The 552500-nt window shown below is 40.6% G+C and overlaps 12 protein-coding genes across 33 annotated transcripts in view; 5 read left to right on the forward strand and 7 right to left on the reverse strand.

The window, feature by feature from the left end:
* Positions 1 to 95841: 95841 nt before the first annotated feature.
* On the reverse strand, positions 95842 to 133280 carry fam49a (family with sequence similarity 49 member A). 5 transcript variants are annotated; one of them, XM_037538127.1, is made up of 13 exons: positions 133010 to 133280; positions 111831 to 111885; positions 103651 to 103730; positions 103195 to 103274; positions 101156 to 101277; positions 100514 to 100619; positions 100287 to 100423; positions 100074 to 100151; positions 99868 to 99984; positions 98094 to 98173; positions 97796 to 97922; positions 97605 to 97675; positions 95842 to 96587 (listed from the first exon to the last, which is right to left on the reverse strand). In XM_037538127.1, exons 4-13 carry the CDS (start codon positions 103265 to 103267, stop codon positions 96524 to 96526), a joined length of 975 nt encoding a protein of 324 aa, XP_037394024.1. In that variant the 5' UTR covers positions 103268 to 103274; positions 103651 to 103730; positions 111831 to 111885; positions 133010 to 133280; the 3' UTR covers positions 95842 to 96523. The 5 variants fall into 5 exon arrangements, with proteins under 5 accessions (XP_037394024.1, XP_017575679.2, XP_017575681.2 ...); XM_017720190.2 differs by lacking the exon at positions 103651 to 103730; XM_017720192.2 differs by lacking the exon at positions 103195 to 103274.
* A 635-nt stretch (positions 133281 to 133915) lies between these two features.
* fbxo16 (F-box protein 16) lies at positions 133916 to 156704 on the reverse strand. 4 transcript variants are annotated; one of them, XM_037538152.1, is made up of 11 exons: positions 156409 to 156703; positions 152836 to 152918; positions 150762 to 151108; positions 149074 to 149202; positions 147857 to 147892; positions 147445 to 147651; positions 145384 to 145548; positions 144302 to 144525; positions 142127 to 142232; positions 138603 to 138828; positions 133916 to 134575 (listed from the first exon to the last, which is right to left on the reverse strand). In XM_037538152.1, exons 4-11 carry the CDS (start codon positions 149164 to 149166, stop codon positions 134520 to 134522), a joined length of 1113 nt encoding a protein of 370 aa, XP_037394049.1. In that variant the 5' UTR covers positions 149167 to 149202; positions 150762 to 151108; positions 152836 to 152918; positions 156409 to 156703; the 3' UTR covers positions 133916 to 134519. The 4 variants fall into 4 exon arrangements, with proteins under 4 accessions (XP_037394049.1, XP_037394048.1, XP_037394050.1 ...); XM_037538151.1 differs by lacking the exon at positions 156409 to 156703 and adding an exon at positions 153148 to 153280; XM_037538153.1 differs by lacking the exon at positions 150762 to 151108 and having other exon boundaries at positions 156409 to 156704.
* Positions 152928 to 171616, forward strand: fzd3a (frizzled class receptor 3a). 3 transcript variants are annotated; one of them, XM_017720199.2, is made up of 7 exons: positions 152928 to 153054; positions 154123 to 154598; positions 162214 to 162410; positions 163486 to 164503; positions 168621 to 168769; positions 169629 to 169877; positions 170355 to 171616. In XM_017720199.2, exons 2-7 carry the CDS (start codon positions 154404 to 154406, stop codon positions 170605 to 170607), a joined length of 2061 nt encoding a protein of 686 aa, XP_017575688.2. In that variant the 5' UTR covers positions 152928 to 153054; positions 154123 to 154403; the 3' UTR covers positions 170608 to 171616. The 3 variants fall into 3 exon arrangements, with proteins under 3 accessions (XP_017575688.2, XP_017575689.2, XP_037394046.1); XM_017720200.2 differs by lacking the exon at positions 152928 to 153054 and adding an exon at positions 153180 to 153317; XM_037538149.1 differs by lacking the exon at positions 152928 to 153054 and adding an exon at positions 153180 to 153317 and having other exon boundaries at positions 169632 to 169877.
* cdc42bpab (CDC42 binding protein kinase alpha (DMPK-like) b) lies at positions 171444 to 304209 on the reverse strand. Of its 8 annotated transcripts, none has more exons than XM_017720193.2 (41): positions 303518 to 304209; positions 266316 to 266407; positions 256237 to 256320; positions 255779 to 255874; positions 246130 to 246278; positions 232401 to 232494; positions 230746 to 230946; positions 227721 to 227741; positions 227289 to 227537; positions 225241 to 225320; positions 224839 to 224999; positions 223442 to 223564; positions 222716 to 222849; positions 218208 to 218450; positions 217498 to 217608; positions 215327 to 215577; positions 212403 to 212508; positions 206785 to 206909; positions 205513 to 205618; positions 204485 to 204633; positions 203830 to 203921; positions 203309 to 203385; positions 199415 to 199453; positions 197566 to 197682; positions 195808 to 195885; positions 195531 to 195636; positions 194319 to 194455; positions 192899 to 193038; positions 192723 to 192804; positions 190964 to 191183; positions 190802 to 190864; positions 189299 to 189597; positions 187210 to 187504; positions 185375 to 185472; positions 184256 to 184340; positions 184016 to 184139; positions 181660 to 181777; positions 181360 to 181477; positions 179272 to 179429; positions 176588 to 176656; positions 171444 to 173943 (listed from the first exon to the last, which is right to left on the reverse strand). In XM_017720193.2, the coding sequence occupies exons 1-41, from the start codon at positions 303693 to 303695 to the stop codon at positions 173812 to 173814; spliced, it is 5400 nt and encodes a 1799-aa protein (XP_017575682.2). In that variant the 5' UTR covers positions 303696 to 304209; the 3' UTR covers positions 171444 to 173811. The 8 variants fall into 8 exon arrangements, with proteins under 8 accessions (XP_017575682.2, XP_037394042.1, XP_037394044.1 ...); XM_037538145.1 differs by having other exon boundaries at positions 215327 to 215574; positions 303518 to 303695; XM_037538147.1 differs by lacking the exon at positions 227721 to 227741 and having other exon boundaries at positions 215327 to 215574; positions 303518 to 303695.
* A 4123-nt stretch (positions 304210 to 308332) lies between these two features.
* Positions 308333 to 313432, forward strand: lft1 (lefty1). The gene is made up of 5 exons (XM_017720213.2): positions 308333 to 308384; positions 311412 to 311841; positions 311951 to 312194; positions 312280 to 312519; positions 312894 to 313432. Exons 2-5 carry the CDS (start codon positions 311583 to 311585, stop codon positions 313216 to 313218), a joined length of 1068 nt encoding a protein of 355 aa, XP_017575702.1. The 5' UTR covers positions 308333 to 308384; positions 311412 to 311582; the 3' UTR covers positions 313219 to 313432.
* Positions 313433 to 315005: 1573 nt separating this feature from the next.
* hnrnpub (heterogeneous nuclear ribonucleoprotein Ub) lies at positions 315006 to 324302 on the reverse strand. The gene is made up of 14 exons (XM_017720207.2): positions 323639 to 324302; positions 322263 to 322377; positions 320811 to 320884; positions 320472 to 320611; positions 320267 to 320366; positions 319828 to 319940; positions 319476 to 319739; positions 319235 to 319354; positions 318958 to 319086; positions 318651 to 318819; positions 318172 to 318438; positions 317655 to 317932; positions 317449 to 317562; positions 315006 to 317197 (listed from the first exon to the last, which is right to left on the reverse strand). Exons 1-14 carry the CDS (start codon positions 324114 to 324116, stop codon positions 317147 to 317149), a joined length of 2412 nt encoding a protein of 803 aa, XP_017575696.1. The 5' UTR covers positions 324117 to 324302; the 3' UTR covers positions 315006 to 317146.
* A 5727-nt stretch (positions 324303 to 330029) lies between these two features.
* Positions 330030 to 375577, forward strand: kif26bb (kinesin family member 26Bb). 3 transcript variants are annotated; one of them, XM_037538033.1, is made up of 15 exons: positions 330030 to 330439; positions 331611 to 331919; positions 339676 to 340029; positions 345464 to 345621; positions 350720 to 350885; positions 357390 to 357587; positions 359891 to 359984; positions 360798 to 361060; positions 364017 to 364200; positions 364383 to 364527; positions 364633 to 364792; positions 368529 to 371460; positions 371569 to 371738; positions 371986 to 372130; positions 374258 to 375577. In XM_037538033.1, exons 1-15 carry the CDS (start codon positions 330401 to 330403, stop codon positions 374455 to 374457), a joined length of 5517 nt encoding a protein of 1838 aa, XP_037393930.1. In that variant the 5' UTR covers positions 330030 to 330400; the 3' UTR covers positions 374458 to 375577. The 3 variants fall into 3 exon arrangements, with proteins under 3 accessions (XP_037393930.1, XP_037393931.1, XP_037393929.1); XM_037538034.1 differs by having other exon boundaries at positions 371986 to 372136; positions 373616 to 374397; XM_037538032.1 differs by having other exon boundaries at positions 330031 to 330439; positions 371986 to 372136.
* A 5235-nt stretch (positions 375578 to 380812) lies between these two features.
* Positions 380813 to 410775, forward strand: cnstb (consortin, connexin sorting protein b). Its single transcript, XM_017718481.2, has 11 exons — positions 380813 to 380964; positions 383139 to 383173; positions 386027 to 386314; positions 387200 to 387303; positions 394912 to 394942; positions 397074 to 397160; positions 402024 to 402141; positions 404637 to 404658; positions 404772 to 405080; positions 409757 to 409898; positions 410045 to 410775. The coding sequence occupies exons 3-11, from the start codon at positions 386104 to 386106 to the stop codon at positions 410254 to 410256; spliced, it is 1236 nt and encodes a 411-aa protein (XP_017573970.2). The 5' UTR covers positions 380813 to 380964; positions 383139 to 383173; positions 386027 to 386103; the 3' UTR covers positions 410257 to 410775.
* Positions 410061 to 429469, forward strand: sccpdhb (saccharopine dehydrogenase b). 3 transcript variants are annotated; one of them, XM_017718441.2, is made up of 13 exons: positions 410061 to 410140; positions 411913 to 412091; positions 416152 to 416261; positions 416434 to 416514; positions 416739 to 416868; positions 419139 to 419188; positions 420331 to 420461; positions 422444 to 422561; positions 426054 to 426173; positions 427340 to 427396; positions 427537 to 427648; positions 428558 to 428639; positions 428743 to 429469. In XM_017718441.2, exons 2-13 carry the CDS (start codon positions 412049 to 412051, stop codon positions 428846 to 428848), a joined length of 1140 nt encoding a protein of 379 aa, XP_017573930.2. In that variant the 5' UTR covers positions 410061 to 410140; positions 411913 to 412048; the 3' UTR covers positions 428849 to 429469. The 3 variants fall into 3 exon arrangements, with proteins under 3 accessions (XP_017573930.2, XP_017573929.2, XP_017573928.2); XM_017718440.2 differs by lacking the exon at positions 410061 to 410140 and having other exon boundaries at positions 410815 to 412091; XM_017718439.2 differs by lacking the exons at positions 410061 to 410140; positions 411913 to 412091 and adding an exon at positions 413917 to 414270.
* Positions 429470 to 440630: 11161 nt separating this feature from the next.
* snap25a (synaptosome associated protein 25a) lies at positions 440631 to 473473 on the reverse strand. Of its 2 annotated transcripts, none has more exons than XM_037537751.1 (8): positions 473285 to 473473; positions 457255 to 457392; positions 454300 to 454341; positions 449684 to 449732; positions 447696 to 447813; positions 444490 to 444609; positions 444125 to 444269; positions 440631 to 442127 (listed from the first exon to the last, which is right to left on the reverse strand). In XM_037537751.1, the coding sequence occupies exons 2-8, from the start codon at positions 457324 to 457326 to the stop codon at positions 442059 to 442061; spliced, it is 615 nt and encodes a 204-aa protein (XP_037393648.1). In that variant the 5' UTR covers positions 457327 to 457392; positions 473285 to 473473; the 3' UTR covers positions 440631 to 442058. The 2 variants fall into 2 exon arrangements, with proteins under 2 accessions (XP_037393648.1, XP_017573931.1); XM_017718442.1 differs by lacking the exon at positions 447696 to 447813 and adding an exon at positions 447360 to 447477 and having other exon boundaries at positions 473285 to 473469.
* A 32540-nt stretch (positions 473474 to 506013) lies between these two features.
* Positions 506014 to 528540, reverse strand: ankef1a (ankyrin repeat and EF-hand domain containing 1a). The gene is made up of 10 exons (XM_017718443.2): positions 528095 to 528540; positions 524730 to 525088; positions 522543 to 522742; positions 520897 to 521046; positions 520171 to 520294; positions 518231 to 519065; positions 516320 to 516546; positions 515738 to 515904; positions 508828 to 508968; positions 506014 to 507148 (listed from the first exon to the last, which is right to left on the reverse strand). The coding sequence occupies exons 2-10, from the start codon at positions 525079 to 525081 to the stop codon at positions 506996 to 506998; spliced, it is 2349 nt and encodes a 782-aa protein (XP_017573932.1). The 5' UTR covers positions 525082 to 525088; positions 528095 to 528540; the 3' UTR covers positions 506014 to 506995.
* Positions 528541 to 532162: 3622 nt separating this feature from the next.
* emilin1a (elastin microfibril interfacer 1a) overlaps positions 532163 to 552500 on the reverse strand; it is a 22917-nt gene continuing 2579 nt past the window's right edge. The window contains exons 2-8 of the mRNA XM_017718447.2: positions 541248 to 541367; positions 538163 to 538299; positions 535975 to 538056; positions 534836 to 534952; positions 534720 to 534737; positions 534492 to 534626; positions 532163 to 533121 (exon numbers count right to left, since the gene is read on the reverse strand). Of these exons, the coding sequence (XP_017573936.1) occupies positions 532784 to 533121; positions 534492 to 534626; positions 534720 to 534737; positions 534836 to 534952; positions 535975 to 538056; positions 538163 to 538299; positions 541248 to 541367 (2947 nt within the window). The 3' untranslated portion in view covers positions 532163 to 532783. The remainder of the gene's footprint in view (positions 533122 to 534491; positions 534627 to 534719; positions 534738 to 534835; positions 534953 to 535974; positions 538057 to 538162; positions 538300 to 541247; positions 541368 to 552500) is intronic.

Below are 552500 nucleotides of genomic sequence, written 5' to 3' on the forward strand. Positions count from 1 at the left end.
CTAAGTCAGAGAAAACAATTAATAAAATGGTTACAGATACATTGCTTGATGCGTCTGATATTGTTTTATGATAGTTTTGCAATAAAGTCATAATACATATTAAATAAAATAGCTATATTTACGTTGTGTACATCACAACCCCTGGTTCCACTCACCAACAATGTAAGGAAATCAGAGTGGATAGGTTTCTCTACAGTGCACGGTTTCAAATCAAACCACTCTGAATCACTTTGTTTACATCATCAGCTGAATTATGAAGAAACTTTGAAGAGTTGTTAGAATTTCTCAGCTTCTCCAAGTTTAGTAGATGTGTTTAAGCAGTGAAATGACCAAACTGTGTTAGACACCAGCCCTCAGGATTGATGAGCCCTGCACTTTTAGAAATAAACATACCATGCAGGTACACGATTCATTCATCAAGGTACAAACAATGTAAGTGTACCCTTAAAGGTACAACAGTGGTTTTAAGGTCCAATGCTGTACCTTACATGAGTTTTTCCTAGTAGAAAAGTAGATATTTGTACCTTTTTATAACCAAATATTTTATATCAGAACAATAAAATAAAAGCCTGGAGACGAGACGGAGTGTGTGGAGTCAATACAACTTAGAAAAGGTATAATTCTGGTATAATTATGTTCCCTGACTAAAGGTACTGAGATGTACCCCTGAGGGTACCACCACGGTGACAAGAGGAGTACTGCCCCACTGACAGTGTCGTAACTTTTTTTCTGAGAGTGTGGTTTATAGTGTAATGGACATGGTTTATCTAGAAGACAGAGGTCCCACTCAGTACTTATGGTTTGCTCTCAAGGCACGAATGATTACTGTGCCATATGTCAGATGATTTGAGCTCCAGTGTCTCAGACAAGTCTTGTTTTAATAACTTAGCCAAGATTGTTTGAACACAGATGGTCAGGGAAGACTATTGATCACACAAAAGAGAATAACATTTTCTTTCTAAATTGTCAAATAGCAACAAATATGACAGATAATACATTAAATGATTAAACTGAGTGATTGCTTTGTAGGGTAAATATTTAGTGAATAAACGTATGCAATTTGTGAAGCAGGAGCAGAGTGAAGATAAATGGTTCTACATGCCGTTCAGGTTCATTTAATCTTCTCTGTGGCAGCATGAGGAATGAAATCCGTAGTTGTGTAAATAAAACATGTTAGAATGTTTCTGGTGGGGAGAATCATTCTTTCTCATCTCCTACATGGGTCTGTTGTATTGGAGGGTGACAGGGTTAGCACATCCTTTGATGGATTACACCCTGCTAACACGATGCGCTGCCAACCGGATGCTCAGGCTGTTGTCTTTTCCTTGCTCAAACCTGGCCTGAACATGTGTGACTCAAGGCACAATGCAAATAGAGTCAAAGGGGAGAAAATATGCTAGTGTCACTTTATCATGCTTTGGCATGGTGCATTGCAGTAGCATCCCAAAATACACCACCAGAATTGTCAACTAATTTAGACAAGGACTTTGCAGTAAACGCTTGCTGTGCACTGGCTCGTTTTTGCTGCCAGGATTAGACTTTAACATGTGAGTAGCTGTCCATTTCACTGGGAATTAATGGGCGGAATAAATGTTCGAAGAACTGGAGAATCCGTGCTCAAAGAGATCCAAACGACTCTGCTAGCAGTCATATCAAACGCCATTTGGCCAGTGTAATCCCTGTGTCCCTAGTGGCTGATGGTGCCTTTGAAAACCCTTCATCAAGGCTTTCCAGTCACTGTGAGAAGCTCCAAGACCCTAGTATGGGGTGAGATCTGTTATGACAGCAATAAAGTGGGACTAGGAGTTTAATCAGAATCTGCACCAGTGACTAACAGGCCAGGGAGTTATCCAACCCGCACTGATCACATCCTTCCTCCGTCTCATCTCTCCTTTGCACGCAGTTCTCTGAGAATTTATCATGAGAGAGAGAGAGACAGAAGAAGACAGTGACACAGCAGATTTGCATGTCATTTTGAAAGGATATGCGGACAGGCTGAAGAAAGAAAAAGGCACCATTAATTAGGACTACATTGATAAAGTCAGTGGTGTGGAGAGGTGTTGGAATTTGGCGGCAGGCTCTGTCGTTGCCAAGGATGTTAAGATGAGCAGGTATTTACAATGAAATGAAGCTAATATTACTGCGGCTGGCAATGTAGCATGCACAGCTCTTGCAGACTGATACTATTGGTATTGTGCTGGCAGACACACAACAAGCACACGATGGACCTCTATTGCAGCTATTAGCAGTGGTGGACAGTAACAAAGTAAATGTAATTCATTACTGTAGTTTTTTCGTGTATCTGTACTTTACTGAAGTTTTTCCATATTGGGCAACTGTTTACTTTCACTCCACTACATTTCAAAGTCAAATATCTGACTTTCTCCACTACATTTTGAGAAATCTGTCGTTCCTTTTGTTTTTTGTGTGTATAAAAACAAATCATGTTAAAAGAAAAGAAGCGCAAAGCCAGAGCACCAATCAGGGCACAGCGGTCACTTTGTTTAGAGCTTGTTTTGACCTGTTGGTCATACTGACCCAGTGCAGCACACAGTTCAACGTCAGAGCAGCAGCGTAAAATTTTGGGAGAGTCTGTTCAACATAAATGATGAACTAACCTAACTTTGTGTAAATAGAGCACAATATAGAAATATGTCCACATATGCAGTCGTGACTGACGCGGCTTTTTTCTGAATTTATACAAACACCTTTTCATTTTATAGTAAATTAGTTTGGGCTGGTTTATGTTTATGAACAGAGACCTACAGATCAACATAGTAAAGGAACTCATTTGTGATCCTGAGTTTAAAGCCAGTTTTTATTAAACTTAAACTTGGAACTAAGTTGCAATAAATTAATCTTTTAGTACTGTTTCTTTCGATACTTAAGTACATTTGATGGCAAATACTTCAGTAATTTTACTTAAGTGGAGGTCTAAAGAGAGGAACTTCTGCTTTTACTGGAGTAATATTTTCCCTAGTGTATCTCTACTTTACCTCAAGCACATGATTTCTGTACTTCGTCCACCACTGGCTATTAGTGAACGACAATGCGATGATGACAATATGTGAGCTTTGATCAAATACAACTCCTGCAAAACCAACAGAGTGTCTCCAGTCCTCTGTGATTCCAGAAGTGTACTATGATTAGAAAGATAAAATGGTAGCTTAACTGAGACAGAATTTGTGACAGCGACGGACGGAGCTGATGCAGGAGTGATGCATTAAAAATATTTTGGTGTGGAGCCCATCTCAAACTTGCCCACCACTTCAAAAATCACTGCCGACAGGTTCCACCTAGGACAAACAAAGAGCCTGGCACCTCAGGAGCTAGAAACATCACTGAGCTTCAGAATTAAACGCAACATGATCATGATTACAATAGTCTATTCTTGGTGAAAAACACATGGCAAGGCATGGGAGGACATTGGTGCAAGCAGGGAACAGGCAATCCATCATATGGAATTATCCTTCTGGATCCCTCAGACCTGCAGAGATTTTGACAATACCAGAGAGGCAAAGATTAATCCAGACACTGCAGGTGACCCAAGGAGATTGACTCAACAGGCCAGGTAGGCATCAGTGCAAAGCCTGGAGGGCTAAGGCAAACCAGGAAGCATACTGGCAGTTTCCAGTCAGAGGGAATGTGTGCCATGTTACTGTCGGGACTAAGAGTGGTTCGGCCTTCGCCCCCAGTCCGGACATACGTGATATTAAAGTTAATTTATTCTAAGTTAAGTTTTTGTACTAAATTTATTCTGCTCTCTTATGCAAAAAAGGTTATGAAACTAAAAAGCATTCTGCAAAAATGAAAAGAAAAAGAAAAAACAAACTTCAGTTCTTTTGGAAGGAAGGAAAAGGCCCTCTCTTCTTTTACTGAGCTTCAGGTGGCAAGATGGGTCCTGGACAACCAAATGCAAAGATCATCACAGAGCATCCTCCTTTATATCCTATCTTCAGGTTGAGCTCATCACCCGCCAACCTTTAATTAATTATATGACTTCGAATCACTTTTGGTTCTCGTTATTTGATCTACACTTTCATTGGAAACCTTTATCTCCAACCATGCCTGGGATCTATTCTTTCTAGGCTTTCCCAGCCTGTTGATACCAGGCCAAGGCCATCATTTTGAAACTTAATTTATTTATTCATTTGAAATTAATTTATCTCAAGAACCAGTTTTTTTTGCCGGTTCTCACCAGCTTACTTTGCACTGTGAGGGTCAGCTTGCCTTCGTCTTTTACTACGTAAGCTATTTTGCTGGCCTCTCCAAGCTCCAGGTGCATTCCAATGTCCAAAACTCCCTTACACAAACAATCAAGGCCTGTTCCAAGGTAAGAGGATTCATCTACGTCATTTACACGAACAACCCAAGGCCTGTCCTTGGTGAGAGGACTTCATAATTATTTTAGTAATTGTAATATAACTATAGCTTATTTTAGTCATTTTAAAGTAGTACTTTTTGAGGAAACTCTTATTAAAACTCCATAATATGCTATGCATATTATCAAAAGACACAGTTGTGATTGTGAACATTCAGAATCTTTTAAAAAAGCCTAGCTAACCTCTTCAACTTCCTGAGACCACTGGTGTTTCTAAAATGCACTTGGTCATTTTCTTCATAACTTTCATATTTCATAAGCTACATTCAGAAGCTGGGTGTCGTATGAGGCTGTAACTCTTCTTTCCAGTCAAATAGATGGTGATGTCATTTTAAACCCTTATAATAAAGGAAGCTGAACTCAAGAGCGTCTAAAACTTTTCTCTTGCAGCAGTAAATTGTAAGCATATAGCAATATGTGTGATCATAAAACACATATTCTGTGGGGAACTTTAAAAAAATAAAAATAAAATAAAATTCACATTTATTTCATGCAGTTACTGAATAATTTTCCTTACATTTTGGGCATGTAAATTCAGATGGATAAACCAAAATACACCCTGGACAATAAGAGGTTAAACAGTTTTACAGCGAGTTGAAAACTTGATACCACAAATAGCAGATCAAAATCACCATCATACATTTTTACATCTGTATCAAAGAACTTGGTATAGTGCAGGAGCTACTCTTCAACTGGCACATAAACAATGTCATCATATTTTATTAATTTATCATTAGTAAATTGTTTTTTTTAATATAGTTTAGGACACACTACACTGTTAGAAATAAAGGTTCTGTGCAGGTAAATTTTTCTTTCAACAAGGTACAAACAATGTAAATGTTCCCTCAAAGATACAGCAGTGGTTTCAAAGTCTGATTGTGAAGTTTTTCCAGGTGAAAAGTTTGTATTTGTACCTTTTCATAACCGAATGTTTTAAAACAGAACAGTAAAATAAAAGCCTGGAGACAAGACGGGGTGTGTGGAGTCAGTACAGCTTTAGATACTGTATCATTTCATTGGATTATGGTTCAGTTATGTTCCCTGACTAAAGGTACTGAGATGTACCCTTGAGGGTCCCACCCCAGTGACAAAAGGGAGCTGCCCAAGTGACAATTTACTAGTGACAGTGTAGAAAGTGGGATTGTCTAATCTGGCTGGAGATCTATGAAGTGTATGCTTCACTTGCACTTTGTGTTGATGGACATAAAACACGTGTCTATTGGAAGCACATACATTATTGATCGTCGTCTGAACTGTGTGATGCTTGCCATATTAGATTAGTTGCAAAAATTTTGTAATGTCCCCACGAGACTTATTCGTCACATCTCTGACATATATTTCTGACTCTAGTTTTGCGAGAGGAATGTGGTGACATTTAAATAGCTTTGTGTTTTTGGCAATGCCTGTCAACATTACAAGATTTCCTTTCAAAGTATTAAGACAGTAGATAGTCGCTCTTGGCAGGTGCTTAAAAATTTGAATTTTTTTCACAAAAGCAGTACACAGCTGATTCAGGAGTTCAGCGGGACAAAGATATGCCCAGAAAAAGCATAGAGAACTGTTTTTATTCAGACAGTATCTGAATAAAAACAGAAAAGCATCCAGCCATCCATCTTCTATGCCACTTATCCCCCTGGGTCGTGGAGGGTGCCGGCAATGTTCAACATTATGGTTAGGATTAGGATTAAGAATAAGTGTAGGTTTTTTCTTGAGGTTATGTTTAGGATTAGGTTTAGGGTTAGGGATAGAATTTTAAAAAATCTTGCACACTGTTCATTTTATTAGCTGAAAGTTATTGAAGGCCAGACTGAGCATTTACAGTAGACCACCTAAATAAAGTGTTACTGTAATGGTTTACCTTCATTGTTTTTTTACAAACATACATTCATTCTGATTGATGCCTTAAGCAGGTGTTGAAGACATGCTTGGCTATAAAGGGAGTGTCAAGGAAAGGCTTAGTCCTTTATGAGCAAAAGTGGGTTAAGGCTCGGCAGGTTGCCAAAAAATGTGTCAGCAATTAATCCAGTTTCACAACAATGTTCCTCAATGAGTGATTGGAAGGAGTTCAGATATTTCATCCTCTACATGCATAATATCATCATTATCTTCTTGTAAGTCTCTCTGGATAAGAGCATCTGCTAAATGCTGTAAATGTAAATGTAAAAGAGAATCCAGAGAAACCTCTGTGCATAAAGGGCAGGGCTAAAATCTTTGACCTTCGATCCTTCAGGTGGCACTGTGTTAAAAACTTTAACGCATCTGTGATGGATATCGCCAAAGGGATTCGGGAACTTTGCCAAAATATTGTCAGTAAACACAGTTTGCAGCTGCATCCACAAATGCAAGTACACTGGAAGCTATATGTCAATGTCCAGAAGCACTGGGATTGCACTCATCTGAAATGGACTGATGCAAAGTGGAAACATGCATTGTGGTCTAATGAGTCAGCCTTTTAGATTGTTTACGGAAATGGTGAACTTTGAGTTCTCCAGGTTAAATAAGAAAAGGACACGAGTAACCTGCACATCTGTGAGTGCACCATTAATGCTGAAAGATATGAACACATTTTGGAGTGACATATGCTGACTTCTAGGTAATGTCAGGGACTTATACAGGGAATTACAGGGACATGATAATGCCACATTCTGCAGGTATCTCAACAGCATGGCTCTGTAATCAGAGAATGCAGATGCTACAGTGGCCTGCCTGCAGTCCAGTCCTGTTTTCCACTGAGTACAACAAGGTCCATACGGTAGCTCAGCTGAAGACACAGCTGTACAATGGAAGAATAGTACAAATTGTGTGTGATTACGTGCACTCAATAATCCGATCATCAACGGATTTCTGCAGTTATCCAATTATTCAAATGGTCATGTAAACATTAAGAAATCGGATTTAAGAAAACTGATTAAGAAATCGGATAAAGAGGCTGGATTTTAGCTCAGTCATCAGATTTCTCAGTGCATGTGAACTCTTACTCTGATTTCTTTCTGATTTCTCAGTCTGAACATGGGCAAGAATTGACAGCTGCACCAGCAGCGTGGTCACAAGATGGCAACAAAAAACGTCTGGAGCGTCGCTGAAACCAAACACGAAATAAAGGATTTAAATATTTTTCATTTTGCATTTATTTTTCTAGATGATGTAAGTTCATATTTTCAGGTAAACGCATGCGTTGTTTAAAAAAAAGCTGCAGCTTGAAATTTGAGATTATCTTACGTTTCTATCACGTCTTCTTCTGTGAGTTTATTGGCTGGTTGCAAAGCAGAAATCTGATTACTGTCTGTCTCATGTAGACCTGGAGTTTCCCCATTATGTGATTACTCAAGTGCATGTAAACGAGTTGATCGGATAACTGAGAAAATCTGATTATCTGCAGTTATCGGATTATTAAGTGCATGTAAACGCATTCACTGTCTTCAGTCACCAAACGATTATTGAGTGTTATTAAAAGGAAAGGTTAAGTAACACAGTGGTAAATATACTCCTCTTGTGGCTTTTTTGGAAGCTTATACAAAAAATGATAGTTCATAAGGTAAAACATCAAATATTCTGTTTTTGTACTGTTTCAGGATTAATACATGTTCAATACAACACAATGTACTAATCAGTGCTCTCTGCTTTTATTGGAACTGAAGTTTGTAGGAAAGGGGTCAGAGAAGAGACCTTATATATTTTAGAAGCAACAGTAATAATGAGGCACACCACAGCTATCATCAAAACCTGCAGAACACAGCACCAATCCCGCAAGAGACCCTCAACACCGTGCAATCATTAGGAAGCAAAGATGAGAAGCAGATGGTACTGTGGGAGCTAGCAGAGTTGAACCAAAAACCACAGCTGCACAGCTTCTTGACTACTAGTGTGGCCCCATGGGTGCTGCATTCATTCACATCTTCATCTATGTACTAGTATTAGTTTGCTGCAAGGTCAGGGGGTTCATTTTGGACGTAAACCAAAACATTTATATTTATCACACCAAATTTAATGCAAAACATGTTTTATGTTACAATGCAATGGTTGTTTGAATTTGATGGTATGCCCCAGGGTTTTGTCATTTGATAAATCTTTTTCTTGCAGTGCAGGCCGAAAGGAGCCAACATCCACTCCCAAGAATAATCCATCTATTCTTTATGCAAAGAATAATAATTGCAAGGTTTATGATGGAACAAAAGGTTTTAAAGACGTGTTCCACATCGTACGAAAATAGCATGGGGGAGACATTTAGTAGCATGCAGCCTGTGATTAAGTGTTTCTCCACTGTATATTAATAACTCTTTTGAGTGCCCCACAACCATAAGCTATAATTACCAGACCTTTATATACACTTTTTGAAACCTTCTTGTAAATTCTGTACTTGCTCCAAAGTCATTGTTGTTTTTTTTTGTTGTCATTTTTCAATTTTATGTCATAGCACAAAAGCAGCCATTAGCATTTGCAATTAGTCGACAATAGAACAAAGATTAAAATAGTCCAACATCTGATCGTTCTGCAGTTTTATTCCTGTAACCTGACAGATGATCTCTCATTCAGAGGAGCAGTCATGTAGTAAATGACCACAACAGTGTGAGATTTAAGCTCTCGGCCTAGAGATTCTTCGGTTCCATTCGAAATACATATACTGTAGGTCAGGAGCTCAGTGTTTCAGCCTCTTTAAAGGTTAGATATAATAGCTTCTCTCCAAATGCAAGATGTTAGACTCACTCATGATTCACTCATGCTTCGTTGCTTGATTTTTTCATCATAGGTGAAAAGGTATCCTCTTGCATAATTTCATTCAGCAAATTGAGGTCATTTGCATTCGGGTAAGAGTACTCAATACACTCTTCAAAGCTGTTCTGTTAGCGGTACAATCTGAAACCTCTTATTCATGCTAATAAATGCCTCAATCTCTCCAATCCACGAACACTACATCTGAGACGTGTGACCCGCAATGTTTTATTTAACAAGGTTTATATGACAGTAGCAATACTTCTGTTCTCCCAACAAAAAACTTTAATCCCTCAAGCCTCGTTCAAGTCAGACTATGACATTCAATGATCCAGGGCCTTCTGTTTTCCAGAGGATTTAATGCAATTCTGATTTCATTAATGGCAAGCTTGGTTTATCTAAAACCAATCAACTGCGCCTGTAACATGAAAGGGATGAACACACCATTGATGGGATGGAGAGACATCAAAGTTTCCTATAAAAAGCCAGAAGGTATCCCCATCCTTTTGAAGTTCTTAAGACATTAGGAGCTGCTCCTCTCCCAGATGCACCTCTGTGTAATTCATTTATAACAAATAATGAGAACCAATCATTCTTTAATGTGGCTTAAGATCTCACAGAGAATATTCCTGAAATCAAAAAGCAGGAATTAGATATGAAAAGCAGAAAAATAACAATATTTTAACGTAAACATGAAGTGATGGCTGAGAAGACGTCTTGAGGTGACCCTCCCCTACACTGTTAGAAATAAAGGTTCGGTGCAGGTACATATCTCGTTCATTAAGGTACAGGCAATGTTAATGTTCCTTCAAAGGTACAACAAGGTTTTATTGGTCCAATTATGTACCTTAAATAAGTTTTTCCAGGTGAAAAGTAGATATTTGTGTCTTTTCATAACGGAATGTTTTAAAACAGAACAGCAAAATAAAAGCCAGGAGACGAGACGGGGGTGTGGAGCCAGTACAGCTTAGAAAGTATAATTTCATTGGATTATAATTCACTTATGTTCCCTGACTAAAGATACTGAGATGTACACTTGAGGGTCCCACCCCAGTGACAAGAGGGGAACTGCCGCAGAGTCAGTTTCACACCTTTATGTCTGAGAGTGTATGGAGAAGCCCAAGACAGGCTATAAAACCACTGAACCCTGATATTAGAAAGGCTTAGTTTGACTTATTAGTCTTATTTCAAGAGTAGTTATACAGACATGGCTTGTTGCACCCATTAGCGATGCTATATCAGACATCTTCCTAACATAATAATCTCAATAACAGGTCATTTAAAGTCATCTTACAGAGGAAGAGAGTATATGTTTTAAGCGTCTAACTCAAATCAAAAACAAAATGTTATAAAATAGGCCACAAGTGCAACCTTCAGACTGTTAATGCACAAAGTGGGAGTTGTGAGTTTCATGTAATTGCAGGCTAGAGCCCTAGACCTTTGCAATTATTGCAAACATGCATAAACATTCCCTACGTGCTGTTTGCTTTTACCCTGATGGCTTGACGAACCTTGATGATAAATTAGGCCTATTGTGTAACACAAATGTTCAAAAGTACTATCTGAATTCAGTGTCAGATGCATGGAAATTTAATGTAGCAGAACAAAAAGCAGAAATGGCCTAAAGTGTCACTCATAGTGCTTGGAGGTGAGCGAACTGTGTGTGCTCTTCTACTGTGGTTTGAATATTGCAATATGAATAGAAATATGATGTACGACATACGTGAATCGCACCAGCCTCTCTATTGGAGAACGCTATTGTGCTGAGGCTTTTTTGTTAGAGCAAATGGATAGTTAATGTGAATGACGGAGGGCCAGATGCGTCTGTGTCATTTCGATGCTCATAAAAAGCTGACTATTACGGCTGAGAGGGCCATGGCCAAAAGTGCATCATAGCTATAAAAAACCCCTAATGTCTTCAAAAACAACTTCACAGATGGACTGAAAACATCAAGGTTTTCCACTGTGTTTGCCCATCAAAAAACATTAACGTGTTTTGTGTTTGTTTTGTGCCCCAGAGCTTCAAAATGCCTTGAGTTATTTACATGAATGAGAGAAAAAGTCAAATACATACTTAAAGTTGTCTCCTGACAACAACTGGATGGAAATTTGCAGTTTTATATATATCTATATAAATGGCCTTAAATCTATTAAGGTTTAGATGAGAAAGAAACAATATGTGGCAATTCCTCAGGCTATTTACAACATAGATGCAACACTGTAGCATTACATAATATTTGTAATAAGAATAGCAGATTTCTCTCAAGTCGTGATGCCACAGTGTGTCCTGGTTTACAAATGAACATTTGGCAAACACTTTTATCATAGCAGTTTCTTGCTGTCTGTTATTGTATTGTATAACCCCATTTCCAAACAAAGTTGGGATGCTGTGCAGAATATAAATAAAAATAAGATGCAGTGATGTGCAAATCATGTCAACCATATTTTTAAAGGAAAATATTACAAAGACAACATATCAACAGTGGTGGACAAAGGACACAAATCATGTACTTCAGTTAAAGTAGAGACACCCAAGGTAAAATATTCCTCCAGGAAAAATAGAAGTCCTTACTCTAGACCTCAACTTGAGTAAAAGTACAAAAGTATTTGCCTTCAAATGTACTTAAGTATCGAAAGTAAAAGTACTGAAAGATTCATTATGGCTCTAATGTTCTGTTATCATTTTATAACAAGACTCACTTCATGAACTCCTTTTAGGTGAAAATCCTCGTGTCTCTCTTGGTAAACCAGTCTTTTAATAGAACGTCATTCTGAGATGTGGCACTGATCTCTATTAAAATGATGTGATTGTGAGACACAAAACACTGAAGGTAAAACGTTTCCATCAGGTAGAACCGAATCCCTGTGAAATAACTTTTTACAAACAAGCAAAGTTGCAGTTTAAGATCACTTTGTAACTTAGTTACAAACTGAATAAAAACTTGCTTTAAACTCAGGTTCACAAATAAGTTTTCCTTTACTATATTGATCTGTAGGTCTCTGTTCATACACATAAACTAACCAAAACTGTTAATATAAAATGAAAGTGTTTGTATGAATTCCAAAAAAGAAACATGTCAGTCACGACTGCATATGTGGACATATTTCTACATTGTGGTCTATTTACACAAAGTTAGGTTAGTTCCATAGTTTAAGTAGACATATGTGCTCCCAAAATTTTATGCTGCTGCACTGACGTTGAACAGTGTGCTGCACTGGGTCAGTATCAGAATGGTAAGTTCAGAACAAAGTGACCGCTGTGCCCTGATTGGTGCTCTTGTTTTGCGCTTCTTTCCTTTTGACATGTTATGTTTTTATACACACAGAAACCAAAAGGAACGACAGATTTCTCAAAATGTAGTGGAGGAAAAAGTCAGATATTAGACTTTGAAATGTAGTGGAGTGAAAGTAAAAAATCACCCGAAATAGAAATACTTAAGTAAAGTACAGATACACGAAAAAACTACTTAAGTACAGTAATGAATTACATTTACTTCGTTACTGTCCACCACTGCATATCAAATGATGAAACTGAGAGATTTTATTGTTTTTTGAAAAATATAGGCCCATTTTGAATTTGATGGCAACAACACAATCCAAAAAAGTTGGGATGGGGGCCTGCTTACCCCCCGTGTTTCATCAACACTTCTTTTAACAACACGGTAAGCATTTGGGAACTGAGGAGACAGAGACACTGCTGTAGTTTTGAAAGTGAAATGTTTGCTCATTCTTGTTTGATACAGGATTTCAGCTGCTCAACAGTTAAGGGCCTCCTTTGTCATATTTTTCATTTCATAACCTTTCAAATGTTGTCAGTGGTGACAGATCAGGACTGCAGACAGGTCAGTTTAGCACCTACATGCAGAATGTGGTTTGGCATCTTGACGTCTTGCTGCAATAATCAAGGCCTTCCCTGAAAAAGACATTGTCTGGACGGTAGCATATGTTGCCAAAACATATATATCGTTCAGTATTAATGGTGCCTTCACAGGTGCACGTCATCCATGGCATGTGCACTAATGCGCCCCTATACCATCATGAATACTGGCTTTTGGACTGTATGCTGATAAGAAGCTGAGTGGTCTTTAGCCCGGAGGACACAGTGCCCCTTGCACACAGAATTTCTCCAGATTCTCTGAATCCTTAATGTTATTATGTACCGTAGATGATGAAAAGCAAAAGTTCTTTGCTATTTTATGTTGAGAAACGTTATTCTTGATCTTTCACAGAGTGATGAACCCCTCCTCATCTTTACTTCTGTAAGACTCTCTGAGATGCTCTTTCACCCAGTCATGTTGTTGACCTGTTGCCAATTAACCACCAGATGTTTTTACACAAGTTTACCAGCCTTTTGGTTGCCCCCGTCCCAACTTTTTTTGGAACGTGATGTTCAAATTTAAAAGAAGCAAATATTTTTGAAAAAACAATAAAATTTCTTAGTTCAACATTTGATATGTTGTCTGTACTATTTTCAATGAAATGTAGGGTTTATGATGGCAATGATGTGCAATGCATCAAAATACGTCATCGTGTTTATTTACATTTTGCACAGCATCACAACTTTTTTGGAAAATACTGGGATGACTTCCTGGAGTTTACACATTTCATGTAGTCTCAAGAGCTCTGCTGAAGTACAAATGGGTGATTCTGTGCTTAGGCTGCAGTCCAGAAACATTTTCCACCGCATAAAATCATCAGGATTATGATGTGTACCCTCAGGTACTGTTCAGATAGAGGCTCAAGCTAGATTTTTAAGGGCCTTGTGGATCAGTTGCCATTAAAAGAAAGTGCAAATAATACGCTACAAACTTAATGAATACAAACTATTCAATTTCAGCCCCTATTATTGAATTCATAAATATATATACAGATATACACACTGCAACAGTCAATCTGGATCCTGATTAGATTTAAAAGTAGACAAGACCCAGCCTGCACAAACCTCATAAATACTGTAGCGTTATTACGCTTTTTGTTGAATACCAGAGATCGAGTGGCAGGAGAATTGCAGGCACTCTGACAACAACACAATTTCTCTCTCACTTGCTCTGATTGAGATTCCTGTGTCTCTTCTTTGTCATCTGGTTACACAGTAAAGAACAGAGAATAAACCATACTGGATGAAGGAGGATGAAGGACTGGATGAATGGACTGTTGAATTAGGAAGCTGATAGAGTGCAACTATCAGCCAAACCCATTATATTATTCTAAACAGGCAGCCATACATAGTTAAAGGATCAGCATTGCATGATAATTGTTCATAGAAAAGAAACAATACAGGGAATCACAGCGATAAAAAAAAAAACATGGTGTAATTTGATTTTCGTTATTTTATTCAAAAATTTCAATTAATACCATATTTGTATTTGTAAATAAAGATATTTTATTATGAATTCACACTTCTGTACAACTGTATGTACAATTAAGAGTGGGCGGTATGTTCATTAGCATTTGTTATTATTTAGTCTTTCACTTTGGTTTTTGATTCTAGTTTAGTTTCAGTTAGTCTTGAGCGTACAATAAAAGTTTTAGTTTTGCTTTATTTTCTAAAAGGTAATAATTTTAGTTTAGTTTTTGTATAGTTTCAGTTTTAATTTAAATTTTTAGTACTGTGGTGATAAATGTGATAATAGGTATTTAATAAAAGTAGAATAAAATTAGCACTACAATAGGCTGAGCTCAGCTAAGCTCCAGCTTTCTTTAATCACAGAAGGGATCTGCCTCTCTTATTCAAAACACTAAAACTGTTTTTTTTCTCAGTAACTGTACAACCCCATTTCCAAAAAAGTTGGGATGCTGTGCAGAATGTAAATAAAAACAGGATACAATAATATGCAAATCATGTAAAACATATTAAAGGAAAATACTTCAAAGACAGCAAATCAAATGTTGAAACTGAGAAATTTTATTTATTTATTTTTAAATATATGCCCATTTTGAATTTGGTGCCAACAACATGTTCCCTAAAACAACACATACCACCGTGTTTCATCACCTCTTCTTTTAACAACACTCTGTAAGTGTTTGGGAACTGAGGAGACACTGATGTAGTTCTGAAAGTGGAATGTTTCCTGTTCTTGTTTGATATTGGATTTCAGCTGCTAAACAGTTCGGGGTCTCCTTTGTCTATTTATCATTTTGTAATGCGTATTCAGTAATGCAGGTCAATTTAACACCTGGACTCTTTTAATACAGAGCAATGCTGTTGTAATATATACAGAAAGTGGTTTGACATTATTTTGCTGAAATAATCAAGGCCTTCCCTGAGAAAGACGTCGTCTGGATGGCAGCATATTTAGCCAAAACATGTATATATAGTTCAGCATTAATGTAGCCTTCACAGATGTGCACATCACCCATACCATGTGCACTAATGCTCCCCTAAACCAACATGAACACTGGCTTTTGAACTGTGCACTGTTAATAAGCTGAGTGGTCTTTAGCCTGGAGGACACAGTGTACATGATCTACAAAAACAATTTCAAATGTTGATTCATCAGACCACAGAACACTTTTCCACTTCCCCTCAGGCCTTTTTAAATGAGCTCAGGCCCAGTGAAGGCGGCATTGTTTCTGGATCTGTTTATATGTGGTTTCTTCTTTGCGGTTTAGAGTTTTAACTTGCATTTGTGGATGCAGTGACAAACTGTTTTCACAGAAAGTGGTTCAAAATGTGCAAATATTAAAAAAAACAACAAAATTTCTCTGTTTCAACATTTGATATGTTGTCTTTGTACTATTTCCAATTAAATATTGTGTTTAAATGATTTGCACACCATTGCTTTTTTGTTTTTATTCACATTTTGCACAACGTCCCAACTTTCTTGGAAATAGGATTGTATTTTGTTTTAGTTATTTTTGCAGTGGACATTATTGTGTTTCTTGAAAGTGTCATTTTTATTTTTATTTCAATTAACAAGCATGTATTTTCACTGCTAGTGTTCATTTTAGTGATGGTTTTAATGAAATGTAATAACCCTGGTAGTGCCACATTTTATAAATAACAATGATTTCTATTCTAATATCCACAGTTTCCTCAGAAAAGTGTATTATTTATCACCATAAATAAAAAAGCAGCTTATGCGCCTTATGCCATTATTGACTATTTGATTGCAGCTGTTTTCTTCAAAAACAGCTTTTAAGTGGTAAGTTCCATTGATGGCTCTGTTGCCAAAACCACTGTTATTTCCAGCTACTTTTATGCTGTGAATTTATCACCAGAGCAAATTGAGTGTGAAGTACCATTTAGAAGCAAAGCACACCACCGGCAACATGAATAACATGCAGCCGCTGTTGCCCTCACTGGTAGGAGATGAAAACTGAAAACTGCATTCATCTTTTTTTCATGTTCAACCTGCATTCATATGACTTTCATGTTCAGGTGAAACATTGACATGATAAAAAAAATGTTATTGAATAAATGAAAAGAATACTGTGACGTCTGACACTTGCTTCATGCTCCAAGAAGGGCTTTAGGGGTATGGTTTGCAAAGCTGCACCCCCTGTTAAAAGGACATTTGTTGTTGTTATTGTTTGATAGTTCAGGACATGGTTATGTGTTGGCTTTGTTTTATTGTGCTCTGCTGTGGAATAATTTGAGTGGTTTTGGTGTGCACCACAGAGTGAAGTTGTATGGCTAGAGGTGACCATCCTGCTGTTCTGCTGTTATTCGGTTTTCCTTGAGCAGAAAAATGGCATTCCCTGGTTCTTCTTCTGAGACGATGCCACAATACATACATTATGATTATTTTGTCATCTCATGCATCTGTAACAAAATGCAATGGTTTTTAGCGCTAATAATTAAATTTGAGTATATTAAACTTCTAAGGATTAAATTACATTTCTTTGCCAGAAGAAAGGGAGACCATAGCTATAACTGATGCTTTCAAATCAGTTAACATGCAACTGCCAAAGAAAAAAAATCATGGTTATCATTTCATCCAGAGATGAGTAGTGGCAGTCCATGTCCCCACTGGCATGGCCCCTGGCCTCTTCCCCAGCGATTTTGTTTATAATCGGTAAACACAAATGGAATGTCCAGCAGAACAGAAATTATTTTCCTTCCTCAAGCAGTTCCCTGCAGCACTCAGTGGCATGTCCTCAACAGACAACTGTGGGTTGTAGTCAGCATATTTTCACCTTGAATGAATTTGTCAATGAGCAATTGCTACATGGACATATTTAAACTACTGTTTGTATATCTGACTACCCCCAACCCTCCCTCCAGTTTCATCCATAGCATGTTTTCTAATAATTAATCACAATGATTTATCAGTCTACTCAGGCTTTAGCAGAGCTCAGTAACACTGAGATTAATAACTGATCACATTGATTTATCAGTCTACTCAGACTTTAGCAGAGCTCAGTAACACTGAGATTAATAACTGATCACATTGATTTATCAGTCTACTCAGACTTTAGCAGAGCTCAGTAACACTGAGATTAATAACTGATCACATTGATTTATCAGTCTACTCAGACTTTAGCAGAGCTCAGTAACACTGAGATTAATAACTGACTCATCACATTGATTTATCGGTCTACTCAGGCTTTAGCAGAGCTCAGTAACACAGAGATTAATAACTGATCACATTGATTTATCAGTCTACCTAGGGTTTAGCTGAAATGTCAGTGTTTGTAAAGAAACTGTCAATAGAGTAACTCTTTAGAATTTAACTAATGAGCATGATTGCTATACCACCCTCCCCCAGTTTTATCCGTAGCATGTTTTCTGATGAATTTGACTGCCTTCCATCATTTTGTGGCACCTCCAGTCTGGAAGGGCAGAAAATATTATTAACCTACATATTTGCACTACAAAACATGCAAATGTATTATTATTATTATTATTTTCTATTTTACTTGTTCATTTCTGTTTGTGTAGTGGTACTGTTCATGAAAGTGATGCTTTTCAATTGATTACACAATTCAATTAAGCCTGCTGCTTCTATGATTAATTACATATTACATTAGTATCGATATGTTACATATATTTAGTGCTGTTAGGTGGTCCTCTATGCAGGACTGCATATTGGAAGATAATTCACACTCCCATTCTGTCCCGTTCCATTGCATAGAGCTGATTCCAGCACTCACTGATCTCCTGTCAGCCTCTCAAGATGGATCTGAAATAGAACATCTCAAACAGCCTAGCTGCATAATTGTTTACAGTTGCAGTGTATTTTGACCCCAACTTTCTCCAGGACTAAAAAAATCCTCTTTGAAGAAATATATTAGGAAAATGAAGTGTTCATGGTCTTCTGAAAGAGACCTCATGCTGTCAGACACTTTTAACCTTCAACACTTCATAAACCTGACATCTTTTGAGTACGAGTCTATGAGTCTCCTCAGAAAAAAGAAATAAATACATATTATGTAAACTGCAAATTACTGTGTAATTGCTTTAGACTTTATACTTGGAATCAAACAAGGTCGCACTTCACACAAATCTCTGATTATTGTCCGTCCTACTCCTGTTAATGTCATTCAATTAGATGGCGCATGAGATGATCAGATATTGGCAGCTATGGGCCAAGCACAAAACAGAAAAGAAGTGATTGTTGAATACTGAATATGGATAGCACTGCCAACCCTACCAACCCAGATAGAGCAAGGTCAACCATGCTCTCTTGGACTACCTGGCCACAGATGGCTGTCGAACCTGCGATCTTCTGATGATAGGGCCACGCTTAGACAGTGGTGCCACAGAAAATACATTTCAGCTTAGCCTTTGCGATCAGTGTATTCCATGTCACCTATGAATACATTTTTCATATCAGACATACTGATTTTTTTCATTTCCGGTGCACAGATTGCATTTGTTAAGTAACAGAATAGAAGAGAAAGAATATATAGAATATAAACCGTAATATTGTGGCGTCAGAGCACGCTTTGGTTCTGTGATGCATGCTCAGCTGGACTGTGTGTGGATTCAGAAACAGTAAGAAAAGGTTGTATGTTCAAGAATGCATGTTAATGTTTACAGTTTATGTCAGGTTATGTTTGAGCAGGTTGGGTAGGTGCTGGATTTTGGAAGTGCGAGAAAAAGTGTGAGAATAACCCCAGGCTGGATTCTGTGGCTGAGCACGGCTGTGCTGGATGAATGAAGAGCATATTTCCCTCTTGGAAATAAGAGCAATTTTCCTCTCCTGTACTGTGCCTGCAGAGTCAAAATAAACCTGCATTATGGGCACAGTCTTCAAGTTCTCTATGCTGTGCACCCCCGAAACTACAGTATGTTATAATGCAATAATTAAGTGTGCAATTACAGAATTTTACTTACAACAACTGAAATTTATGGCAATATATTGTCAGCAATCTTCTTCACAATATGAATTCAGTGATTTGTAAAATATCTGACTTAAATAAAATTACAGCAACAACTTTGGTGCTGGTTAATTTGCTGTAAAATCTGCAGTATATGTTTCACAGTATTGCGACTGAGTGTTCAAGCTACTGTTTCTCTGCTTGGCCTTTGTCCTGTAGGTCTGATCATTCTCACCTAATGACGCACAGCCCTATGATGAACTTTTACTGGAGTGTGAAAGGATTGCCAGGGGAGACCTCATCAATACTCATAACATCAGAGTATATCACAAGCTTCTCCTATCAACACAGAAATCCACTTGCCAATGTATGGGGTATGTATTAGACCAGCTTTGTTGCGACTGTATATACAGCACCAGATATAAATACAGTCCAATAAAATCCTAACATACAGTATAAGAACTTGGAAGAAAGGCGGGTTAAATATAGTCAGCATCCCAGTGGGTGAGAGAGACAGAGAGAGAGAGAGAGAGAGAGAGAGAGAGAGAGAGCACTTAAAGCAAGTACACTAAAGCTTACACAGAGAACTTGGCATCGCACTTTTGAAGCTGGATGTGACATAAGAATCGTGCTAAAGTTATGTAAGTGCTAGAGACAGAGAGAGAGAGAGAGAGAGAGAGAGAGAGAGAGCGTCACTGTGTTTGACCTACCCCCAAACCCCCCACCCCCCCACCCCCCTGCACTGATTTGAAGGGAGTGTCAAGCAGCAAGCGATTACCACAGCCCCCGCCCCCCCAACCCCCCCACCCCCCCAAACACCACCACCACCGTGTCAGAGGCTTGGAGCGAACAAGGACTGCAATGCAGCAAAACAAATCATGAGAATCAGTTAAGAGGGGCTGATTGCCAGAGCTGCACGGCTGATTCAGTGGGTGAAATTACAGTTCGAAGGAGCAAAACGTGACTGAATTCAAAAGTAACTCAGAGAACATAAATACCAAAGCAAACTTCCAACTGATGGATGAAGCTTAACATTCTGAGGGCTTGAGGAAAGTTGCATCTATTATGCCATGATTGAGGTTAAAGGAGGGGTTATTGATTTTGGCAGAAGCCAGGTCTTTGGAAACTCAACAGCCAAACAAATACAGCCCTTCCCTTCTGTGTCCTCTCCAAATCCTCTCCACCAAAATACATGTACACTGCCTGGGCTGGAACACATGGTGGTGCCAACTTGGTTGTAATTGATTATCATAAATGATGCCATGAGATGAGTGTACAACAACTCAGCGGATTAGTAAAATCTACCCTTGTTGGATTGAGTCCCTCAAAGCTCGGAGCCCACTTTGATAGCTAAAGATGTACAATAAAGAATACATATCTGTCTAGTACACATAGAGAAAATTCAGCATCGCTCTTTATGGCCCTCAGCTCCCTTAGCTCTCTCCAGCATTGGAATCAGAACTCACCTTGGTAGCTTTCTAGCTATAATGCTGCTTATACATCATGTTAGTAGATGGATGATGGCAGATCAGATATTTCTTGTTTGTAGATGAAAATTCTACCACAAGGCAGAGTGTCTCAGAAACAAAGAGGTTCACCAATCTGCGAAAAACTACATCTAAGAATTGTGGAATAATTTACGTAAAAAATTAGATTTGGATATCCCACCATCTACAGTACATAATATCATCAAAAGATTCAGAGAATCTGGAGAAATCCCTGTACACAAGGGACAAGGCTGACGGTTAATATTGGATGCTTGTGATCTTCTCTCAGGTGGCACTGCATTGAAAACAGACATGATTCTGTACTGGAAATCACTGCATGGGCTAAGGAACACTTCCAGCAATGATGGATGATGGCAGACCAGATTTTCCATGTTTTGGATGCAAACAGTAGATGAAAATTCTACCACTGCCAATGACAGTAGCAGCACACCACAGTGGTCAGCGAGCTGTTTGCCACAGCAGTGGAATAAACTGGATGTTGATTTTTTTCGGAAACACAAACACTGAAAGCTTGTAGTTAAAGTCCACTCATTCATGTACAATAAAACCCAACTTTCAACAGTAAGTGTGTGTTTTTTAAGATACACTTTTTATGATAAAATAGTGGGTGAAGTTGTCATACTGCACAAGGGCAGCTGTGCCACAGCCATTCCAGACATGCTATCATCATAGAAATGTCATTGGTCATGTAGTGCTATGAGACACTGAATGGTGCTCTTTTGAATGCCAACACGTAAAACCAGCATATGACCATGCACACACAAGATTGCCAAGCAAGTAGATACACCTCTTTGTCCTGATTGGTTGAATTTTCTGGTCCATATGTTTACTCTCTTTCTCTTGGTGTTTTTCGGGGCTGCTGCAGATCCAATGGTATATTTCAGATATCAGACGTTGAAAGTGACACATTTTATAATTTCATGAAAAAGATTAACTTGTTTAGAACATAATGGCAGCAATGCATCTGAAAAAAGTTGGGACAGGGGCAACAAAAGGCTAGAAAAGTAAGTGGTACCAATAAAAACAGCTGAAGGAGTAGTCTGAATTAACTCACATGATTGGATATACAAAGAGCATTTTAGAGAGGCAGAGTGTCTCAGAAGCAAAGATGGCCAGAGGTTCACCAATCTGTGAAAAACTGTGTCTAAGAATGGTGGAACAATTTCACAAAAATGTTCTACAACATTAAACTATGAAGACTCTAGATATCCCACCATCTACAGTACATAATATTGTCAAAAGATTCAGACAATCTGGAGAAATCCCTGTGCATAAGGGACAAGGCCGACAATCAATATTGGATGCTCGTGATCTTCGGGTCCTCAGGCTACACTTTATTAAAAACAGACATGATTCTGTACTGGAAATCACTGCATGGGCTGAGGAGCACTTCCAGAAATCATTGTCTGTTCACTGTGCACTGCACAAATGCAAGTTAAAGCTGTATCAAGCAAAGAAGAAGCCGTATGTCAACACAACACAGAAACGCTGCCGTCTTCTCTGGGCCAAAGCTCATTTAAAATAGAGGCCAACTGGAAAACTGTTCTGGGGTCAGATGAATCATTTGAAATTCTTTTTGGAAACCATGGACACCATGTCCAGCAGGCTGAAGAGGAGAAGGACCATCCAGCTTATCAGCTCACAGTTCAAAAGCCTGCATCTCTGATGGTTTGGGGTTGCATTAGTGCCTATGTCGTGGGCAGCTTACACATCTGGAAAGGCACCATCAATGCTGAACAGTATACAGAGGTTTTAGAACAACATGTGATCCCATCCAGACAGCGTCTCCTTCAGGGAAGGCCTTGTGTATTTCACCAAACTACATCCATCACAACAGCATGGCCTCACTGAAGAAGAGTCTGGGTGGTGAACTGGCCGCCTGCAGTCCAGACCTTTAACCAATACAAAATGTTTGGTGCATCATGAAATGAAAAATCCGGCAAATAAGACCCAGAAACTGTTGAGCAGCTAGAATCCTACATCAGACAAGAATGGGACAACATTCCTCTCCCAAAACTCCAGCAACTGGTCTCCTCACTTCCCAGATGTTTAGACTGTTGATAAAGAAGAGGGGATCCTACACAATGGTAGACACGGCCCTGTCTCAACCTTTTTGAGATGTTACCACCATCAACTTCTAAATGAGTTAATATTTTTCATGAAAAAGTAAAATGTCTCACTTTCAACATCTGATATTTGTTTTAATGTGAATAAAATATGGGTCTGTGGCTTTTGCAAATCATTGCATTCTGTTTTTATTTACATTTTACACATCGTCCCACCTTTTTTGAATTGGGGTTGCAATATATAAGCAGGGACATACCCAGACTCATAATAGGAATCAGCAATGACAAAATGACTCAGATTTGAGGGTCTTATGTGTGTACTCTGGAGATCAAGCACAAGGTAAAGAGATGCAATGAAATAAACAAGCAGATGAAGCCAAGTGTGAAGAGGGCTATGAAAGGTGAATACAGTAGTGGCGCACTGAGATGTGCTAACTTACCTAGCTCACAGCGGCCAACAAGCCTGACCGCATTTCCATAATCCTACGTGGCTCTTATGGCATTCATTCATTACTGGTAATATTGGCAATTTAAACTGCATTTAACCCCTTAAATAGGCAGGTTAGTTACTGAATAATAAGCCTTAGTATGTAACAAGCCTTGAATTTTAAGGGGTTAAAGATGAATGCATACCGTTTATAATGCAAATATGTTCTCCATGTCCTCTTTTACCCCGCATCATCTCCTACATGAGGACTTTCATGCAGAGCAAGTGTTAGCATATGTTTATTAAAGCCACCGCTACCTCGCCGTTGCATGCATCAGGAAATCAGTCAGCATGAGAAATCAATTCGCGACCTCAGTAGGTCTAGGTGAACACAACATCAATAACTCCTGCTTCTCACTGCCTGCAGCTATATGAAGATGGTGCTGAAAATCTATGTTGGTCATGATGGCCATTTTTAAGGATCTGTACCTTGAATCATAAAATCAACTGTGAACAGCGAAAAAGAGCTAACATGGAATATTAATTCTGGTCTTATGCTAATCAAGCCTGGAGTTCTTTTTGTGTGGGTTTTGGATGCAGAAAGCTGTATCAACATGCAACACATCTAACTTCCACCCCATGGCCTCCAACCAAAAGTTTCACTCCGTGAATCTCAAGCATATTCATAGCAGCGCCAAGGAAACCAAAAGATTGCATTTTGCTCAAAAGCCATGAGCCGTCGAGTACTACTGTGACATCACAGCTACTCAGTGGTATTTGGATTCGACCCACTGGAGAATTGGGGGAATAATGGATAAGCAAACGCTTAATGAACAAGGTAGTCAAAGTGACAGAGTTGAGCACACATGCATACAAACACACGTACAGAAAAAAACGTGTATCAAATTATCTAGTGTGGGCTGACTGGAGACCTATTGCTATGGTAACAAGGCATGCGCCACGTTCCCTGAATGCCATTTGCTTATTTCACTGGAGTAGGGGGGGTTGCTCATGAATATTCATCAGCCACCACCTGTCCACACTGCCACCTAAGCGTCATAGCAGCAGCATCCTGTGGATCATAATGGTAATTAGCATCATCTTTCTCCTTGTACCAGACAGCGCTGACATGTAAAGAGCAACCCAGGCATGGTTGGGGCAGATCATGGCCTTGGTGCTGCCTATTAGAGCTGTAATTAAGTGAACCAAATCTGTCTTCCATTCTGTTAAGATAAGCATTCAAGAGAGATGGAGCTTTGGGAAAGGGCTCTATACTAGGAAGCAAAGGGATATTGGTTTAAATCCTGGATGGTTAACAAAAGTAAGCTGGCTAACACACTTTGTAAATGGTTTTTGGCTGGGACGTACCGTTCTACCTCTTATTCTCCAGGATATATTTTGGTTTGTCCATCTGAATTTACACGACCAAATCATAAGGCTAATTATTCAGTAATCGCTTGAAATAAATGTAAATTTTTTATTTATTTATTTTTGGTAAAATTTCCCCTCAAATGAACAGAAACTGTGTTTTATGATCTACACATGTTGCTCTATGCTTACAATTTACTGCTGAAAGCCAAAAATCTCAGACGCTCTTTGTATTATTTTATAAAGGTAATGTTTTCAGAGCTGATCACTGAAGAGACGCTGTCTGTTTATAGTTTATAGCCCAGATTTGTGGAAAAACGGGTCAACTTTCAGTAGAAAAACAAACTGAGATCAACTTCTTTTATTATAAGGGTTTAAAATGACACCACCATCTATTTGACTGGAAAGAAGAGTTACAGCCTCATACGACACCCAGCTTCTGAATGTAGCTTATGAAATATGAAAGTTATGAAGAATATGACAAAGTGCGTTTTGGAACCACTGGTGATATGAAACCACTGGTGATCCCAAACCACTGATGATCCCAAGCAGTTGATATAGAACCTTCACGTTGTTTGAAGATTCTTTATACATTTAAAATGTTCTTTACACTCACGTTTAAAAAGTTGGTTCTTCTACTGAAAGTTCTATAGGAAACCAAAAGTGTTTTTTCTATAGCTTTACTACAATGAACTCTAATGCAGGTGCCTTTTATATTAGTCCTAGTATTCAAGAAAGTTATTTAACAAGGAACCTGAGACTGGATAGACTTTGCTCAAGTGCATATTTGTGAATTATTATGCAAGGAGTATTAAAAAACATTTATTAGGGGTGAAATGTAAATAATAAACAGGATGTGGATTTACAATTTACAGTTCGGTAGTATTTTTCTATATAATGATAATGTACATCAGCAGGCTGCAATTATGAATGATGAAAATGATAATTTTCAGATCATTCAAATACTTTTTCATGCAGGGTGGAAAGATACATGCAGGGTATTGTAAAAAGAAAAGCACTGTTTTTTCAGACTTATAAATGTTTTTCAATGATCAATTATACATATAAAAACTCAAAAGACATTAAGGCCCAATCCCATTTCTTCTTTTTAACCCTACCCCTTGTTTTAGAGTGTCACCCCAACCCCTTGAAACTTACAGTGGGTAGTGGTTGAAATCTTGCCCTACAAAATGGGACCCTCAAATAAAAAAAAACATTGCTTCATTAACAGGTACTAGCTCTGCTCTGTAGGTGACCCAGCCCGTCTTCAGTGAGAGCAGAGAAGGGGAAAGTTTGGCTCCTCACTGCTGGGCTTTAGTTCCATTTACAGCATCATATGTTTGCAAAGAGGGGAAGACAATTTTTCATAAATCATTACATTGAAATACATTGAAATGACATGAAACTAAGATAATACAGTGGTTAACGTCATTTTTAATGAAGAAAATTTTCACATCTGTGTTTGTTTGGTCGCTCGTGCAGCCATCTTGCTGGTTTTCCTTTTTTTAAATAAACCTCTGTTTGGAGTGAGTCTCTGTAAAACCTCCGTTTGAAGGGCCATGTAGCCCTAACACTTCACCCTACCCCTCTATCGCAACCAAAATTGGGACATCCTGCCCCTAGACATGAACATGCAAAACAGAGGTAGGAGCGGTGGTGAAATGGGATTGGGCCTAAGATTCACTGGTCATTTTGAACAGTATATGGTTATCCTCTCCCAACCTCCCCCGGCAGACAGGAAACACCCTGGACAGGCTGCCGAACTATCGCAGGGCACACAGACAGACGTATACATCCACACACTCAATCACACCTGGGGGCAATTTAGCATGTCCAGTTGGCCTGACTGCATGTCTTTGGACTGTGGGAGGAAACTGGAGCAGCCGACAGTACATGACTGAATTGCCCTTGAGCAAAGCACCTAACCTCCATTGGCATTGTGGATAGGGCAGCCCACCGTTTCAAGCAAGTGTACTCACTGCCCCCTAGTGTGTGTGTTCACTAGAGTGTATGTATGTGGGTGTTTCACTGCACGGATGGGTTAAATGTGGAGGTCTAATTTTTTGTTCCTCTGTGAACAAACACAGTTGGCTAATTGTTCTGAATTCAATTCAACTCAATTCTACAATGAGCATCAAACCACCCTGGATCTCTTTTTTTCACCTCAACACTTGAATAATACAGTAATTTAAACCAGTAGTTGAAATGTGTGAAATGTTGACAGTGCTATGTAAAAGCAATACGCCCACTTTCCAAAATCCTGCTCAAGCCAACAAACCAGCCACAGCGGATGAAGGCAAATGGCACCTGTTCTCAGTGGTGCCACAGTTTGCAGTACTGCTGGCAATAAGCTTGCCTCTGACCTGGCTAGTGCTCCATCAGCCGAAAATCCCAAGATTCTACACATCATTGCTGTCCAACCACACCCACCTAAGTATCATTTCAGCACAGCAGCTGCCCTTCACGTTGTGTGAAAATTTAATGATGAATGAACCAACAGAAATATTCCAAAATTACGGAATAAAATGTCTTTCGATTAACTTACATTAAAAGTAAAGAACATTTTTGCATTCTTCTGTAAAGCTGCTGTTTTAGAAATACTTGTTTTTATTTGGACAGCGATGATATAAGACCAAAATCTTTTGACACATGGAGTCTATGTTAAGATCTAATGTTAGATATAACGATCAGATTATAAGCTACTAAAGTCAATATCGACAAAGGATAAAAAGCCATTTGGCCACTAGATGACTATGAGGTTGAGGCTGTGCTAGAATCTGAGCTGTGATAGTTGTGACATCATTGCTCAAAGGGCTAGAATTAAAAGTCCCTGGAAATTTCTTTTAATGTCCACCTGCTAAAGAAATAGACTTGGAATGCTTCAGCTCAGCCTGGTCTATCTTTCTCTCATACTCACATACATCTATAGCCCATCCAGTTCTCTCCAGCCCTGGATAATGTGCTTTATAATGCAGCACACAACTTCATTAAAGTTTCAGCATTTCCGCTCCCTCAGAGCCAGGAGGTGATGGAACAGTCCCATCTCCTGTGAGTTGGCCTACACCCTCCATCCCACTTTCCAACAACACTAGCATCCCAGCATCCACCACTTGCTCCAAAATGAAATATACTGGGCCCAGCCTGTTAGTGCCAGTCAATTACACCAGCATAATCAAACTCCAGCCTTTCAATAAAGTCCCCCTGGCAACAGCATCTGCCAGGTGTTGTCCCAGTCCAGAAATCAAGCATCCGCACCAAATGTCCCTTGGCAGCATGGGTCACTATTTCCATCCTTCCAGGCAGTTCCTGGAGAAATCACAAAAGTAAAGCAAGTGCCACGCTGTTTTATTATATGAGCCCAGTTCCAGCAGTCCTTCCTTGGATTTGAACGTTTCTTACATCTAATCAGCGACAAGCGCCGACTGTGCAGTATTATTAGTGGGATTGACAGAAACATGAACGAATCCATCAGGAATCGTTGTCCTTCACTGCTTGGGTCCCTGGGCCAATCAATAGTTGAAGCAGCACCATCGCTAAAAGAAAAGGTGATTCCCTCATTCCGCACAACGTCAATAATTCCCATGTGAAGCCAATGGTATGAGAAGAGAACGACAGGGCCTCTTTTTTTTCCTTTTTCGACTCACCTTGCTTCATTATTTAGCAGGGCCATTTCTTTCAACAGCACCAGAGTCAGCCAGAGCAAACATATTGCCTGCTGTCAGCAAAGCCCCGCGTTTCCCAGAAACAAGAGGCTAAGCACAGCAGAAATACCAGTCCCCTCTTGAAAGCGCTTTTTAAAGTTTGATTGAAAAATCAATTGGGTGTGGCTGCCCAGACCTGTTTTTAGGCAGGGGCACAAAGCACTGGGAAAACATTTTCAACTACTGCTGTCAGAATAAGTCACAAACAGCGACGCCCGCTTCAGAATACAGACACAAGCATAGATGTGTGTGCACTGAATGTGTGTGCACTGAAGTTGCATTGAAATTTCTTGCGTCTAACTGGTTTATGCCTTGGAATTGTTGTTTTTGTGATATTAACATCATTGTTGTGTTTGAAATGGCTCAAGCATTAACCTCTTATTCTCCAGGATATATTTTGGTTTTTCCATCTGAATTTTTGTGTGACCAAATCGTAAGGCAACTTATTCAGTAACTGCATGAAATAAATGCTAATTTTTATTTATTCATTTTTTTGTAAAAGTTCCCCTCAGATGAACAGAACATGTATTTATGATCTACACATATTATAACCCCAATTCCAGTGAAGTTGGGACGTTGTGTAAAACATAAATAAAAACAGAACTTGATGATTTGCAAATCCTTTTCAACCTATATTCAATTGAATGCACTACAAATACAAGATATTTAATGTTCAAATGGATAAACTTTATTGTTTTTTGCAAATATTCACTCATTTTGAATTTGATGCCTGCAACATGTTCCAAAAAAGTTGGGACAGGGGCATGTTTACCACTGTGTTACATCACCTTTCCTTTTAACAACACTCAATAAGCGTTTGGGAACTGAGGACAATAGTTGGAGCTTTGTAGGTGGAATTCTTTCACATTCTGGCTTGATTGCTCAACAGTCCAGGGTCTCCATTGTCGTATTTTGCGCTTCATAATGTGCCACACATTTTCAATGGGAGACAGGTCTGGACTGCAGGCTGGCCAGTCTAGTACCCGCACTCTTTTACTACAAAGCCACGCTGTTGTAACACGTGCAGAATGTGGCTTGGCATTGTCTTGCTGAAATAAGCAGGGACGTCCCTGAAAAAGACGTTGCTTGGATGGCAGCATATGTTGCTCCAAAACCTGTATGTACCTTTCAGCATTAATGGTGCCTTCCCCGATGTGCAAGTTACCCATGCCATGGGCACTAACACACCCCCATACCATCAGAGATGCTGGCTTTTGAACTTTGCGCTGATAACAATCCGGACAGTCCTTTTCCTCTTTGGCCCGGAGGTCACGACTTCCATGATTTCCAAAAACAATCTGAAATGTGGACTCGTCAGACCACAGGACACTTTTCCACTTTGCATCAGTCCATCTCAGATGAGCTCAGGCCCAGAGAAGCCGGCGGTGTTTCTGGGTGTTGTTGATATGTGGCTTTCACTTTGCATGGCAGAGTTTTAACTTGCACTTGTAGGAGCGACGTTCACTGACAGTGGATTTCTGAAGTGTTCCTGAGCCCATGTGGTAATATCTGTTACAGAATGATGTCAGTTTTTAATGCAGAGCTGCCTGAGGGATCGAAGGTCACGGGCATTCAGTGTTGGTTTTCTGCCTTGCTGCTTACTTGCAGAGATTTCTCCAGATTCTCGGAATATCTTTTGTTATTATTGTTATTGTATTATACTGTCATTATTACTCTTGTTGTGCTTGTAGTCATATTATATTTATAGAATTAGTACTAATATAATATGACTTTACATACTATTATCAAGAATCATTTAACTTAGCGGGCAAAACTGAAATTTTCTATCTATTTTACAAAGTATACATTTATATTTTTCTGTAATTTGTCTTAGCTTATGCAAGATTTCCCATGGGGCTCTTTACCCCAGAGAGAGGACATCTGGTCTAACACTGGGGCATCTAGTCCATTAAAATTTTTATTTTTATGCTATAAAACTGGTCCAATATATTTCCCCTACCTATATCTTGGTCTGTGCATTGTCATCCTGTACATGTTATATTCATGTACAGTTATATTCATGTATTAATATGGTTTCATTCAGGTAGGAACCTTTCCTAGTGTTCCAACCTTGCACCAGTATCACCAGCTACCATCTTTGTGCCCTATTGTTAATGTAATACTCAGGGACACTTTTCACATAAATGTCCTGACTGCATGCAAATAGATCAATCAGCAAATATGCTTAGCCTGTGCTGCTGATCAGGACATCGCAACCCAATCTACTGCCAACGACCATGCACTAAACATGATGTATGTGAAGCCCTCTGCAAGGACAAACGAGGTAATCCCTCATATGCTCCACTGTAGCCATGGCAACTAAACATTCACTCTTATGTATGGTAATTTCAAGCGCTTTGAGAATCTGTCAAATGGCTTTCTTCATAAGTGGCCAGCTGGACAGCCAGGAATACCTTTGGACAGATCTTCACACCATCAGTCTGAAGGAACATTAAGCTACTGTCAATCCAGAGGTTAATGTGCTTATTAGTACGCAAAGATAGCACTGAAATGAACAAATAAGCTACCCAAGCACTGGACAGGTCTCTGACCTTCTTCCACCTCATAACCACCAAAACAGAAACCCAGGTGATCAGGCTTGATGGCATCAGTGGACATCGCTCATGTATGCTGATTTAGGAGGTTTTTGCTTTTGCTACTACTAAAGGAGGGGGTTGCTGCTCCTGCGTCAGGGTAAAGGGCAACTACGGCCCTGAGGGACTAATTTAATTTACGATTTAAAGACATTAAGACTTTTTAAGGATGCTGTTGTCATTGTGGTACAAAAAAGGAATTAAGGTTGTTGGACTTACGAACTGAAAACATGTTGACATTAAATACACTACTTGCATTGTGAACAAAAGTGAATAAAAGTGCATTTCATTTAAATGAAATCTGTTTATTCTGATCCACAGTGAATGTGAAACTGAAAGAAATTGAACTGAAATGTTTCAATTTTGCTCCACCAACAATGACATTTTTACGTTGAGATACCAAAGACTGTGTGTACTGATTCTATACAGTTTGAATGAATGGAAATCTGTGGCCTAATTCAATTAAGTTCATACAAGAAGCTATTTTTTGGGTGTGGCAATAATGAAAGCATGTTGCATTGTAATATGCATTATTTTTCACTTGGAGTAACAATCAGAGAACTGATGTCATATTCTGACTCTGTAATTAAGAGCTGAAGATGTTTTACGAAGCTTTATATGATCCTTTTAGACTTGAATTTGATGATTTTAGCTGTGTGTGCAGCCAGAAAAATGATTCATGATTTGAATGCGTCACATGAATATTCATGTGCAACCACTTAACACATTTGAATCACATGCATTTAAACCAGTGGACCATCATTCAGCTAACAGAAAAAATATTGTATCATTTTTGCAGTTCTCTTTTGTTGACATTAAAACAAATGGAAAGGCAAAACGGCAGACTTATCAATACCAAATGTAAATCTAATTCATGATGTAACTTTTCAAATAAAATTGTAAAAAATCTTAAACGTTTCAAATTAAAGCTGGGCTGCCCAAATAGTGACTCACAGGAGAAAGTGGCTCGCTGAGGTTACTTGATTTGGCTTGCCAGGTAATCTAACCGCTAATCTAACCTTACAAACAATTTTACACTATATAACATTAAATTCTTATTTAACTTCTGAAACAGAATACAACCCCAAGTACAACCCCATTTCCAAAAAAATTGGGACGCTGAGCAAAATGTAAATGAAAACAAAATGCAATGATGTGCAAATCATTTAAACCCTATATTTCATTGAAAATAGTACAAAGACGACATATCCAATGTTGAAACAGAAATTTTTGTGTTTTTTGAAAAATATTTGCCCATTTTGAATTTGACACCAGCAACACCTTCCAAAAAGGAAGGCACAAGGGCAACAAAAGGCTGGTAAAAGGTTGTGTAATGCTTAAAAAAACACCTGGTGGTTGATTGACAACAGGTCAGTAGCATGATTGGGTATAAAAAAGCATCTCAGAGAGGTGGAGTCTTTCAGAAGCAAAGAATGAGGAGACCCCTGTGTTTCATCACCTCTTCTTTTAGTAAGCGTTTGGGAACTGAAGACACACTGTGGTAGTTTTGAAAGTGATATGATTTCCAATTCTTGCTTGATATAGGATTCCAGCTGCTCAACAGTTCAGGGTCACTTGTGTTTCGCATATAGAAATTTCTCCAGATTCTCTGAATATTTTAATGTTATTATATACTGTAGATGATGAAATCCCCAAGTTCTTTGCTGTTTTATGTTGAGAAACGTTGTTCTTGAATTGTTGCCCATTCTTGAATTTGCCCACACAGTCTCTCACACAGTGATGAATCCCTCCTCATCTTTACTTCTGAAAGACTTCGCCTCTCTGAGATGCTCTTTATACCCAATTGTCACAATTGGCCCCTCCCAGTCCTGTCCATGTGCTCGTGTTGTTTACTTCCCAGTCCTGTCCATGTGCTCGTGTTGTTTACTTCCCAGTCCTGTCCATGTGCTTCTGTTTTCGTTTTCAGTCCTGCCCTCTTGTTTCATGGCTCCACCCCTGATTGTCTCCACCTGTGTTTCCTCCTGTCCCTCATTATCCTGGTTTGTATTTAAACCCTGTGTTTGCCCCTTGTGCTTGCTGGTCTTTGTTTGATGTTTGTTGGATGTACTGTTCAAAGTGTATGTATTGTTTGAAGAGTTTTGTTTATTTCTGGTCTATTTGGAGTTCAGTGTTCATTTTGTCATGTCTGTCCCTCCTGCTCTCCGTATTGGCCATTTGAACCTGGACTGTATCGACCACGACCCTGGATTTGCCCTTAATAAAAGTCATTTATCTCAGCACATGCGTCCGCCTCATCACTCCCCACCGTTACACCAATCATGTTATTGTAATCAACCACCAGGTGTTTATTTAGCATTACACAACTTTACCAGCCTTTTGTTGTCCCTGTCCCAACTTTTTTGGAAGCTGTTGTTGGCATCTTGTTGTTGGTATTTTTCGAAAGCAATAAAATTTCTTAGTTCTAGTCCAACATTTGATATGTAGTCTTTGTTCTATTTTTGATAAAATATAGGGTTTAAATTATTTGCACATCATTACGTTTTGTTTTCATTTACATTTTGCAAAGCGTCCCAAGTTTTTTTGGTAATGGGGCTGTATTTTAATAACAAAATAGTATTTTCTTTATTCAAATGTTGTTCACAATACAGTCATACGCAAAAGATTCTGTTATATTTTGTTGATGTTCTAAGTGAAAATACATCCACATCCTCCACAGGGAACAAATGTCTGTGTGGCATTTTTCTGCACATTTGCTGTAAACTCAGTTCAGTTTAACATATTGAAAAAAATTAAACATAACAAATTAAACAGGCCACATTTCATATCGTAACGTATTTTCACTAAAATCAGAAAACATCATTTGACTGGAAGCCGAAACTTTTGAATAGAAAACAGTGCTAGGACACATGAATTATCGGCCTGTTTTTAGTGAAATGATTGAGTTTCAGATCATTTTGCATCATCAGTTTGTATGACATCAATCAATTACTGTAACGCCTGGGAGCGAGGAGGCGTATGCATATGCGAAGATAAGTGAGTGGCAAATCCAGGGTCATGGTCGGAACAGTCCAGGTTCATATATCCAACACGAAGAGATCGCGGGACAGACATAACGAACAGAACACATGCTAAACACAGAGAACAAATTGCAAACGTACAACTCAAACATTCAGCACATGCATCAAACAAAGACCAGCAAACACAAGGGGCAAACACAGGGCTTAAATACACAAGGGATAACAGGACACAGGTGGAAAAACAGGTGGGAACAATCAGGGGTGGAGTTACAAAACAAGGGGTCAGACTGGGGATCAAAACAAAGAAATCACGTGGACTAGACTAAAACACAGCATGAACACATGAACAGGACTGGGAGGGGCCAATCATGACAATTACACTTAAAAGGTGAGGTGAACTACAAAGCATAAGTAATGTAATCTTGAAAAAAGTCCAGCAGCAGGTTATCATACGTTCACAGAAAAAAATAAACGATTTGACAAACTGTATTCTTTTAATGTAATATAATGTATGCTGGACTGACCTGCTTTTTCACTAAAGACATGTCTGCATGTATACAGTCTATGCAATATGAATCTCTCTCAGAATAAGGACATTATGGAAATCCTAAAAACTTCTTTATAAAGCAATTTTGTGCATCGCTCATCATTTTCACAGCAAGACAAAAGGAAACAATTACCATTTGACTGCAGCAATACTTCACTGCACTATCAGCAAAGTTATTATGCAAAAGGCCAACGGGTTCACTCGCTACTATTTGGCCCATTGCTGCTCTTGAGTCACTGTGAAATGATGCTTGAAACAGAAGAGCTCTATCAATCCCTGTGCAATGCATATTCAATTTGATTCAGCTCAATCTCACAGCTTCAGCGGGGATTACATATTTTAAGAGCGGACGTCAAAGTGCTTTTCGAAGCCACTAATGTTCATTATCATACATTTGAAGAGCTACAGTATGTCCATCTGTCACCTGCGCCCAAATCAGCTTCTTTCTGCCCCATGCTGAGTATAGAGAGACGTTGTGAGCTCTTCAAATGCTTAACAATGGTGGGATCCAGGGTTGAGTATTGATTTTAAATGCTATGTCTAAATAAATACTGAGATGACTTTACATATATAAAACATGATGGTAATTGGAATCATGAAAACACCAAGGCCCAATCCCATTTCACCCCTCAACCCTACCTAGAGCCCTTAGCCCTTTGTTTTGCGCATTCACATCTAGGGGTCGGGTGTCCCAATTTTTGTTGAGATAGAGGGATAGAAGTGTTGACCTATAAATCGCTAGTAGTATGCTGATGTCTCATGTCTCCTACAGATGTATACAGATGTCTCTGTATCTAGGTGGCTAAATTTCCCATTTCACCTTAAATGGTGCAGCAATTACATTCTGGCACCTCAGGTGTCAGAACTGCTGCCCCAGTTTAAGGTGGAATGGGAAAAGAAGCTGGTGAGTAGCTGACTTTGACTTTAGCTTCTGTCTATTTTCTTTTCTCTCTAGCGGCTTCTTGACAGCTACACATGCTTTAAGATACATAGTGATTCTGAGTCATCTTCTCACAGTGGAAGGATGGACAGAAACACCTGAGGATTTTTTAGGAGCTTGATTTTCTCCTCCCTATCAAAGGTGAAAGCTTTATGTGCTTTTTATCTGATGAGGACAGCTTTGGTGGTCTTTGGTGGTCTACTCGGTCTTGCACGGCTGTTATGAGTCCTGTTTTCACTGTATTGTTAATAATTCTTGAACTCAAGTTTTGGAAACTTTTGTTTCCTCAGACTTTCCCCTTGCTTATGCAAGTGGATTATCCTACATATCTCCTCCTTATAATATCTCCTAAAAATGTCCATTTTGACTGTAAATTTAAGAAATTAAGGTTTCAGACTTTTGCACAGTTATAAACTACTTCTCGTTTGTCTGGAGATGCACAGAAAAGGTTTATAGGCAATTACAGTTAAAGGCAGGAAACTGCTCCAAAATCTTCCCTGCAAACACTGGGAGGGCAGGGAAGAATAGCCAGTATCACTGGGGTTGGGCCAAGACCCAAAATGGGATTAACCTAAATAATGCAAAAGCAAAAAGATTACATGAAAATGGAGCAGCTCAAGGCCAAATTGGTTTATTTTTTCAAAATAAACATTTATACATACATTTGTCATTTTCTGTGTATTCTGATGTGGTGAATGCAACACTGTCAATTGAGCACCTGGTAGCGCTACGTTCAAGTTTGTTGGTAGATGCCAGTGTGTAATTTCCGGTGTAATTTCGCTTTTCTTGTCTGTTCCTGATTTGCATATATAGATTTAGTTTCTATAACCCCATTTGCTGTTGTTTTAGATCATTCTTCCTTTATTGACCATGTTTTCCAGAAATGCCCAAGAGACTTACATCCTTAGTCAGCAATTACACCCTTTGGTTTACGACTCCTGGGCGTTATACTCACCTTGAGCATATGAAATTATCCTCAGAGGCTCTCAGGCATGTAATTTGTCAGCAATAACACAGTGGACTACAAAAAAAGCTTTTTTGTTGGCTTTCATCAGCTTCCATCTAGTTAGTGTTTTACAGTCACTGTAATTCATTAAAACTGGCCTGGAATTTAGTCGGATTTAGTCTAGTTATCTATGCTGAACTTGGCTAAACTTTCTGATCTTTCAAAGCCCTGGTAGGTGATTACAAGTAAAGAGCTCCTGAAAGGAAAGATGAGAGACACTAAGATCATAAGTGTGGCCTTACTTTTTAATGAGGCTGGATCTGAAGTGATGTAGGCTGCCGCAATGCTCCAGCAAGGTCGTTTCCTTTCAGGCAATGAAAGAATTTCAGGTTTTTGTTAACCAGCAATTCGCATCTACCCTATAGACACACTCATCCTTTACAGCCCGGATACTTGCATTATGCACAGACATAACATTCTGACCACCTCCTTGTTTCTAGGCTCACTGTCCATTTTATCAGCTCCACTTACTACATAGATTTACTTTGTAGTTCTACAGTTACAGACTGTGTCCACTCACTGTCCACTCTATTAGACACTCCTACCTTGTCAGTCCAAATTGTAGATGTAAAGTCAGAGACGACAGCTCATCTGCTGCTGCACAGTTTGTGTTGGTCATCTTCTAGTCCTTCATCAGTGGTTACCGGACGCTGTTGGCTGGATATTTTTGGTTGGTGACTATTCCCAGTCCAGCAGTGACGCTGAGGTGCATTAAAACTCCAGCAGCACTGCTGTGTCTGATCCACTCGGACCAGCACAACAGACACTAACACACCACCACCACGTCAGTGTTACTGCAGTGCTGAGAATGATTCACTACCCAAATAGCACCTGCTCTGTGAGGGTCCATGGGGGTCCTGACCACTGAAGAACAGGGTAAAAGGGGGCTAACAAAGTATCAGACAAACAGATGGACTACAGTCTGTAACTGTAGAAGTACAAAGTGCAGCTATACAGTAAGTGGAGCTGATAAAATGGACAGTGAGCATAGAAACAAGGAGGTCAGAATGTAATGTCTGATCGGTAAATGTATGTATGTTTTACACTGACACACAATCAAGCTTCCTTTGTGCTCACTTCCCATAATTCCTATAGGTAATCTGATGCTTGGCTTTGTACTGCAGTTCAGTGCCTCAGCAGAAGAAAAGAGCTTTCATATGGATGGATGTGCTGTTAGATTTACAGCTCTGCTCTGGATCCATCAGGACACTGTACACAGCCATCAGTGCGAGGGTTCAGCTCCACAGTAAATCAGTCAGCAGGCAAATAAATAGAAACCACTGAGCACATTACATCTCCCCCATCAGCCCTTGCTTCACTGTCCAGTGTGAATTAATAGCTAATGTTCCTTTCATGAAATAAGAGCGATTGCAGACAGTAAAATAAGCAATGTATCTGCATGCGCCGTCATGTTCCTCATCATCCTGGAGCAGGCCTTCATACTCAGGGCAGCTGCAAATTCAGTGATGGGAATGGATACGAATTGTATTCCATGTTTATGGAGATTTCTGGTGGATGACAGCTTCATTTTCTGTCCATCCTCTTTCAGCACTGCTTCCTTTCAGAGGGACGGCATTAGCAATTTTACAAAGACATTGCTGTGTTAACATTGCCAGACTGAACCCCTGAATACCAAGTGCACAGAGGCACTGTATATGCAACAAGCAAGAGGCACCACAGGAGCTTTATTAAGAGAGAAGAAAGCAGACACAGTAAGTGGTAAAAAAGACGGCAACCTTTCGTTCCCTTATGACTACACCAAAGTAAAACTCTCTGGTGACAAAGATTACTCTGCTGGAAAAAAACAGCACAGACCAACATGCATTCAATGCCGGTTATGCTGATCTGGTGCTAGTTTAGCTGTTCCCCTCACATGTTGGTTGACCAGGGTGCCAGTATTCAAAACTCAACATACTCTGGATTTGCTGGTGATCTGCCTATATAACCTTCCACTCCTGTTGACCAGCATACTGGCATGAAAAACACATTGAGTATATTGACTTCCATTGCTGCTGACCACTTTTCCAGCATCCAAAGCACAACATAAGCTGGTTTTGCTGGAGACCAACACACTGACTTCCATTGTTGCTGACTGCCATGCCAGCATCCAAAACCCAACATGTTGCTGTTGTTGGAAGAAAACCTCCTATCTCCAAAAAGGTAAATTTACAGGAGGAAGGAAAAACCTACTTTACTTTTAATGTAAATCAGTGGAACCAGATTTTTTTCTAATTGATTTCTTTTGGTCCATTCTTCATGAAATTTAAACACAATATAAGGGGCAATGGGAAACTGAGATACGAGGTTTTCTTAAAAAAAAAAAGTGATATGCTGGTTTTGCTGGTGACCAGCATTTTGACTTCCATTGCTGCTGACCACTTTTCCAGCATCCAAAACACAATATATGCTGGTTTTGCTGGTGACCAGCCTATTGACTTCCATTGCTGCTGACCACTATGCCAGCATCCAAAACACAACATGTGTAATGCTGCACAAACACAAGAAGACGCTTGTGCATCTTAAAAATTGAAGAGTTATCAGTACGTAGGTTCAAGTAAAAGACAACCCCAGCCAAATCCAATATCATAGTCCAAAAACCAAACAGTGGTCAAAAACCGGAATAACCAAAACATACAGGCAACCAGAGCAAAAGGGCAAATCCAAAAGAGTGAAATCCAGAAAGCAGAAGGTTCAAGGCACAAGTCAAACAATCAGAAAAGTACCACTCAGTAGTCCAAGACATTGGCAATACCTCACAAAGAGCAGAACAAACCAGGGACTATTTAAGCTCTAAGACAAACACAAGTACAGGTGAATTGAATTAGAAATCAGTTGACTGAGAACGAGGCAGTTGCATGTGATTGGAGGAATAGGTGACATCATCAGGACTGGAATTATGGGAAACAGAGTCCTGGAGCGTGCTATACAAAGGAGGAAAACCTGGAAGCGTGACAATATGTTGGCTTTGCTGGTGACCAGCATGTTGACTTCCATTGCTGCTGACCACTTTGCCAGCATCCAAAACATAACATATGCTGACTTGGCTGGTGACCAGCATATTGACTTCCATTGTTGCTGACCACTTTGCCAGCATCCAAAACATAACATATGCTGACTTGGCTGGTGACCAGCATGTTGACTTCCATTGCTAATGACCACCCTCCAAATTCCTTGGTGATAAATTAATTTTTGTTTCGAATTTTGATGCTGTCTGTTATTATAGAAATGAACAATACACAATTGCACCTTACAGGATACGTCGTGCTTATTTCATGTTGTTTCCTTGATCTTCTCCCAATGCCCTGCCTCAAAAGCAAAAGTGGTCTCATCCTTTGGCATGCAGGTCTATGTTTGAGCTGGTTAAGATGAAACCAAACTCAGGATTTCAGAAATGGAATGGCACAGAACGAGAAAGCAATAAATAAGCAAACACCTTCTGACCTGTTTCTTTCAGAAATCAGGTGAGCCTAAAGTGCCAAACAGTAAACATGTTGCAGTAGCAATAGCATGCTATCTAACTAGCAATTAGCCATATCTATGGTAATTAGCTACATTTGCAGTGATTTCTAACAAGCACAAGTCGACAAAATAAAAACACAGGATTTGATTTGATGCAACAAAAAAGCTTTTTTTTAAACAGACATCATTTCTGTCATCCAAACGAAGTTAGTCTCAGCCCAGCGGTTAATTTGTAAAATGCACACTGTTAATTCCAGAGGCAGCCAAAGTCACTGATGGAGAAAATATCGCCACTGGTGGGCAGTCTGGGCACCTTACTGTGCCTGAGGCCCACATTTTGGTGCTACACCCCTGCTTGGAGCTCTATACATGAGTTTATTGCAGAGGGATTTTGCTTTAATCACTGCAATCACAAGCAAATTGAGACAGCTGCAAAATATATTGTACCGAATTGAAACATTGTGCCTTGGAGGCTTTGCACAACTGCACAACCCGAAGCGATACCAGACGTGCTGAGGCAGAAGAGGCTGCTCTCTATTATATATCTCTATTATTGACAAGTAATGAGGAGCCATTCAAAACATACCTTTACTGTGAATTCTAAAGAACGGACATAGAAACATTCTTCAGCATTGCTGCGTCAGAGAAACCATTTAGAGCTGCAATCTCAGATCAGCCATTCGGAGCAGCTCCAAGCCGAAGACAAATAGCCATGTGCAAAAGTTATGTTTTAGGTTTGTTTTAGGGTCATTCTACAGAAACGTCCATTTTTGTGTCCCTAGTGTTTACAGATATGTTACAATTAAAAACATGCTAAGGTTACAGTTTTTACATTTTCAAATAAAACAATACGTTATTGTAACAATTACACCTTCTTGATCCATCAATTCAGCAATATTGGTTTTTCCAAGCACCACAGAAGAGCTCGTTCCCACAGTCATGTGTGAAGGCTGAGGCCATATTTTGAAGAAAATATGGCACATTTTCTTTAAAAACACATTTTTCTGCAATTCTAACTGCAATAATCTATACATGACTGTGGAATATATAAATTAAATGACATAAAGAAAACAAAGACAAATAAATATTATAAAGTATGCAATGAAAGTTGTGGTCCCCAGTAGTCGTGTCACTGGTGTTACGGCATAACAAAAAATCTCTTATTTTTAAATAAAGGTCACACTGATGACATCACTTGCCTTCCTCTTACCTATTGTCTGAGGATCTATGACGAAAAGCACATGGTGAGTCCACTGTGTCTTTTCAGTTATCAGAAATTCTCATTTAGTTTATGATTTCATATCTGGTGTGACCGACTTTATTCTCAGGTGATTGTGAAAAAATAGAATACAAATGGATTAAATTACATATTTTAGTAGGAGCCATTTTGTAAGACGTCTCTGGTGTTACTTTTGTGTAACACCAATGAGGGTTGGTAACACCAGTGACTCCTGTGCAGATAGATAGAAAAGTGGATGTTTCTGTAAAATGACCCTTTATTGTTTCCTATATATGAAAATCAGCAGATAATAAGAAAATATGGAGAAAATACCACGTTTAAGTTTATTTCCTGTAGAAGATGTGTTAACTTAGAAAATCAACAAATTATGAACCAGGGGTGTCCAAATTCTTGCATATGACTGTACACCAGTGAAACAGTGACAGTGTTGAGTGACTGTTCCGTTGTTGTTGTCAAAAGAGTGGGAACATTGTTGAGTGAGAAGATTTAGCTGCGAAAGCTGGAAGCAAATTAGTCACAGTTATTAAAATCACAGTTGTTGCCAAGGATAATAAAAGCTCATGTTGTGCATTCATTCATATCAGCAAGATCATGGCAATACAGAATATACACTGAATTTAAAGATTACTTATTAGGTAGATATGTCATTTTATACTGTACACCGATCAGGCATAACACTGTGACCACATGCTTGTTTCCACACTCATTGTCCATTTTATCAGCTCCACTTACTGTATAGGTGCACTTTGTAGTTCTACAGTTACAGACTGTAGTCCATCTGTTTCTCTGATACTTTGTTAGCCCCCTTTTACCCTGTTCTTCAGTGGTCTGGATCCCCATGGACCCTCACAGAGCAGGTATTATTTGGATGGTGAGTCATTCTCAGCACTGCAGTAACACTGACATGGTGGTGGTGTTGGTGTATTAGTTTGTGTTGTGCTGGTGCAAGTGGATCAGACACAGCAGTACTGCTGGAATTTTTAAACACTGTGTCCACTCACTGTCCACTCTATTAGACTGTCCTACCTTGTCAGTCCATCATGTAGATGTGAAGTCAGAGATGACAGCTCATCTGCTGCTGCACAGTTTGTGTTGGTCATCCTCTAGTTTTTTAACAATGGTCACAAGACACTGACATGTTTAAAAACTCCAGCACATACTCAATTGAGCATGTCGGGTGTTGCTGTACTCATGGCTTTTTCAGTGTGATTGCCTAGTGTTGTGGAACCAATGATGAATTGAATCTGTAGTGTGAGGTATGGTGGTAGTTTTTCTTCCAGAGGGAAATCATGTTGGAAATCATGCATCATGGTCTCAAATACCAGGAGATTTTATATGGTCCTTTCCCATCTTTGACACACCAAAGCAAACAATAATGGTAACTAATTGGTAACAAATCATATATTTATATTTATATATATTTATATAACTCTATATATAGACTAATGAGCCAAAACATCCTGACCACGCTCAATTGGTGTGAATAATGTTGATTAAACATTAACAACAAAGATTTGTCAAGGTCTGGGATATATTTAAGGTAAGAGGTAATACTCAAGATGTTGGATGTAGGAAAAATGGGCTGACATGAAAACCAGAGCAACTTTGGCAAAGATCAAATCCTTATGGCCAGATAATTGGGTGGGGGGCATCTCCAAAACAGCAAGGCTTGTGGGGTGCTTCTGGTCAGCAGTTTTGAGTACAAACCACAAACCAGTGACAGGGAGTTAGATGCCCAAGGGTCAACGATGCATGAGTTCAACAAAGGTTATTCCTTCTGATACAAGCTGACAGAAGGGCTACTGTGGCACAAGGCACAAGTCACAGAAAATTTGAAGGATGGTTATAGGATGAAAGTGTCATAATACAAGGTGCATCAAACGCTGTTTCAGCTATGTGGCTGAACAGCTACTGACTGGTCAGAATGTCCGTGCTAACACTTGTCCAATGTCAAAAGCACCTACCATAGGCATGTCAGCATTGGAATTGGACCTGGAAGGAATGGAAAAAGGTCATCTGGTGAAAAAAAAAGTCCTGTTTCATTTTATATCACATGGGTGGCCAGGTATGTGTAGATTGTTACCTGGGAAAGTGATGGGAAGAGGACAGGCTGGTGGATAGAGCTTGTTCTGCCCAGCCCTGGGTCCAGGCATTCATGTGGACATCAATCTGATTCATGCCACCTACTTAAACATTGTTGCAGACCAGGTACACCCCTTCAATGCAGAGGTATTCCCAGATGGCCATGACATTTTCAGCAGGATAATGCACCCTGCCACACTGCATACTGTCAAGGAATGTTTTGGGGAACCTAGCTTCCAAATTTATCAGATCTCAATCCGATGAAGCATCTGTGGAACATGCTGGAACAACAAGTCTGGCTCCATCTTGCAACTTACAGGACTATAAGCTGCAAGTGGCTGCAAGTTTTCACACCAAATGAGGAGCACACCTGATTCCACTTCTGTAATTAATTGCTCAGTCTTCAGACAACTGTTCATGGGCAGTCCTGCTTTGTTGGAATGATAATTGAGAATTGCTGGTCAGGCTCTGTGCCTTCCAGTCTCCACCTCATCCTGTTTCCTCATCCTCTTGGTTCTGCCCCCTTGTTATCTCCATCACCTATGTCTTGTCTATATAATTGCTAGTCTGCTAGTCTTGTTATCATTGTCTACGCTTCTGTATTGTTACCTGTCAGAGTATAAATAGTGCTTATCGTTATTGTCAGAAGAAAACCTTGTATCTCCAAAATGACGACTTTACAGGAGAAGGAAAAAACCCATGTTTTCTACATAATTTCGGGTAATTTCTGTTGGTGGAGATATGACGTTTTCTTCCGACAACAGCGATATATTCCCTGCTGCATTAGCTGTTCCTAGTGCTTCTCCTGGGCTTTTCTGTCAATGTGCCCTTTACATCTTGCTTATTCTGTTAACCTGGACTTCAGCTCACACATGCATCCAGCTTCCATGCCTGTATGTTGTTACGACAATATAATAACATTGTGATCCATCTCAGACCTTCCAAGATGTGCATTCTTCAGACCTGCATTCTACCAAGATGTTTTGTATTTCAATTATGCTTTTATTATTCTCTGATGCAGCACTAAGAGCTCATTGAGGAGCATCAGCAATGGGATTGTGTGTAGTCCAGTAAAATAAACATGAAATAAAGCAGTAGCATTTTCAAAGAAGTGTGAGGGAGTGCAGAGAGAGCTTATCATTACCAACTGCTCTGCCAGCATCTCTCTTGACTTCCTCACTAGTGCAGAGGAGCGATGGCTTTTCAGAGCCCTGAATACTCCTGCTGTGTCCTGTTGGACACCATTTCCACAGTGTGACTCTGGGACTGCACTATGGGAGATTTCATGTAATGAAATGAAAGCTCTGTGCAGACATTTATAAAGTAAACCTGAAATATGAGATAGGATATAACCTCTCCATGGCTCAGAGACTTTGCCGATTTCAGTAATATAATGGCGCTATAGGACGCTATACTGACAGCATGACACCTCCAACAGCAGCACAAAGCAAGCTAAGAATGCAGTGAAAAATACTTTGGGTTTCTGTGACTAAATGTGTGTACAATTTCTAAATTAATACAATATTATTTCAAAACAATTGTTGCCAAAAATAAATAAAGCGGCATACAGGGTTCCATGGAACACTCAGTTGAAGAACCTTTCCTTACTGGATCATTTGTGTAATCATGAATCGTCTCGAAGCTTTGTCTCATGTGCGTATGATTTGTATATTCGATTTAAGAATTTTACTCCTTTAGGTGCAGTAGAGCTCTGGAATAGAGGCCTGTACATTTAACATTTCTGCAAATTGAGACAAGGTGTAGCATTTTTAACATTTTTGCTAACGTTATAGTTCCAGGTACCACAGCTGTGAGCAAACACACACACACAGATCAAACGCCATATAGGAAGGTGTTCTTCATGTTTTGGTCCATCTGTGCATAGATATAACTTCCTGTAAGATCTAACAACTGTCATGCAATTGCTGGTCAGGCTCTGCCCTTTCCAGTCTCCACCTCACCCTGTTTCCTCTTGGTTCTGCCCACTTGTTATCTCCATCACCTATGTCTTGTCTATATAATTGATCTGCTAGTCTTGTTATCATTGTCTATGCTTGTGTATTGTTACCTGCCTGTGTATATATATATATATATATATAGTGTTTATTGTTATTGTCGGAAGAAAACCTCATACCTCCAAAATGATGACATTTCAGTAAAAAGGAAAAACTCTACCTTACTTATAATGATCAGTCAATGGAACCAGACGGTTTTCCAAGTAATTGTGGTCAGTGTAGCATAACATGTTTGTATCTTCAAAGACTTTGTCTCATCAGTTAATTCACTTTAAATTAGCTCACAGGATTTACACCACTCCCTGCCACGCTTTTTTGATTAAACTTTCCAAGGACAAAAATTGTAACAGATGTCTACTGGGCTTTACTGGAGATTATGTTCATATGTTTTGGTCATGTTCAGTTGTGAAGGCTTTATGGCTGCAAGTCATATGAATCTTGACTCGTTACTTGTCCGTCAACATTCCCTTGTCTCTAGCCTTACTTTTACTTCTTGATGATTCTAATTTGATGATTTGATTCTGGTTTGAACTTTTCTTTATCCCAGTTATGACGTGGATATTTTCTGGACATTCTTATTCTAGAATGGACAACTGCCAGATTCTACAATGCCAAGGCAGCAACGATTCGCTAATTATGTTAAGACTCTATAATCATATACATCTTGCTTATGTTGAATATGTGTATGTGTGCATATGTATGATGTATAGCTCTGCTGTCAGAACAAAACCTTATATGTCCATTTTTGTAATTTTTCAGTTTTTGACATAACTTGAACGTACCCGTGGTCCTGTATATTGTGTGTAAATTTCATGATGAATGGACCAACAGAAATGACCCAGACTTACTTAGAAAAACTGGTTCCACTGACTTACATTACAAGTAAAGCATGTTTTTTCCTTCTCCTGTAAAGTTGACATTTTGGAGATGCAAGCTTTGCACATGTACACAATTTTTTAAAGGTATTTAATGTCATCCAAGCTGTGAATCCTGTAACAGCTGTCTAAGGACTTTTTATAACTCTACCCCGTGTTCAGTCGCTGTGGAGCTATAAAGGGTCTAATCACCTCAAACCACCAAAGCATCTTCACTGGACCCCACAAAAGAATTGTGTCAGCTAGGATATTCATATAGTAACAGATTCTATGGGGTAGTTTGCTAATTGTCTCCTGTTTAGAGCTTTAAATAGATGCTGCTGCAGAGGCGCAGTCTTTTTTTTCCAGACTCTGCACAGGGAGATATTTTGGGACAATGATGAGATATTGATTGGTGCTGTGGTGGGAGCTGACTGGCTCATAAGCTTGACACTCATTGATCTATGGGTCTTGTTTGGGTGCTTGAGTTACAGCCTGGGTGGGTCCTAAGGCTCTATGTTTTAAGAGCATTAGGGGAAATAACACACATGGAGGGCAAATAATAACACACACACACACACACACACACACATGTACACACACACACACACACACACACACACACACACACACACACACACACACACACACACACACACACACATACACACATACAGCAGGAGTAAAAGGCTGGGCACCAACGATTCATAAGCTTGTTAGTGGAGAAACTAAACTGATGTTGATAGTTTTCATAAGAAACAGCCCCTAATGTCTGCTCCAGCAATCTTTGACAGCATGAACATTTAGCTTAGAAATTCATTAGTGTAGTTTAATTAATATGTGTAGCTTATGCACATATCCACTTAGAAATGCACAGATATATATTTGGTCATTACTACCACTATACACCGATCAGGCATAACATTATGACCACCTCCTTGTTTCCATGCTCTTGTCCATTTCATCAGCTCCACTTACTATATTCAAGTTTAAGTTTATTTATATAGCACTTTTTACAATGATGTTGTCACAAAGCAGCTTTACAGAATTTTGAAAACATACAGTTATAACATATATCCCCCAGTGAGCAAGCCAGAGGCGATGGTGGCAAGGAAAAACTCAGTCTGGAGGAAGAAACCTTGGGAGGAACCAAGACTCACAAGGGGAGACCCACCATCCTCTGGTCAAACAGTATTTACAATTTAATAAGCTAAATACAAAATAGAAGCTAAGAGGATCTCTGTTTGAAGACTGGATGGTAAAGCTTTAGAAACTGCACTGGTAGAGGCAGTCTCTGAATGAGTCAGTTTCTGACTGAGTCTTTATGAAAAGTGGGAGTGAGCTGAAACAGTACCATCCTATCTCAATGCTGATGCATCTGAATGGCAGAGTGTAATTGAGGGTGTTGCAGTTGGCACAAATGAACAGGAGAGCAGGTTGGTGATGGTGAGGAGGAGGCCCTGATGGTCAGTCTTCAGCAGGATGGGAGGGCAGTCATTATCTCAGGAAGAGTAAAGAGACAAAATTATTCTGCTCAGGAGTATGACTGTAATAAATATGATTTCACCCCAGAGTGTGGCTGGTGACTCCAGCAGATCTAACTACAACAGCATAAACTAAAAGGAGAGAACCAGAACATAGATATGAGAGTACCCTGAGACACTGGGATCCCCCCTCCACCGTCAACAAACCTGTGTGATCGTGTGAAGTGGTGGGTCAACAGCACCAACATCTCGGTTTACCATAAGCCTCTATGCTCATGAACCCCTGGACCTCCTGCTTTTATCTAAAGGGGAAGGCTAATTATCAAAAGCTAAACTAAACAAATATGTTTTCAGTCTAGACTTAAATGTTGAGACTGTGTCAGAGTCCTGAACATTAACTGGGAGATTAATCCACAATTTGGGGGCTTTGTAAAAAAAAGCTATTCCCCCATTAAAGTCTTGTGAATTTTAGGAACCAGTAGAAATCCAACATCCTGTGATCTGAGTAAACGAGGCAGTTCATAATGGGAAATAAGATCTTGCAGGTACTCCGATGAGAGACCATGCAGGGCTTTATACGTCCATAAGAGAATTTTATAGTCAATACGGAATTTGATAGGAAGCCAGTGTAATGCTGATAAAACTGGGCTGATGTGATTAAATTGATGTGATTTTTCTATTTATTATTTGAGTTAGTACTCTAGCTGCAGCGTTATGAACTAACTGAAGTTTATTTAGGTTCCTGTTGGAGCATCCTGACAACAATGCACTACAGTAGTCTAGCCTTGAAGTTATAAAGGCATGTACCAATTTTTCAACGTCATGTAGGGATAACGCATTTCGGAGGTGAAGAAACACTGACCTTGTAATATTACCTGTATTGTTTAAACATTAGATCTGAATCAATCGTCACACCAAGATTTTTAGCTACTGAACCAAGTATTACAGAGAAGTCAGCAAGATTTAATGTTAAATCTGAACATTTATTCTGAGCAGCCTTTGGACCAAGAAGGAGAACTTCGGTTTTATCTGGGTTTAAAAGAAGGAAATTCTGCAGCATCCAGTTTCTTATATGTTTTACACAATCTTTTATTTTATTTAATCTGGATTTATCATCTGGTTTGGCTGATATGTACAGCTGTGTATCATCAGCATATCAGTGGAAATTAATTCCATGTCTATTTCCAATAATTCCAACTAAGCCTAATAGTAACATGTATAACGGGAATAACAGAGGACTTAAAACAGAACCTTGTGGAACTCCATATTTCACTTTTGTATAATTAGATGATACATTATTTAATTTTATGAACTGAAACTGGTCAGTGAGGTAGGATGTGAACCAGGATAACACTAAGAGAATAGAGTGATCTATAGTGTCAAAAGCTGCACTTAGATCGAGTAGTACCAGCAGAGATACGTGGCCTTGATCTGAGGCAAGAAGAAGATCATTTGTTATCTTAACTAGAGTCGTCTCTGTGCAGCGGTGTGGCCTAAAACCAGATTGGAATTTTTCATATATGTTGTTCTTATGTAGATAGGAACAGAGTTGCCGGGCTACAGCTTTTTCTAAAATCTTAGAAATAAATGATAAGTTGGAAATAGGTCTGTAGCTTGACAATTTGCTGGGGTCAAGATTTGGCTTCTTTATCAAAGGTTTAATCACTGCTAGTTTGAATGATTTGGGTACATGGCCTAGGCTAAGAGAAGAATTAATTATTGTTAAAATCGGTTTAATTATAGCTGGTAGTACCTGTTTAAATAAGTTTGTTGGAATCATGTCAAGTGTGCATGTTGCAGAATTTGAGGAAGATATTATTTTTTCTACTTCTGACTGCTGAAGTGGACCAAATGTTTCCAGTCTCTTCTATAACCACATTTTGTGTTGTTTCAGCCAAACCAGATGATGGGTAGGTTACTGGTGTCGGTTGAACTTTTTGTCTAATATTCTTGATTTTGTTATTGAAAAAGTCCATGAAATCATTGCTGCTATAGTTGGCGGGTGTTTGAGGTTCAGGTCCTGCCTGGTTTTTGGCAAGTTTTGCGATTGCGCTAAATAAAACTCTAGGATTGTTTTTGTTGATTTCGATAAGTGAGGACAGGTATGCTGAGCGTGTTTTGATAAGTGCCTTTCTGTACCTGCTAAGGCTGTCCTTCCAAGCGAATAGTGAAATACTTCCTTGGTTAGTCTTGGTTAGTCTTAATACTTGGTTAGTCGCCATTTGGGCTCTAATTTCCATACTGTCTGTCTTAAGGTGCTTATTTCATTGTTGTACCATGGAGTGAGCTTTTTCTGTTGCATCATTTTAATTTTTATAGGCACAATGTTATCTAAGGTTGATTGGAACATATTTTCTAGGCAGTCTGTTAATCTGTCTAGCTCGGTTGGGTCTGATGAAGGAAAAGCTATGGTTGATAAGTCTGGAATGATTTCAATAAAGTGTTGAGCTGTAGCTGACGTTCTTGAATGCTTCATGTAATAATAGGGTGTATATACATTTTCACTAAGACCTAGTTCATATGAAATTAGGTAATGATCTGAAACTACTGAAGTTTGTGGAAGAACAGTTAGATTATGTATGTCAACACCTACAGTCAAAACTAAATCTAAAGTGTGATTGCAATATTGTGAGGGCCTTATACATTTTGAGTTAGACCTACAGAGTCTAAGATTTTTATTGGATCTGCTGTGTTCTCAAAGTGAATATTAAAATCTCCTGCAATTATTACTTTCTCTGTGCTCACGGCTAGGTCTGCAACAAAGTCACTGAATTCTTTTAAGAATTCCGAATGAGGTCCCGGTGGCATATAAATACTAATTAGGTTAAGTACGCTATTATTTGTGGTTGGATTGGTTATGTTTATGAAAAGAATTTCAAAAGAACTGAAAGTGAGAGTGTGTTACTGATTTATGTCTAATGAATTTTTATAAATGACACATATACCACCTCCTTTGCCAGATAGTCTAGGGCTGTGTACGTAATTATAACCTACAGGGGTGGCTTCATTTAATGAGAAATATTCATCAGGTTCAATCCATGTTTCTGTGAGACATAATACATCAATTTTATGATAAATTATTGTATCGTTTACAATGAGAGCCTTAGAGTTGAGTGATCTTATATTAAACAAACCAAACTTTAGTTCAGAGATGCTGGATCTGATATTTTTATATTAATGAAGTTATTTAAACAAACTGATGGAGATTTTCTACATTTGTGTTTAATTCGGGGCAGTGAAACAGTCTCGATATAGTTATACCAGGGTGACGTCTCAAGGCAGTGAGCAGACGGTCAGTTTAGCCTGTTTGTCTGCTGCCTGGTCTCGGCTCTGGACAGTCAGCAACTATCTATCCTGCTCTGCCGACTAACTAACAGACTATGGGCTATGCTGCACAATAGCAGAGCGGCGCCCTCCCGAGTGGGGTGAACACCTTCCTGCCCTACGAGACCAGACTTCCCCTCAAACTTGGACCAGTTAACTATAAAGTCCACATGATTTTCTGCACACCACTTGGAAATCCAGCAGTGTAGTGCCCAAAGCCCCCTGTAAGCTTCAGCAACCCGTCGTCTTGGAATAGGGCCAGAGCATATTATGGCATCGAACATCGTATGGGCTATTCTGACCACCTCTTGAATATTACTCTTAGTGACTTCAGACTGCTGCATACGAATATCATTGCCACCTACATGAATCACTATCCTCGAATATCTATTCTTTGCTAATAGCTTAAGGCTGCTACTAATGTCCGGTGCCCTCCTGGTAAGCAGATAACTCTAGCTGCTGGTGCCCCTAAAGGAGTAGCTAGTTTCACGTGTCACACAATAGAGCTTCCTATAACCAGAGCTCCTCTGACAGGCTCATCGGTGGGTGTTTCAGCGAGTGGAGAAAACCTGTTAGCTTTAGCTTTGTTACTATGCCGCTGAGACATCACCCATGCGCCTTGCTATGGGGGCTCTAATGCCGGAGTCAGTGGGGCACTAACTCTCCTATATCTCCTATAATCTCCTATATAGGTGGACTTTGTAGTTCTACAGTTACAGACTGTAGTCCATCTGTTTCTCTGATACTTTGTTAGCCCCCTTTTACCCTGTTCTTCAGTGGTCAGGACCCCCATGGACCCTCACAGAGCAGGTACTATTTGGGTGGTAGATCATTCTCAGCACTGTAGTAACACTGACGTGGTGGTGGTGTGTTAGTGTGTGTTGTGCTGGTCTGAGTGGATCAGACACAGCAGTGCTGCTGGAGTTTTTAAACTCCTCAGTGTCGCTGCTGGACTGAGAATAGTCTGATAATGGATATTAATAGAAAATTAAGTAAACCTAACACTGAAGACATACTAATTTAACTATTCAATGTAAAAACACAACAACAAAACAAAACCATTGTTTTTATTATTGTCCTAAACCAATAAAAATACAAAAAAAATAAAGTTTAGCTTTTTTCCTTGGTGGGGACATTAAAGGGTTAAAAACATTCATGAAAAGGATATTCATGACTAATTAATTGGTATTTATGTGGCTAGTTAAGCACTTTAGTTTCATTGATACATACTATCTCAGCTAGGCCTGCTAACAGTTAGCCAAAGCATACCCACTACTTCAGGCCAGACTGCACTGCTTCATAAGTGTGATATCAAAGCGGGTGAATGAGAAATAAAAAAGAAATCAATTTGTTCTTTTTTCAGCAAAAAGCAATCGGTCTAAAAAAAAGCAGGTTGAGCTGCTAAAAACAAATGCAGCCCATTTGAATGACAAATCACTTTGCTGACATTTTGAAATGAATCGCTGGTTGAAGCGAGGACAGCCTGTCTACAGCAGTAGCAATTCTTAATGTCAAATCGACAGGATGATTCGGCGGAAAATGGCAGGAGGCATTAAGTGGCGGTCTATCAGCTCCAGCAGTGGAAGCTCATCAGTCCAGCTGCAAAGGTCAACTCAGCCTTCCATTTGCGTCCAAGGCCGGCCCTGCGGTCTCCAATCAGAGCCTTGGCCTCCTCTTAACATGAGAGAGAATCGGAGGCGTTTGGTTCACAACAGAAGGGCTTCCCTATTACCTCTGAACATAATCTAATTCTGAACCTCCAGGGACTGTTTCGTGGTTTCTTAGACACTAAGTTATAATGTCAGTTGTGCTTTTTTACTAGAAAGCCTTTTTTAGTCCAGTCTAGCCCCTGGGGATTTGGCTAGAACAGCCCTGTTCCGGCAGAAGTATCAGACAGGGAGGCATCAGAAGGGGTCAAAGTAACAGTTCATGCCTATGGCTATAGCAGGGGTCAACTCCTCTTCCGCACCCTATTGCTCTCTGGTGTCCTTTGTTTTATACAGGCAGACAAGCACTGGGCCAGTGACAAAGTAGTTTGCCTGCAAACCAAATTACATGAATATAATGAGCGGACGTGAAGGTCATCTCAGGGTGCTTTATGCATTGTGGTGCAGGCATGATCTCCTCGCAGCAGTGCAATTTGAGCTCATCTCTTCCATCTTGTTCGTATATGTGATGAGAAATACCAGGGTGACTCTAGCATGTTTGAAGCCTCTGTCTTTGGCTGTGAGCCACCATAGTTTTACTACAGTTAGGAGGTGTTGTTGTGCACTACGTGACATAGGAATAGTGGCAAAATAGAATATAAACATCCCAACATTTTCAATAAATAATTTATTGTGATAACTTCAACACATAAGTCATCCTACAAACATTGTTTTGTTAACAGTAATCTTCAACTGTGAGCTCAATTGCAATAATGCCTAAACTTTTGCATATAGAATTCAGTTGATGCGTGAAATCATACATGGATCTTTACCTATCTCATGCAATATCACTGTATGACCGTAGTGCCATTTTCATAATCAGAAGAATGACAGGTCTTATATTTGCTGTCCACACAACAGATGAAACATCACAGAACAAAAACTAAAAGTTTTACTTTTACAATAAGACATTTTAATTACTTCTGTGTTTGGTGGTAAGCAGTAGTTTCATCATTAACTTTTAACATTTAAAGCCATTAAACTGGAACTGGAACCATCTGAAATATTGGAAGCATCCTGGAGTTAAAGGCCTTTTACAAGGGCACAGTAGGAGGACCTCACCAGCTCAAATCTAGTCATGAGTCCAGCCGACTTCTGTAGGACCGACTAAATCCAATGCCATTTCAAAGGGGAATTAAGCTGAGTAAATATGACTGTGCTCATCATGAACACAGGAATAAAGGTATAATTTATATAAGTGGAACTCACCTTGTCATGTCACTATGATCATGGGATTTACTCAAAGAAAATCACTCACCTGTATTTTATACATGCCTGTCTTCCTTAAAAAGCGAAGATCTCAGTGTCCCCACACCTCAACAATATCACATAGAAATCTTGGCTAGCTGGAATCTCACTATACAAAAGTCTTTGGAGCTAGAAAAGTAGGATTAGCTGGTAATCCTAATCCTAGTTATGTTTATATTCATTGTGTTGTAACTACCTCATACCACTTAGTGTAATACCTGCTCTCAAGTTAATACAACAAACCTGGCTCATTTGCTATGTAAATATGCAATAGATATACTTAGTCATACTGTCATAGTTTAATTTATGCCTATTTTTTCTATTTCTGCCTAATTTTTGTCTGTTTTTGTTCATGTTTTTATTTCTTGTATGTAAGTTTATGTGCAATTATATGTTTTGCTACTGTAACACTGCAATTTCCCTCCAGGATCAATCTATCTACACTGCTCAAAAAAATAAAGGGAACACTTAAACAACACAATGTAACTCCAAGTAAATCAAACTTCTGTGAAATCAAACTGTCCACTTAGGAAGCAACACTGACTGACAATCAATTTCACAGCTGTTGTGCAAATGGAACAGACAATAGGTGGAAATTATTGGCAATTAGCAAGACACACTCAATAAAGGAGTGGTTCTGCAGGTGGGGACCACAGACCACTTCTCAGCACCTTTCTGCTTTCTGGCTGATGTTTTGGTCACTTTTGAATGTTGGTGGTGCTTTCACACTCGTGGTAGCATGAGACGGACTCTACAACCCACACAAGTGGCTCAGGTAGTGCAGCTCATCCAGGATGGCACATCAATGCGAGCTGTGGCAAGAAGGTTTGCTGTGTCTGTCAGCGTAGTGTCCAGAGGCTCCATAGTGCAAGGAGGAACAGGAGGAGCACTGCCAGAGCCCTGCAAAATGACCTCCAACAGGCCACAAATGCGCATGTGTCTGCACAAACGGTTAGAAACCGACTCCATGAGGATGGTATGAGGGCCTGATGTCCAAAGATGGGGGTTGTGCTCACAGCCCAACACCATGCATGACGCTTGGCATTTGCCAGAGAACACCAGGATTGGCAAATTCACCACTGGCGCCCTGTGCTCTTCACAGATGAAAGCAGGTTCACACTGAGCACATGTGACAGACGTGACAGAGTCTGGAGACGCCGTGGAGAGCGATCTGCTGCCTGCAACATCCTTCAGCATGACCGGTTTGACAGTGGGTCAGTAATGGTGTGGGGTGGCATTTCTTTGGAGGGCCGCACAGCCCTCCATGTGCTCGCCAGAGGTAGCCTGACTGCCATTAGGTACCGAGATGAGATCCTCAGACCCCTTGTGAGACCATATGCTGGTGCGGTTGGCCCTGGGTTCCTCCTAATGCAGGACAATGCTAGACCTCATGTGGCTGGAGTGTGTCAGCAGTTCCTGCAAGATGAGATCAAAGTTGGATCAGCCTGTCGTGTGTTTTTCCACTTTAATTTTGTGTGTGACTCCAAATCCAGGCCTCCATTGGTTAATAAATTTGATTTCCATTGATGATTTTTGTGTGATTTTGTTGTCAGCACATTCAAATTTGTACAGAACAAAGTATTAAATGAGAATATTCCATTCATTCAGATCTAGGATGTGTTATTTGAGTGCTCCCTTTATTTTTTTGAGCAGTGTATATGCATCACCAACATATTGTCACTGTCATAATAAAGCATCATATATCCAAAACAGGAATATATACTTTTGCTTCAGGTCTGAAAAAATTAGTGTGTATATATGCAATCAATAATCCAATCATAATAGGATTTCTACAGTTATCCGATTATTCAAATGGTCATGTAAACACCATACTCCGATCTAGAAAACCAATTATGAAATCCAATAAAGAGGATTATAGTTCAGTAATCAGATTTCTCATTTTCTTACTCTTACTCTGATTTCTTTCAGATTTCTCAGTGCTTGTAAATTAGTATTCTTTCAAAAAAATGCTCTTTTATGAACAAAGCAGAAAAGGCCATTGTATAGCATTGAGAACAGCAGGAAGGTCACCTGTAACTATACCACATCTACTTACAGTAAACACTAAGCCCAAACTAAATTCCTCACAGCAGAACACAATAAAAGACATCATAAACTAATAAAAAAAAAACAACAGCAACAAATGTCCTTTTATTACCCACAGATTTATTTGACTTTCTTGAAAGCAAGTCTCCCAAAAAAAAGGCTAATCATGGACACCCTGAATACTGAAAAATGGTATTTTGTTTAGTTTCTTCTGTGTAATTTTCTGTTAAATATGTTTTCTTCTTTTTTCCTGATGCCGAATGGCACTTAATGGCTGTTTAGCTAGATAGATAGATACTTTTAAAAATGCTCTAATGGATTCGAGAGAAGGTAGCGGATGTCTTTGTTTAATGGCATTTGCTCACAAGAATTGTCAGAATATAATGAATCGCCGGGTGCCACATCTCCCTGCCATGCACTCCTTTATTAGCACTCTACTTTCTGTGGTGTCTGCAAATGTTCCTTTGAATGACCCACCATCTATACATACTGCTGTACCTGCCGGCTGTCAGTACCATTTCCATTATAATCAGTTCATCAGCACATTCTGTGTGGGAGGCCTGCGTCATAAAAATGTTCTCCTCATTCAATTTCTGACGTGACCCTTAGAAAGCTTACAATAAGACTAAAGGACGTTTTTATTATTATTTTTTTTTATTGGAACTACAGAGATTTTTTAGACAGTTTCATGAAGGAATTAAAAAAAATGAGTCTGTCCACACTCCCAGATCATTATTGCAATATTTCCCCTTGCTCAATTGTATTATTGCAAAGAAAATTAAAAAAAGCAAAGAAAGAAACAAAGAAAGAAGCGTCTTTTTTCCTAAAAGTCTTGATTAAATTGACTTTATCTTGCCTGTTCTGTTACATTGCATAAGCTTTTCTGAAAGCCTTAAAAAGAACTCTTTTCAGGGTCTTTCAAGGTCTTCTATTGATTATTTCGAGATTGAATGTGTAGGCGTCACTTCACTTCCATCCATCATTCTTTTCTTTAAGAGGTCAACCACTTAAATGCAGTATGCTTTTTCAGAGCTGAAGGCTTAGATTTACTCTGAGTAGCCTTCATACTAAAATCAAAATAGACTCAAAAGTCACATTACAATAAAGGACAGCAACGTCGCAAAAGACGGCAGGTAGTGATCAGTTCACTGAACAGGGTTTCTGACTTTTCAGACGTTTTGCTTCAATATTCACTCGCTAAAGCATCCAGTACTGAAAATCCATACTTTAATAAAGGTACTGCTACTGCAATGATAAACTACTCGAGTACAAGTAAACATACTAATAAAGCACTCACATAAGAGTACACAAGTCGTTTACTGGAAAACTACACTCAAAAAGGATTGTTCTTCAGGGGTTCTTCAGTAAAAATTGCTTACTATATAGATGAACACTCAAAGAACCCTTTTGCATTCAATTAAAGGGCTCTTTGCATTGTGAAAGGGTTCTTCTGATTGACTCAGAAAGCGCTGTAGAGAGTTCTATATAGAATCTTTTTGTAAAGCATTCTATACAGCACCAAAAAGGGTTCTGCTTGTGTTTCAATGTCAAGCTTATAACAATAGAAGAACCCTTTCTGGTGCTACATACAACCGTTTTCACAGGACAATAGAACCATCTATCTCCATCAATCTGAAGAACCCTTTCACAATGCAAAGAACCATTAAGTGTGTATGGTTCTATATAGAACCATTTTCTTTACTAAAGAACCTTTAGTTCTTAGTTCATCTTTTTAAGTCTTGTAAGCCGCTAATCCTTCTGGGCCGTGGGGGGAGCCGGAGCCTATCCCAGCAATCAAAATTACAGTACAACTCTGTTAGAATGATGCTCTGATTTCTCTGATGGCTCTTATAAATGTGAGGTGAATTATCTCATTCCCACACCTTACTGATGATTCCCTGATAATGATGATCCTGTGTAAATAAAAATAATGCATGACCATGCCTTATTAATGTTTTAGAACAAGATCCTAGTGCGTGGCCACGACTTAGTAAGGTGTGGGAATGAGATGATTAAGTTGTGCCTATGACTATAGTAAGGCATGGGAACAAGATCAGGGCTTACTAAGTCGTGGCCACACATTAGGATCTCGTTCCCATGCATTACTAGGTCGTGGCCACAGCTTAATCATTTCATTCCCATGCCTTACTAAGTTGTGGCCACGCATTATTTTTATTTATACAGGACATCACCAGCAGGGCTCTGTAGCTTTATGAACAGAAACAGTCATAATTTCCTTTTACTCTGTGTCAGCATACAAAAAATTGAAAGTATTTCATGAATATTTTACTCAAGTAAGTAAAAGAACTATGATTTAATTCTATTCCAAAATACTCATTACAAGAAAAAAACTCAAGCAATGAAAGTAAATGTAAGTCGTTACTTTCCACCTCTGTCCAGAACTAATGAGTCTTCTTTTCACCCCCACAAACTCCAGTCAACACAAAGACTCCAGCAGACACAACAAAGAAATAAACGGACCAAATATTATTAAAAGAGGCTTGTGACACCAAGACTGACCTGAGAAATAAATGGCTGGCTCGGGTGTTGGCACATTTGGAATAGCCTTCTGAAATAATATTCCGAAGCTACTGTGAAAGTAAGTTAAAGACACGCAGCTGCGTGGCTGTCCAGTAATGAGATGGCCTAATACTTGAGATGGAATTAAAGGGGAATTTGGAGCCAAGGAAAAAGCCCAGACTGCTCTGATGATATTTATGTGGCATTCTTTATGTGTTCTCTTTCACACATCAAAGTACAATTGGCATCTAAGGCCTATTCACTCCATCTTAGTCAGGAAAAGCATTGGAGGCTGCAATTCGGCCAGCTGGAACACCGTACAGGCCCCTGGCCAGCAGCCCTAAAATAAATAGAGCTGTAAATCCAGAGAAGCAGGACGTCTCATAGGAGTAAGGTTGGTGGTGAAGAGTGTGGATGTGTCTGTGTGTGTTTCTGCATGGCACATCCCGTTAGATATTTCCACATTTTAGACCAATATATATATATATTTTTATTCACTTCCACTGACATCCATAAAGCAGTAGTCTATAGTCTTTCAGCCTTTGCTGGTATTGTGGGGGGAAGCTATGAAGATCATTGTATAGTCAAGAGTTAAATTAACCGTTAATCTACTATAAGATTAAAAAATCTGCCTGAAATCAGTTGAGAACTGTGAAAAACACTGTGCCCCATGGCAAACTGAAAAAGAATCCAATCCTATGGAGCCCCCCGGTGACATTCTGTTCAAATAATGCTTGGCCATCATTACTAAGGCATGGGAATGAGATCCTTATGCGTAGCCACGACTTAGTAAGGTATGGAAACAAGATCATGGATAAGTAAGTTGCGGTCATGCATTAGGATCTTGTTCCCCCATTTTACTAAGTCATGGCCATTTTTATTTCTACAGTTTGTCACCAGCGGACCCGTACAATCCTGGTGACATTCTGTACATACATAAAAATACTGCATAGCCACGACTTAGTAAGGCATAGGAATGAAGTGATTAAGTCGTGGCCATGACTTAGAAAGGTGTGGGATCGAGATCCTAATGCATGGCCATGATTTAATCCGGCGTGGGAACGAGATCCTAATGGATGACTATGACTTAGTAAGGTGTGGGAACAAGATAATTAAGTTGTGGCCGCGACTTTGTAAGGCATGGAAGCATCTCATTCCCATGCCTTACTTACGGAGCCCCGCTGGTGATATCTTGTATAATTAAAAATAATGTGTGGCCATGACTTAGTAAAGCGTAGGAACGAGATCCTAATGCATGACCATGACTTACTAAGTCATGGTCTCGTTCTCACATCTTACTAAGTCATGGCAATGACAATCATCTCAATTCCACGCCTTACTAAGTCATGGCCATGCATTAGGACTAGCGAGGCTTTGTAGTAGTGGGCCTAAGTGAGTTGGAATAAAAGTTAATTACATGAATATATATTACAGTCAAGAATGCTTTCACTTCACCTAAAAAGTCACACTGTTGGAGATACTTGGTTTTTCAGGGAAGTGAAGACATGCTCCTTTAGATATTTGGCTATTATGGACCACACAATATATTAATGATCACAACAAATTCACAATCACATGATTGCATTATCAGCCTTTTGTATATCCTTAGTAAAAATGTGCATGCTTATAATTTTAAGTTTTAATAAATTAGTAAAAAGCTATTTTAGTCCATCCCTACAAACAATTTTTATAAAGGCAGAATGTTTTCTCTATAAAAAGTCTAGCTTGAAGTGTCAGCCATTCCATCAATTTTGTCTTTGGCCTCTGCACACGTCCAGTAACAGAATCTTATGTAACTTCTTGCATTCTGAACACGTGTGGTAGCAACTTAACTTGGAGGCAGCAGGGCATGTTCTGCACACATCAATTATACAGAAACCTCAGCCATGCTCAGCTGAACCTGCCACAGTTTGTCATGAAGAAGCCTTCACCCTAATCATGAAGTGAATGAAATGAAGCACTCTGATACATGGGTCAACAGCACTACTGTACTATGAGTTGTATGAGGTGGAATTAATAGTGTCCTGTGGTTAGGATAACCACAAAGGCCTATGTTTTTATTACATTTTTGAGAATGAACTTTCAATAAAATATCCCACATCAGTGATCACCTGTGGTATCATGCTGTCATTATAACTAAATTGCGAGTCGCACTTACACTGAGTTGCAGCAAAAAAGTCTCTAATGCATAATGCAGTATGGAGCAATGCTTAACTTAAAGCAGCTAAACTTGCACCTGGCTTTGCTATCTTTTATGTATATTAATTAATGCAAAGTTAACATGTTAAAACTGTTAACACAATAAATCAGTGACACATTTGTAACACATTAAGACTAGTTGGACCTCCGAACCATCTGAAGTTTCAAGCTGAAGCCCAGCTGCTTGTGCTCACTTGCTATGACTCTGTCTTTATATCTGATTTGTTCAAATGCATCTTTAAGATAGCTCCATATTGCTTTCTTGATAAAACCAAAGTTAGCTCCATTTACAGGAATTACCATATACAAGCAAAACACATGGCTGATGCTGACAAAGCCAGTAACTTAGCAGGCTGTGTCAGGCAGTGCTCACAAAAGAACTATTGAAAAATCAACAAGCAACAAACTAACAAAAGCCACAGCAAAGCAGTAAGCTCCAGTTCCACAAGAAAAAGAACAAACAAGAATTCCACAAGCCTCCAAGAATCCACAAGAACAAGAATGAAAGGCTACCACTGCGGAGAATTTGAAACCATGGTTCGAATACACAGCCACTGTTGTTCTCACTGGACTGTGAAATTGCTCTTAGATGTTTGGAAATATTGGCATATATTTAATAACTATAATCATAGTAAAAATAAGTAGTGTTGTGTTTATAATATAAGTGGAGCGCAAAGATAATCTGCCACAAGTGCTATGAACTCCAAGGGGCTTGTAGATTAAAGTCTTTCAAAAAAAGGTCCGTAAATTGTTCTTGGCTTAGACATACAGTTCTAGGAAAAACCTATAAGAGAACCTTTTCATTGTACAGAGGTTCTTCCAGCTTTTAAAAAACTAGTTGCTACAGTTTTATGCACATTCTTTCTTATGCATATTTTTAAAAAAGTTCTTTAGGGAACCAAAAGTGGTTCTTCTATGGCATCTTTATTTAGTCCTATGGTGCAGGAAAAAAAGACTGATGTATCGGTCTGAATCCAAAACTTACTAATTTGCCAACCTAGCAAAATCTAACAGGGTAATGGCACTGTCTTGTACTGTGGTGATGTACTCTCAGGCCTGCCTGCTCTCTGGGTTGTTCAAACGGGGCTGGGAGAGGAGTGCCAGAGTTCTGGGTTCATTCCGTTCTGTTACTCAGTTCATTAAAGCCCTGACAACTTGGCACTTCCTCCTTTCCCATCAGGTACCAAAGCAGCAGGCCAGACCTACGCTGAGCTCTACAAAACACAACACACGCGTACGGTAAGCCTGCATACGCACACCCACACATAACCCTAGGAGGACAGTGCTCCAGCCATCTGTTTACCCGGCTTTTTGTACAGCTAAACTGAGCTCTTTCGCACTCTCCTGAACTCTAAACTCTCCTCATGGGTTTTAGATGCATTGTGTTCATTTTGGCTGGTTGCTGTTAGTTGCCTTAGCAAAGCCCCTTGTCACTTTTTCACAGTAATACAAGACTTAAAGCACTTCAGACAGTCATAACCCACCAGGCCTATCATAATTTCAGCACCTTAGTCATAATGGCTGAAACAGCCATTTCAAGAAAATAAAATTGGGCACTGTTTTGTCACGTCATCAGTCTCATGTGTGGGCATGATTGTAATAAAATAATAAAATTTAGGACTACCTCAGAATAACCCCAAAGAGATAAAACCGGGAAATATTTGTAATCTTCAAACAACGAAGAGATTATTAATACTTATCATCAACTTCATTTAAATCAGTTAAAAAAACCATCAACTCATAGAGGTTTTTGCTTAAATTTAGCCTACAATAGCACTAAATAGTGCATGCTTAATAGCAGGAAAAATAGTAGGATGAGAATTTTTTTATTTGGACATGCTAAATTGCCCCTAGGTGTGAGTGTGTGAGTGACTGTCTGTGTCTGTCTGTCTGCCCTGCGATGGACTGGCAACCTGTCCAGGGTGTATCCTGCCTTCCGCCTGAAGACTGCTGGGATAGGCTCCAGCATCCCCCCGCGACCCTGACGGAGAAGCGGCTTAGAAAATGGATGGATGGATATAATACAGTTTAAACAATAATATAAAGAAAACTTGCCTTATCACTATGATTTAACTGCACTCTACAGACATTCTCGCCAGTTTTTTCCTTTAATCATATACTTCATATGCAGCAACATGAACAATCAGGCACATAAAACAAATAATGCCGTAAAATACATATCATTCCTTGCTGTTGTTGACACTATCATGAGGGCAAAGACAAACCATGTGGGCTTCGGCAGTCTCTCCCTATTAGTTGTGTGCATAATGAAACGCTGTTTGTCATTGGTAGACAGCTGATGTGCTAACGTCCCTTTTTTAGCCATGGGATTACGGCACAGCAACCTAAGGATGTCCTATCCTTCTTTTAAGAAAGAAGCATGAGGAAGTCTGCTAGCCAGGTTATGCCAAGAAGGTCCTAAGGTCATTACAGTGGCTGTCGTTAGTAACCTCCATGAAGCTTTTAGAGTCTGGCCTGAGGCTCTTATCTCTTGGAATGGAACTAAAAGCCACATTAACATTTCAAACATATTTACTGGTAAAATCTGTCAGGATTACATAAATAGTGTATGGTGTCTGGCTCAAATTATGCTTAAATAGACATCTTTTTTTTTTTTTTTTGATCTATTTTCATTATTTTCCACCTATAAGCAATAACATACATTACAGTATAAAATCAAGAATGGGGGTGATTGTGTACACCTCCCACGAACTCCCACCCCCCCTCACCAAGGCACGCTTCGCACCCTTCTTCAGTTAAGTCAAAAACAATGTTACGTTAAAAACAGTGAGCAGAGATAAGATTAGACAAGTTCAAAGCAGTGTTGTGAACATGTCAGCAGCATTCTCCCAAGCCATTAGTGTCTTTTAAAAGACATCTTTTTTGAGTTATTCTCTCTACTGCACATGCAAATCTCTCCGGAATGTGGGAGGGCTTTCCTGCTTATGGCTTTGCCAGCAAGCCACTTGGCTCTTTTCATTGAAGAGTGAGACTTTCCTTGTAAACAGATGTTACTAGCTATCCTATTCATTATCAGACCAGTGAACTGTCTCCTCCTCCTTTATAATATCTCTTATCAGAGATAAGAGGGGGTCCTTCTCAACTAGCATAATGAATAATCATCTGTTTTATTTTCTTCTCCCTCTACTAAGTGAAATCAGTCATTTTAAAGTTTGTTATTTGATGTGATCATGTAATGCATTATTGCCATTATAATTAGCTGTTCAGGGGAGTCGTGGACTGGAGGTTAAGGAACCTGCCTTGTGACCAGAAGGTCACTGGTTCGATCCCCTGAGCTAGCAGGACAGTTTGCTGGTTTGATCCCCTGAGCTCAGGTGCAATGGATAGGGCTGCTCACTGCCCCCTAGTGTGTGTGCTTTCATTAGCATGTATGTGGGTGTTTAACTGCACAGATGGGTTAAATGCAGAGGTGAATTTTCCCATTGTAGGAATAATAAAGGGCAACTTAATTTCATGAAACTTGTTTCATTCCTCTCAGGAAAAGGAAGATAGGGCAGCATGGGTGTTTTCCACGTCTAATTGGAATTTAAAGGACATTTTGTCCACGCTGACACACAACAGGCGAGATATGTGTCCACATAATTAAGCGCTTTACATATGCTCTTTCATCGTACCACTGTAAGCATATGTCTGTGGGCAAGGAGGCTTGTGTACACACGACAGAACGTCATGGGAGCGAGCGCTGAATTATTAACACAAACTGATAAAAATAGGTGTTCAAAATAGAAGCCATTAGGTATGCAAGAGAGCATCTTAAGTCGCCTGTGCCACGGCATGAAAGGGACTTAGAGCATGATTCACCATTTTCTATTGCCAAATGAAATGCTCACAGGGGGCCCAGTACCCATGGCTGTACAATTCATTTAGCAGCATGCTTGCAGGGCTGGGCTGATGGGTTTGACAGTGTGACAGTTAGAAGAGAGAGAGGGAATGCAACGACTTCATCCAAGCATTCCAGCAGATTCCAGCAAAAGCAACATTTACAAGTGAATTCAGATTCCAGCTGAGGCCTGAGGTTGAGGTTGTTTTGCATGGTTTGAAGATCAAAATACTGTGTTAAATTGATTCACTAATATAAGACAGGAGCAAAAATCAACGCACTCATAAATAAAAAGCTGATTTTCAGGGCTGAAGAGAGAAATTACACCGTTTAATGTATTCAAAACATTAATTTCATTTGCAACACAATGTCTTAGCTCCACATTTCTTCACATTGCAGCAGAGCTTGATCATATTGAGTAATTCTCTCATGCATATGCAGGTTTCTAAAAATATTTAAATTAATAAACAGTAGTGCAGATAAATGTGATAAAGCACGGTGAGACATCAATCTAAAGCTATGTCTCAAACTACATCCTGTTCCCTATGATAGCTCCCTACGTCGGTATGTATGTATATATGTATCAGTCATAACACTATGACCACCTCCTTGTTTCTATGCTCATTGTCCATTTTATCAGCTCCACTTACTGTATAGGAGCACTTTGTAGTTCTACAGTTATAGACTGTAGTCCATCTGTTTCTCTGATACTTTGTTAGCCCCCTTTTCTCCTGTTCTTCAGTGGTCAGGACCCCCATGGACCATCACAGAGCAGGTACTATTTGGGTGGTGGATCATTCTCAGCAGTGCAGTAACACTGACGTGGTGGTGGTGTGTTAGTGTGTGTTGTGCTGGTCTGAGTGGATCAGACACAGCAGTGCTGTTGGAGTTTTTAAACACCTCAGTGTCACTGCTGGATTGAGAATCGTCCACCAACCAAAAATATCCAGCCAACAGCGTCCTGTGACCACTGATGAAGGACTAGAGGATGAACACAAACTGTGCAGCAGCAGATGAGCTATCGTCTCTGACTTTACATCTACAAGGTGGACTGACAAGGTAGGAGTGTCTAATAGAGTGGACAGTGAGTGGACACAGTGTTTAATAACTATGTAAGCAGTGATTTTATATATATGTAAGCAGTGAGTCCAAACCGTTGTTCAACCATTACCAAACCTCTCCTCCTAGCAGCCCAGTATTATTTGTATTCATCATCAATACCAGGTTTATCTAATCAATACTTCATTGTATCAAATCAAGTATGCTGGTGATGGAATGTAATAAATCTGTCTGGAACCCAACCTGTGTTCTGTAAACTAGCTAAAAAGATATAATTAATATTTTCAAAATAAGAAATTACTTTTTGTTGCTGCATTTATGTTTATTTACATCTATTCTAACAATCTATGGTGTCTTAGAGGTACAATCACACTTATTGTCAATATAAATTGTTTTAAATAATGTAATTAATAATAATGTATTTTCAGGGTAGCAGGCGACAGTTGGCCAGTCATTTCCTACAGGAGTACAAGATTTATAGCTGCGATTTAACATCAAGCAGCAAGCAACACAGTGCAACAAGTGATGAGAGCAACAAGTGACGAGTCGACTTTTATGCAAATGAACTATCACACAGTAAAACATCATCCACGTGATTGGGTCCAACTGATTCCTTGGAAAGTTGTGCTCTGTAGACTTTTTGTTCTGAGTTCCTAGGCTTGGTTCCTATTCCCAACAAAACATGGAATGAACGTATAAACTCCTATCCATGGTTCATATTTACAAAACAGTGATATATATTTTTCTACATTTTCTTTTCAGAAGCTCAATATTGTACACATCCAAATGCAATAACAAACAGACTCACTCCAACATGCCAACAACAGAAAACTTGAAGTGACTGTTGCACAGTAATATTTGGCTGCACATGTCAGCTGAACCATGTGATTTTTAATTATTATCTTTTTTATTTGTTTTGGATTTATACTCAAACATAACCAAGTTTGAATCTGCAGTTTCTTTGAGTGATGGGGAGGGGAGGACCATCCCGCTCATCCAGAGAGGGCAATACGGATGGCTGTGATATCATAGGAGATCGAAGTTGAGATCTTCTGACAATAAGGTCAACGCTTACATGACTGAGCTGCTCAGGAGTGCCAAGTTCAATTTGTTATTGCATAATGTGCAGAATGATTAAAATGGTTAAAAACCCTTTCAAGATTGGTTAATAGTTAAAAATGGAAACAGTGTCAACATCAGTAAAATGTCCAGTTTACCATCAACAGCTGAATCCAACTGCTTGATGAATATCATCAGGACACTGTCATTCACAAAATAATCTATACTTTGAGTGCCTAACAACACCCCTGACATCTTTGAAAAAATCTCTGTAAAGCACAATTTGAGTGATGTCATGCTGAAACACAGAATCTGAACATTACAGTAGTCAGAGAGGAGAAAAGGTGCAGACAGACAGTTCAGCTGCAGAATGTTTCTTTTTTCTTTGTAGAGCATTTTTTTTTAGGTAGGACATGACTTACAGCCTTATCACTGTTGATGTGCTTGGGTTCACCACACCCACAGGTGGATGAATGAGCAGTTAAAGAAGAGAGATAGAGCGAGAGAGGGGGGTGCAGAGAAGAATGAAGGAGAGATAAAGAAAAGAGAATTGGGAAAGAGAAAGGGAGAGAGATCAGAGAAGAAATAGAAAGACAGGAAGAGAAGAGATAGAGGGTGGGAGAGATCAGGAGAGGGGAAAGAAGGAAAGAGAAAGAGAGTGAGAGAGAAAGTAAGACAGAGAGGAAAGAGAGGGATAGAGAGGAAAGACGAAGCGGAGAAAAAGAGAAAGAGCGCAAGGTCACTTACACCAGCAAATCGAATAAGAAAAGACAGGAAGGAGGCTGGGGAGGAGAGAAAAAAGAGAGCTAGGAGGCTACAGATAGGAGGTGAGAGGAGAGACGCATGAAAAGAGGTTAAAGATAGTGAGGGGGGGTGGGGAGGGTGCTAAAGAGATGGAAGAAAAGACTGGAGTGAGGAAGAGAGAAAGAGAAAGATAAACTGAATGAAAGGTGTATCTGCAACACAGCGTAAACGAGGGTGGGGAGGAAACAGGAGAGTGTTGTGGGGAGGATGGTGGGGGGACGGGGGGGGGACGGGGGGTGCAAGCAGCTCTAGAACTGAATTTATTGCCTCGAGATTAATTGGGTTCAGCCTGTGCTGGGAGAAAATCCATTGAAGTCTGGTGTGTAAGCCTGCGAGCTGAGCGCTCGTTCAGGCTGTGCCGCTCTCACTGCGGCGTGTGAGTATTGAGGCATCGCTTTTTCTGACTAATGCCTCCTTTCACAGAACAATACAGATGCTAATTCACATCAACCCATAAAAGCAGCACCACCACCCTGCTGGAGCCCTGCTTTACATCCATCCTCCAAAACGAGCAGTTAGTGAAACTGCAAATACATTTTGTGATGGCAGTGATTTCTACAGAGCCAATTCACTTTTATTATGGAACTCTATGCATTACTAAACATGCATAATGCACAGTATCAAGGCCATGCAGACACTATACGCAATATACTGTATTGTGCAGTTTTACATTGTATCCAATATAATATGTTATTTAAACATACTTTTTTACAGTATATTGTCACGGTTATGTTTTTGTTTTCTTTACATAATGTGAAAATGACACCTGCCCTTTCCCCTGCTTCAATATTTCATGACAAACTTTGGGAGCTTTCTCCTGGTGTCCATGGACCATCAGTCTGACAGATAGTGAAGCGCTCCAGAGATCATGTTTCCACTGTTCTAGAGTCCAGTGGCAGTGTATTTTGTACCACTTCTGCAATGCTTGCAGTGGCATCTCTATATTAGGGGCCGGTGGAGCTTGGCCCCACCATAAAACACTGCGCATGTTCAACACGCTTTCAATAACCAGCTGTGGGGCATGATCACATTCGCCCCATGCTGAGAGTAGCCAATAAAAAATGAATGAACTTACACACGTCCAGAGATTTAGTAAACGTTGTTTACGGCATAAGCGTCGCCAAGCAGCTAGCCATTGTTCTTCATCAGCTGTGGTAGCCACTCATAATAGCAAGGCAGTATGATGAGTCAAGTTGAAAATGTAATAAAAATGTAATAATAGTTACATTTGGTACCAGCCATTAGATCAGAATTTAGAAATGAAATGTTTGGGACACATCAGCCAGAGGATTTCAACATCATTCAGTCTGGAAAGGACAAAAACCGCTCCTTCAGTCCAGAGAGGTTCAAGAGAAAAACATGGCATCTTCTTCTTTCCTTGCCTGGCCGTGCTATACTATCACTTGAATTCATTCATTGGTGGACTTTGAGAGAAAGGTTTTTGACAAGTTTGCCCAGATGAAAGATTGTCGTACATCTTTTCTTTTGGAGGGGTGAATGTCAATAATGAGTCATTCTGCAGTATTACAGTATTAACAGCATGTTATTCCTAATGCCTGGACAGCATGTTTCCCTGCTCTGATTTACCATTAATTTATTGTTGCTTCTACATGTTTCCATTCCACAATTATAGCACTTACAGTTGACCGGGGCAGATCTAGCAAGGGTGGCATCCTATGATAGCCATGTTTAATATCACCAAGCTCTTCAGTGCAGTCCATTCTGCTGCCAAAATGTGTCTATGGAGTTTGCATGGCTATGTGCCTGATTTCATACACCTGTTAGCTATGGGAGTGGCTGAAACACTTAAACTCAATAATTACAAGAGCCATGTTTGAAGACACCTGCTTATTTTGAAATCAAGGGTCTAACAGGGAGTTTGTCCTACAGCCCAATGCTGGGGGGCTTTATACCCCTCTAGCTGACGTTTGGCATTGGGTACAGTGACCAAGGCTCATGTGCTCCTATTCTATTGGCAATGCTTTTCTATGGCGATTATCACCAGTGCCTGTATCACCTTCAAGGAGCTGAATTCATTCAGAGGTAGTGTCTGGTAGTAAAACTGCAAAATTGGTCCAATTGTATGTTACAGACATGAAAGAAATATGTTAATGATATTAAGGCATTCACAATGATTATGCTCGAATTGCTCTGGATGTGATATGATGCAGGGAACATTCTCTGTGTGAGCGACCCAGTGATTCAGCAGCAGGCAGAATGACTTTCACACAAAGCCTGACTGTAAGATGCATGACTTTGATCGCTCCAGACAGGGAATCCTGGTGCAGTGCTCAGCTTATGTGTGTGTGTGCGCGTTCTATGGTATTTCCCCCCCACCATTTTCCCTCTCTCTAACAGACACACACACACATGCGCCACACCCCTCCTCCCTCTCCACTGCAGTATGCCTCCCCTCTCCACTCTGACATGCGGCGGCGTTCAGAAAGCCACACTGCAGAACAAGGCCGTCTGGTCTCGCATACCAATCAGAAAGGACCGTAGGATGGAGGGACAGAGGGATGGAGGGGGGTAGCCATGCCCTCCCCTGCATACTGCAGTAAGTTCCACCGAGCAGACCCCAACCAGTACAGGCAGGATCATGCAAGGATTTCCTAAAGCTAGCACTGCGGCGCTGCCATAGCTGGCCAATAACATACTGCTGTGCTGCTCTGAGACTGTATAAAGCAGGGTTATTAATATCAATATTATTATATTTTGGCAATTTATTGAGCAAGAGTTTTTCATAAATGGGCAAGCAATACAAATGTGCTCAATACAATACAAAACTCAACACACATATTTTCTAAGCTGCTTATCCTTCTGGGTTGCGGGGGCGGGGGGAGAGGTCACTGGGTGGAAGGCAGGATACACCCTGGACAGGTCACCAGTCCATCGCAGGGCAGACAGACAGTCATATACATCCACACACACTTTCACACTCACACCTAGGGGCAATTTAGCACATCCAATTGGCCCGACCGCATGTCTTTGGACTGTGGGAGGAAACCGGAGCCAAAACTCAACAATGACAAATTACTAAAAAATTCCAAGTTAACTAGGATGCCTTTAAAATCAATGTGATTCCTAATTCTAATGTATTTTCCAGTTGTAATGTGACCTTTCTGACTGAAACACGTTATCATGTTATATTATCTGAGCTTTTCTGAGAATGATAGGTGGAGGTGATGGGAGGAGGAGGTGGAACCTGGTATTGTATGGTGATATGGTATGATGTGTTGTACTTAATATACCAGGAGTATGAGCTAACAAGGCAGCAAAGGTCAATTTTGAGTTCAGGTTGGCTTCAAAGACGAAAAATGAATACAGCTACGTGTACACTATAATACAATCCGTCTGATTCTCATTACATGTTTTTTAGTTTAAGCACATAATCCTAATAACCCTAGTTTAAAATAATCACACTTTCAGACAAACCGAATATACATTTGTTTAATATTCCACTAAAATTTCGGATCCACCTCTGAACACATGATAATTTGATTTATTGTTTTGCTCTTCTGACGCATGAACAGATGGAATTGATGGGGCCAATAAGACGATGAGCACTGTTACATTCATCTGCACCTGCCTCTGAGCAAAGCACAATTCTCTGCCTTGTTTCCTCTCCTGCTCATATTTACAGCAGGGCACAGTGGGGGATGCATTCCAAGCTGGCATCATTTCCAACAGAATCTATCTGAAAAAAACTGCGCCACCTTTCCCATATGGAGCTGAAAGCTGAGAGAAAGGAAACAGGGCTGCGGAAGTCTGGTCCTGAAGAGGTTAGTTCAGACCTTAATCGAACCTGATCCAGTTAATGAAGACCTTCAGGAGCTCCTGAATATCAGAGCCGGTTGTTTGGATGGAATACTTCAGGGCAGTAGATCACCAGGACTGCATCTGTGCATGACAGGTATAAGCTATAGGTCACAGACAAACAAAAATGACCTTCATTCTGATTTAGGGCTGGATCCATGAGACCCATTTCAGGATCAATATATCAGTCACATTGTTTATCGGCCCAGCTCCTGGATTTTAGACTCCACCCCAAATCGACCCCACACGATCCATCGAATTATGGCCTACAGAAGTCTTGCACTACAAAAATTGTCTTTCCTATAGTCAATAAATCTAATATTTCTCCTGTTGAGGTTGTTGTAAGCTTAATTTAAGACTATTTTCCTGATTTACAGATATTTTTTACTCGTTTTAAATAATTCTATTAATTAAAATGATCTGACTTTGTGCTTGAAACAATCTACCTGCCGCTATAGTGAGGTAGTTTTACCTAACAAAATTACCTCAAATAAATAAAAAATATGCAAAATGACCCAAAGAGGATGGATCTTTAAAAGCAAGGTTGATGACCACTGGTCCTGAACAGGGGTCAAATCCTGGTCCTGATGATCTAATTCCTTGCAGAGGTCAGCCCCTAAACATACCTAACACAGATCTAACATCTGATCAGAGTAACGAAGGCCTTCAGGAGCATCTGAATATCAGAGCCAGGTGTGTTGGAACTGAAGATCTAGTAGATCTCCAGGGCCAGGACTGAACACTATTTTTGCCATTTTGCCATTCTGCTTAAATGCAATTACACACTTTCCTGAAGGAAATGCAAGCTTGCTTGAAAAGAGCTGCAAGTGTTTATGTGTTTGTGTGTGTTTCTGTGTAGGTGAGCAACACCTCCTTAGGTATGTGTGTGTGTTTCTGTGTGTGTGAGATGGAGAGCTGTATGTGTCTTAGTGGAGAAGCCTTGTTTGAGTCCAATTTGCACCCTCTGAACAAACAGTCATAACTCGGGAAATGTTTATTCTATCGCTTAACCGGATATATGGTGTGAGATAAGACCCCTTGAGGATTATTTTGGTGTAATGTTGTGTGCATTGAGAAGAAAATGTCTGAGTTATGACGATTTAAACACAGAGAAAATCTTGAACTAAGCCAATTCTGATTTTGAGAAAGTTACATGGGAGTGAAAGGGGCAGTTTTCTGTGCCTAGTGCCAAACAAATGCCTATAGCTCTAAAGCTAATTTATAAAATGATGAGATATTTTGAGGTTTCAGAAAGGACAAGTGTCTCTACCATTTAAAACTGAAATGGAGTTTCTAGGTGAAAGTTTAAGGATTTTAAAGCAGATTCCCTGCGTGATCAGCTGTGCCTGAGAGTGAATGGCCTGCTGTGATGTTATTGATGATACTTAAAAAGCAACGTAATTAGATTTAACTTCCACATTGACAGGAACAACCCTGCTATTACTTTTTTCATTTTAATTTTCATCCCATTTTTTTCTCTGAGACGTGAAGCGCCACCGCATCTCAAACTGCAGCTCATGCAACGACAGCTCAACATGTCTGGAGGAGAACACTAACTGCCTATTCTGATAGATCAGATGCTTGTGTTGGCTAGTACTGTGCTGAGTGAAGGAAAGAGAGGAGGGGGGTCAATTTTGAGGTCAGGCTGGCTTCAAAGATGTTATTAAAATAAATAAATAAAACCTGCATGTTATCTCAGACTCAGTTCTACTTTATCCCACATGTAAACAAAAGCACTAGTAGCTTTCTATCATTTGAGAAATAACGTAGAAGTTCGGTCTTTTCTCTCTCAGAGCGATGCAGAGAAACAACGTACAAAATGCAAATAAGAGATCAGATCACTCCTGTTTTAAAGAACTGCACAGGCTACCTAAATAGATTTAAAGTTCTGCTACTAGTTTTTAAGGCTGTAAATGACCTTAAAGCTCCACTTACATCATAGACTGTCTGTCTGTCATGTTATATATGTTCCAGCACGAGATCTTAGATAGTGGCCCTCTACAAACACCTTCTGTAAAATATAGAAAACATGGAGAGACTTGTTCAGTGATTCTGCTTCTAAACTGTAGAGCTCAATTCACCTTTTATTAGACAGTCAAGCTCAGTGCTCACTTTTAAGAAGCATTAAAAAATCTCTTTATCTCTTTTTCTCTTTATCTCAGCATTTGAATAAAATGCTACTTCTCATGGTGTTTATCTTTTAATTTGATTTGCGTCATTTTCTTATGATTCTAAATTAATACTTGTATAACTGTGTTTTATCACTTGTCTGTAAAGCACTTTGAGCTGCCACTGGCATGATAAATTATTGTTATTATAGATCAGGCCCCAATGCCTATTAATATTTGCCAGTTTCACAATGTGCTGCACTACAGCACCCAGCATGCACTGCAATGCAATGTGCACTCTGACTATCCTCACCCAACAATCTATGAGACATACACAACAACACCACAATTCTACACAATTTCACACCAGTAATATCACCAAACATACCATATCGACCAATGTAAATGCTTAATGTTACCCCAGCAGCTCAGAGATTGAGCCCAAAAATGAATGAACTTGCAGCAAAGATGCCAGGTGTGTTGTTCAAGAAATTAGGTGTGTTTCAAGGATCTACATCCTGGGGACATTTCAATTTTGAATATTTCAATATGTAATATTTCAAGGTCTGGTCTACTAGTTGATGTGTTATGAAAAAATCTGCATTCTTTGGCCCACGGATATGTTGAGGTTTTAATATGGCCCTTTTAGTGTTGACTCTCTGGTTTAGAGTGTGCATTTTGCAGAACTTCTTGTGTTTCAATGAGCTGCTAGTAAGAAGTGCTATCAAATTATAACATGCTTTTATGATCTGGACAGGTCACTAGTCCATTGCAGGGCAGACGAACAGACATATAGATCCACACGCACTCACACTCACACCTAGGGGCAATTTAGCACATCCAAATGGCCCGACTGCATGTCTTTGGACTGTGGGAGGAAACGGGAGCAAAAACTCAACAATGACAAACTACTAAAAACTTCCAAGTTGACTAAGATGCCTTTAAGATCAGCCTTTCTGACTGAAATACATTATCATGTTATATTATCTGAGTTCTAACATTAATGGAAACAGACAAGAGCAGACCTAAAACATGTCCAGAGTAGCTGCAGCACCAATTTGATTAATCCTGTATCACTGACCTATATGCCTAGAAATATGCAGTCCATTAAACAGTGCATTATTTTGCATTGCACAACCAGCTGCAGAGCTGCTTCCCCTTGTGTTGTATTTCCATACAAACACTGTCCACCGCCTAATTGAGTGATTACACATGGCTGTTACCATCCTAGAGAAATGAGAGGAGTGGGGGTGGGGTGGTAATTAGTGGGCATTACGTAACGCTTAACAGTAGTGAAGGAGCGTGAGCCGAGAGTGTGAGGCATCTCTGAGGGGGAAAAAAGCAGTTTGTTTTAATCAAAAGCAAAGTCGAGGGCCCGAAGGTCTCCACGTGTATTTCTTCACAGTTATGCAACAATTCAGGATGGAATTGAGGATGTACCATTCAGCAGGCCCAGCTGGGGTTGTACCACTGAACAGGCCAGGTCGGGGACACTGCATTAACCAGGTTACATAATGCTCTGCACTTCAACTAGAGCGTGTGCTGGAGCCTTTGATGTATATTTCAGGAAAAAAGGAATCTATTATTCAGTAGACTGTGTGTTTGAGTGCCTCACTGTGTTTTTTCTAGTCCTCCCAAGTTTGACTGCAACCGCGAAGCAGGCCAAGCAAAAATGGTGAGATTCTCTGAGGCATGTAAACTTTTGCTTTTGTGAGATTCTAAATAGATTTGCTTTTCATTTTAGCCCAGGCAGGACTTAGCAGATTTAGTGGAATAATAATCGGCAAGGCTTTGCTGTTATGTATCGAGAACTGATAAAACAAACATCTCAGTAAAGTATATTACACTGAGCCTGGGGGCACTGCCATAGTAATTGGTCTCTTGTCAAGTCACTGACATCACAACAATTTGAATCAATTAGGGAATTACTCAATGCATCATGATATTAGATATTACAGTATTAAAATAAATACCAATAAACCTAAAGTGAAAAATAAGAATATACAGTAATGTGCGAAAGTTTTAGGCATCTAAGCAAAATTTTTAATAGTTTACCTCAGCAGTGAGTTTATCACAATATACATTAGAATAAAGTCATATTCATAATTCAAATAAACATAAAAACAATAAAAAGTAACAAGAATTTCTTGGGTCCTTGGGTCCTTTCCTTGACATCTTGACACTGATTGGTCAAACTAGGAGCTGCTTTTTAACTACATATAATACTGGGCTTCCTCGAGGAGAGGTTTGAAAATTAATTTTATATATAAAATTAATATATTCATTTTATATATATATATATATATATATATATATATATATATACACAGCGAGGTGGGCCTGGGTTCGATTCCCCTGCCAGGTGACTGGGGTCCTCTCTGTGTGGAGTTTGCATGTTCTCCCTGTGTCTGCGTGGGTTTCCTCCGGGTTCTCTGGTTTCCTCCCACAGTCCAAAGACATGCAGTCAGGCTGATTGGACATGCTAAATTGCCCCTGGGTGTGAGTGACTGTCTGTGTCTGTCTGTCTGCCCTGCGATGGACTGGCGACGTGTCCAGGGTGTATCCTGCCTTCCGCCCGATGACTGCTGGGATAGGCTCCAGCACCCCCTGCGACCCTGACGGAGAAGCGGCTTAGAAAATGGATGGATGGATATATATATGTATATATATATATATCCAGGGGGCGGGGGGTGCTGGAGCCTATCATTATTATTAGTATAATCATTATTAATTAATATTCTATAAATTTTGTTTATTCAAATATTAACACTTTTCTCCACAAATAAACACAAACTCCACAAATAAATAGATTTTGAAAATGTATCTTGGGTGCCTGAGACTTTCTCACAGTACTGTATGTCACTGTTGTTTGAACAAAACCTCATATCTCCAAAATCGTAACTTTACAGGAGAAGGACAAAAAAACATCCTTTACTCTTAATGTAAGTCAATGGAACCAGAATTTCTTCCAAGTCATTTTGGGCCATTTCTTTTGGTCCATTCATCATGACATTTACATACAATCTAAAGGGCAGCAGGCATTTCCAAATTATGTCAAAAACTTAAAAAACTACAAAAATGTAGAGGTCTTCTTCTGACATCCTTTTTTTTTACCATATTTGGGGGCACAGATATCAATTCTTCATTTAAAGAGTGTTGATAGATAAAGATCATTTAACCTGTGACACTTGGAATTAACATTTTTGTCATCCTTTATGTAACTGAAATAAACAGTAATGCATTTTTGTGTGGGTAAGTAAGTAGGTACACCTCTACACATATCAATGCTTCAAACGTCAAATTGAATTCAGGTGCATCCAATCAGGTGCTAATGATTAAAACACAGTTAGAGAAAATATTGGAGAAACTTTTCCCACTTAAGGTAACTGGTCTGGTTTGCTCTGGTTACTGGAGTTTAGGGTATCATGATGCCTGGACCAAATGAGCTCGCTGAGGCCTTCAGATGGAAAGTTGTAGATGCCTATGAGTCTGGTAAGGGGATTAAGAAGATATACAAAATACTGGAAATCAATCGTTCCACTGTCTGGAAGATCATTTAGAAAATTTTAAACCACTGCCAACTTGTTCAGGCCAGGCTGCCCCAACACATTTAAGCCTAGAGCAGACCGTAAGATGCTAAAAGAAGTCTTTAAGAACCCCAAAATTTCATCACAGGATCTGGTGGTAGCTCCTTCCACAGTGCATGCATCTACCATTAGAAAGATTTGATTTGAAAGAAGCAATTAAGCAGTAATTTGACCTACAATGTGCCAGGAGGAGGCATTTCTTGTTTAAAAAAGAATATCAGGGCAGATTAAGGTTTTCTAATATCTAGGCTCTGGTCTTGAGGGTCTTAAGTGCTCAACAGTTTTCTGGCATGTCTACTAAACCATGGCACTGACTAAGTTATGAGTTAAATCAGATGTGTTTCAGCAAAGAAATCACCAAACTGTACTAATTTCAGGTCCTGGAGGAACCCTTTAAACTGTGCGCACAGTCAAAGTGACTAATGCAAAGTAAATTCCAGATGGATTATATCAATACTCCTCCTTTGCATAGTAAAAGCCCTGGTAAGAACATAAGAAGCAGAGTTTGTATAAGATTTACCCTGTGGATTAAAGGTAACCACAGATGTGTTTTTTAAAGGAACACTCCAGTGCTTTTCAGCGTAAACCATGTCTGCCTGTCTCTCTCTATGTAGTTGATCAGCACAGACAAAAATATGGCATTCCTCTGTAGAAAAGAACAGATAAACTCACTGACTCAAAAAACCAAACACACTGAAGCATCGTCCCATGTGCTGATCAGCTTTTCTGCTCTATGCTACAAATTTTGCAGATTCACAAAGGCCAGTGATTTTCTTGGGCACAGAGGTTGGCCTCAAAAATCTAGGTAGGTTTTTCTTTTGGGCATTTGTCAAAAGCAAAACTACCAATTACCATCAGGACACTGGTACACAATCATTGAAAATCATTTTCAAAACACTGCTGACACACAGCACATGTGGCAGGGCATCCAGGCCGTCACCAATTACAAGTTGCCTCCACCTGCTTGTGACAGTGATGTGTCCCTTTCAGACGCGCTTAACAACTTCTATGCTCGGTTTGAGGCACAGAACAGCATGATGGAGAGTAAAACCCCACCTCCTCCAAGTGAACAGGTACTGTGTCTGTCCACTGCTGATGTGCGGAGAACTCTACGCAGAGTCAACCCACGAAAAGCACCAGGATCAGCATACCGACAGCATACCAGGCAGAGTGCTCAGAGAATCCCCCAAACAGCTGGCTGATGTTTTCACAGACATATTCAACATCTCTCTGAGCACTGCAGTCGTTCCAATGTGCTTCAAGTCCACCATCATCATCCCTGTGCTGAAGAATTCTTCAGTGTCCTGCCTCAATGACTACCGTCCCATTGCACTCATTCCCACCATCATGAAATGCTTTGAGAGGCTTGTCATGAGGCACATTAAAGACTAACTCCCTCCTTCACTGGACCCACTGCAATTTGCATATCGCCTCAACCGCTCAACAGATGACGCCATCTCCACCTGGCTCTCTCCCACCAGGACAATAGAGACACCTATGTCAGAAGGATGTTCATAGACTTCCATCAGTCCTCAGCAGCTTATTGGAAAACTGAGCCTGCTGGGGCTGAACGCCTCCTTCTGTAAGTTGGTCCTGGATTTCTTGACTGAGAGACCTCAGTTAGTTAGGATGGGTAATAACATCTCCAAAACCACCATACTAAGCACCAGCGCCCCTCAGGGCTGTGTGCTTAGTCCGCTGCTGTTTACTCTGCTGACTCATGACTGTACTGCAAAGTACAGCTCAAACCACATCATCAAGTTTGCTGATGACACGACTGTGGTGGGTCTGATCAGCAAGAATGATGAGTCAGCATACAGAGAGGAGGTGCAGCGGCTAACGGACTGGTGCGGAACCAACAACCTGTCTCTGAATGTAGACAAAACTAAGGAGATGGTTGTCAACTACCGAAGAGTGCGAAGTGACCACCCCCTCCCACCCCCCACCCCCAACTGAACAGCACTGGCTCTGCTGTGGAAATCACTACCTCATGTCCAGAAATGTGTGCTGTGCCAGTGCTGCACTGTCCTGTCTGTTTACTGTGTCTAATGTCTGTTTATCGTATTTATTGTTTCTAGTTTAATTTTTTGTTTGCACACGATGTCTGCACATTTGCACTTTATACTTTTTGTTCCTTGTTGCACCGTGTTGTTCCTGGCGGAATGTAATTTCACTCCACTGTGTACTTGTACATAGATGGAATGACAATAAAAGCCTCTTGACTTGACTTGGTCTGGAACAGGCCTGACCCAAACAGGTGGTCAAAGAAGAACACTTTTCCACCATCTATACTCAGATCCATGCGCTCAGCTGTGTAGAAAATACTGTATTTTAGCTTATACAGACCAATTATTATGACAGTTAGCTTCCCTAAAACCAAGCAGTGCTGAGAAAACCATTAGTTAGGCAATACAGAGCCCAAGGATCAAAGTACTTATTGATATATTCCTCAGTCCGTGGAGACTTTTGTTCAGCTTTTCTTATTTTACATATATTCTGCTCGCTGACTCTCAGCATGTGAGCTGAATTTTAAACGCGGCATTGAAAATATTCTGAAATATCCTTTCTCTTCCAATTTCTGCATTTTCATGGATGACTGTGTGTATAACAACAACCCCCATCCCCATTGATGGGCGAATCCCTGAATTCAATTTCCTTTGAAATAGGCCTGCTTACTCCCTGGGGCATGTGCCATGCCTAATTTCAAAGAGGATGTTTATTTATTTACACAACTTTTACAAAGCTAAAACAAAGTGCATGCATGTATATACACTGTGTTTCCAAAAGTATTTGCTCGTCTGCCTTCACACACATATGAAACTGAGTGACATCCCATTCTTAATCCATAGGGTTTAATATGATGTCGGCCCACCCTTTGCAGTTATAACAGCTTCAACTCTTCTGTGAAGGCTTTCCACAAGGTTTAGGAGTGTGTTTATGGGAATTTTTGACCGTTCTTCCAGAAGTGCATTTGTGAGGTCAGACACTGATGTTGGACCAGAAGGCCTGGCTTGCAGTCTCAGCTCTAATTCATCCCAAAGGTGTTCTATCGGGTTGAGATCAGGACTCTGTGCAGGGCAGTCAAGTTCTTCCACACCAAACTCACTCATCCATGTCTTTATGGACCTGCTTTGTGCACTGGTGCGCAGTCATGTTGGAACAGGAAGGGACCGTCCCCAAACTGTTCCCATGAATTTAGGAGCATGAAATTGTCGAAAATCTCTTGGTGCTGAAGCATTAAGAGTTCCTTTCACTGGAACTAAGGGGCCGTGCCCAACTCCTGAAAAACAGACCCAAACCATAATCCCCCCTCCACCAAACTTTACACTTGGCGCAATGCAGTCAGACAAGTACCATTCTCCTGGCAACCGCCAAACCCAGACTCGTCCATCAGATTGCCAGACGGAGAAATGTGCTCCAGTGCTCCAACATCACACTGCTCCAGTGGCGGAGCTTTACTCCACTGCATTTGATGCTTTGCATTGTGCTTGGTGATGTAAGGCTTGGATGCAGCTGTTCGGCCAAGGAAACCCATTCCATCCTCTCTACGCTGTTCTTGAGCTGAGCTGAAGGCCACATGAAGTTTGGAGGTCTAGTGATTGACTGCAGAAAGTTGGAGACCTCTGCGCACTATGCACCTCATCATCCGCTGACCCCACTCTGCCATTTTATGTGGCCCATCACTTCATGGCCAAGTTGCTTCCACTTATTGTTATAATACCACTGACAGTTGACTGTGAAATATTAAGTAGTGAGGAAATTTCATGATTGGACCCATTCTTTCACAAATGTTTGTAGAAGCAGTCTGCAGGCCTAGGTGATTGGTTTTATACACCAGTGGGTATGGAAGTGATTGGAACACCTGAATTCAATGATTTGGATGGGTGAGTTAATGTTACAGAAGACTGTTCACTGGCAACTTTATTGGGTGTAGGGTATTTACAAATTAGGCCCTTTTAATCAGGTCCACTTAATATACACATATATTATTTAGTCTGCAGTTACAGATTTTAGGCCTGGACCAATACTGAGCAGGTATTATTTGGGTGGTGGATCATTCTCAGACATTCTCTAAACGGGTATTGAATATAGTCTACCAACCAAAATTATCCCGCCAACAGCTTCCTGTGACATAATCTGACCCCTGATATAGGACTAGAGGAGTGGTCACCAACCCTCCTCCTGGGGATCTACCTTCTTCTAGGTTTCACTATTTATATGGTCCATTCAAATTTCAGTTTGGAAGCATACAGTTCTCCTGGACTTAAAAAATCCATAAATAAAAAGGGAAGACTATGGTTCATAATCAGTTTGCACAATTTCCAACTTACCCCAGATGTAGTCATGGTCCTTCATGGTCCTAATGGTCCTAACAAACACTAGAAAACAATAGTCTCTAAGTTTTTTCTTCATATACATGACCAATACTGCTCTCAACCCACTCAAACCACACCCAGGTCTTTATTAAGACTGCATAGACTTGTTGATGTGGCTTAGAGCACAATATGACTTACTGTGAACTATAAAAATGCCCAAAACTTCGTTGTGTAGCTGAACACTGTGGGTGGCCATTTTTGACAACAGTTTTGCCAAATTCACCTCCTCCTCAGAATCCCACTCCGCTTCACATTCACATGGACCACACAGGCATTTCTCTTTCTATTTTTTAAACACACATCTTCAGTCGAAACTGATTTACTCATCATAAAAAAACTGATATAGTGAACGTAATCTATAGCCTTCGTGTGACGGCGTGACGTGAGCACATGTGAAGAGCAGTTGGATTCCAGCACAACACCTGCTATTTACAATGGCTGCCTGCAGTGTTTACCAACAGCTACATGGTGAAGTTTTCTTCAATTAGTAGAAACTCTACACTGTTAGAAACAAAAGTGCAATACAGGTACATTTTTCATTCCTCAGGGTACAAACAATGTAACAACTGTGTATCTTATATAAGATTTTTCCAGGTGAAAAGTTCGTATTTGTACCTTTTGATAATCTAATGTTTTAAAACAGAACAATAAAATAAAAGCCTGGAGACGGGACAAATATCATTTAAGTGGATTATGGGACAAGTACCGTACTGTGTGAAAGTTTTAGGCTTCTAAGCAAATTTTTTAACAATGTATCTCAGCAGTGAGTTTATCACAATATACATTAGAATAATGTCATATTCATAATTCAAATAAACATAAAAACAATGAAAAGTAACAAGAATTTCTTGGGTCCATATTTTTCCTTGACACCTTCACAACCGCCACAGAGACTTGTTCATATCATCAATTACATCATGAGCACGATTTACTGAAGCACTGATTGGTCGAACCAGGAGCTGCTTTTAACTACATATAATACTGAACTTAACTAACTACATATAATACTGAACTTAACTAACTACATATAATACTGGGCTTAACTAACTACATATAATACTGAACTTAACTAACTACATATAATACTGGACTTAACTAACTACATATAATACTGAACTTAACTAACTACATATAATACTGGACTTAACTAACTACATATAATACTGGACTTAACTAACTACATATAATACTGAACTTAACTAACTACATATAATACTGGGCTTAACTAACTACATATAATACTGAACTTAACTAACTACATATAATACTGGGCTTAACTAACTACATATAATACTGGACTTAACTAACTACATATAATACTGGACTTAACTAACTACGTAAAATACTGAACTTAACTAACTACATATAATACTGGACTTAACTAACTACATATAATACTGGGCTTAACTAACTACATATAATACTGGACTTAACTAACTACATATAATACTGAACTTAACTAACTACATATAATACTGGGCTTAACTAACTACATATAATACTGAACTTAACTAACTACATATAATACTGAACTTAACTAACTACATAAAATACTGAACTTAACTAACTACATATAATACTGAACTTAACTAACTACATATAATATTGGGCTTAACTAACTACATATAATACTGGACTTAACTAACTACATATAATACTGGACTTAACTAACTACATATAATACTGGACTTAACAAACTACATAAAATACTGAACTTAACTAACTACATAAAATACTGAACTTAACTAACTACATATAATACTGGGCTTAACTAACTACATATAATACTGAACTTAACTAACTACATATAATACTGAACTTAACTAACTACATATAATACTGGGCTTAACTAACTACATATAATACTGAACTTAACTAACTACATATAATACTGGGCTTAACTAACTACATATAATACTGAACTTAACTAACTACATATAATACTGGACTTAACTAACTACATATAATACTGGACTTAACTAACTACATATAATACTGGACTTAACTAACTACATAAAATACTGAACTTAACTAACTACATAAAATACTGAACTTAACTAACTACATATAATACTGAACTTAACTAACTACATATAATACTGGGCTTAACTAACTACATATAATACTGGACTTAACTAACTACATATAATACTGGACTTAACTAACTACATATAATACTGGACTTAACTAACTACATAAAATACTGAACTTAACTAACTACATAAAATACTGAACTTAACTAACTACATATAATACTGGGCTTAACTAACTACATATAATACTGAACTTAACTAACTACATATAATACTGGACTTAACTAACTACATATAATACTGGACTTAACTAACTACATATAATACTGAACTTAACTAACTACATATAATACTGAACTTTACTAACTACATATAATACTGGGCTTAACTAACTACATATAATACTGGACTTAACTAACTACATATAATACTGGACTTAACTAACTACATATAATACTGGACTTAACTAACTACATAAAATACTGAACTTAACTAACTACATATAATACTGGGCTTAACTAACTACATATAATACTGAACTTAACTAACTACATATAATACTGGGCTTAACTAACTACATATAATACTGAACTTAACTAACTACATATAATACTGAACTTAACTAACTACATATAATACTGGACTTAACTAACTACATATAATACTGGGCTTAACTAACTACATATAATACTGAACTTAACTAACTACATATAATACTGGGCTTAACTAACTACATATAATACTGAACTTAACTAACTACATATAATACTGGACTTAACTAACTACATATAATACTGGGCTTCCTTGAGGAGAGGTTTGAAAATGGTTAAACAAACACTATAAAATCATTATTAATTAATATTCTATAAATTTTGTTTATTCAAATAGTAACACTTTTCTCAGCAAATAAACACAAACTACACAAATAAATAGATTTTAAAAATGTGTCTTGGGTGCCTGAGACTTTCTCACAGTACTGTATGTTCTCTGACTAAAGCTACTGAGATGTACCCTTGAAGGAACCACCCCAGTGACAAGAGGGGAACTGCCCCAGTGACAGGTTTCATACCTTTATTTCTAAGAGTGTAGAAGTCAATAGTTCACAGTTCACAATCATACTGTGGTCTAAACCACATGGACAAAATCTGCATGACTTTAATACAGACAAGGTGCATTACACATGCAGTTTGAGCAGGTTGAGAGCACGTTTTGGAGATGTATTTACAGAAAAGATTTTGGTGACTATTGACTTCTGTTGCATCTTAGCACCACTAGCTTTGTAGCTCCAGTGCTAAACAAAAGAATCAAATTTGCTTAGCTGACCAATTATATCTAAAGTAATGCCCAACCATTTCTTTAAACGAGTGGCCTAAATGCTTGATAACCCAGGTAAGAAACTCAATAGGATCTCATAGCAAAACTATGTAGATCTGGCTTTGCAGTTCTGACAGAATACTGACATTATGGCCTGGGATGAGTGTCATCAGCGCATGCAGATTTGCCTATCCGTTCAGCCTCGCTCTAATGGCTTAACTGGACAGCGTTCAAATTGGGGTTGGGGGTGGGGGATGGGGGACTAAGAACTATTTATAATGTGCTGGAATGTGAATTTTAAAGCATTAACTGCTTCGGTTATGAAGGACATGCAAAATAAATGGCCAGCTGCTGGGATTATCAGGGTCACGATACAACCTGAGGACTGGCTCAGGGACTTTACCCAGATCTACTCTAAACAAATACATTAGCTTTAGCATAATTAATATAATCTTACATTACATTAGATTACAGTAAAGATATGGGCTGAAATCCCAAATGACTGCCTATTCCCTCTACAGTCCATAACACAGGCCATGAAATAATGGCTTCTACATCAAAATAGTGCACTGTAAGTTGAATTGGAAGCCATTTGGGAATCAGGCATGATTTTGACTGATGCTGCGTTTAGCACAACTCAGATTCCGAAGGAAAATCCTTTAATTCAAACTGTTCAACCTGAGAAAACTCAAGAAAACCTGGAAGGCCAAACAGAACTCCTTTTGCTGGCTGTTCTTACAGCATAACAAAATAGATTCAGCAGCCTAATTGTAAGAAAGTGGCCAGTAAGTGTACACAGTGTTTAATGCCACTGTTTCTGATACACTTCCACCAGCGCTGGCTGGTTAGTCCCAAACTAACATTTCACTACAATGTAGGTGTCACTGCTGGCTGAGAAGGCTCCACCAGCCAAATGTTAATAGTCCATCGTAGCTAATAAATGGGATAAACTGTACAGTTGTGCTTCACTGCGTAATTGTACGCAAACAGACAAGAGACAAGTCATTGGAAAAACCTAAATAAATGAGTGGAGAGACGTAACGAGTGCAGATGCTTTCAGAAAGGTGGACTACATGACACAATAAGCAAGTATTATCCTACTATGTCTACCACTATTCTTACTACTGTAATTTAAAGCACCACTTCCATCACAGAGTGTCTGTCTGTTTATGTTCCAGCACGAGATCTTAGATCTGCAGATACTGCCCTTCTGCACACACCTTCTGTAAAATATAGGAAACATGGAGAGACTCATTCAGTTATTCTGCTTCTAAACTGTGGAGCTCAGTTCACCCTGTATTAGACAGTCAAGCTCAGTGTCACTTTTAAGAAGGATCTAAAATCATCTCTCTTTAATATAGCATTTAATTAAAACTCATGTCATGGTTTTTATTTTATTTCATCTCATCTTTTAATTTGATCTGTGTCATTTTCTTATATGATTCTAAATGAATACTTACAAATTCTTGTATAACTGTTTTTTAATCACATGTCTGTAAAGCACTTTGAGCTGCCACCAGCATGAAAAACGTTATATAAATAAAAAATATATTATTATTATTATTATTATTATTATTATTATATTACTACTCAGTAGTGGCACCCAGGTGGTGGAATGAACTCCCACTGGCTGTCTGAACAGCAGAGTCTCTTGCGGCGCTTCAAACGCAGATTCAACAACAATCTCAACATGAGAAATACTTTTATCAACCAGATTTAAGATTTTACTTGACAAGATACTATTTTTTTGCAGTGCTTGCCTTGCCTCCAGTACACTGTTAGAAGTAAAGGTTCTGGGCAGGTACATTTTTCATTGATCAAGGTACAAACAAAATAAATGTGCCCTTAAAGGTACAGCAGTGGTTTTAAGGTCCGATTGTAAACCTTCAATAAGTTTTTCCAGGTGAAAAGTTTGTATTGTGCCTTTTGTGAATGTTTTGAAACAGAACAGTAGAATAAAAGCCTGGAGGCGAGACGGGGTGTGTGGAGTCAGTACAGCTTATAAAGTATCACTTCAGTGGATTATGGTTCAGTTACGTTCCCTGACTAAAAGTACTGAGATGTACCATTGAGGGTTCCTTCCCAGTAACAAGAGGGGAACAGCCCCAGTGACAGTTTTGTACCTTTCTTCTGAGAGTGCAGTTCTATAAACTGGTGGAATTTGTGCCAATTTGCGTCAAAGCTGTTTCGGTGGCTTGTGTTCGCCCAACAACTTACTAAGGTGGTTTATGTTGGTGCTCTGTTTCTCAGTCAGCCTCAGATTATGTTTTTAAACAAAGTAATATAACAAAGACAAGAGAGGGCAGGAACTGGAAAATTTGCATATGTGCATCCTTCTGGTGACAACTTAAAATGAATTTCCTTGGTAGTTTGGAACGCTATACAAAGCACAGTCGACCACGCAAGTTTAGCTATCCACAAAGATCTGTCAAAATCTCGCAGTGGGAGCGGGTGAGAAGCAAAGCCATGAGTGCCTCACTTGAAAGACAATGCAGTCCCGGGCCTGCGCTATTCTCATCTCTACTGGAGCACAATGCCAATCATTATAGGCTCTGCTCTTGTCTGCCCATTGACTGGGAGACAAAAGAAGACTGTGTTGCTATCAATAACTCAGGAATCTTTTCAGTTTGCAGCAATTTATGAAGCTACTTGGTCTTTTGAAGTTCTGCACCACTTCTCTTATCTCTACAGCAATTTCACTGCAATGCTACTATACTTCATCACAATGCCTACAGTAGGGACAGTTCCTGCATTACATGGGCCTAATGTACTGTGGAACAGATTGCATAAAGGAGGCATTAAAGCATCACTGAAAGCCTGATGCTGAAAACACAGCCAGAGAAGAAAACTATTTTCATAAAGCTAAAGGTTAAACTGAATAGTAAAGCTGTCACATCGATTGCCTTAGGAATCCACTGGGTTTTATTTAAAAAGGCAAATAATATTAAGCCATGCAGAGCCGCCCGAAAGTCTCCAATACGTTTCACAGCATTTTACAACTACATAGTGGTTAACGTTATGAAATTATGTGGTGTATTTTTTGGGTAAGAATCTGGAAAGATACTATGTGGTGGGTACCAAATAGTATCAGGTGGGCACCAGATTTTGTGTGATGAGTACCAGATAGGATTAGGTAATCAACAAATACTATGAGGTGAGGACCAGAAACAGGCGTTATGTATTTTTCTTATAGTATCTGCTAATCACTGCATAGTATCTGGTGTTCACCACATGGTATTTGGTGCTCACCAGATACACACCTGTACAATCTGTTGTATTTTTGGGGGCAGTCATGGGCTGGAGGTTATATGTCAGCCTCATGCCTGGAAGGTTGCCGGTTCGATCACATGACTGAGGTGTCCTTGAGCAAGACACCTAACCCCCAACTGCTCCCCGAGCGCTGCGGATTGGGCTGCCCACCGCTCCAGGCAAGTGTGCTCACTGCCCCTAGTGTGTGTGTGCTCACTAGTGTGTATGTGGTGTTTCACTTCACGGATGGGTTAAATGCGGAGGTGAAATTTCCCCGTTGTGGCACTAATAATGCTCTCTTAATCTAATCTCTTAATTTTACAACCCTATGGTAGCAATGTTATGGAACCTCTGAAAGGACATGGTGTATTCTTTTAGGTAAAAATCACCAGATACTATGTAATGAGTACCAAACAATATCAAGTGGGTCCTGGATACTATGTGATGAGTACCAGATACTATCAGGTAATCAGCAAATACTATGAGGTGAGGACCAGATACAGACGTGATGTATTTTTCTTACAGTATCTGCTAATCACCACATAGTATCTGGTGCTCACCACATGAAATTTGATGCTCACCAGATACACACCTGTACAATCTGTTGTATTTTACAACCCTGTAGTGGCATTGTTATGGAGCCTCTGAAATGACGTTTTGTATTCTTTTAGGTGAAAATTTGGAAAGCACCAGATACTATGTGGTAGGTACCAAATACTATCAAGTGGGCACCAGACCCTGTGTGATGAGTACCAGCTACAATCAGGTAATCACCAAACACTATGTGGTGAGGACCAGATACAAATGTGGTGTATTTTCCTTTTAATAGTACCTGCTGCTCACCACAAAGTATCTGATGTTCACCAAATGGTATTTGATGCTCACACTACATCCATTTAGAGGTTCCATACAATATCATTAGGGATGCGTCAATATAGACACTGTGATTATTTATTGCACTGGCAATTGGTCTTCTGAACATTCTGCTCATCTGTTGTACAATAAATACATCCTCAAATATCAGTAGAGGAAAAATCGAAACGTCAATTTGATTCCAAGAATTTATTTTAAAGCATCTGCCAATTCCAATATCATTCCGATGTCACTTTGCATCCCTAAATGTTACCAACAGGGTTGCCTGTATCAGGGCTCTGCATGTACAGGGGTAGGGCCATGTACAGAAGCAGGTTATGCAGCAAGACCACTGGGGAGGGGTCCAATGCGTCTTTTAGTCCCTTATAACAGTGCTGCAGCTATCCTTCATGCTCCCCTGCTGGAATCCCCACAGTGACCAGAGACTCCAAACTCATTATTTCACACGCCCAAAAGAGAGCTTGTAGAGTATTTTGAAGTTTCAAGATCGGAGATGGTTAGCAGTGAGGAAAGCTGGGTGGGTGGACTTTGCTGGGAGGGAGACATGTCTAAGTGTGTTTAACAGCCTAGTACAAGGGAAAAAACTCACAGCACTACTGATGGGAGGGACTATATGAGGTGAAAATGAGTGGCAGCAAGAGACAGAGACACGGAAAGGACAGAGACACTGACACTGTGCCAGCCCTGTCAGAAAATGCCTGTTTTCAAATGCCATTCTGTTCATTCTCATGCCATCACAGCCCTCTTCACAACAAAGTTCAATCTGCAGTGATTTGGGCGACTGTAACAGCATCTCGGCTGACATGGATAGCACTGCATTCATCCATCACTGCCGCATTTCAGCAGGCCTGAACATAACTGCTGGCCCAAGAAGTAAAGCGGCTGTCGCACTTCTTAAGTGTCAAAATACTGGGCTGCAAAGCAGAATCTTATTACAGACCTCACTAAACACTAAAGTGCAAATATACAGCGTTTTCTTTGGTTGGGTGTCATTTCCATTTGAGCGGTCAGGTACAAGGCTTTGGCATAAGGTGAAATGCTGCCATCGTGTGGTCAAAAATAAAACGGCAGGGCACTTCATGAGTCATATTGTGCAGCACAGCTACTGCAGATCAACGAATGTCTAAATGGGTGGTTGTTCATTATACTCAACTTTCATTTAACAAGCTTTTCAAACATTTAATTCATGTGAGGACGCTGCTCCTGTCCAAATATAACATTGCTTAACATACATTCTGACTAGTCAGAAAAGAAACTTGGATGCCTCACATGCCGAGACCACCTATTTACTCAATACAAACCTCCCCTCGTTTCTACGCTCATTGTCCATTTTATCAGCTCCACTTACTGTATAGCTGCACTTTGTAGTTCTACAGTTACAGACTGTAGTCCATCTGTTTCTCTGATAGTTTGGCTACGTTTACACAGCAGGTCAAAGTGGCCCAAATCCGATCTTTTTCCTCATATGTGACACAGATGTGTAATCTGCGTGGCTGTGTGAGCAGCCAAAACCGCAGTGAATCTGACATTTTCAAATCCGATTTGAGCCGCTTTCACATGTGGTGCTGAAATCCGATCCCTATCCGATCTGCGGCGATGCGGCTCAGTCTGAACAGCCAGATCGGAATTCAAGGGACTTTTACCTCAGTCCAACTTGACATTCGCCATAATCTCGCGCTGCTGAGGCTCAGAAACATTTCTGCTGATGTTTCTGTACCAAAACCCAAAAACAGAGGAGACTCATCGCGTTTGAAGAGGTTTCGAAAGAAACGAGGAGGCCGCGGCTGCAGCGCCAGAGACCAGTTTAAACAAAATCTGAGGACACGAGCCAAAGAAGCGGCCGTGGCCGAATGCCGCGCCATTTTCGTGACGAGCTCGAACACACTGTGTTCCTGTCAGTCACTGGAACTTTAATCGCTCCTGTGATGCTGCTGAAGATGAAACTGAAGCTCCGGGAGCGACTGGCGTTCTCTCTCGTCATGACCGTTTACCTTCGGACGAGCATGACGCGTGAGGAAGCTCTGCTCTTTTGCGCGTGCAAATCGGTTTCGGAGCTGATCTGTTCAGACTGATGTCACATACAGATCACATTTAAAACAGAGTGTGAACAGCCAACCAAAGAAATCAGATTTGCAGAGAAAATTGGATTTGGGCCACTTTACCCTGCTGTGTAAACATAGCCTTTGTTACCCCCTTTTACCCTGTTCTCCAGTGGTCAGGACCCCCATGGACCCTCACAGAGCAGGTACTATTTGGGTGGTGGATTACAAAATTCTTTTATTGACGTATAAAGCCCTACATGGGCTCGCTCCTGAGTACCTGCAAGACCTTATTTCCTATTATGAAATCACAGAGTGCTGCCTTATTAATAGTTCCTAAAATCTATAAGGCTGCGGCTGGAGGAAGGGGGAAGGCCTTTTCTTATAAAGCCCCCAAACTCTGGAATGATCTTAGAGAAAATGTTCGGGACTCAGACTCAGTCGCAATCTTCAAATCTAGGCTGAAAACTCACTTGTTCAGTTTAGATTTTGGTAGCTAATGTTCCCCCCTTAATAAAGGCAGCAGATCCAGGGGTCCATAGACAAAGGGGATTATGGTAAACTGAGACGCTGGTGCTGTCGTCCCGCTGCTCGTATGCGGTCACTCAGGTTTGTGGACGGTGGAGCGGAGGGATGCCAAACTGTTTCAGAGTGCTGCCGTGTCTGTGTGTCCTTCTGGTTCTCTCCTTTTAGTTAAGCTGTCATAGTCAGATCTGCCGGAGTCATTAGCTACACTCACCTTCTGTTTTACAGACACCCAAACAGAACAAAACTAATTCCATTTATCTACCTTTTTACGAGTAAAGGACCGACCCACCTGTCTGGCCGGACACTGTTGGACGTCTGACTGTTGAGCTCTCCTGCTACCCGCTTCAGACCAGCTGCCCACGCCCCAGCTACCGCCACCTGCCTTGGACTAGCTGCCCACCCTACATTAACGTTTTCATGGACTCCTAGCTATTACTACTACTAATACCACTGCTATTAATATTAGTAGTATAATCACTTGTAGGTAGTTTGACCAGAGCAGAATGGGTCTCCCCTTGTGAGCCTTGGATCCTCCCAAGGTTTCTTCCTCAGCTCTGAGGGAGTTTCTCCTTGCCACTGTCGCCCCTGGCTTGCTCACCTGGGGGTTTTACATTCATGTTAAAACTTTGTCTTTTCCGGAATTCTGTGAAGCTGCTTTGTGACAACATCAGTTGTAAAAAGCGCTGCAAATAAATTTAACTTGACTGACTAATACACCACCACCACCACGTCAGTGTTACCGCAGTGCTGAGAATGATCCACCACCCAAACAGTACCTGCTCTGTGAGGGTCCATGGGAGTCCTGACCACTGAAGAACAGGGTAACAAAGTATCAGAGAAACAGATGGACTACAGTCTGTAACTGTAGAACTACAAAGTGCACCTATACAGTAAGTGGAGCTGATAAAATAGACAATGAATGTAGAAAGAAGGAGGCTGTCATAATGTCATGCCTGATTAGTGTATATATAAAATGCAAGTTTGGTGAAGAATATAATTTACACAATTTCCATTTTATCCCAAGTGTAGGAGATTAGCAAAGACATGTCTAGCGTCTTAAGTTTACGTCTTAGTTCTGAGCCGGAGCTTCAAGACTAACAAGTAATGGAAGCTAACACTCTACCAACTGGGAAGATGCAAACTGCATGCCTAAAGCTGCACTCACGAGCACGAGGGTACTGGGAAGTGTTCAGCTTTTAAGTGAGCATCCATTGTTTTCCCAACCTCAAACAGAGGAACTGCATGAATGCTTTGAGATAGGAAATAGGAAGCACACAGTTTAAACCCACTTTTATTAGGTCATTCTAAGCCATGAAGTTCTTCAGTCAAACAATCATGAGGCAGCGGTGCAAAACATCATGCAGGCACACCCGTCAAGAGCTTCAGCAAATGTTCACACCATACATCAGAACAGGGAAAAAAGCTGGTTAAGTGACTTTGTGGCAGGGCTGGTCGTGTCAGACAGGCAGATTTGTGCATTGTAGAATCAGCTGATCTGGGATTTTTGCACACAAAATTCTCCAGAGCCCATAAGTTAAACACAAATCAGGCCCTCGACACAATTCTCTCCGGCCCACAGAAGAATTTTTATTTTCGATTATTATCAGCCCATTTCGCACTACAGTCCCAAGCATGCACTACAATCTAATGTGCACTCTGACTCTCTTACAACAAACAACAATCTACGGGACAGCAGTTACTCCTCAATTCTGCACAATTCTATGCAATTCCATAGCACACCAGTCATATCACCAAAATGCAATTCAGCAATATAACACCTAACACCATCAGCTCAATAGCTCAGAAACTGAGCCCAAGTCTTAATGAACATGCAGCAAAGAAAGGATGCCAGGTGTCTAGTTCAAGCACATAGGTAGGCTTGAAAGACTGAGCTCCTGGGGACATTTAAACTTTGAATATTCCAAGTGTCCATGTAATATTATAAGGCCTACTAGAAGTGTCTGTATTTTACTGTTGAAGTTATATTTTGAATAAACCGTGGTCAGTTCGGGTTACAGCACATTAATAGTTAAAAAAAAAAAAGAAAAGAAAAAAAAAAGCAACATTTGTTTCTCTGGCCTATTTTATAATTTTATAATATGGCCCTTTTACTGGTCGAGTTTGACACCCCTGCCCTCCAGTTTACAGAGAATAGCAGAAAACATCCAGTGAGCTGTATTTCTGTGGGCAAAAACACCTTGATGATCAAACGGGTCAAAGCAAAGGTCAGGCTTGTTTCAGACTGGCAAAAAGAATTTAGGCTGTTCTGAGAACAAAGGGCGGCCCTGTCCAGTAATAAAATGCTGCTGGTATTACACAGTTAGAAATAAAGGTTCTGTGCAGGTTCATTTTTCGTTCATCAAGGTTCAAACAGTGTAAATGTGCTCTCAAAGGTACAACAGTGGTTTTAAAGTCCAGTTATGTATCTTTAATACAATTTCCAGGTGAAATGTATCTATTTATACCTTTCCATAATCAAATGTTTTAAAATAGAACAATAAAATAAAAAGCCTAGAGACGAGACGGGGTGTGTGGAGTTCAACTTGGAAAATATAATTTCAATGGATTATGGTCTAGTTATGTTCCCTGACTAAAGGTACACTATATTTCCAAAAGTGTTCACTCACCCATCCAAATGATCGAATTCAGGTGTTCCAATCACTTCCATGGCCACAGGTGTATAAAACCAAGCACCTAGGCCTGCAGACGGCTTCTACAGACATTAGTGAAAGAATGAGTCGCTCTCAGGATCTCAGTGAATTCCAGCATGATACCGTTTTCGGACACCACCTGTGCAACAAGTCCAGTCGTGAAACTTGCTCACTACTAAATATTCCACAGTCAAGTGGTATTATAACAAAGTGGAAGCGACTGCGAATGACAGGAGCTCAGGCACAAAGTGGTTGGCCACGTAAAATGACAGAGCGAGGTCAGCGGATGCTGAGGCACGTAATGTGCAGGGGTCGCCAACTTTCTGCAGAGTCAATCACTACAGACCTCCAAACTTCATGTGGCCTTCAGATTAGCTGAAGAACAGCATAGTGAGCTTCATGGAATCACACTTCTCCTTCTGGCAATCCCATACATGAGTCTGGGTTTGGTGGTTGCCAGGAGAATGGTACTTGTCTGACTGCATTGTGCCAAGTGTAAAGTTTGGTGGAGGGGGGATTATGGTTTGGGTCTGTTTTTCAGGAGTTGGGCTCGGCCCTTTGGTTCCAGTGAAAGGAGCTCTTAATGCTTCAGCACCAAGAGATTTTGGACAATTTCATGCTCCCAACTGTGGGAACAGTTTGGGGACGGTCCCTTCCTGCTCCAACATGACTGCGCACCAGTGCACAAAGCAAGGCCCATAAAGACTCAGAGTCCTGACCTCAACCCAACAGAACACCTTTGGGATGAATTAGAGTGGAGACTGAGCCAGGCCTTCTGGTCCAACAACAGTGTCTGACCTCAAAAATGTGCTTCTGAAGGAATGGTCAAAAATTCCCATAAACACACTGCTAAACCTTGTGCAAAGCCTTCCTAGAGGAGTTGAAGCTGTTATAGCTGTAAAGGATGGGGTGACATCATATTAAACCCTATGGATTTAGAATGGGATGTCACTCAAATTCATATGTGTGTGAAGGCAGATGAGTGAACACTTCTGGCAATATAGTGTACCTTTATTTCTGAGCCTGAGAAGCAGATTCAATTTAGTAAAGTGTTGAGTTGTAATGTTTTCTGAAATAGTCTCGCCCATGTGGTTTCTGACACTATGTTAGTGTTCTCCATAAGAATGTACAAAAGTAGAGACAAAATTACAGCTGATTTCAGATATACAACGCATAGACATAAGCGAGTCTATTCAAGATTTGTGTTTAAATGTACTCCATTTAGAAATCTCGGTTTATAAAACAGTGAGGGTGCAAACCCAGACTTCTGACAATAATTGAGTCACAAAACATGTCTTGGCTGTTGTACTACATGTGGGGTAAGTGTAGTGTGGAAATTAGATTAGTCTTGGAGTGATCCTTTGTAGATAATTAATAAACTCTTTATATATATATATATATATATATATATATATATATATATATATATATATATATATATATATATATATATATATATATCAGTAACACATCAACATATCAGTGAATTGGCAGTAACCTCAACCCAAAACCTAATTCTACCCTCACCTTGGCGCTAATCCTAACCTCAACCCAAAACCTAATCCTAACCCTAACCCCAAACCTAATCCTAACCCTAATCTTAACCTCAACCCAAACTCTAATCCTAACCCTCATATGCTTTTGACATGTAACCGAGAGTCTGTTGAGTGTTTCATGTAAAAGAACCACTCAAAATAAACTGTCACCACATATTAATATAAAATATAAATTCTGTCTTTGACACCCGTTGAATGAGTGCCAGTGCACAGACATGCTTGGCCCACGACACTCATGAGTTTTGCCATCATTGTGAATTAACTCCCAGATGCTCCCACTTAAAATATACTCAAAATGTCATTTTATTTCAAATTTTAAAGCTGTGGTGATGAGTAATGAATGTGTGTTAGAGACACAGGCACACAAACAAGAAAAGCAAACATCACATATAGAAAAAAAAAAAAGAATACAACAAAAAGTGTCAAACCACAATTTAAAAAATAAAGAAAAGGAAAAAAAGCTTTTGGTAACATCACGTCTTCCTCTGGCATTACTGAACTGTCTTTTCACCTTTCAATCATGACTAAAGCACAAACAGTTCTTACTCACTCAGTGAATACTCAATTTAACTTCTCACTGCGTAACTGCACCTCACACAACACTTCACCTCCCCACACACACACACACACACACACACACACACACACACACACACACAATGCAATAGCCCCTTTGGTTACAATGATCACCGTTTTTGATTTGAAAGCAACATTGAGAACGATATCATGAGCGTTTGTAAGGCTGCGTGGTTTCATTAATTTGTGCTTTGACAGACAGTTTAGGCAATTTGTTCAGTCTTGAATGAAGGTACATTTTCTTTACATTGCAGTAACTTGGAGGGAATGGCTATGTAAATACACACAAGTATTAACATCAAGTCCTTAAATAAATGTAAACATATACATCTTTTGAGGTCTGTACATTGATCCTCTTCGCTTTAAAAAAAAAAAAAAAAAAAAATTACTGGAGCATCGTTCGGATATTTTTTGGAGTGGACTCGTCATTCAGATGTTTTGTGGTGAATCTGGAACAAAGGGGGGGGGGAATAAATGTCGTAAGTACGTTCCAATGTAAGAGCCCAAGCACACTGTTAATTTTTAAATAACTTGGTTATGTTCATAATGCAGTGATAATTACATCATCATTTACATTTTACAACCTCTTTATTCCTCAGAATTAAACAGCCTGTTTTTGTTACTGTGCCTTTAAGACAGTTTGACTGTGGCATTCATATCAAACCCTGTACCTCCATTTTTTTTTTAATCACAGTTGTTGGAAGAAAACCTCTTATCTCCGAAACGATAACTTTACAGGAGAAGGAAAATAACCTACTTTAAATTTAATGTAAGTCAATGGAACCAAACGTTTTCCCACCCAAGTCATTCTTCATTAAATTTACACACAATCTAAAGGGTAAAAAGTATATTCAAATGGTCAAAAACTGAAAAAAAGTCAAAATTGGAGAAACAAGGTTTTCTTCAGACAACAGCGATATGTTGTTCTATGTTACTCTGTTATTTAAGAGACAGTAACTGTCTTTATGTAAACATTTCATATTAAATGGACTAATAGAAATAGTCCAAATTACTTAAAATAAAATCTTGTTACAATGACATTTTAAAAAATGTTGCATTCTCTTGTAAAGTTACCATTTTGGACAGATTTTTTGGACAGCATCAATTTGTAAATATTTTGTTCTACCTGCCCTGTATTGTACCCCATTTTTTAGTAACTACTACTAAAAACAGTTTAGTAACTAATGAGACTTAAACTAAAGAGCTAAACTGTTGTAGGCTGAATAGGTGAATGTATGTAAAAGCATTGCTTTTAAAATGATGACATAAAATGATGACTTCAAAACAGCCCCTTTAGCAGCTTAATTTCCCCATATGCATTGTACTGACTTGGGAATACATTTTTACTTTAAAAATTTCAGTTTTCCATGACATATGCTCTAAATTAACTGCCAAATTATTGCCACCTTAAAGTGGACAAATCCAGTGATGTGTGGCTGATTTGTTTGCACAGAGCGAGAACTTACTTCAAGGCATTAAGGAGACCTTCAACATTATCAGCTGGCTGATCTTTCAGGACCTTTATGCATCCTTTCATCTGTGTAGAACAAATGGTACGAGATCATTATGCCTTATAAACTCCAGAAATATAATATAGCCAAGCCACTAAACCAAAACTATAAAGTGTCAAAGTTCAAACGTAGCATGACAATCTCACATCAATTTTTGAGGACTTGGTGAAGGCACCGTTGGGATGCACATGGTCGTAGAGAATTATAACGCCCACCATCACCCGCATGCAGAATAGCAGTGTGTCTTCACTGTTGAACCGGCTTGTGTACTCTCTACAAAACAAAAAAAAGCTCTCAAAGAATTCCTTAAACTTGGTGCTATACTGGAGAAACATTAAACACAGAACCTCCAGCTGGAAACCAGTTCTACCTCTATAGAAAAATGAAAGGTTATTGAGAAGAGTGAAATAGGAGCAAATGAGGGAGAATTGACTGAGTACTCACGGCGTCTCCAGCATGACCTTGCAGACACTGGCCATGGTGCTCAGGCAGTCTGTGGTGTTCTCCAGGGGCAACGTCTTGTTCTAGAGCGAGAAGTGATGCAACATTAGGCTCTTTTCACACTACCCAATAAAACAGGCTATTGTGTTTTTACTCCTTTAAAGTTATCTACCGCAGCAACAAACATTTTGAAAGGTTTAACCCGGGGTGCAGGTTTTCATTCCAACAAACAGGAGATCACCTGATCAGTTGTTTTAAAGCTGAGACACACTAGCCTTTTGTGGATAAGACCGGACATCTCTTGTGTAAGCACTTAAAATCAAGGGTCATGAGTTTAAGTCATGACTTAAAATTCAGTAATCAAACCAGTGGGGGAGGAGTATTTAGTGGGGCAGTAATGTCAGAAGCTGGTATAAAAAGGAATAAATCCTTTCACTCAAAATTGCCTTCTGTTTCTAATTAAAACACTTGTTTTATTTCTTTGTTATAATAAATGACTTCCTCCCAGTCATTATCGTTGCGGTGTTGCTGCAGTGTTGCCTTGACCACCCTGTTGTAATGCCTTCAGCCAAAGAGCACCATTACTGTGACATTACTCTGCGTTTCTTTTATGGTCATATAAAAATGACAAAAATTACTATAAATTGTCATGGGTTCAAATTTTGGTGCTGGAAGAAAGTCCACATGAAGCAAACATGATGGAGTCCAAGACAGATTTTTGAGGGTACATGCTATTGAGCAAATGACACTGAAATAAAGAGATACTAAAGCTAAAGGCTGTTCAGATTCTATACGACCTTCATAGTCTGGACCGGGGGGCGCAACATAAACATTAAACAGAGTTTTCGTCCTTTCAACAAAAATCAAATCGCCTTGGGAGACACAACATTTTATGTCCATTTTATTGAAAAAACGTTTTAGCATCTTGGCCGCAAATATGCCTCAGTATGTGCTAATGTCCTAGTACAGGCTAAAAACAAAAACGCACTTAATTTGCTCTGCTTTTTGCTTTAGCTCAGCAATAGTTGCTTTTCTTGCAACTCCGGCAGGAAACATTTCCACAAAAGCAGAAAAGTTTCTTGTAAAATGTCTCAACATTTGTCTTTTTACGTGGTTGAAGAGAGCTTCTCACTCGCCAGCTTCTTGTTCAAGTTTTCCCATTGCACCTTGAACAAGAAGCTGGGAAATGAGGAGCTGACTTCAGCTTTGTGATGTTTTAGTGTGACAGTTTCTCGTCGCAGATTATAACTATCAGGAAACTTTATTTGCTTATAAATGCAATTAAGTTCATTTATCTCCAAATTATATTAGTCTTAAATCTTTCTTTTTGCCTTTTCGTAAGCTACTAGTTAGGTGAGATTGCTATGGAGCCGCAACAGGGCAGTAAACGAACTGCATGCAGCCCCAAAGCTGCGTGTTTCTGACCACTAGTCTGGACTTCGCAAAAGGTTCTTTTAAAGTTTAAAATGACAACTTCTTTTCAGCCACAAGTTTCATTTGAAAGTGTAAAATCCACACAGACAACATGGAAATGTCACCTGTATATTTGTATGGACCTCGTGACATTTAGCAGTATTTAAAATGCTAGTTATAATGTCCAGTATATTTGCGATAAAGGAGAGGAGTTGAAGCTCTGGAGGGCCATAACTTTGCAGACTTTTGCACTCTACATCATTTAATACACCTGATTAAACGTCAGCTAATCGGCCAGGTCTTCATGAATTTAACTTGATCTGTCCGCCAGATCCCACTCTTGGGATTAAGATACGTGCATTACCTCAGTCACAAAGTTTGTTGTTGCTGTACTAAGTGTCTTCAGCATTGGAGTGGCCTCAGCGTAGAAGAGAGACATTCTGTTTGCCATCTCATTGTTGACTTCATTTTCAATGTCCAGCTACAGAAAAGGAGAAAAGCACAGCTCTGGGAACTGGTTCTGTAAAAAATTGTGAGATTGCTTTATTCCTCTTAAACTGAATTTCTTACATTCATGTTATTTATTCTGTTCCGACTGATTGTTCTTCTGTAGTAGCTGAAGTCGTTCTGGATGGCAGGAATTCTCATCTGAAAAAGCAACAAAAATTTTCATCAGCAAAATATTTTAAAACAGTTGAACCATGCATTTGTTTATTTTGCTACACTTAAAGTTTTGAGGTTACTAAAAGTTAAGTATCTCGCTGGCTGGTGTGTTAGAGGCACCTTGAGTTCATCAAAGCGAAGGGTGAAATGCAGGATCTCAGCAAACTGTTTGGCAAGGGCCTGCTCCTTCTCCAAATGCTGAGTGGGAGTGTATGGTGGACAGGTCAAAGACTCCAACAGGCTCTGCAGAGCTTTCTCTGTGTGGATGAAAGGAGAAAACCATCAGGCAGGTGTGGTACATGGTTTAGATTTTAATGGATCAGAACATACTGGTGCAGCGAACATACCCAGCTTCAGCGAAAAGCCATAAAACTTCTTGAGTCGGATGACAAGAGGACAGACCGAGTTCCACGCCCTCTCCTGAAGCAGCAAGTCATTAGGATTCTGTATAGCCTGAGAGCAAATTCAAAACGCAGTTAATGACCTCCTTATTTCAGGAAACATGCCATATTCCATTACATAGACAAATGTTATGACCACAGTAGTCCATGTAGAAATGCATGGTAACAGCTAAAATGATCACAAGTATTTTGGTTAACAGTGAACTTATTATAGTATACATTATGTCTATACATCTCAATTAAAAATAAGGCTGGTTCTGAGAATCTGTTAAATGCTAATGGTAAACAAATTTAGACCTGATATATAATTTACAGCAGCATGCAACCCAATAAAAGGGATTTTTATGAAAAGCCGTCAGAAACACAAGCATGTGGCAGCAGGTAATGACCATAGCCCTTAAAAATAATCTATTTTAAGCAGAGTAACTAAATGCATCAGGAGTGTTACATATGTTTGATTGAGGATGCAAAAAAAGTCATTATTATTACATATGATTACTTGTGCATTTCTAAGTCAAAGAATGAACGGATACAAAAGTACACCATGTATGTTTATGCGCATGTGTGGTGTGTTTGTGTGTAACATACATCTCGTATCTCCTGTCCTGCTCCCTTGTAAGCCTGCAGGCCTGACAGGATGCTCTCCGACTCCTGGAGCACAGCATTCACTTGGTTCCACACTTCTCGCTCACAGTCAGTCGGCTGTGCGTCTGATAAAAGAGAAACCGTTATACAACTGGCACACAAAAGATTAATTGCAAAGGTAGCAGCATATAATATACAAGAAATATAGTCACATATGCAATAACTAAAATTAGAAACACTGATACAATCTCCAACCAATAACACTCCAATGTAACTAATGCAGCACATAATTATGCAGTACAAAGGATTTAGCAACTCACAAGTATTTCTATGTATCTAGAACAGGGATGCTCAACTTTTGTCCTGGAGGGTCGGTGAACAGCTTAGTTTGGTAATTTCTCTGCTCAAAAATACTACTTGGACAGAGTTAGTTTTCCATGGGGAGGTGGAGTAATATAATTTTATCACAGGGTGCCTGTAATGTTTATGACCAATTCAAACAGGATAAGAAATCAAGGTGTAATTACAGAGATGTAAGCGGTGACTCAGACTCTGCACTGCTGCCAAACCAATTTAAGTTCCATAGGCAATATGTTCTGCTGCTCAGAGGTAGACACATTTAATTTAATCATAATTTCTTTTCTCCAACCCTCCCAGCTAACTGTTCTAAATGAAAGCGGTGTCATAACAATGGGAATTAAAAGTTTATATTTATATTCTTTAACGTTCAGAGTCACAGGAAATAAATATTGGCTTCAAGAAATTACTTTCTGTGCCTTCAAATAATGTTTTATTTGCCACCAAAATGCAGAAACTCCTTTTTCAACAGGACATGATGATTTATTTACAGACATGGCAATTCATATTGGATTAATATAACCTGCGTTTATTTATTTGTTTTTATGGTTCATTTTGTAGAAGGCAAAAGCTGCTTCCACTGTGCCTCCACGCGGAAATGCAGTCTGAATAGTCTGCTTAGTTCCATGCCAGACAAAACAGGTTTGTTCAATTGGAAAAAGATTAAAAAGAAATCTCCAGAACGGCTACATAGTCCACATGCTCTGCACTTTCAGTGGCTAATAAAAGATGTGTGCAGGGCCACCAGGCAATAAGCAAAATTTACCCCATCCCCATGAAAAACGAGTAGTTCTATAGTGCTAAACACATGCTAAACCTGGCAATTAACAGTGTTCAATTAGGTATGCTTAAGTGTTTTTGACCAAACTGTGCTGGATGCCAGCCCTCCTGGACCAAAGCTGCACTTACAGTGTTGCTGTAAGATAAACTGAAAACAGAATCAACACCTCTACCAGACACGTGTAGCACCTGCATTAGCGTTAGTATTAAAATGTTTGATAGGTTGGGATTTCAGAGTGATAGAGCTTTAAAAGACGCCATGCAAACCGAGGGAACATAAAGACAAGATGAAGTAGTATGTGTAGATAGAGGACAATGAGCACATCACTATGCAGATTCTGCCATGAAACAAAACATACAACACAGCCAGTTATCAGCACTTTAATGACTATTTAAAATGGTTAGTTACATATAATTCAGCTGCTCATGCACAGTTTATGTTGCAGAGAACAAAGGAGATGCCCAAAATAGGTATAAGGTCTTTGGCTTTTGTCCCCAGTACCGGACTACAAGAATTTGTATGTGCAAAACATATGCAAAACCACACAATATACCAGCTTGCAATGTTTTAATTTGCACAAACAGTATTTGCACATGCAAATGCTTCTGGGAATTGTAAGTATAGTCCTTTCAGTAAAGGTTACTTCACTATTAAGAAACTTTTTAAAGAAATGTATGTTCATGCATGTTTTGCACTATGATGAGCAGATTTACACACACACACACACACACACACACACACACACACACACACACACACACACACACACACACACACACACACACACACACACACACACACACACACACACGCACACACGCACACAAGGAAGGATAAGACATGCAGGAGGTTAGTAGCCAGCGGGAGTGACATGGAGACCAGGCCAGGCAAAAGCTCTGCTCACTTTCAAAGTCAAGGAAAAAGTTTGGCCCCTGATCAAGTTCTGTGCAAGTGAGAACTTTTAAAAGATTCCCCATTTGGTTTCTGGAAGAGAAGAGCAAGAGGAGACAGAGAAACACAGAGAGAGAAAGAGAGGTGTTGCATGACATGGACAGTAAAATCACAGGCCTTCGCTTTGAACTCGCTGCCGCAAGGACTGACGTGCTCACGTAGACCTTTATTTTTCTTGGTGAACACAGCTGTTTGAAACTGAACTTGAGTTTAAGAATTGAGACGGTGAGCTTATTTTTGAGTCAAGACTACAAAGAATGTTTTTCACCAGTGTTAACCAAGAAAAACAGCAAGGCGACGTACACCATGAGAGCATTCAGACAAGGCAGTACGGTTTCTCCATCTGTGAAGGAAAAAGATTAGTGGTTAACACGCTTCACCCTCTGACTCCACCTTCACTCAAACTTACTTTCAAAGTCCAGGAAAAAATGTGGATAGTTCTCTATTTCTCTCGTAAGGACTTTTAGAAGATTACCCATTCCAGCAAACCTGATCAAGATATAAAATGGTAAAAAGCAATGAATGAAACAAATATAAAAATGTATAAAACAAACAAACAATCTAACCAAACAGCATGTGACTCAAAGGGACCAAAGAATACTGTGCTTATTTATTTAGCTGCCAACAGAGCTCAGTGGAAAAATCTCAAATTTTAATACCAAATGCCCAGCACAGATCAAACAACATGACAAACTTCCTGCTTCACAATGTTTCATTTCTCTGAGGACCGATATGTAGGAACAGACAAAAAGGCTCTGTAATGCCACATTTAAAAATACTACCAAAGATATGAATACAGCAATTTTATTTACATGTAAAAATTCACAAACTGTGCTGCACTACATTCAATTAAACAGGGCTAATTATGCTCTCTTTGTAAAGAAACAGACAGTTTGTCTGTGTTTAAGTACTGAGAACTATGACACGCATTACCTGAACAAAGACCCCTGCCCATTTCATTCTTCAGCACGCACTAGAAGCACAATATCAGTTCATCTTTTTTTTTTTTGCAAATCCATAACATTATATTTTCTGAGTGGGAAAGTCTGAAGGGAAAGCTCCCACTGCATTCTTTTTGTACATTTAACAGAATAATGTGCAGATGCCACTGCATCGTGTGTGTATGTGTGTGTGTGTGTGTGTGTGTGTGTGTGTGTACCAAGGAAAATTAACAGCATCTCAATATGTGTAAAGCCAGCATGAAAGTTTAAGTATATGACAGCATTTTGGAAATAAATTGTTTTGCATGTGTTGGTGGTTCATGCCACCTTATTCTATGAGGATTACATTTTCAGAATAAACTAAAGCAGCTACGAAAACCAGCGTCTACAACCTTGATCGGAGTAACAGCAGTCGTAGGTAGCAGAACTGGTTTTGCCCACAAGAGATGGCTGGCAGTTTGATTCCATGTAAACAAGACAACTGAACATTAGATATAAGAGATGCTGACAGCTTCAGTCCACATTATCGCTTCACTGGCTATGCAAATATTAAATTCGGACAGGTCTGAAGCAGTAGTGGTAGTCGGTGTAAAACTTTGAGTGTCCAGTAGAGGGCACACCTGCAAAGCAATATGCACTAGTTTGATGCATCACATCTTTAGACGCAGTTCAGAGGTAAAGTCAGTTTGTACAGCTAAATTACATACACGTTTCTCGGTGTCATTCTAATGGACCGCTTAACACTCTGACACTCCCACCTCCCTTATTTACTGCTGTTATGTACATCAATCCTTTAATCATGAGTACACTAATATTGATTTTTACCTATGTTTTGATCACGAAGGTAAGCAGTGTACAGTCCATTCATTTTATCTAATTTATCAAACTGCCAACAGATATGCTAAGCAGCAGAAAAGATTGCTTTGTAACGTTACATGTTGTCAGAGATATTAAAATGTGTATTAGCAGGACCCCAGATAAAGTTCAGCTTATCTTACAGTCTGTTAATGGCTCTGACACTGGTCTGCGAAGGTGATCACCTACACAGTTTTAATTCAAATCTCTTTCAGCTTTAGATACGAAAACACTTCATTCCAGATGATCCATATCCAATTAAATCTTTCTCTGTAACACTTTTCATCCCTTAGACTGATACGTAATTCTGGCTTATTTACTACCACTGCTGTTCTCACTACAGGTTTGTTCTGAAGAGTTGTATTACATTTATTCCTTCACTTGAAGAAGGAAGCTCATTAGAGAGGCACCAGATTGGCTGACTGGTGTGGCAATCATTCATTTGCAATTAACAATGATCGTCAATTATTTACATAAAAAAAATATTAAAATGTTCGACAACTGTAACTGCTATTGCTTTTTATGTTTTATGTCATTATTTTTATTGTATTTTTTATTTCTATAGTGGAATCACTACAGAAATGACAAATCACTACTTCAGACATGACGGTTGATTCATATAAAGACAAATCTGCTCTTTGTTTATGGATAAAACTAACAAGTCAGTGTGAAAATGTTGCACAGTGGATGTATAAGCTCATAAGATGGTAGAGACTGGAAAAACAGCCAAACAGCACTGAAGCTGAAGATGAGAAGTTGAAGGTGCATGTTTGCAAAGGAGGATGTGAAGATCACAGCGTCTCTTTTGTCTGTGGTTAACCAGGTTACAATGGGTGCTGCAGATTCAAAAACGCTTCCTGTCACACCTTTGCTACTCCAGCTGCCAGAACAACACTCAAACATAAAATGTGAAAGTGTTACAGACCCAGTGAGCTAAACCCATGTGTGTTTGGCCTATTAGTTACACTAAAGGAATCGTAAAGGTGGCAGGTTGAGAAAAGCAAATATGTTCTAGGATACGTGTGTATTCAGACAAAACCAGACGCACACACTGAAAGGCATGTTTATAATCAAGCGCGCCTGCAAGTGAACACAGACACAGAGACACACACACACACACACACACACACACACACACACACACACGCTTTAAGTACTTGACCTGTCATTAATGAGGTGACCCTGTGGAGTGAAGGACCTTGGCAGGCTGTTTGTGGAGGATAATAACCTTCAACATGTTCCCTGAGTCTGACAGCACTCACAGTATGTCCTTCATATGTGCACCAGAGCCAAAAAGCTGCAAACGAGCACAGAATTTGAGGGAGTTTTGTTTCACTTCAGGTGTGTTTTGTGTGATAATCTGTTTGGGCACAAATCTGACAGACAGTTTTGTAGTTCATCGACTTCTCTGACGTATTTGTACAATCAAACTGTGAACTGTGTGTAAATTTGAGCGTAAACGTTAAACATCCTTAATAAATGCCTGATATAAATATAGATTTTCATAGTTAACCATAATACCACTAGTAAGAATAAAAGAAAAAATATACGATAATACCTATCATTTATGCACATGACAATCCATTATAATACTGAATGTATTTACTTCACAAGAATATTGATATCAACAAACATAACACATTCAATTTAAAGGTATATTACATTGTGGTTTTGTTCTATAGTACTGAAACTGCGCAGAAAATACACAATATAAAACACAGCTAGTGTAGAAGCATCTCATACACTGCGATACCTATTAGCTCAAAAGTCACTGAATGCCGTCATTTTATTGGCTGCCTACCAAACATCTACAAGAATTAGGACATGCTTCATGTAAATGATATGCAAATAAGGTATAGGTAGGTGTGGGGTTGATTTTGATGCACTGAAGCCGTTTCATCATTTGCACTCAAATCTCCACTTGTTTTCATGTCCTAGGAAAGTTTCATGAATCAGATGCAAAGTAGTTTGGATGTCAATAAAATAATTAAGGGCTGATGTCTCAGGCATCAGGCAGAATCTCAATTATTAAATATAATAACTCTGTTGGGCAGCTTTTACAGCAGTAGTGTCCAATCTTAAAGGGTCAGTGTGGCTGCAGACTTTCACCCCAAACAACTGCAGCACCCTTGATTCCACTTATTCAATCAGCTGGTCTCAGTCTTCAAACTGCTGATCAGGTGATCTCCTGCTTTGTTGGAATGAAAACCTGCAGCCACACCGGCGCTTTCCCTGTTTTAGATTAACTAAACTGTCTGGACATTTGGTTCATATCGCCATCACTACAAATACATATATACATACACAATACACATACTTTATTCCATTCTCAAATCTCCAGTCCAGGGTGAGAGGCGTCGGGCAGGAGTGGGCTTACTCATAGCTCCCCGGCTCAGCGCCTGTACGTTGGCGTTTTCTCTGGTGGACGAGAGGGTTATTTCCCTGCGCCTTCGGGTCGGGGAATGCGCTCTGACTGTTCTGTCTGTGCTTATGCACCGAACGGCAGTTCAGAGTATCCGGGGACTCCATTGTCTTGCTGGGTGACTTCAACGCTCATGTGGGCAATGACAGTGAGACCTGGAAGGGCGTGATTGGGAGGAATGGCCTCCCCAATCTGAATCCGAGTGGTGTTTTGTTATTGGAGTTCTGTGCTTGCCACAGTCTGTCCATAACAAACACCATGTTCGAACACAAAGGTGCGCATAAGTGCACATGGCATCAGGACACATTAGGCCGCAGATCGTCGATCGACTTCGTAGTTGTGTCATCGGATTTGCGACCGTGTGTTTTGGACACCCAGGTGAAGAGGAGTGGAGCCGTCAACCGATCACCACCTAGTGGTGAGTTGGATCACATGGGGGGGGGGGGAAACACCAGACAGACCTGGCAGACCCAAACGGGTTGTGAGAGTTTGTTGGGAACGTCTGGCAGAGGAACCCACCAGAAAGATCTTCAACTCCCACATCCGACAAAGCTTCGGCCGCATACCGAGGGAAGCTGGTGACATCGAGTCCGAGTGGGCCCTGTTCCGTGTCTCCATTGTCGATGCAGCTGATCGGAGCTGTGGCCGCTAAGTCATAGGTGCCTGTCGTGGTGGCAATCCCCGAACCCACTGGTGGACACCTCAGGTAAAGGAAGCCGTCAAGCTGAAGAAAGAGTCCTATTGGGCCCGGTTGGCTTGTGAGACTCTGAAGGCAAAAGATGGGTACCGAAGGGCCAAGCGGATTACGGCTTCGGTGGTGGCTGAGGCAAAAACTCGGGTGTGGGAGGAGTTTGGTGAGGCTATGGAGAAAGATTATCGACAGGCACCGAGAAGGTTCTGGCAAACTGTCAGGTGCCTCGGGAGAGGAAAGCGGTTCCCGGCCAATACTGTATACAGTGGGGCTATTGGGCTGCTGACTTCGACTGGGGACGTCATTGGACGGTGGAAGGAATACTTCAAGGATCTTCTCAATCCCACCAACAATCCTTCCCTAGAGGAGGCAGAGCTTGGAGATCCGATCAAGGGTCCATCCATCACTCGGGCTGAGGTAACCAAGGTGGTTGGAAAACTCCTTGGTGGCAGAGCAAAGGGGGATGATGAGATCCATCTGGAATTTCTGAGGGCTCTGGATGTTGTAGGGCTGTCCTGGCTGACGCCTCTGCAACATCACGTGGACATCTGCGGCGGTCCCCGTGGAATGGCAGACTGGGGTGGTGGTCTTGCTTTATAAGAAAGGGGACTGGAGGGTGTGTTTCAACTATCAGGGGATCACACTTCTCAGCCTACCCGGTAAGATCTATGCAGGGGTACTGGAGAAGAGAGTCCGACTGATAGTTGAATCTCAGATACAAGAGGAACAATGTGGGCTTCGCCCCGGTCGTGGAACACTGGACCAACTTTTTACCCTCACCAGGGTCTTGGAGGGTGCGTGGGAGTTTGTCTACATGTGTTTTGTGGATTTGGAGAAGGCATTTGACTGCGTCCCACGGGGGATCCTGTGGGGAGTGCTCCGGGAATATGGGGTGAGGGGCTCGTTGTTACGGGCCATTCAGTCCCTGTACAAACAGAGCAGGAGTTTGGTTCGTATAGCCGGCAGTAAGTTGGACTGGTTCCCAGTCAGGGTTGGACTCCGCCAGGGCAGTCTGTTGTCACCGATTCTGTTCACAACTTTTATGGACAGAATTTCTCGGAACAGTCAAGTGGCAGAGGGCGTCCAGTATGGTGGCCCCAGGATTTCACGTCTGCTTTTCGCAGATGACGTGGTTGGAGTTTTGTTCACGAGTGAAGGAAGAATGGAACGAGAGCTGAGCCAGAAAGCAAAGCTGTCAATTTACCGGTCAATCGATGTTCCGACTCTCACCTATGGTCACAAGCTTTGGGTAGTGACCGAAAGAACGAGATCGCGGATACAAGCGGCTGAAATGAGCTTTCTCCGCAGGGTCGTCTGGTAATGGGCATCTGGTAAGGATGGCCTCTGGATGGCTCCCTAGGGAGGTGTTCCAGACATGTCCGATGGGGAGGAGACCTCAGGGAAGACCCAGGACACGTTGGAGGGATTATATCTCTCGACTGTCTTGGGAACGCCTCGGCATCCCTCTGGAAGCGCTGGAGGAGGTGGCGGAGGAGAGGGAGGCCTGGGCCTTTTTGCTTAGGCTGCTGCCCCCATGACCTGGATTCGGAAAGTTCGGGCTGTTTCTGTTGGCCCACTCTTCATGAAATTTATATACAATGTAAAGGGCAACAGGCATTTTCAAATTATGTCAAAAACTGAAAAACAACAAGATACAAGGTTTTCTTCCAACAGCAGCGATATTATACACCAATCAGGCATAACATTATGACCACCTCCTTGTTTCTATGCTCATTGTGCATTTTATCAGCTCCATTTACTATATAGGTGCACTTTGTAGTTCTACAGTTACAGACTGTAGTCCATCTGTTTCTGGACAGTGACACTCACTGAGATCTCAGTGTCACTGCTGGACTGAGAATAGTCCATTAACCAAAATATCCAGTCAACAGCATCCTGTGAGCACTGATGAAAATCAAATTCTATTTTGAATACATTTTCACTACAGGAAGCTCTTTTGGATTGAATAAACAAGTAATTTATAGGAACAGTTTATAAAAAAAAAGAGGCTGAGATGAAGCTCAGCTCAAAAGCACTTTACTCCATTGTATATTGTGTTCACAGCAAACAAGGCAATAGAGGATGTTATAAACAGGGTATTATAGTGGCTGACTGTTGTCTTGTTTGGTGTTTAACTGTAATATGCACAACCTAAATACTACAGGCTTCAAATTGCTTGTTTTCTAGAAATCACAGGTGACTCAGCAGCAACATACTGATAGTTATTGCAGGAGTTTATGTAAATGCTACATAATAAGTTCTCCAGTAGGGTAGCACAGTTCAGTGCAGTGCAACACGGGTTCAAATCTTCCCAGCTGCCATGACACCTGAGCTCCCAGGGAGCTTCATAAGTAGGCTGCTGTGGTCAACTAGAAGTGTGAACAAAGCACTACAATTTAGACTTTTCTATGAGCTCAAGAAATGGATCTACAAGCCTCTACAGCAGGTGGCATGATCAGGTCTAATGTAGGAATTACAGACAATAATTACAACTGATAATTCAGAGTTCTATTTTTAGGTTGAAGGAGCACTAAAGCCCAATCAGTGCTGGGAAATTCTCTTCTAAACTTGCACCACAGAACAACTAGTTATCTACAGTGCTGACTTGTTTGTTTTACCCAATAAGATAATTCTTTGTTAGTCCCACAATGGGGAAATTCTCAGTGCTGCAGCCGCAAAGGGACAGCAAGGCACTCAAGAAAAGAAGTAACAAGAAGAGAATTAACAAGCAAGTAATTAACCTTGTTAATTACATAACAAGGTTTTTACAGTTTGTTACTTGTTACTTTATAAACAAAAACATCAAAAGTAAAAAATAAGATAAAAATATAAACTTATAAATGTTATAAATAAATAAAAGCAAAAATACTTACACTGTAAAGATATTTTACCCAGATTTCACATACAATATTGCACATGAGGTACTGATTTATTTTACACATTGGAAAGGTGAAGAGTTGATATTTTATATATATATATATATATATATATATATATATATATATATATATATATATATATATATATATAGCATTATAAATAAAATCTTATATTTTAAAAAAATATTCCACATGGAGTATTGATTATACTGCACACAGAATGACTATAATGCTACGCAAACTACAACAAAAGCATGATAATTTCACAGTACGTTTCAAAAAGTATTTAGAACAGCTTTTTTTCTTTAACAAATTTTTCATCTCACTACTGAACTAATTTTTTCTTTTTTTACACATAGGTAATAAATCTACAAGCAACAATTTTCACCACTTTAACAATAACACTAAACATTAAACGGTGTAACTGCATGAACACTAATAGAGAAGCAAAATGTAAAGAGTTTTTACTCAAATCATTGTGCAACAAAACAACAACAAAAAATACAAGTATCACCAAAACAGTCAGCTTTTTTTAGTGGAAGGCAAAAATATTCTTAAGTTCAATATAGGTTAATGTAGTTACAATTTAACCACAAGTTATTTTAAAGCACTTCTACTGACCCATTCATCATGCAAGTCTCACACAATGTAAAGGGCCACTGTGCTCAAATGATGTAGAAAAATAAAAAGCAGAAAAAGCAGAGACCCTTTCTTTCATGGACAGTGACAAAATGTAAGCTAGTTTGCTGAATTAAATGATAAAAAATAGTATATTTGAGCTAAATGAAATATCAACTGTACCTTATCTGGATGAAAACCTGTGTGTCCTTCTAGATCATCCGCTTGTTCTTGATTTCTACAAGAAGATATACAGGATTAAATCAGCCTTATCACTGAAGTAAGTCTTCATAAAGCTGTATAAAAAGGTACAAAAGCTTGTACATGTTCGCTGTTGTGTGTGGGGTTTCAAATGCTTTTTCACAATACAAAGAGAATGTCCCAATTATACTGGCCCTAATCATAATCACTTAATCATAATCTGATGAACCATGATCACAATTCTCAGCTGCTCCATGTTAACTGGGGTATTAAATGTTGAGTGACGCTAGGGTCCAGGGAATGGAGCTAATAGCAACCCAAACCCATTCTGCAGGGCAAGAATAGTCAGGCATGGTTACAGTTTCCCTGAGGATACTGTCAGGACTCATTCTGTCACAATACCTTAAATGAGCAGACTCAGTGAAATTAAACAAAATAAAGGCAGCAACAAGGTACTGTATACTGTATAGGCCCGGGGCCATTGTGTGCTAGCAAAACAGCTCACACAGCATTTTATTTAAAAAAAAAAAAAAAAAAAAAAAAAAAAAGGAAAAAAGAAAATACAACTGTCACGCATTATGTTTGAGATGTACTCTTTTACACCAACAAGCCTACAAAATAAATGAGACCAAGCTTTACAGAGAAGCTAAAACTCCATAATTAGAAAACATCAAAACGAATTGTAAAAATGAAAAGAATTAAGCAGTTTAATGGCTTAAGGAATTTCATAGTTAATCAGAAAAGATCTATATTATAAAAACCCGTCTTGAAGAGAAATTGACCACAGTAGGACCCTGCTGACAAAAAGCCAGCTCAACACCCAACACGTGCCAGCCTTATTATCCTGTGCATCTCCAAACAAGCCCACTTCCTTTGTCAACAGCATGCAGTGGTACTCACACAGTCTCTTCAGGCAGCGCAGAGGCTCCAGAGCATCCAGCTGTGATCTCCCTCTGTAGACTATGGGTGACTACCTCAATTAATCTATCTGACTCCTTCACCTTGACGGATGGCGGCAGACTAACTGCATTAACAAACGTGGACTCGAAAGATGAGCGAGGGAGATAAGAGACAGCTCTTTCACTCCACTTCGCCTTCCATCTGTCAGTGCTCATAGTCCTCACCCTCCCTCCCATCCCCCATGCTCCAGGGAAGCTCGCAGCTAGTCCTGGAGTGCCCACCACAGCTTATCTGTGTGAGGAGGGCCTGCAATGGAGAGGCATGGACAGAGCCCATGGGGACATGGCCGTAAAGCCAGTCGTACTTATATGGTCACATGGCTCCCAAATGCACATGCAGGATGAGTGGCCCTACTTCACCACACATCTATAGTTCTGCTGCACAGGGCCCTGAAATACTGCAACTACACACTAACATAACTACACATTCATCTACAGACAGATGAGTTGCAAATGGAAAGCAATACAGGCAGCGATCCTTGTTTGTGGACTGTTAGTGGGTAATAGTAATGCAGTGGTGGGTGAGTGATACAGCAGAAATACACCGATCAGGCATAACATTATGACCACCTCCTTGTTTCTATGCTCAAACTCCTCAGTGTCACTGCTGGACTGCAAATAGTCCACCAACCAAAAATATCCAGCCAACAGCGTCCTGTGACCACTGATGAAGGACTGGAGGATGACCAACACAAACTGTGCAGCAGCAGATGAGCTATCGTCTCTGACTTTACATCTACAAAATGGACTGACAAGGTAGGAATGTCTAATAGAGTGGACAGTGAGTGGACACAGTGTTTACAAATTCCAGCAGCACTGCTGTGTCTGATCCACTCAGACCAGCACTACACACACTAACACACCACCACTACGTCAGTGTTACTGCAGTGCTCAGAATGATCCACCACTCAAATAGTACCTGCTCTGTGAGGGTCCATGGGGGTCTTGACCACTGAAGAACAGGGTGAATGGGGTTAACAAAGTATCAGAGAAACAGATGGACTACAGTCTGTAACTGTAGAACTACAAAGTGCACCTATACAGTAAGTGGAGCTGATAAAATGGAAAGTGAGCATAGAAACAAGGCCTGATCGGTGTATGGTGTCATGATACATATTTTCTTGATATGCATCACAATATTTACTTTTGACAAGTTGACGCAGACGAAAAGAATGAGTGGTGTCATTAAAAGATTCTACACACAATGATCTCATACTGTACTGCAGAAAACAGTTAAACAAGACTAATTAGGTTGTCTTTGTAATCAGACATGCAACTGATCAGTTTTCTTTTAGTACTGATGATACACAGAATATGCTCAGAAAAGCATATTGTAATGTAACATGACAATTTATCACAACAACGATATTGATGTCTTATTTTTAGAAGTTATTTCTAACAACACCATTTAATTAATTGAGAGGTTTACCTGTGCCGTTATTTGTGAAAACAGCATAATTATTTCACCTGACCACTGGTTGCTAAGCAACAACTCACTTTACACTGTAGTTGTAGCCCTTCTCACACACAAAGCAGCTCAAAATGCTTCACAACCAAAATAATATATATAAAAAATTTAAATGTATAAAAACAGACACTGACTTATTACACTCTATTGCTTAAATACTGCATGACATCTCCAGAAACACACTGGGACTGGAGGGACCCTAAGAGCCATTTTTGCTCCCGTGTCAGTGATGAACAGCAGGAGCCGAGTCATTTTATATGGTGATGACGTTGATATTGTCTCTGCTGTATTTCCCTTCACCACATTCAGGTACTGGAATCAGGAGGGGTTAAATTTCCAGGAAACAAACATGTTTTTCAGAACTCGCAATGGAATTTTCCTTTGACCTTAATAACACAAGCTGCTCCATGTTTAAAACTGCAGTATTTGGGCCAAAAAGGTTCTGCCTGCCATGGGCTCTTGTGAGATTAAACTGAAACGATGAGGCAAAGAGCCCCGCTCTCCACAGCTGTCAGATCCTACACACTGAACACTCACCGCACTGAACCTGAACAGCTCCTGACAGGCAGAACATTGCAACATGTGCTGTAATACGAGGATGTCTTCTTTGCACATGAAATGGTAGTTTGGCACACAAAAAAACCAAATGCCCCCCCCCCACCCCCGAGAAACAAAGCAGTCATTCAGTAGTTGTAGAGTTGGGTGACTTTGTTGCCCCCAAGTCCAGGATAATGAGCATTTTTTCTCCACCCCTGACCGCCGTCTGAGCCAAGCCATGATTATTTGTCTCTTATAAGCCATTATTCTCCTAAACACCCTGCTTGACATGCATATTAACACCACAGCTTTCCTGCAGCCTCCCACCTCCCGCTAGCGTGACAACAGTCTCCATGGCAACAGGGTCATTACAGAGTAAAGCACATTTGAGTGACAGCTTTCCTCCAAGGAAGCCAGAGGAATCTGAGTGAAGGAGCACCACGTCCGTCACTGACAGAATCAAGGGCCGTGACAGATGGAGAAGTGCGGTTTGAAATCCTCACAACTAGAGACTGAGAGATTTTTTGGCATTTTGATACTCAGTTAAAGACCACTGCAACTGGAGGATCTTTAAATGCTTTCTCTCAGTGCCAATGCCGCAAGACTGCACGGAAAAATAAAAATGCACAAGTCTTCATCAGTACGTCGTACTGGTTATGTAATTCCTGACTGGTGCTGTAACCCTGGTGCTGTAACTATGGCAGCAACTACTTCTACAAGTTAATCTTGCCTAATTTTGGTGAATCTACTAATAATAGAAGAAATGTATTTATTTTTTAAAAAAATAAAGTTAAAAAGAAAGATTTATCAGTTTCTGAAACTCTTCAAACAAATAAAACTAAAAAGTTATTATTTCTTTTTTTCCCAATCATCAATTCTCATCATTTACCTAGGGTTGGAAGATGAATAGTTTTTATATCAAAATCAATTTCTGAGAGTGCAAAAAAACCCAACAAAGTTTATGGCTGACATGAAGGAGTAGCACGTTTGTGATTCTATTACTGCATATTTACTACAGAACCAAACAAATCCTTGGGGACACACACCTCGCAACAATGTCAGAATGAGGTAATATTATTCTTACAAAAGTCACTTAATCGCAGCATGTTACTGTAACAACAACACTCACTGGAATATGATAAATTAATATAACCTATTCACACATAACTTGTCTAGTGAACTAGCATGTAAAACCGCTTCAACGATTATGCAGCTTGAATAGCTATTACGTTAAACCTACTTATTATTACTACTACTACTACTACTACTACTACTAGCTATTGTATTATTAATACTACTATTGTCACTACTACCACCACTATTAATACTATTATTGTTATTACTACTACTATTATAACCACCACTATTACTACTACTGTCATTATTACTATTACTACTACTGTTGTTACTGTTATTACTATACTACTACTACTGTTATTACTATACTACTACTACTACTACTACTACTACTACTACTAGCACTGTTATTACTATTATTACTACTGTTGCTGCTACTACTACTGTTACTACTACTACTGTTATTACTACTGCTACTACTACTGTTACTGTTTACTCCTACTGTTACTGTTTACTCCTACTGTTACTGTTTACTCCTACTGTTATTACTACTACTACTACTACTACTACTACTACTACTACTACTACTGTTATTACTACTGCTGCTGCTGTTATTACTTCTATTATTACCACTACTACTGTTGTTGTTATTACTACTACTGTTACTACTGCTACTACTACTACTACTATCACCACTATTACTACTGTTATTACCACTACTATTATTACTACTACTACTACTACTACTGTTGTTATTACTACTACTATTACTACTCCTACTACTGTTGCTACTATTATTACTACTATTACTACTACTACTACTACTATTAATAGTATACCTACTGTTATTACTGTTGTTACTATGATTACTTCTACTGTTATTACTATAATTACTGCTGTTACTGTTTTTACTACTGTTACTACCACTACTACAGTTATTACTGTTGTTACTATTACTGTTATTACTATTTACTAGTTACTACTGCTGTTACTGTTATTACTACTGTTACTACCACTATTATTTCTATTATTATTACTACTGCTGTTACTATTGTTATTACTGTTATTACTATTACTAATACTACTGTTGTTATTACTACTACTTCTACTACTGTTATTACTACTATTGCTACTACTATTGTTATTGGTATTATTACTATTGTCACTACTACGGATGTTACTGTTATTACTACTATTATTACTGTTATTACTACTACCACTGTTATACTACTACTACTACTATTATTACTGTTATTACTACTACCACTGTTATACTACTACTACTACTATTATTACTGTTATTACTACTACCACTGTTATACTACTACTACTACTACTATTATTACTGTTATTACTACTACCACTGTTATACTACTACTACTACTACTATTATTACTGTTATTACTACTACCACTGTTATACTACTACTATTGCTATTACTACTATTACTACTATTGTTATTACTACTACTACTGTTATTACTACTATTATTACTATTACTACTGTTATTATAAGTACTACTGTTACTATTACTACTGCTATTATTACCACTGTATTACTATTACTACTACTGTGATTACTATTATTACTACTGTTGTTACTACTACTACTACTGTTGTTATTACTAGTATTATTACTACTATTAATAATACTACTGCTATTACTACTGCTAATACTACTGTTATTATTATTATCACTACTGTTACTGTTATTACTACAACTACTACTGTTGTTATTACTACTACTACTACTGTTACTACTACTGCCATTACTACTATCATTAGTATTATTATTTTTATTATTATTACTACTACTACTGTTATTACTATTACTACTGTTGTTATTACTACTATTAGTACTACTGTTACTACTATTGTTACTACTACTACTGTTATTACTATTATTATTTCTATTAGTTACTACTACTGTTATTACTATTATTACTACTATGACTACTGTTATTACTATTACCATTACTACTGTTATTACTACAACTACTACTGTTGTTATTACTACTACTACTACTGTTACTACTACTGCCATTACTACTATCATTATTATTATTATTATTATTATTACTACTGCTGCTGCTATTATTACTGTTGTTATTACTACTATTACTGTTATTACTACTATTAGTACTACTGTTACTACTATTATTACTGTTATTACTACTACTACTGTTATTACTATTATTTCTATTAGCTACTACTACTGTTATTACTACTATGACTACTGTTGTTATTACTGTTATTACTATTACCATTATTACTACTGCTATTATTACTGTTATTACTACTGCTATTATTACTGTTTCTACTACTGTTATTACTACTGTTGTTATTACTACTATTACTGTTATTACTACTACTACTACTACTGTTATTACTATTATTACTACTATTATTTCTATTAGTTACTACTACTGTTATTACTATTATTACTACTATGACTATTATTACTGTTATTACTACTACTGCTGTTATTACTATTATTTCTATTAGCTACTACTACTGTTATTACTACTATGACTACTGTTGTTATTACTGTTATTACTATTACCATTATTACTACTGCTATTATTACTGTTATTACTACTGCTATTATTACTGTTTCTACTACTGTTATTACTACTGTTGTTATTACTACTATTACTGTTATTACTACTACTACTACTACTGTTATTACTATTATTACTACTATTATTTCTATTAGTTACTACTACTGTTATTACTATTATTACTACTATGACTATTATTACTGTTACTACTACTGCTATTATTACTGTTACTACTGTTATTACTACTACTACTACTACTACTACTACTACTACTACTACTACTACTACTACTACTATTATTACTACTACTGTTATTACTACTACTACTACTACTACTACTGTTATTACTACTACTACTACTACTACTACTACTACTACTACTACTGTTACTACTTTTATTAGTATTGTTACTACTGCTATGACTACTGTTATTACTTCTACTACTACTATGACTACTGTTACTACTACTACTACTACTACTACTACTACTACTACTACTACTACTACTACTACTATTATTACTACTACTGTTATTACTACTACTACTACTACTACTACTGTTATTACTACTACTACTACTACTACTACTACTACTACTACTACTACTACTACTGTTACTACTTTTATTAGTATTGTTACTACTGCTATGACTACTGTTATTACTTCTACTACTACTATGACTACTGTTACTACTACTACTACTACTACTACTACTACTACTACTACTACTACTACTACTACTGTTACTATAACTACTGTTATTACTACTACTACTACTGTTTACTATTATTACTACTACTGTTACTACTACTGTTACTACTACTACTACTACTACTACGACTACTGTTACTACTACTACGACTACTGTTACTACTTTTATTAGTATTGATACTACTGCTATGACTACTGTTATTACTGTTATTACTACTACTACTACTACTACTACTACTACTACTACTGTTACTATAACTACTGTTATTACTACTACTACTGTTTACTATTATTACTACTACTGTTTACTATTATTACTACTACTGTTACTATAACTACTACTACTACTACTACTACTACTTACTATTATTACTACTACTACTTACTATTATTACTACTACTGTTACTACTACTGCGACTACTGTTACTACTACTACTACTACTACTACTACTACCACTACTACTACTACTACTACTTTTATTAGTATTGTTACTACTGCTATGACTACTGTTATTACTGTTATTAGTACTATTACTACTACTGCTGTTTACTATTATTACTACTACTGTTAGTATTGTTACTACTACGATGACTACTGTTACTACTGTTATTACTGTTACTACTGTTATTACTACTACTACTACTGTACTCAATGATGTACTCAATTTTGACAACTAATTATTGCAGCCCTAAATATGATAATTTAATTAAATGCTTACTTAATTTTATTATTACCTGCAATAAGTGTCTAACAGTTCAATTTCAAAGGGGCTTCCCAGGTGCCTGACCAAAACCAAAAGAGAAACTACAAATTCTTCTACCAAATTTCCCATTTCTTTAAAGAGGGATGTTTGTGGTCAAGTCAAATGCTGTGGTTTAATAAAGTCATGCACTCCAGTGTACTCACTTCTCCCTTGCCTGGGGTCAAGAAAATGACCACTTCCAGCCATGGTGTTACTGTGGACATCAGACAGCTGCTACCTCTGAAACAAGGCTGGGTGAGTGCAAGAGGCAGATGGGCTCTTCTAATATCTATGGCCAAACAACAGGCAGCATGCAATATTCATAAACATCTCCATGGCCCAGTTTTCACAGGCCTAGGTCCTTGCACATCTAAACACTGCCTAGGTACCAATAATAATTCATGCATCAATATGAACTAGTACAGGACAAGCTAAAGAACAGAATAAGAGCATCTCTATTCTAGAAAAGGGTTGTAGACCATCTGTTGACAAACTACCATGAGTGACCAGTAGATGGAGAAAGTTGACTTCATCATTCTCTGTGCTGCAGATGGATGGTCAGACTTTGTGAGAGTCCATTGTGAAGCAGCAGATGGTGATCTGTTCCCAAACACTGACCACATCGTTAAAAAGAAGAAAAAAAATCATCACAGCTCCTTTGGGCACTAATATGCCTGTTCAATGTAAATAATTCTTTGTCTTTCTGTATGCTCATAAAGCCATTTTAGACAAGACTCAGAAAGTGGTGACCATCATGACGTTATATATCCAATACTGCACCAAAGTGAGGCTTGAATCGAGACACAAGGAAGCCATGGAATTTGATCATGTGACCCATCATGATTTATAGATATACATCTGCTATCTGCAAAGATTGGGTAGTGGTACAGTGTTTTAACTCCGACATAAATGTAACAGATCAGCCACTCAAAGAGCCACTCTTAAGAGTTCAACCAGAGGTTAGGCAGCATGGAGATTCAATGAACTGTAAAATTCAGAAATCCCATGAGTAAACAACTGTGGGTGGAAACCAGAACAAGACCTGGTGAAAGCAAATAAAATGGTGGATGCAGAAAAACATCCCTGAGGTCTGATGAACCACTCCACACAGAGTAATAATATATTGATAACATGTCCATGTGTGCCTTTGTATAAAACATCCCCCTGCCTTGGTCTGGAAGCAAGCCAAAGATATCATTTAATACTGAAATAAGCCACTGTGTATTTTTTTTTCAAACCCGGGAGCTGACCAGAGGAAACGGAATTGATAAGTAATCTTGTGGAAATGTGATATTAAAAACAGTTAAATGAGACTAGTAGCTTTTTTCCTGTATGCAGGAGCTAAAGATGCTGATAAAAAAGGAGGAGTCTCAAACTGGCAGCACACAAGTTGGAAGCAAACCCACCCAGGCATTAGATTCCTGGATCTTGCATATTTGGTAGCCAGTCAAGTACTGTCAGAAATTCAACCTCATCAAGCTTTGCCTAAAACTGCTAGCACACAGGAAAGTGCTTACTTCGTGTATTAAACTTTAAGGTCACATTGAACTCAGTTGCTTACCATTTGTTTTGATATTTCAGAAAATAGAGGATCCGTTAAAAAAGAATTAGTAGCACTGTGCCATCCTAAATTAGGCTAATTTAGGCTAAAAAAAAAACAAAACAACCAGAATTTCTTCACAGCTAGCATACAATGCCTCACCTTCTAATGTTCGAGAACGTAGAGATAAGTAGCTCTCTAGAGACTCTATATGTTACAGTTGTCAGAAGAAAACCGCATATGTCCAAAATGAGAACTTTACAGGAGAAGGAAATAATCTGTTTTACTTTTAATATAAGTCAATGGAACCAGACTTTTCTCCAAGTCATTTTGGGCTATTTCTTTTAGTCCACTCTTCATGAAATTTTCATGCAATGTAAAAGGCAACAGGCTTTTTCAAATTATGCCAAAAAATGAAAGAAAAAAAAAACCCCGACAAAAATAGAGATAAGGTTTTCTTACGACGACAGCAATATAATTTATAGGCGTAGACAGGAGTTTCTTTAAACCCAGAGATGTGCACAGATTTTTTTTTAGCAATCCACAAAAGATTACTATACAATACAAACTACAGTCAAGCCAATAACACAGAGAGAAAAACATCAATTTCCTGTCTGTGTCTACAACAGGCCTCTTTGCTGTGGGGGAGACAAAAAAAGAAAAAGCATTTCTATCTCTCTCGCACCCCACTGTTAGGCATAGCTCAGAGATTTCAAGCCTTGTTTAAATGCAGAGGAGACAAGTGAATTTTGCTTTTTCATCGATTCATTTTAAGCCAGCATCCAAACACAGACTCAGCAACGTATCAGATAATGTAATAATATCCCGCATGACTCAGCACAACCAGGAGCATCAGGCACTAAGGAATCTGCTCACTTGATTAATGTGGAGTTCAGCTGCTCTGATCTGTGAAGCTTTATAAACACAAAAAACTGCATTTTGTTCATTTTACAATATTTGTAACCCTTTAAAAACAAATGTTATACTTATCTGTGGTCTTAATTCCAGTGTATCTATTCCCAATTTCTAAATCTTACAAGGCCCAATCCTATTTCTTTGCCTACAGACCAGGCTACTAGTGCTCATCTGTAGTCGGCCTGTCTTCCATGATGGCAGAGGAGGGCAAAGTTCAGCTCCTCACTGCTGGGCTTTAGTTACATTTAGAGCATCATATGTTTTCAAAGAGGGGGGACAATTATTACCGCTTAGTCCTAATTCTTTGGTGATACGAAGCTGAAGTCAGATATTCACCAACCTCTTGTGCGAACTTTTCTGTTCCACCGTAAATGGTGTAGCAGTTACATTTTGGTGCTTCAGGCGTCAGAACTGCTGGACTATTTAAGGTGGAATGGGAAAGTTAGCCAGCTAGCTCCCAAGACATTAGCATGCTATGTGATTTTTTATGCTTGTTATGAAGAAAACAAACCATAATACATTAGAACGACATTAAACTAAGATAATACAATGGCTATCGTGATTTTTACTGAGAAAAATCTCACGTTTGTGGGTTCCTTTGGTCGCTCGCACAGCCATCTTGCTAGTTTTTCTTTCTTTCTCTAAAACCTCTTTTTGGAGGGCCATGTAGTCCCAATACTTTGCCCTTCCCCTCTACCTTAACAAAAATTGGGACACCCTAACCCTAGACATGAATGCACAGAACAGAGGGCTAAGAGCTAAGTGATAGGGGCGAGAGGTGAAATGGGATTGGGCCCATATGTTTACTTATCAGCATTGATATTGGCAGAGAATTGCCCACAATTCTCATAACTGGTGCATCCCTGGTTGCATGACAATGTTACAGTATGTGGAGCAGAACCACACAAACGCAGAGCTGCAAAAACACATGTAAACAGGAGAAGAACAACGTCACTTAATTCATTTTTCAATACTGTTTCTTGGACACAGTCACTGAAGAGTGGCATTCCAAGAAGCAATAAACATCAAATTCTCACTTTGTGTTTGTATTAACAGAACTCAACACTAAATACAACAAATAATTATAAATGATCACATTACAGGCAAACTCGTTTCCTTGCAAACGTGAAAAGCACAAAGGTTTCTCTACAAAGTGATGGTGTGTCAAAATAAAAGCTCTTCTCAACAAAGCATAAACAGCACCAGAATTATAGAGTTCCTTTTTAATACTATTGTACTTCACACCAGGATTGTAACTAATTTTAGACTTTATTTCATGTAAGCTAAAAAAATTAAACCATGATTTTGAGATAAGATGATCGCCAAGATGTCTACAGCAATCAAAGTATTTACAAAATAAATACTGAATTGGTACTTGTCAGATAGCCACTTGAGGAACCTAAATCAGTATCAGTAAAAATAAAAAAAAAATTCAGAACCATGTGTCCAAAGTTAGAACAAAATGGAAGAACAATATTATGTAGGCATAATAAAATATTCACAATGGAAAGCTATTAGACTCACAGTTGTGTCAATATTGATGAAGATGCTCACATACACTCAAGCTACAGAATCTTACTGTAAACAGCTCAAGCATACCGCTATGAAATAGGTTATAATTTACTGGAGGATGCTGCGATCAGTAAGCAAGTCTACATACAATATTACACTTTGTCATCAAAGTTAGCACCCCCCCCCTTAAAAATGCAGAGATATGCTATTTGGCTCAGTGGTTTCAAGTATCATGACACGAAACAAATTAAAGCGTGAGACTGTACGGAAAAGCACAGAGGACATTCAGAGGACATTCATTTTTTTAATTGTGTAATGTATAGCATGAGCATGACACTACACATGCTGTAACAAAACATTTCAAAATATGGAGACAAGGCATAAATGAGCAGACTACACGGAATAGGAAAAAAAATTTAATATAGATTCAACGTTTTCAGTTGAATTTTTACTCCTAGAAAAAAAAAAATACAATTTGTTCCTGGCTTCTGTTTTCATTCCTTAAACTGGTTCACAGCTCTGATTTTAATCATAACTTATCCCATTTCATATAATCTCACATGCAGCTCTAAACAATACAGTTGTTACAGACTTCTTATATAGGAGTCTAAAAAAATGAATGACTATATCCCCCTACCCAATGTGAAAATAAGGATTAGGCTAAATGCCCTCTACAAGATGACAAAAGAAAAGCGTTCCGCCAGAGAAAAGCTTTCTGCACCTCAAACAAAAGGCTGTCGCTTGTTGCGACTGCTTGCGGAAGTAGACCCAAGAAGAGCACTTCTGGGAATGTCCTCAAGCGCTGAAGAATTCAAAACATCTCCACACATTCGCACACACACGCATGCCAAGAAAGAGACACCTCTCTGACCTGCGCCAGGGTTGGGTTGAATAAAATAGGACAGAGAGAAGAATGCTGGGCATATCTGTATGACTTACAGACCTTGGTCCTTCTCCAGCTATTGAGGCGTGCTTACTGGCAGATGAATTCTCCTCACTTGGATGTTGTTTTCAGAGCATTTGTGTCTCATGCTGAGACTTTAAATAACGTTCACACATTTAGTTGTGCATGTCAAAAGGAATTTACACCAAAATCCTGAATGGCAGAAGAATTTTTAATGAGACAATAGGAAAAAAGAACTTTGATTGCAGGTTATAACTCAAGTATATGACCCCTGCTGGCCACAGGAGCCATACCAAAGCTGCTTGTTAAGGAAGATGAGACAAAAAGTGAGGTGGAATGACAAAATTGCCAGAGTTTCAGCTTTGGAAAAGCTGCCAACCTTACATAACAGCTTAAAGCAGGCCAAAAAAAATAAAAATAAATCACAGACGACGGAATACCGTATGCAGTATTTTCCCTGCGTACTGTAAACTGAAAGGCATAACATGCATTTGTTCTCGAGAGATGTGTAAAGCTTAAAAAAAATCCAACCAAGATACAAGCAGCTCCACCCTACACATCACAACTGCAGCGCCGCGGGGCAAAACCTCACAGTTCCAGATATCCATTTTTAAAGACCTCTCTGTTTTGACTGAGGAGAAAAACAAAACTAAAATTGGGTTAAGAGAACTGCGTCTCCCTCAGGCTCCAGCAAATGTGACAGAGGGCTGAGTTAGGCTTCAGATAGGCTGGCTCAATTTTGCCCTTATATGGGCACTGGAGGTGGGGGGGCAGACAAGGGGCAACAAGACCAACACCACAATGGCTGCCTTGCTTCTTCTGCCATATCATGCTCCTCAATGGGGCACGAACATGGGGCCAACCCACACATCCTGAACATCAGGCCTCATTTATACAGGAAAGTTTGCAAGTAATCTGTTGGGAGACAGATCACTCTCAGTCTTCCTTGGCTTCAAAGTCCATTATAACACAGATCAGGGGTGTCAAACTCAACCAGTAAAAGGGCCATATTAAAAAATCTCATCAAATCCGCGGGCCAGAGAAAAAAAATAACTAAATGTTGTGCTGTAACCCAAACTGGCCACTGTTTATTCAGAATATGCAAAAATGTCAACAGTAACATAAAGAAAATGTAGGAGACCTTGAAGTCTTACATGGACACTTGAAATATTCAAAATTTAAACATCCCCAGGAGGTCAGTCTTTTAAACCTACCTATCTGCTTGCATTAGATGGTTCATTAAACGTGGGCTCAATTTCTGAGCTGCTGAGCTAACGTGAGCTTCATGTTGGTTGAACTGCAGATGAAATGCATTTTGGTGATATGACTGGTGTAAAACTGAGTAGAATGGTGTAGAACTAAGGTGTAACCGCTGTCCCATAGACAGCTGTTGGGGTGGGAGACTTACGTTGCAGTGCATGCTGGGGACTGTAGTGCAACATACAGTGAAACTGGCTAATATTATTAGAAATATATTAATTATATATTAATTATTGTATTAATATTAATTGAAAAATAAAATCGTTTTGTGGGCTGGATAGGATTGTGTGGTGGGCTTGATCTGGCCTGCAGGCCTTCTGTTTGACACATGGGACATAGAAGGTTCTCCCATCTTAATTAACCAAGTCCTGTTTGGCGCTGTTGTTTTTTAATAAGGCATTTTAAGGCGTGGAGCGAAGGGAGACGCAGATCAACAGAAAAGCTTTGGTGTGTTAGCTGAACGGGGGGTTGGTATTCAAAGAGGGTCTCCGCTTCTGGTCGTAAAACGTGTAGGAGTCTGAGGCGTACAATTCTTCCTACAGCCCTGCCACTAGTCTGAATGGACACTTCTGTTGCTGTGAACTCCGAATCTCAAAAGCAGCGCGATACAAAAGGGCCGTGTCTCGGAGTCGAGGAGAAGACAGAGGGTCTTCACTGATCAGCAAGTCCACTCTGAGACATCACTGTTAAGCCTGCCACAATATCGGGTACTAGTTGACTGCCGCCTCTGTGCTCCTCCAAAAAACATTAAGAAGTTTAGTGAGATCAGTGGGCTCACATCTTCAGTTTAACTTCATTAATCTGACTCTCAGTAGCTTACAGATACAGTATATGCCCTTAAAAAAATTAAGGTTCCTAAATGGTTCTAGGAAAAGTCTTTAATTAGGACGGAACCTTTACATTATGCCGAGGTCCATTAATTTTTTATAAAAGGTTCTTAAACAGATCTCATGAACAAAAATCACTCTTTATAGTTCATTTTTAATAAGATGAGGTAATTACTGAAAAGAAGAGGCCCAAAAGTCTGAGACCACCACTGAAAATGCTTCTATATGACTTCCATTCGTAATTTAATGCATTTTTGCTCCACTACAAATCATATTATCAGCATAACAACTGAGCAAAATGTAGAATTTTTGAAACATTTAAATAAATTTCTTCTTATTAACTATGTTACTTTTGACAGTGCACACTCAAGCTGGCATGGACACAATTTTACGCAAAGCCTCTGATGAGCTGATCAAATCCACCTGAGGGCTGTTTGAATACGAACTTTAATAGAAGAGATAAAACAAACAAAAAGAAAGACCTTTTATACAAAATCTTTAACATGGTTAACTCCTTAATTTGCATAAATTTGAATAACAGCCTAGACATAGCACAGGATCTCAAACATTTCTTCTTTTAAAAAAAAAAAGATTGTGTGGTCTCAGACGACAACTTTAAAAAGTTAAAATTATGTCCAGCCCTACAAACTCCTTGAAAAGAATATCTGGGTCAGCTAGTCCCTCAACCGCAAAACTGCACCATGACGTCACTGAAAAGAAGTGCTTGGTATTTGGCTAATCTTTTTGACCAAATAAACAGGCAGAAACAAATAAACAGAAAAGGGCCAAGTTGCATAAATCTAAACAAGTATGTCATTGAGGAGAAATGAGAGGTTGAGAGTCTTAATTAAGAGCCTCTTTGCAGCCATAACAAAGAAACACTAGATCCATTTTTATGCACAACCTCACCGTCTTCATCTTTGCTGTTTCTTTAACTCTACACGAAGAAAAGAAATGGCTACACTTTCATGTATTATGCTCTTAGGAGTTTCACAGACTGTTACCATGGCATACTATACCAAAAACATCACAAATCTTAGTATTCCAGCAGCTGCTGAAATCAATGAAAGTGCAGCAGCACGGAGAATATCCAGGCAGCAGTCAGGATCATGCCAGCTGGGTTTTCAAATCTGGGAACATTGTGGTTTACAGTAAGCTCCATGCAGGCCTATGAGACTGAATACAGCCTCTGCAATATGCATAACATGCAGCTTCAATAATAGAGTCTCATATTTCACAATTAGCTTTTTCTTCAATATTAACATGACAGTCTTTACATTCCACATAATGTACTTCCCTTCTGACTAACCCTAGCAGCATGACGACTTCTCTCTGATACACAGGATGTAAATCCGAAAAGTGAAACGAGAACAGGAAGTGCTGTGATGGAGAGAAAACACTGCACTTTTTCACACTGTCCTGCATTCATGGGCGCATTAACATCATGTACCCCTCAGCATTCACTTACAAGAAGCAGTTCTCATAACATACATTTGCAGACTGTTTAGGGATTTTCAGTTTCTACCAAATTAGTTAAAAATAGGCTTTGCTGTAATCATGTTCTGCTACATCAGATTAGTGGCCAACCTTAGATTTCGACCTCTCTTAAGGAATCCGAACAAGCCCCCACCTTCAGTTCATATCAAATTATGTGGCAGCTTTGCAGAGTAAAAAAGCCATGAATTAGCCTAAAGCACAGCAAGCCTGTGCACTTTTATTTTAGGTATGACCCACAAAACATGGCAAATTCTTACTTAGCCTTATTCTCCACTTTCAACTACTTACCAGGTAGATCTACTGTCAAAGGAAGTGAACAGTAAGGTGGACTAATGTTTTATTCTTCTAGCAATGGTGAAACAAACGTTGTCAGAGTATCAAATATAGAGATGCACTGATACAAGAAACGTCAGCTGATGTTGCCATTTTTCACCTACATATCTGCTGATACAGCCGCCAATGCTAATATATCACTGCTATCAGGACAAAACCTTGTATCTCCATTTTTTGCCATGATTTGAAAATTATGATTATGCTATATCAGCATGCAACCATAATCAAATACTAAAATTCTTAAAAATCTTCTCCTCGTTTTAAAGCGACTTCAAAAATGTAAAGCTGAAAATGATAAAGAGGCTATTTTGAAAATTAGGAATCAGAACTATTAGTTCTAAACATACTAACACGCTCAGTTAAAAAATCCATCTGCTACGGATCCAGTAAAGTAGTAGCTGGAGTACTGTGCAGTCTGTTCAGTGGCATCAATCCCAGATGGCATTTTGGCTGATTCTCATATGAACACATCCTCCAAAAGCTTTTGTGGGGTGGGAGAAACTTCAGTGGACTGAGGTATGGCTAACCCAGCGGAAAATGCATTAAATAACCCAGATGGTTAAAGCTGCTACATTAGCTCAAAAAACAGCATTACAGATGATGCATTTGCACAAAAATAAAACAGAGCACTTCGCCTAAAGAAGAAAAGCTTGTTTCTTTTGATTACTGCAATTTCGCAGCTGTCAGAAGAAAACCTTGTATCTCCATTTTTGTCATATATCAGTATTTGACATAATTTAAAAATGTCTTATTGCCCTTTATATTGTGTGTTAATTTTATGATGAATGGACCAAGAGAAAAAGCTCAAAATGACTTGGAAAAACATCTGGTTCCATTAACTTACAATAAAACTAAAGTAAGTTTTTTCCTCTGAAGTTACCATTTTGGAGATAGTTTTCTTCCAACAACAGCGATATGAATATTTCTAATTAGTGTTTAATGAGTTAAAAAAAACAAAACAAACACACACACACACACACACACACACACACACCACTGTGAAAGGAACTAATATACAGGAACTAAGGAACTAAAATGAAAGGATCAAAATAGGCACTGACAGAACATGACAGAACATCTTCAGTGGCAGAAAAGCTACACAACAGGAAACCCAAGTAGTTCTTTTCACTTCCAGTTTGGACCACATTCATTGGAGATACCAGGCCGGTCACAATTATTATGTAATCGCATGACTACATTTATTTGAGCTGATTGCGATTATTGGAGTCACATGTATTTCAAAAAGCTTTCAAAATCTTTCAAAATCACGTTTACATTACTATGGGTAGAATGTGAATTTGGTGTTTTTCATCAGTAAGGTTGAGACATTTTACGGGTCTTACGAAAACAACAAAAGTTCTGAGCGGTTTCTATGGTCAGTTGGGAAGCACCAAGTATCAACACTAGAAAGCAAAACAGCTCATCAGTGAATTTGGCCACTTTAGGCTGGCATATTAATAGTTAGGGAGGCACAAATGATATCAGAATCACATGGAGTGTGTTTACATGCACTTAATAATCCAATAACTGCAGAAAATCAGATTTTGGCAGTGACCTGATCAACGTATTAACATACACTTAAGTAATCAGATCTACATAAGCCAGAGTAATCAGATTTCTGCTTTGTATCCAGCCAATAAACACAAAGAAGAAGATGGTGACATCGCTGCTTGCTTATTTCTGGTACCGCCGCCTGATCTCACACATGCACAGACTGAGAAATCTGAAAGAAATCAGAGTAAGAGTTTACATGCACTGAGAAATCTGATTACTAACTAAAATCCAACTCTCTTCATCTGATCTCTTAATCGGATTTCTAGATCGGAACATGGTATTTACATGACCATTTGAATAATCAGATAAATGCAGAAATCCAATTATGGAGTGCATGTAATCGCACATTGTTATTGACAGATATTTGCTTAAAAATACTGTAATCAGACATGTTTAGTTTTGATCAATGTTGAAAATATCTGATCGATAGTTTCAGAAAATAAATAAAGAATGAAACAGTTAAAACATTTTATATAGTACTTAAATCATCAGCTGGAATTTAAGCATCTGGACAGGCCTTTGAAACAGAAACAGTTCAAACAGTAGAGTTTCTGAACACAAACATCTGATCAGATAAAAGCAGAAGAAATAATAAATCCGATTTAAGCATTACAGCTTTCGACGGTATTAGAAAGCTACCGACAACTACAATCAACCACAAAAGCATCCTGTTTTTCCTGCTACAGATGCATCACACTGAACGGAGGACCTCAGTGGATTAACAAATGATTTTACACATGCCTTGCTGCCAGCTGGATGAGCCAGTGAAGGCTTTTTGGATAGTACACAATACATTTTACACACTGCCAAGACTCGGTCACTACAACCTCCTCTCGCACTATTTTTCTCAGTCTTTCACGCCCACCACCGCCACACTCAGCAAGCCATGAGACGTCCATGAAAGCCTAACAGAGCGACTTACATAAATCAATTAGTCAAAGCTGGCTTGCATTTGGAGCCTCGAAAGAGAACACAGTGCCACAACAGAAGCTCATTTTCACCCCCTTTCCTCAACATCCCTGATGTTCCGGTCTACCGTTTCACAAAACGCAAAGACGTTTTTATAGTCTGCGTAATTAGAGAGGGTGAAATGGAGCCCTTCTTCTCAGCTTTAGATCTGATGTGGAGGGCCTGCTGAGGCGTCAGTTGGTCACGGAGGTGGATGGCTACCTAAACTTGGTGGAGCGTTTGCACACTTCTGCCAACAATGAAAATTTTTCCGACACGATGGAGACGATGACTGGCCAAACCGGCATGTAATCAGATCCTCTGCGTTTCGGGTTCTTGGAGAGATGGTGCAAACGCATACCCAGAGGCCCAGCCACCACTGGGCCGAGCAAAGCAGCTGTCGCTGTACGTCTGGCAGCAGGCGGCCTTCCACAACGGGTCTGGGATAACAATAATAAATCTGGAAAACCTCTGGTGGGCCAGAAAAGCACACTGAAAGAAAGCAGAGCTTGGAGGGAACTCGAAAAGAAGCATCCGAACAATCTGACAGCGCCAGATAAATGCTGCCTCTTGGGTTTCTCATTTGTTATTACCTATTGCAAAGTAGCACAGCTGCTTACAGTAACCCCAGTGAAGAAGCAAACTGCTGGTCTTGCGCTTGCAGTTACGAACTGCCACCAACACTGGCCATTTTGATAGAACACAGGTATATTTGGTTGATATACAACAGACAAGCCATCTTCTCCAGATGAAGAAACGAAAGCAGGGAAAATAAATCGCTTGACCGTCAGTGGTCATCACTATCACAGGCACAGTCCAACAGTGATGATGAAATGATGACATTAGACACATTCACTTACAGTCTACACGCTTAAAAAGGAAGCTTCTTCAGTGGTTCTTTTGTAAGGACGTTGGTTGAGTTCTAAACAGAATCATTTCATGCCTAACGGACCTCTGTATGATGAAATGGTTCTTTAGATTGATAGAGAATGTGTTGTATATGGTCCTACATGGTAAATGGTTCTATATAGTGCAAAAGGGTTCTTCAGTTACAAGCTTAACATAGTAACCATTGGGGGGGGGGGGGGGGGGGGGGGGGTTCTATGGTTCTAGATAGAACCATGGCTGCTCCTGAACCACTTTTTAAAGTGTATACCTCAAACAGAGATGATTAGGATGACACTTCAAGTCTCACCCTTACCTAAAGTCGGTCTGTTATGGCTGAATTAAACGGTAGACCAGAAGCAATACGTTAATTTCGCTTTAAAAAATGGCATAAAATCTAGGCCTAGTCGATTTAGCCGATCTAGCCGATCTGGAAATGAACTCAACGTATATTTTAACACAAAAACAGGACTTAATGTGTAAATATGACCTCAGATAACGTTATAATTCAGAGCAATTGACATATCTATCGGTGTTGTCGACTTGAGGTAACCTAGGTTAACGTTCCTGCCAACGCTGTCAATCTCGGCAGTGGCTGTTAAACACAACTTTAACTCCCCTCCCCGGAGATGAAAGCCTACTTAGTACTTTCTCATTTATACGGGCATAAAACCAGGCCAGAGCAGAAAGCTACTCGTAATATGAAGGCAAGAACTTCTCACCATCGGCGAAACGGGGGTCCTGACTAACTTCCTGCGGCTTTCGTGTAGCCCAGGCTGCTACGCACGCGAGCAGCCGTTGGACACAAGTAACGTAAACGTTAGCTAACAGCTCTTATGAACCGCTTACCCTTTTCGAGGCCGTCTGGTTGTCTTTGTGACCAAAGAGTAACTTTAAAAACTTTTAAAGAAGCGCCAGTGGTAAACTTACCCGTATTTTCCCCCCAAATGTGGCTCTGTCACAGATTTTTTCCACTGCTGATGCGTTTCTGCTCCACCTTCTCCTGTAGCCACAGTACTCCACCAATTTCTACGGATCCGGGCTCTGTCCCGAACTGTACGGCACCCTCCCTCACTCCCACTAGGCACTCCCTAGAGAAGTCTCCCCTGAATGGGCATCAAGCGTGCAGAATGCAAGCCACGAACTTAATATTAAACTATAGGTTTAATCAACGCAGTGCGGTAATAACCTCCAACCGCGTCTTCTTCAAGAGTGGAGCTCGTTACCCTCGCAGCAAATGGCGAAGGCAAGGGAATTTGGAACGGTGCTGTGATTGGATCGAGCCGAAGGCGTTAACACGCAATATACGTCACACGTAATATGGCCGAGGCGCGGTTAGTTTTTCAAAATAACAGCGTTCACGGCCCACGAAATGTGGTGAAGGCTGAATCCCCATCAAATGGCCCCAGTGAACATATAGGGCAGTTTTTGGGTGTAGAAGACGTTATGTCCCAAAACTGTAGTGTAGCTATGAACGGAGCCATGTGGGATCCAGCCAGACACTAATGTATAAATACAACAGAAATCCATATAAAATATCGATGGCACAGTATTAGAGTGTGTTATTGATGATGTTTTGTATAAACATTACTTTTTATCATTTATGTTTTTTCGCATTTATTTATTTTATATACGTATTTATATCGTTATATTTCATTTTGGGTTTTTTGTTTGTTTATTTTGCTGCTGTCACTTTCCCTATTTATAGTAGTGATGTGTGTCATCATCGTGTGTTTGGTAAAAGTTTTACACAAAAATGAGAATTATTCCATAAAATGAAAAAACAACAACAACAACAACAACAACAAAACAACAACAACAACATATTGACCTACAACTGAATGCTCTGTATTAGCTTGCAACAACGCTTCATTTAATTCTTTCAGTGTCCCAAAGCTGTCACAATCTTTTGATCATAATATGCTGTTAAAGTAAGAGCATGGATTTAATTAGTTCTGAAAATGAAACATTCTAGTCTATACAGGCCAAATCTATGAGTATAATAGTTTCCAGCAGTGATCCGTTGGCGAAACAGGGAAACAGAGGGTTTACAAGACAGACATTGGCATCTAGTGGCCACAGAAGGTAATGACAGTTTCTAACATCATTTCTGTTAAACAAATACGATTAAGACCATTTAAAATGATAATAATTCAGAACAATATTTGTGCAGTCAAAAATACACAGCATTATCTGGGAGACAAAATCACAAATACTAGTCTAACACGTTTTTATATTTCTGTGGCTTTTAAGACATGATTATGAATTACGAGTAACATCAATGTTAAAATCTTTCTTGGAGGGTTACATTCACTGTTGGGTTTCCCCCAATGATACTTCAAGTGAAATATGCATAAGATATATGAAATTACAACTTTGTATTCCTGTGATAAATGTAAACTTTGGAGTTATGATATGATCCACCAGATGGCAGCATGCATCACACTTCCTCTGAGGCTGGACTCCTCCAAGGCTGTCCTTCAAGCAGGGGCACTGCTGCAGTACAATAACACAGCACGTTAGCTCAGCTTCTTACAGTACAGTACACTACACAGCATTCAGACATGACGAAGGAACAGGGTAAGATATGACCTAAAGGGCCCATATCCTACATTTATTTTTCAATGTTCATGTGGTTGTTGTATTAAAATGGTTATAACTCAGCTGTACATGATCACTTTCCATCCTCTCTTTATTCACTCATTAGAATAAATAAGTTGTTTCTGTTACAGCATCATAAAGACCGATAAACGTATGTGAGCTCTCATCTGACTGTCTGCCTTGTATTGTGTCTCATTCAAAAAGCAGTCCAGGCTGAAACACTCATTATAACTTCAGCGTAAGTAGGATGAGCTGAACTGATAGAGGCCAAAACATAAATGAGTCGGTTATTGTGACATTACAAAAACAATGAGTGTGTTTAAATGCACTCAATAATCCGATAACTGCAGAAAATCCGATCAACGCGTTTACATGCACTCAATAATCCGATAACTGCAGAAAATCCGATCAACGCGTTTACATGCACTCAATAATCTGATAACTGCAGAAAATCCGATCAACGCGTTTACATGCACTCAATAATCCGATAACTGCAGAAAATCCGATCAACGCGTTTAAAGGCACTCAATAATCCGATAACTGCAGAAAATCAGATCAACGTGTTTACATGCACTCAATAATCCGATAACTGCAGAAAATCAGATCAACGTGTTTACATGCACTCAATAATCTGATAACTGCAGAAAATCCGATCAACGTGTTTACATGCACTCAATAATCCATTAACTGCAGAAAATCAGATCAACGTGTTTACATGCACTCAATAATCCGATAACTGCAGAAAATCAGATCAACGTGTTCACATGCACTCAATAATCCGATAACTGCAGAAAATCGGATCAACGCGTTTACATGCACTCAATAATCCGATAACTGCAGACAATCAGATCAACGTGTTTACATGCACTCAATAATACGATAACTGCAGACAATCAGATCAACGTGTTTACATGCACGCAATAATCCATTAACTGCAGAAAATCGGATCAACGCGTTTACATGCACTCAATAATCCATTAACTGCAGACAATCAGATCAACGTGTTTACATGCACTCAATAATACGATAACTGCAGACAATCAGATCAACGTGTTTACATGCACGCAATAATCCATTAACTGCAGAAAATCAGATCAACGTGTTTACATGCACTCAATAATCCGATAACTGCAGAAAATCAGATCAACGTGTTCACATGCACTCAATAATCCGATAACTGCAGAAAATCGGATCAACGCGTTTACATGCACTCAATAATCCGATAACTGCAGACAATCAGATCAACGTGTTTACATGCACTCAATAATACGATAACTGCAGACAATCAGATCAACGTGTTTACATGCACGCAATAATCCATTAACTGCAGAAAATCGGATCAACGCGTTTACATGCACTCAATAATCCGATAACTGCAGACAATCAGATCAACGTGTTTACATGCACTCAATAATCCATTAACTGCAGAAAATCAGATCAATGTGTTTAAATACACTCAATAATCCGATAACTGCAGAAAATCCGATCAACGCGTTTACATGCACTCAATAATCCGATAACTGCAGAAAATCAGATCAACGTGTTTACATGCACGCAATAATGCATTAACTGCAGAAAATCAGATCAATGTGTTTAAATACACTCAATAATCCGATAACTGCAAAAAATTCGATCAACGTGTTTACATGCACTCAATAATATGATAACTGCAGACAATCAGATCAACGTGTTTACATGCACGCAATAATCCATTAACTGCAGAAAATCAGATCAACGTGTTTACATGCACTCAATAATACGATAACTGCAGACAATCAGATCAACGTGTTTACATGCACGCAATAATCCATTAACTGCAGAAAATCGGATCAACGCGTTTACATGCACTCAATAATCCGATAACTGCAGACAATCAGATCAACGTGTTTACATGCACTCAATAATACGATAACTGCAGACAATCAGATCAACGTGTTTACATGCACTCAATAATCCATTAACTGCAGAAAATCAGATCAATGTGTTTAAATACACTCAATAATCCGATAACTGCAGAAAATCCGATCAACGCGTTTACATGCACTCAATAATCCGATAACTGCAGAAAATCAGATCAACGTGTTTACATGCACGCAATAATGCATTAACTGCAGAAAATCAGATTAATGTGTTTAAATACACTCAATAATCCGATAACTGCAAAAAATTCGATCAACGTGTTTACATGCACTCAATAATATGATAACTGCAGACAATCAGATCAACGTGTTTACATGCACGCAATAATCCGATAACTGCAAAAAATCCGATCAACGTGTTTACATGCACTCAATAATCCGATAACTGCAGAAAATCCGATCAACGCATTTACATGCACTCAATAATCCGATAACTGCAAAAAATCCGATCAAAGTGTTTACATGCACTCAATAATACGATAACTGCAGACAATCAGATCAACGTGTTTACATGCACGCAATAATCCGATAACTGCAAAAAATCCGATCAACGTGTTTACATGCACTCAATAATCCGATAACTGCAGACAATCAGATCAACGTGTTTACATGCACTCAATAATCCGATAACTGCAGACAATCCGATCAACGCATTTACATGCACGCAATAATCCGATAACTGCAAAAATCCGATCAACGCATTTACATGCACTCAATAATCCGATAACTGCAGAAAATCCGATCAACGCGTTTACATGCACTCAATAATCCGATAACTGCAGAAAATCAGATCAACGTGTTTACATGCACTCAATAATACGATAACTGCAGACAATCAGATCAACGTGTTTACATGCACGCAATAATCCGATAACTGCAGAAAATCCGATCAACGTGTTTACATGCACTCAATAATCCGATAACTGCAGAAAATCCGATCAACGCATTTACATGCACTCAATAATCCGATAACTACAGAAAATCTGATCAACGCGTTTACATGCACTCAATAATCCAATAACTGAGAAAATCTGATTTTGTCCGGAGTGCAGTTAACACGTTTACATGCAATTGGATAATCAGATAGTGGGCAAAATCCAGGTCTACCTGAGTCAGACAGTAATCAGACTTATGCGTCATGCCGTGGCTTTTTAAAAAAAACATCGCACCACCTGAAAATATGGTCATACATCATGTAGAAAATAAAGAACATTTAAATCTATTATTTCGCGTTTGATTTCAGTGCCACTCGAAAGTGTTCTGCTGCGTCTCGCGGCAACTCTGCTTGCTTATTTCTGGTACCGCCATCTGTTCTCATGCATGCGTACACTAAAAAATCCCAAAGAAATCAGAGTAAGAGTTTACATGCATTGACAAATCTGATTACTGAGCTAAAATCCAGCTCTCTTTATTGGATTTCTTAATCAGAGATCATTTGGATCAAAATGTATATTTTTAAACTTTAACAGTGTTTACATACTGAATCAAACTCAAGGGAAAGGGATACAGCAAAGAACTGAATTAATGGAACATAGACATTTATATGAATATAGTACAGTACATACTACAGTTCAAAAGCTTCTACCCAAAAAATGGAGAAGGCAAAAAGGTTCTTTACTTTTGTTCAAATGATTTTGAAAATATAAAAGAGTAAAGATGCGTTGATGATATGCTGGTCCTGCACAAATTCATATGCTTCAAATAATCAGTCTGAAGCTGCAAAATAAAAAAACAGTACGTGCCCAGAATAATGAGCTGTGGATGACAGAGGGAGCTACATGGGACCTAGAATGAAGCTATAACAAAATGAATATGCAGAACGGTGATCAAATCTTGAGGCAGATAAATAGACAAAAGTACTGTAAATAGATATTTATTAAATGAAACATCAAATATGTGTTCAATACGTATCTATTCATAATATAAAGTTGAAGTTATTATTATATTTGAACTAACAAAATGTGAGCATTTATATGGCGGGATGTGCACAGTGGTGGTCTTACTTGGTGTGCTCCTATGAGATCTCAGAGACACTCGAAGCCCCTCCTCACTCAGTTTAGGCACTGGCGGCCTTACTGGACCTGGCCGTATCCCAGCATTCCACTGGTTTGAACCGAGCCTCTTTTCCGGGTCCTTACTGGCTGAGAGAGATGCTAAACTTTGCGTCGCCCACTGCGGCCGGCTCTGTTTTCTCTTACCGTCTGCCCCACGGTCCAGTGACAAGAACATCTGAGAACAGAGGCACAGTATAGTGTCATACTGAACTGACCATCTACGTTTCTCATGATGACGCTAATGCTAATGTGCTAAATTAACGCTCCAATGTTTTTCTTTCCTGATCTACATCCGCTGCATCTGCAGCATACATTGCTGACCACATACGACAATGTCTATGCATCTCCCTGTGTTGAAAGAGCGTTGAAAAGAAGAAAAAGTGTTTAACAGCAGAAAAGCTAATTGGCCAGTCTGCCAATTAAAGGGCCCATATCACGGAAAACTGAGAAATACTGAAATAAAAGAGTTTGGTGCTTTGTTAAAATAACACACCACTTACATCCCAATCCATGTAGTCTATACACAGATAAGCCATAACGATAAAACCACCTTCTTGTTTCTACACTCACTGTCTACTTTTTTAGCTCTACTTAGCATATAGGTGCACTTTGTAGTTCTACAGTTACAGACTGTAGTCCATCTGTTTCTCTGATACTTTGTTACACTGTTCTTCAATGGTCAGGACCCCCTCAGGACCACCACAGGACCACCACAGAGCAGGTGTTATTCGGATCATATGGTACGTGGAGCTGATAAAATCGACAATGAGTGTAGAAATGAGGAGGTGGTCATAACGTTATGGCTGATGTGTGTCTATGGAAATGAAACTGCAAAAACAGCTTGTTTTAAATCTGTTTTGTGATGTCACAAAATCCAACACATTTAAATATCCACCTACATCAGTTTAGCTCTGCCCATTCACACTAAAGTTAAATGACTAAATGACTTTAACACTAAATGACTGTTTCAGCACTGGCTTCTTTTTTGAATACAGGGCAGCCAATCAGAAAAGAGGCAATTTATATATCAGTTTTAAAGGTACAGTAACAAAACCTACCTGTTTAAATCTGAGAGATTAAGAGAGTTGGGGAAATAGCCATGTAAAATTGTATTTTTACTTTTTTGGTACATAAAACCTAAAATTTTATAAGCAGTGCTATAAAAGTAAAAGAAAATGTCAGATTTGGGCCATTTAAAGGCTATTTTGCTCCTTATTGTGAGCCAGCAGTGTGCCGCAAGTTGCATCCAGCAGGAAATACATGCTTCTAATGTAAAACCAGCTTAACATTAGAGCAAAACAACTTTGTTTTTGAACTGATATATTTTGTTTTTGACATAGTTTTTGAATGATCACAGTGTGCTTATTTCTGATTGTGATCCTGTTTGATTGACCTCCACAATGCTAACATTTTAGGAGAAGGCAAAAATGTTGAGAATTTTTAAAGCGTTATTACTACAAGGTTTTATCCCAAGTATTTTTGGGCCATTTCTTTTAGTCCATTCATCATAATACATTCACATAATGTAAGGTCAGCTGCCGTACTCAAATGATGCAAAAAAGCAAAACAAAAAAACATATGGGAGTAAATGGAGATGGGTTTGATATAATGATGACTATACATGAAATTACCATTTACTGTATCGTGAAAACACTATGGCTTTATACTTCTCCAACACACATGCAGTACTCCATACTTTTGAACACCAAGGCCCAATCCCAGTTCCCATTGGAACTGACTTACAAGGGGTAGTGGTTGAAATCTTGCCCTACAAAACTGAACCCTCAAATAAAAACAAACAAAAAAATATCACTTCATTAACAGCTACTAGCGCTGCTCTGTAGGCGATCCGGCCCATCTTCAGTGATAGCAGAGGAGGGTAAAGTTCAGCTCCTCACTGCTGGGCTTTGGTTACATTTAGGGCATCATATGTTTTCATAGAGGGGAATAAGACAATTATTTATTATCGCCCACTGTTAATTCTTTGGTGATACGAAGCTGAAGTCAGATATTCACCAGCTTCTTGTTCAAATTTTCTGTTCCACCTTAAATGGTGAAGCAGTTACACTCTGACGCTTCAGGCATCAGAACTGCTGGACTATTTAAGGTGGAACAGGAACGTTAGCTAGCTAGCTCCCGAGACATAAGCATGCTATTAGTGTTTTTTTATGCTTGTTATGAAGAAAACAACCACGATGAATACTTTGAAACGACAACTAAGAGAATACAATGGTTATCATAAATTTTTACCAGAGAATTTTGGATTCCTTTGGTCGCTCGCACAGCCATCTTGGCATGTTTTCTTTTTTTTAACACTATGTTTGGAGTGTCCCAGTTAGCAATATATGTCTGGCTCACTTGTGGGCCACATCCTTGGTTTGTTCTGGCCCAATATAAAGCTGGGTCCTAGGCCCAGATCTGGCCCATATACTGTAAAGTGAATAGAACTAAAGGATATGGGCCTAATTTGGCCCAACTATATTATTCGTCCACAGCATTCATACCAGAATTGTCCCATGAATGTAGACACGAGGCAAAACTATATGAAGCTGTCCAGGATCTGGCCCTGTTCTGACCAGCATGCCTAGGATAGGAAAGCCAGATTTGGCTCAAAACTGTCTGCTATCTAGTGCCTCTGAAAAACCTCCATTTGGAGGGCCATGTAGCTCTAACACTTCGCCCTACCCCTCTATCTCGACAAGAATTGGGACACCCTACCCCTAGACGTGACCTCGCTCAACAGACGACTAAGGGCTAAGTGGTAGGGGCGAGGGGTGAAAAAGGACTGGGCCTTAGGCTGCGCACAGCGCTGTTTCTAGCAAAGCAGAATGTTTTTGTGATACTTTAGTTTTTAGCCCATCATGGTTTCTTGAGAGTGTATTCTCTACATGGTTTTGGCAGCATATTGCTCTCAACAATCAGCAGAAAATAGACATGAAGAGTAATAGCTCCACTCCAACTGACAGCTGGTTTAAACATAGTCATTAATCAGATTTACAGATATTACAAGTTTAATTTCCTCTTTAATATAGATCCACACTGCAGAAATGTAAAGAGTTTATCTTTCAAAAAGGTGCCGCACAGTTACAGCTTGTGGATAACTTCGGTTTATGGCATATCTATGTCAACAGAAGTGGATTGGGCTTATTATAGCTGATACCTGATAAATTAAAACATGCCTGGAAATGGAAAATGATGAGAGATAGAGATTAAGGTGGAAAATGCTGGAATGTTGCTGTGTTGTTGTGTGTTTCTTGCCTCAGTATCTTTCACTCAAAGGATTTTTTTTTATAGTTTTGCCTCTGCCTGCACTCTCCCACAGTGCACCACATTAGCATAATTTCCCATGTTAAGTGATGAGTATGCATAATGCCTCTTAGATATGTAGTCTCTGAAGACTTCTTTGCACTCTTTTCTCCTTTGATTTGAGCAGGAGTCAGTGGAACAGTCACATGATGATTGCAAGAGCTTACCAAAGATTTGGCTTTGCGCAGCCTGTACGATGAGGCAGACAGGGCTTTCTTCTTTGTGTTCTCTTGCGTTGTTGTGTTGGGATTAGCTCCTCTGCTTCTTGCTTGTCTGCAAAGATAACAAGGACACGTTCACTGCAGTTCACACTAAACCCACACCTAAAAACACACACGCTCATGCACGGTGCTTGTATAACCAGAGCTGTTTTGACCTGATACCACAATAGTGGAGACGGCAGAGTTATGGAATAATTGAAATTTAGGGGGAGGAACATGCTTGAAACCCCTTCTCCTTCCATCCTAACACCCTTCAAAACATCTCTACCTTCCATTTCCTGTGACAATGTTTTCTTTCTCTCACCACCACCTGATCTCTTCCATGTTCCTCAGTTTTATGGTAGCTTTATCAAGTCTAAACAGGTCGTCCAGCCTTCTGGCTCCAAGCAGAAGCTGCTCAGAGCTCCAACCCAAGTCCTCTGAGTTCTCTTCCCTCATTCAAACATACAGTCTGCCCCCATACTATCACCATACTTTGAGGGCACAGTCCAAACTCGCAAATTAAATAGTTCCTAAAAAACATGCGACAACCCCATTTCCAAAAAAGTTGTGACACGGTGCACAGCGTAAATATAAATAGGATGCAATGATATGCAAATGATGTAATCCACATTTTTGAAGGAAAACACTACAAATCAAGTCAACATATCAAATGTTGAAACTGAGAAAATGTAATTGTTTTTTGAAAAATATGACCATTTTTAATTTGATGGCAACAACACATTATAGAAAAAAGCTGGGACGGGGGCCTGTTTACCACTGCGTTTCATCACCTCTTCTTTTAACAGAGCAAAAGCTCTTTGCTGTTTTATGTTGAGAAACGTTATTCTTGAACTGTTGCACTATTTGATCATGCAGTCTTTCACAAAGTGCTGAACTTCTTCTCATCTTTGCTTCTGAGAGACTCCGCCTCTCTGAGATGGTCTTAATACCCAATCTTACTACTGATCTGTTGCCAATTAACCGCCAGGTGTTTCTTTTGCCCTTGTCCCAACTTTTTTGGAAGGTGTTCCTGGCATCAAATTCAAAATGGGCAAATATTTTTCAAAAAAACAAGAACATTTCTTAGTTTCAACATTTCATTTGTTTCACTTTTAATATTATTTTACTACTTTTTCATACTATTTTAAATGAAATATAGGGTTAAAATTATTTGCACATTATTACATTTTCTTTTTTTTTACATTTTGCACAGCATCACAACTTTTGGAAATGGGGTTATATGTGAAATCAGATTAAAACCAGAAAGTAGTGACTTGGCCTGTATTTAAACAAGAACAGCACAAAGACCAAATATTTAACATTTTTCGTTATCAGCTTATTGTTTTTTTGGAAATATATGCACATTCTTAAACTGATGCCTCCAATATTTTCCTAAAACTAAGACTAAGAACACAGTAAAATGTTCAAAAACCATCTCAAACAGGTTATGGTATCATGCTCAGGTACAAAAGGAGCAGGAAAGGCCTAGTCCTTTATAAGCAAGGATGGGTCGAAGCTCACTACTCAATAAAGCACTACTACCCATTTACCAACTATTCTTAAGAAATTTCCTCTTAAAACCCTTTTTCACAAAGATTCTGACATTCACCAACTGAAGAACAAATTTAAGAAAACATTTAGAATGATATTAGTGAATAGGGCCCAATGTTCTTTAATGAGTGTTCTCAAGAATTTCAGGTATTTTATGGTCAATGAAGCAAAAAAATCATCATAAGACCCAGCATGTCTAGAAAGCACAGAATGGTTGCTTGGATCAGTTGTTGTCTTTGGTATACAGACAATTACTAAGTTTTGTTAAAAGGAAAGGTGACTGAACAGAGTGGTGTTCCACGCTTTGTCCTAAATTGTTTGGAACGTGTCACAGGCATCGAATTTGTAGTTGCAATATTTGTAATGAGAGTAAAAAACTAAACTCTTAAAGTAAAACATGAACTATTATGTTTATGTGCTGTTTTCAGTTTAACACAGACCAAAGTGAATTGACTAATCACAGCTTTGTGTTTTATTAGCATTTCACATACTTTTCGTGGTTTGAGGACAGAGTCGTGTGTGCTGGAGTAGTGTGTGCATCTAAATGTGTCATGATGTTAATCAAAGTCTTAGACTTGTCGCGCATACTCAATTCGGTCAAGGTTCTCCAAGTAGTTGAAGCGTATTGTGTCCGTGGGGTGCCTGTCTGAGTCCCTCCATGGAGGAAGTCCTTTTGTCACTGAACCAGGCCTGTTTAAACTCCGCCCACGCTGACTGGGCCCCTGATTTCGGCAGCCGGTCTCTTCTAACTCGTCCATCTCGCTGCCAATCACCCTCACCTCAGGAACTATGAACTCTTCCTTCGCAGGTGTCTGGAAAACATAGGAAGGATCAGGCATAGCAGATATTGCAGTAATATTTTGATACCGGATGACTACAATCATCACAGACAAGAGGAGCATGTTTAGTGGCAGGTCGGTGTCACAGAGCTGCTCAACCGACAGACTCAGGAGATCCTTTGTCCTTTAGAACCATTAGGTTTTTCAACTCCACCCAGTGGGGCAAGAAGACAAAAGGGAAGAAGATAGTGGAAGATTGAATCTCTCACGCTAAAATGACAGGTTTATTTGATCTGTCTGCACATATGGACACCTTACTGTACATATACTGCACTTTCTGCACACCTTACTGCACATCTCACACATCTGGCCCCTTTATTTCAGTACCAAAATACACACATATTTATTCAGTATTGTCATTTTATGTTGCTACCTGCACCTCCTTGTACAGTCATTATTGCACTGCCTTTTTATCTCAGGATAGATCTTGTTGCATATTTTTGTAAATTTCTAGTTGTATCTACAAAATGAAATCTATTATTAACCTCATACAAACTGCATATCTACATCACCACACACTTCAAGCCATGTTGAGTGGACCTGGTAATGCATTTCTGTATGTTCTACTGTTATCTATAAAAATAGACCATAGTGACAGCCATCGTGAAGCCTTCTACGGTCAGCATTGAATGTTTTTTGTATTACCTCAAAGTATAATCTACTTACAGCTGTCCCTCAACCACTGAAAGGCGCTGTTCTTCCACACTTAGGGCGCTGGAAATGACTTATGTACAGTGATATCTTAGGTTAAATCAACTCTCTTGGCAGTTAAATGCTAAGACTGCTATCCTAAAGATGAATTCATACCTTACAAGTGGTGATCTTACTCACCTTGGGTCTGCTTACATGAAGCCCATGCACTGTCTCAACATAGTGCCTCTTCCACACACCTTGCTCAAATGGCGTAGGAGTGAAGGTTATACACCATCCAAGTCTCAGACATTTTGGCATCCACAGCTGGTCCAGTTCTACCAAGCTCTTCCAGTGCCAGCTAACCTGCCAGGGGTTCATAACAGAGAATGTCACATGAGCATGAAGAGTGTGTTAAAGCTCATGGTGGTACGTGGGCACACACAAAAACATGTAAATGTACCGATTAAATGTATTGAAAGTGAAAAAAGTGGGGAAAAAAACAATAAACATTTAATATCTGCATCTTTAGTTTTGCACTGGAGCTGATGTTGCTAACAAGTAGTAGAAGATTACATCTTATACAAATGACATATTTGCTTATTGCATATTTTTGTATATTTCAAGTTGTATATATGACTAGCGATAGATAGGTACAGTAAATAGTGGATAGGTTTTTTTGTATATATTCTTCTTTCTATATTGTATCACCCTTAATAATAATAATAATAATAATAATAATAATAATATTATTGTGGAATCGATAAAGCATCTGCCTATCTATCTATCTATCTATCTATCTATCTATCTATCTATCTATCTATCTATCTATCTATCTATCTATCTATCTATCTGTCATGTCATCACATATCGGCCTCAAACATATTTGCTTGTGTTATTCCTGACAATTTAAGACATTCTGTTATCTATACAAAATGGACTGAGTGGCTAAAACACAGTAGTAGTAGTATCTTGAAGCATGAATTCTCTTTGCACTTTTCTCCATTTTTATTGATGACAACTTGTTAAAATTAATTATCACTTTAATAGTTTCTTCCACATACACCGATCAGGCATAACATTATCCTTGTTTCTATGCTCATTGTCTATTTTATCAGCTCCACTTACTGTATAGCTGCACTTTGTAGTTCTACAGTTACAGACTGTAGTCCATCTGTTTCTCTGATACTTTGTTACCCTGTTCTTCAGTGGTCAGGTCCCCCATGGACCCTCACAGAGCAGGTACTATTTGGGTGGTGGGTCACTAACGTGGTGGTGGTGTGTTAGTGTGTATTGCACTGGTCTAAGTGGATCAGACACAGCAGTGCTGCTGGAGTTTTTAAGCACCTCAGTGTCACTGCTGGACTGAGAATAGTCCACCAACCAAAAACATCCAGCCAGCAGCGTCCTGTGACCACTGATGAAGGACTAGAGGATGACCAACACAAACTGTGCAGCAGCAGATGAGCTATCATCCTTGACTTCACATCTACAAGGTGGACTGACAAGGTAGGAGTGTCTAATAGAGTGGACAGTGAGTGGACACAGTGTTTAAAAACTCCAGCAGCACTGCTGTGTCTGATCCACTTGTACCAGCACAACACACATGAACACACCACCACCACATCAGTGTTGCTGCAGTGCTGAGAATGATCCACCACCCAAATAGTACCTGCTCTGTGAGGGTCCATGGGGGTCCTGACCACTGAAGAACAGGGTAAAAGGAGGCTAACAAAGTATCAGAGAAACAGATGGACTACAGTCTGTAACTGTAGAACTACAAAGTGCTCCTATATAGTAAGTGGAGCTGATAAAATGGACAATGAGCAAAGAAACAAGGAGGTGGTCAGAATGTTATGCCTGATCAGTATATATATATTTTTAAATTGCTTGAACTTAGTTGTCTTAAAGTGAACCTGAAAGGGAATTTGCTTCAAATGACTTCAGTGCTTTTTGGGTTCACAGCGTATGTGAACTATAAAGCAGACGAGGTTCTCATTCTGGTCCTCTTTAGCACAGATGAGATCTCAGACCACTTGTCATTCAAATCTAGAATGACCCCAGTATAAATGACGATGAATTATGGGTAGTATGGTTCAAGTTCATCATATAACAGATATGGTTGGATAAGCCTCTTTTAAACCCACGGTAAAATACTCCAATAGTCGCACGATTTTAAAATCCACTAGGTCGCCCAATAAAGCATTAAATATAATACAGTACTTGAAAGCTGAGCACTAACACTTGGCCATCATTATTTACCTGTGCACATCTACAAAGGCTCCTGGGGTCCAGGTATGAGAAGATGTACAGAGAAATCACGTGGGGGAGAACATTAGTGAAATCCAAAGCTTCCTCCGGCACCTGACTGCACAGAGTCTGCCTGAGATACTTCAGCTGGCCAGCCGTGCATCGAGAAAAGAAGTCTTGCAGCACCTGCTTCCTTTGGCTATCGGTCCACTTATCAAACTGAGTAACAGACATAGGAGATATGAGTGATGTATCTGTATGACAGACGTACAAATAAACAGCTTAGTTAGGATGAAGGGTTCAGCCAGGGGGCAGCCCAGTGAGTGTATCTACTCCAAATGATTTAATAATGAACTGGCAATGAAAAAGCAACTGATGGCCAAAATATATTCAATACATTTAATCATTAAAATGCTTTCCTCACCCACTTCCCAATCAGATTTCTTCGCTCTTCGAAAACCTGCAGGATTGATTGCACACAGAGCACAACTTATGTCAGTCCTACTTTTGGCAAATTGACAGAGATAAGGCACGAGTTTTGAATCTACTCACGTTATAGTATGGCAATATGACAATATTTATTGTTATACAACAGTTAGTTCCAGCTATGCTAGCTGATTGGTTAAGAAGCGTTCTGGCCGTGCTGTTATTTCGCCATAACATCACAGATTTTTCACAACCACTGTCTCATTGTCTCCACCGAGACGCCGTTCCTAAGCAACAACTTTGACCGCTGTAGGAGACGCTCAAGCAATTTGAACGTTTTTACTTCTTATTTTGCCACAAACAGAAAACGAACACTTTTAAGATCAGATTTGACCGACAGCCGATTTGGTCAGACTATGAACATGAGACTACACTAAATTCTGAAAATGTCAGTTGGTCTGTGTGGAGCTGGAGATGGAACGGCCGGCTGTGCAGCGAGTGGGCGGAGCTCGTTACTCTGACGTAGCAGCGAGCTGCTTGTTAAGGAACTATAATTTGGAGGAAAAAACTGAAAATTAAAACATATTAAACGCCGCGTTCACGGCCCAGTTTATTCATTTCTTACTGGATTTATTTAACTGTTGTATTAAAGCAGTAGAACACTGGAGGAGTGTGTTATCACCAATAACATCACGGCTGTGATGATCTAGGGTGACAAAATCACAGCCGTGATGCTATTTCACGATAACACACTCCCTCTCATGTTCTATTGCTTAATTATCCATCATGTTATGTAACAGAATGCTTTTCTGGAAAAAAAAACCCCAGATATTAAAGAAAAAGAAAACAGATGTATCACTGATACTTAAAGAACACTGGATAACTGCATGTTTAATTACAAAGACAGCATAATTAGTCCTGTTTGATTGGATTTAGTGCAGCACAGGATGAGAACAACATTATATTCACAGCATTTTTTAAATGTGGCACTACTTTTCTGATCAAACTTATCAAACATCAGAAAAACGAAATATTGTGATGTATATTGTATATTTCGTAAACATCTTGGAGTATCGTGATATTATATTTTTGCTTCATCCACCACCGGTACATTGTTACTGACAACAGAAAGCTCCAAACTGAGGAAGATCTCGCTAAAACAACTCCGCTAGATATGATGTAAGAAAGGCTGAATAAGTGGTCAGTGGCACGTACATGGTTGTTGATCTGGTTGTGGTTCAGTGGGGTCCAGGCACTCCGCTTGGTCTGCATCTTGGCGCTGGGTGTCTCTCTAACGGTGAGGGGCATCTTCTAACCACTTACACAGCCTCCCACCACCTATACCTATAGAATTAAACACTGATGTCAAGACAGATGTTACAAAACTAAATGCACACATTTGGAATGCCTTACCGCATTATCTGCATCTCGTAAATGCTGTGATAAATAGCAAAATCTCCAGAATGATATAATAGTCCTCTTGCCCATGTAAACTTAAATTAGTTGACTTAATAAAAATCAAACTAACTTACTGTCTTGAAAAAAATGAAGTACAGTTACCTCAAGCTTAAATAACCTTTTATATGAATTATAGTTACTTTCTAATTTTGAGTCCACATGTCTGCAGTAAATAAACTTAAACAGCCCAGTTATTATAAATGGTTTCAATGAGCTGCCGATATTCTACTTTGTCAAGTTCTTCTTTTTCTTGAATTGCTTATGTTAATCCTTGTGTGGTGTTCAGGGCTGTGGGACCCATTTTCAATGTTTACCAAAAGAAGAAATTATATGTTTTTTTATTTCAACCTCAGATTCTGGGCCTTTGCTCATTTTCTGTGAAGAACATATAAAATAACCCATTTTCAGTGTCTTCACTCTGTTCACCCCCCACACATTTATATTACACATGTGGTGTTGGGCTGAACTGGCGGGGAGTAAAAGTGTGGAGGTGCTGTGTCCCTCACTCTGTTCTACACCTACATGACCTGCTGTTAGTGCGTGTGTGTGTTTGTATATGTGTGTGTGTGTTTGTATATGTGTGCATGTTTATGAGGGTGGACAACATGGACAGGTTGCTGACTGGCTACAGCTGCTACAGGAGAATCCTACACTGGACACTTGTGATATTTTAAACACCTGGTATTTTTACATCAACTGCTACGGCTGTATTGATTTAAAAAAAACAACAATAATGTGGTGGGTCCACCAGACCACTGAGTAACAAACACATCAACACCACACAAGGGTTAACTTGAATCACGCACTCTTCCTTGTGCAATGTATTGGCATCAATTATAACAACTATTATATTAGGTGAACCGGTTCGCACACTTAAATGAGTAAATGGCTTATTTAAGACTAAAGATCATCCATTTCTAAAGACTCTACTGTTTTAATACATGTACTGTTCTGTTAGCATTCATGGTGTCAGGCTGAACTGAACACAAAACACCATCATGGTGAAAATAGCATGCATCCAAACTTCACGTTTAGCAAAATAATATGCTATGGCTCAAAAATATAATTTTTCCAAAGAAAATTATATTTATAAATGAAGAAAAAATATGAGTTTATTAACAGAAATTAACAAAACCCCTAAGAATGCTGGAAAGCTTTTTGATCAAGACTCTTCAGTACGTGTGGCTAATCCAAATGAACTGATCTCAACTAGATTTACCTCAGTAACTCAGGATTATACCAGAAATAATATGTTACTAGATTTGCATTAGTAATTTGAACAAATAAGTAAGCAAACAAACAAAGTTAATGCAGATATTATGTTTTACAGACAAATGGACGCTGTAATTCACAGTAAGCTAACTCAATACTATATGAGCAACAGGTCATTGCTGTTTTCAGCACTGAGCTCACTCAGCCCGGGGGATTTCACTGTTTACACTCACCTGATTCAGAGAGGTGGTGCAGACATGCTCAGCCACGTATCATAGGCCTAGTTTACTGAGGAAGACGAGAAGGCTCGGCAGAACACATCCAATCTGCACTAATATATTCGAGGAAGCCCAAATCATGATAAACAATTCTAATACTCAGACTTATCGATGGCCCTGCTGTCCTTGCCTGTCTTCTGTATTCAGTTGACGAGTTCCCATAGCGATGACACACTTCGCCCCGCCTCCTCAAACTCTCAGAGCCAATAAACGCGCTCCGAGCAGCAGACTGGCCAATAAGCTGTCAGCTCCATGTCCTCCAGGCTCATTTCATTCAATGCAAACTTCTGCCGTGTCTTTCACTACAGCAGCATAAAGACCAGTTACTCACTGAATGTGGTTTAGAGCGCTTAATACCACAGCTGAGTAAAGCAGCTTAGACCTGCTCTCAAGTATAATTAAGGACTTGAATTAAGAACTTGAAGGAAAAGCAGGACTAACTATCAAAACCAACACGACTAAAAGTCAAATCAGATCCAAATACTCCTCGGGTGGCGCTAGTTTTCCCTTTTTGTGATTTTTTTTATACCTAAAATAAAACACTACAGCTTCATAAGTAACAGCAAAGCAGGTGCTGTCAATCACAAAGCAAAATTAAATAAATAAATAAATACACACACACAAACACACACACACACACACACACACACACACACACACACACAGAAGAAGTAGGACCCAGTCCTACAAAGTAATCTTAAAGGGGAACTCCACCGATTTTTCACAAATTCTACATAATTGAATGGTTGCGATGTAAACCGAGTGATTCAGAGAGGTTTGGTATAAACTTCACAGTTCTTAAAAACACTTACGTAGTTAGAATTGCTTACAGTGGTGGTGATAGGAACCAGACGTCCACCTCTAAAAACTCACAGTTATTACACTAAAGGGTTATATATATATGTGGATGGATGGATGGGTGTGTGTGTATATATATATATATATATATATATATATATATGTGTGTGTGTGTGTGTGTGTGTGTGTATATATATATATATATATATATATATATATATATATATATATATATATATATATATGATGCCTAAGACATTGTTTTATGATAGTTTTGTGATAAAGTTCAAAATGTATTTTAAAATGTATTTTAATCTATTTAGGGCACACGCAGAGTGTTGTAGGGCAAAACAGTCCCCAATGAAAACACATATTTTCAGATTTATGACCATTTTACCATCAACTCAGAAGACCTGTGTGGGTTTACTGGTGGTTTTGCACAGAAAATAAAATGGCAACCTTTGTGTTGTAGACACCTAGTTCATTTAAGGACCACTGTAGAGAAATCTGAGTCTGTATGTTCCTCTACAAATAAACCATTTGACGTCAAACCACGCTGAATAACTTTGTTTACATCTCAAGCACTGAACTGTTCAGACATTTTGAGAAATTGATGGAATTGCCCTTTAAGTAAATTAATGTACCAATCAGACGTAACATTCTGACCCACTGCTTGTTTTTACGCTGATTGTCCATTTTATCAGCAGGAGTTTTTAAACAGTGTGTCCACTCACTGTCCACTCTATTAGACACTCCTACCATGTCAGTCCACCTTGTAGATGTAAAGTCAGAGCCGATAGCTCATCTGCTGCTACACAGTTTGTGTTGGTCATCCTCTAGTCCTTCATCAGTGGTCACAGGACGCTGTTGGCTGGGTATTTTTGGTTGGTGGACGATTCTCAGTCCAGCAGTGACACTGAGGTGTCTATAAACTCCAGCAGCACTGCTGTGTCTGATCCACTCAGACCAGCGCAACACACACTAACAGACCACCACCACGTCAGTGTTACTGCAGTGCTGCGAATGATCCACCACTCAAATAGTACCTGCTCTGTGAGGGTCCATGGGGTCCTGACCACTGAAGAACAGGGTAAAAGGGGGCTAACAAAGTATCAGAGAAACAGATGGACTACAGTCTGTAACTGTAGAACTACAAAGTGCAGCTAGACAGTAGAGCTGATAAATGGACAATGAGCGCCTGATCGGTGTAGTGTTGGTGGTCACTTCCCACCTCAGCTACATTACTATGATGTGAGCGCTGTCGGCTGGGCGCGTTCCCGCGGAGTGCGCGCGCCCGTGCGACTCCTTACAAACCTGAGAGAGAGAGAGAGAGAGAGAGAGAGAGAGAGAGAGAGAGAGAGAGAGAGAGAGAGAGAGAGAGAGCTCATTGTTAGCGCCGCCGAGGAGGAGCAGCTCAGAGTCCCGCACGTGAACCAGCCGGAGTACAAAGGTGAGGTTCTCCTTTCATTGTTTTTTCTGTCTGGAGGGAGAATAAACGCAGTCGGAGCCGAGTAGAAGCGGAACGTTGGAGGGAGACGAGCACCTTTCTCAGGTTCTCACAGCGGAGCGAAGCGCTCGGTCGGTCGGTTGGCCACCTCGGTGGACCCGCTTCTCTCTCCGACACCAGCAGACTGTCATCTATTGTTCGCGGACGGAGCTCGACGGAGGAGTCCGTCTGTTTCTCCCGGAGCGGTGAAGTTGCTCGGCTGTGAGGTGAGGACCGCTGTCACGGACAGAGGCTCCGGCTTTCCGCGGTGTGGTCGAGCCCCGTTTAAGTACAGCGCGGCGCTCTGCTCGCTCACTCGAGGCCGGGGGAGGCTGGAGGGAGCCGTGATGATAAAGGCAGCTCAGTCCACCTTCGAGAACAGTCCACAGCGTTTCTGACCACCGTTAGTGAGAAAAAGAGTCTGTAGAGGCGTGTTTTATGAAAAATGTACTTCATTAGTGCAGAAACCTGCCTACACACAGTGCCGGCCACTTTTAATGAAACTCAAATAGCTCTACAACTTTAAATTCTCCTCAGAGTTCATGAGAAATACTGTTTTTTTAATATACATTTATTTTTAAATTTTATCTTACATTTTATGGTCAGTTTTGTTTAAAATTTGAAGTTCAATTTCAAGTTTCTGCCTATGTAGCTGTTACATTTACCCTAGTTTACACCGTAACTGACACCCGGTGTGTTAGTCTGAATGAAGAAAGGGTAGACGTCGTTCACAAAGGCACATGATGAGGCAGTTCGTCCTACGTTTTGCTCTTAAAGCCTGTTATTTGATTGTCACAGATATCTGACTTTAATGCCATTGATATTTTGTCATCTCTCTTGATGCAATAGCTTTCATAAAGGTTATTTTACGGTTTAATCTGACCACTAGTGGCTTTAACTGCTTAAATCTGATGGCTGACAGCTGAAATAGGACCACTTGAGTTCATTTTTCACTATGAGGTTCTGATCCAGTCAGACAGTAATTTTGCAGTGCCTTGATATTCATCATTTGGGCCTCTCTTTCTTCCTCAGGCACGAGGACGCTGTGAAAACCAGTCAGGAATGTGTAAAAAAGCCATGCAGGTCAACCAGAGATCCACCTTTGTTAGATAACGGAGATCCATTGAGAAGACCTGCCAGTTCCGCCACTGCAAAGCAACAATGGAGACAACCTACCCCACCCATGTCACCTCAGGAATCAATGAGGAAACGGAGGCTTTCTGGCTTTCCTAACACCCACCAGATCCTCCCAGACGTACGGCTTAGAGCGGGACCTGACCGGTCTTGCCAAGCTCAGAGCTAAATTTCAGACAATGGGTCTCGTTTGGATTGTCACGTCCATGCTGACGGCATGTGCAGCCATCAACATAGGGTCAACAGGCAGTCACAGCACGTTCACCTGTGAGCCCATCACGCTGCGGATGTGCCAGGGTCTCTCCTACAACACCACCTTTATGCCCAACCTGCTCAACCACTATGACCAGCAGACTGCAGCCCTCGCCATGGAGGTAAAATATCTCCGTTTCCATATCCGAGTTTTTGGAAAACGTGCATTGTGTTTGATTAAAATATATGATACATTGGTGAGTTTATGTCCACGCTGCAGGGGCTGTATTCAAACATCAAAGAGTAGATCAGACTAGAGCTGAACAATTTTGGGAAAATATTATATTATATTAATTGCGATTTTTCTGACTAGTATTGTGACTGAAATTTATATTGTGATTTTTTTTAATATAAATTGAGATTATGAGTCTTATTTTGGCCAAGAAGACCGGAATATCCACCTTTTTTGGCTTCAGGCTCGACCCCTGAACGCAGTGTACCAAAGTGCAAGTTAAGTTGTGGTTGTGATGTCACAACACACAGAGGTTTGATTGCCTCTGATTGGTCTAACACATCTAGAGGTTCAATTTCCCCTCTTAAAACTTAAACCAGCATTTTTACTAATGTACAATGTACACACTTAAAAAAGATTGTTCTTCAAGGGTTCTTTAGTGTATATATATAAAAAAGGTGGTTGATGGATATATATATAAAACTAATATATAAAAGGTTCTGTATAACACCAAAATGTTCTTCTGTTGCTACAAGCTTGACATCGTTATAATAGCAGAACCCTATTTGGTGCTATATAGAACCATATACAACACATTCTCCATCAATCTGAAGAATAATTTCACCATACAAAGAACTTAGCTTGCACATTGGTCTTTGAGTGTTCTATAAACCATCTAAGAATCACCTTTTTTAAGAACCTTCAAGAACTTTTTAAAGAGTGTGGGCTATAATAAAAAATGCAGCTCTTGGGATTAGACAATTGTTGGGATTATTAATTATAATTTATACATCGATCTAATTTATATAATTTAGATATTTATTACATATTGATCTGGTTAATTGCTCAGCCCTAGATCAGACAGAAATCATATCGCTGCTGTTGGAAGAAAAGCTTGTATCTCTGTTTTCCATCGTTTTTGTCATAATTTGAAAATGCCTGTTGGCCTTTACATTATGTGTAAATTTTATGAAGAATGGACCACATGAAACAGCCCAAAATGACTTGGAAAGACATCTGGTTCCACTGACTTACATTAAAAGTAAAGTTGGCTTTTTCCTTCTCCTGTAAAGTTACCATTTTGGAGATACGAAGCTTTCTTAGCACAACAGCGATATGTTGATTATTTGTATACTTCTAAACTTAGCTTAAAAAGTGGAATAAGTATGCCATGACATGCCATGGTGTTTAGCAAACTTTATCTGCTAGATGATGCAACCAGAATTCAGTATAACTCATTTTAGATCAAACAAAATTATTTTAAAAATCCTTTTACAAAGGTTAATACAAAATGTTATATCTCTTATCTGTTTCCTTTATCGCCTCCTTTAAGAAAGCATTATGTACAGATATTTACACACAAGCACTTAACGCAATATTATATATTCAATTAATTGCATACATCACACATAAAAGACACACCTGACAGACTTAAACATTCTATTATTTATACTCCTATTTGTGCAGTGATCAGTTATTTTTGTCTTTTTGCTTTCTTTTCACACACTTAGATCACATTATGAAGATATTAAGGATGAAAGTAAGCTTTAATCTGTCTTTTTGGGACTGTTAGTGTAAGTCATCATTTCTTGGCTGATGTATTGTGCTGCACTGAACAGATTTGGCTGCTGCTTGCGTTTCTTCTCTATTTACTTGCTGTTAATGGTGCAGTACTTTATCTACATTTCCAGCGTGCTGGAGTGTAACGATGAACTACTTGATCTTCTTGTTGGTTAATGGAGTTTGTGCACACTGCTTACCTTGAATGCCCTATAATCTCAGTATCTGTGCTCATAATGGCTGGATTGATGCCGGCAGCCGGTTAATCTTTTCTGTTGGAAAGCTCTGTACAGTTGATTCAGTTGGAAATCTCCAACATTAGCTTGTTAGATTGAACACTGTAGCTCTGCTGACGGCCTACAGCTCCTGCAAATCCTGCTTTTCTGGTTCTTATTGAGTCCGGCCTTCATAGATAAAAGTCGGATTCAGAGACCGAGAGGAATGAGAAAAGAAGGAGAGAGGGAATGAAAGGATGGAGATGAGCCCGGAACGCCCATCTGCTCAGCCTCCTGTTTATATGTGCAGAAGGCCAGCATTACATAACCCCATGCACTGTAGCAGCGTCCACAGCTTAGGGCTGCGTGTTCTCTTTCTCACATAGATACATTCACACGCGCAGCTTAGTGACACTGACCATCCTGTACCACACGCAGTGAAATAAGTTAATCCAGCGCTGGTGGTTTGGGTTAAACATACTGTTCTAAGACTGACTGTTCTACACCGTCACCTGCTGTTTATGTGCCATACCTCATCTCACATTTTGTATGTTCAGTGTTCATTTTTTATCCTTAGTACAACTGATTACTCACTACTACTATAAGAGTGTTTCCTTCACTGTTGAACTTATGAGTTTTACCGATTTGACTGTTAATGTACAGTATAATAATTTGTCTATACGAAATTTTAAATGTTCTTGCACTCCTGTTAGTGTCTTATTTACATGAGGCCTTGAACACTGCTGCAAATTTGGTTGGCTTATTTAAATTTCAGTTAGCTTCATTTGTTAAAGTATCTTACTTATGTTATACATACATACATGTCGCTGCTGTTGGAAGAAAACCTTGTACCTACATTTTTGACATTTTTCAGTTTTTGACATAATTTGAAAATGCCTGTCACGCTTTACATTGTTCGTAAACTTCATGACGAATGGTCAAAACAAAACGGCCCAAAACATCCGGTTCTATTGACTTACATTAAAAGTCAAGTAGGTTTTTTCCTTCTCCTGTAAAGTTGTTTTAGGAGATACAAGGTTTGCTTCCGACAACAACAAAATTCTTGTTTATCCTTCAGAGAAGATTTAAGAATTTAAATGTTTTTGTCATGTTATATAATGTTATTGCAAATCTAAGATTTCTAGATCTTTTTTGATCATTTGTTGATCTGAATTATGGGATTTTCTGTGAAAAATATACTGCAATATTTTTAGAAAAAGAAATTTGGGCCGATGCTGCTAATCCACGTATGTATATGGATAAACACGACTATTTGTCGTGTCGAATCAGCATCAAGCATCATTCAGTACCTAATATCAAATCTTGATAGTGATACAGTGATTTTAAGCAGTTGGCTGGCAGTGCAGACATGGTACTAATCTACTTGTGCATCCAGAAGAAACGCAGCAAATGAGAACTCAATTATTTCAGAGCTCTGCTGTATCAGCCTTCCATCTTGGCACAATTCTTGTCTTGGAGAATGCAAAACTAATGGGTGAAGAAAAGAGCACTGAAGACTGACATGTGACTTTCAGTGGGAATTAGATCCTTTGAAAAGCCGCGATCATGACTAGGAGAAAGACCAGAGTGTTCCTTTGAATCTGTGCAGTCATTTTTGAGTTGGCTGGTTTTGCTTAAATAAAATAGAATTTGTAAATAAAAATGCTAACTACAAACCTTTTTAAGGCCCATTATTTTAGGTTTGGCACCACCAAAACAGATTAAAGGGTCCCAGCTTTGAGATTCAAATGGGCTGCTGCACAGTGCAGTTGTTTTTGGCCTGAACTCTGGGTAACCTCATTTGTAAAATGGGACGCTTGCCTGAGGGATGAGAATGAGGGACTGTTGCGGTGTTTGCAGAGTGACAGGGATAGCTGAGCAAGATTTGTGTTGTCATGGACTAAAAGTATGGGTCAAGCAAATGCTGTCCTGTACTTATCATTTGTGAAAACCGAGAATTCTTATGTTTTTCTTGCCTCAGCTACGTAGTGGTAACTGATCTGAAGAGATCGACATATTTAACCCTTTTGCTGTTGTGTGACAAAGGTGTGAATGCTCAACATCATTAAAACAGTGATTCTTCTCTTTTAAAATTAATGTAATATTAGTAATATTTTATATATATATATATATACACTCACACTCACACACACAATAATATTAATGGAGAAAATAAGAGATGCAATTATCATTAATTTATCATTTTTTTACAGCTGCACCTTGCTAGTGTTGTTAAAAAAAAAATGTTTTTATTAATTATGAAACACAAAATGAGACGTTGAGACGTGTGTGTGTGTGTGTGTGTATGTGTGTGTGTGTGTGTGTGTGTGTGTGTGTGTGTGTGTGTGTGTGTGTGTGTGTGTGTGTTTGTATGTATTGTTACAATTCATTCCTGGTTGAGAAACCTATCTATTTGTGTAGAAGCCAAAGAATGCTCATATAAACGTTCATGTTTTATAGGATATAATATTGATTTCCCACTTTAATGGGACTTCAGTTATTTTTACACCTTGATTGAAACTCAAACATTCATCACAGTTTATCCAAAGCCAGCGAGGATTCCCATTATGTCCCCCTCCACATCTCCAGCTTTTGTCCTTTTTCCTCATTCTGTCTGTTTCTCTCCTCCCACCTCTCTCTCTTTTTCTTCATCCCTCCCCCCACATAAGGTAGTGCCGTTGCTTTGGAAACGGGTCCCAATTGTCTTGCAACAAAAGAGCAAGGCTTTCTCTCTCAAGAGGTGGTCCACACCCCCCACCCACAGCATGCACTCTGACCCTGCTCCATACAGACCCCTCCCTGAACGCGGGCCGGCGGTGTACCACTGGTTGCCATGACAGTGGAATAGATATGCAGCGGGCTGAGCAGCCATAAGGGGAAGCAGGCAACAGGGAGGCAGCGAGCAGCACAGAATGAGTGGTTCTAAAATCTGATTTGGAAAAGTGCTACAAAGGGCCACAGCATGACTTTCATAACCTTTTTAAATTTTAGATTAAAATTTCATACGATGAAGGGGGTCCAGTGAGATTTAAACTGCTACTTAACCATTTTGGAAGGATTTTCTTCTTCTTACTGAAATATGCTGTGTCTTTGTAGGGACGGGGAGGGAAAATGTAAAAAAGATAATATGCATGGTTAATTTGCAATGTCTATATATATTCATAATGCAAAAATGGAGACAGGTACATGAATGTTTTTTATTTCCTTACTTATTTGATTGCAGTTTCCCCAATTTCCTACTGGATGTTTGCCCCATCCAAGAAAGGTCATAAATGAACCAATCCAAGATCATGATTCTTCAAAAATAAAACAACAATGCTGCACCTAATCTATAAGATCCCATTCTGTCTATTCAAACACACCAGCATTACTCTGTGCTCTGTATGAGGACTTTATCTAAAATAGATTTTATTAACTCAGCTCATTAAGCACTGACTTTTAGAGCGATGCCTCATAAGACATGCCTACAATTGGATTTCGGAAATGTCTGTGCGGAGCTTTTTACAACTTTAGGACTAAAAAGTCCCTTATAGAGGCAGAAAAAGCTAAAATTGAATTCAGGGAGTAAATGAACTGAGCTCTTTGTGCATACCGATCTCACAGTTGACCCGACACCTGACAAACAACGGCTGCTTTTGTGATCCATGATCCAGGCTACATATCTGAGCAATGTGGATTCCTCCAAAGCATGTCGCAGTACCTATTACCATAATCTGGTAAAATTGAGCTTGATGTCTTGAGAGGGAATTTTTTGGCTGCCTTATGCATTTCATACAATTGAATAAACCATGTAAGCAACGGCACATGGCGGCTGTGTGGTGCATATTGATAGCACTTCAGAGTTGGCATGCAAGTGCATTGAACCTTGAATGTCCTACATGTTTTATGATGGTCATTGTATTCGCATATTTTATAGCATTGCCTATGTGTTGTACAAAAATAGCTTTCAAGAGACAAGGCAATACTCTCTAGAAAGGTTCTTTTCCTTCAAGAACTGCCCTGTGGTCGTACAGAAGAACACACTGAAGCTCATCAGATCATCCTAGCGCATGTAATATGTCATGACAGGCTGTTATGAGATAATGCTCTCCCCTGGACCAGCAAACCAGGGCATCCGCTTTATTTACAATTCTTTACAGAAAGTATGTGTCCCCTCATTTGGTCTGGGCAATTGAGTTCGGGAGTGGTGTTTTTTAGACCTTTTGTTTGATGATACAACCTCAAGTAACAGCGACAAGGTTACCAAGGTCCTTTTGCTCAGTACACAAACATAAATAAAATGGGACAATACAATTCACTCACATTCAACACTTCACTTTCCAGCCAAAGCTACATGTATACATTAAATTTAAAGTCACTGAGACCATAAAGGACTGTAGTCCATTAGTGGGGGAAGTTTTGTCAACAAGAATCAATCACTTGCAGTCATAGAAGTAATTCATAGCCTATTTAGAATGCAAAGCCTCACCACCCCCTGGCACAGCTTTGAATGGCATACAATCAAAATATAAGTACAAAAGTAGATCATCATTCTCCCGCGTAAACTGTGATGTTTCTATCTCAGCAGCTGTTTGAAGGCTGCACATATTTAAGCTAACTTTTTTTTCATGTGCAAAATCTCAAGCCGGGCAGAATATACTGTGTTAAATATGGATTAGGTGTGTGGAAAAGATGACTTGATGTGGATTCTTTGTGTCAAAATGGGCAAGACTAACATCCATTCTAATCCCTTTTTACAGACAGTTTGGGTGGCAGCTCAGAGAAAATGTAGTGGTAACAATGACACCTTCTAGTTATGAATATGTAGTTACACTATATTCTACATGTGCTATGGTTGCCAGTAACATGTAGACTCCAGTGGCAACTGACAGTGGTCCAAAATTTGTGACTTTATGTACATTAGCACGCATCTCTTGTTAGTTAATTGGATTTAGTGTTTAAAACAAACAAGCCCAGTACAAGAATGAAGCCTGAATTTCAGGAAATATGTGCTCAGAAAATGATAGAATTATAACATTTTATTCAATATGCAACATGCAAGACTCATACATATTAATTTCTGGAGGGCATTGATAAACAGATTGCTTTAAAGAAAGCAAGTGTGTCATTTTGTTACTTTAAATATTTATATAACATATATGATTTTAGGAAAGATCCCACTGGACTGTGAAAGAAAATTCTCAAATCAGGGCAGTTTTATATTCCCACCCCCAAAAGCTATTATAACAAAACCTCAAACCCCAATGCTGCAGGAAGGACCTGTGTCTTGTCTAGTCTTGGGTGGAGTCTCCTTTTTTCTACCCTCTGGGGATTTGCATATTTAAGTCCAGCCACCATGGCTGGGGGTACCCCCATAATTCCTCTGTGCAAAGTGGGCCTCAAGGAACAGCATGTCTCCCCGCCCCACACAAAAGCATCCTCAAAGCCCATTTTTGCACCACTGGACTGCTGAACGAGGTGTGGTTTCTGCCAGTTTCCTTGGCATGCCTAGCCTAAATACAGTACTAGATCCCCTCTGTAACTGTTTGCCCAGTTGGGCATCAGAATATATGGAAAATGGCAGTACTGTGAAAAAATTATATTTTTTATAAAGTATTTTATTTGGTGCATTCCTAATAGCTTGAACTTCACAGTGGAAAATTACTGCAGCCATAAAAGCAACAGCCTAATCAAAGACATTAAAAATGAATGAGACCCAGTTGTGGGGAAATCACCTTCTCGGTTACATTAACTAGCAGTGATGCTCTAATTAAAATGTTTTTCTCTGTCCCCCGCTGTGTCCTTCCTTAGCCTTTTCACCCTATGGTAAACCTGGAGTGCTCTGCTGACTTACGTCCGTTCCTGTGTGCTCTCTATGCGCCTGTGTGCACTGAGTACGGCCGCGTGACCCTGCCCTGTCGCCGTCTGTGCCAGCAGGCCAAAAGTGACTGCTACAAACTCATGGACATCTTTGGAGTCAGCTGGCCTGAAGAGATGACCTGTAACAGGTAACAGTTCTCAGAATTAGATTAGATATTTTTGGCCGGGTTTTCAGAAGTTGCTATGCATGTTTATTTGCTTAGTTTGTGCCCAGTTTGTAGGCAAAAACTATAGGCAAGTGAAGATTTCATTATGTCTCTGAGCTGATTCTTCATTTAAAATAAAGGAATAGGTGAAATAGGTCAAATAGGTCAGCACGCTTTAACTAAAAAAATCAGCACGTTTTGACTGGAAGCTCGATCTTTTTCACATGCATCTAACAGAAGATGATTGGAAAGTTCACGATAACCTCTGCAACTGCAAGAACCCCAAAGTGGGTACATGCTTCATATCTATATAATGCACATTTCAAGCTATGTTCACATTACAAGCCTCATTTCTCAAATCTGATTTATTGCTCAAATCTGATCTCTGACATGAGTGTTCACACTCGTTTAGATAAGTGATTCAAATCTATCATTAATGTGGTGAGTTGGTGTCCTGAAATGACCCATATGCACACATCCTACTCAGTAACGTCACATGAATGAATCACTGCATCATCAGCACAAACTAATGAGCAGAACGAGCTTCACTGAGAAGATAATTAACTCTGATCAGCTCTCAGCTTCATTATTAGAGCCAGATGAAGGAGAAAAAGGTGAGATGAGCTGCTTTCCACCGTTTACAGGCTTTAACTTCTGTTCAGCACTGCTGCCACGGTAACGCTGAATGATGGTGGAAAAAAAGCACATGAATTCCGATCTGAGCATCACATTATGGTCGCATGGCCACAAATCAGATACGTATCCAATCTAGGACCACGTATGAAAGTGACTCAGGTCTGATTTGAAAAGATCAGATTTGCTTGTACACACGGCCCTGAAAACATCAGATCTGAGTAAAAAAATGGATTTGTGCCACTTCAGTCTAGTAATGTGGATGTAGCCTTAGTTTTACACTACTAATTAATTTATAGTAATCACTAAATATTTAAAGTGACAAAATAATAAGTGAAGATTTTCATGGGTTCATCTTTAACCATGGGTCTGATGAATGAGCCCCATCATGAGCTGCAGGTGTAACACAATGATCTACCCTCAGGTTTCCTGACTGTGACGAGCCCTACCCTCGAGCTATGGACCTGCTCTCGAATGCCGACGGCACACAGGAGCCACCAGGGTCTGTGCAGCGTGACTATGGCTTCTGGTGCCCTCGTGAGCTCAAAGTGGACCCTGAGCTTGGCTACTCTTTCCTGGGTGCGCGCGATTGCTCAGCCCCCTGCCCGAACATGTACTTCAGTCGGGATGAGCTTCTCTTTGCCCGCTACTTCATTGGTGTGGTCTCCATTGTGTGCCTGTCAGCCACGCTCTTCACCTTCCTAACCTTCCTCCTCGATGTGGGCCGATTCCGTTACCCAGAGCGGCCCATAATCTTCTACGCTGTCTGTTACATGATGGTGTCGCTGGTGTTCTTCCTGGGATTTTTGCTGGAGGAGAGGGTGGCATGCAACCGGGCAGCACCAGGCCGATTCCGTGCTGCCACCGTCACACAAGGCTCGCACAACAAAGCCTGCACATTGCTCTTCATGACCCTGTACTTCTTCACCATGGCAGGCAGCGTGTGGTGGGTGGTCCTCACCATTACCTGGTTCCTGGCTGCCGTACCAAAATGGGGCAGTGAAGCCATTGAGAAGAAGGCACTGCTGTTCCATGCTGCAGCCTGGGGCGTGCCGGGGGCTCTCACAGTCGCCCTCATGGCCCTGAACAAGGTGGAGGGCGATAGCATGAGCGGCGTATGCTTCGTTGGGCTCTATGACGTCGCGGCCTTGCGCTGGTTCCTCCTGGCTCCGCTGGCGCTGGACGTGGCTGTGGGTGTTGCGCTGCTGCTGGCCGGCATTGCTGCACTTAACCGTGTCCGCATGGAAATTCCTCTGGAGAAGGAGAACCAGGACAAGCTGGTTAAGTTCATGATCCGGATTGGGGTATTTTCGGTGCTCTACCTCGTTCCACTGCTGACAGTGATCGGCTGCTATCTGTATGAGCAGAGCTACAGGTCTGTGTGGGAGATTACCTGGGTGCAAGAGAGATGCAGAGAATACCACATCCCCTGTCCATTCAAGGTAAGAACCTGCTCCAGAAAGGATTCTGGATCCTTGGAGAATACTTTAATTCCAAATCATGCAGTATAAAAATTGTATCACGGTAAACCACCTGTCAAACATTAGGGGACACCACGCTTTTCAAACTAAAGAAGACGCTTTCAGATTTTTTTTCATTTTTAATTGAAATAAGAGTGAAAGTTACTCAAAAGTGTCCCTCAAACTTTGATCGGCTTTGGGCCTTATAGGCCTGTCACAGTTTAGCTGATGAATTATCGTCATATATTCATTTGCAGGTTTTTTTTTCATTGTATGCAGCTAAAGTACAAATGTAAAGCTTTCAGAACAAGCCGATCAGCCCGTTTTGCTTTTTATCTGTTTTATGCTATTTTTAAAGTTATAATTTGAAATAATAGCAATGGACATACCAACATACCATTCTAGTTCACAATATTTGGCACAAAGTGTTTGTAAAATAGTGCCTGTGACTTTATTATCTCCTGGGAGAATCAGGAATTTGATCAGTTATATTCCCAGAATTCTGTTGGCTTCAAGCAAGTCTTAGAGAACTTGATAGTAGATCAATTTTGTTGCTTTTTCAGAACATATGATGTTTTAATAAAGTGTTGTCCGCTTTTTTTTATATTTGTTTGCCTCAGCTCAGCTGATGAAAACGATCACCACTGTCATTCTGTTACATTCTGTAAACATATGATCCTGAAATCTAAAAACTGTCTAAAATGTTCAAGGTCAGCTTAAATAATCGCAGCCAGTTCACATAATCAAGTAATTGTGAGAGGCCTAGTAAACTGATCAGTATCAATCTACTCATTGAAGAGGTCGAGAGAATGATCTGTCTACAAACCACTAAAACGTGGCCTTATATGTGGTACCAGTCTGCTGAGAAGAAGCCTTTAAAGATGAACGGGATGGATTTATCCTCACTGCTGTGCATTATGCTGGTACCTTTGAGCCTCAAGCAAACTCTGCTCTCTTCCGTTAGCTGTTAATAATTAAAAACACACTCTATGCATTTAAGAACCTGCTCTGCAGCTCTCTCTCCCTCTCTCTCTCCCTCTCTCTCTCTCTCTCTCTCTCTCTCAGATCTCAATGAGATGGTTCAGGAGATGCAATTGAGTGCCTCTAAAATAGCTTCAGTTTATAGTTTGTCAGTAGCCATGCCTCATTGGAGATCGTTGCTGTCCAAAGAAAAACATGTCTTTCCATTTTTTTCAGTTTCACTTTTCCACATTATTCAAGCATGGCAGATGTCCTTTACATTGTGTGGACATTTCACGATGATTGGACCAACATAAAATCCCCGAAATTGCTTGGATTAACATTTATATTAACTTACATTGAAAGTAACAAATGTTTTTGCCCTCTTCTGTAAAGTTACCTATTTTGGGGATGTAGAACTCTTGAAGATGAATGCACTGGAAAACTTAAAGATTAGATTAGATTTGATCCAACTTTGTCATTGTGCAGAGTACAGGTTCACAGCCAATGAAATGCAGTTAGCATCTAACCAGAAGTGTAAAATACAGTACTATTTGCATATAAAGTGCAGAAGGATGGAATAGCGATAAAAACATATAAATATGTGAATAGAAATATAAAGCACATCTATACAGAGTGAGTAGAGAGCGTATGTCCTGTGAGAGCAGCATATCGTCACTGTCCAATGAAAAACATGTATCTCCATTTTTTGTGATTTTTACTTTTCTGCATCTTTTGAGCTCAGCAGTTGTCCTTTACGTTATGTGAAAATTTCATGATGATTGGACCAATAGAAATGCTCCAAAATTGCTTAGAAGAAAAGCTTTTTCTTTTAACTTACCTTGAAAGTAAAGAAGGTTTTTGCCCTCTCCTGTAAATTTCCTATTTTGGAGATACTTGGTTTTCATTGGACAGCCACGATATGTAAAATGTAAGTATGTGAAAACCTCACTCTTACTGCCAGCAACGTCAAAACCATGATGTAACTCGATATTAGTTATTTCTCGCTTGTAGCTCATTTTCTGTCAGTACCACATTTGGTGTTCGTAATTAAAGTGACTGGAATTGGAGTAAATGTTGCTTTGCATACAGTCTTAATTTGTGCACAGATAAACCATCCTTTACTTTTTGTTGTTTCCACACAACAGAAAACAGTCTGAAGCACAGACTCCAAGCTATCGACGCAGAATGTGAATTGAATGGAGGATAAATCAGTGCAAACTCTGTAGTTAAATATGTCATCACATTTGAATAATATGGCAAAATGACATTGATGACTTTCGACTTCTCAGGGTTAATAAGCACACCTGGAAATCAAGCACAGGCAAACATGAATCTCTGGGATATGGTATCCGCGACCTCTCTTGTGTAGCTTCCACACGGTCTGTGAAACACACAGAACCAGAGTAGAACATGACTGGATTTACCCACTGTAGATAAACACGAGCAGCTGTGTGCTCGACTATTTGTGTGTACAGTGCGTTCCCTGTAATACAACATGGAGGGCGCTGTGATTTGAGTGACAGCTATGAACAAGGAATGTTTAGACTGATTTGTTGTGCGGTGACTCAAGCCAATCTCGAGTAATGAGGGAGTGTCACTATGTTTGTGTGTTTGTGTGCGTGCCTGAGGGTGCATTAGGCTTTTTTTAATGAGTCCATGTTTACTGCAATGTCTTCTGATATGTAAGACAGTGAGGCTTCGTTGCGATGGAGTCGCAGAGCCCTGTGCTTGTGTACAGATGTACCGCACACATTTTTGTCTGCTTGGCCTATATTGTAATGAATAGAATTAGTGCATTGTGAATTGTGGGGTTGTGTCCTAATTATACTGCCTGTGTCTTTTGTTATGCAGCTGATGTATAAGAGCTGTTTTGAATGTAGACTAAGCAGCAGGGATGTCATTTCAGAGTTTATGTGAACAGAGAGAGAGAGAGAGAGAGAGAGAGAGAGAGAGAGAGAGGCGCGTTGTTGACTGCAGCTATGTTTATGCCTTTAGCATTGTGCATGGTGCAGTGAACTGAGATAAAAACGCATCCTGTCCACACAATCACGCACACGGAACCCACAGCAACAGTGACATGCACAGGCATGCTCGATCGCACGCACACACACACACACACACACACACACACACACACACAGAGAGAGACAGTGTCGTGAACAATATGGCTGCATACTGGATCTTCTCTGGGGAAAAGGTGTCTTCATGCTGTAATTACAAATCAGGTTTATTTCAACCTTCCTTACCTCTAGTCCTGATACCCACTAAAATATGGGACAAAATCATAAATTTAATATGTGATTATTTATTGCAAAGTCTGTTTGTAGGAGCCCAAGCAATTTGCAGCAAGACAAAAGAAGTATTAGGTTTTGTGGTCACATAGCTCTGGGAAAGTCTGTAAAAAGAGGCTGTAGATTAACTCAGTGGCTCTCAGAGGCAAATATTTGGCCCAAAGCAAAAACTTAAGTTAAAGAAAAATTCCACATTTTTTGGAATGTGGTGTTGGTATCAAATTCAAAATTTTTTCAAAAAACAATAAAACATCTGTTTCAACATTTGATATATTGTCTCAACTATACATGTTGACTATTTCCAATGAAATGTAGGGTTTAAATTATTTGCATATCATTGCATTTTGTTTGTATTTACATTTTGCGCAGCGTCCCAACTTTTTTTGGAAATGGGGTTGTAGTTTTAAGCTAAAATGTCATGATCGTGACAGTCCTCCTGCTTTGTTAAGTACCTAAATTATGGGGAAATGGTCAGGCATGCAATTCATCTATATGAGTCTATTCTATAACGCACTGAAATAATTATTTCTTTGTTGCTAGCCAAGTAAAATATAATGAACTGCTTTCTCCTAACAAACTAGTACTCATGCTTTTCCTGGCAGCTCTTAGAATTCAGGCCTCCTACCTCTTTACTTACGGAAGCATTCGCTTCCTTACTTAACCACAGATTTGGTAGTGCCTGCAGAACACTGGTAGAGTACTTCCACTCTTACTGCCTTCTCAGCTAAGAATAACATTGTATTAAGCATTTTTGCATGAATTTGTTCATGTTTGTCATTAGTAGCAGCATCATTTGTCTGTTATTTTGCGACCGTTAACTCCTGACTGTTATCTTTACGGCATAGGTGGAGCAGACAAGCAGGCCGGACATCTCCCTCTTTCTCATTAAGTACCTGATGATGCTGGTGGTAGGCATCCCTTCTGTCTTCTGGGTGGGCAGTAAGAAGACCTGCTTTGAGTGGGCCAGTTTCTTTCACGGCCACCGCAGAAAAGAGTGAGTCTCTTGAAACTGCCCACAAACAGCTTATAATAGAAATTCACTATACATGGTTGATTTTCTGGACACTACAGTGCCGACTGGGGCTGGTTTACATTATGCACATGTTAACTGGTCCCCACTAGCAGTAAATAATTATTGGCAATATTAGTATTTGAAATTGAAGTATCTGTGTAAGCCTCGTGGACTACATTACCCATGTAAACGGAGGTTTTGACGACCAGGTAAGTCTAATCTGTCCAGATATTTGGTGATAATTGATAATCAGAGTTGAATGATAATGGATGATCAGATAATTGCCCCAAGTTAAAGTGCCCAACAGTCCATCAGACAGATGAAGAGACATTTGCCCTTAAATTTTTATGGAGACAGCCTTTATTGCTGGGAGGAGTGTTATTTGTTATGTCATTTAGACTGTGGAACATTTTCATCTGGCATAGAAAAGTATTATACTTACCTCTTTCTAGAGCTGTTTTTATGATAATCCCTGTAGTCCAGAAAGCTGAGCAAATACACTGTATACTGATGTGCTAATGTCTATCCCAGCAAATCATTCCACAGCGTGTTTAACCCCTGTTATCCTGAAATTTATATGAGTGAGAGTATATATAGTGGTAGTGAAAAGGCCTCCCTCTCTGCGCTCTCACACCCCTGGTTCCCCCTGTATCAGTGCATTAATCCCCTCTCCCACCCCCTGCTCCACCCTCTCCTCAAACCCCCCCTTCTCCTCCTCCCTCGGCCCTGCTGTCTTCCCCTTCTCTCTCCCCTCGCTTCTCCGTCTGTCCCTGCCCTTCTCGCCTCCCCACAACCTCCCGCCATCACCCTCTTTCACGCTCTCCACCACGCCCGTCCCCAGCAGCACGGTGCACGAGAGCAGGCAGGTGCTGCAGGAGCCCGACTTCACCCAGCTGCTGCTGCGCGAGCCCGGGGCGCCGGTGGTCCGTAAGTCACGGGGCACCTCCACACAGGGGACCTCCACACACGCCTCCTCCACACACCTGGCCATGCTGGATGAGCCAGCCAGCGGCAGCACCAGCCGCGCAGGCAGCGTGCGCAGCAAAGCCAGCAGCTTCCATGGGAGCCTGCACCGCTCACGGGACGGCAGGTAAGAGACCAGGCTTCTTATTGGAGCGCGTTTTAGGCCCGTGCCATCAGAATCAGCCAAGATTTGAATTCAAAGCAGCAGTTGACAAAGATCCAGTTCATGATTTTCGTTTTAGTCCAAGCTGTGTAACTTTGTGACATAAATAATGTGAGGCAGATCAGTTTAATTGGGGGGGGGGGAGGGATAAAAGCGAACGAGTTTGTCTGTCCAGTATGAAAAGGAGGAAGCCCCTGAGCTGGCCTTCGCCCCCCTAGTGTTGGTGGTATTGTGTGACAGGGGGAGTCCTAACTAGTGCCCCAAAAAAATCCCCCAAAAATTCAGGTCTGAAGATTGTAGGCACTGCTGTTTTTCAATAGTGCACTTTTGTCCTGTCTGATCAGCAACACGGTCTAAGTGGTAAATTGTGTAATTAATATTACTGTCTAAAATAGAAGCGTGAGCCGTAGTCCTTTCTCACTGCACCCTTTCCTGATGTAGGTACACAGCCTGTAGTTTCCGTGGCGCTGAAGAGCGACTTCCCCACGGGAGCACGCAGCGACTCCAGGAGCAGCTTCAGCACAACAGCACCATCCGACTGGACAGCCAATCACGGCACGGGGGCTCACAGCGCCTGGACAGCCAATCACATCACAGCAGCGTCCGGGACCTGAGCAGCACACCGCAGGCAGTCCAGAGCGGCCCCGGTAACGGCATCCACCGCGTCATGGAGGAGGACGGAGCCACCGCTTGAGCTTTAAGAGTCACTGTAAAGGATGTAAATGGAGCACATGCAGAAGAGAAAATGGGAATAAAAGTCCAAATCAGGTGAACTCTTTTAGCAGATAGACCTTAAAACTCAAACAGAACAACAGAGAAGGATGGGATGGATGCATTGGGCTTTTGATGGTGGACTGTAATGAGACCAAGACTGAGCTTAATCTCGATAGACCTGTGTACTGCACTCCAATCTTGTGACTTCCAGATTTCCAAAGCCCGTTTGGGATGCAGAAACTTTGCGAGGCCCATCTGACCAAAGGGCTCCCGAATCAACAGGGTAAAACTGTAAGGGCTTTAGGTACGTTGTCTCGACGTGGCGAAGCACTTGCTGCTTTATGCTCAGGCCCAACTTTCATGTACATTTTGTGATTTTTTTATGAACCTCTCTGTGATGCTGAACAGATCTTGTTCCATTGTTATTGCACTTTTAGTAGACTTTCCTCAATTTAAGTACAACAGGAGTAACAATGGTTGATAACTGCCCGTTTTTGTTGGTGAAAAGCATTTGGCACGTATGTTACAGAACACAGTAACAGCTCAAACATTGGAGGATGTGACTGCTGTTTTAGATGTAGGACAGATTTTAAAAAAAAGGTTATTTCCCACTTTAGAAATACGGAATAGGAAAACAAACTGATCTTCAGTTCTTCTCATTGACAGTCTAGTACTAACAAAGTAGTTCTTTCGGTTGTGTATACATTTTTGTAAACTGTGAAGTTTTGTAACAAAGACCTTTTTTGTACAGCTATCCGGAAACAGGTCTCGAGTCTTTTCTTGATAAAATGCAATAATGTAGAACAGAACACCAGCTTGTGTCATCTCCCTCCGTTTATTGAATTACATCAGAGTCAGGTTATGTAATAAGTTCTCCACATTTGCTTAGTGGCCAGTTCAAGCCATTCATTTGCTCCATCTTCTGTCTTAAATATCTCTGTGCAAAAAAACAAAAACAAAAAACAAGGACAAAAACCGCCTGTAGTGAGCTCTCTGCAAGAAAACCTACCCCACCTCTAAAAATGTGAAAAAACATTATACAACCATGGAATGAAACCAAGAAATGAATACATCTATGACATGCAAAACTGTACAAATTATTACAAAGCATATTCTAAAAAAAGTGATATATGAGAGCACATTGAAGGTAACGTAGATAAGACCACTGAAACGCAGAAGCGTGTTATAATGGACTGGCTTCTCTGGCTGACTGTTTAAATGGCCCCCCATGTTCCCCGTGTGCATCACTAAACATCACTGCTTTTGGGTAACAGCTGCCCAGTATGTTCTTTCACGTTAGCTTGAGCTGCAGATGGAATGACATTGACAATCCTGAGTTGACAATCCAGTTGATGAGCCTCTAGAAGTGATCCGTTATGGAATGACATGTTAAAAGATTCCATCTTCGGTCATAAGAACAGAAGACTGGAGATTTTACAGCAGTCTGTATGCATTGGTTTCTACAGATAAAGTGAAGATTGCACTGGAACACAAATCCCCAGAACTTTGTTCAAGCCTCAGAGATTGTTCACGTGGAAAGGAGAAGACGGGTGTACACGACTAACAACATTTTTGCCAGCACAAACCATAAACCAACCAAAGAAAGTTTGTGTCCACATCTTAAGACCTTTGTTAGAGTGCAAATCTAAACGTTATTCAGTGGGGAAGTTAATGAAGGGTTCCACATAATTACCCCTCTCCAGAGAGCTAAACACATAATAAACCATCGGAAACGGTCATCGGAGGCTTTATTTCTTTAACGCCAAGGCAAAGACTTTAAGGACAACAACTTATTCTTCAGAGTTGTGCAAGGAGATGAAAGAACATCCTCGGCCAGCTTACGCTTACATGTCATAAAAGTATAACAGTGACGTTCACAATCATTAAAGTGGTATGAATGTGCAATTAAATCGGAACGAAAATACTGTTTCCCCACACACAACCGTTTTCTGAGAAGCTACATTGTTCCATATCTTTGGGAGTAAAACTTAGGAGACAGACAAAACTGCATCAGACCTTTTTCTCACACACTCTTCTTTCTTGTGGGGGGCAAAATACAGATGTGTTTGCGTGTCGTAATCTCAGTTCAGCTAATACATATTGCTATCTCTTACAATAGAGAAAATAACATCAGAGCAAAGAGACGCTTTGTTTTTTTTTTGTTTTTTTGTGTGTTGCAGGTTAAACACTTAGCAACATGACTCTCACAAAAATCTTCAAATGGTAAAACAAAGTTTTCAAGAGTCAAATAAAAAAAAGTGGTCAAAATACAACAATGTAAATAAAATTTAAAATAACCTTGGCATGGGTACATCAAAACTATTTTAAATAATAAAAAAAAAGACTCCACTGTTTTTTCCTCTACAGTATTTCCTTATTATATATTATACTATGCTTTTAGCCTATGTACATCTTTGTGATGGAACTCTGTGGTTTCACAGGTCAGTGGCGCTTTGTGGAAGATTTTGATTGTGTGAAGTCCAACTCAGAGTGTGGAGATAAACTGAAAGGAAAAGCTATTAGAGATACTTAAGGGTCTACAGAAGGAAGTAATGCAAGTAATGAGGTGATGACGAAAGCATATCACGAAGAAAGCTGCAGCCGGCTAGAAGTCTCTGCACAAATTATTTTCTATAGCAAAAGAAAATATACGCTGCTGTATTTTGGTCTTTTTTGTTTGTTCCCCCACAAACGCAGCTGTCGTTATGGTCCACAGTTGAAGAAGGAAACGAGGGAAATGATACTGTCTTTTTTTAATAGCTAGAAATAAATAAGTTCACCCCCGAAAACCCCAGTCTATATACAAATGCCAGTCTAGATAAAATCCCCCTTTGCAGCAGTGAGCTTTGCCCGGATTGAGAAGGCTGAAGTCCAGCCAGTGACGCTCCGAAGCATAAATGTGTCACCAGTCAGCTTCACGCCATATGTAGAGGGTCCTATTCATTCCAACGTATGCCCTGGCCACGCATACACACACACACACACACACACACACACACACACACACACACACCACTGACAGTCCAGCATCCTCTCCTGCATGTTTTCCTCAACTGAGATCCTCTTGCAGAATGAAGTGGGAAGGGCCTGTAGCACCGGGTGCAGTTCCATGGGCAGGGATGGGGGAGGAGCCTGTGGCAGGCTGGGCCAGGGCATGTTGTGATTGGTCTCAAGCTGCTGTCTATCATGTGTCCCAGGCCATACGGTCTGTACTCTCCAGCGAGAGAGACTTGGTCTTGTGCGGGGAGGCGGGGCTCGGCGGGCTGCTGAAGGTGGAGCTGTTGGAGGCAGTGGAGTGACGCGGCGAGTCCGAATCCTGCAACACCAAACAGAAACGCCAACATCAGAACCTTAAAGAGAACCGCAGGGTTAATGGAGAGGAATACATGCTGCTTTCAGACGCACAATTTCTTGCATTCTTTTATAGTGCAGGCATTTCACTCAGTCATCAACTTTAAGACTCGTTATCCAGTAACTTATTCAGGAACTACTATGATGCTAATCAATACTTCAGTACTTGTACTAAAGAGTTAGTACAGAATATATGTACTTTACACAAGTATTGCTAAAATGAAATACTTTACTCAATTACATTTCCTCAAGGAAAAAAAAAATTAATCCATGGATTATTTTGACCTTTGAAGCAAAAGAAACAAATCTCAAAAACATTTATTTTTACTTTTATATTTTATATCTAAATCTCAATACTTTTGACATTTAACCCTCGTGTGGTGTTGATGTGTTTGTTACTCGGTGGTCTGGTGGACCCACCCATTATTATCTGTTTAAATCAATACAGACATAACAATTTGTTAAAATACCAGATGTTTAAAACATCACAAATGGTCAGCGTAGGGTTCTCCTTTAGCAGCTGTAGCCAGTCAGCAGCCTGTCCATGTTGTCCACCCACCCACCCACACACACACACCCACCCACACACCCACCCACACACATGTTGGAGGAGAACAGCGTGAAGGACACAGCACCTCCACACTTTTACTCCCCACAGGTTCAGCCCAACACCACGTGTAATATGAATGTGTGGGGGGTGAACAGAGTGAAGACACTGAAAATGGGTTATTTTATATGTTCTTCACAGAAAATGAGCAAAGGCCAAGAATCTGAGGCTGAAATTATAATAAGAGACATCATTATTTTTCTTGGTAAACATCGAAAATGAGTCCCACAGACCTGAACACCACACAAGGGTTAATCAAGTAGTCTTTTATGTTCTGTCTTTTACTTCAGTACATTTTTTTACAGTGCCCACACTTTCACTCAAGTTCAGCTTCTCTGTACTTTTTCACTTCTGATACTAATATGCATCAAGTTTTATTATGTTATGCATGTAGTCATGAGTGAAAATTAAACGTGGGCCACATAGAAGTGCCTGCTTTTTCAGGTGTTAAAGGAGATCTGCCTATTAGTATGATGGATATATATATATATATATATATATATATATATATATATATATATATATATATATATATATATATATATATATATATATATGTATATTAGTCTGTTACAATCTGAGACCTGAAATCAGTGTATAGACAAAGCAGCGCTGCATCTACAGTAAAAAGAAACGTGTTTACTATATAAACATACAAAGTAAACTACACACAAAACAGCTACATTTACGAACGAGTGAATGGGGTGGTGAAGCCTCTACCTGCGCATGCAGAGGTCTTACAAATATTTGAGCTCAGGGTTCATATGCATGAAAGCAAGTCAGAATGCTGATCCAGAATTCCTTTTAATATCCAGGTGGAAAGGATTATGTGGACGTTAGATCAGTGCTTTCACTCTGAATCTCTTCATACATAAAGACTCAGAGCTAAATCTTGTAACGTTGATACTTCACTGCTTTCATCTTCACTCTCGTAAGCCTCGTAAACACAGCAGACCCACTAATATAACCTGAAATTACAGTGTTCGGAGAAATATCTGCTCATACTCTCTTTGGCAACATCAGAATGCAAAGCATATCATCAAAATGAAATACTGTGTGCTGTTTATTACACAGCCATAAATATCACTCTGTAATTAAACAAAAATATTCTAATGTAATGAAGAAATTTTACAATGCTACAATTTCACATGAATTTACATTACATATAAGCATTAAAAGTACATTTCAGACATTAAGAATAATTATTTGATTAATATCTGCTATGCCATGTTTACTCTGCAGGAGTTTAGTGAGGTATCACTCATTGGTGTTTTTGGGAACAAGGCACTTTGCAACAATAGCAAGGACAAAACCATATAAAAACATTTAGCTGTTGTCAGAAGAAAACCTCACATCTCCAAAATGGGAACTTCACCGCAGAAGGAAAAAATCTACTTTTAATGCAAGAACTTTCACCAAGTCATTTTGGGACGTTTCTTTTGGTCCGTTCTTCATTCAATTTCCACAGGGCAACAAGCATTTTCAAATTATGTCAAAAACTGAAAGACATCCAAAGAGGAGATATGAGGTCTTTAAGAACAATTCATCTTCCTATTGGCGTTCACAAAGTGGTCATCCTCAAAAACACTGATTCTGTGCTGAAGTTGCTCCTGATGCCTCATAAAATAGTGAGCTTTAAAATACATGCAAAAGCCATGGATGCATTCCGTCAGTCTATGTGAGAACAGACTTAACTGCTCCAGACCTTCCTTACTGTGTGATTCTGTCCTGTTGCGTTTGAGGCACAGGTATGGAGGCGCATGCTGACAGAACCTTGCCATTTCCAAAATGGAAATTTACAAAGTTGTGCAAGCTGGAGATCCTCGATCCTACTTGCGTCAGGTGCTTTGGGACTACGGACAGAGGCTGAGGGCTTTGGACGGCTCAAACCAGAGCAAAATAATGGTAGTGTTGGTGGGGGAAGCGCTCTGCGGACACGTCCGACTGTACAGGTGACAGAGAAAATGCGTGTGTGCTTTGGCTGCGAGTGTGAAGACGTTACCTTCATTTTACTAAGCAGGGTCCTTAACGCCCGTTTCAGATCGGGCGTCTTCTCCGAGGGCGACACGGCCTGCCACAGGGGAGGAAAGGCACACTGAGAGCCAGAGACTGGCTTCCACATTGGGGAATGCTCAGAAAGTGTTGGAAGGAGGCACTAGGTGTTGTGGTATGGGGATGTAGGGTGTAGCACGGATAAGCGTGGGTGATCTGAGATGAGGCCCAGCGGAAGCTATTTTATAGGCTTGAGAGGGATGGGGCGGGATGGAAGCCACACAGAGGATTTCCAGTCCTGGTCCTGGAGTATCTCTTGCCCTGCACATTCCTGACTAAAATACCAGGTCTAAATTCCCTATTTATCCCAGCACTATGTAGGTTTGGGATTTGGATACCTGTCTTGTGCAATAACAAACTGCTCGCATCGATACGTTCCCCAAGCAGGACCGGACAACCGGTTTTGCTATTTTGAAAACGTCCTTTATGTTCAGCAAATGAATGGAGCATCAGGCTTGTAGTCCGGGGCTGTTAACGTCAGTGTTGCAAAGCCTTAGTGTGAATGTGTTGAGGAACGTTGGCAGAAGCCAAGGCTTTAAAAGTGTGCAGTAGAGCAGCGTATTTTACTAACCAATATAGCGGACACTTGCTGGGACCTGAAACAATAGAAAGATATTTCTTGGTTCTCAGTGCTGCCGCTACAAACCAACATACTGTCCACTGAGACGAAAAAAAAAAAAAAGCAAGTTCCCCTCACCATTAGACATTACGTTAGATGTCTTGCTGGCTTTATGTTAGATGATCTTGTTAGCTTTAATATTATTGTTAGCTGAAGTTGTGCATCATTCTGTAGCCCACATTATGTCCATATTGGGGTCTAAGCTTGATTTGTCTATGGCCAAAGTTAATGGGGTTTTCAAAAACTTGCCCCCTCACTCTCTTTGTTACATAAAAATGTTCAGAACCCGATACATTTTGTCCTGTGTACATTTTTCCAAATACCACTGGATCCTCGGAATTACGAGGTCTGCTGTGCATAAACCTGATGTCACTAAGATACAGGAAAGTACAGGCTGTAGTGGTGCTCCGTCGAGCTGTGCTACCTTATCGAAATGCCCTATCGTATAGCAGATTTACAGGTATACTCGTAAATAAAACCTCTATGTAGGATATTCTGATAGGCTAAAACTCAGCAAAAATACTACCATTTTTAAAACTACGAGGCTGAATTTAGCTTCTTTTTTTTGCTGGCAGCTTGTTAGAATTTTCTCATTCCACCTTAAATGCCGCAACAGTTCAGAATGTAACTGCTGTACCATTTAATGTCCTCAGAAAATGATACCAGCATTAAAATAATAATTAGGATATTTCACTAGCCTGAATGAGCTTATCAGAGACCAGCAGTAATATTAGGCTGAATCTGTACTGAATTAGTTTTTCAAATCAAGCTATAAACAGAACGGAAAGATCTGTCATGTTTCACTGAATCTCTCTCTCTCTCTCTCTCTCTCTCTGTGTATATGTATATGTGTATATATATATATATATATATATATATATATATATAAAAACACACACACACACACACACACACACACACACACACACACACACACACCGCAGCTATCAGGTAAAGTCTTTGTTCCCCTTTTCTTGCAATAACTGAATATTCATTAATGGCCTCTTACATACACAAATATACTGGAATATCAAAACATTTGTCAGAATGCACATTTGTAGTGTAGTCCAAGGATTCTTATTGATTTATGGAAGTGGCGCTCTAGTGCAGTGCATACCAGGACTGTAAACTATACTCATGAAAAACCCAAACCTAACCTGACAGCTCTGACATTTAGGCTTCACAAGGTCACTCATTGTAGTGCAAAAGCATGTACATACTAATGCTACCCATTTAAATTAATGTTACTAATTAATATTTAATTGATGTTGCTGTCTTTCACAGAGCAATCATTCCTAAATTCAAATTTTAAACATGAAAAAAAAAAAATTGTATGTGCAGGACAAGGGTACTCCTGGACCAGGGTTAGGAACCACTGAGCAAACAGACAGGCAGGCATGGCTGTTGCTGCATGGCTGGGCTGGGTGAAGCTTCTGCAGCTAAAGAAATACTCCTGGGCCATGCAGGCCTCACTGCCAGGACAGGGGTCTCGCGAGCTGGTTGGTGCACTAGGAAAATGATATTTAGGGATTGGGAAGCATTTGGTGAGCATTTCAGTCCGGAGACTGTTGGAGAGCTTTTTCACAGCTACTTGGTTAGCTAAGACACAGTTGTTCAACATCATATAGACGTGTTAACCCTGTAAACTGCAGGGTTGTCATTCAGTAACTACTAACAAAGTAATATATATTATGTAGATATGAGAATGAAGAATCAAACCATGGGCCCTCATACACACCTTTGCAGTTTAGGGAGTTAAACAGTGTGCCTTACTATTAAAACAACACTTTTACTTCATCACAGTCACTTTTTTAAATGGCAGCTACACTGGTAGTATTTACCTTTAATAACTAACTCATTTTCATTTCATAGGAGAAACTTGTGGCATTCAATCTAAGGGATGGTAAGCGCTTCTAGTTTTTCCCTGCCAGTGCAATGCTAACCAGGCATGGCTAACTATGGCTTTCTGGAATGGCGAGCATGAAAGTCTGACTTTTCTCAATCTGAGGACTCACCTCTCTGTCAAACTGGGACAGCGGTGCGTCTCCAATATCCATTCCTCCCCCTGAGGACAGTGAGCTTTCAGACGGAGAAGTCATGGTTTGGCGCTTGGAGCCGTAGCTACCGCTCGACAGCTCCCTCCTCAGAGCGCTGCCGTTCTGTGAAGAGGAACCTGAGAGAGACAGTGAAGCCCTTTTCACATGTGCACTTTTACACAAATAAGCTCGGCATGAAATTCTGGTAAGATTGACATGGCAGTACACTGTATATCTGCACGAGACCTAGTACAACCCCTCCCCCCAAAACAACCAGGAGGGCTTGCGGGAAGGCAATACAATACCAACAGGAAAGGAAAAAATCATATTTTGATTAAAGGCGCAATAAACTTTTGCAATTGTGTTTTTAATTAAATTTTAAAAAAAATACGCCGATCAGGCAGAACATTATGACCACCTCATTGTTTCTACGCTCACTGCCCATTTTATCAGCTCCACTTTCTATATAGCTGCACTTTGTAGTTCTACAGTTACAGACTGTAGTCCATCTGTTTCTCTGATACTTTGTTAGCCCCCTTTTACCCTGTTCTTCAGTGGTCAGGACCCCCATGGACCCAGTGTTGCTGGAGTTTTACCTTGTAGATGTAAAGTCAGAGCCGATAGCTCATCTGCTGCTGCACAGTTTGTGTTGGTCATCCTCTAGTCCTTTATCAGTGGTCACAGGACGCCGCCCACTGGACACTGTTGGCTGGATATTTTTGTTTGGTGGACGATTCTCAGTCCAGCAGCGACACTGAGGTGTTAAAAAACTATAGCAGCACTGCTGTGTCTGATCCACTCTGACCAGCACAACACCACCACGTCAGTGTTACTGCAGTGCTGAGAATGATCCACCACCCAAATAGTACCTGCTCTGTGAGGGTCCATGGGGGTCATGACCACCGAAGAATAGCGTAAAAGGGGGCTAACAAAGTATCAGAGAAACAGATGGACTACAGTCTGTAACTGTAGAACTACAAAGTGCTCCTATACAGTAAGTGGGGCTGATAAAATGGACAGTGAGCGTAGAAACAAGGACAAAATGTTATGCCTGATTGATGTATATTGAAGCATTCTCTCTCAAGTCTTCTCAAGCAGAAGTCATTATTTAGAAAGTCTTTATTGAATAGCCTTTATTATTATTATTATCATCATCATTTAACAAGAAGACTAAAAGTCTTATTACCCCACCCCCGTGGTACTAAATCTTAACCATTCTAACCTTCCAATCATAGATTCTCAGTACATCTGCATATTCAGCAGACCCTCTTATCCAAAACATATTGCCTGTATCCCCTCCTAAATGGCTGTCCGAACAGCAGAATCCTTTGCTGTCTTCAAACGCAGACAGAAGACACATCTCTTTACACAGCACTTAAATGAGCATTGAATTAAGTATTGATTGCAATATATTGTGCTGCACTTATATTTTATTGTATTGCACTGTGTAGCACAGCACAGAGTTCTGTGTTCAACTCTGTTCCTTTTCTCTTGGTATCTACAGTGGCTTTTGTTTCTAGCAGTATCTGAGCCCAGCACTTTCTCTTCTCTATCCTATTGGTAACTAGCAAAGATACTTTCTCTAGACAGACAAAGCACTTCTTGTAAGTCGCTCTGGATAACAGGATCTGCTAAATGCTGTAAATGTAAATGGATCTGAACCCTGTTTTTCTGTGTGCAGAGCACTAGTGTTATCCCCTATAGTGGTTCCCAACTTGGTCCTCAGGGTGCCCAGCCAGTCCACTATTATGCTCCAGCCCAACTTACAAAGGATGAAAGAAAAATGTGGACAGGGTTGGTCACCACTGCACTGTACTATGTGGTCACTTTACAGGTCATATTAATAATTTGATAATTTCCATTTTGTTTATATCGCTAAATAATCCCAGCAAATATATAAGTAATATTCCATATATCGGCCAGCCCTAGATTAGCAATAACTGAAAACAGTAGATTCACCTTTTTTACTGCAAAAGTAAACAAAATACACACAGTCTTTTAGTGCCTCATTTATTGGGTGGGATAGGTGTAGGAAGTGGTCTGTGTGTGTTGGAGCACAGTACTCACGTATGCCCAGACCACTGCTGGCGCTCATGGATCGGCCCGGTTCGGCCCGGGTTTTAGCCATGGACGGGATACTAACTGAGCCACTGAAACCAGGCCGATTCTCCTGAGCACGCACGTTCTATAGATCAGATGCAGGGACACACAGAAAGACAGACAGAAGAGACAAACATTAACAGACATACAATACATGTGAGCAGGACTGATGAAGATGCATGTCCACCACTGATACATGTCCACACTGCCTACAAAGAAAGGCTGTTATGAATGTAGAAGCAGTACTGTGAGTGCTGATGTGCTCACCATGGGCAGATCCTTTAGGATCTGGATGCCATCCCCAGGTCCCATGTGAGCCACATGGTTAAAATTGGTTGGGTTTGAGATCAGCTTGTTCCTTTTCTCAGGATCCCTCAGCATCTCTCTGAAGTCACACAGAAGACATCACACATTAGTGGAATGTTTCACAAAAGGCAGGCAAGTTTATCCATAGAGCACCTTTCCTACTGCTGTCATTCAAAATGCTTTATAAACGAGAAAAAAACAGAAAAAATACAAAAAGTCAGAAAATACAGAATTATTGAGTATATTTCTTTTTCTGAATTTACGTGACCAAATCGTAAGGCAAATTATTTAGAAAGTGCATGAAATAAATGAAAACATTTTATTTATTTATTTATTCTAAAAGGCTCACCTCAAATTAACAAAATGTGTTATAATTTATAACACATAGTTTATAGCCCAGATTTGGGGAAAAATGGGTCGACTTTCAGTAGAAAAAAATATTGTGAGTTCAGCTTCTTTTATTATAAGGGTTTAAAATGACATCACCATCTATTTGACTGGAAAGAAGAGTTACAGCCTCATATGACGCCCTTTATAATGTAGCTTATGAAATATGAAAGTTATGAAGAATAGGCATTTTGGAACCACTGGTGGTCTCAAGGAGTTTGCAAAATTTCCTTCGGGATCAATAAAGTATCCATCTCTCTATCTAAGAGGTTAAAAATTTTTAATGTGAGTAGAGGAACATAATTGAAAAGAACAATAAAACATTGGTAAAATATGATTAACACAAATTTAATATAGAAAATCATTAAAAAAGCTATTTAGAAATTAAATTAGGGTAGTTAAGAAAAAAGTGCCGTTACAGAAGAAAAGGGGCTAGAAACGCTAAAGAATGCTAATCCTGCTAACAATGACTCATAGCAAGTTTGGATTACTCAGCATGATTTACTTCTATTTATTAATAACTAACCTTGTACATCCACCTTGCTCAGTTTCTAACCACAAAGCCACTGTTGGCTCTTAATCTAGCAGTGACACTGATGTGTGTAAAAACACCAGCAACACTGCTTTGTCTGATACACTTGTATCATGCCTCACTGTCATGCAACTGCCTTGTCAGTGTCACTCTTCAGAATGGTCCAGAAACCCCAACACCACCTGATCAAAAGCAGTTCTGTGGTCAGCATCTGACCAGTGATGAATGGGGAACATTCTACTAATATACTGAACCTATTAGGTTCAACGCTGTGTGTGTACATATATTTATGCATTTAATTTTTTATTTATAACAATTTTTGAAACCATTTATGATGGAGAGGTACAGGTTGGGCACTGCAAAATAGTCCCCAAAGAAAATGTGTTTTTTTTACACTTACAACTGTTTTACCATCATCAACATTACATACAGAGCTTAGAAGACACATGTAGATTGTCTTTTCTAATAGTAAATTAAATTGGTATTTTTGCAATACATAAATTATGATTCCTGGTTCTTATCATCCCCACTATAAATAAATGAGTCAGTAAGTTTCACTACAATCAACCATTTCATACCAAACCACTCCGAATGACTTTTACATCTCAAGGCCTGAATTACACAGAATTGCTTTAAATTTGTGGAATTCCTCTTTATAAAAACACTTTCAGGTTTTGATTAGTGTGTGAATACAGTCACTGCTACCATCACTGGTGTTTAAAACTGAAATAAACAGTGTTTTACATTTTGCTATGTAACAATCTTTCTGTTTACTGTCCGCAGGTTGCCAGGTATTCAACATTAGGATCCATATGCTTTCATAAGATGATTTATTTTCATTTTCTACTATCAGCAATTGAAGTTTTAAACATATTGCAGCAGCTGCAGTTAAAAAGAAGGGCAAAAAAAAAAAAAAATAAAAAAAAAACAACTATCCCAATTTGCCAATCTGGCAACCCCGTACTGGGAAAAATCTAGCAAGTAAATGTGTGAAAAACTGCACTCTTTTTTGGCTAATACAGTGACTCTACATGTTTACAATGCCCTAACCTTTCTATTAAAACTGTTAAACGTAGTTCCACTACAGCACCAGCTTGCAGACTGTAGAGCTCTGCACTAGGATTGGGGGAGCACTGGTTGGCATTTATGTTGAATCCCAGTCTGTGTGAAAATGAAGTGTTGTTTTTACACTGTACTATGTAATGTATACTTATACTACAAATGATGAAAACAATTGGGTTAGGCCCCGAGAGAATATGAAGCAGAGATCGTCATAAATGGCAATCTGCTCTGCAGTAAGCCCCATGACATGTGTAAAGCTTTTGGAGTAAATGAGACAGATGTTGAGCGTGTGCTGAGTTTGTGAGTGCCTGTGTGAGTGTGTGAGAGTGTGTGCACCTCCTTTGTTGCAGTCTCTCCTCCTCAGGTATGCGGAAAGAGAAGCGTCTCTTATTGTTCATACTGCGCACCATCTGCTTCCGGCTGTTATCAGACACCTCCGGCACCACCAGCTCATCTCCCTCTGAGACAAACACACACACAGAGATTACAGACCAGACACACACCTCAGACACCCAACACTCCAAATGAAAACAGTCCACGAAGATTAATCCAGGGTTCAGCTGGTGTTGCTCCTACCTGCAGTCTTGTTTCTGAAGTAGATCAGCCTCACTGTCTCTAAACCCAGCAGATTTAGAGAGCCGTCTGTGTTCAGCGGCCGAACCTGTGCCAGGACACAGCCCATCATTTCTCACATACACTTTCAACCACACAGACCTTTGGAATCAATTGTCATAAGAGTTTACTAAGGCTTATTGATTCATTCTATATTTATTTGTTTATTCCAAAGGAAAGATTTTTTCAATTTTATAAACTATTGTTATAGCTACAGTCATGTGCAAAAATTTGAATGCTACCAGTCAAATGAGGTTTTGTTGATTTTCTAAGTGAAAAGAGCACATCCTCTACAGAGAACCAACTTTTTTTTTCATAATTTAGAGCAAAATTTCAATGTACATGCTCATATTTAAAAAAGGAAAATACAACATCATGTGTCAGAGCTTTTGCAAAGACCACATTTTATCTTTAGCTTGCTGTTCAATTCTGCAAATAAACAGTAATCTTGTAAAATATGTTCTCTGTGTAATAAAATATAGTTATACAGTGTTCTCTGTAGAGCAGGGGTGTCAAACTCAACTACTTAAGGGGCCATATTAAAAAATCTCAACAAATCCGTGGGCCGGAGAATTTTTCTTTATTTTATTTTATGTTTAATTAAAATTGTGCTGTAACCTGAACTGGCCACTGTTTATTCAGAATACGTATAATCTTTAGCAGTAAAATATATGAATGGTGACACGACTGGCGTGGAACTGTGTAGAATTGAGGTGTAACCGCTGTCCCATAGATTGTTGTTGGGGTAGGAGAGTCAGAGCTCACATTACGTTGTGGGACTGTAGTGCAGTACATTGTGAAACAGGCTAATATTAACAGAAAATTGAAAAACGTCTGTGGGCCAGGTAGGATTGTGTCACAGGCCTGATCTGGCCCATGGGTCTTGTGTTTGACACCTGGGATGTGTTGACTTATTTACATTTAGAAAATAAACAAAACTGCTCTGAAGTTTCTGGTGTGAGCACTGAAGACAGTGTAATGTTCAATAAAGTAATAGAACAGAACTAGAACTACATTATTATCAGTAATACAGAAATACATATTATCAGTACAACTTTGTCATCAAAATACAGTTTGTCTAACCTTTTTGAGAGGGATGGTCTGAATCCATTCCATTGTGTTCACATCAAATACGTCCACTGCGTTCTCACTGTACACCGACAGGTAGGGGGCGCTGTAGCCTGTGGCATGTTCAGTTGATACAACAAATGAGCAACTTCTGGTCGCACGTTCATCTGACTCACTTATTTTTTTTTATGTTTCACTCAGATAAAGCTGTAAATGCGTTCTACAAGATCTTAAGTGGAAAAGTAAACATCTACAAAATCTATTCACAAGCAGAGCCACACGAAACAGAAATGTCTACATCAAAACTTGTGGGGGGGGGGGGGGGGGGGGGTGGATGCTGATTTACATTAAAAGTAAAGCAGGTTTTTGTCCTTCTCTTGTAAAGTCATCATTCTAGAGACACAAGGTTTTGTTCTGAGAGAAGCGAGATATTCCTGGTCATATTAAGCACAATTCATCCCAGTCCAAGTCCTCTTATTCAAGCAATGACTGGAAAATTGTGAAAAATGCAATTTTCCCTTTTTTTCTTTAGTGTTTCGAAGGTCAATACACTGAAGCTAGTGAGGGAGAAAACAGTGATATCTGGAGCTGAGTCATATAAAGCTCATATGATCTATCAGTGATGCATCATATGAGCTTTATCAAACAAAACAAAATAATGTGCAATTTAGCAAGAAGTTGTTGCAATATACTGTTATATTTGCTTTGGCCACAAAACTGTCATTAATCTAGTAAGAAAGAACGGCAAATGTCACAACCTTTACTGTCTAAGAGTTTTGGACACTTAGATTAGCCTGACTTCTACTTCTCAGTTGTTGCCTGAGGCCATTTGAAACGATCCATTTCACCTGATGAACGAGAGCTGAGACATGTTTTTACTTGCGTGTTTTTCCTATGATGAAACTTGTCTGTTAGTCTGAAACCTGATGCTGTGGTGTGAGGATGCTCTGAAATGTACAGTCACAGAAGCAGCTTTTTGTACAAGCGTGATATGTCAGCAGCACAGAGCATGTTCAACCAGCTCAACTGCGTTTCTAGAATAATCTCATCTCTGCTACAATAAACATGATATTAATGTGGGATATCACCCAATGTTTAAAAGTTCAGTTTACATATGGTAATACTGCTGTCTTATATGCTTTGCACAAAATAAATAAATACATAAGCAAATTAACTTTTTTTTTTTAACTGGCTGTAAATAAGCTTTTAACTATCACTGGGGACTGTTGCCATGGAAACTCTGTCATTGGGCACAGGTCTAATTCATCCTATCATTATTTAAAAGACTAAATATTTGCATTCCTGTAATTTTCCATCACAATGTAATGACTTTTGCCTGCCTCAAGAATGTCTTCTCATCTTTGATTAACTCATTGTGCAGGCAGGGAAAAAAAATGACCAATATTATCATGTTTAATGCCCCCGTCCCACCAGGGCCAGCTGTTATCAAGCATAACGCTCAGCAAGCTTAGAGAACCTCCATGTTTCATTTGGAAAATCGACACAGAATGGGAGGAGAATGTGCTATGATTTCTGAATCATGATTCAATTAATACTTCACCTCATCAGGCTAAAAGTGAGTAATAAGGGCAAGCTAGCAACCTATGTGCATAATGCCAACTACTAGCTTCTGTCTTCTGTCTTTCTGACTGAAACAAGATGTTTTTAAACGGCTAACTTTGACTAAAGTAAAGGCGGGACAAGTGAGCATATGCATAATGCTAACTACTCCTTACCAGCGCTGTGCTGTTATTTTTGGAATCAAAACTATCAATACAACTGAAAACCACCGCCCAATTCTCGTCTACAGATCAAATCAAGTCTAGAATGAGCTAATGTGATGCACTTACAGCATGCCGTGGGGACCGCGGGCCACATCAGCTCCTGCTGCCGCGAGCGCCGGCCGTGTGTGTCCACATACACACCAAGACAGCTGAAACACAGCAGCAGCTCTTTGCTGGAGATCTCCACGGCACACAGAGCGTCCAGGCCCTGCTGCCCGATGAAGGCCAGCGTGTGGTCCTCAGGGTGAAGGAGGCTGATTGGAGGAGAGTCTGAGTGCATGCTATAGCGCATGAAGCCCGCCTGGTAGCCCACAACCAAACGCTCATTTAGCAGCGCCATCCACTGAACCATTCCCGGCACCTGGTACAAGAATAAGTGGAGGGAGGTGAGAGAGGAATCCTTTTACATGCAGAGCAGAAAAACAGGGCAGTCACTAAATGTCTTATAAGCTGTATTTCCTACCATTTTAGTATTATAAACATTAGAGCCTGACAAAACCCGAAAAAGTACCAGCTGTCGGGCCGGTTTTCCAGATACTGCTAGCAGCCCATTCTTCAATATTTTCTTTTTTTTTTTCATGATGTAGGTCGTTGGTACCGGGCTAAACACATACAAGTAACACCCACGCTATTTTACGATTAATATCCCCTTTATTAGAGAAATAAAAATGTGTTTTCTATATTATACTTCAGCTGTTAGTCTTTTCGAAAACGTGTTATATCAAAAGTAGTTACAGACAGATATAGAATGTAACTCATTGTGTGACTGGGTGGAATTCATACATCATGAATAAATGGCTACAAACAGAAATGATTTTTTTTTTTGGTGTTTATTATGTTTGTGATTATACAGTGAAGTGAAATTAGATAGGCTACATTAATTGTGTCACATTTGTTTACAACGACTGGGCCAGTTAAATCTTCTTGGGGGCAGTGAAAACGTGTGTTTGTTATTTTGTTTTCTAATTTGTGATTTCGCATGTAATACATTTTTTTTATTTGAAAAAATATGCCTACAGAAATTGCGTAGCTGTATTCGGAACAGCTCTACAGTTTGAGGAGAGGGTGAACATGCCCCCGAAAGAAACTAGGGATTAAGTTCTAAAGTACATCAGTCGTAGTCATGCTATGAACAATGATAGGGATGTGCTGGGTTGGTAGAAGTGTCACAGCGGAAGTAAGAGGAACTCTACAGCAGTGGGGCTAATGTGGTGGATGCTGTTCTCTGCCATGGACAGTCAGCTATTCCAGGAACATAGACTGATAGCAAACACTGTTAGTGTATTACAGATGCATAAAACACCAGTTTATACCAGTATGTCATTTTCAGCCAGTTAACCTGTGTGTTTAGTAACAAAGTAAAGCTCTGTAAAACTGAGTCAGTGAGAAGCCTAATCTCCGTTAGTGCACGTGAGTGGGTTCAGGTCGAGTTTGGCAGTTGGGCCCGTTCAGGTCAAGCCCTAGCAGATCTCTATAAACATCACACATAAAAACTCAGATGACGCATGTAGCTTCACTGGATCTTCACACTGTAAAAATCATGACTCTGGTGCCAGTAAATAATATCATAAATACATCTGTAAAACTTGTACAGCAGACAATTTTTTCATGCTTTTGTTTCGAGCGAATCACGTTAAACTTACAGAAAGTATGATCAAAGTTAGATAATACAATCACAAAACCTACTGAGATTACACTACATCTTGCACATCTGGACACTCCTCACCTAGACACTTTATCTCAGTAGCAATATCTGCACGTATTTATTCAGTATGGTCATTATTGCTGTTATAAGCACCTCCTTGTACAGTTATTACTGTGCTGCCTTTTTCATCTCAGGTTACAGATCTTAGTGCAGATTTTTCTGTTTCTATTTGTATTTATGCCTGTAGATAAGATGTTCTATATTTATTGTTCCTTTTATATAGTTTCACCCTTATTATTATTCTTACTGTCCTGTGACTACTACTGTGTCTGTCTGTCTGCCTGTCTGTCTGTCTGTCGCTCTCTCTCTCTTTATTTATAGCCAACTTTATTAAAGCCAGAAATACTTTCACATACTATAATTTGTCATTTGAATATGCTATATATTGCTGTTCTTCAAGTCTTCATTACTGCTGTGAATGTATTAATAAACCCTCATGGTTCCAGTTACCTGGATCTCTCGGAGACGTCGGTGGCGGGCCTTGCTCTTGATGACCTCGTAGCAGATGATCTGCCGCTTCATGGCCACACACAAACAGGTGAGGGCGCCATTGCGCAGCGGTCCAGACACCAGGGCCTGACAGCCTTTAGTTTCAGGAAGCTTAAAGGAGTCAGTCTCACGTCCGTCCAGGCCGGCCATGGGGATCAGCCGCACGTGGCGGTTCCTGCCAGAGATGACGGCCAGCAGCTGCTCCGAAGGTAGCAGGTCCACATGATGCACCTTCTTGTTGTCGCCCACGCGGGTGATCTCTGAATGGAGAGCGAGAGTGAAAGATTATGTACAGATAAACACTTTTTTATTTTTTCATATCCACTATTAATGTATTAACGCAGGTTAAAACCTCTTGTTGGGGTAGTAGCAGGACTTTCTATTGAAGCTCCATTCAATTCAAAGAAAACTTATGTAAATTCTCCTCACTGCAGAGACGGGACTGATCTCCTGCTGTCTGAACTGCGCTGAACCACATCACTGCATCTCCTCTCTGATCAGTACACGCTGTGCAATATCACAACTATTACTGTGATGACACTTTTCACTGTGCACTTTACTTTACACTGCAATATTGATGCAACTCAAAGTTAGTCACGTCTATAATATGTGCTGTTAGACCTCATACCACTCAGTGCCGACTGTCTTGTAAATACAGCGAATCTGTCTCATGTGCCATGTAAACAGATAGACAATTATACTTTTTGTTTCTCTTGTACTTTAACTTCTGTCTAGATATATTTCTATTTTGTACGTTTCTGCATAGTTTATGTAAGTTTATATGTCTTGCTACAGAAACACTTCAATTTCCCTCTCGGATCAATAAAGTTCTTCCTTCTCTCTCTTTCTTTAGTCTCTCTCTTCCTTTCTTTTTCTATCTATCTATCTATCTATCTATCTATCTATCTATCTATCTATCTATCTATCTATCTATCTATCTAAATGAATTGATTAACCCATTTCTTTAATCGGAGAAAGAAAACCAGTAAGAGGCATTTGGTACCCTAATGCTTTGTGCACTCCATCAGAATGACAGTAAGCATTTGAATCTTACAGAGCAATAAAAACATCCACAGTACATATAAGGAATACTAAAATATGACTCAAACCATTGAATGTATATTTGTTGAACATTTTATTTTTATATGTATCTTTTAATTCACATAAATTGTCAGACACTGTAGCACAGCATATGACTGTCGCTGGAAGAAAACCTCGTATCTAGTTTTCCAGTTTTTGCCATAATTTGAAAATGCCTGTTGCTCTTTACATCCATTGCATGTAAATTTCATGAAGAATGGACCAAAAGAAACAGACCAAAATGACCTGGAAAAACATCTGGTTCCACTGACTTACATTAAAAATAAAGTAGGTTTTTTCCTCCTCCTGTATAGTCATCATTTTGGAGATACAGGGTTTTCCTCTGACAGCAGAGATATGTTGAACACAAAGACAAACGCTTACCATCTTTGGTGACATGAATCACGTAAAGGCCTTCTTCATTGCCTAGGGCCACACGCTCGTGATCTAATGAGGAAAAACAAATAAAAAGGAAAACATCACCACTTAGTGCCTACAATATTCAAACAACCATGACACTGTCGTAGCCTTTCCATGTTGATGTACCTATAATAGCAGCACTCTGAGTGGTTTTGATGAGAGGCAGCGTGCTGTCATAGGCTTCTTTAGGCACATACACAAAGCGCTCCTTCAGCTTATTCTTCTTCAGGATACGGTGCAGCTCGTTAAGCATATCCACCCACTTGGAGCGTTCATGGTCACTGTCAGCCAAGATCAGGATGGACGTCTTCTGGCTGGAGGAGGCCGACAGCTGAGACGCTGTTACCTGAGGAGAGCCAAAATGATCACAGCTGACAATAAGAGTCCAGAGGGTCCACTTTATTAAAAACATCTGCCTTGTGTTTTCACTCACTGTCCAATTTATGAGCTATGTTTTCCTTGTAAGTAGCCCATTTGTTGTCATGCATAATATTTCAGACACATTTTACAACAGCCATCTAAAGACACGACAGGGTTGCTTTAAAAAAATAAAAATAACAACTAAAAAGTTTGGAGCTGCTCGTGGCTGAATAAAAACAGCTACAGGGAATGTTCATTCATCAAAGTGAGCTTGAGGTCAGCAGGCTAATTTTAAACAAGACCACAGATTTTAACTCACAATCAAAGAATTCTTTCACGATTTCTATTTTCTGTTCATGACCTCATTCTCGTAACTGTTATTGCCGAGTGTAAACCTGAGTATGACAGATGTTAAATATAACAGTAGTATATGCACAGCACTATAATTACACATGCAGTGGTGCTTGAGAGTTTGTGCAGTGTTTAGAATTTTTTCCTAGAATTTTGACCTAGAAGATCAGATTGTATCGGCTAATCTTAAAGTGTCACATACTTTTGATTTTCACGGATATGTAATACTGGTTCATATGCCTCAAAAATTACCAATATTTTTGTCTCATTGATTTAATTTGGTCCCCTTTTTCTACTATTAGGACTTATTAGAAAATCTGATGAAGTTTCCAGGCAAATTTATGCAGAAATATATAACTTTCTAAAAGGTTCACAAACTTTCAAGCACCACAATAAGTAAAAAAACAGTATCAGTTCAGAGTAGATGTGAGCAATATAACAGAATTCTATCGTTATTGTGTCAGATTTTTGATCGTCACACACACTATGCTTTTCTGAGCGTTTAATGGATATTGTCAATACAAGAACATTGAACAACTGCATGTCTTATTAAAAAGACAGCATAAGTAGTGCTGTTTAATTGGTTTGGTGGTGTGGCACTACTGGTGCACTGTGTCTCTTTGTCAAAATATAATAATATATATCATGTAGTATAAAAACTGTATTCGTATTTTTTTCCATACTGCCCACCCCTACTTCAAAGATTACTTCATTATGCGAATTAAGTGGATTTTACTATACAGTTTTATGTAAGACCAGATCAGTCAGTCACACTGGGCCATATCACTGCTGCCGGAAATAAACCTTCTCCATCTCTATTTTTATCGTTTTTCAGTTTTTGAGGTAATTTATAAAATAAATAAATAAATAAAATACCTGTTGTTCTTTTCATCGTGTGTAAATTTCATGATGAATGGACCAAAACAAACGTCCCAAAATGACTTGGAACACAGTCTGGCTCCACTGACTTACATTGAAAGCAAAAGTATACTCTTTCCTTCTTCTGTAAAGTTACTATTTTGGAGATCTGAGGTTTTGTTCTGAGAGCAGCGATATTTAAATATTAAAAACACACTACAAAAAGGATTTTATAAAACAAGACCAAAGACCAAACATATCAGTTCAGAAGCGCTCTAATCCCAACATACATGCACATAGGCATTTATTTTCTTACTCTAAATATGCAGGGGATGTCCTTCTTGTTGGCATGGATGACATCGGAGGCCAAGACTGGGCTTACTGAAAACTCTTCATCCCTGAGCGAAGAGGTGATAAAGATGAAAAAGTAGTTGGGCAAAAGAGAAAAATATTTCAGAATGTAAAGACTGCTCAAGGGAAGGTTTTTCTCACCTCATGTCGATGACCTGGCTGACCACCACGCTGGGCTGGGTGGTTTTGCCCTCACCAAGCTCGTACAGAAAGAGTTTAAAGTCACACACCACGGCCAGGGCCCTCTGCCAGCCTTTCTTCACACCTGTGGGCTTCGGCACCTGATGGAGATAAGATGACCAGATGTCATGGCAATGTGCAACTGTGCAGCCCACAGGAAAATTTAACAAGCCTGATCATCTCAAATGTAAGCAAATATAACACAATGTACTGAATTTCACTTTTCAATTTTTTAAACTCCAAAAAATCTTAATGTTTTCTGACTGGAGCAATTAATCAATTATGGATTAATTCCATACAATCCAAAAAATGCTTACAGAGACTGAAAATATAAACATATCTAGCCTGCTATGTCTGTAACACCAGTCATGCATTTTGCCAGACCTAAATATTTAGCCATTTTTAACAGATTGTTTTTGCAAATAATTAATCACAACAATAACACACTGTTAGAAATGAAGGTTCTGTGCAGGTACATTTTTTGCTCATAAAGGTACAAACAATGTAAATGCTCCCTCAAAGGTACAGCAGTGGTTTTAAGGTTCAGCTGTGAACCTTACATTGGTTTTTCCAGGTGAAAAGTACAAATTTATACCTTTTCATAACCAAATGTTTTAAAACAGAACAATAAAATAAAAAGCCTGGAGACGAGACGGGGTGTGTGGAGTCAGTACGACTTAGAAAATATTATTTCAGTGGATTATAGTTCAGTTATGTTCCCTGACTAACGGCACTGGGGTACATCGCTTGAGGATTCTACCCCAGTGACAGTTTCATAGCTTTTTTTCTGAGAGTGTATCTGTCATATTAAAATGACTGGCTTTATTAAATGTCTTCATGAGCAGTTTCATTTCAACACACTATGTATAGGTCTGTAACAATTTTGGATTTAACAAGTTGTTGAAAAGAATAACAGCAGAAGGAATTAATCAATCACACTGATATTTCTTGTATTTGTAACAATGTAGATCATGAGACAAAAAAACAAAAAAAAAAAAAACAGAAAACAGAAGATCCAAACAAGAAAGGACCACCAAAGCCTCCCTAGCAATATCACTACGACCCACTGGGGGCCTGCAAGCTGAAAACCACTGGTGTAGTATTTATGGCATGGGTAATAGCAGAAGTTCAAATGTAACTCCAAGTCAAAATGTCTCAGGGCTTCAAGTCAGTCTTGTTCAGAAAAATACCCTCTTACCCCACCTTCCGGTGAGATTTAGCAAAATATGCATGACTTAATGCCTTAATAACCACTCAAGACTAGGCTGCTCACTATAGCACCACTGGTGCCCTCTGGTGGACAAAAACTGTCATAAGTGGTATTTTAAGCCTCACTTGACAGCACACACAGACAGAATACAGTATCTCAAGTGTTGCTCACCCGGACGTGGCCCTCATAGGCGGTGCCAATGCCCCTTTGTGGGTCGATGCCCAGTGGACCCTTCGTCTGCTCAGGAGGAACTGGACAAACAGCAGGGGCCTTGTCCGCACAGGTAACGTGACAGGAAAAATGACACACTTTGGGGGAAAAATGTGAAAATGTTCAGAGACCAAAATTAACACGTATTAAAAAGAATGAAATCCACATACATTCAGCCTTTAAAGACTTCAGCATTTGTGGATATACACCAATCAGCCATAACATTATGACCCTTGTTTCTACGCTCATTGTCCATTTTATCAGCTCCACTTACTGTATAGGAGCACTTTGTAGTTCTACAGTTACAGACTGTAGTCCATCTGTTTCTCTGACACTTTGTTAGCCCCCTTTTACCATGTTCTTCAGTGCTCAGGACCACCCATGGACCCTCACAGAGTAGGTACTATTTGGGTGGTGGATAATTCTCAGCACTGCAGTAACACTGACATGGTGGTGGTGTGTTCGTGTGTGTTGTGCTGGTACAAGTGGATCAGACACAGCAGTGCTGCTGGAGTTTTTAAACACTGCGTCCACTCACTGTCCACTCTAATGGACAGTCCTACCTTGTCAGTCCACCTTGTAGATGTAAAGTCAGAGACGAAAGCTCATCTGCTGTTGCAGTTTGTGTTAGTCGTCCTCTAGTCCTTCATCAGTGGTCACAGGACGCTGTTGGCTTGATATTTTGGTTGGTGAACTATTCTCAGTCCAGCAGTGGCATGGAGGTGTTTAAAAACTCCAGCAGCACTGCTGTGTCTGTAAATATAGAACTACAAAGTGCACCTATATAGTAAGTGGAGCTGATAAAATGGACAATGCGTGTAGAAACAAAGAGGTGGTCACAATGTTATGCCTGCACATCCAGGAACTTCTCTAATCAAGTCTACCTTGATCCTTAACCTCACCTTTAAAATGCCAACCTTGCAGCTTCATTTTTTTTGCGTTTTGAAACGATCCAAGCATACTTGGAAAAAGTATTGTTACATTAACTTATATTAAACTACAGAATGTAGCTTTCTCCTGTCCAAATGTTGGAGATACAAGGTTTTGTTCTGACATTGACGACATATTCTATATTACTCTACATTTGTAATTATGGTCCTCTCCATCACTGTTAATACTTAATGTTCATACATTCATACAAGGTCACCTCCCAGTTTTCCTTCTCTTTCTCACCTTCACAGCTGCAGCCCTGGCGGATGAGGCCAACCATAAGGGAGGTACACTGATTACACTTGGTGGGGACGCTGAAGGACTTCACCACAAACTGATGGGCCTTGGGCTGCGACATAAACAACACAATGCTACTGTCACAACTGTTAGCACCTGTTCATAATGCAGCTTCAAGAAAAACACATTTGACTCCTGATTTAATGCAATTCTTTACTTTTCCACTCTCACTTCTGACGGTGTAAGGCAGTATTATTTATTATAATCTAGACCACTTTCTTACTTTAGGAGAGGAGTGGCCCAGGCTGCTGTAGCCAGATCTTCCAGTTGGGGTCTGGAGACGTGACGAGTGGTCCACCAGCTGCAGGAGAGAAGCATGTTAGGTGCATATAACTGAGGACTCAGTCACTTAAAGCACCTGTCAAAACGATTTCAAATGTTTACATTTTTTTATAGTAAAGATATGCTGCTGAAAAAGCAGTGTTATAGTTATGAAATATGTATTAATGACCACAATTTAGTAGCTGATAAATGCTCCAAAACTTCTGTGCTGCTGCATCCTCCTATGCTTGAGTTGAGTTATCATATTTAACTACTTCAAGACAGTGTCACAGTGTCTTAACGTAACGTCGCTGTCCAAAGAAAAACACATATCTCCAAAACAGTAACTTTACAGGAGAGGGCAAAAGCATTCTTTACTTTCAATGTAAATTAATGGGATTAAGAGATCTTGATCTAAGCAATTTTGGAGCATTTCTATTGGTCCAATCATCTTGACATTTTCACACAATGTCAAGAACAGCTGCTGTGCTGAAATGATGCAGCAAAGTAAAAATCACAAAAAAAATGGAGATACATGTTTATCATTGGACAATGATGATATGTCCAAAGGTGCACTGCGAAGGATATGACTGGGAAAGAAGAGGTACTACAGCTAGGCCAAATACTTTAGGCTTCTCTAAGGCAGAACCCAAAACAAGATATTTTGCTGTTCTCAATGGTTACGTTCACATTACAAGACTCATTGCTCAAATCCGATTTTTGCTGAAATCTGATCCTGCTGACATCATGGTTCACACTCCTTTGTTTGTCCACACAGCCCTGAACACATTAGGGCATTAGGGCAAATAATCTGATTTGTGAAACTTCAGCCTAGTAATGTGAACTTGATGCCAATGATGAGAAAAAAAAACTAGGACTTATGTTACAAGCAATTCCACAATATCTCTGATCTATTCAATCAGAATAGCCTAGTGTGATTGAGGCCATTCGAAATACAATTTCTATCCAACTGAGCGAGGGGGGTAATAATCTAAATAATGAAGAATAATAGCCAGGTAAACGCATGCACCTGATTACATTCCCAATCGGGACGTGCAAGTATGTTCTGCACATGTGCGTTGCGTCATAGCGAAAACAGACTGGTCTGCAGAGGAGATGGAAGTTTATGCTCTGATCTTTAAAAGAGGCGGTGGGACGGACGTCCAACTTATACGTCTCAGAACACAACATCTTCCTCTCGCCTTCTTTATTAAGGAAGTGAGGTACATTTTTCTGAGTCTGACGTAATTTTAAAGCCATTAAGAACACAAGCACTGCTCACTGCTGCTCATCTCACTCTGACTGGCCTCACACGATGCTCGCTGTCATGGTAACCTTACTCCAAGCGGTTCTCCACGCATGCGTGTCATTTTCGATTGGATTACTTGTAGTGAGCATGTAAACGAAGGATTTTCCATCAGACTGTTTAATAGAGTGAGCATATAAACACCTCAGTCTTGATCTGTAATGGGAATGTATTCAATTGGATTGGCAAAAATCTTTGCATGTAAACACAGCCAGTGATTCAACAGCAGTTGGCAACTAGGTTCAACTGGTCCATGTATACAGAAGAATCAGTAAACTCTGCAAAGTTTACTGATGCAGTGATCAAAACAGGATAAAAATAAAGCATCAGAGCCACAATGTAAGAGAGGCACTTTGTCTTGGTTATATAATCTGTTCCTGGTTTTCATGGTCAAGGTCAGGGTTCAACAGTTACCTCAATGGGCTCCAGGTCACTGGCGGTGGATGGCGAGCGTGAGCGGTATATGCGGCGAGATTTAGAATCCTCATCCCGTGATGGGGTGTTAGATGGAGTAAAATCGGCTGAATCAAGCTGGGGAGAAAAAAAAGGGGGGGGGCAGAGAGATAGAGGGTTTACTTCACTTTATTTATCACATTACAGACTCATCAACATAATGAGGGTAGCAGATTTAACACCATGCATTAACAAATGGCTTAAACTTAACCCAGCACTAAAACCCAGACGAGACCGAGTGCACTGAGTCCACCGAGGTTTATCTGGGATCTGTGATTGTTTACAGGAATCACACCCATACAGCAGAACAAAGCAAAGTGCAGAGCAACCAGGCTTTAATCCAAGATACCAAAAAGACACAATGCACACTGAAAGCCCACACACCCACCCCACATGCACAATATGGGGAAAAAGCCCCAGCCAACCACAAACCCATTCACCACATAGTATAAGGGGAACAAATTTAGCGCAAATATAAAACGACATTTGATTTCCAAACCCATCGGAAATGCACTGTAAGCGGGAAATCAGGATCACAAAACCTCACATGATTTTATAACAAATTTCTCATGCAGTATAGTTTACAGCACAGACACAACTACCACCCATGCAGTACTAATGCATTAACATGAGGAGAGAAAACAGACAGCTCCACTGTTCTGGTGTCAACATGACTGCTGGAGTAATAGCTGAATAGGTGAAAATCCCTTTTATTCAAATATAGTCAATCAGCCGAGATATATGGCGACTGAAGTCTGCTTTTCAGTTCTGCCCTGAAGCTATGAGGCTAATGTAGCTATGTAATAGAAGCTTATACCTCCAAAAAGTAGCAAAGTGCATACCTAAATCATCACGGTCACACTTCAAAGGGTATACAAACAATACTGCATGTATATTATCGGTCTTAAACTCTATTCAAGCTGGATTTGTTTTACTTGAGGAGATGCTGTAATTTCAGTGATTAAACAAATGAGATTTATAATTTTTAATCCAGTACAAAATCTGCAAAGTCCATAGGTTTTACAAGCTCTGCTAAGCAGCCATTGCAGGACAAACTGCCTTCTAAAACTTGCAATTTGTTTGACTTACAGTAAAGTAATAAAACTTGATACGCAAAGACATTTTTTTGGCAGGGACACAAGGCTAACTGCTAAAATTGAGTTTTACTCCAGTTCAAGTTCAAAGTAGGACTGCAGTAGTCTGTAATCATTTTTGGTGATGACCTAATTAGAAGGAGAAGGTTAGAAAGTGAAATGAGTCTACTTCACTACCCTTATACTGCTCTGTCTGACAGCACCGGGAAGGTATTTTTTTTGGAGTTTGGCTGTTTAACTGACATGAATGTCCAGGGTATGACGATTTGATCCAAGATATCTGGTGTAATTTGGAACAATTACAGACACTATCCAGTAGAAATCGACCAAATTTTACAAATTTAACCGCAGAATCTCAGCGGGTAAAACTAATCCAGCTCAAATAGGGCTTGTCCATGGTAATCTATAAAAAGTACCACACAGGCCTGAAATTTGTCTACAATTTTCCCCTTTTTTATTGCCAACCACAACAAACCAAATAAAAAGGCTATTTGGTATTACTTAACAACTCGACATTTATGTAGTCATGTCAAGTGTGTGATGATTTAGACGTAGTGTGCATCACACCAAGTCCTGCACATAAGCTTCCAGTTTCTGTTAGCTACCTCCAAAACTAACGAAGCAAGCCTAATAAACATGCTTTAGGTGATCGACTACATTTGAGGTCAAGGGAAAAATGAAGGGTAGACTATCACTGTAACCAAAGTGAACCTTACGCGTCGGCCTTTGCTTCCTGGACCACAAGAAGGTGAGCGCTTTGAAAGGAGAAAATACAAAAAAAAAAAAAGAAAGAAACAATCAAAAAACAAAACAATTATTTCATACAATGACAAGTTCAGGAAAGCTTCTAAGCTGTGATTGAGGGTTAAATGTTCTGCAGAACTGCTAAGAGGGAGCAAAGTAAGGGAAGAAAAGCATGTTGGAACATGTGTTATCAAGTTGTTGATCTCTGGATGTTCTCCAGTCCTACAGCACAAAGGGGTCAGCACACAGGAGCAACTGAGGCAGGAGTCACTAAACAGAAAAAGGGGTGGAGGACAGAAAGGCACTGAATAGGTAATCTACTCATGACACGCTCGGTTACTTTACACCTTTAACAGCTGGGTCAGGGATAAAGGAGAGAGAGAATGAAGCAAACAGCAGCCCTGATCAGTCTTTAAGGGCAAATATGTGTGTGTGTGCTCGTACATGCCCACTCTCTCGCTAAACAAACACAAACATGCTGCTCTCAAACTTTCGCCATGGGCTGCTGGAATCAAATGGTTCAGGCCAGTCAGGTCCTCGGACTCTTTTCCAATAGCGGCAAGACGAACAGGCCGTACACAGGCTCAGAGATTGACTTTGGCAGAGGTGGATGTTAGGAGGGGGTCACGCATCCTGGCTTTGTTTAATGGATCTGAATCGTGTGTGGGGGTGTGTGTACATTCTGTTCAACAGAGCTACTCAGAGTTTTAAAGGTGCTCTGCACTCTTAAAAATAAAGGTGCCAATTTTGATCTCATAGAAAAAACACTTTTGTTTCCCTTTTTAAGTGTAAAGAACCTCTAAATAATGCACAGAAGGGCGTGTTTTAAAATGTATATCTTAGTTACCTTTAGGTAATAACAGCATATATCGTTGTCAGAACAAAACTTTGCATCTTCTTTCTTTTTCAGTTTTTGGAATTTCTCATAATCTGAAAACGCCTGCTGTCCTGTTACACTGTGCGTAAAGTTCATGATGAATGGACCAAAAGAAATGGCCCAAAATTACTTGGAAAAAGTCTCAGTTCTGTTGCTGCATTGTTTCGATATGTAAAGAATGTGATTTACATTTCACACTTTTAAACTGGAAAATGCACAAAAAGGAATACAAAATCACACAATAGTTGTTTTATTGCTTGTCTGAATAAGCAAAACAAACACTTTTAAATCTGGAGATATAACATTTAGGCCCAATCCCATGTCACCCCTCACCTCTACCACTTAGCCCTTAGCCCTCTGTTTTGCGAGTTCATGTCTAGGGGTAGGGTGTCCCTATTTTTGTTGAGATAGAGGGGTAGGGTGAAGTGTTAGGGCTACATGGCTCTCCAAACAGAGGTTTTACAGAGACTCACTCCAAAGTGTTATTTAAAAAAAAAAAAAGAAAAAAAAAAAAAAAAAAAAAGAAAACCTGCATGAGCGACCAAAGAAACAATGTGAGAATGTTCTCTGTTAAAAATCACGATAACCACTGTATCATCTTAGTTTATTATCGTTTCAGTGTGTTATGGTCGTTTTCTTCATAACAAGCATAAAATAAATCACTAATAGCATGCTAATGTCTCAGCAGCTAGTTAGCTAACTTTCCCGTTCCACCTTAAATAGTCCAGCAGTTTTGATGCCTGAAGTGCCAGAATGTAACTGCTGCTTCATTTAAGGTGGAATGGGAACATTCCAACAAGAAGCTGGTGAATATCTGACTTTAGCTTTGTATTACCAAAGAATTATTGGTGGGTTATTATAAATAATTGCCCCCCTCTTTGATGCATATGATGCTCTAAATGTAACTAAAGGAGCTGAACCTTTCCTTCTCTGCTGTCCCAGCAGAAGGGCCGTGTCGCCTACAGCTAGTAGCTGTTAATTTGAGGGTCTCATTTTGTAGGGCAACTCAGTTCCACTCGAAAACAAGGGGCAGGGGTAAAAAGAAGAAATGGGATTGGTCCTCAGTCTTCAATTAAGATTTTTTGCAAATTTACATTACAGAAGATCTTATTTTACCGCATGTGATCATGTCTCAAGTTCAGTCAACGATGATACTTTTTTTGTGTATGTTAACAACTGACAATAGCTGCACAGCTGAAATGTAAGCATGCTTTAAAATAGCAAGTGAGCTGTGCTAATGTTATTCCTCCTAATGAACAGCCACATGTAGGCTGTCTCCTCATTATTCATCACCACTGCCTCAATATTTTCAGTGGCAAGTTCTTATTGACATTAACACACATAGGTAGTGAGAGGGAATGGAGAAGAACGTGTGCAGCGTCCAGAGTATTTTAACTGTAGATTTGGTGGGGAAAGCATCACATCTTTTCATGATATAAAGAAATTTAACACCTTTATCTTATGCTGTTTTTCACAGGTGCATAACAACAACAACATTCTCTTCTGAAGAAAACGCCTAAGATCTAAAACGGAAGGTGAAAGTGTAAGTCAGGACACGTAGGGGTTCGGTTAGGACAGTACCTTTGATACTTAGGACGCTTCTATATTGTTTTTCCGTCTATACTTTTGTCTTTTCTGGAGTTAGGATAAGATTATAAACTTAAGAGCTGTTGTTCTGTAAGAGCTTCTGTCCTAAACTTGATCTTAACTGACGTCAATACGGTGATTAAACAGATCAGAGTTAGGCAGTTTCTGTATTGTTATCTTACGCATCTTTTGTAGAGTGACAGATAAACTGTACCACACAAAAGGCTGTGATTCTACACACTGATACAATTCATTCCAGCCAACTTGGACTTGCTCGACTCCTGTGGTGCCAAATTCAAAGGAGTTAAAGGGACCGTTGCCAAATTCAGCGAGACATTTGGTTTGAAAGGGTTAACAGACTTGATTTTTTTTTTTTAGTCAGAAGAACTAAACAGCCTTAATTAATACAATAGAACTTAAAAATGAAATTAAAAGTTGACAAATAGATTCAAAATGTTTAATGCAATAAAAACAGAAATAAAAACTATTCAGAAATAACTTTCTCAGAACCAACACAGATGAATATTATCACACTGCTTTTTTACTGCAGTGCAAAGATCCTGAAGGAGTTTTTGAGATCTTTACCCTCACTGCATTTTCAGCTTAATATGCCAAAATAAACAAACACAGTGCTATGAGTCTTGACTGAATGGGGACCTCTGCTCTCCCATGTGCAGGAACTGGTGTTATTCACTGTATCATCTGGGCGCTTTACACATTAGATTTTCCCTGAAGGTTTCCATTCTGCTAAAAAGGCCCAAAAGAACCATGTTGGCACTTTTATTTTTAAGTGTTTTGTGGAATTAGTTTCCTCTGGGTAAACTGGTTTCCTCCCACAGTCCAAAGATATGCAGTCAGGCTAATTGGACATGCTAAATTGCCCCTAGGTGTGAGTGTATATCTCTATCTGTCTTCCCTGCGATGGACTGGTGACCTGTCCAAGGTGTGTCCTGTCTTCCACCAAAGGACTGATGGATAGGCTCCAGCTCCTCCCACAACCCAGAAGGATAAGCATCTTAGAAGGTGTGTGTGTGCGCACGTGTGTGTGTGTGTGTGTGTGTGTGTGTGTGTGTGTGTGTGTGTGTGTGTGTATTGATGTGACTAACTAAATGAGATAACAGGAGGGCTCAGGGTTTTGTAGTCAATCCACAAATAAACTTACATCTTCCCAGAATTCAATTAAAGAAGAAGAAGAAGAAGAAGAAAAAGAGTCCTGATGGACAACAAAAGGAGAAGGGAAAAAAAGCCACAGTGATCACTGTATCAACATTAAATCATACAAAAGAACATAAAAATACCAGAGGGTTTAATATAGAGGAGGGACTGGTCCGTCAACATGACTGTACATGCTGTTTGTCATGCTTTTGGTAGCTGTAGGCTGAAAAGATAAAACAGCACTTACATCAAACTGGTCCAGCGCAGATGTGGGAGCATTGAGAAAGGCCAAGAAGGAGTTCTGAGAATCCTGGTGCTTGACACCTGAAAAGAAAATCATTTCAAAATCACATCAGCGCTGCTGGGCTTTGGGATATGGATGTATTGAAGGAATACACCAGCACTTTTCAACTTTATCTCTACTGGCCAAATTCACAGCATAAGTTCAAGAACTACAGACAATAATGTACTTGTACTTAACAGAATGATTCTAAAAAAAACAGAAAAAGTGATGACCTTAAAACAGAGAAATATAGTGATATTGTGATAATGTGGTTTAAACACCATACATCATGATCGATGATCAGCAAACAATTGGCACCAGTCAACAAATCACTCCAGTGATTCTCCTGCCTACCAGCTGTAGTGCTGTTAGTAGGTTGTGCAACAGACTGTCATATTTCTGCATTTAAAAATAATGTTGTAATATAGTATATTAAATATACATTTTTTTGTTCATTATTATAAAAGCATAAAAAGGAGACTGACCCCTCCTCTGACGCAGGTCCTCCATCTCTTTCCTCATCCTTTCAATCTCAGACAGCAGCTCCTGATTCTTGCCCTCAGACTCCTGCAGTTTACTGTCAAAGACACAGAATGAAAGACGGTGTTAACTGACTTCTTAGATAGGTCTATATCAGGCAAGATCATGAAGATCAAACTGCTGCATGGTTTGACGTGTTCACTGATTCCCCCTTTTCAACTCATCAGATAATTGCTGAGTCTCTTTTTTGGCTGAATCAGGGTTGTAAGAGCAGGGAAAGCTGTAAACTGCACATGCTGCACAAACGGCTGTGGCTTTCCAGCACTGCTCTGATCTCTGCTCTCAAAGGAGGGTAACAACATATAAAGGGCAAGGAAGGTTATTAATAGACTTTTACATACAGTGCTGGCCTTGATAGTGTATACTTCATAAAAAGGACAAAAACAGCCTGACTTAGTAGGCAGATGAGAGAAATACGAGGCTATACCTCATAAAAATACCTACTATTTCTGGATGAATAAAGTGGTCTTGACTTTGTAAAGTGCAATCTGGCATATGTATGACGCCACATCTTGACAAGGTATTCAAAAAACAAACATATTTGTGTTTGCGTGAGCATGTGCATGAGCAAGACGCTGTGAGGGAGAACTGTAATCCTACCACTCAGTGGAGATGTTGGAGGCTTTGACTTTGTTGAGCTCATCCTGGATGGCCTGTTTAGCTCGGATCTCAGCGTCCAGCGCAGACTGCAGCTCCAAACGGGCAGACATGTCCAGCTTAGCAAATCGCCGCATCTTCCATGGCATGTCCTTAAAACAGGAGAAGGATTATTATTACGAATTTATATGCAGTACGTTCTGCTGCTCACAAACAGAAAACCTTTCATTTGCATCTTCATTAGCTTGTCATTTACATAAACAGCCAACATCGCTGCATAAAATCAAACCACTTCTGTAATTTTACAGGTTTTAATGTTTGGAGTTTGGAGGCACGACATTACCAGCTTGAATTGGGCCACACAGAATACAACTGAATGCTTCTTTGAGCAGCTTCATACTAAAGAAACACCACAAAAACTCCCTTTCCACTGCATATGATGGAATATTCACCAACACTGTAACTTGCAGATATTAATCTAACCCGGGGAGTTTTTTATGTTTATTTTTGTAGGTAAATCAGCCTATCAAAACTACCTAGATGGCAGATTTCAATGGGACTAAAATTTCTGAGAAAAAACGTAACATAAATATATTAACAACCTCCCCATGGAAAACTATTTCCATCTGAATGGAAGTAAACTAATCAGTCTTAGCATTCTTGGTTGACAAGAATTCTGATAGTAAACCAAGTGTATTTATTTCTATATTCTCTCTATATTGTATTCACACATTTATTTTCAAATAAATTATAATTAAAATTTATACGTATATATGTGAGATATAAAGGAGGGAGCAAGCTCGAGAGACAGTGAGAGAGTGAGTGAGCGAGAGTGAGAGAAAGAGCGAGAGAGTGAGCAAGAGTGAGAGAGCGAGAGAGAGAGAGAAAAAGAGAGAGAGAGAGAGAAAAAGAGAGAGAGACAGAGACAGAGAGAGACAGAGAGAGAGAGAGAGAGAGAGAGAGAGAGAGAGAGAGAGAGAGAGAGAGAGAGAGAGAGAGAGAGAGAGAGAGAGAGAGAGAGAGAGACTCACTGTGCCTCTGGCTCCCAGGCTGGTATTCCTCAGTCCTTCCAGCTCCTCAGTCATCTTGGTGGCTAATGCTTGAAGGTAGCCTCTGGCATCCTTCTCATCACTTACCCTAAATAAACAAAGAAAAACAGACAAACACAAAAAACACATACAGCTCAGTCCACACCCTTCAGGTCCAGCACAATATAATGCTGGGCATAGCTTTGAGAGTAGGTCAGATTAGCTCATATAGAATATTAATATCAAGTAAAAAAAAATGCCCACATTGAGGCTGATGTTTGCAAACAACAGATTCCAAGTTAACAGATTACTCAACAGCACAGAGCAGTGGTCACCAAAGCCCCTTGAAGAGCTACTTTTTTGTAGGTTTTAGCTCCAATTCTAATTTGGGGTAGGAAAAACTATCAATTTTAGCTGCATCACAATTCTGTCTTAAAATATTCTGAATATATTCATAAAACATCATAATCAGACTTTAATAGGGGATCTATATTTCCCAACTGTAAAATAACCTCACACAGGAACAGCCCGACTTCGAGGAGGAAAGAAACACATTATTTCACTAATGCACACATTTGCAATGACAAACCAGTCAGACGTTTTATGCATAGAAAATGAAAAAGAGCGAAACCGTAGAGAATATGATTCTATAGAAGAATGCAGCTTTAACAACCAGAACTTGGCAAACTCTTAACAGGCTAATGTATTAATATTAAGAGATAGGTTTTAAGATTTTACAGATTTCTGTAAAACATACCAAGTAAAAATGCTGATATGAACTGTTACAAGCTTAAAATGTCCACATTTAGCCTCAAACTGCTATAACTAGCATTAAAACCAGTCAAGGCAAGCCAAGGTAAAGCAGGTGCTAATATAACATTGAAAATCCGCACTAATAAAATTTAGCAACAGCAAATTCAACTACACTACCACTACTGCCAATGAGAAATAGCTGGGAAAAAAATCAATTTGATCTACAGAAATAAATAATAAACAAACCGAGATACATTAAGCTGCTCTGAGAACTTAATAATTGCATCTTGGCACCCTGAATCAAAAATCAAACTGAACTGTGAGGTGCCTTATACACCACACCTAACCCAACTCAGCCACACCTGCAGTGTGAGACACTGATGAAACCCTCTGGTGGGTAGACCTTCAGGTGGATGGTGGTAGACCATGAGCATACTGCCTAGCATCTGGAAGAGCAGACTGCTGTGTGATCTTCAGCATGTGTGTAATACAGGGCACCTGCAGGTAGGGGGCTCCACTTACCACTGAATGATCTCTGTGATCTGGGCCTCCCAGTGGGCCACACTCTCCTTCTTATCGGCTAGCTCCCTCATCTCCTCCTCCAGCTGCCTGTGGCTACTGTTCATCTTCTCAAACATGGAGCTCAGCTAGAACCAGAGAGGGGAGAAGGAGTCGGAATTAGGAAAGCTGGAATAGCAGAATGCCAACATGAAGGAAAGAAGCCATTAATGTAAGATATATACTTAGAAATAGACCACACCATAATTTTCCTAATTCATCTTTCATCTGTCATTATGTTTAGGGAGAGAAGCCAAGCTAACATTCAGAGAAACAAGCGGATAATATTAGCACATTAACACTTTTGAAGGGGCACTCTGGCTTAAAGTGTTTGATATTTGACACTGCTTCAATAAAATGCACAAATCTGTATCGTTTACATATTTTTCATTCATCAGTCTTCTCTCACAACAATATCCTGCAGACATTGCGCTAATACCTGGCACAAACATTGAGAATCTCTGTGGTGTCAGCTAATCCTGACTGTCAGCCTAGCCACCGATCTACAGAGTAATAAAACCAACCAAGCTAGCATTGCCTCAACCTACCTCAGTCGCAGGGCTACCTTAAAGAGGAAAACCGTGATTCTGTCTTTACTCAGGAGGAGTATTTCACCCTCTCAGCCAGAGAAAAGGAGTCAAACTGAGCTACGTTTTCGAGCCAGGTACCTTGCTAACATTAGCTTTTAGCTGGTCATCCTCCTCATCTGAGTCATTACAATATATTTAGGTAATCTACTGTAACAGTGATTTGCATACAATTCCTACAGTTACACAGCTGCAATAGCTTTCTAGCAGTTAGCGTAGCATTAGCTATCTGATTTTCTTCCAGCTCACAAAAACAAACCGACCCCCCCGAACACACAAAAAAAGCAGCTGTAGTTTTTAAAGGCTCTTCCCGCCTTCAAGAAATATCAAAAGGGGGGATTTTCTGAAGCAATAGATCACGTGAGGGAGTGTGTCGTGAAATAACATCACGGCTATGATTTGGTCACCGAAAACTCAAGACTCCATCATCACCATGGAGCAGCTTTTTACTGCGGCAGTTTAATGGCTCAGTTCAACTTGGTCAGACTCTGATTATGAGACCACACGTTTGTCGAATGGTATTTGGTTCATTTCAGGATGTTTAGCTGTTCTTCTGTCTCAGCGGCCGACTGAAAAGCTGCTCAGTTTTGACGACAGTTTGGGAATTTAGTTGAGTCTCATCTTCAGAGTCGGACCAAATCGGCTGTCGGTCAAATGTGATCTTAAGTGTGTCCATTTTCTGTTTGTGGCAAAACATGAAGTAAAAGCATTCAAATGGCTTGAGCGTCTCCTACAGCTGTCAAAGTCGTTGCTTAGCAACAGCACCTTAGCGGAGTGATACAGGGTTTGTGAAAAAAACGTGCCTTTATGGCGAAATATCAGCACAGTTAGAACGCCTCTCAACCAATCAGCTTGCGTGGCCGGAACTAAATGTTGCATAATAATCTCTAAACCTGAAAGCCTACAACAACCTGTAGGATGTGATGAGTCATGCAGCGATGGTCCCATTTTTCATTTTGGCTAGAGCGTCTCTGTAACCCCTTAAACTGCAAGAGCTCTTCTGTGGACCCACACTCTCATAACTACATTACCTACATGTTAGTTTCATTGTAGTTACAGCACAACTTTTAGTAGATATGGAACAACAACTTCAGATGAAGAAAAACTAATAATATGCCTCGGATTATAGGGCTGATACTATGATCTAATAAGTAAACATGGCTAAAGTTTCCACATGGAAACCAAGTTGTAAAATCAGCCTGTTCACAAATCATTGTTTTGGGAAAAACTGTGCATTTATTGCTGTGTCTGATCCACTTGTACCACCATAATACACACCAACACACCACTACCACATCAGTGTTACTGCAGTGCTGAGAATGATCCACCACCCAAATTGTACTTGCTCTGTGAGGATCCATGGGGGTCCTGACCACTGAAGAACAGGGTAAAAGGGGCTCACAAAGTATCAGAGAAACAGATGGACTACAGTCTGTAACTGTAGAACTACAAAGTGCTCCTATACAGTAAGTGGGGCTGATAAAATGGACAATGAGCGTAGAAATAAGGAGGTGGTCCGAATGTTATGCCTGGTGTATTTCAACAATATTTCCTTATTTTAAGTAAGATTGTCTAGATAAATTGTCTTGGTCGCAGAGAACTGTATTTGTTAAGAAATAATGCTTAAAACAAGCACAATAACATGGGAATTAGAAATGTATCTGGGACATTTTCACTTGATATAGTTAGTTAAAACAAGAGGTGGTCATGATGTTATGCCCGATCAGTGTAGATTTAATGTGCAGTAAGATCAGAGTAGGTCTGTTGGTGTGGATGAGGTGTAGATTGTCCATGGGGATCATAATGATGATGATTCAGAGTTCTAGTGACAGGCCTATAGACCGATACCCCAGCACTACTGGCTGTTCAGCAGCCTGATGGCCTGGGGGAAGAAACTGTCTTGGCACCAGCTTGGAACCAGACTTTATTTTTGTGAAATGCATGATTTTAAACAGGCATCCCACACTAAACCAAGAGCGCTTTTATATTCAGCATGCACAAACCCCCGGAAGAGTTATTTGACTTGGGAGCCACAAACTCCCTACATTTTTTTCCCTCTATCCAAGGCAAACAGGGGGTGATCCAACAGGCAGGACCACATCTATGCGCATGTGGGGTTAGGATAACTCTGAAAGAATGCAAAAGAATGTAAGACTTGTAGAGAAAATACCAGAAAAGGGGAACTGAAAACAAGGATACAGTGGAAGAGTCTACTCCATATACATCTGTATGTTTGTATTCATAATCAAGCAAACAGTTATTGACACAGAAACATACTCACTAGAATTAAAAGCAATTGCATGCACATGTGAGTGGATACATGTGTTTTAGCTTTGCACTGCAGCTACAAGGCTAGACTGAGAATAGTCCACCAACCAATCAAGCCAACAGCGTCCTGTGGGCAGTGTCCTGTGACCACTGATGAAGGACTAGAGGATGACCAACACGAACTGTGCAGCAGCAGATGAGCTGTCGTCTCTGACTTCACATCTACATGATGGACTGACAAGGTAGGACAGTCTAATAGAGCAGACAGTGAGTGGACACAGTGTTTAAAAACTCCAGCAACACTGCTGTGTCTGATCCACTCGTACCACCACCCAAATTGTACCTGCTCTGTGAGGGTTCATGGAGGTTCCTGACCACTGAGGAACAGGGTAAAAGTGGGCTAACAAAGTATCAGAGAAACAGATGGACTACAGTCTGTAACTGTAGAACTACAAAGTGCACCTATACAGTAAGTGGAGCTGATAAAATGGACAATGAGCGTAGAAACAAGGAGGTGGTCAGAATGTTATGCCTGATCTGTGTATTTTCCAATTAAAAAAAATAGGCATATCAGTTAAATCTGATATTTGATTTTTCACCACATTATTCAAATAATACCTGATGAATACGATCAGGCTGCCAAAAAATTTTATTTACTATTAATATTACTTGACATTCATTTCCATTTACAACAGCATGGCAGTCTGGAATATGTTTGCTTTTTTTCTTTCTCTTCCCTTTTTATCTGTTTACTCCAATAATAATCTTACCCATAACAAATGTGGTAAACATTACTGTAAACACTATAACTAATCTTTAGCTTTTTGAATTTATGCTAATTAAACATAACTTGAATGTTCACGTTACCATAACCTGTAGCCGTTTGTTTGAAGTAAGTTACATTTTAGTATGATGTTTACAAGTTAGGGAGCGAAGTTGCAATACTGGGTTACACTTTATTTGAAGGCTACCTGCTACCTTCATTAGACACAGGTAAGTACTGAATTATGTACTTATGTACGAGTATTTATGAACAGCTTATGCCATTAATCGCAAGATGACATACAATGTTTTATGAAATAAATGTTGTAAGCTTGGCATGTTAAGGATTATATATGGCTTTTATATATAAGAGCAACTGACATATTCCTTTTGTAACACCTTAAAATCTGAACTGTTGCAGTTCTAAATATATATAACTGACCATGTTTTATCTATATCTATGCATAGCCTAGTATAAGCGCCATCATTTGAGAAAGATATAGTTATAACAGTGTTACAAATGAAACAAGCAGTGCATCACTTTAGTTTCAGATCCCCTATATCGGTACAATCTAAGGCTACATTTACACAGCAGGTCAAAATGGCCCGAATCCGATCTTTTTCCTCATATGTGACACAGATGTGTAATCTGCATGGCTGTGTGAGCAGCTAAAACCTTGACATTTTCAATTCTGATTTGAGCCGCTTTCATATGTGGTACTGAAATCCGTATCCGATCTGCGGCGATGCGGCTCAGTCTGAACAGCCAGATTGGAATTCAAGCGACTTTTACGTCAGTCCAACTCGACATTCGTCATAATTTCATGCTGCTGAGACTCAAACATACAGGCTGATGATTCTGTACCAAAAAAATAGAAGAGACTCATCGCAGTCGCTCCGAGTTTGAAGAGGTTTAGAAAGAAACAGCCGAGCGCGGCTGGAGGAGCCTGAGGCTGCAGCGCCAGAGAACAGTTTAAAGAGGACATGAACCAAAGAAGCGGCCGTGGCCGAATGCCGCGCCCTTTTCGTGGCGAGCTCGAACACAGTGTTCCTGTCAGTAACTGGAACTTTAATCGCTCCTGTGATGCTGCTGAAGATGAAACTGAAGCTCCGGGAGCGACTGGCGTTCTCTGGCCGTCATGACTGTTTACCTCCAGACAAGCACGACACTTGAAGAAGCTCTGCTCTTTTGCGCATGCAAATCGGTTTTAAAACAGTGTGAACAGCCAAACAAAGAAATCGGATTTGGGGAGAAAAACTTTACCCTGCTGTGTAAACGTAGTCTAATTTACTTCATAAAACATCTTCAAGTATTGGTAAATACTTAGTAAATTAGTCCATTTTTTTTTCAATGCTTATTCATTTGTAATTAAGTCCTTATGTAGGCAGCCTTTAAATGAAGCGTTACTCAATATTGCTGTGTAAACTTTTTTTTAGATTTTTGTGTTTTTATAGACATTTCTGAATGTGTCTATGGTTGCAAAGAACAACTGAGATGTTGGGCTCAGAGCATGGGCAGCACCATGTTTCACAGGCCGGTGAAACATGGCGCTGTAACTGCATCAACAGTGATCGTCAAGTAATCCCATGACGATGCAACCAAGCCAGTTAATGCCTAGCTGGGAAAGAGAACTGACAGGACTAGAGAGGACTAACAATGTGTGCATGTAATGTTTTATTCCTCTTACTATTAAAACACTGGAATTTGTCAGGGCATTAATAAGCTGTAAGGCTACGATGGAGTGAATTCCCCACTTTGCAAATACTGAGTAAAGCTGTTGCAAAACCAGCATTTTAGCCCACAAGATATCACACAAAAAAGGCCAGAAAACCCAGGTGGCACTGACAAACAGACAGAAGTACAGACACAATTCAGGTTTCAAGATGGTTGTTACTCTCACGTCATGCAACGCCTGCACAGGTTGGTTGCTATGCTGTCTATGGGCCTAGATGCACGTAGCTCACCTTCTCCAGCTCACTGGTGAGCTTCTTGTTGTCCTCCGTCAGAAGCACCCGTTCCCGCTCATACTTCTGCTTGCACTCGGCCTCAAACTCCTCACGCTCACTATGGCTAAAGTGCACACAAAAAACACTTTTATCAACATGGTCAACACAGAGTCTCACTTCTGTTCATTTTCTACTTGATGTCATGATAATAAAGAAATAATATCGCCCAATTTGCATTTCCCACTTTTAAAGAATGTTTAAAATATACACAACAGAGACTCTACGCAGCCCATGGATCTAATGTTGAGGCAGTAATAGTGTGAACCTGAAGGGTAGCACTGAAGTTTGACCTAAACAAACAAACAAATAAATAAAATCAAGCTTATGGGTCATTCTACAGAAATGTCCATTTTTGTGTCCCTAGTGTTAACAGATATATTACACATGAAAAACATGTTAGGGTTACAAATGACTTATATATTAAAATAAAACTAAGTTATTTTATCAATTATACCTTCTTGATCCATCAATTCAACAATGTTGATTTTTAAATCAATTATACGGGATTTCAAGCACCACAGAAGTGCTCATCCCCACAGTCATGTGTAAATGGACAAATTTAACTACAATAATTTATACATGACTATAGAATATATGAATTCAATGACAAAGGAAACAAATACCAAACAAATATTTTAATATTTTATATATTGAAGTCTGTGGTGTGACCTACTTTATTTTTTAGACAACTGTGGAAAAAATATTACACAAATGGATTAAATGACATATTTTATAGTGGATGTTCCATGATTGACATGTGGTTTGATGCTCTGTAGCACAAAAATGTCTCTGGTGTTGCCTTTCTTATGTGCAACACCAATGAGGATCAGTAACACCAGTGACACCTGTGGAGAGATAGAAAAGTGGACGTTCCTGTAGAACGACCCTTGCGCAACTTTCCTTTTACCCCAGATGTAACAGATCAGCAAGGCACGTTTGGTGGTTAAGGTCTGCTGCTTAAGTTTTGTGTCAAGCTGATAAGTAATCTCATACAGACTTGCTGTCTGACACTACATGACACTGTGACTACTGATTTTCAAAGGGAACTCAAAACTTGATGTTTCCTCTGAGGATGAAAGTCAATTATCTACTATCATCATCAGATCTGTATCAGTACATTGTTGATTTTGCATTTGAGACCTAAACATCGAGCCAGACCTTCGTTTTGAGGCTGTGCATGTGAAGTAAACACACAAAGATGTGGTCTGAAAAACTCCTGCAAAATTCTTCCCTGACTTTTAGGCCCAATCCCATTTCTTCTTTTTACACCTACCCCTTGTTTTTGAGTGTCTCCTAGCCCCTTGGAACTGAGTTACAAGAGAAAGTGGTTGACATCTTTCCCTATGAAATGGGACAAACCTCAAATAAAAACACCTGCCCTGACTTCAGTGACAGCAGAGGAAGGGAAAGTTTGGCTCCTCACTGCTGGGCTTTAGTTACATTTAGAGCATCATATGTTTTCAAAGAGGGGAATAAGACAATTATTTATTATCGCCCACCGTTAATTCTTTGATGATACAATGCTGAAGTCACATATTCACCGGCTTCTTGTTGGAATTTTTCCATTCCACCTTAAATGGTGCAGCAGTTACATTCTGGTGCTTCAGGCATCAGAACTGCTGGACTATTTAAGGTGGAATAGGACATTAGCATGCTATTAGCTATTCCTTATGCTTGTTATGATGAAAATGACCAGAATACATTGAAATGACATTAAACTAAGATAATACAGTGGTTATCTTGATTTTTAACAGTGAAAATTCTCACATTTGTGTGTTTCTGTGGTCGCTTGCTCTTTTTCCATCACATCGCTCTGTTTGGAGTCTCTGAAAAATCTGAAAAAGCCACCTGGCCATTTTCTTTCCTCATAACACTCTGTTTGGGGAACCATGTAGCCTTAACATTTCACCCTAACCCTCTATCTCAATAAAAATCCGGACACCATAACCCTAGACGTGAATGTGCAAAACGGACTAAGGGCTAAGTGGTAGGGATGAGGGTTGAAATGGGACTGGGCCTTATTATTATTTCAGGTAGTGCAACACAGTAATGATATTCCTTTCAATTTTCACAAAGTGCTGCTTTAACATGATTTGAGTCCTGCAGTTCAGGTAGTAAGCTTGCACAACACTAATTGGTAGGTTATAAGCTTCTAGTACTTGTTAGCTTCATTAGCACTTGGCTGATTGACTACATAATAAGGGGAAAATTGGGCAAATTTGATTCCTCAACTATCGTTTTAACAGCTATTTACACAGCTCATACAGAGTGACACTAAAAGGACTATAGAACTGATCCTACATCACCTTCCGCTTTGAAAACTGACACGCATAACTAGGGGATGCTTTATAATATCATCTTTAGATAAATTAGTCTAGCAGTAAGTTCTCAGTTAACCTTTTTAACTCCTTGGAACCTCATATTCTTTACTTCATAACTTTCATATTTTCTTAAGATGAAATGAACTTCATTCAAAAGCTGGGTGTCATACGAGGCTGTAACTGTCTTTTTTCCAGTCAAATAGATGGTGATGTCATTTTAAAACTTTATAACACATTTGTTTTTCCTATTGAAAGTTGACCCATTTTTGCCCACAAATCTGAGCTATAAACTGCATCTCGGATGGCGTCTCTTCAGTGATCTGCTCTGTAAAAACTATTTTTGTTTAAAAAATGCAAAGAGTATCTAAGATCTTTAGATTTCAGCAGTAAATTGTAATGCTATATGCTTCTGTTTAGGATCAAAAAACACATTTTCTGTTCATTTGAGGTGCCCACAAGCATATGATGCACCTCTCATTACCTTCTTCTGAAACCACACAGCAGCCACATAACAGGCTGAGCAACATAGTCGATGAATGGTCACTCAAAAACTAAACGTACCTTTCTCGGCGAGCCTTCTCCAGCTTGTCTTTAAGCATGAGGATTTCTTTCTGCAGGGTGAGGTGCTGGGCTTCGGCGTCGCGGAGCTCCTTCCGGAGGCTCTTCAGCTCAGTGCTGTGGAGCGTCTCCCTGCGACACAGCTCCTCCTCATGCTGCACGCTCTTCTTCTCCAGCTCCGCCCGCAGCCGCACCACCTCCTGCTGCTGATCTAAACCCACAGTCGCATGAAGCGGCCCAGTCTGCTTCAACTGCTACAGGAGAGGCAAAAACACTGTTAGAACGGCACTAACTTTAAGGGATGCATTAAAGGAGAATTCAGCCAAGACGTCTGAAGTGTGTAACATCTCTAAATGCTAATTCATAGACATATTACATGAAATGGTTAAAGATATATGGTCAGACACCTCAAACATTTTACTGCAGTTTAAAGACAAGAGTTTGGTCTAAAAAATTTCCAACAAGGGATGCAAGATGATATTTGAATCAAACTGGCACCAGCAGATAACTGCTTGAAAAATCACTGACGTTACAGATACTTAGATGTGATTAATATTTCAAACTTTATATTGATATTTGATATGAATAGCACTGACAGAACTATCAAGTGTTCTGTGAGTGTTATGATGAATAAAGGCATTCAAGTGATCAAGTACATGCAGTAAAGTCTCGTTTAAAATACTACAGAGTAAGTGTGGGGGAAAAATCGATTCTTAGATGCATCGCCATGCGGACGTGAACGATTCAGAATTGATTCACAAATGTCAAAAATCCATTTTCTAAATATTTAATTTATAAGGTAATGTTGACGGAACGCAAAAGGCGGAACTTGGAAGTGGGTATGTGCTGCACCCGGACAGTCTGTGCAGGCACATAACAAAAACATATGGATGAGCAAGAAATCCGACCGGCTCCCTCTGCATTAAAGCCAGGTTCGGTCAGGAGTCACAAGCCAAATGTTAAGAAGAGACATTTTGTCCTTTCAACAAAAATCTAACCACCTTGGGAGACACAACATTTAATGTCCAGTATGTCTCAGTGCTGATGTCCTAGAATAGGTCAAAAATATAAATGAAATCACGGACTTACTTCGCTCTGCTTTAAGCTTTATCTATAGCCGCTTTCATCCAATTTCCACCAGAAAACTTTTCCTCAAAATCTGAATAGTTTCTTGTAAAATGTCTCTCAACGTTCGACTGTCTTACGAGGTTAAAGTCGCTTCTTATTCTCCAGCTTCTTGTTCGAATTTTCCAATTCCAACTTAAATTCTGCCTGAGGCGCCAGAATGTTAATGCGGCACCATTAATGTGGCACAGCAAAATTTGAAAGAGAAGCAACTTCATCTTCACAACTTTTTAGTGTTTGACAGTCTCTCGCTGCAGATTTAACGTACGAGGAAACCAACTGCGCTGCTTATAAATGCAAATAAGTCCATTCATCTCCAAATGTTCATCTGAAATCTCTCTCTTTGCCTTTTCGTAGCTGCTAGCGAGGCGAGACTGCGTTGGTATGTGACCTGCAGAGCATGGCAGTTCAGAACCAGGGCTTTCACTCTATGTTGCACACATCCTGTCTCAAAGATATCTACCCCCCCAGAACTGCTGTAGTGTGTTGTATGGACATTCGTGACCACAGGACCTTATTTCACCGTAAATGTGCATTTTATCGCAGATGAGTGGCAGCAGCGTTTAATGAGCTCCAAACAAGAGCAGTGAATGAAAGCCTTTCAGTTCACTTACCTCATCACTTCCATTTGATTTATTAATAAGAGATTGGAAGTAAATTCATTATGGATCATTGCAGATACTTTGCTTTAAAAGTACCAAGTCATCACACAGTGAGAAAAAAAAAGATCCTGTATATAAAAAAAAAAAATAAAAAAAAATAGATGCATCGATAATTGTTTTATAATCGCATTGCAGCCTATGAATCGTAATCGAATTGTGAGGTGCCAAGAGATTTCCACCCCAACTGTGGAGCAACATTTTATGTCGCATCCCGTGACCAACAAACATTTCGTATTTCACTATAATGGCAATCCACTATGCACTCCATATCTACTGTATACAAAGAGCTTGAGGGGAAAAAAAATAAAGCACAACGTCTGTGAAAATGAGTGTTAGAATGACTGAATAGGTGTTTATACAGCTGTAGTTCAGGCCTCATATGCCTACCTTTACGCCCTCCAATTCCTCCTCCAACTGTCTGCTGTACTGCTCGTTTCTCTCTCGTAGCTTTCTCTCTTTCTGAGCCTCGGCCGTTTGTTCCTCTGCCTGCGCTTCCAGCTGAGAACACAAGCAGAACAAAGTCTAATTCACTTAAGGAACCAAAGAAAAATACAAACTTTAAAATAGCTGTACTGAAATCAAGGCATTCACATCGCTTGCTATTAACCTTATCATACATCATGTTCATGTAAATTGCTGAGATTCTCATTCTTTACTCAACAGCATGTATGTTACTTCAATTCAATGAGCAAAACTGGCAAATGTAACAAACATAAATGTTTATAAACGTTTATTCCAATAGGCGTCATCTGTTATAAAGGCGACCTTAGCCAACGTTGATCAGAACTGAACTAGATGGCATTAGCTAGCTAGCTTCAGGCAGCAGATTTTTGAAAATGAAAAGAAAAAGGAAATTGAACATTGATCCTAAAACAGGAAGAACACACGAGGATCTTGTACCCTGGGAGAGAACCAGGTGAGGGCAATGAAACTTAAAACTCTCACAAGAGAGTCGTGAGATTTGGCACCAAAACTACACACAGAACAGAGAAACAACAGCTAACCAGACGTATCAAATACGCTTGTGAGTTTCAGAGGTTAAACGAGGCTAAGCTCTTCAGCCCATTAGCCTTAAACCATAGGAGAGACTCTCCTACCTCTTTGCGTGCTCTCTCAGCTTTGCGCACCTCCAGTCGCAGACTCTCCACCTTCTGAGACAAGCCCTCCATCTCCTCCTCCTTGTCACGCAGCTGACGGGCCAGCCGCTGATTGTGCGAGCGCTGGTCAGTGAGGCGCTCGCTCAGCTCAGAGAACTCCTTCATGGCCATCTTCCTCTGACTGTGTGCTTCTTTTAGGTCTTTCCCCTGAGCCTTCAGCTTCTCCTCCGCTTCCAGCAGCCCCTGAACACAGAGACATTTTGGTTTTAATTTCAGTTTATTTACAGTTAATCTCACGGTTGCATCAATCGTTTTATCTTTGATTTTTATATTTTGAAAAGTAATAAGTTCAGATTTTTTCTTTTTCGTTTCAGTTTTTAGTATTAGGACAAATACGGGGAGAGCAGGTATTGGATAAAGACAATTATCACAAGAGTAGACTGAGCTCAGCTTTTTTCAGAAGGAGAAAAAAAAAAACTCATTTTCTCTCAATTTCATTTTGTTTTAGTTTTGCAGTGGACATTGTAGTTTTGGGCCCAATCCCATTTCTTATTTTTTACCCCACCCCATGTTTTCGAGTGTCACCTTTCCCCTCTGAACTGAGTGACAATGGGTAGTGGTGGAAATCTTCCCTACACAATGGGGCCCTCACATTAAAAAAGGACATTACTTCATTATCAGGCTACCAGTGCTGCTCTGCAGCTGCTGGGCTTATGGTAAATTTAGGGCATCATATGCTTCAAAGAGGGAGGATATGAAAATGATTCGTTATCACCCACCCCTAATTCTTTGCTGATATAAAGCTGAAGTCATTTTTTTCCACCAGCTTCTCTTTCGAATTTTCCCGTTCCACCTTAAATGGATCAGCAGAAGTGCTTTCGTTGTCATATTGTTGCGCTGGTCTGAGTGGATCAGACACAGCAGTGCTGCTGGAGTCTGAGGAGTGGACTGACAGGGTAGGAGTGTCTAATAGAGTGGACAGTGAGTGGACGCAGTGTTTAAAAACTCCAGCAACACTGCTGTGTCTGATCCACTCATACCAGCGCAACACATACTAACACACCCCCACCACATCAGTGTTACTGCAGTGCTGTGAATGATCCACCACCCAAACAGTACCTGCTCCGTCAGGGTCCATGGGGGTCCTGACCACTGAAGAACAGGGTGAAAGGGGGCTAACAAAGTATCAGAGAAACAGATGGACTACAGTCTGTAACTAGAACTACAAAGTGCACCTATAGAGTAAGTGGAGCTGATAAAATGGACAATGAGTGTAGAAACAAGGAGGTGGTCATAATGTTATGCCTGATTGGTGTATATTTGGTATTATGTATTTTGAAGCTGATGTCATAGACTCCAGTGTGTGCTTGCCCTCATGCTTTTGCCTAGCTGTCTGTTTGTGTCATTGCCCCTGTTCTGTCACCTTCCAAGAGAACTGGTTAAATATGACATGTTTTCATGGCCTTTTCAGAATCAAATGATTTATATTCTGCAACTCTGTGATGTCAAACAATATATAGCCTGCTCCATCAACTGCTGTGGCTAGTGCTGTATTCATGGTTGGACAGACTGCTTCTGTTTGAGAGTCTGAAGGGAGTGAGTTAGTGGATGATTGTGGATAGACCGTCTGAACTGATTCTGTTCAAGAGTTCGAAAGGGTCGAGCTAGTGAATAGGAGTGTACAGACCAGGAACATCAACAAGCCGCGGTGATTTTTGGGAGCAGAGCCTCTCATTTCTGAAACGCGCCCAAAGACTCACTGCCATGCTTTTTTTCTCGCTTTGTTCTCTGAAATGGCTTTGATGATTAAAACATGTTTTTTCTCAAACCTCTGGCCTGATGCAGAACCAAAAATAGACAAACAAGACTGTCTCTCTGTAAACCTTCAAAGAAATAGAGATAAATGCTATTAAGGCAAGAACAGGCATATTATTAACTATACCATCATGTCCATAAGAAGAGCCAGTTTTCCAGCAACAAAACAGAGTTTGTCCCTCCAACCTTATCCTTTGCTACCTATCAGCAGGTTTCACAACTGAGGGAGAGGTTTTCTAACAACAGGAGAATCCATGTTAACAGCTGAGGATAGTCAAGCTAACAGTTAACACAAGAAAGCACCTAGGGTCTATTAGGACAGACCACTTAAAAGGTTTGCTAACTATCTACCAGGCCCATTATAACAACTGGACATGGCTGTTACTGTTTCTGAATCAGTAAATTGTTCCAATATGTACCTTTATACAACAGTCAATTCTGGCCATGGAAGCTGAATGGTTGAGAGGCGTTCTAACTGTGCTGATATTTCGCCATAACAGCACGATTTTTTCACAAACACTATCACTCCACTGAAACGTAGTTGCTAAGCAACGTGTTTGACAGCTGTAGGAGACGCTCGAGCCATTTAAATGTTTTTACTTCTTACTTTGCCACAAACAGAAAATGAACGCTTAAGATCACAATTGACCGACAGCTGATTTGGTCAGACTAGATTAGAATTAGAATTCAGAACCATTAGCCAACTGTGTTCGCACGACTTTTACTCCATCTGTACAGGGAAACACCCACATACATGCACACTAATGAACGCACACACTACGGGGCAGTGAGCACACTTTCCCGGAGTGGCAAGCAGCCCTATCCATGGCGCCCGGGGAGTAGTTGGGGGTTAGGTGTCTTACTCAAGGACACTTCAGTCACGTATTGTCGGCTCAGGGGGATCAAACCTGTGACCTTCCGGTCACAAGGCTGGTTCCCTAATCTCCAGCCCTCGACTGCCCCAGTTAGGGACTACACTAAATTTCCAAACTGTCATCACCATTGAGCAGCTTTTGAAGCAGCAGCTGTGACAGAAGAACACCTAAACAACCTGGAATCAGCCAGAAATGAACCCAATACCATTCGCCAAACTAAATAGTCTGTAAGATGCTTTACAGACTGGCTGGAACAAAACAACATTAAAATCCGGCAAAAAATGACAAAACTGAGCTAAACTTCATATTGGGGCAGGTTTATGGCTCAGTCTGATTTGGTCAGACTCTGAAGACGAGACCACATGTTTGGCGAATGGTATTGGGTTTATTTCTGGCTGATTCCAGGTTGTTTAGCTGTTCTTCTGTCACAGCTGCCGACTGAAACGAAGAGAACGGAGAACTGCCGGAGAACGAACTGCCAGCTGTACAGCGAGTGGGTGGAGCTCGTTACTCTGACGTAGCAACAAGCTGCTTGCTAAGGAACTATAATTTGGGGGAAGGAACTGAATATTAAAACATATTAAACGCTGCGTTCACTGCCCAGTTCATTAATTTCATACTTTATTTATTTAACTGTTGTATAAAAGCAGTAGAACACTGAAGGTCATCTGTTATCGAATAGCATCATGGCTGTGATGATCTACTGCGACCAAATCACATTGTGAAATAACTTCACAGCTAACACACTCCCTCTCGGGTTCTACTGCTGAATGAAACAGCCCATTATACATTAGCTGAGGCTGTTATGATCAAAATAAATCCAAATGCAATGTTTACCATTTAAAAATATGTAGACATGCTAGGTGGCTAAATGGTTTTTCAAGTCAAAATGTACAAGTATACAGAAAAGCACAGATACTGGAGCTTTAGCCCGCTTATAAGTTGTGATTGCAGCATGTATCTTCAACCTAAACGCAACCTAAAACCACATACCTGCACAGAAATCTTGGAAAAGGATATGGTGAATGAAATCACAAGATGTGATGGTGATTCAAAAACATTCTGGGGGTTTGGAGGTCAGCCATGAATAACTCTACACTACACAAAAAATAACATTATTAACTGGTAACAGGCCTCTTAAATGAACATCTTTGTTCTGGAATGAAATGAAAATAAATGCAAAATTTTTTACTGAAACCTTGAAGAAAAAAACAAACAAAAAAACAAACAAAAAAACAAACAACAGGATGGGTCAAAATACAGAAGTTCCACATTAGTATCTGATGTGACCACCGTTTGCCTGTAGAGATGGGACACATTTATAGAATTTCTTTTTTAATCAAACTGCTGCAAAACAAAAGCAAAACCAAAACCGTTGCACTAATATATCCACTCTTGAAAAAGATTCAAGGGTTCTTTAGTCAAGAAAATGGTCCTACATAAGATCAGAAGGTTCTTTGCATTGTTGGAAAATGTGCATGAATGTGCTATAGACGGTTCTACATATAAGCTTTTTGAAAAGTGTTCTACGTAGCACCCAAAGGAGTTCTTCTGTTGTCACAAGTCTGACACCGTAATAACAGAAAAACCCTTTCGGATGCTACATAAAACCACTTTCAAAAAAAGGTTCTATACAAAATTGTCTATAGCACATTCTCCATCAGTCTGAAGAATGCTTTCATGATGCAAAGAACCCTTTCATCATGTAAAGGGTTCTTTGAGTGTTCATTGTTCTATATGGACCATTTTCTTCATTGAAAAAACCCTGAAGCACCATCTTTTAAGAGTGATAGAACCACATAGAGACGGATTTCTCACCTTATGCATGTCATCTTTCTCTTGCATGACACCCTTTAGCTGCTTTTCCAGAGACTTGATGGCCTTGGAGGAGTCTTCTAGATCCCGACGTGCGATGCTGGCTTTCTCCAGCTGCTGTTCCAGCTGACCAGAATCTGAGATAACACAAATTACCACAGTAGTTTTCAGAAACGTAACTGATTTAAAGTCACTGGCCGGTTGGTACACCTTACAATTAGAGACAAAAGATAATCTCCTTCTATGCACAGTTTGTGTTAGTCACTCTTTAGCCCAAGCGTGTCAAACTGGGTTCCTTCTAGACCACAGCTCTGCAGAGTTTAGCATTTCCCCTTTCCAATTAGCTGATGAGTTGAATCAGATGTATAATGAGGCAGAAAGCTGACATCTGCAGTGCTTACACACTCTAGCCCTTCGTCTGTGGTCAATTTCTCCCCACAGGTCCAATGGAGGCTGGATATTTTTTGGATCACTGTACTATTCTCAACGCAGCAGTGACACTGAGGCAAGTAAAAGTTCCAGAAGCAGTGCTATGCCAGATGTGTTGGTGTCAGTGCCACTGTAATGGTTCCATGGTCTCATTCTATTCACAGACAAGGTAGAGGAGGGTGGCTGAAATTGTGCAGCAAGAGATGCAGTCTACAGACTACAGTCAGTAAGTGTACCTAATAAACCGGCAACTACTGCAGAGATTGAACTGAATCACACCTGTCTGCGTGAATCTGTTACCTGCTATCTGCTTTTTCAAGATGTCTATTTCACTCTTCAGGCTCCTGATCTCCACCTCTTTGTTAGCATTGACTGGCACATCTGAATTGGGGTACTGCAGGGCCTGCACCGTCTGGGTGGACTCTGAGGCACAGAGGATGAGTCACAGTCAGTATCTGTCTGAGTTCAGACAGTGTGCGTGTGTTCATACATTTTCTAGGAGCTCTGTGTTTCAATACTTTCAAAACTGACAAGGAAAAACCATTTTGTTGAAGCCAAGACTAGGATTAGGATTAGACTTAGAAAATCCTTTAAATAAATAATACATAAGAGACATACAGCACTGTGCAAAAGTCAGAGACCACACTACACTTATCTGATTCCCAAATCTACCATTGAGTACAAGTTATTCATTTTTAGCGTCACATAATAACATAGAACAAATATGTCTAAAATGAAAAATACATACAAGCCTCAACAATTACATTTACAATCCAGTCTTCAGTATGTGTGACCACACTTTGCCTTTATTACAGCTTCCATTCTTTTTCAGGAGATTTGCTTTCAGACAAAAAAAAAATCTGCAGGGATATTATTCCACACCTCCAAAGTTCAGTCTTAGAAGTTGCTTGCAATTTCTGCATTTTTTGCTTCCCCAAGCAAATCCAAATAATCTCAAACTCATCCAGTGAGGTTTAGGTCTTTGCAAATAATGTCTATTTCTTTTTCTCATTAAAGGCTTCTTAACACGAACACGTCCTTTTCAGTAGTGTTGAGTTGTCTCGTCACAGTGGAAGGTTGGACAGAAACAAGAGTGGAGCTTATTTTTTTCCTCTCTCTCCAAGATAAAAGCTTATCTATTATTTATGCTGTTTTTAAGAGTCCTACTTTCTCTAGATCTTTCTCTACATCTTTATCTTTTTTTCCAGATTTGAAAAGATGGAAAGATGGACAGAAAACAGCTAAATACATAGATAGGCAGATAGATAGACAGAGAGCTAGATGGCTAGATACATAGATAGATATACAGATAGACAGACAGAAGACAGAGAGAGACAGATAACTAGATACATAGAGAGACAAATAGATAGATAGACAGATAGATAGATAGACAGACAGACAGAGAGACTGAAAGAAAAACAGACAGACAGAAAGACGGACAGCTAGATACATAGACAGATAAATGAGGGAGTAGGAATAAAAGTATATCTACTGCATATTTACAAAGCTTATAAGAGAGATTTGTTGAATTAAACAAAAAAAAACAAACAAAACAAAAACGCTTCCTTTAATGGGCGATTATGATAGAAATAGAATAAATGTATTTAGTCTGACCTTAGCTCAGTACTGTGTACCCCCACAGACCGATACTGTGTAAAAACAAGTATGTGTGTGTGTGTGTGTGTGTTTCTGTTCACCCTGAAGTTTGCGGCTGAGCTCGGTCTTTTCCTGCTCAAGGCGGCGGATCCTTCTCTCGTAAGCTTCAGAGGCCAGGCTGTCCTCCAAACTCCTCTGTATCCCAGCATCCACCTGATCAGAGCCACTGGCCTCCCGCAGACAGCCGCGGTCTGACAGAGAACTACACACACACCAAGTCTCACATAAATATCTGCAGAAGGCTAGTTTTTAGAAAAACACAAAATAAGGAAAACTTGCAGAAAGATGTCCAATCAAATCCACATCGTTCTAAACCAGAAGATATAAGATTACAGGTAACTGTCACAGTGGATTGTCTCTAAATTACGATAATACATACATCACATCTGTCTAGTTTTCCCTATGACTGCATTATGAAGTAAACTCAAACTTCAAATGCTTACCATTTGCTAGTGTAAGTGAAGCCGATGAAGGGGAGGTGGTGTCCGGAGAAGGCCGTGTGGGAAGGTGGTGGCATTGTCTCCTGAAATAATGAGGCAGTTAATTAGCACTTCTTTAATCTACTGTTTGCACTGAGAACTGACTGAAAATCAAACAGTGGACAGAGCGGAATGGAATCAATGTAACTGATGGTCTTTCTGACCTGCCTTGTTCTGAAACAAGCAGTACTGAAATGCTCTATAAGAGCCAGCGTTCACAGTCCAGGTCCTGCAGTACCCCTGCATCAGACATGTCAATTGTTTTCCACTACTGCAGCACACCTACTTCAGAAAAGGCTTGCTAAAGGGGACCCGTCATGCAGTCAAATCAGTTTTATTCTAGAACCTATATCCCTACATCTCCCACAATTCCTCTGTGCTACTTGAATTTTAAGGGGCGGAGCAGTGCAGTGGGCACTGCTACTTTGGTAAGGAACTATGTTTTCTGTGAAACTGTCTGCAGGAAGAAAGTCTTCATCATATACCGCTGAAGGGGCCAATCCCATTTCTTCATGTTAGTGTGTGTTGTGCTGGTATGAGTGGATCAGACACAGCAGTGCTGCTGGAATTTTTAAACACTATGTCCACTCACTGTCCACTCTATTAGACACTCCTACCTTGTCAGTCCACCTTGTAGATGTAAAGTCAGAGACGATAGCTCATCTGCTGCTGCACAGTTTGTGTTGGTCATCCTCTAGTCCTTCATCAGTGGTCACAGGAAGCTGTTGGCTGGATATTTTTGGTTGGTGGACTTTTCTCAGTCCAGCAGTGACACTGAGGTGTTTAAAAACTCCAGCAGCACTGCTGTGTCTGATCCACTTGCGTTAGTGTTACTGCAGTGTTGAAAATGTTCCACCACCCAAATTGTACCTGTTCTGTGAGGGTCCATGGGGGTCCTGACCATTGATGAACAGGGTAAAAGGGGGCTAACAAAGTATCAGAGAAACAGATGGACTACAGTCTGTAACTGTAGAACTACAAAGTGCACCTATACAGTAAGTGGAGCTGATAAAATGGACAATGAGCGCAGAAACAAGGAGGTGGTCATAATGTTATGTTAAATGTGAACATGTTGCTAGTAATATTAAATAAAACAGTGTGCTTCATTAAGTACCCAGGGAGATTAACCATACTTTGGTAAGGCTATCATTTATATTGTCTGAAGGAGCTAGTGGATGAGAGTGTAAAGTGGTTGGTATAGTGTAGTGGGGAACACCTCCGTCTTCTACGCTGTAGACTGGGGTTCAGTCCCTGTCTGCTTAAGCACCCTACACTATACCAATAAGAGTCCTTGGGCAAGACTCCAAACAGCACATTCGTCCACCTGTGTGAAATAATCAAACGGTAAGTCGGTCTGGATAAGAATGTCTGCTAAATGACATAAAATTAAATGTAAAGACTGTTTCTGTTATGTGCGAATATGAAGGGGATGAGCTTGAGAACAGGAGTGGATAGATTGTTCAGGATATGTCACAACAGAGATTCCTGGAAGCCAGGCAGTTTCTCTGAAATACAACAGTCTCATTGTTCAGGACCATTTTTACTCCCTTAGATTGTTTTTACCAGCAAGATCGTGATGCAACACCTTCCATCTGCTATTAAAAAGTAGCCAAATATGACGGTTCCCCTTTGAATTAGCTGTTAACTCAATCAAATGTATTAGAGAAAAGAAAATATGCAGAATAGGGCCACTCCAGGACCAGGGTTGGGCACTACTGAAGCCATCAGTGGAAATTTACTGTCACAGAGGTTGATTTAAGTTAACCATCAGCACAAAATTGAAAAGTTCTTCATGTCAGAGAATCTGTCTGTTATATTCAAACAAAATAAGCCAATGTAGCTGACAAGCAATGAAAACCAGCAGAGGTACATTAGTAGTTTTCTTTTAACCACTTCTAGTCTTTATCAATTATAAGGAATGTTTATTTTTTTGGAAGAAGATGTTCAAAGGACCGACTGATCTCAAATCTTTTCACTGATGTGAAACAAAAAATTAAACCACCAGAACGAACCGAGTTCTTGAGGCAGTCGTCTTCCACATCGAAGTTGGAGGTATCGGTGGGGCTGCTAACTTCGGGGATGTAGGGGGCCTCACAGGTACGGATGTTGTCCCAGTCGATGCCTGAGAAGAACGGGTGCCTTTTAAAGTCCTTAATGCCGTTCTGGCCCAGCCGGTGCTCACGAGAACAGATCAGCCTTCGCATCAGATCCTTCGCCTCCTCCGACACGTCTGACACCTGCACCGGGAACTGGAACCTCTCCTGAAGAGAAACACACACACACAGACACACACACGGAATTGGCCATAAGTGCGGCTAAACCAAATTCAGGCCAAGGAAGCTAGTGTGCAGCAGGTCAAGGAAAGTGCTACTGTACTCATTGTAGTTGTGCACTAAATAACAAACAATAAACCACAATTAACCTTAGTATGAAGGCTTAATTACCTCATTCAGAGGGTGAGATGACTAATCCAGAAAATAGTGAAGGAAAAACAAAGAGAGTGTTTAAAGCAAAACTAAAACTGGGTAATTTAAATAATAGGCATTCAATTATGCTACTTATTTCCCCAGGATGGAGTGGATCAGAGGTTAGGTTCTTTAGCTAAGCACTGGAGCTATGAGGCCAACATTGCTAACAAGCACTAGAAGTCAACACTCAGCCAAATCTCTCACCCCACTCACATCTAGGTCTCCATTAAGGCTGACCATAAAGACGTATGATTACGCTAAAATCTGTGCGTCTTTAATGAAGACCTGGACGTGCTTTAAACAGGTTTTGGGTGACTACTGACTTCTGATGTCCAATAACAACATTAGAATTTCTGAACCAAAGAAGCAAAATTTGGACACCAAACATGTCTTGGCTGACAGAATACATCTAGGGTAAATGGAAAATTGCGCACATTTTTCTACATAACTGATCAGCCAAGATGTGTTTGTTGTTTAAAGTATTTACTTTGCACTGCAGTTACAATAATATAGCTAACAAGTCATGGAAGCTCTACCCTAGCAATTAGCACCTCAATAACCACATACTTGCCACAAGTTTTGAACTGATCCTGTACAGACCTCTGTTTGTGGTCTCTCATTTTAATCCAACTTGCCTTGTAGGCCCAGTGCAGAGCTAACAGAGAAAACTCTGGACACCAAACATATCTTAGCTGATCGACCACATTTGGGATAAGAGAAAAAATATTTTTTTGCTTAACTAAGGTTATGTTTACACAGCAGGTGAAAGTGGCCGAAATCCGATCTTTTCCTTCATATGTGACACAGATGTGGGTCTGTGTGTCAGTGTGAACAGCAAAAACACACTGAATCTGGCATTTTCAATTCCGATTCGAGACGCTTTCATATGTGGTACTGAAATCTGACACGTATCCAATCTGTGTAAATGCGACTCAGTGTGAACAGCCAGATCGGAATTCATGTGACTTTTACACCAATCCAACTCTACATTTGTCATTTTGCCCTGCTGAGACATTTAGGAACTCATGAACATTTAGGCTGAAGTTTCTGTGCAAAAAAATTAGAAGAGATTTATCGCAACTGCTCAGTGTTCGAACAGGTTTCGAGGGAAATGACCAAGCGCAGCTACAGTACTGTGCGAAAATAAAGTCATATTCATAATTCAAATAAACATAAAAACAATAAAAAGTAACAAAAATTTCTTGGGTCCAAATTTTTCCTTGACACCTTCACAGCTGCCACAGAGACTTGTTAATATCATCAATTACATCATGAGCACAATTTACTGCAGCACTGATTGGTCGAACCAGGAGCTGCTTTTTAACTACATATAATACTGGACTTAACTAACTACATATAATACTGGACTTAACTAACTACATATAATACTGGACTTAACTAACTACATATAATACTGGACTTAACTAACTAAATATAATACTGAACTTAACTAGCTACATATAATACTGGGCTTAACTAACTACATATAATACTGGGCTTAACTAACTACATATAATACTGGACTTAACTAACTACATATAATACTGGACTTAACTAACTACATATAATACTGGACTTAACTAACTACATATAATACTGGACTTAACTAACTACATATAATACTGAACTTAACTAACTACATATAATACTGGGCTTAACTAACTACATATAATACTGGGCTTAACTAACTACATATAATATTGGACTTAACTAACTACATATAATACTGAACTTAACTAACTACATATAATACTGGACTTAACTAACTACATATAATACTGAACTTAACTAACTACATATAATACTGGGCTTAACTAACTACATATAATACTGGGCTTAACTAACTACATATAATACTGGACTTAACTAACTACATATAATACTGAACTTAACTAACTACATAAAATACTGAACTTAACTAACTACATATAATACTGAACTTAACTAACTACATATAATACTGGACTTAACTAACTACATATAATACTGGACTTAACTAACTACATATAATACTGAACTTAACTAACTACATATAATACTGAACTTAACTAACTACATATAATACTGAACTTAACTAACTACATAAAATACTGAACTTAACTAACTACATATAATACTGGACTTAACTAACTACATAAAATACTGGACTTAACTAACTACATATAATACTGGACTTAACTAACTACATATAATACTGGACTTAACTAACTACATATAATACTGAACTTAACTAACTACATATAATACTGGACTTAACTAACTACACATAATACTGGGCTTCCTCGAGGAGACGTTTGAAAATGGGTAAACAAACACACTAACATCCAGAAAATTACAATCAAATATTTCAAATATTAACACTTTTCTCAGCAGATAAACACAAACTACACAAATAATTAGATTTTGAAAACGTGTCTTGGGTGCCTAAGACTTTCGCACTGTACTGCATAGGAAAACGAGGCTACAGTGCCAAGGAACAGTTAAAGGTCTGAAAGCCACGTTTAAAGAATTCGAGCACGCCAACCAATGAAGTGGCCGTGGCCAAATAACGTGCCTTTATACAGTGAGCTCGAACACATTGTGGGTGATGAGCCCAGCTGTCAGCCATCAGAACTTCATGGTCGCTACTGTGATGCTGGCGAAGATGAAAGTGAAGCTGTTCGTTCATAGTCATGGTTTTTTACCCCTGGATAAACAAATGTGATGCGTTGTTCTCTTGCGTGTGAGGGTCAGTTTAGGAGCTGATCTGTTCAGACTGATGTCACATACAGATCACATTTAAAAGATAATGTAAACAGCCAAACAAAAAATGGATTTGGTGAGAAAATCAGATTTGGGCCCCTTTTACCTGCCGTGTAAATGTAGCCTAAAAGAACTAAAAGAAGAAGGCAATTATTAAAATGAATATAGAGGACACACAGGGTCATGCAAAAATTGTGCACGATTGACTTGCTCAATTAAACCCATCAACATCAGCAACGTTAAGATGCAGTGAGCTCACTTTGTGGTTCATGATCTTGCCGTAGGTCTCCACCAGTGATTCAGCGTAGAAGGGCGTCTCTCCATAGAGCATCTCATACATACACACACCTAAAGACCACCAGTCACATTCAGGCCCGTATTTGCCCTTCCCGTCTTCCATGGCCTGCAAGATTTCGGGGGATATGTAGTCTGGTGTTCCCACAGCGACGGAGGACTGCACCTAATGAAAGACAGGACCACACATCAAGATTAGAGATGTGGAAATTTAATTACTGATACAATTTAAAATGGTAAAAAAAAAATTTAAGGGTTACGGTAAAATTCTGTTTTAGGAACTTTGTGCTTCATGCTGTCCTGAAAAAGTCCTCATGTGCTAGAATGCAGGTGCGCATTTGAATCACATGTACACACGCATTCCAATAAAACAGCTTATGGATAACAGATGGACTAAACATCTTTAATACGCAGCATGGGAGCAGTCTAAATATATATAAATATTATATATATATATATATATATATATATATATATATATATATATATATATATATATATAAATAAAAACACTGGGGTAGTAGACAACAGGATGGATATTTGATTTGCAAAATATGCCAAAAAAAAAAAAAAAAGAAAAAAAAAAAAAGATATAGCTCCACTCCTAACTCTAGACTAGACTCGGAGTGGTCAAGACCACAAGAGGCGCGTCCAAGTCAAGACCAAGACTTTGTAATAGCTGCCTCCATGTAAAGATAAAGACCAGATCAAGTTATTTTGTTTTAGAATATAAAAATAAAAAGAAAGGAAAACATGTAAATTATTGTAGCTCATTGTACATTCATTATTAATAATACACGACAAATATTAATAAATAAGATATGTTAGAACATTTGTACAGTGTAACATACATAGAGCCCAAAAATATTATTATTAATATACTAGAGTCACGGTCCAACATGGTCCATTATAACTGTTCAAAGTTAGCGATAGTGAGGTTATTCTCTGTCCTTCTTCTCTAAAACTTATTCAGAATCATCACCTACAGTCAAATGAATATAAACCAAACAATGCATCCATTTTAATCATTAAATGAAAACAAAGTAATAACATTCTCATCTGCCCTCAAGAGACGTTTGGATTTGGAATCAATGAACATCAGCACCTTAGCCTGAGACTGAGACAGAGACAAGACAGAGTCCAAAAGATGTTGAGACTGTGACAAGATTGAGATCAGACCAGACTACGACTAGACTCCTGCAACACTACCTTAGCCTACTCAATCCCACGTTGTCATTCTAGCTCCACCCCTTAGTTATTGCTGTCACCTGTGTGGAGTTTGCATGCCCTTCTTCTCTAGTTTTGTCTCTTGTATCAGCAGCCCTTTTGTTTCTGTGTTTTGCTGTCTGGGTCTTCTGTCTCTTCATGTGCTTCGCTTTACATGTTCCCATGTTTGTTTCATTGTTCAATATTTGTTTTTGCTCAGCTCATTTGTTTCGGTTCCTTTAATAAACCTTTAAACTCATCCCTACATCCTGCTTGTATGCTGACCATCTCTGATAGGCTGCCAAAGGCTTAAATACATCCAACAGAGATGACAAATCACACTCAAGCTCTAGAGACTGAAGTCAGGACTCAATGCTGAAGCATCCGTTTGAACACAGATGGCTCTGGACTCACCGTTCCATCTTCCATGAGTTTGAGGCAGGAGCCGAAGTCAGCCAAGCGGATGTGACCATTCATGTCCATCAGGATGTTGTCTGGCTTGATATCTCTGATGGTTCACAGAAACGGAAAACAAATGTAAGGCTACAAAAAAAAAAAAATCACAATGAACACTGAATGTTATTTTACTGTGGCACAGATGTTATTTTTTTTTGGGTCATTCCACAGAAATGTACCACTTTTCTATCTCTCCATAGGGGTCTCTGGTGTTACCAGTCCTCATTGGGGTTATACATACGAAAGGTAACACCAGAGACATTTTATTGAAAAACGCATTTTACAAAATGGCTGCTACACAGCATCAAACCACATGCTGTCAATGGAATATCCACTAAAATATGGAATTTAATCCATTTGTATTCTCCCCCCCCCAATCACCTAAGAATAAAGTAGGTCACACCAGTGACACCAACCACAAGCCTCATATGAAATAATGAGAGAAAAGAGAAAATGTCTGATAACTGAAAGACACAGTGGACTTAACGTGCTTTTCTCCATAGATCCTCAGAAAACCGGTGAAAGGAAGTCGAGTGATGTCATCAGTGTGATTTTTATTTCAAAATAGATTTTCTGTTACGCGGTAACACCAGTGACACGACTCCTGGGGAACTTTCATTATATATTTTATAATGTTTATTCAGCATTTGTTTTCTTTGTCATTTAAAGCATATTTCATAATCACATACACATTATTACAGTTAAAATAGCAGGAAAAAAAAAAAGTTTTTTTTTTTTACCTCAAAATATGGCCTCACCCTCACACACGACTGAGGACGAGCACTTCTGTGGTGCTTGGAATTCTATATGACTGATTTAAAAACCAATGTTGCTAAATTGAGGCTCAAAAAGGTGTAACTGTTAAAATAACATTGTTTTATTTTAAAAAAATATGAATAAATAACATTCTTTTTCAAGTGTAATATATCTGTAAACGCTAGGGACACAAAAATCCATAGAATGACTCACTTATTCATTAACATTATTTACCCCAGAGGTGCTCGACTCTGCTCCTGGAGATCTACCACCCCACCCTGCAGAGTCCCATACTAATCTAACACACCTGATCCAGGTAATGAAGGTCTTCTCGGGCATCTGAACATTCGAGCCTGGCATGTTGGGTCTGGATTCTACAGGGCTAGTAGATCTAAGGACCAGGATTAAGCACCTCATTAAAGTGTTGACAAATGTACCTTAAATCTGTAACAGTCGAGTCTTTGTATTATTAGCCATTAGTAATTATTTCTAACAAATGAAATAAACAAACTGTGAAGTACAGTGATATTAAATGCTAGAAATTCTGTCTAAGTATTATCCACATAGTTTTCTTTGTACAGCCGTGTAGACACAACTACACCTGCTTGCATTAATCATAGCTATTCACCATGTTTTTTTCCCACACCACCACCATTTCTGCCCCAAAATTAAGCCTGGGTTTCACATCTGGCAGCACTTAGCCATCTAATTACAAACTAGCCATGTTAGCTACAAATTGTGGTAGCACACTTCGATGACTGTGTTGACATAAATTATAAAATGTTTTGGAGTGAATTCTGTTATGTTTCAGGATTGTGACAATGTAGATGCCTCAGACTGTAAATAAGGCTGTGAAGCAGGGCCTACGGTGGAGCTTTGAGGCGTGTTTTGTTGCTGGTGCTGCTGGGTAATTGGACAGCTGTCCTGAAGGGAAGGTGATGGAGGGGACTCAGGGGAAAGAAAACGAGCTGCTTTGTGAAGTTTGAGTTTTGCATGCCTGTATGTCGGAGTTCTTAAAGGCGTTTGTGTGAGTATTCTAGCAGAGCTGCTGAGAGATGAGCCTTAGATAAATTTAGTGCTAATGCACACCAACCAGTTCTTGTCTTTTCTTCTCATATAAACCATGAGTTGTAAGAATAGGGATGACCATCTTGATCAGAAAGGCATCATCCAAAACACAGAAAGCGTGGTTAGCACTATTTCTGAGGCCTTTCACACAGGACGTCATGCAACTGCCACGCAACTGCCACATACTCAAAATAACAGACACCCATTCACAACTATTATCATAACATGTGAAGAGATAACCAATGAACCCAAAGAGTGAGAACACTTTTGTAAACCCTTTATAATTAAAGGATTTCTGCACAAAATTGAACTGGATTCAGAACCATTAGCCAACTGTGTTTGCACACTGTGGAATTAGACCTCTGCATTTAACCCATCCGTGCATCTGTGAGCACACCTGCCCAGAGCGGTGGGCAGCCCTATCCACAGCGCCCGGGGAGCATTTGGGGGTTAGATGCCTTGTTCAAGGGCACTTCAGTCATGGACTGTCAGCCAAGGGGATTGAACTGGCAACCTTCCGGTCACAGGGCTGGTTCCCGAACCTCCAGCCCACGACTGACCCTATGATCCCAAAATGGAAAATCTATCGGGAAATCGTAGCACACTGAACAAAACCAATATATCACACTTTTTCATCCCTTTATACTCTGTAAATAATTTAACTTTCTTGCTAATAATCTCAACTTAAGGCTTTCTTAAGGTGACGCCTGGCTCTGCGCAGCAGTTAGGAGATATATTGACCCTATAAAAGGTCAAGGACCTTTTCAGTCCATGCATATTTTCCAGCCTCATTCAGATCATGATACAACATTTCAATGGAATCAAGTTTAAGACCTGTTTTTTTCCCCCTAAAACAAGAAATCTCTTCTAGTTTGAGATAGGGATGTGCACTGGTACTCAAACACTGGGTTAACTATTTAAGATGCCAGTACGCAAATACTGAAAGCACTATCTGGGTAACTGTTAGATTACATGACAAGATACTGAATATCCAGTATATCATAATAGCGTTGATTATTTGGTTACTTCTTTTTTGAAGCGGGGTCATATTGTATCATCATCTGTGTTTAGATATAGTTATTTAAAAAAAAAAACAAAAAAAAAAAAAACTGTGTTCTGCTAAATTTAACCTGAAAGAGAACGAACTGCAAATGACCTCAGTTCATTTTGTTTTCACAATGTAAGTGATCTATAAAGAGGACCTCTGAGACCACCTCAAGAGGGGTTGTTTAGAGAGGTCAGAGCTAGTTTGCCGTGTTCACATATGCAAAAGGAACCATGACTCGGCGACTTGCGTCCACTTCAGACACTGAAACGCCCCAAGTGTGAAAACACCCTTACAGACAGATGCGCTGTCTACAGTGGAGTTTCCTTATATAACCTGGGATGCACTGGTCACTCAGGGATTGAAAGTCATCCAGGTAAAGCTGCCTCACACCATCGTACTCCCTCCACCATGCACAAAGGGGAGAGGGTATGACTCTTATCCCGCTCTTTTCCACTCTTCTCAAGAGGTTATTTCAAGTTTATATATTTTCATCATCATGAAATGCAATTTCATCAGTCACTGACTGTTCAAACATCTAAATATACCTATGGCTTAGGACGTGTTTTTGGTGTTATTCACATAGAAATCCTAATCTAAACATTGTTTCCCAACAGTACCTTGTACTCACACACTTAGAAACACATGAAAAACCACTTCAGTGACTCTCTCTGTGTCAGCATTCATTAGAAGTGTAAAGTCTAACCCTTAAAAGCATCCAATAAACACAGCAGTTAAAAGTTTATTTAAGACTTTTCCACATGTGTTGATTGTTAACTTTGAGTGCTGAGTAAGACAAGAGTTGGTGGAATATGCAGTGTGTTCCTGGGTGTGGGTGGGTGTGGGTGTGTGTGGACTGTGTTGAGGAGAGATGAGGACTGCTGCCTCCTGCTGTTAAGCAGTATAACAAAACAGTGGGGAAAAAAAAGCGCAGTAGTGGAATTAGCTTGGTCAAGTCTGGATGTGAGGGAGTCTATTGTTATACATCTGCCTCTATAAAGCCTAGAAGGAGAGCTTAAAGGGCCCATACTATGGAAAATGTAATTTGTTTGGTGGAGCTTGTAAACGCTGTCTCAGAACATGCCGTTCGTTCTCCAGTCCATTCAGATTATATACAGAAACTAAGCTGCAAAAACATCTAATTTCTGTGAAGTCATGAAAATGATCCACCTGTTCAGACTTAAGTTTTAAGCAGTGTTTCTGCCTAGGCTACTTTTTGAATGAAGGGCAAAACAGTTAGATACTGCAGTCTTAAAAGTATGGTAACAAAAACAGCTTAAACAGAGGATAAAAAAGAGGCAGAAAAAATTGTCATAAAAACGAATTACGACTTTTCGGTACCTCAGCAAACACAAACGTCACACAAACCTCAGAGAGAAAAATAAAGTACAAGTTAAATGTATGATACGAGTCCTTTAAAGGGAAATTCTATCTGTTTTTTATTAAATTCAATTGGTAGGGTGTAAACTAAGCCATTCAAAGCGGTTTGAAATGTTCTCTTATGGAGAAGCCATCACAGAGAGTCCGAATTATTCACAGTTTTGGTGACAAGAACTAGACGTCTGAAGCCTTTGATGCCTCCAAAAGCTACCGTACGAAGTTTTTACATTAAAAGTTGAGAGTTTTTTTGTTTAAACCAAAAACACTGAAAATATATTCATAGCAGAGAAGTGCATGCAGGGTGTCATAAGGCACAAATAGTACCCAAAATAATCAACATTACATCCAAAAACCCTACAATGCACCACTTCACCTCAAACCATCCTGAACTATTCTGTTCAAAGCTGGAGGAAATTCTCTGTAATCCACAGCATGAAAACCAGGCACTTGTAGAACTGTGAAAAGGTAATAGGTGATCATCTCACTGAACTTTGTATTTTATCCATTACAAATGAGAACATACTGACACTGTGCCGCCACTGCACTTTGACTCTTCCCAGAGGCTTTTATAACATGCAATGTTTTCATTCTGGACATTCACTGTTATGCGGTTATGGTCTGGTGTAAAGTATTGGTGGACCTGCCCTTTCTCTGACTGAGTCACTGTGGCTATTCACTTTCCCCTGACTTGGCTGGCTTTGTTTGAGTATGGCTGATTTTCACTGGTCACAGAGCAAACCGCACGAGGCTAAACCAATTACAGAGCCAGCAAGACGATGAGCTGTTAACAAGCGCAGATCAAGCAATCAGACTCGATGTAGAGCACGTACATTAGCATTTATGCTAAAAAAATCATTACTCTGCCTCACCTTATCGCGGTAGGAACGTCCTCGGGAGACATTAGAGGACATGCCCAGTTTTGCCACAAGACAGTGGGAATATCACTTTACCAGGAAAATAACTAATGACTAGCAAAGGCATTTCTCAGGGGCCAGCTAAGACGACTTCAGCATTTTTGGCTGTGGTGAATGTTTGAGTTCAGATTGCGAGGCAGCAGCATGCGCATAGGGCAACAGCTCGCTGGCTTGGTGTCTACACTCAGCTTAGCTGACTGGGCTAAAGGCCTCCTGCCTGCTGGTGGCTTGTAAAGGCCAGCTCCGGGGCAGCAGGGGGTGTAGCGTGGCCGTTAATTGCTCTGCTCTGTCCTGGACAGTGGCCTTAAGGAGCAGCGATGCTGAGGGCGGGAGGAAGGGTAATCCCCTCTAAGACCACAGAACCCATCTGCGAGAGCCATATGTAGTTGCCTCATGCCTAGCAGGCCAGAATAACAACAGAAACAACTCAGAAAGGGCAGAGGGATAAACTCTAGCCCTGTTGGCTCTGGTATTGAAATTGTTCTACTTTGGTACCTCTAGCAGGATTATATATACACACACATACACATTATATATATATATATAAACCATTGTCTCCATTCTGAGGAACAAAACCAGACACATGCTATACTTTTCAGTGTCCTTCCAGCTTGGTCACTTAAGCATGTCCTTAGATAGGACTTGGTATCTAGACAACTACAGCTTGAATTTAACCTCAACACTTTCTATTTAGTGTCGACTATACACCGATCAGGCATAACATTATGATTATCCTAGCTTCTACACTCAGTGTCCATTTTATCAGCTCCACTTACTGTATAGGAGCACTTGTAGTTCTACAGTTACAGACTGTAGTCCATCTGTTTCTCTGATACTTTGTTAGCCCCCTTTTACCCTGTTCTTCAGTTGTCAGGACCCCCATGGACCCTCACAGAGCAGGTACTATTTGGGTGGTGGGTCATTCTCAGCACTGCAGTAACACTGACATGGTGGTGGTGTGTTAGTTTGTGTTGTGCTGGTACAAGTGGATCAGACACAGCAGTGCTGCTGGAGTTTTTAAACACTGTATCCACTCACTGTCCACTCTATTAGACACTCCTACCTTGTCAGTCCACCTTGTAGATGTAAAGTCATAGACGAAAGCTCATCTGCTGCTGCACAGTTTGTGTTGGTCATCCTCTAGTCCTTCATCAGTGGTCACAGGAAGCTGTTGGCTGGATATTTTTGGTTGTTGGACTATTCTCAGTCCAGCAGCGACACTGAGGTGTTTAAAGAATCCAGCAGCCCTGCTGAGTCTGATCCACTCAGACCAGCGCAACACACACCAATACACCACCACCACGTCAGTGTTACTATAGTGCTGAGAATGATCCACCACCCAAATAGTACCTGCTCTGTGAGGGTCCATGGGGGTCCTGACCACTGAAGAGCAGGGTAAAAGGGGGCTAACAAAGTAGAACTACAAAGTGATAAAATGGACAATGAGCGTAGAAACAAGGATAAACACCATAATGTTATGCCTGACTGGTGTACATTGTGTCATTCTTAAGGAACTGACTCAAAACAGAAATAAATAAATATCCATAAATGTTTGAGTGTTATTCGCATCATACAGAAAAAAAGTTCCATTAATTCAGTATTTCAGTTGGAGCTCTATATGGTAACGTATGCGTTTCTCATTACAAATGTTTATCACTATTTTAATCAGAAAAAATGACTTTGTATTACTTTGAACTGTTTAATCTCTTTAACAATGTCCTTGTAAGCTGTAAGGAAGTGAATCCAATCAACAAAATGTTATGTGGCAGAAGTAAAAAGAAAAACCCTAATAGCTGTCAATGTGTTGCGGTAATGAGAAATAATTGCAAACCGTATATTGTAATAATTAGCTTTATAATACTTGGTCTGCCAAAAGAACACACAATACTTAAAAAGAAAACCATTATTTATAGATACATCTGGAATGAGAAACTGGTTACTTAAATTTAGGACTGAAAATTATTTACGACTTGAAATCATTAAGTTGAATTATTCGAGCAGGCATCAGTGCACATACATTTTCAGATTTTTCATGTTCGGTCCCGGTATTCACCATGTTTATTTTCAGTTATTATTCATTACTAGGTAAGCACTATAAAGTGATACAGAAGGTATAAGGTCAGTTCACTCAGAGATGACCTCCAGCTCTCCCTGTTCAAAAGGAGCTACACCATCCAGTTCAACCACCTCCAGTGTGTTTACCGTAACCGGTGCAATGGCTGCTGATGTCAGCATACAAAGCTCTTCATGAGCTCATCCGCATGCTCGGGTGCTTTTAAATGAAAGTGCCTACAGCCCGAGGCAACGACTGTACCCTTCTCTCTTCGACAGGTGAGCTGTCCCGGCAGCAGGAGACACGAGATGCCTTATGAGGAGCGCTCGGCCATGTCCTGCTAATGAAGGTTCGTCTTCCAAAGAGCACCGAGGAACCCAGCAATTCACACATGGCACCGATCAATAACAGAACACACATATGGCTCTGATCAATACACACACACACACACACACACACACACACACACACACACACACACACACAGAGGGACAAATGCAGCTGTGTGTGGTGGAGAACGTTCAGCTGTGGCTGCAGCTCATTGGATGCTTCTTCTCAGTGAGGGTCTACTGAGCACAGCAGGAGCTCATGCAAATATCTTGGCCACGAGGAGCCGGGTGTTTAACACCACTTTACAGACACGATCCTCCACTTAAACACCCCCCCCCCACCCCCCACAACAAGTCTGCCCAGCGTGAGGAGGGAGCTAGCATTAGCATATGCTAAGCTACGGGCCGACGTGTCTGAATCGGTCTGTAATCTGAATTGAATTAAGTGCCTCTTAGCTTGAATGCATGGTTCCAGGGCAGGCATGTCAAACTGAGGACGTTCCAGGCCAAAGTGCTGCGGAGATCAGCGTGTGCCCTCATCTAACACTCTGGATTCAGTTGATGAAGGTCTTGCTAATTAGCTGATGAGCTGAATCAGGTGTGTTTAATGAGGCAGTGTGTTGAAGTCCGAGGACCGAAGCCTGACATGTGTTCTAGGGTAAACTGTTTTGTGGCATTATGTGCCTTTAAACTTTCTCATTTACAGCACCCACTAAAAGGTTCTTTATAGAAACAAAACTGGCTCCTCTATGGCATCGCTGTACAAAAAAACAAAAAACAAAACAAAAAACAAAAAACATTTGGGCACATTTAATTTTAAAAGTAAATTAAACAGTAAAATAATAACATTCAAAAAGTAGACAGTACTTTATGGCGGCATTAGGGCCACTGATAATAAATAAATAAATAAATGAATAAATGAATGAATGAATGAATGAAATAACGAAATTTCGGGGGAAAAAGTCGGTATATTTTGAGAATTATGTCGTATAATTATGACACTAAAATGGCATTAAAACCAGGAAAGGTCGCAGTATTGTGGTCAAAGGCTTTGCAAAGGGAAGCAGCACCTCTGTGTTAAATGAGGGGCGTTGAGTTGGTGGAGCTACACTTTCATATCGATTTCACCCATAAAGAAACACTCAGTCTCCCTGTCTCTCCTGCTCATCAGCACCAGCCTGGTATTAGTATAAGAAACGGCTGAGCAGGAAACTGTTCATCTAGAATTAAGAGCCACAGACTCGGAGGAAACTGTCTGTCTGTTTTGTTGAAGGAGAATCTCAGGCAGGGTCATCTACACGGCTATCGGGGGCTACATCTCCACACCATTCAAAGAGGACATGAAGTTTCACAGTGAGAATGAAGATCAAAATGATCCACAGAGAGACAGAAGTGTGTAGAACGCCAGCAGTTAGCCCACTTTATTCTTGAAATATTATGACTTTATTCTCCAAATGTCTACTATATTTATTTTTAGTAACAGTGAGCCTAAAACGCCATCATAGTATTTAAATAGCATTTCAATAATAACATTTAATCTTGGCACAGCCAATAAAGGCACATAAATATCATGGAAATACATAAAAAAGCTGGTAAATAAACAACAAGCTGCTTTCTGAGAATGAATCCTCTAATTTTTAACTTTTTTCCATCGCCAATGGGTTTCACCAAGTCTGCTCTGCACTAAACATGGAGCCACAAATTTCTGCTTCAATTAAAATTCACTACAGTTTCCAAACAGAAACGGACTGCCATTCCAAAAAATCCAAATTTAATCCACTCTACCCAAAGCAAAACTATAAACTCTATATAATGTAACCTCATGCTTCGTCAGTATTGTTTCACGTGAAATACACATGCATCATGGGTGCCTATGTACACACACTGACTATTTTTACACACTGCTCTGCACATGGACTGCCACCCGCATATACACACACACACACACACACCCTCTTCCATCACTTGCTCTCAGGGGACCTGCCCACAGCATCCCCACCCTCCAAAACTCAGGCGTGCCAAACTCTCACAGGAGGAGAGCTGACCACACCTCTAACCCCATCATTACTGCCTCACACACTACCCCCGCCAGCTTACTCGCACAAGCCCCAAAACAGCATACAATTACCATGACCAGAATAGAACACGCATGTGTGTGAGAGTGTGTGTGTGTGAGTGTGAGTGAGTGTGTGTGAGAGTGTGCTAGTGTGAGTTAGAGAACATCGTTCATTTATTTAGTTTCTACTCAGAAATCATGTTATTCATTCTTCAGCGTCAGGAATAAAAGCAGAAAACATTTAATACAGAAGCGAAATACATCATCAAACTGAACACATCAAATTCTTCAGTTCATCACATCGATCCTTTGTTTTTAACTACAGCTTCTCTTCTTTTTAGGAGTCTTGCTTTCAGTTTTTCTAAGAAATCTGCAGGGAGGTTTTTCTACACCTCCAAAGTTCAGTCTTAGAAATTGGTTGTGTTTTTTGCTTCTTACCACTGAAGTAATCCCAAACACATTTAAGGATATCTGGACTCTGGGGTGCTCAGGCCCCTGTTGGGACACCAGCAGCTTCTTTGTTTGATTTGCACATTTTCTTTTTATGTCTATTTTTTCAGATATGAAGCAAGAGTGGAGCCTAGCTTCCAGACTTAGGCCCAGTCCCATTTCTTCTTTTTATCCTGACACCTTGTTTTCAAGTGTCACCCTAACTCCTCAGAACTGAGTTACAAGGGTTGAAATCTTGCCGCACGAAATGAGACCCTCAAATTAAAACGCACAAAAAAAACACACGGCTTCATTAACAGCTACTAACGCTGCTCTGTAGGCGACTCAGCCCGTCTTCAGTGATAGCAGGGAAGGGAAAAGTTCGGCTCCTAATATGCCGCAAATGTAACTGAAGCCAGTATAAGACAATTATTGATCATCACCCACTGATAATTCTTTGGTGATACTTTGGTCAGATATTCACCAGCTTCTTGTTCAAATGTTCCTGTTCCACCTTAAATGGTGCAACAGTTACAATCTGGCTCTTCAATACTGCCGGACTATTTAAGGTGGAAGGGGAAAGTTAGCTTGCTAACATTAACATGCTATTAGCGATTTTTATGCTTGTTACAAAGAAAACAAAAATAATAGACTGAAATGACATTAAACTAATATAAAACAGTGGCTATCGCGATTTTTAACAGAGAAAATTCTCACATTTGTGGTTTCTTTGGTCGCTCGCACAGCCATCTTGCCGGTTTTCCTTTTTTCTGATAACACTCAGTTTGGAGTGAGTCTCTGTAAAACCTCTGCTTGGAGGGCCATGTAGCCCTAACACTTCACCCTACCACTCTATCTCAACAAGAATAGGGACACCCTACCCCTAGACCTGAACGTGCAAAACAGAGGGCTGAGGGCTAAGTGGTAGGGGCGAGGAGTAAAATAGGATTGGGTCTAACGTTTTAGGTACTGTTTATCTGATGGGCCTGTTTACCAGGTCTTGCATGGTTGTCTGCATGGGAGTCATTTTTTTTCTAAATCCTTCAATAATTTATTGAATTCCAGTTTTGGAATCTCCCGTTCCTTATACAAGTGTCTAATCTTAACGGCTGTACTGACAGAAAATGAAACAAAGGCCAGTCTCTGACTCGGATGTGTTTTTATATACCCAATGAGAGTGTATTGCAAGTCTGGGTCATGTATGCATTCTGGGGATGCACATATATACCCAGTGAGAAGGAGGAAGCGAGCGTTTGTGTGTGTGTGATTTGGGGGTGGGGTTTGTGTGTTTCTCTCTGTGGGATCAGTTAATGTAGAGACACACCCAAAGTCCCGCGCCTGACGAGCGCAAATACATCAATCACAGCAGGGCTACTGATGTCCATCGTTATGCAAATGAGCAGAAGCTGCTTCCATGTTCTGTTTGTATCAGCTGGACCTCCAGCCCCGAAATTCTCAGCAGCACTTAAACAGGGTTTCTCCGATACAGAGTGGACAGTAGGTTTGAAATCTTGCCTTAAAGCCTCTGTTTCACAATAGTGATGGTTTCATCCTCTTAAGCGCTCAGTATACTTCTTGTGAAAATTTGTGAGGGCTGCGTGAAGCCGAAAGCGCCTTCGTGAGCTTACGAGCCTCGCATACTTTCCCCGGCTCTACTACTGCAGGTGGCACGGTTACGATAAGTTCTGTGATTGCTGGAAAATGATTCTATCACAGTTCTAACTGTGGTGACGTACGTCCAGAATGCTGCTACCATTTAAGGTGCAACAGGAAAAGGAAAAGAAGCTGGCGAACAGGAAGCCAACTTCAGCCTCGTCCTCTTGTGAACTTAAGTATAAGAACCTATATGTTTGAGTGCTTACTACCAGTTAATACTTAAGCAATAGAACACGAGAGGGAGTGGACCATCACAAAATAACATCACGGCTGTGATGTTATTCGCCGTAACACACACCTTTGAGGGGTTCTATTGCTTTTATACAACAGTTATGTAAATAAAGTAAGAAATTAATAAACTGGGCCGTGAACGCAGCATTTAATATATTTTAATGCCCGCGATTCCTCCCGCCCACTCGCTGCACAGCCGGCGGTTCATTCTTCAGCTCCACACAGACCAAGTGACAGTTTGGGAATTTAATGGAGTCTCATCTATAGAGTCTGACCAAATCGGCTGTTGGTCAAATGTGATCTTAAAAAAGTGTCCAGAAAATGGCAAGTACAGAATAAGAATAATATTCTTATTGTGGCAAAGTAAGAAGTAAAAAGGTTCAGATGGCTTGAGCATCTCCTACAGCAGTCAAAGTCGTTGCTTAGCAACGGTGTCTCAGTGGAGTGAGATAGTGTTTGTGAAAAACTTGATGTTATGGCGAAATAACAGCACGGCTAGAACGCTTAACAACCAATCAGCTCGCGTGGCCGAAACTAACTGTTGTATAATCCCAAATAACAGACTTAACATCTTGCATTTAGAAAATATTCATTGTTTTTTTGTGTGTTTACCAGTAAAATATTGGCGTCTCTGCCGAAGTGCTCAGCATGCTTCTTGCAAAACGAAGTTGGCCATCTTTATTTCATGGCACGCCTCTTTTTTACTAACCAATCAAAGGCTTTGTCATGTAATGTCTTTGTCCACGCAGTTCACCCATCTGCCATGAGCACAACATGTCGAAGAAAGCTTCCGCACAACACCTGTAGTTGTTCTTTTTCTCTGCAATTACATCATACTGTTCGCCGAAGTCAGGCAAAGTTAGTCTCTGCTATATATATATATATGTATATATGTTAAGGCTTTTGGGCAAAATTGACCACTATAATGACCTCTGATATTGAACTCTAAGGGTCTGTATGCTGGTCCACAAAACTCCTCACACGTATAACTACATAACTTACATATTAGTTTCATAGCAGTGACAATAATGTACAGTAGCTATGTAATAATATATCTTAAGATTCGTAACTAAATATAGGGTTAAGCAACATTATCACTGGAGCAGTATCTGGTTGTTTGTCTCAAGGGAACAAAGAGGTATACTTGAAACTTTATTAAACAAAATAAGATTTCAAATAATAATATGGCTCACTTGAATTTCACTAAAAACCTTATACGCTCCATTTTTGTCTTTTTTTGTCATTTCAGTTTTTGACATAATATGAAAATACCTGTTGTCCTTTATTTTGTGTGTAAATTTCATGATGAATGGTTTAAAAAAAAAAAAAAGACCCAAAATTACTTAGAATAAAGTCTGGTTCCACTGACTTACATTAAAAGTAAAATAGGCTTTTTTGCTTCTCCTGTAAAATCATTATTTTGAAGATATGACAGCAGCGATGGCTTTTTAATAGGCTTTAAAAAGTCGGCACATATAAAATTCAAGGCCTTATGACCTCTTATGATTTTTCCTCCATATTGTATGCTCAAAAAACTTTGCTACAGATCATCTGCAGTAACAGCATTCTTCACGTCAACACTGAAGGGGTGGGCTAAACTGTTGTAGGCTTGCTAGTCTCATGTACTTGTGTGTACTTGCACTCAGGAATTCAAATGAGACTGTTTCCAGCGTGGTTTCCATTCATAGACTGAAGAATGAACAGGACACTCTGAAACATCAGCATTTACACAGCGCATCAAACACTCGAATCTGTGAAGGAGCAGCTCACCTGTGAACATAGTGCAGCTGGTGCACAGAGTCGATGGCCAGCACCATCTCCGCCAGGTAGAACTTGGCCATGTCCTCAGGCAAACGGTCCTCAAACTTGCTCAGCAAGGTCAGCAGATCTCCTCCAACATAGTAGTCCATCACCAAGTACTACAGAAAGAGAAGAGAGGAAGACTATGATGTTAGGGAAGGTGTAAGGCTCTCACACAGATATATCCGGTGTAGTACTGTGACTGTCCTCCATGGTCTTTACTCAAAATCCTGTACTGTCCTCCAGATGATCATAAGTGACAATTTTGCCTTTTCAACTGTAAATACCTTCACTGACTAAACCTCACCATTGTATTCACTGATTTAGCTGCAATTATCATCACTTACTGACACACTTCATTGGTTTTTCTCTATTCAGCTGTAATTATCATGAGTTACAGACACTCTTCCTCATTCTCACTGAAGGCTATGACAGCATTACTCAAACAGAAATCACTGATAATAATGACCTTCTTAACAAACCGGCAATAATCAGTGGGCAATTTCCATCATGATAATGTTTATTTTAAATTCTTGTAATGGTCACATACACCAATCAAGCATAACATTATACCCAATCATTGTTTCTACGCTTATTGTCCATTTTATCAGCTCCACTTACTGTATAGGAGCACTTTGTAGTTGTACAGTTACAGACTGTAGTCCATCTGTTTCTCTGATACCTTGTTAGCCCCCTTTTACCCTGTTCTTCAGTGGTCAGGTCCCCAACGGACCCTCACAGAGCAGGTACTATTTGGGTGGTGGATCATTTTCAGCACTGCAGTAACACTGACGTGGTGGTGGTGTGGTAGTGTTTGTTGTGCTGGTACATGTGGATCAGACACAGCAGTGTTGCTGGAGTTTTTAAGTGTCCACTCACTGTCCACTCTATTAGACACTCCTACCTTGTCAGTCCACCTTGTAGATGTAAAGTCAGAGACGACAGCTCATCTGCTGCTGCACAGTTTGTGTTGGTCATTCTCTAGTCCTTCATCAGTGGTCACAGGAAGCTGTTGGCTGGATATTGTATGTTTGGTGGACTATTCTCAGTTGAGCAGCGACACGGAGGTGTTTAAAAACTCCAGCAGCATCGCTGTGTCTGATCCACTCGTACCAGCACAGCGCACAGTAACAAATCACCACCACTTCATTGTCACTGCAGTTACTCAATAGTCAGTCCTAGTTGGCATCACTGAAAACTTCCATTTCTTCCTTTTTTCTCTTTCCTTTCCCTTTTTCTCCTGTCAGAAAAGCCCAATTCCATGCCTGGCTGTAAAGTCCACCACCTCCAGTATGATCTTTACAGGTCAATCATTCTTCAGGTCTCAGTCGAGGTTCAAACCTGGAGAAAAACAAACTCTCATGCACTGCAGCTACCCGCCACTTCTCATTCGCCCACTCTCCTGCCTCCGGTCACTCCCTTAAACCCACATTCTCACTGTCTGCTTCACTCTCACTCCCTCACTGGCTGAACCGTCCATCTTAAACCTCTTTCATCCTCTCAACACGCTCTCTTCTTCACCATCTCACTCAACAGGAGTCCCACAATTAAGTGCATCAGTCAATACTGCTACCACGGCCTCCACAGCTGGCCAACTGTGAAAGGCTGCCATTAATGTATGATTCAGTTGTAGAACACATCGTCAGTTAAATGACAGAACAGGAAATACTAGGGATGCATGACGTATCAGCGGGTGATATATTATTAGCTGATGCATGGAAAACTTTAATCATTATCAGACCAAAATTACAGAGACAGACGATAATTACAACCAAGGTAGATCTCTGTGTTTTAGCTTGCACACGTACAGCGTAGTCACGACTCAATCTAGCGCTTGGATTTATTTCAAATCACTCAAATGCACAGAATCATGGATAATATCACTCCCCCTAACATCCCCCTTGCCACAACTGTACCATAACATATTTCTCACCAACCAATGCAAAGCAATGTATTTACAAGAGCTGTCAAAAGATAAAAATAAAGTGACTGATCACTTTTGTGTTTCATTTGATAAAATTATTTACATGTAAAAAAGGCCTTGCATTCTGGTATAGTCATGTAAGTGGACAACATTTGCTTAGTCAGGAAGTATTTATTACTTCTCATAATTCAGCAGTGTTACTTCCATCAAGAGGACTAGGGACGCAGCTAAGGCTGAGGTGCCGGTACTGAAATCACTGTTCACGTATCATTCCATCATGGAAAGACAGAGCAAACATACAGTTTGGCAAAATGCTGATTTAATAATACAGTACAGTATGGTGAGTTTACTTGTATTTACAAGTATTTATGGCCATTATATTTTGCTACTATGAATATTAATATTATTACGGAGGTGACTGGCCCTTTTTCGCTAAGATAGCTACTCTAGTTGGTGGTAATTCAGCCCAAAATTCGCCGGTATTCTGCAATCACGTCTTTCACGCCGCTCCTACGTCTGATCTCCTCGTTCCGGATGTGATCTCGCAACGAAATTCCCAGCATTGATCGTTCAGATCAATCGTAACAGATTATTCATTTGTTAACCCTAAATACTAAAATCAGCCAAAATGCACATCCTGAATCCCCATAGAGTTTGTTAGTTGTTGATTTATCCATAGCTCTTTAATGAGTACTGTCCATCACCGTCTGCTGACAGAGCTTTAAAAGCCATTTGAAAGCTACACTTGAGCAAAAGGGCAACTCTGGATGGTTCAAGGAGTCGAATTAACAAATGACATCAATAGCATTTCAAAATTAGTAGAGTGGATAATTTATTAGGGTTTTTCATTAACATGATAATAATGTGTTGTTAACACGTCACATTCCTAGTATTTAAAATACATGGTTGTGTACAAAAGGGGCTCCCAAACTTTTGCAAGTCACAATCCACAAAATGAGTACAAAAGGTTCTGCAGCCCACAAGAACATTTTACCACTCTGCTCATTTGTCTAACTCACGTGATAGCAGCGGATTTTGTTTGGCAGCTCGAAAATCCTAAATTAGTAAATTAGTAGATAAGTGGATAAATATATTACTTTAACCTGTTTTAAAGTGTTTGTGTTACATTTGACAGCCTTAGTATTTAAAATAAATACTTGTGTAGAATAAGGGCCCCAAATTTTTTGCAAGTTATACAAACGACCCCAAAAGGTTCCACGGCCCAAAAGATTTTATCGATCTTATGATTTTAACTCCCCTAATAGGAGCGGATTTTGTTTGGCAGCTGCCAAGTGGTGGATGTCAAGTTGTCAAGATGTCAATTCGACATGTTTAGATACACATTCTCTATGTTTAGACTCCAAGTGACAGTGTAAACTGTTGGGTTACAGAGCTTCGTTTAAAAAGACCTGTGAGCACACAGCCCAGAGTGGACGTTCCCCGTGTTTAGTTTTCACACAAGTGAAGCCCAGCAAACGCTGCTCACTGCTGTATTTTCTATATTTCGGTTTATATTAGGTTAAGATTAAGTGACCCTTATTAGTCCCTCAATGGGGAAATTTCACCTCCGCATTTAATGCATCTGTGCAATGAAACACCACATACACACTAGTGAGCACACACACTAGGAGGCAGTGTGCACACTTGTCCGTAGCAGTGGGCAGCCCTATCCATGGTGCTCGGGAAGAGGTCGGTGGTTAGGTGTCTTGCTCAAAGGCACTTCAGTCACGTACTGTCAGCTCAGGAGATCAAACCGGCGACCTTCCCTAACCTCCAGCCCATGACTGCACCCATATAGTTAGTTGTTGGTTCAGACATCCAGTGAGCTGTATACAGATTGGGAAGCTGTATTTTTGCAAATAAAATCAATAAAAATGGTGATATTCAACATTAAAATAAAAATGAAATAAAAATTTAATTTCAAGTCTTAATGTATAGACCTGGGGTGTGAAATTGTTTTAAACCCCTACCCAAAAAAAAAAAAAAAAAAAAAAAAAAAAAAAAAACATCAGTTACTGGTTTTACTATCAGCTACAGCAAGATGTTAATCAGCCATCACACAAGACTCTACATTCATGCACACCTTAAATTTCCATTCTTTTTTTATTTAAAAAAAAAAAAAAAAAAAAAAAAAAAAAATATATATATATATATATATATATATATATATATATATATATATATATATATATATATATATATATATATATATTTTTTTTTTTTTTTTTTTTTTTTTAAGCAAAAAAAACAAGTCTTTGCCCAAACATCATTACTAATAATCCCATTTATTAGCAGCTGAGATTGTGCTGCTCTAACTCATGCAGATAATCTGTAACACAGCATCATTTCTTCCTCACTGCTCCACATATAAACACAGACACAGGAAAATGTGTCTCACCCAGCAGGGGTCTGAGACAGCTAAACACACACTGCCAGCTGTGAGATCATTTCCCCTCAAACGTTCTGTCTACCACAGCAGATTCACAAACAACACCATCTTTCCAATTCCAAAGCTTATCTGTCATGAACAGGCAGAACGTAAGCTATACGTATCCCTTTCAGTGCTCCCACTGAACTCTACGGCTGCAATGCAACCAAAAATGCGGAGCAGAAGGTCCCCGACAGATCTGCTGCTGTGCTCTTCTGTACTGTATAATATCTACATAGTAGGCTGTGAAAACGCGTCTGAATGTGGAGATTCAACTGCACCGATTCGAGAGGCAGCTGCAGAAAACACACACAGACACGCCAAACGAATATTCTCTGGTATTTTAACATGTAACACTATACTCATACAACAGAGAAGTATATTGTTCTAATGACTAGATTTCACTACTGTGTAAACAACTCAACCTGACACTGTTTAATAATAATGAACATTTTTATAAATAATCTATTCAGCAGTGGTGGACAGTAACAAAGTAAATGTAATTCGTTTCTGTACTTAAGTATTTTTTCGTGTATCTTCACTGAAGTTTTTTTTCCATTCTGGGCGACTTTTTACTTTCACTCCACTACATTTCAAAGTCTAATATCTGACTTTTTCCTCCACTACATTTTGAGAAATCTGTCGTTCCTTTTGGTTTCTCTGTCTATAAAAACGTAACATGTCAAAATGAAAGAAGCGCAAAGCAAGAACACCAATCAGGGCACAGCGGTCACTTTGTTCTGAGCTTGTTTTGACCTGTTGGTCATACCGACCCAGTGCAGCACACGGTTCAACGTCAGAGCAGCAGCGTAAAATTTTGGGAGAGTCTGTACAACATAAATGATGAACTAACCTAACTTTGTGTAAATAGAGCACAATATAGAAATATGTCCACATATGCAGTCGTGACTGACGCGGCTTTTTTCTGAATTTATACAAACACCATTTCATTTTATAGTAAATTAGTTTGGGCTGGTTTATGTTTATGAACAGACACCTACAGATCAATATAGTAAAGGAGCTCATTTGTGATCCTGAGTTTAAAGCCAGTTTTTATTAAACTTAAACTTGGAACTAAGTTGTAAATAAATCTTAAACTGAAACTTTGCTTGTGTGTAAAAAGTGATTTCAGAGCCACTCGGTTCTCCCTGATGGAAACTGTTTACCTTCAGTGTTTTGTGCTTATGATCATTTTAATAGACGTCAGCATCACTAATTAATGACGTTCTATTAAAAGACTGGTTTACCAAGAGAGACACTGGAGGACTTTCACCTAAAATGAGTTCATGAAGCGAGTCTTGTTATAAAATGATAACAGGACATCAGAGCCATAATTACTCTTTTAGTACTTTTACTTTATACTTAAGTACATTTGAAGGTAAATACTTTAGTACTTTTACTCAAGTGGAGGTCTAAAGGGAGGAACTTCTACTTTTACTGGAGTAATATTTTACCTTGGGTGTCTCTACTTTAACTCAACTACGTGGTTTGTGTACTACGTCCACCTCTGCTAATCAGATGATGGTAACAGAGTTGCATCAGGAAAAGCGTAAGAAAAATGATTGTAAATAAAAGAAAGCAGAAAACGATTTTATTAAGACACAATGGGTCGTACAAAAACAGCTTCCATCTGGTGCTTTAACACCTTTAGAGGACAGTAGTGAGTAATGCCAATTTCAGATGGAGCTCTGTCTTCAGTTGGGAGCTACTAAGCACCAACAGCAAAGACATGAGATCAGCTAATCAGTCACTTAATAAAAGCCAGACAACAAACCAATTCAAACAGTTAAACTATTAAACGCAATTGTTAAAGGGGAACTCCACCAATTTCGCAAAATGACTTAGTCATTCAATGGTTTAGATGTGAGCACAATCATTCAGAGTGGTTTGGTGTGAAATGCGCCTTTCTAGACAAATTCATCAGGTCAGAATTGTTCACCATTACTGTACTAGGAACCAGACGTCTGAAGCGTTTAATGGGTCTTAAAGCTACATTTCATTAAGTTATTAAACAAAACGGTTATCAATGTGTAGCTTGATAGGTGAGGCAGTGTTTTGTGGTAGTGTTGTTGTAAGGTTGTGCCACAAAACGTATGTTTAGGTAAAAAAAACTTTACTCCAGGATTCCTTTCGTGTTTCCTCTCAAGATCACATTCTCAACTGAGATCAATGCATGCAAGCTAACGTGCTTTTGGTAGTTACTAGCTTGTAGCTACAGCCGTTCAACGCGGATAACGCTATCCGATATGATTCTATCCGAATCAGTTCCCCTTCAAATTCACGTTTTCTTTCAGACGCACATTCACAGAATAGATAACAGTGCCAAACTACACCGGAACTACAGAAAGCGAAAAAAAATTCAAAAAAGGTTTGTACAGCAGCTTTATTCACTCAATCAAAATACGGCAGCTTTATTCACTCAATCAAAATACGGCGGCTTTATTCACTCAATCAAAATACGGCGGCTTTATTCACTCAATCAAAATACGGCGGCTTTATTCGCCCCATTGGCGATGAACTGTACAAAAAGCATTTATCAGATTGTTTACTCAAATTGAAAATAATATTTATTCTCAATCATGCCGTGTTATATTGGGTGAATTTATACTGGGGATTGGGTGAAAACACACAGACGTTTAATCTTTTTTTAACCTTTTTGCTTTCCATAGTTCCACTATTGCTCAGCATTGGTCAGTGAATGTGCTGCACCTGAGGTCCCTTGTCAAAGGGAACATGAATTTGAGGGGAAACTGATTCAGATACAACACCGGCACGTAAGCAGAAGAACCCAGAGTGAATGGAAATTGACGATGTCAACAACAAACTCCTTGCTACTGCGCTCACCAGCTTACAGGGCAGGACAACGAGTGCAAATGCGGTCTCACGCAGCTCCTCTGATGAATAACGTTACTCATATAAGGGTCATGCTGACTGTGCGCTGCAATGCCACCAAACAAAACAACACAAATGTGCAGGGTGGAGAGGCACATGCAGGGCGTTAGTACTCAAAATATATATGTATTTATTTATTTATTTTTTTTCTTAATTAAGCACTATTTTACTATTATCAGCAAGACATAAAACCTTATAAGACACATTCACTGGCCATTTTGGACAGCAGATAAAATTGTGATATTTGTAGTGGAGACATATGGACGTCTGGTCCCTAGTGCTATAATCTTGAACAATTTTAACTCTGTAAATTTCTCTAAAAAAGGGGCTTTTGATACCAAACCACTCAATGATTTTTACATCTAAATAGTTGAAAAATTATAAAATTTTTTTGCAAAATCAGTGGAGTTCCCCTTTAATATGGCAATTAATCCTCAGCTAAAACTTTATGCTTGTGACAGGCCTATGCTGGGGTCAACATTATGGCGAGTACTGACTGTGCGAACAAGTCAAGAAGAGAACACACCTCTGCGCATTTATATGCACGCTCACACACACACACACACCGCTGCGGTCAGAAGAAAGACTGATCTCTCCATTTTTGTCTTTTTCAGTTTTTGACAATTTAAGAATGCTTGTTGCTCTTTATATTGTGTGGAAATTCCATGAAAAATGGTCCAAAAGAAACGGTCCAAAATTACTTGGAAATATTTCCAAAACTATTCACTCACCCATCCAAATCATTGAATCAGGTGTTCCAATCACTTCCATGGTCACAGGTGTATAAAACCAAGCCCCTCGGCCTGCAGACTGCCTCTACAAACATTAGTGAAAGAACAGGTCGCTCTCAGGAGCTCAGTGAATTCCAGCGTGGTACCATGATCAGATGCCACCTGTGTAACAAGTCCAGTCATTAAATTTCCTCACTACTAAATATTCCACAGTCAACTGTCAGTGGGATTATAACAAAGTGGAAGCGATTGGGAACGACAGCAACTCAGCCACGAAGTGGTCGGCCATGTAAAATGACAGAGTGGTCAGCGGATACTGAGGCGCATAGCGTGCAGAGGTCACCAACCTTCTGCAGAGTCAATCACTACAGACCACCAAACTTCATGTGGCCTTCAGATCAGCTCAAGAACAGCGTAGAGAGCTTCATGGAATGGGTTTCCATGGCCGAGCAGCCGCACCCAAGCCTTACATCACCAAGCGCAATGCGTCGAATGCAGTGGTGTAAAGTGCCGCCACTGGACTCTAGAGCAGTGGAGACGTGTTCTCTGGAGTGACCAATCACGCTTCTCTGTCGGACAATCCAGTGGACAAGTCTGGGTTTGGTGGTTGCCAGGAGAACTGTACTTGTCTGACTGCATTGTGGCAAGTGTAAAGTTTGGTGGAGGGGGGATTATGGTGTGGGGTTGTTTTTCAGGAGTTGGGCTCGGCCCCTTAGTTCCAGTAAAAGGAACTCTTAATGCTTCAGCACCAAGAGACTTTGGACAATTTCATGCTCCCAACTTTGTGGGAACAGTTTGGGGACAGTCCCTTCCTGCTCCAACATGACTGTGCACCAGTGCACAAAGCAAGGCCCATAAAGACTCAGAGTCCTGACCTCAACCCAACAGAACACCTTTGGGATGAATTAGAGCAGAGACTGAGAGCCAGGCCTTCTCGTCCAACATCAGTGTCCCATAAAACACACTCCTAAATGTTGTGGAAAGCCTTCCCAGAAGGGTTGAAGCTGTTATAGCTGCAAAGGGTGGGCCGACATCATATTAAACTCTATGGATTAAGAATGGGATGTCACTCAAGTTCATATGCGTGTGAAGGCAGACGAGCGAATACTTTGGACAATATAGTGCATTTTTACTTGGAGAATCAACAAACGTGATTTGACTATGGGTGTTCAAACTTTTGCATATGACTGTCAGTGCATCATACTGTACTTTGCACAAGTGCCTTAACACAAACGCGCTGCCCAGGGTGTGTCGCTGCCCAGCACATGACTGAAGGCAGAGGGGGCACAAACGGCTTTTTCTCCAAAACATATTTCTCCAACAAATAACGTTGGCATGTCATCCACTGTGGAGAAAAGACCTTGTGTAGAAGTCAACCCTCGTCATTGTCCAACATTGTACCGATAAGTCATCTGAAGAGGCAGCTTTCGTTACTCATCCAAAACAACCTTCGGTTTTCTTTTGGCTATTTTCGAATAATAAATCTTTTCCAAAGTTTTAGTTTCCAAACTATTCCTCTGCCCCCTGTTAATGTTTGTGCTACTCATGCTTCTTAACACCTTGTGCTATCATTTAAAAAAAAAAAAAGAAAAAAAAAAGAAAAAAAAAAAAAAGTGTAGTCCCACCCTCTCCCCAGTTCCTTACCAAGTTGTTTTCATCCTGGAAGGCATAATGTAATGTGGTGATCCACTGGCTGTCCCCGTTCACCAGCACATCCCTCTCCTCCCGGAAGCACGCCGTCTGAGAAATGAGGTGAAACACATCATAGCAAGTCATTTCTCACAGTTATGAGTGTAAAGCCCACTTCTAGGCTGACCTCTAGAAAAACAGTGAAGAGTCACATGCTTATGGACTAAAACACATTTGTTGTTTTTAATACTTTCCCATGCCATGAATGAAAAACAGAAGAGGTTCTACTGTCCAGTGGGGATGAAGGACGACACCCCAGGAGAATAACGTAAATGGATGAATGAACCGAAACAAGTCAATGGGAAAAGCACATTGGCAATAGGTCTAAAAACCAAAACATTCCTAGGAAAATTCTTTCTGTGGCTTAGAACCACGTCAGTTGTATGGAATTCTAATCTGAAAATGCTGCCCACCTCAGCCCTTTTCAGCATCTCCCATTTGTTGAGGATCTTCATGGCAAACACTTTGTCTGCATTCTTGACCTTCACAACGGCCACCTGTGAACAAGAGCGTCGTTAGTGGTAGTAAAAACTCAGACAAATGAAGTGTGCACATTTCAAACCATCTGCAATGTCTTCTCTACCTAGCTCACACAGAGATCCCAGAAACCTTGGGGAGAGCTTGACATCAACTTTCGTTGGTAAGTTCCAAAACAAAATGCTCCTCAAAGAATGTAAAGTTTAGATGTGCTTATCACAACAAACAGAAAGAAGATGCACTGATCAGGCATAACATTATGACCTCCTCCTTGTTTCTACGCTCATTGTCCATTTTATCAGCTCCACTTACTGTATAGCTGCACTTTGTAGTTCTACAGTTACAGACTGTAGTCCATCTGTTTCTCTGATACTTTGTTAGCCCCTTTTACCCTGTTCTTCAGTGGTCAAGACCCCCATGGACCCTCACAGAGCAGGTACTGTTTGGGTGGTGGAGCATTCTGACAACACTGACTTAGTGGTGGTGTGTTAGTGTGTTGCGCTGGTACGAGTGGACCAGACACAGTAGCGTTGCTGGAATTTTTAAATACTTCAGTGTCACTGCTGGACTGAGAATAGTTCACCAACCAAAATATCCAGCCAACAGCGTCCTGTGACCACTGATGAAGGACTTAGAGGATGACCAACACAAACTGTGCAGCAGCAGATGAGCTATCGTCTCTGACTTTACATCTACAAGGTGGACTGACAAGGTAGGAGTGTCTAATAGAGTGGACAGTGAGTGGACACAGTGTTTAAAAACTCCAGCAGCACTGCTGTGTCTGATCCACTCATTCCAGCACAACACACACTAACTAGGGCTGAGAATGATCCACCACCCAAATAGTACCTGCTCTGTGAGAGTCTTTGGAGTCCTGGCCACTAAAGAACAGGGTAAAAGGGGGCTAACAAAGTATCAGAGAAACAGATGGACTACAGTCTGTAACTGTAGAACTACAAAGTGCAACTATACAGTAAGTGGAGCTGATAAAATGGACAACGAGTGTAGAAACAAGGATGTGGTCATTATATTATGCCTGATCGGTTTATGTCAATTCTATACATTTCTGTTTAAAGTACTAAAGTTCAATGTCTATTAAGGAGACCTGTGTAACTGCAAATGTCCTGAGTTGCCCCCCAAATCCCCATCCAACATTGTCATCAGATGCTGAGTCTATTCCAATCTTTGTGCTAAAAGATGTAGTAAAAGATGCTATTTAATTTATTTATAAAACTGCCATTTATCACAACAGTAAAATTACCCCTATTTTCACTATGTGCATGTCCTTTTCTGGACTTACATTTGAGATTTTTGCCTTATTTTAGTCGTTTGTTTAATATTTACTTACAATTCAGTTTTATTGACCCTGATGATTATGGTACCTGTTACTTTAACATGCAGTAAAATCTTTTATATGTGCACAGTGGTACACTCAGAAATGGTACAGATATTTTCTGTCGACTACTTGCATGAAATAAGTAACTTTATTGCACTGCGAATATATTACGATTTCATATTGCTCTAACGTACATGCAGTAGCTGCTCCTTTCTTTCAGTTTTGAACATGATTTTCCAGCTATGGCAGATTTAAAATCAGATCAGCATGGCCGTTATAGTTTTCAACTAGTCATGACTCGTAAGAGAAAAACTTGGCGACGGTGCATCTTGTACATGGTTTTGTAAACAGGGAAAATGGCTGTACGCTCGCATTTTATATGTCCGGTGTTTAGACGAAAGGCAGCAGACACAGTAGACATAGGCACTGTAGAAATATCTTAATACATTACAAGTTTCATCTCCCACCATAAAGCAGCCCCAGACTGTGGCCATTTACCTCTTTGTTACTTTTCAAAGACGAGCCTCAGCGCCACAGGCTGTGAGCAATGTCTGTTTACGACAGCACAGTAAACAGCTCAAAGATCCAAACTGAATCAATCTTAGCTGATACCTGATCCATTAAAATGTGCCTGTAAACGCCTAAAATGTAACAGCTCTAACAGCAAAAAACAGAAAATTCTAGGATATTCTATTATCCTTATTATACTTTTCAAACCTATTTTAAGACTTCATAAAACTTTTGAATGATCCACAGGAACATTTTTAACAAGCCCTCTCCCATAGATAGTCCATTGCTTAGGCATGATGCTTCACAACAGCAGTATAAATGGACCAAATGTCTGTCACTTTAGTTTAAGGACCCGGAGACCGCAATTTGCGGGCAAAATGGTAGCTCACTTCTAGTTTTCATAATTTCTGAACGGTTTAAGCTACAGACATGATCCACATATCAGGACGTTCAGCAGACCCGTCCCTATGTCAGAAAACTGTGATGCCAGCATCAGTGAGTAATTCAGCTCAGAAAAAATCCTGATACTATTGCTCTGCTTTTTGCCCATTCATATTCCAAAGGATTAACAGCAACATGATTCACACATCAGACTCTGCCTCACCATCCAGAGCGATTTCATCCACCTGTGACCATCCATCAACCAACAATCTAGCTCCAAAGTCACCCACAACTCATTTACATTTATGGCATTTGGCAGCTCTTATCCAGAGCAACTTACAATTTGATTATTTTACACAGGAAGGCCAAGGTGGTGTTAGGAGTCTTGCCCAAGGACTCTTATTGGTATAGTGTAGGGTGCTTGGCCTGGTGGGGGATTGAACCCCAGTCTACAGCATAGAAGCCAGAGGTGTAAACCACTACACTATGCCAACCCACTCTCTACTGCTATACTACATCTCTGCTTTTCTTTTAGCCTTCATATTATAAACAAAGGGTTAAAAATAGCGACATGATTCACACATCCGAACAGGAACCAGCCGTCACTAGCCAGAGTGAGAGAAATCAGCTCTAACATCCCAAAATCCAGAAATACAGCTCAAAACACAGCCTAACCACTGTAAAACCTACCATTAGATCTCTACTTTAGCCTTCATTTAGCAACAGAAGGGTTAAGGCCCTTAAAGACAATACAATGTCATTTACCTCATAAAACATCTAAAGTCATCTTGCGAATAGTGCTTTAAGCTGTTCACAAAGCTATTGCTTTTTAGATCCATTATGCAACACTACCTACTCCCTATGCAGGTAGCCGTGACGTACAGTGTTCCCAGCTACTCTTATGTGTTGGTATGGAAGGGGAATATGGTTCTTACACCATAAACTCAAATCACCACTGGAGGTTTCACTGCCTGCTGGAATACTAACATTGCAAAACATCGAGACACAAGACCAGTCCTGCAGCCGAGAAGGTCTGAAATGTCTTCACGCAGTCACCTCTGGAAGCAGCAACTCTACTGCTAAGGTAACATAACACTAATGCTCTGGCAACGTTTCTGTTCTCCTCAATGTGATTTGATCAGGGAGGGAGTACAGTACTCTTGGCTGTGTTTTCCCAGTGGTGGAACAGCCTTCAGCATTTGTTCTTCGCTTAGGGATGTAAACGATTAACCGGCAACCGACAAGTAAACAGATGTTCGACCAAGTTTGACTAAGAAAAGAGAACTTGCTTATATAACAATAGTTCATATATGCATAGGTGAGTTCACCATGCAAATGAGCAACGGTTCTGAATTGTACAACTAGTTGCACTGGCCTACTTTAACAAATGAAGCACAGGGAGAACATCTACAATAATGGCCTATAGAGAAAGCAAGCAGTAATAAAATGCTATTCATTTGTATCACAGAGAAAAGCAGCTTAAACCTGGAGTTCCTCAATTCAGCATGATGCCAACTACAGAATGTTACATCTATACGAACCAACTGACCACCTCATTATGTCCATTTTATCAGCTCCACTTACTATATAGGTGCACTTTGTAGTTCTACAATAACAGACTGTGGTCCATCTGTTTCTCGGCATACATTGTTAGCCGGCTTTTACCCTGTTCTTCAGTGGTCAGGACCCCCATAAGACCACTACGGAGCAGGTATTATTTAGGTGGTGGTCATTCTCAGCCCTGACATGGTGGTGGTGTGTTCGTGTGTGTTGTGCTGGTATGAGTGGATCAGACACAGCAGCGCTGCTGGAGTTTTGTGTCCACTCACTGTCCACTCTATTAGACACTTCTACCTCATTGGTCCACCTTGTAGATGTAAAGTCAGAGACGATAGCTCATCTGCTGCTGCACAGTTTGTGTTGGTCATCCTCCAGTCCTTCATCAGTGGTCACAGGACACTGCCCACCGGACACTGTTGGCTGGATATTTTTGGTTTTCAGTTCAGCAGCACTGCGGTGCATAAAAGCTTGAGCAGCACTGCTGTGTCTGATCTACTCATACCAGCAAAACACACACGCGCACGCGCACACACACGCGCACACACACACACACACACACACACACACACACACACACACACACACACACACACACACACACACACACACACACACACACACACACACACACACACACACACCCCAACACGACATCAGTGTTACTGCAGTGCTGAGAATGGCCCACCATCCACATGATACCTGCTTGGGGCTTGGGTGCCTGACCATGTTACAGGGTAACAAAGTATCAGAGAAACAGATGGACTACAGTCTGTAACTGTAGAACTACAAAGAGAACTTATACGGAAAGTGGTCAGTTGCTGTGTATGTTATAAATATATGATATAGGGAAGACTCCAAATGTACATGTAGGGAAAACACAAGATTTTTGGAGTCTACTAACAGTGTGCAAATTTTAGTCTCAGTCCAGCACCTGTTCAACATCCTCAAAGTACACTGCTCAAAAAAATAAAGGGAACACTTAAACAACACAATATAACTCCAAGTAAATCAAACTTCTGTGAAATCAAACTGTCCACTTAGGAAGCAACACTGATTGACAATCAATTTCACAGCTGTTGTGCAAATGGAATAGACAACAGGTGGAAATTATTGGCAATTAGCAAGACACACTCAATAAAGGAGTGGTTCTACAGGTGGGGACCACAGACCACTTCTCAGTACCTTTCTGCTTTCTGGCTGATGTTTTGGTCACTTTTGAATGTTGGTGGTGCTTTCACACTCGTGGTAGCATGAGACGGACTCTACAACCCACACAAGTGGCTCAGGTAGTGCAGCTCATCCAGGATGGCACATCAATGCGAGCTGTGGCAAGAAGGTTTGCTGCGTCTGTCAGCGTAGTGTCCAGAGGCTGGAGGCACTACCAGGAGACAGGCCAGTACACCAGGAGACGTGGAGGAGGCCATAGGAGGGCAACAACCCAGCAGCAAGACCGCTACATCCACCTTTGTGCAAGGAGGAACAGGAGGAGCACTGCCAGAGCCCTGCAAAATGACCTCCAGCAGGCCACAAATGTGCATGTGTCTGCACAAACGGTTAGAAACCGACTCCATGAGGATGGTATGAGGGCCCGACGTCCACAGATGGGGGTTGTGCCCACAGCCCAACACCGTGCAGGACGCTTGGCATTTGCCAGAGAACACCAGGATTGACAAATTCACCACTGGCGCCCTGTGCTCTTCACAGATGAAAGAGGTTCACACTGAGCACATGTGACAGATGTGACAGAGTCTGGAGACGCCATGGAGAGCGATATGCTGCCTGCAACATCCTTCAGCATGACTGGTTTGGCAGTGGGTCAGTAATGGTGTGGGGTGGCATTTCTTTGGAGGGCCGCACAGCCCTCCATGTGCTCGCCAGAGGTAGCCTGACTGCCATTAGGTACCGAGATGAGATCTTCAGACCCCTTGTGAGACCATATGCTGGTGCAGTTGGCCCTGGGTTCCTCCTAATGCAGGACAATGCTAGACCTCATGTGGCTGGAGTGTGTCAGCAGTTCCTGCAAGATGAAGGCATTGAAGCTATGGACTGGCCCGCCCGTTCCCCAGACCTGAATCCAATTGAGCACATCTGGGACATGATGTCTCGCTCCATCCACCAACGCCACGTTGCACCACAGACTGTGCAGGTGTTGGCGGATGCTTTAGTCCAGGTCTGGGAGGAGATCCCTCAGGAGACCATCCGTCACCTCATCAGGAGCATGCCCAGGCGTTGTAGGGAGGTCATACAGGCACGTGGAGGCCACACACAATACTGAGCCTCATTTTGACTTGTTTTAAGGACATCACATCAAAGTTGGACCAGCCTGTCGTGTGTTTTTCCACTTTAATTTTGTGTGTGACTCCAAATCCAGGCCTCCATTGGTTAATAAACTTGATTTCCATTGATGATTTTTGTGATTTTGTTGTCAGCACATTCAACTTTGTACAGAACAAAGTATTCAATGAAAATATTTCATTCATTCAGATCTAGGATGTGTTAGAGTGTTCCCTTTTTTTTTTTTTTGAGCTGTGTACTTGTGTTTCATCACGTTTCACTAAATGCGAACATAAACATGAACTGCAGTAAACCTGTACTTGTTTTGATTGGTGGGTGTCATTCCAGAATTCAAACAGCCACACCTAGTATCATATGAACGCTTAGTCATTTGAAAAATCACTCCATGTCTTTCAAATGAGCTCTATTTGAACTCCAGTTTGCATAGTTCTCGAACGCGTACAGAGGCCTCTAAGATCACTTTTGCTTCGTAATCATTACGATTCGCTAGATCTGGTGGGAGAGATGGATTGAGGCTTTAAACCCAACAACGCCCAAGACATTTGCTAAAAGTGGACACCAATTCAGAACCTAGGGTCGCTCAAACATACCAATCCAGCTTCAGCTTTCCGCCTCATTTAATCCACCAGGAGGTTAAGTATAACTGGTCCCAAACTAAACCTCTTTCCTTTCCCTGCACTTTTTCCCACAGCTTCACTTCCTTTATCGTGCTGTTCTGGAAATGGTCTTACACAAAAACGAAAAAAAATAAAAGGAGAATGAGTTTGTGCTGGGTTTCCATGAGCGGCTGATTCCAGCTGGATAGCACAGAGAAGGCCCAGGGACAGAAAAGCACAGCGGAGAGCGGCGTGTCTGACAGGAATTTTGCCTTTAAGGGAGGAGACTCAACTTGTTACGAAACTGACAGGAACAACATGCAATTTGTCTTTCTTATTAAACATGTTCAGCTGCCAATACAACAATAACAGAAACTGGAACATTTTAGAGATGTTACATGTAAATCATGTAAATTGTTTAAATTTTTTTTTTTTTAATACAGGGAGATTCACTCGAAAGAGGCCCCAAATATTCTGTTGTAGCTCCCATTAGGATGAAGCAATGTGAGACAAAAAAAAACAAACAAACAAAAAAAAACACACTAGATAACTTGTGCATGTAATCAATTGCATTACATGCGATGCTGGAAGTGATCTCCATTTTCTGCCAGACCACTGAAGGGGTCGGGGGTCTGCACCTGGAAGCTGAAAATGGAGGTTAATTGTCGCGACGGCTGTCCGGCACCTACCTCATCGCTCTGACGCAGAGGCATCCTGGCTTGTTCAAAGCTCCATATAAACGAGGGGCTCATTGCACATTGTTTCGTTTAGGGTGCTTCACCTTAGAGATATTACAGAATATTCCGGGCCTCTTTCGAGTGAACCACCCTGTAGTAGTGGTTATTTCCCAATGTGTAAAGTGACCATGCACATTTTAAATTCTACCCATTTATTTGCATTTACTGTCACACAGTGTTCATTATTATTTTAAAGTATTAATAAGGACTCCTAGTTTGTTTTCCAATACAGCACGGCATACACAAAAGGCTTTGCCTGCTTTGTTATCGTTCAATTAGGTCCATTTTTTGTTGTTTGGGTTCTGGAAAAAGCTCTTATTATGTGATGAATCATCAGAATGTTTGGTTTCAGGATATAAATCAACAGTAACGGCCCTAATCAGACGCAAGCCGTTCAATCTTTTGGAGCTGCGCTTGATGTGGGCACGCAGCTGGTGTGCTGCACACTTTCAGCTGGAAGGTTTCTTTCTGTTTAAAAAGGCAGAAATCTGAAGGCTTCAACCACAATGATGGAGGCTTAAGATTCCCTCCGTGTTAAAGCGACCCATCGGGGGGAGCTGGCATGGGTCGGGTGGCATGAAGCCGCTTTCTCAGTCACCATGAAATAAAACTCCAATAAAAAGGTCTGTTAAGCAAGCCATGGGGGTTTTAGCACCGGGCTCCTCTCCAGACCTCCCTCTAGTTCAAAGGGCCAACGCTGAACGGCCAAGGCCTTGGCATGTAATCCAATAGCACCGGCCTTTCTTGGCATGCTTACCTGTCTACCAAACATTCCCCTGTGACTACATCACGTTTGGTGACATTACGAAAATGCCTCGACTGCCTGAGGCTCTTTTGTACACATACTGCATGAGAAAAGTCTTTAACCCAACAACCAGTTCAACGTGGAAAGGAAATTCACACACTCAACTCCTCTTCTAGAAAAGAGACTCAGGAACTGTACCCACCAAGCTTATTAAAGTCATACCGCATTATCATTTTACCATATGACTGCATTTTAAATGACTAAACACCATACCTGTGACATTCTGAGGCCTATCCACACCTACCTGGATATCTGTGAGAGTGCAGTTCTTTTTCTCTGCATTTCTGTGCTAAAACTATGTATTTTAACCCTCATATTCTCAGGGTATATTTTGGTTTTTCCCATCTGAATTTACACGCTGAAATTGTAAGGCAAATTATTCAGTAACTGCATGAAAAAAAAATGTACATTTTTGTTTTTATTCATTTTGTAAAAGCCCCTTAAATGAACAGATAATGTGTTTGATGATCTACACATGTTGCTCTATGCTTACAATTTACTGCTGAAAGCCAAAAGTCTCAGACGCTCTTTGTATTATTTTATAAAAGTAATGCTTACAGAGCAGATCACTGAAGAGACGCCATCTGTTAATAGTTTACAGGCCAGATTTGGGGAAAAATGATTTTGTGTTTACGTTTCAGCTGTTCACGTATGCGCTGTTGCTAGGTAACAGACACAACAGTTTATTTTCGACTTCAATCGACAAAGTTAAGATTTCCTAACGTGAGATAAGATGCTGTAAGATAAGATTATTAACCTCTTATTCTCCAGGGTTTATTTTGTTTTCTCCATCTGAATTTACACGACCAAATCGTAAGACAAATTATTCAATAACTTCATGAAATAAATGTACATTTTAATTAATTTATTTATTTTTCTATTTTCTATTATGTTTCTTAAATGAACAGAACGTGTTTTATGATCTACACATGTTGCTCTATGCTTACAATTTACTGCTGAAAGCCAAAAGTCTCAGACGCTCTTTGTATTATTTTATAAAGGTAATTTTAACAGAGCAGATCACTGAAGAGACGCCATCTGTTTATAGTTTATAGCCCAGATTTGGGGAAAAACGGGTCGACTTTCAGTAGAAAAACAAACTGAGTTCAGCTTCTCTTATTATGAGGGTTTAAAATGATATCACTCATCTATTTGACTGGAAAGAAGAGTTACAGCCTCATACGATGCCCAGCTTCTGAATGTAGCTTATGAAATATGAAAGTTATGAAGAACATGACGAAGCACGTTTTGGAACCAAGGAGTTTAAGAGGCTCCCAATATCTGGATGTACAGGCCTAAACTGACCAGGCGGGTTTCTGTATGCACTACTAGCTGATGATCGGGACAGTCAGTCTCTATATATTTCATTTTTCTTCCCAATTTTCTCCCCAATTGAGTCACTGCCAAGTTCATCTGCGAGTCAGATCTCCCACCTTATCTCATAATGACAGAAGCACCAGAGAGTCTAACGCTCTGCATATTTCTAAATTATAGTGACACAGGAAAACATTCAAAATGACTACCTATCTGTTCTCATTCACTAAGTAAAGCAAAGCCAATATTTACAATGGACTGCATTTTTATGTAATTGGGTTAATGTATTAGTCTGCTGTTGTTGCATTACCATCCTTAAACACGTTAGGCTGATTTTGTTTATGCTGCATTTTAATGAGATTCTCTGAGGAATATTGAAGTTGTTTACATGGCCAGCTCTGAATGTTACAATGGCTTTTATGGGATGCTAAGGTCTTGTTATGGGAATTGAAATAACTCGCAGCATGTGCTGCGTGCATACCTCTCCAAACGCTCCTCGGCCGATCACTTTCAGGATCTCAAAGTCCTCTTTACGCAGGCGCATCTGCTTCACTTTGGAGGTGAAGGGTTTGGCTGAAGAAACAAAGACAAGACAAACAAGACTTATGAAATCATTGGTAAATTGAAAATAAGTGGATAACTGTCTAGCATTACAAAAGCTGGAAATTATGCAGACTTGTTAAAGGAACAACTTTGTTTTGCACTGGAGGCTAACAGGAGCTTTTGAATTCTGGATAATTCCAGGTGTTTAGCTGTTCTTCTGTCTCAGCTGCCGACTGAAAAGCTGCTCAGTGGTGACGACAGTTTGGGCATTTAGTGGAGTTTCATCTTCAGAGTCTGAACAAATCGGCTGTCGGTCAAATGTGATTTTAAAAGTGTCCGTTTTCTGTTTGTGGCAAAGTAATTAGTATAAACATTCAAATGGCTTTAGCGTCTCCTACAGCTGTCAAACTTGTTGCTTAGTAATGGAGTCTCAGCGGAGTGATACAGTGTTTGTCGCACTGTTATGGCAAAATATCAGCACAGTTAGAACGCCTCTCAACCAATCAGCTTCCATGGCCGGAACTAAATGTTGTATAATACAGAACAACAGTTCTTAAGCCTGTAATCTTATTTCCAGATAAGAAAATTGTATTACAGAAACATCCTAAGTTGCCAAAAATATCCTAAATATCTTCTTAGCTTTAAGACAAACCCCATAGCATCTTAACCTGTTTTAACCATCTGTTTCTACTGTTTTATACGGTGATGGGCAGCACAGTTCACTATAACTGGAATGGCTCTACTTTTACCTACATTAAACACGGAGCTTTGACTTGTGAGGTTTTTCTTTAAACAGCATTTTTTAAGAACTCAGATGCTGCAGACTCGATCTCCACCATCCCCTTTTATGTAAAGCAAATTGTTCAGTAACTTCATGAAATAAATGTAAATTATTTATTTATTTAGTAAAACTCAAATGAGCAGAAACTGTGTTTTATGAGCTACACATATTACTATATGCTTATAATTTACTGCTGAAAAACAAACTGAGTTCAGTTTCTTTTATTATAAGGGTTTAAAATGATATCACCATCTATTTGACTGGAAGGAAGAGTTACAGCCTCATACGACGCCCAGCTAATGAAATATGAAAGTTATGAAGAATATGACAAAGTCAAATTCCAAGGAGTTCAAGATCAGATTTGCTCCGGTTTTATGAATTTGTGATAAATCTTATCTTGACCTGTGGGCCCAGGTTCCCGTCACCCCTGCTGCAAACAATTCTCACAGTTTCTGTAGAATTACGCCGCTCACACCAACCACTCTGAATGACTTTGTTTACATGACGAAATTTTGTAGGAAATAAAAAAAAATAATAAAATGGCTTTTCTTTAAAAGCCTCTCTACGGCATCAAAAGTGGTTCTTTATGGAATTGCCTGAAATAAACTTTCTAGCACATCTATTTTGAGAGTGCAAGGTGGATCACACCAGGGCGGCCCCACATGTTCCAGTGTCATGCAAGCCCAGCCCTCAGAATGTGGGAACTGAGGAAGGCGGGAGCTGATATCAGACCAACGGTGTGATAAGGAGAAAAGTCGGCAGCCTTTTATCCATGTCAACCATACAAATCCAAGGCCCACGCCTCCTGCTAGTAGCTTATCCATCATCACCATCATCACTTAGTTATACAACTCCTTTCCCATGCTTTACAATCAAAGAACATCAACACAAACAACAACAAAACGACAATACAGATAAACATTCAAGTATAAGCGAAACAACAACACCACTACAGTGAAAACAAGTTAGGCCCAATCCCATTTCTTCTTTTTTCCCCTACCCCTTGTTGAGTGTCACCCTAACCCCTTGGAATTGAGTTACAGTGGGCAGTGGTTGAAATCTTGCCCTACAAAATGGGACCCTCAAATAAATTAAAAACATAACAAAAAAAAAAAAAAAAAAGAAAAAGAAAAAAAGATTAAAAAAAAAAAAAACAAACAGAAAGAAAAAACCATATTACTTCATTAACAGCTATTAGCGCTGCTCTGTAGGCAACTCAGCCAGTCTTCACTGATGCAGTGATGGCAGAGAAAGGGGAAAGTTTGGCTCCTCACTGCTGGGCTTTAGTTACATTTAGGGCATCATATGTTTTCTAAGAGAGGAATAAGGCAGCTATTTATAATCGCCCACCGTTAATTCTTTAGTGATACGATGCTGAAGACAGATATTCACCAGATTCTTGCTTGAATTTTCCCTTTCCACCTTAATTGGTGCAGCAGTTACATTCTGGCGCTTCAGGTGTCAGAAATGCTGAGTCTTTAAAAGAGATTTAAATGAGGATAGAGAGGTGGCATCCCGGATACACTGTGGGGGAGTATTCCATAATTTGGGAGCTACTACACTAAATGATCGACCACCCACATCAGTCAATTTAAATCTTGGAACATGGAGAAGGCCTAAAATTTGCAAACTTAAAGTACGGGATGGCACATATAGATGAAGAAGCCAGACTGTGCAAACCTATATATGTAATAACGAGAACCTTGTACTGCACACTGAGTGTACTGGGCACCCAATGAAGACTCTGAAGGACCGGAGTGAAACATAGCAGTAGTCTAGCAGTGATGCCACTAATGCATGGACAAGTGTTTCTACATCAGCTTGGCTGAGAAATGGTTGGGGACGAGAAATATTACGAAGACGGGGAAAAGCCATGGAAACAATAAGATAAGACAGGAATGTCAGGTTTATTCACAGAAAAAAAAGCAAAAAAGCTACTGAAACTCATGAAACTCATGAAAGTTTGATATAAAAACGATGAATCTTTTGGACGCCCCCCCCCCATAATAATTATCGCGCAACAATGCCATACCTTACTTAATGACCTTACAAGTTTTTCTTGTGTACAGATGTTTTAATCCACATGGTAAAACATACTACCAGCAAGCTCAGGAGGAGGTGCAAATCGCCAATCAACGATGAGCTTATAGGATAAGACATCACTGTTGCTATGGCAGTGCTGGATTTTGATCCAGAAAATTTGGGGGGGTGTTGGAGAGTTTAGGGAAATGTCTTCTGAAATTAAACAAGCGGGTCAGCCCCTCAGCCCCTCCGCACGGATTTAGCTCATATATGGCACCAGCAATGGAAGGGTGGGAACATCAAAGCCTTCCATGCTCAGAGATTTAAGCGGAACCACACAATGCGAAGCCAGGCTATAGGCTCAGCCCAAACATGCAAATGCATGTTACCGCATGCTGTCAGTTATGGCATACTGTGTCATTTATTCTGTGGTGGTCCAGGCCCAGTTTTTTTTCTTATTCTTCCCTGCTGTAACTAAATACACAGACATATCGAAAATGATTAAATGTATGTTTTTTAATTCTACATCAACCTTAACTTTATTTTAAACTTTATATGAAGGGGGATACGGCAAAAATATAACATCACAGTACTGAAATGCATCTTCATGATACACATACACATAACATTATGACCTTGTTTCTACGCTCATTGTGCATTTTATCAGCTCCACTTACTGTGTAGGTGCACTTTGTATGAGTGGATCAGACACAGCACTGTTGCTGGAGTTTTTAAACACTGTGTCCACTCACTGTCCACTCTATTAGACACTCCTACCTTGTCAGTCCACCTTGTAGATATAAAGTCAGAGACGACAGCTCATCTGCTCCGGCACAGTTTGTGTTGGTCATCCTCTAGTCCTTCATCAGTGGTCACAGGACGCTGTTGGCTGGATATTTTTGGTTGGTGGACTATTCTCAGTCCAGCAGCGACACTGAGGTTTTTAAAAACTCCAGCAGCACTGCTGTGTCTGATCCACTCAGACCAGCACAACACATACTAACACACCACCACCATGTCAGTGTTACTGCAGTGCTGAGAACGACCCACCACCCAAATAGTACCTGCTCTGTGAGGGTCCATGGGGTCCTGACCACTGAAGAACAGGGTAAAAGGGGGCTAACAAAGTATCAGAGAAACAGATGGACTACAGTCTGTAACTGTAGAACTACAAAGTGCACCTATACAGTAAGTGGAGCTGATAAAATGCACAAGCAGAGCAGTAGGGCCACAAATTAGAGATGGCATATTGGTATCAATGGATTTCAGTACTGGTATCAGCAGAGCGAAAGCATCACCAGAGATTGGAGGGGAAGAAAGGAATGAATCTGATCAAGTCCTGTATCAAATCTATTATAACACTCATTCACACTGCTCAAAGAGACACTGTTAGCTGTGAATTTCTTCCTGTGGTGTAGTGAAGTATTTGAAAAGTTTGAGCATGGTAGCCTACTTTCAGAAGCTCATCTTAAGCCCAGTGCATCAATGATAAACAGCTTATTTTAAAGTGCAGGGTTTTTAAAAGGTATCAGTGACATCAAAAAAAAGAAAAAGAAAAAAATAAGACACTCAATGTTTCCATATTAGCATCGGTGTTGGAAAGAAAAGTGGTATTGTGCCATCATTAGTCAGTTACTTGATACTAAGCAGTTCATGTGGATAATAAACACTGGTTGTTGCTGTCTACCCCGTGATGTAGGGGTGTAATGACACTCTCAGCCCACGATTTAATTCAACTCACAATATTCAGTGATTCAGTGATTTGTGAGTCAGCGTTTTCACAATACAGGGTGAGTCAAAAGATGCATCCTATTTCAAAATGATTTATTTTACTTGTAAATTGTTACAAATCAATGCAGTAAACTGTAAATGGTTTAAATGAGCATAAGGTGTATTATGGAATTTTACACATGCTCAGTATGAACCTCCTCCAGCTGCATGGACATCACAACATCAACACCCTAGTCAAATTCATCCCATACTGGATCGAGCATGTTGGGTGTCGCTGCACTCACAGCTCTTTCAGTGTGATTTCGGAGATCATCCAGTGCTGTGGAACCAACGACGATCGCTCTGAGCTGTTATGACGGATTCACTATTATTGAAGTGGAGAACACAAAATGCTTTCTGCTCAGGGGTCTCACCTCCTCGCAGACTGAAGGGAACCATCTTCCACTGTCAGTCAGAAACTCTATGACCCCCTCTTACATTTGGTATGTGGCGAAATTGAGTAAAGCTGCATTTTGAACAAACTAACTGATGACTATAATTGTGTTTGTTGCCCAACTTACCAACGACACTATAGCTGGCAATGTGAACGTAGCTATACTTTGACAAAACCACCATGTGCCTCTCAGGCATCATCATCATCCCGGCAGCACAGACAGGCTGCCACACAGCATTTCATGAGTCCAGCTTTGCATTTAGTGCTGTGATTACACAAGACTTCTGACCCACAGTGTAATCTCATAGACTAAACACAATCAGAGCAGCACACTTCCATGCCACAGATTACATCACTGACCGCTCTAGCACTAGCGCAGTTCAGCTTTCAGGCAATTCATGGTGATGAAGCTCTGACATAAGTGCAGTCACACAGCTTGACTACAGTAAGTCGGAGAACAGTGACAGTGTGAACAGACAAGAATCCCCCCCCACCCCCCCACCCCCAGTGAAGGTAAGGCTGTTAAGCAGGAAGGTCATCCTTAATTACACTAATAAATCAGCAATCCACTAATTAAAGGGCTCCAACAATAAAATAAACAATTCATTATGTGGCCACATTGCACATGTATAATGATGTCCATCATGTTCCGACTGCAGGTGTCACATCTGATCTACCGCCCAAATCTGACTTTGTCGTCTTGTGGTTCACATGAACTTTTTCACTGTGACCTGTCGCACAGTAGTATGAACAAATCACTGACCCGCACGTGCAAAAAAGCACCCATCCACCCGGCACGCTCATCCAGCAAAACACAGCTGCCCTCTCCCTTTGCTTAAGATCAGTAGACGACTTCCACCTAACAAACACAAGCTGCGCAAACAGCTACTTTAAACCTGAAAGACAAGCAGCAGATGTCAAAAGGACCAACGCTGGACAAAGACCACAGAAAAGAGTAAACATGGTGAATTTCTGTCCTTGTTTTAACTGAGGAATCCGATCAAACCGAGCAAGGAAGCTCACCATCTTAAGCTCAGCTATCGTGAAGAAAGATATCAAAGAGGCACAAACTCGGCGATATATACTGGTTAAAGAGACAGTTCTGCGTGAGGTTCCTGTGACTCTTCTGCTCCTCCTTTTTTTTTAATAATACATCAATTTAACATAACAGTTCACTTGATTTCATGAGTTAGAAAACGCCAGGCCTATTTATTTGTGCTGCTCGTGCAAGTCGCTCATCCTCCAGAATGAAATGATGTTTCAGAATCAGCTGATTTTTTGCCTTAAAACAAGAAAATGGCAATGGGACAATGTTTTGTTTTTATTTTAGCAAATCTGCGTTTCAGTTGTATGACATAAACCAGGCATGTACACTCCTGCAGTATTTGACTGTTTGTGCTAAATAGATTAGATTAAGTGACCCTTATTAGTCCCACAATGGGGAAATATCATCTCCATATTTTAACCCATCCGTACAGTGAAACACAGTGAGCAGCCCTATCCACAGCACCCGGGGAGCAGTTGGGGGTTAGGTGTCTTGCTCAAGGGCACTTCAGTCACGTACTGTCGGTTCAGGGGATCGAACTGGCAACCTTCTGGTCACAGGGCTAGTTCCCTAACCTCCACCCCATGGCTGCCCCATAGCCAATTTCCCCTTACTTGTAATGCACACTGAAACTCGTTATTTAAATAGTCAACTGATTTAAAACAGAAAATTAAGAAGTCAGTTTGGCCAATCGAAGCACAAATAAAAGATGTATATATTGCAAGATTGGCTAATAAAAGTACTGAAAATGTGCTAGTGTGTTTCATGTCTTGTGTTAGGCTAATAAAAATCGATCCAAAAAAAAAGTAAAAATTGTTACATTTAAAAGTGTGTTTAAAGTGCGTTTCGCACACTGCCATTAGATCACATCTGTGTCACACACGAAAAATTAGATCAGATTTGGGCCAATTTTACATGCAGTGTGAAAAGAGCTTTAAAAATAAATAATAAAAAAAACAATTAGGAAAAGGTAAAACCTGCACTATCATCATGGAAATTGCCTACAGATAGTTGTTGCTGACTCATCAAGAAGATACATTTCAAGTCCCATGTGTCAAACACAAGGCCCGCAGGCCAAATCCTATTCAGCCCACAAAATTATTTTAATTTTCTATTATAATTAGCCTGTTTCACCCCGAGATGCACTACAGTCCCCATCAGGCACTACAATATAGTGTGTGTTCTCACCCCCTTTCCCCAACAATTATCTATGGGCCAGCGGTTCCACAAAAAGAAAAGACAACCTAAACAAATCATTTTTATTCAGAATTATTCCTGAATACGTTATCAGTGCCGACTTTGCTGTTGCAGTGTTTGGCATGTTTTGAATAAACAAATGCTCAACCCTTTTAGAGACGGAGTTCGACACCTGTGTTTTCAGTGCTGATTTTTGGTTGATTCAGGTGAATCAAGTAACCGTGACAACACTTCTGTAAAATAAAGAAAAAGCACAAAAGCAAAGCAACCCAGGAAACGCTCCCAGTGTCTGCTACCTGCCAGAAATTGGACTGCATTCATATGTATAACCATGAATATGAACATAATAATATAACCAATTATTAATATAACCAACAACATTAATATAACCCAGTTCTAATTTGGATCATCTTGAAACTCTTACTCCTAGAGCTCGGCTCTCAAGACAGTGAATGTAAATACTGGTATATATTCAATACGTGTGGATCCAGTGAAAACGCATAGACACAATGGGACTCTACCCTCTCACTTTGCAACAGGGACTGCAGGGTAATTAATATTGCTGCTGGGTGACGCTGCACTAAGCTTTATCTAGCAACGGAACAATGGCCATATAGTAACCGCACACCTTAATGACTCCATAGAAAGAAAATACAGTCACGCCAAACATAGCAACAGTTGCCATGACAAAGGGGAGTGTGAAGCAATGTGTAATGTTGTAAAGGCTCAGCAGCAGCAGTCCGTCAACCTACTGCCTGTTCCTCAGCTCACAGACTTAAAGAGGTGTTATTGTGGCAGAGGTTCACAGAGCAGGGGCAGAACACAGAAATCAAAGATATTCAATAATGAAACTGAGTTTTGAGTCAAGCAGCTGTATTGTGGGACTGGAAAAACATGTCTGCCTCTCTCTCGCTCTCTCTATCCCCCAGCCAGACTGGTTGAGGGAGTGCGTGAGAAGTGTAGTGTTCGAGTGTAAATTTGCCCTCCCTTCAGCTGGGGACAGGGGTGTGTACAGTATGGGATGCGGAGAGGCCTAAGAAGCATGCAGGCTTGCATGTGTGTCCGTGCGTGCGTGCGTGCGCTCTCCCACAACTCTGGCAAGGGGACATCTGGAAGCCATAAGAGAGATTATTTACGGCCGCAGTGAGGTAACGACACAAAAATGCCGCCTCCAGGAGAACGCTTCCCAGCTCCCACAGACCTGGGGATGGCCTCCCCCTGCTGCTATCCCGAGGTTAGAGGCCTTCAGCAGGGCACTGAATCAGCATGACCGTCTGGCAGGGCTGCCTTTAATATGACTTTATTGTAATATTACATGGCTGTGTACCACTAACATAATACAGCCTCAGGGAAAGTCATATTCATGCTAGTCTCATGGAAACAATCAAACGCATGACAAAATGACTGACATTGAATCCGGTGTACATGCACACCTCTCAGAAACTGAAGAACTCAGTGTTCTGAACCTCTGTATTTCTACTAAAGTACTGAGTAGGTCTGTTACGATCATGATATTTCAACTTGTACTGATAATTTGCTGAATTAATAACTGACTTTGTCTGTTTTGTTTTATACAACTAATGGACAAATCTAAAGCAGCCAAATTAGCTTACTAGCCAATTTCAAGTCAAGTCACGTCAAGTTCCCTAGCCTTTTCCTGTAGGCTGGGCATTAGTAAGATATTTTAGCACTTCTGCGATAAATCACATCGCTGTATGCTTTTCTGTGCGTATTATGAATATCGTCAGCACTTAAAAAAAACACAGACCGACGGTTTCATTAAAAAGAGAGCACAGCTAGGCCTGTTCGACTGGAGTTTGTGTGATCCTTTTAATAAAAATCACTGTATTCATATTTTTTAATAGTGAGATATATATATATATATATATATATATATATATATATATATATATATATATATATATACATACATACATGCATATACATACATATATATACATACACACACACACACACTGTGCCCACACACTGTCCACTCTATTAGACACTCATGCCTTTCCATCTACAAGGTGGACTGACAGAGACGATAGCTCATCTGCTGCTGTGCAATTTGTGTTGGTCATCCTCTAGTCCTTCATCAGTGATCACAGGATGCTGGTCGGTGGGCTATTCAGTCCTACAGTGACACTGATGTGTTTAAACACTCCAGCAGTACTGCTGTGTCTGATCCACTCAGACCAGCGCAACACACACTAACACACCCCCACTACTTCAGTGTTACTGCAGTGTAGAGAATGATCCACCACTCAAATAGTACCTGCTCTGTGAGGGTCCATGGGGGTCCTGACCACTGAAGAACAGGGTAAAAGGGGGCTAACAAAGTATCAGAGAAACAGATGGACTACAGTCTGTAACTGTAGAACTACAAAGTGCATCTATACAGTAAGTGGAGCTGATAAAATGGACAATGAGCGTAGAAACGAGGTGGTCAGAATGTTATGCCATGACAAACTAACATACTGAAGACACAAGAAAACGAGCCTCCATCAGCATACAGTGTCACTGGTTAGCTGTAGTTTCAGCTCCTTAACTCACCCAAGACAGTCTCTTATGTTACTCATCCCATATGAAAATCTATTTACCCTCTTCTGACATTTCTGAATATTTTCCTCTGGGTGATGCTAAATGTTTGTGCAACACCAGTGCTGTCACCTAAAAAAGATAAGGCACAGCACAATAACCTAAGCCAAATGTTTTTCTTTTCCTTCTCCATGATTAACCACATATCCATTCATGAAACCTTACAGATTGGTGTAGCGTGGTGTGTGGCCCTGGCAGGGAATAAAGCTAACGTCTGCTGTGCAGTATACAGATACAGTCCAAACTGACCAACAGTTCTATACTGTCACGAGTGTCACCAAACAACAACAACAACAACAACAACAACAAACACTTTTTTTCTATTTTTATTTTTTATCATTTGAGCCCAGCAGCTGCCGTTTATATTGTGCTTCATGACAGATGGACCAACAGAAATGCTTTAAAATTCTATTTACATTAACGGTCAAGAATGTCTGTGCCTTCTCCTGCAAAGTTAGTATTTTGGACAGCAACAATATGTAACAAACACTTGCTGTAATAAACAATATTCTACAGTTATATGAATGCATATTGAATACTTTATAATGATCTAGCACATGGCTCAGCCAACTGGGTTTTTTCCCTGTATAATTAGATTTTTATCCCAGATGAACTCGCTCCGAACAAGATTATGAATATTTTTGGGCCAAGCATCTGAGAACTGCTGTCCTGTTACCACAGGGACTTCAGTGCAGAGGGAACTGGTCACTGCTTCCAGCTTGCCTGGCCCCTCAGAAGCAGGAACTGAGACAATTCTCCTGGGGTTATCTTCATATCCAGTAGCTTACGGCGCTCCTTTGATGGATTACAAATGTAAATCAAAGCTGCGCACTTTTATTCCTTGGAAGAACTGGAAGCTGTGATGCCGGCTGATATTACAAGATCTGGTCAAAAATCAAGCGTTGAGTAACAAGCCTGCGATCCACGCCTGTGGGCATGGAACACCATGCGGTTTGTGTCTATGATAGGGTGCTGGAATGAGCTGTGAATTATTCATGAGATCCACACGTATGGAAACGTGCACGAGAATCACTTTCATACTGGATAAACATGCAGCGGGGCGTTAAATTGGGTTTAATGCAACACCGAACACCCACAGCACCGAAATTTCCTAAGCGATGTGTGCCCCTATAAGGGACCACCGATCTCCTATAGAACCCGAAAGGCATGGTGGGATGGTCCCAGACCTTGGGGGAGAAGACGACGCGTCTCGATGTCTGTGAGCGCACAAACAGGATATTCCCAAAGTACAAAAAAAAAAAAAAAGAGAGCGAGAGGAAGACTCAGTAAAGAAAGAGAAACAAGGCGATAAGATCTAGATTGTGTCAAGAACTCCTGTGTGAACGCTCATCCAAGAAAAATGCAAACAGAGCGGCCCCGCTAAGGATCCCTAGCCTTGGTCAGAAACTCTAGGGAGCCACGCTGGACGAGTGCCAGAAGCATAGTCACCGTTTCGGTAGGTGCGGAAAGACTAGCCAGAGCTGCCCCTTTAACACAGAGAGCGCTATGCTAAAAATGCTATGCAGAAAGGCCGTTCCAAATAAAAGGCGGAAACTCGGCGCGATTATCATCAGATCAAAAAGTTTAAAAACAGACTGACTACCACACATCAAACACATTCCCGCTACAAATGACAGAGCAAATGCATGGGGGTGTTTTCAGTACAAGTCACTTCATGAGAAAACAAAGGGAGACTGGAGGCTCTGAAAACGATATTTCAATCTGAAGGCAAATTACAGCAGAACAACATTTTTAACTGAAAACATGTGCCTCACAATGAAATACACTGGAAATGTGGATACCCACTAACACGGTTAGAAATGAAGGTACACGTTTCGTTCATCAAGGTAAAAACGTTAAATGTTCCCTCAAAGGTGCAGCAGTGGGTTTCCGGTCCGATAGTGCACCTTCAATAAGTTTTTCCAAGTGAAAAGTTCGTATCTGTACCTTTTCATAACCGAATGTTTTAAAACAGAGCATTAAAATAAAAGCCTGGAGTCAACGGATTTCAATCCGATTTCAACGGATAATGGTCCAGTTATGTTCCCTGACAAACGGTACTGAGACGGACCATTGAGGGTCCCACCACAGTGACAAGAGGGGAACTGCCGCAGTGACAGTTTAGCACCTTTAATTCTGAGAGTGTGCCAACGAATATTTTTTCACTGTAGATTAGCCACGCTTTCTGTATCATGTGTCCAACCAAAGCGACCTCCTCTCGTTTCTCCTATCCATGTACAAACAAATTTGGGATGGGTGGAACATGGAGATGTAGAATTTGGGATGGGTGGAACATGGAGATGTAGAATTTGGGATGGGTGGAACATGGAGATGTAGAATTTGGGATGGGTGGAACATGGAGATGTAGAATTTGGAGAATATTCCCAAGCTTGTACAAGGCTACACCTGTGCTAAGGCCAAAAGCTGAAGGCCAAAAACCAACAAAGAGAAGCAGGAGCAGAGATGTGCTGACCTATTTGAACTCTTTATATCAACTCAATCTGACGGTCAAGGTCGATCGGACATCATACTCCATTTTCCGTCCATTATAGTGACAAATATCTTTTATTTAATTGTTTATTTTTACTCATTTTCTCTTGAATTTATTCGTCTCCAATTCCACCCTCTAGTTAGGACTCCCCCTTCACACGATACCACCAGCGCTTGGAGGATGTAGGCTAGTACAGGCGTCCTCTGCTACTTTGAGCCGACGCAACGTTACTGGACAGCTGAATGCACTCGGAGGAAAGCTCCAACTGCCAGTTCTGCTACATCAGCTAATAGACGCCTGCGCTCGATAGCATCACATTCAGTAACGGGGGGGGGGGGCATCCTACCCACTCAGAGAGCAAGGCCAATTATGCTCTCTTGGACTCCCAGCCACGGATAGAACACCAGGGATAGAACTTGCAATCCTCTGACTGCAGGGCCAACACGCGACACATTCCTGAGTGAACCAGGGATATAAGGGAGGGTTTTAGAGATAGCTCAGCATTTTCTCCTCAATGATGTGATATCAGTTTACATTATTCTTCCCCACCCACTGGTGCACAGTGGCGTAATCAAAATTCAGAGATGAGCACAAGTCTTTACACTTTCATAGAAGATTGCACAAAAGTACACACTTTTAAATGATATAATGAATCATGATCAATATGACCAAGGAGATGAAGCAAAAAGGTAAAAAGGTCCATTTGGATCAGGTTTTCTTTAAAAGGAGTGAGAACAATGATCTAGAACAGTGGTTCCAACAATACTTCTACAACCTCGGTCTCATCACCGCACCTGGAGAGTGAAAGGCTTTTTGATCATGAACTGAAGTCGTCTTTAATAGCACACAAATCAATTAGTCTTATCCGCCAGGCCTTTTCAGACACAACCGCAACACCTGCTTTTATACGGCACCAAATGAGTCCAGGGGTGCCAGGTCCAGCAAAAATGTCCAGTTCTATGTGCTTAAAACTTGCCCACCAGAAGCCCAAAATATGAAGTAACTGCAAAAGAAACATTAGTCAGCTACATCAGTGCTCATGCAAGCCTAAGATGGGTTTGTATTCTATGAAGGATTTTTCAAATGACGGTAATTTAACTGTAAGTATAAAGCATAAAAGAAATCTTCTGTCCGCTCTGTTCCATTTTATTCAATGACATTTTGTTATTATTTCATTTTTAAATTCAATCACAGCTGCACAGCACTGCGTTTGGTCACGCCTCTGACTTTATTGCGGATCGAATGGATCTAAAATGAAAAAGTATAGCATCTAACAAACTCCTCCTCCTCCTCCTCCTCCTCCTCCTCCTCCTCCTCCTCCTCCTCCTCCTCCTCCTCCTCCTCATCATCATCAATACAGTGTAACAGAGGCATAGAATACCACTGCGGACTGCCACGCATCAACGGCTGGAAAGAAACACGGTTTATATAAGTAAAATGGGGAGGGATGGGTAAAGCAAGAGGAAAGTGGGAAGAAATGCCGTCTTGGCCATCACAAGAATCATCAAACGCATCGTTCTTGTCAAACAGTCTGGCTTGATAAAAATGGACAACATGAGCGCCACTGATTCCTATTCTTAGCCATATCTTCAAGTGTATGAAGCCATGCATGACCATGGTCTTTCGGGCCCCATCCAGGGAGACGGGAAGCTCCCACTTTACCTAGATTTTTAGTGCTATTCTTCATGCCTCTGGACCAGGTCATGGGTTGACCACCACGAGGCTTTTTCCAGTCCTTTCCTGCAGTAGAGAACAATACCCGCTTTGGTAGTCGAGTTTCTTCCATTCGCAGGGTGTGCCAGAGCCAATGCAGTCTAGCTAGTCGGAGGCTCACTTCTGCATTACCCACCTTATCACTTAGTCTTACTTTAGCTAACTGACGAAGACAATTGTGATCGAATACTGCTAAGCGTCGCGAGTCTTCGACACGCATCGGCCATGTCTTGCACCCATAAAGAAGGACTGGACGTACGGCGGCATTGTAGACACGCCCCTTATCTTGGAGCGACAACCTAACAAACTGATAGGTGTTAAAAAGTTATGCTGCCACTCTGTAGGAAACTCAGCATTCCAGAAGTTTCTGGACCTGCAACTTTTGGTATGTTTACTTCTACTGCAGTCACTATCAGTCTCTGAAGAGCACGTTTTATGTGAGTAAAGTTTTGGAAAGTAACTTTTCCAAATGCCGCTTCTAGACGTCTTACATGGACCAGAATAAGCACACATGTACTCATAAACCTTTCTGCAGACTACATGCATAGAAATAAGTTCCTTCTATTTTGTCGCTGTTAGCTAATGTTGATATCCCCTTGTAAGCGCACATAGCGCTGTGGAAAGTCAGAGACCACCCTTCATTTTCTTAATTTCCAAGCAAAACAGCCATTACGTGAAGGTTAATCATTTTTCTGGAGTTCGAAAAAGAAAAGATAGAGAAAATGGGCCCCTAACAACCACATAATACTTGCTAGGCCACCAAAGCGGTTTCCATCAGATAAATAGGACTTTACAGCTTTCAGCTTTGAGATATAGGAGAAAATCAAGCTCCACTCTTGCTTCAGATCTGATACAAATCTACAGAATAGGTTGACCACACCTCAATATCACTAGCCACACTTACATGTTACCTAATAATCAAAACTAATTAAAAATCCGATTAATAGCTCAACTGGAAAATAATACATCCATACACACACACACACACTTCAGTCTGAATAGACTAGTCCTATTGATGAAATGCGAAATACATTTTCTATCCGACTGAACGAGGTGGGCAAAGCTATAAATAATCGCTTAAATAGAGGAATATTAACCGTGTAAATGCCTGAATCTGATTATATTCCCAATCAGAAAGTTTAAGCACGTTCTGCGCATGTGCGTCACGTCATAATGAAAGTTTATAAGGCTCAACAAGGCAGAGCAGAAACATCTGCAGAGGAGACGAACTTTATGCTTTGAACTTTAACTCTTAAACTCCTTGAGTTCCACTGGTGATTCCAAAATGCACTTCGTCATGTTCTTCATAACTTTCATATTTCATAAGCTACATCCAGAAGCTGGGCGTCGTATGAGGCTGTAACTCTTCTTTCCAGTCAAATAGATGGTGGTGTCATTTTAAACCCTTATAATAAAAGAAGCTGAACTCAGTTTGTTTTTCTACTGAAAGTCCACAAATCTGGGCTATAAACTATAAACAGATGGCGTCTCTTCAGTGATCAGCTCTGTAAACATTACTTTAATAAAATAATACAAAGAGCGTCTGAGATTTTAGGCTTTCAGCAGTAAATTGTAAGCATATAGTGATATGTGTAGATCATAAAACACATGTTCTGTTCATTTGAGGGGAGCATTTAGAAAAAAAAATTAAAATTAAAATAAAAATGTGCATTGATTTCATGCAGTTACTGAATAATCTGCCTTACGATTTGGTTGTGTAAAGTCAGATGGACAAACCAAAATACACCCTGGAGAAAAAGACAGCGGTGGGACGGACATCCAGCTTAGGGGTCTCAGAACGTGACGTCTTCATCTCGCCACCTCCTTAATACATGTGAAGGACGTTTTTCTGAGTCCGACATCATTTTAAAGAAATAAAAAAAACAACGCGCCAACTGGAACCTCATCTCATTATTACTGGACTTCATGTGATGCTCGTTGTCATGGTAACGTTTACTCTAAGCGGTTCTCTATGGATGCACATCTTTTTGGATCTGATTACTTGTAGTGCGCACATGTAAATGGAGGTTTTCATCAGGTTGCTGAGTAGAGTGAGCATAAACACCTCAGTCTTGATCTGTAATCGGAATGGATTCAATCAGATTGGCAAAAATCTTTGCACGTAAACGCAGCCACTGAATTGATTTGGGATTGTTTTGATTGTGAAAAGGAGAAAATGTCTTCTTCTAAGACTGAACTTTGGGAGACGTGGAACAACTGAAAGTCTCAGCTGAAGCTGTAATTAAGAGAAAGAGTGCAAAAAATAGTGAAAATAATAATATATGTAATGGTTATTCAGTATTTCCTGTTAAATATAAAAGTTTTCTGCTTGTTTCTTCTGATGAAAAATGTACTTAATAGTCATTTTGACTGATAATTAAAAGGTCATCTCCTCTGCACAGCACTGTGGATCTCTCTCTACTCACGCTGGTTCTCCTTTCTATCAGCTTGTGTTACTCGAGGATTATCCTTTTAAAAATGGTTGACAATGATTTGAGTCGCCACCTTCAGTTTAGTTGTCAGTGCCTGTAGACGTACCTGGCTGAAATTTAGAATCGTCAGGGCGTGGACTCTGAGCTGCATTTTCACCGTTTACAGGCTTGAACTTCTGTTCGGCGCTGCTGCCATGGTAACGCTGAATGATGGTGCACGTGCAGTGGAGGAAAAAAGCACATGAATTCCGATCCGAGCGTCATATTAAGGCCACATGGCCGCAAAGCGGAAATGTATCTGATCTAGGACCACATGAGAAAGTGGCTCAGGTCGGATTTGAAAAGATCAGATTTGCTTGTACACACAGCTCTGAGCCTAGTAACGTGGACGTAGCACAAAAACAGCTCACGCTGCTAAAGCTAGCACTCACTATTCTTTACAGATTTTCCACCAACAACTATTCAACCTTTAACAGTTCATTATTCCACCATTAAAATAAATAGCATTTTTACAGTTACAGTTTTGACAGTTAATTATTATTCCACCATTAACTGTTGGTAAGGGCTACCGTAAATATCCAGCTAACGTGGCGACTGTTTTCCTTCAGGCTCCCAAGGACACCGTATCTAAGGCATGGGTGTTACTCCATCATGGCCAAAATCATCAGTTTTATTTTAGAAGACTTTTCATTTTTCATGTTTTAATTTAATTCAATTTGTTTAATATAAATTGCATTTATTAAAACTTTTTATAGCAATTCAGGCCCTTTGTTCTGAAAACGCCCTCATACACGTCATATTCAAATTGAAACCCACTTGAATCTGCTACATCAACCAGATATCAGTAAAATGCATAGATTAAAAAAATAGATTCTTGGATGCATCGCGATGCAGACGTGAACGATTCTGAATCGATTCGCAAATGTCAAAAAACGATTTTCTAAATTTCAATTTATAACAATGTTTGACGGAACGCAAAAGGCGGAACTTTGAAGTGCGGAAGTGCAGCGCCCGGACAGTCTGTGGCAGCACATAACAAAAACACAGCTGGATGAGCAAGAAATCCGACTTGCTCTGCATTAAAGCCAGGATAAGTCAGGAGTCACAACCTAAATGTTAAGAAAAGCCATTTCATCCTTTCAACAAAAAATCAGGACCACCTTGGGAGCCACAACACTTAATACCCAATATGTCTCAGTATGTGCGAATGTCCTAGTGTAGGCTAAAAAATTAAAACACAGACTCTGCTCTGCTTTAAGCTTTAGCTATAGCTGCTTTCCTCCCCTTTCCATCGGGAAACTTTTCCTCAGAAGCAGAGCAGCTTATTGTAAAACGTCTCCCATCGTTCGGCTGTTTTACGAGGCTGAAGTTGCTTCTTGTTCGAATTTTTCCGTTTAAGGTGGAGCGGGAAAATTCGAACAAGAAGTGATTTCATCGTCACAACTTTCAGTGTTTGACAGTCACTCGCTGCAAATATCGTTTCAGGAAACTAACTGCGCTGCTTATAAATGCGAATAAGTCTCCAAATGTTCGTCTGAGCTAAATCTCTCTCTGCCTAGTTAGTTGTTCGCTACTAGCCAGGAGAGACTGTGTTGCTAAGTGACCTGCAGTCTCATTGAGAAACACGGCTTTCATGCTGTGGTGCTCATGTCCTGTCTCTGTCCTGATATTTCACTGACCCAGTGACCCCTGACTCTCTACAACATGGCCAAATCCGGAGTTATAAAATCACTAAAGAAAACGGGCAGGACGGCTGTAACGTGTGCTGCGTGGACGTCCATTATCACAGGATCTTATTTCACCGTAACAGCGCATTTTATCGCAGATGAGTGGCAGCAGCGTCTAATGTGCTCCAAACAAAAGCAGTGAATGAGAGTCTTCCAGTTCAGTTGCCAGATCACTTCAATTTGTTTTATGAATAAAATATACTGGAAGTTAATTCATTATAGATCGTTACAAATACTTTGCTTTAAACGTACCAAGTCGTCACACAGGGAGGAAAAAAAAAAAAGATGCATCGATAATCTGTTTACAGTCGCATCGCGGCCTCTGAATCGTAACCCCCAACGTACAGTGGAGACAGGACATGATCAGCTTGGGGCTGACCAGACCTTCACACACAGCAAAGCACAAACAAGCACTGTGGGTCTTATTCCCCTGAGAGGGTTGCTAGTCAAGCCAATGAGATGACGGTGACATAAAACCTCTGAATGCCTTCCACAAACAACAATACTCCTAAGCCCACCTGTCACTGGGGTCACTCTGCAGCTTCCCTCCAACATAATGTTATCAACTCACCGCCCTGCAGCGAAATGTGTCACAGTAGATGTAATTCTACACTTGTGCGTTCTCTGGGAACGGATGAGCAAATGAACCATCGTGGATGACAGGAAGACCTTGAGGCTTTAAAAATTCCCTTCCCACATTTTGGACTGTATCATCATCATCATCATCATCATCATCATCATCGTCATCGTCTGTCCAATGACCTGGGACCAATTACAACTGACTGACTAAAGCAGCTTTACTTATTAGTTGTCCCGTGAAAAACACTGTATGATCTAAGCAAACTGTAATTTTCCAAAGACTTCTATTGTCATAAACCTCCCTATCAGAGGTGGGTAGTGATGTGCTATGGTATTTTTTTATTTGTATATATGTCATATTAATAGAGAATACTTTACATTTTTACTGGAAAACAACGTATGTAAGTAAAATGCATATTAATAAACATTACATTAGTCTACATTCTTCCTGTTGTATTTTTCCACATAGCAGGACAACCACAATGGCTGAGACATGGGGCTCCCCCTGCATGGCCTCATACACAAGATACATCTTCCATACGAATTTCCAACAGTTACAACCATGGCCAGATTACAGGCAGCCAGGAGGAGCCTAGTGTGCCCAAAAAAAAAAAGATGAGCCCAATTTAAAACAATGATGCCTTAAGCTTTGGGGGCTCAGTTGGTCTAATTTATCTGCATAAAAGCAACTCTTCTCATGGTTGTATGGGCAGCGCTGTCCTGATTTGAAGCACAGATCAGGCATAACATTATGACCTCCTCTTTGTTTCTACACTCATTGTCCATTTTATCAGCTCCACTTACTGTATAGGTGCACTTTGTAGTTCTACAGTTACAGACTGTAGTCCATCTGTTTCTCTGATACTTCGTTAGCCCCCTTTTACCCTGTTCTTCAGTGGTCAGGACCCCCATGGACCCTCACAGAGCAGGTACTATTTGGGTGGTGGATCATTCTCAGCACTGCAGTAACACTGACGTGGTGGTGGTGTGGTAGTTTGTGTTGTGTTGGTCTGAGTGGATCAGACACAGCAGTGCTGCTGGAGTTTTTAAACACTGTGTCCACTCACTGTCCACTCTATTAGACACTCCTACATTACATCTACAAGGTGGACTGACAAAGTCAGAGACGATAGCTCATCTGCTGCTGCACAGTTCGTGTTGGTCATCCTCTAGTCCTTTATCAGTGGTCACAGGACGCTGTTGGCTGGATATTTTTGGTTGGTGGACTATTCTCAGTCCAGCAGTGACACTGAGGTGTTTAAAAACTCCAGCAGCACTGCTGTGTCTGATCCACTCAGACCAGCGCAACACACACTAAGACATCACCACCACATCAGTGTTGCTGCAGTGCTGAGAATGATCCACCACCCAAATAGTACCTGCTCTGTGAGGGTCCATGGGGGTCCTGACCACTGAAGAACAGGGTAAAAGGGGGCTAACAAAGTACCAGAGAAACAGATGGACTACAGTCTGTAACTGTAGAACTACAAAGTGCACCTATACAGTAAGTAGAGCTGATAAAATGGACAATGAGTGTAGAAACAAGGACACATGGTCATAATGTTATGCCTGATCGGTGCATATTGATATGTTGAAATTTCCACTTAATGGAAATTCTGGAGACAAAAGTTAAAGATAGAAAACTTTACAGGCCCCCAGTCTCATGCTCGAGCCACATGCCAATATGTTAGCCCACAGCTAACACACTAGCAATGAGAGAACATGCTATTAACTATAGAATACAACATGCAGTGATATAATACTTGCACTTGAGTACAAATTTTAGCTACTTTCTTCGATCCCTGTTTATCACCAAGTTCATTCTGGTGAAAAACACACCAGCGGTTACTTCATCTGAAGGAAGACAATTAAAATGGAGTTTACATATTGTGTGCTTCTATACAATTATGCTTCAAAAGAAACAGACGGATCCTTGATTGTAAGTGCTACTTGTGCTACATATAGTACTTGTAATCCCACCCCCACTCCCCCACATATTAGCTTCTTTCCACATCACAGAGCCCCAGAGTAAAGAGACGAACAGCAGCCTGTTCTGATTCCTACGTCAGAAGGCTGCAAAAACCACAATTATAGCTCGCAGCCATAAGAATAAACGTCAGGGGCAAGGAATATATATGCGCATATGTGCATTTACACAATCTTCTGCAGTCCTCCAGTGCTCCAGCGAGACACTTTGTAGGCCACAACCAATCCCTTAGGCTGGAAACAAGTACTAATTATAACCTGCAGAAGAAAGGTGTCAAAGCTGGGACTTGAAACCGCAAGCATCCTCAAAAATATGCATTATGGTGAAACAAGTCCCGACGAGTGCTGAAGGAAAAAGACTGGAGAGTGGACTGGGTCTCAGAAAGAGAGACGTTGCAAAACACCTCGTCTGGTGACAGATGAGAAAGGGGGTGGGTGATGGTTTGGGAGGGGAATGAGTTGCGTTCTTCCAGCAAAGGAGTAAAACACGTGAATGTACACACACACACAAAATGCACAAAGCTAGATCCGATTTTATTTTGACTCGTGACGCGTAACAAAGCATGATATCGTAGCAAAAGCAAGCCTTGAGCACCACACCCAAGTTAAATTTGGAGGTGCCTGTTTCTTCACGCTGCATGAATAATGCACAGGCTCCTGGATGCTTGCCCCCCCCCGCCTGCTAAAAAAGCCCATCCCCCTCACGAACAGAGCAGCTCACCCATACCCACCCTTCCTCCTCCCTGCAGCAGGCCATCATAATGAGACGGAACTCATCACTGACCTTCATATCACAAACATGTGACCGCAGTCAAAAGTGGCTTTAATCTGCTCTACAGCCACAGAGTTGAACACACGGACCAAAAAAACTGGACCAATCCTGCACTCAGGCCGCACAGCATGGACAAACACGTCACGTTTGATTACACTGCCATATCACTTATTAAACCTACACGAATGCAGTGATCTGTGAGATCAATACGTTCATCGGGGGAAAGGAGAGCGGTCAGGGTGCTCAAGGACACAGGGGACACAGGGGACACGGTGAGGATTTCAAACTGCAGCATTAGGGCCGGATATCCTTAAAAATGGCCCGCTATCAATACCAATACAGACGGTGAAAAATCTCATTTTCAATAGGCTCTTTAACGCTACAGACCAGAAGTGGGTGTGGCTTAGACCAGAAATGAGCAGGAGGTGCTGGAAGTGGGTATATTTGTTGACTAAACCTGATTGCTGACTAATCAAGAAGCATTTACGTTAATTATTTACATACCGAATGGAATTCAGACCGTCAGAAGTCAACACGTCTATTGACCAACAGATGTTCAGGTGTTAAGTTATGGTCCCCGGGCCATCGGGTGGCTGAACAGCCAGTAGTGCTGGCGTATGGGTCTATAGGCCTGTCACTGCACCTCTGAGTCATCATCTCCATGGACAATCACCGCCTCATCCACACCAACAGACTCACTCTGATCCTCTGCACCTTCAATATAGCAAATCTGCACTGAGATTTCTATACCAGTACTCTATCCCCGTGTACCTGCTGCTCATTTGTTATATACCTCAGACTAACTGCACATATGGAATATGGACAACAGCACATTTCAGTTTTATTCCATAACATATTACTTATTACAACTGTACACTAGAAGAGTGCAATACTAGTGTATATTGTGTATATGTGGATATTCATTCAGAGTTGGGGGGGTGTGTATGTATTTTTTACATACACACACACACACACACACACACACACACACACACATATACATATTTGCAGTTAAATTCAATAGGAGGCCTATGCACCTAAGATTTTCACTCACCTTTCACTTGTGTAAATATAATGCGACAATAAACGTGATTTGATTAAGACTGACTACTTAGGTACTGAGCATTGGTTCTGAATGAGACAGCTTTTCAGTGCTCTACCGTAATGCTCTACAATGATGTACTGAAGTAATTTGGTGTGTACCATAATAAAAAAATATGAATTTTGAACCTCAGCTCTTGGGAGTAACATACCAGTAGGGACAGGTAATACAGCAAAAAAATGTACATGATGCTACAAGACATTTTAATGATGCATGACGTGCATCACAATATTTTTTTTTCTGAGACATAATAAATTGGAACAGACAAAATTGGTCCTGCGTTACCACATATACTAAAATATTATAACAGTACCAACAACAACAACAAAGCTACACCTATTTGATTTTCTTTTGTACTAAATCCAACTCAACAGGTCTATTTATGCTCACTTTGTAATGGAACGTCATTAGTCTGTGATCTTGAAGTAAGAATGATTTCCCAAGATAAAATTAGAAAAGCATATTGTGACCTAATTTATCACAATAATCATAAAATATCATCATACTGTTCAACCTTACATACCGTGCAGCTGAAATCATGAGAAGGACTGCATATTAGCAATTAGTAATTTCACAATACAATTCAAATGACTATACAAGCATGGAGTGGGCGAATAAAATAAAATAATTATAGCATAGTATTATAATATTTGGGATGAACAAAAATACGACTGGCACATAAGACCAACTATAGATGCACTAGATTTCCAAAAGTATTCACTCGTCTGCTTTCACATGCATATGACTTCCCATTCTTAATCCATAGGGTTTAATATGATGTCGGCCTACTCTTTGCAGCTATAACAGCTTCAACTCTTCTGGGAAGGCTTTCCACAAGGTTTAGGAGTGTGTTTATGGGAATTTTTTAACATTCTTCCAGAAGCGCATTTGTGAGGTCAGACACTGATGTTGGACTTGCAGTGTCCACTCTAATTCATCCCAAAGGTGTTCTATCGGGTTGAGGTCAGGACTCTGTGCAGGCCAGTCAAGTTCTACCACACCAAACTCGCTCATCCATGTCTTTATGGACCTGCTTTGTGCACTGGTGCACAGTCACATTGGAACAGGAAGGGGCCGTCCCCAAACTGTTCCCACAAAGCTGGGAGCAGCTGACTGTGGAATATTTTGTAGTGAGGAAGTTTCACGACTGGACTTGTTGCACAGGTGGCGTCCGATCACGGTACCATGCTGGAACTCACTGAGCTCCTGAGAGCGACCCATTCTTTCACTAATGTCTGTAGAAGCAGTCTGCAGGCCTAGGGGCTTTTATACACCTGTAGCCATGGAAGTGATTGGAACACCTGAATTCAATGCTTTGGATGGGTGAGTGAACACTTTTGGAAATATAGCGTATATTATTTCACTATTAATGCAATTCAATGACGTTGAAAATAAACTAATTTTCTTTAATTCAAAGGAGAAATTCTAATTAAATAAAAAAATCTTTAAAGATTAAATTATAGACTTAAACACAGTAAATAACAAAAGTAATAAACTTTGACATTGACAAATTTTATCACAGCGATTCTTACGAAGCCTAAAAACCGCTAAATTGTGACATCATATCATGGGGCCTCTAGTGATTCCCAATACGATACTGTAGCAGCGATCTAAAGCCTTGGCTGCAGCCGAGGTAGTGCGGGTCCTCGGTAGGACTGTCCTATGAAGGACTCCTTCTTAGTAGCCTATCGGTCACACAAATGGAGCAGCTCTAATGAGGCTGCGTGGTGACGTCACTAGAATGGCGTGAAACTCATGAGGGAGCTGGTGAGAGAAATGGAGCCACAGCATTGCGTTTACTGCTTTTTCATTTCTTTACAGAAATGGAGATGTTATTACATAGTATGATAAATAATAATTACATATACACAAATACTTCTAAATAAAATACAATATATGGAAAAATTATTAGTCAGAGATTTTACACTCTATAATGTAGCGAAGACGATTTCAAGTATGTGAACAATTTGCATTTTAAAATCGTCGATTTCTGCCATTTTCGTGGTGCTGTTTTTTTTTTCTTCGCACAGAGAACTGTGGGAAACTAAAGGCCTGTAAAGATACATCTACTGTGTCCTCTAAATCACTGAGAACATAGGCTGGTTTCTAGGTGATATATGAAGGCTCCTCTACTTTGGAACGGCCTGCTAGCAGCCAAGAAATGCAGTCGAGGCTTTGGATCACAGCTAATGTGATACGACTCACAACAGCAAACCACACACTCAAATTATGATAACATTCACTGCAGACGGCACAGTTTCCACATATTCATAAATAACTGTAAAAAGGTCCAGAATGTCAACTTGGGCTGCTCAGTTGCATTTTATTCCTCCTGCTGATATTACTCAGATATATTGATACATCAACAATCGTATCAATTTGCATACCAAAAAAAATTCACTCATGATATATTGTGGTACTGATATGTTGGACTCAGATGTTGTCATGCACTGAACATTTCAGGCATAAAATAGAAAAGGACCTTGTGGCTGAACTGGATCCATCTTCTAGCCAATTTTTGAAGACCGTGCTGTAAGAGGATTGGCAATCTTGTGGCAAATGCTACAGACAGCAAAGCCAGCAAGTTAAGATGTTTTCCTCCAGCAGCTACAGTCTACACGTCACTAGGCCTTTCATGTGGAATTAAAGAAACGGAATGGAGGGGAGATAATCAGGAATGACTGGAGCTATATAGAAGCCATCCCCCCTCTCCCTGCGTGTGCTATGCAACCATCAGAGTGTGTGTAACGTATCATGTGTATCTGCAGTGCTTAAATCGGTTGTTGTGAAGCTAACACTGAACATTGAATTCAAGAATAAATAAATAAACAAATAAATAAATAAATAGATAAAAAAAAACACAAAACAAAACAAAAAACACATTTAGAATGTGTATAATTGTCTCTAGACTATGAAATGCAAACCATGGTAAGGTAAAAAAAACTGCTTACAGTGTTTGTTTAAGGCTTGTAGAACTATTTCAGACCAGGGAGACCTGAAGCATGACACTGAAGTGCGAAGTTATTTTGTAATTTGCACCAAGAGGGAGAAGTATGGGGATGGAGGGGGGGGGGAGTGTTGGGCGGTAGACACGCCTATCCGAGTTATTTTGCAGCTACAAGTCTCTCTATTAATGAATTATTCACAGGGGCAATTGAGATGATGATCTGGCTGACCACAGAATTTCAACTACAGTATTTGGCCATAATTTCCTGTGAAGTTGGAGACAACGGAAGAAACACACACACACACCCCATCAGTACTTAAAACACTGACCAGCCGCATCATTCATTATAAAGAGAGCATAACTGGGGCTGTTTAATCGCAGCACGGTATTTGTGTGTGTGTGTGTGTGTGTGTGTGTGTGTGTGTGTGTGTGTTATTGGGACACCATATTCATTCTTATTTAATGCATTTCTCAATGTGTCCCTGTTGATTCTTTTGTCTGTACATTGCATATATTTGCAGTTATTGTAAATGTTTTACGGCGATGCCGTCAGCCTGAGAAATGATAGTTGAAATGGCTGTTCATGCAGATTAAGCTTTGTTGCTGTAGCCATCTCTACAGCAGTCAACGCCTAAATCAAAAGCTCACTAGGCCCCGAAAATCCGTATATGAAGCGCAGTCTGAGTAAAGATAAACCTCCACAGATGGATCAATTATTTCTTTTACATAATGGAAGTGGCATTTCTGCCTGGACAGGGAACCTTCAGTCTTCTGTGTGAGGAGGTGATGGTGGTGTCCGCTATGAGAGCATAGTGAAAATAATGGAAATGTCCAGCTGTGTTGACACCATGTGCATCAGAGGAAGCCAAAAACAATGCCAAATTTAATTCCAGTAACTCTGATATTGGACCAATTACTGTAATGGAAACAGAAATGTCCAGCAGTAGTGACAACATGTGCATCATGCAGAAGCTAAAAACAATCATTCCAAATTTAATTTGTCATTTTGATACTGGACCTGTAACAGTAATCATATTTCCCATTTAGAAGCAAATAATATATCAGCCACTAATATACCTTGCATCCTCATCCTAAAGACTCGACTTCTCAATTCTCTAGCTCCCGAGGTTTTAACATATTCATTCATTCTAAGTAATTTTGAAATTTCAGTCATCAATGGTCAGGACACCTTTATGAGCTTGTTGGACGTTCCATTTCAAACCCATGGGCATTAATATGGAGTTAGCCCCTCTTTTCAGCTATTACATATCCAATCTTTCCATAAGATTTTGTTGGAGTCTGTGTCCAATCAGGCAAAAAGGCACTGATGTTGGACAAGTAGATTTGCAATAATAATAATAATAATAATAATAATAATAATAATAATAATAATAATAATAGCACTTACAGTTGACAGAGGCAGATCTAGCAAGGCAGAAATGTCACTTGCGGCAAAGGTGGCACCTTATGACAGTGCCATGTTGAAAGACACATTCTACTACCAATATTTGTCTAATGGGTTTGCATTGGCATGTGCTTGATTTTATACACCTGTTAATAATTCATGCGGCTGAAACACCTGAACTCAATAACTCAACTGTTGTACTGTTTCTTTTCCCTATAACCAAGATCCAATTAGTGATTTCAGTAATCGAAAACTGGCACTTTGGGTGGTCAACCGAGTCCTCGAGTATTGTGCACCACCCTGGTATTCAAATGTAATAGGGTCGACAAGCTGCTGTTTTTCAAAGATAACATGATAATAGAGACAACATAAGACTCTGTCCACTGCAGGACCTTCAGCTGGGACTTTTTACAACAGCGCTGAGGCAATTACACAGGGTTAAAATGCTTAAGAACATGGCTGAACAATTACAAGGTGAATCTAAAGGTTCATCTGGTTTTAGATTTTTTTCTCATCCCCATCAAGCAAGAGTGAATTCCTGAAGGAACGCGCCAGCAACCCTCTGCAGGCAGTGCAGCAGCCCAAAAATAGATTGAATGACCCTCGGTTGTACGGATGCAACAAAAAGAAGGGCAGAACAGCATATACTGTGAACACACACACACACACACACACACACACACACACACACCTCTTGATCAATCCATTGACAGCACAGTGCAGGGCCAGCTGAGCCCCCTGTGCATGCAGCATTACAGCGAGTCAGCAGCGTCACAGGACACCAAACACCACAGCTCTATCTGCACTGTCAAGACTGACTCAACCCTACAGCGTCCGCTAATCAAGACCTGAGACAGGGACAAAGAAAGAGAGAGAGAAAGGGAGCAAAAGAAAACAAAGACAGACAGATGGACAAATAGGCAGAGGCATCTCTTTGACCTGGGGTTTGCAATTATATTGATTTGTCAATAGAGGAAAAATGGCCAAACTGAAAGATTTGCAACCGTAATTCCAGAAAGATGTTTATATACTTATGTATGTTTTTACAATATTAAGATTTTAAGGCAGGTGTTGCATTTTGTCATGATTCTGCCACATCTTTTTTTGCTTTTTATACAGCAGCCAAACTGGAGAAAGACATAAAAAATATATATATTTTTTTTCATGGTCTTTTTAGCCAGAATGAAGATTTCTATTCTGCTAACATGCCTCCATCTGACTTTGACCAATTAGGCCCGAGGATTCGTTACGGGGACAGCTGAAGCTCACTGTGCTTTAACTCACTCTGAATAAGGTGAATTCTAAACTGAGTTAGTCCAGATAAAGGATGTAGTTGTGCTTTCTACATTTGGGCTGCTACCCCTGATCTCGCCACACCAACTCTTTCACCCAGAATTTGTGTTCGTTTCCGTCACTATTGTTATCGGATTCATCGCTGCCACCGGCGGCAAAGCCGTATTTTAATCAACCAGCCGCTGAGACAGGCTAAGAAGAAATTTCCTAGAAAGAAGTTGTAGAAAAAGTTCTAGAAATAAGTTTTTACTTGCTGCCACATTAGCCATCGTACTGCTAACGTTAACATTGCAGTTGGCAAATTCAAACCTCATTTTAAACAGTTAGCTCCATGTTCAAGCGAACAGGCTCTGGATCGCACACAGGAAGTGAAAAGTAATTTGCTTTTCACTTATTTTTTTGTGAATGTGCAAGTTCAACTGATCTGATGGTTGAAACAAAAAAAACCCCAAAAAATCTCAAAGGAAAGTGCAGTCCATGCATTTTAGTGGCCAAAGTGTGAAAGTGTGGCCAGGGGCACAGGGCAATCAGCAACGTCAACCGCTAGTAATTGGTTTTTATTCTGTAACTAGGCTTAAATCATGACTGATCAAATCTATGGTGCACAGTTATGCATTTATATGTAGTCAAATAAACTAAGCGAATGAGAGCGAACAAAGAACAGACAAATAGACATACAGACAGCTGTCTTCATGATCGGTGTACGCATTCAAACATATCACTGCTGTCAGGAGAAAACCTTGTATCTCCAAACTGGTAACTTTACAGGAGAAGGAAAAAACCTGCTTTACTTTTAATGCAAGTCAGTGGAACCAGAGTTTATTTCTAAATATTTTTGGGCCGTTCCTTTTGGTCCGTTCATCACGAAATTTACAAACAAGGTAAAGGGCACAGGGTACTTTCAGACTATGTCAAAAACTGAAAACCGACAAAAATAGAGATGTGAGGTTTTCGTCCGACAGCAGCCATATGCTCAAATGAAAACAGACAAAGAGACCGAGACAGAGAAAATACAAAGGAAAATCGTTGTATAAGCCTTATGCCTCCATCTTTGGTGTGCGTGTGCAAGAGACAGGAGAATCTAGCAGCTGCGTGTCGTGAACGTCCTCTCTGCTGCACTTCTTCAGGTTCCGGAGAGGACCTCTGAGTCAGCAGTTTCTCCTCCCCACAGAGGCAGTGGGGCCTGAACAGAATGCAGTGATGCCTCACCTACAGCGTGCTCTGATAGTCCAAACCCACCGCTGTGCATTTGACTACCGAGGCATTGAGGCAAAGAACCACAGCTCACTGATCCTTATCAATGAAAAGCACCCCAGAATTTAGCTGAAACATTGGCGATAACGTTTAAAACACGTGTACCGTCCACAACAGAAAAAACGCTTCTCTGAACATCACGTGTGGACGTTTCTCTCACTGTGTGTGCGTGCACGCTTTAAGAGGGTGTGGTGGAAGGAGGGAACAGAGGCATGAAAGAAGAGAGGGGCAGAAAAAAAACAGGAGAGGGAGCAGAAGTGAATTCTTTGGCTTTAAACTGTATTATTACTTCTGGGCCTTGGGTGCTAAAACATTACTAAGAGAAACATCTCATCTTGGTAAAGAACCAAGTACACAGAGATGCATGTATTTTTGCTGAATTTCTTGTGAGCTTAGCACAGCATCTCCTTCTCTAGATCCACAATATATGCTGCTTTCACTTAAGAGTAAAAGGAAGCTTCATATGGAGTGATAAGAGACTGGTAAAGCTTCTTCAACAGGCCTTATACACTGGTCAGGCATGACATTGAGCACCTCCTTGTTTCTACGCTCATTGTCCATTTTATCAGCTCCACTTACTGTATAGCTGCACTTTGTAGTTCTACAGTTACAGACTGTAGTCCATCTGTTTCTCTGATACTTTGTTAGCCCCCTTTTACTGTTCTTCAGTGGTCAGGACCCCCATGGACCCTCACAGAGCAGGTAAAATTTGGGTGGTGGGTCATTCTCAGCGCTGCAGTAACACTGGTGGTGTGTTGCGCTGGTCTGAGTGGATCAGACACAGCAGTGCTGCTGGAGTTTTTAAACAGCTCAGTGTCACTGCTGGACTGAGAATAGTCCACTGACCAAAAATATCCAGCCAACAGCGTCCTGTGACCACTGATTAAGGACTTGAGGATGACCAACACAAACTGTGCAGCAGCAGATGAGCTATCGTCTCTGACTTTACATCTACAAGGCGGACTGACAAGGTAGGAGTGTCTAATAAAGTGGACAGTGAGTGGACAGTGTTTAAAATCCAGAAACACTGCCGTGCTTGATCCACTTGTACCAGCGCAACAGACACTAACACACCACCACCACATCAGTGCTGAGAATGATCCACCACCCCAATAGAACCTGCTCTGTGAAGGTCCATGGGACTCCTGACCACTGAAGAACAGGGTAAAAAAAAAAAATAAAAATTCACGATGAATGGACTAAAAGAAACACCCCAGAATGACTTAGAAAAACATCTGGTTCCTTTGACTTACATTAAAAGCAAAGTAGGTTTATTCCTTCTCCTGTAAAGTTACCATTTTGGAGATGTGAGGTTTGTTCTGACAACAGTGATAAACTACATGTATTTTGAAGTTAGAACAGGAAAAAAAAAAAAAAAAAAAAAAAAAAAAAAATGCACCACTAGTGTTAAATACACCATCAAAAGTTACTAATTTTATTCAACATTTAACACAGAACCATAGAACATAGAACCAAGTCCAATTAACCAGCACTTACTATGCTTTCTTCTTCATTAAACATGCAGTTGGTGAATGATATACTTAGAAAAGCATGTTGCAGCACTTTTTAATCACAAAACCGACAAACATACTGCCCACCGCTAAATGGAACCCATTCTAAATTCAACCCAGTTTGTTTCTATACAGTTATGGAGGCTCATATCATGAAACAAAAGCCAACCCCTCTTAAGATTTGGAATACGAGTTTAACATACTGCAGCATGTAATATAAGTATTCACCAAAAACCAGGGCCTGTCAAATCGATCCACATGCTTCCCCAAATCCTGTATGGAAGCATTCAAGTGAAAAAGAATGAAACTGGGGAGAAAAAAAAAAAAGTATGTAAGCATTGTTGCCAATTGGCTGTAGATCCGATTCAGAAGGAAAAAAAAAAAAAAAAAAAATCACTGGCAGCCTGCATGAATTCACCCTTTCACAAGTGAAATAATAATTAGAACAAAACAAGATGGCTGTGGGTCACCAGTCTAGCTTCAGCTGGCAAAGAAGATGGAGCAAAATGTGAATGAATCATTCATCATCTGCAGTTTTAAGCCCAGGCAAACGTCTCCCTGACCGTTTTTAGCATTCCAGAGAGTCCTTCGCTTAAGCAACGCACAGAAGGGTCTTCTTTTCGTACATGTGACTCCAATTCTTCACTGTGATGGTTTCAAGACTTGTAGTGAGTTTAGGGCACACACTCCATCATTGTCCTCAACTGAACCATCAACGTAAACATTCAGCAGACTCCAGAACAGTTTCATGCACCACAAAGGGCATCAGTGTGCTTTAATTGCCAAGTGCAGTCGCTTATGGGGTCACTTCAGGAGAGAAGCGAGGCAGGCATGGGAGGGTGGTGGGCTAGGGTCAGTCACAGTGCCCTGTGTCGTGTGCAGAGAGAGCTAATGAACCGGTGTAGTGCCCTTCGGGGAGATGTGGTGAGGAAAGCCAGATGGAGCTCTTGGGTTTTCCATGGCTATAAAACCAAATTTATCTCAGAGTTCCTTCTCCATACGCCCGGACCTCCTGCTGGAACAGGTTGCGTGAAATATTGAGGATGTAAACGCGTGTTATTGTGCTGTAAAGAGACAGGACATGGGGTCCCTGGTGAAGTCACGCCGGACCTCGACGACAACAAACCTCCCTTTGCCTCCAAAACTCCATGGCCACGTCTACGTCCGCTCGGACAATCAGCTGTGGAGCCATATACTGAAACGTGTCCAGAGATGTCTGGAGTGAATGAATGAGTGCGTTTGTGTGGATTTAAGTGTGCGCCTGTGTACTAATGAACCCATGAGTAATGGATCTATCCAATGCCTCTTTAAATAGTCAAGCACACAAAGAGGACAAACACAATGCACAGCCGTTTCCCTGTATGACATCATCGTGTGTCCAGTGGCCCCAAATGGCTTCCTGACTCTGCCCTGCCGGGCCGGCCCACCGGAAAAGGGCACGCAAATACACCGACACTCTTACAGGCACACACACCTTCTCAAGGATGTCCTGAACCTTGCACTGAAGAGGAGCTTTTGCACTAGTGTCCTGTCAGATGGCCTCAATTATGCTCTATGTCCAATAGAGCAGACACGCCACTCTTTGGCTTGTGGGCCTCATAGATTCATGTTGTCTTCTAATATGACCATGAAATAACATACGACCTTATCCACTACATAGGCTGACTCCACTGTGCCTGCCAAAGTAGTTCAGGCAGTAGGCTGCTCTTGGCATGGCATCTTCCATCCTCTCTCATCATCCTAACAATGAAATCCAATACAACAGCTTGAAGACCAATGTCTGTGATAAAGGACACTGGACATAGCAGGGAATTGGAGATACTGACCTGCAAAGAGTTTCGCTGAAGTTGTAGTGGTTGGTATGGTGTAGTGGGCAAGATCTATGCCTTCTACACTGTAGACTGGGGTGCAATCTTCAGTCTTGCCTGGGCAAGCACCCTACACTGTACCAATAAGAGTCCTTGGGCAAGACTCCTAACACTACCTTCACATACACACATAAAATGATCAAATTGTAAATTGCTCTGGATAAGAGCGTCAGCCAAATGCTGTAAATGTAAGTTCTGTTTCACGTGAATAGTGTAGCGTTTGGATAGGTGGGTATACCATGTCTTTGTAAACCCTGTTCACGCTTGGTATTAACATCTTGCATCTTTGATGATTGATGACAAGTAGATAGTACTAAGGCCCAATCCCATTTCACCCCTTGCCCCTACCACTTAGCTCTTAGCCTGTTTTGCGCCTTCACATCTAGGGGTATGGTGTCCCGATTGTTGTTGAGATAGAGGGGTAGGGCGAAGTGTTAGGGCCACACAACCTTCCAAACGAAGGTTTGTCAGAGGCTCACTCCAAACAAACAGTGTTACAAGAAAAAAGAAAAATCTGCACAATGGCTGCACAAGTGACCAAAGAAACACACTAATGTGAGAATTTTCTCAGTAAAAAAATACAATAACCACTGTATCATCTTAACATCATTTCAATTATTTACGGTCATTTTCTTCGTAACAAGCATAAAAATCATTAACACCATGCTAATGTCTCAGTAGCCAAGTAGCTAAATTTCCTGTTCCACCTTAAACAGTCCAGCAGCTCCGATGCCTGAAGCGCATCCAACCGATGTACCTGCTGCTCCATTTAAGGTGGAACAGGAAATTTCAAACAAGAAGCTGGTGAATATCTGACTTCAGCTTCATATCACTGAACAACTGGACAATGATAAATAATTGTCTCCCTTCTTTGAAAGAATGATACCCTAAATGTAATTAATCACTGCAAGTTTAAAACAGGGGACTGTTCTATTTGATAACATAAACTTGAGAACTGCCTGGAGATTAAATAGATCTGGGGTGCCCAGTCCTGGTGCTGCTGATCGGTCATCACAAAGAGTTTAGCCCCAACCCAATTCAGGTAACGAAGGCGGTCATAAGTGTCCGAATGTTACAGCCAGATGTGTTGGACCTGCACTCTCCAGGGAAGAAGATCTCCAGGATCAGGAGTGAGCACACCGGAGTTAGACCATTCAGAAGCAAACACCCACAAGATGCACACATGACAACACAAACACAACGGTGTTCAGCACTGGAGATTGAAGCTGGAAGAAGGGGATACGCTGGTCTTCCTGGCCAAAAAAGAGAGCAAGGCTAATCCTTAATTTATAGGAATTGCAAATAAAATTACAGTCATAATACTGCTCCAAAAAAATCACACACAATCTAAACTGCTTATCCTTCTGGGTCCCAGGGGCTGCTGGAGCCTATCCCAGCTGTCATTGGGCGGAAGGCAGGATACTCCCTGGACAGGTCGCCAGTCCATCACAGGGCTCCAAAAGTCACAATTAGATATTTACTTTAAACTACCCAGCCCTATTAATCACAGGTGTGAATGAGGTCGAACACGTCTTGGAGACACATTGTGATCTGAACACTTAGATCACCTTTCGGAGGTGCTCAGACACACATAGGACCACATTTGTAGTAGTGTGAACACAAAAGTGTCCTGATGCGCCCCAAGAACAACAACGGAGCCATCATCAACTTTACATGCACCTTGGGTGATCTAAAGCGGACACCTTTAAGTAAAGGTGTGAACGGGGTACAATGCGTCTCAGAGATGTGCTGTGATCATATCACTCAAACCACCTTCAAATGGAGGTCATAAAACACAAATCACATAACATCTGCCTCCATTTGCCCTGTGTTGTATATAACTACAGGACCTAAACCTGGGATGAAAGCAAAAAATATATACATTTAATACAGTATGTCATAAGCCAACACAACACTACGAAATTAACATCTGCTTCTTCTTCTTTCAGCTGCTCCCTTTAGGGGACACCACAGCGGATCATCTGCCTCCATCTTGCCCTATCCACTGCCTCCTCTACTTTTACACCAACCATCTCCATGTCCACCTTCACTACATCCATAAACCTTCTCTGAGGTCTACCTCTTCTCCTTCTACCCAGCAGCTCCATCTCCAACATTCTTTGACCAATATATCCCCTATTCCTCCTCAACACATGTCCAAACCATCTCAACCTGGCCTCTCTGGCTTTATCTCCAAACTGCTCCACCTTCACTGTCCCTCTGATCTGCTCATTTCTAATCTTGTCCAGCCTCGTCACTCCCAACGAAAATCTCAGGATCTTCATCTCCGCCACCTCCAACTCAGCCTCCTGTCTTTTAGACAGAGCCTCAGTCTCCAAAACATACATCATAGCAGGACACACTACTCTCTTGTAAACCTTCCCTTTCACTCTTGCTGCTATCCTTCTGTCACACATCAGCCCTGACACCGTCTCCACCCACTCCATCCTGCCTGCACCCTCTTCCTCACCTCTTTTCTACACTGTCCAGAAATTAACATCTGCACAAGTCAAAAACTCATCAAAAGAAATCAAGGATGGGAGAACAACGTCATATAATGGCTCTCAAACCTGCTGGATTGGAAGACAGCTGTCTGTGTTACTACTGTCAACCTCAAAAAAAAAAAAAAAGTGTTTTCTTCGTTCCTACACTTCTGTTATACACACTGTTAGAATGCTGGCACATTTTTTGTTCATCAATGTACAAACAATGTAAATGTTCCCTCAAACATTCAACAGCAGTTTTAAGGTCCAACTGTGCACCTTCAAGAAGTTTTTTCCAGGTGAATAATTAGTATATGTTCCCTTTCATAACCGAATGATTTAAAACAGAACAATAAAATAAAAAGCCTGGAGACGGAACGGGGTGTGTGGAGTCAATATAACTTAGAAAATACCATTTACTGTGACACCTCAGTGACAAGAGGGGTACTGCCACAGTGTATGAGCTGACTAGCACTGTATTCATTTTATCCGTGACTGTAGAGCAGTAAAAACAGAACGCCGGAATAAAACTGTATACACTGATATCTGTGTATGTGCCCCACTTAACCACGCCGAGTCTGTAAAATCTGCATTTTGAGTCAAAGCCAATGTTTCCTTCGGTCACCATCGGCTCCTGATGCATCCACACGCATTCAAACTACAAGGAATCAAGCCACAGAGGCAGATTGAGCTCTGTGCCCATCACAGGCTACCCCTAATGATTATGAGTGCAAAGCAATGAGAGCAATTGACTGTGAACCAGCATCAGCTTAATCAACACTGTTTACGGAGATTAAAAGGTAGTAAGCCACAGAAATGAAACAAGCAATATCAATACAGTCGGAACAGACTGTTCTGGGCAAATCTCGGAAAAAAAAAAAAAAGGGAACAACACTCAGGAGAAAGGCGAGAGGACATAATGCTTAAACGAAGGGACGTACACGTGAATACAACCATGTTTACTGAGTGACAAACTCTTCTATCTCTACCTCGCCTGCTTCAGCAGTAGGCCTACAACAGGGCCCGGATAAGGTGAGCCGGCTGCATTCCACATTCGTGCACAAACCAGTCCGGCGATGATGTCATATTTCACTTCTGCCAGTTTTTGTCTTTCTTCCTCTCAGCTAACTCAGATATGACTTGTGTTGTCGCAGGTGGGGTCCTAGACCTTTCCATAACAATGTTACTCAACATGTTACCGCAACAGTCCACACCAAGCTGCTGATTTAGCCGCACTGGACTCATCAGGGGACCACCTTGGTGTTGCTGACAGGTGAAGGGAGACTGTATCTGTAGAACTAGTGTGAGGCGATAAGTTGCTTTTACCACACGCTGAGGTACTGACATACAGTCAGAGACATATTTGACAGGTTATACGCATTATATTCATGTTATACCGTGACGTTCCAGTTGCCGTGCCATTTGCTGCGTATGTCAGAGTCCAAAATACATACAAATTGAATATTTGTTTCAGAAAATGTGGTTTTTGTTTGGTTAACCTTTACAAAGGTTGTTCAAGGGTCCCTCTGCGTGATTTTAAGGGACAGCCTGGGGCGAACAAGTTATACTAGGTTTGTACAAAGCCCAGATTAGCAGGACTCAGGTAGAAAGAGGTCACCATATTAGTGCAAACTTAAAGATGATCTGATATGTGAACATATCGTGATACTGAATACCGTCGATGTCGCCCTGCGCTGCTACTCAGGGCTGACATTTTACAGAAAAGCCGTTCAACTCGACAAGAGAGGCATGAATCAGGAATCTCACCCCAGTCCAGGAACTCCAGGACATTCTTCTCCCTCCTGAGGGGAGAGTTGCTGCACTCATCATACAGGCAGACGAGGATATCCAGCAGGGTCTCCACACTCAGGCTCTGGCCGCTCGACTGAGAGGGGCCATCCAAAACCAGCTTCTCCAGCTTCTTCAAACGAACCTCTGCAGACATGGTTCCAAACTTTATATGTTCAAATCGCGACGAGGCCGATTATTTCCGACAGAGCTCGACACGCTGGAGCTCCAGCGAGCTCACCAGAAAAACGCTTACAGGCTCAGAGCAGGCAAACTGCGGTCCGGCTAAAGCGGGTCAGTCATGGCCCTCCTGGAAAAACGCCTCCCTGTGACTCGGTTTGAGGCTCGATGTGACATAAAACATCTCAAATGTTCCTGGGTTTTCGGAACCAGAGTAAACAGAGCTCGCTAGCCCTGCTGCTACCGACCGACCGAGCCCCTGCCCTGGCCGGTGGATTTGACGTAAACCCGGCCGCCGCTCGGCGCCTCCTCCCTCGGTATTTCTATCAGCTCCTCCTGCTCCGTCCAGAAGGACATTACCGTGTCCACTCGGCCCGAAGAGAGCTACGGCTCCGTCCTCCGCCGCTCACACGGCCGCGCGGCTGTCCATCGTGCAGTAACCTCCGAAAACGCATCAGCGCCGGATCTGCAATGCTACAAAAGCCCGTACAAAAGCCCCTCCTCTGAGAGAGAGAGAGAGAGAGAGAGAGAGAGAGAGCGCGAGAGAGAGAGAGAGAGAGAGAGAGAGAGAGAGAGAGAGAGAGAGCGCGAGAGCGCGAGAGAGAGAGAGAGAGAGAGAGAGAGAGACACAGAGACACAGAGACACAGAGACACAGAGAGAGAGAGAGAGAGAGAGAGAGAGAGAGAGAGAGCGCGAGCGCGAGCGCGAGCGAGCACTGCGAAAGGACGGCTTAGCCAGCTCGATTTTCCTCCCTTTAAACTCCCTCCTTATAATCGAGCTCCTCTCAGACGGACTGTTTTCTGGCTGTTTGTGTTTCTGCGCTCTGAGGAAAGTTCAGCTGAGAACTAAGAGGAAAAGCAAACGCCTCCTTCTTCATGCCAGTCTGCTGAGCCTTTACCCTGTCTGTCTCCCTCTGTCTATCTGACTGTCTCTCTCTCTTCTTCTGTCTGTCTAACTGACTGTCTCTCTCTGTCTATCTGTCTGTCTCCCTCTGTCTATCTGTCTGTCTCTCTCTCTTCTTCTCTCTGTCTAACTGATTGCCTCTCTCTCCCTCTTTCTATTTGACTCTCTCTCCCTCTTTCTGTCTATCTGTCTGTCTCTCTCTCCCTCTTTCTGTCTATCTTTCTCTCTCTATCTATCTGACTGTCTGTCTCTCCCTCTTTCTGTCTATCTGTCTCTTTCTCCCGCTTTCTGTCTATATGACAATGTCTCTCTCCCTCTTCCTATCTGACTTTCTCTCTCTCCCTATTTCTGTCTATCTGTCTCTCTCTCTTTTTGTCTATCTGACTGTGTCTCTCTCTTTTTGTCTATCTGACTGTGTCTCTCTCTTTCTGTCTATCTGACTGTCTCTCTCTCTTTCTATCCGACTGTGTCTCCCTCTTTCTGTCTGTCTGTCTCTCCCTGTCTATCTGACTTTCTCTCTCTCCCTCTTTCTGTCTATCTGTCTCTCTCTCTGTATATCTGACTGTCTCTCTCTCCCTCTTTCTATCTGTCTCTCTCTCTGTCTATCTGACTGCCTGTCTGTCCCTCTGTCTGTCTATCTGTCTATCTGTCCCTCTTTCTGTCTATCTGACCGTGTCTCTCTCCTTCTGTCTGTCTATCTGACTGTCTCTCCCTCTTTCTGTCTATCTGACAATGTCTCTCTCCCTCTTTCTGTCTATCTGACTTTCCCTCTTTCTATCTGACTTTCTCTCCCTCCCTCTTTCTGTCTGTCTGACTGTGTCTCCCTCTTTCTGTCTATCTGACTGTCTCTCTCTCTTTCTGTCTATCTGTTTCTCTTTATCTGTCTGTCTCTCTCTGTCTGTCTGACTGTCTGTCTCTCTTTCTGTCTCTGTCTATCTGACTGTCTCTCTCTCTTTCTGTCTATCTGTTTCTCTTTATCTGTCTGTCTGACTGTCTGTCTCTCTTTCTGTCTCTGTCTATCTGACTGTCTCTTTCTGTCAGCCTGTCTCTTTCTCTCTCTTTCTTTCTGTCTATCTGTTTCTCTCTTTATGTCTGACTGTCTCTCTCTCTTTCTGTCTATCCCACTGTCTGTCTCTCTCTTCCTGTCTGACTCTTTCTCTCGCTCTCTCTCTCTCTTTCTGTCTGACTGTCTATCTTTATTTCTGATTATCTTTCTTTCTATCTGACTGTCTCTCCCTGTCTACTTGATTGCCTCTCTGTCTCTTTCACTGTCTCTCTGTCTGTCTCTTTCTCTGACTCTCTGTGTCTGTCTGTATGTTTCTCTCTGTATCTCTCTATCTGTCTGACCATCTCTCTCTTTGTCTATCTGACCGTCTCTCTGACTGACCGTCTCTCCCTTTCTGTCGGTGTCTCTGTCTGACTGTCCTTCTCTCTCTCTCTCTCTCTCTATCTGACTGATCTGACTGTCTCTCTGTCTGCCTGTCTCTCTCTCTCTCTCTCTCTCTCTCTCTCTCTCTCTCTCTCTCTCTCTCCCTGTATGTGTATGTCTGTCTCTCACTCACTGCTGCAGGCGAAATTCGAGATCATCATGACGACGACCGAGTGTGTGTGTGTGTGTGTGTGTGTGCGTGTGTGTGTGTTGGGGGGGGGGGGGGGGGGGGGGTGCAGTGTGAATGAGAGAAACGACACTGCTCATCCACGAAACGAGTCATGTGAACTGTTCCGACTGAGCCGGAAACACGTGAGGATAAAAGAGGACAGTGAATCCTGAAATTCAGCCGCAGAAAAACTTGTAGACTGATCACTGTACAGTGAGGCAGCCCCGCCCACAGGCTGAGATACAGCGATATCACAGTGACTCACATCACTGACACGCCAGAGACACCGCTGGTCACTGCGGGTCACTGTCTAAAATCACAGCCGCGTTCAAACGTTTCAGCTCTTTCAGCAAAAAACTGACCTCTGATTCTGCTGTGATGAAGTGACCAACGATTTTCTATAAACAGACGGAAACAGTGAAGAAATACTGAAGACGTGCTGGGTCTAGTTTACTGCAGTGCACACTGTAGAGATCACTGAATAAAATAGCAATTATTATAGTGATAACCGAAACAAGACTAATACCGGTTTATGTGTTTAGAACTGAGTAAAACAGTAAAGAAGTGTCTTGTCATCTGTATGATAATCGTGTAATGATCTCTAACAGAAACTGCGCTGTTGAAACGTCGCAGGTTTTCTGAAAATCGAGCGCCATCTGGTGTTTAGAGTCACACAGTGCACTTATACAGATTATTGGGCCCGAACAAAAACTTATTAATTTTTTTAATTTTATAAGCTAAACAGCTCAGTCAAAGCTTGTGTGTGTGTGTATATATATATATATATATATATATATATATATATATATATATATACCAAACATCCCGCCAGCAGCATCCTGTGGTCTGAAGGATGAAGGGCTACAGGATGGCTAACACAAACTGTGAAGCAACAGATGAGCAGTGTCTAATAGAGTGGACAGTGAGTGGACCGTGTTTAAAAACTTCAGCAGCACTTTTGTGTCTGATCCACTCGCACCAGCACAACACACGCTCAGCACACACTCCTGGTCCTGACCATTGAAGAAGAGGGTCAAACGGGGCTAGCAAAGTATACAGAGAAACGGATGGACTATAATTGATGATACACAGCTATATGACTAGATGTATAACTATAATTGTAACTGTTGAACTACAGAGTGGTCAGTGGAGCTGATTAAATGGACAGAATATCAAAGGTTGAAACTTAGTTGCTAACTATGGATCTCATCTCTCACAGCTTATGTATAATGAGTGAAAAGAAATACCACACTATGTGACAAAAAGCCTAGAACCGCGTCGCAACCCAAATGTTAAGAAGAGCCGTTTTGTGAAGTTTCAAAGTCAAACATGGGAGCCTCAACATTTCATGTCCATTTTATTGAAAAAACGTTTCACCATCCTGGCTCTAAGTATGTCTCAGCAGACGCGAATATCCTAGTATAGGCTAAAAATTCCGCAAAAGCTTCTTGTAAAAGATCTCTTAACGTTCAACTTTTCACAAGGCTGAAGCCAGCTTCACATTAGCCAGCTTCTTGTTCGAATTTTTCCGTTCCACCTTAAACGGAGCCTCACGCGCCAGGAAGTAGATAGCGATGTAACCGACTGTCGCACCATTTAAGGTGGAACGGTAAAATTCGAACAAGAAGCTGGCGAACGTGAAACGGACTTCAGCTTCGCGACTTTCTAGTGTCTGACAGATTAAGCGTGTCAGGAAACCAGCTGGAGTGATTATAAAAGCAAATAAGTCCATTTGTTTCTAGATCTTTCTCTTCGCCGTGTCGTTACCTACGAGCTAACTCGGCGAAGCGGTTATCTGCGTTGCTATGGCGACTAGCAGTGCAAACCTTCAGGATTAAAGGGTGAATTACGTTATTAACTCCAACGTTTAAGACCATTTATAAATTAGAACGGACAGCAGAATTTTATTTCACTGCAAATGAGGATTATTTTGTCTTTATCTCAAAACCTAATTCTGCTGTGGAGCCTTAACGGGGCAGTAAAAGAGCCCCGTGCTGCCGAACCCTGGGCTGGAAGAAAGCTCCCACAGCTGGGCTCTCCGCCCAGCTCCGCCCACAGACGGTCATATTCAGAGGCCCAGGTCTCCCGGCTCTCTGTCAGCTCGTATCAGATGAACCCAGTTAAACGGCCCTGATCTGGCGAGTGCCACACCACGACTAATAAGGTGCTAATTATGTCTTTCGTGTCAAAATTCACGTCAGATAAAAGTCCGGAGGAAGTCAGCATGCAGTTAGTAATCCGCCTGCTCAGAAAACGTCCTGCAGAGAGGTGAACGTGTCACTACAGTAAAAAATACCCTTTGTTTATCAGTGTTTCTGTTGGAGAAAGAAAGCCCACGCGTTCATATTTCACCTCGCTGTTTTCCCTGTTGATTCTGTCCAGAGGAGTCGGTTGGAGCTTATATAGAGGAGGAGGAGGAGGAGGATTCCTCTGCTATAGCTAGGTGTTAATTAGCACGTGTTTTGTGGATTGGCGATTCTCTCAGGCCTTTGATTAAGGGCTATGGCATCCGCGAGAATTAGAAGTTCCTCTGTACTGACCAAAGGGGCTCTACATAATTGACAAGGGAAGGGGAGAAGACTGACACATATCACACAAGACTTCAACCCTCTCATTTACTGCGTGCAGGGTGCTGAGTGTGTATTGTACAGAACAGACAGGAACAGGCCAGGCCAACAGGAGCAGCAGGGTCTCCAGTGAGCATGGCTTTAGCGTCAGAATCCACCACAAATTCTCTGTAAATGTAAGATGTCCAGCTTCTATTCGATTCATTTAAAATTGAAAATGACGCATACAATGCCAGATGAAGTCTGTTCATGTAGTTATAGGTTTGCTACAGGACAAACACTGGGGTTAGTTGATGATTAGAGTACAGTAGGAACGCGTTACTTTTCATTTGCATTTATATTGGCACTTAGTTTTGATATCTGCATTAAAAGGAAAATTTTATCTGCTTGAAAATGCGTATATATAGGGAATACAGCCATAAAGCATATCCACACTTGGCCTTATAGGTCAAATCATATGCACCTGTAACACTACTGCTTCTTACTGTGCATAGAAGTCTAATAAAATTCAGTTGAAATGATACGCAAATCATATTAGGTTTGTATTAAAGCCTTTCTGAATAAGGGCCTCCTGGAGTAACCCTGTTCATAAAAATAGTGCTAAAAAGGATTTCATTAAATGGGTTTCGTGTGTGTGCGTGTGTGTGTGTGTGTGTGTGTGTGTGTGTGTGTAAAAGTAGTAAAATAAGTCCATTAAAAAGTGTAAAGGATGTGTGTGGTATGAAAATAAAGCCTGCATGACAACACTTGTGTAGAGTCAGCTGTGGGTCTTGCGTCTATATTTGCAGTCCATTCATTTCTCTTCAGCTCCCAGGAAAAGTCATCTGCTTTTCCTGGGAGCTCCCTCGGTCTGTCTGACATCTTAAAGCAAATAGAGGGGCCAATACACAAACTCAGACAGTGGCCTCTCAGTGCCACTAGCCCCTCTTCTTATGTTTGTGTGACCAAACAAGGCATGGCAAATTTGGCAATGGAATCAGATGATCACCAACCTGTGAAGAGCTCCCCAATCCACATCCGCTCCGCCTGCCTGGATTAACTGTCTGTTTGGCTAATAATTTTAATCTGGGGATGTAGGAGCAGGGGTGGTAGTCTTGGAATAAACATCCGATTGCCCCCCCTTCCCCCAAAGACTCATCCGATGACGATGAGGCCTATGGTTAAAGCTGATCAGCAGAATGGCTGTCAGACACATAAGCCTTCTCCGGCTTCGCTGATAGACTCAGGCCAGACTAGGAATGTTTTACAGTGTGCAGGGGAATGTACACACGAGGAACAAGGGCAGTACAGCGGCGCACATGCAGGCCGGGTGAGAGTACGTCCCAGGCTCACCCTGACCGGTGGCCGGTCAACAAACGGGGGCTGTAAGGACACGGGGTGGCAGTGAGGTTAAGATTCATCATACAAAAGTGAATTCCATGGAGCCCAATCAGTGAAATCCATTTCATGTCACACAACACTATGATTTTCTTTTGGACAGGGTTATTTCAGTTGGTCCTACTTCAGAAAGGCTTTGATATGAACATAATATGATTTGCATAAAACTTCAACTGATTTTCTGTTAGACTTCTATGCATAGTTAAGAAGCATGACTGTTACAGGTGCATACGTTAAATGACCTATAGACCAAGTGTGGTTATGCTTTACAGCTGCATTCCCAATTCATTCCACAAATCGAGTATGTAATAAGTTATGCTCAGATAAAAATACAACTTATTTTGTGTAGTAAATAATATAGTGCTTTTCAACCAAACTATAGTACTTTTACTGTAATGAGATTACGTCTGTAGGATCTTGCAGTAATGTAATATACATTTTAGTCATTTAGTAATATAATAAACACTATAATATCACCAATAGACACAATAATATTACAGTATAATATTACAGTGTGCTGCACTTTACTGGTTTGAACTCAGCAGTATACTACAGACACCATAGTAAACACTGCATTTACTGTACTATACTGTACTCTGCATACTATATATACACTATACAATAGAGACTATAATAATACTATATATACACTATATGTAAATACCATGAATGCAGTAGTACTTTTAATTATGCTTCATTTTCAGAATCCACTACAAATTCACTGTAAATTTCAAGTAAGTGCCCAAAATGTGTTTAAAAAAATACACATATTGCCTTATGAAGCATTTATATGTTCACTGCAGGACATACATAGGCTTTTTACTTAAAAGATATACATATATATATATATGTGTGTGTGTGTGTGTGTGTGTGTGTGTGTGTGTGTGTGTGTGTGTGTGTGTGTGTAAATACTATGCAGTGATTTATTTTTTCAGATAGTTTCCAATGAAAACTGCTCGTCAACTGAGAAACAAACAAACAAAACAAAACAAAACAAAACGCGTCATTTGTATTTGAATACATTAAATCAATGACAGACAGATTCATAAGTGAGCGATTTAGTTTGAAGTTTTGTCTCCGTGTTTCTGATGAAACGTGGCTTTTCATGTCGCCCCTTTGCTCTGATGTCGCCCCCCAACCCCCCTCCCAATGTCAATGTGCGAACGGCCCGGGGGTTGGGGGGGATATAAGCGCGCGACTCCCTGTCAAAGCCACAGCATTTCACACTCTGAACTGGACAACTGCAGATCTCCACCAGCTTCTGCAGCCTCAGGACTTCTTCAGCTTCAGAGCACCTTAAAATTTGGATCTCCAGAGTCCCTCCAGCTGTGGACCTTCTGCGGATCTTCTCCAATATTAGACCGTCCCAGCTTCTCCGAGCACCCAGCCGTCTTCCAGCGCCCAGGACTCGAGCTCCAATGGCCCCGTGCCTCGTTCTGTGCGCGCTCCTCCTCGCGGTGGCTGAGGGCTTCACCCATGAAGACATGAAGGGCGCCATGCTGAAGCAGCTTGGCCTCAGCGAAGTGCCGAAGATCCATAAGCGGGATGTGGAGAACATGGTGGTTCCGGCGCACGTTAAGACCAAATACCTGAACCTGCTGAAGGTCCATAACAAGAGGCGGCGCCGCTCCCTGCCCAGTCTGGCGGGCATCCTGAGGGGCATCCCCGGCAATGCAGGTACAGCTCTCTTTTTGCTTGACCACCAGCTGGACCAGTCCGTCCGAGCGCAAACCGCTGGCCTCTGGTTAAACGCAAACGTGCAATGTTGTCTTCCTTTGTTTTTCAGATATTTCAGGAGAGTTCGTGTACTCGGACACGACGCGGCAGCGGGTGGTCTTCGAGATGGACTCGAGGATTCCGGAGAACAGCGAGGTGACCATGGCTGAGCTGAAGCTCTACAAGAAAGCGCCGCACAAGCGCTCCATGCCCGTGAGGAAGGGCCAGCGGCCAGTCAACAACGCGCGGGTCAGCATCTACTGGGTGGAGGTGCTGGAGAGCGGCGGGAACAGGACCTCTCTGGTGGACTCCAGGTAAGAGCTGAGGCCGCACGCGCTGTGTTCTCTGTACGGTTCACACGAGCACGAGCGCTAACGGTCCCCATCGACTCGCCCTCAGGTTGGTTCCCATTCACGAGACCGGCTGGAAGAGCTTTGATGTGACCCAGGCGGTGCACTACTGGTCCAGGAGTCAGCAGAAGACCCCCATGCACCTGGAGGTGTGGATCGAGGGCGAGAGGCCGGGCAGCTACGCGGCTGAGATGGCCAAGAGTGTCCACTTCACCGGTCAGGACCCGAGCGATAACACCCTGGGCAAACCAGAGCTGGTCCTCTACACACTGAACCTGGAAGAGTACGGGTGAGTGGGGTTTACAGTGATTATATACTTATATAACATATTATATTATATAATGATATATAACTATTAACGTGTGGTATAGAAGTGTAATTATATAAAATCCAATTTAATATTAGATTTAAAAAATCATTTTTCATGTAACTGAATACAAAATTATACAGTTTAATTATATATATATATATATATATATATATATATATATATATATATATATATATATATATATATATATATATATATATATATAATTTAAGCAAATAATTTAAAAATAGATTATTCAAATATTGATAATTATTTAATAAATAAGTATATTTTCAGTGGTTATTATTATTAATCGTGTTAATCTGAATCTCTTTCTCTCTCTCTCTCTTCAGCTCTAACGGGGACTGTGCGGGGGGCAGTGCTGGGGGTCGCTGCTGCAGGGAGGAGTACTTCATCAACTTCCGCGCGCTCACCTGGACTCAGTATTGGATCATCGAGCCGGCGGGCTACCAGGCGTTCCGCTGCGGGGGGCGCTGCCGGCAGCCCGAGCGGAGCTACGGCTACGGAGAGCGGAGGTGCGCCGTGGCCGAGAGCGCCCCGCTGCCCATGATGTACCTGGTGAAGAAGGGAGACTACACCGAGATAGAGGTGGCCGAGTTCCCCAACATGATCGTGGAGAAGTGCGGCTGCGCGGTGGACAACATCTCGGTGGTGTGAGGAGGCCGATCAGCCCGAAACGGAGCGGAGCTTAGCCAACATGAACTGATGATAACGCGCAGTACTTACAGCCACAGCCGGCGGACCGTCTCAAGCACTTTTTGTATTCAGCGTGTAAATATCGGTGCGATTAAACGTGACGTTCGTGTTCGCGCGTGACGTCACGCCCATCGTCAGACTTGTAAATATCCTGTCGTGTATTTTCACTACGTGAAGTATGGAGTAAAGTATTTTCACGCAGATGTGCGCGGTGTGGTTGTTTTCCTGAGCTCGGGGTTTTTTGGGGTGTATTCCAGTGTTTGCAGGCTATTCAGACACACAGACTTCAGCACACAGAGATACTGGGAGCTGTGTTTGCTCTGCTTTACATACACGAGACCACCAACCACCACACGCAGCCCCCTTCAGCCGTCTGTGAGCCGCACACGCTCGCTCCTTAGCCCGCCTTCGTAAAGCGGAATGGGGGTGAATTGAAATGGAAATGGTCTTCAGTTTTCTCAGCCACTTAATGGCCACTTCTTTATCCGGGCCTAAGACAGTCTAAAGCGGTCTGGGCACAGACACAGACTCACACTGCTGTTCTCTAGCCGAGGCGCCCGCCATGCTGGAGCGGTCAGGGCCCGCCTGTGATCACATTCACTTGTACTGTGAGACGAAGAGTCTCGGGATTAAATCGGCCGCAACTTCCTTACTGCTCAACCGATTTTCACCACATTTGTTTTGTTATAGTCCTCAGACACAGACTAATCCAGGCTGCCTGGAGCTGCTCTCGGTACACTTGACGCGAGTTCAGCGCTCCGGTAAAAACACAATCAGCAAATCCATTAGTGTGTAAATCACGTCTAGTCTTTATACACAGAAGGACGAAGCTTTCCCGCCCACCTTAACTCGTGTAGCAGTCACTTAGACGGAACGGGGAAACTCGAGCGTTTTACACCACAGGTGTAACCACGCGGCCATATCTACACATAAACATCACACGGGCACGAGCGCGGGGCTACAGTCACTTCACATGGCTGGAAAGCAACCAATAGCTTTATTTTTTTAAGGCAAAAATTGGACGTGAGAAACAAGTTTTTACCCCTCTAACCAAGAAAAAGAAGCAAAACTGAGGTATATAGACAGGTAGCTAGCTTCCTTGCTAACGTTACTTATTGGCTTCCGGTCATTACAATGGAGAAAGTGGATTACTCAAATGACAGAAATGACTTATCAAACGAGGACAAGCTAAAAGCTAAAGTTAGTTATCTGATTTTCTTCTGTGTATGCAAAAAACACAAACATATAAAAACAGCCTGTCCCCACAGTTCACCGCACAGCAGCTGTGTTCACAGTAGTAATGGGGAGTCAATTCCAAAAGACTCGATTCTTTGAATCCCGCACTTCTGGAAAACTTCACCGAAACGCTTGGAGTCGACTCTTCGATTCAGTGATTCTTCGTTGTAATAGGCTCATGGTACTTTGCTGAAACGTTAATTACTCATATCCGTCAATGCTACTGATATTATTGCCATTACTTAATATCTCCTGTTATGCCTTTATCAGCGGCTCTGGAGTCGACTCCATCTATCCCAGCTGCAGGAGTCGAGTCCGAGTTGACACCAGAAAACCGAGTCGTGAATCGCTAGTTTTCAGTTGTTCCTGCCACCTTTTATTTTGATCAGATGTCTTTACAGCACTTTTCATTTCTTGTATGTACTTTCCAAAAGAGTCCAACATGAAATTATAAAAGAGTAAGTTAAATGGTTGCATGAGTGGTAGAGCAAGAACAACCAACACAAACGAGAAACATTTCAAAGGTTTATTACAGTCTCAAACGCCAGAAGCATCTTTGCATCATCAAAGCGTGACAGTCATCATTGCTGAAAAAAACAATAAATACCACAATACAAAACGTCATAAATAAAACCGTCATAAAGCTGCAATAACCTGCTATCATTCCGTTCCAGCAGTTTGTGAACACTAATGGTTATAATCACTATTATTCTCAACTAGGTCATGCTAATCATGTGTACATCAGGACAGTCTGTCTTATTATTAGGGACAGCAACAAAAAATAATGACAACAAATTAGAAGGGCCTATAGCCTGTAGTTAGGCTTTTAGAAGGTAAACTAAACCAGGACAACAAAAGAACCAAGTCCTCCCTGCGGAAGTTCTCAACTGTGGAAAAGAATATCAATAGCTGCCAAGATATTGGTGGTTAGTTTCCACCACAGAAGTGCAGCCACTCTGTGCCAAACGTTTCCCAAATACAAAGGTACAGGGCTTGTAACTGACCGTTTGGCATCGGCTGGCTGGCTGAGTGTCTTCAGATTTTTTTTTTTTTAGGAGAGAAAGTAACATTTCTTGAAGCACCAGGTTGCAAAAGAAACTGTTGGTAAGAATCTTACAGTAATTTAAATATAAGGTGATTATATACAGGCCAATTTAAATATCATTACAAGATAAGCAGAAGACCATAACTCAAGTTTATTCATACGTAGTTTTGCCCTTTCTAGACCCCTGATAATTGAAGGGGGGTTAAAAATATGACAAATGCAATATGCTAGGCTTGTATTCTGTATATCTTGATCAGTAAAAAGATAAAACACTGGAGTTTCTCAGTGTATTAACCAGCACCAGTGGTGGAGTTTGGTGCGTCAATAGTAATTAAAAAGGTGTTTTCTTCAGGTCGGCTTCACCAGTCATAACTTTAATAAAGATATATTCACAACACACCCCAGAAAACATTTATAGATACTCACTCAAGGTTTTTCACACTACTTTATGTAAATTGTCTAGGAATGTTAACTACCTACTAAAATTATAAAATACTGTTTAAAAAGTTTGTGTTTGTGCCTGAAAAGTCACCTTGAAACCGCTGGTAAAGCAGCACTGAAAGATCAGTCTGTAAATAACACTACGGTTCAGGTTGGAGTATGAAAACGGACACCAGTCATGAGCTTAAATATGCTGTATTTTAAGATTTATTTTATTACTAACGTAACTCAGCTTTAAATACCAGCCTGAGGTTACGTGCAAATTATTTTAAATGTTCAAAAACCAAAAGGGGTGTAAAACACTGAAGTGTCGCTAAAGTAATTAGATGACGGCCAGTGCACGGGACCACGAATACTATGAGAAGAATGACAACACAAATTTCCCTGGGAAGTGCTACACAGAGGGAAGACCGTTACTGAGCAGACTCTTCCTGAAATTAAGAGAAATCTAGTCAAATTTCTCAAAGGCCCTTTAGCACCTTTGACGTGGACTATAGGTCTCAATCAAAAAGCAATACAAAGTTGTACAAAAGCAAATAACCCATTTATTGTAAACCTACGGAGTTTGACTATTACATACTGGACTGAAATACACAAAGTGAGAAGTTTGGGAGAAAGAGAAAAGTGGACAGTAACAATGATCACACTTTCATTTAAGCTATGAAAGGGCCTTTTCTGCTGCTAAATTAACACAATTCCTATCAATAGCTTCTAAAAGAATATGGTGTTGATCTGCAAGATTCTTAAATGTTACGATTCTTAGACAAAAACTTGCAAAATAATAATTTACATTTAGTAAAAATGACATTGTACAGAATAAAACGCACAACCCTGAAATTCAAAAGCATTCCAACACGGAGCCGAAGCTGTGGATCTTGATATAACAACATATCAAAACATGGGATCTAAAATGAAAAAAGGACAAAAACAAATGAAAATAAAAACAAAGAAAATAAAATTTACAAAAACGTGGAAAAGTGAATCCGTTGTGAATATGGGATATCCCAGGATCTCGGGATGTGGAATGTTTGTCTGTTCATAACTTCTTATTTAAAATGCAATTTTAATTCCTTTTTTTAAAAAGAGGGTAAAAGTGGACGTAGGTGGGTCAGTGGTTGCAGGAGGGAGTTCTCCTTTGAGCCACCAGTCTTTTATGCAAAAGCCCACTTAGTAATATCCTGGATGGTACTGCTGACTCCATGGCTTCTGGTTCCAGAACTAAGGGGTCAAAAACAGGGTCTGGTCAGTCAAAAGAAGCCCTCACAATCAGTTATCAGTTAGTGTTTAACATAAGGCCTGCTTTGTGTTATCAACTTGCTGGTCTTGCAGTTCCCTTATTCAGGGGATCCATCCAATTTCAATACGAATGGTCATTTTATAATTGCTCACTGATTTAGCTTTATTATAGCAGTATTCTAAGTATTCTATAGACACTATTCTATGTTTGTCATTTCATAATATCTACTCACCCCTTGCTGCCAGCTCTGGTTGAAAGCCTGGGCTTTGTTCATGCCAAAGCTGCCATTTCTGTTGCCAAATCCACCACGATTCTGATGCTGGGCTCCTCCCCTGCCACGGAATTTCTATAGGACACCAATAAAAGCAAAGAGTAGGTTTTCTTCAGGCCAGACCGAACAGAAGCATCAGGTTACTTGGGCATGTTAGTCAAACGCACCTGGTTGAAGTTGCCCCTGCTGGGCCCACCTCCTTGCCCGCCACCACGGGTCATGTTGCCTCTGTTCATGGGCCTTCCGCGGTTCATTCCTCCACCTCTGTGTGCCATGCTGCCCATCCCACCCCTTGCAGGAGCTCCCCTAGGGGCCATGTGCCTGTTAGGCATGCCACCAGCACCGCCACGGCTGAAGCTGCCACGGCTTGGGAAGCCTCCTCGGAAAGCAGGAGGTGGAAGAGCGCCTCTTGGTGGTCGAGCAAAACCTCCACGAGGTCCAGGCACTAGTAGAAAAAGAACACATGTTGAGCTTCTAAACTACTTCATTATTAAAGTGCATATTTAACCCTCCTACTGGAGGTCAAAGTAGCATTTTGACACTTTTTTGCCACATTATAATGGGTTTAGAAATGGCAAAATCAAGCATGACTGAAGATTCTCAGCTGTAAACCTTAACCATCATTTCCTGCAAAAACACAGATTCTACTGAAAATAGAATTAAAAGTATAAGCAGGATCCTTACGTCCTCTGAAGTTCCCTCGATTCGGAAAACCTCCCCTGCCTCCTCGTGGGCCTGGGCCACCACCTCGACTGAACTGATTCTTGCCTCCTCGTTTGCGGGGGAGGCCTCCTTTCTTGGGAGTTCCCTGATTGGGCTTCTTTTCTGGGGGTAGTGCGCTCTTGCTCTCCTCCTTGTACTGTTCCAAAACCTTGGTGGCCTCCTCCTTCTGCAGCTCCACATAAGTGACCTCACAAAAGCAGTCACCAACTTCTGGCAATGTATATATGCCTGCAGAGAAAAATGAAATCAAATACTTTTTCATGAAAGGAAAACTTTGTGCCCATAGCGCTCTTTAAGCACCGTAGACTGATCTAGGCCACACAACAGGAACTAAAATCTTGAACCACAATACCTAATGAAGGCCCTAAATTCTTAACTCTTTGCAGAAGAAACATTACTCAAGCAGCTCTGCTGAACTGGTATTTGACCTGCAGCCTCACCTTTCATCTTCAGCACAGCATGCTCAGGGACATCTTTGCCATCGGTTTCAGCTTTTTTCTGAGTCCTCTCCTTGTATGCTTCATCTGTGGGCAAGACCACCACAGCCTTGCGCTGGAAGCCAGCAAAAAGGCACATCTTCCTTCTCTGGGCTGCAGCAGAGACATTGGTCTTGCAGGAGGAAAAACAAAACAAAAGCATGTGAGGTGGGAAGTGAACTTTGATGCTGAATGTTATGGCACCACATTCCAAGTAAGTTGCCCTGCCTTGCACACAGATCAACAGCCATGACCCCATCCCCATCACTACCTGATCCAAGATGTAGTTCCGCTTTTTGCGGGCCGCAATCTCTATGAATTTTCCAAGGAAAAGAGGAGCACTCTGGGAGATAGCGGTGAGTTTTGTTGTGTCTTTGTTCTGCCGCTTCAAACTGTTAATCTGTAAGTGTAAATAAAAAAAGTAAGTAAACTTCATAAATCCTAATAAATGTCACATACATAACCCCCCGAAACCCATGTATAAAACACAAACAATTTTAGAGATGAAATATACTCAGCCATTTAAAATAAAGTGCATCACCACTCACCATCATCTTCTCCACAATTGTATCAGTTCCCAGCACATTGTATTTTCCAGGGTTTTCCTCAGTGTGTTTCATGACCCATGTAGTCTTCCCTGACCCTGGGAGGCCAACCATGACAATCACCTACGCAGAGATTTTAAGAAGGTTTTCATTGAGGAGTTACAATTTTAGCCTGTTTATTAATGGACTTGACTAACTTTGACCATTATCAAAAATGTGACCACCTTCACAGAGTACAAGTTACCTCGCAGTCTTTCTTGGACTCCGGCCCCTTCGGTCCTCTCACACGCTGGTCCACAGGGATTTGCTGGAGTAAGGTGAAACCCTCTGGCTGCGGGAAATATGGCGCCTCCTTTTGGCCAAAGTTAAACTCTACAGCACAGTTATGGCAGAGAACATGGGGGAAGAGAGTACGTCCAGCCAATGCTTCCTTACTGGACTTGAATGCCACACCAAGGTCCTTTCCATTCTTGGAGTAAGAAATTTCAACTTCATCCCCTTCAAAATTCTAAAAATAAATAAGAATATTAAGTCTATGGTTTAGAAGTAAAACAGAAAAATTGTTACTCCTTGTAAATGTTGAGTTCAATTCTTACAACAAAGCAGCCAATGACATCATTCTCATCAAAGGTCTCTCCATAATCTTCAGTCACGCAATTAGCCGTCTTCTTTCCTTTGAGTGCAAAGGCATAGGAATGCTCCTCCTCACCTAAAAACAGCCATCATAGGTACATGTTTCATCAAGAAGTCAACAGTAGAGCTAGTTTGGATCAAGGACTATAACAAATTTGAACATAGTCATACCCCTAAAGATTACAAATCTGATATACAAACACTGCGTAGCGTAAAATGTGGCACTCCATTTGTCACCAGTAACAAACTTACTGAAACTGGATTTTAGACGTTTTTCAAGCTGACAAATCCTAAATGCTTTAAATTTTTTACTTTTAAACTGTTTACAATGTAGTGAGGTCAGATCCACACCCACCCTTTTATTCCTGAAAGTCTCAAACCATCAGCATTCAGCGTACTTACCCAGCAGCAGACTGCTGTTAGCCAGAGACCAGCCAATCTGAACATCATGAACGTCCATGCTCTTGCTCTTTACATGCTTCACTGGGATCTTCTCAGTGACCTACAAGTTCCATGATTTTAAATAGTTAATTTATTGCATTGAGAACCACCACAGTTACAAAAAAACAAAAACAAAAAAAACACTATGAAAGGATGCACTTCTCACCTTCATTTCAAAGGAGGCTTTACCCTTGTCCACACCATAGGAACCCCGACCACCTGCCCACAGGTAGGCAAAACTCTCCATGGTGAGGGAAGTGGCACTGTAGCGGTCTCTGGACACCTTGAAGTGTAGGTCACAATTGTCTGTGCAAACAAAAAGGGAGTCATACATGTGACATGTAAATACAGCGATTGACCATGTACCTACACTTGGAACTGTTTATTAGTATTAAAATCACAATTTCACACAAAAGGGATCATTTTCAGAAATTAGCAAATAAGAGGAGCAGAGAGAGGGAAAAAAAAAAAAAAAAAAAAAAAAAAAAAAAAACCACACACTCACATGGGTCCAGGCAAACCAGGGTGTCATCAAATTCCTCATCTTCTTCCTCCAGAGGTGGCAGGGGAGACTTGGCCCTGAAAGAGGAAATTAAGTCATTAAGCCCAAAAGAGAATCATTAGCCAGACCCGGCTGGGGTTCTGTGGCACAATACCCATCCAGAGCAGGTACTGCCGCCGTGCCACAGAAGCAACAGAACACGATGTATTACATGGACATCAGAGGCATGACAAATGCATGGGTTGGCTTCGCATAGGAATAAGCAGATATAAAGCTTAAAGATTACCATAACTGGTTGTCAGCTGACCCCAGCACAAGGATCCTGAAAGAAAGTTTTTATATTGGGGATAGAAACTACATAACCAAAAAAAAAAAAAAACAGCTGATAGAGCTACCATTGGCTTTCAGTCCCCCAGAGCTATTAAAGAGGCCCTCCAAGTGTATTTATAACCTCAAGCTGTTCTTTCTGGAAAGGTCAAGACAAGTCAAAGACTTAGAGGACCAGTGCAGAATGTAGGCCACCAAATATTAAATCAATCTTGATTTTGTTTACTTTAAAACAAATCGAGCCACTGCAGGATCCTGCAAACACTGGGGCACCGTACTTACCCATTCAACAAGTATGAAAGGGAGGGGGAAAAAATCCTATTAAAGAACAAATGACATACAGATTTACATTCCATGTCACACGCTCTCACACACACACAAAAATTAAAAGCCATGTTGGGAAAAAAGGAACTTAAAAATAAATAAATAACTAACATTCTGGAAGACGAGGACCACAGCATACGTTCAACATACTGAAGCACAAAAAAAAAATTACAAAAAAAAAAGTACAATCAAACAAAAGATACAAATAAAAATCCTGCAAGAGAACAACATTTATTCCAATCAGACAAGCTAAATGCAGCATGCAAACAACAAAAGGCACAAGTGAACGCTGGACCATTGCCCCAACCACCCCATCCTGCTCATCATCCCCCGCTTTGGATCATTACCAGAAGACAACACCTAAAACGCCCCGCCCCCAGAACATGCGCTCGGCTACAGGACACGCTGAAGATCTGTACATAACGCCCCTTTCCCCGTCATGTAACATCTGCTACTCTCCTGTTTTCCCTTTGAGCCAAAGGGGAGCTTTCACAGCCATACGCGCGTACAACTGCCAAGAACTGCATGAGGAACAATGACAAGTCATGATTTGAAAATCCAGTCGTTACACATCTAATCAATTTGATTCTGCAGTTTCTTCTAAAGATTATCATTACAAAAGCACTGCAAGGTAAGGGTTTTATTTTATTTTAAATGAGCCAAGGATGACCCTCAACTGTTTTACACTTTATTACAGAAACATGTGAGGGTACTGTCCTATAGGTAAAGCATTGGCTCTTAAAGCCAATACATATTAAAAAGTGGCACTTCAGGGATAATGAAGGCCATTACTCCCATCCTTACCGGCTGTATTTGCTTTCTTCAATAAATTCAAAGTAGGCCCTTCCATGTTCCTCCCGGCGTCTCTTAACACCCTTCTTATTCTTCTGATCAGCACTGATGTCTTTGTCCGCATCTCCTTTGGAAATAAAACAAAGAGTGATGAAATGCTCGGGCGTGTTGGACCCTGGCTTTAAGGGTGGTCCCACACGACTAGGAGTTCTCGGACTCCTCCCGCCCCAGTTACAAAGTTGACCACCTCTGATCAGACAGAATATGCACTCACATGATAAACAATGTGCATTCATGCTCTAGGTAGTAGAAGAAACCAGCCCATTCTGGTAGGAATGGACCAGATGAGAATCTTAACATGACTTTAAATGTGAGCAATGAGGATGAATAGCGGTTTGAGTTCATCGTACAGTTGGTCCTTGTGCTCAAAGAAATGCTGAATGAATACATTCAAATACAGTGGGTGAGACGGTAGGTTAAATAAGCTGACCTACCCGTTAAAACCGCACTTGCTGATAAAAGTTAGCAGGTTGTTTTCCAACCTTTACGACCACAAAACGACAGAGTAGAATTATCGTGCTATGACCTGCCCTTGCACGATAGCAGTGAGCTAACTTCGGTTAGCTAACGAGGCGCCCAGCTAGCCTATAGCTGACTCAAGCTAAGCTACAAGCCTGAAATCAAAAGCGAAACAAGTCTGTATTTAAAACGAACTTACATCACGAACAATTAAGAAAACCTGGTGGTATAATGGTGTAAAATCAATGCTAGAAATAAGATTAATCAGCGGGGACTCCGCGCAGGCAGCACCGCCCGTAGCGTTACCGAACACAGCACTGCAGGCTCGCTAACCCGCCGGTTAACCTACCGAACAAAACCTAATGGAAACACCGCTGGAAGACCGTTTAACCAGCTACTCGTTCTCTTTTGAACTGTAGACACGAGCCCAACAGCCCTGGTTCGCCACTATATAAACACTATATCGGTTTCTACCGACTCAAAACACAGCAGCCTATTGTTCCGGACGGACAGCTATGAGTAGCTTAGCATGGCTGCTAGTCGGACCCGACCGAACTCAGCTAGCATTAGCCACCTAGCTAAAACAATAACGACAGACGGTCGGCGTAAGTCTGAACAAAGGGAACGCGACGCGACTACAAGCGACATGTCTAGCTAATGTATAATGAAATAAATAAAAAACAACTGAACTACACACCAAATTAAGCTCGCTGTCCAGTTAGCTGGCCTTTACAAAATGTCCAAGAAGCCGCCAGCTAGGTTAGCTTAGCTGACGCGAAGCCTGAAGGCGCTAAAGCTGCAGAGTGTAGTTGGCGGATGTCCCGAACTGTTTCACATGGACATAAAACAGCTCCCGCTGCTGCACTCACCCTCTGTTGGCTGGGACTCTGGCTCACCATCTTCGTCGCCGATTTTATCCGCGTCCTCGTCGTCGTCTTCTTCGAACGCTTTGTCCATGTCGACCGTGGCGTCCCCATCTTCCTCCTCCTCCTCCTCGTCTTCGGCCATTTCGTCGTCCTGGCCGAGCTCGTCGAAGTCGCCCGCTGCGGCGTCTTCACTCGCGCCTCCATTTTCCCCCTCGTCGGCATCCATGCTTTCGCCCGCCGCGTCTTCGTCCGCGTCCGCGTCCGCCTCCTCGCCCATGAACTCCTGCTCGAGCTCGCCGCCGTCGCCCTCGGCTCCGTTCTCTTCGGCCTCCTGCTCTCCTCCGGCCTGGGCCTCGGCGTCCAGCGCGGCCTGCAGCCGGTCCATGAGCTCGGCCTTCAGCCCCTTGTCTGAAAGCTGGCGCTTTTTCAGCTCGTCCTTGAGCTCGTTCACTTTCAGCTTCTTAACGTTAATCGTACTCATGCTTGCAGCCTTTTAAAAACGACACTTATGTAACACTCACGTATATATATATAAAAAAAACCCAGAGGCAGAGCGCTTTCGGATGGCTGTTCTTCAGGACGCGACTCGGAAAGAGCGACTCGGTTTCACTTCAGCTGCGCCAAAGCCGCGTCGGGTGTGGAGGGCGCTACAGCGATAAAGCCCTCCTGCTCGGAAATGCAGGGGAGGAGCAATGACACCCAAGGTGACATCAGCTCGGCTCGGGGTGTACGCTTACAGGCGGCCTCAGAAACAGGCCATGAGGAAATGATTTAAAATAGTCTGTTCCCAATACATCAGCGGGAATGTATTCACGCACATTTACTTGCATACATATGTGCATTAAAGGGGAATTTCACCCAGTTTTTAATCGGAATGGAAGCAAAATAAAGTGGTTGATTTGTAGAGAAACCTACCGACTCTACTGATTTATTTACAGTGGTGCTGATAGGAACCAGGCATCCGGATGCACACAAATCTAGCCATCTTATTTAATATCCAAAACCACCAACGTCCACAGGTCTTCTGATGTTTTTATGTGTCCTGCTGGTGATGAGTTTTCTTTGGGGCCTATTTTACCTCAGATCACTCTTAATTATTCCTCCACCACGAACACAAGCAGTGTCCCAGACATCAGGCTGAGTATTCATAAACATTTCATGTAATATCTTTCTGTCATGTGGCTTTTAGAGGCCTTAAACTCTTCTGACGTCTGGTTCCTATCGACACCTCTGTGAACAGTTCTTACTAAGACTTACTAAGTTTCTCCAGAATTAAGCATTTTGCACCAAACTACTCTCAATAACTTTGTTTACATCTGCAGAAAATGGGTTCCACACCAATACTACACAAGGGTTATCAATAATAGTAATAATAATAATAATAATAATAATAATAATAATAATAATAATAATAATAAAAATAAAACAAGCAAGATCAGAATAGTGAGATTAAAAAGTAGTTCTTCTCACATTCTTGTTTATGTGCAATGTTTTATATTTTGATAAATATATATAACCTTGTATCTCAATTTTTGACATTTTTCAGTTTTTGATATAATTTAATTATATTATTTGATATATATTTTACATTGTGTGTCAATTTCATGTTGAATGGACCAAAAGAAACGGCCCAGAATGACTTGGAGAAACGTCTGGTTTCACTGACTTACCTTAAAAGGAAAGTAGGCTTTTTTCATTCTCCTGTAAAGTTACCATTTGTGAGATACGATGTTTTGTTCCAACAACAGCGATATATATGTATATACGTATAATATTCATAAAGGTGAATCATTTGTGAATGTCTTTTTTTTTCTTTAAAGACAAAATGAATTTTGATGCCAAAACAGAAGCTGTCCTACACAGAAGGAAGGGAACATTAACATCACTATTATATCTCCTGTAAACCGGAACAAAATCTCACAACTCAATAATAATAATGTAAATATTGAAAACGGACATTTATGACATATCTTTAGACCTGGGTACAAATTCATGGCCTAGCTAATATTTACATCTGTTGTGTATTGTGCCAAGTACAGCCCCCTTGAAATCTTGCAGTCTGAGTTCCCTGGGCCTAAGGACACGCATGTCATAGACCCTGAATAGCAAAGCCATTTTTTATTCTGATATGCGATTTCCCACTAAAATTACTTCTGTAATTTAATTGGTCTATTTATAGTAGTTCCTGTCACTCGGTTATAAAGAACAGGCTACACTACTGAGCTTCACATCAAACTGCAACAGACAAGCAAGTTTTGTTTTTTTAACCTAAATCCACCTTAAGCTGCATTTGGAATACATATGGAAAAAATAGTTTTCTTTGAGGGCTATTTTGCCTTAGAATAAATTGATTAAAATATGATTCAGGCCAAAACGAATCTCAAAACTACTGTAAAACAGTGTCCCAGACATCAGTATTCATAACCGTTTCATGTAATATCTTTCTGTCATGTGGCTTTTAGAGGCCTTAAACTCTTCTGACGTCTGGTTCCTGCCCACACCTCTGTGAACAGTTCTTACTAAGACTTACTAAGTTTCTCCAGAATTAAGCGTTTGGCACCAAACTACTCCGAATGACTCTGTTTACATCTTAACCATTTAATGATACAAATTTTTTGAAAAATTGGTGGAGTTTCCCTTTAACTAGTGTTTATTTGGGATGCCCAATTAACAGTGAAGGCAAGCCTGACTGGATCTTTACCTTTATCTTTATTTTTAACGAGTTCAGTGAGTATGGAGGGTGAGTTGAAGGAGAACTCCACCCATTTTTCAAAAAATTCAACATCATCAAATGTAAATAAAGCCATCCGGAGTGGTTTGGTGTGAAATGCTCTATTGTAGCGACACTTATCGAGCCAGAATTGTTGTTACATGAAATGGTTATGAACATTCAGTCTGACCTTTAAAACATTGTTTTACGATCATTTTTGACAAAATATATTTAAGCTATTTATTTTCAATCCATTTGTGGTGGAGAGGTACATGAAATTTTATGAAAACGTATTTGTTCTGATTTATACATACATAAAATAAGCATATGGTATTTTTAGTATTTTCCAGGTATTTTTCCAGGTATGTAGTCTTCTCATGGTTTATTTAGAATAGAGTCCTATAAACTGCATCATAGGGTCAGCTTTCCTGCAGTTCCGTGTTGTTCACCAACCAATAATGACACATTGAAAATCCACCACTTGTTGCCAGTGTGGAAACAGAATATTTAATCCTCTTTTCAGTTACACCAGTTGTGAGATTAACAATCTACATTATATGTTTACTATATGTGTAAAAGCATCCAGACGGCTGTGCACAAAGTGTGTTTAATCTCTATAGAAAGCATTGCTAAGAGAATCATGATGCCCTAGGGCAGCTGCACATGAGCAAACACTATAAAATACTTTGAATTAATGAATTTATATGAACAAAGGAAATATTTTATACCAGTTTAAACCTCAGAAACATTTCAAGTCAGCTTATTACCTGCTCTGCGTTTTACAGTGTAAGGTCACCCCCAGTGCTGGGCAGTAGAGCAGTGGATGGAGTCCAGCACCTTTGGGTCCATATCATAGAAAACAATCCTCACTTTTTTGAAATGAGAGATTTTGATGTAGTGTGTAAAAAATATTCCATTCACTAAACAGTCCATACGGTCCGATATGGAACATAACCCACAAAGACAGGATATGGTTTTATGATGTCACAAAATTAAGGCATTTACACTTATTCACCTACTCGCACTGAAGCTGTAAGGAATATTTCAGCCCAGATTGAAAGCCCTGATGTTACTTGTACTTATATAATCACAATATGATGTTATTTTTGACATAATAGGTTTTTTTCAAATAGTTTTTATTAATCAATCAGGCAAATTCTTTGTACTGTCTGATTCACAGCAGAGAGAGAGAGAGAGAGATGTTGTCAGATCAAAACCTCTTAGCTCCAAAAACTTTACAGGAGGAGGAAAAAACCTACTTTATTTTTAATGTAAGTCAATGGAACCAGATGTTTTTCCAAGTCATTTTGAGTAATTTCCTTTGCTCCACTCATCATGAAATTTGCGAGAGGTCATTTCAAATGATGTCAAAAACTGAAAAATGTCAAAAAATGGAGATAAGAGGTTTCATTCCGACAACAGCGATATACACTGCTCAAAAAAATAAAGGGAACACTCAAATAACACATCCTAGATCTGAATGAATGAAATTCTCATTGAATACTTTGTTCTGTACAAAGCTGAATGTGCTGACAACAAAATCACACAAAAATCATCAATGGAAATCAAATTTATTAACCAATGGAGGCCTGGATTTGGAGTCACACACAAAATTAAAGTGAAAAAACACACGACAGGCTGATCCAACTTTGATGTGATGTCCTTAAAACAAGTCAAAATGAGGCTCAGTATTGTGTGTGGCCTCCACGTGCCTGTATGACTCCCTACAACGTCTGGACATGCTCCTGATGAGGTGGCGGACAGTCTGTGGTGCAACGTGGCGTTGGTGGATGGAGCGAGACATGATGTCCCAGATGTGCTCAATCGGATTCAGGTCTGGGGAACGGGTGGGCCAATCCATAGCTTCAATGCTTTCATCTTGCAGGAACTGCTGACACACTCCAGCCACATGAGGTCTAGCATTGTCCTGCATTAGGAGGAACCCAGGGCCAACCACACCAGCATATGGTCTCACAAGGGGTCTGAGGATTTCATCTCGGTACTTGATGGCAGTCAGGCTACCTCTGGCGAGCACATGGAGGGCTGTGCGGACCTCCAAAGAAATGCCACCCCACACCATTACTGACCCACTGCCAAACCGGTCATGCTGAAGGATGTTCCAGGCAGCAGATCGCTCTCCACGGCGTCTCCAGACTCTGTCACATCTGTCACATGTGCTCAGTGTGAACCTGCTTTTATCTGTGAAGAGCACAGTGCGCCAGTGGTGAATTTGTCAATCCTGGTGTTCTCTGGCAAATGCTAAGCCTCCTGCACAGTGTTGGGCTATGAGCACAACCCCCATCTGTGGACGTCGGCCCCTCATACCATCCTCATGGAGTTGGTTTCTAACCGTTTGTGCAGACACATGCACATTTATGGACTGCTGGAGGTCATTTTGCAGGGCTCTGGCAGTGCTCCTCCTGTTCCTCCTTGCACAAAGGTGGAGGTAGCAGTCCTGCTGCTGGGTTCTTGCCCTCCTACAGCCTCCTCCATGTCTTCTGGTGTACTGGCCTGTCTCCTGGTAGCGCCTCCAGCCTCTGGACACTACGCTGACAGACACAGCAAACCTTCTTGCCACAGCTCGCATTGATGTGCCATCCTGGATGAGCTGCACTACCTGAGCCACTTGTGTGGGTTGTAGAGTCCGTCTCATGCTACCACGAGTGTGAAAGCACCACCAACATTCAAAAGTGACCAAAACATCAGCCAGAAAGCAGAAAGGTACTGAGAAGTGGTCTGTGGTCCCCACCTGCAGAACCACTCCTTTATTCAGTGTGTCTTGCTAATTGCCAATCATTTCCACCTGTTGTCTCTTCCATTTGCACAACATCTGTGAAATTGATTGTCAGTCAGTGTTGCTTCCTAAGTGGACAGTTTGATTTCACAGAAGTTTGATTTACTTGGAGTTACATTGTGTTGTTTAAGTGTTCCCTTTATTTTTTTGAGCAGTGTATATATATATATAAGCGTATGTAACTCTGAAGAACCTTTTTGGCTTTTTGTCTGAACTTTTGTTTGCTTCAGCTTGTGGTCATTAACATTATGTCAATGACATGACAATGTGTGTGTGTGTGTGTGTGTGTGTGTATGATGTGTAGTTTTACTTTGTCAAACTTTTTTGAGTGAAATTAAACATGGATTAAACTCTGTGCATAATTTCAAACCACTTGTAAGCTGAGTTACCTCAAATAGTTTGAGTAGATCAGGGTTTACGGTGTGGTGTTTGAATGAGGCTCAGGACAGGACAGTAATAATGTAATAAGCGGGGTAAGAGAAAACACTCAAATGTAGGACATGGGCCCTGAAAGTAAACTTGCAGAAGGTAAACAATCACATTTTACGTCAATTCAAACCTCTAAAACACTGCATAGCGACGTCTGCTCTGCTTCACCTTTACAGGGAGGCCTAATGCACTTGTGGCTGAATGCAATCAAATCCTCACAGCAATGTTCCAGCATCTACTGTGAAGCTCTCTCAGAAGAGTAGATGTTGTCACTCCCTATTAATACTCGTGATTTAAGAAGAAATGATTTGTCAGCACAAACCTCTGCTGCGTCGCGTGTCCTGCTCGGCAGGGGGCGCTGTGCCCGCGCGCTGTTCGTCACCATGCGGTAACCACAACAGTTGGCCATCTCCAGGCTTGGACTCCTGACAATGAGAGGGAGGCTCCCCGCTGTACGGCGGAGAAACGCGCTCGGGCTGCTGCCGGGAGGAAACTGTTGCTTTAATGATTTAATCCTCGCTGTAGTTCCGATGAAGCCTGAGCACAGCCGATCTGAGGACTGCAGAGATGCAGCCGCTGTTTGAGTGAGAACTTCCTCCGGGGGTCTTTTATACCCCTGTATTCTGCTGTTTATTCTCACTCATGGCTGAGCAGACTTGGATGCGGGGAATGACAGTGTACAGTGAGCGGACCCCTCAGCCTGAGAGCTGAGAGCTCGTCCACCTGCAGCTCGTCCTTGTCCGCAACCTTCCGCCGTGGAGTGGGATTTCAGAAGAAACTTGAACTCGGACTGTAAACTGGAATGATCGTTCAAAGACACGTCTTTTTATAGATGATGGGGTCTTCAGAGGTGGCCAGGAGCCAAGGATATGTGAGTATGAGTCTGCACGGATCGATTTTAAAGCAGGCAGCTGTAGGAGCTGCATTTACAGTAGGCATCAGTTCATAATAGCCAATTTACATCGAAACTGCTTTAATGATTAGCTCAGATATTGTAGATATTGCATGTAAATGATGGCGTTTTGTTTTCTTTCTTTAAGATTTGCATTTAGATTTTTTTTATGCATGGCATTTCGACTTATTTAGAAACTGCATTTAGACTCTTTTGGGCATTGCATTTATGTTTTTTTTAGACCAGCCTTAGTGCCCCATTTTCACTTTTTACATTTCTTTATGCGTTACATTGAGACTTATTTATGCATTGTATTTACACTTATTTATGCATTGCATTGAGACTTATTTAGGCATTGCATTGAGACTTATTTAGGCATTGCATTGAGACTTATTTAGGCATTGCATTGAGACTTATTTATACATTGCATTGAGACTCCTTTATGCATTGCATTGAGACTTATTTAGGCATTGCATTGAGACTTATTTAGGCATTGCATTGAGACTTATTTAGGCATTGCATTGAGACTTATTTAGGCATTGCATTGAGACTTATTTAGGCATTGCTTTGAGACTTATTTATACATTGCATTGAGACTTATTTAGTCATTGCGTTGAGACTTATTTAGGCATTGCATTGAGACTTATTTAGTCATTGCGTTGAGACTTATTTAGACTTATTTAGGCATTGCATTTATGTTTTAGACCAGTCTTAGTGCCCCACTTTCACTTTTTAAATTTTTTTATGTGTTACATTGAGGCTTATTTGTGCATTGTATTTATGTTTTTTAGAGCAGCCTTAGCGCTCCACTTTCACGTTTGCACGTTTGCATGTTTGTGTATGTAGGCATGTTGCATTTCGGTTTCTTTATTGAGTTATTCCAGTTTTTTGCATTACTCATGAACAGTGCTAATTGGAAATGCTAACTCCACCTAACTGCTTTAAGGCGTGTTTGCGTTTGTTTCTTTGTGGATTGCATTTACATTTAGCGTCATTGTAAAACGCATGTAACGTTCTGTATTCAGCGGTTTAGAACGAGCTTCTCTAGATAAGTTACGGCACTGATGTTTTCTCTACGCACTGGTGCGTTTAGTTTATTGTTGGCCTTTTGCGCGTTTACTTCTTTGTGTGCTGCCCGTTTTATGTCCAGCTCGCGCCCCGCGCTAAACCTGCCTCGCGCTCCAGCAGCGTACCGCGCGCGCATCGGCCGCCTCCTGATGGCGCAGGCGCGTGTGCCTCCAGCGATTCCCGTGCTGCTCCTCGCGGCGGCGCGGACTACTCGCCACGGGTTCGAGCGCGCGCACGTGGAGGCAGAGTGCCCGCTGAGCCCGGAGAGAGCGGAGCGGAGTGCTGGAGCTCACTGGACAGCGGCCGGCTGTGTGAGGAGTGCATGTCTCGTGTGGAGGTTCTGATGGAGGAGGCGCAGAGGCTCCTCACCGCCGGACACTTCAACAGCAGCGTAAGAGCCCCACCTTCACTCCTCATCCATGATTTATTCCACTGGCCACTTTATTAGAAACTACCTTGCAGCTCCACCCTTGCGGAGACTGTGGCTCATCTCGTGACGCACAGTTAGTGTTCCATGCTCTGGCCTTTCATTACTGGTCAGTTTCTGACCACAAGCTCTTGGAGCAGCTTGGAGTGATGGAAACCTAACACTGCCACACACACTACCACGTGAGTCTCACTGCTGTGTTGAATGGTCCACTGCCCCAAGTAATGTCTGGTCAACAGAGGTTGTGTGGTCAAAAACTGACCCATGGTGAATGAGAATGAGAGGGTTCTGACAAGCTGGGCATAATAACAGATGGGCAGTCTATAGCTGTGCGTCTAAATAGTGGACATGTTGTTAAAGGGCCCATATTCTGGAAAACCTGGAGGACGTTTGTTTTCTTTATTGAAATGAGAGAGCACTTAAACAACAGTCCATACAGTCCACATTTGGAAACTAAGCTGCAAAAACAGCTGGATGTGATGTCACAAAAAATAGCACATATATCCACCTGTTTGGCCTACAGCAGTTTAGCCCCGCCCACTAGCACTGAAGATATGTCCCAATTCAGGGGCTGCGTCCTTCATAGGCTACATTTAAAGGTCGACTGTGTCACAGCGGCGGGACTATGCTGTCGCATTTCGAAGGCTCCTTCATATGCGGCCTAGAAATGTGTCCTTCTTTCCCATGGCAACATATGGTTGGCTGCCGAAGGATCCAGGTTCATTGCGTGCCGGTGAAGATTCGAGAACATGGCAGCATCAACAGAGAAGTGAATGGCTTTTGTGGCGCAGCGGTAAGGATGGGAGCAGCGGTGCTGTGACACATGCAGGAAAGCAGCCGTAGAGCAGACCATCTGATTTCGGTTCAGCCTTCGCTGGTCTAAGCGGCCTTCGAAGGACACGCCTTTGTAGACCGCTTCCTTTGCAGGATGCAGCCCCTGAATTGGGACACACTGAAAGAGTGCTCCAGCCCCAGACTGCTTTTTCAGTCAAATCAATCAATTTAACTCTCCCAATTTCATTTCTTATTTGATTTTTAATTAAATGATTTTCTCTTTAAATGTATTGTTTTAATCATGTTTTAATTATGTTTTTAGTGTTTTTTTTTTAATGTTTTTCTTTTATTTGTGCTTACTTTACTTTTTTTTAACCAACTCTGACTCTGCATTTTTGTAAAGCACTTTTGAATGACAGCAGTGTTTGAAAGGTGCTGTATAAATAAACTTGCCTTGCCTATCAATGAGACAAAGTACAGGGCAGCCAATCAGAACAGTTGTGAAGGCACAACAACAGCAGCAGCCTGTTTCATTGTAAGGCAGAGGTCACTAATAGGAGAGTTTCTAGTCCATATGGTACTGATTAATCGGCCCAGGAAACTCCCAGAACAATCACATGCGTTGGAAAAATCACGTGGCGCTACTCAGCCAGATCTGTGCTACTCAGATCTGTGCATTACGATGAGCGCTGAGACTCGAGTGTGACGCACACAGGGGAGGGATGAGGTGAGAAACAGCAGTCAGAGAAGAAAGTGAGCCAGATTGTTTTACATGGCTCTAAAAAGAGGAAAGTGACAATAAATGTTGTTGAAATGTGACTGAATTGTACTTTATTTGATTTAACATTCAGTTGTCGACTGCATAAGATGTTGACTACTAGGCTACTTCAGTAAAAAGTATATGGCACTGAATCATGATGGTAGGTGGACGCTATAATGTTCCGGACCTTTGCTTTAACTGGACCTTATTGAATACTAATTAAAAACCTCTGTTCTAAAAGGATAAAGAGAGGTTGGAAACACATGTATAAAATCAGTTACGACAGATTAGACCTCTAAGGTAGTATGTTACTATATCAATTTAATTTATCGTAGCGTGTGTGTGTGTGTGTGTGTGTGTGTGCATGTGTGTGTGTGTGTGTGTGTGTGTGTATGTGTGTGCATATGTAGGCGGAAGAAGCTTAAACAACTCGACATTTGTGCCAATAACAACACTTTATTGAGAATTTGACACAGCAACCAGAATACAAGAGGGAAAATCACTCCTATTTCTAGAGGGAGGAGGACACATGCTCTTTAAACCTCTAGCACAGCTGTAGCCACTACAGAATCCCATTGGGGCTTGTGAATCAGGGCCCAAACCTGGATGACGGCAGCTGACACTCCCCAACACAATACCCCAGGGATGCAGGTAGTGGTGGTGCTGATTTCAGGATTGCACCTGCCAAAACAACAATGGTAATACAGAGATGTGTTGTTACACAATATGAGCGTAGTAGAGAGCCGTGCGTCCTTGTTTTAGAGTGGAGTTTTCTAATGTTTTTCTAATATTATTTATATACGTGTTTTAAAAGTCTGCAGTAGCTGTGCGCTGTGTAAGTTAACAGCCTCTTCAGCGGCGCACACACAGTTTGAGGTCTGAAAAGAGAAAAGGTGTGTGGAGAGATAGAGGCCAGTTCTGAACCCTAAAGCAGCCGGTTTTTAAACTTGTAAAAAATCATCTGTTGTAATGACATTTTAATTAACCGTTGTAGCTTGTGCTCGATGTACTTTGCTGTGTTTAATCTCAGCAAGTGACCGAGGGTGAGACAGTCAGTTACTGCACCATATATCGAACTGATTGGTTGCCACTCAGTTCATTTGCATGAAGTTCTCCCGGACCAAGAGAGCAGAGTGACAATGTTCATCAGCGCTCTGATGTGACAGGTATATGTCTCATCCACTCATACCAGGGCAACACACACACACACCGCCAACACATCAGTATCACTGCAGTGCTGAGAATGATCCATCACCCAAATAGTACCTGCTCTGTGAGGGTCCATGGGGGTCCTGACCACTGAAGAACAGGGTAAAAGGGGGCTAACAAAGTATCAGAGAAACAGATGGACTACAGTCTGTAACTAGAACTACAAAGTGCTCCTATATAGTAAGTGAAGCTGATAAAATGGACAATGAGTTTAGAAACAAGGAGGTGGTCATAAGGTTATGCCTGATCGGTGAACATTGTCATCTCTCGCCTCATTACAGTGCAGTATGACACATTCTGTTTGTCGTAAATGATCAAAAATTGAAATCATTTTGCATGACGTCATTGTTCACGTCACATATATGCTGTATAAAGTTTTAGCACCCCCTGTTTAAAACACTTCCCGACATCCCTGCAGTACCCAGTCTCTACACATTGGAGTTCACATAACCTCTGAGCATTAACGCACATACTTCAAAATGAAAATGAAAACCTTTACTTGCTCATTTACAAAGCTTGCTCTGGCATCACAGTATGTAGTCCTGGGTGCTAATGTGATACTGACACACATGCTGTCCATTTTTCAGGTTTAACAATGTATATCATTGAAAATGAGCAATATATCAATGATATAATGCTCATGAAATAGTGGTGTGTCTATTGTAAAGCAGTCTTTGTTTAAAGCAGTCCTACCGTCCTTGTTCATTGTTTGCACCTGTTAAAGTACAGGCCTAAAGTGGCCAACTTGGCACTTTAGCCACCTTGTTTGCTAGCTATATTTGCTTAGTAGCTAACACTGGTAGTACTGTCGAATGAGCACCCACACGTCTACAGTTGCACAGAATTGTGTGCAGAGAAAGGGAAAACTAGCTACATGTTCCTCATGAGAGTGAAACTGTATGCAAAACATGCAAAAACACTTATCGTGCTAGCATACATGCTAAAATGCTAGAATTAGCAATGTAGCTAGCAAATAAACATGCGACCCATTTGAAGTTAAAACCTTTGTTTAGCTTTCATAAACCCCATGACGTCTACCTGACTGTATTCACTGCTTCCTTAAATGTACATTTGTGTGCCTCAAGCCGACACACTCAGTTCACATTGTTTACTTCAGCATAAAATCTAACGATTGCAGACACTAATCAGCTTCAGTGATTGTGATCATCTCAAAAAGTTGTGAATAGGTGATGAGTCACGGCATCCAGGACCTGACCATAACTGCAAAGCTGGTTATTTACTGTGTGGTTCAGGTTGTTTTGACCAGTTCAAAATACATGAAAGCGAAGTGAAGTAAGTGGACAAGAGTCTGGACATCTGGGGCCGTACCACAGAAAAGTTTTATCTTTTGTCCTAAGATCTGACAGGGCAAGATAAGATTTTTCACTAATTTGTATTACAGAAGCAAATCTGATCTTTACTGAAGAATCTTCTCTTTATCTTACAGCGTCTTATCTCAAGTTAGAAAATCTTAACTTTCTCGATTGAAGTTGGCAATCAAATGTCGTGTCTGTTACCTAGCAACCAAGCATACGCGCACAGCTGAAACGTAAACACATAATCAGGTTAGTTAGCCAGACAGCTAACGGTAGCTACTGTTACTGAGGTAAAAACGGTCAAATAAAACTAAAGTTTGATAAACTGAGAGTTGAGAATGTTTCAGCGCTTCATGCTGTTTATTTGAGAGTCGCCGCTCCAAAGTTTCAGTTTCATTTCCCAAACGCTTTAGCCGAGCGCGCTAACATGACTCTTCCTAGTAAACAGACACTCCTGTAGCTCTTTAATGACACGCCAGATAGGAGCCGAGTCACAGTCCAGTTTGAGGACCAATCAGATTCTTCCATTTAAATGTAACTTTAAAGGAAAAGGAAAGCACTCTTAGTTTTCAGTGTAAGATAATAAGGATTTAGTCACTTTGAACCTTGTCTATTGTGCCACTCGGCATGGCGTTTTGATGCTGTGTAGATGTTACAAAATAAATAAGAAAAACTCATTTTACTTAAGACTTTAATTAAGATTACCTGAAGGTATGTTGCCTGCACACTGTGAAGAAGATGAAAAAAAGGTCCAGTCCCATTTCTTTTTCTTTTTTTTACCCCTACCCCTTGTTTTCGATTGTCTCCTTGGGTAGTGGTTGGAATCATCCCTTAAGAAATGGGACCCTCAAATAAAAAAACATTGCTTCATTAACAGCTACTAGCTACTGCTGTGCTTTAGTTACATTTGGGGCATCATGTGCAATTATTATCACCCACTCCTAATTCTTCAGTTATACGAAGCTGAAGTCAGCTATTCACCAGCTTCTTCTTTGAATTTTCTCACTCCACCTTAAATAGAATAGTGGTTACATTCTGGTGCTTTAGGCATTAGAACTGCTGGACCATTTAAGGTGGAACAGGAAATTTAGCTAGCTAGTTACCAAGACATCAGCAAACTACTAGCCATTTTTATGTGTTTTTAACCAACCAAGATAGTACAATGAATATTGTAATTCAGTGAATATCGTAAAAAGAAAATTCTCACATATGTGTGTTTCTTTGGTCGCTCACGCAGCCATCTTGCCATCCTTTCTTTTTTTTTCTCTTAACACTCTGTTTGGACTGAAAAACCTCTGTTTGGAGCGCCATGTAGCCCTAACACTTACTCATCCTACCCCACTATCTCAACTAAAATCAGGACACCCCACCCCTAGACGTGAATGCACAACATGGAGGGCTAAGGACTAAGTGGTAGGGGTGAGGGGTGACATGGGATTTGGGCCAAAGTCTTCCAAACAAGTGCTTGTTTTGTTTCATGAAGCAAAGTGCAAAAAAGCCAGAAACAGACTGAGCAGACGTTTCGTCAATGCTTATGAATTACAGACAGACGTTTCTGTCCAGGCAGTGACCATAGGGCAAGGCTCATATACGTGATGTCCTAACACGCATCTTTGCATTGAAGTCACAGCTCCTCACAATGACGCATTCTAATGACACTGGACACATAGCCTACACATTCCACCCAAGAGCCAGTCTGCTGTCTCAGATACCCATTACATGCAGAAGCGAGGCTTTTTTCTCTCCCTCTGAAACGAGTTTAAATCGATTAGCCTCTGTAACAGAAGCGTGGCTCACATGTCTCGTCTCCAACTCCCATTACATGAGATGGAAGATAATGGGTGGAATATGAAAACCCAGTTTCCTTCTGAGAGGAAAATGAAAATGTAATGTTATTTAAGAGAGAAAAATGCATTTGTGGGCAGTGGCCTACTGATATCCATATTTAATACAGAAAATAGGTTAGTGGATCACATAGTAGCCTGTGCGGTCATACCGATAACGTTTTTTTTAGACAACTGGACTATGTGTCCTTTGCATTGCACTGTATACAAAGTAATGTATTCTGACAGTCATTTGTCATATTCATACAAGGATATGACTTTGCATGCAAAGCCAGTGACTTTGCATGCAAAGCCAGTCTTTATACCATGAGTACAGAAAATTGCATTCTGAAAGAAAAAAAAAGGCCAGTACTTTGGAGTCGGTCCCCTTTCGCTGCTATAGACTTGAGACTTTCCGATTTTGGAACATGACTGTGGGGATTCACTTTCATTCAGCCACAAGGGAGTCAGTGAAGATGTGAGTTCATTTACATGTATTAGTTGACCATGGAAAAACGGTATATGTGGCATTTTTGGTAAAAATAATATAAGCTTGGTATGACATTATTGGATGCCCTGCATTTAACATAAAACAGTCCATAAAATGTAAATAAAGTATAGTTTGGCTTTTTAATGTGAAAGCGTGCACAAATTAAATAGAAAACTAAATAACTCATAATCCAAAAAGGGTGAAATGGTTATATATGTCTTTTTTTTCTATTGGAGGGGTTTCAGTTTTATAGAAACAGGAACAAAAACAGCATGTTCAAATCTAAGGGATAAAGACAGGTTGAAAATGGTCACGTCAAAATTAATCATGACTAATTTTGGGATATAAAATGTTATAAGTGGAACTCAGGGGTGTAACATCTGTTCATTCTTTGTCCTGGTCTTTTTGGGTTTGCCTTTTTCTTGGTTTCCTAGCGCTGTGTGTTTTTTGTTTGCCATGTGCTTTTGTCGTCATGTTGGCTCCTCCCCTGCCCTGCCCTGTCTTCACCTGTTCTTTGTCTCCCAGCCCCACCCTCTCATTGATCTCAGGTGTTTCTTGTTTTCTTTTAGTATGTATACCCCTGTGTTTGTGCAGTCCTTTTGTCTTGCATTATGTCTTTATATCCTGTTGCTTGTTTCCCCTCGTGGTTGGTTTTGTTTCTTGTTTAGTTCTTGTTTAGTTCTTGTTTGCTTTGTTTTGCCTTGTAATGGATTTATCTGTTCTAGTCACCTATGGCCCAGGGTTTGTGAACCCTGCATTGTGTATTAATAAAAGCAACTCACACTTGCATCTTTCCCAATGCCTCCTACGTTACAAGGGGCAAGAACAAGTGAGGATACAGGTCCTTTAAAAATGCCAGCTGCTCTTTTCATTATGTTAAAATTCTTTTTGTTGAGTGGATAGTCTGAAAAGCAAAAGTGTGTTCTAAAATAACAAGACAATACACTGTTAGAAATAAAGGTTCAGTGCAGGAAGATTTTACATTCAGCAAGGTACAAACAATGTAAATGTGCCCTCAAATGTCAAACAGTGGTTTTAAGGTCTGATTGTGCACCTTTAATAAGTTTTTCCAGGTGAAAAGTTTGTACAGAACAGAACAGTAAAATAAAAGCCTGGAGGCGAGACGGGGTGTGTGGAGTACAGCTTAGAAAATATAATTTCAGTGAATTATGGTCCAGTTATGTTCCCTGACTAAAGGTACTGAGATGTGCCCTTCAGGGTCCCTCCCCAGTGACAGTGACAGTACCTTTATTTCTGAAAGTGTACATGCTTTTTAAATATTACACTGATGTGAGTAATATTTCAAGGATATATTACTGTGACTGACCTCTTTTCTCTCTTTCCTCAGGACCCCAAACTCTCCCTGCTTCTGTATGAGAGTGTGCAGGGTCCTGCCTGGAGCAGTCTTGGGGGTCGCTGTGACGTCTGCTCCACTCACCTGAGCCAGCTGAAGCGGGAGGCTGTCCGCACTCTCCTAAGTCAAGACAGGACCATCTGGCCCAACGTTTTCCCTGCCAGCGTCTCACCCGGCCGCTCTGCCTCAAGCGCTCACACTCTGCCCAGAGCCTGCAGCTCACATTCTCCCACCCCTAGTCCCCGCCACAGACCCCGCAACCCACGCACGGATGACTGGATCAGAGAACAGTCGACGCTGTGGCCTCTGTCATCTACAAACGATGAGCTTTCTTCTTTTCCTGAAATGGTAGGCTGCTCTGTTTAAATAACACATATGCTTTCATTACTGTAAATGCTAGCCATTAAGAATACCTGTCCAAAACGAGAACAAAATCACTGAGAAGACTTACACTGATCTGTAGTGGGGCTGTCACTACTTATTATATTAATAATGGAGTAACTGGCTGATTATTTTGATGACTAAAGGGGAATTCCACAGACTTTTCCAAATTTAAACCATTTAGATGTAAACAAAGTCACTCAGAGTCAAATGAGCCATTCTTGAGGAACCCACATAGTAGTGGTGATAGGAACCAGGGGCCATATTACAGAAACTTCTAAAGTCTAAAATCTTATCAGTTTAGTCACCATGACAACTTCAGTTAGGACTGAATTTAGGACAGAAGCTATTACAGAACAGCAGTTCTTAAGTTAATAATCTCATCATGAACTCCAGATAAGAGAACAGCATTACAGAAACATCCTAATTAGACGTTTCCTAAATACTGTCCTAACTGGTATACCCCAGATCTGTCTTAATGTCTGTTTTAACCGTCTGTTTCTGTTGTTCTGTACAGTGACAGGCAGCCCAGCACACTATAACTAGCATAATGGTGTTGCATTTATATACATTGAAAACGATACTTAGACTTTTTTATTCTATTTTTATTCTGCTTTTTGACTTTTTTTAAAATTCTAACATTGTTTTAAAACCCCAGACTCTGCAGACTCGATCTCCACCATCTCCTCTTAATACCTTTGTGTGGTAATGCTGGTGAAAACTCATCAGATAAAATATTACAGTGATGCTGCTGAATAATGAGGTCACAGAGCTGAACAGGTGTCTGGTTATTAGGAGGAATAATTTTAATGTGCACGGCTAAAGTGTTTGGGAAATGGAGACTGAAACTGAGAGCAGTGATGCTGCTAAATTTAATTTGGGATCAATAAAGTATCTATCTATCTATCTATCTATCTATCTATCTATCAATCTATCTATCTATCTATCTATCTATCTATCTACTCTGATAAACAGCAAGAATCGCTAAAACAATATTCTCAACTTTTAGTTTATCATGCTTTAATTGTATTTGACTGCAGTAACGATAGCTAATGTTAGCTGCCTGGGTAATTAACTTGATTAACGTTACTTTGATTAGGTGATTACATTTTACCTGTGTGCATATCGTGACATGACAGTTGATTATCGACTTCAATTGAGTAAGTTAAGATTTCTTAACTTGAGATAAGATACTGTAAGATAAGATTAATAAATTAAGATAAGATTTGCTTCTGTAATACGAGTATAGGAAGAATTTAGTAGGGGCATTTAATATATAATATATATTAATATATAATATCATGCAAACTGCAAAATACTCAAATCATTGAGATGGTACATTTTAGTCCATGGTTGTCTAAATCAGGTAATTGAGTTTAATCAAGTAATCATGACATTTATATTCTAAATATAAATTCATATTTCATCTTTGTTCAGCTATTGGGAATATTGTATGTACAATGAATGAGACTTGGTAACTTTTACAAATCTCTGTGTGGAGACCTTGAAGCTGACGGGCCCTGAACCCTAATGATTATCCATTACGTTACCCTGCTCTTCACATGAACCGCCCAAAGCAGTAAGAGCCATCATCTCCAGAGGCTATCCTGATGCATCTTCTCATGGCATGTCACTCTACTTTCCCTTTATGTGCGCTCCGAAGATAGCTGGGCCACATGTGTGTCAGCCTCTGATTCACAGCCCCTCTAATCGGCCTCAATTAGATTTCGAGCAGTAGCTCCAGCACTGCTATAGTTAATGGCAAAGGAGTGCTTGATTTATTCCTGCCATACAGCAGGCGCTCAAAAAAGGGGCATGATCAATATCCCGGTAATATTTAATGACCAGTGAAATATTCATACCCTTGCAGGGCTGGGCCATAAATAAAGACCAAACAGGAATGCTTTCAACTGCAGTGAGGATTCTGTGTGGCGCTGAATAAAGTGCACAGCGACAAGCTTGGTCCATTAGGCCAGGTCCATTTCATTACGCAAACAAGCCACTATGACTTCCTGCACTTGAATTTGCATCTAGAATCTGATGGACCATATACACTTGTAAAAATAAAGGTTCCTAAGTGGTGGACATATAGTTCTAGGAAGCTTCCAAAGAGACACTCCAAAATAAAAAATTTAACTATTGCTATAAAGTGACTTAAAAATGCCAACTCGCATCACTCACACCACACACCACACATGTGGTGCCACAGGAGTCTGTAGAGTGAAATACTCTACAGCCAAGATAGCCAGATAGCTAACGTTTCTGCTATGAAACCAAATATCATGTCTATATTTATTACCCTCTACATCAGTGGAGATGCTAGCAGTCACAGTTTCTCTATCACAGCTCTATGACTTTTTTATTTAGTATGGGCTGGGTATTGTAGTGAGAGAGCACTGGTGGACAAAAGCGCAAAATCTGTGCAAACTAAATACTGTCAAACTGGCTGTGTTTACATGCAAAGATTGTTGCTAATCTGATTGAATACATTCCGATTTTAAATTAAGACTGAGGTGTTTATGCTCACTCTACTCTACTTTACTCTAACTCAGTCTCAATACTCATTCTGTTAGAAACTCAATACTCAGTCTGATGGAAAATCTCCATTTACATGCACACTACAAGCAATCTTATCCAAAACGACACACATGCGTAGGGAACCACTTAGTGTCGACGTTACCATACCAACCATCAAGTGAGTCCAGTTAGAGTCCAGTAAAATTGCTGTAAAATGACGTCAGACTCAGGAAAACGTACTTGTACTTGTTAAAGAAGGCTGAGAGGAAGACGTCGTGTTCTGAGACACATAAGCTGGATGTCCATCCCACCTTTGTCTTTTAAAGATCAGAGCATAAACTTTGTCTCCTCTGTAGACCAGTTTCTGCTCTGCCATGTTGATCTTAATAAACTTTCACTATAACGCGACGCACATGCAGAATGGACTTAAACTTTCCGATAGGGAATGTAATTGGATACAGGTTTTTACACAGATATTATTCTTCTGTTTAACAGATTATTTACAGCTTTGCCCACCTCGTTCAATCAGATAAAAATTGTGTTCCTCATGGCCTCAATCAGATTAGTCTATTCCGACTGATGTGTATACATGGACGTATTCTATTCCAATTGAGCTATTAGTCAGATTATTAATGGATTATTGGGCTGTACATAAATGTGGCCGATGTTGAGGGTGAGGAGCTGTGCTACAGAATATTACATAACACACAGACAAACATATGAGATGCTTGTTTTAGACCAGAAAGCCCTTTTAGAATTTTGTGTAGAACCTACTAATAAAAAAGGGTGCCACAAATGGGTTCTTTGAGCAATGTCATTAAAGAACCACTTTTGGTTCCCTCAAGAACCATGTCTGAGAAAATAAATATGTAAGGGTGAAATATTTTTTTACAAAGGTTGAAATAATTTTCATGTAATGTAATGGTTCTATATTAATTTATGGTTCTTCCTAGAATGTTTATATTATCTGGTTATATTATCTGTTTATATTATCACCAGCGCTGGTCCTTGAGATCTACTTTCCTGTGGACTTTAGTGCCACAGTGCGCCACACATACACATAGAAATAAAGGTTTTGTGCTGGTACATTTTTTTTTCCAAGGTACAAACAATGTAAATGTTCCCTCAACAGTACAGCAGTAGTTTTAAGGTCCAGTTGTGAACCTTAAGTAAGTTTTTCCAGGTGAAAAGTACATATTGGTAACTTTTCATAACCTAATTTTTAAAAATAGAACGATAAAATAAAAAGCCTGGAGACAAGACGGGGTGTGTGGAGTCAGTACAGCTTAGAAAATATCATTTAAATGGATTATGTTTCAGTTATGTTCTCTGACTAAAGGTACTGAGATGTACCCTTGAGGGTTCTGCCCCAGTGACAGGCGGGGAATTGCCCCATATCTTTATTTCTGAGAGTATAGTTAACATTGACTGACTGGATAAGGTACATTATTGTAGGTATGGGTTGGGGAACAACATGTTGGATGCAGATTGGACCTAAATTCTGGGAGGGTTGGTCACCACTGTTCTAGTGCATCACACAAAGAGCCCATTTCACACCGTTATTTTAAAGAGTGTAGAATATATGGAGGCTCCTTAAACCTTAAATGTTCTACAAACTTGCACGTCTCATTTACAAAAATTGGTTCTCCAAAAGATCCCTCCACTGAAAAGTTATTTAGGGCATCCAAAATGGTTCTGCTGTCACTGCATGAAAGCACTTTAGTTCGAACGGCAGCTGACAGCACTGATGTGTTCACTAGCCGGGGGGGTCGATGGGGGTGGTTCAGATGAAAGAGTGCAGCATGCATGTAACTGAATCTTCATTCTGTCCTCCCAGTGGAGGAGAGAGTCAAAGTGAGACAAGACACAGGCCAGAGGAAAGAAAAGTTGAGCACAGGGAGTATCACTATCACACAGTTCCATTTCAGCATCTTCCCCCAGATCAGCTCTGTGGCCTCAGAGTCCCTCCTGGCACTAATTGGCATTACGGCATGGCATTACATTCTTGTGGCGAGTGCAAGCGGAGGGCTCTCTTTTCGCATGGCTGGAATACAAACATTGATGGGACATAAAGGCAGGCCTGAGAGTGTGTAGCGTTCACCGTTGACCGTGTATGAACCACAGCTTCACTGTAGCAAATCTGCAGAGACGGTTGCCTTCAGACGGAGCCTGTAGCCTCAGGCGGCCATTTTGTGTGTGCTGGGATTCATGACTCTGTCTGAACATCTGAGTCAACTCATGCTCACGTGTGATTTTTGACTCCTTTAAATATTCAGTAGGTCAGAGTCATCAGGCTTATGCAGTCAGGCCTTATCACACCTGTACATTTTGCTTGAGTCTTAAATTAAGGTAAGCACACTGAACAAAGTGATGCGTTGAATGTACTTGATTCAAACATGTATACTTATTTCATTTTCAGTCAGAATAACCTTGTGTTACGTAATGGTCTGGTATTTATTTTTGAGTGTCATATTTAACAGAAAATTAACACAGAAGCCTCAGGGACTTCTGTTTTTTGGAAGAATTGCTTTTAGTTTTTCAAAGACACCTGCAGCTATATTTTTCCACACCTCCAGTCCTAGTTTTCCTTGCTTATATTGGTGTGTATACGTGTGTGTATGTGTATACGTGTATGTGTGTGTGTGTGTGTGTGTGTGTGTGTGTGTGTGTATACATGCATATATATGTTTTTGTAGTTTTTCAGTTTTTAATCTCAATCAGTTTTTTCTCAATGCATCACTTTTTCAGTGATTACAGCCCAACAGCTAATATCCAAGACTGACTCTTCTGCACACGCCCACTGACTCATACGCTCTATAAGTAGATGAATGAATAATTTAGAGAACCACTGTGAAAATAACTCTGCTGAATCTTGCTTCTCCAGATGTCTCAGGATGGTTTAAAGAATAACAAGGCAGATGAAAAGGCTACATCATCTGGGACGGTTCTCTGTCACTTTGGCAGTCCACTGCCATTTAGTGCTTCCAGAGTCTCCACAATGCTGCCTGCTGGAACCTCTGCTGCTATATCTTTCATTGTCAGGTAAATAAAGACAGAGCTAATAATCATTTAACACAAGGGGATGTTTTTTCAAAGTAGACCACTCTAATCGCCACTGAAAACTGGGAATCATTAATTAAATGGACACTCAGGCCATTTTAAATAAAGGCTTGGCTGTTGTCAGTTTACTTACCTCTGTCTTTAGAGAGAGCTGCCCAAACTTTTTGTCTTAATTAACCAATATCCAATACAAACACAGTACCAAAAGGTTGGGACAGTATGTAAAATGCTAGCAAAACAGAAAGCAGTGATTAGTAGGTTTTTTTTTTTTTTGTAAATATATGCTTATTCTGAAATTGATGCCGACAACGTTCAAGTTTCAACTTCACGTTTCAAGTTTATTTGTCATTTGCACAGCATGTCAGGACATTTATGCATTGATATGCTTGTGGTGAGGCTCAGGTACAACCCTAACCCTAACGACTCTATAGAAAGTAAATAAGTAAAAGTAAAATATAAAAAAAACAAACTGAAATACATTAAATATACACAAAATATAGAGACAATATACATTTTAAAGTGACTTGAGTGACAGTGTTGTTGTTCTTTAAAGTGGCTTAGTGTTAAGGTGTTATTGTTCATAGCAGAGGGCTATTTTCTAGCCTGGATGCTGCGGAATCTGGTAATGGTGAACAGGCAGAGGGCTGGGCGAGGCTGTCTGAGCGGATCTTTTTGGTCTTCCTGAGGCAGCGGGACTGGTAGACGTCCTGTAAGGCTGGTAGTTTGTTGCCTATGATGGCTTCTGCCGTCCTCACCACTCCTCTTAGGGCCTTGTGGTCAAAGGCGGTTCAGCTGCTCTACTAGACAGTGATGCAGCCCATGAGGGTGCTCTCTATAGTGCATCTGTAGAAGTTGGTAAGGATCTGAGGATTTCACAATAGTATTGGTGTGGAGGGACCAGGTGAGGTCATCACTGAGGTGTATGACTCTCCGCTTCGGCTCCATTGATGAACAAGGGAGAGTGACCACCCCTCTGCTGTTTCCTGTAGTGCACAATCATCTCCTTTGTTTTGCTGATGTTGAGACAGACATTGTTGTCATGGCACCACTCTGACAGAGCGCTGACCTCGTCTCTGTAGGCTGTTTCATCTCCATCAGTGATGAGGCCCAGGATGGTGGTGTCATCAGCAAACTTGAAGATGATGTTAGATGTGTATTTGGCTACACAGTCATGTGTATACAGGGAGTACAGAAAGGGGCTGAACACACATCCCTGGGGAGCCCCTGTGCTCAAAGTCAGTGTGGAAGAGAAGCTGTTCCCAACTTTCGCCACCTGAGGTCTGCTTGTCAGGAAGTCCAGTATCCAGTTACAGAGATGAGAGTTCAGACCCAACATATTCCAAAAGTTGGGACAGAAGCAACTTAAGACCAAGAATGCTGTGCCATGTTTGAAAAACATGTTAAAACAGGTGATTTAATACCCATGCTTGGTTATTAAAGGCACTGTCAGGAAAGGCCTAGTCCTTAATGAACAAAGGGGGGTAAGCCGTGCCGCTTTGGCAGAAAATAAGATAAGATAAGATAAGATAAGATAAGATAAGATGCCTTTATTGTTATTGCTCAGTGTGCAACGAAATTGAGCAGCAATCCAATGGACTTTCTACATACAACACAATTAAACACAAGGCTAAAATATCTAAACATAAGGTTAAAATATAAGTGCAGGTTAAGGAAAAAAGTATCAAAAATCTTAAATATATAGAGAAAGGACTATAAAACTATATTCTAAACAGACAATAGACAAGTTGGGTACAGTTAGTTATAGCACATTCCTGGATAGCTTATAGGGTCATGATATTGCACATCTTAAGAATTATGGCACAGAAAGAATACAGATTATAGATCACACACTCGAGAACAAATAGTGCGGTGAATAATAAATAGAGCAGAGGTGGAGTGGAACACTGGAACAGTGTACAGTGTCCTATGAAGTCAGTGCCCGTAAAGAGTTGTAGTGGTTTTCAGTCACTTGTACTGAGCACAGTGTTCTATAGAAAGTCCTTGTCAGTGTGTGTGTGTTTGGAAGTGTTAGGTTCCCATACGGCTCTGGGGTAAAAACTGTTTTTAAGTTTGTTTGTCCGGGATGGGATAGACCTAAAGCGTTTACCAGAGGGCAGCAGGTCGAACAGATGATGTACTGCATGAAAAGTGTCCTTCAGGATGTTGGCTGCCCTGCTCAGGCAGCGGGAGCTGAACAGGTCCTCCAGGCAGCCGATGATCTTCTGGGCCGTGTTTATGACCCCCTGCAGTACTCTCCCCTCTGCCACTGAGCAGCTGCTGTACCACGTTGAGATGCAGTATGTCAGCACACTCTCAATGGTGGAGCGGTAGTAGGACACCAGCAGCTTCTCCTGAAGGTTGTTTTTCCTGAGAATTCTCAGGAAGTAGAGTCTCTGCTGTGCCTTCTTAACCACCGCCATGGTGTTGATGGTCCAGGAAAGATCATCAGAAATGTGTGTGCCCAGGAATCTGAAGGAAGGGACTCTTTCAACACAAGTCCCCATTGATGTACAGTGGTGTGGGGACTGCTCCTTTCCACTGGAAGTCTATAATGAGTTCTTTTGTTTGATGCAGTGACATCTGAGGAACCAAAAGTGACGGCATTCAGTTGTGGTTTTTGGCCTTTATTTTTACACACAGAGGTTTTTAATGATATCATGCATTGTAGACGGTGCATCAGCTGAAGCTTTGCATCAGCAAATGATCCAGCTCTTTAAGAATAATGTTCCTCAATGAGTGTTTGCAAGGATTTTAGGCACTGCACTGTCTACAGTGCATGATATCATTGAAAACCTCTGTGTGTAAAAAGAAATGCCAAAAACCACATGAATGCCGTCACTTTTGGTCCCTCAGATGTCACTGCATTACATCGGGAATGAATTGATGTTCAATGGAAAACGCACATTTAGGTCTGACCAGTCCACTTTTCAGATTATTTATGGAAATCTTGAACATTGTGCTCTTCACAACAATTCAACGTTCAATTTAATACAGGTCAAACAGAATTGACTAATCACCGCTTTCTGTTTTGATTGGCGTTTCACATACTGTGCCAACTTTTTTGCAGTTGGGTTTGTATAAATAAAGAAGCTAAATATGCTTTAAATCAAGTTTTAGAAAATGTATCCTATTGCATTACATTACATCTGTCACACATTCAGCTAGTCCTCAGATGGACAAGAACTACATCTCCTAGAATCCACTGGGGGATCACATGGCAGAGCTACTTCCTTCACACCCGGACTCGGACTCCAATACCCAGTCACATTACTCCTTAACCGGCCCTCGTGCTCCTATCAGCGTTCGCCTTCACCCAAATACTAATATGTTTCAGCTGTATCTGTGTCCCATGACTATGATAGTTTAGCACATAAGCCCAGCTTTAGCCAGTATTAGTTGTGAGGTGTTGCTTTCCCTGTGAAACTATTGAGCGCTTATTCCTGTTGATATTATCATGTATTTGATCGTCTGCTTGTTTCTCTCCAACTCTGTCTTTTGGGTTTGCCCTTTTGTACTTTTGCCTGACTTCTTGGATTCATGTTTTCGACCTGTCACTTCTTTTTTGTGGACTTGGTTTGGATTTGCCCTTGTCTGATGTGGTCGCCATTGTTACTTTCCTGTGCTTATTGGAACTGACCCATGCCTGTTCTCTGACTACGTTGTACTTTCCTGATTCTACCAGTAAAACTTTCCTTGTGTTTTTAGTCCACGGGCATCTGATCTCTGGGTGACACGTTATAACATCATATTTTATTACTGATGAAATTTAATGCAAGAAGGAATATAAGACTTTAATAAGTTGTATATAATGTGAGTTACATATAGTGCATATTTAGCGGTTTTAGATTAGGGCCACACTTGGGCAGCTCTATTCTAGATTGAGATTTTCTGGATTAAAGAGGTTTTTGCTCGCTGGCTGCTGCAGATGGAAGTTAGATTGGTTACATTACTTCTAGAAAGCTGAATATCTTATTGTAGCCGCATATCTGCGATAGCTGTCTCCATATTATTACTGCAATGTACAGAAAGGATTGTTCAAACAACAGAAAGGTGAGGACAGCAAGCTAAAAGCTCCAGATTGGCTGATTTTCTCTGGTTGAAAGGATAAGCTTGCCTCTGATGTCCTTTTTTTTGCTGAATAAAGAGAGAATTTCTGTTTTTTATTTTAAGATCTGCTTTGTTAGATATTCCTCTCATAGGCTTATGGTTGCAAAGTGCTGTGCATTGCTAAATATGCTTGTCATGTGGCATATTAATGTTCTTTCCAGTGGTAAAGCATATTGTTTGTAGTGGAAAAGCAGAATGGTCGCTGTTCTAGTTCCAGACTTTGTCTAGACAGTAAAACCCATTTTACTGGGTGTGTGTTATTATGTATGCTAGAGAATTGCTGTGGCGTTAGCATTTGCCTCCTCATATTTTATAAAATCAGATATAACTGCGCTCATTCTTCATGTGAATTATGTCTTTGATAAAGAAATCTATCGTATTTGATAACAAATCGATTCCTGAAAGTTGTGCTTAGTTTTTGTATAATGCAAATATGATTGTGAATTCAATTAAACCAATGAGCAACATAGTCAAGTCTAGTTTTAGACTGTGAAGCCCATTTAATGTAGAAGCTGGTTAGTGTTTGATGAAATACCCCAGCCTTATCTGTATCATACAGTCCAATATCATGGATTATATATTTGTTGCAGAACAAAAAAAAGAACAGAAAACCTGTTCGTCAAAACAATAAAAGCCAGCGGGCAAACCATTCAGCACTGTAGCACCTGCCTGTTGACTTCAGTTATAAGTGAGTTTTCAAGGTTTCTGTTGTTTTACTTTTACAGGAAAACATGTTGAAATTATTGTCCATGTTTATTGACCATATTCCACAGAGGCAGCTAATCAAGATCAGGTTGTAAAATACTGGAATATTCCTTTAACAAACAGGGAAATCAAAGGCTATTGAAGTACATGGATTTTTATTCGATGTACAGGGGAATGCCCATGAAGGAGTTTGAAGCGAGCTCAAAGTGACAAAGTGGTGTAAATGTGTCAGCTTCTTTCAGCAACAACTAACCCAACATGTCCGCAGGGCTGTCCAGAAGTTGAACTTGACCTCAAGAAGGAGAAAACAGAACAATTACTGTTCCCGCTATCCAACCAACTTCAGCAGCCTCCTGCAGAAAGCTCCTCCTCCTGCTCCATCAAACCTACTACAGACTGCCTGCAAGGGGAGAGAGATGACAGAGACGGGGAAGGTAAAGTTCCCTGCATTTTGTGCCTAAGGTTTTTTTTTTTTTTTCTTTATTTAAAAAAAAATTATTTGATAAAAAAGTGATTTAATTTACTTGGTTTTAATTTCTACATTAATAAAATGCTTTATATCAACATAGGTTTGTCTTTCAGTTTACTTCCTTTTTAATGATTTTGTTGAATTACAACCACTTTTGCTACATGAGTAAAAGAAAAATGTAAGGTAGCAAGAAACAATATTGGTATTTGCGGAACCGAACTCCGTACTTGCCGACTTTACTCAGTCTGAATAGAATAGCAAGGTATAAATAAACATTAAAAGTGATATTTTAATAAATAGACTGTAGAGGTATCATGTTTTCTTACACATGTACATAATCATCTGCTTTTAGCTTCAGTGCACAAACCTGCTGTATCATTGTTTTTCAACATTACTATCACTGTGCAACAGAAACTGTTGTTGAAAGTGCCATGACAAGCACATGATCAAAACTATGAAATGTACTTTACACCTTGGGTTCACTACACGACTTTTAATGTTTACAGATTATAACAGACTGGGCATCTCACACTTTCTGACAGTTTTTACAGATTTCTTTGGGCAGCTAAAACATTCGGGATTGCGCACTGCTTAACTGAGCTGAGCGGAATTCACTGAATTTACTAAAACTCATATAAACTCTCGCAGACACTTGCAAACTCACAAACTCACGTTCTCCTGTTACAAATAAACAAAGGTGGAAGCAGTGGGTAAACATGTTTATGTGAGGGTCATGGATTTAAAAATCTGATTGGTGTGGTATTTTAAAAATGTAAATTTTGGAAATTAAAAAGTTTCGCTCCACACGTGAGTGAATTTTCACCATTTTTCTTTGTTTGCTTGCTGTATTTTCTTCTTTCACACTCTCACTTTTCATTGGCTGTTTGGCTTATTGGCTGTCATTGGGGAGTACATTCAGATTCAGTCGTTGATCAGTTTACACAACTAGATTTCACTCAGATTTGAGTTGAAAAAAATCAAACGTTTGATAAACTCTGACTGCTCTGAAACGCGGGGGGTCAAAGATCAGAGTCTGTGTCCCTCATACGTGACTCGATTCTCTCACCAACTGTCGACTCTGACTGACCCAAAAATCTGCTGACTAGAGCTGATCAGCGCAGACTCTGCCAGAATCGAGTCTGAAATCGGGGGTAAAAGTCATGTAGTGTAATCCCAGCTTTACTTACAGCTTTACAGAAGTGCTTTTCTGACATGGAGCAAAACCCACTCTTCTCTACTGCGGCGCTAGTTTGATAACTAATTAACACAACTAGCTAATGCACTCATTTAAAGTGAATTGATTCTAATGGTTTAACTGTTATGGTACTTTGCACTTATTTACACACACAACTACTAAATTCTAAGTAGGTTACTCATAATGTTATTGGTATCTGCAGGTACCCAAAAAAAGTCCTCGTACTCAGCTTTAAAAAATGGCATCGACCCTAACAATGTTTGCGTAGTAGGCTTTGTGGCCGCGGGACTATGAAAAATCAGTAATAGTCTGTATGTTTTGCTACAATGAACCATTTTACATCAAATCACTCTGAATAAAATTTACACCTCTACAATTAAATTATAGGGAACAATCTTCAAAAAATCAGCAGAATTCACCTTTAACTCAGAATCACAATGATTAACCTTTTCATCTCCTTGGGACCACCAGTGGTTCCAAAATGCACTTCATGTTCTTCATAACTTTCATATTTCATAAGCTACATTCAGAAGCTGGGCATTGTATGAGGCTGTAACTCTTCTTGCCAGTCAAATAGATGAGTGATATCATTTTAAACCCTTATAATAAAATAAACTGAACTCACAGTTTGTTTTTCTACTGAAAATCGACCCATTTTTCCACAAATCTGGGCTATAAACTATAAACAGATGGCATTTCTTCAGTGATCTGCTCTGTAAACATTGCTTTTCTAAAATAATACAAAAGTGTCTGAGATTTTTGGCTTTCCGCAGTAAATTGTAAGCATATAGTAATATGTGTAGATCATAAAACACATTTTCTGTGCTTTTACAAAAATAAGTTAACATAAAAATTTACATTTATTTCATGCAGTTACTGAATAATTTGCCTTACAATTTGGATGTGTAAATTCAGATGGACAAACCAAAATATACCCTGGAGATTAAGAGGTTATCAAAGGGATGTGAATTAATGAGCCTGAAATGATTCAGATCATTTGCAAACACTGCCACTCTGCTTAATCCAGCTTTCATTTGTCCAGTATGTCTGAAACCATCTCATCATTATCAGTATGATTTGCCTTTAGTACTACTTAGTCTTTAAGCACCTGCATGTACAATCGCATCTGCATAACCTTTAAATCTTCAACTTTTTAACATCCTTCCCTCTCCTTTGCACCGACTCCCAAGAGCGTAGAAATCAATTCAGTTTAATTGATGCGCACGCCGCCATCACAGTTCATGCTATTGGTGGATGTTCTTCAGTTACACATTAGACAGCTCTCACACTAGCACCCAGTGGTAAGCATGCACTCAGACTGGCTCGTCCAGCAGACACAGCAGAGCAAATGGACTTTTAAATAATTCATCTATCATAAACGCAATTTGACAGGACACTCAGCAGAGCTGGAGATAACGTCAGTTGCTGAACAAGTGCATTACGTATCAGACGCAGCATTGGTGAAACTCAGTGAGCTCCCTATTTAATAACATGGTTTTTCAAGGAGGGTGATCTCCGGTTATCAGCAATGGGTAATCAATTTAATCACTACATATTCAGTTACTGGATCAGGAAGATGATCTCTTCACAAGTGTGACTGAATTTTAATGGGCCCATATCACAGATATCCAATGTCCCTTGCCTTGTTCTTTAAAAAAAAAAAAACAGAATTTGCCAAACAGAATTTGCCAGAATTTTTCCAAAAGTATTCACTCACCCATGCAAATCATTGAACTCAGGTGTTGCAATCACTTCCATGGCCACAGTTGTATAAAACCAAGCACCTAGGCCTGCAGACTGCTTCTACAAACATTAGTGAAAGAACAGGTCGCTCTCAGGAGTTCAGTGAATTCTAGCATGGTACCATGATCGGAGGCCACCTGTGCAACAAGTCCAGTCGTGAAATTTGCTCACTACTAAATATTCCACAGTCAACTGTCAGTGGGATTATAACAAAGTGGAAGTGATTTGTCGCCAATTTTCTGCAGAGTCAATCGCTACTGACCTCCAAACTTCATGTGGCCTTAAGATTAGCTCAAGAACAGAGTAGAGAGCTTCATGGAATGGATTTCCATGGCTGAGCAGTTTCATCCAAGTTTTACATCACCAAGTGCAATGCAGTAGTGTAAAGCGCCGCCAAAGGACTTGTTCCCTGGAGTGATGAATCACACTTCTTTGTCTGGCAATCCAATGGACGAGTCTGGGTTTGGCGGTTGCCAGGAGAACGGTACTTGTCTGACTGCATTGGGCCAAGTGTGAAGTTTGGTGGAGGGGGGATTATGGTGTGGGGTTGTTTTTCAGGAGTTGGATTCGGCCCCTTAGTTCCAATGAAAGAAACTCTTAACGCTTCACCAGATCAAGAGATTTTGGACTTTCGTGCTCCCAACTTTGTGGGAACAGTTTGGGGATGGCCCCTTCCTGTTCCAATATGACTGCACACCAGTGCACAAAGCAAGGTCCATAAAGACATGGATGAGTGAGTTTGGTGTGGAAGAACTTGAGTAGCCTGCACAAGTCCTGACCTCAACCCGATAGAACACCTTTGGGATGAATTAGAGCGGAGACTGTGAGCCAGGCCTTCTTGTCCAAAATCAGTGTCTGACCTCACAAATGTGCTTCTGGAAGAATGGTCAAAAATTCCCATAAACACATTCCTAAACCTTGTGGAAAGCCTTCCCAGAAGAGTTGAAGCTGTTATAGCTGCAAAGGATGGGCCGACATCATATTAAACCCTATGGATTAAGAATGGGATGTCTCTCAATTTCATATGCGTCTGAAAGCAGACAAGTGAATACTTTTGGCAGTATAGTCTATATATACATATATATCGCTGCTGCTGTTTTTCAGTTTTTGACATAATTTGAAAATGCCTATTGTCCTTTACACTGAATGTAGGTTTCTTTGAGAATGAACCAAAAGAAACAGCCCAAAATAACAGAAAAAAATCTGGTTCCATTGACTTACATAAAAAGTAAAGTAGCTTTTTTTCCTTCTGTAAAGTTACCATTTTGGAGATACGAGGTTTTCCTCAGACAACAGCAATATGTATATATATTTGCTCTGCTGTGTCTGCTAGATACATATACAGTGGGGCAAAAAAGTATTTAGTCAGCTACTGATTGTGCAAGTTCTCCTACTTAGAAAGATGAGAGAGGTCTGTAATTTTCATCATAGGTTCACTTCAACTATGAGAGACAATATGAGAAAAAAAATCCAGGAAATCACATTGTAGGATTTTTAAAGAATTTATTTGTAAATTATGGTGGAAAATAAGTATTTGGTCACCCACAAACAAGCAAGATTTCTGGCTCTCACAGACCTGTAACTTCTTTAAGAAGCTCTTCTGTCCTCCACTCATTACCTGTATTAATGGCTCCTGTTTGACCTCGTTATCTGTATAAAAGACACAGCCTCAAACAGTCAGACTCCAAACTTAACCAGGTCCAAGACCAAAGAGCTGTCGAAGGACACCAGGAAGAAAATTGTAGACCTGCACCAGGCTGGGAAGAGTGAATCTACAATAGGCAAGCAGGTTGGTGGGAATAAATCAACTGTGGGAGCAACTGTAAGAAAATGGAAGACATACAAGACCATTGATAATCTCCCTCGATCTGGGGCCCACGCAATATCTAAAAAAAAAAAAAAAAAAAAAAAAGATCTCATCCTGTGGGGTCAAAATGATCATGAGAACGGTGAACAAAAATCCCAGAACTACACAGAGGGACCTGATGAATGACTTGCAGAGAGCTGGGCCCAAAGTAACAAAGGCTATCCTCAGTAATACACTACGCCGAGAGGGACTCAAATCCTGCAGTGCCAGGCGTGTCCCCCTGCTTAAGCCAGTACATGTCCAGGCCTGTCTGAAGTTTGCCAGAAAGCATATGGATGATCCAGAAGAGGATTGGGAGAATATCATGTGGTCAGATGAAATCAAAATTTTTTTTTTGGTAACTTTTTGGTAAAAACTCAACTCGTCGTTTTTGGAGGAAGAAGAATGCTGAGTTGCATCCCAAGAACACCATACCTACTGTGAAGCATGGGGGTGGAAACATCATGCTTTGGAGCTGTTTTTCTGCAAAGGGGACAGGATGAGTGATCCGTATTAAGGGAAGAATGAACGGGGCCATGTATCGTGAGATTTTAAGCCAAAACCTCCATCCATCAGTGAGAGCATTGAAGATGGAACGTGGCTGGGTCTTCCAGCAGGACAATGATCCCGAACACACCGCTCGGGCAACGAAGGAGTGGCTCTGTAACAAGCATTTCAAGGTCCTGGAGTGGCCTAGCCAGTCTCCAGACTTCAACCCCATAGAAAATTTGTGGAGGGAGTTGAAAGTTCGTGTTGCCCAGCGACAGCCCCAAAACATCACTGCTCTAGAGGAGATCTGCAGGAGGAATGGGCCAAAATACAAGCTACAGTGTGTGCAAACCTGGTGAAGACTTACAGGAAACGTTTTACCTCTGTCATTGCCAACAAAGGTTATGTTACAAAGTATTGAGTTGAACTTTTGTTATTGACCAAATACTTATTTTCCACCATAATTTACAAATAAATTCTTTAAAAATCCTACAAAGTGATTTCCTGGATTTTTATTTCTCATATTGTCTCTAATAGTTGAAGTGTACCTATGATGAAAATTACAGACCTCTCTCATCTTTCTAAGTAGAAGAACTTGCACAATCAGTGGCTGACTAAATACTTTTTTGCCCCACTGTATATAATTCTGGATGAGGGGAGACAACACATATATGGGTATCTGAGACTATTCCTTTACAGAAAATCTGTCTTAGGTCAGGGGACCTGGATGGCCATGGCCACTTTTCAAGCCTGATTCTGCAATCTGTGAACCACTTTTGAGGGTTTGCAGATATGCTTACCCTCGTTGGCCTGAAAGACCTGACCATGACTCAGTCTTTGGCAGAGAGATTTTGATGTAACTCCATGATGCCATACGCCCTAAAAAGAAAACTAGTGCATGTGGAAGCTAGCTGTACCATCGTTCCACTACCATACTTTACCCTTGGAATTAGTTTTTATCTGCATGACCTTGACATGTTTTACACTAAACTGACCTCTTGTACACTTTTGCCAAGCCTTGGTGGTGGTATGACAAATAGTTTTGGAGACCTGGTGACCTCATCATGGGACCAGCTTTCAAAAACTGTCCAACTGTGGTCACTGGAGAATGTTTTTGCCTCTTCAATCATCCTCCCAACTCTCTGTTAGGGTGTTTCATAATTATAGTTGAATTTGTCTCATTTTTTCCTTTCCAGGTCAAAGTGCTACTGAGAGTCAGCCCACTCCTGAAGGCAGGAACATCTCAGTTGCATGCCCTCAAATTGGACCTTCGCAAGAAACAGGTCACAGTTCTGGAGTCTGCCACTCAGAGCACACAGAGACTGACTGCAGGTGCAACCTCCACCCCAAAGACGTTCACCTTTGATGCTGCCTTTGGCCCCGAGTCATCCCAGGTCCAGATCACACAGTTCTGTTTTGTTGTTTTTGTTTCTGTCTAATGACCTAAAAACATTTTTGGGCCATCCACGTGCCATCTGGGCCATAATCCTATCCAGATTTCCACTCTGTAGTGCATAGCTGACTTCTGCTTTTAGTTTAACTCATTTGCACTCATTGAACTGAATTTGGTCAACATGCTTGCATATTTGTTTGGATTTCTACTGAACCTTCATTTCCCACACGCACCACATGCTGAAACACAAAGTCAGTATGTTTGTTTTAAAATGTGATATTTGGCCTGTTCTTATCTTGCATCCAGGTCTGTGCAGACATTTTGGAGGGCATGGGCTCAAAAGGATAAAAGGGCAATAAGAAATGTGAATTAAAGCTGCAGTATGTCTGTTTATTTGGTTGAAGTAAAAAAAAGTAGCATTACTGAGTTGAGAAAAATCAAAAGTATCCCATTTAATGTTGGAGGTGTCAGGCTGCAAGGTTTTTGGACCATGTCCTACATCTTTATGTGTTAACGTCACATGCACAGGCTTAAGAAGGACCGGCTCGATGTTTAGGTCTCAGAATTATAAATATGAAGACATGATTACACTAGTAGAAAATCACTTACATATACGTAAAGTCAGAGACGATAGCTCATCTACTGCTGCACAGTTTGTTTGGGTTATCCTCTAGTCCTTCATCAGTGGTCACAGGACGCTGTCCACAGGACACTTGGCTGGATATTTTTGGTTGGTGGACTATTCTCAGTCCAGCAGTGACACTGAGGTGTTTAAAAACTCCAACAGCACTGCTGTGTCTGATCCACTCATACCAGCACAACACACTAACACACTACACCACGTCAGTGTTACTGCAGTGCAGAGAATGATCCACCACCCAAATAGTACCTGCTCTGTGAGGGTCCATGAGGGTTGCTGACTACTGAAGAACAGGGTAACAAAGTATCAGAGAAACAGATGGACTACAGTCTGTAACTGTAGAACTACAAAGTGCACCTATATAGTAAGTGGAGCTGATAAAATGGACAGTGAGCGTAGAAACAAGGAGGTGGTCAGAATGTTACGCCTGACTGGTTGATTTGTGTAGATTTAAAACCCAACTTCTTGCATACAAGTAATATTACCCATTCTTCTGTCTATTTTGAGATCTGTGCTTTTGTTTTAATATGCTTCTAATTTAATGTTTAAGATCTCCACTGAGGTTTGCATAAATGCCTGCTTTTAAAGACTAACCAAAACTTGGGTTCGCAAGTTATTAGCGAACCAAAGTCAATGTCAATGTTATGTTGTTAAAAATAACCCCATAATGGAATGTGACAGTTTATTACAGAGATTATTAGCTCTCTTTCAATGAGATTGCTAGTGTTGTGATCATGCGCACATCCATGCCAGATGGGAGGTGATACTATCTATGGCACCGTGCACTGTTAGAAATAAAGGTTCTGTTCAGGTACATTTTTCATTCATAAAGGTACAAACACTGTAAATGTTCCCTCAAAGGTACAGCAATGGTTTTAAGGTATGATTGTGCACCTCAAATCAGTTTTTCCAGGTGAAAAGTTCATATTTGTACCTTTTCAAATTCTAATGTTTTAAAACAGAACAGTAAAATAAAAGCCTGGAGGCGAGACGGGGTGTGGCGTCAGTACAGCTTAGAAAATACCATTTCGGTGGATTATTGTTCAGTTATGTTCCCTGACTAGAGGTATGGAGATGTACCCTTGAGGGTCCCACCCCAGTGACAAGAGGGGAACTGCCCCGGTGAAAGTTTAGTACCTTTATTTCTAATAGTGTTCCTGAATAGTGAAATGAGACTTGTGATACAAACCCACAAACTCTGTTTTCACTGCAAAGCGAGCAGAGATGACCTGAAACTACTATACACACCTAACAAAAGGCTACACATACAGGGGGTTCAAGCCCCCCCTGAGGCCGGGGATCTATCTGCACACATGTCTGCTTGCAACAGTTCAGGTCCATCTGTCAAAACAGATGATAATACTGAATGTGTTTCCATCTCTGGTGAATATTTAGAATGTGTAACATGCTGAGAGGATGGTCAGGTGGTTAAGGATCTCAGCTGGGGGGGTCGATTTTCAAAATTTCAAGTGTGTCTTTAAGGGATTTGAGCAAAATAGTCGATATCTACATTGCTGCTCTTCTGCTTAAAATGGCAGTTGTGCCCTTGAGTATCCATCGAAAACTGATATTATACAAGGTTATTGTAATACACTATGGAGCCCTATAATAGTCTACAAGTGAGTCACTTCAGTAAAAGCTTTAACCCAGTTATCTATCGCTAGGCCGAGGTGTGTGAGAAGAGTTTGTTCGAGGTCCTCCAGTCTGTGCTTGCCGGAGCTGATGGCTGCGTCCTAAGCTTTGGACAGAGAAAAGTGGGTAAGTGCCAAGCTGTATACTATATCAAAACCCTTTGCTGAAAGCTGCCCTCCAGTAACTTGATTTACTATGAAAGAACTGCCCTTTTCTCTGCTCTGTTTCCAAGACATACTGTTTGTGTTTAAGTGTTTAAGTGCTGTGCTTTCGACCTCTATTTCATCGTTCACCCTTTGGAGGAATAAAACTCGATTAATCAATTATATATTGCGAGTGTTTTTATAGCACTGTGTGCCACTCACCCTTTCAACACAAAGAGGCTGAGATTCAGCCGCCTTGCTTGCGAATGCCGATGGAAGTGACTTGGGGTGACTCTTAATGGATGTACGTTAATGTCGTCCTATCTTTGGGGTGGTCTCTATACCGGAGGTCGTCGGGGGTCATCCACTTAGCAGGTTATTAATAATTGTCCACCGAAAATTGTGAAAACAATTCGTCCTCGCAGCTTGGAGCATTACGTCATTGGCTGTTAACTAATTGAATTTTCTGCCCGCCTGTAAAAGCTCCTGGCTCACAGCCAGAGGTTATAAATCTTTTAAACTAGATTGCAGTCATGTATGAATAATAGTGGCTTGCATGTAATTGGAGGTGACATTGTATGGCATTTTTGTTTTATATCATATGTGAACTGAGTCCACAAAAGCAGAAGCCATAAACGTGTATTTTAGTGCCTTTTTGGAGCTTTTGAGACTCGAAATGGGCGAATTCAGAAATAGATGCTGAGATAACTGACAAATAATTTAAAAGATGGCCTGTGCTTCTGTCTTCTCCCACATTAAGAAGCCATCTCTCTCTCGCTCTCTCCGTTATTTGCAGGAACTTCTTACACAATGATCGGGCGTGATGATTGCTCACCGAGTCTTGGAATCATCCCTTGTGCCATCTCTTGGCTTTTCAAGCTCATTAACAAAAAGAAGGACAGGACGTGGGCAAATATCTCCGTTTCTGTGTCAGCTGTGGAGGTGTGCGCGGAGACTGAGGTCATCAGGGACTTACTGTCTGATGTTGAGTCAGGGGACTGCAAGGACACCCATAAGCCAAATGTTTACCTCCTGGACGACCCTGTCTGTGGAACACAGGTGGGGTTTCAAATGCAGTGACTGTTTGTGACTTAGTGGTGAGCAGTGACTGCTGGTCACTGTATTGGTACAATGTTTTTTAAAGCGATGCTTTTTAATAGCTTACACACAATAGCATCACATCTGAGAGCCTGTTCCAGCTACAGCAATAAAGCAATGCAATTAGATATCTAGCTAGCTCAGGGGTCGCAACCCAAATGTTAAGAAGGGCCATTTTTGGGCTCCTGAGTGGCACAACCATCTAAGCATGGACCCTACCATTAGAGTCAGGGTGACCAGACGTCCCGGACATGTCCTACTTTTGAGACCTAAAAAAAATGTCCGGGTGAATTTCAAAATCGTCCGGATTTTGTTCGTCGGCCTCAAACTAAATACATGTCGAGTGCTCTGTGATTAGAATTCCCGCTCCGCTCCGCTCCATTCCAGGTTTCTCTGTGTCGCAAATTAGCCACGCCCTTCTCCTCAAATCCATCTACTTTGCATTGAGTGTGTGTGAAGAAGAAAGGGTGGGCTTGCCGGTCTCCCCCCCGAGCGTTTACACGCGAAAGCACGTGTGTGTCCGCCGGTTCTGCGGCAATGCCGAAACGAAAGTACGTTTACGGAGGAGTTAAAGAAAAATCCCCGTTCCAGGGTCGTGATCCGTATGAGGCGGAGTGCTTGACGTGTAAGGCGGGCACTTATGTGTCTGGCAAATAAAGTTCCAGCGACCTGCAGGTGCAGTCAATTCAACAAAGCAGAAAGCAGCCGGGGCGAGAGCTCTTCGGCTAAAGTCACAGAAGGCAGACAGTGTAGCCGTCACTGCAGCAGAAGGCAGCTTTGCTTTTCATACAGTTAAGCACCACGAAAGCTGCAGGTCAATGGACTTGTTAAGGAAGGCTTTCACAGACTCCCCAACAGCTCAAACATTCTCAGCCACTGTAAATTCCCTGATAGCCCCCCATTCTGTTGACGTTGCTTTAGAAGCACTTCAAGGTATTCCCTACTGTGGTTGTCTCCACTGATGGCAGCAACCATGGAGCAGTAAAACGGTTCCCTCTGCTGATCCAGTATTACGAGAATGGTGGTGTGCAAAGCAAATGAATTGAAATCAAAAGCACCCCAAATGAATCAGCTGACACCATTGCTCAGTACATAAAAGACACACAGCAAAAGAAGGGTTTTACCTGTGGCACATGCATTCACTGATGTCAGTGTTTCAGTCCAATATTCAAGAGATGGAGAGGGAGGATAACTCTGTTGTGGAGGTGAAGAGGATTCTGAACATGGTCCAGAGCTTGCTTCATGAGCGCAAGATGAACAACTTCATGCCTCTCAACGTCAAGAGTATGTTGGCTCAAAAGCAGAAGGATGAATATGGGCAAAGGTGTGACCATTTCAGGGCTCAGGTTCAGGGCCTGTACAGTTCATGTCTCGACTACCTTCAGAAATGGATGGCACCCATGGAGGAGTTCTCCACTTTTATGTGGATGGATCTGAGTGAAATTCCAGACTGGAATGATGTAGAGGCCTGCATCAAGAACCTGGCTGAAAAGGGAGTCGAAGTTGATGATGCAAAGTGCTTTGATCAGGTCACCAAGAAATCTCAAGAAATTCATTGAGAAAAATGGTGCAGAATTCAATGATCTACAAGCACATCAGAGGTGGAACAAATTATTTGAAAGGTCAAAAAGTGTTGATTTTCATTCAGAGCTGCTCAAGATGGTACAGTTTTTTTTGCCATACCTGCCCACGATGCAAATGTGGAGCGCATCTTTTCACTGATGTAAGCGCAGTGGACGAAGGAGAGGAATCGCATGTCTGTGGATTCACTGAAAGGGATTTTGTGCACCCAGTACAATTTCAGGAACATGACCTGCAAAGATTTTCATACCTACTTAATGGGTAAACTGTTGAAAGACATGCAGTCTTCTGACAAATACACCCCGCAAGAGGAGGAGGGCTGAAGAGGAGCCTTTTTTTTCAGGACTGAAGAGGAGCCTTTTCTTTTTTTTTATCATTCTTTTTTTTACTTAGTCTATCACTTAATTATTGCACTCAAAAAATGTCAGTGTATGTTTTTGTTGGTGTACATATGTTTTATATTTTTACACAGACCATGTCATTTCAATGCCCCCCCCCCAAAAAAAAAGGTGTCCTCCTTTTCAGAAACCCAAATCTGGTCACCCTATTAGAGTTTGATCCCTGGTGATGCCACAGCCACAGGGAGCCACAACATTTCATGTCCATTTTATTGAAGTAACATTTCACCATCTTGGCTGTAAATGTGTATCAGTATGTGTTAATGTCCTAGTATAGGCTAAAAAATATATTGCAAATCAAGACTTACTTTGCTCTGATTTAAGCTTTAGCTCAGCTATAGCTGCTTTTTTCGCATCTCTGGCAGGAAACTTTCCGCAAAAGTAGAGCAGTTTCTTATAAAATGCCTCTTAACATTTGACTTTTTATGAGGCTGAAGTCAGCTTCTTGTTCGCCAGATTCTTGTTCAAGTTTACTTGTTCCACCTTAAATGGTGCCTGAGGCACCATTAAACATATCAGGAAAATATTCAGAGTGCTTATGAATGCAAATAAGTCAGTTCGTCTCCAAATTATCAGTGTTTGTCTTATATATATATATAATATAATATATATATAATATTATATAATATATAATATATAATACAAATAATATATATATAATACTATATAATATATAATATATATAATACAAATATATTATATTTGTATTATATATATATCATTATGACATGTCAGAAACATTAATGCATAACATATGACGGACTGCCAGTAAATTTAGAGATGCGTGCATAATTCATGTATGTCCTCATGCATTTGAATATTTATAAAGAACCAAACATCATTTAAAATTAATTAGATCCTCATGAATGTATGTATTACCACCAATTTAAAAAGCCTTCTTAATTAATGGTAATTACATTGTCAAAATTTCATTTCAGCTCCGCAACAACAGTGTGCTAAGTGCTCCTACAGCAGAGAGAGCAGCTTTTCTACTGGATGCAGCCCTGGCCTCTCGGAGCTCAGGCGTGACAGGGTGCAGAGAAGCATTCCAGCATCATTGCCACATGTTCTACACCCTTCACATCTGCCAGCAACACATAGAGAGCAGCAGCAAGTCTGGAAGTTAGTAGCATTGCTTATGTCACTTCCACTTCTCCATGCAGACAAATGACAGTCTGATTATAATTATAATCTGAAACTCAAACTCTGTATAATTATTGGTTATTTGATTCTTTTTAAAGAGACTATCTGTGGACAATTAACCATTCTATTGCTCTATGTGTTTCTCTCAAAACCTTTCCCAGTGAATGTGGACCAAAGCAAGCTGAGCCTAATTGACTTAGGTAGCTGTACAAGAGAGAGGAATAAGAACAATACAGCTGTCTGTCTTGTTGACCTTGGAAATGTCATTATGGCCAAGTTGAACAGGCATAAACATGTTCCCAACAAGTATGTTAGCAAATATTTTATTCACTTAAAGAAATCTCATGCTTTATTAACCTTATATGGCAAACAAGATTTGTTAGCAACCTTTTGCGTTGTTTTTTGTTACAGGGGAAGCAAACTGGCCATGCTGATGCAAGAGTCTCTGAACAACGTCAACTGCTGCACTGCCATCATAGCCCATGTTTCCACTTCACTTGAAGACATCTCAGAGACTCTCTGCACCATCCAGATCGTGTCTCAGATTCGAAGATTACAGAAGAAGACAAGGGTGCGTCCTTTAATGTTTCTTAAGACATAAAGGCCTGCATTATTTTCGTATATGTTATATATTTTTCAGTGTCAAAAAAAGCAGGAAACGTATTACACGTAATACACGTATAACGTAATAAACGTATAACGTAATACAAAAAATTACATGAAAGCCTCCAACACTAAGCATTTATTTTGTCTGCTCTTTACTTTTGTGCTTTGGTCACCCTAAATACTGCAACTTTAACTTTTCCATCCTTACAATTTTAAAACCAACAAGTTACAGCTATATTCTGCAAAAAAAGGCTGTTCCGAAAGGTACCGCTGACATCGTGTTCCCCTTGAAAGAGACATAAACATTTGTACAAGAAACTACTCAAACACACCGAAGCTACCTTGCAAATTTCTTTCTCGTGTATCTATAATGACTAAAGGCAATATTTCTGAGGAGATAAGATAATAAACAATACACACGTGTAGAGAAGGGGAAAGCCAAAGGAAAATAAGTGGAAAAAAAGCACTGAAATTCACAAAACTTATGACAAAAGAATCAAATCAATTTATTTACACAGGTGCGATAGTGAGTATCTTAGGTGCATAGCCCTGTAACGAGGAGCGAGGTAGCGGACGCATGTGTGTAAGCGACTTTTATTGAGGGCAAATCCAAAATCAGGGTCGTAACGGTCCAGGGTCATTGAGCCAATACGGAAAGATTGGGGTTCAGACGTGACAAATAACAGACTCAAACCAAAACAGTGCTTCAAACAGCACAAACACAATGAGCAAACAACGACCAGCGAAAACAAAGGGCAAACACAGGGCTTAAATACACAGGGATAACGAGGGACAGGTGAAAACAATCAGGGGCGGAGTTACAAAACCAAAACAAAAACGCACATGGACAGGACTGGGAGGGGCCAATTGTGACAAGCCCTCTCCTGTGCATATATATACATATAAAATGATCAGGCATAACATTCTGACCACCTCCTTGTTTCTACACTCATTGTCCATTTCATCAGCTCCACTTACTCTATAGGAGCACTTTGTAGTTCTACAGTTACAGACTGTAGTCCATCTGTTTCTCTGATACTTTGTTAGCCCCCTTTTACCCTGTTCTTCAGTGGTCAGGACCCCCATGGACCCTCACAGAGCAGGTACTATTTGGGTGGTGGAACATTCTCAGCACTGCAGTAATGCTGATCTGCGCAACACACACTAAGTTTTAGTGAATCAGACACAGCAGTGCTGCTGGAGTTTTTAAACACCTCAGTGTCGCTGCTGGACTGAGAATAGTCCACCAACCAAAAATATCCAGCCAAAAGTGTCCTGTGACCACTGATGAAGGACTACAGGATGACCAACACAAACTGTGCAGCAGCAGATGAGCTAATGTCTCTGACTTTACATCTACAAGGTGGACTGACAAGGTGGGAGTGTCTAATAGAGTGGACAGTGAGTGGACACAGTGTTTAAAAACTCCAGAAGCACTACTGTGTCTGATCCACTCATACCAGTACAACACACACTAAGACACCACCACCACATCAGTGTTACTGCACTGCTGAGAATGATCCACCACCCAAATAGTACCTGCTCTGTGAGGGTCCATGGGGGTCCTTTTGTCTGTTTTCAGTTTTTGACATAATTTGAAAGTACCCATGGTCCCATATACTTCAATCAGGCATAACTTTATGACCACCTCCTTGTTTCTACACTCATTGTCCATTTTATCAGCTCCACTTACTCTATATGTGCACTTTGTAGTTCTACAGTTACAGACTGTAGTCCATCTGTTTCACTGATACTTTGTTACCCTGTTCTTCAGTGGTCAGGACCCCCATGGACCCTCACAGAGCAGGTACTATTTGGGTGGTGGATCATTCTTATCACTACAGTAACACTGATGTGGTGGTGATGTGTTGGTGTGTTGTGCTGGTATGAGCGGATCAGACAGAACAGTGCTGCTGGAGTTTTTATACACTGTCCACTCTATTAGACACTCCTACCTTGTCAGTCCACCTTGTAGATGTAAAGTCAGAGACGACAGCTCATCTGCTGCTGCACAGTTTGTGTTGGTCATCCTCTAGTCCTTCATCAGTGGTCACAGGACGCTGTTGGCTGGATATTTTTGGTCAGTGGACTATTCTCAGTCCAGCAATGACACTGAGTGGTTAAAATCTCCAGCAGCACTGCTGTGTCTGATCCACTCAGACCAGCGCAACACGCACACACTAACACCACTGCAGTGCAGAGAATGATCCACCACCCAAATAACACCTACTCTGTGAGGGTCTATAGGGGTCCTGACCACTGAAGAACAGGAGAAAAGGCTAACAAAGTATCAGAGAAACAGATGGACTACAGTCTGTAACTGTAGAACTACAAAGTGCTCTTATACAGTAAGTGGAGCTGAAAAAATGGACAATGAGCATAGAAACAATGAGTTGGTCACAATGTTATGCTGGATCGGTGTAATGATTAAAGGAGATGTTTCTGAGAAGATTAGATATTAAACAATACACACGTTAATGGAAGGGAAAAGTCAAAGGGGAATAAGTGGAAAAAAGCACTGGAATATATATATATATATATATATATATATATATATATACACACAAACACACACCATATTGCCAAAAGTATTCACTCACCCATCCAATGAATTCAGGTGTTCGAATCATTTCCATGGCCACAGGTGTATAAAACCAAGCACCTAGGCCTGCAGACTGCTTCTACAAACATTAGTGAAAAAATGGGAAAAATGGGTCGCTGTCAGGAGCTCAATGAATTCCAGCGTGGTACTGTGATAGGACGCCACCTATGGAACAAGTCAGCCTGGGAGTAGCTTGGGGTCGCTGGGAATGAGCTGGAGGAAGTTGCAGGGGACAGGGTCATCTGGGATTCTCTGCTCTCTCAACTGCTACCACAACCCTATCTGGATTAAGCAGTCAACGACGATGATGATGATGATGATTTTATATATATATATATATATATATATATATGAATGAAATAATTAAACATATACGTGCATATTAGAGTTTAAATATATACATGTATGCACAATTAACACACTAATATACACCAATTTCCAATGTACAGTTTGGCACAGTAATAAGAAATGAAATAAAGACTATGATATGTACAGTTGTACACATTTCTGTATGTGCAGTTTGTAAGTCTGAGGTAGATATATGAGATGCTAATTTGCTAGATAGAAGTTACAGTAAGATCAGAGTGAGTCTGTTTGAGGTGTGGATGAGGTGTAGATTGTCCATGGAGATCATCATGATGATGATTCAGAGCTGTAGTGACAGGCCCATTGACCGATACACCAGCACTACTTGTTGTTCAGCAGCCTGATGGCCTGGGGGAACTTTCAGTTCTTATGGGACTCCTAACAACCATGCAAGACCTGGTAGACCACCATCTTTGAAACATAGCAGAAAATCAAGCTACATTCTTACATCAGATCTGAAAAAATCTAGATGTCACTGTGAGAAGCTCAACCCTGTGGGTCTGAAACAACATGTATCTCTCAAGAAACCCTTAGGACTTGCACTAAATATCAAATGTAGACATGCAAGATATGGAGTAAGATTGTATGGATTGATCAGTGTAAATTTTTTGGTAAATGTTTGCAGTGTTTTTCCTTGACCCTGAAAAATGTACATATACTTCATTGCTGTTTTGACTTTTCAAGTCATTCTCTTCAAAAAACACACTGATATTAATGTTCCTTTCATTATTAGAAATCTTCTTCAAGCTCACCTGGAGGGAGAAGCTCAGGAAAAGAAAAAGTGAACAACTCTACCAGGCTAAGAGCATTTCGCTCTGCAAGTACATTAGACCACGATCTCTCTTCACTTAACCTTTTTGATGATTTGGAGGACCACTCTAGGAGTGACAAATCAAGTGACACTGTCATTTGTGTGGATCCAAATGGCTGTGTCCTTGTTGATGAAGAAGTCAAGGGGAGTCAAGAGTTTGTGCCAATAATTCCCTCTTTACAAAGGAATAAGATTGACTTGAAGGGGTCTTCCATTTTAAAGCGTTGTGAACTATTAAAGCCCATTTCTCCCTGTACACTGAAAAAGGAGACAAAAAAGCAGTCCAGTCAACAAAAAACATCAGAATCCAATATACCTGATTTAGAGTGTCTCAAATGCAACACCTTTGCTGAACTGCAGAATCGACTGGGATGTATAGATGGAAGCGATACAGTTGGCATGTATTCTTGCAAAGAACAGACTACAAATACAAATACTGTGACCAAATCCGAACCTCTCTTAAGCAAAGCTACCAAGATCTCTACTGGACAACCAGAGATTCAAGGATCTTCAAATAAAAACGAGAGTAATGAGAAGGAAATGCGACATCCTCTTCAGAGAGATACACCTGTGAAGAAAATTGAAGAAATACCTTGTAGGCATGCTGGTCAAGCCAAAATTGCTAAAAAAATTATCTTTTCTTCACCGAGACTTGACATTGTTAGTAGCTCTGTGCAAGATGAACAAGCAACTGGATCCCACAGCCTTGCTGAATCAATGGACATGCTAGTGGAAGGAAGGTCATCAGACAACTTCACCATGCCCTCTGAGGTTCGGATCTCACCTGTGGGTAAAAGTTCATCCTCTTCCTTCTCTGTTGGCCTGGGATCCCCAGTATCACTTCCTATTACCTTAGGTGAAGGTATTCCGCAATTTCCCATAGAGAACCAAAGGCAAATGAAGGCCACTATCACCGTGACAGTTCAGCAGCCGCTGGATCTGAATGGACATGATGAGCTTATATATTCTGTGGTTGAGGAAGTAACAATCAATAGGGCAGTTAATAAAGACAAGGCTGCACAAGCAGCTGGTATAACTGACTCCCATTCTCTTGAAAGTTTGCCATCAGGCTCTCAACCTGTGAGGATCATAAGTAGTGTAGGAGAGGAGAAAACTGCAGATAACTCTGCATCTCAAGTTCAAGCTTTAGGTCAATCCTGTGAGGCCTCATTGGTATTACCTGCAGTTCAAAACCTTGTGGTCAGCTCACAGGTCGATGACGCGTCTTCTCCTGTTGCTATGTCAGAAAAGTCACAAAATATCGAAAAGGATGTCTCTGAGGCTACGTTTGCCTCCACTTCTGAACATGAGGTCCTGAGATTCAAGGAGTACTCATGTGACAATGGACCAGAGCAGAAAGTTACTAAAAGAAAGTGTAATCAAGGTATCGGCCAGCTTTCTAGAGAGATAAATGGTGACTTTTCTCCAGTGCATCAAAGGATATTAGCTGATTTTAGTATGGAAATACCAGAAAATCTAGCCAGTAGTTACTCAGCCCTTGGAAAGAGCAAATGTACAAGAGACCTGTACAGTCTAGACAAGCAGTATGATTCCCAGGACTCTCTTTATCACTGTATGAATCCCTTTAGCCCAAGATCAACACTAGAAAGGAAACAACGCCATGTCCAGCTAGGTCACATGGAATGGGGAGAAGATAGTGAATCAATGTCTTCAGGTCAAGTATCAGATAGGAATAGAGCCACTAAGAAAAAGCAAAGACATGTACAACCTACAGCAACCCGCTGTCAAGAGTGTGACCGACCAAATTCAGACAATATGCTCAACAAGACTAACCCTAAATCCCCTGTTGAAGAAAGCAGTAAGTTGTTCAGTGCAAAGTTGGAGCAGTTAGCAAACAGACAACGATCCCTAGGTAGATCACGTTTAGAGAGCTCTGATTTACGATTCTTTGAGGAAAGTAATATTGTGTTCACTCAGGGATCTTCAGCAAGATTGGGAAGTTTTTGTACCTCACCAAGAGTCAGTAAAAGACATCTCGAGCAAGGGCATTGCATGACTTTAGACTCTAAAGCAAGTTTGGATGGAGATTATGCATTGGCACAGGTGAAAAGTGCGACTTCAACTGGTTTGAGTGACGTTTTTGATGATGACCTTACTGTGTCCCGGACTGGTCGCAGCTTCAGGAGAGTTCCAAGGTTTTTCCCCATGTATGATGCTATTGGAAGTGGCACAAGCCGTCAGTCCAAACCAATTCAATCAAAAATATCAACTGAAAGCAAACTGTCCAGTCCAAAAGTCTGCAAGATATCAGAAACTTGCCCCAAGAATTCATGTTCATCCCCCAAATCTGCCAGACACTCAATCAATAGAAGTTCAAGCCTCTCTCCTGATGGGCTCTCCATAAAACAGATTTCATGGTCCACTCAGTCTTTATCTCGAAAGCAGGGGAAAGCTTCTGTCTCATTTAAATCTCCCAGCAGAGTGCTGAATGGACGGATTGAGCTTCTTAGAGCAAGTGGAGACTCTCTCTCAAGCTCTAGCCTAGGTAGTCTGGAAATTGATGAACTTAAAGTGTCAAAAACAAAAATGAAAGGGCTGACTCACACTTTACCATCACCGTACAGTAGGATCACAGCCCCACGTAAACCCAGCCACTGCAGTGGGCATGCCAGTGATAACACCAGTGTCCTAAGTGGGGAACTTCCCCCTGCCATGTGTAAGACAGCCTTGCTATACAACCGCAACAGTGTGCTCAGTAGTGGCTATGAGAGCATGATGAGGGACAGTGAAGCCACATGCAGTAGCACTTCAATACATGACTCCATTAGCGATCAGAGCTGCTTCTTCAATACTGCAAAGGGTGCCAGAAGCTCTAAGAAAAGGAATAATATAGGTAAATTATCTACGGAGTGAAAGCCTTTATTCTCAAGATGCTAGTTGGAGTTCATTTAAAGTGCTTTTTTCATTTATTATTTTTTGGGTTACTTTTTTTCATTCATAGGATCCTATCAGAGGCGTCCATCGCAGGACACCCTCTTGTCTTTAAGGAGGTCTGGAAGTGGTTCCAAAATACGCTGGGTAGATCGGAGTAACTCAGATTCATATGAAATTAAGGTCTATGAGATTGACAATGTGGATGGCTTGCAGAAGAGAGGAAAGGCAGGAAACAAGGTAACATTCAGGCTAAAAATGTAAAATTGGCTGTCATGTGATGAATCTATCCATATGGCGCTTTGCTAATGCCATGAACTGGCAACTATAAATACCCCCTGAGAAGGTGATGATGAATTCGATGTATGGCCAAATTTTAGTGCTGGAATGGCCAAAGAAGTCAGTTTCCATTTCAGTTCAAATCTGGCAAATATTTTACTTGGCTATGGTTAATCGAGCATCTCCCTTATGTTGGCCATGCTGTCAGAGTGTGGTCTGCTTCAGTGCCAAGCTGAAATTCCTGGAGCATCGACAACAGAGGATTGCAGAGGTGAGGGACAAGTACAATGCCCTAAAGAGAGAGCTGGAACTAGCCAAACAGCATCTCATGGTGGACCCAGGAAAATGGACTCGTGAGTGTGAGTGTTGATGTGTCATTTTAGAATTCCATTTTGTTTACGTTTGTGTTTCATTTACCGATTAGCTGTGAAAATGTGTTTAACAATTACTACCTGTCATTATGTATACTAAAACATATTGTCACTGTTGGAACAAAACCTCATATCTTCAGAATGGAAACTTTGCAAGTGAGGGAAAAAGTTAATGTAACAAGAATTTTTTTCCAAGGAACTTCAGACCAATTCTGATTGGTCCATTAATCATGAAATTTCAACATAATGCAAAGAGTAGCTCTTGGTTAGCTCATTCTCAGATTACGCCAAAAATTATACCTATTGTCAGAAGTTCTGGTGTGTTTTACAGCTAACCATAGCCAAGACCGCCTACTTTGACAGGAAGGGGTGGTTTGACTGTCATACTTAAGAACCAACCATAGACTGGCCTTTAGCAAAAAAACCTGTGGGAAACAAATTTGTATGTGTGTTGGACGAAACATAAGGATGTCTTGCTTAAGAGCTAATAATTGCTTGAAATGCCCAGTTCCATTTCTCATTTTTACCCTTACCCCTTGTTCTCAAGTGTCACCTTGCTTCTTGGAACTGAGTTGAAATCTTGCCCCACGAAATGGGACCCTCAAATAAAAAAAAGAACATTCCTTCATTAACAGGCTATTAGCACTGTTCTGTATAGCAGAGGAGGGTATAGTTCAGCAACCTCACTGCTGGGCTTTAGTTACATTTAGAGCATCATATGCTTTTAAAGAGGGGGGCTGCAAGACTTATTTATTATTGCCCACCCTTTAATTCTACGGTGATATGAAGCTAAAGTCAGCTATTTTCCAGCTTCTTCACCTAAAAAAATCAAAGAACTATGCTGATGTCTCAGTTGCTAGCTAGCTAAATTTCCCATTCCACTTTAAATGGAACAGCAGGTGTATTCTGGTGCCTCAGGCATCAAAAGTACTGCACTATTTAAGGAGGAAGAGGACTTGTATTTTTTATGCTTGTTATGAAGAAAGGACTATAATTGAAACAACAGTACACTAAGATAATACAATGGTTATCATAATTATTAAGAGAGAAAATTCTTACATACGTGCGTTACATCTGTGCGGTCTCTTCGCAGCCATCTTGCCGATTTTTCTTTTTTTCTTGTAACACGGTTTGGAGTGTGTCTCTGAAAAACCTCTGTTTGGAGGGTAATGTAGCCCTAACACTTCACCCTACCTCTCTATCTCAACAAAAATCAGGACACCTTATCACTAGATGTGGACACGTAAAATGAAGGGGTAGGTTTAAGTGGCTAATGTCTAATTCTACATGTGAGTTATATCTCCCCCAAACCTCACAGTACTACCAATGCTGGGTGTGTGAAGGCTAGTTCTTCCTGTGTCACGTGAAGCACCATGTTTTTGAACTGCCACTAATGTAACATCGTTCCACAGCTGAACTTGCTTGGAGAAGAACGCTGACTGTCAATCCTTTTACATTATCCAACAGATGTCCGCATTGGCTGGCATCTTGCTGAGTGATGTGGGGAGAAGAAGGGCCATCTCTTCCTGCAGAGAGAGGCTTATTATGCTCTTTTAGACTCCCGGCAACAAATGGCTGTGGCATTGCTAGAGATCAAACTTGTGATTTCCCAATGATAAGGCAATGCTTGAGCCACTTGGGAGCCTCCTCAAAGAAAAAAATTGATGCAGAGAGCTTTAAATCTAGCGACTAGATCTACATCTATCTCCTAAAGGCTTGTGTTGTCACTGTGTGCAAAGCATGTTTTCCGTTGGAATGATAAAACCCACTTCGCATTAAAGTGCATGGACATTGATGTGCAGGTAGCCAATCAGAATGGAACCGACAAAATCCTGATAGTTGAGGCCAACTTAGCTTGCTATAAATATTAGACTCTCCATGTATGTGTGGGTGGAGCTTCTGAAGCTGAGACTCTTATTACTCTGACTTGGGCAAGTGTGTACTTTTTAATAATTTGCTTGTTTAATTACACTGTAAACAATAACATTAGAACTAGAACATCTAGAGTTGTGTGTGTGAGTGGAAGATGTATATCCTTTTAACTAAAGGGGGTTGCTGCTTTTGTTAATGATTTCATTTTGTAATTCATTTTTGCTCTGGACTTTACAGTTGATCTCTGGCAAACCTTTGAAGTGGACTCCTTGGAACACTTAGAGGCACTAGAGTTGGTCACAGAGCGGCTCGAGAGCCAAGTGAGCCGCTGCAAGGCACTTGTCATGATGGTTACCTCTTTTGATGCCACACCAAAGCGCAGGCAAAAGAAACGCTGCCGGCCAACTGTGGAATATAAAGGGTTCATAGGGATATAGCACTGAATAGTGTGCCACATGACACCTTGGCAAGTGAAATTATCTTAAGTCTAGTCAATAAAGCAACATTTCTCATTTTGAGATTTTTGTGAGCTTATTATAAGATTATTTACCTTATTTATATTCCTTTTTACTGTGATTTTAGTCTAAATATCTCACTATATTGGCAGAAAATTCAAAGATATTAAAAAGGCAAAAAATACCTGCCAACATAGTTAGAATTTTAAGTGATACTTTTTTGATCCCACAACCAGGGAAATTCCACCTCCGCATTTAACCCATCCGTGAAGTGAAACACCACATACACACTAGTGAACACACACACTAGGGGCAGTGAGCACACACTTGCCCGGTGTATAGAAGTGAGTTAAATAAGCCTACAACAATCTCAAAATGAAAAGTATTAGATGCATAGACTAGAATTTCACTTGGCGAGATGTCATTTTTTGCAGTGTACAGCATGTTTCAATTAAAATCTATTTCTTTTTGATAATGTACAGAACTGTTATTGATGCAACACTATCAAACATGCCTCTAAATTACCATAAATGTCCTTAGGTTGAGTTCATTGGTGCTAATCAGATCTGAACAACAAATTGCTGTTTTGGCGACAGCTTAGGCTTGGATATGGGTCAGAGCAACATATTGGAGTGCGGCGCTACAAATGAACTTGACAGATGGAGGTCCTGAGTCAAGCTGACCAATAAAATGAGTTTACAAATGCCTCAGCTCCTGAGCTGCCGCCACAGCCACACTAACAACATTACTAACATTGAATTACTATGACGATGCATCCTTGTCTGTTACCTAAAGGGCAACCAAGGCTGATGGTCAACAGAAATGTCTGTACGAGGCTTTTATAAAATGCAAATTCACTTTTCGAAGAAATGTTTTATGTTAATGTTTTCAAAGCAAAATATCTTACTGGTCTTATTCATTACATGTGGACATTACATGTAAAGCAAATGTAGATGTACTGTAGCAATCCCTTGATCAGTCTTATATACACTAATAAACAACGTAGTAAACACATCTCAGCATTGGCTCATACAGACTCACTTCATTTCTGTGAATACTAAGAGTTGGACTTCTTTTCATTAAAATGCTTCATTGATTCATTCATTTTGTTGCTTCATTAACCAGTTTTGCATGTGTGGTTTACAGTTAATACAGAAAAGTTATGACAGAAATGTTGAGAAATGTTATTTTTAACTGTCAAAGTTCACTGTAAACTTCTTCCAACATACAGAATGACTCAACTGACCAGCTTGTTGTGCTGTCAAAGGGAATATTACTCATCTGAGGCGAGGTTAGGGAAGGCAGCTGTATGGAGTTCACTCAGGAGAACTAAAGGTCTGTTGTAAAGTAAGAGTCATTACAGCACTCATTAAGACCCTACAGTTGCTTTTCTTCTAGAGCAGCCTTTGTCCCTTTCTGCTCCAGTTCCTACATTTGGGCTCATTTAGCATTTTCCCCCTGGGCTAACAGTGAACTGCAGATGTGAGCATATATTATTCTTTTCCTCTCCTGTACTTTAAATCCAGAGAGACACAGATTAAGTTAAAAGGTTCTTTGCATGGTCACATTGCTTTTCAGATTGATGGAGAATGTGTTGTGTATGGTTCTAAGTAGAACCTTTTTGAAAACGGTTTTATATAGTACCAAAAAGGGTTCCTCTGTTACAGGGGTCTTTAATTAAAATTCAGTAAGGTCCGGTCAGAGAAAATTTCCTCAAGCAAAGGTCGGAACATCATCATGTCTAACTTGCATTATGATTCAGTGCCATATACTGTTTACTGAAGTAGCCTAGTAGGAATATCAACATCTTATACAGTCGACAACTGAATATCAAATTAAATAAATTACAATTCAGTCATCAGTGGTTAGTGTAGTGTAGTGGGTAACACCTCTGCTTCCTACACTGTAGATGAGTTAAATCCCTCACCAGGGCAAGCACCCAACACTATACCAATAAGAGTCCTTGGGCAAGACTCCCAACACCACCTTGGCCTACCGGTGTAAAATCAGCACATTGTAAGTTGCTCTGGATAAGAGCGTCTGCAAAATGCTGTAAATGTAAATATTTCAGAAGTTTTGACTCTGAAATGAAATAATTCTCCATAGTTTATCAGTTATAGGTCCAGGTCCGCCTGTTAGTGACCTCTGCTCTATTACTATAAGCTCGATCTTGTAATGACAGCAGAACCCTTTTCAAAAAGGTTGTTTAGAACCATATACAACACATTCACCATTCTTTGAGTGTTCATGTTTCTACTAAGAACCCTTGAAGAAACGTATTTGTAAGAGTGTATTGTTACGATGTCAAGTAACAATAGAAGAACGCTGTTTGGTGCTATATGGAACCGTTTTCAAAAAGGTCCAAGTAGAACTATATAACACATTCTCCATCAATCTGAAAAACCATTTTGCTGTGCAAAGAACTATTTAAGCAAGAAATGGTTCTAAATAGGACTCATGGATCTAAATAGAAACATTGCCTTTAATAAAGAATATTTGAAGAATCATCTTTTTTAAGAGTGCATAATAAAGTGAGTTTATAAAGTAATGGATTTTTTCCCCATTTGCCTTTATTACCAGTTACAGACCCTCCACAAATGGCTTTGTTGCCCTCAGATATTTCTTTACTGAAGGGATTTATCATCTGATCAATTTCTCTGTCATATATTGTTTCCTGGTTTCAGTGGTTTATTTTAGGGGTTTTTCATTTGGTGACATGTTTGCAGTAATGGGACACTGAAATATCCCAATTAAGGTGCAGAAGTGTGAGCACAAGGATAAACCCCTTTTTCAAACTGTGTGTTTAGGTCTACATTTAATTGTTGCTTTTTAGGCCCTTAGGTGGGTGGTTGGTGAGTAGATGTGTGGTCACCTTGGTCCTGAGATCTATCTTCCTGCAGATTGTAGTTCCTACACCTGCTACAGAGAATGAACTTCTTCAGAAGAAAGGCCACCTGGGGAAAACTGTTTTGTGATCATCAAATACAATGTTTGTGTACCATACTATATCACAAATCCTCACAGCAATGTATTAACATCTAGTGCAGCAAAAGGAGACAAACTATCTTTGATTTCAGAAGAAAGTTGGATAAGTAGGTGCCTGCAAACATTTTGACACTGAGATTAAACACCAAAGGTCAGTATTTAACCTAGTGTATGATTGCAGAAGTGAATGGTTCTATTAGTCTACATCATCAGCAGCTCATCGTCTGAAAGACATCAGCGAATGGTGGTGGTCCTCAAAAGCACTAAGCTCCCTCTGCCTAATGAAGACATTTACTGATATACTCATTAGGTGCTTTATTGGACATACTTAACTTATTTGTACTGCTTGTAGGTGTACAATTGATGACTATATTTGGTCATTTTCAATGTACCATTTACATAAGGCATTCTTTAGTCCTTGCTGTGGACTGTCTGACTGCATGATCACTTGTGGCTGGATAATTTTGGTTGGAAGGCTACTCTGTCAGTTGTATGATGGCTCTTTCCATTGGTGGACTCATTTTAGGGGGATTGTGGGCCACACCACCACAGGCCACACCAACCCTGAAAATATAACACTGCAGACATGCATGTGTGCATCCTAAATGCTAAGTGCCAGCTTTTACAGTTTAAATGTATTTTTAATGTTATTTTCAATTAAATTTTTAATTAAAAAATCCAGTAGGATTAATTAACTGAAATAACAAAAGCCCTGGGGAGACACGGCTGGTTTGTTGGTAGGGGTATGGGGATGGGGACACAGGGCTGGTTCACTGGTAGGGATGTAGAGATGGGGAGACAGGGCTGGTTCATTGGTAGGGATGTGGAGATGGGGAGAGGACTGCCTCATTGGTAGGGATGTGGAGATGGGGAGACAGGGCTGGTTCATTGGTAGGGATGTGGAGATGGGGAGAGGACTGGCTCATTGGTAGGGATGTGGAGATGGGGAGACAGGGCTGGTTCATTGGTAGGGATGTGGAGATGGGGAGAGGACTGGCTCATTGGTAGGGATGTGGAGATGGGGAGACAGCGCTGGTTCATTGGTAGGGATGTGGAGATGGGGAGAGGACTGCCTCATTGGTAGGGATGTGGAGATGGGGAGACAGGGCTGGTTCATTGGTAGGGATGTGGAGATGGGGAGACAGGGCTGGCTCATTTGTAGGGATGTGGAGATGGGGAGAGGACTGGCTCATTGGTAGGGATGTGGAGATGGGGAGAGGACTGGCTCATTGGTAGGGATGTGGAGATGGGGAGACAGGGCTGGTTCATTGGTAGGGATGTGGAGATGGGGAGACAGGGCTGGTTCATTGCTAGGGATGTGGAGATGGGGAGAGGACTGGATCATTGGTAGGGATGCGGAGATGGGGAGACAGGGCTGGTTCATTGGTAGGGATGTGGGGATGGGGAGACAGGGCTGGTTCATTGGTAGGGATGTGGGATGGGGAGAGGACTGGCTCATTGGTAGGTATGTGGGGATGGGGAGCCAGGGCTGGTTCATAGTGCCCCTGGGTGGACCTGATAGAGGGGATCTGATAAATTCCGCAGCCACAGTTACATGGTACATCGTAGGTGTCTCTAATAAAATGGTCAATGAATGAAGGGCCATGTATATAAAACTAATAAACTGGTAAATCTGTCTAAATACTTTGGGTGGCTCAGGTCATTCAGTGTATGGAAGTAATTCCTGCAAGTCTTCAACCAGTCTGCTCTTGTTTCTGCAGTCTTTTATGCCGTGTTATGCTGGAATAATGGCATAATCATTATTGAAACCAGCAAGATCGATAAACAGATTAAGAAGGCTGTCTCCATCCACAGAGCCAGACCACATTCACTGGAGGCTGGGGCAGAAAGAAGGACACTCAATAATTTTGACTCAGCACATTTTGGCCAAACAGAAAAGCAAGGAGTCCTATGTGAGATCATGCCTATCTACAAGTATTGGAATCTAATGAGTCATCCTGCAGCTATTGTCCTTCATTTAGACTGAATGGTGCTGGAAATATGATAAAGACATCACCAATGACCAGAAGTGGACAAAGTACACAAACCATGTACCTGAGTTAAAGTAGAGACACCCAAGGTAAAATATTACTCCAGTAAAAGTAGAAGTTCCTCCCTTTAGACCTCCACTTGAGTAAAAGTACTAAAGTATCAAAAATAAAAGATTCATTATGGCTCTGATGTCCTGTTATCATTTTATAACAAGACTCGCTTCATGAACTCATTTTAGGTGAAAGTCCTCCAGTGTCTCTCTTGGTAAACCAGTCTTTTAATAGAACGTCATTAATTAGTGACGCTGACGTCTATTAAAATGATCATAAGCACAAAACACTGAAGGTAAACAGTTTCCATCAGGGAGAACCGAGTGGCTCTGAAATCACTTTTTACAAACAAGCAAAGTTTCAGTTTAAGATTTATTTACAACTTAGTTCCAAGTTTAAGTTTAATAAAAACTGGCTTTAAACTCAGGATCACAAATGAGTTTCCTTTACTATGTTGATCTGTAGGTCTCTGTTCATAAACATAAACCAGCCCAAACTAATTTACTATAAAATGAAATGGTGTTTGTATAAATTCAGAAAAAAGCCGCATCAGTCACGACTGCATATGTGGACATATTTCTATGTTGTGCTCTATTTACACAAAGTTAGGTTAGTTCATCATTTATGTTGAAGCGACTCTCGAAATTTTACGCTGATGCGCTGACGTTGAACCGTGTGCTGCACTGGGTCGGTATGACCAACAGGTCAAAACAAGCTCTAAACAGAGTGACCGCTGTGCCCTGATTGGTGCTCTGACTTTGCACTTCTTTTGTTTTGACATGTTACGTTTTTATACACACAGAAACTGAAAGGAACGACAGATTTCTCAAAATGTAGTGGAGGAAAAAGTCAGATATTAGACTTTGAAATGTAGTGGAGTAAAGTACAGATACACGAAAAAACTACTTAAGTACAGAAACTATTTACATTTACTTTGTTACTGTCCACCACCGTTGATGACTAAGCTTGAAGAATAAAATCAAGCAGAAATGAATCACATGCCACATTTATTTTTTCACTTCTTTATTGCTTGTTGTATGTAGATGAACAATACAGCCGTTAAAATTAAGCACGTAGTTCATTGATATTGTGTATTATTATTGTGTTTACCTTAGAACATAGAACCTTAAGACAAAGTGAATGCAAAAGTAACATCGAAAATATCACAGGTGTTGAGAAAGGGCCCTTCAGCCCTCTGTGGAGCTCCTCATCCGCTTCCCACTAACTGGGTTTGACTGTCAGTGCGCCAGTGAACCAGAAGGTGGCACTAACACACCCCCATGACCAGCAGCATAAGGAGAAAGGACCGCCCACTGACAGCCTGGAAAACATCTGCACAGCTGTGAAGGCTGATTCCAGGTCAGTGTGCTGCTTTACAGCCGTGGAGACAGAGAACAAGTGGATTACAGGCGATCAGACACCGAGCAGAGCACCTTTCCTGACACCGGCTCGTGGTTTAAACGTGAGTAGCTCATCGCTGCACTGGACGCCGCGCCTGAGGGAGACCTGGCTGTTTATGTGGGTGTCAGGGTGTAGAGATGTTGGCTAGGCTTAGTGAACAGTATGTCTAGGCAGTTGTCTAAACGTGGAGAGAAAATGGCTGTAAATTGCTCTGGGAGTCAACAGAGAACACGTGAGCAGCTGTTTCTGCTTCACTGTAATGACGCTCAGTTCAGCAGTCCTCCTCCTCCTCCTCCTCCTCCTCCCTGAGAGCTCTGGCAGCCCTGCTCTCGGTCACTACAGCCGTGTATTTAGAGGAACCTGCTCCAGATTCACAGTATTTTAAGCTGTGCAGCCGAATAAAGAAGCAACCTGATGAAACTGCGTGAGAAGACTGCGTGAGAAGATTTCTGTGTTTCTGCTCCAGCCTCTAAATTCAGAAGGTGCTAATGCAGGAGGCTGTGATGTTCAGGGCTGCTCTGATGTCGATATCCGATGTCTTTCATGTAGGACAGAATGAGACACAGCTTAACACTTTTCGATTTGGGCTAAATCATTTGAAAAATATTTGGGCAAGACTAACATATGATTAACACAGATTACCACCGTATGCAATAGTTTGTGTATCCCTAGTCAAATGAAAATAGGTGAACACGTCCTCTACAGACAAGACACCTCTGTGCATTTTAATGTACAGTTGTTGTTTTTGTCCCAGAATTTAACATAAAAAAAACAAAAAAAAATAAATACATACATATACATATATCACTGCTGTCAGAACAAAACCTCGTATCTCCATTTTTGTCAATTTTCAGTTTTTGACATAATTTGAATATACATGTTTTTCTTTATATTGTGTGTAAATTTCTTAATGAACAGACCAACAGAAATGGCCCAAGATTATTTGGAAAAAAGTCTGGTTCCACTGACTTACATTAAAAGTAAACTATGTTTTTTCCTTCTCCTGTAAAGTTACCACATTTTGGAGATATGAAGTTTTGATCCGACAGCAGCGATATATATATATATATTTTTTTTTTCTTTTCCCAATTGGTATTTTTATGAGCAGAAATAAATAAGCGTGGTATCAGGCCGATACCAGATACCAGTATTGTATCCCTAGTGTGGACTTTGGGAGGCTTAGTTGTAGCGCCACAATCTAGTTATTTTTTTTTTGCCACCAAGACAAGATTAATTTAATATAACAGGGGTATTTCATTTAAATTCAGTAAGGTCCAGCTCGAGAAAATTTCATCAAGCAAAGGACTGGAACGTCATAATGTCTACCTTGCATTATGATTCAGTGCCATATACTGTTTACTGAAGTAGCCTAGTAGGAATATCAACATCAACATTATAGTCACCAACTGAATGTCAAATCAAATAAAGTACAACTCAGTCATATTTCAACAACATTTATTGTCAGTTTTCTCTTTTTAGAGCAGACAATGTGAAATAACTTCCCTCTGGCTCACTTTCTTCTCTGACTGCTGTTTCTCGCCTCATCCCTCCCCTGTGTGTGCGTCACTCACTCGAGTCTCAGCGCTCATCGTAATAGACAGATCTGACTGAGTAGCGTCAAGTGTGATATTTACAATGCATGTGATTGGTCTGTGAGTTTCCTGGCTAAGAGCGTACCGTAATGACTAGAAAAGTTACATTGATTAAAATGGGACCACTTTGTCCAAAATTAAATAATTCTGCACAGTTTATCAGTTCTAGGTCCAGGTCTGGATAGGACAGTGTCTGGGTCCAGATGCGGACTGCGGTCCACCTATTAATGACCTCTGTAATATAGGACTGTATTCTGTGACAACTCAGTATCCTCCATGGTTCATCTGATTATTGTGGACATTCAGCAGTTGTACTACATTTAATTCATCATCAAATATCACTCTGTAATATCGGTCAAATCCAAATGTCCGTCCGATGCCCACATGACAGTGATATCATCATGCATAATCTGCAAACATAAACTCTAGTGAGTGATTAAAATAAATATATACATTTACATAATTGCCTAATACACTTTGTAAAAGTGGAATATTTTAGCTAGCCCAACAATATAAAACATTTCTATAAAGTATAAAGCCTTTTTTCATAAGAAGTTCTTTGGTTCCTTTAATGCTGTGACATTTGTTGCTAAGCTGTGGGTTTTCATTAACACTGTGGTTCTCTCACTCTTTTATATTACAGTTCAGCAGCTGGTCAAAAGCCTCTCTGGAGCTCAGGTATGTCTCAGAACAATCCAAACATGGTCCAAGCTGCAAGATTCCCTAAAGCTTTGTATCACTGTTATTGGAAGAAAACCTCGTAACTCCAGAATGACAACTTTACACGTAAAGGAAAAACCTACTTTACTTTTAATGTAAGTCAATGGAACCAGACTTTTTCCAAGTAGTTTTGGGTAATTTCTGATGGTCCATTCATATTGAAATTTGCACACAATGTATAGGACACTGGGTATTTTTAAATGATGTCAAAAACTGAAAAACATCAAAAATGGAGTTATATGGTTTTCTTCCAACAACAGCGATATGCAGAATTAGACTACGTGGCGTTCTGCAGCTGCCAGTGAAGTACTGGCATTAACTTTAAGGGAAGTTAACAATCATCCTTATCAGACTAATTATGTGGTTGTAGAAGATCACAACTCCTAGCAGCCTTCTGTGTTAAATCCTCAGTGAGACTGGGTGTGCGGCAATGACAGGTCTTGCGTGCAAAGCCCTTGGATTAAATCAAATACCAATGTGTAGGTGCTTGAACTGGTGATTAAAGCCCTTTGAATGTATTGCCATTTTAGATTACATGCTTAAAGAGGTACTCCAAAACAAAAAAATTAACCTTTGCTTCATCTGTTGTAAACATGCCTGTTCATGCCTAGTAGACTCTGGTCTCTCGAGATTTTCCGGTTTAAAGGAACAAGATATAGTGGCATGTAGTAGTGAGGCTGCAGATTGCAGTCAGCTGAATACACCTCCCTCACCCCTCCCTTTCCAAGCTGTTCACAGCAACGCTGACAACAATCTCACTTAGCTAGTAGCTAACGAAAAGGCACAGAGAAAGACTGCGGTGGATCATCAATAATTTGGAGACAAATGGACTTATTTGCATTTCTGATCAATCCAGCTGGTTTCCTTATATGTTTAATTTGTAGTGAGAAACTGTCAAACACTAAAAAGTCGTGAGACTGAAGTCAGTTTCTCAATCACCAGCTTCTTATTCAAATTCTCAAATGGTGCAATAGTTGGCTACATAATTAGCGACATTCTAGTACCTTAGGCACCATTTAAGGTGGACCTGGAAAATTCAAACAAAAAGCTGGCAAAGCAGAAGCTGACTTCAGTTTTGCAAAAAGTTGAGTGTAATTGGATATAACAAAGTAGTCAATGTGCAGCTTGTATAGCAGTGTAGATTTACTGTCCTCTGAAAAAACTGGAAACACACATGAGTCCACCTCACAGTGAACATGTCCAAATTGTGCTCAAAGTGTCAATATTTGGGGACCTAGGACCTAGTCCTAGTCTACAGCGTATAAAGCAGGGGTGTTACCCACTACACTATACCAAACCCAAGTAGTCTTAGAAAAGGTCAGCTGTTATTGCATGAACAATAAAGGACACGTCCACCAAACGTCCATCAAACGTGGTCTCATGGCATACTGTTGTCGCAAGAAAACAGTCTTATTTTATATAAATAGCCCACTACAGTCCCCTATAGACTGTCTACAGATGTTCAGATTATTAACAAACTATCTGGGTTGAGGTTAAGGTTAGTGTTAGGATTAGAGCAGGTTTAGCATTAAAGTAAATTGTGGTCAGTTTAGTGGATATTTAGTTGAATGTAACTTGAAACTAAATGAACTATCTACAAAGCATGTAAAGTGGACCATGTATCTCCAAAATTCTCTTTACAGGAGAAGAGAGGCCAGATAGGTGATATTCTAGAAGATGCAGATGTCCACACTTATCTCAGTATTCTTTTACTCAATTAGGTATTGAAATAAAGCATGTAGAGTTATATGTTAAAATGGCTGTTTCTTTTTTTCTACTAATTTCTATTTACTTAATTTCTATTTTAAAGTGGGTAGAAGTGTGTTCTCTGTATAGGATGCATTAAGTTATTTACATTTCAAACAAAACATGCCGTCTAACATGTCGGGGTGCCCAGACTTTTTTACGTACATAAAAATCTATGTCTTCACCTCAAAGTCCATGTCGTCACCCACATTTAGTCCAAAATTTCTCATGGCTGCTACTAGATCATGTCTGGCCCAGTGAGACGATGATGAATCGTGCTTAATATGACCCGGAACTAATGAGATGAAAAAGATCAATTTTGATTACTTTAATATAAAAGACTTTTGTAATGAAATGTTCATAGTTTGAAAGGCAGCTGGCATTTTCGATTTGCTTCTTTCACCAAGTACAGATGGCCAGCCTACACATTTAGTATTCAAAGTTTCCCTCTTTAGTTTTGCACTGAAGCTACGAGGCTAATGTAGCTAACAAGTACTGGAAGCTCATAGCCCAAATGTGAGCTTGGCTTTCTCCTGTTGATACTGAACAGATCTCTGCACATGGCAGAAGACAAACCCCCCTGGCCTTTTCTTCTGCTTCTGCTGACTCTGCTTCCACTCCTGATGTTCGCTTGGCCTACATTCCTGGCAGTGACACATTATTTTATATAGAGCACTCTCGTGCACACTAACCTTGCCCCCCTGCCATATCTGTTCCTTTCAGCACTGGGACAAGAGCTCTTCCATCAATAATGCAGAGAGCACCCATTACTGCTCCCTGTTTACGAACGTGCACGTCAGTTCTTTCTGCCAGGGTAGCTGGGTTTGACAGCACCGCTTTGCCCTAAGGCACTATTTCCCAGCCAGTCCACATTATTGCTCTATACCAGCTTCCAGCACAGCTGTGCCAGAGATTCAGTGTTTTTGATTGCTTGTTTCAGGTGTGTTGTGATAGAGCAAAGTGGGGTAAATGTGGGGGTCTTTGAGGACAAGGAAAGCTCTAGGTGAGGCTACATTTGTGACAGTATTTTGATCAAAGTGAGAAAATCTGAGTTTTATTTCTCAGGAGGAGTGTCTGGCAGATTTGGACTGTACATCCAGCTTCAAGCTCTTCATGGTCACCTGCAGGAGTGCTTTGATGTTATGGGAGACCCCAAAACAGAGGAGGTCACCAGGGCCTGGTCTGAAAGCACAGACGCCATCGTCAACCCCAAAATCTCTGTTTCTGATGAGAACCAGAACAGGCTGAAGGAGACCAAACCTGCGGACTGGGGAGCAGTGAAACAAGACGTGATGAGTAACAACCCAGAAGAAAAACCCGAGAATGACACCACAAAGCTTTCCTTAGATGGAAGTACGTTGGGTAAACATGTCTGTGTCCTAATACTTTCCAAACCGAGCTGAAGGCACATGCCTTTTGTAAATTTCCAAAGATGTACAGTAACCTTCTAAAATGTTGCTCTAAGATCAGCTTTTTCACCTAGAGGCTAATATCTCATGCATGCAAGTACATTCCATGCATGCACACCTGCAGACGCTTCCCAACGTGTTTTAACTACGCCGTCACTTTTGATATGCATGATAAGCACCAGAGATAGCAATATTTGACAACAATGAAGCAAAAAAACAGCACTTTCAAGGTCACTATGCTATTAGTTGGATTTCTGACTTAATAAAAGTCATTAAAAAAGTTTTTGAACTTCTGTGCTGCAAGTTTATAAGTTTATTTTTGTTATGTTTTCTTATGTCAAACTGTAATAAAATTGAACTAAAATAAGGACGGTATAGCTTTTTTACTACTTTCATTTTCCAAAAGATCTCAATATTGCCAAGATGGCAAGAAATGTAATCTAATCTCTATAGAAAACTTGCACAGTACAAAAAACAGTGCTTAAAAGAAGTTTGTGACTGTTAATGGGCTTCAGTGAACTGAACTGAGTCGTGGCATTCGTGGGCTGGAGGTTAGGGAACTGGCCCTGTGACCGGAAGGTTCAATCCTCAGCACCGACAGTACATGACTGAGGTGTTTTTGAGCAAGACACCTAACCCCCAACTGTTCCCCGGGCACCGTGGATAGGGCTGCCCACTGCTCCGGGCAAGTGTGCTCACTGCCCCCTAGTGTGTGTATGTGGTGTTTCACTTCACGGATGGGCTAAATGCGGAGATGAAATTTCCCCGTTGTGGGACTAATAAGTATCACAGGAATCATTAACTTGATGTGTTTTCATTTTTTTGGAAGGTCAGTTCTGTAGGGCTCCTGGCCCCAGCCCCTCTTTACTGGCTGCCCTGCGCTCATTGGGTGAACACAGTGATCACATGCTTCTGCCCCACTCCTTACACCAGGTGAGTTTGGCTCACAGACTCCTTAGTGCTTCATTAGGTACAAAAGCAAAAAATTAGTATTATGTAGTTAAATGCATAGAGATATATAATGCACAGTAAGTGGTGTTTCATTCATGGAATGTTAGGATTAGTGTTGGGTGAATAATGTATATTATCTGTGATGATATAGTGTAATATTGATAAACTATGATATTTTCATTTTTAGCAATATTTTTATCAAATTATTTCATAATGAACATTTTTAGTTTTTGCTTTATATGCTTTACTCATGTTATTGCACATGTTTACATGTCATTGCAGTGTTGTTATTTACTGGCTGCTTCAGGCTGTTTTTAAAAGAACAGCTCAAAGTCCAAAACAACTCAATAAATGGAAAATATCTATTCTATAAATGTGGTTTGTGAATGATTAACGTTTACAGTAGTGTTTAAGGCTTTAACAGGCCCGAGCTGAAGTGCACAGGGTACATGGGCTCATTAAATTTATTAATGCAAACTGAAACATCAACTGTTGCCGTGACACTGTGATATATTTAGAGAATGTTGTGATACAGAATTTTAACAATCCTGCCCAGCACCTACTAACCCAGTTAGAATATAGAATATGTTTAGAGTTGGTTTTTGCTAAATTAACATGTAATGTTTAAATGTCTTTGAAACGACAGTTGACTTCAATTAAGCTTCAGCAAAAAATAAATAAATAAAAAATCAGTGTATTTGTATATGGATACTTCTGCCGAATTGGTTTAAAGTAAGACTTCAAAACACTGACTTGGACTTAAGACTTGCAACCACACAAGGGAAAACACAGGGCTTAAATACATGAGGGTAAACGTGGGACAGGTGGAAACAATCAGGGGTGGAGTCACGAAACAATAGGGCAAGACTGAGAACTAAAACAAAGAAGCACATGGACAGGACTAGGAGGGGCCAATCGTGACACTTAAACCCTATATTTAATTGAAAATAATAAACCAGCCATTAGGGGTGTACTTTATGTACTTCTGGTGACGGTCCCAAGCCCAGATAAATAGTGAGGGTTGCGTCAGGAAGGGCATCCGATGTAAAACTTGTGCCAAAACTATCATGCGGATCACAAATATGATTGCCATACCGGATCGGTCGAGGCCCGGGTTAACAACGACCACCTCCGGTGCTGTTGACCAACAGGGTGCCGGTGGAAATTGGACTACTGTAGGTCGAAGACCATCAAAGGGGAGAGGAGGAAGGCGGGTTAGAAGGCAGTGAGAGAGAAGGAAAGGCAGGAGTGTGGAGATTAGAGTAGGGACTCTGAACATAGGGACAATGACTGGTAAAGGCAGAGAGCTTGCAGACATGATGGAGAGAAGGAAGGTAGATATTCTGTGTGTCCAGGAGACCAGATGGAAAGGAAGCAAGGCCAGGAACATTGGAGGTGGATTCAACCTGTTCTATCATGGTGTAGAGAGGAAGAGAACTGGAGTAGGGATAATCCTAAAGGAACAGCTTGTGAAAGGTGTTCTGGATGTAAAGAAAGTGTCAGACAGGATCATGAGCCTGAAGTTGGAGGTTGATGGTGTAATTTTGAATGTGGTCAGTTCATATGCACCACAGGTTGGTTGTTAGTTAGTAAGATGGATGAAGTGGTAGATGGTGTCCCTAGAGAGGAGAGATGTGATGAGAGGTGATTGGTGCAGACTTCAATGGACATGTTGGTGAAGGGAACAGAGGGGATGAAGAGGTGCTGGGTATGTATGGTGTGAAAGACAGAAATGTGGAAGGTCAGATGGTTGTAGATTTTGCAAAGAGAATGGAAATGGCTGTGGTGAACACGTGTTTTCAGAAGAGGGAAGAACACAGGGTGACATACAAGAGTGGAGGGAGGTGCACACAGGTGGATTATATCCTTAGCAGGAGATGCCACCTAAAGGAGATTGGAGATTGTAAAGTGGTACCAGGGGAAAGTGTAGCAAGGCAGCATAGGGTGGTTGTCTGTAGAATGAGATTAGAAACAAAGAAGAGGAAGAGAGTGAAGACAGAGCCAAAGATTAGATGGTGGAAGCTGAAGGAGGAGGATGGTTGCAGGCAGTTCAGGGAAAAATTGCAACAGGCCCTTGGGGGCAGTGAGGAGCTATCTGAGGACTGGGAAACTACAACTAAGGTGGTGAGAGAAACTGGCAAAAATGTGTTGGGTGTTTCGTCTGGTCAGAGGAAAGAAGACAAGGAAAGTTGGTGGTGGAATGAGGAAGTCCAGGAGAGTATTCAGAAGAAGAAGGCAGCTAAGAAAAAGTGGGATAACCAGAGAGATGAAGGAAGTTGGCGGGACTACTGTGAGGCTAGTCACATGGATAAAAGAATGGTGGCAAAGGCTCAGGCCTATGATGAGCTGTATGAGAGGAGTAATGTAGGAGGATGTAAAGAAGGAGTAAAGGACTTGTATCATTTGGCTAAACAGAGAGATAGAGCTGGAAAGGATGTACAGCAGGTTAGGCTGATAAAGGATAGTGAGGGAAATGTACTAGTGAGTGAACAGAGAGTGTTGAGTAGATGGAAGGATTACTTTGAAGAACTAATGAATGAGGAAAACGAGAGAGAGAGGAGGACAACGGGGGGAGAGATAGTGGATCAGGAAGTGCAGAGAATTAGTAAGGTGGAAGTGAGGGCAACTTTAAAAAGGATGAAGAATGGAAAGGCAGTTGGTCCAGATGACATACCTGTGGAGGTATGGAGATGTTTAGGAGAGAAGGCAGTGGACTTTTTAACCAGGTTGTTTAACAAAATCCTGGAGGGTGAGAGGATGCCTGATGAGTGGAGAAGCAGTGTACTGGTCCCCATTTTTAAGAACAAGGGTGATGTGCAGAGCTGCAGTAACTACAGAGGTATAAAGTTGATGAGCCACACCATGAAGGTATGGGAAAGAGTTGTTGAAGCAAGGCTAAGGCGAGAGGTTCAGATCAGTGAGCAGCAGTTTGGTTTCATGCCCGGAAAGAGTACCACAGATGCAATTTTTGCATTGAGAGTGTTGGTAGAGAAGTACAGAGAAGGTCAGAAGGAGCTACATTGTGTCTTTGTGGATCTAGAGAAGGCATATGATAGGGTGCCAAGAGAGGAACTGTGGTACTGTATGAGGAAGTCAGGTGTAGCTGAAAAGTATGTTAGGGTGGTGCAGGACATGTATGAGGATAGTGAGACAGTGGTGAGGTGTGCAGTTGGAGTGACAAATGGTTTCAAGGTGAAGGTAGGGTTACATCAGGGATCAGCTTTGAGCCCCTTCTTGTTTGCAATGATGATGGAAAGGTTGACAGATGAGGTGAGGCAGAAGGCTCCGGAGGTGGCGGAGATGAAGATGCTGAGATTTTCGTTGGGAGTGACAAGGATGGACAAGATTAGAAATGAGCAGATCAGAGGGACAGTGAAGGTGGACCAGTTTGGAGATAAAGCCAGAGAGGCCAGGTTGAGATGGTTTGGACATGTGTTGAGGAGGAATAGTGGATATATTGGTCAAAGAATGTTGGAGATGGAGCTGCTGGGTAGAAGGAGAAGAGGTAGACCTCAGAGAAGGTTTATGGATGTAGTGAAGGTGGACATGGAGATGTTTGGTGTAAAAGTAGAGGAGGCAGTGGATAGGGCAAGATGGAGGCAGATGATCCGCTGTGGCGACCCCTAAAAGGAGCAGCCGAAAGAAGAAGATTTAATTGAAAATAATACAAAGACAACATTATAATAATAATAATACAAGACAACATAAAATTTTATTGTTTTTTTTTTTGTTTGTTTTTTTAAAGTATATTCCCATTTTGAATTTGATGCCAACAACACATTCCAAAAAAGTTGGAATCTGTAGAAATCTCTGCATGCAAGGGACAAGGCCAAAAACCAGTATTTGCTGGCCGTGATCTTTGCTCCCTCAGATGGAGAAGTATTATAATACAAAGCGGGAAAAACAGGTGAGGCAGTGTTTAATCTGATTAGTTTATGATTATGCAGCAGCAGCAGCAGCATCTGAGGGTGTGGATTGCACAGCGTTGTACAGCATGACGCTCAGTGGTGGACAAGCCAGTCCAGAAGGCTGGCGAGCAGTGGGCACCCAATCAAGGCAGAAGAAGCAACAGTATCAGATGCACAGGATGGGCAGCTGTTCAACTCAGCAAAGAAAGGAAAAAACACACAGAGAGTCAGTTCTGTAATGAGCGACTGATCACAGATTACAGTATTAACAGAGGATGCCATTAGTGCACATGGCATGCGTATGTGCACATCTGTGAAGGCACCATTAATGCTGAACAATATATACAGGTTTTGGCAAAATATGCTGCCATCCAGACGACGTCTTTTTCAGGGAAGGCCTTGCTTATTTCAGCAAGACGATTCCAAACTACATCATGCACATACTACAACAGCATTGCTCTGTATTAAAAGAGTCTGGGTGCTACGTTGCCTTGCCCTACAGAGTGAAACACAGTGTTGTTGTTGCTTGTTAGTTTGAGATGTGTCATGTCTGTGTGTTTCCAGCTATTCCAGTTGGTTGGCATGTGTTTTTTTTGTCTTGTCCTTCATAAAATAGCATTTTTGAGGAGAATTTATGGCCTCATCTGACTTTTCCTCTGCACACGCCACAATATCCAAGGTCTGAAGACTTAACTGACATTTAAATAGTTTTTACTGTGGGACCGGCAGAATGCTCCATATATTTTTATGCTGGGAATCTGTTCACTATTTGTAACTTAATCATCTGCACTATTGAACCTGCTGACTGCTTTTTACATTTTGCTGAGGCATGCTGTATGTTTCGAATGGAAACTTATACTGTGAGCTTTGGGAGCTTTGAGAGTTCCTACGAAAGTAAAAGTAAATACTTGCCCTCTGATGTTTCACTGGTTGAAGTGAAGCTGTAGTGTAATTACTGTGTGAAAGGCATCTGGAGTAAGATTGACCTGTCTGTGTTTCCACTGTGGAGTGGAAAGTGACTAATATCTGCCGAATAGTTTGGATGTGCGCTTGTTAAATTTATCAACATGTAGAATCAAAGCCTTCTGTGTGCTTATGTAATGTAATGTGCTGTGTAAATGTAATGCTGTGCAAATTATTTAAAACCTACATTTTTGATATGCTTCAAAACAGCATATCAGATGTTGAAACTGAGAAATTTTATTGTTTTTTGAAAAATATATGCCCATTTTGAATTTGATGTTGCAAAGAAATTTGGGGCAACAAAAGGCTGGAAAAGTTGTGTAATTCTACAAAAAATACCTGGTGGTTAATTGGCAACAGGTCAGTAGCATGACTGGTTATAAAAAGAGTATCAAAGTGGTGTAAAGCTGGACTCTAGAGCAGTGGAGACGTGTTCTCTGGAGTAACGAATTACGCTTCTCTGTCTGCCAATCCAATGGACAAGTCTATGTTTGGCGGTTGCCAGGAGAATGGTACTTGTCTGTCTGTATTGTGCCAAGTGTATAGTTTGGTGGAGGGGGGATTATGGTGTGGGGTTGTTTTTCAGGAGTTGGGCTTGGCCCCTTAGTTCCAGTGATAGGAACTCTTAATGCTTCAGCACCAAGAGATTTTGGACAATTTCATGCTTCCAACTTTGTGAGAACAGTTTGGGGACGGCCCCTTCCTGATCCAACATGACTGCGCACCAGTGCACAAAGCAAGGCCCATAAAGACATGGATGAGCAAGTTTGGTGTGGAAGAACTTAACTGGTCTGCACAGAGTCCTGACCACAACCCAATAGAACACCTTTGGGATGAATTAGAGTGGAGACTGCAAGCCAGGCCTTCTTGTCCAACATCAGTGTCTGACCTCACAAATGCGCTTCTGGAAGAACGGTCAAAAATTCCCATAAACACACTCCTAACCCTTGTGGAAAGCCTACCAAGAAGAGTTGAAGCTGTTATAGCTGCAAAGGGTAGGCCCACATCATATTAAACCCTATGGATGAAGAATGGGATGTCACTCAGTTTCTTATGTGTGTGAAGGCAGACGAGCGAATACTTTTGGCAATATAGTATTTTCAATGAAATATAGGGTTTAAATGATTTGCACGTCATTGAATTTAGTTTTTATTAAATGCAGCACAGCGTCCCAACTTTTTTGATAATGGGCTTGTAAAAGAAGCACAATGCTGCTTTTAATTGCTGGATGCATAGTGATAGTTTCTAATGAGAACAGAATTCAGATTAATAATAAAATCAACAATAAACCATTAACAATGAAAAGCAGTAACAGTAAAAAGCGAGTGAAGTGGGAGGTTTGTTCCTATTTGTTTACTTGCTCATAAAGATAATTATGACCTATGGATTTTCCCATTTGTTAGATCATGTTCTGTACATTTCAGTATAGGTGTTTTTAGTAGCATGTCAAATGCTGTTAACCCCTTACATTCCCAGGCCTATTACACTCAGGTGCTTATTATACAGTAGCTACATGTAAAACAATGCTGACTTATTTTTAAGCTATAGCAGTGAGAAATGAAAGCCCAGATTGGCTGGCGGCTTCTGAGTATTTAAGGGGTTAAATAGATGTTAAATAGATGCTTAAAGCTGGCATCCACCCAGACAGGCAATATGTATGTTTACAATGCACTCTGTTGGTGAAGTCAGAGTAGTCCTGCAGTAAAATATGTGTGGCCAGGGCTTAGCAGGGATTTATGTGAGTGTGCCAGTCCTGCAATTATGCTACCCACACTTACCCTCTTTCATATGAGAGAATTATGATATGCTGAAGGAGAGCCAGTGTGTGTGAAAGCATGCCTATGTACTAGAGAATGAAAATAAGCTCACACCTTATAAGCCTGAGGTTAATGTCAGACTTGTACAGCTCAGCTGGCACATATGAGACTCTTCAGATCTTGCTTAAAGGGGAATTCCACCCATTTTTCAAAATTTCTTCATAATTCAGTCATTCAAATTTGAACATTTGATGGTAAATGGTTCTTTGTGGAGAATCCTACTGACTCAGAAATCTTTACAGTAGTGTCGATAGGAACCAGTGGTCACAATGACATTTTGCCATCCACTTCTACACTGTGTCTATAGTAAAATAATGATAAATCTGCAAAAATAAGTTTTCTTCGGACGGGAGGGGCTTTGGGGGGTGGGGTTGCTGGAGCCTATCCCAGCGGTCATTGGGCGTAAGAGAGGATAATGCATGTTTTAAATATTTGTACAGGACTTACAGTTTTTTTACGGTAAAAAAACTCTAATAGGCTAATAGACACATCCATTTTTAATTCAGTCTTTTCTAAAGGTTTCCTTGTTTATCTTTGTCTAATAAGCTATGTAAGGCTATGCTTTTTAATAGGCCATTTTTGTTATTCCACCAATTTTAAATAACTCTGATCAACTTATCATCAAATTATTTGCTCAGTTTCTAATGTAATCAATAGTGATGGGCCTAATCACAACCAGAGTTTCTGTTACAAGAGCTAAAATCTAATTAGGGCTCCACCACACAACCTAAATTTGAAACCCCCAACAAAAATGACATGCTTACGAGGAGACGTGGCCTTGATTTGAGCTGAGTTGGGACTGTTAGGATGCTGGTGCCAAACATTTCCTCTAAAGGAAACTGGGTTAAAGTAGGTGCAGAGATTATAGTGTTTTCTCCTCTAATGCTGCCCTTTTGTTGCAGATAGCAGAAGCCTACTTCCTCGAAGAGGACTGTATCCTTTTGCCTGGATTTCTCGCTCTTTTTTTACAGCACAGTGGAAAACATGGCTGGTAAGAAATGAGCACTGCCTGCCAAAAGTCGAAATGCTTGGGAATTGTTTGCAGTGACAAATGAAATAGGAAGCTGTTCAGGTTTTCACAGTTTTTCTTTGTAGAAACGGCAAAACTGAAGGAACAGTTGACAGAAGTGCTACCTGTAAAGCCATAGCTTGTGCATTCTGTACTCTTGCTGTGATGTCATCACTTAAACCTTTCAACTGTCCAGTCCAGTTTCAGGGCAAAAGATTTTCAGTATATTCTTAAACCACACAGTAGTTTGGAACAGAAAACTGTCAAATCACTATTTTACAGCTATTTTGGCAAAAACTCTTGATAACAAGAAAGACACTTAAGCTGAGTGCTGCACAGTACAGTAGCAGAAGAAGTAGCATACATCAGGAGTATACTTTAAGTATAGAGAGAATACCTAAAACATGCTTAAATACTTCTAGATTTTTCAAAAAATCTAGAAAAAACTAATATAATACTGTAAGGAACTACTCTTGATTAAATGTATTTCTTAACATACTTAAGCACTCTTAAACATTCTGTCATTGACTTGAGTGTACTATTCAGAAAATATCTTTTAAAGCAATGACTTTAAAAGTCTGCTTTAGAGCGATGCAGTTGCAATTATTTGCTAATAAATCTAATTCAAACTGACTACCAGTAAAATATGAGTACCAGTATGTCTGGGAATATACCTTTAAAATACATTTCAAATGTAGTAGAATTTGTGTCTTAACAATTGCTCAAACCTCTATTGCACAGTGTTGCCTCAGGGCAACAAACTCATTTTCCTCACTTTATGATGACATCATGCATATTTAAAGACAATGAGAGGGTTAAAAATAAAGGGTAGAGTTTGAGTTAGTCAATAAAAAGCATGTACTTGGTCATAATATCTCTCAGTGGGCACTTTTAAACCTCTTTTTCAACATTCAGTATCTCTTTTTGATATGAGAATTATGCAGAAATGTGTTTGCTGCCTAGAAGCAACATTGTGCAACAGCGGAAATGGATTTGACCAGCCACAAGCCAGGTCTCGCCACCACTGTGGACACGGCTCTATAACATTTCTTCCTGGGCAACATGTCCCAAAAAGACCACTTCACACACAAATGCAATAACCGTTATGTCTACAAATTACATACTTTAATCTACTGGAGTGAAATTTAAATTTTTAGAAAAAGAGCTCAAAGACACAATTAAATGCATTTAATTTATATTTATTCACATTCTGAATATGCATACGTTGCCATAAACTGTTCCAAAATTATACATTTGTTATATACAGCTGTATGTTTAAAGTTCAAATGTTAAACATGTGTACTTTTTATATTAAATACACTTCTGAAAAAAATGTATTAGGATGGAACTGCACAATTTTGTCAAAGCCTTTTTCAGGCCTGTTTTCCTACGTAATTCACTCAAAAGTGAAAGTCAAACATTGCACAAGAAGGCAAGATGTCACCAAACACGCAGTGTCTGAATGGTAGCAATGGATCTTGTTAACTTCACTCAGTTCTTGGTTACAGATATCTCTCTGAGAGTATCAGTGACTGTTTAGGATCAGAGATCAGAATCTGATCTGTTTACAGCGACACGTAGGGAAGTCATCTGTGCCATTTCCCCTTTCTGCTCTCTTTGCCGTCACTGCCTGTGAGAATTCTCCACCCTGTTTGTGCTGTTGTCATAGTGACCCGGGGCAGCATGGCCCGAGGAAAGCTCGCGAGGGTGTGTCTTTCCATGTTGACTTTTAGGGTTTTTCTAAGGAAGAAAAGGCATAAAATCCAGTTTTAATGAATCTTATATAATTAAATGATGATTTATGTGTCACTGCTGGGATAGGCTCCAGCTCCCCCCCGCGACCCTGACGGAGAAGCGGCTTAGAAAATGGATGGATGGATGGATGGATTTATGTGTCTGTGCTTGTAACAAAACCATGTTTTATCCCGAGATTCTATCTTGATTAATCTGTGTAAAGGCATATGACATGCAATGTGGTGAGTGTGGTGAAGACTGTGGTTTGAAGGGCCTCAGATGCCCTCAGGAGTGTTGGCCTTAACTCACTGACTGCGGCAGACCCATGGGCCGTTCAGTTTCTGCGCTTGGAGCGGCTGTACTATGAGAGACTGCTCACCAACTTGGCCTCCCTGCAACAAGAGTGGGGTAAGTGAGGTTGAGCCAAACAGACATTAGACACAGTAAACAGACAGGACAGTGCAGCACCAACACAGCACATAATTCTGGACATGAGGTAGTGAGAATAAGGTGCAGAGATATTAACATGATGTGATCTGTGCATCATGCAGTCAGATAACATACATAAACACAGCAGTTACTGAGGTAGTAAACTTGAGTAAACAGGGTAAACACAGTGTAGCAGCAATGTTCCAGGTAGTGCAAGTAGAGCATCAAAAGAGGTGTGTGTGTGTGTGTGTGTGTGTGTGTGTGTGTGTGTGTGTGTGTGTGTGTGTGTGTGTGGAGTATGAGTGTGAGGGGGGCTTTCAGGTCAGTCCTTGTGTGTTAAAAACCTGAGTGCATGTGGAACAAAGCTGTTGCAGAGTCTGGCAGTGATGGCACGGATGCTCCAGTACCTTCTGCCTTCTGTGGCTTTCCGGATACAACCTGTGGTGTAGATGTCCATGATGGAGGGGAGAGAGACCCCGATGATCTTCTTAGCTGTCCTCACTATACGCTGTAGGGTCTTGCGGTTGGAGATTGTGCAATTCCCAAACCAGACGATGATACAGCTGCTCAGGATGCTCTCCACAGTCCCACGTCAAGATAGTCGAGTCTCAATTCAAGTTCCGAGTCAGTACAAGCGAGTCTCAATTCAAGTCCCAAGTCAGTAGTCCTAATCTTCGAGTTCTAAGCAAATCAGTTTGCATTCTTCAGCTACTCTAAGGCCAAAACACTGAATAATGGTAATAGTATTGTAGTTGTTTAATGATAGTATGTTAGTAGTGTATGTCTGTATTTTTATTTTTTTTATTATTATAATTTTTTTTACCCTTCCAACTAAAATACAAAATCCATGGTATATCCAGATAACCATGGAGGCATACTGTCTACACAAAGAGTAGTGCAGCTACATAGGAAAAGGATTTTAAAAGTACTACTGAACTTAAAATACTAAACTGAAAATAAAACACTATATTTGAAGATAATTTTTGATGATATTTGGGAACATTGGGTGCACAGGATTAAACTAAAAAACTAGGTCAGCCATCTAAAAACAACTGCTATGACTGGGGGCAGTCATGGGCTGGAGGGTAGGGAATGAGCCCTGTATATACACTATATTTCCAAAAGTATTCAGTCACCCATGCAGATCATTGAATTCAGGTGTTCCAATCACTTCCATGGCCACAGGAGTATAAAACCAAGCCCCTAGGCCTGCAGACTGCTTCTACAAACATTAGTGCAAGAATGGGCTACTCTCAGGAGCTCAGTGAATTCCAGCGTGGTACTGTGATAGGATGCCACCTGTGCAACAAGTTCAGTCATGAAATTTCGTCACCACTAAATACACAAATCAAATCAAATTTATTTGTAGCACTTTTTAAAACTGATGTTGTCAGAAAGCAGCTTCACAGAATTCCAGAAAAGGCAAAGTTTTAACAAGAATGTAAAACCACCAGGTAAGCAAGCCAGGGGCAAAGGTGACAAGGAGAAACTCCCTCAGAGCTGAGGAAGAAACCTTGGGAGGAACCAAGGCTCACAAGGGGGGACCCATCCTCCTCTGGTCAAACTACCTAAAAGTGATTATACTTCTAATATTAATAGCAGTAGTATTAGTAGTAGTAATAGCTAGGAGTCTATGAAAACTTCAGTGTAGGGTGGGCAGCTAGTCCAAGGAAGGTGGCAGTACCTGGGGCATGGGCAGCTGGTCTGAAGTCATCCTTAGTTTTATTCTGTTTGTTTGTATTCCACAGTCAACTGTCAGTGGTATTATAACAAAGTGGAAGTGATTGGGAATGACAGCAACTCAGCCATGAAGTGGTTGGCCATGTAAAAAAGCCTCAGCGGATGCTGAGGCTACAGACCCCCAAACTTCATGTGGCCTTCAGATTAGCTCAAGAACAGCGCAGAGAGCTTCATGAATGGGTTTCCATGGCCGAGCAGGAGCATCCAAGCCTTACATCACCAAATGCAATGCAAAGCATCGAAGGCAGAGGTGTAAAGCGCCGCCACTGGACTCTAGAGCAGTGGAGATGTGTTCTCTGGAGTGATAAATCACGCTTCTCTGTCTGGCAATCCGATGGATGAGTCTGGGTTTGGCGGTAGCCAGGAGAACAGTACTGGTCTGACTGCATTGTGCCAAGTGTAAAGTTTGGTGGAGGGGGGATTATGGTGTGGGGTTGTTTTTCAGGAGTTTGGCTCAGCCCCTCAGTTCTAGTGAAAGGAACTCTTAATCCTTCAGCACCAAGAGATTTTGGCCAACTGCATGCTCCCAACTTTGTGGGAACAGTTTGGGGACGGCTCCTTCCTGTTCCAACATGTCTGTGCACCAGCACACAAAGCAAGGTCAATAAAGACGTGAATGTTTGAGTTTGGTGTGGAAGAACTTGACTACCCTGCACAGAGTCCTGACCTCAACCCGATAGAACACCTTTGGGATGAATTAGAGCTGAGACTGCAAGCCAGGCCTTCTCGTCCAACATCAGTGTCTGACCTCACAAATGCGCTTCTGGAAGAACGGTCAAAAATTCCCATAAACACACTCCTAAACGTTGTGGAAAGCCTTCCCAGGAGAGTTGAAGCTGTTATAGCTGCAAAGGGTGGGCCAACATCATATTAAACCCTATGGGATCTCACTCAATTTCATAGGTGCGTGAAGGCAGACGAATATATATAATATATATAATATATAATATATATAATATATATAAACATACACATTGATATACACAACTATTGCACTATTTCCAATGTACAGTTTTGCGAAGTAATATAAGTTATGAAATAAAAAGTACAGTTTTACACATTTCCATGCATGCAGTTGTGAGTCTGAGGTAGATAAATGAGATGCAGGATACACAGGGGATAGGATACTGATATGCACATATTCCAGATTAAGCAAAATATGAACAGAAGATGAGCAAGATGGCCATCTATATGTGCAGACATAGATTTGCTAGACTGAAGTCAGTGAGATCACAATGAGTCTTTACACTTTACTTGAGCACTGTTCCATCTTAGGATCTTAACCCTCATTCTGGTACAACAGCCAGTGCTGTAGTGATTTCAGTGAGATTTCCTCTTTTCCTCTACAATATTGAAATGCTTTCTCTGTGTGCTTCTCCTGTGATTACCTGTCAGCACGAATCAGCTCAGTGCTGTTGAGTGCCACAGTTTGCTTGTCTCATGTTTCAGCACAGCGTTGATGCTGTTGGGAGACTCAGGTTCACTGGGTGAAAGGGGAGTCTGAGAGTACATTTAAAAGCTTATGAGTAAAACAGTGTGTTTTCTTGCAACATTAACCTCAGAGTTGCTAGGAATTTATTGTGTGCACAAGCTCTCAGCAGAAGAGAAGCAAACAAACGCTCTGATATTTGCAGAATAACAGTGCATCTAATATACACCGATCAGGCATAACATTATGACCACCTCCTTGTTTCTACACTCATTGTCCATTTTATCAGCTCCACTTACTGTATAGATGCACTTTGTAGTTCTACAGTTACAGACTGTAGTCCATCTGTTTCTCTGATACTTTGTTAGCCCCCTTTTACCCTGTTCTTCAGTGGTCAGGACCTCCAGTAGCAGTCAGCACTGCAGTAACACTGACATGGTGGTGGTGTGTTAGTGTGTGTTGTGCTGGTGTAAGGAGATCAGACACAGCAGGGCTGCTGGAGTTTTTAAACACTGTGTCCACTCATTGTCCACTCTATTAGACACTCCTACCTTGTCAGTCCACCTTGTAGATGTAAAGTCAGAGACGATAGCTGATCTGCTGCTGCACAGTTTGTGTTGGTCATCCTCTAGTCCTTCATCAGTGGTCACAGGACGCTGCCCACAGGACGCTGTTGGCTGGATGTTTTTGGTTGGTGGACTATTCTCAGTCCAGCAGTGACACTGAGGTGTTTAAAAACTCCAGCAGCGCTGCTGTGTCTGATCCACTCAGACCAATGCAACACACATTACCACACCACCATCACCAGATCAGTGTTACTGCAGTGCTGAGAATGATCCACCACCCAAATAGTATCTGCTCTGTGAGGGTCCATGGGGGTCCTGACCCCTGAAGAACAGGATAACAGGGGGCTAACAATGTATGCAAGTACTTTGTAGTGCTAAACAGGGCTCCGTGCTGCAAAGGGCTACAAAACATAATAAAAATCAGTGTAGGAGAAGAAAAATAAAAAGGTGAGGAATAAAATAGAGATTAAATTTCAGTTAACGTGTCGGGTTCATAAAAAAACTGCAGGCAGCTGATTTGGAATATGCACAGAATACGGCTGGAGCTTCTTCTCAGTGCAAGATTACTGATCTTAAGTCAGCTCACAGCTTTTATACACTACTGAATAGCATTAAATGAACTGATGACACCTTGATAAACATGGAGGACCCAGATGAGTCATTGCCATTATTACTTATTCATTTCAAAGGGATTTGTTCAGTGACCCATGTACCGTTAAAGTAGTCTTTGAATGACCATGGTACAAAGGGAGAACTGATGTGTTAAGAGCGCTGATTGGCTGATGGCACCATCTTCATTCGGGTGGTCATGACAACCACCAAGACGTACAGAGAATATTACCTTACATTTAAAGTGCCCCCAAGAACAAAAGAATGCCAGAAAAATTGACTGAATCATCGAATGGGCAACAATGAAATTAATGAATGAAAGGCTTTGGAGAAACTTTTTTGGCACCAGGCAGGATTTATACAGATTAGCCAGCCACACCTGACCTGCCTACCTTTGACAAGTATGAACCTTGATCTGCAGTGACCATATAAAAGTTGGTGAAGGTGGGGACAGAAGGGCAAGTGTCACATTCAAACTCTTGTCATGGTTGCTTTCAGAATCCCAGTGGAAGGCTGATGCTCAGGCCAAAGACAACAACCCTGTGAAAACAAATGGCACTGATGCAGAGTCAAAGTGCATGGACTCTCTGAGCCACATCTGCAGGACACACCAGAGGTAAGACAACATGGTCTCCTCCAGACAGCCCTTTGACCTGCAGACGTGAGACACAACAGCCCAGAAACAACCACCCAGCAGCCACTGGCCATGGCAGACTGACTCAAGGGTTTACACAAGGACATAAAAGTAATTTGAAGGGTCATTCCAGTCTAAAACTAGATTTTAGTGTTATTTGTTGTGTTCTTCTGTAGCACAGCACTGTATCCTTCAGCCTCATTGCATCAACAGAATTCATGATTTTATGTTGTTTTCAAGTTTTCATTTGTCAGTGATTTCTCACACTACAGTACCCAGCATGCATCACACAAATACATCAACTAACTACCAGGAATCCTTGTGGTGTCAACCACTCCTGAGTAGTACCATATATAGTCCATAGGCTGACAACCTACAATTACTGTAACTTTTACCTCAGTTGTCCAACAAAATCATACAGAAAAAAGCAATTCTATCTTTATTTAGCACAAAATGGACACTGGAGGCAAAGTTTTAGTTTTTAGTTGGTAACTTTAGCTTTTAGCTTGCTGTCCTTCTTGACCAGTCATTTCTGTAATCCAAGGGTGCCCAATCCTGGTCCTGGAAACCTGCCACCCTGCACAGTTTAACTCCAACCCCAGTTTAACACACCTGTTTCAGGTAACGTTGGCCTTTAGGGGCACCTGAATATTAGAACCAAGTGTGTTTGATCTGAACTCTTCAGGATGGAAGATCTCCAGGACCAAGATTGAGCAACCCTGCTATAATATTTTCTCTCCGTTGTCTAATCAGAGAAAGTATCTTTGCTAGTTACAAATAGATTAGAGAGAAAGTTCATCCTGAGCTCAGAAATTGCTAAAACAAAGGCCCACGTTGATAACTAGAGAAAAAGAGGTTAAACAAGTACAATGCAATACATTTCCATAAGTGCAGGACATTACATTACAATAAATACTCAGCTCAGTGCTCACTTAAGTGCTGTATAAAGAGGTGTGTCTTCAATCTGCGTTTGAAGGCCGTGAAAGACAGCCAGTTGGAGTTTGTTCCACCACCTGGGTGCCAGTACAGAGAAAAGTGTTGATGCTTGTCTTGAAGGATGGCAGGTCAAGCTGAGCTGTACCTGAAGTTCCAAGGGCTTGAGGTACAGTTCGAGTTTTGACCATTGCCATTAGGTCGGGAGGAGCTGGTCAATTTTTCGCTTTGTAGGCAAACATCAGGGTTTTAAATCTGATGCATGCAGCTACAGGAAGCCAGTGAAGGGAACGCAGTAGTGGAGTGATGTGTCTGAACTTGGGAAGACTGAAGACGAGCCGTGCTGCTTCATTCTGGATGAGTTGCAGAGACTTGAAGGCCTGCATAGAAAGACCAGCCAAGAGCGAGTTGCAGTAGTCAAGCCTTGAGATGACAAGAGTCTGAACGAGCACCTGGGTGGCCTCTCGAGTGAGAAAGGGTAAGGAATGAGATGGTAAGATCATGATGAGGACCTGTAGTTGGATGAATAGCAGCTCAGTCTTACTAGGATTGAGCTTTGGGTGATGAGCTGCCATCCATGAAGAGATGTCAGTCAGGCATGCCAAGATATGACTGGAAACCTGGGTATCAGAAGGTGGGAAGGAAAGCATAAGTTGAGCGTCATCAGCATAGCAGTGGTAAGAGAAGCCATGAGAGGATATTAGATCACCAAGAAAACGAGTGTAAAGTGAAAAGAGAAGAGGACCCAGCACCCAGCCTAGTGGAACACCAGTGGAGAGCCTGCGTGGAGAGGATGTGGACCTTCTCCATGTTACCTCTCCATGTTTCCATGCAGAGCCAGTGATTCCAAGGTTGGTGAGGACATCCAGAAGAATTGTATGGTTGATAATGTCTAAAGCTGCAGAGAGGTCAAGAAGAACCAGAACTGATGACAGTTTGGCTGATCTTGCTGCCTGGAGCTTTTCGGTCACTACTATAAGGGCAGTTTCTGTTGAGTGCACTGGTTTGAAGCCAGACGCCACGGCAGCACTTCTGTAGGAGGAGAGTAAACATCTTAACAGCATGGGTGCATATTTCATTTTGGCAGGACTGCCTCTTTATAACACAAAGTTAGTTCTGTGTATGTACGCAGACTTAATGTACCTTCATTATAAAACTGATCTGTGCCAAACAATATTCAAAAGGAACATAGAACACAGCTAATCACCAACTCTGACTCAAATGTAATGTGAAATCTAGCCTGAACCTAGCTTTAGACCTTCCCCCACAAAACGTCCACGTCTAGACAAGAAGCCACACCTCATTAATAACACATTCCTGAATTTATTATTTCAGGCTTTCCTACAGAGCACAAGACTGTCTTTTTATGTTGTGTCTATTTACTGTAAGGCTACCACACCTACAGTGTGCCGTGTGAGTGCAGCGATGTGCTGCAGACAAAAGACACACATCATTTTCCGCAGTGTGCGCTGTGTGATGTACTGATGTACTGATTAAAAAAGTCCTGCAAAAAAAATGACTGAACTTGTTTCTCTCCCTTTCAGACCTAATCGCACTATGGAAAAGGTGAGGAAACAAAGAAGATCTGCCTTCTCCACAATAAATCAATTCAGAATGGCTTTCGTATGAGTGGAAAATAGGTTTTGGCATCTGTGGTAAGCATGGTGGTATTTTTGTAGGAGGTGGTTGACCTGATGCTGAAAAACAGCCCAAAGCAAGTGACAGTGGACCGCACGAAAGTTCAGGAGATGACTAACAGAACCTCAGCCAAGACAGACGACGCCCTGCAGCCACAGACTGAACCACAGGAGGGGGAGGATGAAGGAGAGAAGGAGGAGGAGGATGAGGAGGAGGAGGGGGAGGATGAAGAGGATGTAGAAGGGGTTCTGAAGGATGAGGGTTTGATGGAAGAGGTCCAGGAGGAGGAGGAGGCCAGAGGAGAACCACTGTGTGGGGAAGAGCTGGCTAAACTCATTGAAGTCGAAGAGGTGAGAGTTCTGCATGGTTTGGTGTTTTCCCTGCTCTAACACTAAACCTGCCAATTAAAAGGGCAATCCCACCTAGCACTAAAGTTGAAGATGTTTTTTTGGTGTGTTGTGTATCATTCTGTAGCACAGCACCGTATCCATCATCCTGATCAGTTCAACAGAATTGACAGCATGTCAGTTTCATGTTTTTGTTCATCAGTGTTCTCTTACCTACTAATGTACCTAGCATGCATTACATAGTAGCTACCTGGCTAACTTTAGCTTTTTTGTCATCTGACAAGTCATTTCTGTCATTTTAGTAATCCGTTCTCTCCATTTGAAGACAGTTATTAGAGTTTCTCAGCTGCTAAAAGATATTTAGCATCATAGCAGTAATGCTATCTGGCTTCTGTGGGGGGGGGGGGGGGGGGGGGGGGGGGGGGGGGGGTTTGAACAGAGTGAAGACACTGATGACCAAGGAATCTGAAGTTGAAATAATAATAAATCACATCATTTTTTTGTCTTTTGGAAAACATTGAAAATGAGTCACAAGGAACACCACATAAGGGTTAAACCAGAAAATCTCCCTCTGGAGACTACTGCAGTACCACTGGAGGGTGGAAATAGGCATGTTTACAGCGCTGGTTGAATTTTTCCTTTTTTGGCTACAGTGTCCCTTTAACTGAGTTGAATCAGAGCTGTTTGAGCAGGAAGATCACCAGATTGTGCAGGAATCCAGCTCTTCAGGACTTACTTCCACACCCCTGGTTTAGATGGGCTTCACCATTCTCAGTAGTATGGTTACAATCAACTTGATTTCAAGTGATCGCTTTCATGAACCATAGCTCACACAACTTGTTCAAACCCTGCATGGTCCCCACTACAGGCAGTGCAGCACCCCGTTTCAAAGCTGGCACATAATTGGCCCCTATTATTTTTATATAAAACTTGATTGGTACTTGACACAGCACTAGCGAATAGTTAGTTCAGTCACCTTGTAACTAAAACTAGAAAACTCCTGGTGACCAAGGCCCAATCCCATTTCACCCCTCGCCCCTACCATTTAGCCCTTAGCGCTCTGTTTTGCGCGTTTACGTCTAGGGGTAGGGTGTCCCTATTCTTGTTGAGATAGAGGGGTAGGGTGAAGTGTTAGGGCTACATGGCTCTCCAAACAGGTTTTACAGAGACTCACTCCAAACAGAGTGATATGACAAAAAAACCTGGCAAGATGTCTGCGTGAGAGATCAAAGAAACACACAAATGTGAGAATTTTCTCTATTAAAAATGACAATAATCATTGTTTTATATTTGTTTAATGTTGTTTCAGTGTGTTAGGTCATTTTCTTCACAACAAGCATAACAAATCACTAATAGCATGCCATTGTCTCAGTAGCTGACTCGCTAACTTTCCCGTTCCACCTTAAATAGTTCAGTAGTTCTGACACTTGAAGCACAAGAATGTAACTGCTGCACTATTTAAGGTGGAATGGGAAAATTCGAACAAGAAGCTGGTGAATATCTGACTTCAGCTTCATATCACCAAAGAATTAACGGTGAAGACGGGCCGGGTCGCCTACAGAGCAGCGCTAGTAGCTGTTAATGAAGTAATGTTTTTTGTTTTTTTTTATTTGAGGGTCAAGATTTCAACCACTACCCCTTGTAACTCAGTTCCAAGGGGTTAGGGTAACACTCAAAATCAAGGGGTAGGGGTAAAAAGAAGAAGTGAGATTGGCCCAAGAGTGTGCCAGAACGTCGTTCTGGCTTAACTCCTACTCTCGGTTCCAGTATGTTCTGAGTCAACAATAGAGCCACATATGCATTGTAATTTGGACCTAATATTGTCTGAATATCTCTTAATGGTTAAATCTAAGGAAGTGATCAACTACAGCTCAGTAATTGGCATCCTGGCTTTGAGGCATCTGCCTTCAATCATCTGACCAGTTGGTCAGCTGGAGGAACGTGTCTCATTACGTCTTTGAAAACAAAACACGATGTCACCAGTAGGAGCAACAGCCAGCTGTAGGCTTTTACAAAAAACATGTTGAGTGAGTGTGTCCCTCCCTGATCTGATGGGCGTGGGCAACTCCACAGGCTCTCAGCAGAAGAGAAGCAAACAAACGCTCTGATTTTTGTTGAATAACAGTGCAGCCAATATACACCGATCAGGCATAACATTATGACCACCTCCTTGTTTCTACACTCATTGTCCATTTTATCAGCTCCACTTATTATGTAGGTGCACTTTGTAGTTCTACAGTTACAGACTGTACTCCATCTGTTTCTCTGATACTTTGTTAGCCCCCTTTTACCGTTCTTCAGTGGTCAGGACCCCCATGAACCCTCACAGAGCATGTACCACTTGGGTGGTGGATCATTCTCAGCCCTGCAGTAACACTAACGTGGGGGTGGTGTGTTAGTGTGTTAGTGTGACTATTCTCAGTCCAGCAGTGACACTGAGGTGTTTAAAGACTCCAGTAGCACTGCTGTGGCTGATCCACTCAGACCAGTGCAACACACACTAACACATTAACACAGTTTAATTGCTGTAGGAACTGACTGTGTTCCTACAGCAATTATGTGGCGACTGTTTCATTACAACAGGAACTCTAGAACTGGTGCTGGTAGTTTACATCGTGAAATATTCAATAAAGCCAAATATTGTTGAGCAGTTGTTCTAACATGGAGTGCATGTTATCACACGTTTTCATTAATACTGATACTAATACATTGATACTGGCTGGAAACACCTTCTGTAATGGAGAGGCTTTATTCTGTTATTGTGCTTCTAAACTGTGGAACGCAGGTCCATCTTTTATTAGACAGTCAAGCTCAGTGCTCACTTTTAAGAAGCATCAAAAAACGCATCTCTTTATCTTAGAGATTAATTGAAACTCTACATCTCGTAGTTTTTATCTTAATTTGATCGTGTCATTTTCTTATATGATTCTTATTTAATACTTATAATTTCTTGTATTACTGTTTAACTTGATCTCATGTCTATAGCACCACTGCCATGAAAAGTGCTATATAAATAAAAATATTATTATTATATTAATGGTTCATTAATAGTTAGAAATGCATTGATCAGGAATATTTACAGCCAAATTCTTTACAGCCAAATTGGCCAATGGCTGATTTTTATTAGCAATTTTTTCATTCATATTGTGTGAACACTGGACCAAATTAGTATTTTTAAATATGTAAATGCATTACAAATTACATAATATTGTAACGCCGGGGAGCGAGGAGGTGGACGCATATGCGGAGATAAGCGACTTTTATTCAGGGCAAATCTAGTGTCATAGTCTAGACAGTCCAGGGTCATAGAGCTAACACGGATTGAACGGGGGACAGACATGACAGACAAACCAGAATCAAACAACAATCAACACAATTAAACATCCAAACAGTTCAAACTATTCAAACAAAGACCAGTAACCAGACAGGGGAAAACACAGGGCTTAAATACATAAGGGTAAACAAGAGACAGGTGGAAACACAGATGTAGACCATCAGGAGCCACACTGCAAACTTCACTTTAGCAAACACTCTGCCCAGCGTTTAGGCCTTTAGGAATCTGTTTCATAGGATTCTGTACATTCTACAGAAATGTACACTTTTTTCCGATCCACAGGAGTCACTGGTGTTACTGATTGTCACTGGTGTTACACATAAGAAATGTAACACCAGTGATATTTTTAATGAAAAATGCTTTTTACAAAACCACGTTGTCAATCATGCAATAACCACTAAAATATGTCATTTAATCCATTTGTATTCTATTTTTTCACAATTACCTAAGAATAAAGTCGGTCACAACAGTGACTTCAACTAAAAGCTTTATATGAAATCATAAGCTAAATGAGAATTTCTGATAACTGAAAAGACACAGTGGACTCACCATGTGCTTTCCTTCATAGATCCTCGGACAATAGGTAAAAGGAAGTCAAGTGATGTCATCAGTGTGACTTTTATTTCAAAATAAGAGATTTTTTTGTTATGTGGTAATGCCAGTGACACGACTCCTGGGGACCACAGCTTTCATTATATATTTTATAATATTTGTTTGGCATTTGTTTTCTTTATGTCATTTAATTCATATTCATAGTCATGTATAGATTATTGTAGTTAAAATAGCAGAAAAACATGTTTTTACCTCATTATGGCCTCAGACTTCACACATGACTGTGGGGACAAGCTCTTCTGTGGTGCTTGGAATTCTGTACATTTATGGCATTTGGCAGACACTCTTATCCAGAGCGACTTACAGTTTGATCATTTTACACAGGTAGGCCAAGGTGGTGTTAGGAGTCTTGCCCAAGGACTCTTATTGGTATAGTGTAGTGTGACGCCCTGGTGGGGGATTGAACCCCAGTCTACAGTGTAGAAGGCAGAGGTGTTACCCACTACACTACACCAACCACCTGTACAATCTGTATAATTGATTGAAAAACCAATGTTGCTAAATTGAGGCTCAAGAAGGTGTAATTGCTAAGATATCATCCATCCATCCATCCATCCATTATCTAAGCCGCTTCTCCGTCAGGGTCGCGGGGGGGTCTAAGATATCATATTGTTTTATTTTAAAATATGAATAAATTGTAAACCTAACATCTTGTATCTGTAAACGCTAGGGTCACAGAAATGATTCCACAGAATGACTCACATACTATAATGGCTTATTCCTGCTATCGTAGATGTTTCCTTCCAATGGCCTGGTTTCCATCCTGAAAAAAAGAGCATGTCAAGAGGAAGATGATCCTGCTAACCGCTCTCCATCAAGAAGCTCCTTCAAACGCAAAGTCCGCTTCATTGAAACGGAAGATGGACTTGATAATGGTATGATACCACGTATAAGCATCATATATTACAATTATAACAGTGGCACTAGAGTTAAACAACATCTCCCTACATCTACATTTCTTTGTCATTTACTTTTGTTTTGATTGATTCTTAAGCAAATGTTTGCATGTTGTAATTTGCAGATGAAGTGGGCGGAGCCTCTTGTTTGGTCTTCCTCCTCCTGTGTCTGGTAACCGTTGTGATCAGCATGGGCGGGACTGCACTCTACTGCCTACTGGGTGGGGCTTATTCAAATGTTTGTGCGGACTTCTCACAAAACATGGACTTCTATTTTGGACCTGTATGGCGCAGTGTGGACACTATCACACACTGGTTTTCTCCCAGCTCATCGTAGCCCCACATGTAACTAACATACCAATACCATGTTCGTGTTACTAAGGTGCTGAGGCCTGCCACACAGAAAATCTGGGCAGTGGTTCTATAGTGGTCCCATTGCGTTGATGGACATAGTAGAGAGTGTGCAGCAAGAGATGGGCTGCGGTTAGTTAACTGTACACCTTCAAAGTGCACCTTACTGTAGGTGAATCCAAAAAATGGACGATTAATGCAGGTACAAGATATGTGTAGCTAATTAACCGGCAATTCAGTGTATTGCACTGGCACTGAAGACAGACTCCTATATTCCCTTTGACCTCTCTTTGTCTCTTTAGACTGTCAGTAGGCAGAAAGGATACCTCTTTTCCTGATGAGTGTAAGAAAACTGCATTAATGCATAAACCAAAGTGGCCTTGTTGTCAGTTACTGTAACCACTGTATATACAGCGTATCAACACACACACACACACACACACACACACACACATATACACACATGCACATACATACATACAACCCCATTTATAAAGACAAGATATCAAATGTTGAAACTGAGAAATTTTGTTGTTTTTGAAAAATATATGCCCATTTTAAATTTGTTGGCAACAACATGTTCCAAAAAAGTCAACAAAAGGCTGGTAAAGTTGTGTAATGCTACAAAAAACTCTTGGTGGTTGATTGGCAACAGGTCGTTCAGGTAATATTGGGTATGAAAAAAGCATCCCAGAGATTCTGAGTCTTTCAGAAGTAAAGATTAGGAGGGGTTCATCGCTCTGTGAAAGACTGCATGATCAAATAGTGTGTTTTTAACAACAGAGCTTGGCGTGGGTGATGAGCTCATCTGTGAAGGCACCATTAATGCTGAGCGATATATACATGTTTTGGCAACATTTGCTGCCATCCAGAGGACGTCTTTTTCAGGGAAGGCCTTGATTATTTCAGCAAGACAATGTCAAACCACACTCTGCATGTATTACAACAGCATGGCTCCATATTAAAAAAGTCCCGGTGCTAAACTGACCTGCCTGCCATCCTGACCTCTCACCACTGAAAACGTTTGGTGTGTTATGAAATGAAAAATACATGTAAAAATAAATGAAAAAAAAGGAGACCCTGAACTGTTGAGCCGTTGAAATCCTATATGAAACAAGATTGAGAAACATTTCTCTTTTAAAACTACAGCAGTGTCTCCTGAGGTCCCAAACACTTTTTGGAACCCAACTTTTTTGGAACTTGTTGCTGGCATCAAATTCAAAATAGGCATATATTTTTCAAAAAACTATCAAGTTTGTCATTTTCAACATTTGATATGTTGTCTTTGTAGTATTTTCCTTGGAAAACATGGTTTACATGATTTGCATTCTGCACAGCGTCCCAACTCTTTTGGAAATGGGGTTGTATATACAAACACAGTAGGTTCAGCGCTTCCGCATTCCTACATTAACACTGTGGGATTCACATTAAATTAACCACTAGCAACTGATCGAGCAACAATTCTATGCACTGATGGCAGTTCTTTTTTTATTATACAGCACACATTATGTTGAAAGAAGAGACATTCCATGCATATATGTGTATTTAAAGTATGTTTCTGATACTAATATTTTTACTCAAAATACTTTTAGTGGTATTATTACCACAGAAAGTGCTCATGGATCTTTGCTTTGTATTATAGACTATATGCCCAAAAGCGGACACTTGCGCATCCAACGTTTCTTCGGAAATCAAGGGTATCAATAGGGAGTGTGTCCTCCTTGCTAGATGTTGGAACAGCTCTGAGGATTTGATTGCATTCAGCCACAAGAGCATTAATGAGATCAGATGCTAATGCTGGATGGTCAGCTCATCCTAAAGGTATTTGTTATAGCACCATCACTCCAGAGAGCACAGTTATAACACAGTTATACTGCTCCACACCACAGTTCTGGGGTTTTTATAATCCTCTAACTGATGTTAGGCGTTGGACATGGTCACCTGGTGACTGCTTCAGAATGTCCTGTTCTATTGGATGCACCTTAAAGTAGCTCAATTCACTGATAAGAAGGGGTGTCTGGATACTTTTGGACATGCAGTGTATATTTCATTAATTATGCAATTAAATGTAAGCACAGTGTGCTTGGTGTTTGGATTTTACTGTGCAGTGTTAATGTTGTATGTGAAAAACTTCACACACTTAATCTTATGCATTTATTCATTTTTGATGCAAATGAATTGCTTCCCATGCAGTCAGTTATGTGTTGTATAAAATGACTGGACATAACAAATAAGAGTAGCACATCTGAGATCAAAACCTCACATCTCAGAAATGGTAACTTTATAGGAGAAGTAAAAAAAAAGTTCTTAACTGAAAGATAATATAGCAAATTTTTGTTTCTGAGTAATTTTGGTGCATTTATTATGAAATTTCACTACACTTCAAAAGATAAGTGGAGTTTTAAAATCATGCAAAGAAAAAAAGTTTAAAAAACAACAAAAATGGAGATACAAGGTTATTGCACGACAGTGATTATCTCTCATTTTAGTGTAAATTGCATCTCTTTATAATAGTGCTATATTTGTGTACATCAATGTTATAGGCTCCTTATTATTGAGATTGAAGTGGGGAATCAAAACTTTTATGTTGGTTTATTCTCTGTTTTTAAGAATAAAATCTGTTGTTCTGAGAACAGTCTTGGCAATATTTGATGTTTTGTTTTTGAGAGCAGAATAATGTCATAACACTGGGCTGAGGGCCACGTTTCACTCATAATCTCAAATTGCCTAGACTGACAAGCCATGACTAAACCTTAAAACCTCCTTAAAATCCATCAAAATACTCCATTTGAAGAGAAAGGCCCAATCCCATTGCCTCTATCACTTAGCCCTACCCCTCTGTTTTACACATTCACTTTTAAGGGTAGGGTGTCCCGATTCAAGTTGAGATAGAGGGGTACGGCAAAGTGTTAGGGCTACATGACCCTCCAAACAGAGGTTTGAGAGAGACACTCCAAACAGCGTGAATATAAAAATAGACATAAAATAAGAAAATCATAGAGAAAATAAGAAAAGACAGCAAGATGGCTGCACGAGCAACCAAAGAGACCCACAAATGTGAGAATTTTCTCCATTAAATGTTACAGTAACCATCGTGGTCTTAGTTTAATGTTGTTTCAGTGCATTATGATCATTTTCTTCATAACAAGCATAAAAAATCTCTAGTAGTAGCTAGTTCCTCGGGTAACTAAATTTCCTGTTCCACCTTAAATGGTGCAGATAATAGTTATCTTGAAATAACAAATTACTTATATTGTTATGTCAAGATAATATAAATAACTCCTTAAGAGCTATCTCGAGATAAGATATCTAAAGATAACAAAAATTATTATCTTAAGATAACTTATCTTGAAATAACGAATTACTTATATTGTTATCTCCAGATAAAGTTGTTATCTTGAAATAGCAAGTTACTTATTAGCTCAAGATAGCAAAACTGTTATCTTAAAATAACGAGTTACCTATATTTTTATCTCAAGATAACAAAGTTGTTATGTTGAAATAGCAAGTTACTTATCTTCGTATCTCAAGATAACTATCCAGAAAATGACAGCACCAGCTGCAGTACAACACTCACGCCACGGGGTGTCGCTGTTTGCCCATATGGCGCTCAGTCTCTAGGCTATTCCAGCATGTGGGTCTGTTGTGTGGGCAGGTCGTGTAATCCGATTAGACGTCGTGCTCGTCCTGCTCGGCGTGACACCGTCTCCTTTTCACAGAGAGCTCCGCACCGAGCCGCCGTGCTCCTCTCTCCTCTTCCTGCGCTCGGCTGGAGGACGCGAAGCTTTGACCCCAATGGCGGCGGGTTCACCGGCAGGAGGCGAGATTAGGCCGTACCACATTATCGTGTTCGGGGCTTCTGGCTTCACGGGCCGGTTTGTGGTGGAGGAAGTGGCCAGAGCGTGTCCGGCAGGGCCAGGCGGGACGCTAAGATGGGCGATAGCTGGGAGAAGCCGCGACAGGCTGGAGAAGGTTCTGCTTCAGGCTGCTCAGGCGCTCAGTACGTGACGAACACCCCCCTCAGTGCTGTAGACGGGGGACCTTAAAGGGCTTTAAACAGCCCTCCATTCACTGCTGCCCTCAGAGGCTGTTTCTTACTGAGCTTGACTGCGTGTGCTGTTACAGTCAAACGTAAACAGCCTTTAAACTCGCATATCTGCGGTGATCAGATCTCCTTTTGGTGTTAATCTGTTTGGAAACACAGGCCTGTCATTGTTATGTGGGCTTACACGATTTCCGAGTCTAGACAGGCAGTCATAGAAAACTGGGATTAGATGCTTGAGCAGATTTTTTAGATTGAGATTATAGGATAGGATTATAGGGGCTGGGAATGGGCTGATGTTGAGGGTTTAGGCAATCCTCTCATAATCTCAAATTGCCTGGATTGACAGTCCATGTTTAGACCCACAAAATGTATTTATGCTTCACTAAAGGCAAAAGGCTGAAGGGCTTTAATGCTAGTGGTCACTGCAGGGTCAGTAAGCCAGGTTTGATACACTGGAATTGGTATTAGAGGTGACTTTCTTTTCTGATGCTGATGCAGGTATTGAAACCTTGAGTATCAACAACTGTGCTTCAAAACGCATCAGGACCCCCACGGACCCTCACAAAGCAGGTACCAATTGGGTGGTGGATTAAATCTCAGCACTGCAGTAACACTGACATGGTGGTGGTGTGTGAGTGTGTGTTGCGCTGGTCTGAGTGGATCAGACACAGCAGTGCTGCTGGTGTTTTAACTATAAAATATCCAGCCAACAGTGTCCTGTGGGCTGTCGTCTCTGACTTTACGTCTACAAGGTGGACTGACATGGTAGGAGTGTCTAATAGAGTGGACAGTGAATGGACACAGTGTTTAAAAACTCCAGCGGCACTGCTGTGTCTGACCTCCATCAGTGGTCACAGGACACTGTTGGCTGGATATTTTTGGTTGTCCACTCAGACCAGCACTACACACACTAACACACCACCACCATGTCAGTGTAACTGCAGCGCTGAGAATGATCCACCACTCAAATAGTACCTGCTCTGTGAGGGTCCATGGGGGTCCTGACCACTGAAGAACAGGGGAAAAGGGGGCTAACAAAGTATCAGAGAAACAGATGGACTACAGTCTGTAACTGTAGAACTACAAAGTGCTCCTATATATATTAAGTGGAGCTGATAAGATGGACAATATTTTGGTTTTACACTGTTAAAGCTGCAGTATGTAAGATTAATGGTGCCTTCCCAGATGTGCAAGTTACCCAGTAATAGCACCCCGATCCCCCCATACCATGATGAACGGGCTTTTTAACTTTAGGCTGGTAGTAATCTGGGTGGTCCTTTCCTTCTTTGGTCTTGAGAACACATCACAACAACTTATATATGTTAAAGCTGCACTATGTAAGATTTCTTTGTTAAAACTGGAAGATGTAATATTACAGAGTCAGGAGGATAAAAGCAGGTGACTGAAATAATAGTAAACTAATAATAAAAAATCTTTTCTTCTTCTTTCGGCTGCTCCCTTTAGGGGTCGCCACAGCGGATCATCTGCCTCCATCTTGCCCTATCCACTGCCTCCTCTACTTTCAAAACTAATACTAAAAAATGCTTTGGATGTATTATTAATACTACTACTACTACTAATAATAATAACTAAAAATAAAGTAATAAAGCGTAAAATAATAATGTAAACGCCGTTGGTATTGAGTCAGATTTTGCGTGAGTTTTTCGGACAGTGTCAAACACAGAGGCTCAAAGAAAGGTCTGGCTTAATGCTTAGGTCTCAAATGCAGACTCAACATTATATTGATGACAACAGTAGATACGTCCTTCACCACGTTTTGAGGTCTCTTTGAATTCTTTCAGCACTCATGTATCACAACACCATCCTGTTGTCCAGGTAAACCAGAGCTGAGGAGTGTGGAGGTCATTGTGGCAGACGTGGCTCAGCCAGAATCCTTGGCTATTATGTGCAAGCAAGGCGTCGTCGTCCTTAATTGCGTGGGGCCGGTAAGTTAAAGCTGTCAAGCTGTAGAAAGGAGGCAGTTTCCACATCTGTAGAGTGTTCTACCCCAAGGGTCCTGTGTGCACAGCACGAATAGAGCTGTTAACTGTGAAGCCAGCTGTCTGTTGTGTGTGGAATATAATCCTAAGTGTTAACTAGCGTTCTCTCTCCTCACAGTACAGGTTCTATGGAGAGCCGGTAGTTAAGGCCTGCATAGAGAATGGAGCTCACTACATTGACATCTGTGGAGAGCCACAGGTAGATCCTGGATTTTATCCAGTGCCAAGTCAGCGTGTGTGCTCATTTCAATGTGCTATTTATGTCAGAGGCTTTGAGTGTGCATGTTCTCCAGTTTACGTGTTCAAGAATCTGATATACTAGTACAGTAATAATGATTCAGTTGTTTGATCCAGTTTGCCCACAGATGCAATATGTGCACACGTTAGATAGATTGTGTTTAATACATGAAAATTGTTTTCTAGTTTTTGGAGGGAATGCAGCTCAAGTACCACAGCAAAGCCCAAGAGAAGAGAGTATATGTCATTGGGAGCTGTGGCTTTGACTCCATTCCAGCAGATATGGGCATTCTTTATACTAGAGACCAGTTTAAAGGTACGTTTTTATACTTTTTTGGAGAAAAATGTCTTGTGTCTTTGTAGGAAACCCATAAAAAACAGGTGAAAGCCAACAGCAAAATGTGAAGCTACATGTTTTATTTATTTATTTTACATCTTTTTTGTTACCAAGGGTTAGGTGTCAGTGGCTTATATAATTCTCATTACATATAGTTAGTTACATACAGCACTGTGCAAAAGTCAAAGACCACCCTTCATTTGTTTAAATTACCAGCTTAAATAGCCAGTATGGTCATTATTTTTCAAGAGATGTTTCAGAATTAGTTGCGACAGCATTTGATTTGCTTCTAAACACACACACACACACACACACACACACACACACACACACACACACACACACATTTTCTAAGACGCTTATCCTTCTGGGCTGCAGGGGGAGCTGGAGCCTATCCCAGGGTCTAAAAGCAGTGATTAGTAAATTCAGTTTTACCTGAATTGCATTGAACAAGGTAAAAAAAAAACCCACTAATATCTCTTTTTACCTTATTTACATTTACCACACCTAGAGTAACTTACAGATGTGCTCCACTCAGAGAATGTAGACTAGCTACGCTGTTAGAAATAAAGGTTCTGTTCAGGTATTATTTGTAAGTCGCTTTGGATAAAAGCGTCTGCTAAATGTAATGTAATGTAAAAGGTACATTTTTCATTCTTGTCACTCCCTCAAATGAGTTCCCTCAAAGGTACAGCAGTGGATTTAAGGTCTGATTTCGCATCTTACATAAGTTTTTCCAGGTGAAAAGTTCATATTTGTACCTTTTAAAGGTATGTTTTAAAACAGAACAATGAAATAAAAGCCTGGAGATGAGGTAGGGTGTGTGGAGTCAATACAGCTTAGAAAATACCATTTTAGTGGATTATGGTTCAGTTATGTTCCCTGACTAAAGGTACTGAGATGTACCCTTGAGGGTTCCACCCTAGTGACAAGAAGGGAACAGCCCCAGAGACAGTTTCAGACCTTTTTTCTGAGAATGTAGTACAAATAGGTTAGAGTCCGCACTGCCCTTGAGCTCAGACACTGCCAGAAATAAAAGCCAGTGCTGATAACTAGAAATAAAGATACAGAATTAAACATAGCATAAATGTGATAAAATGCATCTCAGTAAGTGCTTAGATTAGTGCTCACTTTAGTGCTTCACAAAAGACGTGTCTCCAGTTTGCATTTGAAGTCGAGCTTGAGCCCAGAGAAGTTGGCAGCATTTCTGGATGTTGCTGATATGGGTCTGAAAGGATGTGTAGCTGTAAATAAGGGCTTACTAAAAAAGGAAACAGATGAAGAAAAGAAGAAAATGTGCAAATCAAACAAAGAATCTGCTGGTCTACTCAGGGCTTTAGACTGACCACCCCAGAGTCCAGACTTCCACATCGCCGAATGTGTTGGGAATTACTTGTAATGTTAGTTCTAAGACTAAACGTGTCCCTGCAGATTTTGGAAAACTGAAAGTGAGTGTTTTGAAAATAATGGAAGCTGAAATGAAAGCAAAGGTGGACACACTAAATACTGAAAAATCAATACGTAATATGTGGTTGTTGAGACCTGCGTATAATTTTTAATTTCCTGAAACTGAAAAATGTTAACTTGTAGTTACTAGGTGTCAGAAATGAAATAAATGAATAGTGATCTCTGACGTTTACACAGTAATGAATATGAATTTATTAAATGTGTATGGGATATATACATATAATATCCCAAACAAATATGTGTGTAGAGTTTTACATGAACTTTACATTATTTGACACACATCTTTTTGCAGATACAGGTGTTGCATGTTAATAATTGGTCTGTGCATGTTAAAAAAGGGGTTTTGCACAATGGCTACCCTTTTACCTTTATACCATGTAGAGTGTTGTTCAGAAGTTTGTTAAACCAGTTTAAAGAATCTAAATAGGTCATAACCACCGCCCGTTCTCAAAGTGCCATGATGCTTATTGTTATTGTGATGAATTGCGTCATATTACATGAGTATATTTTTTTCTGGGCATTTTCTTGACGTCATGAGTACTTAAAGAACTCTGAACAACTTTATGTTCCATTACAAAGAGAATATAAATGGTCTTTTTTATTGGATTTAGTGAAGAATTGAATAGAATTATACTCCTGGCTTTCCTGGCTTTTTTTCTGGTCTAATTTGATACCTCAGTAAAACAAACCGTGCGTTGGGAAAATGTCTTATCAAGTATCACGATGAAATGTAGTTTTCCACATTGCCCACCTTCGCTCTAACCTACATTTCTGTCTTGTAGGGACTCTTACAGCAGTGGAGAGCTTTTTAACTGTCAGCACAGGACCAGAGGTGAGCCGAGAGCTTTTCTTAAGCTGGTTCAAAACTCCTGCCTGATTGCCAGGTGTGGATTAAGAAATTCACGTTTGAAGCGTGAACCTTTTTCTGCACGCCCCTGTTTGGAGACATGTGGAGCTGTTTGATCTATTATTAAACTAGCCACAGAGGAGGATCAGAGAAGTCCAAGTTGCATCTGCTAGTGAATAATGTAAGAGGCTTTTAAAGTCACCAGGGTCCTGCACTGGATTGTGGGATTTGTAGTTTGAGAAGCTGTGCATTATTTTAATGAACGATAAAGCAGCGATGCTTTGTTACTTACTTAGAATTGCATTAAGGGGAACCAATTTAGGTTCTGCATAATTAAATGATTCATTGAATGAATAATTAAGATGGAAACAAAGTCATTCAGAATGGTTTGGTGTGAAATGCTCATTTCTAGAGAAAAGTACAGAGCCAACATTGTTCACAGTGGTGCTGATAGGAACCCGACGTCTGAAGCATTGAATACAAAATTATTGCATGAAATAGGTATGAATAAGCTGCCTGATGTCTGAGATAATAGTTTTGAGATGATGTTTTGTCTTAAAAGCATATTTTTAAATACTCATGACAGAGGTAAAAGGGCAAAATAGTGGTCAGCACACACACACACACACACACACACACACCTCACACACACATCATCATCATCTAAACCGCTTATCCTCCTGGGTTGCGGTGGGGTGCTGGAGCCTATCCCAGCTGTCATTGGGCAGAAGGCAGGATATACCCTGGACAGGTTGCCACTGTTTTATCGTCATCATCAGCATTGCTTGTAAAAGCTCACTGGTGGACATGTTTAGGTTCACTGGTCATTTTGGATAGTAATTTAAAATAGCAGACCTTGTGATCCCTGGTTCCTGTCACCACCACTGAGTCAGTCAATTTCTCTACAATAAACAATTTTACGTCGCACCACTCCGAATGACTTTGCTTACATGTCAGTGATTGAGTTTTGAAAAATTGATGGAATAATTTTCAGTAACAACACATACTTCCTCCACCTATAAAGAAATCATTGGCTCTGGCTGTTTGAATTAGACCCATGCTTTGTCTTGGCTTGAGGCATGCAGAGCTCAGAGTTTGGCTGATCCCCAGGTTTCTGTCTTCATCAGGGTGGATGCGGCCATGAAGCAACATGGCAGTCAGCCATCTTTGGCTTTGCAGACAGCGCCAGTCTCAGAAGCTTGAGGAAGAAGTTTGGTCATAAACCTCTGCCTGTGGTGGGAGCTCCCATTAAAAAGAGGTATTACGTTTACCACGTCTATAAAAGACTCCGTCAAGCAATCAAGCGATTTTACTTGTTTTCCCTGAGTGCATTTATTTTATCTCTTAATTGGGTCATTCTGCAGAAACGTCCATTTGTGTGTCCCTTACGTACAGATATATTACACTTCGAAAACATGTTGGGGTTACAGTTTATTTATATTTTAAAATAAAAGTGAGTTATTTTAACAATTACACTTTCTTGATCCATCAATTCAGCAATATTGCCTTTCATGTGTGAAGGCTGAGGCCATATTTTGAAGAAAAATGTTTTTCTGCAATTTGAACTACAAAAATCTATACATCACTATGGAATATATGAATTAAATGACATAAAGAAAACAAAAGCCATATAAATATTATCAAATATATAATGAAAGTTGTCCCCAGGAGTCGTGTCACTGGTGTTACCACGTAACAAAAAATCTCTTATTTTGAAATAATAATCACACTGATGATGTCACTTGACTTCCTTTTACCTGTTTTCTGAGGATCTATGAAGAAAAGCACATGGTGAGTCTTTCATTTATCAGAGATTTCCTCATTTAGCTCATGATTTCATATGAAGCCTTTATAAGTCACTGGTACGACCTGCTGTATTCTTAGACAATTGTGAAAAAATAGAATACAAATGGTTCAAATTACATATTTTAGTGGATCTTCCATCACGTGGTTTGATGCTGTGTAGTTGCGGTTTTGTATAATGCATTTTTCATTAAAATGTCACTGGTGTTACCTTTCTTACATGTAACATCAATGAGGATCGGTAACACCAGTGACACCTATGGATCGATAGAAAAGTGGACGTTTCTGTAGAATGACCCAGACTCTCTAAATGAACTCTGAAAAGTTTCACTGTATGCCTCTGCAATGCCTGCCAAGTTTGGAGAAGCTTTCCAAAATGTTTTCAGTCATTAAGCATCCTGATCTTTTTGCAATAACCATGTTAAATTAAATAGAAGCCTTCTTTTGTTTTGAGGAAAACAATATCTGTGTGTGAATATTTGTGGCAATAACTGTATATTCACCAAAAAAAAAAACTTCTTTATCCTATGGGATGTCACGGTCCAGTCCAAAGGATCAGTATCGAGCCTATACAGGTATATTTGAATGGATCAGGTATTGGCTGTGTTAAGACCAGCCTAGTTTGTTTATTTGTTTTGTGCTGTACTTACGCCACTGTTGTAGAGGTGACATAAACAGGCACTATCCACAACCTGCAGGAGTGAACCACTTGTTCAGAAGTTAACAAAGAGATCATAACGTCTGCGGCGTGGAGCTATTTTACAGCAGAACAAGCTGCTGCTCTGCATCCAAGTGCAAAACTCACTCCTGCAGGGTTTCTCACTTGCTTTCCGGTTTTAAACCAGCGTTAACAGAAACGGTGCGTTCAAGTCTGAGAAAAAGCAGCAGGAGAATGTGCACACATTCAAGCAGCATGAAATCATACAGCATTCATGAGACTATAAAGTGATTTCACATAAATAGTCCTCAAAAAACTAAAGATATCACCCAGGTTCTTTGACATTATGTAGATATAAAAAATGTTGTGTTTTCACTGCAGAGTATTAAAGTACCTTTTAGCCAACATCAGATTTGATCACATGTTAAACAGTCTACCAAATTGTAATTAAAAAAGAAAGCCAAAAAGCAAAACATAAACTATTATGCAAATACTAAAAATAAAGAGATTTTACTACAGACTAGCATATCTTACCTAAATTACGTGCCTCTATTATTTATGAAAACACACATCGGAGCAGCTTGGTATCAGCTGATACACCTGGTATTATTGTCCTCATAGTGAACCTGGTGTCGTAATCATGTTAACCTATTACAAACTGACTAAGAAAGCATGTTTGTACTTAACACTGAAAAGCTAGGTATCCCCAAATTTGCCGGCCACTGAGCTGGAACAGAGCACCATGATGTGTTTTGTTTTGGTTTTGTGTTGTTTTTCAGGGGTGCTCTTTTCTACAGTAAAGAGATACAGCAGTATTCAATTCCTTTCATGGGTTCTGACCCCTCAGTAGTGAGGAGGACCCAGCGTTGCATGCACCAGGAGCACCAGCAAGCCCCTGTAAGTCCACTCACTGACTGACTGACCACTACACAACTATACATACTGTATACTACGCACTTTCAAATACATGTAGCTTCAGGTAAATCAAATCAAATCAAATTTATTTGTAGCACTTTTTACAACTGATGTTGTGACAAAGCAGCTTCACAGAATTCCAGAAAAGACAAAGTTTTAACAAGAATCTAAAACCCCCATGTGAGCAAGCCAGAGGCAACAGTGGCAAGGAGAAACTCCCTCAGAGCTGAGGAAGAAACCTTGGGAGGAACCAAGGCTCACAAGGGGGACCCATCCTCCTCTTGTCAAACTACCTAGAAAATTATTATACTTCTAATATTAATAGCAGTAGTGTTAGTAGTAGTAATAGTTATTGTTAAATTGCTTCCTGACTGTTATATTTACGTCATAACAGTAACAGTCCAACCTAGTTTTACTCCTAGTTTTACTCAGACCCACTGCACTCAAAACTTGCTCTGACTTTTGCACAGGATTTTATTTTATATTTTGCATTGTTCCTTCGAAAACAGATTTTCAGCTCTAATTTTAAAAACAAGTAGGTTTTGAAATTGTAAAAAAATGTAATTACACAAATTTTATTACAACCCCAATTCCAAAAAAGTTGGGACACTGTGTAAAATATAAATAAATTTAAATAAAAACAGAACGCAACGATTTGCAAATCTCATTGACCCATATTTTATTCACATTAAAACATAGAACAAATATCAGATGTTGAAAGTGAGATGTTTTAGCATTTAATGAAAAATATTAACTCATTTAGAACTTGATGGCAGCAACGCATCTCAGAAAAGTTGAGACAGGGGCAACAAAAGGCTGGAAATGTAGCTAGTACTGATAAAAAAAACAGCTGAAGGAGTAATTTGACTGGATATAAAGAGCATTTTAGAGAGGCAGAGTGTCTCTGAGAGGTTCACCAATCTGTGAAAAGCTGCATCTAAAGATTGTGGAACAATTTCAGAAAAATATTCCTCAATATAAAATTGCGAAGACACTGGGTATCCCACCATCTACAGTACATAATATCATCAAAAGATTCAGGCAATCTGGCGAAATACCTGTACACAAGGGACAAGGCTGACGGTCAATATTGGATGCTTGTGATCTTCGGGTCCTCAGGCGACATTTCATTAAAAACAGGCATGATTCTGTACTGGAAATCACTGCATGGGCTCAGGAGCACTTCCAGAAATCATTGTCTGTTCACTGTGCACTGCACAAATGCAAGTTAAAGCTGTATCAAGCAAAGAAGAAGCCGTATGTCAGCACAACACAGAAACGCTGCCGTCTTCTCTGGGCCAAAGCTCATTTAAAATGGAGGTCAACTGGAAAACTGTTCTGGGGTCAGACGAATCATTTGAAATTCTTTTTGGAAACCATGGACACCATGTCCAGCAGGCTGAAGAGGAGAAGGACCATCCAGCTTTTTATCAGCTCACAGTTCAAAAGCCTGCATCTCTGATGGTTTGGGGTTGTATTAGTGCCAATGGCGTGGGCAGCTGACACATCTGGAAAGGCACCATCAATGCTGAACAGTATACAGAGGTTTTAGAACAACATGTGATCCCATCCAGACAGCGTCTTCTTTAGGGGACAACATTCCTCTCCCAAAACTCCAGCAATTGGTCTCCTCACTTCCCAGACTTTTATAGACTTTTGTTAAAAGTAGAGCGGATGCTACTCAGTGGTAGAGATGGCCTATGTGTCTGTGAGATTTGCAAATCATTGCATTCTGTTTTTATTTGCATTTATTTGCATTGTACATAGCGTCACAACCTTTTAGGAACTGGGGTTGTAAATAAATAAATACATAGTTTTTTTTCCGGTTATGGATGAAGCTTGAATTGATCATAGTCCAATATTGTAAAATATGCTACTAAGGGGATTAAGATGTGGTGTGAGGACACATTTACAGCATTTGGCAGACACTCTTATCCAGAGCGACTTACAATTTGATCAGTTTACACAGGTAGGTGAAGGTGGCGTTAGGAGTCTTGCCCAAGGACTCTTATTGGTTTAGTGTAGGGTGTTTACCCAGGTGGGTATTGAACCCCAGTCTACAGTGTAGAAAGCAGAGGTGTTACCCACTACACTAACCAACCACACTTGTAGCCATAGAATGTGCCTTCTTGATGTTTTGAGTGCAGTTAGCAAAGCTAGCAGTCTCCACTTTACACTCTATATCTTAGATATACATACCTAGATGCCGCATCATCTGTTTTTCTCTATCTGAGGGGATACGTCTGTGCGTCCACCATGTCGGAGAGGTCAAGATCCACTTGTAAACACATTCGCTTGTATTGAGACAGAGTCTCAGGATTAAATCGGACACAGCTTCTGTATTACTCAACTGATTTTCACCACATTTGTTTTGTTATCCTCAGATATAGGTTAATCTAGGCTGCACAGATCTGCTCTCAGTAGCTTTTATTTCTTTAGTAATTGATTGTGCTGCTTAGTCGTCCGGACCAGCGGGAAAGTATTTGGTCTGCACCTGATGTTAAAAACCAAGTTTAGCATGAGTAGAAATGCTGCAACCTCAAACACATCAGCAAATCCATCAATGTGTGAATCACTTCTGATCTTAATACATATAAAAATAAAATAAACCACCCAAAACACAGTAAGAAGGACAAAGCTGAAGACGGCTTTCTGTTTACCAGCTTCTTGTTTGTGTTTTCCTGTTCCAGCTTAAATGGTGCAGCGGTCACTTTCAGGTGTCTTAAATTGTGTCATTTAAGGTGGAACGGTTGCGTTGCAACTAGGTATGTATATCTGTGCTCTAAACCTTAGCTTGCAGGCTAACGCCGCAGTACAGGTTTAACTCTCTTGTGGTTTATTAGGCATAACAGTAATACATATTGCAAAAATATTTAACAATGTATTAATCAACATAGATTTTTCATGGTTTAAATTATGACTTTAGGCACACAAACTTTTTGCGATGGCAGATGTCTGTCACCTTCTGTACTGTTTGAAGCCTCATACAACTGTCCATGCTCTGCTATTAATCAAACACATTTCCTTCTCACATTTGAGAGAACAGATGATGAGTATGATTCAAGCTCCATGTGATTCAGCACTCTCTTCTCCGCTCGCCATAGAGATGACTGAGAGTGGTGTCACCGAGTTCGTGCAGGTGCTGACAGAGCGCTAGAACTATATATTGATGTATTTAATCTCTTAAGTTCTGATGACTCATTGGCATTTCCAGACTTCATTCTTCACTCTCAAAACTATGTACCTTACATCAGTGTATCCACCTCAGTTGCACATGCTCAGTCAAAAACATACAATTGATTAAATTACAAGATTTGTTTTTAAGTTCCAAACTACAAATGCGTAGTTTGAATACACATGGAAGTCGACTATTGCGTGGGCTTGAATGTCTGTATCTTCAGCACCAGCTTCGAGTCTTGTATTCTTGTATACTTGTCTGTGGTCATTGGAGTGATTTCTCTGTATCTCACTCAGGTTCAGTATGCTGCGTACGTTGGTATCGGCGGGGTGTTCTCGGTGGCGAAGACCTTCTTTGCAGGCCTGATGTTTTGGCTCATGACCAAATTCAGCATTGGTAGGAGTCTCCTAATTCAGGTACATTGTTTTTCCAGTGTTCCATCAGATACACCACACACTGCTACACACCATCTTTACATTTTGCAGTTTAACTGTGGGGTTTTAAAGGCCTGAACACTTAATCAAGAGCTCTGAAACTTGAAATTAGGGTTTGTAATATAAACAACAAATGTCAATAAGGCTTCTCCTAAATATAACAGCAGTGCTAATAATGAATGAATGAAAGCTAATAGGGGTCAGTAAAAGCTGGAACTGCAGTCACGCAGATTAGACCCAATTAGGTTTCTGTAATTGGGAGACATATTTACAGCTAAGGGAGAGCAGTGGGTCACTGGGCCTCCAAAACTAGATTCTGAGGGGCAGTGCTCTCCCAGTACTAGCACAAGGCTTGAGAAAAGCCATGGTAGTGCAACTACATAGAACAGTCTGAAAATAGCTGCGAGAGTGAAAATGTATTTAACAAGCATGCAGGGACACAACATTGACCAGATAAAAATGTGTGTGCATAAAATAAATAAAATGAAAAATAAATGACTCAGTAAATTTGATTAAGATTATCTGCAGCGCCTGGGGAGCAGTTGGGTGTAAGGTGCCTTGCTCAGGGCCTCATGACTGCCCCAGAATGGCAAAACATAATTATGATAAATATAAAAATTAATAAATATACACAATATACACAGAAACTAATATATAAATAAATAAAATCTTACATAAATCAATATGTCTGCATTTATTTATGTCTGTTTAGTAATTTCCCCTCCTCACTAATTTTTGTATTTATTTATTTTGTTATTTATGTGTTTCTTTATTGCAGTTTTTTCTTTTTTAATTCATTTATTTCCATAACTATTAGTTTCTGTATTTCTTTATTTCCCTATTTATTTCTGTATTTCCTTGTTCCTATGATAATAAAGGGGCTGTCAATTAATGATGTCACAGTATCTTAATATTCCTATTGGTTGATCAGTATCAGATTCTGTAGATCGATTGATTATTTTTTTTTTCTTTTGGCATCTTTTTGATTCTTAAAAAAACTATGTACATTAAAACCTGAGAGGATGCCTGGGGGTAAAAAAATAAAACATCTTTCATTGGATTAGGATAGGTTTTTGCCCTCCTGCCATATTTAACCCTGATTGGTGAACTTTGTGTGATATAACTGTGTTGTTGGTTATTATTTCTAGTTTCCAGAGGTTTTTTCCTTTGGCTTGTTCTCCAAGGCTGGACCATCAAAGAAGCAGGCATGTGTTTTTTTTTTCATCATGTCTACATTTCTCATGGTGTTGTCTTCCACAATAAGAGCTGCTGACAGTTACCGCAGGCTAATGTTGGCCAGGGGATTCTGTTTTATGTCAGTGTATAATACATTATCTCATTTTAGATGGAAGGAACCTCTTTTTGCCTTTCTTTCTTTGGAGAAGGCTATTCAAATGGCCGGGATCCCTCACAGGGCAAGCCTGATGCTGCCATCACCACACAGATAAAAGGCCCAGGTATTTTTTTTAGCACCACTTTTGCTCCATTAAAACCTTGCATCAAAACCTTGTGTCTCCCAAATGAGAATTTTTACAGAAGAAAGAAAAAACTATAAACTCCACTTGCTGTATAGGTGCACTTTGTAGTTCTACAGTCTACAGTCAGGACCCCTATAGACCCTCACAGAGTAGGTGTTATTTGGGTGGTGGATCATTCTCTGCACTGCAGTGGTGTTAGTGTGTGCGTGTTGCGCTGGTCTGAGTGGATCAGACACAGCAGTGCTGCTGGAGATTTTAACCACTCAGTGTCATTGCTGGAGTGAGAATAGTCCACCAACCAAAAATATCCAGCCAACAGCGTCCTGTGACCACTGATGAAGGACTAGAGGATGACCAACACAAACTGTGCAGCAGCAGATGAGCTATCGTCTCTGACTTTACATCTACAAGGTGGACTGACAAGGTAGGAGTGTCTAATAGAGTGGACAGTGTATAAAAACTCCAGCAGCACTGTTCTGTCTGATCCGCTCATACCAGCACAACACACCAACACATCACCACCACATCAGTGTTACTGTAGTGATAAGAATGATCCACCACCCAAATAGTACCTGCTCTGTGAGAGTCCATGGGGGTCCTGACCACTGAAGAACAGGGTAACAAAGTATCAGTGAAACAGATGGACTACAGTCTGTAACTGTAGAACTACAAAGTGCACTTATAGAGTAAGTGGAGCTGATAAAATGGACAATGAGTGTAGAAACAAGGAGGTGGTCATAATGTTATGCCTGATTGAAGTATATGGGACCATGGGTACTTTCAAATTATGTCAAAAACTGAAAACAGACAAAAATGGTGATGCAAGGTTTTGTTCCGACAGCAGTGTTATGCATGGTTAACCTGGGTTACTGTTGCCGTGCTTTTCAGAGCCGGGTTACGTTGCCACGCCGATCACCATGGTGCAGGCGGCCATCACTCTGCTTAACGAGCCGCAGTGCCTCCCAGAAACGTATGTGCAGCCAGACTCTTCATCACTCATTGCAGAATACGGCTCTTGTAGTGACTGATGTGTTGATGGTTCTATTAATGCAGGCTTGTCTTTACATTAACAGGGGTGGTGTTTACACTCCAGGGTCTGCATTCGCAAGAACAACCTTGATTGAGCGTCTCAACAAGCACGGAGTCCAGTTTTGTGTGACGAACGCTCGGAAGTTATAAGTAGATACTAAGTAGATACATGAACTGATGGCCCCCTTCCTAGCTGTGATGGATGAGAAGAACAGTTTAAAAGACCTTTATGTTGTTGAACAGGAGTCATATCTGAACTTTTCCTCCCTCCATGACCCTCATTAATTATAATACAGGGAGATTCACTCAAAAGAGGCCCAGATATTCTGTAATAACTCTCACTAGGACGCAGCAATCTGAATGAAACAAAGCGCATTGAGCTCTTCAGTATGTGGAGCTTTGAACAAGCTGGGATGCCCCTGCGCCAGAGCAGTGAGGTTGGCACTGGACAGCCATCATGACGTTTAACCTCCGTTTGCAACTTCCAGGTGCAGACCCTTTCTACCCCTTCATGCGCAGAAAACGGAGGTCACTTCCAGCATCGCATGTAATACAATCAATTACACATACATCAAATTTTGTAGTGTATTTTTGTGGTTCATATTGCTTTAGATTGAGTTACAGCAGACTATTCGGGGCCTCTTTCGAGTGAATCTCCCTGTAATATGTGTGCACGAATGAACAAGAATGAAAGACTTTTTTAATTTTTCATCACAAACATAATATTTGAACATGTATAAGTTGTATAAAATAAACTAAATATATACTAGATGTTTTTGGGGCCCCTTATTGGCTTGAAGGCTTGTCGCTTGTCACTGTCGATCTCCACAGTGGTAACTTCACAGGAGAAGGAAAAAACCTACTTCCAGTGAAAGTCAATGGAACCAGAATTTTTTCCAAGTAATTTGGGGTCATTTCTTTTAGTCCATTCCGCATGTAATATATGCACTATGTAAAGAGTTACAGGTGTTTTCAAACTACGCCAAAAACTGAAAAATGTACAGCTCGAAACGTCCCTGTGTAGAACACTGACACAGTTGACTTTTCATCAAGTTTAAGGAACTGTAACGCTGTGCCATCAAAGGCCAATGAAAGGTGAAGATGCAAGGAGTAGAGGTCGTAAAGGTAGATGACTTCAAATATCTTGGGTCAACCATCCAGAGCAATGGACAGTGTAGAAAAGAGGTGAGGAAGAGGGTGCAGGCAGGATGGAGTGGGTGGAGACGGGTGTCAGGGCTGATGTGTGACAGATGGATAGCAGCAAGAGTGAAAGGGAAGGTTTACAAGAGAGTAGTGTGTCCTGCTATGATGTATGGTTTGGAGACCGTGGCTCTGTCTAAAAGACAGGAGGCTGAGCTGGAGGTGGCGGAGATGAAGATCCTGAGATTTTCGTTGGGAGTGACGAGGCTGGACAAGATTAGAAATGAGCAGATCAGAGGGACAGTGAAGGTGGAGCAGTTTGGAGATAAAGCCAGAGAGGCCAGGTTGAGATGGTTTGGACATGTGTTGAGGAGGAATAGTGGATATATTGGGCAAAGAATGTTGGAGATGGAGCTGCCGGGTAGAAGGAGAAGAGGTAGACCTCAGAGAAGGTTTATGGATGTAGTGAAGGTGGACATGGAGATGTTTGGTGTAAAAGTAGAGGAGGCAGTGGATAGGGCAAGATGGAGGCAGATGATCCGCTGTGGCAACCCCTAAAGGGAGCAGCCGAAAGAAGAAGAAGAAGAAGAAGAATGCTGTGCCATCAAACCCACAGAGATACAAACTCTCTTAGTTGCTTTTTTCCTCCCTTTTCACTTCAGTGGTGCGCATTAATAAAAGAATCAGCTGGAATAAGCAAAGGTTGCTCTGAAATCAATCTCCAGTGTTTGGCCCAGTTTTTATGATTATCCTCGTCACCTTTCATTTCCGTTCTTTCCTTTCTTGCTCCTCTGTTCACAGCTGAGCGAGGAAGGAAAGAACGTCGCCTGAGCATGTCTTTCTTACGGCTTCTTCATTCTTCACACTGTTATGCTGATGATTACAAACGCTGTGTGAATCCACCTCAGCGCCCCGGCCAGCTGAGTTTGGCTTTTTCCTAATGAAAACAGATGCGGCTGCTCCCTTTAAAGGGCCCTACCTGCTTCTTGTCGTCCACCTAAAATGTTTTTTGGTCCTTTGTGCCAAATCATTCGTCTTTCCTCGTGACTGTTATCCAACTTTTCTTTATCCCTCAGAATAAAACAGGCAGCTTTTGTTGACGTATATGTAGATAAGCACTGTTCTTATTGGCTGGCCTGTATTGTGTGTATTATTGGGTGGAACCACTCCATATAACTTTACTGTGAATGGGCGGGGCTTAATTGCTGTTGGCTAAATAGGTGAATATACAGTCAAATGCAAAAGTTTGGGCAGCCCTGGTCAACTTATGTCCTGGTTTAGTGTGTCCTTGTGTCCTGGTTTAAGCTGACACGACCGCTACAGAGAACACAGTTCTACACGTTAACGCACTGTTGATTTATTTGCTGAGTTCAGCATATCGGAACTACACGAAACATAAAATGTGGCCTGGGTGGACGTTATGGCCCATTTAACCTTTGATGTTTTATTTTTTTTTCAAATATGTGAATCGCATTAACTACGTTTGTTGCCTGTATATGGTGTGTTACCTTATTCTCACTTAGACAACCAGCGAAATGTAATCGGACTAGGGGAGTGGTTTGGTTTTTATAAGGCAAGGCAAGTTTATTTATACAGCACCTTTCAAACACTGTCATTCAAAATGCTTTACAAGAGAGAAAGTTCAGAGTCAGAGTTGTTTAAAAAAAGTAAAGTAAGCGCAAATAGAGAAACAATTAAAAACAAAACATTAAAACATGATTAAAACATTTAAAGGAGAAAATATATTAAAAATCAGAAATTAAATTAGGATAGTTAAATAATCACCTAAAAAAACTAGGACTCCTTTTTCTCCAGGGTGTATTTTGGTTTGTCCATCTGAATTTACATGAATAAATCGTAAGGCAAATTAGGCTTCAGGAATTTTTATTTTATTTATTTATTTTGTAAAAGCCCCTCAAATTATAAGAACATGTGTTTTATGATCTACATATATGCTCATAATTTACTCCTGAAAGCCAAAAGTCTCAGACACTCTTTGTATTATTTTATAAAGGTAATTTTTACAGAGCTGATCACTGAAGAGACGCCGTCTGTTTATAGTTTATAGCCCAGATTTGGGGAAAAATGTCTCGACTTTCAGTAGAAAAACAAACTGAGTTCAGCTTCTTTTATTATAAGGGTTTAAAATGACATCACCCTCTATTTGACTGGAAAGAAGAGTTACAGCCTCATACGACGCCCAGCTTCTGAATGTAGCTTATGAAATATGTATAAAAATAAATAAAATGTATAAAATAGATGTTATAAAATTAAATTTATGAAGAATATGGTGAAGTGCGTTTTGGAACCACCGGTCGTCTCAAGGAGTTAAGAGGTTAATACTACTATACCACACCGCGGGTGCAGTACCAACGACCGCCACGGGGTGGAGACATTTCCCCCTTTGCTCCTTCGCTCCGCAAGCCATTATTTTACGAGAGCCGAGATGACAGCAGAGGTGACTGTGCGCGTGCGAGGGGCGCAGACATCGTTTGGGGGGTTTCTGAGGCAGAGAATGGCGTCTGTCCGGTTTGTCTGGGGTAAAGTTTGGTCCTGCGGTGTTAGTGAGCACGAGGGGGGAGGGCACTCACGAGGCGAACGCGAACCAGGAGCAAGGCTGCAGTGAGTCTAAGCCAGCGCTCAAACGACCCCCACGCCCACCCAGGCGGAACAGGGAGCACCCCAATCACCTCGCGCGTGCGTGCGTGCGTGCGTTAGTGAGGGGGCGGAGAAAGGGAGGGAGGAGAGGAGAGATCAATGAGAGAGAGAGAATGCGGTGGAAACAGAGCCCCACCCTACTACCCCCCCCCCTCTCTTTCTCTCTCTCTCTCTCTCTCTCTCTCTCTCTCTCTGTGTTTATATTCACATATTCACAGCACACTTCTAACTCTGAACACACCAGCAGCTCCTCACGTGCTGTTTCTCTTTCTCTTTTTCTTTTTGACATCCTCCTCTCCTCTCGCCCTCCTCCCTTTGGTTTTGCTCTGAGTCCTCTCTAGAGATCACACCCAGGATGTGGGCACTGCAGAGAGCCCAACTTTACCAGCCTACCCTGTCCGCACTGCTTGCTATTCGCTCCCTCCATCTCTCTCTCTCTCTCTCTCTCTCTCTCTCTCTCTCTCATTCTCCCCACCTTTCAGGAGGAATGATGTCTTTCTCAGCCCAGTCTGTGAGCATGCCTGGCGTATACTGTGCACTGCAAAAGCCTTACATAAGCCTCCCCTCCCTCTCTCTCTCTCTCTCTCTCTCTCTCTCTCTCTCTCCTCTCTCTGTCTCTCTCTCTTCTTCACTGCCCCCTCTTTGCCTCTCCTTCTGTTCCTCTTCTGCGCAAGACCTTTGCCAGCTTGCTATGATAGCCAGGCTGATGTATTTGGAAAGAGTGAAGGCCCATGTTAATGCGCTATTATCAGTACTGGTCAGCACTGCAGGACTTTGAGTGCGATTCACAGGCCACCTTGCTGACTCCATCATACCAAGCGTGCTGTGTGTCAGCAGGGATGGAGAAAGAGTTGTATATGACAGCAATAAGCCACGAGAGGCCATGTGTTACTGCGGTTTTATCATGGGGAAGGGTGTTGTTAGGCATGACGTGAAGTGGCAAACATGAAATATGATAACATTTAAAGTTATTAATAATAATTATTATTTTGTAATAATAATTCATTAGTATTCCACCAAGAAACGTGTTGTATTGTTGAAGAGATGAGCATTCAGTCTCCCATCACTGTATATTGCGGTCATTTCATGAACATATCATAACACAGTACTGTTTAAGGAAAAACCTTCGCTTTGTAAGTACTTTTTGTGTGTGTGTGTGTATATATGTGTATATATATATATATATATACTCACCGGCCACTTGGCCGGTGAGTATATATTGGGTTGGGGGGTTGGACTCCCTTTTGCCTTCAGAACTGCCGTAATTCTTCATGTCATACTTTCAACAAGGTGTTGGAAACATTCCTCAGAGATTTTGGTTGGTTATTTGAGTGACTGTCGCCTTTCTATCATCTCGAACCAGTCTGCCCATTCTCCTCTGCCCTCTCACATCAACAAGGCATTTTCCTCCACACAGCTGCCGCTCACTGGATATTTTCTCTTTTTCTGACCATTCTCTGTAAACCCTAGAGATGAGAGTGTGTGAAAATCCCAGCAGATCAGCAGTTTCTGAAATACTCAGACCAGCCCGTCTGGCACCAACAACCACGCCACGTTCAAAGTCTCTTAAATCCCCTTTCTTCCCCCATCCTGATGCTCGGTCTGCACTTCAGCAAGTTGTCTTGACCACCTCTACATGCATAAATGCATTGAGTTGTGGCCATGTGATTGGCTGATTAGCTATTTGTGTTAACAAGCAACTGAACAGAGTATAGTGCACTATTTGGCTGTAGAGGCTAGAATTTCAAAACCTCCATAGCTACCACACTACTAAGGAAGCACGTGGGTTGGCTGGGATTCAGCCTGGGTTGACGCGACTTCGTTTATACTGCTCTTTCACAGTCACTCATACTGTAAGTGCTTTACTTCAAGCCTGTGACATGCAAAGCTGTAATTGTTTAGGCTGTTGGCATTTTAGCCTGTTAGCTAATGTTAGCTGACCATCCTAGTTTTAGTTGAGAAAAGAAGTCGTGAGCCCCTCAGTCTTACTTCAACAGTACACCAGGTGTCCATGCGAGCAGCATTAGAGTCAAATATATTATTCCATTCATTTTTCAGTTCAGTTATTGTGAGGCAGTCATAGGTGTGCGTATATCCTGTATCACGTATTTTACAATGGCTATTGGCTGATGCAGTGGCTAAGAAGTTGAAAACTAATCTATTAAGAATATTTACACACATTAAGGAATACTATAATTTACCTAACCACAAAGCATTAACCAACATTGTAAATAAATAAAGTGAACAGATTATTAAATGAACTAAGCTTAATATAAAACCAGAGGAAAAACAATCACACCAAAAGGGTCTCTGTGCACCACCAACCACACGGCCACATCTACACATAAACATCACACAAAGTGAGCGTAGATCGCCTCCTATCCCACTTTCTGAGTGTGATATTCTTGAAATAGTGCCATTTTGAACAGTTTCTTAAACTGTATCATACAAACATCCTAAGCTGTCAAAATGTCCTAAATATCTTCTTAACTTTAAAATAAACCCCAGAGCGTCTTAACTTCTGTTTTATTTGTGTGTTTCTATTGTTTTATGCAGTAAAAGGCAGCACAGTTCACTTTAAATAGCATAATGACGCTACATTTATCTACACTGAAAACTACGGAGCCCCGCTGTTGACATAATGTATATATAAAAGTAACGCATGGCCATGCCTTATTAATGTGTGGGAACGAGATCCTAATGCGTGGCCACAACTTAGTAAGGCATGGGAATGAGATGATTAAGTCGTGGCCATGACTTAGTAAGGTGTGGGAACGAGATCACAGCTTATGAAGTCGTAGCCACGCTATTAGGAGCTCGTCCTGACGCTTTAGTAGGGCATGGCCACGACTTAATTATTATTATACAAGATGTCACCAGTGGGGCTCCATAGAAAACAGTACCTTGTAAGTTTTTTTTCTAACAGTGTTTAAAAGCTGTTAAGTCCCCTCTTATTACCTTTGTGTGTTATTATTGATAAAAACTCGTCAGATAAAATATTACACTGGTGAATAATGAGGAGACAGTGCTGAACGGGTGTTTGTTTATCAGGAGGAATAACGTTAGCGCGCTCGGCTAAAGTGTTTGGGAAATGATCTTGTTCTAACATTATTAGAGTGCTTGAAAAATCACTCTTATTATCTCTCATACTTCTTCTTATTCTTCTTCCACACTTTTCTGCGATAAATACAGCACGAACCCCTTAACGTACAGACTCCATTCAAACTGCGTTTCGAAGGTCTCGGCACTGTGACTTGTGCTCTGTATTTCTGTATGTATGTGCTCTGTATTATTTAAAAATTAAAAACCTCCCATAAGAACGAATTGCGGAATGTTCAGAACTTCACATTGTAACTGACATTGATGACGTCACAGCCGGCCACTCAGTCTCAGACACAGCTGATCACGCAGGGAATCTGCTTTGAAATCCTTAAACTTTCACCTAGAAACTCCGTTTCAGTTTTAAATGGTAGAGACATTTGTCCTTTCTGAAACCTCAAAATATCTCATCATTTTATCAATTAGCTTTAGAGCTATGAGCATTTGTTTGGCACAAGGCACAGAAAACTGCCCCATTCACTCCCATGTAACTTTCTCAAAATCAGAATCTGCTTAGTTCAAGATTTTCTCTGTGTTTAACTCGTCATAACTCAGACATTTTCTTCTCAATACACACAACATTACACCAAAATAATCCTCAAGGGGTCTTCTCACACCATCTATCCCGTTAAGCGATAGAATAAACATTTCCCGAGTTATGACTGTTTGTTCAGAGGGTGTAAATCGGACTCAAACAAGGCTTCTCCACTAAGAGCTGCATAATAACAGAGTGAGTTCATTTGAATGACTCCACCCCTCCCCCCTCAAACACATACAGCTCTCCATCTCACACACACCACACACACACACACACACAGACACACACACACACAGATACACACGCACACTTGCAGCTCTTTTCAAGCACTCTTGCAGTTACTTCAGGAAATGCACATCTAGTTCTTAATGTTAGTCTCTCAGTTTATCACTCTTTAGTTTTATTTAACCTTTTTTTTTTACCTCAGTAACGATAGCTAACATTAGCTGTCTGGCTAGCTAACTTGATTAATGTTTACGTTTCACCCGTGCGCGTATGCTCCGTTGCTAGGTAACAGACACGGTTGCTTCTGTAATACCAGTTAGTGAAAAATCTTATCTTGCCCTGTCAGATCTTAAGACAAAAAGATAAGAATTTTCTGTAATACGGCCCCAGGTTTCTTATCTTATGGTAAACTGGATTTACCCCACCTCCCCATGGAAAACTTATCCCGGCCGATTAGTCCTTTAGCCTCTAAATTCAGACTAAATTAACTACCCCTGGCGTTCATGCTCCAGAGTTGTTCTGAGGAGTTTTGCCTGAATGTTCTTTAGCTTGATGGAGGAAGTCGTGCTCACGAACAGCTGTGACTGGCTGAGAGCTGTGCCAGTCCATATTTTGAAAAAGGCAGCACGAAACAAAGGAGCAGAAATTCTGTAGTCAGCCATGGAAGGAAATAAAGCACATTTCTGCTTTCACAGAGGCAGAATAAGAAGTGACGCAGCACTCTAAAGGTGTTAAAAATGATAGTCCACCCTGACATGCTAATGCTGCTGCTACTGACTGAAAGGAGGCAAAAACATTCCTTGTTAGCTATGTTAGTGTTTCTGCAGGAAGTATCCCTTTAAGATGGGTGTGGGCAGGTGGTGTTAGGTTAAACTGAAAAAGCCCCTCCATCTGCCGGAGGCTGCTTCTCTCTCATAAATCACCATCATCCATAATCACCTCCGCAGCAGCGCAAACGCGGCTCCTTCGCCAACCTCCTGTGCGAGGCAAAGAGGAAATCCTATTCCCTCCTGTGCAGGAGGGCCAGAGCTCCACACACTCTCAACTGTATTAGCTAAAAAAGGGGAGACAACAGAGAGGAGATGTGCCACTCGCTGCCTGTTACACCTTTCTGGTCTAGTAACAAAACACAAAACAGAGGCATGTGCTGCATCTTACCCTGCCAAAGTGAACAGGCATATCTGTTCACAGTACACAAAGTAGGGTAATGCAACAGATGTCAGTCTGTTTACAAACAGAAACAGCATCTGGCGTGAAGGCGCCAGTTAGATTGTACTACGCATGTATAACTGGACATTGTATGAGTCCTTCTGCCATCTGTCTGTCTGTGCATCAGGTGTGGTTTAGAGTGTAGCCACGAGGGATGTTGTAGGCCCGGAAGGCCTATCCTTCCCCGTCGACTGCATTTTGTGTCCTTGAGGAAGGCTTGTGGCCTCATGTTTCTCCAAGGGTGCTGCGATTATGGCACCACCGCATACAGCAAGCCTGGACAAGAGCAGGTAAGATTGCAGTCCCAGCTTCCAGTGTTAATTCCATCATTTTTAACAAACATCAACTTCTTTTGACACTTCTTCTGGCCCAACTCCGTTTCACAACTTGCACCTACCACTTTGCCTTTAGCCCTCTGGTAGGGTGTCCCGATTTTGTTGAGAGAGAGGGCTAGGGTGAAGTGTTAGGGCTACATGGCCCTCCAAACGGAGGTTTTCACACTTCAACCAGCGTGTTATTAAGCAAAAAAGAAAAACCGGCAAGACGGTTGCGCAAGAAACCAAGGAAACCCCGAAATGTGAGAATTTCCTCAGTTACAAAATTACGATAATCATTGTTTTATCTTAGTTTAATGTTATTTCAGTGTATTATGGTCCTTTTCTTCAGAATAAGCATAAAATAACATGCTAATGTCTAGCTAACTTCCCTGTTCCACCTTAAATCGTCCAGCAGTTTTGATGCCTGAAGCACCAGAATATAACCACTGCTCCCTTTAAGGTGGAACGAGAACATTCAAACAAGAAGCTGGCCAATAGCTGACTTCAGCTTCATATCATCAAAGAATTGGGGTGGGACGATAATAAATAATTATTATTAATAATTATTCATGTGCAAAATAATCGTATCCTCCCTCTTTAAAGGCATATGATTCCCTAAATTAAACAAAGCCCAGCAGTGAGGAGCTGAACTTTAGCCTCCTCTACTATCACTGCAGACTGGCAGGGTCGCCTACAGAACAGCGCTAGTAGCTGTTTAGGCTCTTTATTTTAAGGTCCCATTTTATAGGGAACATTTCAACCACTACCCCTTATAACTCTGCTCCAAGGGGCAAGAAGACACTCGAAAACAAGGGTAGGGGTAAAGATAAATGGCATTGGGCCTTAATATAAGAATCGGATCTCTTGTTCTACTTAAAGAAATATATAAATAAGCACCAGATTGCAGTCCTCTGGACCTCTTCTGTTCTAGCCTGGTTGTTTTAATGAATAATGTATGTTACAGTGAGAATTGCCCCCTATTGCAACACCTGTCCTCAAGATCTCTCATCACCAGTCTGTGGAAGTCTTACTCCACTGCAGTACTGCTCTTTACTCAGTCGCATTCAATGCACGAGCTAAACACTTCAACTGAGCTCGACTTAGACCTGCCAGACATTTAAGAGACTTAGAGGAGTCTTGAAATGCCTTCATATTAAAAAGCAAACGTTATGAACATGTTTCTGTTTTGTTCAGTGTCATTTAGACCACCGTGGGTCTAAAATATTTTATGTACTGGACAAATTGTTTGAAAGTGCTGCATATTGTCTGCAGTTTGTGCATTCATAATCTGTGGTGTATCTGTGCATTGATTTGGTATCGTACTGTCGTCAGCTGTGGGTTTTTTTTTTTTTTTTGGGTGACAGTGAGAAAAGCCATAAACAAGCATAATTTTGAATGCCTCCTCTGTGGTTCACTAGTAGATAACCACTCTTCAGTGCTAAAGTTCTTGTTTTGTCTGTTGTGATAAGCTGTGGTGCTCTGGGATGTGTTGTGTTGTTGCAGTGTCTAATGAAAGTAAATGAGTATGATGTATCTTAATTATTTTACAGTGGCAGCAAGTTGATGCTCATTAATCAACAGCTCCTGTGGACAACCCACTTACATTACAGGATGTCGCACAACTACAAGGCTCTTCAAGCAACGCAGTCATAATCTCATTGGCTTTTTTCAAGTACGTTTTTAAGTAGTGGAAGACAGTGAATGGTACGTGCTATGTAGTAACAATACTTTGGTTTTCCTCCGTATAACAGTTTATGTTTACACCAATCAGGCATAACATTATGACCTTGTTTCTATGCTCACTGTCCATTTCATCAGCTCCACTTACTGTATAGGAGCACTTTGTAGTTCTACAGTTACAGACTGTAGTCCATCTGTTTCACTGATACTTTGTTAGCCCCCTTTTACCCTGTTATTCAGTGGTCAGGACCCCCATGGACCCTCACAGAGCAGGTATTATTTGGGTGGTGGATCATACTCAGCACTGCAGTAACACTGATCTGGTGGTGGTGTGTTAGTGTGTGTTGCGCTGGTCTGAGTGGATCAGACACAGCAGTGCTGCTGGAGTTTTTAAACACCTCAGTGTCACTGCTGGACTGAGAATAGTCCACCAACCAAAAATATCCAGCCAACAGCGTCCTGTGACCACTGATGAAGGACTAGAGGATGACCAACACAAACTGTGCAGCAGCAGATGAGCTATGGTCTCTGACTTTACATCTACAAGGTGGTCTGACAAGGTAGGAGTGTCTAATAGAGTGGACAGTGAGTGGACACAGTGTTTAAAAACTCCAGCAGCACTGCTGTGTCTGATCCACTCAGACCAGTGCAACACACACTAACACACCAGCACTACATCAGTGTTACAGCAGTTACTGAGAATGATCCACCACCCAAATAGTACCTGCTCTGTGAGGGTCCATGGGGGTCCTGAACACTGCAGAACAGGGGGGGCTAACAAAGTATCAGAGAAACAGATGGACTACAGTCTGTAACTGTAGAACTACAAAGTGCACCTATACAGTAAGTGGAGCTGACAAAATGGACAATGAGCGTAGAAACAAGGAGGTGGTCAGAATGTTGTGCCTGATCGGAGTATATCATTTACTTCTGATGAATCCATTAATCCCCCCCTTAGGTTTTTAACAGGGTTATCAACTTTGTCCAGTCAGGAACTTTCCAAATAAACTGCTCCGATAGATGTCAGTTCCATACATCCATGCGAAACAATAATGAGAACCCATAGTGAGGAGGGGTTATATTACTTTTAATCAATTCAGCTAGCTACAAAATGTCAACCACTTCACAGACTGACAGGATACAGAGGGAGTTATTAATATTACATGCTTCGAGGACATCAATCTCACAGTTTAACTTATGTGTCATTCAGGTAAGGTATTTATTTGTCTTCGTGACTATTCAACATCTCAGCGATTTGGTGTGCATAGCTCTAAGTACAGAAGCAACAAAAAAAAAAAAAACCTCTTGTAATTATTTTTTTTATGGATTATTATCATTTTTTACCAATAACAAACCACACAGGGAAAGAAAACTAACAGGATACAGTCTTCTTAAAAAAGTAAGGTCTCTCAGAAATATGCGTCTTTGCTTTACATTGCAAACGTTTATTTATTTAATTCTTTTTTTCAGAGCATCCAAAACCTATGATACAGTAAACAACCAGTCCCCACCCTTCAGCACTTAAGTCAATCTTCACTGAGCTGCATAATCATTTAGAAAACAGGTCATTTTTGCAGAACCACCACTTTTTGTCATCTCCGTTACATTTCTTCATTTTGCATTATTTTACAACGATGGTCACAGTCTGTAAATATATATTGACAGAGAGAGTTGCACTATTGCAAACTTGCAGGAATATGGAACGTTCAACTGTGTCCTAATACTGAGCATGCGTTTGTTGATTTTTGCTACTGCCATGATATTTTTTTTTTCATATTTTTAAAACAAGTTTTATTTATAAGACTCTAAAATCTACCATTTGTCATGCATAACGCACAGTTCACATCACTTGGAATGCAATGTCTATTACAGCTACAGAATCTAGTTGCACATTGTCTAAACAGTAACTGATTATGGGTGTGATGAGGGAAATGAACCAAGGACAGACATTGTTAGTGCTTTTTGTATTGGTATCAGCATCATCATATAATTAGTCATCTTTTACCCCTTCATCATTTGTCATGACAACATCAAAATAAGGAGCATGACAGTAGCCTAATGGAATGACACAGTTTTACTAAGACGATACTGAGATACTGAAAAGGAAAGACAGCTTGTATAGCATTCCTATTATATAGTTCATCCAGCAAAGAGGCGATATATATATGCATATGTACACACATATAAGTATATATGTGTATACATACATACATATATGTATATAGGTGATAAAGAGAATAAAAACTTCACAAGTGAGCTAGAGCCATCGAGTCAGCACTATATACAACCTTTGGAAAGAATGATACGGAGTATAAGAAATCATTTACGAGGACAATCATTGAAAAAGCAGACAGACAGCACACAGAACAACATTTACAATGGGGGGGAGGTGATATGTGCATGTGTGCAAACCTAGAAGGTAAATACCATGATAAAAGCATGTTTGTGCCTTTTGACAAACTGCACGGTTGGTAAAAGCAGGCGGTTGAGATGCTTAGCCGCTGCCAAGCATCTTTGTGGCCCTCTGGTTGGCTTCGTCAATCCTGGTCTTGTTGGACTCGGCCTGGTAGAAGACGAAGAGTAAAGAGAATACATTATATACATTGTATACCTTTGAGTTGTGGCTATATTTGTACTTGTAAACTGCACTTTTTAAGAGGAAATATTTACATAAATAGCATGAGTGGATAAAAACGAATCACTTAGAAAACTGGCACAGTGTTACAGAAACTTCCGATCTTTTTAGCCCAATCCCACTTCACCCCTCATTCCTCCCACTTAGTCCTCAGCCCTCTGTTTTGCGGTAGGGTGTCTAAGTTTTTGCTGAGATAGAGGGGTAGGTTGAAGTGTTAGGGCTACATGGCCCCCCAAACTGAGATTTTTCAGAAACTCACTGCAAACTGAGTGTTATGGGGAAAAATTGAAACCAGCAAGATGGCTGCACAAGCGACCAAACAAACACACAAATGTGCGAATTTTCACCGTTAACAAATGATGATAACCATTGTTTTCTCTTAGTTTAATGTCTTTTCAGTGTATTATGGTCATTTTCTTCATAACAAGCATTAAAAAATCGCTAATAGCATGCTAATGTCTCGGTAGCTAGCTAGTTAACTTTCCCGTTCTACCTTAAATAGTCTAGAAGTTCTAAAACCTGAAGCGCCTAAAATGTAACTTCTGTACCATTTAAGGTGGAATGGGAAAATTCCAACAAGAGGCTGGTGAACAGCTGACTTCAGCTTCAAATCCCGAAAGAATTAGCGGGAGGTGATAATAAATAATTGTCTCCCTTCTTTGAAAGAATATGATGCCCTAAAAGTAACTAAAGCCCAGCAGTGAGGAGCCAAACTTTACCCTCCTCTGCTACCACTGAAGACGGCTCACCTAAGAGCTGCACTAGTAGCTGGTAATAAAGCATATTTTTTTATTTTATATGAGGGTTGACCCATTTCGTAGGAGAAGATTTCAACCACTACCCCTTGTAACTCAATTCCAAGGGGTTAGGGTGACACTCGAAAACAAGGGCTAGGTGTAAAAAGAAGAAATGTGACTGGGCCTTTGTCTTAAGATCTGACAGGTCATGATAAGATTTTTCACAAACTCGTATTACAGAAGCAAAACTGATATTAATTTAATAATCTTATCTTTATCTTACAGCGTCTTATGTCAAGTTAGGAAATCTAACTTTGTCGATTGAAGTCGACAATCAACTGTCGTGTCTGTTACCTAGCAACTGAGCATACGCGCACAGCTGAAACGTAAACACGTAATCCAGTTAGTTAGCCAGACAGCTAACGTTAGCTACTGAGGTAAAAAGGTCAAATAAAACTAAAGTTTGATAAACTGAGAGTTGAGAATGTTTCAGCGCTTCGTGCTGTTTATTCGAGAGTCGCCGCTCCACAGTTTCAGTTTCATTTCCCAAACGCTTTAGCCTGGTGTGCTAACGTTACTCCTCCTGATAAACATACACTCATGCAGCTCTGTCTCCTCATTATTCACCACCATCACTGTAATATTTTATCTGACGAGTTTTTATCAATTAACACCCTAAAGGCAATAAGAGGGGATGGTGGAGATCAAGTCTGCAGCATCTGAGTTCTTAAAAAACGCTGTTTAAAGAAAAACCTCACAAGTCAAAGCTCCTTGTTTAATGTAGGTAAAAGTAGCGTCATTCCAGTTATAGTGAACTGTGCTGCCTATCACGATATAAAAAAATAGAAACAGAGGGTTAAAACAGGTTAAGACGCTATGGGGTTTGTCTTAAAGCTAAGAAGATATTTATGATATCTTGGCAGCTTAGGATGTTTCTGTAATACAATTTTCTTATCTGGAAATAAGATTACAGGCTTAAGAACTGTTGCTCTGTAATGGCTTCTGTCCTTAACTTGCCATGACAACAAAGCAGATATGATATGATCTCAGACTTAAGGATCTTCTGTAACACGACCCCAGATCACTATATGTGAAATGTATGTAGATCTGGAGTAATGCAGCATTGCAGCATCAATGAACTGTGAAAATATACTGACTCTAGCACTTATTCTCAAAGCTAGCTCCTACCTTGTCCATGATCCTGTCAATTTGGCGATTCTGGGTGTCAATCTCATTGCCCATATCGAGGGCCATGTGGCGCAGGTTACCGATGATGCCTCCCACTTGCTCCAAGTTCTCATCCATCTCATTTTCCCTGGCATCATCTGTTACCCTGTACAGAAGCACACGTAGCAACGTAGTGAGCATGTATGCTTTCCTTTCTCTTCCTCAGAGCACCATATTAACTTGCATCACATATCCAGATTATGTTGCTAAACACTAAGAGGTGCTATACATTTGACATCCCTTTGCCTTTTCAAGCCTCACAGTTGCCTTGCACTTGTTCAGTTCCCCACTGACCATGTGTCTTGGAACCCAGAGGTTCCCCTCACCTGCGGATGAAGCCTCCACTGATGGCCATCTGTTCCCGCTCATCCACCACACGGGCAGGCTGGCTGTTCACCACGCCATCCTGGTTGTTGCCCCACGCCTTGCTGCCTCCGCTCTTCATTCTGCGCAGGAGTCAATGGGAGCATGAGCACAGAAGTGACTGGAAAACCTCCGTATGAGCAGAGCTTCTGCCCACACAGACCAGCAATACAAAGAAACAACAATGGTCAAATGCTGGACTACCAAGGCAAGCGATCACAAGGACAAGCTAATTCTCCTATCACTTATCTCTAAGATGCTACATCTCGTAGACATAAAACATACATGGCTTGTTTGCTGAAACACATACCTTTCTTTAAGAGATGGAAAATAAAGGGGAACTTAGATAACTAGCAAAAGAAAACAAGGGACTCAGAGGTCACCCTTGCATTACTTGTTGGACTGCTTCCCTTCCCCAGTGCTTATGAGTTGTTCCCCCTCTCAGATTATGACAAATAACAAAGACGACAGGCCTTGGCAGACAGACAACACAGAGTAACGGGACTGCCACATCGTCAGAGACAAAGCGCAAACAACTGCAAAAGAAAAGAAACTGGAGGGATGAGAACCCATTCCTAGGTCACCATTTAATTTGGACTCTTTTGTATTTATAGAATATTATTATGTTTATCATATACGGTAGATTCTAGTAGACTGGTCATTCTGACTAAACTGATAACAGAGAAAGAATCAACTGTCGCTATGGTTAGTCTCTAATGGAGTGTGTTTTCCTAAAATTCTCCTAAACATATTATTCTGTTGAACATAGTTAACCCTCTATTGCACGATGTTGCCTCTAGGCAACAAACACATTTTCCTCACTTTATACTAACATTATACATATTTGACACTTTTAAACCTCTGAAGTATGTTTGTTGCCTAGAAGCAACATTGTAGGGCAGTGGAATGGATTTAGACAGTCACAAACCAAGATCTCACCATGGCTTTATATCATTTCTTCCCATTGCAGCACAATGTTACCTCAGGGCAACATACCCCAAATTGGCCCTGCACACATTAGTATTATATTATTATTTGGTTTAATAATGAGGTTAATTTGCAAGGAAAATTAATCTTTTTTTTAACTGCGCTCATAATGCGTGCAGTAGAGTGTTAAGCAAATGATGGAATAAGCGCTACTCCTACATGTATCACCATACTCCTGAGCAAAGCAGGTGAACCCATCATGAGGTTACCATGTGGATCTTGTTTGCCACCACTGGCTTGTGAGAATCCTGTCCTGTTGGACAAAATGACAGGCCGGGGTTCTTTCTCAGCGCACAGTCGTGTTGAGCGTCTAAAATGAGCCCAAACATTTTATTGTGTTATTGTTTGATAACAGCTCAGTGATCCTGGATTCCGGATCTTATTCAATTTGATCTAAACGGAGATAGCCAGGCCTCCCACTGCAGTGTTATTTATAGATATGGACTACGGCTACAGTTCCCCCGTCTCTCCTACTCTCCATCTTCGCAGTGCATTAAGCTGTATGTAATGTGGCAGGGCATCTAATGTTCTAACCAGTACATACTGCCTGGAATGTTAATATTTACTATACTTGCTATGTTTTCCTATGAAGAGGACAGTGAAAGAAGAAGAAGTGTCTGATCTAAATGAGAGACAAATGTACAATGTACAGAGAAATCCCCCCCTCCAAAAAGATTAAGATATGCTAAAACTGAATATCATGACTTTACCAATAGCTCTAGGCTGATTTCACTACACATAAGAAAGAAGTAAGGTGATTTGTTCGGCTGTATCAACTGAGGACATTGGCAGTAAGGGCTATCAAATTAAAACAGAATATATCTCCACTGTAGCTCTTTCTGCCTGACCTAGATCTGGTCCGCGCCCCCCTTTGGGGATAACCAGTGAAAACACAGTTCTATCCACTGTACTGCGGCTGAGGACCAAATCTCTGGGTCTGTATTTTTCCTTTCCTACCACTTGCATGTAAAGCCCTAACGACTAAATGATATATCTGCTTTCCTGACAAATCAAGTTTAGGTCATCAGCAGTGTTACTGTTATTATACATCATTGTTTAACAGGTAGCAACATTGTCAATAGCAAGAGTTGCATCAACATGCATTTGGCATTCAGGGACATGCTTTTCCAGTCATACGAGCCAGTGGCATTGATGGATGTGCTCTCAAAGTTGCAGAGAAATCGCACTGCTGCTTAAGTCGGCCTATTTCATGCGTCTTGGATAAAAAATTGTGAATGGTTTGGGATTTGTCAAATAATAGTCTGATTATAAGTTTGATTTATGAGGGATTGTGTATGTCTCATCTATCGAAATGAAGATAACCTGGTTCACATTCAGCGAGAAGGACTATAGGCCATGTCACTGGTTCCTGTCCATGTTCAGAGTTGCTCTACTTTCAACATCTGACACTTGGACAGCCAACTAATTCAACTTTGGCACATCCATACAGTTTTTATGCTGGATTCTTCGGCTATTCAGATTTCGGTCCTGAAAGGTCCAGCCTTTTATTCTTTGCATGCGGTTCTCAGATAGGGGTGTGTGGAAAGGTCAACCCTTGGGATCAGTGCAGCATGCCTTACTTCATATATCTGATGGGTAATCTCTCAGTCACAGAGGACCAGGAGGCAAGGCTGCAGGGCAGTTGTGTGTGTGAGAGAGTGTGGGTGCGACCATGCCTCATGCTCATCAATTCCTCTGGGGCAGGTCATACTGAAGAGCGTGGGTGGTGAGTCTGGCTATTGCTGGCAAGGGCTACTAGCCACTAAAAAATCTCTTAAGGCGTATTTCTATTACAATTTTTTTTTTTATTTTTAGGCAGGCAGGCAGGCAGGCAAGCAGCACCTACTTGTTACATGGACAGGAGCAAAGACCACAGAATTTTCCTAGATCGTTCAAATTCTTTTCTGCATCCTTCATGTCCTTATTGATTTGGTCCATCCCCTCTTCGATGCGCTCCAGTTGTTCTGATTAAACAACAAGCAATTTATCCCCCACAGAACGAAGCACGTGAGAAGAAAACAGGGAGGAGGAAAGGAAGGAGGAAAGAGAGGACAAAGAAGAGAAGACAGAAAGAAAAAAACTTCAGACAGTCACTGTGACAAAAGGAAAACGAAAGGAAAGGAAAGAAAATGGACGCCACCACATACGCAAAAGACCCTTCCGTCACATGGTCAGTACCTACTTGTTACACGGACATATGAAAAGGCCACAGCATTTCCCTAAATCTTTTAAATTTTTCTCGGCCTCCTTCATGTCTTGGTTGATATGGTTCATGCCATCTTCAACACGATCGAGTTGTTCTGGTCAGGACAAAGGGATGACAGCAGTGGAATGAATTTTATTGCCTTTATTTTTTTGGAGAAATGAACACTATCAAGCTGGGCGCGACTCAGCTACAATGTACCTAGTGGGGACAACATGCATTGGAATGGATCTACAAATGCTGCTGGAAACTATTCCATATATTCCACAAGGATAAATCCGTTAAAAGCGTAATAGGCTGGAGGACAAAAAAAGCAAATAATTGTTGGCTGTTAACACTTTCCACAGTGCATCTGAAACAGATCCCTGAGGTCAAATAGAGAGAGAGAGAGAGAGAGAGAGAGAGAGAGAGACAGCATGTCCCACAAGAGTCACTGTAGGAGGGCAGCAGCTCAAAGCTGTGTGACTTTAATTAGACCTCAGGATGGAATTAAAGACTGCCCTCATCTTTCACCCAGGGCTTAAGGGCCGTAACACGCTGAGTCATTCAGCGGAGGCTTAATAAGGCAATGTATGTAGCTCTTGGTTTGTTTGTCTGGGTGGGGGTAAGGGATGAGCATGACAGAGGTGGCTGTGTGACCTGTGGTGATGCAGTCTGGGATTGTTTGGCCACGCGAGCAGGGCGTCTAATCCGTGACCCGTAGAGAGGAAGTCTGGTGTGGTATGTTGTAAGGGAGAAAAGACAAAGGCAGACTGTGGATGGGTTCGGGAAGAAAATAAACTGCAACGCTAGTCAGAGTTGTAAAATCCCTGGGATTGAACCCAAAGCTTTGGTCAATTAGTAGCTTAAGAAGAATATTATTGTAATATTTGTGGAGAAATGCAAGGAAGGTATTCATTTTCATTTGTAAAATTTAGCCTTACTTCAGGTACAACAGTTTCTCAGCCTGCTTTGCCCCCACACCCTTTCTTGATGAAAGTGTCAGACTACAATGTCAAAGAGTAAGCCTGGCTTAACAGTACCTCATGGCTAAGGGGCTCGTTTAAATAGGCTTTCGGTGGCAATCCCTAACGTCTGGAGGAGGAAGAGCTGATCCCTTTCATAGCCATACTGCACAAGAGTAATCATCAGTCTCTGAGTGGGGGCTTTCCCACACAGCAGCCAATCAGAGCGCCCGACTCAGGATAATGCCCAATGCAAGGCCAATTAGAGTTTCCTAAATCACACTTAGATAAACAAGCTAATGTATGCCTTTAATGTGGGTCCACTGCAGCGTTGGAAGAATTATTGGAAACCAGGAATCTGTTCATACGCCAGTTAATTAACCAATAAATCATAAGTAAGATATAATAAATGAGGCATTCAACCAGGGATTATACAAAAAAGGATATTAGTGTGTTCTATGGGAAACGTTTGTCTTTACCAGCTAATTCGATCGTTTTATTTTTCCCCACACAGAGAAAGAAACTCAGTTTAGATTTAAAACGTTGGCCTTATTTACGATGATGGAACAGTTGTGAACTGACCAGTTGTAGGATGGAAAAAGTTGAATGCAGACAATCAATGAAGAGTCTTAGTGGCCGTATGATACGCATGTGCTTTTGTTAGTGAAAATAAAAAAAAAATGGATTCTAGAGAATGTCTTGAAGTTAAGAAAGAAGCAAACTTGTCAGCAAAAGCATAAAAAAGATTTAGAAAGTTGTTAGTCGAAAGAAAGCAGAGGAAATGAACATTTTAAACATTGGAAGGAAAGATATAATTACCGATATCAGTTAATTCAGAGATGAGTGTTAATTAAGCTATCAGCCATTACAATGTGTGTGTCATTTAGTGTGAATGAACGGAAAACTGCACATGAATATAACTACACATATTACAGTCAAAGTGTGAAACGCTGATTCAGAGTTAACTTGTGTTTCAGGAAATCATGCTTGGTCATCATCTGTCTGTAAAGCGTTTGGACTTACCTCCTTGCTCATCCAGCATAACCAAAGTCCTGATACCAGCATCTTTACTCTATGCACCAAGAGGCATGGAGAGGTGGCAAGGTGGCATGGAGGTGAGGGAAGAAGAAAGAAGGAAAGAATAGAAAGACAGAGGTAAGATCAGTAGGAGAATCTTACAGGGTTTCTTTAAGAGTTGGAGTCAAGGAAGCAGGACTTTGTTGAGGAAAACCGTGAAAGGTCCAGGATCATGAGCAGTCAGTGGTTAAGGATATGTAGACACAGTGCACTGCCCTCTTCCTACATATGAACGTGTGGAAGCAGTCAGCTAATAATTAAGGGAAATAATAATTGTGGTCTTAATATGGAGCCTTTCTGAAAAACACTGGTTTGTCAGGCCTTAACATATCACTGCTGCTGTCACAAAAGCTTATAACTCTGAAATTGTACCTTTTTCATTTTGTTTTTGGACCATTTCTGTTGGTCCACTCGTTGTATGTTCACAAAAAGAAAAGGGAAGCTGAGGTTTTCAGTTAGCCCGTGTGTGGTGTTGGGGTCTGTGGGACCATTTTCAGTGTTTACTAAAAGAAAAAATTATGCGATTTATTATTATTTCAACCTCATATTTCTTGGCCTTTGCTCATTTTCTGAACATATAAAATAACACATTTTCAATGACTTCACTCTGTTCACCCCCACACATTTATATTACACGTGGTGATGGGGTGAACATGCGGGGAATAAAAGTGTGGAGGTGCTGTGTCCCTTCACTCTGTTCTCCTCCAACATGGCCTGCTGTTAGGCTGACAACATGGACAGGCTGCTGACTGGCTACAGCTGCTAAAGGAGAACCCTACATTGGCCACTTGTGATATTTTAAACATCTGTTTTTACATAAATTGTGTCCTGCTGTCCCCCCCAGACCACCGAGTTACAAACAGCATCACCACACAAGCATTAGTATTTTAAAAAAATTGAAAAGATGGAGTTATTAGGTTCTGCTACAACAGTGACGATATACTGAAGGGTCTCCAGATGTGATCCCTGTGCCCATGTGCCTGTTGTCCCGCAGCAAACTGCGGGTCTCTAGAAAACTGTTTGTAGAACTTGTGAAACATTATGGTAAAAAAAAAAAAAACAAACAAAAAAAAAAAAAACTTTATTTTCTACAGCTGGGATGTTGTGCACTCATTGCTCATTGCCAAGGTCACTGTTGACAGGCCAGATGGGGGTACAATTTTGCAACATCCCTAAAGCATTCAGGGGATTAGGCACCTAACTCAGGGGCTCAGCAGCAGCCGTCAAATGATGGAGCGTACTGATGTTAAAATCCAAAGCTCTTTCATTGCCAACTCTGCCAGCTGAGATTTAAAGGAGAAAACGTCTGATTTCAGGTGCTGAGCCCCCTATACTGTAAATCACTGCTATCCACATAACAGTCAATGACACGCTGAAAAAATTGAGAGGTCAGCTCAACTTAAAATTATATAGTCACTGATTACATGTTTTTTCTTGAGTTGACTCAACTTTGAGTTCACCCACCTCAAACTTCTTAGTTGTGTCAAAAATTCAAATTTGCACTTTTTTTACTCAGTTTCCCCACTAGCCGGCACTCCTTCTATCACACAGTCCCGTCTGGCATATTTTCCTTTTGGGCTTCTAGATATGGACTATCTATGGTATTACTGGGATTCAAACTCAGAACCTCCTGATGTTGGGATGAATTATTAGACAGTTGTACCACATGAGACGATGCCACGCTTTAAGGCTAAAGCAACAAAAAGCACAAAATCTGAATTCCTTCCTGTGTTCCTGAGTGGTGCAGTGTACTAAGCCATCAGCTCAACAGGAGGTTGTGAGTTTGAGCCCCAGCAGTGCCACAGCCATCCACAAGGGCATAACCAAGAGGGAAAATGTCTAGCAGGATTGTATAATGGGAAGAGTCCTGGCTAGAGGGGAAGTTAAGTATAAAAGACAAGTTCTTTTTATTCAAGAACCTTTTGACTCAACTAAGAAGTTTGAGTTGGGTGAACTCCTGTGTCCTCAAGTTGAGTCAACTCAAGAAAAGCCATGTAATCAGTAAGTATATAATTTGAGTTGAGCTGACCTCTCATTTTTAACAGTGCAGGAATAATAACATACAAGTGGCTAGACTTTGGCATAGAGCTAAAGGGTAGGTGCTTACTTTGCTTTAAATGTGTACATAAGTTATCAAGTAAGGTGAGGTTAATTATCATTTAATCCAAGGAACTGCCTTTCAGAAGCCTTTTCACCTTTCATAATGCTATGTGGTTAATAATGGTGATAACAGTTAATGTAGTACAGTGATGACAGACAAACTTTAGTGATTTAAACGTGTGGAATAAAAGCACAAAGCCAGGCACATGAGTCTGTCATTCATTTCAACACAGAACAAAGAGGTGATTGCTTCATGAACAGATTTCTACATTATTAATTCAGTTAAAGCACAGTCAGTGATTACTAATGAATGTGGTGAACCCCCACTGCTCCGCTGGGGTGTGGCTGTGACACACTGAATCACAGATGTTGATGTACTAAATAGTAAACACTCAATTCTTTAGTTATTGATTAGATTTGATGGACATATTGACTTTTGCTGCCCTGCATTTAACCCTGTTTGGTCACTGGGTCTCAGTACACCTTTTATTTTCATAAAAACACTTTGAATAAGGTCAGTAAAGGTATTTACTGTCTTGTTTTGTGTCATTTATAAGTATTTGATAAATAGAACACCTGGGCTTGCAGAGCGTAAATCAGGAGAACTACTACATCAGCATTTTGAGCAGGAAACTCAGAATCGATGTTTTGGGTAGGCAGTTGCACAGTGGCATAAATCAGGCCTTACACCCAAGCAGCAGTATGAGCCCTGAAATTGACTTAAAAAGATCCCTGGGGGTTAATGTGTTAGCACCGGGCTAAATCTCCAAACAGTGCTAGAACATCTGGTATAAAGTCAATGTGCTTTCTGGAGTAAATAATGCAAGAAATTCACATCTAGTTGTTGCTAGATGAACATAATATGATGCATTTGATTAACGGAAACCAAAGTAGGTTCAAATGGGAGCCAGTTAAGGGGAGTTTCGCCCCTCGGTCACTATGACTAATCAGTGGCTGAGTGTTGTGCTGCTCTCCAGGCCCATCTTTCTGTCCTCCATTTTCCTTCACTTCTCCCCTCCATCAGGTGGGGTTTCTCCAGGCCTCTTGACCATTTGTCACCTCCCTAGCAACTTACTGCTGTTCTCTTTCTGCCTGTAAATAGGCACAGGGAGGTGCACTTTGCAGCAATTATGGTCACTGATTATCAATATGACCTTGAGATATACCGCAGAGGCTTGCTATTGCTAGCCCCTCCTCCTCTGTCTCTCTTTCTCCCTCTCTGCTCTGTCTTAGTTTAGAATGGCTCAACTTGCTCCTGGCTATGCAGCCGGTTGGTTGACTGACCGCAGCCAGACAGGAGCCAAAGACAGAAGCAGCTTTCTGGTCGCTCAATATACCACAATGAATCTTCCCCAAATGTCGATCGCAGTGTAGCCTTTTCTTCATGATTTTTTTATACACTACCATTCAAACATTTTTAGTACTACAGCACATTTTGCTGCAGATACCAACAAAGCATGTTGAGTTTTCTAAATCTGTAAAAATGTAAGAAAGTTGGGATGTGTCTGCTGTGATGTAGAGGATTCCACAATAACTGAGACAAGTGTGTCGCACTGAGAATTTAAAGCTAAAATAAAACTAATATTTTGAAAAAGAGTGGACAAATCTCATGGCAGATAATTTGACTATAAATAGACAATTACAGTACAGTAGACAAGTACAATTATTATTTGCCATTTAATAACTAGAAACATATCGCTGCTATGGGAAGAAAACTTCATATCTCTATGTTTGCTGCTTTTCGGTTTTTAAAGTAATTTGAAAATGCCTGTTGTCCTTTATATTGTATGTAAATTTCATGATGATTGGCCTAAAAGAAATGAACCAAAATGACTTGGAAAAAATTTTGGTTCCATCGACTTTCATTAAAAGTAAAGTAGGTTTCTTCCTTCTCCTGTAAAATAACCATTTTGGAGATTTCTTCTGACAACAGCGATGTCTAAACATACCATTGGATGTCTAGTTTATAGTATTACAATCTACATTGAGTAAGTAGTTGTATAAAATAAACATGATTAGATACAATCTACAGTTTGCTGAAAATAACAGTTCATCCACAAAATGCTAACAACAGAGTGTGCTAGCAGTGAACAGTTAGCAAAGCTAGCATTTTTTGTTCGCGTTATTTCTTTAAAAAATATTATAGTGGCTCCACATTTCACTGCACTCCCAATACTTTAACACAAGCCACTGTCTCTAGTATCCATTGACTTACCATACTTACAACATATATTGTAACCGCTATGCATTTAATGTAATGTAACTCAACAAACCCCTTCCTTTCCACTCAGATAGCTACGTTTGCTAGCTAGCATCAAAAGAGCCTAGAGAGGTAGCATTAAGAAATACTGTAACTAATATTTAGTAAAAAATGCCAGTTAAAATGCCATCTTGTCCTCACTGTTCTGCAGCCATGGCTATATTTATAATATTGAGGGTAGTTTGTGTGTTAAAGGACTTACCTCTTCTACCAGCTGCAGCATACGACGGGTGCTCTCCAGTGACTGTGGAAAGAGAAAGCAAACATTACAAAAGGAAGCAAAATCCAGCAGATAAAGATCATGACCTGTGATGTGTGAGGAGCAGAGAAGATAGTGACAATGCAGGCTAATCAATGAGAAAGCAGTTAGCATGATTTACAACAGTAAGGGTGTTTTCACACTAGAGGTTTCTCTGGAACTAGCTCCAATTGCTCTGTGAGTTCGGTCAAATGTTGCTGTTTTCGAGCCCTGGTGTGGTCCAGAGAACCGATCTCTGGTTCTCTTGAAATCAGGTGTCTGGGATTTGTTTCCAGTGAACTCTGGCGCGGCCTTCTGCGAGCGTGAAAGCTATCCAGCGCCGTGTGCGAGTTGCATGATTGGTTCATTTTGTAAGGTGACTGCTTTGACTTATTACGCCACTTCCCCTTTCAAGTTTCATGATGGCTAAGGAAAGGATCGTTGTGGAGAGCAGAGGGGATGGAAGTCCTTATAGACTTTGGATCGAAGAAGGCATTCAAGTGCAAATGGCCACAACCAGCTAAGTGTTTGTATCTAAAAAATAATAAAAAGCAGTGAGTGGTTGACGTTAGGGCCTACCGTTTTGCAACCTGCACGCAGAAAAGTTACGTATGGAATTGTGCAATCCTTCCATGGAATTTTTGTTTGTGAATTTGGAGTGATCTCCAAAAGGGGAGTATTGCTTATGAATTTCACCTTGAGTTTATCTCAGAGTCAACACAGCAACATTTTGCATGACTAATACTGTTTCATGTTTTATTTTCATGGCTCCTGTTTTCAGAAAGCCACTGCAGATTGATTTGTTCTGCCTTAGAAAAAAGAGCAATGCTAATGCAACAGGAATTTGTACATGATTCCGACAGGACTCCTAGTAAATTTGGACACAGTTTATTACACTTCATGGATTCAAGTTTATTACACTTGTCCTTAATTCAATTTTTTTTCAAAATACCATGAAACCAGTCATGTGCCAAGTGTGTTGTTATACCCCTAGTACTAAAGGAGCATTACTTGGAAGTGAATGTAGTGCAGGTTATTATAGACGTCTTATACAACACTATAGCAATATTATAGTTTCTTATTGTGTTTCTACAGTTTTTTTTTGTAGGAAAATCACAGGATAGGCTTTGAGCGAGTACTTGAGAGACCCACTGTAGCTTTCCACACCCTAGGATCCTGAAGAACAGAGCCTATGCCAGGAACTCATACCCCCCCATTCCCAGCACAGCCTCACTGCCTGCTGAGAGACACCCCCGCTTCACAGTCAGATGAGGACAATCCAAAATGGCCAACGTTAAAAAGGCCTACAGTTTTCCTGCCGATGCTTTTTGACTAAGACCAAATACAGATTTTTTATTGCATTTTCCTGGGCTTTGACACTGTGGTGAAAGACATTGAGGATTGAGTGTGTGTCTATGTGTGTGTGTGTTTGTGTGTGAGGAAGCTGAATCCTGCTTTCTCCAGATGAGAGAGCTGCAAAATGTTTTTGCAGCATGTCGCTGTGTTGCACTGGCATTTTAATATTCTGCTCAGCTGTGAAGATGATTCATAATGTGGAGCGGCAGAAAGAAGCACCACAGGAGCTCGGACTGCGCAGGCAAACACACATACACCGACCCAGCTCTCTTTTTATCTGTCTCTCTCTCTCTCTCTCTCTCTCTCTCTTTCTCTCTCTCTCACACACACAAACACATATACACTCTTCACACACAAAGCTGCAGCATTATGTAAGCCTGGGTGCAGGTGGACCCTCCCTACACCTGACACACTTGCACACACATCCAAACATGCGTGGGTCAGTTGCACAGTCACAGCTTGGAGAAGATACGAAACCAGAAATCTGTCACATGAATGAAGTAAACAAACAGAGCTTGCAATAGACTCCTGAATACTGACTCCTGAAAACTCCAATAGTCACCATCAAACTTGTATTACAAATTCTGGTTTTTGCTGCTTTTCTCTCCAAGAAAAATGTCGTCTGAATTATGAGGTTGTTTACCTACAAGCAAGCTCACACTGCTGCTCACTGGAATGACACAAAAAAAAGTCTACCATTGAACACTATTATATACTAACATCAGCTTCTCAAACTGTTGGCTACTGCTGCCAGAGCAACTTAACTACCCCATTTGACAAAACATACTGGTTTGCGTTGGGTGTTTTGGTGAGGTTGCCTGTTTTATGATATCAGTTTAGTGTGCAGCAGTGTGAGCTTGCATGTAGCAATAACCACATTTTGGCTGTTTAGTGGCCTCTTAATTCAGAGAAATGAATGTTTTTCGAAAAATGGCTCCATCATGCCCTCTGGTAAGCAAAATATGCTTAGGACAAAATGTACCCTGTTTGAAAAAATGCCATTCATTTCTCTCATAGACAAAGTCTGCCTAGACCTGTAGTTCATAATCTAGGCCTGACACTAACTATAGAATGATGACCAATTTCAGGGGTCTACGATCCATCTGAACCATCCCTCTGCAGAGGATGCGAAATGATTAACAGCCTAAAGCATTCCACTGGCAAAGCTGGTAGTCCAAAACCAGTGAGGCTATCACTGCACAGTTAGTAGAACATGGTACGGTAGGCATCTTTACAGCTGACTATATATATATATATATATAGCACAGTGATAATCAACTAAACAGTGTAAGATTGGGATTGTGTGCTATTTGTTTTTACGCATTGGTAATCCATGCAATTTACTTTCATGGAATGTTTGAATGCCTTCTTAAGTTAAATTTATCCATCTCCATGCAACCTCACAATTGAAAAAATTGAAGTATTACAATAGCATACTTCACAGCTCCTGCTCGTTTTGGCCTATCAGTATGCCTGTGGTCTCACTTGTGTTTCTTGATTAGTCAGTAACAGCTACAGAGAGTGCTTTGATGACTGCACAAGCATAGAGTGACTGGCCCTCACCTCATCGGCCAGCTGGTCAGCACGCTGCTGCATATCTGACAGCTCATTGCGCATGTCCGCGTCATCTGCCATGGCTGCTGGATGGAGTAGGTGGAGTTGGTCTCCAACTGGGAAGATCTACTGGGAGTCCGGGAAGGGCTGAGAAATGAGAGAAAGAGAGAAACAAATGCATGATACGATTCACAGAACAGCGTAGAACTCTTCAGTAATTCTTCCATTGCCCTTCAGTCAGCATTTCAAAAGGATCCTAAATGATGACAGATCACTTGACCGGACATCTACAGCCGTTTCTTCTAAATGGTGATTGATTTGTGAGGAGTGGTGCCAGTATAGTCTGCACAAGTGGGATTTAAAGGCTTAGAAGGGTAAGCATGGCATTTGAAGCCTATGCTGTCCCTTCTTTAGACCCATACCAACATAGATTCACTCACCAGCTCAGGATTAGGAATTACAGAGGTCGGTTAGATTTATAATCATAACTAAGCCGTTTAATTTATCCAGGCTAATTAAATGTCATAGATAGACACTCATATATTCAGAGAAACCTACTGTTTTCTCACATGGTCCTTATACATGCCATATACATGCCAGTTTCATAAAATAATGACTCCATGCCAACATTGACTGAGTTTATAGAGCAGCAGAGAGCTAAATATCAAGAAAAGAGAAGACCAGTCGCTTCTATGAGTGGGATTGTAACAAGCGTTTTCATGACTGTCGAGCTCAGCTGATAAAAATTCAACCCTGAGGAACTTGGTGTACCATCAGTGCTAGCTTTCTTCACGTCATGGACATTGCTTGACAGCCGGTTAGTAGGATATCCCCAGGGTATGTAAAGAACAGCTTGCTGGACATCTTTTTTTTTGGCCCCAAAAACAGTTTTAACATCCCACTTAAAGCATTCTACATATATACAGAGTAGCTCAGGAATGAAAGTACTGTGCATCAGCAGTATGTTAGGAATACCATGTTGCAGTCTGCAAGTGAAACATGAGGAACAGCTATGCAGTATTACATAAACAGTTCCCTTCAGACGATGCCTTCACAATTAAAAATCAAATTAGGTCTACAAAGGCATTAAAGATGTTATAAAAGAAGAGCGTGGCCCCCATTAATTGCGTAACCCAAACTCGAGCAATTAGACTTAATGCGGCGGCCTGACCTTTCACTGCACAACAGAGGATGCAGGATGGCATCTCCTTAATCACACTTCAACCTTCAGATGTGGTCAACTTCTCTTTTAGTGAGGCATCAGGAAACCAGTTCAGCCTACGCAATTTAAACAAGTCACCAAACATTCATTTTGACCAACAAATCGCTGTTGTTGGACCAAAACCTTGTATCTCCAAAATATAACTTTACAGGAGAAGGAAAAAACATACTTTACTTTTAATGTAAGTCAATTTTCCAAGTCATTTTGGGTCATTTCCATTGGTCCATTCATCAGGAAATTTGCACACAATGTATAGGACCAAGGGTACTTTCAAATCGTGTCAAAAACTGAAAAATGCCAAAAAAGGTTTTGTTCTGACAGCAGCAAAATGTAGCAGTAGAACTATTGCATCACATATGCTTCATACAGTACATACAGGTGCTGACCATTAATTGATTGACCACTTCTTTCGTCATATTGCTTTTCATGACAAGGTGATATTTAATCTCTACAATGAGTTTTAGTTATACTACGAAGCGTTCAACAAAATCCCTAAGAACAAGGCATATTGACTGGCCAGTGACTGAGGAAATGTATTTAAAACAACATCAGCTGATGGCGGGCTTAAAATAAGCTGAGGCAGCAAGAAGTATTCAGGTTGAGCATTAAATACATCGGAGAAGAGCAAATCTTTGAACCCAAACCAGATGGAGGAAGAAGTGCCACATCTTTGACTGCTCCATGTTACCTACTGTATGAAGTCCCTCTACAACTGGCTGAGAAAATCAACATCAGCGTCGAGTCTTATCTAGGTCAGTGAAACCCCCAGACTCATTCTCGACTAATTTACTGCCCCATTATATCCCTGCTCGACAGCTGCTGAAGTGCCCATCTTTTCATCCTGTTCCTCCTGCTACTCCGCCCTTTATCTCTCATCCTGCAGAAGCTCATCTGGTTGATATGGGCCTCCACAGTAAGACCGAACTCTGAATGAATGGCAGTAAGTGACTGAAAAAGCCCATTCCTGGCCAGTTTTGGTGATGGTTGCGCCCAGTTGTTCTGTAGATTTCTGCACTCAACTGGCACTAATTCGTTCTGCCTCTTATGCAATGTAGGATGAGTCAAACCAAATCTGCTCATTTGCTGCTAGATTGGTCTCTTTGAAAGAAAGGTCATTGAGAAATTGGAGCATTTGCATTGACATGGTTTCTGAGAAAATTCCTGGATACCATGCTTTGAACATCAGCGTAAAGCGGTTATTTGCAGTCCTGAAGAGGCTGTTGTGCTGTTTAAACCGTTCGGTCTGATGTTATCAAATATTCTAAAAAGATTTCAAATTCTGTGTTTGGACATTTCTACCTTCATCACACCAATCTTCATTTAATAAATGGCTCTAGATCAGTGGTCTCTGGAGAGATACCTTCTTACAGAGTTTAGTTCCAACCTGTATCCAATAAGCTGCCCTGCCCTTCACTTAGCTATAATACATCTGATCCAGCCAATCAGGCACTTGGGAAGCAGTTGATTAGCTGGAGCAGGTTTGGCACATTGTGGTTGGAACTAGGCAGGAAGGCAGGGTTGGAGACCCTTGGTCTAGATTAAACATGTAAAGTTGCTGTAGGTGGATAAGACAGATATTGCGCACCTCAATCTAGTTGTTCACATAGTCAATTCTCTTTGAAGCTCTTTAAAATCTACCTACGCCACTGCTATGTCATCATATCCTGTCCTCCTCCATCGACGGAGGGCCAGAGAACAGAGCGACCGGAGTTTAGAGATGAAACCCCCATTCTGACGCATTGACCTGATCTCAGCCAGAGCCCAGTGGGTGTTCTCTACAGAGAGAGGATAGCTCCTCAGAGGAGTGCATACACACCCACACACCCACACACACACACACATTGAACACACATAATGGCATAAAAGGACAGACTCGTCACGGTATAGTGAAGTGGGCTATATTAAATCCTGCTTCACTTAGACATTGTAAACATTTCAGGTTTATTAATCTTCCCTTTCACTTGGCAGATGGCAGTGGAATAACACATACAGCATCACGATCTGGCAATATTAAGTATGCATTATTTAGTCACTGTTGTCGCCAGTATGTCATTATGCCACCTTGGAGTCATAAAAGATGTCATTTTGTGAAACATAGTCATCCAGTGTGCTATGATGAAAAAATACACAGACTCTCATTTCCAGTCCCTTGACAGCTGTCATTATTTCTTCCATATATAGTGATGGCAGGCTGGCAGTAAACATGTCCATCCTGATCCCACTCCCCAGACACCCATGTTCAACCAAAATCACTATACCAGCGCAAATTTCATTTCACCTCTGAGCTGAGGTGTGCGTCACATCACTGATGTACACACGCTGGCAGTTTGGTCATCCCCTGACCAAACTGCCCAAATGCTGAAATGTGATGAAGGACAAAGAGTGGAAGTGGACACTAGGCATGCACAATGGTATCAGAATCATAGCAATTTCTGCAGATAATTACTTAAAAAAATTTATCACCTCTGGACAGATGTTTAGATTTGAGTGATATTTCAAACTAAAATTTGGTGCAGGGCTAATGTGCAAATATATCTTTCATTTATTCATTTTGCTGCATTTTTAACCCCACAAAAATCAATTTTATATTTCCCTATAATGCTAATCCAAGTCGATCTAGTCCGACATTCAACATTTTATGAATCTGTATGTATCTACACTGGCATTGTCCTGTACGTGGAAAATATGGGAGATCAGCCTTGACCCACAAGTACTGCTTCAGTACATCAGCCATTCAAAACACTGGAACATAAGTTATATAATTTATTCAGTTTCCAAGAATTTTCAAATAAAAAGCTCATTAACCTCAACCAGTCCGTTTAGAAACTTAAAACAATGACCCTACAAAACAGAAAATATCAATGTGAGTTTGTAAGTTTTTCTTCTCTATAGTGCAGTGGTCCACAAGTATGTGCACATGGGCATTTTGGGGCCTGTGACATGCTCATGATGTCAATAGTCTGGTCAGAAATGATTTTAACTTATAATAAAATTATTGTTTTGACAAGTAATAAATAATCAGGTAATATACCGAACAAAAATATAAATGCAACACTTCAAAAAAAAAAAAATCCTAGGAATGTGTTGCTCTGCAGGGTTTCAGACAAATCTTTTCATTAAAAAGTTTTGCATTAAAATATTACAAATAAAAACAAATACTGGAACCCAAAAACTTGGGTTAGATTTACCACAACAAAGCAACACGTTCCTTTATATGTGCTGTCCTCGAGAGCATGAAGCTTTAGCTAGACAGCTGCTTAGTCCTAGCCTCAACCCAGTGGTTATTCATCTTGTCCTGGAGTATCACTGTAGACTCTCCCTGCCCCCATTAACATCTGACTGAGAGCCACCTTAAAGGGGAATTCCACCCATTTTTCATAATTTCTGCATAATTCAGTCTGTGAGATGTAAACAAAGTCATTAAGAGTGATTTGGTGTGAGAGGGTTCACTGTACAGAAACATATCCATTTTAATTTCTTTACAGTGGTGGTGATAGGAACCAGAGGTTGTGATGTCTACTACAAAGTTCTTTTAACCAGTATCTAAAACCTGCTCATGTCGTTGGAGATTCTGTATGTAAAAATGTTCGGTCCGAGTCCAGACCCACATGCTGCCCTGTGCGGACCTGGACCTTCAACCGATAAACTAAGGAGAATTATTTAATTTTCCACAGGGTGGTCCTATTTTAATCAGCGTAACTAGCTTTAGCGGCCCAGGAGACTCACAGACCAATCGCATGTGTTGTAAATATCACACATGACATTACTCATCCAATCAGATCTGTGCACTACGATGAGCGCTGAGACTTGAGTGAGTGACGCCACACAGGGGAAGGACGAGGCGAGAAACAGCAGTCAGAGAAGAAAGTGAGCTAGAGGGAAGTTATTTTACGTTGTCTTGTACTTTATTTGATTTGATATTCAGTTGTCGACTGTATAAGATGTTGATATTCCTACTAGGCTACTTTGGTTTACAGTATATGGCACTGAGTCATAGTGCAATTTAGACATTATGATGTTCTGGACCTTTGCTTAAGGAAATTTAACCCTAACCGGACCTTACTGAATTTTAATTAAAGACCCCTGTTTTAGGCCAAATCTTTATTGCAAAAGTAATGTAAAACAATGTCTCAGACCATTCAGGCAGCATATTCATATCTATTTCATGTAGTAGTTTTCTGTGAGGGAGCTTTTAGAGGCCTTAAACATTTCCTGCTACCACCCTTTATGAATAATTCTGACTTGGTAACTTTTTCTGGAATGTCACCTTTAAACATTAAACCACTCTCAATAACTTTAACCATTAAATTATGCAAAAATGTTCAGTTATTAACTGATACTAATAGAGGTAAGCTGAAATACTGAGGTCTCGCAGAAACGCCACACTGAATGATTATTTCTGAAGATGCTTCGTAAATACGAGATGAGAAAGACGAGGAAGAGGCCTGTGCTGGTTCTAAAAGCATTGTGTGGAGCACTGCAGCAGTCAGAGGTGTGAAACGCTTGCGCTCAGTCTGACACCTAGCCAGTCAAAAAAGGCTCCTCTCTGCGCAGGAGTGCTTGCTGCTCCTCAGCCTGAACCGGCTGCCATTTTGTGTTTCCCTCCCTAAAACACAGTCTCTGTCTCTGCTGCAGCAATTCATCTTTTCTTCTTCCAAGCACGGCTACACGGAAACAGCTCTTCAGTGATAACAGAACCGGACTGCTCCTCTCGTTGTCTGCACTCTGTCTCGCCTGCTCAGGCTCAGAGTTCACCTTAAATCCCCTCGAAGGCGATGAACTCTTCATGTTTGACCTCTAAATCTTCGAGTCTGAGGAAACAGACGCGTCCTATGGGATTATCTTTGAAATCGGGTCATGATACCGCCCTTTTTTGCGTTACGTATGCTGATACAGATTAACCCCCCTCTGCCGACAGATGATACTGGACATGCTTCAGAAGACGAATCTTGTGAAGCATGATTTCCTACCGTTTAGTTCAAGCTATCAACTTAAGGCCATTGAAGATGACAGTTCCTTTCTCTGAATTACAGCTCTTTCATCATAATTCAGCCGGCGATGGACCCACACAGGCATCAAACTGAGGGACCAAAATCATGTCAAATAGTTAACCTTGAATACTCTGCACTAGAAACGCCATTTGGCTTAAAAAAGGAAAACATCTTGGCTTTATTTGGATAATCATTGGGTTTCTAGATATAATTTTCTGTCATCACAAAAAAAAATCACATTTTGTTACTAAACAATGTCAAAAATACAATTTAAATGGAAAATGAGGGTTCTATACGACACCAAAAGAGTTCTGCTATTGTTGTGATGTCAGGCTTGTAACAACAGAAGAACCCTTATCAAACAGCTTCTATACAGAAGCATATATAACACATTTTCCATCAATCGGAAGAACGCTTCCATGATGCAAATGACCCTTTAAGCATGCAAATGTTTTTTTGAGTATTAATGGATATACATAGAACCATTATTTTTACTAAGGAATCACTGTATAACCCTTATTTTCAAGAGCATAGAGTGAAAATGTGCTTGTTGTGTTGTTGGGTAAGGGGGTAAAGTTAGAGCAACTTCCTACCAGGCCAAATCACATGTCCTGTGTGGACCACAGTTTGGCAGCCCTACTGGCTATGACCATTATGCTGGTGCCCATGTCCATGCCTTTGATGGAAACCTACTGAAGAACCAGCGCTCCAAGCCACCCGTAATCAAAAAAGAATGACCTCAGTCTTGCTAATACTTGAGCGCACAACACAGCCTTCAGTATGCCAGAGTAGTCGCTCCAATACCTTCCTTCATACACATTAAGATGCTGGCATAGTCTCCTGGTCGTCTCTTTGCGTGAGGGAATACCATAAGTCTACGCTGCCAATTCTGATCCAGTCTCGCTCATTTATGAACCTAATTGCATCACTGGAGGACACTGGCCAGCAGTGTACTGTCTCTCTGAAACACTTGTAGGACATCTGTTTAAAGTGATTCTAAGTGAAATGCATTTGAAGTGAAAGTCAGTGAGCCTTGTAAATGTTTGTTTATCTATAAGGTACACTAACAGTGCGCCAGACTGATTATAACAGCCCGAAACATAAAATGCTTTCAAGATCTTCTCAAGGCAGGCAAGACTATCCAGTCTCTGAAACACAGAGCTGTGAATTCAGGCCGCTGACAATGCCTGGTGACTAATCTTAATTATGCTGCATTTGGGAATATGCTGTGACATTTCAATGGCACAAGATGTTTCATACAGCTTTCACTGCTCAATAGCACCAATTTTGCACTCTGTGTTCAAAATCATCAGCCTTTATTCCTGTTTCTGTGCTCTTATGTTGCTGCGTCACCGGCCCAAGCAGATGCGGTACTTTTTATGCCTTGAGCCTGTTCGCTGTGTCCACTGGAGAGGGCTGTTGATTCAGTGAGGGTCTTAGTGCCTGTTCAGTTGATCTGACAAGGGTTCTTTTCACAAGCCCATCTGTGCTCATTCTGCAGGTCCCACTGCAGTATCTAACCTCAACTAACGGCACTTCTATTAAAGCACACATGAGCCTCCCAACCCGCCCCCCACCTCATCTCTCCCTGCTGCCTCAGAGAACCTCAGAGATGCGACAAGCGATGAGCGCAACATGACAAGGATGGGTTGGGGGTCTTGTTGAGGAGGGGAGAAACCAAGCTCGCTTGTTACAGTTGTGCAACCTTAGCAGGCTGTTTAAAATTGAAAGCGTGACCTTCTCGTCTTTTTATTGCCGCTTCATGGTGTTGTGGCAATAAAAAAAAGGAAATGGCAGAGGAGTGAGGTTTCCACAGGAGCAAGCACATCAATCCATTTTTATGTTCCCAAATGCACCATGAAAATGTGATGGAATTTCCCTCCGGCTGTTCTTCGTCCCTTCCTCCCATAAACATGCCACACCCTCATCCTCAAAGGACGCATCCTCTGGATTACACTTTTATATTTTTTTATACATCATTTACAAGCAACTGTGTGGACGGTTGTATTTGTACACATCTCTCTGTTTACACTACATGACCTACATGTTGCCAAGATGAATTGCATTAGCATCTTATCAAGAGCACCGATGAAGGTAATTCAGGTCAACACTGAAAGGCAAAAATCCAGACTGCTGGAACAATGATACTATGCCTGCAAGCAGTGTTTTGAGAAAACAAACACAAGAGCTCAGGGGCTTTTAAGCTCCAACCTGAAAGCCATAGCAGGCAGGGGCACTCACGTCATGGCATCTTTGCCTGATAAATATTTCAGGAGCAGTAAAAAAAAGAAAAAAAGAAAGACATTAAAAGGCAATTAGGGAGGCCAAAAGCCAGGGCACACGAACAGATAAAGCCTGTGCTCAGCAGAAGCTCAGCATTACAGAACATTAACGTAGTCTACTGTAAGTGAATGCTGCATATATGTTTTAGGAGCCCTTCATTTCCATCCATCTGCTCTCTTCATCTTATTCCATGTAATCAATATGTGAGTAAATCAATCAGTGGTTGCTTTGACATCATTTACGGATCAGCTGCAGTCCCCGAGATTCTGCTTTCTGGACAGTATGGTGGCCACCATATGGTGGTATGGTGGTCAATTCCAGGCCTCAGCAGGAGAACATGTCATATTAGGTTGATGTGCAAAAAAATGAAAGGGTGATTCCACCTGATTGAAACTAATTCATGTTGTGCCAGCAGTATAGGAATTTAGTTCAGGGAGACAGTTGGGGATGGGGGGTGGGGGGTGGGTTTGACTGGCTACTCCAGCATTGGCTGGCTGCTAACTCAGTCACCAAAGCAGTGATGATGCTAGCTTCAATGGTAACAAAAGGTTTGGTTTAACAATTCCTTTTTGGAAATGCTCTTGTTTAGTAACATGGTCTTTCACACATTAACTGAGATTTTACATATCTCCTTATTTGTCTTCTGTTTGAGAAATTAATGATAGTTCATTCTTTCCACCAAACTCTTCGGAGTTTGGGCAAGTTTTACAGATATAGTGTGGCATATTGTAAAGTTTTTCAGAGGTACCCCGGGTAACCCCATAGTTACACTTGGATTCCCAATTTTCTACAGCGCCATCCTGAGGCAGAGCAGTGCTGCTGCGCTAGTTAGTTTGGAATACCAACAACAAAGCTCGCTGTTTGTGGGTGAAGCAGGATAAACAATGAACTTTCCCTCCAGAATTTTGATTTTGAGACATTCAGGGCGCCCAAGAGGTTAATTAGGGGGTCCCAGACCCCCCCAGGACAGGACCTCCTGTATTTCACACCTTGACTGCATCATTATCGAGTTACTGTTTAGCGTATTGTGCCATTTTATGCATGAATCCACAACATTACACACTTGTAAACAATGGACAGTCTTTGGGCCTGCGCTAATGTCATCTAAAATAGGATGGTGCTTCAGATCGATGCAGCCTAATCAGTGCACGTCTCCTCAGGAGAATGGTCTGTAATGCAAATATCTGATCTGATAAATGTCTCATCTAATTGTACTGTTTTTGAAGAAAGTGCCATTGTACCTGTGCCAAACTCGTGTTTGTTTGATGCTATGGATGTAGGTGATGCTGGGTAAATAAGAACTCTAGCACAGAATCGATTCAGCTTGATTACACTTTAGCCGAAAGATAAAATACCAAAGAAACAATATTAAAATGTATAGCACTGTGCAAAACATAGTCCTTGCTTTGTTTATCTAATTTCCACACAAAATGGCCATGAATTCCATTCTCAGCATCAGGAAAAGAAGCAAAAAAACAAATAGTAGATTAGACAGAAGCCTCAACAACTAAATATAGTATCAGACATTTTAGTATTTAATGTGTCAGCTCTCTGCCTCCATTTCAGACTTCAGTTTCAGTTTTTCACTTTCCTCCTCAGTAGCCAAGCAAGTTATGTCCTCAGAAATATTCCCTGAAAAATGATTCAATTGTCCTTGACTGGAAACTAAACAAAAGAAGGGTGGTCTCTGACTTTTGCACAGCACTGTAATTCCATGCATTTATGAATAAACTGTAACTGTGGTCCAAATGCTAATGTTTTCCAAGGACCAATAGATATTAGAATGAACACAGTGCATACGTGAATCTGACCGGATAGAAACTAAATGTAAAGAACACAACCGACCAAGAAATGGTCCGTTTGAAGGCCTAGCATGCTCATGTTGACAGACACAGATTAGGTGGCTAACGTGCCCATTGAGGAAGGGATTAGCGGATGGTGTTTTAATCCCTGGCACACAGGCTTTAGACGGGTGTGCGGCCCGTGACAGAGCTCAGTCAAGTGGACTTGCCCTCTCACATACACACTGCCTTGACCTACGGGCACATGCTATATCATGACTGCGCCTTCCAAAGATATCAATCCCAGTCTCCTTTTAAATGTTCAAAAAGCAAGAGGCAAATACCAGCAGGGCAGAGCAGGAGATGACCCAAGGTCAAGGATGGTATTTGACTGATTCATTGAAGTTTGTTAGTCTTACACCGGCTAGTAAAATGGCTCAGGTGAAAACTTTGCCTTTTAGCTAATCCCACTTTTATATAATCGTTTTAAGACCGTATTGTTATTAACGGCAGTGACGTCTCTTAATCTGATGTGGGCAGTTGTTGATCCACACTTGGTCCACCATATGCCCCCTTCTCTCCTTCCCTGGCTTGAATCAGTCTTCAGTGTTGTCAATATTTGCTGGATTTTAGAACGAGTACTGAATGAGAACAGGACCACAAAGAGGCTTCTTTCTGCAGAGAAGCTGATTATGCAGCACATATTGTCTTTTTTCACTCTTCTGGCTTCTCTGCTCGGTCATCCATCTTCTCTTTGCTTTTTCATTTTCCCTCTTCGCTCATCTGTTCATTCTCAGTAGTCTTTGTGACAGATGCTTGATTATGTCCGTCAGACTGCTTTGAGGAAGGCTAAAACAAGCAGCCTTATTTTAAAAAGGCTGCCTTAAGAATTTCTCCTGATGCAGCTGACCATGTTTTCTGGTTCACAGGGTCCAGCGTCGCAGCCTTGCATGAAAATGTTGCAGATTTCTCTGGATGCCATTTTAAATGAATTGAATCATAGCCTGAATGATATCATGGTGAAGAAGGTTTTACTGCTTTGAAACAAACGGTCATGCTGCAAGTCTCCGAAATGACTGATATAGGTGCTGTTTTGTGCTAGATGTTCTCTGTAACAGTGGTTCCTCAGCTGCATTGATAAGTAGGGGATGGAAAGAGCGGACTTGGAGACAATCCTAAAAAAAAAAAAAAATCTTCTTCACTGCTGTGCGTGCGGCAAGTGAGTTCTGCGGTGTGAGACGGAGGAACAGCATAGCGAGGCATCATTAAAAAAGCAGAGGGTGGGGGAAGTCGTGACATGAACACCCACTGCATCACAGCTGCATAGTCTGACCAGAGGGCACTGATAGAGAAGACCTCCCTAAACATATGTAGACCTCCCCCAACTGCTCTAATATAACAGACGTGGCAGCAGGAGTCGACGGAGCTTGTAAACTAATACAAATTTAATGATTTAATACAAGCTCAATTTGAAAACGTTAGACCCCTTCACCCCTTAAACTGCAGGCCAACTAATGCTATGACACAATACTCCATACCTACTATAAAGTATTAAATACATGATTTGAATAACTATCAACCAACTAATGTGTAGGTTATGTAGTTATAAGAGTGAGATTGAAGAGTGGGCTCACATGCAGACCATTACAAATTATGAGGTCATGAAAGGAAGGAAAAGAGGACCATCTGGACCACCTGTGAAGATCTACGCCTCCCACCGGACTCACCCCCACCATCACAACAGGCTAATCAGCTATCTGTGAGATAAGGCCCTAATCAAAGTTTAGACAGCTATGGTCTGAGAGGGTGATAGGAAAGTAAAGACGAGGGGAAACAGTTACGTATGTATCACAGGAATATGATGGTCTATTAGAAGGTATATTACAAATGAGCTGTATATGAATATATGAAGGTTGCCTGTTAACGATCCTTTCTAAACCACTCAATAATGTGGAATTGTACCATATGGCAAATGCAAAATCGTTGCAAATAGGTATTAAAGATCATGAGCAAGAATGCAAGGCAGTGATTTAAAGTGATGCTCAATTTAATGCGCTTTTAACATACTGAGTGGTTTTAACTGGTTTGGATATGAATTCATACTGATTTGACTACAGCTGCTGCATCTGAACTGGATGGACAGACAGCATTAACGAGGTCCAACAACAGACTTAATGGCCTTTAACATGCAGTGACATCAGAAGGATGCTTACCCATTCAAGTCAATGTAACTTATTTTTTACCTTGTTAGTTCACATCTCTGGACCATCTTATCCTGCTATGCAAAAGACAAAATGTTGTTTTCCTGTATTTTACCATCAACATGTAATGCTACCATGCACCAAGTGGCAGAGACAAATAATACTAACCTTATTGGTTATATATATATATAACGTAACCTATAACATTTCACCTCCTCCCACCACCCCCATCAAGAGACATGCTCAGCTAGCTCAGAGACCCTCCCTGATACAGCGTCTCACTCTGAAATGCATCGCGGCTCAGAAGGAAAATGCATTGTTTTTCAACCTTTTCAGCAACAGAATGCATGTAAGGGCTCAAGTAAATCCATAAAGGGTGTTCTGAAGTGATGTGAGGAGCACAATTTAGAGTCTTGTGGGTTTCAGTAATAGTAGGATTCTTCCTGCGTCTTTGATTGGCCATATTTATCCCGTTCTTACTCACTCACACCTCAGTGGGCTGCTCACTAGTGACCTGGGCCTTGCATTTTGCATAGCTGGTGTGTTCAAATAGGCCACATATAGGCCACGTATATACATACTATCACAACAAGCCAACACTCGGTCCTATTGAAATGCTCAGGGGAACAAATGACGGTGGTTATTTTATGGATTCGATAAAGGAGCCAATCATGCTGCTATATTGCTCGGCAGATCATGTGCTGCTGTTGATGTGGTTTGGAAGCCCCTGTGTGTTAGTGATTAGTCTTCTCATGCTAACTTTAGGTAAGAAGAACCTGCAGAAAACACAGTGAATGCATGAAGCAGGTAAATATATCGTGTAGTTTTCATTTGCATGCGTCATATTCCCTCGACGTCAGCACAAACGCCACCCATCAGCAAAAAAAGCACACAGTTCACACAACCATGGACTTTAAGCAGCTTTCAGTGTTTTCAGCGTCTATGCTACGAAGCTTCTCATTCGAATTCACCGTTCCACCTTAAATGGTGCAGTAGCAGTCACATTCTGGCCATTTAAGGTGGAACGGGGAACTGGAATGAGCAGCCAGCTTCAGCCTCGTCGCATTAAGGCGGTGAGAGAGTCTCTACTCCATGACAGGCTGCTCGTTTTAAAGGTAAATACAGTCGAATCCACCCCCATTTTCAGTGACATGCAGCCTGTGGATGGTCCAGCGCCATGGCGCAGTACGCATAACAACGCCAGTGCTCGCCTCTGTCAGTGAAGACCCCTTTAAAAAGAGCTACACGGATGTTTCATCGATGGATGTGTTCGTTAAAGTAGCTGATCTTTCTATCATGAGTCACCAGTTCTTCAGGGAGCGACCCAGCAGCTCTGCAGCGTTGATCCGCATTAAAGCGCCAGATGCACCAGCCGTGCCAAACAAGCAAAACGCCAACGTGCCTCTCGATCGCGACGGGCCAGACACACCGGAGGGCTACAGCGCGCCCTCGGAATGACGCAGTTTCGATGCCGGGGCTTTTAATGCCCATGTTTAAGCAAAGCTCGTTAAGATGCGACCATCGAGCTCGTTTAAGAGGGGGGTTTGTTGGTTTCCCGTTCGCTCTGAATGACTGATCATCATTCAAAGCCGAGATGGTCCTAAAACGCTGTGATGAAAACAGGCAGCATATGCAGGTGAAGGAAATGGGCACGTGACCGAGACGGAGCATCTGCAGCAGGCTTTCGGACGCTGCCCAACGCGCTGCTGACCGGACCGTCCTGCGAAAACGAGGCTGCCACGCGTTAAAAAGACGGTAGAGGTTCTAAATAGAACCGTTCGCACGATTAAAAGGTTCCTCGGGTTGATGAAGGATGTGTTTGGTTCTGTACAGAAGCTTTTGGAAAAATGGTTCTCTCTAGTACCAAGAAGGGTTCCGATGTCAAGCTTGTAACAACAGAAGAACCCTTTCCAAAACCGAATGGGACACGTTCTCCATCAATCTGGAGAACCATTTATCCACGCCATGGTTCAGAATAGAACCCTTCCCTTTAACTAAAGAACCGTCTTTTTTCCCGAGGGGCGAACATCGGGCTACTTCGGGGGGATTTGACTTTGGCGTGAATGTGTTCGCGCGGCCGTCATGAGCCGCGTGTAATGCGCTTAAAGGGGCGCGCGCGCGTGTGAGTGTGAATGGAGGCGGTGGTCGATGGCAGCCGGGGCGCAGCTCGGGGTGAAGATGAGCCTGAAGACGCCTCATCAGTGCGGGTATTCTCCACCGTCCGCCCCCGCGCGCCTCTGCCAGTGCAGGCCCCCGCCCCTCGCCCACCACTCTGCCTCGTCACGTAAACACGGCACAGCAGGGCTGGGGCCGCACTGTCTCTGTCCCCCTCTCTCTCTCTCTCTCTCTCTCTCTCTGCCCCCCCCCCCCCCTCTCTCTCTCTCTCTCTCTCTGTCCCTCTCTCTCTTTCTCATTCTCTCTCTTTCCCCCTTCTCTTTCTCACTCTCTCTCTCATTCTCTCATTTTCCCCCTTCTCTTTCTCTTTCTCTCTCTCTCTCTCTCTCTCTCTCTCTCTCTCTCTGTCCCTCTCTCTCTTTCTCATTCTCTCTCTCTCTTTCCCCCTTCTCTTTCTCACTCTCTCTCTCATTCTCTCTCTTCCCCCCTTCTCTTTCTCACTCTCTCTCTCATTCTCTCTCTTTCCCCCTTCTCTTTCTCTTTCTCTCTCTCTCTCTCTCTCTCTCTCTCTCTCTCTCTTTCCCCCTTCTCTTTCTCACTCTCTCTCACGAAATAACTGGGATCCGCAAACATAAATGCGCTCAGTGCTCCACTCAATAAGTTTGATTAGAGTGTCTTTTCTCGCCCCCCCACCCACCACCACTTTGGCAGCCCCCTCCTCTCTCCCAGTCCTACACTCTCTCTCGTGCTCTCTGTCGCAGTTTACCGTGCTGACAGACTCCCCCCCCCCCAACTCTTGTTTCACGATCTTTTGATACAGCTTGTATTTTTCTCGACGTCACGCCAGCTTGTCAGCAGTGAAGGAGCGCGAGGGCTGCGGATTAAACCTCCTTTAAGAGACCGCGTGCATTTCGGACAGCGCGTGCGCTTCGGTTCGCCGTATTGTCCGGTAGTGATTGATGGTCAAACGCACGAACCGAGGCCAATGAAATTCTAGGGGGGGAAAAAACATATAATAACGTTAAAAATTAGCAGAGAAATCCGCACAAACAGCCCGAATCAGACGCTCTGATGCGATGCGCGCGATAGGGCGGCTCTTACGCTACGGCGAAGTTCCTGAGTGAACGGGCGGGAGCTCCGGGGAAAAGGCGCTGGCGCTGTCCGCGGTGCTGAACCGCCCACATCGTGCGCATTAGCCCAGCGCGGCTCGGACTGCGCACTCCCAACCCCGCACGCAGCCCCGCTCTGCGGCTCCCGCCGCCGTCAGCAGCGCCGCTGACCAGACCCGCGCGCGAGCTCTGACGAGCTGGTTTCCCCTCAGTGACGGACACAGCCGGTCCCGAAGCCCGAGCTCCGTCCGCTGGACACCGTTTGCTTTTCGTGGTGATAGTTTTGTGATAATGGTGTAAAAGACCGGGTGGTCCTCGTCACGGAGCTCGTCCTTACCTGATCCCGTGTTGTGCGGATCGCCGTCAGTAGCCTGGTGGAGTGGACGGCTCTGCGTATCTCAACAACTGATATCTCGACCCCCTCGTGCTGGGACTGGCTTGCTGCAAAGGCACTGCGCGCGTTTGATGCCCCTTCAGTTCTTCTTCAATGGAGAGCAGCTCTGCCCTCGCCAAAGATGGCCGCCGCTTTGACGTCAGCGCCTTTTAATAGCAGTCTGGGGAAGGGGGGGGTGCGGTGGGGGGTGCGGTGGGGGTGAAGGGGGAAGTGGGGGGGGTCCAAACCACACGCACCAAACCAGCACAAAAAGACCAGCGCAGCAACAACGCGTGAATGAAGGAAGGCGTTTCGAGGCGATTAGCTGAACCCGGATCACGAGAACTTCTGCGTTTATACTGTGAAACCCCAACAGCGCGAGGAGAGGACAGAGCAGCGTCATTAGCCGCTCACACAGCCTTTATAACATCCTATAACATCACACATCAACGTGAAAACATCAGAAATATGAAATGAACAGCCCATTATAACTATAACGCGCCACTGACCTTGGAACAGCGCTTGGTGGCTTTGCTGTCATTCTTATTCACCCTTATAAAGGATGGTTCTTCAAGGGTTCTTCAGCAAAGGGGGTGGGTCTGTTTAGAACTATGAGTTCTATTCAGAACCACTTTGTGCTTAAGTGGTTGTTTGCACTATAAAATGGTTCTTCATATTGATGGAGAATCGTGTTGTATATGGTTCTGTATAGCACCAAAAAGGGTTCTTCTTATGTTACAAGCTTGAAATTACATATGTAAAAAAAGATGGTTCTTCAAGGGTTCTTTATTAAAGAAAACGGTTTTATAAACAACCACGAGCACTCAAAGTCATTCTGCATCATTAAAGTGTTCTTGTTGGAGAATGTGTTTTATATGGTATATAGAACCTTCTGGAAAAGGGTCTAGAACCATCAACAGCACATTTTCCATCACACTGAGGAACCATTTTACCATACAGAGAATTATTTAAGCGTGCAAATGGAACTCTGATTCTAAACAGATTCGAAATAGAGCCATTGCCTTTAGTAAAGAGCCCTTGAAGAACCACCTTTTTAAAGGAAGTAGATTCACCTTGTGAGAGTGCAGAGAGCATAATATTAATACATTATATACACTTACATTATATATACTATGACTATATCAGTACACGAGAGCATAACAGCAGACATATGTGATGTATAGGGTCCTCCTTTTTTTTTTTTGCCAATAATTTGTAGGTAGTTTGACCAGAGAGGATGGGTCTCCCCTTGTAAGCCTTGGTTCCTCCCAAGGTTTCTTCCTCAGCTCTGAGGGAGTCTCTCCTTTTTCCACTGTCTCCCCTGGCTGCTCACCTGTGGGTTTTACATTCACGTTAAAACTTTGTCTTTTCTGGAATTCCGTGAAGCTGCTTTGTGTCAATATCCATTGTAAAATGCGCTACAAATAAATCTGATTTGAATTTGGTTTGATAATACCAGGCTATATAAACACGAGGCTAAAATGACCAATTATAATTGTAAACATTTGTTTCTGTGATTTCTACTTTTTTGAGTATCTTTATGTGGCAACATTTACCTTAAGTTGCAACTTTGAGATGATTATTAACCCTCTGGTTGCACAGTGTTGCCATGTGGCAACAATGACTTTATCTCAATTTTACTCCAAAGCAATTTTTTTATTAAATTGTGGAAAAAAAGTCATTTATTTTGAAGGGACAAATACTTGATGACATCACATGACCAGGAATTCTTATAATGCCAATTGAAATTGTATTCATTTCCAGTATTTGTACACATTGTGTAGTACATTTCATTAAGTGTCAGTTGGATTCGTTTGGTCTTGTTTTAAACAAAAGGATGTTTTTTAGAGAAAAATAAGATTTTATGCTGCTTTTTTCCACTGTATGGTGCTATGGTACGATTGCGCATTGTTGCCTTATAAACATATAGAACATTTTTATCATGTGCAAGTAATAACTCATGCAATAGAGGGTTAAATGAAGTTAGCTCTGCCACTTTGCTGTATATGCCATGTTTTACTGAGTGAAGTCATTCCCAGTACTTGTGGCACCTCAGCTAAAGAAAAGGGCTTGTTGTCTTCCTCAAATATTGGCCTCCAGATTAAAGTTTCGATATTCAATAACCTGAAAAGCACACTTTGGTCTCCTAATCGCTCCATTTGTTTCATCCTTGCTTGTAAACAGCAGATGTTTTGGCTCGTGATCGTGCAGGATTTAAAAGTAACGAAATATCAGAGGATTAATGTAAACCAATCATTTTCATCTTGCTGCAGTATTACATGGTCAAAGACTTTAGTGCTTCTTCTTGCGCAGTGTAAAATTGTTTAAATACTGCAATTTTAAATGACATTTGTAATCTTTTATAAGGGAATTTAAAAAAGAAGAATGAAATGATCGAGATATAAGCAAAGGCATTCAGAATAGTTTGGTGTGAAATGCTTCATTCTAGCCCAGAGGTCGTCAACACGTGGCTCTTTTACTGCCCTGTTGCAGCTCCACAGCAGAATTAGGTTTTTAGGTAAAAATAAAAATAATCCTTCTTTCCAGTAAAATATAAAGCTCTGTTGATCGTTTGACACAGTTTAACAATAAGTGGTCTTCAATGATGAAGTTAATGAAGAACTGCTAATTCACCCTTTAACGCTGAAGGTTGGCACTCAGACTGCTCATTACCATAGCAACGCAGACAGTTTAGCCTAGTAATGTTAGCTAATGAAAAGGCAAAGAGAAAGATTTAAGACGACCATCGATAATTTGGAGGAACAGCCTTATCTGCCTTTATAATGACTCCAGCTGGTTTCCTGATATGTTTCATCTGCAACGCGAAACTGTCAGACACTAAAGAGTCGCAAAGCTGAACTCAGTTTCATATTTGCCTGCTTCTTGTTCAAATGATGCCATTTCACCTTAAATGGTGCAACAGTTAGCTACATAGTGAGTTATATTAGGGCACCTCAGGCACCATTTAAGGTGGAAAGGGGAAATTCAAACAATTAGTTGGTAAACGAGAAGCAACTTCAGCTTCATAAAAACTCAAACATTAAGAGACATTTTACATGAAAACTATTCTACCTTCGAGGATCAGTTTCCTGCCGGAGAAAAAAGCCACAGCTGAGCTAAAGCTTAAAGCAGAGCAAGTCAGTCAGTCTTCCTATTTTATAGCCTAAAGTAGGACATCAGCACATCCTGAGACATATTTACAGACAAGATGGTGAAACGTTACTTTAATAAAATTGACGTGAAATGTTGTGGCTCCCAAGGTGGTTGGATTTTTGAGCTAGAGAAACTACTGCATTGTTCACAGTGGTGGTGATAGGAACCAGTTGTCCGCCCCTAAAAGCTCCCTCACAGAAAGACTTTACATGAAATGGCTACAAATGCACTGCCTGATGTCTGAGACATTGTTTTATGACAGTTTTGTCATGGATTTTTACAGTCCATTCATGGTGGAGGGGTACATGCAGCGTATTGTGAAGCAAAATAGTCTCCAAAGAAAATACATTATTTCAGATTTACTACTATTATCAGCATTACATATAAAAAAGAACACGCATGTAGGTTGTTTCAGACTGTCGGTTAAGGCTGTACTTGCGTTGCAGACATCCCGACCCCTGGTTCCTATCAGCACCACTGTAAAGAAATCTGAGCCTGCAAGTTTCTCTATGGTGAACCGTGTTTCACATCAAACCACTCTGAATGACTATTTACACCTCAGTCATTGATTATGCAGACACTTAAAAAGCTGAGGGTCCCCTTTAACATGCAGCCACCAGTAGAAGCGTGTTGTATACAGCGAGCTGATATTGGGGAATATTTACATGATCTGATTTTAAGATAGTCTTTTAAAGAGCACCTCCCAATATCCACCGAGCTCCACTGTCTGTAGCTTTAGTTCTGTTTTGTGCTGTTCAACAGGCAGTAATGTAACGTGGCTGTAGAGTGGCTGCACTGGCCTTTGCTGTAGCTGCTGATAGAATTTGAAATAGTGTGTGTTTTACATGGGGGCAGTCTGGGAAACAACCCACACTGCAAACAATCCCAAAGCAATCAGCAGGTAAGAAGGAACAAATGAAATATATTAGAATTTAGAAGAACACAGGTTTGGTTCCCTGGCTTCTCGCTGCACTCCAGCCTTCACACATGTTTGTGAAACTCCATCAGCAGCAGCTGATTTAATTAAGTAAAGGATTGATCAGCTGAAGCACGTATTGGATGGCAACTGTAAATAGGTTTTTTCCTTGAAGAGAACTTCGGAAATGGTTACACAATGTTTTGTTTATTTGATTTGATTTGGATTTCTTCTAGTAGTAGGCCTTATTTAAACAAATGTGTACATAATTCTAAGATAAAACGAAACAACACACTGAAAAAAGTCATCTGTAAATTTACAGTAACTTACCGGCAACAGAGATACAAGGTAGATACCATAATTCACATTTATAACACTGTGTTTCTAAATGCAGTTTTAAGCTACATTTTTACAAGAGTACATATTGACAGCAGTGTATTGCTGATATTATTGAAATTGACATATAATGTAAAGGGCAATAGGCATTTATAGGCATTATGTAAAAAACTGAAAAACGACAAAATTTATATATATATATATATAATGGAGAGAGAGAGGCTCCACTAATATTACTCACAGTTAGGCTTTAAGTTAAATTATTCATCAAACAATTCCAATAAAAACTGTAACTTACAAAGTAAAATATATTCATAAATATAAGTTCCAAAAGTCAAAGTTTAAGCTTGAGCCATATAATATTAAACTCAGTGTTGAAAACAGTGCATGACTGTAGAAATTACAGAAATGATTAACAGTGCAGTTTTTTAGATGTCTCTCATATAAGTAAGATTATATATATATATATATATATATATATATATATATATATATGTAAGATTAGTCTGATAAAAATAAAGATCTTTAATCAGAGCACTTTACATCAACATTATTATATAAAGAGAAAACAACAGAGAGAGAGAGAGAGAGGGAGAAGAGAGAGAGGGAGAGAAAGACAGCAAGAAGAGAGGGAGAGAGAGAAACAGGAAGGGAGAGAGAGAGAGAGGGAAAGTGAGAGAGAGGGAGAGAGGGAGGGAGAGGGAGGAAGAAGGAGAAGAGTGGGAGAGAGGGAGAGGGAGAAGAGAGGGAGAGAGAGAGAAACAGGAAGGGAGAGAGGGAGAAAGAGAAGGAAAGTGAGAGAGAGGGAGGGAGAGGGAGGACGATGGAGAAGAGTGGGAGAGAGAGAGGGAGAAGAGAGGGAGAGAGAGATGAAGAGAGAGAGAGAAGGAGAAATAGGGAGAAGAGAGAGGAAGAAAGAGAGGGAGGGGAGAGAGACGGAGAAGAGAGAGAGAGGGAGAGAAAGAGAGAAAGAGAGCGATAGGGAGAGAGGGAGAGAGAGAAACAGGGAGAGAGAGAGGGCGGGGAGAGAAACAGAGAGAGGGAGAGAGAGAGAGAGAAACAGGGAGAGAGAGAGAGAGAGAGAGAGAGAGAGAGAGAGAGAGAGAGAAGAGGAGGATACAGATAGCATCTTCTGGTTCTCACTGTCTTCCTGCTGGACTTGTCAGTCAGTCTGAGTGTTATTTAAGCTGTGAACTGACAGTGAAGGTTGAGCAGAAGCTGCTGTCGTTCTGCTGGAATGCGCTGCAGCAGCAAACAGCAAACACTGTGACGGCTTAAAACCAGGAGGAATGACTTGCAAAAAACTGAAGTGGGTCAGAGGGTCCTCCTCATGCAGGCACTGAATCTGATTGGACGCTCATTCACAGCATGCATTTCTCCACTAAGGGTGAAAATGGTGAAGGCCCACCGGGTTTACACCCTCTCATTTGTGTAGCTACTACAGCCTGTAACCCACAGCTTGGTATGCGAAATGCAGTTTTAATGTGGCTGGTCTGAACATTTAGACTCTGCTCCAAGACTGCCCGCCTGCTTTATATCCAAACCCCAGAGATGTTCTCCTCCTCTCCCACGCTCTGAATCAGGCCCTGTTCTGGACACTGATACGCACGCTTTCTGAAAACTGACTTATTTCAACACCACTCAAGGGCTGAATTAGGAACAAATAAGTGCTGTATTGTCTAATTTGTGCCGCGTGTCTGCTGTCAACTCTAAACTAAACACAAGCTAAATTTAGAGTCAGTGCAGTCAGACGTATATTCCTATATGAGTGCCCTGCATCTAAAGTCTTATTAACGGTGAACTGTAGCTGCTCGTTGCGTCTCAGGGCGGTCCTTCAGCTCTTCAGCATATTCTTCTGTTTTATTTGGGCTGCCATGATGAGATTAAAGGGAATCTTTAAACCTTTTTCTCACAGTATCAGCCTTTGAAGTTTGGAGGAGGCTTTTTTTTTCTCCGCCACAGCATTAGATTTGCCGCTGTTTTTAATTCTGAAGCGGAGACGGCTAGTCAAAAGATTAGCAGCTGCATTATCAACTCTGTGCACTTGGCCGGTGCTCTCTGACCCTGCTCTCACAGCCTCAGCCTGCTTCTCCATAATTAAACCAGAGCGAGAGAGAGAGAGAGAGCGAGAGAGAGAGAGACAGAGAGAGAGAGAGAGAGAGAGAGAGACACACACACAGAGAGAGAGAGACAGAGAGAGAGAGAGAGAGACACACACACAGAGAGAGAGAAACCTTCCAGAACAGGCTCTGTAAATAATAATAATAAGAAAATATTTTTACCCTGTTCTTCAGTGGTCAGGACCACCAAGGACCCTCACAGAGAACGTATTATTTGGGTGGTGGATCATTCTCAGCACTACGGTAACACTGATGTGGTGGTGGTGTGTTATTGTGAATTGTGCTGGTACGAGTGGATCAGACACAGCAGTGCTGCTGGAGTTTTTAAACACTGTGTCCACTCACTGTCCACTCTATTAGACACTCCTACCTTGTCAGTCAAACTTGTAGCTGTAAAGTCAGAGATGATAGCTCATCTGCTGTTGCACTGTTTGTGTTGGTCATCCTCTAGTCCTTCATCAGTGGTCACAGGACGCTGTTGGCTGGATATTTTTGGTTGGTGGACTATTCTCAGTTCAGCAGTGACACTGAGGTGTTTAAAAACTCCAGCAGCACTGCTGTGTCTGATCCACTCAGACCAGCGCAACACACACTAACACACCAACACCACCACCACGTCAGTGTCACAGCAGTGCTGAGAATGATCCAAAACCCAAATAGTACCTGCTCTGTAGGGGCCATGGGGGTCCTGACCACTGAAGAACAGGGTAAAACGGGGCTAACAAAGTATCAGAGAAACAGATGGACTACAGTCTGTAACTGTAGAACTACAAAGTGCACTTATATAGTAAGTGGAGCTGATAAAATGGACAGTGAGCGTATATATATATATATATATATATATATATATATATATATATATATATATATATATACTGCTCAAAAAAATAAAGGGAACACTCAAATAACATATCCTAGATCTGAATGAATGAAACATTCTCATTAAATACTTTGTTCTGTACAAAGTTGAACAAAATCACACAAAAATCATCAATGGAAATCAAATTTTTTCAACAATGGAGGCCTGGATTTGGAGTCCCACACAAAATTAAAGTGGAAAAACTCACGACAGGCTGATCCAACTTTAATGTAATGTCCTTAAAACAAGTCAAAATGAGGGTCAGTATTATGTGTGGCCTCCACGTGCCTGTATGACCTCCCTACAACACCTGGGCATGCTCCTGATGAGGTGGCGGATGGTCTCCTGAGGGATCTCCTCCCAGACCTGGACTAAAGCATCCGTCAACTCCTGGACAGTCTGTGGTGCAACGTGGCGTTGGTGGATGGAGCAAGACATGATGTCCCAGATGCGCTCAATTGGATTCTGGGGAACGGGCGGGCCAGTCCATAGCTTCAATGCCTCCATCTTGCAGGAACTGCTGACACACTCCAGCCCATGAGGTCTAGCATTGTCCTGCATTAGGAGGAACCCAGGGCCAACCGCACCAGCATATGGTCTCACAAGGGGTCTGAGGATCTCATCTCGGTACCTAATGGCAGTCAGGCTACCTCTGGCGAGCACGTGGAGGGCTGTGCGGCCCTCCAAAGAAATGCCACCCCACACCATTTCTGACCCACTGCCAAACCGGTCATGCTGAAGGATGTTGCAGGCAGCAGATCGCTCTCCACGGCGTCTCCAGACTTTGTCACGTCTGTCACATGTGCTCAGTGTGAACCTCTTTCATCTGTGAAGAGCACAGGGCGCCAGTGGTGAATTTGCCCATCCTGGTGTTCTCTGGCAAATGCCAAGCGTCATGCACAGTGTTGGGCTGATAGTACAACCCCCATCTGTGGACGTCGGGCCCTCATACCATCCTCATGGAGTCGGTTTCTAACCGTTTGTGCAGACACATGCACATTTGTGGCCTGCTGGAGGTCATTTTGCAGGGCTCTGGCAGTGCTCCTCCTGTTCCTCCTTGCACAAAGGTGGAGGTAGCGGTCCTGCTCCTGGGTTGTTGCCCTCCTACGGCATCCTCCACGTCTCCTGGTGTACTGGCCTGTCTCCTGGTAGCGCCTCCAGCCTCTGGACACTACGCTGACAGACACAGCAAACCTTCTTGCCACAGCTCGCATTGATGTGCCATCCTGGATGAGCTGCACTACCTGAGCCACTTGTGTGGGTTGTAGAGTCCTTCTCATGCTACCACGAGTGTGAAAGCACCACCAACATTCGAAAGTGACCAAAACATCAGCCGGAAAGCAGAAAGGTACTGAGAAGTGGTCTGTGGTCCCCACCTGCAGAACCACTCCTTTATTGAGTGTGTCTTGCTAATTGCCAATAATTTCCACCTGTTGTCTATTCCATTTGCACAACAGCTGTGAAATTGATTGTCAGTGTTGCTTCCTAAATGGACAGTTTGATTTCACAGAAGTTTGATTTACTTGGAGTTACATTGTGTTGTTTAAGTGTTCCCTTTATTTTTTTGAGCAGTGTATATACACATATATATATATATATATATATATATATATATATATGTGTGTGTGTATGTGTGTATGTGTGTGTAGAGAGAAAGAGAGAGAGAGAGAGAGAGAGAGAGAGAGAGAGAAAGAAAGAAAGACACAGTAAGAGCAAGAAACAGAGAATAAAAAGAGAGAGAGAGAGCATCCATGTAAGAAATTGGATGTTGGGAGGGGTTGGAGGAGAGAGATAAGAGAGATACTTTAGGAGAGTGAGTGGGAGAGAGGGTGAGAGAAAGAGAGAGAGAGAAAAAGAGAGAGAGTGGGAGGAGGTGTGCAGGCCAGAGAAAGAGACTGGATGGGGGAGGAGAGCTATTGAAAGGGAGAGAGGTACGAGGGGGGAGGGAATGTGGTGTTTCTGTTCTGCAAAAGAGAGTGAGACTCCACCAGTGACTCAGCAATCTCCCCCAGAACACGGCTCTACACAGGCTGGAGAAAAGAGTCGGGGAAAGTCAGCCTCGATACATCCCTGCCAATTTGTTACTGCATTGATCTGATATCATTATTTACAGCGTCTTATTTGGTGCAACTGGTGCAAAGCTGTGCAGCACATATAGAAAATAACTGGCCTAATAAAGTCTGTTCCATTAGGAACACTGTATCATAATGAAACAGCCCTTCTAAACAGACGTAATGTCATGTTGATTTGAATTACATGCACAGAACTGCTAGACAGTGATGATAAATGGCTTGTAAATGCTTCCTGCCCAGGAGGCATTACATACAAAGCAGTTCATAATACACTCACTGCCCACTTTATTAGAAATACCTGCAGTACTGTACAAAAGCAAGAGACCACTATTTATTTAATTTCTAGTCTAAGTGACTATTAATTTCCAGTTATTAAGTTTTCATCATCAGGACAAAAAGCAGGAAACTTGCACAGAAAAAATATACAGAAGGCTTAATAACTGAGCAATAACTAATCTAGTTCTGGTCAGTATTTAGTGTGTCCGCTTTTGCCTTTAGCTTCTATTCTTTTCAGGAGACTTCTAAACAAATCTGCAGGGGTCTTTTAACACCTCTAAAGTTCAGTCTTAGACGTTGGTTGAATCTTCTGCTTCTCATGAGACAAAGTTATCACAAACACATTCAGTGATGTTGAGGTCTGGACCCTGGGGTGGTCAGTCCATTATTCTTAGAACGCTAGGAGCTTCTTTGGCTACGTTCACATTATTAGGTTGAAGTGGCACGAATCAGATTTTTTGCCCTACTCAGATGTGGTGTATTTAGGGCTATGTGGACATCTGATCTTTTCAAATTCGACCTGAGCCACTTTCATGTGGTCCTAGATCGGATACGCATCCAATTCCTGGCCATGTGACCTTAATGTGACATTCAGATCAGAATTCATGTGCTTTTTTTCCACTGCGCCATCATTCAGAGTTACTCTGGCAGCAGCGCCAAACAGAAGTTAAAGCCTGTAAACGGTGGAAAGCAGCTCATCTCACCTTTTTCTCCTTCGTCTCACTCTAATAATGAAGCTGAGAGCTGATCAGAGTCTATCCATTCTTGCAGGTGGTTGTTAGGAGACGCATTTTCTCTGCTTCTTTTAAAGATTTTTGAACTCGTTTTGAAAACTCCTTATATTTTTTTTTATCATTTTCCTGTTCCGTATACAGATATATCATCTTATATCTAATCTCCTCAGAAATATAATGAAAAATTAATAGCTTTGGACTGGAAATGAAATAAATGAAGGTTAGTCTCTGGCTTTTGCACAGTACTGTACAGGTTAATTTCACTTCATGAGTTCCACCTGTCTTATAGGTCCACAATATAAGTGCAACACTGGCATCGTAGTGTCTATTTGGCGCTGTTATTAGTGTATCAGGCACTGTCACTGGTAGGTTGAGAGAGGTCCACTACCAAAAATATCCAGCCCAGGGTGGCTTTGTAGTTAAAAAATTGACCACTGATGAAGGGCTTTAGGTCAGCTAACACTTGCACAAACTGAACATGAACAGATTATCTATATTATCTAAATGTACACCAGCAAGATGGACCTACACCAGGGGTCAGCAACATGTGGCTCTTATACTCTAACACAGTAACAATAAATATTGATGTATAACTGCTAATTTACCCTTTAACCCTGAAGGCATGCATACTGCTGGTCACCATAGCAATGTGGACTTGTCTAGCTAATAGCTAATGAAAAAGCAAAGAGAAAGATTTAAGACAAACATCAATAATTTGGAGACCAGCTGGAGTGATTGCCTTTGTAATCACTCCAGCTGGTTTCCTGATACGTTTAATCTGCAACAGAAAACAGTCGCAAAGCTTCTCGTTCACCAGTTTCTTGTTTAAATTTTTCCATTCCACCTTAAATGATGTAGCAGTTCGATTCTGGCTTGATTTAAGGTGGAATGGGAAAATTAGAACAAGAAGATGTGAGACAAGCGGCTGAGCTAATGCTTAGAGTAAAGTAAGTCTAGGTTATTAACACATACTGAGACTTATTTACAGCCAAGACACACTCAAAAAATATTTAAGCCCAAAAGTTAAAACTTTTATGATGTTTTAAAATGTCATGTCAATTTTCCATTCAATTTAAATACATAAACCCAATGTAAAAAATTTAATTATAATTTGTGTTTCTCCATCATTTTCAATAAACCTGAAGGGACTAAATAACGTTTAAATTAAAGGTTTTTCTAAAGAGTTAATAGTACCTTCTGTATTCACATCACAGTTACTCACACTGTGTAAATGCATTAAATGACAAAACATGTTAAACTCATATTCACTGTCATCCAAACTGTATTAAACAGTATTTGAGTCTCATTACAAGACACATTTAGTCTAATGTGAAAGACATAAACAGAACTTTATAGATTTCAGCTGTGATCAAATTCCCTGCTTTAGAATTTCAATTCACTCCCAACTGAACTATTTACAGCAGATGTTAATGTGCACAATTTTCCTATTGAGATGCGGCTCTCATGCTAACCATCATGCCAGTTATGTAGCTAATGCTATCAGTCACTTCATGCTGTGCTAACTTGTCGAGGTCAACCACAGTTACAAAAACCATGACCTGCTGATTTGAATATTAATACAATACATCTTTATACAACCCCAATTCCAATGAAGTTGGGACGTTGTGTAAAACATAAATAAAAACAGAAGACAATGATTTGCAAATCCTTTTCAACCTATATTCAATTCAATACACTACAAAGTCAAGATATTTAATGTTCAAACCAATAAACTTTATTGTTTTTTGCAAATATTCACTGATATTGAATTTGATGCCTGCAACACGTTCCAAAGAAGTTGGGACAGGGGCAACAAAAGACAGGGAAAGGTGAGGAATGCTCAAAAAACGCCTGTTTGGAACATTCCACAGGTGAACAGATGAATTGGAAACAGGTCAGTGTCATGATTGGGTATAAAGGGAGCATCCCTGAAAGGCTCAGATGTTCACAAGCAAGACTGGGGCGAGGTTCACCACTTTGTAAACAACTGCGTGAGCAAATAGTCCAACAGTTTAAGAACAATGTTTCTCAATGTGCAATTACAAGGAATTTAGGGATTTCATCATCTACAGTCCATAATATCATCAAAAGATTAAGAGAATCTGGAGAAATCTCTGCAAGTAAGCGGCAAGGCAGAAAACTACATTGAATGCCCGTGACCTTCGATCCCTCAGGTGGCACTGCATTAAAAACCGACATCATTCTGTAACAGATATTACCACATGGGCTCGGGAACACTTCAGAAAACCACTGTCAGTGAACACAGTTCGTCGCTCCATCAAGTGCAAGTTAAAACTCTGCCATGCAAAGCGAAAGCCATAAATCAACAACACCCAGAAACGCCGCCGGCTTCTCTGGGCCCGAGCTCATCTGAGATGGACTGACGCAAAGTGGAAAAGTGTCCTGTGGTCTGACGAGTCCACATTTCAAATTGTTTTTGGAAATCATGGACATCGTGTTCTTTGGGCCAAAGAGGAAAAGGACTGTCCAGATTGTTATCAGCGCAAAGTTCAAAAGCCAGCCTCTCTGATGGTGTGGGGGTGTGTTAGTGCCCATGGCATGGGTAACTTGCACATCTGTGAAGGCACCATTAATGCTGAAAGGTACATACAGGTTTTGGAGCAACATATGCTGCCATCCAAGCAACGCCTTTTTCAGGGACATCCTGCTTATTTCAGCAGGACAATGCCAAGCCACATTCTGCACGTGTTACAACAGCGTGGCTTCGTAGTAAAACAGTACAGGTACTAGACTGGCCAGCCTGCAGTCCAGACCTGTCTCCCATTGAAAATGTGTGGCGCATTATGAAGCTCAAAATATGACAACGGAGACCCCGGACTGTTGAGCAACTGAAGTTGTACATCAAGCAAGAATGGGAAAGAATTCCACCTACAAAGCTTCAACAATTAGTGTCCTCAGTTCCCAAACACTTATTGTGTGTTGTTAAAAGGAAAGGTGATGTAACTCAGTGGTAAACATGCCCCTGTCCCAACTTCTTTGGAACATGTTGCAGGCATCAAATTCAAAATGAGTGAATATTTTCAAAAACAACAAAAAAACAAGTTTATCCATTTGAACATATAAATATTGTGTCTTTGTAGTGTATTCAACTGAATATAGGTTGAAAAGGGTTTACAAATCATTGTCCCAACTTCATTGGAATTGGGGTTGTATACACCATCACAATAAATCACTGCCACTCTTAATAACCTAATCTTTTGTACCCGTTACCATGACAGCAGACCTAGCAAGGATCCTAGCTAGTTCACTGGTGTTTGTCTAGAAAATCTCTCAGAAAGCAAAATGAAACATTAATCTATAATCAAAAAACATTAAAAACATAAATTAATTTACTGTGCATCACTGTTTCATTGCAGTTGCACTGAATAACGGAGGATGGCAGGAGATTGTAAAAAGAGCCATATCATGCCCACCATGCCAGCTGAAGTAATTTCCTGGTTGATGCGTTTCCTGTCACTATTGCACAGGCGCACGGCCTCCTAATAAGATTTAGTGGAAAAATCAGGTCTAAAACAATTCAGCTAAATCAGTTTTGGATTTATCCAAATTGCATTGCTTCCAACGAATATAAATTAGTGAAGTATATTATGTTTTTAAATGTAAAATATGTAATAGATGTAAAATATTTGCTTAATATTTATGATGGCCATAAATCATTTTTTTGAGTGTAGGAGAACAGACATTACATGCTGTGGCTCCCAAGGTGATTCAACTATTGTTGTAAAGACAAAATTGCTCTTCTTAACATTTGCGACCCCTGACCTACATGGTTAGCCAGTGAGTGTACAGTAAACCCTTACAGCCCATGTGAACATGTTCATGTGAAATGAGACCAACTCCAAAGCAAACCTCCTCTTTGTTTTTCCAGTAGCTGAAGCGTATCTGTCAGCGAGCAGGATGTGGGCCTGCAGTGTTGACGATGCAGGCGTGGGTGATATGCAGCCTGATAACTGATGAACGGCTGGATTTGAGCGCTGTGGCGACATTGATAAGTGCGAGGCTGAAGGTCTTGGACGCGCACGGTGCAGATAAGTGTCAGAGCAGCTATCGACCTGCATCGACCTGAGACTGCGCCACGGAGCTGTGCAGAGGAGCCACAACAGAGGCCCTCGTGACTGAGTGTGCGTGAGAGAGGTGAGAATGGCATTAATATACAAGAAAAGGTGAAGGAAAACATCCTGTTTATGATTAGGCCATTGCTGTATATCATCATCTTGTTGTTATTAAGTCTGTAAGGCTTGATCTTAGAGGCAGCGATACTGCGCATATTGTATATAGTACATGGCCACTTTATTAGAAAAACCCATATCATAGGTTCACTTGGTGTACAGTTTGAAACTGTTGCCCAGCTGCTGTGCTGCAAAATTTGTGTAAGTCCTTCACAGTCTGTGTTTACATACAAAGATTTTTGAAGATTTTGATTCAGTTCAAAATTACATGCATGCACAGAGATCCGCTAAGTGTAGATATCACCATGACAACGAGCATCACGTGAGTCTAGTCAGAGTGAGATGAGCAGCAGTAAGCAGTGAGTGTGTGTGCCTTCACTTGTGTGTATGTGGCATTTCATTGCATGGATGGATTAAAATGCACAGGTGAAACTTCCCGTTGTGGGACTAATAAGGGTTGCTTAATCCTAATCAGATACAGGCGTTTACATGATTATTATTCTTCCATTTAACAGATTATTTACAGGATTACCAACCTCATTCAATAGGATAAAAATTGTATTCCAAGTGGCCTCAATCGGACTAGTATATTCTGAATGAATCGTATACATGGATGTATTCTGTTCCGATTAAGATATTAGTCAGATAATTAACAGATTATCAGGCTGCATGTAAACGTGGCTACAGGGGGTGAGTTTCTGACTGTAAAAGCGCCTGCAGTTGGACACTTTTTTAGTAACGGGGCATTTCTAATGTTTTGCACCATCATGTTTGTCCTAGCCTGAAGCTGCTATTTGTGTCATTGCATGCACTTCAGCCCTTCAGCACGTCATTTTCAAATGGCTTTTTGTTTGTGGAAAAAACCCAGCAAGGCCGCTGTGCCAGATACACTCATACCAGCGCCACACACACTACCATGTCACTGTCACTGCTGTGTTGAGAATGGTCCACCACCTAAATGACATCTGGTTAACAACAACCCTGATAGCAGCTGATCAATAATGAAAGTGACCACCCTTCATTTATTTCTTTTCCACTCAACATTTATTTTATTTCCAATCAAAATGGCCCTTAGTTCCTAATTATTAGGAGATATAAGGTCTGTTTGCACACAGAAGAGGGAAGTCAAAGGAAAATAGTGGAAAAACAGACATTTACAAAACTAGAGTTCCCTAAACTCCTAACAACCATGTAAGACCGGTTAGACCATCAAAACCACCCCCTGATAAACAGCACTTAAAGCACTTTCATCTCTGAGAGGAGAAAATCAGGCTGCTTCAGATCTGAAAACATCCACAGGTGTTTCTGTCCATCCTTCCACTGTGAGAAGACCACTCAGCGCTGTGGGTCTGAAAGGATGTGTAGCTGTTCAAGAAGATCCTCACTGAGAAAAGGAGACGGACACATCAAACAAAGAAGCTGAACGATGGACTGACCACCCCAGAGTCCAGACCTCAACATCACCGAAAGGGTTTGTTATTACTGGATTGTGAGAAGCAGAAAACTGCAGCCAACTTCTAAGACTGAACTTTGGATAATAATATCCCTGCAGATTTCTTTGGAAAATTGAAAACAAGTCTCCCAAAAGAATGGAAGCTGAGATAAAGGAAATGAGTGAACACAGTGAACACATTTGATTTTATATTTACTTGTTGAGGTTTCTGTGTAGTTTTCTGTTAAATATATGTTTTTTGCTTTTTTAACTGATGCCAATAATAAATAATGTCCACTTAAGGGCTGTTTCGACTGGAAATAAAATTAATAAAGGGTCCCTGATAAAATAACATGTCTTTTCCTAAGCATGGATGAAGCTTTGATTTGGACTCAAGCTACGTTCCTCAAGCCTCATTCCTTAAATCCAATTATTTGCTCCAGTCCGATCTCTCTGACACGATGGGTCACACTCGTTTAGGTAAGTGATTTAAATCTGTCATTAATATGGATGAACCGGCATCCTGAAATGACCCTCAGAAGCTCCTCCTACTCAGTAATGTCACATGAATGAATCACTGCACCATCAGCACAAACTAACGAGCAGAACGAGCTTCGCTGAGAAGATAATTAACTCTTATCAGCTCTCAGCTTCATTATTAAAGCGAGACGAAGGAGAAAAAGGTGACATGAGCTGCTTTTCCACCGTTTACAGGCTTTAACGTCTGTTTGGCACTGCTGCCAGAGTAACTCTGAATGATGGCGCAGTGGAAAAAACACATGAATTCCAATCTGAGCATCACATTATGGTCGCATGCCCCTGAATCGGATACGTATCCGATCTAGGACCACATATGAAAATGGCAGGATATGAAAAGGTCAGATTTGCGTGTCCACACAGCTCCAAAAACAGATCTCTGTCAAATTAGGACAAGGAATTGGATTTGTGCCACTTCAATCTGGTTATGTGAACGTAGCCTAAATGGTGATTAGACGTAATCGGAGGAGCACTGGTCCTACATGAATAAATGCAATGACCTATGCAATTTTGCATTTAGTGTGTGAAACTATGCATCTGCCCCCAGATCTGTTTATGACAAGTCTGGTAGATGTAGAAGGTTACATGTCCTGATCTGCCATATTACAGTGCATGTGTGTGTGTGTGTGTGTGTGTGTGTGCGCGTGCACAGTACTGGATGCCTGCGTGCACTGGGCCAGAATGCAATGTCCCTTCTGGCCAACTGACAGGAAGTGCTGCATTATTGCCAAGCGAACTCAAAATGTGTGTGCGTCCACTTGCCATATGTGTGTGTGCAGTGGCTGTGCATGTGGGTGTTTATTTGTTTGTGTGTTCAGGCTGTCCGTGTGTATGTGTGTGTATGTGTGTGTGTGTGTGTGTGTGTGTGTGTGTGTGTGTGTGTGTGTGCACAGTGGCTGTGCATGTGGGTGTTTATTTGTTTGTGTGTTCAGGCTGTCCGTGTGTGTGTGTGTGTGTACACGCAGTGGCTGTGCATATGGGTGTTTATTTGTTTGTGTGTTCAGGCTGTCCGTGTGTGTGTGTGTGTGTGTGTGTGTGTGTGTGTGTGCACACAGTGGCTGTGCATGTGGGTGTTTATTTGTTTGTGTGTTCAGGCTGTCCGTGTGTGTGGACGTGTGTGTCTGCATATTTGAATCAGACAGCGAAATGCAGTGCAGCTGAGCAGCTCTTGTTGCGGGACAGTGTCCGATGACTCCACTGAGCACACACAACAAACTCACCATCAGCAAGGAAGATCAGGCCCATTAAAAACAGCACCCGAGAGGCATCACGCTGATCACGGTCTGACACATTCCCCCAGTAGAGGACATTTTTTCTCCTAAATTTCTGCCATGAATTTCCAACATATACGTGCACTGAATAGACACCCTTTAATTCATGCATGGAAAGGTGACGACATTTTCTGGGTAAAGTGTGACATTAATAAGCTAATAATTGGCTAAATCACTAGACATATTTCCATAATATGACTTTAAACATTATTCTCAGTTCAGTTCTCTGACTGATCGTTGTCACTCTCAATTTATGATGGCTGACTGTAAGAGAAATGCAACAACTGTATAATTGTGTATGGCCTATTAGAACAAAAATACTTTGAAAGGATACTTATCCTTTTTTTGGACATCACACAACATGAAATCAATAATTATGTCTACAGATTTAATGAACAAATAAACTTGTATGCTTGTATGCAAAATCTTAGTAATTTTATTTTATAATTTCTATTTAATTGATTTTAGCATCATAAATATGAATAGAAAATGTGCCATAATATTTGCAGAGGCTACACAAATATCTATCTATCTATCTATCTATCTATCTATCTATCTATCTATCTATCTATCTATCTATCTATGTTTCTGTCCATTCTTCCACTGTGAGAAGACCACTCAGCGCTGTGGGTCTGAAAGGATGTGTAGCTATTCAAGAAGAACCTCACTGAGAAAAGGAGATGGACACATCAAACAAAGAAGCTGAACGATGGACTGACCACCCCACAGTCCAGACCTCAACATCACCGAAAGGGTTTGTTATTACTGGACCGTGAGAAGCAGAAAACTGCAGCCAACTTCTAAGACTGAACTTTGGATAATAATATCCCTGCAGATTTCTTTGGAAAATTGAAAACAAGTCTCCCAAAAGAATGGAAGCTGAGATAAAGGAAATGAGTGAACACAGTGAACACAGTTGATTTTATATTTACTTGTTGAGGTTTCTTTGTAGTTTTCTGTTAAATATATGTTTTTTGCTTTTTTAACTGATGCCAATAATAAATAATGTCCACTTAAGGGCTGTTTCGACTGGAAATAAAGACGTATTTCCATAATATGACTTTAAACATTATTCTCAGTTCAGTTCTCTGACTGACCGTTGTCACTCTTGATTTATGATGGCTGACAGTAAGAGAAATGCAACAACTGTATAATTGTGTATGGCCTATTAGAACAAAAATACTTTGAAATTTTCCTTTTTTTGGACATCACACAACATGAAATCAATTATTATGTCTACAGATTTAATGAACAAATAAACTTGTATGCTTGTATGCAAAAATCTTAGTAATTTTATTTTATAATTTCTATTTAATTGATTTTAGCATCATAAATATGAATAGAAAATGTGCCATAATATTTGCAGAGGCTACACAAATATCTATCTATCTATCTATCTATCTATCTATCTATCTATCTATCTATCTATCTATCTATCTATCTACACTTTTTTGGTTCAATGACAAATAAGGTTTTCAAAAACCTTACATCCATTTTTACATGTGCATTATTTATATCTATGTGCATTTTATATCTTAAAAATTAGTATTAGTATTACCAAAGCTTTTAATTGCTTATTTTAGTTATTAAAAATGTGCTGGTCTGGTTGCACAGTTAGACCCGTCTAGTTGTGCCACCTGACTTTTCAGATTCATTTAAAATCAAACAGACATGTTTTCAGACACCCGTAGAAATCTTTGTCCTGGAACTTTTTTTTCAAATAAATTAACATTATTATAATCATTTTCACATTTTCCTGAGGTTTCACTAATAACATGGTAAATTGGTCCATTCCATCCATCCATCCATCCATCCATCCATCCATCCATCCATCCATCCATCCATCCATCCATCCATTTTCCAAGCCGCTTTTCCATGACCCAAAATTTGTGGAAAGGGCTACTGACCTTGTCATTGCACCATGAAGGTCATTTGGGGTCTTTTTTATAATGCAGTACCTTGGCCTCTCATTTGTAAAAGCATGTCAAAATAAAAGTCCTGTGTTTTTGCTTGTGCTGCCTGGCATTTAAGGAAGACTACGTGGACAAAACCTTTCAGTGAGTTAAATCATTTTAAAGTAGCAAAATAACGTTTAATTAGGTTTTTAAACTCAAAATCATGCCAAAGTGTTTTATTTGAAATTTTATGTAGCTAATGTAACTGATCTTTCTTGCCATGTTAGTGACCCATATTTATATGCATGTGTTGTTAAATGCAATTACAACAAATACAATGTGGATTTAAATGTGAAAAACTATTTGGCAAAAGGTATTTTTACACCAGCAGAGGTGGTCTTAAATGATAAACGAAATTATAACATCTTTACATACTTTTTAATGTCAATTTCTTAATCTCCCTTGAGGTTTGATCTCCACTTTTCATCTATGGACATTCATTTTCTTATAACTTTATTCCTGATGTCACACAGCCTTCACAGTCATATCTTCTAGAATAATCTTCTATGGGCTCATTCATCACTTTGGACACATTCTTGTTTAATTTCTTTTTCTTATTTATTTACAGCTTCCTAATGTCCTGATTATTTGAAACGTGTGACATTGGATGAACAGCTGGTGAACAGGATTGACATTAGAATCATTTTACACACTTTTCTGCAACCAAAGTTTTTTTTAATTATTAAAACCATTTCTACGGAGCCCTGCTGATGACATCCTGTATAAATAAAAATAATACGTGGTCTTATTAATGCATGAGAACAAGATCCTAATGTGTGTCCACGACTTAGTAAGGCATGGAAATGAGATGACTAAGTCATGGCCATGCATTATTTTTATTTATACAGGATGTCACCAGCGGGTCACCATCCAAACTTTTGAATGGTAGTGCATGTTTATATGTTCCTATTGCCTAAACAGATTTATATATGGGGAAAAGAGTAGAGATGTGTTTACAGGGACATTGAGTGGGTAGAAGTGGGACAGAGTGGAACAGGGATGAAGACGGAGACGCAAAGAAACACGTGAATCAGTTTTCTTGTGTCATTCCTTTAACGCCTGGTGTCAACATACGTGGAGAGTTCTGTAACATTTTAATAAAGATAATGTTTAGGGAAAAAAAACAATATAACTTTAATGCTGAGTAATGAGATCATCTTTACAGTGTCACGTCTTACTTACATGATCTCCTATAGATGCTCTACAGATACTTAAATAATTAACAGGCTTTCTGGTGATGTTCAGTCGATTATCAATAACATTGTGGTTAGGGTTAAGAGTATGTGTAGGTTTAGGCTTGAGCTTAGGGTTAGGGTTAGGAGTAAGGGTAGACTTAATAAACTCTTTCACACTGATATAGATATTTGCTTGGATGCTACTTATAAACAGACTGAGCATTTACAAAGCATCTACAGTGGACCATCCAAATAAAGTGTTACCCTTTACAGTTGTTTGCAAAGGTTTGGGCACCCCGGTTAAATTAGATGTACTCTGCACTTCAGAGAACACACTTCTGCACAGTTTAAAGCTCAAATTACTGTTTATTCACTGAATGAATGGAAGGAATAAAACGTAAAATGTGGCCTGTGCAAAAATGACATAATTTCTGTTTTCTGTTTTATTTTTCCAACATGTTAAACTCAGCAGTTAAACAGAAACTGAGAATTTGCAGAAAATGCCGTGTTTTAAGTTCCTGCTCCCTGATGTTAACTTATTTTCACTTACAAATCAGCAAAATGTCACTTGACCAGGGGCATTCAAAGATCTGCTGAAGACTCTACATTTTTAGATTGAATTTACAGAACATATTTCATAGTGCACTCTATGGGTGGAACGTGTTGCTTGCTGTTTTGCCTCTTTGGCTCTTTATAGGGGAGGGAGCTGCTGTGTGTCTGTGCACACTGGGAAAATAGATGGAGGTTGAGAAGAGTGCAGTGTGTCACTAAAGCCATCAATCCTCCTACTCACAGTGCTTCAATCTCTCGCTATCTCTCTCTCCCTCTCTCTCTCTCTCTCTCTCTCTCTCTCTCTCTCTGTAGTGGAGGTCATTGTTCTGGTTGGTGAGTCAAGCCTAGTGTTTCCAGTTGTTATCGGCAAGAGACAGTTTGATGGAAAAATCCAATTAGCATCCTGCAAACTGTTCCTGTCATCACATATTTGCTTCAGTCTATGTCCGATTTGTCGGATAATCTCAGATAGACTTACTTGTGTGATCTCTCACACTGTGTGATGTGATGTTACCTATGGAAATGGTCAAAATACATTGCAAAGCTAATAAAAACATAAATAGCAACTATCTTGAAGTCTGGATTTGTGTTTGTACTCTTGTACAGTGCTAATTGGTGTACATAAGCTTCCATTACTCGTTAGCCTCATAGCTTCTGTACAACTAAAGAAGCAAACCTTGGACACCAAACGTGTCCTGGCTGATCATCGACATTTGGGGTTGGGAGGAAAAAAAGTGTAGATTTTTCACCAAAGACATCTGTCGCTTTAATGCTAGACAGGGAACATCAGAACATGTGCAAGTGTTTGCATGGATTTACGCACAGGGCAGTGTGACAACACTTCAGCTCCACAGGCAGAGGTCCGTGCCTTCACCTGCGGGTTGCCATGGAAACACGGGGTTCCTCTCATCTTGCGTCACCTGCAGCCTCGTTTGGCGTCTCATTGCTGCTCTCGCTGCTCTCGCATTCCATTTACGGTGAAGAAAACACCCAACACCTCTTAAAGTGTGCGGCATGGTAGCGGCTGAGCATTTAAAAAACGAGGAATCACAGAGCGAGACGAGTCAAGTCAAGACTCAGATTGAGACATGTGATACCTTGCCTTGCTGCTTTATCTCAGCTGTTGAGCTGTGTAGCCCACAAACACACACTCACACACACACACACACTGTAGGAGTCTGGCACATCTGATGCCTGCAGCGCACCGCAAGCTGAGGTGATGCTGCACATTTCTACCTGAGTGAGTGGCAGGAAGTTCTTGTCCTTACGGCTGTCCTCGGGGCTGCTCTGGGACTGCTGGCCTGTGTATGTGTATGTGTGTTGGGCTGAAGGTGGGATGCTAGACGACTCCACTGCAGTGAAACTGAGTCCAGTTTCTCTGGTGGATCGATGGCAAGCGAGGGGCCCAAGCACCACAAACTGACTGATTAGCCACCAGGCTAATCAAGCACCACTGCGCTGCAATGTGATCACTTACAGCTAGTGCTGTAATACTCGAGTCTGGATTTGAATTAATGGTCTCGGCCTCAGCATTGTTTCACTCAATCTTGTCTCCATTACTGGGTAAGGACTTATAATTACTGTGGGTGTCAAGGTTAATGTGTTACTAATGCAATAATTCAATAAATAATCAACACTACTATATATTTTTTTTTTACTATTAGCAAAATTTCCTAGTTTGACCATCTGTAGTTCTTGCTTGAAGCTCAGCTGCTTGTGTGACTGTTGGCCTTCACAAATTTTAAATGGCAACATATTCCTTTGATGGCTCTCATGAAAAAAGACTCATTTCCAGCTACTGTCATGTTTTGAATTTGTTTATCACCAAAGTATGTTGAGTATGAAGTGTCATTTCAGCAAAAAGCACTGCTGGTGTGAGTGATATCAGTAATTCAGCTGCTGCAACACTGTAATGCTTGTGGGAGAAAAACGAATAAAAGTAAGAGCAAACTAAAAAACTCTGCTTTCCCTTGAAAAGAGATGCTAGGTAACAGAATGAGAGAAAACTGGAATTTTCATTTCATGGGAATTTCAAGTTAAGTACAACAGTGACAACCCTGGTTTCATACAAGGAAAACAAAGTTATTGAATTACTGAAGGTAATAAATGCAAAACCTGGGAATGGAAACTTTACAGGAGAAGGAAAAAACGACTTTACTTTTATTGTAAGTCGATGGAACCAAACTTTTTTCCATGTCATTTTTGGTTGTTTCTTTTAGTACATTCATTGTTAAATTTACATGTATATGTATAATGAACTTATATGAACTGATATATATATATATATATATATATATATATGTATATGTATATATATAATGGATCCAGACTTTTTTTCCAAGCCATTTTGGGCCATTTATTTGGGTCAATGAAATTTACACACAATGTAAAGGGCAACAGGATTTTCAAATTATGTCAAAAACTGGGAAAAAAATAGTAATAACCTCATATCTCCATTTTTAATGTTTTTCAGTCTGACACAATTTAAAGATACCTGCTGCTCTTTACATTGTGTGTAAATTTCATGAAAAATTGACCCAAAGAAATGGCCCAAAATGGCTTGGAAAAAAGACTGGTTCCATTGACTTACATTGAAAGTAAAGCAGGTTTTTTCTTTCTCCTGTGAAGTTACCATTTTGGAGATATGAGGTTTTCTTCTGACAAGCGATATTTGAGATATTGATTTGTCCATGACTACAACATGACTGCCATATCAGGCCAAAGACAGTGATTGATTATTTCAAATAAAGCTGGCAGCCCCGAGCAGTATTCTTTTGTGGCTTCCCAGAATTCCTAGCCTTGTCCCTGCCAAGTACAAAAAGACAAAGCCTTCTTTTCCCAGTATTATGCGTCTAAAGCCTAGAACTAGCTTGATGATCTAGGATCTGCCTTTCAGATCAATAGTACTGCATTAAGAGGAACAACCTGATCCTTAAAGGCCAAAAAGCTGTACAAGCCCAAGCCCAGACTTTAGAAATGGTAAAATGACACAATCTTGATTCATAGTCATGTCATAGAAGGTCTTCTGCACAATCACTGTATGCATCTATATGACCGAGCTGACATTCACGTGTTCGCTTCGCGTCATTCTGCCTGAGGGTTCATTTAAAAGGTTATGAGACAATTGCTTGATTAAGTGCTTATCATGAGTCAAGACTTCATCAGCCAACAGAGGTTGAATAGCTTTAGTGGAACGGAGGATGAGGGGGTGGGGGGTCCTGTTGATCTCTGCCTACACACCCACTCAGTCCAAATGCCAAACTAGCTGTGTGCTAATTTGGCATGACCCCATTCATTGTGCCATTTATTGTTTGTTCTCAGATGCTGTCCTACAGCTGGACTTTTTTTGAGATGTTCATTTCATTTAAACAGCTTCCTTAATCAGAGGAGGCTTTATTGGTCTACTGCCTCTGCTACACTGTGGTTGTTTTTTAGGATTTCCAAACAGGGGAAGATTAAAGAGCAAGTGGAAAGGAGGAAAAGGGGGGTGGGGGGGCAACACTGCATAGCGAGAGTGCCAAGTGCAGAAGCTGTGCTACACTAGTCACAGAATGGTGGTCAGCAGAAGGAGACTTGAACGGCAGCCATCTGCCCTCATCGACTGAAACTCCAGACTCATAGTGGCCCTCAGGAGTAGAGAATGGAGAGTAGGCTCATGCCCAAACCACTAGCACAACTTTATTAGCCAGCAGGGGTCATTTCATAGCAAGTTAATCAGCAGAGTATTCCCAGCGTACTCATTCCAAGCCTGCTTCACGAGTACTGTAAATAAATTAGGGCTTTGGCGAAAATGGACTCACAAAATGGTTTGTGAGCTTCTCGATGTCACAAAGGCTAAAGGCTACACGGAAAAAAAGTGTTTAATGCACTTATGTCAAATGTGTACATCAGGGGTTCCCAGCGTTTTGCAACTTGAAGCCCACACAAACAACCACATAAGCTTCACATACCAGCACACATACTGATCCCATTGTTTTTCGGACTTTCTTGGGAGCTGATGTTGTTTGGCAGCTACCGAGTGCTCACTCGGTTTATTGTCCAGTTGACGGCACAAATTGTTCAGCTTGAAAGCTTCGCTTACCAAAAACACTGAGCGCACGGCACAGAATGATAGTTACTCATTTTCAGTTTTAATGTACAGAAAGCCCAGCACGCTACTCACCACTCTATTTTCTTCGCTTCTCTTATGCTTGTTTTTCTCAGTTTGAGATACAGTGGCCACTTCACTGGTAGAAGGCCAAGCCACCCCAAGGAAAGGGATCGTTCCTTTTTAAAAGACCTTGATTTTAACCAGTTAATAAAAGTAAAACCTTTTACTGTTACTTGCACTGAAAATATCTAAATAATTTTCTCAATTAGCTTGATATAAATATGATGTTTTATTCTTGCAAATAACCTTCACAAAATTATGTGTTAAGAATAAAATTCAGTTTGGTTAAAAGTTTATATTGTAAAGAATTATTGTGCTAAAACCAAACAAAACCAGCCAACATATGCTGAAAGCCACTGGTGTAACACACCGGTCAGGCATAACAGGGTAGAAGGGGGCTAACAGAGTATCAGAGAAACAGATGGACTACAGTCTGTAACTGTAGAACTACAAAGTGCTCCTATACAGTAAGTGGAGCTGATAAAATGGACAATGAGCAAAGAAACAAGGAGGTGGTCATAATGTTATGCCTGACCGGTGTATAATATGTAACCATGCGCCCAGATTGGCTGTCTTGTTAAAATGTCCACATTCAGGGCACATGTTTCTGCACACTGATAACAGATATGGGTCACTTACAAACAAAAGTTAACTGTTAGGTCAGAAAAAATCAAATCTCTAGTAATCAGAATTAAGCAATAAGCCTTATAATGTGAGTGCAGCCAAAGTGTTTCAGCTATTTTTGTTTTGTTACTGTCTGCTGAACTAACAAAGTAAGCAATCTCTTTCAAATAGTTGGCTCATAGAGAGTCTGTGCATAAACAATGCGCATATTTGCATGATCTTGCAAACATGAAGACCAGGCCCATCAGTTATGAGTAGATTCATGTATACAAATAAATATTGCACATCTAATCAAATGCCCAACCAAAAACCTAAGTCTGATTCCTACAAGCATTAGCAATGCATAACACAGAATAGCTTGGCTAATATGTGTATTTCTGATCTTTATTTAGAAAAATCCACAATTAAAACATTATTCTAGCTGTAGAATGTTTCTCATCCCGGTGGTAATATGAAAGTGGACAGTCTATTAGCAAGATAAGCACTCAGTACATAAGTTAAGCTTGTGCTTTTATAATCTCTGAAGTTGAGTTTCTCCTGGTGAGCCATAAATAACTACAATTCCCATCTGCAGTCTGTTCCATCAGCCTGTGCTACACAAATAGATTGAGGTCATTCCAAGACCATTGTTTCTTTGAGATGCAACCCAGCAACTCAACTTTTTAGTGCCCCATTTGCTTTGAAATGGACGTACAATCAGCTTTGCTGTTAGCCTCTCTCTAATGCCTGATGTCAGTGTGGCCTTTGCTCTACATAGGATAGCACTTCTTCTGTTATAGCCCTACCACTGAATGAATGATGCCTTAACATTTGCTCATGTAAAGTCTACTACAGTCTATCACCACTGCCAGACTGGGGTTGCCACGATACCAGAATTTTGACTTTGATACCAATACTAAGGACCAATCCCATTTCTTTTTTTTTTACCCCTACCCCTTGTTTTTGAGTATCACCCAAACCCCAGTTACAAGGGGTAGAGGTTGAAATCTTGCCCTACAAATTGCAACCCTTATAAAAATATTACTTCATTAACAGCTACTAGTGCTGCTCTGTAGGCGATCCGGCCCGTCTTCAGTGACAGCAGATGAGGGTAAAGTTCAGCTCCTCACTGCTGGGCTTTAGTTACATTTAGAGCATCATATGTTTTCAAAGAGGGGGGCAATTATTTATTATCGCCCACTGTTAATTCTTTGGTGATACGAAGCTGAAGTCAGATATTCACCAGCTTCTTGTTCAAGTTTTCCCATTCCACCTTAAATGGTGCAGCAGTTACATTCTGACACTTCAGGCGTCAGAACTGCTGGAGTATTTAAGGTGGAACAGGAACGTTAGCTAGCTAGCTATCGAGACATTAGCATGCTGTTAGCGATATTTTATGCTTGTTATGAAGAAAACGACCATAATACACTAAAACGACATTAAACTAAGATAATACAGTGGTTATTGTAAATTTTTAATGAAGAAAATTCTCATGTTTGTGTGTTTCTTTGATCTCACGTACAGCCATCTTGCCGTTTTTTCTCATAACATTTTGTTTGGAGTCTCTGAAAAAACTCCGGATGGAGGGCCGTGTAGCCCTAACACTTCAACCTACCCCTCTATCTCAACAAAAACTTGGACGCCCTACCCCTAGACATGAATGTGCAAAACAGAGGGCTAAGGGCTAAGTGGTAGGGGCGAGGGGTCAGCGTGGTACCACAGTGTTCGAATACAAACGTGGCAAAAAAAAAAAAACCCTCAATAAACACCCAGTACACATTGTTTCTTGGATTGAACACAGAAACGTATTCGGGTTGTTACAGCTTAACAGAATACAGTGCAACATAAAAGTAGTGTTTGCCTATTAAGGCCCAAATCGTACATTTTCCTTTTTATTTTAATAAAATCAATTTGTATTTTTACATGAACACTTTCAAACACAGACTTTTTGTGTTACTGTGCCTTTAAGATTGATAAATAAGATATGTAAATTACCTGGTCCTTACTGGCTACCTTATATTAATAGTAGCAAAGACATTTTCTGGCTACTGCAATTTTACAGTTAGACACTGTAGCTCATCTTTTTCCATGTACAGTTTATGTTAGTCATCCATTAGCCCTTCTTCCGTGGTCAGTTTCTGACCACATGACCACTTGTGACTGGATATTTTTGGTAGGCGAACTAATCTTTACTCTCTAGTGACACTGATGTGTATAACTCCCTGCACTCTTACCAACACACAATACCACACGACTTTCATGTTAGTGTCACTGCTTTGCTGAGAATGTTAAGGAGCCAGTCTGTTAACAAGATAACCAGATATCTATTCTATTTATATTTGGCCAGTGGTGGTCCTTATATTTGGTCCCGGTAGTCTCTTTCCATTGATGGATCATTTTCACATGAACATTTTCAAACTTCTCTTTATCCCTTAGAATGAAAGTTTTTTGTTAGTGTTGTTTAAGACTGATATATGTAAACAAGCTCTCTTCTGATTGACGGCCAGTTGCTTAGTGCCTCATTTAAAAAGCAGTCTAGGCTGAAACACCTCTTACTAGGTGGTTAGTACACCTCTGCCTTCTACACTGTAGACCAGGGTTCAATTCCCTGCCTGGGTAAGCATCCTACACTATAAGAGTCCTTGGGCAAGACTCCTAACACTACCTTCGCCTGTGTAAAATGATCAAAATTGTAATTAACTACTGACTACACACTTTAACAAAGAGGTACTGTACAAGTACATTTTTGTTTACCAAGGTCCAAACAATAGAAATGTAACCTCAAAGGTACATTGTACATGGTCTTTAATGTTCAGTTGCCCACTTTAGAGGGCCCATAACTCTGAAGATTCATTGCTTTTTGAAATAAAATGCTTGATGTATTATGTAAATGGTTTGGTTTGTCATCAAACTGGCTTCTTTAGGAGCTTAGTTTCCTTAAATGGACCGTATGAACTGGAGAGTGAATGGTATATATTTAACATTAACAATGTTTATATACTACATCAAGCATTTTGTTTCAAAAAAGCAATACATTTTCAGAGTTATGGGCCCTCTAAAGTAGGCAACTGTACATTAAGGACCATGTTGTACCTTTGAGGTTACATTTCTATTGTTTGTACTTTGGTGAACAAAAATGTACCTGTACAGTAGCTTTTTGTTAATGTGTATAGGCAGTAATCATGCACCTACGAATACACATGTATAGTAGATTGAACGGCCAATAAGTGTACAAGGTACCTTATAAACTGGCAACTCAGTCTAGGCCTAATCTGTCCACACAGTATATGAATACATACTGCAGTGTCGAGTGTTACAATCCAGTTGCTGGTTTTGCTGTAGCGTGGACAGATCCCAGGTCAGTCAGACTGAGATAAGGAGCTTTGTTTTATCTGGCCTGACTGTTCTCATATCTGTGGGATTTGGCAGGCAGTGAGGCAGACCTGCTTCAGACGCTGAAATAGCAGGGCTGAGAGAGAGAGAGAGAGAGAGAGAGAGAGAGAGTGAGGGAGAGAGAGAGATGGATCCGGCCTGGTCTGAGTACTCCGTCTCCTGTGGGTCCCTGGGGTAGCAGGAATGCTGAGTAAGCTTGGTGTAGGTGTGTGTGTGTGTGTGTGTATACGGCTGAGGCACTGCAGTACTGTGAGGAAAGACTTTCATTAGAAAACATTGCACAGGAGCAAAACACAAGCATTATAGCAAAACAGGACTTAACCACAAAGCTTTAGATGGCTTTGTTATGATGATACACAACAAAGTATCCGTGTACAAAAACACACATTTATACACACAGGCAGGTCTGTTTTGATGCACTGTAAGTACGTGAGCTCATACCATGTCCTTTGTATGTTTTATATATATATAAATCTAACTGTTGTCAGAATAAAACCCCGCATCTACAAAATGGTAACTTTACAGGAGAAGGAAAAAGTAAACTTTAATTTCAATGTAAGTCAATGTAACCAGACTTTTTTCCAAGTGATTTTTGGCCATTTGATTTGGTCCATTCATCATGTATATATATATATATATATATATATATATATATATATATATATATTTCCCCCTTTTCTCACTAACAGCTTCTTGACAGCTACACATCCTTTCAGACCCATAGTGCTGAGTTGTCTTCTCACAGCAGAAGGATGGACAGAGACAAAAGCTTTAGGTACAGGTGGTCTGCCAGGTTGCATGCTTGTTATGAGTCCAGTTTTTTGGAATGATTTTTTTTCATCTTGAAATAATTTTTGAATTCCAGTTTTAGGAACTTTTGTTTTTTTTCACCTATTTTCCTTTGACATTCCCATTCCTTATGCAAGTGGATTATCTTACATCTCACCTGAAAATTGAATAACCTCAATTTTGTAGTTGTTTTGACAGGAAAATAAACAAATTATTGCTGGTCTCTGACATTAACACAGTACTTTATTTGTAAAAAGAACTCATTTTTTGTAGTTTTTCTCTGGTTTTCATACAAAGCCAGGGCATTTCTGTCCTGGAAATGTGTGAAAACAAACAGGCACACACTCCGACAGCAAATAGATCAGTAGCTTTTCAGCACTGCCCACAGCCCTTGTTTACACTAAGGCTGCACTGCATTGATTTCATTAAAATTTCACCCCTCCTCCTCCACTCCACTCCTCTCCTCCCTCTCTATCTCTGCATCCCTGACTCACCCTGTGCTGCTCTCTCTGTCTCATTAGACCCATCCACAGGGATGAGTGTCACCAATGGGGTCGCTTTGACACTATCGCTTTCATTCATCCTGGCCTTCCCTCTTTCTCTTCCCCAGCCTCTGACGCACTCTCCCGCATGCTCTCCCCTTCAGCCGCCCCGTCTCTCGCCCTCTCCCTCTTCCTCTCTTTGTGTTTCTGCCTCTCCCACCACTTCATTTTATGTACCTCTTCATTGCAAATGCACTCAAAACACCCTTGTATGCCATGCAACCCCCCCTCCCCCCCAACCTTACTGTGTTGCATCTCTCATGTCTGACAGTCAGGGTGGCTCCAGTGATTGCAAGGCTGCCTGCCATAAAGTGAACATCATAAACTGAACCTGATTACTACACTAAGCACCAGCAGATCACCTGAGTATCAGGAGCTTGGAAGGGGCCTGATTTGTGGCCGTCGGTTTCGTCCATTTATTCGATTATGTAACTACACCCAGTGGACCTTGAAGACGCCTCAATCTAACAGTCTAATTCAGTGGTGAAGCCTTGTATCAGCAGACTGGGCCGCGCTTAATCGGATTCTTGCTGTGCGGCTCAACAACGCCATTATCTCTGTTCCTCAGTTGCCACTGTTGACATTTCAAAACACACCTTCTCTGTTATTCTGCACTGTTAGAATGTGTCATTAGACCGCCTGTCAGTATATTAGGTGTCTCCAAGAACCCAGTTTCCTCACGTTATTGATTTTCAGACCTCTGGTATATAGATTGTTCTGGGAAAAAAACACTGCACAAAGCCTAAAGTGAATGGTACGCAACTTAAAAGGCAGGCATGGATCATGTGAAGAGTCTAATGCTTTGATTCCGTATGTGTGCCGCAGCAAGCAGCATTACAAAGCAGTTGGACAGCAGCTCTAAACAATCCCTGTTGTGTTGGCTGCCATTTTGCTATACTGTGTGCTAGCTGTAAGACAAGAATCCCAGAGGAGCCCAGCCAGCTCTCCAAAACAAGTCATTACTGTGATGTAAACATCCTCCCCCTGCTGGCCGTCCACAGGAACCACACGCTTGTAGAGTGCTGCAGAATGGCGCATTTGCCCCACGTGGACGTGAGAAGCTGAAAACAGGCCCAGAAAAAGCTTTCCATGTAGTGCAACTATAGAAAAGAACTGAGATTCTCCTTCAAATTGAATAACATCGCTCAACGGTTTGAGACGCAGGGAACATTGATTTGGGACGGTGAGGAAACAGCTTTTCAGTGTCTCAGTCAAGAAGACCACTTTCTTTTCTCAATATCTCTTGTTTTGAGATTCAAGGCAGGTTTAATAGTGCGCTCATGGCTGCTTGTGCTCTAAGGTAAACAGGATAAAGGAGGAGAGTGTGTGCAGAGTTGCCTGCAGAGAGCAGACGCTACGGCAGACAGGACACACACTACGTGCCAACACACACACGCCCACGCAGGCAGCATCTCTCATCTCCTGCTTCACCTTCATACACCACTGATCCTCGCCTGACTAACTCACTGTGGCAAACAGATAAAACACTTAGTAATAATATAGTTACAGTATACAATAGTTATAGTACATTAATATGCAGGTGCATTATATAATTACATAAATGCAACATATGCTATGCAGTTACACTGGCATATAAGCATTCTTTAACTGTTTAGTCTGAAATGTACAAGCGAACCATAATGTTAGAAAATCCTCCTTTATTTGACTTCTTTACAGACTGTTGTCAGATATCATTATACCTAATTTCACATTACAAATCTTAGACCAAGCAACAGTATACTCAGTCAGCTCCATCATTTTTGGCACCCTCAGTAAAGGTGGGTCATGAAAAACTGTACTTGTGATAAATTAGCATACAGTAAAAATATGAAAAATTACATTTAACTAAAGTAAATTTAGTCTAAGGAAACAAAACAAAACAAAACAAAAAAAAATAAAAATAAAAAATAAATTTTTTAAACAAAACAGAAAACCACATGTGTCACAGTTACTGGCACCCCTAGAAAATCTTAAGAACAAAATGTAGCATGTTTAAATTTTTATTTCACTTTTTAAGTCCATCTGAGTGTTTAGGCACTTCCATGGAGTCTAACATCTAAAGCCAATTTGCTGTAGTGGTTCATAAACATGTGGACGATTAGGGAATACACTTATGAAATGAGATTGTTATGACTTTCATAAATCAGGCAACAGCTATAAAAAATAGCTCCACAATGGAAAAAGCCCATAGCTACTGTTAGCACAATAATTATAAAGTCTTGAATAACCGGAGCTTTAATGAACCTGTCTGGAAGAGGACGTATGTGCATTTTGCTCTCAGGCACAGTGAGGAGGATGGGTAGAGAGACAACAAATAGCACTATGGGGTCTCCCAAACTACAACGAGACACCACCCATTTGACTTTAATTCGGTGATCCAAGATGTGATGGCTATGAAAGGTGTAAATGAATGGGCTTCATTCGTGACAGGGATCTATATATTCAATTGATTAAGCTATTTGCAAAGCACCACAGAACTCCCTTTGCTTCACAGCCAGCAGTGTTGATGAGTGGACAGCACTAAATGCGCATTGTAAGTGCGATACTTACTGTACTATGGTTCGGCACTCCTAATCATAGATTCTGTTATATTACAAATAGATGCCTTAGAGCTAAAATCTCAGCTTTCCTCCAACAGCTCCAGAGTCTTCTTCTGAAGGTTCTTATTGAAAGGCATCTTGAAGTCATCAAAGTCTATCTCATAGGTGAAACGCTGTCTTCTTTTCTCCTTCTTTTCCATCAGTTGGTGGGTGGTCAGTTGTTTACCCCACACCTAAAACACAGACAACTTCCAATGACTAAATGCATAAATGATGGCTACTAATTGTTTAAATTTGATTGATGCAAAGAACCTGGAGTGCCCCTAGGTTCTAAAGAGCAACTCCTGTGATTTCCAAAGTAAATTCTACTTCTACTTCAGCAGGTCCTGGAGGGACACAGTCCTGCAGAGATTAGTATTTTTCTTTTTATAACATACAGAATAGCCAAAGAAGGCCTTTATAATCAGCTGCTGACAATGAGGTAGTACTAGTGATGTTAATTGTTAACTTGATTAACTGCTAACTGACAAATGCATAAATGTTTGGCCAATACTTTCAGTTACAAAGTTCATTTAATTTCCGGAAAGAATAATATTTGAATAGATACACTGATCAGGCATAACATTCTGACCACCTCCTTGTTTCTACATTCATTATCCATTTTATCAGCTCCACTTACTCTATAGGACCACTTTGTACTTCTACAGTTACAGACTGTAGTCCATCTGTTTCTCTGATACTTTGTTAGCCCCCTTTTTCCCTGTTCTTCAGTGGTCAGGACCACCATGGACCCTCACAGAGCAGGTACTATTTGGGTGGTGGATCATTCTCTGCACTGCAGTAACACTGATGTGGCGGTGGTGTGTTAGTGTGCGTTGTACCGGTACGAGTGGATCAGACACAGCAGTGCTGCTGGAGTTTTAACACCTGTTGAGTGTAGCCTTAAGGCCTATAAATGTGTTTACTAGCTATCAGCCTATGTAGTTAGTCCCATGACAAAAAAACCTTAAATGCTGCAAGCTTCTGACCTTTTGTTGATTGCTGTTAAACTATGCATGTGAACTTCATGCTAGGCCCACTCAGGCCATATATTTACATTTAGGGCATTTGGCTGACGCTCTTATCCAGAGCAACTTACAATTTGATCATTTTACACAGGTAGGCCAAGGTGGTGTTAGGAGTCTTGCCCAAGGACCCTTATTTACCTTACCTTAGAGGTGTTAACCACTACACTAACCAACCACCTATATATGTTTGTTAACTTGGTCTAATAATATGCGATAAATGTAAATAAGTAGTTTACATCAAATTACTATCACATCTGTTATGTTAGGTTAGGTTTCTTCATTCAGTAAAATCTAAAGCCTTGTTTATGTAACACACCGTGTTAAATGGGTCATGTAAATTATTTTAGGTTTGCCAGTTAATGTTTAATCACAGACTAATATCAGTCAGTTACTGGTCAAGAGAATTTGCTAAACTTCACATCCCTAGTAGGTAGAATGTGAAACTATAGTGCTCAATATATATACACTATGTCCAAAGGATTGTAGACACCTGCTCATCCAACATTTGTCTTCCTTTGCTGCAGTAACAGCCTCTACTCTTTTGGGAAGGCTTTACACTGGATGTTGAATCATTGTAGTGAGCTTTTGATTGCATTCAGCCACAGAAGAACTAGTGAGGTCAGGTACTGATACTGGATGATTAGTTCTTGATCACAAAAGACTCCAATTCATGGCAAAGGTATTCAACTGTACACTCCAGAGAAAGCAATATCCACTATCCTAGCAGACGCTTGGCATTACTTATGGTGACTTTAGGCTCATGTGCAGCTGCTCCTTAGTGTGCACTCTACTCTTTTATGGAGATTCTACAAACTGTGTGTTCACAATTAAACTATTTAACCTACCGTTCTAGGTGCAAAGCTGATGTCCACTTTGTTAAGTGCTCCACTGGTGATCTGAGTGCTGTGGAGGATCACGCTGTCCGCCTTCGCTGCTGTCTTCACTGCTGAGCTCGCCCCCTGCTGTGAAGACGCTGAATGAAGTCGCTGGGAAGACATGGAGTCAAGATGGCGTCAGGACATGCTGACACGGCCACAAACGCTGCGTGAATTTTAATGAGGGGCTCTACACGGCCTCCCCCGGCCACAGTAACAGGCAGCGCTGCTGCCTTGTCATGTGTGTGGGTATTTGTGTGTGGGGGTAATCTGACACTTCCTTTCACATTTGCTTACACTTTCCCTCGAACAAGGCCTACTCCTTTTTTTCCACAGTCAGAGTGAATATGGATGTGGATGGTGAAAAGGCTGTGGCTACACTGAGACAGATCAATTACAACTTGTGTATTAAGTGACAAACCAGCTTGTGTAAACCTACAGTAGAGTATTGTGCTCATACAGTATGTGGCTGTAAATTATACAACAGCCTTCAGTCCTTTATCAAAAGCTTTGGCCTGTTGATTATTACATAATCGCCTGAGTGTAGTTATTTGATCTGACTTTGATTATTTGTGCGGCCCATGAACATTTTCCAGAGTCACTGAATTTCACAATCACGTTTATATTGTAACAAACAGCTTTATGGCCAGGGAATTAGGTGCATTCTCAGTTGTGGAGTGGCAAATAAACCATGTGAACAAAGTTTTTGGTGAAAAATGATATTTGCAGTTTTCACTTACCCCAAATCTAGTCAATCGACCAAAGCTGATGCAACCAATGTGTGGGTGTTATTACATTATGAGGCTTATATTATAACAGACTCTGTTCACACTTCTGGATTTGACGCAGCGGGAAGTTGTCACAGTAGGGAAAACATTACAGCAGTGGTTGTGTTTACGAATGAAAATGTAGAGGATGCACACATTTATGTTCTCATTAACCAGTTTTTGCAGGTCCCCTAGTGGCCTTTCCAGTGTCAGAGCAAAAATTGATTCAGTACATTGATATCAAATATCAGATCAAATATTTTACTCATAAAAGTTATCAGACTAACTGGGGCACTGTTGGCTCCCTTTGTAAAATGTTGTGACTATTGAACTGCTAGTGAGCAATGACAGGTGAAACTAAACTAAGACTAACCTAATTAACCTAATTAATGTTTTCCCCATTTTGTATTATAATATTTTATACTAATGCTGTTTGCTATCCGGTGTCGACCAGAGGAGGATGGCTTCCTCTCTTGAGTCTTTGTTCCTCTCAAGGTTTTTTCCTCTTGCTCTTAGGGAGTTTTTCTTGCCACTTTCGCCATTGGCGATTCTCATTGGGGCTCGGACCCAATGTAAAAGCTGCTTCTGTAGAGCTGCTCTGTGACAATACCTGTTGTAAAAAGTGCTATCTATATAAATAAAGACTTGACTTGATTTGAAAGGGGAATTCACACCTCTCAACAGATGGCTGCTGCAATTGCTGCAATAAAAACAGCATTTAAACACAACAAAAACAGGTAGACCTGCCTGCCTACCTACAAAAATGAAAATCTAGTTTGATTTCAGTTTTGTACATCATACAGTACTGTGATAAAGTCTTAGGCACCCAAGACACATTTTCAAAATCTATTTATTTGTGTAGTTTGTGTTTATTTGCTGAGAAGTGTTAATATTGGAATAAACAAAATGTATAGAATATTAAATAATAATGATTATATTATTTGAATTGTGAATATGACTTTATTCTAATGTATATTGTGATAAACTCACTGCTGTGGTAAACTGTTTAAACATTTGCTTAGATACCTAAAACATTCGCATAGTATTCTACATGTTTCTATCTAAGTATGTTCCATCAATGTTACTGGAGAAAAATATATTAACTATATTAAAAAATATATTAACTATAATAACTCAGGGAAACAGGTGGGAATTTCCTGTCAAAGTGAAAAAGGGCTTAAGGTATTTATTCAATTTGCGCATTAAAAAAAATTATTTGGAGGTGCAGTCTTTATTTTCATTGAGTGACCAACGGCTACAAGTTTTTCTTCAAGAATTACCAACATGACCACAAGGCAATGATCTCATGAACTCTAAAGTCATCTCAAGTTATTCAATGAAGTCCTCTAATGTTAGCCGTCTAGTGTTTACCTGTTTAACTGTTAGCTTCTATGCTAACCAACATGACAATGTTTAATGACTTCAGTGTTTGAGCAGTAATATTACTAACATTAACATTTATTACAAAAGTGTAAAAACATACGATCAACAAAATCACCACCCATAACCCACACAGTTCACCAGCTTATCTACCTAATGTTATCTAACATTGCCGGTTTTTATTTTATTTAGTGATAATGTCACATATTCTGTCACCTGTTCACAAATAGTGCCAAAAGGACAGGCATCAGTAAACTGCTTCCAATGTGGAACTTATCCATTTTCCCTCATCTTGAAAATAAAAACTACTCCACCAATTGAACAATATCTTTTGTAAAAATTAAATAAATACTTTAATAAGGACATAAAAATGAGTCCTCTATAGTCTCATTCATAGACACAACTGCTTTAATGTTTTCCAGTCCCACTTAATATTAAGTCTTGCTAATAACTACAGAGTTATACATTAACAATAATGCAACAACAATGTAACTACTAATGAGGTATTTACTGTCACAGATGGATTACAGAAGTACACATTATGTAAATAGGCATACATCAACATCATGTACTTAAACAGGTATCTTGAAAGCTGTAATAGTGTATATTTATGTAATTACCTGTGTAATAAAGTGAGGGTAGTCACTTTCATATGAACTGCTGTTTGTATTAACAGATTGTAACAGAAGGTGTGTTTTTACCCACATTATAAGAGCAATTACACTGCATCTACATTAGAAACTCTCCTTACTTTTAGGTAGCTGTAGTAGTACACTTGTACTGTGACATGGTAATCTAACCAAAGAGCAGGCATCCATTCATCTTTACGCCGATCCTGTGAAATTACAGATTAATAGTATTCCATGTGATTTGATCAGGGTACTCTGCTATAACACAAATATTCCATATTATGTATGTAAAAGTTACACTTTGAAATAAAATGGACAGCTCTTGCATAGTGGTTATGTAGGTACAGTGAATACTACAAGCTAAAAGCTTGTAAAACTGACATTTCTGCAACAAGCTTGCCTCTGACCTAGCTCTCCTAGACCTTTGGTGTGTCTTCAATCCCTCTTCAAGAGAATATACTTGTTATTCAGCGACACACAAATCATTCTATAGAATTGATGTTATCCTCATATCATCAGCTTTACTATCACAGGTTCACTCAGCTGAAATCATCCCTTCATCACTCTCGGATCACCATCCAAATATTTCTAAATTAATCTTACACAACCTGTCTCAACATGCTCTCAGATTGCGGTTTAACACTACGTTGCTGCAGAATTAAAAATTTATTGCTGAATTTAGCTGTGGTCTTAAAAATTTTATGGCTATCAATTATGGCTCACTTACAGATCTACGAATTTTGTGGCAAACAATTAAAGGGATACATTAGGGAGAAATCCACTCTTTTTGCTTCACAACGAAACTAAATGAAATTGTTCATTCACTACAGATCCTATAATGAAACTGTTGCAGCTGAGCTTGAATTAAAGGGGAACTTAATTCTTTACTTAGAAGGCGTTCTGTAGTTGTCCATAGTATGCTTCCATAGTAGTTGTCCAAGCCATTTGTTGACCCTTAAATTGCACAATAGTGAACATTTTTCTGATATTCCAGTTATAAAATCACCCCAGGGTATTTTGATTACCGATGCGGCTCAGATTAAATCTATGTTTCAGCAGTTTTATGCGGAGTTATACTAATCTGAATCACGGATGGAATACAATGATCACATGAGTTACCTGAAGGCTCTAAATTTACCATGCCTATCTAAAGAAGAAGCAGATATGCTCAGCCAGCCAGTAACTTTAAATGAACTCAAAAAAGCTCTACAAGCAGTGAAGAAAGGGAAAGCTCCAGGCATGGATGGTATACCCCCAGAATTTTATTTGACATTCTTTTCCCATCTAGATCCACCTCTGTTAGACATGATAAATAATGCAATAGAAATAGGTTCTTTCCAGAGGGATGCGAACACAGCAATAATCTCTCTTCTTCTCAAACCACAAAAAGATCCAACCTCCTGCAGAAGTTATCGCCCCCTCTCTTTAATTGGATCAGATGTCAAATTATTTGCTAAGGTGCTTGCAACATGCTTTGAAACATATATGACTAAATTAGTTCACCACAATCAGACAGGGTTTATTAAAAATCAACTTGCCTCTGACAGTGTTCATCGGCTGCTACATATCCTTGATTTTGCACCTGATATACTTACTTATTTTTCGTGGATCTAGACAAGGCTGTCCGCTCTCTCCTCTCTTATTTGCTTTGTCACTTGAGCCCCTCTCCCCACTTTACTCTCCAATAACCATTAATAATACTCATCACTACATTTCTTTATATGTTGACGACATTCTGCTTTTCATTAATAATGTACCTGTAACACTTCCTCATGTGCTCTCCACTCTGGATATTTTTGCAGTCACTGGCTATAAGGTCAATAAGACAAAGTCTGCACTTCTTCCTTTGAATGATGCCATGAGGAAGATAAATATGTCTTCTTTAATTATCCCTATAGTAGTAAATCACTTTAGGTACCTTGGGATTGAAATTCATTCATCCCTTCAATTAACAGTTAAGAAAAATTTTAACCAGATATTTAATAAAATATGTGATGATATGAGGAACTGGAGTCGTTTACCTATTACTCTTCAAACTCATATCAGTAGTGAAAATGAATATTCTCCCTAGAGTTAATTTTATAAGTTCTATGATTCCGTTACCTCCTCCTGTAGGTTTCTGGGATAAACTTCCCTCTTGTATCTCAGCTTATATATGGAAAGGCAAGAAACCTCAAATTAAACTTGCTACTCTTCAGCATAATAAAGCAGATGGAGGACTTCTGTTCCTAATTTTAAATTATATTATTATTCCTTTGTTCTTCGTCCATTGTCAGTTTGGCTCAGTTCAGATACTCAAACATCTTGGCGGTCTCTTGAGGCGGTCTCTGATTGCTCCACATAGATTACAAGATCTCATCTACTTGAATATTCCTACAAAGCGATGTAAACTGAGACATGGTCCTCTAATTAGTAACAAAAAAAACTAACTAAAACCACAACTGTTTGGCACAAACGCTGCCCAATCTTTAATGAATCGGGACTTCGGACATTTCAAGACTTGCTCGCATTTTACAGTATACCAGGTTTCTCATTTTTTCTCTATCCTCGCCTTCATGTGGCCATTTGGGAAAAAGAGCTTAAAAGTGCTAAAAAGAGCTTAAAAGTGCCCAAGGTCAAATCAATTGCCCTATTATATGGAATAACCTCACGTCAGCCTCTAAGAATCCTAACCATCAGCTTATTCATTACAATTTTATCCACAGATCCAATTTACCTCCCTGTAGACGCTTCCATATGTGCCTTACTGCATCTCCTCTTTGTAATCTTTGTCCTGATGGTACTTATGGTACATTTTTACATATGTACATATGGAGTGTTTAACTGTGCGTAGGTTTTGGATTAAGGTTGATTTTACACTATCAGACATTCTCAATAAAACCATTCCAAATACAGTACAAACTTTGCTTTTGGTTGACGATTCTGAATGTAATTTAAATTGTGCTGAAAAGCGAATCTGGCTGGCTGGTCTCACAGATACAAAAAAAACGTTAGCCTTGTGTTGGCAACCTCAACAGTTTTCTGTGCTGGCGGCAATGGATCCTCACCTTTGTGGATATTATTAATATGGAACTTTCAACTGCAAGAATCCATGGAGCTAATGGGAGGACCGTGGGCTCTTTGGAGGGTGCAGCTAGAAAAGTTGTCAACTTATTGTGAAACCTGTTTTGCCTTACTAGATATGTCATAGAGACTATTCGTTTATTTGTTTTTTCACTGTTCTTTTCTTCTTTGATCAGCAGTGGGTTTATGGGTGCCATGGGGGGATGGGGTGGGGGGCTGTTGGGTGCTTCATTTTGTTGCTGTGTATCTTGTTGCTTATTGTATTTTGTGTTACACTGGAGCACTGTCTTTAAAAAATTTAAATAAAAAAAAGATGTATGTATTTAATTGCCTTCACCCTTTTCAACATGCTGTAACATCAATGAAGATCGTTCTCAGCACTGCAGTAACACTGACGTGGTGGTGCTGGTGCGTTAGTGTGTGTTGCGCTGGTCTGGGTGGATCAGGCACAGCCGTGCTGCTGGATTTTTTAAACACCTCAGTGACGCTGCTGGACTGAGAATAGTACACCAAACAAAAGATGGACTACAGTCTGTAAATGTAGAACTACAAAGTGCACCTATATAGTAAGCTGAGCTGATAAAATGGACAATAAGCATAGAAACAAGGAGGTGGTCATAATGTTATGCCCGATCGGTGTACACAAGCTGTACTTCTGTAATCTGCAACAATAACTACTTCACCAGTAGTTATATTGTTGTTGCATGTATTGTTAATGTGTAACTACACAGCTATCAGCAACACTTATTTATAATGTTTTACCTTCTATAATGACTTTTGCTGCATAGAATCCGTAAGTGTGAAAAGGGTCCACATAGCCATAAATTAACAACAAAAAAAGACAATTTTAGTCATTCATTAATTTCATTTTCATAACAGTCAGATTCCAGCTGTCCCTCAAATCTTAAGCATAAATGAAACCACAAAATACTCAGCTGTAGTTTATAGATCTGCATAACTGCAAAATTTTGTCTATGTATGATTCTGAGATGGAAAGGTGCAACTAAAAAAATGTTGTGTCATCATTCATACTGTTCATACCTTCTCCTTAGATGATGTGGAGGTAGCTGGTCTGGGTTTAGCCTGAAGTTTGGCAACCTTGTCCTTTTTGTTGTCCTTTGGCTTGGGAAGGCTATCAATCCTAGCCTGGATCAACTCCACTATTCTAAGGTCCGCGTAAGCACGGGCAATGTCCAAGCAATTTTGCTCTGCAATTAAAAGATTAAAAGACCCTGACTCCAGTGTGACAGCTGTGCCCAAAGTTGATCAATCTCAATGATTTAATATACCACAGTTTCAGGAGCCCCCACTGTGATGAGGTAGCACTGATCCAATAGCGAAATGGTGATATATGCTTCGAGCCTGCAATGAGATTGCTTGTGTAGGAAGATAATAAAATACTGGGATTTTCTTGCTGCGTCACTGCAGTAAAGACAGAAGTGTAGAGTGTGGATGTGGTGTTATTTAAGGTCAATAATGTCATAAGGTTGTGATGATGAGTTGAGTTTAACTAAACAGAAGAAGTCAATGACATCTGAATGACTGAATGACATCAAGAACAGTGAATGTTGTGTTATTTCTGAGGCTATATAGACTGATTTATGTGCTGACGTTTCTCTGTACCTGCTTTATTCTCTGCAGTCACAGTGGCTCCAGCTTTGAGAAGGTAATCCACACAACAGGGCCTGCCGCTCTCAACTGCCCTCATTAAAGGTGTGGCCCCATTGAGAGCTGGAGTGTCCACAGCAGCCCCTGATCCCACCAGTAGTTCAATGATGTCAAGCTGTCCGGCATGGCAAGCGTGGTGTAATGGAGTCCAGGCGAACTGGTCACGTGCATTCACATCAGCTCTATCAAACATTTACATTTCAGTTATCCTTAACTAGCATTTACACAATGTAACAATGTTCTAGTAGCAGTATATATAGAAAAGAGTATATGTAATGCAGTATTTGAATAAATCTGTATAAATTTGAACATTTATGCATCTATGCGAAGGATGTAAAGTATAAAATGCAGATTAAAACATTCATGAATATCCTAAACATTCATGAATTTCTAAAAGTTCTATGTAATTTACACATTATACTTTAAACCCAATGACAGCTGCATTCACTTGAGAAAATACATATATTTCCATATAAATACATATACAGCACTATGCCAAAGTCACCCAAGCATATTATTTAAAAGTATTCATCTTGGAAATAAGTGTGGTTTTGCTTGTAAAACATCACACATTAATAGAATGGACATAAATGCACATAAACACAGTACTAACAAGAATTTATGTTACACATTTTATAGTTATCTTATATGTTACATTTCGATATCTGAGAAGTTTGAAGAAAATCTTTGGCTCCAGATTTTTGTCATAAGAATTTGTTCAATTCCATCCTGAGCCCCTTTGATTTATCATAATGATTGATTAGCCAAACCAGGTATTGGAAGAAAACTACAATATTAATGTGTTTGACAATTTTAGCATTTTTTTTCTGAGCAGTTAATTACCCAGATTAATAGCTTTTATGTCTAATTTGCCTTTTGTTGACTCCAGTGTAACTTGTGTAGTGGACAGTATGTTTCGTTATGACTCCCAGATGTAATATTTGTTTTATGAGCTTGCTGCTGCTGTTCTGTGTTTTGTTTGTATGTTGCCTGATGTGCAGCACTCTGCTATAAAATAGGTCATCGATCACACTCCCTGGGAAGATGTTCAGGGTCCTCCAATCTGACATGAACTAGAAGTACACCTATCTAGACCCATCCAACACTCTTTGCTTCGCTGTGTTTGCTTTGTTAAATTCGTGAAAGGTGGCTCATGAAACTTTGTTAAATTTTGTCAAAGTCTTTGTGAAATTTTGGAAAAACGTAGGAGATGAGTGCCACTCGTTTTGCTTACCTTTTCTTGAGGCTTCAAATAGCTTTTTGTATCATTGCTCCATTTTCGTTTTCAGGTTCTGTTAGTCTGTAGAACCTTTCGTTGTTTTGTTTATTATTTTAGCACATGCTTATATAAAGCTTACTTTCCAAAACTTAACCTTGATTTTTTAAGAAACTGTGTATAAACCTGAACTGGTTTACCGTTGAAACAGTGTCCGGAGTTTGGTCTGAGGAAAAGAGTCCATTATCAAATACTATTATGGGCCTAGAATGGGTTATCACAGAGCCCTGATGATGACATCCTGTATAAATAAAAATAATGCATGGCCACGCCTTATTAACACATGGGAACAAAATCCTAATTCACAGCCATGAATTAATAACGCCTGGGAATGAGATGATTAAGTTGTACCATGACTTAGTAAGGCGTGGGCACGAGATCCCAGCTTACTAAGTGGTGGTCACGACTTAATCATCTCATTCCCATGCCTTAGTAAGTCATGGTCACGCATTCTTTTTATTTATACAGAACATCACCAGCAGGGCTCCGTAGGTCATAACAATTCTGAAACTCAAACAAAATACAATACACTATTTGTTTTTCTGTGATAGAAGCCCTTTAATTGCCTGAAATATGATGGTTATCCTTACCCAAGGTCAAGCAGAAACTTGGCCACTTCATAATTCCCACTAGCACAAGCAGTCATGAGCGGTGTCTTGTAGAAGCGATCTTTTACATCCACGGGGACCTTCTGATTAAAGGCGAGTTTTAGGGAGTCAGTGTCTCCGGTCTTAACGCAGTAGCTGATGTTTATGTAGATCTTCTCTGGTTCGTCTATGTACCAGGCTGAGTCGTCCTCTATTGGGTGACCTGGTGGATGGTCCCTGTCAAAGCGGTTAGGGTCCGTAACAAGCTGGTAGCTCTCTATCATAAAATGTGGCGGCCCGCCATCATCACGACGGTAGATGAGTTCTGGTGGGATGGAGCAAATTGGCATGGGAAGGTTCAGTTTGCTTTTCTTCTGGGCCTTTCCTGCCTTCCCTGCCCTTTTCTTCTTCCTTGATTCATAGGAGGCCATGACGAAAGTCCTGGGCAGGTATCTGAGACCTTTGAAAAACTCATTGATGTTAATCAGGCCTTGCCTTTGCCTGTCATGAGCCAGCAGGATTCTCCGGACATGTTCGCCCTCTATAGGTGCCTTGAGCTCATGAAGAACAGAGATAAACGTCTCCCTGGAGACCATCTCAATGCCAACAATTCCGTCTGAAGCAGATTCGAAGGCCTTACGCAGTTCAGCCTCACACTCATGAGACCAGTCATGGAGGGTCAGTGCCCATAGTTCGTTAGTGCCACCTGAGCCTTTAGAAAACTTCCCATGTAAGCGTTCAGCTTTCTTCAGCTCTTTGACTGAGGCCTTGTGACCCAAGTCCTTGGCAATCTGACGGGGTAATAGGCCCTCCAGGTTTTTCTGTTTGGGGTTGCATCCTGAAATCATTAGGATAAAGCATTAGCTTTACCAATCTGGAGACTTACAATATAGTTAGTGATTGAAATTGTCACAAATTTCAAGGCAGACATGATTCTATTTTACTGCTTAGTCAGTGAGAAATTCAAATTAGCATGAGGATGAATAGCAGCTATTTTGCAGTGTGGCTTCTTGGTCACGTTGACTTGGCATTATGAACAAGGAAGCTGCTACTGTGTTCTGTGCTATCATTCTTGTGTGGACTGCTCTGACACACTTGCTTCAACATCAACCTGCCAATTATGAAACAATGAGTAAGTTAAATCAAGTGTGTGGGAGCAAAGAAAACTTCAAACTGCAGTGGCAGTATGGTCACTGAAGTGCTAGTGTAAAGACACTTAGGCCCAATCCCATTTCTTATTTTTACCCCTACCCCTTGTTTTCGAGTATCACCCAAACCCCTTGGAACTGAGTTACAAGGGTAGTGGTTGAAATCTTGCCCAACAAAATGGGACTAACTCTTTGGTGATATGAAGCTGAAGTCAGCTATTCCCCAGCTTCTTCTTTGAATTTTCCCGTTCCACCTTAAATGTTGCAGCAGTTACATTCTGGTACTTCAGGCATCAGAACTGCTGGACTATTTAAGGTGGAATGGGAAGGTTAGCTAGCTAGCTACCAAGACATTAGCATGCTATCAGCTATTTTTTATGCTTGTTATGAAGGAAAGGACTATAATACACTGAAACGACAATAAATTAAGATGATACAATGGTTATTGTAACATATACGCATAGCCAACTTGCTGTTTTTTCTTATAACACTCTTGGCGTGAGTCTCTGAAAAACCTTTGTTTGGAGGGCCACGTAGCCCTAACACTTCGCCCTATCCCTCTATCTCAACAAAAACTGGGACCCCCTACCCCCTGACGTGAACACACAAAACAGAAGGCTATGGGTTAAGTGGTAGGGGTGAGGGGTGAAATGGGATTGATAAAGATAAAGATACTTAAAGATATTTATTCACATATTGCAAGTTGCTTTCATTTCAAAGTACATCCATAATCAGATTCAACTGAAGATACAGCTTGTTTCTTGTAATCCCTTTGAAATCATTTAAGTAGGCTACCTCTCTGAGCCAAAAACCTGCAACAGTCAGCAAAGCCTCCCCGGGCAGCATAGTGCAGAGCTGTGTTCCCTTCGGCTGTCAATAGTCCCATATCCGCCGCATATGCAGACAACACCTGGATGATCTGCACAGGGAATAATGTGGAGCTGAAAAGAATAATTTGCCTAAAATGTTCGTGCTGCTTATAATAAAAAAGATAGAAGAGATTAGACGGCATGGTGCAAACAAATTACTTACTTCTACCTGACTTTTACCCAATAACATAATGAAGTTCAGCGTAATTAAATTCATTTTAAAAAATGGTCAGTTTGCCAAAAGAATGGAAAAGAATATGGAAAAGAAATATATATGCAAAATGAGTCATTAAATACATTAGAAAATATCTGAGAATGACCATGTATTTGTATTTAATGTCCTTTAGCTAATGTTATTATTTATAATGCAAGTTAATGTAAATAGATTTTATTCCAAGAAATTTTGGAGCATTTCTTTTCATCCATTGTTCATTCACACAATGTAAGGGGCAGCTGCTGTGCTTGAATGATAAATAAAAAGTGGGGAAAATTACATGTATGTTTGTGTGTGTGTATATATATATATATATATATATATATATATATATATATATATATATATATAAAATTAATTTTTTTTACATACGATTATTGCATTTCCTTCCTGTGTGGCATGTGACTGCTGCTACAAAATAAAAAAAAATGTAGTTACTTCAAAGTTGCCTGTTTCAGCTGCAAAGTGAACTGCATGGAACTTCTTGGCGTCCAGTGCATTGACATTGGCCCCTCTTTTGAGAATGGCTCTGACCAGCCCCGCTGCCCCTGCCTTCACCGCCTCCATCAATGAAGTGCGCCCTGTAACCTGAAAAACAGCCCAGGAATCCATCCTCACACACCTGCTATCAAAGTCTATTCAGTTCATGCATTCACCCCTGCCTCCCCCAACATTCTGCTGCTGACAGGATTTTGACATATACACGCTGTCAGCATTTTCAGAACACAGCTTTTGTTGTAGTGTGTCGGAATGGGGGAAAGAAAGATCTGGCAAAGTGACTTGCTGTCCCAAAAGAATATCTCCTGAGTTTGGGTTCTTTGATCACAGAAAGGGCTTAAACCCTTTAGTGCTGGCCTGCATTGACAAAATTCATTATCACAATATTTTAGATTGCAGTGTCCAAGTTTTGGATGGTATTTGGGTTGAAATAGATGGCATTTTAGGAGCTTGAATGAAGGGAACTTTTGAACTGCAACTATTGAATATTTCCATTCTTGAATATTCTACTGAATATGATTGTGAATACTTGAATACTCTGAACAAATAAGAAGGGTTTCACTCAGTGTTTTTTTCATTTTATTGCCCAGCACAGTCTGTATAATCTCCCTACAGCTCCAGACAACTAGATAGTAAGCTGTATGCTCTCATTTATTCTTGTTAATAAGTACAATTGAGAACATGCTGGCTAGCAATCCAGAACATAAAGGAACTTTTCATGGAGTTTGGACTGATACTGCTGCCTTGAGTTTAGGTAGTCTCACAAATGAAGCCAAATCACCAACAAGACTGTGCAGAGCTGCTAGAATGTGGCTTAATAAACAAACATCTGTTTCCTCAATTATTGAATTTATTAAATATTATTTAGTATCTGTTGCAGCCCTACCTGAAGTTTCTGCTGGTGCCAGTCAGTTACTGAATACAAAATCCAGAACCTGAATCTGGATTTAAGGTCTGGATACAAACACGTAGGATAGAGACAATATATTGGACAGCACTAAAACCCTTTACAGTGGAACTGAGTTACAGTTAGTAGCATCAAAACAGGCCTTTGCTGCTCACAAGGGCAAAATAACACAAATAATGTTATTGCAAGGGATGTCTTGGTCTCCAAATAGGTTATGAATCATACCACTTTGTAGAACCAATGATTCATATCCCTGTTCTCACATATAGAAACAGTATCCTTTATGCTTGATCACACACTCCTACAAACTGTGATATGCTCCGTCCATCAAATCATATCACATTAGTTTTTTTGTTTTTATAAAGATGGGCACATAATCACATAATCTTACATATGTCCCATATGCATTATCTGTATAACTATCTATAACCGTGTATAACTATCTAGATGTAATCCTAATCCTTTTTAAAGAAAAATTAAACAGAGCTTCAAAACATAGCACTTTACAAAGTCAGGAGCATTTTGTTGTTGCAAAAGTCTGGATGTTTTTTGTCCTGAAAATGTACAAAAACAAGAACACCCATACACACACACACACACACACACACACACTTACACTCACAGCACCTCTGCTTACTCATACTTGGTCAGTACAGCGCACACTCCTGGGATGCTGTACCTGATTGGTGGCGTTAGGGTCAGCCCCCCTCTCCAGCAGGCTGAGGCACATGCCCTCGCACTCCAGAGCGTTCTCGCAGGCCAGCAAGAAGAGTGGCACGCCCGCGTGCGACACGTTGTTTACGTCGGCCATGCTGTTCAGCGCCACCTGCAGGCAGCGCATGTGTCTCTTCGTGGGACAGACGCAGTAGAAGAGCATGCCTGGGAGAGCAGCCAGAGTCAGATCGGATTACGGACAAGCTTTGCTGGGCCCTGCCCTGATCTGTAATTAGACAGAAGCCATCATCCTGCACAAAGGGAGGATGCTGCACGCTGTTAAGTCTGATCCCTGCAGATGGCATGGCAATCGTTAAATTATGTGACAGATGAATTAATAGGAGTTTTGCAGAGCCCCTTGCTCTGTGGAATTACTGTCTCAGGAAGAGTACTTGAAACCTCATCAATATCTTAACGGTGGGACAGAGAGTGCATAAGTCGAATGTCAAGGGTTTCATCTTTGGTAGTCCATCTACTTTACCACTTATCAAGCAGTGGAGCATGAAGATGCATTAAAGTTACCTCTGTGGAGGAGCTCTACTTAAAGCAATAATGACAGGATTGTTTACAGTAGATGAAGCATGGCTACTGCAGTCAAACACTGCCTATATTAAGACTTCAGCAATACACAGTTACAGATAGTAATCTGGCATTTCTAAGAAAAAATGACTAGTAAGTGTGTTTCTACATTATGGATTTCTAAATTTTCAGTGTGTTTCTGTATAACATGCTTTTCTCAACAAAGAGAGCTGCCGCTATCAAGAAATCACATATTCTATCGCTTACTTTGATGACTAATTGAGTAATCAAGACATTTTTAAAAAGGCTAAATAATACAAATGTACCGAACAATAGTAAGATTCCAAAGGAATCTTAAGGAAAAAGATAAACTAGGAAGCCATTTTAAAAGGTCTCATTATCTCACCAAAATAGGTGAAAAATAGCAAAAATTAATTAAATAAAAAAAATAAAAAAAAACAAGTGTCACTACCAGACTATTAGTAAGGGAATTTAAAATGTCACGTGTCAGAAGGAAACTATCTACAAATGGTAACTTTACAGGAGAAGGAAACACCTACTTTACTTTTAATGTAAGTCAACAGAATCAGATTTTTTTCCAAGTCATTTTGGGCAGTTTCTTTTGGTCCATTATTCATGAGATTTACATACAGTATGAAGGGCAACAGGCTTTTTCAAATTATGTAAAAAAAACTGAAAAGCGACAAAAATGGAGATACGAGTTTTTCTTCCGACAGCAGCGATCTAGATTATCACCACGCAAACTGCAAACTAATCACTGATAATTCACAGAGCAGGCAAATGAAGTAATCAGCTCTAACTGCAAGTCGCTCTGGATAACAGCATCAGCTAAATTGCACAAGTGTATTTAAATAATGCCCCTGACAAAAAACCTCCCGCTTTTGGAGGGGTGACTAAAAACAGCACACATCAGGGTTGCTCAAACCTTTCATCTTAAGAGGCCAAAATACAATGATTTTTGTGGGCAGAGGCCCAAAAAATAAACAACACAATGCACAAAGAAAGAGGTAAGTTTTAAATCATGTTTTTAATTTTTTTTTGTTAACATTATGCTATATTTGGTAACTAAAATACTTTTTAAACTAGTTTAAAAAGAAATTGAGAATTTAATGAGTAAAATGTAAAAATATGTTTATTCTCTCATTGGGTGAGTAGGTGGGGTTAGTGTAACTGGTGGGCCACATCAAACATCCTCAGAAGCCAACTGTGGCCTGTGGGCCACATGCTGGGCCTGATATACAGTCTGGAAGCTCTGTTTTTTCTAGATTGTTTTTTTCAGTGACTAATAATGGCACATGTAAATATACGCCACAATAACTAGATACCCAAAACTAAAACTGCAGCAGCTTATAGAAATATTAAAATCTAAAATCCCATAACACCAGTTTTTCCAGGCATTCCTGACCTTTCACATGAGGAAAGTGTGGCAGGGCTTACAACATATAAAGGTTTCTGATAAAGTTGAATTGCTATTTTAGTTGTTATAAGAAGCATTTGCAATATTTACATGCAAATTAAGGGCTTGAAACGCACTATATACTGTATACTGCATGAGAAAAGGAGAGAGAGAGAGAGAGAGAGAGAGAGAGAGAGAGAGAGACAGATACTCTACCTTTTCCTTCTACGTCTGTCAGATTCATATCTGCATGCTTTTTGGCCAGGACAGCAACTACTCTGTCATGTCCGAGCTCTGCGGCCAGCATCACTGGTGTACGCCCTTGCTTGTCCTGAACATCAGGACGGGCACCTTGAGCCATGAGGAACTCCACCATATCGGTGTTGTTAGCCACAGAAGCTAAATGCAAAACACCCTTGCCCTCGTGTGGCTCAGTGAGATTGATGAGGTCATCAACACCCAGACTGACCAGTCTCTCTATCTGGGCCTTGTTGCCCTCATGGACACACTGCAGCAGTCGACAGATCTGCAACACTTCCAGCCGGCCTTCAGCCACCGTAGACGCCATCTGGAGCCTGGTCAGATGAGGGTACATGAAGTTATGCTTTTAGCTACGTAGTAAATGATATTGTTCACTTACAGAGATTGATGTATTATAAGACATCAGGTAGTAGTTGCACAGTGTGCTTTAACAAAGCTTCGTAATATGGGACATGGAAGATATAGGCCCAGAATGATAATCATTATTTAATTTGAATTTCCATTAATAATTACTTTTGTAATTGAATCAGCTTACTGATTCAGAATTAGTTTCGGAAGAAACTGAAATTGGATAATATACAAGCCTTTTAAAGTTTCCCCATTACCTAATATACCTATTGTGTATTCATTATGGTCTATAAACCCTTCAATTATAACATTAATGTTTAAAGGAAACCCAAAAGTGTGTAACATAGGGTGCAGTAGTCTAATAGACATTACTTAACGTTTTAAGCTCAAATTCATTCATGATGCATCAATAAATGTGGTAGAATCAGATAAACAATGTCCTCAGGTGCTATTTAAATAATGCCCTTGACATAAAAGCTCCTAATTTTGGTGGTGGTGCTGGTGGGATAACTGAACTTGGCTTAGACTGTTTAGAATGGCATAGAAATCAAGGATGCTACTAAAAACAGATGTGCCCAGAGTGAGGAAAGGTGCTGTATAACACTGAGAATGAAGTTATAATAAAATTAACATCCAGATGAATTTTGAAAATATTTGAAAAGTGGTGATCATATCTTGAGGACGATAACTCTGCAAAACTGACTCGAAATAGATAAGTATGTAATTTACAGTATATAATAAAATACATTTTGGTGTGCAGCCTGTAAACGTTACATCTACACTGTACACGTTACCATTTTATGTAACATAATACAAATCATTTATATAACTAGTTCAGACTTTTCAGTGGCAGTGTAACTCTGTCATCCCCAGTTTTAACAACTACGGTTAATTTACAAAATAATTCCCTGGGGGATTTATTGGCATATTAACCAAGTTATTCAGAGTGATCTGATGTAAACTGCTCCTTTCTAGAGAAACATACTATTTTATTTTTTTTCCTTTACAATGGTGGTGATAGGAACCAGGGGTCACAATGTTAACAAAGCCAATATAGCCATCATATTTGCTATTCAAAATGACCAGTGAATCTATATATATTTAAAAACGAGTTTTTAAAAATATGTTTAAAGTCAAAACCTTTTCTTAAAACTATCACAACAAATGTTTCAGGCATCAGGAGACATTGTGAAAGGTACTAACAAAGGTCAATCATTTTTCAATATTTAAAATAATATATTCCTGTTAGAAAGCTTTTAGAGACATTAAAGGGGAACTCCACCATTTTTTCTGCATGAATAAGTGGTTAAGATGTAAACAAAGTGATTCAGAATAGTTGGTGCATAATGTGTAATTCTAGAGAAACTCAGCACGTCAGAATTGTTCACAGTGGTGGTGATAGGAACCTGACGTCTGAAGGCCCCTAAAAGCTACATCACAGAAAGTTATTGCATTAAATGGTTATGAATACTCAGCCTGATGTCTGAGACATTGTTTTACCGCAGTTTTGAGATTTTAATCAATTTGTTTTAATCTGTTCATGGTGGAGGGATACATTCAGGGTGTTCAAAGGCAAAATAGTTCCCAAAGAAAACTTTTTTGTTATTTGTTTCCAGATTTACCACTATTTTACCATCGTCCAACATCACATACAAAAACCTCAGAAGACTTGTGTCTGTTAGCGGTTCTGGATATTAAATAAAATGGCTACATTTGTGCTGTAGACATCAGGACCCCTGGTTCCTATCAGCACCACTGTAAATAAATCAAGAGTCAGTAGGTTTCTCTACAAATGAACCATTTCACATCAAACCACTCAAGGACATTGTTTACATTTCAAACGCTGAATTATGCAGACATTTAGAAAATTTCGCAGAATTTCCCTTTAAACTCTTCAGACGTCTGGTGCCTATCACCACCACTGTGAACAACTCAGACTTGGCGCGTTTCTCTACAATGCAACATTTTTCATCAAACCACACAGAATGGCTTTATTTACATCTTTAGTCTTTAATTATACAGAATTTTTTAAAAAATCGGTGGAATTTCCCTTGGAGTCCAGCTGAACACACTGATAAACACCGTAAGATCTCGCTCAGCTCTGGGGATTTTCTTCTTTTTACTGTTACATACAAAATTAGCAGGACTTGGAATTCTTAAAACAAGACTGAGGGAGAATGAAGCTGCTGAAATAGTGATGATATAAGCATAGCCTCTTAATCTCCTTGGGACCACCGGTGGTTCCAAAACGCACTTCGTCATATTCTTCATAAATTTCATATTTCATAAGCTACATCCAGAAGCTGGGCATCGTATGAGGCTGTAACTCTTCTTTCCAGTCAAATAGATGGTGGTGTCATTTTAAACCCTTATAATAAAAGAAGCTGAACTCAGTTTGTTTTTCTACTTAGTCCACAAATCTGGGCTATAAACAATAAACAGATGGCGTCTCTTCAGTGATCTGCTCTGTAAAAATTACCTTTATAGATTAATACAAAGAGTGTCTAAGATGTCAGCAGCAAATTATAAGCATATAGTAATATGTGTAGATCATAAAACACAGTTTCTGCTCATTTGAGGGGCTTTTACTAAATAAATAAATAAATGAATAAATGAATGAATGAATGAATGAATGAATGAATGAATGAATGAATGAATAATTTACATTTATTTCATGAAGTTACTGAATAATTTGCCTTACGATTTGTTCGTGTAAATTCAGATGGAAAAACCAAAATATACACGGGAGATTAAGAGCTTAAATAAATCAAGCAGGCCTCTTAACGGCTAACCTAACCTAAAAATCTCGCTATGCTAATATCAGCGAGGCTACTCGACCGTTACAGCTAAACTTGGATAGAAACGGCTGCCAAACCTGAGTTGACCTCCAGACTCGAATGACACTTTTAAAGCACAGTCAAACGGATTAACAGGTTAGATGTTCTGCTTATAGTGAAAAGAAGAAGATTTACCCGGTTTCTGTCGATAATCCAGCCACTTTCTCGACGGCAGCTCTTGTCGGCCGAGTAAACTTCCAGCGCTGCGAGTTTCCAAGCTCGGCGTCTCTTTTCCTTGCGCGAGCTCGTCTCCATGGCAACGGAGAGGCACGCGCGCGCCCTCAGAAAGCGCGTCAAGAAATGTAGGCCTCGGTGTTATTCAGCTTCTTTCTTACTTAATCGCCGCTCTCGGGTTGAATTACGCCGCGTTTGCGAGATCACTCAACCGGTCGTGTGTCATGGGAAAAAGTAATATCGGTTTACACGGCAAGGTCCTCGAGTAACTTTAGTGCGAATGAGTGACAGGAAATGCCATCTCGAACAAAGAGGCAGGCTATAGCGTGTCGCTTCACAAACGACCTCACAGTGGAATTTGTGAGCTGCATAATTTAGAGGACAAGCAGTGCTGGGCTCAAACCTCTGTGGTGTCCCTTGGGCTCTGTACAGTAGGCTAAATCTTTACGCTGCAGACATCAGCTTTGGACACAAGAGGTCACTAACAGCGCACACACTGTAGCAGACTAGACCAGAGAACCTGTAGAGAGGAGAATCAGAGCCGGTCTATGATATAACGAGGGGAATAGGAAGCGGCCAGGCTCCTCATAAACCGGCTTTGACTAGACTAATGTCTCAGGATCAAATCCTCCTCTCAGTGATAATGGCTTCATAATCACAGGCTTTATTAAATATCTTTATTTTAAACACACATAACAAATAGGCTGGGTTGTGATGTAACATATACATCAGAATACACAAATGAAGTACCTATTTTCAGTCCAAGCTACATTTAAAAAAAAGCGGTATTCAGAATAGTTATCTTTTACACTTTTAGAGGAATACTTTTAGAATATGTAGCCACTGAAAAAGAACAAAAACATACACACATCTTCAAATAATCTCCACAGTAACACCATCAGTGCTTATTTATTAACTATGGCATGTAGCAAACATGTTCGTTTAGATGATTTCTTAAGAGTATCCCAATTAACAGCTTCTTTACAAACACTGAAGTTCCTACTAAAGCCTGAGTAGACTGATAAATCAAGCTGATAAGACAGTTAGTAATCTTTAGTTTTACTGAGCTTTTTTGCGGCATGGTAGCAAGCTAATAATCTCTGCGGGAGTGGACATGACTGACCAAATCCATTCCACTGCCCTACAATGTTGCTTCTAGGCAACAAACGTACTTCAGGAATTTCTCAAAAAAAATATATATATACTGTATGTTAAAAAAGAGGTTTAAAAGTGTTAATTAAGAGATAGTATGACCAAACACACCCTTTTATTGACTTACTCAAAATCTTCCCTTTATTATTAACCCTGTCATTGTCATTAAATATGTATAATGTTAGAGTAAATTAAGGAAAATGGGTTTGTTGCCTAGAGGCAACGTAGTGCAATAGAGGGTTAAAGTGAACAAAAAAATATTTTCACCTGTGCTAACATGTATTGTACATGTATTCTGACTACATTACTTTTTATTGCAATGAAGTACATTACTGAACACAATTATGACAGTGTATTCAGTATTTAGCCTTACCTACTTTATCAGAGTATTTGTTCAACCCTGCAAATACGTTATGGTGTACACTGATCAGGCATTTTGACCACCTCCTTTTTTTCATTGTCCATTTTATCAACTCTACTTACTGTATAGGTGCACTTTGTAGTTCTACAGTTACAGACTGTTTCTCTGATACTTTGTTAGCCTGTTCTTCAGTGGTCAGGACCCCCATGGACCCTCACAAAGCAGGTACTATTTGGGTGGTGGATCATTCTCAGCTCTGCAATAACACTGATGTGGTGGTGGTGTGTTAGTGTGTGCAGTGCTGGTGTGAGTGGATCAGACACAGCAGTGTCCACTCACTGTCCACTTTATTAGACGCACCTGCGTTATTGGTCCACCTTGTAGATGTAAAGTCAGAGCCGATAGCTCATCTGCTGCTGCACAGTTTGTGTTGGTCATCCTCTAGTCCTTCATCAGTGGTCACAGGACGCTGTTGGCTGGATATTTTTGGTTGGTGGACTATTCTCAGTCCAGCAGTGACACTGAGGTGTTTAAAAACTCCAGCTGCACTGCTGTGTCTGATCCACTCAGACCAGCGCAACACACACTAACACACCACCACCATGTCAATGTTACTGCAGTGCTGAGAATGATCCACCACCCAAATAGTACCTGCTCTGTGAGGGTCCATGGGGGTCCTGACCACTGAAGAACAGGGTAAAGGGGGCCTAACAATGTATCAGAGAAACAGATGGACTACAGTCTGTAACTGTAGAACTACAAAGTGCACCTATACAGTAAGTGGGGCTGATAAAATGGACAATAAGTGTAGAAACAAGGAGGTGTTCATGTTATGTCGATTCGTGTATATCCCTCAAAACACTGAATATGGAGTTGTCATCATGTTAAGTAGCCCCAGAAAAGAATACAAACATTCTTAAAACAGAAAGGTTGAGTGGCGAATCATTACATGATCTGTATTTGGTGTAGTTTATTATTGTACAGGAACTATGTGACTTTGGGGTACAAAACCAAATATAGGCAATGTTTCATATACATAGTGATTCAAACTGATGATCTACTCTGTATGTGCTTCAGCTCAAATAAAAGAGCCACTGAAATCTCAGCAAAATTAACACTTAATGAAACGTAAGTCCGTGGGCTTTATGCAGGCCCATTGCTTTTGTTCTTCTTTCCTTTGGGCTAATGGAGCTTGAGAGGTCAGTGTTTGTTCTCACAACATCCTTGGTGAAAACTCACTCGAAAATCCTTTTCTGTCAAGCTTTCCATTCGCCTCAGACCACCAAGAGTCTTCATGTCACACACTGGAATTCCTGGCACAAACATGAGCTGCGAAGTGTTATATTTAACTTGATTGAAGAGCTATTTGAAGTGTAAAAGTTCAATTGTCAGGGGAACAGTAGAAAACAGTTATGCAACCATTTACAACACTCTTAGAGTTTTGTGGTTGGAGGAATGGGTTTGAAAAGCCACCCTTTCTCATAGCCTCTGGTCCTAAATTGTTCTCTTCTGAGCATGCCAAGATTTGTTTGTACTCACTGAATTGAAGGAGTGAGGCCTTTATTCCCAAATATGGTGATTTTAAAGTAAAAAAACAGAAACATGAGAGGAAAAAACAGCAAATGGATTAAAATAATAAAGGCATATTTATTGGCAATTTAAGAGAAAGCTGTCAGTGGGGTCTTCGAGGAAAAACTGCCTCGAAGTCCAGAAATACATATTTTTAGGACCTCTCTCTCTCTCCCACCCTCCCCTCACTCTGACTTTAGCCTTGCACGTCAAAAGGAACTCGCTTTAAGGCAGTGGTAGGAGGAGTTTGGCAACACTTCAAGTTACGTTCTGAAAGTTAACTCTCCTGCCTAGAAGAGCTTGATAGATAAACGTCAGAGCAAATGGAAAAAGCACTTACAGTGGTGACCGTAACAGCATTAACTCAAAGCCATTTAAGAATACAGTCTTGCTTTGTGTAAAACACATTAATACTATTTCCCAAAGCAGTGATAAATGTTATTAAAATTACTATAAACAACTGCTTTAGAGTCTAAACATTTAAATCTCTCACTGTTTCGACACAAACGACTTCCTGTGTCCAAAAACGTCACAGGTGGTATTCAGATAAAAAAACCTGAATGTACACTACCAGTCAAAAATTTAGACACAACTGATTGTACAATTTCATGATATTAACCTTTTATTCTCGAGGGTATATTTAGTTTTTTTCCATCTGAATTTACGTAAGGCAGCTAATTCAGTGACTGTATGAAATAAATGTTTTTATTTTATTTATTTTTTTCTAAAAGCTCCCCTCAAATGAACAGAAAATGTATTTGATGATCTACACATATTGCTATATGTTTACAATTTACTGCTGAAAGCCAAAAATCTGTTGTTTAATAAAAGTAAAAGTAAAACGCCTCGACTTTCAGTAGAAAAAAAATAGTGAGTTCAGCTTCTTTTATTATAAGGGTTTAAAATGACATCACCATCTATTTGACTGGAAAGAAGAGTTACAGCCTCATACGATGCCCAGCTTCTGGATGTAGCTTATGAAATATGAAGGTTATGAAGAAAATGACAAAGTGTGTTTCGGAACCACCGGTGGTCCCAAGGAGAATAAGAGGTTAAAGACATTTTGAAGTACAGGCTTATGCTTACTTTTAAAAAAGTTGTTCCCAAAACAAGTAGTGCAGATCATGCTTATCAAATTGATTTAATTTCAAAGTGAAAGTTTTACATCATAAAAGTTTTCAGTGGTCATCATGGTCTATGTGGAACTTCTATATGCTGGAGAAGCTTTCCGAATGAGTCTTCATGAAGCTGGCAGACAGAATGCTAAGCGTGCATAAAGCTGACATCAGGACAAAAATTGGCTACTTTTTTTAGGTTTGAAAATAGAAGATAATTAGTTTTTTTCTTATGCCCATTGCATAATTCCATGTGTCTTCCTATACTTTGGTTTAGTTTATCCTAAAATTAGTAAAATGGTAGGCTAAAAACAAGGAGAACCATTAGAGTAGGTGTGTCTGAACCTTTGACTGGCAGTGTATAATACATGTGGTATCATAGCTGTCATTGAACACTGTAAAAAGCAGATTATTTCTCAAGTTCTTCGATTTTAACAACCACAGTTCTCTTCATCATGGAGTAGCAATGGCGTCCACGTCCTCATACAGTAGCATTCCACTGAAGATAGTAAGAGGTTCAACAGAGTTGGCCAGTTTACCCGTGACCAGGTCAAGGCAGACAGTGTCTCCCTCTTGTAGTGGGAGTATGATGTTGAAGATGACCAGAGAGCCTGGGGTTTGCCTGGCCTCAGCCACGGGCTTCTCCAGGCCCTCCGGCTGGTAACCAGCAGAGTCTCCTCGGGCAATACCGTAGTTAGATTTAGACAACACTGCCTCGATCTTCACGTTCTTATGACCAGTCAGAACTGCGCTGAAGAAGTAACGACCGCTCACTGGTGCCGTGAATGTACCTTTTGAAATATCAGAGCAAAACACTTGTTTTAGGCTCCATATATGTCATTGACATCAGTTGATTAGCATGTAATGATCACTTCACTGAAGTGCAGCATTTATAAGGCTATACAACACCTACGTAAAACTTTCACAACCACTAACTTACACCGATACAGAAATTTATAAATGATAATTGCATAAAGCTATAGTTGTTATTTACATTTACATTCACAGATTTTAGCAGATGCTCTTATCCAGAGCAAGTGTTTTGGCCAGCAGAGGACTAATAAGTCAGACAACACAAGCACACTGTTATAATAGTAGCTAAGGTTAAATGACATAAAACTGACAAAAGCAGCCTTTATGGTAGCTGACAGTTTTTGGAATAAGCCTTTATTAAGGCTAATGTAGGTGTCATGTAGCTGTACAGATGCTGGCCTTCAGAAAAGTGATATCTAAAAATCAATCTAACTACTAAAAACTATAAAATACTGAGGAAATTGAGTATAAACAATATCTCTGACTGTCTAGAATGGGATGTCGGCAGCCCAAATTTTAGGAAGAGCTATTTTTAACAAAAATCAAACCACCTTGGGAGCCACAGCGTTTTATGTCCATTTTACCATCTTTGTTGTAAATATGTCACAGTGTGCTAATGTACTAATATAGGCTAAAAATATAATATAAATGTAAACACAGACTTATTTTGCTCTGCTTTAAGCTTTAGCTCCGCTATAGCTACATTTCTCGCATCTCCACCAGGAAAAGTGGAATCATTTCTTGGAAAATGTCTCACTGTTCAACTTTTTATGAGACTGAAATCAGCTTTTTATTCACCAGTTTCTTCTTTGAATTTTACTGTTCCACCTTAAATGGTGCTCGGGACAGCAGAATTCAAACAAGAAGCTGGCGAATAAAAAGCTGATTTCAGCCTTGTGAGTTTCTTGTTGCACATTAAACGTATCAGGAAACCAGTGGAGTGGATTATAAATTATGGAGTGATTATAAATGCAAACAAGTCCATTCATCTCCAAATTATTGATGTTCACTGTAAATCTTCCTCTTTGCCTTTCCGTTAGCTACTGGCTACGCGAGATTGTTGTCTGTGTTGCTGTGTGACCAGCAGTCTGTGCACCAACCTTCAGGTTGATGATTTAGCAGTTATATAAAGAACTCCAGCGTTTAAGATCATTTATTGTTAAAAATGTGTATTTTAACAATGTGAATGATTAGCAGAGCTTTATTTTACTGCAAAGGAGGATTATTTTATTTTTACCTAAAAATCTAATTCTGCTGTGAAGTGCTGTGCTGTGCAACAGGGCCGTAAAAGAGGAGTCGCATGTTGCCGAGCCCTGGTCTAGACTATGGCAATAGGGGTTTAACATACCTGTATCTGGATTGTACGAATGTCCTTCATTAACAAAAACCTTGTTAAAGATAATGGTGCCTGGATTGATCTGTGGTCGTGTTAGGGCTGCGGAAAACGACAGTCTTGGTACTTTTGCGTCATTTCCTGGAGGACCTGTTACATGACAAGACAAGCTTATTGTAAAGATGGTTATGGCAAAGACATGAAATTTTGTATTATTGAAGTAAATGAGGAAAAAATACTTACCCTCTTCACCTCTGAGGCCTGCAGAGCAAAATGGGCACATAAGTAATGTTATTGGTGCAATAAATCTTTGTGTTTAATTGTGAAAAAGTTTTTTTTTCCGTAGAAAACCTCTGTACCTGGTGGTCCCACTGGACCCTGAATTCCTGGTTTTCCTAGTGGACCTTCTCTGCCAGGTGGGCCTCTTGGCCCTGCTAAGCCTGGGTAGCCCCGTTCTCCTTGTGGTCCCTGTGGCCCTGGAATAAAAATTAAAAAATCAAATGAAATCAAATAAAGTTTTCCAAAATTAAAAATAGTAACATAGTCGGAGTAGCTTAGTGCATGATGTCTAGCAGGGATATCCAATCTTATCCATGAAGTACCGATATTGCTGGAGACTTTTATTCCAACAAAGCTGGAGATCACCTGATCAGTAGTTTGAAGATTGAAACCAAGTGATTAAACAAGGGGAATCAGGTTTACTCCAGCTTGTTTTGAGGGAAAACCTGTAGCCACACTGGCCCTTTGTGGATTAGATTGTACACCCCTGATGTACAGCAATGTGTCTTATACCACAGAATTGTCCACTGGGTGAAAGATGGTCAGTGGATATAAGCTAACAAGTGGGAACAATGTAGAATGTAAAGTTGATTTTGAACAGGCAGTATGCTAGGTTAAAATATTTGCCATTCATTTCTACAAAACAACCATTTGCAGGACCATGTTATCCTCATTTTGCAAATAATATGCTTGTAACTGTTCCATATTTATTTCCTTCCTGCATCTTTGTGCATGTTGCTCTTACACAGAATGACTTCAGTATAACTTCACTACAGCACATTTGCTTATTTCATTAGGAGTAATATTCTGTCCATTCAAGTTGTGTAAAAATGTGATGATAATTCTTACTGAGAGTGTTTGGAAGAATCATATTTGCATGTTTGAGTGTGATGTCTAATTCTTGATTAAGATCAAATTGTCTAGCCTGTACAAATTAAGTCAGATTTTCTGTAGACCTTGGCTCCTTGGTTGGAATCATACAACTACAAATTTGGCAAACATTGTGTGGTACTATTTTATCCTTCTCCAATTTATGTGTATATACACACTGCCAAATTAATTCACTGCAATGAGCAAAATGTAAACTTTAGGTTTTAGAACTGGGTGTTGGATCGTGGACATAAACAAATCCAATGTAAATTATCATCACTTACGTGTTATCAATTATTTGTCTAATCACCAAGCTACTATTCTGCTTTCTGTATTCTTGGACACTCACCAGTAAAGTCTTGCTCAGTGAAGGTCTGGAACTCTTTCTGGAAGTGCAGTAGTGAGGAGTTAAGGTTATCCATCATCTCATGAATGTTCTCCAAATGAATGTTCTGAATGTTGTCTAAGGCCTCTCCCTGAGTAATGATGGTAGCGTTGAGCTCATTGACACAGGTCCAGAGTCCTGACACATGTCTACTCAGTCCATCCTTGATGTGCTGCAAGCTCTCTGAAAGCGAGTCCAGCCTGCCACAAACGTCCTCCATTTTCAAAAGCCTCTTTTCGAGCCCTTCGCCAGCACGTTTGCACTCACCCATCTCAACCAATATTTTGCTGTTGAAGTTGTGGATCTCACGCCCAACGTTGCTGAAGTGTCCACGACTGTCCTCTATGTGCTCATTCAGACCCTGCTGGATCTTATCAATCTCAGAGAAGATCCTGTCCTTAGAAGTGCCCAGGTCAGTTATAGTACTGCCATGCCTCTGAACAGTACGACCCAGCCCCTTCAGGGTATCATTGATAGAGCTGAAAGTCAGTTTGACTCCTGAGAGCTCACCTTGAATGGACTTAAGTTCTTTGCCCAATGTGCTAGTTATAACATGCTGTCCATTTGTGTGTTTCTTGTGCTCCTCCATGCTGATCTTGCACTGCCCCTGGCATTTCTCCACTTCCTCCTTGAGTTTGCCCACTTCCTCCTGTAGATTTGAGCAAACCTGTGAGCATGTGCTCTCATCAGAATCGACTGTCTTCCTCAAGTTGGTGATTTCACCTTGCCATTTCTCCAGGGCACTTCTTGTTGAGTTCCTAAACTGTTGGAAGTCTTTCTCTAGGGAATTGAAAGCAGAACTGCAGACATCACAATTGCCCCCTAATGTTTCTACCTCATTGATAATCCTTTCAAAATTCTCACCATTCTCGCCCATGAAATCCTTGACTTTCTGAACATCCTGACTGATGTCTAAAATGCGGTCCATCAGGGAGTCACCAGACACTGAGAGATCCTTTAGCTTGGTGTCAAACTTCTGGATATTTTCCTGATTGGTAATGACTTGCCACTCCAGAGTTTTCACAGTGTCCTCAGTTTTGCTTGCTTTTTCTTGTGCAGCGCATGTCTCTGCACACAAAGCAACTGCAGACTTCAGCTTACTGTTAAGGACAGACGTCTTGTTTTCCAGTTCAGTTATACGACCCTTGTGGTCATCAACAGAACCCCACAGATCCCTGATGTCCAGCTCAACGTTAGAAATTCTGTAACTATACTCATCATTTTTGCCCTGGACAGAGCTGCGTATCTGGTTGATCTCTCTTTGCAATAGTTCCTTCATGCTGCTCTCAGTGTATGAGCATTTCTGCTCAGCTTTCCTTACTGTTCCATTCATACGTCGCTCTAGTTCTTTGAGGCGGGTGTTCAGTCTCTCCTCCGATATCTTTCCTCGGCCTCCATTTCCATTGGACCCCTTCAGCTCCTTTTCAATCCGGCTTTGTAAGACATCATATGATTCTACAGTAGAGCTGACCTTTCTTTCTAGGGCACTGACTCTTGTCTCGAGGTCACCTATGGAGCTACAACAGCCCTGCAAGCGGGACAGCTCTCTTTGTAGGAACTCAACTGTGTGCTTGTGCTGCTGCTCTATGTGCTTCTCCATTGCCTTGATCTGGTCCTTGTTCTCCTGCTGAAGCCGCCGAATGTCCTCCACTCCAGTCTGGCAGGAGGAGCAGGATAGTGTGACACGATATTCTAGCTCCCGTAGAATCTCTTCCTTCAGTGTGTTGTAGCGATCTCCCCTGTCTAGCTCGTTGCCTGCACCACTGCCACTAACTAGATGGTTGTTGATGCTGATGAGGGTCCTGTCATGTACTTGAGTCATGTTGTCCAGGAGATCCAACTTGCTCTGGATGCTGTTGATGGTTTCCCGCATCTCTGGCTGGGCCGCGTCAGCAGGATTGTGACCACCACTACTGCCCCCATGATGAGACTCCTCGTGTATTTTCTGATTCAGTCCATGCAGTGTGGACTGCATGTCATGGAGTTCCTTGGTCAGGCTCTGGATCTTCTCCTCAAGTTGTCTGATCTTATCACTGTCCCCTCTTCCTGAGGAGGAAAGAAATACTCATAAATACTACTAGCTTCTATTAGCTTTATCATAACATGCTTCTCTGAAAGTGAGATGACACTTTCCATAATGTAAGTCCTATACCTTCTCCATGGGAGTCTGAGCCGTTACTGGGGCCAACACTGCAGTCTTCACCGGAGTAGCCATGACAACACTTCCACTCCATCTGTGTCACCATTTTGTAGGCAGTCTTGTACCTGGGTCTTCTGTATGTCCGATACCTGTCAGGTAAGGCAAGATATATTTTTCAGTGGTGCACAAAGTATCTACTGAAATGTGCTGAAATAATGTTTGGTAACACCTTAATATCATGATAACACTGATAAGCCACAACAGACAAAGCAGTGCAACATTTAAAAATACTTTCAGATACTATGAATACAATTAATTGCATTCAGCATTACACACCCTATGGAGCCCCTAGGTGGCCGTGGTCAAAAAAATACAAAAAAAAGGTAATGACACTGCATTCCTGCGCACATGTTTTGCATTCCCTTGCAAAAATTACATTCCCTCACAAAATATATACTTGTCAGACAGCAAGCAAACGTAGGACGAGAGGTACCCAATGACAATGCCTATATTAGAGCTTTGTTTTAAGCATAGCTAATGTTAAAAGCTGTTTTCCCAGCTTCGCCAGTCTATGCTGAGTTTATTCAGCACTATACTGAAACTCAATCTCAGTTTCGGTTTGCAGTCACTAATAACAATCATGTTTGATGTTGAGAAGTAACATTATGTCTTTATACACTGTATTGCCTAAAGTATTCGCTGATATGATGCCAGCTCACCCTTTACAGCTATAACAGCTTAAACTTTTCTGCGAAGGCTTTCTACAAGGTTTAGGAGTGTGTTTACAGGAATCTTTGACCTTTCTTCCAGACGCACATTTGTGAGGTCAGACACTAATGTTGGACGAGAAGGCCTGGCTCGCAGTCTCCACTCTAATTCATCCCAAAGGTGTTCTATCGGGTTGAGGTCAGGACTCTGTGTAGGCCAGTCAAGTTCTTCCACACCGAACTCGCTCATCCATGTCTTTATGTACCTTGCTTTGTGCACTGGTGCGCAGTCATGTTGGAACATGAAGGGGCCGTCCCCAAACTGTTCACACATCGTTGGGAGCATGAAATCATCCAAAATCTCTTGGTTTGCTGAAGCATTAAGAGTTCCTTTCACTGGAACTAAGGGGCAGAGCCCAACTCCTGATAAACAACACCACACCATAATCCACCAAACTTTACACTTGGCACAATGCAATTAGACAAGTACCCATCTCTTGGGAACCGCCAAACCCAGACTCGTCCAAAGTCGATTGCCAAATGGAGAAGCATGATTCGTCACTCCAGAGGACACGTCTCCACTGCTCTAGAGTCCAGTGGCAGCGCTTTACACCACTGCATTCGACGCATTATGCTTTGTGATGTAAGGCTTGGATGCAGATGCTTGGCCTTGGAAAACCATTCCATGAAGCTCTCTATGCTGTTCTTGAGTTGATCTGAAGGTCACATGAAGTTTGAAGGTCTGTATCGATTGACTCTGCAGAAAGTTGGTGACCTCTGTGCGCTATGCACCTCAGCATCTGCTGACCCAGCTCTGTCATTTTATGTGGCCGACCACTTTTTGGCTGATTTGCTGTCGTTCCCAACCACTTCCACTTTGTTATAATACCACTGACAGTTGACTGTGTAATATTTAGTAATTATTTTAGTGAGGAAATTTCATGACTGAACTTGTTGCACAGGTGGCCTCCAATCACGGTACCACGCTGGAATTACTGAGCTCCTGAGATTGACCCATTCTTTCACTAATGTCTGTAGAAGCAGTCTGCAGGTCTAGGTGTTTGGTTTTATACACCTGTGGCCATGGAAGTGATGGGAACACCTGAATTCAATTATTTGAATGGGTGAGTGAATACTTTTGGCAATACAGTTTATTTCAATCCAAGATCAACGTAAATTCAACCTTGCAAGTGATTGCAAACCGCTTGCATCATAATGCAAAACATTTACAAGGGAATGCAATGTCATTAAATAATTTTTTTTAAACCAACCCTTAAGGGCTCTGTAACATTCTGAGTTCTATTGGAGAACTTTTATTTATCTGTGCCAAACCAGTCAATATAATCAGAGCTCTGTTGAATCATGGCCCCTTGTGTGCATGTGTGCTGTATTCATGCAAACTTTAAATATCAACATTAATGTATGAACATAAGGCCCTTTTTGCACCCCTAAAAAATCCTGTTGTATTGAAAAATGCACAACATTGAGACCACCATATTGTATTGAACAGAATTTTGAATTTTGTGTATCATTACCCCCAGCTGTGTACTATGAGTTATTCAACACATGGTAACTGTGATAATCCTAGGAAATGCTGTATCTTTTGTGTAAGCCAGGCGTCAGAATTGATATGCCTGTAATAGGCCAAGTGGTTTATTAAGAGTGCTCAGCTAAGCAGACAGAAAAATATTTGTCCTGTTCTGTTAACTTATTCCTGATCACACATGACACAAAAGGACAGAAGTCCATAACAAATAGCATTAAATAGTAAAAAAAAACAAATTATTTGCTTTTATAGTTTCTTAATTTTACTCTTAGTGAAACACCTGAGACTGTAACCCAAAAGGTTCTTTTACATATAAATAAATACACCAAGCTGAAGTTTTAGTTTCTATTATTATTAGAACATTTTTTACATCATTACGGCAGTAATGTGATTTGTGTATCTCTTCAGGAACCAACATCATGGCTTTCTTTGGAACCACTGCTTGGTGAGTAGTCATGAAACGAAGGCTTTGTTATGAATTATCATTCTACGTAAGACCATTTTTAAAAAGGACATCTTGTCTGCACTTGTTGATCTAGGAACAAAATTGTACCCAAAACATTAACAAATTTTGGATCATTGTGGTCAAATCATTACTGGCCATTCTAGGTCAATATATTATTAGTCTTAGTAAAAACAGGGTTTCTTGGTTAGTTACAGGGGTAATTTGATCAGGATACTATAAGTGGTGTCTGCGCTCATTCATTGTCATGGTAGACAGCAGAAAGATGTTGACCAGGCCTTCCCAGCAAGACAGAGTCATGACAGTCACTGGGGACAAAGAACAAGCCACATACTATTTCTTGTTCCACAAAAAAAACCCTAAAAAAAAAAAAACACTCACACAACCACCCGGGAACACTGGCTCCAAGAACAATGCTGGTATTCTGGTTTCACGTATGTCTCCACTCCATCCTCCATAACACAGCTAACAGTTTTTTTGACTACATAGGCACACCAATTCCTGTAGAAACATACACAACATGTCATTTAAATGTATGTAGAAAAACATGGGTAATTAGCATTTGCACAGAAATATATATCATATACACCAATCAGACATAACATTATGACCACCTCCTTGTTTCTACGCTCATTGTCCATTTTATCAGCTCCACTTACTGTATAGGAGCACTTTGTAGTTCTACAGTTACAGACTGTAGTCCATCTGTTTCTCTGATACTTTGTTAGCCCCCTTTTACCCTGTTCTCCAGTGGTCAGGACCCCATGGACCCTCACAGAGCAGGTACTATTTGGGTGGTGGACCACTGGCGTGGTGGGGGTGTGTTAGTGTGTGCTGTGCTGGTACGAGTGGATCAGACTCAGCAGTGCTGTTATATAATAATATATGTACCTATATAGTAATTGAAGCTGATAAAATGGACAATGAGTGTAGAAACAAGGAGGTGGTCATAATGATATGCCTGATTAACTGACTTGGAATTTTGTCACTACCGAAACAAACATAACCCTGAAGAATTGGTACCAGATGTTTTGTTAGTTACCGTTTTGGTAGTGACAATTTTAGCTTACACTAGACTATTTTCAGTAATGACATGAAAACATGCAACAGCATATTTTATTTGTTTTTAACAAACATTTCACCCACTGTGCTGCAATAAATTCCATGAAACAGGACTAATTATGCAGTGGTATGAGTCTATATCCACAATATACTCAGAGAAGCAACTGTGACATAATTCATTACAACAATGATAATTATTGTTACATTGCCCAGACCTTGGTGTCCATGATCCACCCTTCTACTCCTAAACTCTGACCTTGACATCCTTTTGTGTAATCCCGGTGGAGACACACAGGATCCGTCAGCATCTTTTACATCACAAACCACCCCTTCCTGCGCTCCCATAACTACCCCAAAATTATGTTCATTCTTTCTAACAGTGAAGTCTCTGCTGACAACGCAGGGCCTGGCCAAGGCGTCAAGGCCAGGCTCTCTTAACTTTTGCAGTTATCTTAAACTTTGCTTGCGATCTCAGATATCCACCCATCCTGTTCCAGGGATATCCCCATCCTGCTGTGAGCACTCCAGTCAGACTGTCTGCTATTTTGAACCACAGCTTATCCTACATCAAACACTGTGAAGGTTGAATGATCAAACATCCAGCAATCAAGCATCCAATGATGAATGAGGGGATTTCATTCAAACTATTTCATTCTACACTCTTAAAAAAGATGCTTTTTCTTTAGTAAAGCCGACATTTATAGAATTAGATTACAACCATGTACACTCAAAGAACCATTCGTATGTTTAAATGGTACTTTGTATGGTGGAATGGTGCTTCGGATTGATGGAGAATGTGTTGCATATGGTTCTACATAGAACCTTTTTAAAAAAGGCTCTATATAGTGCCCATATATGGCTCTGCTATTGTTATGACATGAAGGTTTTAACAGTAGAAGAGCCCTTTTTGACTGCAAACCACACAAAACACATTCTCCATCAATCTGAAGAACTTTTTCACCATGCAAAGAACCATTTAAGCATGACAAAAATCTATAAAGGAACATTGGCCCTCATTCACCACCCGTTCTTAAGCATACATTTCTTCTTATAAGAAACTTATCATTGTTGGTGGAAGAAAAAAAAAATTAACTTTATATGAGAAGGAGCAAATCTGCTTTACTTTTAATGCAAGTCATTGGAACTAGACTTTTTTCCAAGTCATTTTTTTGCCATTTCTTTTGGTCCATTCATCATGAAATTTACATGCAATTTAAAGGGCAAAAGACATCTTCAAATTATGGAAAAAACTGAAAAATGACAAAAATGGTGTTACAAGGTTTTCTTTCAACAACAGTGTTATGCAGTTTTTATGAATTAATTAATTAATTTATTTATTTACTTATAAGATTCAGACATCAGTGTTTTCTTACTTGGATTTGTTCTTAGGTAAGAACAGAATGTACACACTCAAGAATACAAAGATGTCAATAATTCTGTGGATTAAGAACACTTTTTCTACGGACCTTGCTCAAGAACACATTTAAGAAAGAACTTAAGAAGATATTAGTGAATGAGGCCCGTTGTCTTCACTGAAGAACTCTTGAAGAACCATATTTTTAAGAGTGAGCCACTTTGTTTTCAACGTAAGTGGCATTATTAAGGTTGGGAGATACTACAAAAATATAACATCCATCTACTTCAAGATATTATCACAATACACAGTATGCATGCCAATGTTTCATTTTTCTGAGGTTTGACAAGCTGTAACAGACAAAACACACCAGCATTTAAAAATACTATCAAAAAGATTTTTTTTTTGTCAATTCACTGTACAAAATACAATTAAACAAGTTTAGTTATGAAACATGCAGTTGGTCAGTGTTCTTTAAGCGCAGATGATTTCTTCAATACACTCAGAAAAGCATATTGTGGTATAATGTGGCGTAACGGACCACAATAATGAGACACATAATCACCCCTAGGCATCATACGCTAAATCATCATGATAAGAATTTAGTTTGGTGTAGGTCAAATAGTCAACATAGCTGTGTGCAATATACAATTTCTTCTCGACAAAAGTGATGGAGGTTATATGCAGCTATTTCTACTGGATGGGAAATAAGCAATTAATTGGTAGGGATCAAAGCCAAATTCCAAAGCTTGTGGTCCATCACAATATCTCTGTAAGGCTGGTTAATCACACGTTATCATGAACACTGTTGGGATGGGAATGCTTCAGCGCGGCATCCCCAAGAACTCTTAACAGAACGCAGACCCTGAGCACAACATAAACAAGCTCCAGCTTTCGCCACATATCACTGTGTTTTTCAAACTCGGTTCCAACTTCGACTCCTCTCAGTTCAAGGGTGCATCTGTGTCTTAGTAAGTGCAGGTGAGCGCACACGATGTTGGAGGGGGGTGTTTACTTGGACTTTGTATACACTGTATATACAGCATATACATATATACAGTGTATTGTGAGTCAGTGTAAACTGTAAAGGTGCATATATGGCAAGCAACTGCCCCAATTATAAACTGTTATGAGGTGTACATGAAGTTATGCATTCAAATTCCCACAATCCAACAAAGCCCCAAATAGACCAGGATAGAATGGGCCCTAAAACTTTGGCCCAATCAACATTTCACCACTCGCCCCTACCACTTAGCCCATAGTCTAGGGGTAGGGTGTCTAAATTTTTGTTGAGAGGGGTAGGGCAAAGTGTTAGGGCTACAAGACCCTCCAAACTGAGGTTTTTCAGAGACTCCAAACAGAATGTTATGAGAAAAAAAAGAAAAAGTTGGCTGCGCAAGTGACCAAAGAAAACCACAAATGTGAGAATTTTTTCTGTTAAAAATGATGATAATCATCATTTTATCTTAGTTTAATGTCTTTCAATGTATTATGGTTGTTTTCTTCATAACATGCGTAAAAAATCACTAACAGCATGCTAATGTCTTAGTAGCTAGCTTGCAAACTTTCCCGTTCCACCTTAAATACTCCAGCAGTTCTGACGCCTGGAGCGCCAGAATGTAAGTGCTGCACCATTTAAGGTGGAACGGGAAAATTTGAACAAGAAGCTGGTGAATATCTGACTTCAGCTTCTTATCACCAAAGAATTAACGGTGGGCGATTATAAATAACTGTCTCCCTTCTTTGAAAGCATATGATGCTCTAAATGTAACTAAAGCCCAGCAGTGAGGTGCTGAACTTTTCCCTTCTCTACTATCAGTGAAGACGGGCCGGGTCGCCTACAGATCAGTGCTTGTAGCTGATAATGAAGTAATGTTGTTTTTTTTTGAGAGTCCCTTTCGTAGGGCAAGATTTTAACCACTACCCCTGGAAACTCAGTTACAAGAGGTTAGGGTGACACTCGAAAACAAGGGGTAGGGTTAAAAAGAAGAAATAGGATTGGGCCTTTATGTGCAGGAAATTTAAACCCAATCCCACATATTTTTCATGCTCTAAAGTGAACCACAGCATTGATGACTACAGAATGTACAGAATTCTGAAAGAAGTCCTGGGTGTGGAGCCAGGTGTCGCCAACACGTAACTACATTACAAATGAAAAGAAATGATGGTGCCAGAACAGTAAGCGGTTGTTCCAGCGCTATTTTCTGCAGATGTTATGAAGTGGGTTAAAAGCCTCTCTTGCCTTTGCTCAGATCCAGTAATATCCACAATTCTCAGAAGACAGGAAACATTATTCTAGTCATCTCCGCCCCTCTATGACATATTAATCATAAAGAAACCAAAAGTGTTTATCCTGTACAATGGTCCCTTTCTTTCACTCACTTCCACACAAGACAAATGTGTTTTTTCAAAGCACTCTTGAGAAAGCATATGAGTGTTTTACATTGTGGTTGTACCAGGCAGTAGTTTGCCAAGGCATGTTCAGCTGGACTAGTGGTACATAAAAGCACTATTTTATATATACTTTGGCTCGTATGTTGGCTAATTATTTTTTACTACTTTTTGTAGCCAGCATAATTTCATGTACAAATAAAACACATTGATTATCATATAAACAGCAAACATCTGACCATTCTCCCCATATTTTGGCAACTCATGCTTTGAGGGACTGGGCATAAATAGATTCCTGGTCTGGTAAGCCCAATTTGGCAAGGAATGTGGTACTGAGCAAGAGATAAATTTGAACGAAGGAGCTATGAAAAGACACGTTCACGCTCACACACTCCTGCTCAGAACAGCAGAAGCATAAACATGGGCTAATCCATCCACACTAGCAAACATCTACCAAACAGAGCTGCAACCTGTGATCTGTACTGACCACAAAGTACTTCTTGATTAACCACAAAGAGCATCCTTAAAAGCGCTTTTTTGTTTGGAGGCAAGCTCAGGCCCAGAGGTCAACAAAGGCTTACAGGTCAGACTTGAAGGCCTCCTTTGAAGCTCTCTTGTCTGGCTTTGCTTCTCCAACCCTACAGAGAGAGAGACTGACAGCCTCTTTGAAAACCTAAATCAGGCCAATGCCCTGCTTTTTAGGCCCATTGATGCAAAGAACTCAAAGCTGCTGAAATGACCGTTTAAATGAAGGACCACTGCTCACCGTCACAAAGCAGCTGAGTGGACGGAGTGGTTCTGGGTCAGGTTTGCTTTTTACTGCATAGTGATACAGGTCTGTAAAAGGAGTGAGGATGTGCACAGGTTCCTGAGTACTCGGTTAACTATTTGAGATGGCAGTATTTGAATAATGAAATCACTATTCAGGTATTAAGTTTGATCTTGTAGAAAAAGACAGAGAAACCATTCAAACCATTCAAACTGTCATCTCTGGCTTGCTCATGGGGTGGCTTGAACCTGGATTCAGGTCCTTACGTCTACACAGACTTTTTATCTTCTTTTATTTTCTTTTTTATTAGAGTGCTTGAAAAATCACTCTTATTATCTCTCATACTTCTTCTTATTCTTCTTCCACACTTTTCTGTGATAAATACAGTCCAAACCCCTTAACGTACAGACTCCATTCAAACTGCGTTTCAAAGGTCTCGGCACTGTGACTTGTACTCTGTATTTCTGGAGTCGATCGGTTTGGTAGTTTTTAATAAAATTAAGTTTAAAAATTAAAAACCTCCCATAAGAACGAATGCCGGAATGTTAAGAACTTCACATTCTAACTGACATCGATGACGTCACAGCCGGCCACTCACATACAGTCTCAGACACAGCTGATCACAAAATCCTTAAACTTTCACCTAGAAACTCCGTTTCAGTTTTAAATGGTAGAGACATTTGTCCTTTCTGAAACCTCAAAATATCTCATCATTTTGTCAATTAGCTTTAGAGCTATTAGCATTTGTTTGGCAGTAGGCACAGAAAACTGCCCCATTCACTCCCATGTAACATTCTCAAAATCAGAATCTGCTTATTTCAAGATTTTCTCTGTGTTTAAATCGTCATAACTCAGACATTTTCTTCTCAATAAACACAACATTACACCAAAATAATCCTCAAGGGGTCTTCTCACACTATCTAACCCGTTAAGCGATAGAATAAACATTTCCCGAGTTATGACTGTTTGTTCAGAGGGTGCAAATCGGACTCAAACAAGGCTTCTCCACTAGCTGCATAATAACAGAGTGACAGTTAATTTGAATGACTCCACCCCTCCCCCCTCAAACACATACAGCTCTCCATCTCACACACACCACACACACACACACGCACACACACAGACATACACACACACACACACACACACATACCTAAGGAGGTGTTGTTCACCTACACAGAAACACACAGAAACACACAAACACTTGCAGCTCTTTTCAAGCACTCTTGCAGGAAATGCACATCTAGTTTCTTTTGATCTTTCTTAAACTGTTTTTCTGTAAAGCTGCTTTGAGAACACTGGTTGTAAAAGGTGTTATACAAATAAATATTGTTGTTATTGTTTTTATATTTTAACAGGACTATAAAATGTGATAAGTTTACTTCTTGCTGTTGTCGGAACAAAACCTTGTATCTCCATTTTTGACGTTTTTCAGTTTATGGCATAATGTGAAAATGCCTGTTACTCTGTACATTGTATGTAAATTCGATGATAAATGGACCAAAAGAAACTGCCCCAAATGACTTGAAAAGATGTTTGGTTCCATTGACTTACATTAAAAGTAATGTAGGTTTTTTCCTTCTCCTGTAAAGTTACCATTTTGGAGATACAAGGTTTTCTTCCGACAGCAGCATTCTGTTCACGACTAATTATATTATATCACACTCTACCGCAACACTTTGCCTCAATGTGAGCCCATCTGCCTCAACATGAGCCCATCGTCAAGGGCACATTGTTAAGGACGTAACTCAGAAGGCAAAGAGAGCGAGGCCAGGTATGGTACATCTTTTTTGCTAACTTTAAATCCACAAACAGTGAAAATATACACTGCTCAAAAAAATAAAGGGAACACTCAAATAACACATCCTAGATCTGAATGAATGAAATATTCTTTGAATATTCATTGAATACTTTGTTCTGTACAAAGTTGAATGTGCTGACAACAAAATACCACAAAAATCTTCAATGGAAATCTAATTTATTAACCAATGGAGGCCTGGATTTGGAGTCACACACAAAATTAAAGTGGAAAAACACACGACAGGCTGATCCAACTTTGATGTAATGTCCTTAAAACAAGTCAAAATGAGGCTCAGTATTGTGTGTGGCCTCCTACAACGCCTGGGCATGCTCCTGATGAGGTGGCGGATGGTCTCCTGAGGGATCTCCTCCCAGACCTGGACTAAAGCATCCGCCAACTCCTGGACAGTCTGTGGTGCAGTGTGGCGTTGGTGGATGGAGCGAGACATCATGTCCCAGATATGCTCAATCGGATTCAGGTCTGGGGAACGGGCGGGCCAGTCCATAGCTTCAATGCCTTCATCTTGCAGGAACTGCTGACACACTCCAGCCACATGAGGTCTAGCATTGTCCTGCATTAGGAGGAACCCAGGGCCAACCACACCAGCATATGGTCTCACAAGGGGTCTGAGGATCTCATCTCGGTACCTAATGGCAGGCAGGCTACCTCTGGCGAGCACGTGGAGGGCTGTGCGCCCTCCAAAGAAATGCCACCCCACACCATTACTGACCCACTGCCAAACCAGTCATGCTGAAGGATGTTGCAGGCAGCAGATCGCTCTCCACGGCGTCTCCAGACTTTGTCACGTCTGTCACATGTGCTCAGTGTGAACCTCTTTCATCTGTGAAGAGCACAGGGCGCCAGTGGTGAATTTGCCAATCCTGGTGTTCTCTGGCAAATGCCAAGCGTCCTGCACGGTGTTGGGCTGTAAGCACAACCCCCATCTGTGGATATCAGGCCCTCAAATCATCCTCATGGAGTTGGTTTCTAACCGTTTGTGCAGACACACGTTTGCACATTTGTGGCCTGCTGGAGGTCATTTTGCAGGGCTCTGGCAGTGCTCCTCCTGTTCCTCCTTGCACAAAGGCAGAGGTAGTGGTCCTGCTGCTGGGTTGTTGCCCTCCTACGGCCTCCTCCACATCTCCTGGTGTACTGGCCTGTCTCCTGGTAGCGCCTCCAGGCTCTGGACACTACGCTGACAGACACAGCAAACCTTCTTGCCACAGCTCGCATTGATGTGCCATCCTGGATGAGCTGCACTACCTGAGCCACTTGTGTGGGTTGTAGAGTCCGTCTCATGCTACCACAAGTGTGAAAGTACCACCAACATTCAAAAGTGACCAAAACATCAGCCAGAAAGCAGAAAGGTACTGAGAAGTGGTCTGTGGTCCCCACCTGCAGAACCACTCCTTTATTGAGTGTGTCTTGCTAATTGCCAATAATTTCCACCTGTTGTCTCTTCCATTTGCACAACAGCTGTGAAATTGATTGTCAGTCAGTGTTGCTTCCTAAGTGGACAGTTTGATTTCACAGAAGTTTGATTTACTTGGAGTTACATTGTGTTGTTTAAGTGTTCCCTTTATTTTTTTGAGCAATGTATTTCTCTAACAAACTGACATGCTAGCACTTCTAAGAAGACAACGAATCCTCGCCATTATCTGCTGCACCATTTAGCTCTGTTAGCTCATTATGTCATCTGAAGAGAGCCTCAGTTACTTAGCCAACTTAAAGAGATTCTAATTTCCCACTTTATTTTCAAACATTAAAACATGTTTTAAAATGTGTTCTGCTACACCTGTGATTTCACCTAAACAGGTGAGCTCACAGCTCTACATTAATGTTGGTCAAGGTTTTTTCAACCAACCATTTATCAGTTCATTAACCCTTCCAGATACATAAATCTAAATTAGTAACAATGCACATCACTATCTTGCATCAGATCTGATATAATGAGCTGCTCAGTGAATCCAGGTCCAATTTTGCCAAACTTGTGGCCAAAATTGCCCTGAAATATGTCTCATTCCAGTTGGTTCTTGCCCTCCCTTCCAATAAATATGTGGTCTGGTGGTTTTGTGGTATCTGAAAGCATAGGTATTGTGGGATAACTCTAAGAACTTTGAGCCAACTGTCCATTTCTGCATTTTCCATTTATCTACTAATAGTTGGATAAACTTTTTGAACTTCACAAATGTTTAATGGTCTTCGTGAATTCGACAGAAGTTCCCAGTTCCTGTTTCAAGTAGAAATCACTTAACAAATCAAACCTCTGCACTTCTTCACAAATTGTTTGTGGAGCTGATGGGATGTTTAGCTGTGTTGTAGCCTGTGTTGACATCACTTCTACTGACCACAGTCACACAGGGCCAAACTGGTCTATGACTGGCGTGAATCCAGCTAATAAACTGACCCTCCAAGCAGATGCAACTGCCAAACTGGGTTATAGGATTATACGGTGTCTGTTTTATACTTAGCAGGTGCTGCCATTGCCCACAGCAGACTGAAATATGAACACAATAAATCCATCTGAAACCCAAATTCATCTCTGATAACTAAAAACAATGGCCGATCTTAGTGAGCAAAGAAAGAATCTGGATCATTAACTGAGAGGGAGGTTAGCGCTACCGCGAGTCGTGTAATATTTCACACATCTGTAAAAACAAAATGAGTTCAAACAGAGGATCCAAAGCAGTAGCGCTACGGGCCAGCGCATTCTTTCTACACCACTGTAGATGCTCTCCACTTGCTCAAGAGTGAGTGCAGCTAAGGACTCTCATCTGCAGCTAAGGTCGAGCTCACTGGGTGAAGAAAAGCCAAAAAAGGGCAGGACTTACCCACAGAGGCATAGTATGACTGGGGGGCAAGTTGATGGAAACACTTGGCAACTTTAAGCCCTTTGCTTCCTTGCCACAGTTTCAAATTAGGCCTCATATGGTCACTATGAGTTCTCTGTGAAGAAATAACTATGTGAGACCACCAAAATGTTATATTAAAATGTTAAGTGACTGCTTTCCATTGACGAATATTGGTTTTCCTATATTAAAATCCCATCTAACAGCACGAGCCAGTTGACATTTCTTTATTAGAACATTTGGGTATATCATGCATAGATATTTGTTGGAGGGATCATAGTACTTTTAAGGGTAAGACAGAAGCATGTCAAGTCACTGCTGGCAGCAGCATATGTGCTTGTGCTATGGATTTTACTGATGATGATGCAGAGGCTGGGATTGGGCTGGATGTAATGCATTGAAACCTTCAAGTTCAATGCCACTTTTAATGCTGTGAACACAAGAAGAAGCTGCAGAGGAAGAAAAAATGGATCCATCAAGTAGTAACAGTGATAACATTGTCATTTTCTTTTATATCTAGTGCGACTCAAAGCACAAATTCTGGTTAACGGCCCATTTTCTAAAAAGGCTTTTTTCAGCTCTGAGCATTAAAGTGAGGTCAGATGTGAAAGACGACATTATGCTAATGTGTACATAACAACTTTTCAATCAAAGTAGCAACACGGTTTTGTTATAAAATAGCTATTTACAAATACTTACAGTATATTTTGGAACTCCTGTCCATCAAAGTGAAAGTTTTAAGTAGGTTCTATAATGATTCAATAGTCTTTTCTATGCTATTGTTAAAAAATATTGAAAATCTTTTGCTCCAAATGTGGTTTAAACACCTGAAAGATTTGATCGCTGATATCGCCACAGGAAGATAAAATCTGGTTTCAAGGTAGCGCTGTCACAAATGCTTATAAATATACTGTTTTCCTCAAAATCTACCTGGTTGGCATTTACTATGTTACGTTATCGCAAAGTGACCACACAAACCTGATCAATTGTATTACAACATTTTGAAAATCTAATTTTGAGTGTCCCCAAAGAATTAGCAGGTAGTGTAAAAGCAATCTGTGAAAACTGCATTTGATATTCCTTCTGTTGAAAAGCCAGTAACAACTACTAATATTATATTGCTTTTTGAAATAAAGCCATCATAGTTATTACTATTGCATTTGGTATCCCTGTTGCTTTTAAGAGCCAGCCAAAGCTGTAACTTGAGAACCCTTTTAGAGGGTTCCAGCCACCTCAAGTAGCCTAGCAATGGTAATGAAGGAAGATAATATGAATTGTCAACCCCCATGTCAAGCCCTCTCTCAGGGCAGGAGAAGGTCACCACCTTTAAAACACTCTAAACCCAAGCTCCATTGCACATATGCTGCTGACAACAGTGCCGTAGCAGGCTGCTTTCAAAAGAACCGTG

The sequence above is a fragment of the Pygocentrus nattereri genome, chromosome 4, assembly GCF_015220715.1.
Source record: "Pygocentrus nattereri isolate fPygNat1 chromosome 4, fPygNat1.pri, whole genome shotgun sequence".
Lineage (NCBI taxonomy): Eukaryota > Metazoa > Chordata > Actinopteri > Characiformes > Serrasalmidae > Pygocentrus > Pygocentrus nattereri.

Bases quoted from the DNA above. Each gene is read 5' to 3' on its own strand.
- fzd3a (XM_017720199.2), top strand. From the start codon at position 154,404: ATGGGTCTCGTTTGGATTGTCACGTCCATGCTGACGGCATGTGCAGCC. The intron at 154,599-162,213 runs GTAAAATATCTC...GTCCTTCCTTAG, and splicing joins CTGCAGCCCTCGCCATGGAG to CCTTTTCACCCTATGGTAAA. The intron at 164,504-168,620 runs GTAAGAACCTGC...TTTACGGCATAG, and splicing joins ACATCCCCTGTCCATTCAAG to GTGGAGCAGACAAGCAGGCC.
- fbxo16 (XM_037538153.1), bottom strand. From the start codon at position 149,166: ATGCCCCTCACCGTTAGAGAGACACCCAGCGCCAAGATGCAGACCAAG. The intron at 147,652-147,856 runs GTGAGGAAAGCA...TCTGTTACTCAG, and splicing joins GAAATCTGATTGGGAAGTGG to TTTGATAAGTGGACCGATAG. The intron at 134,576-138,602 runs GTAAGACCACCA...ATTGTACTGCAG, and splicing joins ATCTCATAGGAGCACACCAA to CAGTGCCCCTGCTTGAAGGA.
- cdc42bpab (XM_017720193.2), bottom strand. From the start codon at position 303,695: ATGTCTGCAGAGGTTCGTTTGAAGAAGCTGGAGAAGCTGGTTTTGGAT. The intron at 189,598-190,801 runs GTAAGCGTTTGT...CTCTCCATTCAG, and splicing joins GATTCATGTCACCAAAGATG to AGATCACCCGCGTGGGCGAC. The intron at 181,778-184,015 runs GTGCACACACTC...GTGTGACTTCAG, and splicing joins GAGAGACTGCAACAAAGGAG to AGAGATGCTGAGGGATCCTG.
- cnstb (XM_017718481.2), top strand. From the start codon at position 386,104: ATGGGAGACCCCAAAACAGAGGAGGTCACCAGGGCCTGGTCTGAAAGC. The intron at 387,304-394,911 runs GTGAGTTTGGCT...CTTTTGTTGCAG, and splicing joins TGCCCCACTCCTTACACCAG to ATAGCAGAAGCCTACTTCCT. The intron at 397,161-402,023 runs GTAAGTGAGGTT...GGTTGCTTTCAG, and splicing joins CTCCCTGCAACAAGAGTGGG to AATCCCAGTGGAAGGCTGAT.
- snap25a (XM_037537751.1), bottom strand. From the start codon at position 457,326: ATGGCAGATGACGCGGACATGCGCAATGAGCTGTCAGATATGCAGCAG. The intron at 454,342-457,254 runs GTGAGGGCCAGT...CTCTTTCCACAG, and splicing joins CTGACCAGCTGGCCGATGAG to TCACTGGAGAGCACCCGTCG. The intron at 447,814-449,683 runs GTAAGTCCAAAC...TGTCCTGACCAG, and splicing joins TATGCTGGATGAGCAAGGAG to AACAACTCGATCGTGTTGAA.
- hnrnpub (XM_017720207.2), bottom strand. From the start codon at position 324,116: ATGAGTACGATTAACGTTAAGAAGCTGAAAGTGAACGAGCTCAAGGAC. The intron at 319,740-319,827 runs GTAAGAATTGAA...ATTTATTTTTAG, and splicing joins ATGTCATTGGCTGCTTTGTT to AATTTTGAAGGGGATGAAGT. The intron at 319,087-319,234 runs GTGAGTGGTGAT...TTACACTTACAG, and splicing joins CAATTGTGGAGAAGATGATG to ATTAACAGTTTGAAGCGGCA.
- sccpdhb (XM_017718439.2), top strand. From the start codon at position 414,066: ATGGCGGCGGGTTCACCGGCAGGAGGCGAGATTAGGCCGTACCACATT. The intron at 427,397-427,536 runs GCATGTGTTTTT...ATCTCATTTTAG, and splicing joins CTGGACCATCAAAGAAGCAG to ATGGAAGGAACCTCTTTTTG. The intron at 428,640-428,742 runs GTATGTGCAGCC...TTACATTAACAG, and splicing joins CCGCAGTGCCTCCCAGAAAC to GGGTGGTGTTTACACTCCAG.
- fam49a (XM_017720190.2), bottom strand. From the start codon at position 103,267: ATGGGGAATCTTTTAAAAGTTCTCACTTGCACAGAACTTGATCAGGGG. The intron at 100,152-100,286 runs GTGCCTCTAACA...TTGCTTTTTCAG, and splicing joins TTCGCTTTGATGAACTCAAG to ATGAGAATTCCTGCCATCCA. The intron at 97,923-98,093 runs GTGAGTACTCAG...TTTGTTTTGTAG, and splicing joins AAGGTCATGCTGGAGACGCC to AGAGTACACAAGCCGGTTCA.
- kif26bb (XM_037538032.1), top strand. From the start codon at position 330,401: ATGATGGGGTCTTCAGAGGTGGCCAGGAGCCAAGGATAT. The intron at 350,886-357,389 runs GTAAAGTTCCCT...TTTCCTTTCCAG, and splicing joins AGATGACAGAGACGGGGAAG to GTCAAAGTGCTACTGAGAGT. The intron at 364,793-368,528 runs GTGCGTCCTTTA...TTTCATTATTAG, and splicing joins GATTACAGAAGAAGACAAGG to AAATCTTCTTCAAGCTCACC.
- ankef1a (XM_017718443.2), bottom strand. From the start codon at position 525,081: ATGGCGTCTACGGTGGCTGAAGGCCGGCTGGAAGTGTTGCAGATCTGT. The intron at 521,047-522,542 runs GTACAGCATCCC...GCTGTTTTTCAG, and splicing joins ACCCTAACGCCACCAATCAG to GTTACAGGGCGCACTTCATT. The intron at 516,547-518,230 runs GTAAGGATAACC...AATGTTTGATAG, and splicing joins AAGTTTCTGCTTGACCTTGG to AGCTGATGTGAATGCACGTG.
- lft1 (XM_017720213.2), top strand. From the start codon at position 311,583: ATGGCCCCGTGCCTCGTTCTGTGCGCGCTCCTCCTCGCGGTGGCTGAG. The intron at 312,195-312,279 runs GTAAGAGCTGAG...ACTCGCCCTCAG, and splicing joins ACCTCTCTGGTGGACTCCAG to GTTGGTTCCCATTCACGAGA. The intron at 312,520-312,893 runs GTGAGTGGGGTT...CTCTCTCTTCAG, and splicing joins CTGAACCTGGAAGAGTACGG to CTCTAACGGGGACTGTGCGG.